The 489,699-nt window shown below is 44.3% G+C and overlaps 6 protein-coding genes and 1 pseudogene across 14 annotated transcripts; 5 read left to right on the plus strand and 2 right to left on the minus strand.

The window, feature by feature from the left end:
• The first annotated feature begins 3,582 nt into the window (after positions 1-3,582).
• LOC144933582 (glycogen phosphorylase, muscle form-like) lies at positions 3,583-53,323 on the plus strand. Its single transcript, XM_078858524.1, has 21 exons — positions 3,583-3,681; positions 3,883-4,169; positions 28,029-28,130; positions 28,517-28,595; positions 31,079-31,182; positions 35,187-35,318; positions 36,314-36,425; positions 37,674-37,756; positions 39,569-39,712; positions 40,822-40,914; positions 41,034-41,180; positions 42,079-42,242; positions 43,174-43,288; positions 44,295-44,396; positions 44,768-44,915; positions 46,040-46,098; positions 46,834-46,975; positions 47,508-47,715; positions 49,080-49,214; positions 50,129-50,195; positions 51,818-53,323. Exons 2-21 carry the CDS (start codon positions 3,927-3,929, stop codon positions 52,013-52,015), a joined length of 2,577 nt encoding a protein of 858 aa, XP_078714650.1. The 5' UTR covers positions 3,583-3,681; positions 3,883-3,926; the 3' UTR covers positions 52,016-53,323.
• Positions 53,324-57,459: 4,136 nt separating this feature from the next.
• Positions 57,460-76,928, plus strand: ABHD12 (abhydrolase domain containing 12, lysophospholipase). Its single transcript, XM_078858526.1, has 13 exons — positions 57,460-57,738; positions 62,336-62,448; positions 62,853-62,958; positions 63,436-63,555; positions 64,241-64,271; positions 64,628-64,673; positions 65,122-65,248; positions 65,608-65,645; positions 66,030-66,109; positions 66,687-66,769; positions 67,807-67,885; positions 69,190-69,305; positions 70,717-76,928. The coding sequence occupies exons 1-13, from the start codon at positions 57,635-57,637 to the stop codon at positions 70,733-70,735; spliced, it is 1,062 nt and encodes a 353-aa protein (XP_078714652.1). The 5' UTR covers positions 57,460-57,634; the 3' UTR covers positions 70,736-76,928.
• Positions 76,929-80,131: 3,203 nt separating this feature from the next.
• LOC144933584 (CAP-Gly domain-containing linker protein 4-like) lies at positions 80,132-154,678 on the plus strand. 4 transcript variants are annotated; one of them, XM_078858529.1, is made up of 16 exons: positions 80,132-80,199; positions 83,958-84,123; positions 89,964-90,103; positions 95,741-95,834; positions 96,032-96,193; positions 97,703-97,821; positions 101,202-101,417; positions 111,851-111,986; positions 115,009-115,176; positions 118,075-118,176; positions 124,961-125,104; positions 130,836-130,976; positions 135,994-136,117; positions 143,691-143,755; positions 150,998-151,073; positions 151,860-152,397. In XM_078858529.1, exons 2-16 carry the CDS (start codon positions 83,985-83,987, stop codon positions 152,290-152,292), a joined length of 2,259 nt encoding a protein of 752 aa, XP_078714655.1. In that variant the 5' UTR covers positions 80,132-80,199; positions 83,958-83,984; the 3' UTR covers positions 152,293-152,397. The 4 variants fall into 4 exon arrangements, with proteins under 4 accessions (XP_078714655.1, XP_078714653.1, XP_078714656.1 ...); XM_078858527.1 differs by lacking the exon at positions 143,691-143,755 and having other exon boundaries at positions 151,860-154,678; XM_078858530.1 differs by lacking the exons at positions 124,961-125,104; positions 143,691-143,755 and having other exon boundaries at positions 151,860-154,678.
• A 6,051-nt stretch (positions 154,679-160,729) lies between these two features.
• LOC144933585 (tyrosine-protein kinase receptor-like) lies at positions 160,730-339,861 on the minus strand. Its single transcript, XM_078858531.1, has 25 exons — positions 338,884-339,861; positions 272,921-273,001; positions 268,648-268,797; positions 249,350-249,899; positions 230,170-230,384; positions 219,663-219,767; positions 213,879-213,974; positions 211,676-211,853; positions 210,134-210,284; positions 204,928-205,059; positions 198,151-198,301; positions 195,507-195,689; positions 194,223-194,321; positions 189,643-189,816; positions 188,425-188,532; positions 184,512-184,698; positions 182,900-182,984; positions 181,717-181,781; positions 176,977-177,106; positions 176,018-176,115; positions 172,859-172,951; positions 168,714-168,815; positions 166,090-166,224; positions 164,241-164,331; positions 160,730-163,472 (listed from the first exon to the last, which is right to left on the minus strand). The coding sequence occupies exons 1-25, from the start codon at positions 339,779-339,781 to the stop codon at positions 162,690-162,692; spliced, it is 5,040 nt and encodes a 1,679-aa protein (XP_078714657.1). The 5' UTR covers positions 339,782-339,861; the 3' UTR covers positions 160,730-162,689.
• LOC144933691 (U6 spliceosomal RNA) lies at positions 324,615-324,714 on the plus strand (annotated as a pseudogene).
• Positions 339,737-430,184, plus strand: LOC144933586 (protein Smaug homolog 1-like). Of its 6 annotated transcripts, none has more exons than XM_078858534.1 (15): positions 339,737-339,824; positions 362,264-363,240; positions 390,001-390,383; positions 393,565-393,802; positions 396,871-397,176; positions 397,595-397,703; positions 400,540-400,648; positions 402,691-402,808; positions 411,457-411,690; positions 413,148-413,233; positions 414,217-414,338; positions 414,651-414,906; positions 415,556-415,733; positions 422,834-422,917; positions 424,770-430,184. In XM_078858534.1, the coding sequence occupies exons 2-15, from the start codon at positions 362,934-362,936 to the stop codon at positions 424,796-424,798; spliced, it is 2,559 nt and encodes an 852-aa protein (XP_078714660.1). In that variant the 5' UTR covers positions 339,737-339,824; positions 362,264-362,933; the 3' UTR covers positions 424,799-430,184. The 6 variants fall into 6 exon arrangements, with proteins under 6 accessions (XP_078714660.1, XP_078714659.1, XP_078714663.1 ...); XM_078858533.1 differs by lacking the exon at positions 339,737-339,824 and adding an exon at positions 360,047-360,132; XM_078858537.1 differs by lacking the exon at positions 339,737-339,824 and adding an exon at positions 360,060-360,142 and having other exon boundaries at positions 397,595-397,704; positions 400,562-400,648.
• A 6,584-nt stretch (positions 430,185-436,768) lies between these two features.
• Positions 436,769-458,410, minus strand: GCH1 (GTP cyclohydrolase 1). The gene is made up of 6 exons (XM_078857983.1): positions 457,545-458,410; positions 441,222-441,331; positions 439,530-439,585; positions 439,309-439,340; positions 438,617-438,701; positions 436,769-437,315 (listed from the first exon to the last, which is right to left on the minus strand). The coding sequence occupies exons 1-6, from the start codon at positions 457,942-457,944 to the stop codon at positions 437,189-437,191; spliced, it is 810 nt and encodes a 269-aa protein (XP_078714109.1). The 5' UTR covers positions 457,945-458,410; the 3' UTR covers positions 436,769-437,188.
• Between the last annotated feature and the right edge of the window lie 31,289 nt (positions 458,411-489,699).

The raw sequence follows: 489,699 nt of genomic DNA on the forward strand, positions 1-489,699 counted from the left end.
CTAAAATTACAATTTGAAGTGAAGTGGTACTTTATTTAATGCAGAGCGGTCGTACATTTGAACTTGCGGTCATATGCTGGCTGAAAGCGGCTTTTAATGAGATTTTAAATATTGGGACACAGACCTTGAAAGGAAGGAGCAGAGAATGTCCCTACAAGGCAAGAGTTATGGTAAATGCAAACACACGTGAAGGCGAATGGAGGCTTTGGCAAGAAACGTTACACTGGTCGCTTAATGTGCTATCAAGAGCCATTGCCCGAAACGTTGCCTAAAATATACAGTATATTGTTTTAGATACTGTATTTTCATTTTAAGACAGTGTTATTAACGAGTTGATTTTTTTAGAATGTGCTTGGGCACAACTGCCAACGCAGTATTGTATCGTGAATTAACACATTACTTGGTGGTACCGTACCATTTTATGTGCTATGAAGATGGCCCATTGCCCCAAACATTGACTATTACATGTTTGTTTGCTTTTAAGGCAAGAACAGAGGCATGATGACCAGGTCGCTTCTGAAAAATAAGTTAATACCTCAGTAGGCTTTGCCTGATAGGATGGGGGTGGTTTAGTAACGTTCTTACCCGCCCCTACTGGAAATATGTGAAAAAGAGCGTTTATAGCTCATCGAATTCCTCCAGTATAAAACACATTCCTGCGGAGGGAGCTAGTAGGAACGTTGGGTTGCTCGGTCAATGGTCAACGGCGGCGTGGTGTATTCCGCAAATATGCCCGACTGTGAGGGCGGGCACAAGCCGGCGTGAGTAGGTTAAACGATTAGTTTTATAAGGGCACCACGGGGTGATCAGCCCCTCCCCACCCAGCCCCACCCCTCCCACCCTCCCCTCCCCACCCTCACCTCCCCACCCAGCCCCTCCCTTCCCACCCAGCCCCACCCCTGCACGACGGATGGACGGACACAATAATCCCCTGTGGGCTGGTGTAACCAGGAGGTATCTACCACATGGACGCCTCTACTTACGAACATTCGACTTACAAACATTCAGAGATACGAACAAACCTGCTCCATATGTCGAGTTGCCTGTTCGGACCGAGAGTCGTAAGTTCAATCGCCGCGCAATAGATGTCGGTGGTGGCATCTACATATGCAGAACGTGAAGAACCAGCGGCATCTACATCTACAGGAGATTATACAACTTATAAAGCCATTCGCCGTGTTTTGTGTACACGCCGGAACGTGTTTGGGAATCGACAGGCGTAAAGCTGGACTTACGGACTATATAAAGAACGAAACAGGCGGACTTCTCCACAAATCTGGCTGTTGCCTGATGAAGCTAGTTGTAATTACTGGCGAAAGGTCGTACTCAGATTGTAAATGTTGTGGCCCGGCTCTCCAACACACCGGTGTGCTGTACTAGTGACAAATTGGCACGTTCTGTTAACCTGACAACTTCAAGGACAGTGCACATTATCAGAGTTATGTTTTTTGTTTGCATTATGACTGCAGGTATTGTGGTCTATGTAAACATGACTCCTTGTAAAAAAAGGTGTCAGTTTTGTTGCCAGATAGAAGGGTAAAAGACCAATTATCATATTTTTTACTGGCAAATGAGGTTCCAATGGTGTACCTGACAACCCTTACTAATTGGCTGTGTCGGGTGGTGGCGGGTTTAACGACACATTTATATTTTTACGCGATCTAACCCAAACTCGTTCGTAAGTAGAGGACTCCCCGTAGTCTGATTCTGAGTTGCGAGCTCAGCAACATTCCCCCCCCCACCACCTTCCATGGACACGCGAGGACACGAGCCGTTGGGGGCGGGGCCTTGGGCGGTATAGGCGTGGCCTGGGCGAGGGGCGTGGAGGGACCCCCCCCACCACCCCCACCTCTCTGTAGTCGATGGGAGGTTGCGGTATCATTGGATACCGTGATGGGCGGTGGGGGGCTTCCAAATGCTTGGCGTTGCATGGACACGGTGTGTTGATGGGGGGGGCAGAGCAGTGGTTCTACAGGTGGGGGGTCCGGTGGACGAGACGTGGGCAGATTTTTCTTTAGAAGGTAAATCATCGAAACGTAAATTAAGCACGGGCACGTAAGTACAACTACTTTGCCGCATTCAACCCTATGGGTGTATTAACATTATAAGGGGCCGTCCATAAATGACGTCACGCACCTCGGGGGGGGGGGGATCAGACATTTGTGACGAGGGGGGGGGTGAAAAATGTGACGTCACATCAAAATGCGCAACTTTAAATCAATATAGAAAACACGTTCTACTTAATTAAATATACTTTTTCATAAATGTGGTTTCCTACAACATCAGAGTGCAGCGCCACATTAAATAAGCACTACAATGACAATAGTTTAAAGCGATTTGAAGCATGTTTTATTTCGGGGGGAGGGGCGGCAGAGCTTTGTGACGTCATATTTGAAGGGGGGGGGGGTCTGACTTTTTGTGACGCCGTGTAACGAGGGGGGGGGGTCAAAAATCGTCCAAAATCGCGTGACGTCATTTATGGACGGCCCCTAACATTTTTGTTCCGATTGAGAACCAACGGGGTGCCGTAAAGGTTAAGAACCGCTGAGGAGCGGTGGCGCAGTGGTTAGCGCTACGCCGCGCTACGATGCCCGGCAGAGACCCCAGTTCGATTCCCTCGCTCACGGCTCAACAACACCAGTGACGATTGTCTGAACCGGTCCTGGGTCCACCTCCTCCCCTAGGTCAACTCGGCCTCAAACAAGTACCTGGTGCGGTGTGTAGTAAACATCGCCACTGGGGGGAAAGACAAAGGCGGCCGGGCGTGGTGTTTGCCACCCACCCCCTCGTGTGGCGTGCCGGCCTTCACATGGAATGCTCGCTAACAGCACTTGCCCCAACAGGCTCCTAACCAGGGCTAGGGAGGTGGTGGTTTGGTTGTTTCGCAGTAGGGGGCACGGGTCGTGTGCATCATCTGCCTGTCATCTCAGCCAACCCATGGCACCTCCTTGCCAAGCGGGCGTTCGACACTTCACGTGGCCTTAACGTGCACGTAGCCTGGCACTGGCGCCGTGGTGACGGTTGTTGGTGGTGTGGGGAGCGGTGGTGCAGCGGTTAGCGCGCTGCGCTACGAACCTGGCGAACCGGGGTTCGATTCCCGATCACGGCCAACACCGGCGCCGATATTTGAACCGGTCCTGGGCCTCCCCTAGGTCGACTCAGCCTCAAACAAGTACCCGGTGCGCTGTGTTAAACATCGCCACCCGGGGAGACAAAGGCGGCCGGGCGTGGTGCCAGCCACCCACCCCCCTCGTTGCGCCGTGTCGGCCTTCGTCGCTAACAGCACTTGCCCCTGCAGTCTGTCAAGGCTATACGGGGGACTTTTGTGGTGGGGGTGGGCGTGTCCTGGGTTCGGTGGGCGTGGTCTGTGTGCGGTGGGCGTGGTCTGGGTGCGGTGGGCGTGGTCTGTCTTCGGTGGGCGTGGTCTGGGTGCGGTGGGCGTGGTCTGGGTGCGGTGGGCGTGGACTGGGTTCGGTAAGCGTGGTCTGGGTGCGGTGGTCTGGGTGCGGTGGGCGTGGTCTGGGTGCGGTGGGCGTGGTCTGGGTGCGGTGGGCGTGGTCTGGGTGCTGTGGGCGTGGTCACTAGGCGAGGTTTACGTCTGGCGCGCCGCCTCTCGATCCGCGTCTGCAACGCTTCCTCGGGCAGCAGGCGGCAGCTCAAGAACCGCTCCTCTCTTCCACCGTCAGTCACTGCCTTCCTCAAGCCACCACACCACTGCGTCATTAAAAACCTTGCCCCCCCCCCGCAGGCGATCATCGCAAACACTCGCCACAATCCTACCTTACCCCCCCCCCTCCTCCGTTCCAACAACAACATAATTTGCAGAAACCGCTAAATTAAACCCACCCCTCATCGAGTGTGTTTTTGCTTCTCGGTTCACAGGTAAGAGAGTTATCGTATCATCAGCAGCATCATCAGCAGCGACCATGTCTAAGCCACTGACCGACCAGGAGAAGCGCAAGCAGATCAGCGTGCGGGGCATCGTAGGCGTGGAGAGCGTCGGCGAGCTGAAGAAGAGCTTCAACCGGCACCTGCACTTCACCCTCGTCAAGGACCGCAATGTGTCGACCACCAGAGACTACTACTTCGCGCTGGCGCACGCCGTGCGCGACCACCTGGTGGGCAGGTGGATCCGCACGCAGCAGTACTACTACGAGAAGGACCCCAAGGTGAGGAGGGGATGATGTGGGGTGGGGGGCTCTACGGGGTATATGTGCCTGGGGGGGGCAGGGCAGGGTTCGGATAAGGTGGGAAGGGTTTTTCGTGGAGGCTTCCTCCTCCTCCTCTGCCTGTTGCCCCCGGCGGTGTGGAATTCTCTTCCTGCGCCGTGCTGTCAACTTCCCCATTGCTCCACGTTCAAGTCCCGGCTCGTGACCTTCGTGTGTTTCCCCCCCCGCCTCTGCCTATAACTCTACGCAGTAAAATATATTGCCGTCGTTTCTGCGCCGTCTCCAACATCATGAATGTGCCCACGACTTCTGAATAGCGTCTCGAAGATGCGGTCCCAATTATACCCTCTATAGTGCATGGAAGCGTTATGGGATTCCACACAATTTGGATGGGATTCCACACAATTTGGATGGGATTGGAATTGTGGATTAGGATTGGGGTGTAATTGATTTGAGGATGAGAGGGCCAGGGGTGAGATGCGATGTGTAGGCATGAGCTGAGAGAACGAAATAATTTGTCTCCAGATGATAATCCGTTTGTACCACGAAATGTATTTATCTCTAAGCGAGATTCCTGGGCAGAGATGGCTGTCAAAATTGTTAAGCAATGCAGGGTGATCCCCACAGATACTGCACGCATTGCAATAGGTTACATATATCAAATCAGAAGTTGCACGTACAAGCTCCGAAACTGTATCGGGGGGGAGGAAATGGGTCAGTCAAAGGAACGCCACTGTTGACCCCAAAGATTTCAGATGCGCATACAAGTACTGTACTTATATGGGCAACACGTGAAACCCTGTCACGCCAGAGTGATTGTACGGTACAGCGCATTGTTAAAGGGCTTCTAAAGAGAGCCACTGATTTGGTGTTCATATTTCACGTGCGTTTGTGGGATTGCACATAAACAAAGCGCACGGTAAATTGAAGGGCTTTCAGATAACGCATGCATTGTAATGGGGTATGAATTGGACCCCCACGTATGCATGCAATGTACAGTAGTATTCGGGAGTATGAATGGGTCCAGTCTGCATTCACGAAATAGTGACCAATGATACGATGCACCATGCTTCCACACAACATGCAGTAACAATGATCAGAGGCCCACAGGCGATACAAATCTATGCTGTTAGTGGGTAGGTAGGATGAGGGCTCGCCTCAGTCTCTCGATAACCATCCGCAGTGTTTGCCGTCCTGGGTGTGACGTAAGTTATGTTACTCGCACGGTGCCGATTCCGTTTCTCGAGGTCAGTACTGTATTGTGCATTAACGTAATCTACTGCTGGATGAGGGCTTCCTCCCCACGCAACAGTCTGTGCGGGTTGGTCTCATCCTTATGTCTCGTACGGCTGATGTGGATGCGGAGAAACAACTCCAATTTCACATTCAGGTGGTCCAGTCAGATTAAGTGCGTCAGGAGCAGCGGAGCGTATCATCGCCGTGATGTCTCCTTCGTATTTGTGGATCGGGCATTGCATCGCTATACGTTGTTATGATCTGTTCTGGATGACCACATTCGCACGACACTGCAGAATGTTTAATTGTCCTTGTGTGGGTATCCGCATCTGCCACGGTTTGTGCGGACGCGGTTGAGGTTGGACAATGAGCTTGGTGCAAGATCAAAACCAAGGGTTGGTGAAGGCAAGGAGCAGAGATGTTGAGGAATTTTTCTTCACTGCCGTTTACTGACAACGTAGCATGCAACGGTCTACAACTCCTGTTTTTCACCTGCGTTTTCGCAAATGCAAGCACAATCTTGGCTAAAACCTGTTTAGCTTCTGACGTCATAAGATCAGGCACATTCTGTGTGATTTGATCATAATCGCATACAATAGGTGGTGTATATATATAGCATACAATGCATCATCTATACACTATATATTGTTGTAGAAAAACTTATTTTTTTTCTATTGCATTTTGCCAGCTTCTAACCTGCCTTGATATATGTATTCATTATCAATTCAAGCAGTGTTTTGTACTAATGGGCACCAAAGTCATACGCAAATTAACCTACCATTTAATGGATACTCATAAACGTTTTACTGCACCTAGTATATTAATGACATTGTCATTCTATCTAGGTGAATACCTTTTGAGTCACTTGCTTTTGCAAGCATATTTTGGATTGGCACAATTACTTTGGAGACTGCTATTTTACATTTCATTTGCAATTTATGTAAAAATTTGGGATGTCACCTGCACATATGGGTCAATTTTTTCAATGATGCCAAGGTGGATTTAACGTCCACATTACAGTTTCCCCCCTAGCATTTTTGAGTCTGGAGATGCAGCAGATATTGGTTTGACTTTTAAGACTCATTCACGAGAGAGCACACTGACCACCAAGCTACTCAGCCACACCATTATCGAAAGGCATGATCTATCCACTGCTAGATAAAGGTCTAGTTGTCACTATCCTTCATGGTCTTGTGATGCCATAAAACCTTTTGCTTCTGCACATGCACTGATGTCATTTCGCCATCCCCTTGGGTGTGTTTATTTTGGCTGCCAATGTTAACCATCGGGCATAATCCCTTCTAGAGATGTGTCCTGCACAAACCAATTTACTTTTCCTAATATTCAATATCGTGTCCCCTAATTATATTTGTTCTCTGATTCGTGTTTTCCTTGTTATGTCTCTCAGTGTAATTTTCAGCACGATTATTTCAATCCATATTTCACAGCAGGTGGACTGGGATGAAAATTATGGCATGTAGGCACAAGCGAGAGCAGGTTGGCATGCTATTGCAAATTTTATTTTAAAAATGATGATTGCACATGGAACGCATACAGTGCATCATCTGGTTCTCAAAATGTCAAATAATCCTAATATAAATTGTCTATAACCATGCCATATACATTAATGTGCAATTGTATATGTACATGTCATATTCCATATCAGCAAGTTTATGCAGGCCTCATTAGCCAAGCAGATAAACGTACATGAATGTTTTCTCAGGAGGTTAATGAACTTATAAAATAGAGATTTCACTATCCTTAAGCGTTTACATTGAAAGGAAATATTGTGTATGTTGTGTGCAGCTCGGATAACTACGTCTTTTGCTGGGGCTTAATAAAACTTTGGGCAAACAGCCCTGTCATTTGATTGGTGTATTTCCCGTAAAATGTTATTAATATTAATTCAGACTGTTCATAGTTTTAGTCTATAGGTGTATGTGTGCCAGTGGTGGCAAAGTGGCCACTGCATTTTGTTATGGTCCTGGCAACCCGAGTTTTATTTTTATACCACGTAGGCCAATGGCCATTTGTATCTAAACCGGGTTTGGGCTTTCTATAGGTTTGCTCAGCCAAAAATGAGTACAGTAGCTGGTTCAGTGTGGTCAACATCAGCACTGAAAGCTTAATGTGCTGGATGTAGAGAGCAATGAGACATGGAGCGAGGTGATGTATGTGGGGAGAGGCAGAATTTCATGAGCGAGTGGCACAGAAACAATATTCTGAAAGAGATGTATGCACAGGGAAGAAAGTTGAGAGTTTATTGATGGCTCAGAAGCAAGAGAACGTGTGATGGAAAACATGAATAGATATGCAAAGGGAAGTATGGAGGATATATAAATTAGATCAGGCCTGAAAGAGGAGGTAAAGGAGAAAATATCCTCGTTTTTTTAGTTATTCGGAGGTGGCATCCTACGGTGGGGAAATACATGTCCGCATGTCATATTTCTATTTAGAATTTTGGTGAAATAGTTTTCTTTACTCCACTGTTGGTAGAAGGCATGCATCACAATTTTGTCAATCCTGTCACCACACGAGTCAGTGTTTGTGTTGCACGTACCACGGATTTTACTGCACTACCCACGACTTCGTCCCACAGTAACAACACATGTTTTATGAATGATGGTTGCCCATCCAAGTACTATCCGTACTCAACAGTTCTCATTATGTCAAAGGTTACATCAAACTTATAGATTTAATTAGAATAAAGTAATGAAATTAAGCAAGTACTCCGATTGCATTACCTTGAACATATTAAATTCGTGATTACACTATGCCACGTTACTTCTGAAGCTGCCAGTAATTAGTACTGTAATCAGAAGTGAATCAAGAGATTGACTACTTCGCTCAAGTAACCCAACACTATGCGCTACATGTAACTATACACCCATGTAACTACTTAGCCTCGTATACAGGAGGTCGTGGGTTCGATGCTTTTACATTTGGAGTTTGCATGTTCTCTCCGTGGTCGTGTGGATCTTTCCTCCGGGTTCTCCGGTTTTTCCCCTCCACATTTAGAAACACGCGATTAGACTTTGAGTATTTGGCTGCTATAAATGTCCACATGATAAACCACTTCGTTGAGCTTTCATTTGTGGCAAGGTCGCTTCTGCAAAAGAGCTATATAGCTCAGTGGGTGCTTGTCAGGTTAAATATAGCACATTGACATAAAGTGTCTGGATGCATGCCCTTCACTGCAGCTCTCGATTTTTTTTTTACAAATGAGAACCCTCTTGTGCTGCAGGACTTGTTTCCGTAGCTGTTCTGCAGTCGACGACAGCATTATAAATCTCGCCATTACAGCTCTGCAGCAACTGCGAATTGCATAACAAGTACTTTGAGCAGTGCGCATAGAAACTTATATATTTGTGCGTATGCGTCATGTGTACTGTACATGTACAAAAACATGTATTGGTCATATACTGCGTTATAGCCACTGCTCCCACCTTATAATGGGTTTGCAGACTTGCTGGTAACATGAGTTTAATTCCCAGCCATGGCTAACATCAATGGTGAGTGATATCTGAACTGGTCCTGGGCCCATCTTCTTCACTAACCTGCACTACCCAGCGTGGTGAAGTATGATTGACAACCCCCCGTCACCGACACAACTTGGGAGGGGGGCCTTCATCCAGTAGTGGATTGACATAGTGCTGTAAATGGGTAAATCGTATTACAATGTATACTTTCACTACAGCATCGTCTTATTCGTACACGTTAATGCGTGCCGTGGTTGACTTTTGCAAATAGCAATGTGACCCTTTGTGAACAGTTAATGGTGTTTTAGTTAACAATGCTAAAACAATTACATACTATGCATTCAGATATGCTTCATGCAACACTAAACATATTGTGTTAACCAACAGGAGCATGTTATTTGTAAATACAAGGGGACACAGGATTGGCTATTAATGTTTTAATGTTTTGAGATAGTTATATTTCTAAACAAATAACATACTGCTTTCCATCAGAAAAATACCTCGGTCTGAATTGTAAATGCAGTGACTTATTTGTGAATCGGTGAATGCCTATATATTATGTGTCTTATTCACACAGCATTTTAAAGGGAATGACATGTTTACATTAAGTCACTTACCTGCAGCCATTGCACCCAATGCACCACTTTGTACAATAATACAGTAACGCTACCTTGTTTTGGGAATACTGCACACTCGTATTTGCCTCCCACTGCTAAGTGTGATGTCGCCACACAAATATGGTGGTGCGCACTGTCGTGTCGTTGTAGGTGAAATGAAGGGCAACCGCTCTAACCCTAAAGCCGGGAGCGTAGGTCGTCAGCATCTACCGTATCCACAATGTGCAGCCGTTTAATAATTAGCATATGCTTACGAAATATTTACTGTAGACTTTTAAGAGCTGGTGAATTAGCACGTGCATTCTTGAAATCACCGCCATGTACGTCAGTCGGGATTGTATCTTAGATATATTTCTCGACAATTAGTAAATTTGTTTTTAAAATTCCAAATACGATCTTACAAATAGAGTGCCCTATAACGTAGTCGTCGGAGGCTTGGTGTTGTATGTAAGAGCGGTGGGATCTAGCAGAAGGTAGGAAGCGATGTATAGGTGTGGTGAAATTGGCTGTTTAGTCCTGCTGACACGTGTGTTTATGCACCATCTATGACTGGAATAATCAATTTACATATTCGGTTGAATGGCCATCGTTTTATCCTTAGTTGTAAGCCTCAAGTACGTGTTGCCTATAGTGCAGCTGTAAATATATTTGGTGAACACTTGTAGTGCTGCTGCGCATGCACAATAAATGCTGGGCGAATGGCCTGCGTGATTGTGCAATGTTTGTCTAAAGTCTCCGCTGTCGCTTTTCTTAACAGGATCTGAAACGTGAGACACTGTGACCGCATATAGGTACACTGTACTGGACGTGTGTACTGTAGGCGTCCTCTGCTCACACTGGCAATTCTTACTAGAAACACATCAGGGTGTGCTGTGTTGGCAAACAACGCCTTTTCATTGATGCAAGGTGGTAGTAAGTCACATGTCCTCCTGATCAAACAAGCACCTTTAAATGCTCCGTTGCTCAACTCATTTGCTGGCCCGAAAGGCAGTGATTGAAATTCCACATTTCTGCGTAGCAAGACAGCCACTGTTGATTTACACAACGTGAACCGGTTTTTATCGACCAAAGAGAGATCATTCTTGACTGGTATTTGATCGTGAAAGCGCTTTATCCATAGCGGCCTAACCTCTTGTTATGAGTTGCTAAACATTTCACCAGAATTATTCCTTGAATGCAATTTACTTAATTTAAATGTACAGAATTGTAATCATCCATAAGCGGACATCATTTTGGCTGGGAGGCGATGTTGTTAGAGGGTCGATCTCATAGATTGTTTGGTTACCTACATTACCCTTTATTTATACCAAAAGTATTTCTTTCAGGGGAGAACCCTGTGAGGACAAATTCCAGTTGGGCGTCAACTCGGCCTTTCTTCCCTCCACTTCCAATGCGTGTTTTATCTCAGATACTTTTTTTCCACGTTGCCATGAACTGGCCTTGCACGTTTGGCTCGGATTTCCAAGGCAGCCCTCCTTACCGGGGCTATCTGACACCAAGTTGGCTCTGTAAGGGGGGGGGGGGCTCACGAGATCACTTTCATAAGGGAGTTAGCCGTGTACCCCTTTCCCTTAGCCGACCCCGGAATTAGTTTAGACGCAGAAAAGGGGATGCATAGACGTTGGTGTCGTTTGCTTAGTACGGCTTTATAGCTGTGTATTTTTGTAAAAATAATAATGTAGAAAATGACAAGTCAAGGATGATGGTTTTGGTAGCCTTACCTAACCAAACCCTGTGTTAAAGTTGATTAAAGTAGTTGTAATAATGGCTGTGGAGGGTAGGGATGGGGTAGGGGTAATGGAGTTTTTTGAGTGCCCATTACAGATCTGTTGGTATGATTTGCAAGAGCAGCTCAAGTGGAAAATGTAAAATATACCTGCAGCCACAGTATGTTGCAAATACTATATTTTGTATAATAACTAGTTGAACAGATCTCCCTTTAAAAACAAAGTACATCTCAGCAACATCTTTCATTTGGTTAGAGAGTGTCGAGTTAAACGACATGGGTGGCAGAAGTGCACCGTTTGCAATCGATGTGTACAGTGGCTGATCTTGAATAACTGGTCTGTAATGTCAAGCAGGGGCTTCATGTGCGTTAAACAGATATGTCAGGCGACCTTTACAGGCGAGTTTTACAGGGACATCTAAGGAAGCGTGGCAACAGGCGTCTCCCATAAATAGCCGCTCGGTCGCTGGAGGTCGAAACCTCCAGATTGAGTTTTGGAAGCGAGGCAGGAAAAGCAGATTCTCCATTACACAGCTCCGAGCACATCGCACCACCTACTGTGTTTGCGATGAGATACATTGCCAAAGTAGATTTTATATGGAGGTTAATATATGGAAGCAACACTGCTGAGAATAAGATGCTGGGTTTAAATATGGGTGTCAGTCAGAACTTGATCAAATGAGGTTCTTGTAGTGAATTTATCGTTACGCACTCATTCACAAACGACTGCACAAACAGGACAATTATTTCGTTTAGTTTTCCTATAGTACATTATAATTCAGCTCTGGGAAGTAAAAATTGCAGTTCTATAGTCATGCGACAAAAAAATGTCCACGGCATGTGAAGAAAAAGTCACCAATGGCTGCACAGAATTCGAGTACATTAAATTAGGTTTTCCTAAGAGAAGTCTCTAGCCCTAAATATGAAAAGCATTCAGCAGTAAAGGTAACTAGTGTAAGGCTCGTAGGTGAGAAATTATCATCTTGTGTTAAACCAGATGCACGCAGTACGTATCGCGGTGTTAGATGCACCACCCTTTCATATGCAATGCTGACCTTAATAGGTGCTCGTTAACAAAACTTGCCCTGTTACCCTGGCAAAGTCTTGTCTGTATTAATTTTCATGTGCATTTGAATATACATTAGCGCTTATTCATATATATTATGAATCACAGACGCTTAGTGCTCACATCCAAGTTTAGGTATAAAGTGAAATTATAACTTGCAACAGTACACCAACCATCATGCTCTGTATAAGCAATACAAACAACCCAGTGATCAATTCAAATGCAGATAAAATACTGGAATTGTAACCTCTAGTGGATATTTATACTCATTATCTGTAATTTGTGTACCGCGGAACCATTCCATATAGCCCGGTAATTTTGTGTGAGGGCATTAAATACTTCCTAAAGGGTCTATGAAATGAGTTCCATGTTGTTGGCATAAACAGTATTCATCCAGTCGAGAGACTGGAATGGAACCTGTCATAGTGTAGAGGAGTAGAGGAGAGTGGTGGCGTCGTGTGCGCTGTCCGGTGCGATGACATCACGGGACGTGGGGTCGCACGTGCTGGGCAGTGCACGTGACGTCACGTCTCCTAGGGTATTTAAGGGATACCCCGTGACGTAAGCGGGGTCACTGTAGGAACGGGGATAGTAAACAGGGTGAAGAGGGAACCAGGGATAGTGAGAGGGATCGAATAGGGAGTCTGGGGAGAAGCCGGTGGTAGCCGTAGAGGTGCTTCTCTCTCCGGTCGGTGGAGTCGGTAGACTCCACGATCCGACACGAGAGAGAGAGACCGGAGCTAGCCGGCAGGGACCCGGACTCAAGAGTAGGACCCCTAGCCCCTGGGAGTTGTGTACCCTGTGTAGTATTGATAAGTGTTAATAAACCCTGGCGGAAGCCCCTAACTTACCTCTGTCTCCGAGTACGTCCGTCGGAACTACTCAACAATAGTAGTGTGGAACAACTACCACTGGCTCGGGGCTGCCAACTGATGAGCATTACCCAACACTCCATTAACACGCGGTGACACTTGGACATTTTGACTTCACCGAACAACAAGATTTGTTCGCAGGCTTTGCAAAATTATTATCAGGTGAATGGTATTTCTTAAATGTGTATTTATAAAAAAAGACGTTACATGCAATACTTTTAAAGAAAATAACATTACTCAGCAACTGCTACTGCGGAAGCCTTTCAGAAGATGATCTGATTGGACTTACAGCCATTTTGGCATCTGAAAGGGTGAAATTTGACACTGCTGCAGGTGTTTTGCATGCGTGTGTTCACAATGAGTTGTGTGCTGTAATGTATGGATATCCTTTGTGTGCACTGCTTTACACTGAAGACGGCCATCTAAACATGCGACATTAGCTTTGGAAATGTCACGAACAGGATTGATTATACGAATTATACTGCGGGTTGAAGTTCATTTGACATAATTATGAATGAATAATTACCTGCTTAATCACAGCATTCAGAACTCAAAATAGGCATCCTTATACCATACTTACATCTTCATTGGAGACAAAAACACACCCACAGAAACAAGAGGATACACCATTGCAATTGGAAAATCATTTGTAGCCTTTGTAGATGCCTGTGGTGGTTTTTTTTAAGAATCAAGGCGAAGTCGTTGATGTGTGGATGCTGTTGTGCTCAAGAGAAGGCAGTGCCTCCATGCTTCACATCGCGCTCACCTCCATTCGAAATTCAGCATTCCTATGGTGGCTGTCAATCTTCATAGATCAACCACTTAAAATTTTGATTTAAAGCTTTCGTGACTGCAGGGATTCATATTCTTGGTTCTTTCGGTAAAGTCACGTAGAAGGGAAATAATAAAACAATTACAATTCTTACGACGTTTCGACTGCAACACAAGCAATCATCATCAGGTGTGAAATTGCTTGTGTTGCAGTCGAAACGTCGTGATAATTTTAGTGTTTTATATTTGTATTATTTTATTATGTCCCTTCTATGTGACTTTACCGAAAGAACCAAGAATATAGATCAACCACTGTTCATTTACCAGAAATTAATACGCGTTTTTCTGACCTATGTAAGATGATGGGCCGAGCCAAACCCCCAACTGGAATTTGAAACGTCAACCATCCCATTCGGAGTTAAATGCTCAGTTCCACCTACGGTTAGAGCCATCGTCATTAATATTAACCTTCAGTACATTTTTTTCCCGACAGTGTGGTTGATATTTGCGATGGAAAAATGTTTTTCCGTGTGTGTTTGTCATACGGGGGGAGGGCATTCCTCGTCTTTGAGAGCCATTGCGGCGTTTTCCCGCACTAGGGCAGTAGTAGCAGAGGGCTGTTGCGTTTCCTCGGCGTCAAACCATAGGAAAAATCCACCCGTAGTATGATGTCATCACAGTCCGTGTGCTGCATTGCAGGTCTCTGAGAGAGGGAGGAGGGGGGGGGCAATGTGTGCGGGCTTGGTTCCAGAGGCTGCATTGGGGGAAGCCCATTCTGCCCGCTCGCATTACGGCATCTTTCTGCGAATTATCCATCATGTGTTGATTCAGTTACTCATTCATCGTTTTGTCTACTCGTTGCATAAATATTGATTTAAATTACTCGCATGTTGCCAAACTTACCATTTCAACACCGTAAATCGGTTATTTTGTTTATGAATAGTAACAATAACACAAATGTTAAATTGCGTAACAAATGCAAAATGCGGCCACCTTATTTGTAATGTTAAGGTCCATGCACCACACTGCACTGAAATCTATAGCAGCCATGTTGCCATGGCAATAATGGTGCACTTGAATTAGTTAGCTTCCTCATGGTTTTGTGCATAAATCTTAGGCTTGCAGTGTGAAACCAATAAACCATAATACATTACTGGATCCTGAAACAGCAAACACTTGTAATACAGTAATAGGACATGGCTATATTATGTCCAGATATAATTCCAACGATTTGATGCATATGTTGGGAGCGTAAGAACTGATTTTGGTTGATTATGCTTACAGAAATGATTGCAATTAATTTACCGAGGAAAGCCTTCACTGAGCCTCAAGATCTTTTCAAGAGGGTCCCATGTGGTATGTTTGTGTATGAACGGAAACCAGAGGACCTGGAGAAAATGCCCATATATACACGAGAGGTTAACACTGAAAATGACCCCATTTGCTGCTGTACTGCAATCTCCGTGTAACCGTGCAGTCGAATGTATTTGGGAGTATAGCAAACATTTTCCTCTCAAACGCTGGGACACAAGTGTGCGCCACCAGGCCTGCATGATTTGATTAGGATTGGCTTGTTCTGGTACATTAAAATTAACGATTACTTTAATATATTTTTTTATGGAAAGTTCTTCCAAAAAATAATCCTGTGACGAAATGTTCAAGTCATCATTGGCTTGTGTTAATGCGAGTACAGCATCAGCCCATTGCATGCACAGTGTAGTGTTGTTAATGTCCAGGTTTACTAGACTTAAACGTATCTTTGAACAAAACATTCTGAAATGTAATCAAATAATCATATTACAGATAGAATGTCAAATATGGGTCTGTGCCGTAATTGGAAACCGGTCAATTTTCTAAGATTACCCTCCAAACAATGGGCATGGCAAAGCATTACATAATTGACTTCATATTAAGTCGAGGCTAAATGGCACATTTAGTAGTTGTTGGAGCCATTTACGACCGAATAGTTGGTAGTTGACACTGCACCCAGAACACAATGTGGTAACTTCATGGGCCCTCCTTTGCCAGTACCAAAATATGAGAATAGGTTTTCCCCTTTTTTCTGGCAACAAAACAGTTGTGTTAAGATGTTAAAACACCAAACTGAAACCTTTTACAAGGAATCATGTCTGCATTAACCACAATACTTGTGGTCAGAATGCAAACAAAAACATACTCTGAAAATATATGCATTGTCTTTGCAACTGATTGGTCCACACCAGAGACAGCTTTCTTTGGAGCCTAGTCTCAAACGTTGTTCGACCAGAGTATGTATTGTGGTTAATGCAGACATGAATCCTTGTAAAAGGTTTCAGTTTGGTGTTTTAACATCTTAACACCTGTTTTGTTGCCAGAAAAAAAGGGAAAACCGATTCTCATAATGTGGTAACTGGGGAGCATTTGCCAGCTGACCATCTGCTACGTCTGCTCAAGCACAGTAACGTTTTGTGATACTGTACTAAGCCGGCAGCTACACAGAAAGGGTGCGAGATGTAAGGCATATTTCTCTTACACATGCAATGTGAAGCAATTGCTTCCTGTTGTTTTATATATGTTACTCGACGAGGTTTAATAACATGTTTAAAAAAACGTTTGTCAATTCATCACATTGGATAAGCAAAATGCCTCGATTTGTAAGTAGCAATTTATTTGAGATGTTCAATTAAGCCACGGTGCGGGCTTTTTAAGCCCTCAAAGGTGAAATGGCCTCGACTTGAATTGGCTGTTCACCGTGCTGCCATTAGCACGGGTGCAACATGCGTACGTGCTGCTGGGTGTGTTGTGTTATAATGCACCATCATATTTGCCCCACCGTATTTAAGTCGATGATTTTCTGGTCACGTACACGTTCATGTAAAGTACATTTAAAGGAATGAAAATCCTTCATTCTACCAGGTAATAGCCAGGTGAGATTCATTGTATTTTTTTTCTAAAAACAAAAATCGATGAATAAACAAAGTTAATTATGAACAGTATTATTTTCTTACAGACAGAATAGTCCACATCATAGATATGTGGATAATTTTTTTATGGGTATACATTTTGGCATAGTTTTTGATTAATGAATAATTATATTGTCATGATACATTTATATGGTTTACAACTTATTGTAAGATGAGCTAAATGTAATTCCTGAATGTTATTGGAACTGCTAGCACACATCGGCATAATCATGCGTATGCTGTCACAGGATCTCTAACATTCACTCATTAATCACTCTGAGTAGAAGGTTGTGAGAATCAAATCTTCGACCCGGTGCAAAATGGAATAATTGCAAAACCAAATCAATACATTACTGCTGTCCTTAATGCACCTCGTACTGAATTAATTCAAACGGGCTGTTATTGTTCCATTCGTTAGTGTACAGGCCAGTATGGTGACCATACTTCACCATGCTGGTCAGTGCAGGTTTGTAAAAGGGAAGTGGAGAGACCCAGAACCATTTCAGATATCACTGATGTTAGCCGTGTTCAGAAATCAAACGCATGTTGCTAGTCTTTGTAGCACAGTGCTCTAACCACTGCACCACTACTCCACCGTTTATTCTATTACTATGATACAATGCTCATTAAAACGGGCTTTGTATTATCAAGTGAACACTGCCAGGGACGGAAACTGATGGTGGTAGGTAGTGTGCCAAATTTATCTGATGAGTTTCCCATTCCTGTAAACATTTTCATCGTAACGACAGCGTCTGCTGGAGTTTATGTCAAGGGAATGCTTTTTTTTGTTTATAGCTACAAAAGTAAACACTGAAATGTTACCAAAAACAGTACAGTATTCACAATTTCCCCCCCATGGGAATAAAAGGCAAACCTTGCGCATCAGCTGTTTACCAATGTCTTCCAGCAGCATTGATCAAATCAGGAATATTCTCGTCCTGTTTTTACTTTCTGAATCTTGATAATTGTTTTTTTACCCTTCTATCTGGCAACAAAACTGACACCTTTGTTTTACAAGGAGTCATGTTTGCATAGACCACAATACCTGCAGTCATAATGCAAACAAAAAACATAACTCTGATAATGTGCACTGTCCTTGAAGTTGATTGGTCCACACCCGACACAGCTTTCCTTAGAGCCTAGTCTCACATAGGTTGGACCAGATGACGACAAAATCTTGTCAGCAAATGCTGCTGGTTGTCTGGTGTCATAGAATTATCCATGAAAACCATGGGGAATACTCATTCTCAAACAGCAAACATTGTGCAAAACTCATGCGCTGTCGTGGAGTATTATATGGGCAGTTAATAAATAAGTGGAGAGGATCTGTAAATCTTATGGCCATTCCCTTCATAGCTGTTCTATTCCATGGAAAAGGTTAAGTTGCCATTTTAATTAGACTGCCGAAAGATTAATTCGAAATGAACTTGATGTGACCTTGAGTGTGGCTGCTGAATGCCACAAGAGCAGGAGCCTTAAGTAACCCACAGGTTTCCTTTGAGGATTGGAACACTGTACTGCCGAACAAGCATTTCCCTTGTGACCGTGCTGCTATAGTAACTTGCATTAACACAGCAAACGCGCTACCCTCCACGTCCCCACGCTCTCCACCGCCTCCCATTATCCTGTGCTCATATAAAATGTGTGCGTTTGTGTACGTTTTAGTCTTGTTGCACATATTATCAACAAGGCGGCATTTTGGCAAGAGCTAAACAACACATTCTCCAGCACGTGCAGTGTGTTCAGCTCATTTTTAGAATTGTGAATCCACCTTCTGTTAAATGGCCATGTAAGTAAAAACATTTCATGTCTTGCACCGCACCCTTTAAGGTACCTTTTGATTCACTATGCCTCTGGTATTGCCTGAAGGTTAACACCATTGTCCTTGAAATGTGCCAGCCATTGTTAATCTGCTCATAAATCTTTAAGAAGCTGTTTCCATGGTCACTGTGCTTTAGACAATGCTCTTTGCTTTGCCTGGGCTATGCTGCAAGTGTATTTCATTGATAATTTATGTAATTGATCTGGCAGAAAAGCTGAAGCAACAATCTTTGCGGCACGCTGTCCGTCTTCCCCTCTTGGCAAGTTGATTCAAGATTAAGAGGCCATTGCAGCCAACGCTGCGAACATCACCACACTTCACCATCACTTCCTTATATCTTCTAGGTGTTGCAGCTGTTGCGTAGTCAACCGCAAACTGTAAAAGCGGACCTCCAAAATGTGTTCTTACTGTTGACGATTGGTGGCTGCACGGTTCAGCTACCTAATATCTGGATTCGCTCAATACGAGTGAGCTAGCAGCCCCATGCCCACTTTTACTTAGCCCTCTAAAACACATTCCTGCGGAGGGAGCTGGTAGGAACGTTGGGTTGCTCGGTCAATGGCCAGGGTCAACGGCGGCATGGTGTATTCCGCAAATATGCCCGACTGTGAGGGCGGGCACAAGCCGGCGTGAGTAGGTTAAACTTCTAGATTTTAAGCTTTCGTGACTGCAAGGATTCATATTCTTAGGTTTTTTCGGTAAAGTCACGTAGGTAAAAAAACATTTAATTAATAAAAGTAAAATAAAACAATAAAAAATCACGACGTTTCGGAAGCAACACAAGCCTCCGTCTTCAAGTGGAACCGTCACAGCCACGACAGCTGTATCAAGTAAATGAGAGATCACAAGAAATACCACCCCGTATATATAATGGTTGAGGGGGGAAGGGCCAGGAACGGCACACTTTTTATTAATATGGTAAGGTGAGGCTTAAGCCTAAGAATAGACTGCATAACAAAGGACTGGGCCTTTGTTATGGAGAGGTTCGGTTTGTAACTAACACCTAGCACACATAACAAAAGTGTGAAAAAAGAAAGCAAGTAAAAACTAAAACTGGTAAAACAACAAACTGGCTGTCTATCAATAACCTGTAATAGTTGTCTGTCAAATAAGATGGTCCAAATAAGTGTAGTTACATCTTTTTTGCATGGTTAATCACATCTTTCCAATGATTACTCAGTTTGTAACCCTCATCACGGTTGAAATTATATCTGTGTTTGTATATTTGTATGGCTTCGTGTACAAACCTTTGATGGTAGCCAGGAGGTTTGCAGAGCACCTTGGTCTCGGAAAAGACAATTTCATGAGAGCCCACAGAGTTGTAGCAATGATCGGCAACAGCCGAAGAATCAGTTCTGCCGTGTTTCAGATCTGACTTGTGCTCGCGGACACGATCAGAAACATGACGTTTCGTTTCTCCAATGTAGCAATCACCACAACTGCAACTCAGTTTGTAGACTCCAGGATACTGTAAGTCAGGAACGACATCCTTCACAGATGGAATCAGATCACGGATTTTATGCACTGTACTGAATCGGACTTGGATCTTATGTTTGTTTAGAATTTTGGAGATCTTTTTGGTCACGCCTGCTATGTATGGTAACGTGATAGTAGGTTAAAAGTTGAGTTTTATAAGGGCACCACGGGGTGACCAGCCCCTCCCCACCCAGCCCCACCCCTCCCACCCCCCACCCAGCCCCACCCTCCCCACCCAGCCCCTCCCCACCCTCCCCTCCCCACCTAGCCCCTCCCCACCCTCCCCTCCCCACCCAGCCCCGCCCCACCCAGCCCCTCCCCACCCACCCCTCTCCACCCAGCCCCACCCCTCCCATTTTTGGATGCACGACGGATGGACACAATAATCCCCTGTGGGCTGGTGGAACCAGGTGGTTCCTACCAGTATCACTCGCCCTGCCCACACACTGAGTGAATACCCCACTTTTAGTGTCATTAGGCATTTCTTCTCTTTCATAGGCCCCATCTACTCCTCAGCTAGCCTCACGCACTGCGTAGGTAGCCCCGACGTTTGCTCGTATCACGAACATGAAACCAGAATTTTAAATCAGGACAAAAATCCCAATTTTGGCAAATGCTTTGGGACAGCAGCAGGGCACCCGGGATATCCTTTCTGATATGAGGACTGTCTGGGGAATACCGAGACGTTTGGCAGCTTTATTGGTAGGATACCGAGTAAAATATTATTCTGACCCTCCCAATGTTTGTGGAAGCCATGAGTCAATAGGGGCCTCTTTGGTATCGCCATGAATACTGAAGGTCCCACTACCGTCATATGGATACCATTTACCTACTGGAGGCTCATTTGCAAGTTTATAATAACCCCAGTTAGCTAATTGTGCTAAATATTAGCCTAAAGCCCTTATCCCAAGAGGACTGGGACCTGTATCTCTCGGCTCCTGAGGTCACATCTGGCCAAGGGATGATTCATTCGACCTGTTCCGCTCTGCTAGCTGATGGAACGAGTGCACAGTGTGGGTGCGATGGCCACAATCCATATCTGCCTCTCAATGAACAGCAGTCGAAACTACAGCACCATATCTATTCTTGCAGTAATTACTTGTTATTCAGCATCCTTACTGTTGGCGGCCTTGCTAAGCAACAAAAGGAAATTGCGAATCTGATATGGAGAATAATACACCCAACAAAGAGTATGGCACAACACGTTCACGAGTTGCGAAGGCCCATATCGCCAATGCCAACCCGTGACCTTCGCAGTTGCGAGTGGAGCAATATAACTACAGCGGCGCCTCTCACAGGAGCATCAAATAGCAATTTCCCACCGAGGCGTCCAGCCGCATCCTCACGTGCTGCATGATTGGCAGGATTCAAACGGAGAAAGAAAATATCGGGAGAGTGCGCGTGTCCATCCACATCCACGCGCACTTACCTAAACAAATGAATGTACACATTCGTCAGCTGGTTATGGTATGTTTTAATGGCATGGCCACGAGCACAGCAATGCGCCTGGTCTCGAGAGGAGCAGGGTGGCTATGGATTATTTTCCCCCCCGATAACCTTCACCGAACACAGAGGAGGGAATGGTTATATTTGGAAAGCATTGCCTCAAGGGCCCTGGTCACAGATGCCAGTGCAGCAAAGAGATTGCATTTAATTGATCATTTGATGGCTGTACTCTGATAACGGTCAGACAGATGCATCCAACTGAGTATTGAAAGGTACCGGAAATTCTAATTAGTTTTATAGTACGTACTTTTTTAATGACGCATATGTAAAACGGCATCCAAATACAAAGATAAATTATCTACAGATACTGACATAGTTAAATGTCGTCATAGGTAACATTATTAAGCAGTTAACACAATTATAGACTTCACGGAAGCAAATAAAACTAATATTTTTCCCTATGAATGCAAGTGCTTTAAATTTCATTACATTTCTAATTGTACAGCAGAAATGGGTAAACAACTTGGAAATTCAGAATAGAAATTAGGAGGAGTGTATGAACGAAGGACAGAAGGTTACACAGAGGTCACCAATCAAGGAGAACGTCACGTGCCAAAATATAGAAATAATAATAGAAATACAAACCTCGTAGATTAGACATCAACATTGGAACAGCTTCTGGATTTGTCAGTATGAAAGGAGGTGATGGGTAGGTATGGATCCATGAATGGCAGCAGCCAGGATGACATTTTTGATCTTGATACAATCATCCTTAAAGCCTTCAGCCGGCTGGTTGGAAACGTGGCTGCATGCTTGACTCACAATTGGAAGGTTGCAAGTTAAAATCCCAGTCAGGGACCAACTCGAGCCCATCATCCACCAGGGTTTATGCATGACTTCACTTTGTTTTTAAGTCAGTAGTAGTCATATGTATAAACTGACCTCTGTCACACAATGTGGAATTTCCACCACTGGCTTGTGAATGCCATAAAAGATGACTACCACTCCCGACTGGCTGAACGTGATCGTATAACAAATAAAATCAACTTGGATTCATTTGCACTTGTATCCTTTGTTTCATCTGAAACCTCAACTATTTTTCAGAAAGGTCTTGCTTGGGACTATTTGGCCACTTCCTGTTGGAGTGCATTTACATTTGAGATGAAAACTGTTACTGGAGAAAATTCACGTGTACAATGGGATAATACTTAAGCACAAAGATTGCCTCTCGTAAAAACCTTCTTACACACAACAACAGGCACCTTCGTTTCATGCAGGTAAGGGTCTCACAAACGTGATGTCTCCATATGTGCATGATCCCACTCACCCTGCTTCCAGTTTCTGTATTATGGAATGTGCGACCAAGCATAGATAGTGAAATAGGCTTAATATATTTAATGAAAGAAAATATGTTTCACAAAATCGGTTCGGTGCCTGAAAATTGTGTTGGTGGAAGCCACTTTTTTGAAAGAGTAATTGTTGTTTTTTCAATTCAGTTGAGAATGGAATATGGAATAGTGGAAAAACGATTAGGGAAGTGAGTTCACAAAGGCTTTTAGACGATTAAAGAGCTTTTCGTAGAATGCACCCTGTATGTATTATTCACGAGAAAGATAAAAGTATTTTGTTTCATTCAATCCCGTTGGGTGTACCGTGTAGAAACTATCATATGTTCAGTTGTATTCAATTAGTCGCACTTTGTGGGAAGCTAATTATGTTTGTTTGTGTCATGGAGACTGAGAAAGGCATGCGGAATTCTGCTTGGAGCTGCCAATGAAGTTGAGCACTGAGGCAGTGCTCGTTTCATTTTATTATCAGTGACCAGGACAAATCTGCATGTGGAAAGTTGTGTGGCTCTATAGGCAATTGGGAGGATAGTTACAATTAGAATCGGTCATATATCCATTCAGAGCCATGTATACTGTATGTATGATATCAAAGCACACCATGTATACAGTAGGTTTTTTAGGAACTTGTACAGAATTAGGATTAATGGGAACCTCTCTTACGTATTCACGTGAATTATTCATGAAGTACATGTTGCTTAAATAGTATCCCATCGCTTTAAAAAAAAGGGTAAAATTTGACCTTTTGCTGGTTAAGTGCATTGGCCCGTGGGCGATTGTCGAGCATAATGTGGTGGTGGGTGAATGCAGGAGAAGGTTTGAAGCGGTTGGTGCAGGGTTTTTTTTAACGTTGTACTTCGATGCGTGTGATCCTGTGACATTGGAAATTGCTTGCCCCTTTCTAACCACACCAAATATGCTGTGGGAAAACTTATGGAAAGGCACTAATTATATATTGGGTGGCTCTTAAATCTAATGGTGCAATTCGACAATAATGTAATCCTAGTGACTGATTACGGTTGAGAGAATAACCATGATTTTTTTTAATGTTCTCACATTAATAGTGGATCCATGTTCAAATGAACAATTGGTAGATATCCACATTTTCACAGTTATTTATACGGCTGGCCTGAGTCTTCAATACACACGAGAACCAGGTTTAAACTTAGATGGGAGCTTCAGATTAAAACCCAGCATCGCAGCAGTTTTGGGCTCGGTGATCTCTCACATTGGTACAGCATTAGTTCCTTGAGCCAGCCAATTTTCTTCTGACAGGGGCAGCAGTCAAATTATCCTTTCATATGCCAAATAAGTGTTTTGTATACAATACTGTACACCAAACGCACAAATTCGAGTACTGTTGGATGGTATTGTTTACCTCACACCAATTGATTGGGGAAAAGTGCCCGGCGCGTGTTATACAACATGTTAGAATGCTCAAGCATCACAAAATCAATTTTGTTTTCCTCTAGAAATTGGAGCATTTTACAGTGAACCCCCGATAGCGTTACCGGCAATCCTGACCTTGATTCTGGAGTTGATAAAACAGCACTTCGGGTCCGAATCTGGTGCTCGTAATGCATAAAAAATATGAAGGCCAAGTATGCTCATACGCGCAATGACCAATCACTAATCTCCATTGGTGGCTCTAAGCCACTGATAAGAATTCCGTATGTTTATTGCGTGAACCAATCTCCCTGAACGATGCGGCAGTGAGCTACCATGAAATGATCCCAAGAAACGCTGCATTTCATGCATTTGTCAGCTTGCATCAGCCATGACTTATGCACTGCTGCTGTATGAAGGCCTCCCCAAGCCATTGGCGGATAAGGGGAACCACCCAGAAGTGATGTCGAATTCCTCATTGTGTTAATGTCCACGCAGATAACAGAAGTATTTTTTTACAGACAAATGCAGAAAATAGGCTCCACCAATAATACCCCCCATTTTAACGTGGTGAATAGGATCTACCCTGTAAGTTGCATGATCAGTACATGCCCCAAGCCCCATATGACAGCGGTGTTTTATATTGCGGTGCATGCAGGTGGTTGAGTAATCCTCTCAGCAGGTTCTTCATGAACACGAGAAGGGGCAGGGGGTGCGGGGAATAAATACTTCGCTGGTGCCAGGGTGCTGAGTCAGCACCGCTGTGCTCTTGAGTACAGTTTAAGGTTACCATCGGAGGCTGTAACACTTAATATGAGTAAATAAATAAATATATAAGCTCTTGACTTGCTTAAAATAAACAGGAAAACACTTTGCTAGTCTTGAGCCATTGTGAGAAATTCCACATTACAATGGTGGAAACCAGTCGACTGCATGAACGTTGTTGACTCCCCACAAGCGTTCTAATCACAGCACCCCTAAGGAGCTACAGTTGTGATGGGTAACTGTGCAGTGTCAGTACTGTGGGGGGTGGAGGGGGCACCGTAGCACAGTGGTTAGCACACTGCACTATGAACCCGATGACCTAAATTCGATCTCCAGCCACGGCTAACATCCGTGGCAAGTAATAACTAAACCGGTCCTTGCCTCCACCCCTTCACCAACCCGCACTGACCAGTGCGGTGTAGTAAGGTATGTATGCTTGTTGAACTTCTTTCGCATCGTACGTAACCAACCGTGCTAATCAGAGGTGCGGGGTCAAACAAAGGTCAAACGACCCCCGTGACCGAAATGCCCGTGGGGAGGACTTCTAGCAGTGGCTATAGCAATGACGGAAATATTTATTTATCACTAATGTAGGCCGGTAAATGTGCTGAATTGCAGTTGTGATACTGCCAAGATGGTGATGCTCTCCACATCACACCCGGTGTATAAACATATAACGTTTTACATGTACAGTGTCATTCTTGAAATGTCAGGTTTTTGAAAACAAAATAAAACGGATCTTTTTGTGTTATCCTATCCTGAGTGCAGAATGGCATTCATTCAATAACAAATAGAAATTGTATTTGCGCAGCAATTTATTCAGTACACAGCACGAGTTTTAAAGAGTTATTGCATCCAATTATACAAACAAGTAACATAAATTAAATGTGGGGAAAGTTTTGATCTACTATGGAATGATTAATCAAAACAACTTGACGTTAACATTGTTTGCAATTCAATGTTTAACACACTTGTATAAGTTACGGTGATGATTTGCATTGCAACTCTGCCGAGGCATTGAAACGAACGCACGAGCCATGCTGCTTGAAAGGCAATGCATCCTACAGCATTGTACCCTTGATCAGATAAACATCTTCATGTAATGTTTAATTGTGGGTACGTCTGTCAGACATTAACTTCACACTTGCGGTGCATAGAGCTTAGTTCATGGTTAAGCCTTTCAATTAAAAGTGTCTCCTTGCTCGTTATAAATGGGCAGCACTCCTCTGTTGTCAGCCCAGAGTCGGCGATGGAAACTCCAAATTCCGATTGTGGTGGTCATTATCTCCATGAGATAACCACAATCGACGTGCCATCATTTCTGGAGAAATGATGGGCTGAGTTGACCATTGATTGCGATTTCAATTTGTATTTATGTATGTTGAACTTTGAGATCTCCTTTACCAGTTGCAAAATATAGTAGTAGGTTTTTACCCTTTTAAACTGGTGCAATAAAGGTGTCAGTTTTGTACCAGTTTAAAAGGGTAAAAACCTACTACTATGTTGAACTTGTTTCCCCACCGTATGTAGGCAATCTCGCTAATCGAAGGTGCGGGGGAAGGACAACAACATTTGACTCCTCCTGTTTGTCAGTGAAGCTTTCCACATTCCATTGACTCTCCAAAGTGTATTTCAATATTTATTTAATAACGCAATTATAACATATTCTTGGTTCTTTCGGTAAAGTCATGTAGAAGGGAAATAAGAATGTTTTATGTTTATTATTTCCCTTCTACGTGACTTTACCGAAAGAACCAAGAATATGAATCCCTGCAGTCAAGAAAGCTTTAAATCGAAATTCAATTATAACATGTAGCAAATTGTAATCTTGCCCCTTTTACCCTTCCATAATAGATCAGGGTCATCGTTTTTCTTCTCACTTGTTAGAGAAATTCAGCCAACATGTCTTAACACGTGAGCAGTCTCCCATGGGCTTCTATAAGCTGACAGGCCCCATGGCAATTATCACAATGGTCCTACCGGCCTCTCGAGTCCCTGCAGTGTGTGTGAGTGGCATCTGTGTGTGTGTGTGGCATCTGTGTGTATGGTTGTAAGTTTAATATTCTGGGCTATCATTTAGCTCTCCCATTGCTAAAGCTCCCTGTGAGCTATTAATATGGTACAGTAGCCATGGCATTGAACCCAAAGACAAGGTCTTGACTGCAAGGACCAAAGCATTATGGTTATTCGTGGTGCACGAATTGGTTTGCTTGAGGTTGTCTATGGGCTAAATTCCAATTTCAGGGACTACCAAGCCAGTTATTTGCATCATGCTAGAAGCATCTGCGTAAATGTAATTGAGTTGGGTGGAATTCAAGGAGGTTTGGAGTAAGCTAAAGCGGCTTAGGAATTACTTTTACGGTGCATTATTTGTGAAACAGTATATGAGTTCAACCATGGTATTATACGTAACTACTTTTTTGGGCTCAAAGTTAAGTGTCACCATGCTAAAATTAACGTGAAGTAATGCTGTTGGCAGCTTTTGGCCAGTAATGAACATTTCGCAAAGCAGTGACCAGTATCTCCAAAGGACAACCACTATTGCTTTCTCACAGGTTAGTACGAATTTTATCAAACGTAAAGGGGTAGTGTGCTCTGATGACTCCCGAACACATTTTTAAACTTCAGCGTTTTGAATAAAATGTCGTGCCATTTTTTTGGGAGGTCAACATTGTTCACCCTATGGATAATCCTGCCCCTTGTCTTAAGCAAGTGAAATGTTCACCACTGGCTTTTTTTGATATCCGCCATTATTGTTAAGTTTTGTTCCCGTTGAGACAGGTGTGTTGTTTAAAAAAAAAAAATTCCTCCACATGTTCTGGATCTTGCTTGATGGCCAAACTAAACACTTCGCATTCTTTCGTTGTGTATGTGTGTCTTCCTACGCCCCCTCACCTCCCCCCCCGCAGCGTATCTACTATCTCTCCCTGGAGTTCTACATGGGCCGCACACTCCAAAACACCATGGTGAACCTGGGCGTGCAGAACAGCTGTGACGAGGCCATGTACCAGGTCAGAGGGGAATGAATCCGCTCACGCATTCCATGCCGTGCCGACAGATGATACTTGTTGCTATTAAATCTGCTTTTTAGTGTGTTCATAATTATGAAAATGCCTGCTTTTTAATTGCGCACAAATGATTACCACAAAGGTCGAGAACGGGCGGTTATCCCGACCATTGCCTTTGTAACTACCAAACTTCACCGCCCCTGCTTTCTCCCAGATTCCACAGGTGTTGCACCATCAGGGCTGACACTGGTGATAAGCTTACCCAAACGCTTGTTTAAGTACACTTTGACCTGTTTTGATAAGAGAAAAAGTAAATGTATTCTTGTGAGTACTTGGCCTGCGATGGTTATTGGGTGTTGATTCGTTGCCACGTGTTGTTGGGGTTGTAGCTGGGCCTGGACATTGAGGAGCTGGAGGAGATTGAGGAGGATGCGGGGCTTGGCAACGGAGGCCTGGGCCGCCTCGCCGGTACAGTCCACGAGACGGCGCACGCACACGCACAGCACACCGACTAGATGGCACACGCTCGCACAGCACGCACGTGCTCACACGGCACGCACAGCCCACCAAGTAGATGGCACGCGCTCGCATGCAACGCACGTGCTCGCATGGCACGCACGTGCACAGCACACCCATGATGAGACAGCACACAGAACAGAGCAGTAGAAAAGACCACAGGGTTACACAGCACAGAGCAGCATGCATGAACTCACTCCAGCTCTACACAGAAGATCCCAGTAGAAAGCTGCGTAAAGCATCACGGTCAACACTTTGCAAAGTATAGTAGTTTAATAGTGTACAAAATAGTATAGTGAACACCGTAGACTGGCCCCCACAATAAACTTATTATACAAAATTCTACAGCTTTGTCAGGCTATTACCGACATTCTGATTGGCTGGAGACCACGTGCTGCTCAGTGCCTGCAGGGAGAGGAGGGGGTGTGTGGGTGACCACTGTGCATGTGCAGGTGGGGGTGCACGGTGTTTGAGGGGGGGCTCCCTGGGGGTTGTGACATGCCAGGGGCACCACCTGGGAATGGGGGGGGGGGTTCGGGAACCCGTCGTTCAACAGCAGGTACTTATACTAGTACAGTATTTAATAATTACATCAAAACCATGCATCGGTTCCATGCTGGATGAAGGCCTCCTCGCGCCATGTTGTTCATGGGGTTATTTGACCATATTGTACCATGCTCATCAGTATGGGTTGGTGAAGGTGGAGGGAGGAGCAAGGGCTGGTTCAGATATAACTCGCCACTGATATTAACCTTGGCCGGGAATCAAATCCCAGTCTTCTGGGTTAGTGTCACAGTTGCGCGTACCACCCCGCAGTAGAAATGTGAAGTTTCCATCACTGACCCAGAGTAAGCGCATGATATAAGCAGTTCCTTGTGTTCATTGGTGCATTCGGCCACTTTGATTTTCTCAACCTCTTCACTAGGAGAGTAAACTGTGACCTTGAGGTATGGTCGTGGGGTCTGTGTGAGTTAGACCCCCTTTGTCTGGCCCCTCTACTGAGGGAGTGTAGATTGCAAGGAGTGGTGGTGTTAGGTTCAGTCGTGGATAATGAGCGTGCAAGAGTGTGACATGTACAGCTGCCCCGCAGAGCCGTTCTTACACACGTCTCGCTTGCGAACAAGACGTGCGCTCAGACAGAAATGTGGCGGTAAACTAAAACAAGCAAGGGTATGGCATTTAGGCACTCGTCCCCACTTGTCAAAAAAACTTGTTTACTCCGCAATGCTGGCTATCAATTCGTAGTGTCCACCCTCCATCCTGCCTAATATACCCCCCCCATGCCTTCCGGACAGAATTCTGGATGCTGCTGCCTTGTTTGTTGCCTTTAAAAGGCGTGAACGGTGGTCTTCTTGTGTAACTCCAGTGGCAGCAACTGCAGCTACCTCGCCCTGCCGCTTGCTTTCCTGCCAAGAGCTTTAAATAATAAAAACAGAGCAGTAATCTACACTGTATACCCACTAGTAATCTATACTCTATACCCGCTAGCTGCAAAGGTCTACTGTAGAGATCAGCCCTCGACCCCAAGGCAGGGATACAAATTTTATACCTTCCAAGAGTTGGTTGCTTGAAAACATTTTCTGCAAAAGGGAATATGAGATTAAATAAAACTATTTCATTTATAGATCTTTCTTGTAAACAACTGCGATGCTTTGATTTGCTTTCAGTGCACATGCCCATCTGTCGTATCACATGCTATTAAAATTAAATGTTTCCTGGAATGTAATTGCAAATATCCCGATGTTGGTTGTGGAAATGCAATGTGGGTGCAATTGCACGTGTTTTGAATTTACACGAGCAGTGTGATCGGTTTGTCAGCCCCCCGTGTCTGTGTGCAGTGTGTTTAATGTGCGGAGCGTTGGTGCAGTGGTTCGTGTTCCACATCACAATCCCAGTGAGCTAGGGCTTAATCGCTGGCGACGATGCTGCGCAAAAGCAGTAGCAATTTGATATCCTTACCAATCCTAGGCCCCTCATATGTTAACACAGTTTTAACGTGATTACCTGGGTCTGTGTGTCAACATTGGTAACGGGGAGACAAAGGTGACGTCACACTCGTGGTGTTGGCTGCAAGCCTCCCTCTCGTATGCTGTGCGGGTATTTAAAGGCGCTCGCAAAACTGCACCTGCCTCTGGGTTATAAAAATAATATTTTTAGCCCTTTAACAATCCGATGCCAGATGAGGGCCTCACCGTGCCGTGTCGGTCATGGAGGTTGATTGACCCTGCTTCATCACGCTGTTCAGTGTGGGTTGATAAAGGGGGTGCCCAGGACTGGTGCATAGATCAGTCACCACTGATGTTAGCTGTCAACGAGAATCAAAGTAGGGTTACTGGGTCCATAGCACAGTGCGCTAACCACTGCACCACCGCTATATTTATCTTTGTTACGTTTAATATATTTAAAAAAATGTTGCTTGTTTTATTGTTAATCAGCTTGCTTCCTGGACTCTATGGCCACGTTGGGGCTGGCTGCCTATGGGTACGGCATCCGCTACGAGTTTGGCATCTTCAACCAGAGGATCTGCGATGGCTGGCAGGTCCGTTCATCCGTCACTGTCACTGGAGCTACGCACTTTTAAATCTAAATGTAAAACTCATTTCTTTCGAAGTGCTCTTTTGTGTTTAGTTGGTTGTCCTTCCCCAGCACCTCGGATTAGCGCAGTTGTCTACGTACCGTCCAAAAGAAGTTCAACATACATACGTTTTAAAAATTATATTTAAGGCTATTTGAGTGCAGTCAAAATCCGTTGTACTATACTAATATGCTCCCATATCTATGCTCCCTGCCTTCACCAATGTACACCGACAAGTGAGGTGAAGTATGTTCAAATAACCACCAAAACCCACGTGGAATGGGGAGGCCTTCATCTAGCAGCAATTTGATGAAGATCTGTATTTGCACATGTGATTTTCTCCATTATTTTATTCAGTTGGCCAAAATGTCATTCTGCAAGTGACAATAAAATGAGCACGTTACCACTTGTAATTAACACATCATTACAGTGTGCACTGCTTTCTTAAGCACACATTAATGAACTCGTTGGATTGGTCCCCTGAATGCGCACAAGCCTTGAAGGGAACATTTTGCAGTGTGAAAAGTTGTGTCTGCCCACCAGCGGTGATTAATATCCCCTATCCTTTTAAGGAGGGATGAGCTCTCGTGTTGCAGTGCCTAAATTTTTGTTGCAACACAACGCTGGCCCGGGGTTCTGGAGGGTGCACGCCGGGCGTGCTGTGTGTGCATCGCATGATATACGGCCAATCTTGAGCGTTTTGAGTTAGTGATGAGTGTTGGGCAGCACTGCGTTTAGGTACTGGACACACAGTCAAACGGTCTGGCATTTAAATCACTGTCCGGAGTTGAATCAGGTATTTGGTAGTTTTCTGGTCTCAGCCTGATGACCGATAAATAAAAGCACGCAAAAAAAACTCACGTGAGATGAATTTAATTATTTACGCTTTGGTATATTTTTTTCTCTGACGACCAAATCTTTCATTGTCATGTGATGGACATTTTGTCCGACTTAAAGGGTTACCATATAGTGAGGATAGCAGGTACTTGAGTTGACACCACAAGCAATTCTCGATCGTCGTCTTCTGGAGGTATGCTCTGATACAATTTGATGAACTGGTCCCTGTCGATTTTGGATGTAATGTTATTATTAATTATTACATCCATAAAAGTCTCAGTAATCTGGATAAATGCAGGAGGGTCGTGCGTTGTAACGTCTGGAAAAATGTGTGACTGTGGGCTGTGATGTCACTGGAGTGCTGTCCATCACAGCAAACAGCCCAGAGCAGAAATGGGTCCCACAAAAGGTAGCAAACGCTTAGCAGATCCAATGAGGAGAGAATTGATTACCCTCTCATTTTAAATGTTTGATCACATAATTCACTGTTATTGGTTACAGAAAATCATTGGGACCCGCTAAAGCTGTGCCACCTCAGGTGGAACTGACAAGTGTAATATCTAGCCTAGGCTCGTGGACTGACAGTCATGCTGTGGTTCTTTCATCTTCATGGACAAAGTTGGGAGCCCAGCTGCTTCACATCATATGCGCTGTATGATAGAAGCTGCAACAAGTGTTAGCATATGGGAGTTGTGGTGGCAGCACACCATTCTGTAGCCGGCAGCCAGGATTTAAGATGTGACTCAGCAGTTTTCTCATTACAAAATAAGATTTTAAGTGACTCCTTGCCAGGTATTGATATTGTTTCGATAATGTAATAAAACAATGCCCAAATGTGTGTGTGTGTTTTTATGGGTTACGCCGTAAATGTAAAATACACCAAATGCAGTCTGGCAAAGACATAGCAGAGAGAGTCTCTGAATGATTTCGTAAGGTGTGGTCAACTCCCAAAACGGATGAGCCAAGTTGAAGCCACTTGAGACATTCCCGTCTGCGTCGGCATCAGCGTTTTGAAAATGTCAGGCTCTGTAATAGCTCGCTGTACTTAGAATAGAGGGCTACGGTTATCGTAACGTGACACGGGGAGTTGGCACGGTTTGGCTTAAAGGGCAGAGTGGTTACAGTAAATACGTGCATCGAGACTGGCCACTTTCTCAGCTGTCTCCACCACAAGGCATGCGGTGCAGCGATTGGCTGCATTTGTACTTGCCAGTGCCCCGTGTAGGCGCAGATCAGTTGATCTTCTGTTCTCCTTAATTTTTTGTGCAGTCTGGGAATTTTTTACGTGGGTGTTATCCCTTGTCTTCTTTTTCATTCCATCTCTTGGGATTTTTTTGGGTTGGCCAAGTTTGTTTATAATTTATTCTGAACAGTACATCATTCTGAACCGCAATGCATAAATGCACTATGTGTGTGAGTAGCGTTGGAAAGGGTTGCTTTTGAACAGAAGTCAGATTACTGATGACTCGGTTAAATTTCGTTTGGAATTTGCTAAATAGTCTATATTACAATCTTGATTTCAAGCTTTCGTGACTGCAGGAATCCTTACTCTTTGGTTCTTTTGGAAAAGTCACGTAGGTATAAAATAAAATAAATCGTGACGTTTCGGGCGCAACATAAGCGTCCATCATCAGGTGGGAAAGCATGGTCTGCAGACCATATATAATGATCTAAACTCATAAATGATGATCCTTTGCTTTTGAGTTTGTGGATTGTAGTGGGATCTGTGTGCTTTTATTGGTTACGGTTAATTTCATGAACTCAAGCTACTTACATGATCATTTACACCTTTGAATTGTTTTACAGTAATTGTTGAACATTTTTCAAAGGAACAAGCTCACCAAGTATTCACCCAATACCTGCTAATGCTAATTTGATTACACACTTAAAAAGCAGTCATGATTAAATGTCCGCCTAAATTGGAGGCAATGAGACTCAGACCTCGGGATAATAAAGGATACTATTATAACGATGGAATCCTGTCGGGATAATTGTGGTTGTCAAGTTGACTTGGCCACAGTGTGGTCTGATGAAACAGACGGTGCATTTTTTTGTCAGGGTTGCTAAGGCTCTGCTCCCTCCCTTCAACACAAAGGATGTCTCTTTGCCTTGAGGCCCATCTGTAACTGTACATGTCATTATACCCGTGTGCCACGTTTAGGCACTTTATCCAGGTAACTTGAACTGAAATGACCTACCCCTCTTACTGTATATCATTGTATTTCAAGGCTTAGTGGTATGTTCAACATGGCTCATTTAGAATACAAAAAAATTGGGGAAATATTGGTTCCTCAAATTTTCTTACTAATGACTGCACAGAGGCAATGTAGCAGTTTACCTCCCTCGTTTTCTTCTTTGTTAATATTATTCGTCATCACTTTACAATACAAGGGAACATGTGAAGGCAACATATCTTCATTTCAAAGGAGAGCTCGGGTCGGGTTTCTTGCTGGTCCAGCACTGATTTTTTTCTTCCAGCTCACTCGCCAGTAGTCATTCACCTCCTTACTACACTTTTATCCGTACTACCATGTATACTATTCACATGGACTAAACTCACTTGTTCCTTGGCCCATGTTGGGGATGCAGTCTATCAGACTTGACTGCTTTATCTCATCCATGCTGTATTCGACCACCATACTGTTGGTCTAAACACTTATTTATTTGCTCGCACTGCTAGACTTCATAATTCCCTGCCATGGCTTTTTCCCCCAGGTTCTCATGATTTTACTCAATCCAACAAACATTAATTATTATATCTTATATCTTCAATATTGACGTTTGTTGGCCGCTTGATGTTTTGGGCCTTTGGGCCTGTGCTCAAATTCCGCGGGGTTTGGGGGGGGGTACAAAACGAAAACAATGACAGCGGACCGTTTGACCTGTCCATGTGCGTGTGTTTGTGCCTCCTGTGCTGGGTCTCCCGTAGGTCGACTTAGCCTCACATGAATAGCCAATGCGGTGTGTTAACATCGCCACTAAGGAGACAAAGGCGATCGAGCGTGGTGCTGCCCAAACCGCCCCCTTGTGTACCGTGCCTTCATCGGTGCTCGCCAACAGTACTTGCCCCTACAGTCTGTTAAGGCTATGCGGTAGGATCTTTGTCTTCTTTGTGCTGCGCCCTCCTGCAGAGGGAGGAGGCGGACGACTGGCTGCGCTACGGCAACCCGTGGGAGAAGGCGCGCCCCGAGTACATGCTGCCCGTCCACTACTACGGTCACGTGGAACACACGGCCGAGGGCGCCAAGTGGGTCGACACGCAGGTACGGCCATGGCGCCCCACGTGTGGGCGTGTTGGCACACGAGCACTCGCATCGCAACCGGCGTGGTGCAGTTGTCAAGTGTGCAATCGATGCGACTGCACCGTTACCCATCGGTCCAGGTGTCGAGCTACGTGTAGGAAGGGAAATTGGATTAGGGGGCCCCATCCTTTTTTTTTCCAAGGCAATTGCCAACTACACTATTCCGCTGGCAGTTACATGCATGTACGTGGGCGGGTGGGTACACAGGTGTTTGGCCACGCACAGAAAGATAGCCACACAGGCATTCGTAGTGTAAAGACACACAGGCACATTATTACAAGGACAGACTCGTGCAAATATACCAGGCACAGACCCATTTACCCGTCGCAGTGAATTTATGAACTCTCATGATTCGCTGTCGTAATTTAACTCAATTACTTTTTTAGCTTTTACGTTTCATTTCTACAGTTTTGATTGCTCTATAAACAGGAATGTTAATTTTACATTTAGCATGAATGACACATATATTCAATGGATACGCACGCTATTTCACGTAACAATATATTTAATTCATGAATTGATACATCATTACGTACATAATAGGCAAGCATATGCACAGATTTACCTTCATTAGGTGGACTTGTGGATCTTTTTATCTACTTCATTTAAAACTTCACGAATAAGGGATGGGAAAATGGTCAAGTCCACATTTCTCAAATATTTTATCATTTGGGCATTTTTCTAGACAGTTGTTTTTGCTCTGATTTATATTTGCTGCATTGTTGCACTATATTTATTTTGCTCGAGTCATTTTGGTGACCCATGGTTATGCTTGCAAATGAGATCATAGCCTGCTCTGAGTTATCACCTTGTTAAACAAAATAAACTATAAATTTGTTTGTGACTTGATCGGTGCCTTCCCCGTCTACATTTATACATGCGTGCATGTTTGTGTGTGCCTGTTCTTGCTTCGCACATACACACGCACTCGTGTTGTCGATATTGTCTGTGGACAGCTGGTGCTGGCGCTACCCTATGACACTCCCGTGCCCGGCTACAAGAACAACACCGTGAACACCATGAGGCTGTGGTCCGCCAAGGCGCCCAATGACTTCAACCTGCAGGAGTGTACGTAGGCCGATGCATTGGTAGTGTACAGTGCATCCTTGCAATCACGTGGGCGGCGGGGAATTCTGTACGCTCATTACGGGCGTTTGTTTGGATGACCTATAAACAAAATAAGCTCAAATTGGAATTAAACAGAAAAGTCAACGACTGAACGGGGTACAAAACAATGTTTGACTTGTCGGTTGCATCTCCATGCTGTTCAGAAATAATATGCGTCACAGGAAACTTACCGTTTAAAAATGGGGTATAACACACCGGTCCTTTTAAATCACTCCAAAATCTACATTTGAACTGACATTCATCTTTCGACTGCATCGACATCACGAGAACTGATTTTTACTCACCCCGCAAGATTTTCTGACCGGAGTTGCGAAAAATTTACTTTTTTTATAGCACACACCGGCGTACAGCCAATACGTTCATATACTCGGGTACCCCGCCACGAAATGGACACACTCGTTACCAAAGCAAATCATTGGTACAATTTTTTTCTTGGACAAATCTCATCCACACCAGTTTCCACATTGCAGGATGGAGCATTTTTCTTTTTTTTCTCGTACAGCACGGCTATGGAACTCCTGTCTTTCATCTGTCTCCAAAAACCCTTGGGCCTGATTCAATTCAAGAAGCCTCTCCCCTCCTCTAACCTCCTATGCTCTGTATTTTTTTGTTGCTGGCCACTTTACGTCATATGCCAAGGCACTCAGCTTGACAACTGTGATTAAAATACATGGTTCATATAAATGCCATTTTCAGAGAGCTTTATTTTAATGAAGTAACTCCAATGAAATATTTAATCCCAAGAGTACAGATGCAGGGAGAGGTTGTAATAATTTGACGACAGGATAGGGTGATTGGAAGTTTATAATAGCATGTGAAAAGAGAGCATTGTAGATTCAACCAGAAAGAGGGGGAAGTTCGGGACACGTGTGTCGGCTGAAGGAGGCTGGGTTAGTGAGAAACTGCTTTGCAGTGGCACCCAAAAGTAACCATAAGCAAGAGCTGAAGCCAGGTGGTGGGAAACTGTAAGAGCAGACCTTCGAGTACTGTTGCCGACCATGCCAAAGTTGTGGGATCTGTCGAAGAAAATGTATGTACGTTGAACTTCTTTCATAACGTACGTAGCCAACCGTGCCAATTGGAGGTGCAGGAATGGTGGCATGGTGTGGTTGCATCACTAGAACTGACCATGATGGCCTCATTTGCTTGACCTGTGATGCTGTCATTTCTGTCCTCTGCGATGTGCAGTCAACGTCGGTGATTACATTCAGGCCGTGTTGGACAGGAACTTGGCGGAGAACATCTCACGTGTGCTTTACCCCAACGATAACGTAAGCAATTTCCTCCCCCCCCCCCAAGCCGTCCTACAATCAATGGAAGCAGTAGTCACTGTGCCTGCAGATGCTTGCTCTGGTTTTAGATATCCATAGAGTATGATAAAATACGAATTACAATTGTGTTGAGTGCACTCTTAAGATCGGACTTGTAAATGCGTGATTAGGGTGCTTGAATTACAATTGGAAAGGCATGAATTGATATCTCTCTGAGATCAAATAAAATAATCACCATTTTGCAGAAAGTCAATGGTGGTTGTTTTATGGAGTGACTGGATCTTGTCACAGTAATGTGGATTTTTTTCACGACTTGCTCATTCAGCAATACACATAAGCACTTGTGTTCAGTTGACCAGGAAAACAGTGCTTTTTTAAACTTTGTATTGTTAACGGATATATTCCCAAACCTGGGATTGCTTCATTTTTCTGGGTCTCATGTCCTCAGCCCAATGTGACTGCTTGTCATTTATACACATATATGCCCTGCTCACTTAATTTGATTTAGCAATTAAGCATGAACTAATAATTTAATGTGTTCGGAAAAGCAGCAGCACTGCAGTAAAAACAAATCCTTGCTGTTTTGAGTGCCTGACAGTGTGTATTGGTATTCTTTGGTTCTTTCGGTAAAGTCATGTAGATAAAAATAATAATAATAATAATAAGGAAAAAAAATGTAATATATATATAAAAAAAACAAAAACTCATGACGTTTCGATCACAACACAAGAGGTCGTCATCAGGCGACGACCGCTTGTGTTGCGATCGAAACGTGAGTTTTTATTTTTCTATCTACGTGACTTTACTGAAAGAACCAAAGAATATGAATTCCTGCAGTCACGAAAGTTTTAAGTCTAAATGTCGTGTGTATTGATATTTGTGAAAATATTCATGAGCAAACATTTCATGGCTCGGGACAACTGTGCAAACAGTGGAACAATATTTATCTGATAGCTGGCTTATAATGCCCCTGCCAGTATCAAGGAAAAACACAAGGCAGTGCAGCTAAGTAAATATTGTAAATGAATGCTGCATTGCAAGATGTGCTTTATACACAATAACTTGGCTCATGACTACACAATTTATTTAATCAAAACAATATCTTAACATGATCTAGTTGTTGTGACTGGCAGTGAGCACTGTCACGTGCTGCTTTGTTGGGTGATGCTGCGCACGTTTACGATATTTATACAACAGTTGAACAGGGACAACATTCTTTTACTAGTTTTGGTCTGGTTAGGAGGTCACAGTGATTGACTGAAGATTAGATGGATATGAGTGCAAGTCTCAGACCAGAGTTGAATCAACTCTTCATCCATCCTAAGTCACCAAAATAGTACAACATTGTGGAAAAACTGTCCCGTGACAAAGGGATATGGAATTTCCAGCACTGGCTCAGGACCACCCCCACACTCTTTTGAGTGGAGGGAGGCTCTTGAGACTTTGTCATGGATATATTTAACAGTAAGCCAAGTGCTGAAACAAATATAAGTATTGGCATTTATAGGTCGCTTAAATGCCTAGGCAACTCAAAGCGCCTTGCATCACATCTCATCGCAATTATTTTAATGCCCTGCTGCAGTCTTGCCAAGGGGACCCCCAGTGGCAGCTGTCGCCATGCAGCACAAGTTGTAAACAGCACCGCCCTGCTGATGGGCATTTGCCTGCCAGTGACAAAAGTATCTCTGCTTTTGATAGAAACATTTTAAACTGTCTCGCACTAGGTCTGAGCATTGTGCCGCAGCGTCTTTCGTTGGTGTTTGTGGTGGATTCCCTTCTAAGAGACCCCTCTCCTCCCCTTTGTCACCCCAGTTCTTCGAGGGCAAGGAGCTGCGCCTGAAGCAGGAGTACTTTGTGGTGGCCGCCACGCTGCAAGACATCGTTCGCCGCTTCAAGGCGTCCAAATTCGGCAGCCGAGAGGCCGTGCGTGTCGACTTTGCCACCTTCCCTGACAAGGTGGGGGGTGTGCCCAGGGCAGAGAGACGCTTCGCGAAAATCCCTCTCGGAAACAATTCAGTGTCGTGACTGGAAAAACTCGTTATTTCCACGCGAATGCGTAAGTCGGGGGTCCCCTTATTGAGTAGGTTTTGAACTTTAGTCTTTTCGTTGGGAATAGTCGTAAGTTTTGTATTAGATGGGGAAATATATTTACTTTCGACTTTTAACAATAGGTGTATTTTCCTTCCCATATATTACGTTATTTATACAGGATGGCACATGCATCGCCGGCTATTTTGAATGTTGACTTTCATAACAGCTTTTTTTGGGTTAGATTGTGTAAATATAAATGCGTCGTTAAACCCACCACCACCCGGGGTTTGTCACGTAAACAGAACATGCCAATTCGTTACTAGTACAGCACACTGGTATGTTGGAGAGCAAATCCACAACATTTACAATCATAGCAGAAACAATTGTAAATAGTAAGATTTGAACGTAGTCGATGTGCAAATAGAGAAGGTTTGTCAGTAAGCAGTTTGAATCTAAAAGAGGTCTGTTAACTACAAAAATAGCTGGGTTATTGTATATTTTGTAAATATGCACCAAATTTGGAAACCGGGGCTTTATATAAACATATCTGAATCGTGCAATGGCAGTTGTAAGGGAGTGGGTTCTTGCTTTGTCATTGTAGGAAGTGAGAATGAAGGGGTAGGTAATTACAAACTTACTGACAGCAGGAGTGGTTGTTCTATGGAACAAAAACTTGGCTTCCTCCCACAGGCATGTGAAATGACCACCACCAGCTCAGGGCTGCTAACAGAGGGGTGCAGCACTTAACACTGGGAGCACAAATACACTTTTACTGTGGTTAGAAGTTTCTTCACTATGGTAATAAATGTTAAGAGCCTCTTTGTCAAACTGTGCAGTAACGAATTGGCACGTTTTGTTTACGTGACAACCCTTACTATTAATCTGTCAGGTGGTGGCAGGTTTAACGACACATTTATATTTGCGCGATCTAACCCAAAAACCTCTTATGTGCAGTAATGTCAATGTGCACACCTTCGTTTGCCCCGTTGTGTTTGTATCTCCCACACTCGCGCAACTCTTTGCTGCCTCTCTAGGTCGCCATCCAGCTGAACGACACTCACCCATCCCTCGCCATCCCTGAGCTGATGCGAATCTTCGTTGACATCGAGCACATGGAGTGGGACGTGGTAAGTGTTGCGCGTGTAATTGGAGTGCACGGTGCAATGTACGCTTTCGTGCACAAGTGTGTTTCCCTGTGACCCCTGACGCCTGAGACCGAGCCGGCGCGTGTGCCCTCTGTACACAGGCATGGGACCTGGTCAAGCGTACGTGTGCCTACACCAACCACACGGTGCTGCCCGAGGCTCTGGAGCGCTGGCCCATCGATCTGTTGCAGACGCTGCTGCCCCGCCACCTGGAGATCATCTACGAGATCAACCTCCGACACCTCAATGTGAGAGAGCAGTCTCTGTTTCTTGTTCTCATCTTGTTAGATATAATTAAACTATGGCACTGCAGTTGAGTGCCCAATTCACAAACTGAAGGTCACGAGTTCATATCCAAATCTGATGTTGACCCAGCGCGTCATCCCACGAGGGTAAATAAGACAAGAATCCCTCTGTTGAAACAGTGGTCATCCTATGTGCAATTTATATCACTGGCTCAGGGCCGCTAATGGACACGAGTGCTGCCCCATTGCTGGTTTGATCAGAGGCACACTTTGATGTTGACTTTGATGGTAATCCTAAGCCCATGTCGGAGGATTGAGTTGGCACTGCCGATGTCTTGGATTCATATCTTTGTAGCCATGCATGAATAAACAGTTCTCTACCTTAGCAAATTGATGGTGGCAGCCTGATCTCTAATGCCTGCACAACAAAAAACCTGTCACATGAACTTAGTTTTTCACTTTATTTGGTCCTGCCCCACTCACTGAGCAAAGATTTGTATACATTAATATGAGTGTAACAGCTATCCAAGCAGTTCAGGGTACTCATATTGCCTGCGTGAGAGCACAGCCATCATTTCATAGTCCTGGATTCGAGTATTGGTTTCAACCACCCATAAAGAAGTTACGTTTTCAAGCATACCGAGTTGATGGTTTCAACCAGATCAGTGAGAACTATACAAACGCCATCTAGTGTTTGGTAAGGGAGAAACACAATGGAGCACAGTCGACACTGACATAATCTGGTGTCCAGCCATCCGTCATTGAATTAACTTCTCACATGTGTTGCGAGTTAAATGTCAGCTGAGCTGCCACTAATGACGGTGCAAAACAAACCATACCTCCCCCCACCTCCCCGTAATATTAAAAAAATGTTTGCTTTAATTCCATGGTGATGTGGCAGAAAATCTCGGCTTTGTTCCCCGGAGACATGGACCGCATGCGCCGCATGTCGCTCATCGAGGAGGAGGGCACCAAGCGCGTGAACATGGCGCACCTGTGCATTGTGGGCTCGCACGCCGTCAACGGCGTCGCGCGCATCCACTCCGACATCATCAAGGCCACCTGGTGAGTGCTTAGTAAGGCACTCGCAGTCTCCGCGCGTTGCCATCTTTATTCGTCACCGTCGGCGCCCTGCAATGTCTTTCTTGCGCCACGACTGGCAGAAGGGTCTCCGCTAGAGGGAGCTCTAGAGAGCGCCCTGAGTGAGTATTTACCGTACCCTTCCAAGGTTGACGAGACGCTTTGAAAGAAATGGCACGGTGAGAGTGCCCACACTTTACCCCATACACACGTGAACTGCCGATCGACGAATCGTTGTGTACTCGTTATACTCGCTGGGCGGACAGAAGTGTCTCAACTGTTTCGTCAGGCGATCGAACTGGCGACCTCTCAATTGCAAGTCCAGTATGATAATCAATACACCACGGCACCCGCATAGATGGAGATAATCCAAACAGGGAATGCAGTGTCTTCCAATGGCGATAGCTGCTGTCGGCAGTGAGTAGAATGCAGATATTTATTTTAGTTAAAAACAAGTAAAACCCTGCCCCGGTTTTGATTTCAGTACATTTTATTAGCAGAGTGTGGCCTGTAAAACCAGTGATATTGTGCTACCTGTTTGTAGAAAGCCAACGGTGATTTTATTATGCAATCTTAGAAATGTGGAATTACCTTACACTGTTTCAGGGATGTAATTGGAGAGACATGCAGCCATGCATGACGAGCATCAGGAAAGATGAGTGCATCCCCAACCCAGTTTTGAGCATGGGGACACTTTAACGGCCCTGAATTGTAGGTGGAAATTCCATGCATTTCATGGTGGGGCAATTCTCTCCATTACACAACCACTGTGGATGGACCTCAGAGGAATTACAGACTGAGTTTTACTCGTGATTTTCCAGTTGTTTGCCAAGTGCTGTGTGACTCCAGCAGCAGCCAAAAGATGTTGGATGCGAGTGCATCACCGTGATGATGATTTATTCCACCACATGCGCAGCTTCCGCGACTTCTACGAGATTGAGCCCGAGAAGTTCCAGAATAAAACCAATGGCATCACCCCCCGCCGCTGGCTGCTGCTCTGCAACCCAGGGCTGGCTGATGTCATTGCGGAGGTAAGCGCAACACGCTTACTGCAAACTCGCCCGCACTATACAGTAATACCTTGGATTGCGAGTAATTTGGTCTGCGAGTGTTTTGCAAGACGAGCAATTTTTTTAAATAAATATTAATATTATAAACGAGCGAGGTCTTGCAATACGAGTAGTACGTGTATACGCTTTGTCTGCCGAGTGTCACGTGATCACAACTGATATTACGAGTGCTTTGATATATGAGTGCTTTGGATTACAAACACGTTTCCGGAACGAATTATGCTCGCAATCCAAGGTTTTACTATACTACGTAGACACTCTGCATATGCTCATGTGCAGCCTTGCATTTGCCTGCTCACTTCACTCCTGGCAGAAGGGACTCGACTAGAGGGAGCTCTAGAGCACCCCTCCAAAGCGTATTTGGCCTATTCTACCATGCTGGCGATCTCTGGATTGCACCAGTGCGCTAACCATTACACGACAGCATCATCCTTATTTGCGGTGCTTATTATTTGTAAAACCCACTTCTTGTTGTCTCAGTCAATAGGTCCAGATATCCTCTTTGCAAGATTACTCTTCCAGCTAGACTAGGAGTCCCAACTATTAATTTTAGTTGTTACCTATTGGATATGTACATGTTAGAAACAAGGTATGGCCCATAACAATTATTGTTAACGGTGTCATGCCATTAATTCACAGCATTTTCATTAATTGAAGGATAATGTTGAGCCTAGCCTAAAATTCCAAATCTCTCATTTGTGTTGCCTTGTTTGGAACACTTCTGTCGCAGAGGAAATTATTGCCAAATATTGTAGCATCTCCCTGTCCTGACTATTAGTGTTCTACCGGTACTGACCTTCACATATTACTCTGGAATCTTATGGATTAGGACTTTGTCTATTTGTATGCCTTGATCACTGAAACAATGTCAGCTTTGACTAGGTGCCTCAAAAAATCCAGGTGATATAAAATTTTGGACTTTCATAAATTAATTCAACATCGCTTTGCGTGTGCTTTGCATCCACAGCGTATCGGCGATGATTTCATCCGTGACCTGAACCTGCTTCACAAGCTGAAGGATTTTGCCAATGATGAATCCCTCATCCGTGACATTGCCAAGGTCAAGCAGGTACGTGTTCCTTTAACGTATATAAAAAAAAACGACAGGCCCTTGTCAATCCACTGCTGGATAAATGGCTTGTCGTCATAGGGGTTGTTTGGCTATACTTCACCACACTAGTCAGTGCAGCTTGGTGAAGGGGTGGCAGGCGGAGTGACCAGGAGAAGTTCCGACTCACCACCGATGTTTTCTATGGCCGGAAAAACAAACTCGGATCGCCCGGCTCATAGTGCACTGCGCCGACCACTGCGCCACCGCTTCCCCACTTGACTTATTGTATCCTGACACACTCTGGAATTCCAATTTTGTTATCGCCGTCGTGTTACATCGCACCACTGTCGCTGCTGCCGTAACCCGCACTTCCCTCTGGCTGGCGACAGGATAACAAGATCAAGTTTGCGGCGTACTACGAGAAGGAGCACGGCATTAAACTGAACCCCGCGTCCATGATGGACATCCAGGTGAAGCGCATCCACGAGTACAAGCGCCAGCTGCTCAACTGCCTGCACGTCATAACGCTCTACAACCGTGAGAGGCGCAGACACACACGCACACGTGCACACATGCAGCCTGTATGTACGTATGTTGAACTTCTTTTGCACCGTACGTAGCCAACCGTGCTAATCGGAGGTGCGGCGGAAGGACAACAAACTAAATGCAAAAAGCAGTTGTAAAGAAATGAGTCCTCACTCTATCGATTTTAAAGGGCATAGCTCCAGTGGCTTCCTCATATCGGAAGGGAGAGCATTCCAGACGGCTACAGAAGCGCATCTGAAAGCACGCGATACAGTGAAAGTGCACTTGCCTACGCATGCTGTGCACGTATGCGCACGCAGGCGGAAACGCGCAGTTTTGGTTTTGTTGCCAGGAATGCTGCCGTGGCGGCATAGTATATCTTGCTCACTGGGTTTGCAATCCAGAAGGTCGCTGGTTCAGTGTCCTGCCACGGCAGTTAAAATAGGCAGATTTATGAAATGGCCCCGCCTCTATCCACTCAGCTGTATAATCGGACACACTAGAGTTATTAGACTGGCAGGTCGTGTGTGGTGGTGTAAACTGTGGGTACTCCCACCTCTTCCAAGACGTCTGGCAAGTATGCAAGAGTAGGCCAACACACCCTCTAGGGCTCCCTCTAACGGAGGCCCCTCCTGCAAGCAGTGGCGTAAGCAATTGCGTCAAAACAAACACCTCTCATGGAGCATTTCAAAGGGATACGAATCACGAATGAGAGGCATTTGAAGGGACCTCAAGTAGTTCTGTGGTGTCATTTTTTAAGGAGATAATTCTTTAATACGGAGTGAATTTTATCTATGCGAGTTTAAAATGCATTTTAGGGATAGCGAATATAATGTTAAATATTTTTGCAGGTGTATGTATACACATATGCCCAACAATGCACGTGTTTTTTGCTCTCGTCAACATGTGCTTACCAATATACACGCATGCACGCAGGCCCACTCACCCGGAGACAAAACATGAACACGCACACACACACACACAAACGTACATGCTCAAAAATGCACGCACACACATACACATGGCCTTAGATCTGAGGGGAGCTCAGAAGGGCTTCAGAAAGGCTATAGGTGTCTCAAAGGGGGGTCCGATCTGGCATTTCATGTGTGAATATGAAATTCTCTTTGTTGCTGCAGGCATCAAGAAGGACCCAAAGAAGCAATATGCTCCAAGGACTGTGATGATCGGAGGCAAGGTGAGCAGTAGTGCGGTGGATTCTTTCTTCATCACACGTACGTCAGTTGTTCGTACAGTGGTCACCAACTTGCTCCAATCGTGTACATTAGAACACAATTCCACTGCCCGAGTGTTGGGCACTGGGATTTTTTAAAAATATATATGATCAGAACCAGTTGGTGACCACTTATAAAAAATGGATTTAACGTGAGTATATTAAAATATTGATTTACTGGGGTTTGGGCAGCCTGGGTGTGTGTCATCCATTATTCGTTAGTGCGGCGGATAATGGCAGAACCCTAAATCCAAATGCCGGGCAGGTAGCACTGTGCTGTGATCACCGAGCTCACAGTTGGAAGGTCATTAGTTCAACAGTGGTTGTTGTGTGGCGAGACTGGAATGAAGAATTCCCACCACTTGCAGAGGTCTGCCAATGAATAAAGAGCCCCACTCCATTGCTCGTTCGAGCCGGGAGACATGCTGATATTTTTTTTACTTAAAAGACTTTCGTGAAACAATTTCACTTCTGAGAATGTTTTAAAAATATGTCTATGACTGCCATTGTTTTGAATACATCGCGCAGTTGAATGTGCAATATTATAAGACGCATCTCACGCGAGTATAGTTGTTTGTGGATCATAGTGTAAGGTGCCTTGAAGTGGTCCATCGACGGAAGGTGTGGTATGAGAGTACTCTCACAGTCTGTCCTGTTCCCGCCTGCCACCCAGCTGCTCTTATCCTGTGCCACCCACAGGCCGCCCCCGGGTACCACATGGCCAAGATGATCATCCGTCTCATCACCGCGGTGGGTGACGTTGTCAACCATGACCCAAAGGTGGGCGACCGCCTGAAGTTCATCTTCCTGGAGAACTACCGCGTCACGCTCGCCGAGAAAGGTGGGGATTTCAACGCTTTTTTGCTTTGAATTGAGAGTTTAGGTCCTCAGGTGTTTTCATTTTGGATTTATAGCAGATGTTTTTTGCTGGATTATATAAGGGCCTAACCCTAATGTACGTTGACTCAAGAGCACAGATGTTTGGTCACCACATCTACGCCTCTATATAAGGAACGAAACAGGTAGACTTCTCCACAAATCTGGCTGTCGCCTGATGAAGATAGTTGTAATTGCTGGCGAAACGTCGTACTCAGATTGTAAATGTTGTGGCTTGGCTCTCCAACACACCGGTGTACTGTACTAGTGACGAATTGGCATGTTCTGTTTACGTAACAACCCTTACTAGTTGGCTGTGTCGGGTGGTTGCGGGTTTAACGACACATTTATATATTTACACGATCTAACCCAAAAAAAATCTTATGGATGATATTGGTCGCGAAAGCTTACATGTTAAACCATCCTGTATCTGTCCACTCGCTTCTCTTTGGTGTCGCTCCCCCCCACCCCCCTCCACCGTGTGCTCCACCGCGCAGTGATCCCGGCGTCGGACCTGTCGGAGCAGATCTCCACGGCCGGCACGGAGGCGTCTGGCACGGGCAACATGAAGTTCATGCTGAATGGCGCGCTCACCATCGGCACCATGGACGGCGCTAACGTAGAGATGGCGGAGGAGGCCGGAGAGGATAACCTCTTCATCTTCGGCATGCGTGTGCCCGACGTGGAGGCTATGGAAAAGACCGGGTGAGCTCGCGGCAACCCAGCGGTGCTGCTGTGGGCATTGTCAATTGAAGTCAAAGTTGGCCGATCTCCCTGTTCAAATGTTGTTGTTTTTTTGCCATAAACAGGGCCACTTTAACAACAGTGGGACCCCACAGTTAAAGGGGAGCCCTCTAGTGGTCACATTCAAGTCAAAGTCAAATTGGCTTCCCGTTCAAACAATGGGGCGACCGGCAGCACTCATCAATTTCCATTGGTACGTTGTGAGCCAGTATAATTCCACGTTCTCATGGCAGGAAACAACTAGCGCATGGCCAATTTAAGCTTTGCAAAAAAGTATATCATTTTTCGGTGCTGGAAAGAAAGTGGGCCGAGTTGACTATCCTATTTGAATCTGAACTTGCCACTTGTGTGGTCATGATGAAGACAGTCCAAGAGCACGCGATGAACGTTAATGTTGCTCGAGCATACTCCCTCTTGAAGGATAATGCAACCCAAAAGCTATTTGTGGTTTTGTAGATACATACCTAGACATTGTAGCAAAAGTCTGAAGCTTTGCTAATAAGAAAAATTGAATTCTAGTATGAAATACCATTTTCAGGCGCATCGCCACAGCGAAGTGGCATCCTGTCTTATGACTGCCGTGTCATGTGTACTTTTTAGAGATACTGAGGACGCCACATTCTCCCCAGATAATTTACACACTATTACTGCATTGTACATAACGTTACCGAGCGTTCGAGTTTGGCTGGAAGTCTCAGTTTAAAAAAGGCTGTTCTGATGTCCCGATTTGTTGTTATTGGAATTTCGTTCTGGCCCTTGATGTTCGACACATAATATGGGCAAAATGACAGCGGCTCCCTGACTAGTGGGCGGAGTTGACTGAGGATTAGGTGGGGCCAATGAGCAGTCGGTGGGGCCAACATCAGTGTGGGCGTGGCTATACATTTGGTGGGGCTGATAGTGATGGGTTGCCCCACAGACTGTGTCTCCTGGTTAAGCCCCTAAAGAAATGTGGTAACTTTTAACTATACAAGCTCATCATGAGGCATGTGTGCAACATCAAGTGCAACCCACAACGAACCGAGAAGCATTTCGCCTCAATTTACAAGGTTTGAGCCCCTTGAATCTAGCTACATCACGACAGGCAGCGCACAGTGGGAGCTGCTCTATGCTAGTCTTTGCAATCCAGCAACGTTTTGGGGAGTTTAAATCCTACAACGGCAAATCTTCCCGAAGCCTTTAGCCTTGACCTGAGGTGACTTTTGATGTATCTTATTTACAGAATAATATTCCAATTTCTACGTTTTAATTAATCGATTTTGTCTCAATAATATACTAAAATAGCATCGAATTTTTGGATTGTTTTCCTCAAAACCCAAATGCAGCTACGACGCGCAGTATTACTACGACAAGCTGCCTGAGCTGCGGCAAGTGATCGACCAGCTGAGCAGCGGCTTCTTCTCACCCAAGCAGCCCGACCTCTTCAAGGACATTGTCAACATGCTCATGCACCACGACAGGTGAGTTTCACGCAGCCGCACATGGCCAAGCTCGCTCAAGACCTCGCCGTAGTGTTACCTGGAACTGACCTGCTTTGAAGTGGGTGAAGATCAAGTTGATGTGTCTCCCATGCTCAAGTGGGCATGTGGCGGCATATTCCCAATGACGGCCATGAAATGGTGGAGAAAATTCGACGTTTCGACGGAGGGGGACGCAGTCTATCCATAAGACAAATAATGTTGGCTAACCACAAAGTGGTATGCATTATATCTACTCCGGAAGTATGATCTGCGGAGTCAATTCCCAATCGGAATTTTAACTCATCCTTTCGATCACGAGTTACGCACTGTGCTACAGTGCAATTGGACCAATTCCAATAATGTACAGATCATGTGTCAATCCATGGCTGGATAAGTGCCTCCCCATACTGTGAGTTGTAGGGCTTTACGTCGCTACGCTAGTCAGTGCAGGTTAGTGGAGATGGGGAGCATGGATGTGAGAGTATGTAAGCATGGCAATGGATTTGACTGCGCTGCCTCCTGCTGCCCACAATGTAGCCCCACAGGCCCTATGACAACCGATTGTGCAAAGTGGTTTCTCACCCAAAGAATATCCACTTAGCCTCCTAGTTGTGGTGAAATCAGGCACATTCTGGGTAATTTGGTCAGGGACAGTTCCAATTAATAATAGTCCTTTATCCAAGAGCCTTAATACTCTTTTGAGCAGGGTTTTGCTTGGTATTTTTCGGCCAGCTATTGCATTTTTTTGCTTCTGGGAGGAAACCAATATTCCCAAAGAAATACAAAAAAATCCACAATACAGATCAGAAGCCAACTTGCTGTACTGCCATATACTGCCTGCCACGTAGCCCAGTGCATGGGTATCTCATGCACGTGATGCGTGTTTGCTTTGTGCTGTTCGTTCTCTCTACCAGGTTTAAGGTGTTTGCCGATTACGAGTCGTACATGGTGGCTCAAGATAAAGTCAGTGCACTTTATCAGGTACTTTCTCCTTTTCATATCAATAGAGAAAATGTTTGACTCTGTACTCATGTGACGGATAATTGGAGTTTGTTGTTTTTGGTTTTCGTCAATGTTCTCCGTGTTGCGGAAATTTTTAGTAAAATGGTCACGGAAAAGGTGCAACCCTGCAAATTCTTGCTCACGCCTCTGCTGGTAGAAGGCCCTCGATGAGAGGGAGTTCTCCAGAACCTCTCTCAATGCAAATTTTTCCTGTTCTTCAACGCTGGCCAGGCATCTTCGAAGAGGCAGGAGGACCCAAATTTTCACCCCACCACACATTGACAAATGAAGTATTGTTCTCAAACAGAGAAACTAGGATCTGCCCCATCAACCCCACATTAATTTGGATAAGAAGAGTTTTTATGTAAGCTGCTTAAAAAAAGGAGGGGGATGAGCTTGTATTTTATTTTATTTAGGGTTATCTGTTTGAGACATGAGTAATGTATGTGTTACTCCAAGACTCATCGAGTCGTGCTTAAGCAAGATAACTGGCTTACGAGTAGAGATGCCTTCGGGGGAGGAGAGGAAATTGCTACTTGGAAGTGTTCAATAGAACGTGGTAGGAGAGCATTGAAAATGTGATCAGTAAAAGGAGGATGTGATGGGAGGAGCACAAGTGCAGGATGGAGGAGGGCGGGTCACCAAGACAGGAGCTTCAGTGGTAACCAGTGATCGTGACATAGAGCAGACCTAGGAAGTTGGGTGTTGATTGTGCAAAAGGCTATGAGGTCGAGCAGATGGAAGTGGAATTACCTAATACACTTCCAATTATCACAGTTGGTTACGTACGGTGCGAAATAAGTTCAACATACATACATACAGTTGATCATCGATTATCCTGCTTATAACATTATCTGGTGGTCCCGGGCCGATCCGGCGAAACCGGCAAAAGTGCTCCAAAGCCTGTTCCAGTCCGGCGATCGACACCATGTGCATGACAAAAAAAGTTGCTATGCTTGGTTTCAGTGTCAAATATATATGGCACATTATACACGATATACAACTTAAACAATGAAAATACTGCATGTATATAAATTTTTCGTGACTGATAACGACAGTAATATAAACATAATATACAATGCGATCTGGCAAAAAGTGCAATGTGTAATTCGGCATTCGCTGGAGCACTGGTCTAAAGGCTGCATCAGCCCCGGCAATCGTCAAACACATTGAAACAAGAGCGTAGTACTTACATCACCCCATGCAGAGTCTTCGAGATTGGAGTAGTAAGCATGGTACAGTAAATACAGTAACTTTTTACGGTATGTTTTTTTATGTTTATGACAATTTCAAATAGTTAAATAAAAAAATATATCAACACCTGAAAACATGATGTCTTACAAGAATCTGCAAGAAAAAGCTATTTTAAATAATGATTTCGTGATTATCCGGCGTTTTTGAAAATCCGGCACCCTCTCCTCCCCCAAAGCCGCTGGCTAATCGATGATCGACTCTACTTCAAAAGAAGTAGTGGTGGTAAAGGCAAAAGGAAGGGTAACAAAGTGATGATGAGACAAGCAAGAGAGGCAGACACCATTCTAAAATGTGAGCCATCTGATCATGCCTTTTTATTATCTTTGCTGCCACGCCCGTGCGAGCAGAACCCGAAGGAGTGGACGAAGATGGTTATTCACAACATCGCGGGCTCTGCCAAATTCTCCAGCGACCGCACCATCTCGGAGTACGCGCGCGAGATCTGGGGCGTCGAGCCCACCTATAAGAAGATCCCGGCACCAAATGAAGTCCGCGATATCGACGCGGTGCCCATCAAGGCCGTGCCCATCAAGGCCAAGAAGTAACGCGGGAGGCAGAGTGCCGAGCTCCGCCTACCGCCACCCGAAGCTAATGCCACCTCGCCCCTATTGCATGCCAGCCAGCCGGGTGGCGGCAATGGCAAAAATAAAGGGAGCAGTTCCACCACTGGAAATTGCCTCGTATAAGTCACGCCCCTGGCAAATTTTCCATCGCTAAGTTCAAAGTTAGAATTTTGCCAACTTGAATGAGTTGGTTCATGAAATAGGAAGACCCAGAGCAGCAGAGGTGCAGGTGAACTTTAGAGCTAATGCCCCTTTTACATTTCATTTCTAACTAATTTAAACACAATACAAATTTTGTGTTGACGAACATGAAGGTTTAGCGCTGTTATTTAAATGTTGTGTATTGACATTATTTTATTGCCCAACAGTGAGCACTGTATGTTGAAAATGCAGCTGGATAGACAGAAAAGATGCTCGGCTGAGAAAAAGTGACCTGGTAATGGTGAGAAAATGATTGTGCCGTTTTATTCTGGCGATTGGTGCTTGCAAACAATGTACATGTCAGGGGAAACAACTTTCCGCACCATCTTTGTGACCCTGAGCCAGTGGTGGCAATTCCACATTCCTGTGTCGGGAACCCTTTTCTCCATTGAATTACCACTGTTGACTTCCGATAAAGTGGTATTCGTTTTAATATAAAAGGTTGATGATTGGCTAATTCGACCCCCAACTGGAAAAGTTATGATTGAGTTGAGCGCTGCTGTAATGATAGTTGTAACCCCGCTGGATATTAGGCAGCTTTAATATTCTTCAGATAGCTGAATTAATGCATTGCCATTCATTGTTTTCAAAATGTATTGAAATGCGTAGTACATAATGACTCAAATTGACATTTCTAATGTGGCATAATCACCACGTAAAGGCAGTATGTGCTGAGTTCAGAAAACCCAGTCAGGGAATTCTCTTTAAAGCTGTTACAAAACACGTTTTGATATGCAGGCATTATTTACCCACTCACACCTGGTGTCCTTACATTTCAGGCTGTGCAGTATACATTGTTTGCTTAATATCTGTACATTTCTGTCACCATCGGTCTCTCCATCTCTAGCTTGGATCTTTCTGCTAATTAGTGTGGTTATGCTGTGTTACAGTTGAAATAACTGTAGTTTTTTTTTCTGTCGCATATCTGTTGCATATTTTATTTCATCGAGCAAGACACTTCCCCAAGTGCTGTGTGTACATTCTGTTGCAGATGACTAGCAAAGGCCCTGGCTGTAAAGTGTTCAGCAAATAAATGACTAAAGAAACTATATAAGCAAAAAATAAAGGTTATCCTGACAAAGTGCAAAATATTGTGTTGGTGTTTGTGATGTTTGCAGTATGTTTAAAATTGCGCAGTTTGGTAGACAGCCATCCCCACCCTCCGGCCTTCTCAACTCTCTCAATCGTGCATACACATTTGGGAAAAAAGACAGCCACACTCAAGGTTCCGTGTTCCACCAATTTTTTTAGTGACACTCTTAAAATTGTAGCGAGCTTCGCACAAAGAAGCCACTTCTTCAGTTTAAACTAAAATATTTTTTATTTTACCGGGTAAGGCCCAGTGAGCTTTATAGCTCTTTTTCAGAAGCGACTAGGCCACAAATGATAACTCAACGAAGTGGCTTATGTGGACATTTATAGCAGCCAAATACTCTTAAACGCATGTTTCTAAATGTGGAGGTAAAACCCGGATGACCCGGAGAAAAATCCACATGCACACAAGAACTTGCAAACTCCAAATATACAGGCGTCAGGGTCGGAATCGAATTCACGACCTGTATACCAGGCGACGTAGTTAACATCTCGCAATCGTGGCTTCACATCTCGCCACAGTTCTCTCGGGAGCCGTGACCCCGTGCCGTCACAAGCTTATTATCATCACGCCCGTCGCCTCTGTCTCCCCGAGGCATTGCGACACTGAAGCTTGTGGCCACGAGTGAAAAAGCGGAGCGACTAGTAGGCCTCGGCAAGGTAAGGTAAATTACCCTTCTTACCAGGTAAAAGGGTAAAGGTTGTCCGACATGCCAAGGGGTAAGATAAAGGGTCGGGTAAAGGTAGCGCGAAGTATTACCGGTAAACACCTTGTTTACTGCTCGCTAAAAGCTCCGTGGCGCAGTCCGTGGCCTCCATTTAAAATTGGTATCACCGAGAGTATTCTATATGAATAAAGCGCTCTACCTAGCATTTACCTGTTATAAACCTTTTTCATGTGTAGTAGTACCCCCAGTAATTACCCTGTAATCAGGTAATTTGTATGGGGTAAGGGTAAAAGGTAGGGTAAAGGTCGGCTCGTTGCTTTTGACCTTTAACCTTGCCTCGCTCAAGGGTAAAAAGGTAAGGGTAGAGTGATTGCATTGTGGTAAGGTAAAAGGTAGGGTAAAGTTAGGCTCGTTACTTTTGACCTTTTACTAAACCTTGCCGAGACCGAGGCGCGAGGCGAGTCTGAAAGTCGTTGACGTCATCGCGCGCAAGAGCAGCGGATCGATTTAGTCGTGCGAATCGCTCCTGGCGCTGCAGCAGCCGCTGCCACGAGACGCCGATCACTCGGTGGTGGCACGTGGGCAGACTGGCACTGTTTGGACACCCGGAGGATGGACAACAACAGGATAATGAAAAGTGTTGCCGTTTGGAAAAAATAGAAGGAAGCGGAAAGAGAGGAAGACCAAACAGAGAGAGAGAGCGGCTTGACGACGACACGAGAGATTGGTGGCAGAAAGATGTGCGCACTACTTGAACATATTGACACACAAGACAGAGGAAACATGACGAAATGTGCAGTGGGCATCTACTGTGCTATCTGCCCCATGGATCGTGATGATGATGAATCGTTGCGCGTGTGCGGGAGGGGGCGTTGGCGGAGGATAATTAACGTGCCCATGCGCGGCCCCTTTTATTATAAATTAAAAAAATGCTGCTAACGCTTTGATGCATCGTGGCTCACGGCTACACTGCAACTTTAATCACTGCACATCACGATTGAAGTTGAACCGCATTCGTTATAATTAAAATTACGTAACATTCACGGCAAATATGCAAATTTTCCACGTGACGCATTACTCCTGTACTCAACACAGTTCACGCAGGATAATATTAATTGGTGCGGCCCTGCGCTGTGAGCCTGCCTGGGGTTTGGTTACTCCCTAATGAACCCGGTGCAGGGGGGACTGTGGGACAGCACTTGCTCTAATGAACTCGAATAGAGCTGGGACGATGAGCCCATTAAGTCGATTAACTGACTTAGAATATAATTAACGACAGCGCAGCACTTATTTGTGGCCCATTACCTGGGGCCCTTTTAAAAATATTGGCCGCTCAAACGTCACGCCCCTCGAAGGAGGGAAATCCCTACAAGCCACGCCCAGCGAGATGCGCCCACCGATATGATGTCACCAAGCTCTGACAATCAATTCCCAATCCAGAGGTCCGACCTTTTTTTCCCACAACTATTTTCGTGTCATACGATTAGTTGAGTACTCACACCGGCAATCGCTAGAATAATGATGGATTATATACATTATAATGAGATAAACGAGCTCTACTCGGGACACAAAGTACTGTTTTGTCAATGTGTGGAAACGTGATGGTCAATGAGTCAACAGATCTTAATGTCCTAGGGGCCGTCCATAAATTACGTCACGCACCTAGGGGGGGGGGGGGCAGAGCTTTGTGACGTCATATTTGAGGGGGGGGTTTGACTTTTTGTGACGCTGTCCAAAATCGCGTGACGTCATTTATGGACGGCCCCTAGCAATTACCTTTTGGCAATTTCCAGGCCACATCATGGCCCAAGGACACAATAAACTAAAGTCAACGGGCCACTGGCAAGGCACCATCATAACAGCCTATGGGCCAGTACTGTCATGACATTAAAATGCCGAAACTGCAGTACATTATACTGGTTAGAACCACCTGGTTCCACCAGCCCACAGGGGATTATTGTGTCCGTCCGTCCGTCGTGTATCCAAAAATGGGAGGGGTGGGGCTGGGTGAAGAGGGGAGGTTGGAGAGGGGCTGGGTGAGGAGGGTGGGGAGGGGCTGGATGGGGAGGGGAGGGTGGGGAAGGTGGGGCTGGGTGGGGAGGGGCTGGTCACCCCGTGGTGCCCTTATCAATGTCTAACCTACTCACGCCGGCTTGTGCCCGCCCTCACAGTCGGCCATATTTGTGGAATACACCACTCCGCCGTTGACCCTGGCCATTGACCGAGCAACCCAACGTTCCTACCAGCTCCCTCTAGCAGGAATGTGTTTCATGGTACATAATGGCCAACCCCACTGTATAACGGATGCAGTACCAGTGGCGGAAATAGACGGAACGAGCCGGAGCACGGTGGTCAGAGTGAACATTTGAACCCTAATTCTGGCAAAGGGACCGTCCATAAATAACGTCACGCGATTTTGTACGATTTTTGACCTCCCCCCCTTCATCACACGGCGTCAAAAAAAGTCAGACCCCCCCTCAAATATGACGTCACAAAGCTCTGCCCCCCCCCACCCCAAAAATAAAACATGCTTCAAATCGCTCTAAACTATTGTCATTGCAGTGCATATTTCATGTGGCGCTGCACTCTGTTGTAGGAGAAAACATTTATTAAATAGTATATTTAATTAAGTAGAACGTGTTGTTTATATTTATTTAAAGTTGCGCATTTTGATGTGATGTCACATTTCTCAAACCCCACCCCCTTTGTCACACATCGTCACAAATGTCTGACCCCACCCCCCCCCAGGTACGTGACGTCATTTATGGACGGCCCCTGTGTCGGGGTGGTGGCGGGTTTAACGACACGTTTATATTAACGCGATCTAACAAAACAAAACGTTATGGACAGTATTGGATGCGAAAGCCAAGGTGTTTAAATTATTTTTATTAATCCACAAGAGGTTTTCGGGTTAAGTCGCGTAAATATCAATGTGTCGTTAAATCCGCCACCGACTGACAGACAATAATTAATGTTCGTCACATTTATAGTTACGCGATCTAACCCAACAACCTCTATTATAGATAATATCGGTTGCGAAAGGCTACGTGTTAAACATATGTTCGTAACAATGTTGATCGACGACGTTTTGGGCTGCGTGGCTCTTCTTCGTACGCTAATCCGCCATGTTGCTCGCTTGCGGTGACAAAAGCACGTGCGTGTGAACGCCGCGTGTACGACGTTTCGGGCTGCGTGCCCCTTCTCAGTACGCTAATCCGCCATGTTGTTCGCGTGCGCTGACAAAAGCACGTGCGTGTGAACGCCGCCGACGCCCCATTGGTCGAAACGCCGCGTGTACATGACGTAGCGCGCACGCGCGTTGAGCCCAGCGCCCCCCCGCCCCGCGCGTTCCCCCTGACCAATCGCGGCCCCGGCAGCACGTGCCCGCTCCTCCCCCTTTTCCCCAGTCAGCCAATCAGCGATAAGCCGCTCGCGCATCCGTCGCTGGGGAGACGTTAAAGAGGCGGCTCCAACTTCCGTGTTTACAGCTGATCGGAGCGGCCGTCTGACGGAGAAGCGGTCAGCAGGAAATAATCATATTTATTGTAATAAATCTCGCGATTTTCCTGTTATTTTATTGTTTACTTTACACGTATCGTCGTTGTATTCTGTTAATTAATTTGTCGAGACTCCGGGCATCATGGACACGCGGGGTCTGCGGCGGAGGGGCGTCGGGAGAGGCGGTGGAGCGGCAGACGCGGACGAGGCGCGAGGAACGCAGGGCCCGGGCGAGAAGGGCGGGAGGTGAGGGCCGACATCGTCGGCATCAACATCCCTTCAATACCGTCATCATCGACATTGTCACCAGCGTCATCACCCACATCATCATCATCGTCGTCGTCGTTATTGCCCGCAGCGTCATCATCATCACTGCCACTGCCATCACTAATGTCATCATCAATATCATCACCAATGTCCTCATCAATGTCATCATCAATATCATCATCAATGTCATCATCAATATCATCATCAATGTCATCACCAATGTCACCATCATCCGCATCATCAATAACGTCAACATCACCACCGCGATTATCAAAAGCGCCATCATGACCGAATCGATCATCAGCATTCATCGTTATCACCGTCGTCAAAATTAATAACATCAAACAGATGATCACATAAATGATATGCTAGTTAACGTAATCAACATAATACTGTATAACCTCATCCTCAATAACATACTTGTCGTTGACGTAAATATCATACTCATCACCGTGCTTTATGATCATGGTAATCATCAGAATCGTCAAAGCCGCATAGCAAAAGAGTTGCGATGTGAGCACGAATCGCCGACATCGTCACGAACAAAATCCAGTATAATAATCATGACGGCACTCGTCAAAATGATTGCCTTTAATTTCCATTACTCATATCACGAAGAACATAATGGAATTGTGTTATACATGATTACCCATTCACCCTCCTACAGTGTCATTAAACATTAATGCCATATTTACTGCATATATTGATCATACCGATCAATCATCAACTCTTGCGCGTGGAAAATATGCACGTGGCATATAACGATGCATCGATTAATCGGTTAATATTGCTACTTTTGCTCACGATTCTGGCATTAAATTGCGTATGTTTTATGCAAATTGTATGTAATTTACATGCTTATTTAGGCTAATAAAGTCGAAACAGAACAACCGACACAGGTACCGTATTAGAATCGAGACAATACAAACGAGACAGACGTATATGTGACAGACGTTTTAAATCAGCAGGACATTACAAATGAGACGATACAACAGAGACGGACAATACAAACGAGAAAGGCAAATGAAAAGGAACACTGAACACAATACAAATTAGACGAACTGTACGGGACAAACAATACCAGAGAGTAAGACAATACAAACAAGGACAATTCGTACAATATGACATGCGCACAGTACACAAAGAAACGGACGATGGTGTACAAATGAGACGGCGCGAACGAAATTTAATGGGATTCTTGAGTCAAAACTGGCCCTTGAGTCATTGATTGACTATTCCTGGAATTGCTGGGAGCGGTTGTGGGTTTGACATGTTTTCGTCATTACCATTGATCAATATATTGCTCAACTCGTTACCTCCCATCACCAACCTACCACCCCAGCGTGCGTCTGGTTTCTCGGGATGAGGTAGTGTACACTGTAAGATCTTCTTACCACCTTTTCTTACCCGGTAAATAAGCGAACAGTATGCCTCCTTGTGTTGTCCCTGTCCCTCCGCATACAACAACAACAAAAATCCCATCGGTCACACGGCCTTTCTGGGAGTGAATGTTTCGGCGTCATTCCGTTGGCTAATGCCCCCTTGCAAGCCCGCGTTGGGCACTGTGTGAATAGGGCATTAAAGTCTTAACAATGCCGGCACGAATGAGTGCTAAGGTTCTTGTAGTTCCAGCAAACTGAAACCAACATAATTCAGTGTTGATTCACTGTATGCACGTAGAGCTTTCATAATAAAAGTTTTTGGGTTAGATCGCGTAAGTGTAAATGTGTCGTAATCCTCCACCACCCGACACAGCCAGTAAGGTTTGTCACGTAAACAACGCGCAAATTAGTTACTACTTCAGCCCACCGGTGTGTTGGAGAGTAAATCTACACCTTGTAAATGTTGTGGCTGTGTCAGGTAGTGGAGGGTTACGACCAACCCAAAAACGTTTTATTATGAATAATATTGGTCGCGAAAGCCACCGTGTTAAGCTAGTATAGCTTTATTTAAAACACACATCTGGACAGGTTGCACTGTGGTGAGAGTGCCCTACTAATAATGCTAAATCTGTAAATTCAAGTCGTAGTTTTGGATCAAGTCCGCATTTCACAATGTGTGGGACGGTCAGCAGTGGTTGTCACGTAGAAAATCCAGTCCCATTCACACGCATACAATGGTATTTTGAGCGTATGAATCATGTTCGTTTCGTATTGTACCGTAATTATTGACTTCTCATCAGTCGTAAAAATGGTTTTTTTTTTTCAAGTGCCGTTATGACACCTATTCGCCTTGCAGCCTATGTTCACTGCCGTTTCGCCTCAGCAGAAGATCATAGAAACCTTGCTTAAAAGTACCGGAATGTACGTTTGATGTTGTGAGAAATGATGGTATGGCGCACCGTCGTATACTGGCCCGTTTCGATCACTGCTTATCATACATTTGAAGTCAAAGTGTATCCTTGTACTTTCAAAAGGCTGGGTCAGTTTCTCTCCAGAATGAAAAGTGTTGGGTTCCCACGAATTTGATCAACCACAAAGGGTTGATTAGATTGAGTTAACGAAGGTCTCATCTTGACTTATTGAACGTATTAACTATTGTATATTCGACAGACCCAATTCCTCTTTCTTTTTTACTCACCCCATTGTTTTTTTTCGTAAAATTGCAGAAGAACCGGTTGACTTCAGCAGTCACATACAATGATCTGCAATCGACACAAATCAGCCAGGACAGTGGCTCATGTAATACATGTTGAACTTTTTTCGCACTGTGCGTAACCAACCATGCTAATCAGATGTGCGGGTGAAGGCCAACAAACTAAACATAAAAAGCAGTTCTAAAGAAATGAGTTTTCAAAAGGAAATGAGTTTTCATAACAGAACAAACGCTGCTTTGGCTTTCTCAGTACAGTTTTTTCCCTTTGCATTTCTTAATTTCATTTTTTTTATTAATGATTGTATGCATACATTGTTGACTTTTGAGAGTTTTTTTTGCAATTAACAGTCCGCTCCTGGTGAGCTGTTCATATTTCAATTCAATTGTCCCTCTTTGAACTTACATTTGTACGTTTTCTCAAGTCACTAAATGTCACCCTGTTAATATTGTTGTTGTTATCAGCCAGTGTTACTGATAAAGGAAGCTTTTTTTCTTTGTGCTTGTGCACGACTGCCAGTTGACGACTCCTGGTTTTTTATTGTTTTGTTACATTTCAGTTTTTTAAATAAGCTGTTCTGTTTTCTACAACGTTTATGAGAAATGTTTTGTAAAGAGGAACTGAAGATCATTGTGAAATAAGCTGGCTTTTGGTTACATATATTTACGTATGTTTCTTATTATCCATGTTTATTATGTTGAGTTCACCTGATCAGTAGTAGTAATTGCGATATACTCATTCTTTAAAATCACCACTGAAAAGCATACCGAGACTGGTCTCTCCTGCCTTGTAAATATAAAATGTATACCAGTGGCTTAGGATGGCCAATAGACAAAGGCATCATTCAGTGGTCATTTAACTTGTTTTTCTCCACGCAGAGGGCATGTATGGTATTTTACACCAGTATAGACACAATGTGAAGTACAATGAGATCATTAGATTTGTTTATATGTTGACTTTACTTGAATTCTTGGGTATGTGGTCACATTGTGACTCTGCTAATAAATATACATCCACATTAATAATGATTAAAGTAATTTCTTAAGGTTGCTGGACAATGTTAGTTCGTATGCTGGTTTGGGAATCCCTCTGGGGTCAATAGAAGTAAGAACCATTTGTGAGAAGTGGCCGTCCAGTGCAAGGGAAGGCCTCGCTTCAGAAGTACTGAATTATACACATACCGATTGCTTTGGGGTACCAATCAAGGGGAACGAGTGCACCTCAATTGCCCATTTGATAATAAAGACACTTTGTTCATAACATCGGAACATCATGCTACATATAAACAGGGCATTGCTTATCCGCAAATTCAATGAACCATGACTGTATCCAATGCCCTCACAGATTAGCCTCGTTGTGTGATGGTCATCAGGAAGATTATCTATCTGACCGCAGCTTAGATGGAAAGTGCCTTCTATCCTAACAACAGAAATTATACGCTGCACCCACTGTGTTACGGCTGCAGTTGTCCAAACAATTTTCACGCAAGATAATGCATGCATTGGTGCGAGTCCGCTGTCTGTAGTGTTTTGTGTAACATTTGGTTACAGAAGCTCCTTCTTGCCTCTTAAGCCGGTAGTTTTTAAAGTGTGGAGGGATTTCCTCAGCTGATGATGCTCCCAAAATACAGGCACTCTCTCCCAAATTATGATTTGCAGGACTCGCAATTAGCGTGGTAATTCTTTAAAGCCCAGTTTTAAGTCAAATCAGCCCATCACCATCCCTCTGGTTTTGATAAAATGAGAATGAATTAGAATTTGTCTTACAAAATGATTTGCTCGCAACCGTAGAAACGTGGACTTTGCTCTATGGACTCACCGCCACCAAACTGGGATGAGCGATTCGATTGGAGAGTTTTTGTAGGCCTTCATCCAGCAGGGAACTGACAAAGCTCTGTAAGTTATTATCATTATTAACATGACAGTCGGCTACAGTAAAGGAATTTAGAAGTTGGTACCCTTGTGTTTCATTTTCCCCATGCAGGTGGCGCTGGGTGAAGTGGGTGCTGGCAGTTGTGCTGGTCATCTATGTGGCTGTGCCCATTCTGGTCAAGGTGTGCCCCACCATCCAAGCCAAGATCGTCTTCCTCAACTTCAGTCAGTACCTTGACATCACCACTCACAACTATTAGGAAGCCACCGGAGCTATGCACTTCTATATCGACATTGAAAACTAATTTCTTAATAATTGCTTTTTGTGTTTAGTTTATTGTCCTTCCCCCACACCTCCGATTAGCACTGTTGGCTACATATGGTGCAAAAGACGTTCATCATACATACATACATGGATTAATGGCACATGGTGCTATGGAGTTGACTTGGTTTCCCACTACTGGTTGTATTTGATGTTAAAACTTTCCCTGTCTTTCAAAGGCAGATCTCCACAATGGGCATAGTTGTGTGCTCCACAACCCAACTCGCGTACTGCATCACTGCTCATCGATTCTCCCCAACAGCACTTGCCCATACCTTTGTATTTTGTCATTGTGTGTGTGGGACAGTACGTGTACCATTCTTCATTGAGCTGCATGACCCACTGAGCCTGGGTCTCAACCACACAACCAACCAGTACTTGACCCCGGAGCCAGGTGTGCGCCTGGGAGTTTGGTGAGTGTTGGCCTCAAGGCCCACAACAACAGGCAATTGAATAAACACCTGCATATGCGATGATGCATCCGTACTTGTACACATAATGCTCATATGTGCACATGCACACATTTCCACTTTTCCATGAAAACAGCCCTCATAACAATTACAATCTGAATTTTATTGAGTGTCAAAATGTAACCTCACCTCCAGACACTCTACAGAAGCAGTGGGTATTGTTATTTTATAGACAGAAATAGGCCATGGCACAGAGGAAGACCTGACACCACAGATTGCTGGGGGAAGGGGATACCAGACTCTTAAGGGCAGCAGAGCATAATGAAGGATGACATTAACATGGCGTCTGTGGCACAGCTTGGTACGCTTAGGCCAGCGATGGCTCTCTGGCAACACATTATAGGACAGATCCTGGTGACGTAAGTCTTATTTTATCTTGAATACAAGGAAAGTACAACTTTTGTCTGTTTGACCCTTCAGGCACACCGTCCCTGCCAGCCAGTGGAAGGAGGCTAAGGGCAAGGACCAGCAGTGGTACGATGCGGCGCTAGGCAATGGAGCACCGGTGTTTGTCTACTTCCATGGAAACGCTGGGACCAGGTGAGGCGAGAGAGTGAGACGCAATGCCAGAATCGAAATCGGAAGTTTTATTTACCCAAGTAAAGCCCATCGAGCTAAGAAGGGCAACTCGGTTGGCAGACAACATCGGAGACAATTTGCGCTGCTCTGCCCTGCTCTGCCAAATCCATTTGTGTCAAGATTTGAATCAATAGCAGTCTTCAATGTCTATTTGAGAGTGCTTTTAGTATTTCTTTTAACTACCTCATGGAAGTATAGTGCATGTGTATTTGAACGATAATGCAATATTGTGGCATTGCTGCTCTTGGAAAAATTAGGAGTGCGATGCTCTGCACCTAGTTAACACATTGAATTTAAGTAGGAGCCATCCCCTGAATTTTGTGTGCGTGTTTTTTACGTGTTTCACGTATTATTAATATGCATTTAGCATGAAGTTGAAGAATGGTTCGGTTTGGGAAATCTATCTGGCAGTGTGTTATAAGAATGTTCTGCTGTGAAGAGACAATGGTGGTGGTGAAAGTTATAAACAATAAGTGCCGAAAATATCTACTTTTCCACCATCAGCTGGGCCATAACGAGGAGAAGTGCACATCGCAAACACTCATGTCTATCTCGCAAACATCTATAGAGATTTGTATCTTCTGAAAGCCAGGTATGCGTTTCAATTGTCAGCCCTAATGTGGTGTATCTTGTGTTACATTTTCAGAGGAGGGCATCACAGAGTGGAGCTGTATAAGGTATGTGTTTACAGTGCTGTACATAGATATCTAGAGGACAATGAACCCTTTTAGTGGCCATGGACTCATGCATAAAGAGCCCAGCTTCAACGTTGGCTTGGAAAAATCGAAGCCAGTGGCTTTCAAATTGTTGGTATGGCGGTCCCCAATCAACACCTCTGGTCCCCATGTCCCCCCCTCCCCAGGTTACTAAGGCCAGTACTCAGAGATCACATGTCCCACGCCTCTAGTCAACGCGGTGTTACTAAATTATTTGTTTCATATTGTGTGTTGGTGCATTTTGTTGCTGCAGTTGTGACTTGGCCACTTCAAATGGATGATTTTACATTTATGTGCGTGCCTCCTTGGGTGTGTAGGTGCTGAGTGCCAGTGGCTTTCACGTGGTGACACTGGACTATCGGGGTAAGTAATGTGATATCTGTACAAGACTAACCTGCTTTGCATGATGCTCAATTGCGTGACTAAGGATTCATTGAAAAGCTTCAGGCTCCAGTCAGATAAATCAACTTGATATTGGTATCGTTCCCAATTGTTGGTGTGCAAATGCTTTGTTATTTGATTGGTGGTTAAAAAAATATATTTGGTATGGAATAAACAGATTTTAGCATCGGATGATATTTTAAGGCAGGATTTAAAGCAAATTAGCACTGGTCATCCTACGGAGAGACCAACCCCTACTATGGTCGTGTGTAAATTCCACCAGCTGCCAGAGCTGATGCTACCAAATTGCTTGATTGGGCAAGGAGACATCTCGACTTGACTTAACCGTAGTTGAAGGAACACGTTTGAACCAAGGGGATCTGGCAGGTGCACCACCACCTGATGTAATGTCGTCGTCCCTGCCTGCCAGGTTGGGGTGACTCCACGGGCACACCCACGGAAGAGGGCATCACGGCAGACGCCATCTTCGTGTACAAGTGGGCACAGCAGCGGGCGGCAGGGCCCGTGTACATCTGGGGACACTCGCTGGGCACTGGGTGAGCTCGCTGTGATTGGCCGTGCGTGCACGCGTGTGTATGTGTGTGTGTGGAATGGTTAACAACGAACTCTGGCTTCCTCGAGTCTGGCTCGACAGGTTTTACTCCGCCTGCTATAACAGCAGTTGCCCCAGCAGTATGTACCTATGTATGTTGAACTTATTTTGCACCGTATGTAACCAACCATGTCAATTAGGGGTGTGAAGGAAGGACAACAAACTAAAGACAAAAACTAGTTCTAGAGAATGAGTTTTTAATCTAGCAGTTTATACGATTACTTGGGAGATCGTTCATTTTATGTTTTTGTGTTCTGTATGCATGTATGTTTGAGTTAATGTGTTTTTTTTATTTTTTTTCAGAGTTGCTACAAATGTGGGTCGGAAACTATGCGAGCAAGGTATTGAAAATTCACTTAAAATTCATTAACTATTAGTCTTTAACGAATTAACACCATAATTTTGTAATTGCCAATATTACCAGCACCAGTGGTTTTACAGCAACGACAGCAACATCATGATGATAATAATGACATCACCATTTAGCAGTGGCAGCAGCAAGAGGAACGGCATGATTGTTGGCATCTTCATCATGTTCACGTGGGAAATTTGAAATAGATAAATTTAGCACTTGCCATAACCACTTCTGGTTAATCAGATGTAATGGTTTAGCGTATGGATAACAGAGTGTCGATTGAATTGGACTGTAACTTGGATTTGCTCGTGAATGTTGCGAGTGGTGAGCTGCCCCTGTCTCACTTGGTGCTGCTCTCTGTCGTGCATAGGGGCACCCCCGGGTGCTGTCATCTTGGAAGCTCCGTTCACCAATATCCGGGAGGAGGCCGATAGTCACCCTCTCGCCCAGGTAGGAAGCATCGACGACACGCTCTTCATCATGGCCCTAGACGGCACATCCTTCACGTGTACCCTCGTCTACATTTCATCCTTATGTGTGCTTAATGTTGCACAGAAATCCAAAGGTAATGAAAAATACTTTGGAAAATAGTTCAGATGGACATAGAAAAATCCTGTTTAAGGTGATTGCAATATGTGTACGTCCTATAAAGAGTATACACAACACAATACAGACATTTAGAAATGGTACACCATTGCAATCTAGTAGAGCATTACAACACAAATTCAACATGAATAGCGGTGGGAGAGTGACTTTTTTTTGTCTCCAAATAATTCCTATTGGGAATCAAGTATTGAACTCGTGGCACCAATGGGGGTAATTGTCAAGCAGCAGCACATGACAAGCAAGATGTATTGAATATGAGGCACCATTGTTGAGGAAGGGGCTAGTGTCAGGGTCGGTGGTGTAGGATTATTGTCAGGGCAGATATCTGGGATAGTATCAAACCTAGTGTTACATGATGGCATGTTCTAAAACAAGTGTCGTGTTGTTGTATCTTATTGTTTGTGTGCGCGTGCGTGTGCAGATATACAAAATATTTCCCGCCTTTGACTGGTTCTTCTTGGACTCGATCACGGACAGCGGCGTCAGGTTCGCAAGTGACGAGAAGTAAGGGGGTTTTTATTTTTGCCACATTCAGATTTTAAGGAATAAGAGCATCTTGAAAAAAACGAGTCTTGACATTCTGATGACGGTATGGATAAATGATGTGCCAACATCAATGTCTGGCCAAGTGCTGATGCGGTTTGAGCATTAGGCTCGACCGAACAAGGTTGCGAGTTCAAAAGCTGGTCCGGGGATTTAACTCAACGCATTATCCCTCCGTGTCAATAAACTCAGTACTGCGCTGTGAAATGTCTGCAGTTGTGATCCTATGCAAATGTAAGCATCCATAATGCAAATAGGATACCAGAATAAATTAATACCTTTCAAATGTTAGTTTAAGCAAGAAGATGCGTTTACTCTTGACTTGCTATTGAACCACTGTTTATATGAAACACGTATAGTCTTGTTCTGTCATATAACAAAAGTTAAATACAAACTATGGTTGAAGTTTATGCCGCACACCTTGATTTCTTAGAACACAATTGTGTCTACATTATATTGCAATTATCCCAATCAAACATTGCCATATTTTAAATGGCTAGCGGACTTGCAGATGATCAAAGCTTAAATTCACAAGTGATTACACATAATTGGCAAATATGAGATGTGCGCATCTGCATTTGAGACTTCTGGGTTGAATGAGCGACTGCTTTTGCATGTGCCTCTGAACTTAACTGTGCGTGTGTTTATTAATGTGTATGAGAATGGTGGCATCGTAGTTAGTCCACAGCACTACGATCCCAGTGACCTGCCTTTGCTTTGCTGGCCATGCACAATACCAATGACGATTGTTTATCACAACCTGGCCTGAGTCGCCTCTAGATCAGCTCAGCCTAAAATGAATACCTGTTTCACTTGGCACCGCGCGTAAGGACAGCTCGGCATTCTTTCGTATGGCATTAATGACACTTTTACCGCTATCCCTTTTGTTTGCCATTCCAGCAGTTGCCCGACAGTTTGTAAAGAAACATGGGGAAGGCCAAATGTGTGTGTGTGTGTACATTTATGTCCGTGTGTGTACCTGTACTTGTGTGGATCAGTGTGCAGCATATCACTTGTCCCCTCTTGATCCTGCATGCTGAAGACGACCACATTGTGCCCTTCCATCTTGGAAAAAAGGTAAATGGAAGAATAGAAATCTGTGGAAGTTGCTGGTGTTGTAAAAAAATATATATATTTTACAGAATGTATCGTTTTGCTTGATGAAGTTATTTTATTTAACGTTGATTAAATTTAGTCTATGATCATTTAACCCAAGTGAAATCCCATTAAGATTCCGTAAACGTTTTGGGTAATTGTAGTCACACGGGTGTAGTTATTACTGAATTGGTATACTGTGGTATACGCTTAGAGATGTAAACAAGGGTTTTAACATCACAATGGTCAGGTGGCTCTCGCGAAGTGCTCCACTCAATATCCACTTACGAGTTCGAATCTCAGCTGAGGTTGATTCAATTTGGCATCCTTCTGGAGCAGTAGAACGATGGACCACGATGCGGCGAGTCCACAAGTGCTCATGCTGTGGAGAAACCAACCCTCACCCACCAATGGCTCAGTCTTAATTTGGGAGCTTTCGTGACTGCAGGAATTATTCTTTGGTTCTTTTCGGTTAAGTCACGTCTAAAAATAAAATAATAAATCAAAATAAAACAACACATTACGACGTTTCGATTGCAACACAAGCAATCATCATCAGGCATAAAAGAAATAGCAACAAACATCTAACTAGAAAACTATAGACCGACATACAAGCAGACAGACATCACAACGGCACACATAGAGAGGAGTATATTTAATTTTCGTGTGCCTGTATACTCCTCTCTATGTGTGCCGTTGTGATGTCTGTCTGCTTGTATGTCGGTCTATAGTTTTCTAGTTAGATTTTTGTTGCTATTTCTTTTATGCCTGATGATGATTGCTTGTGTTGCAATCGAAACGTCGTAATGTGTTGTTTTATTTTGATTTATTATTTTATTTTTAGACGTGACTTAACCGAAAAGAACCAAAGAACAATGGCTCAGTGCCGCTCGTGGATGTGAGCGTGGTAGAAACTGACTTTTTTCACTTGGGAGCCGCTGCGTCTGAAGATACTTTTTCAGATCGTGTGCTTGTGATATTTGGCCAATATTTTACCCGGGAACGTGATTACGTATACGTGGTACAGTAGCAATGGTTCGTAAACTGCGAAAACTATGGAGTTCTAGATATGCACACATTTGATAGCAATGTCTTCAGTTGTCTTGGGCCTTCACTAGGTTCCCACAGTCTTACGATGGGTACATAGTGACCATTATCACTCAATAAATAAATGTCTGTTGCGATTCTGTTATGCAGGTGTGCTAACAGCATATGCCCCCTGCATTTCCAAAATGCTAAATGGAAAATCTGTCTATGTGTGTGTGGGTCCACTTAACTGCTTGCAGCTCTACGACATAGCAGCATCAGCGAAAGTGAATGTGGAGTTCGTCCCATTTGCAGCCAACCTAGGCTACCGCCACAAGTACGTGTATTCAGATCCAGGACTGCCACTCATTATCAGGTGAGAATTACCACTCCTTCACTTGTGTTATAGTCACCTCTGAAATGGGGGAAATGGCTTCCCTTTCAGACGGTGAATGTGTCCATGTCGCCAAATGGTTGAGCGGTCAACTCAAATCTGAAGGTTGCGAGGTCAAATTTAGGTTGTCGGGGGGTTGACCCAGCCCTCCATTTCCCTGGGGTTGATAAAATACCCTACATATAATTTTGTGGGAAGTCATCAGTGGTATTTCTAAGGAGAGACTGGCCCTTGCCATTACAATGTAGAATTTTTGCAACTGGCTCTGGGCTATCAACAGAGATGAGGAGTGTATTAGTGATCATTTGTACATGGACAAGGTGTGTTATTGTAATTGCCTTTCAGTGGCAATTGCAGCACCTCCAATTAAGACGGTTGCCTACATATGGAAGTTCAACATACATATAGGGCTAGAATGATTACATTTGCAAAGTAGTCTCTTGACTACTGATTACTCTGAGTTAGAAGTAAACAAATAACATTTGTATTTTCAAAGTAGCATCATCTGATTGCTTCTAGATTTGAAGTTTTCGTGACTGCAAGGATCAATACTTTTTGTTTTTTCGGTAAAGTCACGTAGGTAAAAGACAAAATAAATTATAATGAAAACAACTACATTAAATCACGTCCGTCTTCAGGTGGGGACAGACAGCGAAAGAACAACCACTTAAGTATGCCTAAGAGATGGCTGTGACGAGGGATTATATAGCTGCGGGTGGGGGGGGCAGGGTGAGTGTTGGGGCGGGGTGTCGGCTGGGAGGTGCGCATGTGAAAGCAGGGGGTGGAAGTTGGACTGGTTGATAAGAAAGCTACATTAAGCCGATTAATGACACAATTTGTTATGCTGCAGGGGAGTAAATTAGAGCTGCTAGGGAGCTAAGCTTGCACGCTCGAAACGACGCGCGGCAAATTTCCAAGTGATGGGAGTAAGCAGGGCTTGGAGTTAAATTTCTTAGTGATGGTAGTGTAAATCTGGGAGTGAAAGACTGGGAATATGGATATGAATGTTCTTTTCATTTTAATTTATTTTGTTTTTTACCTACGTGACTTTACCGAAAAAACCAAAAAGTATGATTGCTTTCTTTTTGTCATGAGCATTTAATTCCAATTAGCATACATTAAGTTGAATTAACCATGGAAATAACAACACTATATTTCAAAATGCTGCGCGCAAATGTTGCAAACCCACTCGTCTCACAATTGGAGATATAAATGTAAAAATTCTCATCATAGATCATATTACCACATATGCCTTCTTGTGTTGATAAAATGAGTTCCACTGTGGGAATTCAATGCTGATTTCCTGATGGCATGTTAACAGCGTGCTCGGCTCCTGTCATGTACACACTACCTGTGTAACAACTGTGCTTTTGTTTTGTTTCTGCCTCTGCAGGAGGTTCCTCAGCCTCTGAGGGAGGATACTGGCATGATTCTCTTGGTGGGAGTACACACAGTCTGGGAATAGGACATCTGTACATCCACGGAGGGAGGGAAGTTGCTTTGTGCTACTTTGATTTGATTTTTTTACAGCAAAATCTAAACTAACACTGTAAAAGAAGAAAAAATTTGAATAAATGTTTAAAGTATTGGATGTGACAGGTAGTAAACGCTTGTGCAATGTACAATGATGTGGGCATGACAGTGAAATCATGGATTTTCACTGCTACTGATCAAATGTATCCCAGCCAAGGTCGGTGACTGCAAAATGTTGAAAACTGTCTAGCATTGCTTTTGTGTGCATAGTGTGACCTAATGAACAAGGATGTGATTAACGATTCTGTAAAATGTACACGTCTCTTTTAAAGGAAGGTGCAACTCAAAACACAGGTGGATGCTATTCATGTCAAGACAATATTGATTGAAACCAATCTCGCAGTTGTAATCAGCTTCCGTGAATAGAGGATGACATTTTCACTTCTCATATTCTGGCTTCCGACTACAGGAAGGTGTGAGCCTTTTAAAGCCAGCCTCAAGTGCTTCTGCTTCCACCGGAGGAAAAGCACTTGAGGCTGGGGAAGGGCAGAGATGTTTCATCGGCAATTGATTTTACACCCCTCCTCCTCGGGTACGAGAGGTTGGCAATGGTTTACAATTACAGAATGGGCAATAACGGTGGTGACATCGTGGGTACACAGTTGTTTTTAGCACTGATGTGAAGGTTCGTTTCCCCGTACATTTCACTGCAGCTCTCGAATGTTGCACGTGGTTGGTGGTTTTCACCTGTATTAGGATTGCTCTGGATGATGCTGTGGCTTGTTGCCAATTGGTGCTGTTGCCCTCCACTGACCAGTCTATTGGTGGCCAGCGGGATGAATGAGGGTTGGATTGGACTGCGGCAACGGTGGTGTGATGTCACACTTTCCCACCCATCTATATGTACGCAAAAATTTAAGAAACATTTTTAGCAAATCTTTTGGATATTTGGTTAACGCTATGATAATATTTACAGAAGTAGCAGCTGTGACACGTAGAGCAAATACGTTTTTACGTAAATGCTAAAAGATTGATATTTCCTCTCTGCACTGGGATGCAAATAATTTAACATTGCGTGGCCCCATAATGCAGTTCTGCTTCATGGGAAATATGCAATCAGAGCTCTCACTTCGTTAATAGGCTTGCTGCGATATGACAATATAACGTATCGAATTATGTACTATATCGTTATGTCGTGTTTACTGCTAATATTAAATATTACATTTCCTGATTTAAAATATGAAACAAACTTGATCATTCAAGTTGTAAATAAATATCTTATAAAATGTGTGCATGCATAAAGCTTTGCGATGTTACTGATGGCATGGCAATTGACATTATTTTAGTAGTAATGCTGATTTCTTATATAACTGACAGCATTTGTAAAATGGAATTATAGGATTAGACTATTTGTGAATGGCTTATGTTAAGTGAACTGCAGTTTGAAGAACTTTTAAAGTAATCTTTACTCGGACTGAAATTTAGCAAAGCATGCAATAACGTAAACTACAAATACTGTAGAAGGTAATGGGAAACTGATAATGTAATAATTGCCATCTCGTGAAATTTGGTGTTGTGTCGTTAATCATTATGTCATATCGCAGCAACCCTATTAATTGGGTTCCTAGATTCCTGAAAGAATGGCTGTGTGCAGCTGTGTAATGCAGTCATACACAATGTGCATTTCAAGCATGTAAATTAGTCCAGAGAGCATGGTTGCCCCTGATGTCCATTCAGATGCTCTCCTGTCTATACCTACAGAATTGTAGTACAGCAAGGCCTAATGTGGTAGATGCGTTCCTGCTCAGAAACCGCGTTGACGGGCGCGTTCTGTATTGTGCGAAACGCGTTTCCAAATGGAAGAACCGCGTTTATGGCGAAAAGTGTTGTGTTGTGAACACGCGGCATTACATCATGGGACCTCCTTTGGCAGTACCAAAATTCGAGAATAGGTTTTCCCCTTTTTCTGGCAACAAAACAGGTGTTGAGATGTTAAAATACCAAACAAACATTTTACAAGGAATCATGTCTGCATTAACCACAATACTTGTCAGAATGCAAAAAAAAACCTACTCTGATAATATATGCATTGTTTTTTAAACTGATTGGTCCACACCGAAGATAGCTTTCTTTCTTCAAACGGTGTTAGACCAGAGGACGTCAAAAGGCTCGAAAGAAAGTTGTTTTCTTGCCAGAAACAAGTGGAAAACCTATTCTCATGCGGCATTACGTAAGGAACTATACAGTATGCTGCGCTAGTCTTAATCCACGGGGAAGCCATGCCTCGGTGACAACACGAGAGGGTGCTATGGCAGCGTATAGTGTATTACACTGGTCAACACACTTTTTCTGGCATAAGGTATTCCAACGGTTTTAAGGTAAGTTTGGGGTGCTGATTCCAAATCTGGCATCAGTTTTTGTCTATCACATCAGGTTTTTGAGATATAAAATATTGAATTTTCAATAAAAACTGCAGAAGAAAAATATTTAATAAATGTGGATATCTACATAAAATTAAATTATAAACACACTATCCTAAAAATACAGCACCATATTTTAACACTAAAGCAGTCACTAACTCGCAACAACTTGCAATCATAAGCGATGAGTTCATTTCGGGTAAAATCAATGAAAATGGGGTATGTCGATAGCATAAAAATGAGATGTGATAGAGCAAATCTGAGGTCAGATTTGGAATCGGCACCCTGCAATTAGTCTAAAACAGCTGAAAAAGTCCAGGCCAGAAAAAATGTTTTTTTTTTGACCAGTATTATACTTACCCATTTCATTAACGGAGCTTTAAACTCGCGGTGGACAGCCGTGCACATGGAGACTTACGTCCGCTTCCACAAAAACGACACCAGTGTTTTTTTGGCTGCCCTCTCCTTTTATTTCAATGCTTTTGTGATTGTTGCTCTTAGAGATTTTAATTTGGGAGTGAATTTCGAGCTGCAAAGAGTGTTGGATTGTAGGTCCTGCTCATGATCGAGACTGTGGTGTTCAGTTTTTTATTCACTAATTTTGCCTGAATGGTTTACAAATGCACTTCACCAAGAGACAGATGGCTCAAGGGTTTAATACTGTGTGCCAGTATCTGAGAATCTGAAAATATGTGTGACCGAGGCCCTGGGTTAAAATCCCACTGTAAATAAAAAAGGTTGCTAATGAAGAAAGTTGGCCACTTTAAATTTAGTTACTGATGGCATAACAAATAACAACTTGAAGCACTTTGTTTTGCACTTTGGCCTCTTATATAAGGACGTGTTCATTAGATGTGTAAATAAATAACCTTAAGAGGGTACATATTAGTGTTTGTGAGAGACAGGTCCTTAACGAATGTCATCACGCAATGGTTATTTTACAGAGACTGGGTGCATTTACAGTGTTTTTGGATGGAAAAAAATCCCTTCACACCATTCCTCCATGCCAAAGGTACAATTGTGATTATTTATAATTGGCTAAAATCAAAACATTAAAAACACTTTCCCCAACTTTGGTCTTTACACCATTTACCACATCAATGATGGCACCTTTTCTCTTCTTTCAAAAAATAGAATATTGTGATGATTGTGGTGCCACAGCCACATACATTCCAATAACCAAGAGAAAAATAAAATACTTAAATGCAAAAATCCCAAGGATTTTATACATTTTGCTAGAAAGCATGGTAAACCATTTGTAATGATTGTATCAAATTGCGTGTTGCTGGTGAGAAGTGATTTCATTACTCGTGCTTTGCTCAGAATCATATATTGTATATTGGTGGTTTCTTGTAAGAAAATCTTAAGTTGCACAATTATACCTGACTTTTGTCGTATTAACATGAATAAGCATAAACCTTTAAGTTTTATCAATGCAAGATGCTTCGTAATGCGAAGCTAAGTTTAGATGCATTATAATGCACTCTGCGTGGGCTAAACTACTGCTTACATTTTGGCGGCAATTCCACTCCATCCCATGACCACTGAACACTGGCACGTCCACTATCAATGCCTTGACTCATCATCCAAGCGCCTTTTGATGGTGGAGTTTGGTTAGGCTCTACAGCTGTGAAAGAGCTACATGTAAATAAAAAAGCACACCACACCGACATGAGAATAACTATTTTAGGATCATTTTGATGTGTTGGTGGACACTTTTTTTAACAATTCAATGAGTATATGTCCAAACTAGTTTTATTTCTGGATTGTTTTATCACCATAATACGTACCATAACACGTCACTGACAGGAATTATGTCCATTGGTTGAGACTAATGGTGGAGTGGCAACAAAGGGGATAACATGCCCAAGTGGCGATGTTAACTACCTCGCCTGGTATGCAGGAGGTCGTGGTTTCCATCCCAACCTGTATATTTGGAGTTTGCATGTTCTCCCCGTGGTCGCGTGGATTTTCTCCGGTTTTTCCCTCCATTTAGAAACATGCGCTTGAGTATTTGGCTGTTATAAATTTGTACGCGTTAAGCCTATTTCATTGAGCTATCATTTGTGACGAGGTCGCTCCTGAAAAAAGAACTATGATAGCTCACTGGCCCTTATCTGTTAAAATAAAAAAAAGTTTGTATAGTGGACGTGCACTGTGGGGATGGAGTGAGGATTGTTGTATCCGTCTGACCATGAGGGATTGTGACGGCTTGGGGAGACCCTCATCCACAGTGGAATGATAACATTCCCCCTCGGCGGGCGTGTGTGACTTCTCATAGTTCAGCTCTCGATGCGTATATGGTACCCCATCGGTCATTATTACAGATATATATTTGCCTGTTTCCTTCATAAAGATACTTCGTGTATTTTTTTTACAAATTGTGTGAAGATGATTTTGTTCTGTATTGTCCGTTTTAGTTTCTATATTTGAACATACAATAAGATACTTCCCAATACCCTCTCACCTGATTATAATAATTGCTCAAACTACATTCAAATCTTACATTATTTAAGACCCTGGGTAAAATGTGTGAAGTATCGGATATTGCGTTCATGACGTTATTACAATTTTTACAGTAATTATGTTTCATGAGAAAATTGAGCCTTAAAACGTTCAGGGGAAGGTTCTGCAATTTCTTAACGAATGTTTTAAATATAATACCAGTAATAATTTAAAATAAAATCTATCAATCGCTCGGCAAAATTGAAACTCTTAAACCATTGTTAATGCACTTCAACATCGGTTTTTGTTTTAAGATTACAAACAATCGCGCAACGTTTAGCATTGTGATGAAGGGTCATTAGGGTTTACGTTCTCATGTTGCTGCGTTGCCGAAAGAAAACTTAATCATCCCGTTTCCCACTGCTCCTCCTGGGAGTGTCTTATGTCACTTATACAACACGATGTGACCATGGTTTATTTTAAGTATAAATTCAGTGATTGTCTTGCATGCAGTGATTGCGTACCTACACTTGATTTTGTTGCAGGGGGTGTTAGTGTGGCATGTTTCTGTATCCAAAGGTGGGAAAAGCCTATCTCACCAAGCATCGTCATGGTTATCTTAACTGCTTATAATTCATTCCCATCTTTGGGTTGGAGTACATTCTACAAGTTGTTCAATGATATAAAAAATTAAATCCCAACTGAATGTGATACGAATGCTCAACTCACCATTATCAGGTTCAAATGTCAGTCGGCGGTTGACAGCCCACCATCCTTTTGGGACTCATGAAATGAGTATCATTTTGTACGAAGTCAACAGTGGTAATCTTATGCAGAGATTCGCTCCCTGGCATGGGAATGTGCAATTTCCACCACTGGCTCTGGGCTGTCAATGAAAATGAGCATTGTACCGATGCTTAAGAAGCCATTTCATCCGCTATGGCAGTTGATGGTGGAAAGTCTGGATTAGTGTATTGAGATGAGGCTGACTACCAAGATATACTAAAGTTCTGACTGAAAATTGTCTCTTGCATATAAAACTGTCTGTTATGGAAAAACATCCTTGATGTGGAATATATTATAGGTTTGCTGTGGTTCAATGTGGGTAACGTTTTGGTATTTTTGTTTGGTCAAACTCTTAAATACATTGAGACCACTGCTTTACAAAAAAATACATGGTATACTATCTGTTCTATTCAAATTAAAATTGAAACTTAACAAGTGTAACTGTGTAACCTGAAATAAGTAAACCTGTTTTGAATTTTCACTTGCTTCCTGTTGTATTTGGGACTTTTTTGAGAGAAAACGTTTCCTATTGTGTTTAAGCAGAGGAAAAACAATCTGAATTACGTGCCTTTTATACAGGAATAAAGTCATCAAATGATAATAATCCTTGAATTAATGCAGGAATTTTTTTAACTCAAGACATTTAGGAGGGTCCGAGATTGGGATGTTTAGCAAATGCAGTTTGCTTCAAGTGGTCAAAAATGTAAGTACCCATAAAAGGTCTTGGAGAAAAAGGTCTAGACTGGACAAAGTCCATGGGCGAAGGCAGAAATTTCTACCAAATATACTATAGCATTGTTTTTAGTACTGTAGTTCCAAATTATTTACATGGCTTGTAAGAGTAATTCATTTGATAACCGCACTAATTTCATATGGCTAGAGCACAATTGACTTTATGGCCATAAAAATGTGGAACCATTAAGGTTATGCCACGTCAGAGGGCTCCTAATTACTGCAAAGTATCACAAAATACTGCAAGTTTACCTCTGACTTCCTGAAAACTACCGAAATTTTTTTCCAAAATCAAGTGTTTTGCTATAACGCGTTACATTGTAATGTGTCGTTAACCCATCACCACCAGAAAGTCAATTAGGAAGATTTGTCACTTAAACAAAACGTGCCAATTACCGTAGTTACTTCACCGAAAATGAATCTCTCAAAGTAATCGTAACGCGCGAGGGGGTAGGAAGGAGGTTGACTGCGGTGAAATATCGGTAGTTTGCTATAGGTTAAAGTACTTGGGTGGTACATTTGCGGTGGTTCATGGTACATTTTTAGGACCCGCTTCAGATGGTATCAAGTGAAATGTTCTGGCCTGAGCTCACGGGAGCCCAAAGTCACAAACCTAACGTGCCATTTTCTGGCCAACTTGCAGCTCCTTTCCGCCCAGCAGTGTAACTGTGGAGAGGGGGGGGGTATCAATCCCACAGTTCAGTTGATCGCTGCGTGTGGCGGGGTAAAATGTGTGCGTGTGATCTCCCGCAACTTGCAAGAACGTCTGATCAACAATTGTCGAAGGGGGGGGAGGTGAGGTCCAGATACCAATTTACATCGCTGCGCCTTCACGACGCGAGCTCGCTCCGCATCCTCCGAGTAACCAAACCCGGCTTTCGTGATCATACAACAAAACCCCCTTTTCATTTGGAAGGATCCCACGTGGAGAGCACGAGCCGTGCGACGAACCAACCACTCTGTGGCACAGCGAGAGCCCCTAAACACATTCCTGCTGCGGAGGGAGCTGGTAGCAACGTTGGGTTGCTCGGTCAATGGCCAGGGTCAACGGCGGCGTGGTGTATTCCGCAAATATGCCCGACTGTGAGGGCGGGCACAAGCCGGCGTGAGTAGGTTAAACGTTGAGTTTTATAAGGGCACCACGGGGTGACCAGCCCCTCCCTCCCCACCCAGCCCCACTGATCCCCACCCAGCCCCTCCCCACTCCACCCCTTCCCACCTAGCCCCACCCCACCCAGCCCGATCCCTCCCATTTTTGGATGCACGACGGACGGACGGACACAATAATCCCCTGTGCCACCTTTCGAGGGAACGTGACACGACCCAACGAGCAATGCCACGAGGCGGACTTCACACTTCCCCCGTCCGCCCTACGTAACATGGCGTGTGTTACCTCGGCTACCCCCCCCCCCCACGTAACATGGCGTGTGTTACCTCGGCTACCCCAACGTGACATGGCGCGTGTTACCTCGGCTACCCCCACGTAACATGGCGCGTGTTATCTCGGCTACCTCCACGTAACATGGCGTGTTACCTCGATTACCCCCACGCAACATGGCGTGTTACCTCGGCTACCCTCACGTAACATGGCGCGTTACCTCGATTACCCCCACGTAACATGGCGTGTGTTACCTCGGTTACCCCCCCCACGTAACATGGCGTGTATTACCTCGGCTACCCCCACGTAACATGGCGTGCGTTACCTCGGCTACCCCCACGTAACATGGCGTGTGTTACCTCGGCTACCCCCCCACGTAACATGGCGTGTATTACCTCGGCTACCCCCACGTAACATGGCGTGTGTTACCTCTGCTACCCCCACGTAACATGGCGTGTGTTACCTCTGCTACCCCCACGTAACATGGCGTGTGTTACCTCGGCTACCCCCACGTAACATGGCGTGCGTTACCTCGGCTACCCCCACGTAACATGGCGCGTGTTACCTCGGCTACCCCCACGTAACATGGCGTGTGTTACCTCGGCTCCTCCACCGGCGCAAACACACGCGCGCACACAGCCGTGGGTGAGAGCGGCGTGTCGCGTGTGGTGCATCGCCGATGTCTATGGCGCCGCGAATGTAAACCCCGTGTGGGGTGGGTGGCCGAAGGTAAGCGGGGGGGGGGGCGAGGGTAAGGGACCGTTCATAAATGACGTCACGTGATTTTGGGCATTTTTGACCCCCCCCCCCTTGTTACACAACGTCACAAAAAGTCAGACCCCCCCCTCAAACATGACGTCACAAAGCTCTGCCCCCCCCCCCAAAATAAAACGTGCTTCAAATCGCTTTAAACTATTGTCATTGTAGTGCGTATTTAATGTGGCGCTGCACTCTGCTGTTGTAGGATAAAACAGTTATTAAAACGTCTGTTTAATTAAGTAGAACGTGTTGTCTATATTTATTTAAAGTTGCGCATGTTGATGTGACGTCACATTTCTTAAACCCCTCCCCCCTCGTCACACATCGTCACAAATGCCTGACCCCCCCCCCCCTAGGTGCGTGACGTCATTTATGTACGCCCCCTAAGGGGGCGGGGTGACCGAGGGTAAGGGGTGGCCGAAGGTAAAGGGGGGGGGGCGAGTGTAAGGGGGGAGGGTCAGGGTAAGGGGGCGGGGTGGCCGAGGGTAAGAGAGAGGGGGGAGGGTAAGAGAGGGGGGGGGTAAGAGGGGGAGTAAGAGGGGTGGGGTGAGGGTAAGGGGGGTTGAGAGTAAGGGGGCGGGGTGAGAGTAAGGGGGGGTGAGAGTAAGGGGGGGGGGGATAAGAGTGGGGGGGGATAAGAGTGGGGGGGGGGGATAAGAGTGGGGGGGGGGATAAGAGTGGGGGGGGGGAGTAAGAGAGGGGGGGAGTAAGAGAGGGGGGGGGTAAGAGAGGGGGGGTAAGAGAGAGGGGGGTGAGAGTAAGGGGGCGGGGTGAGGGCAAGAAGGGGGGGGGGTAAGAGAGGGGGAGGGGGGTGCTGAGACGCGCTGCGCGTACCAACACAACACAGCAGGCGAGCGAGCACGAACGCGCCACCGCAAGACGCGTAAGTTGCTCGCGCCGTGTATCTCTCGACCCTGGTTCGCGGTGGTTGATTGCTGCGGAGGCGGCGGTGGTGGTGGTGGCGGCGTCCTCACACGCGGCGGGGCCACGTGGGCTTAGCCGAGTGACGTCGCCGCGAGGTCACCTCGCCGTTCCCGCGCCGAGTACCCGTCGTTCGCCGCCGTTGCCATGGGGGCCCCACTCCCGCGGCTCCCTCTCAACGCGCTTGTTATAACTTGCCTTGACCACCTTGGCCGTGTGCAAGTGTCGTTGTCGCCGCGCGGTCTTTAACTGTCTCGTCAGCCGTGTTGACGAGAAGTAGAGAGGAGAAGGAGGAGACGAAGAAGAAGCGGCGGCGTTGGCTGCGTGAACGCCGCGCACTCGTTTGTATTTGACCAGGTAAGGTCCACTGAGCGATATCACAGCTTTCGTTCAGAGGCGACCTGTCCATCACAAATGACAGCTCAATGAAGTGGCCCTTCCTCGCGTGTAAATGCATAGCAAGGCAAATGCTCTCAACGCGTGATGTTGATTGTGAATGTGGCGGATGGAGGTGGGGGGAGAGGACCCGGAGAAAAGTCCACGCGACCACGGGGAGAGAGACACGCAAACTCGTCATACAGCCGGCGTCAGGGTGGGGGTCGAACCCACGAACCTCTTGCATACCAGGCGAGGGAGTTAACATCTCAGCCACTGTGGCCACGAAGCGTCACCCGTGGCCACGTGTGTCACCCCGTGGCCAGGAGCGTCACCCCTGACCACGTGCGTCACCCGTGACCACGGCGTCACCCGCGGCCAGGAGCGTCACCCCTGACCACGGCGTCACCCGTGGCCAGGAGCGTCACCCCTGACCACGGCGTCACCCGTGGCCACGGAGCGTCACCCGTGGCCAGGAGCGTCACCCGTGGCCACGTGCGTAACCCGTGGCCACGGCGTCACCCGTGGCCACGGCGTCACCCCTGACCACGGAGCGTCACCCGTGGCCACGGCGTCACCCCTGACCACGGAGCGTCAACCGTGGCCACGGCGTCACCCGTGGCCACGGCGTCACCCCTGACCACGGAGCGTCACCCGTGGCCAGGAGCGTCACCCGTGGCCAGGAGCGTCCCACGTGGCCACGTGCGTCACCCCTGACCACCCACGGAGCGTCACCCCGTGGCCACGAAGCGTCCCACGTGGCCCGAGTTCGAGGACACGCGTCGCGATGCGCCGACCAATGGGGAGGCCGCGCGGACCGTGGGTCGCTGTCCGGGGTTCTGCGTCGCGTGTGTTGGGTTGCGAGCGGGAGTCGTCGTGGTGCGAGGATGAGTTGGGCAAAGGGATTTTTATTTGTACTCTCCGCCTGTGTGTATGATGGTAGCGGTGTCCAGGTTCTTGCTAAGCCGGGAGGTTTGGGTGTAGTTTTGCTATTTCCTCACTCCTATGTGGAAGGAGCGCAGACTTAAAAAGTGGTTTGTAGTTTGGGTCGCAATGGTCACAATCGCTCTACTGTGACTTGTCTTTAATTTTCCAAATGTGTGACAATTTGTATTGTTCAGATGTTCGCTTTTATTATGTTTGTATCCTCGGGGTTTGTAATTGCGCGTCCTTTGAATTGTGTGCAACGATTTAATCAATATCTTCTAGAATTTGACTACATTTATGCCGTAGTTGAGTAATCTAATGCACTTTTTGCGCTAAGCCTGCCATAGTAATGTGAAACTTTTGCACCGCCGGCAAAGGTTAAACTTGCAGCAGTCGTGTGTCATATCCACCGCTGGACGAAGGCCCCTCGCTGTATCGGACGTGCGGAATCGTTTGACTATACTTCATCACGCTGGTCAGTGTGTGCTGGTGAAGGGGAGGGGGGACCGGTTCAGACATCACTCAAACTTAGGTCACCGGGTTTGTAACGCAATTCACAACTCAAGGCTCCAACGCTGACAGAGATGAACACTGCTCACAGCATATTTGAGTGTTGAACACTGACGTTTTATGTTTATGCTACACTTTGAATATGTTGCTGATAAAATACACGTCATGGGGTCGACTTTGCCAGAACTAATTCCTGACGGGAACTTCAACTCCCAACCTGTCAGATGTGAGGCACTCTGCTGCTCGGCCGGATGCCCAATTAGTTTTTTTTTTATGTGTATGTTACTTTCGTCCTTTATCGCCCCGGCACTTCACTTGTTGATGATGTTAGGTGTTGCTAAAAATCAAACTCAGGCCATCAGGTTCAGAAGGCAATGTGCTAACAACCACTGCACCACCGCAACGGGCTGAACCGGTCTTGTCTCTCCTTCCCTCCCCTCAATCTTCCCTTCACGAACCTTGAATCAACCGGCGTGGTGAAATATGGTCCAACAAACCCCATGACCGACACGGTGTGGAGAGGCATTCGTACCGCAGTGGATTGACAAACGAATGTAACTGAAGGACCTTGAGAGATGTGTCCACTTTTAAGAATGGTGCATAATGAAAGTTTTGGTATAAAATTAGTGATGATAAGCCAGTAAAAATGTTGTGCAAAATGCTAAATAATTAATCAAATAATCGTTTACCTTAAAAATGAATGCACAATAAAGACACTTTGAACGAGTCGGTGGACTTTAAAGCTGTGCAATCAACGTGTTTTTGTAATCTCTTATTAAGTAATATAACGCTAAATTGTTTTATTGAATTGTAGTAGGCAAAGACAATTTCTAATAGATTTGCAGTTGTGATGTAGAATTGAGAATAATATTTGCAAGCAGCTATCACCGAGGAAGGCAATATACTCGTTGTGAAATTTAAACTTCGTCCCATGCATTTGTGTTTGGCTGCATGGAAAGTTGGCCGTAAAAAAATTGCTCCAATATTCTATCAGCGCGGAAGCCAAAATAGCAATGGTTGTAAATAGCGGCCCTCTGCCAAGGATTGCAGCAAATTTGTTACTTAATCTCTAAAGCTGCCTGCTTTTGGAAATTTAAATCTCAAGCATATCCACTCAATGTGACACTCCAACAACTGGTCTTCGTTTCATGGGAGATGTCACCTAACTTCTAGTTGCTCCTACACTGGTATTTGCTTACCCTTGCTGTTTAACTTACAGAAGCCCTACTGTAAAAAACAATGGTGGAGCGGTGGTACAGTGGTTAGCGCACTGCAATGAACCTGGCCAACTCGGTTGGATTGCCTGTGCTCCCTCCTTCAAAATATGTACTGACCAGCACGGTGAAGTATGGTCATAGAACTCTAACGACCAACATAGTCTGACGAGGTTTTTATTGAAAAAAATAACTTTACAATCATATCAATAATTATCAGTCCACTTGTGGATGAAGACCCCCCTGCTGCACTGTGTTGGTCGCAGGGATTGTTGGACTATAGTTTTCCATGCTGGTCTGTACGAGTTGGTGAAGGGGATTGCCAGGACTGGTTCAGATATGCATCACTGACATTAACTTTGGCCGGTAATCAAACTTAGTTTGCCAGGTTCATCTATCAGTGCACGAACCACCACTCATTTCCCTTTTCAGCTGTGTAAGTAAATGTTTCAGATGCCTAAGCACTCAGAGCTGTCGTTCACAAATTTATGTTCAAAACCAGATATTTATAATTGGTTCTGCTGCACAGTGATGAATGCATTTTTACCTTTCCCAGCGTGAAAACTTGGTTTACCCTGCGGTGGAAATCTCAAATTGTGATCCAGTAGCTCAGCAGTGCTCACTTATTACGATGGCAGGAACATTGTTAGCCCCGTGAGTCACGTACGTATCTTTGTGGTCTTTCTTTTTAAAGTGTACCAGTTAAACAGCCGCAGCAAACATGACCAGAGAGGAGGATGTGGAGCCGGCCTTGGAGGTGGAGTTCGGCATGCTGGATTACAAGTCATCCATCGACAGCACTGAGGGCATCGTGTCCAGGGTGCACGCTGTGGCAGCCGCCCCCATGCCTCCCGGCAGCGGTAAGCAGGTTCTGACTAAGCCTCCCAGAGCCCACACGCAGCGACTACCATTTCCCAGAGGGGTGACGAGGGTCACCACGGTGCTTTGCCAGGCTTAGTGTAGGCACTAAGGCCAACAGACGAGTGAAGGCTTGCTGACAGGCCCACTAGTTTTAGATCTACGGAAATATCTTATCGGTAGGACTGTGGACAGAGCCCTCGATTGACTAATATGTTTGCTACCTTTGTTGTCTGGAATTCTCTCTCAGGCGTGTTATCTATATTGCCGACACTGTTTAAGACACCATGGGACCCCCTTTGCCAGTACCAAAATATGAGAATAGTTTTTTTCTGTTGCCAGAAAAAAAAGGGGAAAAAAAACCTATTTTCACGTTTTAAGACCTTGCTCAATCAAGACCTACCTTTATTTCCGCTGCACATAATTGATTGCCTACAATGATGGTTTTATATCTCAATTTTCCGAAAACGATTGTAACTCCTCACCTATCCTGATAGTACTCACAATGTCTGTAAAGCATCTTCACATGTTTTGCATGATTATACTGTATACAATTGTAATTTAATGGAAAGTTGGTGTTTGACTCATACCATCATCCATCCATGGTTGATCAAACTTGTAACACCTAGTGAGAATTCAAGAGTGTGCAATGAGTTGCGCTTACAATAAGAACGCAGAATTTTTACCACTGCCTTAGGAACCACCATCGGAGATGATCTCCAGTAATTTTAGTCCAGAGATTCTTTAGGTCTGATTCACATTTTCACAAATGTTCCTTTTTGTAGAATTTTTGACAAAAAACTTGGCAATGTCTCCATCACCTGCAATCACCCAAAGATTCAAGGTGAAGTGTTTTGGAATTTAATCAGTATATGGATGAGGAACCTTTGTACTTTATGCTTGAAATAATTTCATTGGTAGTATTATGATCAAAATGACAGTAGGTACTGTGAATCAGAACATTAATTGCAGTGTTTATCAGGCACGTTCAATATTCAGCCTCTGACCCCCCACAATTTAGAGTCATGATTCAATTTAGACATCAATGATACGTTTTTGGCTTGTTTGCAATTGTATCCTTCCCGCACCTATGTACGGTGCGAAAGAAGTTCAACATACATACATTTATATTGCCCATCCAATATGTTATGTTTCATTTGTCCCGTCCTATTCTTTAACATAAAAGTACACAAGCATACATTTTGTATGTAATGTGCATAATGTGAAATTCACTTATTTCCATATGCACTATTCAGTCCTTGGTGTAAGAATCACTTTTAATATATGAATTGTTACATGCTTAGATTTTTCATACTGCCCTCAATGGTAACTGCACGTGCCACTCTTTAGATGACATACTTTAGCAAACATGCTCCCCAACAATAAATAAATAACCCTTTCAATTACCGCGTGTTTTCTTTTTACATTATACAACATTTGTTTAGGAAAGCAAAAGCTCCTTTATTGGGCTGGTTTCTTGCTTGTTGATATACATATTTTTTGACCCTGTCAAAGGCTCAATGGTACTCTGCTAGCTCTTCCCAACATGGTTGCATGCTTACCAGTCTATTTTTTAAAATGACCTTGCGGTTGGCTCAGTGTGTTTGTGAATAAGCTCTGAAGGTTAACGTACTCTTCACCTGTCGCTTGGTTGATTACCGCCACTCGGAAACCGTTTCTAATTTTAACCTGACTGCTTTTTGATGTGTGCTGCTGATGCTAACAATCAACCTACGTGCATAGGCCTTTCTCGTACGTGGTTTTAATCAAGGTGTCTTTCCACTCACACCAGCAAGAGGGACGGTGCTCATCTCATTTGGCAACCCTGAGCGAGGAGAAATTCCACACTATCGTGGAAGTGGTCAAATTTCTGGCTTGACTTCTTACAAAGTGATTAGTTGATCCCCAGAGTCGATCCCTGACTGTGATTTGAACCCGCAAGTTTCTGATTGTGATTGGAGCCCACGAAACACAGCGTCGCCTGGGCGGATATGTTCTGCGTAATTTTTTGTTAAATTAAATATCTGTCGGTATTACAAATAGTTTCTCTAATTATTTCCCTCCCTATGGTGTTCGTGTTTTAAGATGTGACCACAAAGATAAATCTTTTACATAATGAGACAGGGGTCGTGTGCTACCGTTAGGCTCCCAAGGGAGGAGAATGGTTATATGAGTTTCTCCCTGGGTTATGTTTGCTGACTTGGAGAATATTATTGTGACTTCTTGAGGGAAAAAGAACAATTCTTATTGCCCCAAACTATCTGCATGCATGAAGGGGCTCGTGGGTTTTATTTTTCCTGGTCTTCAAATTGGTCGAGGAAAAGTTGCATAGTTAACGTGAAGGATGATCCATAGCTTGACACTTGGAAATGCAAGGAGCAGCGATGACTTACTTAGTAATTTATAAATGGATGCATGCAAGGTGCCACATTGGCATTATTTCAACTGCTTGGACTACATGCAGGTTTCAGCAAAGTTGAAAATGTCTTGGTGATCATTTGTCATATCAGGAACTGCACCGGTTGTAGAAACTACTGGAGCTTGTCTCTCCTGAGTGTTCTGTGGAAGGTCCATACGTATTAATATATTTTTTATAACACGAATGAAAATATACAAGCATTGCACTTAGCCTTATGGCATTTTTGGGACAAGTGCTGTGTTCTGTGAGCACATTTTGGTGCAGTACACAATCGGGTAGTGCGGTGAGCACCATGGTCATTTGCATTCATTTTCCCAGTGTTCAATATTGATCACATTATGTCAGATATTCGTTAAGGCTGAGGCAACCTAGGGGAGGACCAGGACAGGTTCAAATACCACTTTATTCACTAACACGGACAGGATTTGAACCCAGGTCGCTGTGTCCATATCATAGTGCACAAACAAGGAGGGATGTCAAGATGCATGAATTATTCCAATAAAATGTATTCTTCCACTCACGATAAATGCACTAAATCATGCATGTATAGAGTTATTATTTTTTATTCGTAGATGCATAATGTGATTGATTCACATTTCCACTGCAGCCACGATATAGCTGCTAAATTAACCATAATGTTAAATAAAGAGAATCAGTTCTTAAATCCTGACCTTCGAATTGTGTAAATATCTTGAATTGTCAGGTAGGTGAATCAATATGTACATACTGGTATGCCACAACTTCCCACTTAGACACACAGACGTTGATTGATGGCAGGAAAGATGTAAAAATACATCGTGTGCATTATTGTTAAATGGACGTAAACACAGATGGCGGTAAACTTTTAAGAGTTTGTCGTGTAGGTCGGGTATTGACTGCAACGGCTGTGAAGTCTGGCCGAAAGGAGGTAATGGAAAGGTGCGGGACAACCAACTTTCAGTACCCTCATTCAGATGCTATCTTTTCGACAGCCCTGTTCTTCACCTGAGAACGGCTGCTTGCGTTGTGGCCGAAACGTCGTGAGAATTTTATTTTATTATGTCAAAATTGTATTATTTTATTATTTCCCTTTTACGTGATTTTACCGAAAGAACCAAGAAGATGAATCCCTGCAGTCACGAAAGCTTTAAATCGAAATTGAACTTTCAGTACTAAAAAATATTTTTTGTGTTTTGATTGGTTGTGACTGTATGTTTAGTGGAACTTTTAAGGTAGATATAGTAAAAATGCATAACTTAAAAAAAAATACAAAATATATATCTAATCCTTGTACCCAAATGATATTTGGTTTGCGCTTATCTCCGTAATTGATCCTGAGCAAGTGGTGGAAATTCTACCAGCAAGGGGGCCATATTCTCCGTGGGATATCCACTGCATTCTGGGGCTGAAATGGCAAACTTCCAATTGTGAAATGCGCACACTAACCAGACAGCAACACCTGGAAAGATAATAATTTACAACAATCCATTATTTATCCAACAAAGCCCCTACAAGTCTCAGAATTTTTTTTCAGGAGGTCCCAGCCTTCTACTCTTGATCCAGTTCTGTATTAAGTGTGGTTTTTGTGTACACAAGTACCCAACTCTGTCATTCCCACTCATTGTATGTGTGTTCAAGCTTGCTATTGCATCCTCTCACTGTGGTGCTTATGCTTGCAATGCGCTAAAACGTAAAGGTTATGCAGAGCTGGCGATGGAATTTTTGTTGCCACCTCTGTCGATGTTTGGTGAGAGGTGATCCAAAAGTTTGCGTCTGCTGCAGAGTTGACTCAACTTTCCACTCACCGACAGCTGCCAGCCACCCTCCACCCGGCTATTTTTGGTGAGGTGTGGTCGTCAGCTGTCTTGTGAGTGGAGATTCTCCCGTGCAGCTCAAGTGGCATTTGCGTGCTCACATTGTGCGGAGTCGGCAGTACTGAGTGTCACTCCGCGCAGTACTGAACCTCAGTACGCGTCGTCGGTTCTGGCAGAGTGATGCCCCTGCATATTTGGACATACAATCCTCGTAAACTTGCAGTTGCATTCATGTGCAGTCTTTTATCTTGTAGTCTACGTATGTGTAAACAAGTGTCTGGCTTGTCAGAATGCACATGAAATGAGAGCATTTCAGATCATTAGGTTCTTTCTGCTGAAATAAATAAAAAGTAAAACAAAAAATATGTGAACATTAGAGCTGCAGGCATTATGATTCTTCTTTCGGCAATTTATGGTGGCTCTGGGCCACTGATGGAGATGGGCACTGCCTCACGTTGAGGAAGGACTTGAAGTGGCGTTTCATTCCCTGGTACTTTATGTAGTATCTTTATTTCCCTACTAACCACCCACGTGCTCCGCCGTTAAGATGAGAATTGTTTGCACAGCAGAGAGCTTCATAATTAGGCTTTAGAAATTGGCAAACCGTAAGTAATAATTAAACTTATTTACAGCCCTTTGTCAATCCAGTTCTGGATAGTTTGTCTATGCCTTTTGACGGCCATGGAGGGGTTTGAAGTTCGTGAAAGGGGGACCCAGAACCGTGTAATGAATGTTAGCTGTTGGTGGGACTCGATCTCAGGTCTCCAGGTTCAAAGCATCGTGTGTGAACCACTAAATCACTGTTCCTGTCAGTTGAAGTGCGTGCTGTTTTTATTTAACAGTAATTTGTTATAGAGCTGAGACCATCACACCTGCTGTAGTTGGGAACCTGATTTTATCCCTGGTGGGAGGCCAAGGATTTAGATGCAGGATTTCAGTGGCACTGGCTCAGTGCTCTGACATGAACACGAGCTCCCTGAGTAACCCAGCCACCCATTTAGGTAAGGACAGCATTGCATTTGTGACTGTTGCATAATATACTTAACAGTATATTGTAGTTTTTGATTGAATCATACATTAATTTAATTCAAGTGTCAGGAGTCAATTCGAGGTGCTTCATTCCTCAAATGACTATGGAGCTGTCCTCCCTTACCATTGGCGATCCAAATCCTGCAATGGAAATTCCACATTTTCATAGCAGGGGCCAGTCTAAAAAACAACTACGGTACTAGAGGGATTTCAACCGTATTTGTTTTATGGCTAGACTGGCCCCTACTATCGGAACATAGACGTTCTTCTGGTGGCTCGGGGCCACTGATGGCAAAGAGCGCTGCCTCACTGTGTAGAGACACAATCTGACTGCAGGCTTTCCATAAGGATCTCGACCAGCATTTAGGGAAAAGCGTTGACACCACATTAATCTTCGCGAGCACCTCTGCAACAGTCAAACTGTGGGGGCCCCTTTAAGTTAGGGGATCCCATTGCAGCCGCAACACCCACCCATGCTTCGATTTAGACCCTCCACTAGGGGGCCCTCGGCAACTGCTGCATTGTCAATCTGGCCCCGCCACTTTAACAACGGCACGTCTAAACTCAGGCCGTGGGCGGCGTGTGGTTGTTCTCGCCATAGATTTTGCGTTCTTCGACCCGAAGGAACCATCGTGCCAGACGCTGCTGCTGTCCCCCAGCACGACGGTGTCGCAGCTATTCGCCGTACTGCGCCAGTGGGTCCCGCAGGTGCAGCAACACGTGGCGCTCATCGGCAACGAGGTGACCCTTGACTCCTACTCCACCTACTCTACCCCCGCCTGCTCACTGGCCACAGTTTCTGAGAACCTTGTGCACACGAGCAAATACGAAAATGCACATTCTTTGTCATCAGGAGTGCTGTGATTGTAACTTAAAATCTGCACTGATTAACATCTTTACCATCGTAGGACACTCGTGAAATAGAGCCAAACAGCTCATTGGTTCCTTCATGCTGAAATAAAAATATAAAAGCATCTATCAAGACTAGAGCTGTGCAATTGCTGCAGGAATTAAGATTCTTCTGTGGGCGATTTCTGTGTTACATTTTCACGCATGCATACATACACGAGTGAGCATTTGTGTGTTTACATAAATTACACACGTGTGAGAGAACATCTAATAATTTTGTAGTCATTAAATTCTCAGTGGTGGTAGTCTCGGTGGTCCCTGTAGTTGCAGTGGTAGTCCTGGCCATCCAAGTGGTAGTCTTAAGAGGTTCTAGTGGTAGCCCTCTTGGTAGGTCTGGTGATCTCAATGGTAATTCCGCTGGTCCCAGTGGTCATCCCTGTGATCTCAGTTGTTCCAGTGCAAGTTCTGGTGGTATCGGTAGTGCGAGTGGTTGTCCGGAAGGTTATATTCGTAGCTTTTGTAGTCCCGTTGGTCGACTGTGATACCAACTGACTGGTCTCGACCAGAATTTCTGTTGAAACATACGGCTGACATACATTTACTAGGCTTCCCTAGGTCAGCCAGGCCTCGTGAGCCCTCCCTTACACCAAAATGGGGTCAGCAATGTCTGGCCTCTCCATGATTTTACTGATCCTATGATCCCACGAGCATTAGTTTCCAGGCTGAAAATAAGAATAAGAATGACCGAGCTGTTGTAGAAAGTAATTTCCATTGGCATGCTTCTGAGCCAGTTGTAGAAATTTCACCACTGAACCTGTCGCTACATTTTCATTGTGGATACCCAACTCATCAAACACCACGTACAATGATACAACTACCACTGTTCACTTCTCAAAAAGTGATACTCGGTTTATAATTTTAGCAACCCTGGAGGGACAACGGCAGTGTCATCCTACACGTGAGATTTGAAATTGTTACCTTTGCACACCGCTGCATCACCCAGTGCAACCTAAAAAACTAATTTTCCTACATTTTCCTCACATATCTTTGCACTGTTGAACTATAGCCATGCGACAGATTGATACATTTTTCATCAAATCTCCTTTTAAACCTCACCTGTCAAATCCTGGTTCGAGCTTAAAGAGCAGTGTCCTTGGATTACAGATTGTATGGCTCTTAAGAATCTATACTTTAAACTTTGTGTGACGTAAATAGAAGGTGAGTTAGAGAGGACCAAGAGAATCATGGTGACAAAGGACAAGGGGGGAGAGGGTGGTGGGGATGTGTGATAGGCGAGTTTGCGTGAGCAATGAAAGGGGACAGCGGGAACAGAAATGTAAATTTGCTTCACACCCGCAAAAAACACAGTACAACCCATCCATCATCCGCTTATCTGTAAATCATGTTACATGCAAGGGCTAGGGGATTTACAGATCTTCCTGTTGTCTGCAAATCCTGACGGATTCACAGATAGTTTTGGTGGAGAAAAAGAAACAAAAAAACATTTTAGTCTTGAAGTCAGAAGGTTTGCTTGTGCACATCCTGGTTAGGGAGAACGCAATCCATCATCCTCTTCGTGGGTCGATAAAATAAGTTCTGCTTTTTTGGCAAGTCACATAGTAATTGATGTATGGTGAGACTAGATTCTGCCACAGGAATGGAAAATGTTCACCACTGACTCAAGGCCACCAATGGAAGTGAACAGCACTCCATGCAGGGATATACTTTAACTTTTGCATTTTCGAGGGACGGTCATACATTTTTAATACCTTAATTGTATGTAATATTCATATTTTAGATTTCAGTTTTTACATGGTTACTTTCATGAATGTTGTCTGTAGCCTACTTTCATGCATGATGCCACAGAGTATTGAATATATAATTTATAAAGACAATGTCGACTGGAAATGAACTGCATGCTATTCACCAGTTGCTGGCTTTTGCAGTATGAAGCGATGACATCAGCATGGCCATTATTCGTTTTTGAATGTATATTGATTGTACCCCACCGAAATTACCAGGCCAATCCAGGAATAAAACCGCTGACCATTTACAAAATGGATTCCTAGGACTATTGAGCGGCCAAGGTAGCCCGTAAAAATTGCACTCTTGTTTCAAATTACGGAACATGATGGAACAATTCAGCAGGGTCTTCCAAGCGCTTGGTGTGGTGTATGAACCCCATTTATTGCTGGCGTTTGCGGCAGTTTCCGTGGAACACAAGGTGACCAAACATTCGCCACTGTACTGAAGGATGTATTTGCGTGGGTTTTAAAGTCTAGCTCGAAAGCGGCTCTGCTACGGCCCACGCACCCACATCATGGAAATGACGCACGGACACGGTCGCAGCATCCGGCGACCCGCTATTAATACCCCACGTTTGAATAACCCCCAAGGTTAGCACCATAGGTAATCCATTTCCTTACACCTGTGATTCAACATGTGCACGTCATACTCTTAAGATATATTTACGGACTACGCGTTTATCCACATGTCCTTGGAAGCAAGGTGACGGAATATGCTCTTACGCAGTTCACGCCCGCACAGTTATAGAACGCATGTACCGAATACAATAAAAATCTATTTGCGTGATGCTGACTCTCAATTGGAATTCAAATTCTATTTATCTGTTCTCCCTGGGGTTGATTTTTCTTTACCACTTAACGGTAAGTCAGCAGTGGTTGTGCTACGGAGAGACTCGCGCCCATCATAGGATGGTGGATTTTTCCATTGCTCATTGGCTAATGGAGACAAATACCTCCCTGTTGCTCTCTTAAGTGTATGAGCACTAGAATCCTGTTGTTAATTTAAATGCAGGCAGTGCATCCTGAGCTTGTTGTGTAAATTCTCGTCTCTTGGTGGTGCCCACAAATACGTTTTTTACTAGTTGTGGAATTGTTGATATCCACTCGTTATTAGCAACGGTGGAGTTATGCACTCATCTTTCTATTAACCCACCCCATAGCCACAGGGGGAACAATAACACCTCCTGTAGGCCAATGCTGGTGGAGAAATTTGCTAAATGCTGTAATAAAATAAATGAGAAAAAAGCACTGCGTTTTATTGCCTTTAGTGTGTTGGACACAGATGAGTGTGAGAGGCTAACCAAGGCGCAATATAAATGCCACAATTGGTTATTGACATTTCATCACGAGTGAGAGTTTTTGGCGAGTGCACTGCTGCCTGCCTTACGTAAATACTCAGATCGTGGGCAGTGGTTGAGGTTTGTGATTGGCGTCTTTAAAAATGGACGTGGCAGTGCAGCTGGTGACGTAGGCGGTGGAGGTTGGCCTATTCGGAGGTAAATTAATACATGCAGAGCTTCATGGCTGTGTGCATTCATAGTCATCATTATCATTCACCATTGTCTCGCTGCTTTTGTCTAAAGGTCTCCCCACGTCATCGCCATTGCGGTCCAATGCTCTTTCCATGCAGCTCACCCCTGCGTATGAACTGATTTCATCGCTCCATCTCTGCAGTGGTAGTCCTCTTGGATGCATTCACATCTTCGGCTGCTGTTCCATCACCAGTCTTGTCCGATGGTCATTATCCTGTCCAACGATGTGTCTTGCCCAAGCCCATTTATGCATTCATATGTATGCCAATATACTGTTCCGTATAGACTTCTATGGGGTGGATTGGTTTTTACATTTAGTTTTCCTTTGTCCACATAGTTCCCTCCATATCCCACTGTGTTGGTATGTCTCCCTTCAATGCCCTGCTGTGTCCATACCGCCCCTTCCATGTCCCGCTGTCTTGGTGTACGACACGGCAGGACATTGAGAATGGCATGGAGACTGGCTCTGGCCAAGGGAATTTGACATATCTATCTATGGCTCAGAGCCACTTGTGGATATGAGCACTATCCCATTGCTGAGTTCAGCAGGGAGACGTATTGATTGCCACAACATTCCAAATAATGTGGTCTCTTGGGAGCCAAAATTAGTGTTGTATATATGGCAGTGGAATTGATTGGTTATTATTTTACGTTAAAGGAGGTAAATATTTTTTTGTTACATGAGAATGCATGGAGGTTACCACCTCCAAGTATAGCAGCAAAAAAATATTGGAGCACTAATATTGAAATTGAAATGAGTAATTTATCATAGGTTATCCGTTTTATCAAAACATCATTACTAATTGCACAATACAAATTACAACAAATATTTCGGGGAAATATATTCATGGGATTTTACTCTAAATTTATTCTGGCAATCGCTGTGTGCCTTGGACATTGTTGTGAAAGGTTGCCGCCAGCTGTTACGCCCACGCTGTAGAATTTGCGAAAGCCGCAATTATTAAACTCCTGTGTGTAGGGCGGTCCGAGAGTAGAGAATGTTCTGCTCTGCAGCCTCCTTTGTTGTCCACTGACCAGTCAATGCCCACGTTTAAAAAAGTGTTCAGTACTACATATATTCACATGTCTTCCCCCTTAATCGTTGGTTACTCACTAAAGTCACAACGTGTCTCCTTAATCAAAGGTGCCAGGAGCGGTGCAAATCCTCATAAGTGGCTCTAAACCAGTGTTGAAAAATATGCATGGCTGTTGTTGGGGATGCATCTCCCCAATGTGCGTCTCTGACAGTGATACTAATTTTTATTGATCTTGGAGGGATGATGATCTGAGTCGACAACATACTGGGATTTGAACTCACAGCTTCCTCCAATTGTGCATCATGCTCTGTGATAAAATACCATCTGGCTCGAGGGATGTACACTGTAATGCATACAAGTTTTTGTAAAGCAATACTTTGTGTTCCAGCCATGTGGTATTGTGGCATTTCTGCATCTGATGGGTTGGAGCATTGTACTTTGCTCATGTGAGTTGGACACATCAATAATTGTTTTTGTTATTCTCAGGATTTCCTTTGACTTGTGGACTGTCATGCAAAACCATGCCACAGAGGGGACCATGGGGTATTTTGTTTATTGCAGTAGTCACACAATGACCTGCTTGTTGGGGTATTATTCATTTTTTTGGGGAGCATGTGTATAGCAATGTGATTGTTCTCTTGTACGACATAATAATTACAACCTACATCACATAGTCTTCATTAGGTTAAATGTAGGCAGTTCGAGACTTGGGAGAGTTTAATGTATCTTGTTTATTAAAACATATGAGTGTGAAACCATAGCACTGTGGTGTGTGCACTCAACTTGCATTTTAAATTCCGCAAGTTGGAATTCGGGTTCGGTTCAGCTCATTTTATCAACCATACAACATTGATAACATTTATTCCACTTTGTTGGAAGACAACATCGAGTGTGATATGCATAAACTGGCCCTCGCCATAGGAATTTGTTATTTACACCGCTGTACCGCTTTCAATGTGGATGAGCAACACCCCAAGTTTGTGAGTGAATCATCACCACTTCGATGCTGAAGCCATTCATCATACTTATTCTGAAACTGCCTTTGTGTGCCATGCCAATTGTAACAAGTGCTCATTACTGGTGCTTGCACCACAGCAGAATAATAAATGACGGAAGTCCCTCTTTGATGCTGCACTCATTCCTGTGTGAGTTCAGATGTTGAAGCGTGGCTGCCACCCCAATGATCGAGATGAGCTCACCGACATGACATTGCTCCACTACACCTGCAAGGCTGGGGCACCAGGCATTGGTAAGACTGCTTCCTTCATCCGATCTCAAATGTTACCTGCTGTGACCATTATGATCTCCTGCCGTTGAGCCTTCGATGCGACACGTGGCCTCAAAGTGCACCTAGCCTGGCACAAGCTTTGCGGTAATGCCACCGTCACTTTGTTGAAAATGGCGGCTGCTGTTGTTGTTGTCGTTCATACGTTGTCTCGTGAATAGGCCATGCGGAAGCAGCAGCGGCATTTGCGGGACGCCTGCTGACGCTGGGGGCCAACCCGTCACTGAGAAGCCGCTGGACGGGCATGAACGCGCTCCACTATGCCGCCTACTTTGACGTGCCCGAGCTCATCCCTGTCGTCCTTCAAGCAGCCGGGCCCAAAGGTGAGGAACCCGGTGTGGTCGCGTTATGCACTGCCCCATATCAGCTTGGCATTGGAGACAAGTTTTTTCATTGTTGCCATCTTGGCCACCATCAGGGTGCCATGAAGGCTTACTTGTGTTGGAGGCACCACGTGGAGCATCCTGATGTGTGTATGTACGTGTTTGGTTGTGCCGCGTGTTGTCCAACATGACGTCTGTGACGCTTCACTCCCCCCGGCTCGTAGAGAGAAATGTCGGAACATCATGCCGAATGACCCACTGGTTACAGTCCGAAAATGCAAAGTAGAGTTGAATTAGTGTGTTTTTCACGTTTTATTTGTACTGCTTACATAAGCCAAATTTATAATGAATAAACTCCAATTCTTTCTCATCTTTACAGTCATTTTCATTCTGCTATGCAGCTACTTTGTCATCGCACAATGTATTTCAGCCCACGTAGAGAATAATCTCTTCTCCTTGGTGTTTGCTTTGGGATATCAATAATTGCTTCTGTCAGCCAACAATACGCCTGCATGATTTGCTCAAATATTAACTTAACCAATGTAAAAAAGAAATATTAAAATTGATTTAATTTTATTTCTACCTGCAATGTTTAATATACCTTGTTATCTTTAAGTAGTGTGCAAACATCTAGTCTGTCTCCAAAAGTACATGTCTAGCCTCGTCTGGCTCTGAGCTGGGCATGAGTGTCCTGTTTATGGCCTGAACTATCTCAAGGGAAAGAGAATGTACCCCGCTCACGGCGCTGATGTCTGTCACGACAACAAATGGGCCACTTTTAGAAGACCAGTGTTTCCCCCCTGCACCATAGCAATGTAAGAGGAGATGTAATTGATTTGTGATAACACTTTTCCAAGAATAATCAAGTGTTTGTTTGGCTGGCTCTGATGAATGGACCATACAATTGTAAGGTTTTCTCGGTCAACAGTTGAATCAGCTCGTCACCCCTCTGGAATAGATTCAATATCAAACCACTTTGTGAGAAGTGAGTAGTGACTGTCCTGTGGTAAGGCAGGCCCTCACCATGGGAATGTGGAAATTTTCAGGAGGGAGACTTTTTGAACAAAGCAGTTGAAATTTGTCAGATCAATAGAAATTATTGGATTTCTTTAACTATGCAATTAAGTTGAGTGACAAATGTCACCCTTGATGTCAATTAAGGATTATGAAACTAAAACGTTTTCTTGATTGTCTCTGGTGTATCATTGGTTATTGACCCAATTGTACATTTAATCTTAACTGAGTGCCCAGGCATTCGGCTAAAATAAAACACATTTTCTTCACTTGATCACTAATTGTGCTCCTACAGTCTGTGAACACAAGTGTGATGAGTTTCTGTGATTAGTGGCGCAATAACGTTGGCTCGTATAGACACATCACTGTGTTCGCAGCAGTTTTGCACATGTACCTTTTCGTGGAGGGAAAGAGAACCCCCCCCCCCCCCATTTGAAATGGGCCCTGATGGTTATTGTAGGAGTCATCTGTGTTTTAATGTCTCTTGCCTACCAGAGGTAGACGCAACCTGCAGTGATTTTGACTTTGGGACGGCCTTGCACATCGCGGCCTCCAACCTGTGTCTGTCTGCTGCAAAGAGCCTTCTAGAACATTCGGCCAACCCTCTGTTCAAGGTGAGTGAAGAAGGCACATCTCTGCCTATGTCCAGTCAAACTGTCCATGTAACACGTGACTTATTTCACAGTTTAGTCATTCGCTTTGGTCCAGCCAATTAATACCTTTAGCACCATCGAGATGGAACAAAAGATGAAGGGTGCAAGGAGAGATTGAGAAACGAGGAGCGTTTGATGGAAACAAGGAGAGTTGCGAGCCGGGCAAAACTCTAAAAGAAAGAGGAGCAGCTGGTCGGGAAGTAAATGCAAGTCACAGGCATGATACTGGTTGTTAAAGAACGTACGTGCATGAGGGCAGTTGTGAGAAGAGGGTAATGGACAAAGATGATTTACCAAACGGTTGCCAAAGGAGAGAACGCGCACCAGTGGACCAGCGTGGAGATGGGGCGATGAGTTCGTTGCATGTACAACAGTGAGATGCATAATACGGGTTTTTTGGGTTAGATCGCGTAAATGCATCCTTCCTTCTATTTAAGGAACGAAGCAGGAGGATTTCTCCTCAAATCTGGCTGTTGCCTGATGAAGCTAGTTTTAATTACTGGCAAAACGTCGCACTCAGATTGTAAATGTTGTGGCTTCGCTCTCCAACACACCGGTGTGCTGTACTAGTGACGAATTGGCATGTTCTGTTTACGTGACAAACCTTACTAATTGGCTGTGTCGGGTGGCGGCGGGTTTAACGACAATTTTATATATTTACGTGATCTAACCCAAAACAAAACTGTATTATGGACGTTATTGGTCACAAAAGCCAACATGTTAAACAGTGAGATCGATTGTAAAATAATGAGGGCGATGCATTGCATTGCATTGCGAGGACTTCATCCAGCAGTGGATATACAACAGCTGATGATAATGATGAGAATCATGGACGTTATTTTAAGGAAAAATATTTTTATTGAAATTATAAATTGTATAATGTTTTTTTTTTACTTGTGCGTTCTTAAATATATGTAGTTGTTGTTTAAGTTATGGGTTAAGAAAAACCTAAGTCTGTGCTCTCCGGGTTTCCTGGGTGAAAAGTTGGCAACTTCTTTTCTCAATAAATACATAAAATAAATCGTGGTTATGACAAAGTTATAGTTGTAACAATGATTCACAAGAAATATGAAACTAATAATGTCATGAATGTTATATAAGCCTATGACTAAAGAATACCAAGTCTGCATCTCACAATCGCTGAATATGTTTTTTGTGGCAGTTTTTGTATGCTGAAAAATCCTTGTGCTTTGAGTGGGCAGAAAATAACAGAAGATATTATTAGGATATATGCTGGAACATTTTTAAGGGGATCAACCTCGACAAATTCTATGTAGAGAGAAATCTATGGGAAGAAGCATATTGCCTGCTTATTTATTTAGTTTTCATATGCTCCACAAAGATGCGTACGGTTATTTTGGCAATATTTTACGAATTAATGCACAAATTGGCCCTACACTTGTGAGAAATAGGTTTTGGAAGGTAGAGCTGTATTTCAATTATTCAAATTCATCTGAGATGACCATTGACTTTGCGACTAGAACAAGATTGGAACCAACACGTTTTCATCTCAAATCTCAAGGCTGTCGCTTCACTTAGCTTTGTCCGTCAATGTTCTACCCTTCAAGCCACCTCTTTTCACAACTCAGTGTCGCATATTGCTAGGGCAATGGAGTTTATGGTCCCAGGCTTTTACAAAATGAAAAAGACTTGTCGTACAACTGTAGGTGCCTTATCTTGTTTGGATGAAAACTAGAATGCCCTGCATGCCCAGAGAAAGCATGAGCATGTGAGTGGAAACACCCAGAACTTTGCACTCACAGGTCTGTATTGCCTTCTCCTGGCAGCTGGGCGCCCCCAGGAGGTATTTGTTCCACCGATGACTGGCGCCATCTACGTGTGAATCGCCAACATTTGTTCTGCATAATCACCGAATTACAGGCATGCACCTCCACAGTATTGTTATTTTTGAGGTAGTCTCATCTTGTACTCGAATTGTAAATGCCGTGGGTTTACTCTCCCAACAAACCGGTGTGCTGGACTAGTAACGAATTGGCATGTTTTTTTTTTACGTGACAAACCTTACTAATTGGCTGTGTCGGGTGGTGGCGGGTTTAACGACACGTTTAGATATTTACGCGATCTGACCCAAAAACCTCTATTATGGAGTCTTGTCACGTTTTGAAAACAGTCTAATTGTTTATCTGAACGAATGAGAATTAGTTGGCACTCGCCTCTGTTGGTTGCCCTGAACTAAGGGTGGAAATTCCACATTCCGGTGGCCAAGGCTGGTCACTCCAAATGCCGGCATTGTTGATGTCCTACGGAGAGACATTGATTATTTTAACTCAAGAAGGGTGATAGGGGTAGTTGGCCCTCAACGGAGACGTTAACCCATAGCCTTCAGGTTTGGAGTTAAATGCTTCAAATATGGAGCTGTCTGGCTGGAATTTTACTTGATAAGTAAATCAAATTCAGCAACAAAAAATAACTTTAAAAAGTTTTATATTTAAAACAATTATGAGAGTAGTTTAAAAATAATGATTTGGCATTTAAAAAAAAGAAATTTTAATAAAAACTTGGTTGAAATAAATATAATTGCAGGTTAAGAATATAATTTCTAAGGCGCTTTTAAAATGTAATAGTATTGAAATCCCCGGACCATTTCCAGTGAAAACTTTAGCAAACGGTAATGCTTAAAATCTCTGAAAAAACACATTTTTATTGCAGAAACTAAAAATTACATTAAATGAGATGAAAAACTGCACAAGCCATGTAAATTAGCTTTTGGAGGTGCTTTACCTTGTGAAGCCAGCTCTCAAATTATTTGCCAGAGCTACCAGCGCTATTGTGAAGTGTTAATGAGTGTTCCCTAAATTGACGTTTCTTTGGCCTTCAAAGCAAATATTGCATTCGGAATTGGCTTTGGCTATTGGGAGAGAGACTGCTTTGTGATATCCTTGCGGTTGCTTAAACCGTATATGTTTGCAGTTGAAAATAACTCGCAATGCATATTATTGACCAATGTGTAGTTATGGCCATATGGTCTGGGAATTTGAATTATAGTCTCATGTACACTGCTCAGAAAAGCAAACTCGCCCTTTTTACATCTGTTGACAGTGGCTGTGCTAAGTTTGAACACATGTTTGAAGCAAATATTGCAAGTAGAATTGTATCAACATATGCCTGCTATTGCTTTATGCTAGTGTGTCGAGTATGGCTGGTTGGGGTTGTGGTGAGTGGTGTGGAGATCACTAAAGTTGCTCGTGCATTGAGGAAACGTTTCTGGTATCTCAAGTGGGCCACGTGGGGATTGCCGAGAAACTGGTGTGGAGAACAATGGCTATCGGTGCGTTAGTTTAAACAAAGTAACACTTTCTGCCGCCTGCGTGTGCCTGCAGAACAACCGAGGGCAGGTGCCATGCGACGTGGTGCCAGACGCAGCTGACATGCCCCTGGAGATGGCTGAGGTGGCACTGGTGGCAAGGGAGATTCGCCGACTGCTGTCCCGGGCCACAGCCGCTCCCGCACTGCTCCCCACGCCTCCACTCCCGTCGCAGCCACCAGCGCCACCTGGACTCACAGTGGGCCAGCGTGTCATTGTTGGTGGCCGTAAGGTGAGGCCGCTCGGCACCCACGTGACCGGCACCTTTCTTTGATAAAGCGTTAAACACATTTCAAACCTTGGTTTGGACCACACTGAATCATCCCCCTTTAAGGAGTTGTGCCACTGTAGCACAAGTTAGCTATAACGGGGCTGGACGGGCATCCTCGGATGTTCAATTGAACACTGGGGTTGAACCTTTTTTCTTTGTTTGCCCTAAACCAGTGTTGGAATTTTTACATTCTCATTGTGTGGGCCCATTTCTCCGTAGGACAATCGCCATTGACTTCCACAAAATGGTACTTACTTGACTTGTCTCAGGATGGGGTGCTGATTTGACCGCAGACTAGGATTTGAAAGAGCAATTTCAAGTTATAATATGAGCACTCTAACCACAATTCTATCGAGCTTATTCAATTTTAGACCTTTGTCAATCTGCTGCAGAAAGAAAGCATCTCAATGCAGTTTGGGTGGTGTGGCAGGGATAGTATGCTGCAACGGAACGATTTGGATTTGAAGCTTTCGTGATTGCAGGAATCCATACCAGAACCAAAGAGTATGCAACTGAACAATCTGCCAACTAATGTCGGCTCAGCCATTACAATTGCTGCTTTTAAGACTGGACTAAAAACATTAATTTTCTCTTCTGTCTAGTTTAATTTCGTTAGATTCTTCTCCGTGCCATCCTCGCTTCAGTGTCAGCTTTTTGTTGATTATGGCCGTGCGTTATAAATCTTGTATTTATTGATTACTGGATTTTATTGCACTGCTGTCTTCCACCTTTTAGTGCCTGTTTTGTAAAATAGTCGCCGATCGAAGCACAATCCAGGTTCCAACCTGCTTAGCTTCCGAGATCTGTATCAGTGAGGCATATTTGGTATTTCGATTTCACATTGACGCTTTCTTGTTGGTGGAGTGCCATGTGCTGTCGCAATGTAGAGTTAATTTAATTAACACGTAAGTAAGCAATGTTAATGCATGCCTCACATTGCTATTTACACATGATTTGTGTTTTTAAAAAAATCACGCTAAATATGCAGCATTCAGATTTAACATTTGTAATTTCATTCAGCAAACATAATTTAATATGCAATGCAGTTGCAATTGGGAATTTTAATGCAATTGAGAAGCAGTCAAGCGCTTCTGTTTGCAATATGTTTTCATGTACTTAGTGAATGTATACATGCCCACACACATGCGTACCAAATACAAAGATCCACTGTTTAGCCTTATGGGCTGTAGGGGTAAATTATGTCAACATGGACCTATCTATTCCGACACAGCACACGATGGGGTGGTGGTATGGCCAGCACCAAGCCCAGCTGCACTTTTTTTAAACCGAGTTGACCTACGGGAGGCTGAAGCTTGCTTCAGATATGGCTTATGAGTGTTGTACAAAACAAAAATTTAGCTGTATAACTCTATAGACTCTTCAGGGCTTGTTAGTGAGCACCTATTAAGTCCGGTACCACAAACAGGAAGCGGGTGTCACCAGACCCACTCGTGACTGCATTAGTCGCCCACGCCTGTTGTTTGCACACTGCGCTTTGTACTCATTTATGGCTGAGTTCACCTAGAAAAGATCCATGAATGGTTGTGATATCGCTGGAACTAATATTAACCAGGGCTAGGAGTTAAACTCTGGTCACCGGCTTTGTAGCACAGCGCGTTAACCTCTACACCTCAACTGGTGTACGCAAGTGCACGCATGACCTATGAACTTTAACAAAAACAAATGTAATTGACCAAAAAAAGCATATTTTCCACATTTTATTTCTTAATAAACAAAATGTGTGAAAATGAATGCAGCCGCTCAATTAAATGGAAGTTAAATCAAATGTACACAGAGAAGTAGAGTTTGCCTTGAACTTATATCTGTTAGGCCATTGGTTATGTTACTTAATGTAGATAATACTGGTAAATAATGTAATATCACAGTGTAAATACTTCTTTGTTGGTTAAAATAATTTGTGTGTGGGCAATTTATGAGTTTGTATTTTCTGTTAAGGTAGTATTCATTTCAACAGTAACATTTAGTTGGAGAAAGTGGACAGATGATAGCTCATGGCACAAATGGCCATGTCAAAGGACTGATCCAGCACTACCATGAAACACCACGTGTTCAATTCCCAGACTCCCATCTCAGGTTAAACTAGGCTATGCTTTGCAGCACGTATCCAGAAACTAGAAGGCGCCTTGGTCAGAATGTTTGATTTATAATCAAAAGGTAATACATTCAAAACGAGTCTGGGGGCAACCAAGTCCATTTGTCTGAGGTCAATAAAACGAGTTCCACTTTGTGGGAAGTTCGTGGTGGGTATCCTTTGCAGAATATAGGAATGCTTACCTGCCACAGGAATGTGGCTTTTTTCACCACTGCCTCCATCCAGATCTCCAATACAAATGATATATCCTCAAAAATCATTCGAGCAGAGAGACGTTTTAATGCTTTAAAATCCCGCCAGATTTTGTTATATCGCACTGGTCACACGTTTTCTCTTTTCATGCTCTTTTCTTAAAATGTTCCAGCTCAAAGAGTTAACGTCTATAAAGAGGTCGGTCTTGAGGCTGAATATCTTTAGTGTCCAACTGTTAATACTGAGAATAGAAGCGGACAAGCGTTTTCTCATGTATGCAGTCCCCCTGCACCCCGGTGAATCTCTTTACTATGGTGGTAGTGTTTTATTTTTACCTGTAAGTCAGAGGCCAGCCTTTAAGAAGGAGGCTTGGCAGCCCATGCTAAATTACCTTGGCAACAAAACTGATTGTGATTAAAAGCACTTGCAAATGCCGGTCGAGTGTTGTCACTCGGTCGATAAATCACTGCCTGTTGAGTGTTCGGTATGAAATGGAAAGCGATGCATTGCATACAGATTTAAGATTTTTTTTTTTAATGATGGTACATACAATGCAGTTGAATCATCGTGTGTTATTTTCGGGACAATAGAGTCTTCATTTTGAGTGTAGTTCTTAAAAAAAATTGCGTTTTGATAATTATAAATTATTGTATTAAGCCTTGGTTTGTGAGTGCTTGGATGAATGAATCAGTTTCCGTTGAATCAAATGCATTTTCATTGTCTGCAAAAGCTGGAGAGAATGGAATTTTATATTTTCTTTCTAAAAATACAGCATTTATTTCTAAAAGCATGGCTGGGTGGCCTCTTAATTTACCATTCGGTTCTCTATGACCTTCGTGAACAGTTCCCTGTATGTGTGATAAGAGGTTTATGTGTGAGAAGAGGTTTATTGCTCTTGTAATTATTTTTATATTGTTTTGCCTTTGGAATAGAAAAAATCTTGAGGCATCATTCCATTATTGAGTTTTTCTTTTCAATGTAACCCTTTAGTGATTTATAACTTTGATCTTCAATCGTGTATCCGTAGTCTAATTTTAATGTGCACTTTTATTGAGGGACTGTGTGTTGTCTTGGTGTGGTCTCGGACTGTTTTATCGTTGTTCTTCTGCCTTACCCAAGCTTGCATTTATTGGTGAAAAATCAGTAGGAGTTCATATTCATATGCAATTTGTACTTTATATATTTAATTTATATATGTTTATTTATTTTTCGGGACTTGCTTTCCTTTTCTCTGTTCTGCACTCCAATCATGTTTTTGTATTGTTTGTTGTAACTTACTGACCCGCCTCTACTGGACATCTGTGAAAAAGGGCTTCATGGTGCATTGGATTCCTCCAGTCTAAAACACATTCCTGCGGAGGGAGCTGGTAGGAATGTTGGGTTGCTCGGTCAATGGCCAGGGTCAACGGCGGCGTGGTGTATTCCGCAAATATGCCCGACTGTGAGGGCGGGCACAAGCCGGCGTGAGTAGGTTAAACGTTGAGTTTTGTAAGGGCACCATGGGGTGACCAGCCCCTCCCCACCCAGCCCCACCCCTCCCACCCCCCAACCAGCCCCACCCTCCCCACCTAGTCCCTCCCCACCCTCCCCTCCTCACCCAGTCCCTCCCTGCACGACAGACGGACACAATAATCCCCTGTGGGCTGGTGTAGCCAGGAGGTTCCTACCAGTATAAAGATTCTGATTGTAGATAAGTGTCAATTTGTATCCAGCAGCTTGGTGCTGCTTCTTTCATGATGTCTACAATTCTCCTATCTGGACCTGAAAGTCTTCCTTCCTAACGCTCTCCAGCTAAGGTTGAAAGTGTTCATACATGAGCTCTGTCCATATAGGGGTTGAAAGTCTCATCAGTGCTATTTACAGAGATACTGGAATATATTTTCTGAAAATCGGAGAAAATTGGATTTGGAGAAATAAAGCGATGAAATACACAATTAAAGTACCATATTAATCACCTCAGAATCGCTACAGGGCAGAAATCAAATGAGCAGAATTAATCAAATAAAATAAAGTGCTAATTAAAAAAGTTAATAAATCACCAAAGACAAAAGCCACTTACAAACACTCTCCAATTGTAAAGATTACTTGTGAATTTGCTGGTATTTTAATTAGATTTGGAGCTCTTGCTATAGTTACTTGCATTTTTACAAAACCATTGACATAATTGGAACCTCCTTTGCCAGCAGCAAAATATGATAATTGTTTTTTTACCATTTTATCTGGCAACAAAACTGACACCTTTTTTTACAAGGAGTCATGTTTGCATTGACCACATACCTGCGGTTGTAATGCAAACAAAAACACAACTCTGATAATGTATGCACTGTTCTTGAAATTGATTGGTCCACACCCGAGACAGCTTTTCTTAGAGCCTAGTCTCACATGGTGTTGGACCAGATGATGCCATAAACCTGTTGTCATTTGCACCATGGTCTCTAGACCAGCCATTAGTACAATAAATTCCCCATAAATTATTTCAATTATCATTGTTAAAGGCAAAAATTGTGTTTTTGTCTGCTTTGTACTGTCTCGTTTATATTTTCTGTGTCGTACATTCTATCATGTTATTTTCTGTCTTGGTCATAATACAGTATTGGTTTATATTTATTTTGCATAATTCGTCATCAGCTCTCACCTCCGATTAGCATGGTTGGCTATATACGGTAAGAAAGAAGTTCAACATACTGTGCATACGCACTATGTAATGCATATAAGCGCAAGGATTTGTTTTAATTGATCAATTCTTATGTGTCGACACACACGCAATGGGGTAATATGAGTACGGTAGTTTAGCTTCAGCTGCTCTTCACCTGCAGCACCATGTCCTGACAGCTCCGATAATATCCACACATTTGTGCTGGTGTCCTATGCTTGATTAGCCATAAGAGTAATATGCTTTTATTTGCATGGCAGGTAGTTCAGATTAATATTTTAGCACAATTTTAGGCGTAATATGTGGTCACTGAAGAATAACCACTCGCTGGAGTTTGTTTAAAGGATCAGTGCTTTCCTGTGTTGGGGTCATTCATACAGATGATGCTGTGGTTAGACCATTCTCTCACAGTCGACGCTTTGGGAGTTCAAACCTTGGTTAGGGGTTTAATCACCCCATCGACCTATTAGTGTCAATACATTGATTTAATGAAAGTCGACTAATATAAAGCATAATCTTCTTGTGCGATGCAGTCAGAGCACAGCCTTTTCTTTGCTTAATTTATGTAAATGTAATTTACAGTGCTGCATACTAATTAGGGACATTGTATTGTGCAGACACTTCCATGCATAAGCATGCACGATCACAGGCGTAACAGCATTGAGACCTACGTGTCTCCCGGCTCAAACGAACAAAGGGGGGAGGGTTGCTTATCTGCATTTGCGTCCAGGGCTGGTGCTGAAGATTCAATGGTCCCTTCCTGAGGGCCAGTCTCTCCATATGATGGCCACTGTTGTCTCCCTATTCCTACGAAGTGGTGCTTTATCCACTCTGAAGGGAGGCTTGGGTTAATTTCAACCCTTGATTATGTGAAGCATACTAACCACACATCCACCCTTCCGCAGCACCATCGCCATGATTACTTTTTATTTTATTTAGAAACCCTACATGGTAATTGAAGTTAAGAAAAGCAATAATTTATGGAAACAATTTCACTCATGGCCTGCAACATTAAGCAGTAAGTAGTCCACTTGTTCACGACATTGCAGTTTTGCATTTTGTTTTTCCAATTGACGTTGCTGCGTTCATTGCTTTTATTGCCCACCCACATTCACTAATGGAGGTATTAGGGGATTTAGTGTGGTTATGTAGAACTGTAATTTGCATAATTCAGCTTTTTCGAAGAAGGTTGTGAAGCTGGCTTTTTGCTGGAACTCAGTGTACTATGGGCGAGTAGAGAGGTCAAACATTAGTGTTACTGGACGGATGTTTAAGGCAGAAGAAATGTACGTTAACCGTATGGGTCGGAGAGCTGGACGAAGCAAAGCAACCACAAAATAAGCGTTGGCTCTGTAAATATAGCTACATGCAGAGGATGGTAGAAATGTAATGGTAAATTAGGGTAAGCAACTTTAACGTTTTGTAGATGTAAACACGAAGAGGTGGTTGAGATGGGTGGTGCACGTGTGTGCAGGACGAAGGAGGGCAAGCCATTGCGGAAGGCACCGAGATGGCATCCAGAGGTTGAGGGCACAGGGGAAGGCCTCAAGTACATTTTTGGCAAACGTTTAAGAGTGGGCCTTGGAATTTAGGAGGTCGGACGAAGCAGTTGCAGTGTCTAGAGAGAATAAGTGCTGGTGAAGTGTGGCATCACAGGCTATGGTCGTGATGACCTCTCGATTGTAGCTGACGTCTGAAAGCTCTTTTTACAAGCTATCATTTTCACTCATCCGTAACACTCCCCATCCGTTGTAAAGGCTGTTTTAATGTTGAGAAAACGTGTTAAATAATGAATGCTGAGTTTAACAATTATGCTAGCTCTTGTCACCATCGGAATACCTCTTGTCATGCGTTGTGAAGCTCAACAGCATTACTTTTGTATAGTTTATCTTCAGCAATCCGATCAACTCGTAATCCTTAGATATTAGTAGTTGCCGTATTTTTTTTGCCTTGTAAAGGTGGCGTATGATAAATGGTAATGATGCAGAAAACACGGAGGGCAGATGTGAAAGTGTTTTGTGTAGATCAAGTTGTGCAAATATAAAAAAAGTCTTCATGTTGGTCACACCACTGAAGAATGTGAGCTATGTCCTGTAGGTGCTCTCATTTGGTGTTGTGACAGACTCAAATCTCAGTAGGTGAGTTCTAATTCTGCTCTGGGACAACTGAGCCCATCATCTCTCCAAGGTCAATAAAATAGGTACCTCTTTGTCAGAAATCAAAATCTTGTAGAGACACCAGTCTCTGTGATATAAATTTAGAATTTTCACAAATGTCTCATTTGTGAGCTGAATAATGATTTCAGAGGATGTGACTTAGTCTGTAAAGCAAATTAGGTAAAAGGGACATTTGTGTGTGTCGATGGGAATCGTGGTGTTGGTGGAGAGCACTGACACATTAGTTAGCATGCTGTGCAATGAACACGGGAACCCAATTTCTACTCGTGGCCAACACCAGTGACAATTAATCCGAACCAGTGCTGGGCCCTCCCCTAGGTCGACTCAGCCTCAAATTAGTACCTGGTGCCATGTGTAGAAGTCACTACTCGAGAGACAAAGGTGGTCAGGCATGGTGCTGGCCACGTTCCCCCTCGTGTGCTTTACCAGTTTGAATAGGTGCTCGCTAACAGCACTTGCCCTGTCAGGCTGCTATGACCATACGAGGGATCTTTTTTCTTTGGTGGTGTAGGTGTTTGCACGCTTTGCTATTATCCTAACCATCTTGATTCGATTCTCAGCCATGGATAACACAAGTGGCAAGAAACCTGTCCGAGGTTTACTCAGCCATAAATTAATACCTGAAACAGTGTGTGATCTTTAGCAATGGAGATAAAATGTGGCCAGGCTTTGTGCCAGGCACATCATTCTCTGACAGATTCCAAAGAACACAGGATGAGATATTACTATCCTTTGTGCAAGCACTTCCAAGAGTTCATGAACAGTGAGCCTGGTGAAATTTGGGGAGCGCATCGTCAGTAGTGAACCTTTGGATCCTAGGGTGTTTCGGCCTTTCATACTATACACCCTCCCCAAAGGCGGCCAGCGACAGGGTGATCAATCCTACGCTTGTGTCCCATTCCCAATTAGTCATAGGAGTTGCCTTGTTGTTGATAGCCAACATCCCATGGGACTATGCATGGCAGGGGTGTCCTCCTCCCTGAGTCAAGCATTGTTGACTGCATACCTCCTGGCCCTCTCACTTTGGGGCCCAGCTGGGGTCTTTCCTCTTCATCCAGAGCCACTGACTGCTGCCTTCTGCCGCCTCCGATACAGCTCTGATTGCCGAACGCTGGCTCTGGCCCTTAATTCCAAGGTCTCTAAGCAGTCTGGTTGTAGATGTTGCCACAAAACCTCTGCAGCCCACCTCCACTGGTCGGACTTCTGTGTTCCAGCCATGATGCCGTGCTTCGGCAGCTAGATCGGCATAGCGCAGATGTTTTCGCTCATAAGCCTCATCTACTGAGTCCTCCCAGGGTACTGTGAGCTCAATGATGAAGACCTTCTTGAGCGAACGGGACCAGAGCACCATGTCAGGTCTTAGGGTGGTGGTTGCGATCTCCGGAGGAAACACAAGTTGCCGGCCAATGTCAGCTAGCATTTTCCAGTCGCGGGCCAAGCGCAGCTGGTCTAGCTCTATTGGTGTAGAGCCGTTCTTCGGTGGTTTAGCCCCTTCGCGGACAAAGGTCGTCCGTAAGGGGTGTGATGCTGCTGGGGGTGGTAGGGAGTTGGTGGCAGCTCGCTTGTCCTCCAGGGCGGACGCAAGGTTTTTAAGGACTTGGTTGTGACGCCAAGTGTAGCGTCCTTGGGTGAGGCTTATTTTACACCCTGTGAGAATGTGCCTGAGGTTGGCTGGCATGGAACAGAGGGCACAGTCCGGATCTTCACCATACCATTGGTGAAGATTAACTGGTGTTGGAAGGACGTCATATGTTGCTCTGATGGAAAAGCTCAACCGCCTCGCTTCCATGGCCCACAGATCCTTCTAGCTGATCTTCCTCTTCTCCACACTGTCCCATCGAGTCCACTGTCCCTGTTTGGCAAGAGAGACTGCCTTGGCCCACCTTGCAGCCTCCTCCTGATGGCGTACTTCCTGCACTACCATCTTCCGCCGCTCTGGTGCAGTGGCCTTACTCCAAGCAGCACGGCTAGTTAGCCCAAGGCCTCCTCTCCCTTGCTGAACATGACCCACAATGTCAGCATGTCTGAGGGCTGCTGTTGCCTCCTGGACTGCTTTTCCTGGCCTCCATTTGCGCCCAGTTGCCAAGGTCGGCGCGTTGTTGCTCACCACTGGGTCTCGAGATTCATTCAGTGTCATCTGGAGCCTGGTTTTTGCACACTTGAATTCCTCGGTTAGACTGGTGAGGGGCAGCTTGAGGACACCATCTCCATAGAGGCCTATGGTGGTAAGGCATCGTGGAACTCCGAGCCACTTCTTTAAGTAGCTCGTGGCTCCTCTTTCCATCTTCTCCACTGTTGAGATTGGAACCTCATACACTGCTAGGGGCCACAACACCCGGGGTAGGAGACCAAACTGCAGACACCAGGCCTTTAACTTTCCAGGTAGCTGGGTGTTGTCGATGGACTGTAGGCTACTACTGATGTTTTGCGCAGCTGTTGCACCTGGTCTTTGTCCTTCAGGCTTGCATCATACCACCTTCCAAGGCTTTTAACCGGCTGCTCAGACACTGTTGGGATTTGGTCATCTCCGATGAAGAATTTCAGGTCACAGAGTACTCCCTTCACAATCGAGATGCTGCGTGACTTGAATGGTTTACGCAGCATCCAACATTTGTCCCCCACTGTATTTAAAATAATTTGAGATATATTTTACCCCGCTTTATACTCATACTGTATAGGCTTTGTCTATTGGACAATATGGGAAGCTTAGTCTTTGTGTATATCGTCAGGAGCCACAATCAAACCACTGCTGGATGAAGGCCTCTTCAGAGTGGTCGCAATCTCTCATGATCCTGCGATGTTACAATCCACCGAGAACCTGCACACGAACGGATTTCATCGCTCCATCTCTGTGGACAACGTCATCTCTGGCGTGGACCTTTATTTGGCTACCACTCCACCGTTGGCTTTGATGAGTGACCATTATCCCTTTCAGCGGCATGTTCCTGCCCAAGGCCCCTTGCGTATTACCTTTATTCCACGTGTTGCTCTTTGTGTTTCCATGCATCTGTTTTTTTTGCGCACTCTTCAGTTTTTGTTCCATTTTCTTGGTCAATGTCCACGTTTCTGATCCATTTATCATCGCAGGTAATTTGGATGAGGAATAAAGATTTGCATGTAAAGGGCACTTAAATTCCTCAGCAACTTACGGAGCTGTACACCTCACCTCAACAATGTATATATACTGTATATACATTATGTGTGTGTAAGTAGGATATATTTGAGTGTGCATCAATGTGTGTGTGTGTGTGTATGGCAGACGGGTGTGCTGAGGTTTTGTGGCCCCACGGAGTTTGCGGGCGGCCAGTGGGCAGGCGTGGAGCTGGATGAGGCCGACGGCAAAAACAACGGAAGCGTGGACGGCACACGCTACTTCACGTGCGCGCCACGGCACGGTGAGGCCCACCCTCCTGTGGTTACTGTCCCCGCACCACACCACCCCCCCCCTCCCCATAAAGTCTTGAGCACAAAAGTAATTGCCACAGTGTCCCCGTGATCTGTGGAGCGAGGTGTAATGCTGATCTTCATCAGAAGCCTGGAAGGTGCCACATTCCCACTGTTGGGCTAGTTTGAGTCAGGTCAAGGTCTGTACTGTGCTCTGCTTTAAGGGGGGAAAACTGACTCAGAGGGGAGCGTATGTCATGTCAGGCCACTAATTAGCCCGGCGGATTGCCTGGGTTAATATCTGGGCAGCCACCGATGAATGAGCTGGGGACTCACATGTGGTAAGCTGATGGTCTCAGCCAACTCAACAATTATTGCACTCATGACAATCTTCATACTTTTGTTTTCTCATTTAAATGGGAATATCCCATCTCTATGGTGTAATCGCCATGCAATGCACACATTTATAATGGTGTGTCACCTATTAAAAACTCACTTATTTAGAACTGTTTTTTGTGTTTAGTTTGTGGTCCTTCCCCCGCACCTCCGGATAAGTATGGTTGGCTACGTATGGTGCAAAAGAGGTTCAACATACATACATGCATTCATTGGGGATATTGAGTGTGATATCACCTTCTGGGGCCTTGTATATTGGCCATCATAAGATGATGCTACCACTACTCGTTGTGAGAGTCAGTGAATGCAAACTTCTAATTCTCATGACATGATGCCAAATGTGTTATTGGAATATAAATGGGAGAATTATAAATAAATAGCAGTTATAAACACAGTATTTTGCTACTCCTATAATCAATGGAGCAAGCCCTCTGTTTCTGGTCCCGAACCAGTGGTTGAAATTCCATGTTCTGATGATGGGGTTGGTTCACGCTCTCCATGGAACTATCTTTGTGATGACTCACAGAATGAGCTCACCAAGCTGTCCACGGCCAGATTGAATTTAAAACAAATGTATTCATAGATATTGGGGTAGTTTTTTTGTCTTTTTTTGGGAGTTTAGATTCTGATGTAAAAATTATGTCTCCACCGCAGGGAATCGGGCATTGCATGAGCCCCCTCAATTACCCTCCCCCTCTTCTGTGATTCGTGGTTTTTCATGTATACATGCGTCACGTTGGTTTTAATTCAAGCACTTTTACGATTTGTAGATTATTTAAGTTAATGGTGGTCGTGCGTTAATGCTTGTAATTCAGTTACAGTTGAGAAATGTTTTTTTTCGTATTTACAGCCTTGTTAATTATTTTGGAGTGTTGTTATATTTCAAATGCTATTCCATATGCATGCAGTGGTGTATATTGAATATGGAATACCATATCCACATGCTATGTATAGGATGTAATGCTATTCATATTCTATATGGTTGTTGATCATCAATCGGTTACATGTGTATAGGTTTTATGTTTATTAAGATGTAAGATGTTTGAATAAGATGAGGATGTCCTTGTCAGTGCTATTTCCTGAAGTATGACAAAACCTCCACGGACATGTGGTAATGTTCCTCGAGTTGTACATGTGACAAATCCATCCTGTTGACTGCGGGATAATGTAAATGATGACGATGACGTTTGAAGTCACTGAAGCTGTAATTGAGTGCCATTCCCATTCACTTGACGATTGCCCACTCGAGCACTAATCCAGACTCTACTCTGCTTAGCTTTGCAGAATACGATATGTCACAAACCCCTTCCGATTATGTGCGATTTCCCATAATCTTTATTGCGGACAGAAGGAGTACACTTAATGGCAAATCGGATGAAAACTCTTTTAATCCCTGATTTTGTCTTTCTGTGAGGGGGGTCTGCTCCCCCCCCCCCCTCGCAAGCATCGTGGATGAGCGAGGAGTGTCACTGTATTTTGCACGAGGTAAATGTTCACAGATGCCGAGCCGTTACTGATTTGTATCCGGCATGTTCGTAGACAGTGACTCTGCTCGTGATTCAAACAATCGTTTGTCCCCTTCAAACTACTTATTCTCAATTGCGGCCTGTCCTGGTAATGTTTAAGAACATTCGTTATTTAAGATGCAAATTACATCGCTCCTCACTGTCATTGGCAGCAGCTCAGAGAGCCATGGAAACGAAGCAATTGCCCGTATGTGTCAGCAGTGCTGAGATAAAAGTATGGGGCCTTTTCATTGTTTTCTCAGAGGGGCGTAAGGCATTTGGGTTGATACTCGTTTTATTAAGGAGTCCTTATAATCTTGATTTGAAGCTTTCGTGACTGCAGGAATCCTTACTCTTTGGTTCTTTCGGTAAAGTCACGTGGGTAGAAAATAAAATAAATCACGACGTTTCGATCGCAATACAAGCGGTCGTCCTCAGGCGGAAAAAATATAATCCAGCAGTGGAAGCGAAGCTGCTGGATTATATTTATTTTATTTTATACCTACGTGACTTTACCGAAAGAACCAAAGAGTATAGAGTCCTTACAGTTTCAGCTGTACAGAAGGGTTATTTTTTTCTGTCTGCCTATGGTAAAGGTAAAGGTGCAGCCCTGCTATGTCTTGCTCACGCAACTGCTGGTAGAAGGGCCTCCACTCGAAGCTCTCGGGGGGGGGGAGGTATTTGGTCTTCCATGTTGACAAAACACATTGGAAGAGGTGAAAGTACCCGCACTTTACCCCACCGCATGCGACTTAACGATCGCCTAGTCTTAGCATACCCATTTGTACTGCTGGGTGGACAGAGGCTGTTCAACTGCCGTGCCAGCATATCGAACTGAACCTGTGCCCTCTGGATTGCAAGTGCAGTGTGCTAACCATTGCACAATGCCAACTCCCCATCTGCCTGTGACTTGTCTATAAAATAAACATGCCCACTGCCCTGTACATCATCTTGAGATGCAATTGCATTTTAGACGCCATATAAATCCGAATTGTACTGTGTTGTACAATGCTCAGGGCCGTTTTCCACAACTATCCATATGCTGTGCCGGTCGGTCCACAATCCACAGACCAGAGCCTGGGCCCCTTATTCAGTGCCCTAACTGCGCACCGGTGGATATTCTACTTTGCAGGGATCTTTGCGCCACTGTCCAAGGTGGCGAGTGCTGAGGAGTCGTCGCGCCGCGGCTCCTTGAACAGCTCTGGAGCGATCAGGGGTGCGGCGCCAGTGTTGCGAATCGCGGCACGGGGCCTACACGCCGACCCTTGCCACGACGACGCCGCTTCACGCCGCACCGCCGGTACGCGTGACCACAGTCCTTTCTGTGGAATATACCCGAGCACGTTATTACCAGCAAGGTAGCCGGGATCCTTTTGCGTAATAAAAATAATGGTGGGGTTTTTTTGTTGCTGAAATGAGCCTAAGGCAGTTCGATTGCTTATAGAAGTTTGAATAACACAGCATTCTGGATAGAACTGTTGGGATACATTGCCTCCTTCCTCAAATTGGCAATGGAGTGACTCTCATTCAGTGATGGAAATTCCCAATTACTAGGGAAGGCAAATCTTTTAACAGGATGACCACTTTCGACTTTTGACATATTGGTACTTATTTTATTGACCCTGGGAATGCAATGCACTGAATTGACCCCCCAATCAGAATTTGAACTCATGACCTTACATTTCTAACGTTCCAATTATTTAATTCGAAAGAATTGGAACCTATCCGGTCGAGGATTCGCGGAGTGTGTCGCAGACAGCTCGATGTGACTTATCGCTTGCTTCGGGGAATACATGGCGATGTGTAGCGTGCAGTGACGGGGCGTGTGGAGTGGAAGGGTTATGTTGCCCGACAGCCAAATCCCCTGCAGTAAAACCACGCTGTTTACACAGTGAACATGGAAAACACTGGTGTGGGTGTTCTCATGTCGGATGCCGTCCAAGAAAATCCTCTGTGTAATACTGTAGCCTGCATTATGGACATTCACCGTGACCGGTGTGCACAGAATGGTGGCTCGCAGGTAAATCTTCTGCATTATAACAGGGTTTTCACGCGACGAGTAGCATAATGTGTTTACAAGTAAATCCCTCTACACTGGCAGGGATCGGTAACGTGCTTACACACAGTGGTGGGATTACAGGTAAATCCTCCATACTGCAATCTTACTCAGGAATGTTTGCAAAGGTGCACGATGACATGAAATGGTAGACTTCCAGATAAATCCTCGACACCAGTGGTTCCCATCCCTTCCGGGCCCGTGGACGAACTTTGAACCCTCAAACATTTTTTGCGAACCCCCCATGCAGTAAGAAAAAAATATACGATGGTTTCTGAATCTGCAACAGGTCCGCAGCCGACCTCCCACGGCTTTGCGCGGATCACCGGTTGGCCCGGTGACCACCAGTGGTCAGCAGACCATAGGTTGGGAACCACCCCTCTATACTGCAGTCGACACTTTACAGAGCCCCGGAGAGAGGGGCGTGTGTTAATGTGGAATGGCGAGCTTGCAAGCAAGCCTACACCTCTTTAGAGCTTGGATTTCAAAAAAGCATATAAATGTTATTTCATATCAAGATGATGCAAAAATTGTGGGGGAATTCACACTGTGAGGACTTGAAAGGAAGGATTATTAACATATATATCTTCACACGGCTGTAGATTCTGTCAGGTTGAAAGGAAGAATTCGTTTATATTAACCCTTCTTTAGATCCTGTACATTCCCACGACTGTAGATGAATTCCCGTTACTGTAGAATGTGATAACCCAGCAATATCCACTAGATGTCAGCGTGTGTGCAGGAATGTGGCTTGTGTTCTTGGTGCTTGCAAGCACACTTGTGCATGTATATGGACAGCCAATGTGTCAATCCACTGCTGCATGAGGAACTCCCTCACTCACACCTTGTGGGATATTTGACCATACTTTGCCACGCTGGTCAGTGCGGGTTGGTGCAGGTAGCGCGAGTGCAGAACTACAGTGGATTTTGCTGCACTGCTCTCCACCGCCGCCCACAATGCCAATTACACCTGTCTTTTGTGCAAGGTGGTCGACCATCCATGCTCAACTCTACTTAGATCCTGAGGTCTAACGTGATCGAGTGAATTCTGAAGATTACAGCACAGCAATTCGCTTGCTGAACCCAGCTTTGTAGTGCTCTCAGCATATGTGTAAGGGATACCGTGAGGCAAACCCTATTAAGAAATACACAAATATATACTCATAGTGTCCTAACAGTTCCTCGTGAATTTGAATAGCGTGCTCGACACTCATTGGCGAGGAGCTATCACAGGGGGAGGAGCCAACGTAGGGTAAAAGAGTCCCGGGAAAATCCAAATGAAAATGTCGGCTCGGTTGTTAGACCGTTTGGAAAAATGGAAGGGGGATTGGTGGAGAGTCGGGAAAGTTCCAGAAGGGATGGGAAAGAGAATAAAAGGAGTGGTTCGAAGGGGTTCAGGGTGTGTTAAATTCCAAGTTCAAGACTTACCCAGGCTTTTACATGACAAACCTTACTAATTGGCTGTGTCGGGTGGTGGTGATTTAATGACACATTTATAGTTAAGTAATGTAACCCAAAAACCTTTATTATGAATAATATTGGTCGCGAAATCCTACGTGTTAAACTCCTCCATGTACACTGGAACAATGCTTAAGAAGAAATCGACCAAAAAATTCCAAAACCAGTAACCTTCCTTAAAGACTTCAGACTTTCAGTGAGGCTTTCGTAGATCAACAGCACTGCTTTAATCATTTGTAAAATAATATTTCAAGGCACGTGTGCATGGATGCGCCTTCATTAAGTATGATAGTACTGTGTTATTAAGGCGGGCACCTTTAATAATGCATGCCGGTAATGATGATTAATGTGCTTTAATAATTCGACTCCCACTTCACGCAGGCGTGGGTGTTGTGCTCGCTATAAGCAGCCTGATGGCTTCCTTTTTAATGAAACGCAATGAAACGCAGTTTCATTAAAACTAAGTTTATAAGAGGCTAGATAAACAAAGTTAACATTTTAGCTCATTATGTATTTGAATAAAATGCAATACACCATCTCGGCTAATGCCATTGGTGCCAATGTCACTTGATGTAATCTCTAAACATTTTAATGTTTGTGTGTATTTTGACATGTAAAAATTTTTTATTTTTTATCTTAGCATTTTACCTTGTTTGGTATACTTTATGCCATGTGAACTAAAAGGTCACACGAATATGAAGACCTTGAGTGGCCCCAGACGGAAAGCGCAGGCTTCAGCCTTCTCCTCCGATGCCTCCGCAGAGAATAACAGCAACACACCACAAGGTACATGTGTGTCGGCGTCAGATGGCAGTGTGCAGTGTGCCGTGCTTCCATCCAACTTTTGGATTGGGTGATACTGGTGTGTGCTACGTTTTTGGAAAGTATGTTTTTAATGCATTGTTGAGTCTCTTTACCATCTCTTTTAAAGGGCATGGCAGAAAATATTTAAATGCATTTTTTTCCATTGGACACTCCTGGTTGCTCATTGCAAATCAACACACTGTGTGGGACTGGGTTTTCACATTGGGCTGATCTGAATGTAAATTTCCAATACAACAATTTACGGCCCTTTGTCATTTCACTTGTGCATAAAGTTCTAACCCACACCGTGTCCATCAAGGGGGTTGTTTGACAATACTTCACCACACCGGTCAGTGTGAGTTGGTGAAGAGACCGTCTTGGGACAGTGACTATCCACCGATATTAGCTGTGGTAGGACATTGAACTCTGGCGACTTGGTTAATAGCACAGTTAACTAATCATTGTGCCACTTCTCTACCCTGAAATGTGAATAACATAATCGCATTTTTTAAATTCATTTGGCCGAGGTCATGAGGGCCCGGTGATGTTTCCTGCCGGTTAGGCATCTAGCGAAGGAAAACAATCCTCAGGATATTAAGTACTAAATTTAGGGCTATGTAAACCTGAGAGAGCATTACTTGCTTTAAGCAATTCATTTCTTGTGCATTTAGGGAAACACGCATTCAAATTTACCATTGATAACAAAAATAGCAGCATCACTTCCGATTCACATCACTTTGTAAATAATTAAATAGCCTAATTTGATGTGATGTACTAAAAAGGTGGATGTAAACATAGTAAGTGTTATTGGTGGACATGATGCTGCTGTACAAGAAGCATTAGGAGACACTTGAGAACTTGACAACAAAGTAAATCAAATTAGCTGAGTTCTGGAGGGTTAATTTGGTCTGATGGCACTCTGGTTTACAGCACTTAACTCGCAGTTGAAAGGTTTCAAGTTAAAATCCGAGTCGATGGTTGACTCATTTTATTGTCCCTCGTAGGTCAATCAAACGAGTAGCACTTTGAGAGAAGGCAACAGTGGTTGTATCTAAGAGGCAGACTCTGGTTTAAAGCTTTCGTGACTGCAGGGATTCATCTTCTTGGTTCTTTCGGTAAAGTCACGTAGAAGGGAAGTAATAAAATAATAAAAATAAAACATAATAAAATAATTCTCACGACGTTTCGGCCACAACGCAAGCAGCCGTCCTCAGGTGAAGAACATGTCTGTCAATAAGACAGAGTCTGTGAGGGAGGAGGAAGAGAGCCTTGACAAAAGAATTTGCATTTGAAGAGGAATTTAGCATATTTATGGGAAATGCAGGAATGCGAATAGTGCTAATTGTGAAATGTGTGGGAGGTGGGCGGGGGGTTTTCAAAGTGCCGGGATCCCAGCTTGACCAGGGCTGGGATAGGTAGCCTCCCCTAGCTCCGTAGTGGAGGACTTGGGCTTAGGTTAGCGGGGTTAGATGTTGTGTCTCCCTGTTAGCCGAGTAAAGGGGACGATACCCCCTTAAGTACTGTGTGTACCCGTTACTGTGCACAAGTTGGTGTTAATAAATAAGTGTGCCTCCGACCCCGTCGTCAAAGCCTCCTGAATACTTACTACATAAGGGAAAAAAGTTTAGCTGGAAGCATATTATTTTTTTTGCGACATAGAATTGTAATGTATTACTTACTGTTAGTAGCTCAGCTTATTGGAGAGTATATTTAGTATACTGATGATACTATGAAGTTTATACTTTAGTTTTTTACGTGGTTGTTTGGTTGCTGCAGCTGCATACTATTCACATTCCTTCCCTTTGTTGGTGCTGCCCCTGCCCCTTCCCTTTGATGCTGCTAATCCTGCATAATGCATGGGCATAATATGACTTTGAAAACCCCCCGCCCACCTCCCACGCATTTCACAATTAGCACTATTCGCATTCCTGCATTTCCCATAAATATGCTAAATTCCTCTTCAAATGCAAATTCTTTTGTCAAGGCTCTCTTCCTCCTCCCTCACAGCTTAAATAGACACTCCAAGCCTAAGACGTGTCATTTAGACTCTGTCTTATCGACAGACATGTTCTTCACCTGAGGACGGCTGCTTGCGTTGTGGCCGAAACGTCGTGAGAATTATTTTATTATGTTTAATTTTTATTATTTTATTACTTTCCTTCTACGTGACTTTACCGAAAGAACCAAGAAGAGGCAGACTCTGGTTTCCACCAAGCATTAGTTACATATCCACAAATGACTCATAACAACGAATTCTTGAGTGTTGCCCCATGGTTCTTTGGGTAGTATACATGTTGACAGTGACTCGATTTTAACGTCTATTTTATTTGGGTCTTACCCAAACATGTTCTGTCAATCTTTATTCCGTGGAAGGCTTCTTGATTGATTTATAATTCACTCTGCGACTTTATCCATACTGCATATATAGTATGTTTAAAAAACAATATTGCTGGGAAATGTAACAATACATATAGCATTCTGAAAATCTTGCTTGGTCCAATGGATAGCACATAACCTGACCTTATATCAGTGTCAATCGCCTTAAAGTATCTCAAAACGCTATTATGGTGGTCAACAGCATCCAGGCATATGCGGGTGTGTATGAAGGCAGATGACTGCACTCATCCAATCAAAGCAAGGCCCCTGTCACAGGTACAATGATACAGTGTGACTGTCTGCCAGATCCAATTGGCTGTCCAAACATTTCTGTCAGAGAATTTGTGTAAAAAACTGCATCATGCTTCGAATTCATCAAGGAATTGCGATCCATTTCACAAAAATGACACCCACCATTATTCTTGCATCTTACACAAGCCATCCACACCAAAGACAAATATCCCCCGTATAGCCTTACCATACTTTCGGGGCAAGTGCTGTTAGCTAGCACCTATGAAGACCGGCGTAGCAGTGTACGTTCGAATACCCCACCTCCCCCAAAATCTTTCTGAGTTGACGTCCTAGTCAGAGTCCCACCCGGTCTGTAAAGTCGTCAAGGTTGATGAAGTGCTACTCTATTGGATACCACAGTTGATCATCCTACCATAATACAATTGATTTTCCACTATTGACTCCAGACTGCTGCATGATTGTTCCATATCGTTATAAGCACACGACAAAAACTTTTCCACTTTCCCTCTCTTGCACTTGGTCTTGGGGGTACGGCTGTTTATTGAGACAGCATGTACATCCATATTGGATCGTGTTGTATTGTATCACTCAGCCATAACCGAGTGATGCAGAGCAATTAGTATGCAGCAAGAAAGCTTGCACCACTGGGAAATAAGGCCTTCATGTCATTACTGAACCAAATCAGGTACTTCATTCGCTGTGGGATGAATACATTAATGTGAGTCTAAATTTCTTGAACCCTGCAATTGGGATGAAATGATTTGTGACTCAGTATATGTTTGTTTGTTTGTTTCACAGGTTCTTTCCCAGGCACATATTACAATCTCATTAGAGCCATGACCCCCATTTGGCACAGGAATAAAGCATCACTCTCCCAAAGGCCTCATCCAATACATGTGATGCACGCATTCTAATGCAATCCGGCTGGTGCCATTGCATTCCTGAGCCACCCAACTTTTGGTTGGAAGATTATGAGTTAAAATCTCCGTCTGGGGTTCATTTGACCCATCACCACTCTGAGTCAAGAAAAGAGGCTATTGCTTTGTCAGTTGTCAACACTGGTTGTTGTATAGAGGGACTGGTTCCTGCCATAAGAACGTAGAGTTTCCACCACGAGCACAAAACTGCTAGCAGAGGAGAGAGCACACATTTGGCTAATTTGAGTATGGGGACACACTATTACTTGTTATTACATTTTGACTTAAAACTTTCATGACTGCAGGAATTCATATTCTTTGGTTCTTTCGGTAAAGTGACGTAGAAAAAAAAGTAAATAAAAATAAAAATAATTTAATTAAAAATAAATAGAATAAACAACTAAAAACCACTAATGTAGACTGTAGCAATGGTTATTAAGTTTAGTGAGTGTACTGTCAGTCTATAATGTAGACTGTAGCCTGGTTCTTAACCTCGGTGAGCGTACTGGCAGACTATAATGTAGACTGTAGCCTGGTTCTCAACCTGAGTGAGTGTACTGTCAATCTACATTATTATAGTCTACATTATAGACTGCCAGTACTCTCACTCAGTTTAATAACCATTGCTACAGTCTACATTATAGACTGCCAGTACGCTCACTCAGGTTAAGAACCAGGCTACAGTCTACATTATAGACTGCCAGTGCACTCTCCCAGGTTAAGAACCAGGCTACAGTCTACATTCGTGTTTTTCTGTTTATTATTTTTATTAATTTTTTTATTAATTTTATTCACTTTATTTATTATTATTTTTCTATCTACGTGACTTTACCTAAATAACTCGAGTGCCTTCTATTAAGGTGAAAACTGAATATGTAATTCATTAGGGTCGACTACTGTGTGGCAGGACATGGTGGAATGTAAAATAGCCACAGCTGTAGCCACAAAACCACAAAGCCTTTCTAAAAATAGATGGGTAGTATTGGGAGAGAGAAGCAGGAATACACTTAAAAAGCACCATATATTGTTTTAATGAGTCGCACTATTGATATTGAATGAAAAATATATGTTTCAATAACGATAATTGTTACTTGTGTATTGTTTCCCGTGGAACATTCGCGGCGACCCTTTGCCGCGTGTCGAAGAATCGGCTTGTATTGAGTGGCACTGGTGCGCAACTATTCCATGCTGTGCCGATTGAGGAAGAGAGACCAGTTTAATTGTCTCCTCCAGTTTGTCACTTCACCTTGGCATGCCGTCTGATAAAATAGCAGTGCTTTTAATTATTTACTTGTGCAATAAATAATGCAGTGTTTGTCAGACTCTACCTAATCGCGTTGATTACCCTCCACCGTATTAAGCCCAGGCACTGTTTGCGCGGTTGGCAGAGAAGGGCCTTTTGTGTTTCATGAATTGTGATCGTTCTTTTTCTGCCACGTTTTTTTATATTATTGCAATACGGTCTTTTGTCATGCACCGGTCCGTGATTGTGAGGAACGTTTTTACACCCACTTCCTGTTGTACTTGTTTTAAAACGCTTTACCCATGTCAAAGACCTTGAGTTCAAATCTCAGTTAAGGATCGACTCAATCCATCATCACGCCATTGTGGATAAAATTAGTAAACCTTATGGGAAAGACCTAGAGTGATTTTTTTTTATAGACAGACTGTTTTCTACGATAGAAATTTCACTGCTGGTCCAGAATATATTTTGGACCTGAAGCCTGCTCCACACTTTTATTCTAGCAGGGACACACCTTGACTGATGAGGCTTGTGAAAAATTGTGGATTTTTTTGTTTGTATTATCTAGCAAGGGTGTGGGTGACAAGACAAGACTTCAAACCAGTAGGATTGGTGGTTCATGCAAAGGGCATCATGTGCATGACACTAAATCTTCTGAACTATGAAATAGCCAAGATATGGCAGTCCAGCAAATGCATTCCGCATCCATTTGCGTGATGGTTTGAATATGTTCCTCTCCTGCATACAGATTTTTCTCCGAGTACCCTACAGTAGTTTCATCCATACTCATTAAAAATAATAATTGGTAAAACATCCCTATGAAGGTTTTTTTTTTCTCAAAGATCAAGGTTTGCTTTGGTTTGGCTTTCCTAGGCAAAGGGCTATTGGAACCTATACGCCTCAGTGCTGCCTTGATAGTGTATCTGATTACTTTTAGATAAAGGAAACAATAAAATGCAGCCCTTTATTTTTTATTAATGTTCTTTTTAATATACATTATTGAATCTATTTATTATTAATATCCATAACTGCTTTTGATGTCGACATTGACTTTTTAATATTATTATTGATTGATTTTGGGATTTTCAAACCCATGTCTTAAAACTGCATCCTCCCAGCACAGTCGTTTTATTAAATTCTTACCCATTCATAGAAATGCACTCACTGTGTCATCAAAATCAACATGACCATTTGCCTTGACCAAAGGTCAAGATTAAAAAGTATTTGCAGCCTGTGCCATTGAAGCTTCTGCACATTGCCCTCACTTCCTTATCCTATTTACAAAAAGTGTTCTGCAGACAATACCCAGAATTTGAATATCAACTGTCTGGGACTTTGGTATTTCCCTTGATTTCTGACCTTTGGGTGCTCGCTGCAACGTCAGAGCAAATGCGATGGTTAAATTTCGATTTAAAGCTTTCGTGACTGCAGGGATTCATCTTCTTGGTTCTTTCGGTAAAGTGACTTTACCGAAAGAACCAAGAAGATAAATGCAATGGTGTTGTGAAAATTGTAATTGGAGTGAAGGTGTTAAATGAAAACTTTGTGTTTGAACGTTGCTGTCAAAAGTGAAGCACCTAGTTATATAATCACTGCTAATGGAAGTTGTGTGCAATGTGAGGCTGGAGATATGTGGAGTGAGAGGCACGGGATATGTGGAGAGGTAGGAGATGCGTAAATAAGCAGAGATGGGGACAGAACCGATTGCGGTAGTTGGAGAAGCAGCATTGCTGTGATCACTGACACACGCCTCATGTCACCATGGTTTTAAAAACTTCCCAACTTACGAATGAGGTCGATAACGCATGGCGAGTGTTCAATTCTTCAACGATACTTGCAAGAGAACATTACTTCGTGGTCACGCTTGCAGCGATAAAATGTAAGCTCGTCGTTGAGGATGTGTTTGGGAGCTGAAGAATGAGATAGATGTGAGTAAATGCACGATAGATGTGAGTAAATACCTGCTCTGTGCCTTCAGGCTCTGGCTCATCCTCATCCGGTTCCAGTTCCCCTCACTTGACCAGGAGAAGGGCGTCAGTTACATTGCCACTCAAGCCATCACGCAATGCAGGAGGAGCTCAGCCCCCCCGGACAAAGCCAGCAGAATCACGCATCCAGCACGGTACCCTGCTGCTATACATTTCACTTCTGCCATCACAGTCTCAACGCCCCACTGGGGTGTGATGGTGCCTGTGCTTCAGTGTTCTAGAGGTTTGTTTGTTAATTTTTTTAGATGTCATTGCGTGTGTTACACTCCAAGCCTGACCTCCAGAGTGGGATTTGAACTTGTAAACCTTTTCGATTCAGTCGAGTGCTCTAACCACAGCTGTACCCAGCATTGGTAGTGTTAAAGTCGGATAATTAAACATGAAGAAGTGCACCATTGACACCAACTCATGGGAGACTCTTACCCAGGATCACTTCAGCTGGAGACTAGAGTTTTATTTCAAGGATCCTAACATTATGAAACTCAAAAGCGGAAACAGGAAGAGGAAAAGCTGGAATGGCGGAAACAGCACGCTGCAGCCCGACCTACGAATGCAGTTCCACCCACCCACTCTTTCTGGACACATGTGCCTGAGCTGCGGCAGACTCTGTCAATCCCAGATCGGTCTCTTCAGCCATCTTCGGACCCACAGATAATCCAACTTTTCTATGGAACAAAATCATCCTCTTGCAAGGGATAGCCTATGATGATGATGATGACTTCTGGGCCATGATGCGTGTAATGTGATACCTGCATGAGTATTGGCTACCGCTTAACGTTCATCAATGTACAAAACCATTCGTAAAATTTTGGGAATTTCAAGGCTTAAAAAAATCTGATTTAGAAAATGTCTAGGGCAAGAAAAGCACCGTTACACAATACCGATGCGAGAAGACTACAGTGGTTTTGACTTATCTTCGAAATGGATCCTGACAGAATACCACATGTGGTAATGCACACCTGAAAAAAAGGATCAATATGTGGAGGGAGGCAAAAAACCGCCGCGTTGGATTGATCAAGTGTGAGAAGACGTATAACTCAGGGGATTGGCAGAAAACTAAGCCGTGATATTTGTAAACAGTCGCAAAGCTGCGTACTTATTTGTTGCGTGGAATTATGTGAATCTGTTCTCTTCAAGTTCGTTATAAAAATCCCTTCATCCTTTCATGGGTGCCATGGTGGCAAGATGTTAACTACCTCACCTAATATATAGGAGGGTCGTGGGTTCAATCCCATCTGATGCCTGTATATTTGGAGTTTGCATATCTCTCTCCCCGTGGTCGTGTGGATTTTTCTCCAGGTTAACGTAACGTCACCGGTTACGTAAGGGGCTTTCGGAAAGAGGGGGCAGGGCCGTCGTGGGGAGCCAGGGTTAGGACCGGCTGGAAGAGGGTCTCTCTCCTCGTCGCGGAGCGGTGTTGGTTGATCCCCCGCTCCGGGCAGAGAGAGCCAAAGGGATAGCCGAGGGTAGGGTCCAAATAGTATTCAGTGTCCGGGTGAAGGACCGAGAGAGAGAGCACCTCCACTGGTGTGAGCGTAGGATGGCGAGTGTGAGAGTGTTTTAATAAACGGCAACAGCCCTTTTAGTATTCCTCGTCTCCGCGTGGTTGTACTGCACAACACTAAGATTAAACTGCAACGATGTGGTTCGTGATTGATAGATATGGAGTTTCCTATTCGTAAGTTTTAAGTGTTAATCAGATTAGATGGTGTTGACATGGGTTATTGGAAATATATGCAGTTTGACAAATATTCCCAGAAAATCTGCCTTTGGAAGGTTTTATTGTGTACACATTTTTATATTTGTGTATATCTTAGACAAAATCTCGTACAGACCAAGTGGAACTTAAAATATATTAATGGCAGCTGTATAAGTAAATGCAGGTACTCCTTTGATTGCTTGGGTTGGTAAATTACACAATAATGATATCTCATTTCCTTTTAAGAAATGAAAATGAATGGTACATTAGTTTAAAATGAGATTTGGCAATGACTGTCATTACTCCAAAGCAGTAATGGTTAAGAATTAAATTATCACTTTCATTCAAGTGTGAAGATAGACTCTGAAATCCAGATATTTCATATTAAGAATTGTTAATTTAAAATAGTCTCTGTCATGACTTGCCATGTGCCTCATGTTGGGTTTTAACACGTGATGAGAAGCTGACAATCCAGCCAATTAAACAAAAGATGAGCCTTTCATTCTGATGCTATTAAAACCATGTCGTCTTCTGTCATCATCAGTAGTTATCTATTCGCTGCTGTATGAAGGCCTCCCTGTGCCATCGTCATTGCTAACAGCTCTGCGATGCCACAATCCATCTCACTCCTGCACATGAGCTAAATGCATCGCTCCACTTCCGTGGTGGTATTGTCACAGAAACAGCCGCTGTACTTGAGCTGTGCTTGAGCATGTTGGATTGGCTATCAGGGATAAGCATTTTACGTGTTCTTACTTAAAAATATACTTCATATATTTGCATGATAAGAAATATAAATGGAAGTTCATGATTTTATTTTTTTAGATTTGATACATTTTATTATTACATCCAAACTACATTATAAGTGGATATACATATCTGTAAGCTATATGGTGAGCTTTGTTGTATTCCAGTACAGTGATACCTCTGTATACGTTGTTAATTCGTTCCAGAAGGTAGGACTTATACCGACACTTTAACTATAGATGTGCTTGTTATACCCAGTTCATCGGACCGTTGCCATTAAATGAGAGAGAGAGAAAAACACAATTTTTCAAATTCTGGTTAATGTGCAGTTAAGGTGCAGTTTTTATTGTGAAGTAAAAATGCATTAACTGGAAAATGTGAGTTATATATTTGGTTGTAAGCTCACCGAGTGTGTAATTATAAGATGGATAACTCACCACTGGTATAGGTCACGCATGAATTAACTCGAATTTGAAATGTTGCATTAGCATTTTTAGGTGTTCGTTTTATCTGCTTCTATATGCATAATTATCGGAGCAATTTTAATGCACACGTTTTTCTGATATGTACAATGCTATTCAATGATATAAATTCTTTATTTAGTAGCTCAAGTAATGACTTATAAAAAATATATAAAATTATATTTATGTTCCTCCCTTTTTCTATTATATCGAAAGACTGCAGTTCTCACATGTCATTTAAATATAGTTTCCATTGCCCTTCATGAAATATTATAAAGCTATATTTTTGCTCCAAACCTTTACTGCACATTTTGAAAAAAGATGCAGGCACAATTCACTGAAAGCACATCGAGACAATGTTTCGTTTTATAAGAAATATAAATGGATAGTGTTATGGCCCATTACCTCCAGACTTTGCTGTTCACTCTTAATTGGTGTCTGTTGCACAAGAGGCGAAGATGTAAACAGCACTTACCAGGATCAGGAAGTGTCAGGTGCATGTACACATGCAGGCGCCTGTAGTCACTTTCAGCCAGTGCTGAGAATTATACACAATCAATGAGTAGAATCAATAAGTTCCCACACTGGTTCTTGTTCTATTAATCCTAGAGAGATGATGGACTGAGTCGAATCTTGATGGGGATTATTATATAATTGGATTGTCTTGCTTTCTATCAGCTTTGGTGTCACACTCTTACAATGCGTGCCTGAAAATGTATATTTGATTTCAGCACCGTAAAAACCTCCAAATGAATTATTTCATATGCCTAGGTGTAAAAACAAAAGTTAAAAAAATTTACTCCCAGTTTTGCAGGCACCAAACTAAAAATATATATTGGATTTACGATCTGATATAATGTATGGGTTGAGTACCTTTGAAAAGCTATAATCGCAATCGTTTATAATTCTAGGTTCAAAGGCAAAATAAATAATTTAACATTTTTGCCCCTTCAACGTTTGGGAAGTCCAACATTAACAAAAAATTCCTTTTTCTTCGACGTGACTATATTTGTGCCAAATTTCATCTTTCGAGCCATTCTCGAACAGTTCCATAATTTGCATTCCAGTCGTGACAAAACTCACTTGCTGTACTCACATTTCCTGATCACCTTGTCATCTTGCAGGTTTCACATGTGATGCTTTTATTTGAGCATGGCTATCGTTTTTTTTTATCTGGGCGATGTTGTAAGTTAAATTGATGAAGTTAAATTGATAAAGGAAAAATGCCACTCCACAATCACTTCCATGAACACTGTCATTATCCATGCAATGTTAATGCACACGATTTTCTGATACATACAATGCTAATACATGATAGACATTCTTTATTTAGTGGTTCAAGTCATGCATAATTTGGGACACACAATCGCCAGGAAGTACAAGAACGCATCATGTACGTTGATTATACACCATATAAATATGAATTCATTAACCCCCCCCCCCATTTCGCACAAAACAAGCGCACATAAGTGTTGTCATCATATATACGCCTCTATTTAAGGAACGAAACAGGTGGACTTCTCCACAAATATGGCTGTGGCCTGATGAAGATAGTTGTAATTACTGATGAAACGTCGTACTCATTGTAAATGTTTTGACTTTCCTCTACAACACACCGGTGTGCTGTACTAGAAACGAATTGGCACGTTCTGTTCATGTGACAAACCTAATTAATGTGCTGTGTCGGGTGGTGGCATGTTTAACGACACATTTCTATATTTATGAATTCTAACCCAAAAAAACCTCTTATGGACTGTCATTGTGTTTATCCACGGTTCATATCTTTGGGTATGTGTTTCTTCAAATAACTAATGCAGAATTCATGAATGTATATTCATAGGCACACATAACCTTATGCCTCTGTAAAGTAATTTTGCCGTGACTGATGTTTGCCCTTATTAAGTTTTGCTTTATGCACAGAACAATGCTGCCATCTTAATGAATGTTGCGCCAGACAGAAGGGGAAAACATTTAGGCGCACCCCATTGATGCTCTATGCTGTTGCTTTTAAAGCCATGCAGTAGTTTCAGGGCAACCTGTAAAACAGTTAAGTTGTACAGGTTGCGCTTGTGATTTTGTATAGCACCGAACCTCAAAGTGTATTATTGTAATTTGTTTACAAAATTTTGGTGTATATCTGTATTAAAGGTGAGCATGATATGTCAAATTCTGCCAATTCCATTTACATGGAATTGGTCTCTTGTCCGTCCAACACTGATAGATGCAACCAAATTCATGCTAGTTAAAAGAGAGATGGAGGGGCAGAGGCGAGTAGAGCCAAAGGGATGTGGAAGCCAGAGGCTGGGACGGGGAATAGTGGGTGGACAGTTGTGCAGTGGCAGCGTGGGGAACTGGAGGGACGAGAGTAATTACAGTGTGCATATTTGAGATGGGAGTTCCCTGCTGGATTTGGTATACAAATCCCATGATCGATGGGGGTGGTCAGTGTGGTCTGGGTGGATTGATGAGGTCATGGCCGTAAGAACTCGGTGCGGATTTAGTGGTCATGTTTATTTGGTCGTTTCTTTTCCTTCTCATCCCCGGCTTCGCATATGTTCTTCTTTTCTGGCTTTTTTTAAGCAGTGGATCAATCAGGATTTACCCTACGATATACCGTAATGTCTTATACTGCTTGTCACTTGTTGGCCCATTTCATCCTTGCAGAGAAGACTCGATGGGTTTATCACCTTGCAAATTAAACTCTACTGCCACTAGTGGCCATTCCAGGGATCGCCACTAGATTACGCACTGGCAATTCCCCATTGCAAAGATGCTTTAATTCTATCTATGGAAGCATTTTGCTTCATTTCTCATGACTATTGATTCTTACCCTCAAGGTTCATACATAGAATCCTACATGCAACAATCGATTGTTTCCGGTTTGTGCAAATTATACGACAGTGTTAAATATAGGGCTATACAGTTTGTGTAACCTGCCGTTTTTTGTGCTGGAAACAGGGGTCCGGAAGCGACTACCTTCGTCAGAGAGTGGCGGCACGTCAGATGGGGCTGCCGAGTTGGAGCTGGGAGAGCGCTTGCTGGTGTCGGGGCAGAGGGCAGGCGTGCTGCGCTTTCAAGGCACGACGCATTTCGCGCCTGGTGAGTGATGCCCCCCCCCGTTGCCTAGGCCCAGGGGTCGTCAACCTGCGGCGCCAGAGCCGCGTGTGGCTCTTTAAGGACTGCTTCGTGAACGTTATTTATCAACGACCACGGTCCTCGTATTCACATACATTGCGGCTGTTGAAATATTGAGGCGTTTTTTTTTTACCGAATTCTTTTGGTAAACTGGACTCCGATAGAGAACCGGACGACTTCCATGGTGAATTGGACTTCCCTGGTCAACTGGCTCCGGAGCCACCGCTTTCCGACCCCTGCTCTAGTGGGTGACTTCATCATTTACATTTTGTATACAGTAAAACCTTGGATTGCGAGCATAATTCGTTCCGGAAACGTGTTTGTAATCCAAAACACTCGTATATCAGTTGTGATCACGTGACGCTCGGCAGACAAAGCGTATACGTACTACTCGTATTGCAAGACCTCGCTCGTCTATCAAATTAATATTTATTTTACATTTTTGCTCGTCTTGCAAAACACTCGCAGACCAAGTTACTCGCAATCCAAGGTCTTACTGTATATATAATTGGTATCGTTGTTTATTATAAATCTTGCTGTTTTTTATTTTTGTATTATGTACGTATAATTTTTTTCCTATTATGGAATGTTCACCGTGATTAACTAAATTGACAAAATGTTCACCATTTTACAAAAGGACCATCCCCTGCAGACTGCTTAGACAAGAATATAAATGATGACATCATCAAACAGAAATGTATTGTTAATGATGTCATTCTAGAGATCGATTGCAGCGGTCCCCACACAACAAGTTTTAAAAGAATGTCACAATCTGTTACATCACTCATTCATCATGACACGGGGGAAACGTTTTGTGTAAAGATGTGAGAATTATTTATTCAACTTCATGGCGGTTAAACAATTATCCGTTTAGTGTTTTTAAACATTTTGTTCGTGGGCTGTGCAGGCGAAAGAGAGAACGGGGAGTTGAGTCTTGGGCCTTATTAGACGTTGTTATTGACCAGTGCTTGCCAATGACAGAGTAACTTGCTGATAATAGAGTAATTATGAACACAGATGGACTTTACAGGAAATCCTACGAAAACGTAATGAAGAAAGCTCACAGTGTGTATCAAAATAAATGTGTACAAGTTCGCTCAACAATTGAATATGTCTGTTGGAGAAACACAGTTGGAAAACATATTTGAGTATGCATACCGAAGTAAACCTGAATCAAAATGATGACATAAACCGGCTGATTGTATGTATGTTGAACTTCTTCCGCACCATACATAGCCAACCGTGCTAATAGGAGGTGCGATTAGAGAACATTAGAGTGCTTTTGGAAAACTGAACTTAAGATTAATGGTAACATACCAACTTCCATAAGGATGATTTTTTTAACAGTGTATTATAACTCCCTATGGCTTATAGAGAAATAAGAATGGCTAAAAATAGATATTGAGAGTTGTATTCTTCTAATTATATTTACCGACAGGAATGAGGAACACATTATTTATAGAACATGCACAAGTCCGAGACATCACATTCATTGTTAAGATGATGACTGGTGGTCGAGTCTAATGACAGTGACAACCAAAGGAGGGTGCACACCCGAGAGTACGTCTACCGCGGAGATGGAGTGATGCAATCACCTCCTGTGCAGGCGCTAGACGTATTGTTGCATCGCACGACTAATAAATGGTGACCACTTAGGGAGACCTTCGTCCAGCAGTGGATGGATCGTGGCGTTCTCGTTGGTTCTTTCGGTAAAGTCACGTGACTTTACAATAAAAAAAATCACGACATTTCGGGTGCAACACAAGCGTCCGTCACCTGATAACGGACGCTTGTGTTGCGCCCGAAACGTCGTGATTCATTTTTTTTTATACTTACGTGACTTTACCGAAAGAGCCAAAGAGTGGCTTCCTGCAGTCACGAAAGCTTCAAATCAAAATTGGATCGTGGCTTATGATGATGAGACAATGTGTGTGCAGTGGCACGTTGTGTCATAGCATGCATTCAAGTCTCAAGAGTGGCAGCAAAGGACTATGAGCGATGGTCGCAGCATTGGGGAGGCCTTCAACCAACAGTGATCAGGCAATAACTGATGATGATGACTATGCCATGAAGGATGGCAGTGAAGCGATGGATGTTTATGTTAAGTATTGTTATCAAATTGTATTCCACTCTAAAGCTGCGTGAGGTAGAATATTGTAACAAGGAGTGCCTGAGGACCGCACCACATGTGGAAATATAAACATTTCCCCAGAATTCTCCGTGGAATGTAACATTTTTAATACTTCCATGTGAATTTCGTTTGATTGACAGGACGCTGTGGTTTCGTGATTTTGTTTTAACATTTGCTTATTATTGTCATTCGCTGACTGCATTTAAATCAATGTTTACTCTAAGGAGTGTGATACTAAAAAACGACTGCAATAACTATTGGATATGTCATAAAATGCAGGCTTTCTTCTGCTGTCACCTTGTGTAAAACATATATTTGGTTATGGGCAAGATGATATATTTACTGTATTTTATTATACGGCAGGTTACAAAAAGAATGAAATGAATGTTTGAGCTGGGTCTTCATTGGAAAATGATTAGAATTTCAAAATGAAAAATCAAATTTTCAAAAAATACTTTAAAATATTTCTTAGTGTTTAATTCTACATCTTTTATTCGAAGGTCACCTCAGGCAGTGAGAGTTGAATGACATTACGGCATGTGCTGGGGTTAGTATTGCAGGATTGTGTGTTGTGTACGTAGCCCTTTTCTATCCAAACAATTTACAGACCGTGCCTGTATATTTGACGGCCGCAGTATTCTTTTACAATATTGATATTCTGAGCGTTATAAAACACTGCTCGTGGGATTCCGGGTATCTTGCACGTACGGTAAGACTGAATGTGGGGTTTACACCGCTGTCTTGGGATGGTAAAGAAGAGGTGAACACTTCTGCGGGCTCATTCTTCGTGGTGAAACACTTACATTTGATTCGTTTTGCTAAAGTACCATCATTAGCCGTGATCTATCCACAGCTTGATGAATGTTTCTCCCCCCTCCCCCCCAAGCTTCCCACCCACCATCTCGCTTCCACGCCCGAGCTGAGTCATTGCTTCAGTTCTGTAGTGGACATCCTCTTGGCTGTGTTCCTTTCGACGAGAGCATATTCAAAGTTAAATTGAAAGTGTGGTGCTCCTAAGCCAGCAGTGGAAAGTCTAGATTCTTATGGTGCTAGCCAATATATCCAGAATACATCCACTCATAATACAGGTGTTTGGGGGGGTGGGGGGGGTAATTACAACTGTCTTCATCAGGCGATGAAGCTAGTTGTAATTACTTTGTACAAGATAAGCGCACAAGTGTTGTCATTACATCTACGCCTCTATTTAAGGAACGAAACAGGTGGACTTCTCCACAAATCTGTCTGTCGCCTGATGAAGCAAGTTGTAATTACTGGCGAAGCATCATACTCAGATTGTAAATGTTGTGGCTTGGCTCTCCAACACACCGGTGTGCTGTACTAGTAACGATTTGGAATGTTCTGTTTACGTGACAAACCTTAATAATTTGCTGTGTCGGGTGGTGGCGGGTTTAAAGGCACATTTATATATTTACGCGATCTAATGCAAAAAAAAAACCTGTATTATGGATGATATTGGTCTCGACAGCTTACGTGTTAAACACAACCACTGTTAATTTTTGCTTTGCTCATTAGCTTGCACACTTGTTGCATTTGTGGCTGGAAGTATGTTTCCCTACTATAAAGCATGGGTGCAATGGCAGCTGTCATAGATCATACCGAGGGCTGGAAATCCAGCAGCAAACACAGCAAACACAGAGCACTCTAAAGCCAACATTGACCCAGGCTTAACAAGGGTGTTTTAATTGGTCAAATCAGATTAAATATTTAAGAATGAGACTTGGACAAGCTTGTGGGTAAGTGTTCAAACACCCTTGTTAGTCTGCGTTCCCTAAAGATACATACCATGATCTGCTAGGAGTCTCTGCAGTGTGACATTTCCCAATTGAACAAATGTGCCGTAATGCTAAGCTAAACATTTATAATCCAACGTTTCTGGGCTGCACTGTGCAATCCATCGAATATAATTGTTTAACGTAGAGTGAGATGAAATTTAGGGAATTATTGTCTCGCTTGTGGTTTGTTTTTCAAAACTATAAACAGTATATTGCCTCGTGGCATTTTTTGTAAGCATGCTGAAATCTGGTCATGAGTTCAAATCACGGTGGAGTTAAAATCAATTCATCATCCCTCTGGAATTGGATCAAATTAATTCCACTTTGTCGAAGGTCAACGGTGCACATATTGACAAATATTTATCTTCTTACAAGCCAGTCCATTCATGACTTAAAGCTTTCGTGACTGCAGGAATTCATATTCTTGGGTCTTTCGGTAAAGCCACGTAGATAGGTTCAAAGGAAATAACAAAAAAATTACAAAACTACGACGTTTCGATCGCAACACAAGCAATCGTCTTCAGGAGAAAAAAAATAGCGGCAAAGCTGCTGAGGCAGGATGTATGACTTTACCGAAAGACCCAAGAATATCCAGTCCATTCACTTTCCCTATTTGTAGTCCATACTTTATCCGCTGCTAGCATGCAGATAAGTTGGTGATCCTGGGTGAGCACTTATATATATTCTATATCCCTATATTGTGGACAAGTCTATCCATGGTTCACCAATGTTGAGTTTACGCAAAGTTGCATTCATTTTTATTTGTCTCGAATACATTATGAGCTGAGTGAACCTCTCACCAGGATTTGAACTCGTAACCTTCCAATTGGGAGCCCAGGAATGGAACGGCAGCGCCACCCAGCAAGTTGTTGGTAATTGAGCTCTCTTACCATAATCACAAAACAACTGGACCGAGTCGCTGGCCTTTTTTCACGGTGTCTTTACCGTTAATTCACCACTGATGTGTTTCCGATTATCACGGTTGGCTACGTGTGGTGCGAAAGAAGTTCGACATACATACGTACGTACATACATCGCCGTGTGCGTGCACCCACAGGGCACTGGTACGGCATCGAGCTGGAGCAGCCAAGCGGCCGCAATGACGGCTCCGTGGCAGGCGTGCGCTACTTCCAGTGCCCGGCCAAGCACGGAGTGTTTGCACCCCCGTCACGTGTCCAGAGGTACAGTCCATGGTGCCGCGTTTTGGCAAGCATATTTATTTTGATACCCACAGTGAGCTTTCTTTATTACGTTTTCGTGGGATTTCCTGTTAAGTCCATCTGTGTTCATAATTACTCTATTATCAGCAAGTTACTCTGCCATTGGCAAGCACTGGTCAATAACAACGTCTAATAAGGCCCAAGACTCAACTACCCATCCTCTCTTCTCGCCTGCACAGCGAGACTTGAAGCTGCAACGTCCTCCAGTGATACCTGTGCTGCAGACTATTCACGAGTTCTGCAAATTAATTATTTGTGAATGTTATGTTTGTGCTCGTGGGATGAACAAGACACAACGCAAACAAGACGGGTGATAGACACAGGAGGAATCACACGAGGCAGTTGTTGGAAACAAGACAAACAAGAGGGACAGTGGAAACAAGACGAGCAATGCAAATGAGACAAACAGGAGAAATTAGTTCATAATAAACGTTTTTGGGTTAGATCGCATTATTTATAAATGTGTCTTAACCCTCCACCACCCGACACGGCCAATCAGCAAAAAAGTGTCACGTTGACAAAAGACAAATAGTTCACTACTTTAGCCCACCGGTGTGTTGAAGAATGAATCCACAACATTTACAGTTTTTGAGTACGACGTTTCGCTGGTAATTACATCCAGCATCATTGGGCAATTCGCCAGAATGTTAAACTGAGGAGAAATGAGATAGGAAATTTCGATGAGACGGACAGCAAAAATGTGAAGGAACTAAAAGACCGCGTCACGGATGGTGGAAGGGGGACACAGAGCAGGGGAGAGTGGTGGTTGAGGTTTAACATGGTTAATCACATCTTTCCAATGATTGCTCAATAGAACTTATAAAGATGCCTGCAGCAACGTGTGGAGAAGGTTTGAGAGAAGATAATTGTTCCAAACATTCTGCCTAACCCACAAGACCACACTTGGATTACGAGTGGCTGTGTGACTCTATGCGCTCAACATTTATGAACCGTGACCTAGCTTTCTTGCTACAATTTTGGGTCAAAATTAGTTTAATGCTCAGGTGGGTTTGATGGAGGGTATCTCGAGCTTATGTTGCTTTGTAGTTCCTTTGGTGATAAAGATCAACTTGATTTTTACAGGCCTGTTTGGCAAAAATAATGTGTTGTTTCATTTATGATAATTTCCCAATGCAATAATAGGTCTTCATGTCTTGCCACAACATTGGATTGCGTGAAAATGAATTAAACATTGAAGGACTTTAAGATGCTAATTGTGCTGTTGTAATAATTTTAAATGACATTAATAAGGACTGTGATATGCAATGTTTTTGATATAGAAAGCTGGATTATTCAGGCATGAGAGGCCAGTTTAATGGTCTATTCACCGTGGCGCTGATGAGCAGGAATATGCATTAGGTCCTTGACAAGGCACTTAGAAAAACTTAAGGACAAGGTGAAGGCTGCAGGAATAGGTTCGTGCTCATTATCAACATGCTCCACTCCTGCACTGTAACATGCCTTGACCCAAGAGAGATGTGAAGACAACAAAACCATACTTCTCCAGGGCATAATTCACTCCTGACATGCACCCGCATTACTACTGCTCCCTTGGTAACCCAATTGCTCAGAAATGTTTCTTATTCCAACAATGAAATACGTTTTTTTTTAAAAACATTCCAGAGTTTATGGTTTACGAATATGATCAGGCTTTTTTAACCTGTGATCACCCTGTGCAGTGTCAAACTTCAGCTCCGCACTTGCTCCCGTGCCTTGGGATGCTATTAAGCACATGACCCCACATGGGGGGGGCGAGTGCAATTGGGTGCGGCGCAACCGTTAAACCACCAGCTGATACCCACCCAGGGGTGTCTTCATGCCTGGCTCCCAGAAGGAGGGAAGGAGTGTGCTTGCGTCTCAGAAGTGGTATTTGTCAGCCCGGGAGTACCACGAGTCGAGGCCTCGCGGTGGTCACATAAAAATGGTAGGCAAGCTGGGCAGTCGTGGGCCACGTGCCATGTCAAGTGCGATAGGCCTGACATCTGACAAGAGCTTCAGTTCTCCCACAGGAATACACTTTACAAAGAGGACCTGACAAGCACTGGTCAGTGAGAAGTCATGTGCATCTCGTACAATATTTTAGGTCGGTGGATGGGCACCGTCATATGCCACGAGGTGGATCGGGCATCCTTACCAACGCACTAGTGCCAGGGAGTTGCCAGTGTTGGGCCCTTCTCCACTATAAATAGGCATGCTAAGAGGAAAACTGCTATATTAAATCGAGCCTTGATATTTAAATAATAATCATGTAAACAGCATATATAAATACATGTGTAGTGACAGACTTGGAGACGTAAGTTCTTGGAGGCAGTTCTTTTATTTACACCGAGCACACTTTGTACAATACACACCCTACACTGTTACACACTCCTCTGTCTCTCTCTTATACGCAAATCTACACTGGTTGCCAGCCTACACACAACGCTAGCCGTCTTGACACTAACGGCGCTGAACTAAGACAGCCAACTACCATCTAACAGCGCTATATCAAGTGACGACGACAGCGACGATGGCGGCGAGACGACAGCGATGATGATGACTATCTTCAGCAACGACGGGGATCCCACTCCAAACGACAGCCCCGAGGTCCCCTCCTGGGGCCCCTCTTATACTGTCCGAGTGGCCTGGCTCCGCCCCGGCCACGCCCCCCTTCTGGAACCTTCTAGCAGGTTCTCGATGTGCCCCTTCCGTAACCTTTCTTCTAGATCCTTCTCTGGTCTATCACGTGGCCTGCTGCCAGTCAGGGCTGCCATAAGCTGCAGATCCCCACCCCTGCCAGCAACCAGCGCTATGCTGCTAAGTGACCAATTCTATGTCACTACACATGTACATGTCAATCCACTGCTGACTCAGGACCCCCTGCCACACCATTTTTTCATGAAATTAGCCTAAACCTGCAATATTCCATATTAACTCCAATTCTTTTATTAATGTGATGCGCAGCTGATGAATATTGTGAGCAGCGCAACATAATTAACTTTGGTATTTACCACCCTGTACAGCTGCCACAAGCACTACCCTTAGATGCTCTCGGCTTGTTGGCCCTGTTTATCCTGACACTAATGCCACCTGTTCCCACATGGGGGATCGACACGTCTTGTCTCTTGCTCAGGAAAGGCTCACTGAATATTCAGAACACTTTTTATAAGCATCTTGCATTGGGATGTTGAACCATTCCTTTGTTGTGTTTGCATACGGGCAGGTGTTATCCTCTTGTATACGAGGGAATAGCACTCAAAGGTTCACACAGATTGGTCATGGACCCATTTGTTTTCTTCCATCACCAGGTCATCTCGCAGCCCCGCATGTTTATCCATCTTACAGCACATAATTGTCTCCGCATCAGCCGTCCACCCTGCCTCCAGTGATCTTGATTACAGGCATATGCTACGAGTTCTAGCATGAGCTCTAAATCTTTATGGGATCATAAGAGTTCAGAATATGCTGAGTGTTCTGTAACACACAGGTCACGCATTTAATCCCCTATAGAGATCGTTCATCGCATGTGAATCAAACTAAAATATGTATGTTTCAGATGCTGGCTTAACCTAAAATAAGTGAAAAACTAAATTAAATGTGATGGATATGTTTATGCAGTCATTGGTGTGTGGCTGAAACCATGAACACTCTACACTTTAAAATTACAGAGATCCCAGCATGCTGGCTCATTGCTCTGAATCCCGAATCACCCGGGCACTTTCAGCATGTCATTTGCAACTTTGATGTCATTAACAAATTGCCATGTGATTGGAAGAACAAATCAAGGCAGAATGCAGGCAGAAGATGCGTTTATAATGTTATAAAATGTTAAGCAACCCTTATGATTTGTTAATTCATGTATTATATTTACAGTGATTTAACTAATATATTCTACTGTACCAATGAGCTAGTGAAGTGTTAATGTGTAACAACCCATAATTCCCTGATATTGTTTTCTTGCTTGTTTAATCGTTAAATTCCTCGATGCCTCAAGGTTGGCCTACCCATCGTTCTTGACTCATTCCACTTCCAAATTTAGGTCACAGTTCCGACATATCTCAGGTCCAGTTTGAAAGGTGTCGTGAGGATGAAGGCATACGTGTGTGTGCCACTGCACATAACTGCGTGCATTTGCTTCTGTGGGTGTATGGTTGAGGAGGTGGTAGTGAGTGGTGATGGATTGCCTTGTGTGTACTGGATTAGAATTCCAGAAACTTAGGTTCAGTTCTGAGCCATGACACAAAATCAGTTGCAAATGGCATATACACCGTTTATGTTGTCCCCAAGGTCAACTTGGCTTTCAACAATTATCTGGTGCAATGTGGTCAATAGCATGAGCACTGAAAATAATAAGTTGGTCAAGAATGGTGCTGACCATTCCACCATGTCATGTGTGATGGAGGATTTATTAGGCACTGGCTCAGAACACTTGTTTCTCTGGTCTAGAAGGTTCAACTGGTGATCTGTGTCTGTGTATAAATGCGTGGTGATTTTAGCAACCCTTGTTTGGTGTTCGGACCAATATTTTGGTATTTTTCCACAGTACAAATAGTGTTAAAAAACAGCATTGGTGGTACAATATGTGCATTTTGTCAAATGCACTCACTGATATAAAAAACTTAACATTTTAGTAGAGACAATTTGCCTTTGTCATTAAATAGCATATCCAAAAACGGATTAGATGAAACTTTTTCCAACTCAGTTTTTGATCCATCATACTTTTTTAACCTACGAAGTGTTTAATATATTTATTTTCTCTTGTAATATTGGCATGTGTGCAATTATAAACAGCGGGAAGTATATATTTCCCATTGCAGTTGCAAGGTGGTTAGAGTACGCAACTATTAAGAGGAAGATCACACGTTAAAAATGTCTGGCCAGAGGTTGACTCAGCCCATCATTCTTTTTAGGAGTGATACAATGATTACTGATGTTGTGGGAATTCAACTGTAGTTGTCATATAAAGACACTGCTTTTGATGTAGGAAAGTGGAATTTTCACCCTTGGCTCCCAACTGGCAGTGCAGGCAGGCACTGCTCCTTGCTCGTTGAAGCATGAAGACACTCAGACTTGACCTTTCACATTTAGGGCATAACCTGGAAGTGACATTGTTGACTTTTACTGTTGTCTATGAATGGTCAATTGTTTACCTCAACATATGGATTTCTATCTTTGGCTGGCTAAACTGGTATTCACAGTATTCCTATCGACTGAAATATTTCAAGAGCTAGTCTTTCATAGCAATAAAAACACAACTTTTGACATATATCTTTAATTCACTGTCATTGATGAAGGGGGTGGAACTATCCAATTCCCTTTAGAAGAGACGTCTGGTGTCAATTGAAGGCTAATTGTGTGATTAAGGTCATATTTCTATCCAAACCTGTTTCACTTGAGATTTTATAATTGGCCTCTTGTCTCTCAGAATCTTTATATGCCCAGCAAAAAGTTGCATTGCTTGGAAAAATCACACCATATATGTTAAGCATGAAGAACTTAGATTCGCTGAATTGAGTAAAAAAAACATTTCGTGCGATCCTTTGTCACCTGGCATGGACCATCAACTCGCTGGGATGGGTGGTTGAGACCCAGAGTTGAACCTAGGCTCTATGCCAGCTCAGTGCTCTGACACAAACCTCAGAGCGACCTCGCCAAACGGTGGTATTATTTTCACTGCTGTGACCTAGAGTGAGACCAGGGTGGTGGGGAGGGGGAGGAGGCAGGAGAGTGCTTCCCCCTTGATCGAGCGAGGAAGGAGAACACCCACACGTCAGTGAGTCATTGCACGTCCGCTCGACATGCGTTTGAGCGGTGCGCACAGGCCCTCCCGAGGGCATGTCAGCCCACATGCAGGGGCTCCAAGGCAGCATGCAGAGCAGGGCGTCCCACCGCACAGAATACAAATGGGCCAAGGCTGCAATGCAAGACTGCCTTCATTTCAGTGGTTCGATCCTTTTTTCCCCCGTATTAGGTCTATTGCTACTGGCATGAAATGTCTGGAATGATGGATTCGTCCAGGAAGTGGTTGAGAGGTGGTAGGTGGGCTGCAGTGTAGTATGTTTGTGAGCCATTGAATTGATTTCCCAACAAATGGTGCAATTGTAGTGCAAACCAGAAAGGCATTGCAAATGTAACCACCTTGTCTCACCCCCAATATTTAGTTTATTTAAACGGTGGTCATTCTCCGACTAGATAGACTAGAACACCATTCTTTTGCCCAGTACTTAAGAGAACTTAGCAATGCATGAATTTAATATCAATTTAATTAATACGCATGGATGGGGGAACAGCGCCCACCTCACGTGACTCCCCCCCCCCGCCCCACCCATAGTCATTTCTTGAATGTAAAAAATCTTCCAAGCCTGCCACTCAGGATTTATTTTTATCTGCTTGTCTTAAAAATGGCGAACCAGCGAATTTCAAGCTAATGTCGCTCCACATTTCAAGCAGGATGTGTGTAATCTTTCTGCATGTTTAACAATAGCGGTTTTAAAGGGTCGGCATGCACGTTACTCACCAATGATTTATCATAATCAGAATATTTCGGAATCTTTGTTTATACTGGAGTAATCCAATGAGCTTATACAGCTCTCTCTCTCACAGATGTCCAGTAGGGGCGGGTATAATTATGAAAATGGCTGGGTTTTTTTTATAGTTCTAAGGGCCTATATCATGCAGAAGTTGTTTTCACACGTTTTATGAATTCAGGTGTTATAATAATGTTGTGTTTAGTTTTATACAATGTCGTTCATGCAAATTGCATCACAGAAATTGCTGAGATACCACCGACAGGTTGGAAGGCAGCCAGGTGGTGAGCCAGCATCAACAATTGCCCACGCCTTTCCATCCTTAATACATAAAGATGTTTTTCAGCCAAATAAGTAGGATAGTAATGGATAATAATGAAGGTGATGATAAATGAGATCGATGATGACGACAATGATGGTGCTAATGATGAAGCTGCTGTTTCTGCAGCTGTTGATATTCCTCAACCCCCCCCCTTCCTGATTCACCAATCCACACCAAGTCTGATCAAAAGCACAGGATTCCAGATGTGCATCATCAGTTTGTGCACACTGCACCAGACACCCATGTGTCATTTTTGAAAGGGCTCGGAACAGGTTCTGTTCCCGGTCGCCAGCTGTGGCTGGGATCGAACTCAGGTCACTGGGTTCATAGCACAATGTGAAAACTACTGTGACACATCCAAGTATGTATGGTCTTATGAGTTAGGCCACCTCTTGAACATAACCTCTCTCAAACATTTGCTACGTGCTACTGCAAACATCTGGGGGAGTTGAAGTGAGAAGTCTCACTTGGCCTCCACTCCGTTATCGTGTCTGGTTTTCTAAATGGTGCCATATCCTGGATGTGTCTGGGAATTCTCAGATTCCTCCAAGAGACTTTTGAGGCTGCCAAGGACTTATCAAGCGATTCCTCGTTGCCTGTCTGGGACTTTCCTGGCACACCCAGTTGCATGTCTGGCCAATGATAGAGTTGCTATGCAGCAAATCCGTCTCGACATTTTCCGTCGACTCTGTGCCCCCTATTTCAGGCTGACGGTGTCTATGGAGTCGCTGCTGGACTTGCCCACAGGGAAGGCGTCTCATCCTTTGTCCGGTATGTCTCTCTGTTTTCAAGGTGCAAGGGTTTTTTTTGGGGCCATGTATAACCATCAGCTCAAAGTCCCTTCATTCAGTGAGCTCCAATAGGTCCCTTTGAACATGCAGCAGATGCTTTATGGAGCAGCTAATCAGAATGGCATTCACCGCAGCACAGGATCTGTGGTGGGTTTGTTTGGGTTCTCTTCATTATCATTCCAAGGAAAACCTTGGCACAGAAGCCTTGCAAGGGAATCTATTGTGTTGCGTCTTTGAAGGACGCCCTTTTATAGGACCCCAGGGATATCAAATGAAAGGTTTGAGATTGGATAGATGCCTTGGGTACCCGAAAATGCATTTAGTGCTTCCCTTCTCAAATGAGCATGGGGTAGTCCTCAGTAGCCCTCAGTCATTGGTGGGAATTTGGCATGCATGGTGGTGGCCAGTCTGTTCTGTAAAACAAACTGACCACCACTGTTAACTTCTCACAAAATGAATATCAACCCAGCACTGATAATGAGCTGAGGACATCCCTCGACAAGATTTAAAGTCAAAATCTTCTGTTTGTGATCTAATTCTCTTGTCAAAAGTGTCACTTTTGCTTGGTATTTATTGCGTTTTTTATGGAAGTTATTGCATTTCTTAAAGCTTTGCTTACACCAAATATATGCTTCTGCCACGATCTTGCTTTGCACGAGAACCTGCTTCTTCCTTTGGTATTCAAACCCGAGACCGACCTCGGCGTGTTGATAATAATTAAATTTTACAAAGGAAAACATCACTTAATCAGAGGAAACTTTTCCAAGGGAGTTTTTTTGCGTGTTAGTCATCCTCAATGCGTTTAATTTTAATTGGATGAACAATATTGCTCGCCTCTGGAGATCCCTCCCAATGACAAAAATAAACCACCTCTGTCAAATCTTCCATCCCCCCATCTCACTGCAGACTGTTGTCTCCAACACAGTGGAGCTGCTCATGCTTGGAAAGATACTGCCTTAAAGGGAAAAAGCATTGCTTATTAACAAGCAGCTGTTATTTTGTACACATAAACATAGACGATCTGCCACTGGGTCTCACTTTAAGTTTGATGTTTTGTGCATATATTTGCTTATATGCATCATCTTGTGACTCAGGGACACACGGCCGTTTGGATGGATATTGTCTCTCACTGGAGGAAAACAACGTCATACACCGGAATAATTAACACCATGCTTGCGAATTGCAGAGCGTCAGAGTAGGCGCCAGGCTCTCCTCCTTTGACTTTGACTCATTTACATACTGTTACTCGCCAGCACAAGCTGCACAGTTATTTATCCGTATGGACTCATTAGGAATCGTTGCTAACCCACAGCCGCACTCGAATCCTTACCCTGCCCCTGCACCCCGCCCCCCCCCCCCACAAGGTTGGAGTGCTCTCACCCCGCTACGTCATGATGTGCGATGTACGGTTGAAGTTTGCGTCGTGTTAGTCTGTGGTGTGTAGCGCTTGGAGGGGTATGTGAATTTGCGTGCAGCACCTTGTCCTGTAATCTGTAATTTGTGACTGAGGTATGAGAGACGAATGGCCAATTTTCTTTTCACAGGAGCCCGTATTGACTGCTGCATGGACGAGGATTGATATCGCTGTGAGAATTAATGGAAGATGTCTGTCAAGAATCATTGTTTGATGTATTTGATACTGGTAGGAACCCACTGGTTCCACCAGCCCGCAGGGGATTATTGTGTCCGTCCGTCGTGCATAAAAAAATGTGAGGGGTGGGGCTGGGTGGAGAGGGGAGGGTGGGGAGGGGCTGGGTGGGGAGAGAGGGGCTGGGTGGGAAGGGTGGGGCTAGGTGGGGAGGGGAGGGTGGGGAGGGGCTGGGTGGGGAGGGTGGGGAGGGGCTGGGTGGGGAGGGAGGGGAGGGTGGGGCTGGGTGGGGGATGGGAGGGGTGGGGCTGGGTGGGGAGGGGCTGGTCACCCCGTGGTGCCCTTATAAAACTCAACGTTTAACCTACTCACGCCGGCTTGTGCCCGCCCTCACAGTCGGCCATATTTGCGGAATACACCACGCCGCCGTTGACCCTGGCCATTGACCGAGCAACCCAACGTTCCTACCAGCTCCCTCCGCAGGAATGTGTTTTTACTCAGGCTTATGGTGGCATGCTGGTTTGTGTACTGCGCTATCAATCTGGCTACAGATATTATCTGAACTTGCCCCCCCCCCCCCCCCCACTAAACGACACTGACCAGCATGGTGAAGTATGATCACACGGTTCCCCATGATTGACGCAGCATGGGGAGGCCTTCATCTGTCAATGGATTCACAAAGGGCCGTAACTTATTATTATTCATTACATTATATTACACTGGTCAACACACTTTTTCTGGCATAAGCTATTCCAATGGTTTTAAGGTAATTTTGGGGTGCTGATTACAAATCTGGCATCAGTTTTTGTCTATCACATCAGGTTTTTGAGATATAAAATATTGCATTTTCAATAAAAACTGCAGAAGAAAAATATTAAATAAATGTGTATATCTACATAAAATTATATTATAAACAGACTATCCTAAAAATGCAGCACCATATTTTAACATTGCAGTCACTGACTCGCAACAACTTGCAATCAATGAAAATGGGGTATGCCGATAGCATAAAAATGATGTGATAGAGCAAATCTGAGATCAGATTTGGAATCAGCACCCTGAAATTAGTCTAAAACAGCTGCAAAAGTCCAGGCCAGAAAAAAACTTTTTTTTGACCAGTGTTATCAAAGTAATAATCACTAAATGACAACGTGGCATATGAAATCGAATTTTTTTTTGGGTACGTACAAATGTGATAATTCACCTCTCAAACCTTGCCTCCAGCTACAGGAGCACTGTCCTGCTGCCATTGCAGGTCATAAGTAACCCCAGCGTGTGCAACAGCGTGTGCAACAGCGTGTGCAACAGCGTGTGCAACAGCGTGCGCAACAGCGTGCGCCAGTCACCAGGCACCGAGCGCCCGTGTCGTGATGCAGCCAAGGGTCATGGTCATTACACCTTTACAGTTGGTGACGAAGGACTCCACCTTGGCCACGATATTGCTCAAGGGCATTGCAGCAGTCCGCCTGCAAGTCCTTTGTCTCTGACATTGGCGCACACACACGTAATGTTGCTCACAAACAAATGAATGGGGATTTCGCATTCTGTTGAACAGTACAGAAAACTAAGAATGAGTTTTACCATTTCTGGCAATAAAAAACAGGAGGTGTTAAGATGTTAAAACACCAAATAGATGCCTTTTGTAAGGAATAATGTCTGCAATAACCACACATACTTTTGGTGAACATGCAGACAAACATGCTCTGATAATATTATGCATTGTCTTTGAAACTGATTGGCTTACACCAGAGACAGTCCGTTTCAAAGGCAATTAATATATTATCAGAGCATGTTTGTTTGCATTTTCACAACAAGTACATGTGGTTAATGCAGACTTGATTCCTTGCAAAAGATGTTTGAACATCTTAACATCTGTTTTAACATCTTCACACCTGTTATATTTCCAGAAAGGTTAAAATCTATTCGTATTTTTCATACGTTGATTCTGGCAAATAAGGTCCCATGATAGTACACAAAAAAATATGCAGTGGTCATTTTACGTGTACTTCCATTTAATCGTCCGCAACATTCTATAACCAACCCTCGCTTGTTTCCAAGGCAGACATTCTTTATTTTAAATATTGGACTATAGTAGCAGAACTTATTACAAATCAAGACAGTTACATAAAACCCACAGCCTTGCACCGAATAAAAGTTTCAATTTTACTGATGTGGGAAGCCACATCATTTCATATTCAGAAGCTTTCAGCCACTATTGATCGAGACAAAATAGGCAAACCTTGAATGGAAGAGTGTTTTGTGTAAACGAAAGGCAGAGTTTCGGCCTTCCTTTATACGCGAGTGAGCGAGCGAGCGGGTTAGTGAGCCGGCCGCAGCCACACAATGAGGATGCAAGAGAAGTGGAAGAAGGAGTGGGGGGGGGCACATCACAAAGAACTGGGGGTGCTGGTCCATGTTGCGCCTATTGAGTAACCCTGACGGGAGTATATAGAAATTTGGAATGAAAAAATGTCATGTTATTTTTTTTAAAGGGTAGGGTTTGTGTTGCGGTCTTTTCTTAAATGCAAATGGGTCGCGATTTAGGTGGTTTGGGAAGTGTTTGTGAATCTGATTGTGGATTCTGTGTGAATGCTGGTGGCAGCAAATGGATGACAATGGTGTCTACATGTGGCTGTGTTCTGTATGCTGGGAAGTGGCACTTTGCACTAGCAGGCTTCTGCTCATCTGGCTTAGTTGCGCGATGAATAGAGCGCCTGACTCGCAAATGAAATCCCGCAAGTTTTATTCCAGGCTGGGGTTCACTTCACCTGCTGTCCCTTCTGGGTCGTTAAAATCTACTATGGAGAGTATTGCTCATCCACTAGGAATGTGAGATTTGCATCTCTGGCTCAGGGCTACCGTCAGAAATAAATGCTGCACTCTGCTTGCTTGATCATGAGACACTTTGGATTTTTTTGTATAAGAATTTACATTATCTATTTTGCACTGGGAATAAAATAATGTATGTATGTTAATATTCCAAGAAACTCCACTATAAGCCAGCTTCTGTGAACATGATGTTCATTTACCAAAATTTTAAAACCCATCCAGAGTGCCACACAAAATTCTTTCGAATATGAAGATGGGTTTTGTGAGTGACTTGCAGCCTATGCTTAGTGATTTAAGCTGCGTGTGAATTGCAATCTTGATGTCATTCTATTTAAGGTTTCAGAGTTATTTCAGATGTAATTCATTTTTTGTTTCCTGCTGATGGAACTATGCATCATAGCTGAGTAATAGTTTATAAACCAGTGTTTTATTGATGCAATTTTGTTCATGTTTAAACAAGAAATTGAGTGTCACATTTTCTTTTGTGGCCATGGGCTGATGGTGAAATTTCCACAATCCAAAACAGGGAACAGTGTATCCTATAGGGCAATTACTCTTGGATTCCCATAAACGGATTCTTATTTTAATCATCCTGCAGGATGATGAGCTGCGTTGATCATGACCATAATTTGGACTTGCAACTTTTCGATTGTAAATGGAGTATTTCACCGGTGGACCGCCCTGTGAAAGATAAATTTAAGACATCGTTGTTGGTTATGTATTTTTATTTGGCATAGGTTATTGTAAACCTTTCTTACAACAAAATAAAAATCCTAAAATACAATTAGCAAGCGGCAGTCTGGAGAGATGAAAATATAGATTTAGACTTGCGGAAAAAATACGTGAAGTTTATTTCCAGCAAAATTAACACTGCCAATTCAATATCTGTAGAGTGAGAGGGTGGGCACATTGTGGAATCATTCGTATTTACGCCTCACTTTGAGTGTTAGTTGTTGATGCAAAAAGAACCAAGTATGGAGGCATTGACTACTTCTGTCTGCCAAGGTGACCTTTTGGCTGGTTGATATAGCGACTGGGCCATTAAACAAAGTAAAATGTGTGTTCGGGACCTCCAAAACTGGCTTCTGAGAATCAACTGTATAGTGAGTTCTGACAATGAAAAATGGGGGTCATATTGGGTTATTCTGTAGATTTTAGTTTCAGCATGTAATAAATGTCTTAAGTTGTGATAGTATAGAAAAAATAATAGATCACGACATTTCGATCGCAACAACAAGCGACCGTCTTCTACCTACGATACTTTACCGAAAGACCCAAAGAGTATGGATTCCTGCAGCCACGAAAGCTTCAAATCAAGATTGTGATAGAATATGTCTGGACAGTTGTACCCTTGCACTTAGAAATGAAGATTCTAGTCTTTAAATGCAAGCACGTGCAGAAGAAACTCGGCATTGCATTGAACGAAAGAGTATGCAACTTGGAAGTGTCCAATTTCGATGTGGCAGCAAAGTGCGGTAATTGTAAATCAGGAAGTTGAGGTGGCAATGGGTTGTGCATGCGTGCAAGATGAAGGAGGGCAGGTGTAGAGAGAGAGAGTGTCAGGCATTGGAGTGGCACCCAGAGGTCAGGTTTTTGGCAGATGGGTGGATATTTTTAAGAGCAGACCTTGGATGTTGGGTAGCAGCTAGCAGCAGAAAGGATCTGATGGTGAGTGTGTGAGTGGCATCATCGGCCTTGGCCTTGATGTTTTTTTCATAAAATAGTTGGTTTAGACTTCACGAATATGGCAACCGATTGAAGCAAATTAGAAGTCTATTCACAAACCTACATTGTTAAGCCCATGAGAGAATAATCACATTTGCATAAGCCTTGTGACTTTTAATTAGCATATTCCAAGTTGAATAGTCAATCATGTTTTGTTTTTCAATGAAGGGATGACACATTATAACATTCTTATCTCTGCATGAAAATAACCTTTACTTACCTCATTTACTTTCAGAAAACCTTTATCTTTTGTGAGCTCTTAGTATTTTCAAACCGAATGAACTGTATATACATATATATTTTTCATGGTAAGTAACTAGACGTCAGCTCAAAGCATACAGGAAGCTTTTAACAATGTTGTAATCAGGCTGCCTTGTGTTTTTTTGTTGTAATCAGGAGTATTGTTTCCCAGTTAGTATTGCACATATCAGACTTTGCACACAATTCGGTTTAACGAACATAAACTGTCGGTCAAAATGCCTCCTGAGTTGGTGGAATGAATTCAACATTCCTATGAAGGGGGGATAGTACCTGCAAAGGGTGGCTGTTGTCTTTCCCCGAAGTGTATATTAAGTAACCCTACAGGGCCGAGGTGACCGCTGACCAGGACTGGAACTCCGCAAACCTTCCAGTTTTGAGCCCATATATTTACAGCACGGCCTCTTCGCGTCGATGAAGTCTTGAGCAGAATGTGTGTGAAAGGCCATTCGAGAGAAATTGTCAATTTGAGCGAACGTTGACCACCGCAGCCGATAACAACTAACCTTCATTATTCTCAGATGTTAGCACGGAAATTCCTTCTCAGCCCCCCTCCCCTCCCTCCCCCCTTGAAGAGTGGCCCATGTCTCCTTTGACGACTATAGTGGACACTTTGGAGTGTTAATTGGTGCCACTCAAAGCTGAGTGGAAGTCCCCCTTTCTGTGTGGACCGTTGCAATGATTGATTTACAGTTTGCTGTTGTGGCTGTTTTTTTTTACCTCCACATATTGTGGTGTGAGAATGTAGGATGTGCTTGTTACGGATGGCCAAATCGGCACTCGTGGATTATGGAGTTGTCCGTTGTGTGATTGGTCGCGCAGCTTTCCAGCGGAGCCTGAGTATTCCCAACACTGGAAAACCGCCAAGGAAGCCTCTGGGTCGGACACCCATGAACAGGTTCGTACTGTAGTAGTAGCCTCGTAATTCTCTCCCATTCGTGGATGAGTCTGTCGAAAATACAGGATAAGTACCTTATTTATTGAGGTGTCAAACGCTGCATCCCGTAATCTTTATGAATGGTAATGGTTTTTTGTTAAATACTGGACGACCATAATCAATTAATGGACTAAAGAAATGGTCTTAAGTCAAATTGTCTTCCTGCTATAGTAAGCAATGGATATATTACCTTGTGCATTCCGACCCTGAGATTGACGATAATTGAACATTACGATTGCATAACCAGTCTCCATTTTATTGAGCTTGGAGGGACGATGAGCTCAGTTGATGGAAGAAAGATGTTTTTTTCAGCCAATCCCCAATGGGGATTTGGTTGAATTTTAAAACCTGCAAACGTCTACATTTTCACTTAAAACTTTCGTGACTTCAGGAATTCATATTCTTTGTTTCTTTCGGTAAAGTCACGTAGATTAAAAACAAAAAACCCACTACGTTTCGATCGCAACACAAGCGGTCGTCATCACCGAAAAAAACAAAGAATTCGAAACGTCTATGAAGCACTGTAATCAAAATGTCACCCAACTGGAATCGGTCGTAAACATTTGAATGTTTAATTGTTTGCATGTTCTTCATACTCTTCCTTTCCCATGCATTCCTGTCACTCTTTGTTCCTTTCACGTTCCATTTCTCTTCCTTTGACATTTCTCTCACTGTGTCTGCTATTTGAATTTACCTGCTGCTCCATTTTTTTTAATCCCTTTACCTTCTTGTGCTCGCGTTAATCAGCCGTGGCAAACCAGGCTCCTTGTGTCGAAGCTTGAGCCACACCGCTGCATTAGCAGCCGCAAACGACGCAGTCTCCCCGGCGACATCATCCCCGGCTGCTGCGGTGGTCCCGGGCGGCAGCGACAGGGCCAACTTGGAGAAGGGCGGCGGTGGCGGCAGATGCGGCGCTCCCCGCCTCCGGGATGGCATGCAGGTGTTGGTGGCGGGCACGGGCGAGATGGGCACAGTGCGCTTTGTCGGCGAGGTGGGCTTTGCGGCGGGCACGTGGTTGGGCCTGGAACTGAGGGCGCCACGCGGAAAGCACGACGGTGCCGTGGGCGGCCACCGCTACTTCAGCTGCCGGCCGGGCTGTGGCGTCATGGTGCGGCCGGGCCGTGTCTCCTACCGCGGCATCAACGGCGCCCGTCTGCTTGGCGAGGCACTGCTCGGCTGAAGTGCCCTGCCAGGGTCGGCACGTTTGCTGTTCAAGGCCACAGTGCTGTTGGATGTTTGTTGCATTTGTTTTGGTGGTCTTTCATGAGGACTATAGTTGTGTGGGCTGTGTGGCACGTCAAAGTGTCCATCGGCTGAAATTAATAGATACATTGCTAGTTTATCTCAGTTGGTGGCTGTAGCCTGGTGGAAAATCCACATTCCCATGGCAAGCGACATTATTTACGTGGCACAACCACTGTTGACCTCACAAAAATGTTGCTCATCTTTATCAATCGCTTAAGGATAATGAGCTGAAGCAACGCCTCGCTCGGATTTGAACTCGTGACCTTCCGATTTGAAGTCGAGCACTTTGACTTAGATACTGAAATTACATGTTCTGATATCGGGGGATTGTAAAGTAAAAATAAGTAATTTTAACCATTTGAATATAATAATTTTAATATATGGAAATATGAATGTTTCTACAGCCGCCAATTGTTCTGTGCTGCCTTTTTTGTTAACCATTTATGCACTTTTTAAATGTAAATAACCGCTGCTGGGTTTTAGATGCTGTAAAAGGAGAATATTTTATTTGGCAGGTATCAATGCACAGAGTAGTTACATATTACAAGATAAATGTATAGTGTCTCTATGCACACATCTCATCACTGGTAGTGCTGGGAATGTGATGGAAATTCCACATCCCCATGGTAGAGACCAGTCTCTCCATAGGAACTATCCTATGTATTGCAACAACCCGAACAAATATATATTTTAATCGGTACCATGACAGGGTGAATTAATGGGATGAAGTAGAAATTAATTATAAATAATTAAAAGTAATTTAGACTATAGAAGGCACTTGGGAATATTTCAGATTCATAAAACGCAGATTGGTGAACGATTTCAATGTCTGCAATTGCATCGTTTCCCAACACTTGCTGACAATATTTTCATCACCCATGCTGTATTGGAGTGTAATGGGGTTGCGAGCGACACGTCACTATAATCGATGTTACGAATCTCCACTCAACATGAATGTAATCTTTTGGTTTTATTGTCACTTTATAATAGTCATGGGCTCTCGCTCCTCTGCGGATTGTGCAAGTTGTGCGTGCGGATCGATGGGCTTGTATTTTTCTGCCAGTTATTTTCTCAGTTGCCTTAATTGCTTTTGTTTGATTTGCCCCTTTTTAATCTTTGTGTCGTGGCGGTATTTGTAAAGATTATTGAGAAACCAGTATTGCAGTGCTTTATAAATGGCATTTTTTTAATCTTTAAATTGTGAAATTACAAAAAGGATTTACCAGTAGCCCTGTTTCACTGGGTAGTCAGATTACTGTGATGTTTATAGCACAGGATCATTTTAATGTCATTGTATTTTATTTGAAAATAATTGGGGGGAAGTGACAATGAACAAAGTATATTTTCTAGGATCCTGTATTTATCACACTACAAAACCTGCGATCAAAAGGTTTATAACGAGTATGGAGTATTACATTGCTTCTAAAGCCTCAAATAATTTGTAAATGGTTTTCGAAAAAGTCACCCGCCAACACTGGACCAGTGGCCATTCTCTCTGTGGCACTCTCAGTTGAAGTTCATCTTGAGCACACACGCTGGCGTCCAATTTTAACATGGGATGTGCCTTTAACAGTGTCCATGTTTATTTCCTGAAATAAGATGGAGCATTAGGTTAATGTTATGTTAATGTCGGGGTGCTTAATGAAGCGTCGAAAAAATATCGGGGTTGATGGCCAGGCTGCCTCCTGAGATTTACCAAATTCTAGCTTTAGCTATTTGTTGGCCTTGGCAACGATTTACCATTGACTGTGTGGGAATTACCACATTGCTAAGCACACCAACTTCATCCATTGTTATAAGATCATTGGAGCAGAGGCATATCATTTGAGGATTACTGCACGGCACTTGCGCAGAAGCAATGGCCAAGATGTGTCTGTTGTTTTATTGGGACATGTACGTACGTACGTTTGTTGAACTTCTTTCGCACCGTACGTAGCCAACCGTGCTAATCGGAGGTGCAACACGGGATACTGTTGATCTCCATTGGCGTCCCTGCGAGCCAGCAGTGGAAATGTCCCGTTTCCATTTTAGGGGCCCCCTATTTCACCACAAGAAGCCTGCTGAGGGATGTTGGGCTGAGTCAACCCCTTAACCAGGATGTTGACCCAAAGTCTGTGAATTGTGTGAGTAGAGTGTCCTCACCATAGTGCCACCCAGTGTGTATGTACACATTTGTATTTATTGTTCCTGTCAGCGTGAATAATACGTACATGGTTACCCACGAGTTAGACTGTTCTTCACCGTGGCAATATGTAATTTCCACCACTGGCTTCTTATGGGGATGGGCACTGCCAACATAAATGACTACTGCACCATAACTCAAAGTGAGCAGGTAAACACGTTAACTTTTACAAATGTATGATTGTAGTATTATGTATATGCATTTTTATATCATGCACATGTGTGTAAGTGCGTTTATTACTTTAGACCTGAATTACGTATATTTATATGAATGTGTGTTAACAGAAGTGTTGTCATTGCTCACCTTTGTGCCACATGATCTGTTGTCAGTTACATGTACACTCATCAAAACTAAGCAACCAAAGAAGGTAGGAGAGGGAGTCCAGGCGACAGTGGGCATCCTTCCATTCAGAGTTTTCAGTTGGTTCTATAAACAATCCCACAACAGCGGTGCCAAACTCCTCGTTATTAACGACGCCTCTTAGTACACGATTGACTGTGTTCGCCGGCAAACCCAGCCTCGTAAAATCGTTATTGTAATAGATGCACATCTTCTTGGTTCTTTCGGTAAAGTCACGTAGAAGGGAAGTAATAAAATAATAAAAATAAAACATAATAAAATAAAATAATTCTTACGACGTTTCGGCTACAACGCAAGCAGCCGTCTTCAGGTGAAGAATGAGACACTGCCAAGCTAGGAGCTTATATATAAGCTGAGTTGGAGGTGGAAGAAGAAGAGAGCCTTAACAAAAGAATGTGCATATCAAGAGGAATTTAGCATATTCATGGGAAATGCGTAGCAGGTGGGCGGGGGGGTTTCAAAGTCATATTATGCCCATGCATTATGCAGGATCAGCAGCACCAAAGGGAGGGGGGGGTAGCATTAACAAAGGGAGGGCATGTTAATAGTATGTAGAAGCAATGAAACATGTGAATGGGAAAACGGTGGCAGGAGATCCGCAGCGGATTTTATTACTTCCCTTCTACGTGACTTTACCGAAAGAACCAAGAAGATGAATCCCTGCAGTCACGAAAGCTTTAAATCGAAATAGATGCACATGTATAGATCTTAAACCACTGCTGGGCAGGAGCCTCTCCACACCATTATTTGACCATACTTCACCACTGGTCCTTGAAGGTTGGTGAAGGTGGGGACAGTGTACGTAGGAGCATAGAAATACAGTACAACATTTGGGTTTATCCGCACTACCCTCTGCTGCCTATAACGCATTGGTCGCTCATCCACGCACTATCCAGGCTCCAACCTGCTTAGCATTTGAGATCTGACAAGATCAGGTGAATTATGGGTGATTCGGCCATAGGCAAGTGATGCTTGATGCTCACAGATTAAGGATAGGATCCAACTATTGGCCCAATGAGCCATAGACAAAATGTGGTTGGAATAAACAATTCAGTGTGTAGAGTGGAGATTTAAGGAATAATTTATTTGAGGGAAATGTAGCCTACACAGTTTCAAGCAGCAATACGGTCAAATATGTAAATTAAATGCTCAAACATTGGGCAGCGCTTATCTGAATTCCGCTGTAAGCCATATCCACGGTGCGAGCCATTGTTCACTTACAACATAGCGACACTAACTTTACCCTGACCAGGATTTGGACTCGTGGCCTTCAAATTGTGAGTTGGCACTCGAATCACATTACGGCGTTGCTACATTTTTGAAAGAAATGTACGTTATTATGTTTTACTCGTCCAATATTCACAACATGTTTAATTCAAGCTATCTCCCTCAAGCCACTGGATGTTTTCAACTCCGTTGGTGGCCTAAACCAGAGATGGATATTCCACATTTTTTTGCCTGGAGGGTGTCAGTCTCAACATAGCACATATATATGGTGGCAGTTACCGCACTTAAAAAAAAATGCCTTTTCAATGAGCCTAATTAGAAATAGGTTTACTTCATGAAGGTATTTGGGCCTTAATACACATTTTTTTAAGAAAGTTGCTGTACGTTTGAATCATTTATGCATGCATTGATTGCTGACTCAGTGACCGAATAAGCACATGACCTTCAATTGCCTTGCTTGTCGTGGAGGTACATTTAATCAGACTATTGGCTTAGTGTCCATTAGCATTTCCCCCTACGGTGCAGTACAGTATTGCGCTTGGTGGCAACCTATTCTTAGAAGACATTGTCTGGCTCCAGATGTCCATGCTATATATATCCATGGACAGTCCCTGACAGAAGCGAGTCTGCTGATTAGCCTGACCTGCATCGGATATCATTCTCAGTTGTGCGTGCATCTGTATTTGATTTATGGCGGTGTTAGCTTCTGCTAGCCTGTGTGTTGCCCTTTGATCTCTTGATAATCACTCCAATGGAAAAACCCAAGAGTTTGTGCATTTGTCGGCTATATATATTCGTACCATTTTATCAAGCATCCATTGTTGCCACACGTATCTGTACAGAGTGCTTCGTGGAACGTTTTTAATGGCACGCCCACGGTTTTGTTAGTTTGGAAAACGTGTTTGTTGTGACTTTTTACATCTCTGAAATATGCTGGTGCATCCATCGATGAGTTTGACGCGTAGGCTTTCGCGACCAATAAAACTAAAATCTGGGTTAGATCGCGCAAGTATAAATGTGTCGTTAACCCGCCACCACCCGATACAGCCAATTCCTAAGGTTTGGCACGTAACAAAAGCGTGCCAATTAGTTACTACTTCGCCCCAGCGGTGTGTTGGATAGTAAATCCACAACATTTACAATTTGAGCGAGGCGTTTCGCTGGCAGTTACATTCAGCTTCATCGGGCGATTTTGCCAGACTTTATAACCAGAAGCAGGTACACGTCCACCATTTATTTACCACGGCTGAATTTGACTCGTCTGTGAAAGAAAGCCACCTTAACGCCAAAGGTTTTCACTTTAACACTGTAACGTGAACCGTCTCTGAAAACAAAGAACATAACTTAAATATGGCCGTCTGGTGTTCCCACAAAATGGATTTTGCTCGTTGACCCTCCACATCGTGAAATCGTGCACCGATGACACTGTAACACTATTTTTGTTCTTGGGTAGTAATATTTCGTAATTGCTTATGCCTAAAAAGTATAGAAAATGGCTATTACTCCCCACAAACTTTGCTTTTGTGACCAGGACAGGGATATTTAGAAATGTACTTGTTTTCAATGAGAAAACTGGCGAATTTGTGTATTTTCACATAAATTTAGAAAAAAACAACAGGAATAAAAATGTACATGTATTTATACTCAAGTAATACAAAAATTACTACTAAAGATTTAGAAGTGAGTAGTTTTTCGAGATTTACGATTATACTGTAAATCACTTTCACGAATCAGACCCCAAATGTAGTCTCACATCATGTTCTCGTTATGCTGTCCTTGGTAGTGGCGTTCAAAGTCCAGTATATCCTGGTGGAAGCGCTCGCCTTGCTCCTTCGAGTACGCTCCCATGTACTCCTTGAATTGATCAAGATGAGCATCAAGGATATGGACTTTGAGGGACATCCTACAGCCCATTGTGCTGTAGTTCTTCACCAGAGTCTCAGCAGCTCCACATAGTTTTCGACCTTGTGATTGCCCAGGAAGCCACGAACCACTGCGACAAAGCTGTTCCAAGCCGCTTTCTCCTTACTAGTGAGCTTCTTGGTGAATTAATTGCACTCCAGGATCTTCTTTATCTGTGGTCCGACTAAGACACCGTCTTTGACCTTGGCCTCAGACAGCTTAGGGAAGAAGTCTAGAAGGTACTTGAAGGCTTCTGACTCCCTATCTACAGCTCTGACATTGTTTCATAAGGTCCAATTTGATGTGCATTTATGGCATGAGCACCTTCCGGGCGTCCACCAGTGGCTCCCACTTGACGTTCCTCCCCACAGAGAACTCGGTCCACTGTGGCCAGTCCCGCCTGTGGTAGTGTGTCTTGGTGTCCCTGCTCTCCAAAAGGCAAAGATAGCAGGGAAACTTGGTAAACCCGCCTTGGAGACCGACCCATCAGGAATGCCACCATTTTGAAGTCTTCGATGACCTCCCGGCCATACTCATTATACTTCAAGGCGTCCAGCAAGGTCTTGGTGCTGTTGTAATCCTCTTTGAGGTGCACCGAGTGAGTCAGGGGAAGAGACGGGTACTTATTACCATTATGGAGCAGCACGGCTTTTAGGCTCCTGGATGAGCTGTCAATGAAGAGGTGCCACTCATTCTGGTTACAGGTGATTCCGATTTCCTCGAACAGACTGGTCACATTGTGGTAGAAGCAGAGCCCATCTTGACGGGTGAAGAAGCTGCAAAAAGACGGCTGCTCTCTCTCCAGAGGAGTGGGTACGGGGAGCTCATGGCAGTGTGGCACTGGGGCGATGGATGAAGGAAGGTCCGGATACGTGATAGCAGGTGCATTCTTGCCAGTACGACGTTTGGAAGGGTCCACCATGCAGAAGTAGCAGTTGCTTGAGTGATCAGTGGGTTCCCGCCAAATTATTGGGATAGCGAACTTCATGGCTCTCTTTTCCCCTCTGTACCATCCTACAACAATTAATGTATTTCACCCATGACTAATGTGTAGGAGATTCTCGCAACATTTTTTATATATGATATATTTTTTCAATAACATTGTAAAACATTTTAAAATGTAAAAAATTGTAACAAATTTTATAACAAAATTCCGAGCAATAATTGTCCATCTTACCTTCCAGAGTTTTTTTGCATTGCTCGCAAGTGAAAGGAGGTGCCCAGGGTTTGTCTTGATCCCTGACAGGCATGCCGAAATATGCCTTGTCGGCCTCACATCTTAGCAAATGCTTCCACAGAGTACTTTTTCGCTCTTGTCTTGATAAATTGGCCACAGCAAAATGCGTCTGCTGCATGCTTTCAGCCTCTTGATGCCATCTCAGAAAAATGCAGATATGTATCCACTTAGGCAGCTGGAACTAAACTGAACTGGTGGGCTTAAGGCCCCTGTATTTCTAGTATTTATATTACTGGAAAGTTCTAGAATGTTCTTGAAGTTAGTCCAAGTTTACTCGGCACTGAATCTATCTGGAATTTTATGGAAAATAGGTGAATTTCAAAATATTACTGTCTGTACTTTTGAGGCATAAGCAATTAGGAAATAACATTTACTCCCCAGGAACAAAAAATTAAATAAAATACGTATCAAATTATATATAATTTAAATGTTTTTCATTTTTGTGACATTTAAATTGGCATCTTTGCTCTTGAGTGTCGACTCATGGAAATCTGCTCGTATACTGTATATAATTAAAAACTGCATTTGTTTGCATCACCGTTTCTAAAGGGTGTAAAGCAGTTACAGTATACATTGTAAGGTGTGGGTCTATCACTTTGGTGGAACTCCTCTTATCTGTGCTCTTGGAGGACCTAATTTACAAATAAGAAAATTCCCTGAACAGGGCCGTTTGATTCTCCTTTCTGAAAAAGAACCCTACCTATGACCATTATCTGCACTGATTGTGATAACCATAATTTATTTATCGATGTTAAGTGTGGCGAGGTGTACAATGTCATACACTATATGGGAGTTGTGGTAGTATGAGCGGCTACTCGAGATCGTGATCAAGATGGCATCTTCATTCTGTAAATAATGGGATGAATTTCAGATAATGTGGCAACAGATAAATTCGTCAAGTCTGGCTGCTTTGAAGAAGGGCCACAGATATATGTGTTTTTTTCCTGTTGTAAAGCAGTGTTGATGATGATGACGGTAATTGTGTGTTTGTTTCGGAGCGTGTGTTTGAAGTCCACGCGTTGTCTTTAAAAGTGTCCTCGTGTTTTAACATCTCGCCTGGGGTCCATCCATTGAGGACGTAACGCAAAAATCTGTCGCAACTTGAGCCCTCACCCCCTCCCTGTACGCACGCGGACTTTTTACACCCCCCCCCCCACCTGCGTACGTAGGCCTGACGTACCCCCCCCCCCGAATCCTATACGGCCGATATTTAATCCAAGCAGAAACGATCAAGGATTAATAATATTAACGTGTTTAAGCAAACAGTTCACTGCCGGACTAACTCATTTGAAGGCCAATGTAGACACATTATTATCGAGGCTTCACCCCCCCCCCCCCCGTGTCCTATGCGTACGCACATTGCCAATAGACCCCCCCCCCCCATACGCAAGGGCACGCGTTTGGGTTAACCCCCCCTCCCCCTCTATGCGTACGTACTGAATGGATGGCCCCCTGTTACTCGCGTTTATTACCCTGTGCTGGGGGGTTTAACAAGAAAGACACGTGCATAGCAAACGGTGAATGCCAAGAGGTTTTTTTTTTATTAGGTAGCATGCAATGGAGTCTCGTCTTCAGCACAGTCCAACGCATTAGTCGACCATAGCAACAGAGTTCAAGTTTGCATTTTTAGTAAAGCAGGCTCGTCATCAACAGAGTTGGCATGAAATTAATGTTGAGCAGTGTTTTTTTTTGTACAGCTCACGAACAAAATGTAACAGCGAGCGGCGCATTAAATAGGTGGACATGTTTTCCGTGACAGGGTATAGATGTTTATGTAGACACACGGAAACAAAACATGGATTTTCTGCAATTTAGTGGCGTTGTGTTTTGTATGCCTTGCCAAGTGTTTACATTGTTAGGATGGTCTGTTTCAACACTAGAGCTGTGAGGAGAAGGAAATCAGCGGCATTGTTGGAGGTTTAAAATTTTCAAGTGGGATTTAACCCAAGGAGAATTCCCAATCTTGATTCCCAAATGACAAAAGTGTCTCCAAGTTGAAGTGAGCACAGGGAGAGCACCTACATCCATTGGCAGACTTGAGCCATTGGTAGGAATTTCATCTTCTCGATGGAATAGCCACCGTTGTAATTCCGACAAAGCAGTTCTCATTTTATAGACTTGCAGAGGACTCAATAAAATGACTGACTGCAAACTGAGCGCTCTAAACAGTGTGCCATCCAATGTAGGAAGTGGGAAACGGTCCCTATTTAACATCCCACAGGAGCCCTTGTGTCGTCATTACTGGCACGGGGGGGGGGGGGTTTAATATGGAGTGTCCCACTTTGCCTATCGGTGGTGTTAAATTTGGACTGTACCACTTTTGTCACGTGTAGCCCCACATTATATCCTGGAAATGTCATCCCATTGAACAGCATCCCACATTTGTACGTAGACATTTAGTGGGGTTGTGTTGCTGCATTAAACTCCGCAAGGCTTTCGTTTGGGTGCTGTTTTGATGATTGCTAAATAAAGGGAAGAACATGCTTTGAAGTGAGGTTTGTTGACATGTCTAAAATCTATGTACATATGACAGACAATACATGCAGCTTATCTTAACTTTTATGTTTACAGTTCAGTACTAAGGACAACGTTCAATCAACGACCACATGTTAAAATGGAGACGCTACGTGTTTTCTAATGTACATTAGGCTATACTTGGGAAACTATGTAGAATATAATACAACACAACTCCCTCTATTCAGTGCGTCAGGATATATTCCTATTCCTAAGAGCAGAACACTGCACGTTTTCACAACATGATAATATTATCCATTTAAGCAAAAATAAGAGCCTAGCCGTACCAATTTGTATCAGTATTTTTTTCTCCAGAAAAGTTGAAAAACTATATGCTATATGTGATGCCTTCTTTTTTTAAACATTGCTTTGAAAAATATATGACTTACTGTTACGCTATTGTATTTTTTATAACCAGAGGGGTGAAAAGGTTGCTTGGAGGGGTTTAATACCCTTGTCAGAGCACACATCGGGCACCACTAATAACCAGGGTTCAATCCCGAGATTAATCTAATAATCTAAGTCCCTGTGTCGAGCGTATTGGTGATCTTTACAGTCCATCTCCAAATGCGACGTTTGTAAATGCACATGAACTTTGACAGACATGTGGTGAACAACTCTATATATATAACATCAACAAGTGCCATCTAGTGTTGGGTAAGAGAGGCCTAATTAAGATACCCCCAGAAGAAGTTCTGTAGCATCTGCTAGAGTAATTGCCCAGTGTGACATCACCACTATTTGGGAGGCATCGCTAAACCTGGGCTTTCTATTCGCCTCGTACCAATTAACTTAAAAATAGAACCTCACCTCAAATGTAACGTTAGTATTTAAAACTTAACACGCTTAAGCTGCACTGTGGTGTACACTGGCATAATAGCTTCAGTTGAGAGCACAGCGACGCGGCTGGTTAGAGCGTCGTCACGCTGCAGCCCTCGCCCAGGGAGAGGCCCGAGTCCCGGGTGCAGGGCGCTGTGCGAGCCGTGCTGATGCCTGGCAGGTGCTTTTCCTGCCGCGCGTATCCCGCCTGCTTGTAGCCATCCTCGGCTGCCACCCCAGCTGCATTGCCACCCTGTGGCGGCCCGCCTACTTGCTCGGCTGCCTGCTGCTGCTGCTGTGGTTGCGCTACCGTCGGAGTGGCGGCGCCCCCATCGAAGCCCGAGTCCTCGCGCTCAGGCGGCACAAAAGCCACCGAACGCGGCGCCACTGACGCGTAGTTGCAGGGAGGCGACAGCGGACCGTGGCCCTGCGATAGCTCCAACGTTCCTGCCTTGAAAGCAGCCTCCTTGGCAGCCGGGGTCATCCAAGATCCATAGGTCGGGTTCCACAGGTTGTTGCCGTTCGCCTGGCCAGGAGCTGGCTGACCAGGGTGCGAGAGGGTGGCCGTGGCTTGCTGCAGTTTCTTGAGGTGCTGCTGCTGCTGTTGCTGCTGCTGTTGAAGTGGATAATGCTGGTGAGATTGGTGTTGCTGCTGCTGGTTACCCGGGTTCCTGGGATCATGGCCAGCCTGGTGGTGCGTGGGACTGGGCCGGGCAGGCTGTGGAGGGGCAGCAAAGGGTGCTGCCTCAAGTGGGCCGCTCATGGGCAGTGGGGGCACCCGGTCTGGGTTGGGAGGACGCATCACAGTGTTGCCCTCGTCATCCGGAGGTGGCATGTACTCAGTTGGCAGTGGGGTCTGCACCACATCCGGGTCCTGTTCAGGGTAGCAAGAGATGGATGTGTTATTAACTTTTTCTTTAAATTTCAAGATGTTTTTGAATCCCTTGTGACATTTATCCGCATTATGTCAAGACTAGTGCGTTTCCATGCTGGAGTGCTTTTGGCAAGTAGATTCTGAATTTGTGTCAGGGAATAGCCCCTAGAAATATCGCAGATCTACTCCTGGAGTCACTTCAGGAGATCTGTTATTTAAAACAACGTGGTGGACGCTTATATGGCTGATGAAGAGTGTTTATTGCAAGGCATTCAAATCAATTTAGTCCTCATTGCCGGAATAAAAAAACACATTTTGTATTGTTTTTCTATGCAGTCATGGGTTACCAATTAGTTACTGGTAAGGTGCTCTTTTTGATGATGGGTGGCTCAGATTGTTAGCCAATCTGACATTATGTTAGCCCATGTAAGCCAATGCGCCACCTCAGAAGATCAAGGTGACCATGAAGACCAGAGCTGTTGACACTACTGATACCATCAAACCTGATTATTATGTATGACAAATCTCACGACTGTTGTGCAATCAAGACCGCACTTCCAATGTCTGCACTTTGAGCATTGCATCATCTATTTAATTTTACATGGTAAGGCCCACTGAGCTATATAGATATTTTTCAGAAGCGACCTGGCCACAAATGATAGCTCAACGAAGTGGTTTATGTGGAAATGTAGAGCAGCCATATATTACTATTGTCAACCTCTAGATTCCCACTTCAATGTCACCGAGCACTGTGTGGGAGTGTTGCACCTGTGTACAGTAAGTGATTCGCTCCAGGATGGTTGAGAAGTTGGGCCTGTCCTCTGGTCGGTGTTGCCAGCACTGAGTCATGATCCGGTACCTGTATGAGCAGAAACCTCTTAAACCGAGAGCAACACCAATTCCCCTACCCACATGTAAACAAGTTCGATGTGAAACCTCTTGAGTCGCTTTAGGACGGCCGTCAACGGAATCAGGCCCCTACGTGCGCGTAAAGTATGATGCTTAACAAACAGGAGTGCATGAAGGCATGTTTGATAATTGCGCATGCTTGAAACTAGCACATTGGCAACGTGTTTTTTCTTTCATTTCCTCAACACATCTTGAGTACATTTTTGGCAGTATGTCAGGATTAAACAAATTTCAAGCAAAAACTTCACTGAACATGGAAATTGTAAAAAAGTGTCTCCGTGCCCAACAATATCTTAACTTTTGATCACGGTTGACTACGTACGGTGCGAAAGAAGTCCAACATACAAACATACTTCTGCTGGAGCCCCAAGGCCTGTCATGGAAATTCTTTATTTTTACGTGAGTGACGAAGTCTATCGCTAGAATTATTGACTTTACAAAATGGTACTTATTTCCGTTTTGAACTGAAGCAACCCCTGACCAGGAATTTAACTTGCAACTTACAAATTGTGGCTGAGAGTTGGCTCAGCCCCTACACTTTTGGGTTCACTTAGTGGTCATCCAGTGTAACACATTCCTCCTGCAGAGGGAGCTGGTAGGAACGTTGGGTTGCTCGGTCAATGGCCAGGGTCAACGGCGGTGTGGTGTATTCCGCAAATATGGCCGACTGTGAGGGCGGGCACAAGCCGGCGTTAGTAGGTTAAACGTTGAGTTTTATAAGGGCACCACGGGGTGACCAGCCCCTCCCCACCCAGCCCCACCCCTCCCACCCCCCACCCAGCCCCACCCTCCCCACCCAGCCCCTCCCCACCCTCCCCTCTCCACCCAGCCCGACCCCTCCCATTTTTGGATGCACGACGGATGGACACAATAATCCCTTGTGAGCTGGTGGAACCAGGTGGTTCCTACCAGTATAAACTGGAACCCCTCCATAGGAGTGTGTAAATTCCACCACTCGCCAAAAAATGGTGCATGACCGACATCGTATGTCACGTGTCGTTTGAAGAACATAGGACTACGTTCATAACTATATCGAGTTTGGAAATCCATTCGATAGAGTTTGGGGGGAATGACGACACCATATGGATTCCGCTTGCACACAATTTGGAACTCCTGCATCACCGCCGCATTGCTCAGTGGAAGAGTTAAGATACATTGTCTCGATGCATGGGGCAGTAACATGGCCCAGCAATGGCATGTTCACCGCTTGTCCAGAGGTTCACAGTTCGAATCTGGCAGGCCGCCATGGTTATCACTGCAGGTACATTAATTGTAATAAATGCAGCATCCGCTTCAATCCTCTTGTCGTTAAAGATCCACTCACATTTTAAGCAAGCTAGCCTGTTGTGTTGTCGGTGTCGTCCAAGTTGACCAAATTCGGAAATTACTCTCACATTACTCAATTTGAAGTACGCATAGCAATCATCGCCTCCTACTGGCAGACAAATGTCCACTTGCAGGCCGGCTGCTGAGTCACCTTGTGCCATACAAGGACAGCTGCCACTGGGAGGGCCCTTTCCACCGTGTCGAAATGAGATGTGATGCAAGCCGCTTATCACGTGTAAAGCGTTCTTAAACCGCCCGACGTAAAGGACGACGCTCTATGAAAAAACAAATTATCAACAACATTTCGGATATCCTAAAGGTCACTCTGTCAATGCAGTGGTATCTGAAGGCATCCACATAAACGTTCCAGCATGGTACGCACACGGGCACGGGGCAGTTCTTTGGTGGGTCCATGCGGCCACCGCTTGTGACGAACTCCATCACCTCCTGGTTGCTCTTGCTCGGGTAGGGCATGTAGCCCAGGGAGAAGATCTCCCACAGCAACACCCCAAACGACCTAGACAACCAACGTTGGGAGGCAGCCGTGAGTGACACGTACAGAGTGCACGTGAGAGCCCGTTGTCCATCCAGCTCTGGACGTGGGCGTCTCCCCTTACAGTGTGGGGCGTGGGGGTTACGTGACCGAACATCGTCACACTGTGGCCGGCTTGGGTTGCTGCCAGTTGGGAGCATAGATGTGAGAACAAAACTGTACAACAGTACTGCAATGGATTTTTCTGCGTGGACCTTTTTTTCCAGACACCACGTAGCCGTGCAGCCAATGACAATATTACCTGCAAAGCGGTCACAAATCCGAGCACAAACCAGGCTCAACCCCCGACTTGGCTGATGACGAGGTCGGGTGAAATTCTGGGTCATTTGGTCGTCGGCGAATGACACAGACAAAGCCAGATTGAACATGTGCTCTAAATCTCCCAAACCCGCACGGCTGCAAGATGGCCAGGAGATGGTGGACCAGCAAATGGTTTTGTGATCCTAGCTGTGTAGGCCTTTCGAGTGTTGTCCCCCTACATACTCATGGGTTTTCTTCAGCACTATTGTTTTGCTCCCACGTGCAGACACTTAAAGACCCAATGTATAGGACCCTTCCTGAAACAGTATTGAGTCTCCGAAATGCTTTCCTGTATAGCTGACGTAAAAACATTTTAACGATGGTCTGCAAACAAAATGCTTACACGCACAAATGTCTGTTAACACTTAACCAACACTGAAATGACAAATATTCCATCTTTCGCGTTGTGCAATATGATCGGTGTGTTGGAGAAGACACGTTTAATACTGTTCTCTTGCTAATTTGGAAAAATATTGGATTTGCTGTGTTTCCATCCAACATTGCTCGAAGTGAACTTTACGGCAGCACGTGGAGTTCGTCCAAACACTGTTGAGACGTAAAAAAATGCATATTCACAGCACCTTTGTCAATCAACTGCGGGACTAAGGCCTCCTCATGCCATGCCTTTCATGGGGGTTGTTTGACCGTACTTCCCCACGCTGATCAGTACGAGTTGGTGTGGGGGGTGGACCAAGACTTTTTCAGATATCACTCGCCGCTGGTATTAGTCGGACTCCGGTCACCGAGGTCATAACGCAGCGCATGAACAAATTGCGGCACCACTCTACCGCACTGCTATTTAGTCAAATCCCAGCTGAGTGCATAAAGGGGTGGCATCGGCAACAGCAAGTCAAGGTCAACTTTCTGACCCTCGAATTGAAACCGAGTAGCGGCAGGATTGTGGCGCATTATGTTAACGATTGCAATAGCGTTTCCAATTCACAAGGATTCCCCAATCTTGCCTTGTAGACCGTAAACGCAGGTGTCGATAATGAGCAGCTCCCAAGTCTGGCCCAGTGCTTCTATATCAGGAGGCCAGGTGTCTTTGTGAGGCTGAGCTCACGTAACGGGGACCGACAACAGGTTGTGACGGCACTCGCCACTGATTGACTGTCAACAGCTGGGAACTGAACCCCAGTCGCTGGGATCACAAAGACACACGCAGACAAACGTGCGCGTAAAAGAAAACGGGCGTGTACATGTGCACAGGAAAAATCCAATACAAACACACAGCTGAGCACACAAACACGCGCAATGATGGGAAAAGGCTCACATGAGCATCTTGAGCACAAACACACATGCAGCGGCACGCATAGAAATCACACAAACGCCCGCGTGCACAAACGTGGAGACACACGTACGCACAATGCATCAACATTTTTTTGACATATACTCTTTGTTTTTGTCGGTGTGATGCCCTAATAATCCCTGGGAGGTGAACAAGATGCTTGACAGTAGACCCAATTTTTTTTATCGTAAACACAACCACTGGCATGTCATACGTCAATTTCTTTCAAACTGATGCTTGACCATAGGGCTAATTTGAAAGTCAAGTGTCATATGGCCCTGATTTAGGATTTATTCAACTGTAAAAAAAAGCAGCCTTCAGATAATCTCAAAACATTTTCAGACCAACGAAATGTGACCTGTGGTCATAATTTTTTTTGTTTTGTTTTCTGAACAATATGTCTTTACGTATGTCCACAAGTGTACCGGCATCACGCGATGGGATGAAGAGCTTCCAGCAAGGAATTCTCACGCCAAGCAGTGCAATACCATATCGTTCCAGGGAACAGCTACCAGCGCATGCCACGTAAAACTACTCCTTGAAGTAACTACAATGGGACTCTTTTCCACACCCATCCGTATATACTTGACCAGTGAAGAGTTTTTGTTGGGTGGAAATCGAGCCAAATGTTTAGCACTTGGTACTGGAATGTCAAAATAAGTGAAAAACTGAACGTAGTGTCACGAGGTTTAAAAAAAATATACAATCACTGGTACATGACGTGAAACCAGCTCACAGCCCTTGAAAATCCGGTTTAATCATGGTTTGCTGGAGATCGAATTTAAGTCAAAGATTTCAGAGCTACCAGCCTTCTAACCATAAAATCCAACAAGCCACCCGCCCATGTCAGTATTTGCTCACTCACCATGTATCCGTCTTGGATGTGAAGATGCCCTCCAGAAAGGCCTCCGGGGGCATCCACTTAACTGGCAGCATGGCACGACCACCCTTGCGGTAGTAGCTGGCTCTGTGCCCACACACACCATAGGAGGAGGAAGCGTTCAAGGGATGTGTGCACATCAGCTTTCCCCCCCACCACCACCACGATCCCCCTTCAGTATCTCATGTACGGAAGTGTACCTGTACAGCCCTCATGCACAGCACTTTGTCAATCCACGACTGGACAAGGACCTTCCCATGCCTCGCAACCAGTTGCGCGGGTGGTTACTTGAACATGCTTCGCCATACTGATTTGTGTGGGTTGGTGAATATGAAGAGCATAGATGTGGGATCATTCAGTATTACAATGGATGTTTTTCTGCACTGCCCTCTGCTGTCCACAATGTAGTCTCGCAGAAGCCCGTAACAACCTGGTTTTCCATATGAACAATATGCTTCTGAGATGAGACGAGATTTGGGGGGACTTTCCAGGTGACCTGGTTTTTAGACCACAATACAAGGTCTGCATTTGAAGCAGAAAGTGTTCTTTATTCTACAAGTTTATATATTTTTTGTTTTATTGTAGCCTGGTCACTATGTCTATCTATAGGATGACCACTGCTGTCTTCCCATAAAGTGTATATACACATTGTGAGTCGGACTCGTGGTACTTTTGTTCTACTGAGCATGTTAAGCAGCAAGAGGTCATGAGTTCTGGTACGATTTCCAATTTATCTTAAAGATTGTGAGCAGTACTTGGAAACTATTTAACGGACACTGCAGTCTCGGTGCTACATTCAAAAACGCATGACCTTTCCGTCACAGAAATTCCCTTGGCAACTAAATTACATTTAACAACTCACAAAAGCGGCATGCAAATGCAGCAAGCCTTGTATGAAATTGAAGCTCAGCCGTTCATTACCGATGGTGAGAATCTAGTCATGGCTTTGGAGGACGATTCTTGTGCATCTGTGATACTCTAACGCGTTGGTTCCAACATTTCCGCACCCGTGGATCACACTGGCGATCTTCGAAATATTTTTGCAGACCACCACGCACAAATAATGTATTTCTCAAAATGAAAACTATTCACCAGCGCCAAATTCCAGCAATCGGCAGATTCACTCAATAGCCCACCGTGCTGCTGAATCATGATCGGCATCGAAATAGTTGTGCAATGGGCTGTAAAAAAAAATACCCACAAATCATAGCGCTGTGTCTGCAACAGTTCCACGGACCACTTCCCACGACCTTGCGGGGCCACGAGTGGTCCCACTACTCTCGAGTATATTTCCACCGTAAGGTTTTTCATGATAGTGTAGTGGTGTTAACTACTCGCTGTTCGCTAACTGTGAGACAGCAGATCGTAAACAAGGGTTTCCCGCTCAATCAAAACGGGCAGGGTCAAATGGGGTGAGGTAGGATCCAAACGCCAGATTGGGAAGGACCAATCAGAGGGTCCCACAAGGTGGTCAGGGATTGGACAACCCGGCCACGAACAGGTATAAAAGCCAGAGCGCGCTGAAAGCTCTGAGAGAGTTCTGCTACACGACGACCCAAGTCGGCCGAAGACATCTAGGACCCTGGACCAAGCCCTCCAGCCCTTATCAGGGCTCGGGCTCAGAGTAACCAGTGGTCGGGGAGAGATCCCCTAGGTCCAGCCAGAGGACGCTGGGAGAGCAGGGAGATTAGATAGCCTGCAAGGTCCGGAGGCTTGTACCTTCTTAGGGTAACGGGTGAGGGGACCATATACCCCTTAGTGTGATAGGGACTGTGTATTAAGATAATAAACAGTGTGTGCCATAAAGAAGTTTTAGAGTCCGTCCTTACAACACTAGAATAGAAATCTACAGCGGTGCTGCTGATGCACAGCCAGGCTTCAGCTCTGGGTCCCTACCCCCCTGAGCGTCTCTTCGTCCCTTTGGCTCTCGGCACCCAACCGCAGTGCCTGTGAGCCATGGCTGTTGTATTCGAATGCCCCGTGGGGTGAGACAGGCAGGGGCTGAGTTGTCCTCTGCGTGCTATGCAAGTTGGCCTCCACACAATTTGCAGTAATGTCAGTTTCATTACCAGCAAAGCCTTGTTCTATTTCATATTGCTCATTTGCATTGCGGCGTCGGTTCCAGTTCAGGGGCGTGTGATGCCACTGAGGCTTGGTAATCTTTTGCGAGGCGATAATGAAGGCTACCGTATGCGAAACATTTGTCACCGAAAGGCCCCACGGAAATACTTCAGGGCAGACATATTTTGTTCCTACGTCACAGTCGTATTCCCAGGATATAAAATCAATAAATAAAATCAAGTTAAGTGAGTCCTGTGTCTCCTCACTCAAATTAACACTGGGGCCATTGCTCATCTCCTTTGGCGGCTCCAAGTCGGTGGTGGATATTCCGACGTACTAACGTGCAGAGGGATGCTGCTGCTGCTGCCTTGGTCTAATGATTCGTACGCTGGATTTACAATGCAGAGGTTGCTGGTCTGGGTCGATCTCCCGGCAACAATGAGAAACGATGGACAATTTATCAAATCACTGGGGGGGGGGGATGATGAACTTAATGTATGAACACTCATTCGTTGCCCCAACATGCCAATATAGGACCACAGATTTTGGGCAATTGCTCGCGTTCGTTCTGGGTGCCTTCCCTCCACTCATCTGTGGTTTCCTGCACCTCCGTGCAAGAAATTGCGTCCGTTACAAATTCGGCAGTGTTTTGAAATGCATTATGCATGAATGGCGTTGTATAAATAACAAAGATTCAAATGCTAACGAAATTCTGTCCTTATTACTACAATCTCAAATCGCATCATTGACTCACGCAACCACCGTCATTCACAAAACAGAATTACTTTCCGCTGCCTTGAGTCGGTTTGTGCAGCTCTCAGAAGCAGTTTTAAAGGCCAGTTTATAACAGCCATTCAATCAGAGTAACTGTCGATAGACCTGATTGATCAATAGTCTAATCAAATAAACGCAGCACCTTGTCGGTTTTTGTTGATGATGCTGATCAATCACAGCAGTTCCGTATTGGTCACAAGCCCTTCTCCTTTGGCACATTAACCAAACAATTGCACTTTTTCTAGCTGGAGAAGCAATTCAGCAGCCAGACAACACACATGTACAGCCTGGGAACAATTGTTATCGATGTGTGTGTGTGTATATATACACGCCCACACAGCACAAAACGTTGTCGTCAATAGGAAAATATAGCAGGAATTTAACCATGCTTAGTACATCAAAGAAGACATCACTATATCATGTATATTTTATACACAACTTTGTTATGATCAGCTCAAACGCACTGAGTATCATGGCATGTTTGCTTACAGCAACATATGAACACTACGACAGTTGTATACCAATGTCATCCTTATACTGGTAGGAACCTCCTGGTTACACCAGCCCACAGGGGATTATTGTGTCCATCCATCCGTCGTGCAGGGAGGGGCTGGGTGTGGAGGGAGGGGCTGGGTGGGGAGGGGAGGGTGGGGAGTGGCTGGCTGGGGAGGGTGGGGAGGGGCTGAGTGGGGAGGGTGGGGCTGGGTGGGGGGTGGGAGGGGTGGGGCTGGGTGGGGAGGGGCTGGTCACCCCGTGGTGCCCTTATAAAACTCAACGTTTAACCTACTCACGCCGCCTTGTGCCCGCCCTCACAGTCGGCCATATTTGCGGAATACACCACGCCGCCGTTGACCCTGGCCATTGACCGAGCAACCCAAAGTTCCTATCAGCTCCCTCCGCAGGAATGTGTTTGGCAATTGTCAGCACAGTATCGCCATCATTGCCTTCGGCCGCACTTTCTGTCCGAGGGGTTTATGTTGATGAGCCCCCCCATCGCCCCAACGCCCCCCCCCCCCTCCCCATTACACTGTGTGGGGGACAAATTCAGCACACCGCTGCGTCGGCTTTCGCGGTCGTGCTGGACATCTCTCCGATGTGCTTTTCGCTCCGACGCGCGGAGTACGTTTCGCAAACTCGCCGGACATCGTGCCGAACAACCCGAGAGCACGCCGGTGAGCTACGCAGTAAGCCCAAGGGCAGACGCTGACAGAGGGAAAGCCCTCGGGGGGGGGAGGGGGGGGCGTGGTTGTCATTCACATCTGTCCTAGGAGTCCCACAGAAGCCCTGCAACACACCGGTAGATGTCACGAGCCATGCCAAAGTCCCCGATCTTGGCGATGCGATCCGAGCCCTTGCTCGTGAGCAGGCAGTTCCTGGCCGCGATGTCCCTGTCGGCACATGCGCACACACACACACACACACCGTGGCAGTCTTTCGTTTCAATTACTGAAATCCGCACGAGAAAAGGCTAAAACGTACTGTGAACCTAATCACCGTTGGTGGTGTAGAGCCAAAAGTGGTAAGTGATTGACAGTTGAATTAGCAGAATGTAAGTTGTAATCGGGTGGTAAGACAGGAGTTTCGTGGTATGGAGTGTTGAAAGAGGACCGCAAAGTGCTCCATGTGGCGGGTCGGCAAGGAAACACTATTGGCACGGTGACACGAAGTGAGCTTAGCGAGTGGGTGAAGGGACAGCCAGAATTAACGCGAGTGAAGTGGGAAGAGCACAGACCGCTGACGCTCCGGTCGACATGGCAAAGTGAGACGAGGGGGTGACGGTGAGATCAAAAGACGAGACGTGCAGAGATGGATCGTCGATATGCAGAGGTTTTTTTTATTTGTTACTCTGCAATTGCCTTCCGACGGATGAGATTAGCCATTCTCTACCATCGTGTTCCTGCAGCTGTAGTCGCCATTGCTATTCTCACCGATTCCTTCTGCTTGAAGCCCCTGAAACCCAGAGCCTCTCGCTCCTCTCCCGACAATCTCCACACTCCGCCGTTTTTTCAGTCTCACTCGTTGACTCATCGTAATCCCTCTGCTCATCCGAGCAGATGTTACGTCATCATTATCTGTTACATTAGAGTCTTGCTACGCTGCTACACGATGCCCCAGGCAAAAATACGTAATCAACCAGGCTATGCGTTAATTGTGTGTTGACCGACTCTCTGTGTTGTATTACATCACATTTCGATATTTTGCGAGGTTATTTAATTTTAGTGTGCCTTTCTCCTAATTTCAAGCTTGTGTGCCGTGCCACGTCGTCATCTTACTTGCGCAGCAGCAACACGTTGCCGTACACTCATTGATATGCTAATTTTCTCTGCCCCCTCCCTCTCTCCGTCCCCGCCCACCCTCTCTATATTTAAGGGACCGTCACAGAAACGACCCCTCTCTCTGTGCCGATATGTGTCCACTCTCTGTGTGTCCTTGTGATGTCTGTCTGCTTATGTCTGTCTATAGTTTTCTAGTTAGATTTTTATTGCTATTTCTTTTATGCCTGATGATGATTGCTTGTGTTGCGATCGAAACGTCGCTATTATTTTCATTTATTATTTTATTTTTAGACGTGACTTAACCGAAAGAACCAAAGAATAACACCGCTTTTTTGTGCATTTAATTTTACAGACTTGTTTGAAAATGAATTTTGCACTCACACGTTGGAATTTTTTTTTTTCAAATATCTATGTATTAATAATGTGTGCTGTAAGCAAGAAAACATTGCCAAGTCTCTAGGACCCTTTTTCACATAAATCCTGCTTCGGATGTTTGGCCAATTAATGTTTTCGGATTTTTTCACGTGATACGATACGAGAGTGCCCAGAGAGAAACCTATTTGCTGCTCTTTCATGTATAGGCCACCTCGTAGCCACCTTGTAGCCCTCTTGATGGAAAAAAAAAACATCCTGCATGATCTCCCTGGCTCTCGTTTTCAAGTCAAGTGATCATTCTCTCGAGGCCCAATGAGTCACGAAGCCAATCAGCCAGATCTGCCACCTCCCACCAGCAATGCGATTAAAACTACGTATCACTGTAACCCGATTGCTTAACATGTGCTCCGTTCCCAGCGTGCTGTCACACTGTTGCCGCTTGGGGAGCAGGTGATAATGCTTGTACCGTGCAGCAAGAAGGGCCTGGGTTCGATTCCCGACTCGTGTGGAGTTTGTATTTTCTATCGCCGCTGAATGGACTCCCCACAGCATGTTGCTCGTGGTGGTTGTGTGACCATACTTCACCACACTGGTCGATTCAGGGTTGGTGAAGCGAGGAACCCCTGGTCGAGTTCAGATCCCACTCGCGTCCGATATTAGGCATGGCCAGGATTTCAACTCATTTCGCTGGGTCTATAACGTAGTATGTGAATCACTTAGCTCCTGCTCTGCCCCTATAGTGATGGTGGAGAGTTTCAGAATGATGGTACATTTCATATTACAGGTAGGAACAATGTTCCACACTGGCCACCAGGGATTATTTGTCTGTCTGACTGTCTCTCTGTCTGACTGTCTGTCGTGCATAAATAAATATATAATATAAACAGCTCTTTGATTGGTGGAAACCTACTGCCGGGTACGGAGAGGGGCCTAAGGAAGGGGGGAGTCAGGAGAGGGGCCTGATGGGTGGGGGGGGGATCAGAGGAGGGGCCTAAGGGAGGGGGGGTCAGGGGAGGGGCCTAAGAATATGGGAGGGTGGTCAGGGGAGGGACCTAAGGGGGGAGGGGCCTAAGGGAGGGGGGCTAAGGGGAGGTGCCTAAGCAAGGGGGAGGGGCCGATAGTTAAGGGGGCTGGCTACCTGGCTGGCTGCCTGGCTACCTCAAGTCAAGTGATCTTCTATACAGGTAGTAACAACAGGTTCCACACTGCCCACCAGGGATTATTTGTCTGTCTGTCGGGCACGAATGCGCTGTCCAACCAAGTTCCTACCTGCCCACTCCGAAGGAACGTGTTAACAAAGGCAGTGATCTATTTACTTATGGTGGCAAATGTGGAGATGGCGATTGTGCTCCATGTTTTCCACAGTATTTCGTCTCCCCCTCTGATTATCACCGACTGCCTTCACCCTTCCCATATCTTCTGTTCTGTCCATGCCACACTCTCAACCTTTCCTCTTCTCTGTCCACATTCTCGCTTAGCCCCTTACCCCATCCTTTTCTTCATATCTACCATGCTGACCCGTGGCTGTGCCATTTGGAACTTGACCATATACAGTTTTGTTTTTTATTTTGTTTATTTTTCTTGCTGTAACCAGTTTTCTGTAACAGGAAATTGCCATCTATTCCCCAATAGGCTTTACCTGTTCCAAAATAAAAACGCAACCCTTATATACTTCCTTTCACATGCACCTCTATCCTTGAAAAGGGTAATGCAATGTTCCGCCATTTTAATGCTTTTGTATATTGCATTTTCATCAGTGGGTGCTCACCACCCTTTGAGATGCCTGTCACGGTGAGCCCCTACCTGTGTATGAAGTGGTTATCCTCCAGGTACTGGGAGCCGCACGCGATGTCCTTGGCCATGGTGAGCAGGTCCAGCATGACAAGCGAGGAGCTGCGGCCCTGGGGCACACATCCAACAGTGGAGGCTGGTGATGCAATGGCCCCGCGTGACGCAGTCGAGCCACTGCAAGTTAATATGACAAGTGTACCTCAAAAGGGGAATTCCATCAAGGCCAATTGAGGTTTGGAAAGAGGTCCCCGTTATTATCCCTTCATAACAAGAGGAACCAAACTGATTGTTAATAACCGCTGGGGCTTCTCGCTTGTCTGCCGATGGAGAAGGGTCTTGGCAAGGATTTTAGCAACAAGGATGGCCCTGTTTGGTTCTTAAGAGAGTTGAGGGTAACGCTGTTGATGGAGCAACTGTTATGGCTGGAAAGGCACACAAAGGGAGGTGGTTTGGCTGTCACTACGCCCAAGCATCTTTGTCTCGCCAGCACTGACATATTACACACTGCATCAGGTACACAATTGAAGCCGAATTAATCTCGGGGAGTTCATGGACAGGGTTTAAATGCCACTCTCTGGTGGTGTTATGCATGGCAGGAAATAAAACTCAGGTCACCGTGTTCGTAGCTCGGTGCGATAACCGTTGCTCCACAACTCCCCAAAAAGACCGAGTTCCCCCGTGTAGCCTCTACAAACTCTTGGGGCAAGTGCTGTTAGCAAGCACCCATTAAGGCCAGCAATGGTGCACGAGGTGCTGATGTAGCCAACACGACGCCCGGCTGCCTCTGTCTTCCCAATGCTGACGATTACACCGTGCACCAGCTGCTGAGTCAACCTAGGCGAGGCCCAGGACCAGTGGAGATAATCTCCACTGATGTTCGCTGTGGCCTAGGAATCAAACCTGAGGAATCGCAATCGCTGCACCGCCGTTCCTCCCACAGCCGCAAAACACTTTCTGGGCCCTGCACATACCGCCCTGGGCCGTTCCTCTCGCAGGTAAGTCTTCATGTCTCCGCCGGCCATGAGCTCGAGCAGAATGAAGCGCGGCAGGGTCTGCAGGCTGACCCCAACGCAGCGCACGATGTTGTGGTGGTTGAACTTACTGTCGGAACGAGACGGCCATTACCATCATGCGCGAAACAAGAGAAGTACATTTGTTGACAAAGATCAATAATTCATCAAACGATCTGGGTCCTGCTCGAATGTTTGCATTGGATGGAACTCATCTCCAAATACGGTCCTCATCCAGCAGTGGAGATTAAACATTCGTACTGCAGGGATGTTGTAGGACAACTACATTGACTTCCTACAAAGCAGTATTCGGTTTGTTCTCCAACGCGTGCTGTTCAGCATGACGTCCAATGAAAGAGGCTCCCGGCACATGCAGAAAAATACACTGGTCAACACACTTTTTCTGGCATAAGGTATTCCAACGGTTTTGAGGTAATTTTAGGGTGCTGATTCCAAATCTGGCATCAGTTTTTGTCTATCACATCGGGTTTTTGAGATATCAAATATTGCATTTTCAATAAAAACTGCAGAATAAAAATATGAAATAAATGTGGATATCTACATAAAATTATATTATAAACACACTATCCTAAAAATGCAGCACCATATTTTAACACTAAAGCAGTCACTGACTCGCAACAACTTGCAATCATAAGTGACAGAGTTAATTTCGGGTAAAATCAATGAAAATGGGGTATGCCGATAGCATAAAAAGGAGATGTGGTAAAGCAAATCTGAGATCAGATTTGGAATCAGCACCCTGAAATTAGTCTAAAACAGCTGCAAAAGTCCAGGCCAGAATTTTTTTTTTTTGTTGACCAGTGATATTGGAGATGATGCCGAACTACACACGACACAACCTAATAACAAGTGCAAGGGGACGCAGCACAGGCGCGGACACCTACACGGGCGAATTCATTATGTGGTCCTCAACCCATCACTTTCCTACTGCGAGGTATGTGCTCGAACTTCAGCGCTTCCCAATCAAAGTCTCGGCTCGAGAGAAAAACGAAATTGATACAAATGGGAACCTGGGGGTAAACTCAAGCAGGGTCCGGGTGTTAAAGCCAGCATCGTTAGAGGGGATCGCTTATAACTCCCAACACAATAATTTCTCTCCCGAGCTACACGGCCACGTTTCCTGTTGTGTGATGATGCCTCCATTTTTTTTTTGTCAATGTTTTCAAAAACATAAAGCTGCGTTCACATCCGCCGCTGAGAATGTAATTGTTAACTTTATTATCAGCCTGAGAAGAAAGATCATTCTTTATCTGAGTCGCACTGTATTTGGAGCATCCCAGGAACACATCGGTTACCATTATGCAGTCGGTGACTTTTCGGATGTTTTTTTTATAGCACCCAAACTGATGAGAGCCAAGTGAACTATTTACGCGATCAAACCCAGAAACAAATCTATACTATGGATGATATTGGTGGTTAAAGCCTACGTGTTAAACTGGCATATTTTATGTACCAATCTTAAGCACATTTTGTCAGGATGGCATTGAGTACAAATGTCAGTTGGGAAGAACCCACACGCTTCCATATCAATTTATTTTATGCAGTCTGAGTTACTCGTTGTACTTTTATAATGGTATATAATACTACAGTGGTTATCCTATAGGTGGACTGGCTCCCGCCAATGTAATGTAGAATTTCCTCTACTGATTCAGTAATGCCAATGAGGAATGAGTGTCCTATTGCTCATTGGAGCCAGTATACAGTTTGACTGACTTTTGATATAAAAAATACTGCATTCTGTAGCTTGCAGATTATAAAGACAGTAAAAAGTCCCGTGTGTTTTACATTTGTTGTAGCCATTGATGTACAAAAATAATTCAGCCCATTGTTTCTAAAATGAGTTCCTTCCTGCGAGAAGACAACAGCGAGATTGGTTGCCACTGTACGAATATGGAATTGACACCAATGCCTTGAGATTTGCCAATAAAAGACAAGCACCGCCAACTTCTAGCTTGATCATGCAGACATTGTTACTTTGCAATGTTTTGGCTTCTAAAAAATGGAGTTCGTCATTTGTCAGAGGGTCCAGGGAATGTTTTTGAATATCAAGAGGTCACTACTGTCAATGTTGTTGATGCCACCACGACAACCTGGCACTGCATCTGGGAGGTCCCATAACTCTTGTACAGCTGACACCTCCGAGGTCTGCTCTTACGGCATTCCACCAGCTGGGCTTCAGGCTTCCTGTGGGTTGCTGACCTTTGGATGTCGTTCCCATAATTAGGCCTCCTCCATATTATACATGTGCACTACCTGCCACAGCTTCTCTTCATTATTATTTCTACAGTACTTACCTTTCATATTTTATTCCTAACTTCCAAATTGCATTCCCTGTCGTACCGTGACTTTACTAGAATCATGGTTTCACTATATATAATGATAAACATCTCCGGAATAGCCTTCACCAGACTGTTCGTGCTGTTAGCAAGTGCCTATGATATGGTGGGGAGCGGTCGTGTAGCGGTTAGCGCTGCGCTACGCTACGAACCCGGCGACCCGAGTTCAATTCCCGCTCATGGCCAACACCAGTGACGATTATTTGAACCGGTTCTGGGCCTCCCCTAGGTTGACTCAGCCTCAAATGAGTACCTGGTGCCGTGTGTGAACATCGCCACTGGGGAGACAAGGGCGGCCGGGCGTGCTGCTGGCCACCCACCCCCTCGTGTGCCGTGTTGGCCTTCATAGGTGCTCACTAACTGCACTTGCCCCTACAGCCTGTTAAGGCTATATCGGGGATCTTTGTCTTTTTATCCAACACCACATCTGGCAGCCTTTGTCTCTCCAGTGCTGATAGTTACACACCGTACCAGCTACTGATTTAAGCCTGAGTTGACCCAGCGGAGGCCCAGGACCGGTTCAGATATTCATTGCTGCCTCTTCTTTCGTGTGGCTGATGTTGGTGCACAGCAACAACTACAATTTCCCATTCAGGTGGTCAAGCCAGATAATGACGTCAGCAGTAGCGGAGTGCATCGCTGCGAAGTCTCCTTCGTATTTGTGAATCGGGCATTGCGTCGTTATACGTTGCATGGCCTATTTTGGATGACCACAGTCGCACACCGCAGAGTTTCTACATTTTCCAGTTGTGCATCAGGTATCCGCATCTGCCATGATTTGTGCAGTGCATGTGGTTTAGGGTGGACGATGCGCTTCATGGACGATCAAACCCAGGGATCTTCTCCCTTGGGTCTTTCACGAGGTGTTTGTGAGTTCTTTGGAACTCCATTCAGCTCTCCAAGCTCATCACTGATGTTGGCTGTTCGCAGAAATCCAACTCAGGTAGCTTTTTTGCAGCACAGTGCGCTAACCACTGCAGCACCGTTCCCCATCGCTCCCCACATACACACAGTGCGATAATACAAAGAATATCCACAGTCATTCAGTTTATTCATCTCTTCTGGGAGTTGAACTATGCCTCCAGCGGACTTTCAGAACCATGGACAGCTCCACATGCTAAAGGACATTCCACAGAAATGCTAATGATGTTACTGCGTCTCAGTCCTAATGAGCCCTGCCAATGTGTGGATAAAGAATAGTGTATGTACAATATATTGATTACATATTTCGTTATTTTATTATGTCTTAGTCAGGTGGCGCTGTGAAAGAACACTCAACTTACAGTACGAAAGTTACAAGTTAAAATTCTGGCCCGATGTCCATTCAACCCATCGTGCCTCCAGAGTAGATAATACGAGTGCCACTTTGTTGACAGTCACCGGAAGACACCATCTGGTGATACTGGTTCCTGTAATGGGAATGTAGAATTGCTACCACTAACTTAGAGGCCGCCACCAAAATGCTTGTTTGAGCATGGCATACTTAAAAATATATTATATTAGCTTTTTAAATTTATCAATAGACGATTAATTTATGTATATATGTGATCCTAATTGAATTATTTTTTCATCTCTCATTATCTCAGCAGGGTTCGCTAAGCCAGATTGGCTGAAATGTAATTTAGAAAAAAAAAATGCACCCCCGCTTTGTGCTCATTAAAAGCTCATTAGCCAAGATGGGATTTTTGTTTGGTTTTGCGACGTGGGTGTTGTAATAACAGAGTGACAAACCTTCCTAATCCTGTGCCCGATAAATGAGGCAACTATACGACTGAGCGGGGGACGCCACTGCCTCTCCCCTTCCACACATTTGTTATCGCACAAAGCGATCAAACTGTTTAGCTCGTGCACGCATCCATCATTTACATATCGAGCCAATATCCAGAAAAGTCGTGGTGTGCAGGTGAGTGGACAATCGCAGAGTGATAAGGTTAAAATACCGGGTGGGAGTCAATTAATTATCCATCATCCATCTGTGGTAGATACTATTACTGTACAGTATTACCATTTGAGGGCAGTCCCGTAACAGGAATGTGGGATTGACACCAATAAACGTGTCCGTTTTCTTGGCAGAGGGCAGTCTACATTGGTTGTTCACGAGGTTGCCTTGATCAGCTGAGGCGGCTTTAATCCAAAGCTGAACAAATAACCAACATTAACTTGAGTTCATCAAAGCTCTCCACATCACCCCCTCTTGCTCCTCCACCATCAACCATATCTCTGTTTGCCGAACGCGGTTTTATTACTTTGAAGTGCACACAGTAGGCAAACGATGTGTATGTGTGCGCATGAGCATTTGGGTGCGAGTATGTCTGTTTGTGTGTGTATACGTGTCAACTCTGACCTGATGATCAGAGCCTCCATGAGGAAGTCCAGCTCGTCCTGTTCCGAGCAAATCTCGGGCAGTGTCTGTGAAACGACATTCGTTTCGCCCACGTTAAGCCCCCACTCTCAGCCACAGGCCACACGCTAGTACTTTACATTTTAGTTTGTTGGCCTTCAATGAGCACGGTTGGCTACGTACGGTGCGAAAGAAGTTCAACATACATACACTCACACAGAGAGTCGGTTAACACGCAATTAACGCATAGCCTGGTTGATTACGTTCTTCCAAAGATTGCTAAATTTGCTTTCTCAAACTTCCGATTTTCTTGCTCTAAATATTTCCGTGCTGGTTTGTTTAGAGTCCATTGTCTCTCCTCCGGCCACTATGGTCCAGAATTCCAGACAACTCTCTCTCATTGTCCTCTGCCCCCCCCCTCTCTCTCTGCCCCAACCCCTCCCCCCTCTCTCGATTTAAGGCCTCGACACAGTGGCGCTGTCTTTCTGTTTGTCGTCATTCTTTGGAGGAGCGTGGTCAGCCTGGTGGCGTGTTGGCTGTTGTGTTGGCCGGCTCTCTGTGTTGTGTTGCACTATGTTTCTAAGTTGACTATGTTTGTGTTTTTCTCATTCATTCTTACCTGACGATGGTTGCTTGTATTGCAATCGAAACGTCGTAATTCTATTATTATTTGATTTGATTTTCTATCTGACTTTACCGAAAGAACCAAAGAGTAAACTGAACTATTGCACTATCATTGTATTAAAACGATAAAACTACCCGCAAACTGAGTCACTCTACGACCTACTGCTTGTGCACTAGTGTCCATTTCAAGGTTACATCATCAGCATAACCAGCATTTACATCACTCTGCTCGAAGGGAGAATGTTATTGGTGTCTTTCAGCAATATCGAAACGGTGATTCCTCAGGGTTGGGATCATCGCTTATTTGCTTCTTCTCATCATTGCTGGAGGGGGGCTGCCACCATCTGCCCCAGCAGTCCCTTTGATTGGCCCCTTCCACACAGAGGCCAAACCCGACACTGCCGATACAAGCCAAAAGGCAGGTCCACTCAACTCCCAAGTCCTTTTGTGCCACATCTGAAAAGTCCCATTACGAGCCTCACTCACTCACACACACAGACACACACACGCGCGCACACGCGCGCTTGTACTCAACTGGAAAGTACGGTTGCCATGACCCTACCTTGACGGCCACCTTGAGAGGACTTGGCTCAATGCCGGTCACGCGCCCCTCGTACACTTCGCCAAATGCACCGTGGCCCAAAGCCCTGCTCACCGCCACAAAGGGGAAGCATCGTTCTTGGCGACCGGTTCATTGTACAACACAACCCATTCGCACGTTGATAATAATGACAACCAAAGCAGTCAAAGTGTCTTCTGACTCATAACAAGCATTTATTGGGCAGCGCTCCGATGACTTCCCTGAACCCAGGGTGAACATTTCACATTTATATGGCAGGGCTAGTCTATTCATCACATGCCCATTGTTGACTCCCTAAAAAATGGTACTGATTTTATCATTATCTCGTGATTGGATGATCCCCGACTGGTATTTTAAATAGTGACACATGGTATTCTAATCATAATGTTTACAGTATGTGAAAGTGATGATTATATCTTTACTGTATATGTATTTTTTAATGATGCTAATGGAAATGTCTTATATTAATGTTGGATGAGATGATTGTTATGTTCGTGTGCCCGTGCATGAGGTCGTGTGTAAGCATCGCCACCGGGGAACACAAAGGCCGCCCGGGCGTGTTGCTGGCCGCCCACCCCCTCTTGTGCAGTGCCGGCCTTCATCGGTGCTACTCGCTAACAGCACTCGCTCCCACAATCTGCTAAAGGCCACACGTAGAATCTTTGTCCTTGTGCGTGCATGCATGTGCACCTTCTTAATGTGACGTGCAGCAACGTGTGCATGCGCGTGTCAACTTCCACTGCCACACAAATCAAAAACAATACCCACAAATGTGAATCTGCCCTCGTCTCGGGATGCACACAAAGTGAACCCATTGGTCACTCCTTGCCCTATCACTCGCCGCACACTGCCTCTGCCATTTGTCTTCTTCTTATTCTTCTTGGCCACACGGCCATCGATCGTTCACTCAAATCGCCCACTCAGGGGCACGGGTGGGGTGGGCCGGCGGTTGGACCGAGAGCCGAGACATCGGCAGCCGTCCACGCTGGGTCGCCTCTGTTGGCGTCGTGCGACAGGAGCCTGCGTGGAGCGACTCGACGAGTCGCCGGCACCTCGCTCACCCTGCGCTTTGGGAGGCTGACGCGGTGAGAGTGGCTCGAACGACGCGCATTTGATTTAAAGTGGCGGCGTTGGAGCGCGTGATCTTCTCACCGTCTACACGCGGAGGGCGCATAAAAAAAAAAAGCATCGATGCGCATTGTTTTCGCCCGTGTGTGCTGCCCGAACGAGAGCGCTTCTGTGCGTACGATGGGTGCATCGGTGCTTTTTGTTTCGTGTGCAGAGCGTGCACGGCAAGATTAGTTCCTGGGCCTCCCCTAGGTCGGCTCAGCCTTAAACGAGTACCTAGTGCGGTGTGTAAATATCAGCACTGGGGAGACAAAAGCGGTCGGGCGCGACGCTCGCCACCCACCCCCTCGCGTGCCTTGCCGACCTTCATAGGTGCTCGCCGAAAGCACTTGCCCCAACAGTCTTGAAAAAGGGCTATACGGGGGATGTTTGTCTTTGTTGGCAGCCACCGAGTGTGCTTGCACGCATTGCCCAGTGCATGCGCACGAGCGGGCGTGCGTGCGTGCGTGAACGGCGTGGCACACACCTGAGCAGGTTGATGTTCCTTCGCGGAACCTCCTTGAGGTCAGTGAGAGCGGCGGGCGAGCCGGCGAAGCAGTAGTTGGGGTTGTAGTCGGTCATGATGGTGGAGGTGCGGATTTTGCTCAGTTTGTACTCCGGGCTCAGCAACTCCATGCGCACGGCCTGCAGCTGGGCCTGCTTGCGCCGGTACACTACGCAGCGCGGTACACCACGTGTTGTCAGGCAGTGCCGCTCGCCATCATCAGCAGTGGCATCACCTTATCATCATTATCATCATTATTATTATCAACAAGTAGCAGCAACATAAAAAAAAAAATGTTTCCCTGTTCAATTGAACGTTCGGAGGTGCACGTATTTATTGGCAGTCTGATAACAATTGGATTTAAAGCTTTCGTGACTGCAGGGATTCATCTTCTTGGTTCTTTCGGTTAAAGTCACGTAGAAGGGAGATAATAAAATAATAAAAATAAAACATAATAAAATAATGCATTATTATTATGTTACATTATTATTGTGTTTTATTTTTATTACTTTATTATCTCCCTTCTACGTGACTTTACCGAAAGAACCAAGATGATGAGTCCTATAACAATTCCAGAAATTCCAACTTGCGATGGAAAGGAATGCTGTCAATATCGGGCATGCGCTGTTGATTCCCAAAAAGTTTTACACATTTTATGGGGCTGAGATAATGGTCTGAGTGTCTGTCCAGGATTGAACTCCTCTGCCTTCTGACTGTGAAGCAAGTACTCTAACTTAGATGAGCGTTTACATTTACCACAAATTATATGAGTGTCAGGAACACTTTTGTTTAAGGGGATTCCATAAATTTGCACGTCAGTGTTTAGCGAGTGGGAGGAAACTAGCACACCCGTGGAGAAGCCCACGCGTACACTGGTGACTTCACTCGCAAACGCTCACGGACAAGCCAGGAACCAACTGGCCGTACTTCAATCTCCCGAAGGGCATCTTCGTCATCCCTGCAGGCCGTGGTCTGATTAAAATCCACCCCCAGAGCACCGACGACCTAAATGTCAAATTGGGTCGAAGCAGGGGGTCATGGTGCTGGGGACGTCATTTGCATCCGGCCCTCAGACGAGAGTGGTGTTAAAATAACTTCCTGCGGATTCTCGAGTTGTCATCGATCCCGGCAGCTCCCCGTAGCGGCGCAGGCTCACCGTACTTGAAGCACAGGAAGTGAGCCTCTTAATTTGACCGGCGCAAAAAACACGCGCATTGTTAATCCGCTGGGTTTTAGCCTCCCTGTCAAGATCGCATCTTGTTACGCTCACGACATTTGCTACGTGCTAATGTGTGTACGTACGTTGAACTTATTTCGCACCGTGTGTAGCCAACCGTGCTAATTGGAGGTGCGGGTGGAAGGACTACAAACTAAACACAAAAAGCAGTTCGAAAGAAATTAGTTTTCAATCTAGATTTAAAGGTGCACAACCTCCAGTGCCATCCTTAATATCGGAAGGAAGTGCGTTCTAGACGGCCGCAGAAGTGCATTTGAAAGCGCGCGATGCAGTGACCGTCTTGTTTCGATGGCCAGCCAAAGGTTGCTGCGAGGATGACCGGAGTTCACGTGATGATTTATGCTCCCTGACGAGACCAGCAAGGTACCGTGGTTCATTTGTGGCAAGCACTCTGTGCGTAATGAGTTCGACCTTATGATGCATTCGTTTGGCAAACGGAAGCCAGTGCAGCTTGGCGAGCACTGGATGGGTCACGTGATTCCAGATTTGGGAAGCGGCTGCACACACTGGGCGAGTACTAACGTCGAGTGCAAGCCGGGAGCTGGGATTGGCACTTTTATAGAATCACTGGCAAAATCTTTGAACGAAAAAACAAATCCTTTATACATTGGGCCTTGCTGATGTAGTTTTTGTTTGGCGTTTGTACTTTGTGAAACGGCTCAGTTGACTAATGACACTCACTCTGGATGAAGGGCTTCAAATCATGATCACGGTCTTTTCACAAAGCAGCGGTGTGGCCTTTTTGGTCTCTTTAAAATGTAGTTCTACTCTTAACAGTTGCTGAGACATGTTTTGGCCATTCAGATTATGTTTTATTTCCCATGAAGGTAACAAAAGTCAAAGGTGTCTCTACCCACTATGATAAGCATTGGGTGGCTCTAATCGGCACTGACAGAACTGAGCTAGCATTGAACATGCTAGATTCCTATAGCAGGCGCTATTCTGCCATTAGGTCGTCCAATATCCATGTCTCACAAAGCAGTGGAGGAGGAATGATGGGCTGTTGTCAAATCACCACCCATGATTAAAACAAGCTGTCTAATCACAGCACCACGGGCAGCAGGTTTGCAAACAGAGCTGAGGGAATATTGATTTGTGGGGATTAAGCCTGAACGTAGCACAAACATGAAACTTATTCCAGACATGGGGGAAAAAACGATACATCAATATTGATTACTTAATGGGACTAATTGGCATAGGTTGTTTCCCGGTATTAACACACGGCATCGGTAATCATCGATGGAAGCGCCTCTTGAATTTGACATCCGCAGTGATAGAGATCCTGTACCGACCGGTCTTGGCTGTGCTTGAGAATGAGAGTCTCTTCAGTAGCTGACCACAAGAGCGTTCTGCAGAGCTCTTGAAAGTTTGAGTAATCTCATGACGCATTTGCCAGGTGCGTGGATGTTATTGGTTACATTCCACGGAGGAAATATTCCGCATGTCGGTGTTTTTGAAAAAAAAATGTTGCGCGCTAAATGCGAGACTTTAAAAAAAAATCAAGACAGGACAGAACTACATTTAAACAAAGGGAATTATGATTTTAAGTATTAATATGCACAAATTAACTGCTGGTATACTACGGTCTTTACAGCTCCTTAAGTTTCATGAAAGCAAAAATATTTACACACAGTCTACAAAATAAAAGAATTGGATAAAATTACTCAAATGTCAGTGGCTCAAACCTGGAAAAGCAGTTGCGAGAAGCAACATCATCAATAGCAGCTAACATCATCACGCCTCGCCAAAGAGAAGCGGTTCCAGCCATCACATAAGGGGTGAGTTAATAAAATATTTGACCAAATATAACAGGCTAATTTGTAAGTTGATAATTTTGTATGGCCCGCGAATGATGTTATAAATATCCAAATGGCCCTTGGCAGAAAAAAGGTTCCCCACCCCTGTGTTAGAGTGAGGACAAATAGTAGCCATTACAGATCACACCTATACAGTGCTGTATATATCATTGTTTATTTTACGAGGTTACATCCAAATTATCTCCTGCAATGGTAATGGCGACAATAGCAATGGTAACAGTATATAAAGCAAGCCGATTACCTTACTTTTAAAATACCAAATACGTGAATATACATTTGCCACTTGTCAAATAAAATAAGTGCCCTTGGTGTTTGTGTCATTCTCATAGCGCAAGGCTATCGCGTGCGCGCTGTGATTCACGCACAGCCGTCTGCAGCCATTTCACAGCAGAGGGCAATATTACGTCCGTACGTTGAACTTCTTTCGCACCATATGTAGCCAACCGTGCTAATCGGAGGTGCGGGGGGGAAGGACAACAATTAACATGGAGCTTTAACCAGTTAAGTAATGTGCAAGTCATCTTTCAAGTCTGGTAAATTTGGACCATGATGCCGGCACACCTAGCCGGCTGTCTTTCGAAAGTTGACGTCACGCGATGTCCTTTTCTACGCGCATCGTGAAGCAGGCGGCGACTCGTGTGATTGGTAAATACTCCTGCTGTCCACGCTTTTAACCCCGGGCGATGGAAGCAACGAGAGCGACGACCACTTTACGAACTCCGTTGCACCTCCGATTTAGCACGGTTTGGGTTACGTACGGTGCGAAAGAAGTTCAACACACATACATATATCTGTCTGCGGGAGGGAAAGGTGGCGATAGCGTTCGTCCGCGCTTTCTCACCGATCATGATGGCCGAGCAGGTGAGGACGAGCACGGCGGCCGTTGCCAGTGTCACCACAGACAGCACCAGCGACAGGGGCATGCCGGCGTGCCGGGAAGGGTCATTTTCTGCACACGAAGCGGCACCCACGATGCCGCCACAACGGCAACGACGACGACAATTTGAATGTACGCACCATCTCATGAGAGCCAGGATACAGCTGCACTCTCACACGGCTGCACTGTCGCAAGGAATGCCACGTGCAGTCAAAGGTCGGGTAGCCTTCAAGTGACCTCATTTATCTACACTGCTCAAGTATGCTGCATTCTCCTACACACACAAATATATATATATATATCAATTAATGTGAAATATATGGGAATCAAAGCAATATTTTATATTCTGGAACTTTGTGAAATTAGGTCAGACAACTTAATAGAATACGATAATATTGTCGGTGAAGTCTTGGCAACCATCAGCTTTCCACACTCGAGAACCTGGTTTAAAAATGTGTGACTTTCCCTGGTGCTGAATTTGTGCTTTGACCTCAGCGTCGCAAGCGCAATGAGCTACGTAGCCACCTCAGGTTTGTGTTACTTTGACTTGAGCGTACACAGCTTCTTGAGCTGTGCTTACATTCATACACGACACAAAGCAGTATGTTCTGCATTGTGCATGCACACAACTGCTATTGTCGCGTTGTAGCCACGCTGAAAACAATAATCATATTAATAATTACAGATTTACCCGGGAAATCCCCACCGAGTCAGAAGACTTTTCAGGAGGGTCCTGCATTGGGATGTCTGGCCAACGTACATCGCATTTTACGTTCGTAGCTATGTGAGGAAACCGAAGATCATGCAGGAACCCCATGCAGAACAAGGGGGAGACCTTACAAACCCCATGCATAATACTCAACACACCGGTGGGCAGAAGTGGTAACTAATTGGCAAGCTTTGTTTATGTGACAAGCCTTACTGGTTGGCTGTGTCGGGTGCTGGCGGGTTAACGACACATTTCTACTTACGCGATCTCACCCAAAACCCTTTATTATGAATAATATTGGTCGTGAAAGCCCGCTACGTGTCAAACAAACTCCGTGCAGGAAGACGCCCAAGTCAGGAAATCGAACCCAAGTTTGTCACTGCTGTGAGACAACGGGCGCCACCGCCGCGCTGCCACCCTGCCAACGTCGCGTTGTGGCGTAAGAAGGCGGCGGCGGTGGCGGCGGCACGCACCTCGCGGTGGCCGGGTCGTGACGGAACAGGAGAAGCCGTCGCTGGCGAGCACGCCCTCCTGGCAGTGGCACACGATGCTGTCGTGCTCGTCCGAGTCGCGCTTGCACAACTTGGACTCGCAGTGGCTGCAGTTGAGGTACTCCTCCACCACCACCTCGCCGTCCCTCTCCATTACTAGTGGGGGGGGGGGGAGTACGGTCAGGCGGGCAGAGAGACAGGGGCCGGTAGAGGACGCGGAAAATGTGATGGGTCGATGGCGGGCACGCAGAATCAGTGCCGAGGGCGGAGGAGAGGGGCGGAGAGGTAAACGACGGCGGAGAAAGAAGGAACCGGGTGTGGGGGAAATGTCTCGAGATGAATCGGAGGGAAGTAGTGGGGTAGACGTGATGTGTGCGAAGGGAGGGTGAGAGATGGAGAGGTCGGGCGGAAAGAGAGATGGAGAAAAAAGAAAAGCGTGATGCGTAGATGAAAAGAAAAAAAGGTGAACTACAAAGAGTTATCCAAACTTGCATAAATTCAATTATAAATTAATTACTTTTTCATTATCAGGGCTGATATTACAGAGAGCACGCTTTCAATATGTTAAAAGCCTTTTACTAATTTTATCATTTAAATGTTTTATTAATATATTTTTTCTAAAATGCAGAGAACATATTTTATTTTATTCCAGAGAATGCACGTGTGAGCTTCAATTAAAATTCCAGCGTTAATTGATTCCAGTTGGTAGTGAATTCCCCGTAAAGGTCGTCTGCCTTGCCAGTAATTGGCACCACCATGGATAAAGGAAATGCCTCCTTGCCTCTTCAGCTTCACTGGACCCCAACCACAGCAAATGTGAAGCTCTTCGCTTAACTAAAATAATGATGTGATCTCCTGTATTTGGGTGGGATAGTGGCATAGTACACACGACTCATGTTACAAAGGTTTAGGACGTCGAAGTGTGGTTGGGGATCAACTCGGCCCACGTGTCCATGGGGTCGCGAGGATGAACATAGCCCCGTGGGTGGGTGAGACTGGCCCTTGCCTCAGGGAGAGGACAGCCCCATGCTTGTTTGAACAATGGAGACTCCGTGGCTTTCATTTGAAATGTATAACCTAGAGCTGACGGATCTTGCCACATAGGTGCCACCGATTAAGAAGATAGTGTTGAACGTGTAGGACTTGAAATATCACGCGCCACGCGTTCTGTTGCTATGCAAGCGAGCAGCGTACAGTGGGGGCATCTGAGGACACAGTTGTTGTTGTCGTGGCATTAAGGGGGAGGTCGTTAAGAGACGCCACAGGTGTTAGGAGTAACTGAGGACGCAGGCCGGTGATTGGTCAGGAGGGTGAGTGGCTGATGACCGGCGCCGGCCTGGCGGCGATAACATGGTCACGTGAGGCTGGGGGCCTGGGGGCGAGAAGCAAAGCGGGGGATGAAATAATTGATTGGGACTGATTGGTGCGGGGATATAGGGCACAGCATAACGGAGAGACGGGAGTCTTGGTTGGTGTTGGAGTTGGAGTGGTTGGTGCCCAGGACAGAGAAGGAGCAGCAGGGAGCAGGAATAGATACGATAAGAGTAGACAGAGAGAACACAGTGTACGGTAGCAGTGGATAGAGAGAATACAGTGTACGGTAGCAGTGGACGGAGTGAGTACAGAGTAGGGTAGCAGCGGAGTAACGGACCTTGGGAGAGAGGGAGAGAGAGCGAGCGAAGTCGTGGAGCGGAGCGAGCGAACGGGGAGACATGGAGTGTTGTTGATGGCGGGTTGTGCATCGGAGCGAACAGAGAGACACGGAGCGATGATGAGGAGGAGGTGTGAACTCTATGCGTGAATAAACGAGACGAGAAAGACAACAAGAGTACGAGTCATACAAACGTATTCAGTTCTCTTCATCCAGGTGGGAGCCCAATTGAATAGGGGGGGGGGGTTTCTTCTTCATCTTTTGCGAGGAAGAGCCTCAGCGAGTCTCAAGACCCTCTTTCGGAATGTTTGGTCAATTCCATAACGAGTAATTTGATCTAATCAATAATATGGAAGATCCAACAGGAAATACAATGGAGTTTATTTTTAAGTCTCTGCTCTAACAGTCTCAGAGTATATCATGATACTCAAATTCGTTTTTGGATGGTGCTCATCTCTGCTAGTGATCCTGCGCAGGCGGTGGAAACTCCATAGGACAACCACTGTTGACTTTCAACAAAGTGGTCCTCAAAGTTGTGGACAATGCCAATTGTGGCATATGTTCTATGACACTGCCTTTGCTAATGATGCCACTGGGTATTTATATCTACAGCATCCACGTAGGAGTGAGATGATGGCGTGTGTTTCAAACTCTTAAAATATTATCCACCGGCTGCTTGAATCAACCTTTCAACCGTGAGCAACTGCATCGCCGTTTTACCCTCAAGCATCAGCCCTCTTAATAATAATAAGGTGGCACAAACCTCCCTTTACCAGTGATAAGCCATGCAGCCATTGAAAAATGTCAAGAAGTTGAATAGATAAGCTGATGGGGAAGAGAGAGAAACACCCCACTCGAGATAAAAATGTGACATTTTCCACAATTCACCCGCTTCAACGTCACACACGGCTGTTCGCCTGCGTCCACGGTGCTGTGCTGATAAGAATATCGGTTGATTGTGTGCAATGAGTTCAAATGGGCCCATGTTCCACGGAAAATTGAGGACACTGAGAGGTAAGGGAGGGTTGATGGAGGGGACTGAGAGGAGATGTGGAGAATATTTGGGCTGTAATCGATAAGAAGTGTGTCGGCTGTTGATTCAGATCGGTGACCGCGCTTTTCTAAATATCTCCATGACTGTATATTCTGATCGTGCCACCGACAAAGTGTGACATGCAGAGCCCTGCAGCTTAACAGGTGACTAAGCGCTTTGCTCTCCAAACCTCTGGTGAGCAAGAAATGAGAGCTGGGCTTGGATGAATTAATTGCTGAAATAAATATGTGATACGCTTGAGGACCAAATCTGATTACGGGTGAAAGCCCACGATTTTATTCCGACGATCGCAGCTCCACTGACTGGCTGAGAGCCTGCCAAACTGCTTCGAAATGTCCTGAGGACTTCCAGAGCGCACGCCTGTCTCAATGTAAACAATGACAAGGACGTTTGTATACGTTGACGCAGAAAGCGGTCCGCAGTGTACCCAGATTGCAGTCGGAACGTCTGCGGCAATGAAACCACGAGTCTTCAATTTGCTCACGAAGATGAGTGGCATTAAGTCGTGATATTCTGCTCTAAAATGCAGAGGTGTGGACTCGAGTCATGCGACTTGGACTCGAGTCAGACTCGAGTCATGATTTTGATGACTTCAGACTCGACTTGGACTTGCCTCATCTTTGACTCGACTTGACTCGGGACTCGAGAGCAAAGACTTGAGACTTACTTGTGACTTGCATAACAATGACTTTGTCCCATCTCTGCTAAAATGTGTTGAAAACATCAATTGGACACGTGTTTTCAGGAGGACCACGGCAGGCGTAAACTCTGAGCCGACCACAGCCCTGGGGACAATGAAGGGGCTTGAAAATCTAATGACTTATTGACGCCCTCATCAGGATTTCTGTGTTCTTTCACCGTCACAGATTTGTCCAGCCAACCTCGCTCTGTCGATCACTTGCTTTCTCGCTTAATGGCCAAAACGGGTGTACCTTCCTCCCGCTGTCTCTCCATCTAAGGCTCGCTCCGTCCATACGACGGAACTCTCCATCACACTATCCCACACACCTGGGGTCAATTATGATTGTAAATGTGTGATTCGTAATGAATTGCAATCAAAATGCTATTGTGATTTCAGCTAACAGTGCTGTCCTAACTGTAATTACTACGGGCTCCAGGTCTGCTTTTCCACGTGCTCCTGCTAATGCTCTCTCAAGCTCTCTGCACAACACTCTCGTGCTCAAGCGAGAATTTGTCCAGTGCTAATCTCTGTTGGCAGTTTTCAGCCGCTGGTGGAATTTCCACGTTTCTATGGCATAGGCTTGTATTCATTTTCAACAGACAGTTACCTAGTTTATCATGCCCAGTGCGGAGGATGGGTCGATCAACTCCCACCAAGGATTGTAACTTGCAACGTTTTCTGTTGCATATAATAGCCACACATCCACCCGCGTGGATGTTAAGACCTAATTTAAACCGGACATGCTGTTTGCGGAATCATAATCTTTATTCATCCTGAAGAAATCCGATGAGCTATGAAGCTCCTTTTCACAGATGTCCAGTGGGGGCAGGTCAAGAAGTTACTACAACAAAAATAACGCAACAAAAACAATCGGTGCGCAAAGTATAGGACAGGAAAGAAAAATCACTGAAAAATAAATACGTAAAATAGATGACGTATGCGAGTTCAAATTGCACAAGTACACCAATTCCGAAGCTTTGGGCAAGGCAGCAGAAAACAATCGGTGCGCAAAGTATAGGAGAGGAAAGAAAAATGACTGAAAAATAAATACGTAAAATAGATGACGTATGCGAGTTCAAATTTCACAAGTACACCAATTCCGAAGCTTTGGGCAAGGCAGCAGAACCGCCAAGCCAGTGAGGGAAGTGGTCCTGGAGATGTTGCGTCTCACTCACTCGCCAGGGGCATGGTGAAGAGCCCTCCGTCGGGGTGCATGAAGGAAACGCCGCTCTCCCCGTCGGCCATGATGTTGTTGTCGGAGGCCGAGTCCCCTCCTGCATGCAGCACCATCACAAAGCATCGCGCACCCCGTGTAGCCATCAACAGAGTGTTGGGGGCGAGTGCTGTTAGCGAGCACCTACGCAGGCCGGCACGGCACACGAGGGGGTGGGTGGCCAACACCACGCACGGCTGCCTCTGTCTCCCCAATGTGCCGATGTTTACACGCCGCACAAAGTAGTCATTTAAGGCCGAATTGACCTAGGGGAAGCCCAGAACCGATTCAAATATTTGCCACTGATATTGGTCGTGAGCGAGAATCGACATCGGGTCACTGGGTTAATAGCAAAGTGCGCTAACCACTGCGCCACCACTCCTCAAACATTGCATCGGCACACACTATCACTCATACATTGCATCAACACACATCACATTCTCATCACATATCACATCATCACACATCTAAACAACGTCATCACACATCAAACCCAAATCATCACACACCATTAAACATCACATCACACATCACCACACGGCATACATATTGCATCATCACCACACATGGCATCTTCACACATCACAATGCCAGACCTCCGATTAGCACGATTGGCTACGTACGGTGAGAAAGAAGTCCATACATGCATACCACATGTAATTTAAGCCTCTATATGAACGACTTTACAAACTGCAATTCTGACAATGTTCTGCCTACACAGACATGCTGCATATAGCCGATATATAAAGAAAGAACAATGTGGATAGCAACAACCGGGTCGAATTATCCCTGAGAAAACAACATAATCCAAGTTCTGTAAGCATCGTAGCAGCCCACCAGAGCCATTGTCGCAGCCAGAGAGAGTTTATTTATTTGATTTCCTACGGTCCTTTACCCAGGTGAGCCTTCACTGACTCATCAGTCTTTTTTCAGGAGGATCCTGCCAAGTGCTCTCATTGGGCAGCGATGGTTACTATGTAGATCGCAATCGAGTAATTTGCAGATACATTTTCAAATTTTGCAAATTTGCACCATGGTGCAGGCACACACATTCGCCTACTCTTGTGAATGACTCTCAGAGGATCTTTAACTTCCACTGTGAAGCAGACGGCGTGTAATTTTACGGAGCTATGATTTATTTATATCGTTAAAACACGCACGGTGGTAATCAGGGTTGGCTGCCGGATTCGAACAGCAGAAACCTCTGCAACCACTTGCCATGCCACCGAGGTGGATCGACTCTCACCAATGTAGCCGCCGCCACCGCCCCCGGCGCTGCAGGCACCGCCGCCGCCTCCGAAGCCGCCCGAAGTGGCCCAGGCCCAGTTGACGAGGGCCTCCGGGCACGCAGAGCCACCCTGTCCCCCCTGGTTCAGCGAGCGGCCCGACCTGGCAGGGCCCACGTGGCCGTACCACCCTCCTCCGCCTCCTGCGATGCCAAGGGCCCAGGGGGCAGGGAGGAAGTCAAGCATCGCACTCAGCTCCATCACCACTGCAATAGCCGTCAGTGGTTCTTTCGGTAAATTCACGTGGGTAGAACAAAGAATAGATCACGACGTTTCGATCGCCACACAAGCAATCGTCTTCAGGAGGGATTGCTTGTGTGGCGATCGAAACGTCGTGATCAATTATTTTTTCTACCCACGTGACTTTACTGAAAGAACCAAAGAGTATGGATTCCTGCAGTCACGAAAGCTTCAAATCAAGATTGATCAGAGTCCCTGCTCCAACAATAATTGAGTGATGCTCTCCTCTCGTCGCCCCTGACTGGCAGACGAATGGCCATTTGCAAAGCTGTGCTGGGTACAACTTGTGCCACACAGGGACAGTTGCCCTTTGGGGTCTCCTTGGCTAGACTGTAGGAGGGCAATGGGATGGGTGTGATGAGATGTGATGTAGACACTTGAATTGGTGAGGCATCAAAGTGCACGATAAATATAATTCCTATAAAAGGTGTTTCAAATTGTTTTTAACACTTCTGAGAATTTGCTACAATACCACAAGAAATATGCCACCTCCGGGCTCTGGAGACCACCTGGAGAAGATTCCAGGCACGTGTTGACATTGATGGCGGATATGTGTTGAGGCTCTTTGACTTTTTGAAACTATTAACATAGGATTGTTTTTTTTTTATCATGTTACAGTGTATTGTCCGTTCTTTTTACATTAAAAACTATAGTCCCATATCAGTATTAAAACAATTTGGAAGCACCCTGTATTTATGGCCCTGGGCCAATGACATAACTTCCACATGGCTATGGACAGGACCAGGGTTTCTATAACAACCACAGTTGACTCTCCACAAAGTGGTGCTCACCATTTTGGAATGATCTCCGAGCAGATCATTGAGGTAGACTTAACTCGCAACTTTGTGATTGTGAGTCGTGTACTCTAACCCCTACGGTGCCACGTGGCTGGAGAGAAATGCAGTGAGGAATGTCATGGAGTGTTTGGCAGTAACTCAAAAGAAAAACAGAATGTTGACTTCTCACAAAGTGGTATTTATTTTAAGGGCACCGTAGGGATAACGGGCTTGTATAGGGATCATCATCTTTGCCGGTATCATTATAATTCAACTGTTCAAGGTTACTCTGCTGTTTTTTTTTTATAAACGAATGTTGACAGACACACAGGCTGAGAATGGATTTTTTTTCGTTGTTTGTAAACTGAACAAACAACTTTTAAAAATGTGTTGTTTTACATATACTTTAAAAATTACGGCGTCATCAGCGTACGTCTTTTTGTCACAGCGATGTAAGTTAACGGAGTGAGGTTTTTAATTGGTAAGCAGAAAAAGCAAATAACATGAGTAAATATTGGTTTCCGCATTCAATCGCAGACATTTTTTTTCGTTTTAACAGGCACATTGGCAGATTTAAAATATGAAAGTCATTATCTTTATCTGTCCAAATGCAAGGGCAGCTTGCAAAACTTTAAATTGTCACATTGCAACAAAATGCTCCAGGAGTCCAGAACCTCACAGCAACTTTAAAAACCAGCGATCCTTTAGAGGGACGGTAATTTAGTGTAAGTGTCGGCAATTGTCCAAATTTTGCTGCCTGGACAATGGCATATAAATGGTCTACTCTTGTGCCAACAGTCACATAGGGTTTAAATCATTAGCATACGTTCCAATAGGATGCTGTCATGCCCTGGATTTGATTTTACAAACCCAGGACATGGAGCATTACGCAACAGGCATTTTTAGCCTCTGCAATCATTCGCAGAGAACATTGTGTTTTGATTCTGAAAAGAAAGCTTAAATGCATTTACTCAACAACAACAACAGTGTGCCTTTCGTTGTCAGTGGCACTCAACATCTTTGTTATAGACGTGGCACAACAGTGCATCCAGGCAAGTGTATTGAGAAAGAAACTCATGCACATGTCATGTTTGAGTATGTCCATGTGTCCGTATGAGTATGCACGTTTAAATCCAATAGCTACCTGGCCATGTGGGTTAGGCAAATTAACTCATCTTAATAGTACAACCAATGGGTTAATCGTTTTTGTTAAGTGTTAATAATCTTCATTCTTAACCATCTGGCCTGGAGACGCTGTACGTAAGAGTGTTTATCTACTTACAATGGAAAGATCGAGAGTAGGAACTTAAATCAGAGATCAACTCATTGCTCCAGGGAAAATTGCCATTAAATGAGTCACACTCTGTGAGAAGCAACGGTCCATTTCCTCTGGACAGATTGGCTCTGGACAAGGCAATGTGGAATTGCCTACAATGGATAAGGGTTGCCAATGGAGATCAGCGCCCGCCCATGCCATTGTTAATTTAAACAGGGCGGCACCGTGACTTTGGACTTCAAATAATTGAAAAAGTGTAATCGAATAACGGATCTTTGTCTTTGTCGTCTTGCATGCGCCTCATGGACGTACCGGCAGCCCCCGTGTGCCCATTCACGCCTGGCATAGACAGGTTGCCCTCGAATGGATCGTCCACTATCTTGTCCGGGCGGCCCTCCTCCCTGTAGGCTTGGCCTCCGCCCCCTGCCGCCACCAACAGGGGTATCCGTACCCCGTCCTGCATCTGTATGGACAAAGGGCCCGCCTCATTTAACCAGGTTTGAGGGCGCCGCAGGATATTGCAGCGCTGTTTGTCGGGAAAACCTGGCGCGGCATGTTGAAATCTGACTTCTTTAGAACTGCTTTTTGTGTTTTGTTTGTTTTCCTTTCCCCGCACCTCCGATTCGCACCGTTTGCTACGTACGGTGCGAAAGAAGTTCATCATACATACATAATGCAGCATAAGGGAAAATAGTTGAAATATCAAAACAGCAGTGAGTTTTTATTACAGATTGGCCTCTAAAATGAGGTTATTCTCTATGTTTTCCAAGAGTACCATACAAAAAAAATCTAATGTGATCAACATTTGACAACCCGCACGTTGAGCACGACAGCAACAACCGCGGCAGTTGCGTGCTCTTCATTGGCGAGACTAGTGAGCGAGTGGGGTAATCGTGTCAGGGTCGACGTGATGGGTTTCCTGGCTGTTGAGCGGTTGAGGCAGAGTGGCTTGGGTGAAGAGGAGGCCTGCGGTGATGAATCAGGGAGTGGGGGAGGTGTAGAGAGAAATAGGAGCCACACCTTGAAGAGGGTTAACAAGTACTCATGAGGCATCCAAGGTGGTGGAGGGAGACCGAGTTGAACGTTACCCTGGTCTACATTTGTACGTAGGATTCTGCATTGTTTTTGGGCTTGATTCATGTCATCCAGTCGGGGTTCAACCGCGCAGTTCCAAACACTTCTCTTTCTGCTCCTTCCCTCGCACTGCTCGACTTTGTAATTTCCCTCGCCCATCGTCTCTCTTTCCCAGTTCTTTTAACCTCGCTCAATTCAAGACAAGAGTCCACTCTTGCTGGCGGCTTGGCATTTTTGGGGCTTTGGGTCTGCGCTCCTCAACTGTGTAGAAAATTTTATATTGCGTAGAACTGTGTGTTCGGTGGATGTGCCGTTTAATATTCACTAGGGTATGCCGAGGGCCACGCAGAACGGGCTCGATCTTGATCGGATCACAGAAGCTAAGAAATCAGCCCGCATAGTACTTGGATGGGCAACCACCATGCAAGCCAGGTTGTCATAGGTTTACAGGTGGCTGCGAAAGCTATGTGGTTTGTAGCAGAAGGCGGTGCAAAATAAAACATCCGTTATTTTATTTGGATGTGTGGCTGTGAAAGTATTGGGCTCTCAATGTGAATGACGGCTACAAATTTAAATGCAGCTGATTTTGGAGCCGTTTTGAGATCACCCTCCGAAAGCACTGGCGGCAATGATGGCCACAGCGCAGATCTCATTCTTTCAGATGTTTAAAAATTTACCACATGGAGCCGTGCGTCTATTTATTGACGTCAATTTATTTGGGTGGTGTGCAGGTCAGGTCCAAAAATTCAGCAAAGAGAGTCGGTCTAAAGCCAATAAACACAGCATGGATAAATGCTTACCCGTGCACGACCTTTACACTATGTACACTGTGAAGACACCAGTCCCTGGACACTTGCAACTTCAAAGAGATAATGGCTCAACCCCCTGTGTGGATCTGAAAGCCATGTCCTTCCTGTAGCCTCTTGGCATTACATTTGGAACAACTGTGTTTAGCACTCTAGATCAAGCACTCTAGATCTATTCAAAGCCAAGTCCAAAGTTGCCTCCATGGCCAAATAACCCAATGGGAATGAGGTGGCCCTCACCTCATCTTGGGTGCTTAAGCAAAATGTGAGTCTCTGCATATCTCTGACCACCAGGGTTGACTGCCTACATTGCATTAATAATTTAACGGACTGCAGCGTGATGATGACCTGTGCCAACCCCGGGCTGAGATCTGAACTTGGAACCTTGCGATGGGAGAGTGGAGCGTTCCGGTGAGATCGAGTGAGTTATGGTTGAACGGTATTACTAGTGTGCAATGCATCATGTTCTATGGACTTCAAATACTCTGCTAAATATATGTGTGTATTTTGCCATTGTTTTCTATGGTCAGTCAAATTCTCAAAAAAAAAAATCCGTAATACAGTACATAAACAAATTTACAAAGAATTTAATACTTATTAGGTAAATACAAATCAAGTTGGGTGGTACTTTGGCGAACTTTTTGATTTACAATCAGAAGGTGAGACGTTAAATCCAGGTCAGAGGTCGACTATTTGGGTGAAAGCAAAGGAGTGCATCTTTGTGGCTAGTTTACAGTGGTCGACCGATGCAAATTAAATAAAAACGCTCATCCTGGAAATGTGGATTTTCCAACAACTGGGCTCAGAGGCGCCAAATGAGACGAGCACTGCCCAACATTAACTTGAATGTGGAGGCATTTTGACTTCAGACTTAGACACAACTGGCTACCCAGGTTTCCCACCGAAGAGAAGATTCGAATCTCCTCAATAAATTAGCTGTATTGCGGCAGCGGGGGCAACGGGTGCACACCGCAGCCATGAGCGGTAAAGTTACGTCAAAACTGATCCTCGGTGACTCCCCCTTCACAAACCCGCAAGGTGAAGTACATTCCAACAACTTCGACACGACCTACACGACACGGGGGGGGGAGGCCTTCATCCAGCAGTGAATTCACAAAGGGCTGTACATTAATGAAGTGTTTGTTTTTTTACCCATTTAGGTAAAGCACAATGAATTGAACTAAAATCAAATTGCATTGCATTCAGCTTGGAGTGACTCACGGTAAAAATTGGGTGTGTTCGCATTAAGCAGGAAAGGCGTTATTGAGTCCTATAAGTGATGTTTATTTTCTCTATTCTCCTGCATTTGTTCTCGTGCCCCGTGTGACCTCGATGATGAGATCACGACACACAATTGCTCGGTGATGCATGCCCTGTCATCCCCCGGGTCACACGGAGACCGCCTTCCCGCCATCACGGTATCCACCCTCATTTAGAATGTCACGCACAGTACTTTAGCTGGTATGTAGCGATCTATCTGTATCTATGTATGTATATCATGGCCAATACCCAGTGACGATTATCTGAAGCGGTTATGGGCCTCCCCTAGGTCGACTCAGCATAAAATGAATACCTGGTGTGGTGTATAAACATCACCACTGGGGAGACAAAGGCGGCCGGGCGTAGTTTTGGCCACCCAACCCCTCGTGTGCCGTGCCGGCCTTCATAGGTGCTCGCTAACAGCACTTGCCCCAACAGTCTGTTAAGGCTATTGAGGGGATCTTTGTGTTTGTCTTGTTTGTAGTTATGTCGTGTTAAGAAAAAATGCATTACAAGCAATGCATTCTCTTTGGTTCTTTCGGTAAAGTCACTTAGGTATAAAATAAAATAAAATACCTACGTGACTTTACCGAACGAACCAAAGAGTATGAATTCCTGCAGTCACGAAAGCTTCAAATCAAGCAATGCATTACTGTAATTCGAATAATCAAAGGCAGTTAGCAGTGATAATTAATAATAATGTAATACATTTAGTATTCACATTATTTTTTATAGTGCAGGGCTATCACAGACTGATAATGTCTGCCAGTGAAGGGTAATGTTGCTCTGTAATTTCATCAAATTAAGTAATCTTTTTTATTAGCATGATGGGAAATGCTTATCATGGGATGTCTAATTTGGTGATTCCAAATCATGGCTTCCTGAGATGCCGCGGTGGCAAGACGTTAAATACCTCACCTAGTATACAGGAGGTCGTGGATTTTATCCCAACTCTGTGGTCGTGGGTTTGATCCCAACCCTATTTGAAGTTTGCACGTTCTCCCCGTGGTCGCATGAATTTCTCTCCGAGTCCTCTGGTTTTTCTCTCCGCATTTAGAAACATGCATTTAGAGTATTTGTTCTGCTTTAAATTTTCACGTGATAAGCCACTTCATTGAGCTATCGTTTCTGGAAAAACAGAGCTGTATAGCTCAAGTGGGTGGCCTTACCTGGTCAAATAATAAACAGGTCTCAGTCGACAGGGCGATGCGGTACTCTCCATGGTCCGGGACTCGTGGCCACAGTCACGCTCGGGCTCCACATTCCTGATGTTCCACTCATGAAGCAGGTGGCCGCGTCAGCGCTCACGAATTCTGTCGAGTTTCCGTCCACTGTCTTCGAGGGGAGGTCGAAGCCAGAGACCTCTATGGTTGGATCAGCGATGGGGCGTTGGTCCTTTACGTTGCATGCGTCCCACGATCCCATCCATGTGGATAACATGTTGGTGGTGCCAACTGCATGGGTATTGGCTGCTGTTTTCCAGAATGGACGGTGCGATTTAAAGCACACTCCTGGCGGGATTACTTTAAATGTTTTCCCTCTCGCGTAGCACGGTAGCATCGTGGCGGATGGCAGCACCAGGAGCCACTCAGTTGTCGTGGCGGCGTTGAGCTGTATGCCTATGATCTTTGTGTGGCAGCTGCTGGACCATGAGGCAGAGCAGTGTCCTGCAGCAGAGTGAACCAAGGCCACTGTGGTGGTGCAGAGCATTCGAGCAGTGCTCCCCCATGGCGTTCTAGCGAGTTTCTCGATGAGGTTCACCCTGCTTTTTTTTACTTTTTGACCGATGCTGGTGAGATGATGGCGAGAGGTGAGAGTCCGGTCAAGGGTGATGCCCCAGGTACATTGGACGGGGTCTGTGGGTCAGGAGATTTCCGCAAAAGGAAACGTTGAATTCTTTCCTGGCGGCATTGTTGAACAGATGGAATGCCAATGAGTCAATTGTCTTCTCTGGATTAGGGCGGAGGTGCCAGAAGCCCGGAAGTAGCATTCCAATGCCTGTCAACCCATACGGGTTACCCGTATTCTTGTACAGGGAAATTGAGCTTTCAGGTCTATACGGCATACAACCGTTTCAAATACGGGCAAAAAATGTTTTGTCTATTTGTTTGTGTTTCTCTCTTGTGATGAGACTTTGTAGGATGAACGTTGAGATTTATAAGGGCACGGGGTGACCAATAAGGTCCGAATTGATCTGTAATAAAGTAGGCACTGAAAAGGGGTTGACAGGTATGTATTCCAGCAAGCCCTGTTTGCTTGAAAGATATTGATGCGGGGCAGCTTTTTTCACACAGAGAGAGCTTGAGCATCTTTTTGACTCTGCGTTTCTTTTCGGCAGTAGTCTGGGCCTTTGAATTGGCTAGGATGTAGCCAGGCCACCATGTCATCGGCCCTGACCTTTGGCACCTCAGGTGTGGGTAGTGAGGTGGCTCCAAGATGACGGAGGAGGTTCCCAGGTTTCCTGCTGAAGTCTGAGAAGGCCACGTTTTCCGTGATTTCTCGGAAAACGTGAGTGAGTGCCGTTGCTGTGTCCGGGGCTTGGGTGGCATTGAACTCTGGCTGCAGTCTCTCGCATTCCTGGGACCAGCAAGGCTCTTTCCTGTAGCCGCCCGGGATGCTTCTGCCACCACTTTCAGCGGTCGGGCAAAACGGCAGGAGTTAGTGATGTGCGAGTAGGTTATGTAGTTGTTTATTTGGGACCATGATGCCGGCACACGTGGCCTACGTCCATTGCGAAGCAGACGGCACACATGCATGATTAATACAACCGCAGTGTCTTACACCTGCTATGGACTCGCACTCTGAACCTTTGCAACGATCGAGACAAACGCGCTGCTACTTGGCCATTTCACTGGCCCAAATACTGTTACGTCTACCCATCATACTCTGCTTTCAGTGTGAAATGAAACTATAAATACTGAACATTTTTGCGTGATTGCACTTTAAATATTTTACATATAAATATAGAATTGGAGTTAAAAGGGTTAAAAAAACCTTTCCTCTCTCTTGGCATGCACCCCCTTCGCTTGCAACCCCGTCCAGTTACACCCGTTGTCCTGCACCCCAAAGTTTACCTGCCTCTCCAAAACGATCTCATCCTGCTGCGTCTGGGGCTACCACCACTTCGCGAGTGAAGGACAGCTGATTGATTGGCTGTGACGTGACCTTGATGCAGTAGGCCAATGTATATGTATGCCCTGATGTGTAATGCACAGTACTAGAACAACGCCCAGGACATCACAATTCTCTCTTGAGGTGGACCCCTCTGCGTTGGCAAGGCTGATTGATAGAAAAGAGAATTACATTTGCCGTGCTCACACTTTCTCTTTTGTGATATTGCGCATAACAGGATGGAAAAAAAAAACGCGGGTAACACAGATATCAGGCAGTTAATTCGATTGTCTAAAAAGTTCCTATTGCGTCTGATTCGATATGGTGGCGCGCTATGGTTGCGTCCAATTAGCTGTGGTGAGCCGTGAATTTATCCGAGTGGTAAAGCACAAACTTGGAGAACAGGATTTATTTGCAGCCACTTTTTTCGACGAATTTTATAAAACACAAACATTAATTTAAAAAAAACGAAGAAAACAGCGTTTCCAGCAGACCACTTGCCACTGGTGTGCACGGTTTGGCTGCTATAAATGTCCACGTGATAAGCCACTTCGTTGAGCTATCATTTGAGGCCAGGTCACTTCTAAAAAATTAGAGCCACGTAGCTCAGTGGGCCTCACTTGGTAAAATAAAAAATAGGCTTTCTTTTTAAGACAGGGATTGCACAAAGGGACAAGAATGACAACAATACGGCCCCCAATGTCGGTTGCACCTCTCGGATAACAGCGGATCGATGGGATCGCTGCAGACGCTTGCGCGGGCAAATCATTCGCGGCTTTCAACCGCAAATGATTTGACGACGCTCGGACGACACACAGTGCCGAAGTATGGTACGCACCTTGAACACGAACGTGGCCCCGCCGCCACCCCCGCCTCCTCCCGCCCACTTCGACACTTTGCCCTCTCTCCTTTTCTCGTCTTCTATAACGGTGGACTCTCCTCGGCAAACCTGGTCCACATGGTGGTCAATCTGCGCACCGCAGAGAAACGACAAATCCCCGGTTGGTGGGGGGGGGTGACCGCGATGTGTTTTGCAACATTTTGTGACGTTGCCATTAATATTGGTCGTTGCATTTTTTCCCTCAAGATTTTAATTCCAAAAAAGTTTTTTAGAAAATACAACAAAAACCCCAACTAATTCAAGTTGTAAATACTTTTCTCGTACATGTATGCTGTGTGAAATGTTTCCAGGAGTAATCGCTGTAATGCCATGGCAATTGTGTGACGGCGTGATATTCTTATACGGCAACGTACATCGTGTGCGTTGCCGTATAAGAATATCTTGATACAGCTAATCTGGCTGTGACGGTCCCACCTGATGACGGAGACTTGTGTTGCCTCCGAAACGTCGTGATTTTTGTTTTTATTTTATTTTACTTTCTGCGTGGCTTTACCGAAAGAACCTAAGAAGAGTACATCGTGTGCACTGTTGGCGAGATTGTATGAATGAGAAAGACTCGTGGCTGGCTTAAGTTGAGTGAAATGCAGTTGAAAACGTTTTTTAAGTAATCTTCTTCACACTGGAAGTACAGCAAAGCACAAAAAAGAATACCGCAAAAATGTTACATTAAACTCGTATTTGACGTAATTTTCATGCGGCAAGATTTTGATGAATTGTATCGCAGATACCACGGTGGTGAGCACATGCCAACGATAACGTCCCATTGTCATCAAATCGCTCTGTCACGGTTCAACATGATTGGATTGCCTTTGAGAGACCCAGGTGCAAAAAGTAATTGTCATAGTTTTTTTGGGCAGTGCAGTAACAAACGAACAAAGGTTTCTATATCTGCAAAGCAAAACTTCACACGCGGAATAAAAAAGATCGTTGTGACACAAACACATCCCGAGTGCGAACATTCACACCCTGCACCGCACTCTCATGTGTTTTTTTGATCGGTCAAGTTCGCATGCAAGTTGCCACCGTTTATGTGTGTGGCGAGGAATTGAGGAAGGGACACCAGGATTATAATGCAGTGGACTAACTCTTCATCACCACTCCCCATGAAGCGATCTCACACAAACTTGATTTGAAACTTTCGTGACTGCAGGAGTTACTCTTTGGTTCTTTCGGCATGCGAACTTGACCGATCAAAAAAACACATGAGAGTGCGGTGCAGGGTGTGAATGTTTGCACTCGGGATGTGTTTGTGTCACAACGATCTTTTTTATTCCGCGTGTGAAGTTTTGCTTTGCAGATATAGAAACCTTTGTTCGTTTGTTACTGCACTGCCCAAAAAAACTATGCCAATTACTTTTTGCACCTGGGTCTCTCAAAGGCAATGCAGTCATGTTGCACCGTGACAGAGCGATTTGATGACAATGGGAACGACCTACTTTGTCTTTAGGCTGAGTTCACCTAGGGGATTTCCAGGATAGCTCGAAATACAACTTTCCATCAGTGGTCTTTCCCACAAATTGAACCAAGCTCGTCAGGATTGTAGCTTGGTGTCGTGACCACTGCATCGCCGCTCCACAACACATACACGAATTTTTCTCCAGTAGCCCGCGGCAGAAATACAAACATTCGCTTGTGTAGAAGTCTTCAAACGTACACATGAGTGTGCTTGCACACACACACGCACTCAAGTCTCTGCTTGATTCATCGAAAACCCTCTCCTTTGTTACCGTGAAATTGTAATTTAAGCAATCCTAAAGTGAGACTCAATTTCCCTTAATCAGATTACAGGCTGGCTGGTTTCATTCTTGGCTGTGTTGTCAACAGCGATTGCCTGCCAGACCCAATCTGTAAATGAACCTTTGGGCTCTCGCATGATTCCCCAAGTAAGTTTCTCCCAACCTGTCTCGCTGCGGCTGTGAGTTTAATTGCTGTCATCCCATTTAGGCCACGGAACTGTGAAAAGGTGACCAGGTGGAAAGAGTACAAGTAGGTGTTAGGCTGAGTGGATTACGCGCATTGTAACACCACATAGAGGCTCATGGGATCATGTGACAATGCCATGCTTCTCGGGTTGTATGTATGCTGAACTTCTTTCGCAACTGTACGTAGCCAACCATGCTAATCGGAGGTTCGGGGGAATCACAATAAACTGAACACAAAAAGCAGTTCTAAAGAAATTAGTTTTCAAACTAGATGATTTAAATGTTGCATTGTTTCAGTGGCTTGCTAAATATCGGAAGGAAGAGCGTTCCAGATGGCCGCAGAAGCGCATCTGAAAGCGCGTGATGCAGTGACCGTCTTTGTTTGATGGTTAGCCAAAAAGCTGCTGGCGAGGATGGCAAGAGGTGAGCAGGTGTCGGTGAATGCATCGGGTTTTTAGAATGCAATTTCACAGTCGTACGTGCAAATTAAGAAAAAAAAATGCGAAATTTTCTCTCTAAAACTTGGGCACTTTGGCTTAGTTTTGCTTGTGGCAGAGATCTTCACATCGTTACATCCTCTGCTCTTTGACATCGACGACAGATTTTAAATACTTCATCAAATCGCCCGCGCATCGAATTATTGCGTTGCCTTGCCAACGATATCCCAAATGGCTCAGAAGTGAGTATTAAAAATAATAATCCATAACGAGTGGGTGCCTTTTTTTATCTCGGCACATCAAGTAAATCACCAGGGGAAGAACAGCAAAAAGCGATTTCCATCAGAGTCAACTGTTCCAACACAATCGGTGCTACTAAAGCAAATGCAACAATATCCCTTGCGGAGTGGGTGGGGGGGCGGTGGGGGGGGGGGCGGTGGGGGGGGGGCGGTGGGGGGGGGTCTCCTTTGCTACTCCGCATCAGCCACATGCACGTGCGTGTATTCATGCGTGCATGTGTGGGGAGAGGTAGTGTAGTGGTTAGCACGCTGCGCTACGAACCCGGCGACCCGAGATCGATTCCCGCTCACGACCAACACCAGTTACGATTATCTCAACCAGTCTTGGGCCTCCCCTAGGTCCACTCTGCCTCAAATGAGTACCTGGTGAGGTGTTTAAACATCACACCTCGTGTGGCGTGTTGGCCTTCATAGTTTTCCTTTTTTTTTTAATCGAAAACGTATTTGTGACATTTTAAGCAATAACTCCAACAGAAAACACATTTTTAGTGTTACAAAGAGCACAGAATCTTAAACAGCATTTCAACAAATATTTCATCTTAACCTATGATTTTTATGATCTTACCTTGAGGAGTGGATGAGTTGTGCTCGATTGGCTTGATTGGAGAAGGTGTTGGGAGAGTTTTAAGCCGATTACAAAGAGCACTCGCTACGCACAACGTGAGAGAACGCGATGAGACTGAGACGCATCAGGCAAGATGCTGGGCATAGATGCTAAGATTTAACACAGAGGCTTTCGCAACCAATATCCTTCATAATAAAGGTTTTTTTAGGTTAGATCGCGTAAATATTAATGTGTTGTTAAGTGTATTCATATAGATTACGATGAATTATGTTCATTTGAGAATATGCATTACCTATTACCGGTTGGGTTAGTCATAGTTAATCAACATATGATCACCTGAATATGCGTGCAATGGAACGGTGTGTTACTTAATGATACGCTTTGAATGCGCGAAATACGAGTTGTACAACCTAACGGTGTATGTGCGGGGAAATTTTACGATGGGTTCATGAAAAAACAAGATTCATAGCCATAATAGAGGGTTTTGGGTTAGATCGCGTAAATATAAACGTGTCGTTAAACCCGCCACCACCCGACACAGCCAATTAGTAAGGTTGGTCACGTAAACAAAACGTGCCAATTCGTTACTAGTACAGTGCACGCGGTGTGCTGGAGAGTAAACCCACGACAACATTTACAATGCGAGTCCGACGTTTCGCCAGTAGTTACAACTAGCATCGTCAGGCGACAGCCCGATCTAACCCAAACATCTCTATTATGTATAATATTGGTCGTCGCGAACGCCAACATGTTATGGTATATTGCGGTGACGTATATATTGGGGACCCCCCCGCCCCACCGAGTCTATTGCCCTTAACTCCGCAACCCACACTCTGGGCTTCTGCGGCCATTGCGCTCTGCAACCAACGTACAATGCTGTTATTTCAGCTCAACATGCTTCTGAGTGGAAATGTAGTTTAATGTTCTGAAGCCTTAAGTTATCAGATGTAGCAGGGTGTCAAGGTAATGTGTACACAATTCAAGAGAGGTGGATTGGACGGAGTGGGCGTTTAAATCGGGACAGTCATTTATACTGCTGCTGCGTGACAACCCAGCTCTAATAGAGAAATGCTTTGCATTTAAGATGGCATGTGTTGAGAGCTTTAAGCTCCTGCTACTGGTCAGTGGATTAAGACCCCCCGCATGTAGCATTAAATGTGTTTAGAAAATGTGCGTAATTACTGAGAGCTTTTGACGTAAATCAAAAGCCCACTCGAGTATTAATGGTGAATATGGCCAAATGGGAGTTCATGGAATGTGTTTTTGTTTAAGTGTTCAGAGCAACAATTGTGTGTGAATGGCTTGTCAAGCCTCTTTCATGCATACATGGCTTTGTGTAACAGTTTTACATGGGAAAAGTGCATTTAGATGTAGAAAACAAGTCAGCAAGAACCACGTTTGCTCGTCACACAGAGGTGCCACATGTATTCATGCAAAGGTCACAGTGCGATCAAATGGCTCGGCCATAAAATTAAGATAAGGACATTTGTTGCTTATTGCAGAGGTTGCGATTCGAACCCGGCAGGCTGCCCTGCTCCCTTGGCCTATCCTACAGCATGCTACTCCCTGCCGTGACCCACCAGCTATGACCAGGCCTACCCAAATCCTTGTCACTACCCCAAACCCAAACATGCCTTAACCACGTCCAACTGTCCCTCCTTCCTCTCATCATAGCTAAACCACCACTTTTAATAACCACACTCTTTATTTCAAGCACATTCCTCTAGCGTACAATTTTTCCATTATTGTTAAGCGACTTGGACTAAGTAGTTGTAATACATTTATTTAATATAATGATTATGATGATGCTGCTGCTGATGATGGCTGCAGTGTTGGAGGTTTGGCCAAACAGTGTTTTACACTGCCTCCCACAATTCTCTGGCAGTGGTGGTCTTGGGGGGAGGTGCAAGAGCTGCTCACCGAAGGGCACGCGTCGCCTCCCTGCTGTCCCACCAGCATGTAGAGGATCTCGTCCTTGTGCAGGATGAAGTTGGCCGAGATGTAAACGCCGTGCGCACGTTGTTTGTTGTTTCTGGCGCCTTTCCCTCCAGCTGCCCCGTACGCCGAAATCCTGCAATTAAACAAAGTCGGGGTCCCAAGAGAGTCTCATCATCTCTTCTGCGTGGGCGAAAGTGGGTACCTGTATTGAGGTAGCTACAGATAATGATTTTGGCTATGCCACAGTGTTTATTGCAATGCACTCTTTTAGTGACATGGATTCGATTTCTTGCTATATTTCAAAAGTGGACATTTTAATACCAATCTTTCCTGGGCTTCCCCGAGGTTACCTTCGCATAATATTGGTAACTTGGTGTATTGACGTCAGCGCTGAGAAATAAAAATGGGCCATGTATGGTCAGGACCGGATTAACCCATCGGCCTTAGGCCCTCACGTTTTGTTGGCTCTCCTTTCCATAATGAAGTAACTGCTGAGCAACGGTATCCCGGCCACGGGGATTTGTATGTCTTTGAATTACGACGACATTATTCATAACTTTGCCACAGCTAAAACAAGAGGTGAACAAATGTTTGAAGAAATTAGTGTCGTGAGAGATGTATGTTTGATGACTTACCTTGAATTAAAATGTGGTAATTTTACATAAAAAAATAGATGTGATGACTTCATAAAAGTGTTTTGCAATATGTAATACATTCTTAGGCCCTTCCCTCCTATTATCCTTAGGCCCCCCATTAACCTTAATCCAGCCTTGGCTATGGTGTTGGTCATACCTCCACCTTGTGTGACATAAATGCCTTAATAACCACCTCCTGCCAGCAACACAGTGAATACTGAACCTTCAGAATTATTTCTACTCGTCAGTTTCTGTCTGTATTCAGACGCGTTGAATTTGTACACAAAGGCACCTTGTATGCGGAATACTTACACCAGAAACGCGGAAGATTAATTAATGAAAAAATTTTTCACTTGACCTTAGAGCAACAGAGGAAAATTCAATGAGCGCGGGTTTATAGAGGGCGATGTTAAGGAGGCAGCGAGTAGTGGCTGGAGCTGAGAGTTGGGGAGACAAACGGAGAGAGAAAGATGAGGCGATAGGATAAACAACAAACCACGACTGCAATCTCGCAGTGCAGGGGCTCTGAACTGTTTTTTTTTGCATTTGCAGCACTCAAAAGTGGCCATGGCTTTGATGCACGAAACTTTCGAGTGCAGAGGCTTGTTATTTGTAGTGGCCCATTTGGGAGCACCATCTAGAGAGCTGATTGCCGCTCCACCAGCACTCTTGGTAGGCGAGTGTGCCATCATCAAAGCCAATCTGCTGGCACACACTCAGCTGTACTCTGACCCGTAACAGTGGAGATGTTCAACGTAATTTTTCACGGCAACACCCAAGAGACCACCCCACTCCCCCCCCCCAGCTGATCGCCCGATCGAGAAACCATCGTTGCAGTGAGCCACGTTGTGTGTTTTTTTTTAGTTGCAGATGTTTGTGGCAGACCTACTGATAGTGTTTGGTGAACGGGACGCGCCAAATTTGCACGCCGCGGAAGGACCCCGAGCGCGGCACCTCCACCGTTATGTTCGTGTTGCGGTACGCGTTGTCGCACTGCACCTGCGTGGGCCCCAGCGGCCCACTCGCGCCGCATGTTTTGAACATCCACTGGAGCGTGTTGTCCTTGACTGACAACCGGGGGTGTGGGGTGAGGTGGGGGTAACCAAAAACAAAGGCGGGCGAGTGGTGAAAGTGGCATCAGAATGCACGTGGTCGCGGTTGCCCCAACAAGGGGCTCGTCTCTGCACATTCCCTCGCACCTATGCGCTCATTTCCAGGTTACTCACACCGGTTTCCTCCCACAGGGAAATAAAAAATTTGGGATATTTAAATCGGGAGCAAAATTCTACATCCTCACCGTTGACACGACGTAATGCGGTTTCTTTTTGGTTTTCAGACTGCACGAATACACACGTCAAATGTAATTTTCAGGTAATTTTCATCAATAGCGTCTTACACTCCACTATATGTTGATAAGTGCATCTTGAATGTCCTACACATGATTGCCATAGAGCTTTACCTCGTCGTAAGACCGATGCATGTGGATTGACTGAATCAGTCAGCATCTTGTTGTGCGTGGTATATTTACTGCACGAACAGCGTGTCTGACCTGAATTTTTTGGTTTAATTTCTTATTCACTTTCAGGCAGTCTTTCCAGCTCACCTCAACATATAGCTTCATAAGGTCTGGCCTTTAGAGGTTTTTTGCCGTAACGTTCAAACGTTTATCCAGAAGTGGCACGCCGTACATGGGGCCATTTAAAAACTCTAATTATCAAAGATATAAGAATAGGTTTTCCTTTTTTTTGGCGTCCTCTGATCTAACACCGTTTGAGACTAGGCTCGAAAGAAAGCTGTCTCTGGTGTGGACCAATCAGTTTCAAAGACAATGCATATACTGTCAGGGCGTGTTTTTTGTTTGTATTTTCACCACAAGTATCTGTGGTTAATGCAGACATGATTCCTTTCAAAAGGTTTCAGTTTGGTGTTTTAACATCTTAACACCTGTTTTGTTGCCAGAAAAAAGGGGAAAACCTATTCTCATATTTTGACACTGGCAAAGGAGGTCCCATGATATAATTATCCGTTGTAGTTCACAACATTCTAATGTGGTAAAGGTAAATGGATGCACTCTAATATATCCAACCGCGTCTGGGTTGTGATCTCAGGGGCCACAGACACACTGGAGTATCTACTCATAGCTCGGGTGCTGTCTGGATGCGGTCCTTGTTAGAGCTCGTCACACTGTGACAACTGGCGTTTACAATTCAACGTGTTAAATTACATCAATAAGATGTGAATGTTTCTCTTACAACCACCACTTTGCAGCTCAGCCACCTAGGCAAGTGTGCTTTTTGTGAAAGAAAATGCCCTGTGCATTACATTTCATAGTTGGTAAGAAGGACATTCACTCATCTGGAAATGTTAATATACACATATATAAAACAGTGTTACATTTCACAAATTATCATATTTGCAATGTATGCAAAGGCTGTCAAGCAAGTATTGTACGTTTAATTGCACTACACATTTACGCACAATATTAATTCAACTGCGCCTCTCCGGAGATGAGTGTGTGCTAGCCAGTGTTAAAATAATCAGCCATTTTTTTAGTCATAGTCTAGCCAACGAAAACCTGTGGGATTTTAGTCACGTCTTTGTCTGTGGATTTCATTCTGTAATTTTCTTAGTCTCGTCAACTAAAGCAGACAAAAATAGTCCATCCGTAGTTGTTAGCATTACCAGGTTGGCCAATCAGTGAATTCAGTAAATATTTGTATATTCTGTATTTTAGAGTATTTGGCTGATATACATTTTCATGTGATAAGCCACTTCGTTGAGCTATGTGTGGCCAAGTCGCTTCTGAAAAAGAGCTGTATAGCTTAGTGGGCTATACGTGGTGAAAAATACATAGCAAATGATCATATTTGGTCTCTCTCGGTGCATTGCTAAGGCTGTCTTCATCCATACGAGTCAATTACGCCCGTCATCGTGAAGCGTTGGTCTTTTTAGTAAGTAGTCATTGTCATCATCAAGCTTGGTTATTTTTGTCCACTCAAAGTCATCATTGACTAAAATTAAATAAGAACTTAGTTGACGACCATTCCTGAGTGGCTTTCTGTTCGCAAAATGAATAGTGGTGCTGGCCATACTCTGAGTGGAGTTCAGCTCCAGCTCCAAGTCGAGGCCATCAAGTTTCGAGTCCTGGAAATCGATGTCCACCGATCGACGACTCTTCTGTGCTTGCGCTTGGGGTGGCATGGAAGAAAGCACAGGGAACTATCAAGCCTCACCCCCCCCCCCGTCCCCCCACCCACCAAAAAAACGTGGATGTAACAATGGGCCCACTTCATTAGTATTTGCAGAAAGTCGGCTCGATTCCTGGATATGAAATTAATTGAGGACTGTTTTCCCCACCAGCCATGCCTCAGTCCGCACTGATCCCACGTCGACTCGATCGGCACGGTGAGATTAGCCCCCAATGGGGGATGGGGTCCATTTATATTCATGCAGAATTCTGGCTCATGCATTCTGCAGACACATGCCGGAAGGTCTGCCACAAAATCACACCGTATGTATGTATGTATGTGGAACGTCTTTCATGCTAATCGGAGGTGCGACTAAACCCCTGGCGGGAATGGGCCCAGTTTATACGTCGGTTGGATTGCTAGAATGCCTAAAAGAAAGTTCGGAGCTCGAATCCTGTTCTGGAGACATTGCTGCCAATTACATCTCCAGAGGCAATTAAATGCATGCCAATTTGTAGAAGGTCTGCAGTGTTCGTCCTATGGATAAACCAGCTACATGATACGAATAAATAAAAACTCAATGAAAATGAGCAAAAGCACTTGATAATGACGAAGGCTGGTCAATGGGACCATGAATGAACTCTCTTTATGAATGTATTCTTTATTGATTCTAAACCATGAATGCATTGCTTAATTATTTATGTACCTTCCTGCCAATTATTCCTTAGAGTATCCCTGCGTAAAATACATTAAACATCGACATCCTTCCCACATCTTGCACAGCAAGATGCCTTTTCATTTTTGGCATTTTTTATGTTGCATTCTATTGTTGGTCGTCCGCAGTGGTCTTCTTTAACCGATTTGTTCGCAATTATCCCGCCAGGTCAGGAACATGATGCTGATAAGGCTTTTGGGGGCCGGTACAAGGTGCCCCAAAGCCTTTTTCTCTGCATCACCATTCGTGACCCTGCAGGGGTATATGAAAGTAATGGTTAAATGAAGACCTCTGTGCATGCTGGCACTGATGACTAAAAAGTTTTTTTTTTATACCAAAGTACAAAACGTTATTTAAATGTATCTCCTTACCACAATAGTTTTTTTTCTTTTCTTTTTAGGTTTAGTATTTATTTGTTCTGTTTTCCTTCAGCTTATATGTTAAAACAAGTGAGTATATGCACCATCTGGCACTGTAACCCTTGCCTTGATGTAAAAGCACTTTAAAAATCATGATAAACAAATCTAGCAATACAACAGTGGTTATTTGATGTGATTTCAAATAGCAGCTAACATTCATAATAATTAAAACCACTGCACATATTATTCAAGTATTTGTTTTTTACTAAAATCATAACGGTCATAAATACAGGAACACTTTAAACAACACCATTATCTTCTACAATGTGTATGTTTGTCGTATTATTTTTGTTCTCTCTCTAATTTACGTTTTCCATGTCACATTTTGAAAGTCAACTGCGATGCAAGCCATTTTTTTCAGGGGAGACTAGCTTCCTTGCTGGCTTGTGTGCATACATGATATTTGAACACGTTCGAGCCGCTACGTGCATTTCCATGAGTTGACACGCGACCGCACATTGGTTACCGTTCATGGGGGAACCACGTGGCATCCTTTACACGTAGATGAGATCTCCAGTGAAATGCTTAGCTGCAAGCATCTAGGCTCGGCGATGAGGCCTCGAGGCAAATGAGCAGAGCCGTCATTAAAATAAAACACTTCTAAATTGGGAACGGATAATTACGTTGTTCACGGAGAGCAGTTCATGGAATGAGCACAAGCTGTGGTGCGGGTATTTTACAGCTAATATCATTCCCTTGTGCAGTAATTGTTCAAAGTCTTGAGAAAGTACAAATTTGCATATTAAACAGGGGGAAGAGGATGGAAGCGTGTTTAAGTGAATTGTGCATATTGTGTTTACAAAGCCTCATACAGCAAAAGACAGAGAGCTAAAAAAAAACACTGACAATGCATTAAGGAGAGAGTGTGTGGATATTTTATAACCACATGAACGTGGCTAATTTAAATGCCTGCCTGTAAAAAAAAACACACCTGATTAAATAGGTAAATAACAGAACGGTGGCGGGTGTCACTGGTTTAAATTACTCTGTTCCCACATTTATATTTTACGAGTCAGTGGCATTGGCTTGGTCACTAATCATCCAAGATGAAAGGAAACACGATGGCGATATTTAAATGTGCAATTGTGCGCTTTTGTGTGTATGGATGATTGTATACTAGGAGGTAGCCCATTGCGATTCAAAGGTAATACATCACATCGAGGAACTGTATTTACCCTGCCCCCCCCCCCCCCACTGTGATTTGGTGAATTTATTTAATTTAAATAACACAATAAAACAATACACAGTAATAATAATAGAATAAGGCAACATCTCGCGCAATTGCACATTTAAATGTGGGTTCATGAGCAATCGTCACAGTTGATAAACAGATGAACAAAAACAGAATGACGCCTTTCCATTTTATAATTAAAAAATGGGGCTCAAGATGAGCTTGATGAGCAGCCAGCAACGGGGCAGATCAGGCAAATTATTGGCCCTAAGGTACACTTCATAACCATAACCTACATATTAAAAAGCTTTCAAAGGGCATCTTATTCATTAAAATTGATACAATATCCAGAATGAGTTACATAGACATATATAATTTAGCCGCATATTAAGGATCGACTGCAGAGTGAATTCCATTAACCCTTTCCCGTTCCGAGATGTCTGCAAGTTGCAGGGTGGGTCCCGTTCACCGCTGAATCTCGGAACGCGCACGTGGTTCTTGTTAATTTTATTGAGAGAGGCATACAGCTGTTGTTTTAAAAAAAAACATTGTACTCATCGTAGAAAACTGTAGCGACACGACCGCACTCTATGATAGCTGGCGCCAAATTGTGCCACGGCACCCTCCCACATAGCCTTGTGGGAGCCTCGTTACCGATAAAGTTATTTAATGTTTTCTTCCGATTCCGTTCCGATGATGTGTGTGTACTGCTGAATCGTACGTGTACGTCATCGAAATGAAAATCAGAAGAAAAACATGCAGCTCTGTTGTAAGTGGTAGAGTGGAGAAACAACGCTGTGGGAATGGTAAGCTAAATTATTGGATCACATGGTTATCTGGTCACATGTCAGATGCTTGAATAATTTTGACCGAATTGGCATAAAATGTCCTATCGTATCATAGCTTACAAATGACACCTCGTCCATTGAAGTTGGTGCAGCGGATGACTCGGCGTTAAATCAGTACCTGGTGTTGGTTTGTAAACAACACAAAGGAGACAAAGGCAGTGTGACGCTGTGAGGAGCGGGGGCGTTTCGGTGCTGAATAAATGACAAATTGTTGATGGTGTTGAATGTGGAACCCGCTGTCTCGGGGACATCAACAGAGATGAACAGCGGAGCAAGGAGACAGCACCGCAGGCGTTTTTGGCGCAGATGTGAAATTCCCAGATGTGATGTGGCCAGAAAACATGGCGGTCAAGCAGATGGGCAGCGAGGAGAATTCTCGCAGACCTAGACTGTGATTTAATTCATTGCCTCACGTTTCCTCTCATAGGCAAGGCATTCCTTTCAATAGAATTGGTCAACTATCCCAATGCAAGATTCTCCTGTTGTTATTACTATCTTACAACAAAGGAATGTGTACAAATTACAGGGTGACTGTAAAAGCATAAAATGGTTACTTAAAACATGAAAATCGTTTCATATGTGGGGTGGTTAAAGATGCAGAGATAATATTGAACAAGGCTGGAGGAAAATCAGCTACTCTTGTTTATGACCTATGTGAACATGATAACATCTGATCATATAAACCATATTCATTTACTCTTTTGTAACATTTCCACGAAAGCAATTAAATTGTTTTACCCCCTTTGTTTATTTATTATTTGCTTTATTGTGCTAATTTTTCACTTGAGTGTTGCATAAAACTACCACACCAAGGGCCATATGCGTCTCTGTTCCAGATTAACCCCTATGCCTTCATACGGTGGCTCAATCGATGACCAACTTTGCAATACATTATTTAATTGCAGATTAATTTGCAATATTGTTACTGCCCTGAAAACATTGCTTCTTAAATCGTCCAAATTGTGGCAGAGCCAGAATTGGACCTATGACTCGCAATATTAACAAATGTATTTTAGAACTCTCACATAATGGTAAGGCAAGAATACGTTTTTATTTTGCTATCAGTTGTATAGCATTCACCAATTGTTGAACTACCTTCTGTGATTGTACTTCATTTGCCTGGATTATTAAATTTTCTCATAAATTATGGGTCTAATTCATGTGTTCACATAAAATAAATTTATATTGGATATTATGGGGGTGGAAAATATGAAATGGCAATATTTTTTCCCATTTTGACATTTTTTGTCCGCTGACAATAGGCAGAAAAGCATTTTCCTTAATTGCACGAAATACGAGCTCCGAATACATCTCGATTTTGATATCTGCATGAGAGATGAGTAGTTTTTCATTCCATATGCCCTTACAGCGGGCATAGCCAAAATTACATTGTGGAATGACGAGAAAATGACATCACAAACCAAGATTCATCAGGGGTTTGCCTTGTATAGCTATCAAATGTCGAGGTGATTATTGGTGGATCACACACATGATGTGAGACTCCCTTCCCATGCGTGTTGTGGTGCCGTGCCTGCATTTGCCAAGAGAATCCGTGAGCAGGGATTTTAATCTACAACCTCCATGTCTTTTGACTTGGTTGCAGACCTGCCGGGACACCTTTCTAGGCAGGTCTAGCTTGAGATGTTTTCCATTTATGGTAACGCCGCCTCAGGGGCGGTTTCTTCATTAGGGCGATTGGGCGACGCACCACCAATGTCATTCAACCACAGAGTCACGCTAGCCGCCACTGTGCCTCTGGATATAGTCCAATCAGCGTCATGCTACGTTCTGTGGAGTACCGCCTCTTTTTGGGCGATTTCCCTCCAGCTGAGAATCGCCCCGAGTGGTCCCATAGACTTACATTCAAAGATGTTTTTTTTCGAACGGGGGCGCTGCAATGCATTCTCTATGGGTTCCGGGAGGGCTCGCCCTAACGTGCTTACGTCATCATACGTGCTTACGTCATCATACGTAAGCACGTTTCATCCAACAATATAATTTGTCGCCACCTAGTGGAATCTTTAATAAAATAAACTTGAGTGGTTTGTTTTAATAGTGAGTATAGAAACAAACAAGATGTATTGTAAGAGTCACTTTATTTTTCATTAATATTAAAGAAGTGAAGTTGCCTTTACATGCTTAAGCTGTTGATTTTGCAGGAGCCGCCACTGCGCCGCCTTCTCCTCTCTGTTGCGAGGAGGCAGGGCACTGTCTGATGCAATGTGGCAGCACTGCAAGAGTGCGGATCCCGTTCTCACTGCAAAGTGTTCCTGGGCAATTTTCTTCTCAATTTCTCGAAAACCAATTCTCCTCCTATCTGTTCAAAGCAGAATCCCTTTGCATATTTCTATCATGTAGATATTCCTGATAGTATGTTTTTTTTATACCGTTATGATGATTAGAGCATGATTCTGTTGTTGTTTTTAACCTCGACGTTAAAATAAATTGTTGATTCCAGGGGCCGTATGAATGCTTCTGCTAGTGGTATCCACAATGCTGGTTATAAGTGATGTATGCCTGTACTTAGACGCTTACGTCTCACTGGTGCAGCCATCTTTGCGACCTCCTGCTCCCGAGTCCCGTCGCTTTTACTCGGAACAGTCGGCCCACTGCAACTGCTCTCTTCCAGCGAGCAGGACCCTGCATGCAACATGTAAACAGCGAGCAGACGTGGAGCCATCTTTTAACAACATCAACATGAAGCAAACAAAAATAATACGTTACGTTCATCTCTGAAGTGAGAACAATGTGTTGCCTCGTGATGAAGCTGTACCCACACAGCCACTTCGTGGCTTGCAACTAAATTTAGGAAAGTCTGAATTTTATTGGGAACATCATGGCAGGCTTGTGATTCAATCGGAGCTAATCAGAGTGAGGTATTCGACGCATTACTCTCCCAGCAGATTACAGCGCCTCCGATCTGGCAGCTAACAATTAAGACACCGGAACTCGATGGTCTGAAGGGTGGGCGGTTATGAACTTGGCAAACAAAAACATCATTGAGAACCCGACTGTGGAAGTGCCGGGATTCTCTCTCTCACGACGGCTGTAGACCCCACACTGAACCGGGGCTCGGACGCATACACGTTACATGAATGTCAAATCAAAAGAAGCATCACACTGCGCTTGTGGTAAAGCACAAACCATCAAACACATCACCAACGAGTTGGCCGTCCACGCACACCCTGGCAGCATCACTGCAATCCATACAGCATCTATTGCCGCCTTGGATTGCTCGAAGGACCTTAACATTGAACTATGACATCTATACAAACTGTTGCTTACATGCCAAACGAAAAAAGAAGATAGAAGGTGAATTGTAGTGACCACTCGCAGCTACTACACCAACATGTGTTTTTTTTACACATGTTGGTGTAGTAACAAAATAGATTTTACCTACCTGCCAACGTGAGTCACATATAAACGAAACTAAGCTGCACTTCCCACAATGCACTGCAGATGCCATTTATTTTACAAACCTCTCAATAAAACTTAAAGTTTGGGATGCAATTGCAGTCTATAATCAGGACAGAATATTGAGAATGGATGGACTGGTGTAAAGGATTAAGATGAACAGGTTTGCGAGACAGCTTTTGGAGTTGTACCCAAAGGTCTGAGTCCAAGGGGAGAGAGAAAGCGAATCTAAAACCAGGTGGATAATTAGATTGTGAATTCAACATGCGACAATGATAAATTATATCATTGCTGAGCACCCACCAGACCAGGCCTCCTGAGAGGGGTTGTGTTGTCTGCACCCATCTGGTAGAGAAGTCACTGATGAATCCTTTGCAAAATTTGTTTCATAAAATTGTAAGGGCCAGAATGTGTCTTTCTTATTTGCACCTTACATACAATAAATGCACTTCCTGTTTCACTATTTACGTCGTGTATGGAATGGGATGCCGTCATCCAGCAGTGGACTGAAAACGTGCCATAGTTTTAATACGTGGATGTTGTATACATGATGACAAAAATAAACAGGTAAAACAAACCTAAATTAAAACTGTTAGCACGGAGAATGGTAGGGTGGTACAATGCCCTCACAGCAGCGTGACACCTCCTCTCATGTTCAACAGCACTTGATTACCGTTCGTCCAACTTAAGTGTTTGGTTACGTATAGATTATGAGTCTCTGTCCATGCTAAAATGATCACATTCATAGCACTAATCTCTGTGGGCAGTCTTTAGCCCGTGGTGGAAATGTTATATTTATATTGTTGTTGACCCAAGTTCTTTGTAAGACAAATTAATCCAAACCTTGTGATAATTTTTGAAGTGCTCTACTACAGCACCACAACACTCAGCCACGTATCCCTCACGACCTGCCAGAATTAGCATCACTGTGGGGGAGCCAAAAGCAATTCACCTGTGCATAATTAAGTTAGTTGTTATTATTTAATATTAAGATCATCAAACGGTGCCTGAATTATGAAGACACTCACCGCCACCACAGAAATGTGGCATTGAGTAGCATCGGAGATATTGTATTGTGTGTAGTTGTCACGCTTGTGATCTATCAGCTCTCTGATGTGCATTTGGATTGTACCACGCGCTGTTCAGCAAGATATCGACGAATTCACTTTCCCAAAGAAGCTCCCAAGCACGCGAAACGAGACATCAGACATGCATGCCTTGCGACACGCGACAGTGACCCGAGCACACACGGCGGCGGCAATGGAGATGATGACCAAAGCCACGTTTGCTCATCTTGGCAGAGACGATGACATTTTTTGTTGCCGTTTTCGTTTACTGAAGCGCTCGTGCCAAAGCGCACAGAAGCGAGTCGTCAGGACTCGTCGAGGCTGGGGGTCCTTCCCTTTTCATTTTGCGAACGCGTCGCGAGATGCGGAACAGCGCGACAGCATTACCGCTCGGGGTGCTGACCTCCGGTGATGTACAATGCATCAAGTACACAGACCCACATCCCGTGACGCAGGAACTTCACATTTAATTACATTAAGTGCTTTGTAGTACCGAATTGATAACGGTGACGGCTGCCAAACCCCACTGCCCCCTCCCAGCCCCACTCCATCCACCCCCCACGACTGTGGCACTAGAAAGCAGTGAAGGGAAGCTGTGATGGGCGAGCCGACCCGGATGCCTCCCCACTATTAAGGCAAAGGTGACATTGTAAACATGGTTAACAATGCTCGACGCTAATGCTCGAGCGCAACATATACACACAAAAACAATTACCGAGTCGTGACATTTAAAAAAAAGTCTGCCAGTCACAATCTGTCGCGGCAGATTCAGACAGAGGGCGCTGCACCACACAGTGCAGTTTCACGTGAGTTTGTGAAACGTTCTTAAATGCAATCGCATTTCGTTGTGATTTCAAACATGGGGGGGGGGGGGGGAATCAGGATATGTAAAGAGTTTGAAGAAGACTTTTTGACTTTTAAACAACTTTTATTGCCACCAGCAGCAGCAGCAGCACTAGAGGCGATTTCGATATGAAATACACCGTCACCAGCAAACAAATGAAAATAAACGCTACAAATCCACGCACTGTGGCGCTAAAAGCACCGCGCACAGCACGAAAGAAGGGAATGTTATTGAGCAGGGAAAGAGAGGAGTAGGCCAGAGGGGGGGGGGGGGGGTTGAGACGATGCTATTTTAGTTTAGTTTAATATTTCTATGGCAGAAGTGCATCGAATTCACTTCATAGGAAGAGACAGTCGTGATCGCTAGAAGAGAAATACGTCTTGAGCCTGGATTTGAAGAGGAAGGTTTTCTTCAATGCTGAGGGCCGTAAGACACTAAGTGTAGCATCACGGATCGAATATTCGCCCATTTAGTGAAGGCTGACTGACCGTTTTGGTCAGGGACTGAAAGAAAAATACACAAATTATACGATTTAAGTAGTAAACCTCGATGTACAAAAACTATGTTTAGATACTAAAGTTTGGATGTGTGATACATAAGAGGGATAGTTGGTGTTTTAAAATGTGTTTATTTTGGGTTTTCTGTTAAATCTATAACAACATAAAAAAGCATACCATTTAAGTTTTGAAATGTTTCTGCAACGCAAATGTAAACTCATTGGTTGGGGCAGGACCACTTCACTTCCTTGTTTTGGTCATTGCCTTTGGGAATTCGTATTGAGTGGCAGTGTGTCTTGCCTCACGGCAGATGTGGAGCGTACGTTCACAGGACGTTCCTGTTTTTTTATGCTAATTTTGGTCACGTGACCAGGAAGTGACGATTTTAGATTTTCAGTGAACCACGCGGGCTTCGGCCATTTTACTGATAATTCAAGATGGCGGCACGCATCGCATCTCAGTGAGACCACAGCCGCACTTGTCCATTGTGGGAGCTTAAGAAGCATTGTCTGTAAGTTGTTTATATTTCTATAATATTGACAATGCTGTTGTAATGTTGGAATTACCGTTATAGTGATGTAAATGCCTTTATGGTGCCGTTAAGTTGTTGTAGTAAATACGAGGCCTAGTTAGTAACAAAGCCTGCGACTTTCCTTATTGTGGATGTTACTTGTGATTTAGTAGGTCGAGTCAGACTTGTGCCTATGTTGCGATCCTGAGAGTAAAGATGACGAAGCATCTTTACTCTCAGATTTTTGTTGCTATTTCTTTTATACCTGATGATGATTTTGTTGCTATTTCTTTTATACCTGATGATGATTGCTTGTGTTGCAATCGAAACGTCGTAATATGTTATTTTAATTTATTATTTTATTTTTAGACGTGACTTAACCGAAAAGAACCAAATAATGACAAAGCATCTCATCCACAGTTTAGTGTTATGTGTAATGCTGTACATTTGGGGTGCAGTGGGATGAATACACGATGTGCCTGTATGCAACGCACCAGCTTGTGTTCTTGTCTAGCTGTTCAGTGGTAATGTAGGGGCCTGGTCCGTCCAGGATCTATTGTTATCTAAGACAATGTTCTGATGCTGTGGTGTTCATTGTGTTGGTGTTTCCGGATTATAACAGATGCTGTATCTGTGTTTTCTCACCAGTTTTACCTTGTTACAATCAATAAATGACGATTGGAGTTGGACGTTCATCCTGGCTCCGAGGGTTTATTGAACGCAAGGTTATCTACTCGATTAGCGGTGCAACGCAGCGCACAGCGAGGCTGAGATACAGTGCATCTGACTCGTGAAATATGTACGTGCTATAAATTGTGTTTAATATTGTTTATCATTATTATTACACGCTTTTATTTAACTCACTCTGTTGTTGTCGTATCCTCAAATCTTGTAACTCAATTTTAACCCACTTCTCAATGTGGTATCGACTGCAAACTTGGTATACTTATGTCATATTGGTGACAATACTATATCCTATCATAAAACATATTTTTAAACAATCTTTTTTATATGTTATGTTTCGGGTTGGGTCTAATTGTCCACGCTCAACTAACGTTGGCTGTAAATCACCACGGCCCTTACGTTATGGCAAGCTTTGCGGCCACTTCCTGGAGTCGTGGAGTTCTGCCATTACTTGTACGGTACATTTCATTAAAGCGTGTTTAAAAAAAAGTATTTTTAAATATTACTTATTTTATTTTGTTTATTATTTATAGAGTTTTAACTGTTTCTCTGCACATGAAATCGACTAAAGTATATTTTTAAATATTTTTTTTCTGTATATAAAAAAGATAGAGATTTTACAAAAAGATCGGACATAAACTGATGCAATTATATCATTGTTTTCCATTTTTATTCCAGTCAATATCAATAGTAAAAGTGTTCAAGTAATCTCCCGAACCAACAGTTTGGATTGGATGAGATATCGCCGTGCAATTTCTAACTAAGGACCTTATCCAATGGTACACCCCTATGCATGACAAAATTTTCGTGCAAAAAATTATATGATTCCATATTTGGCTATACGGGCCATATATAAACCATTTTATTTATACAGGAAAGCCTTTGCATTGTCTCAATGTTTTCAGAAAACTTTCTGGCATTTGGAAGCGTAAAAAAAGTTTTGTCAGAATGAAAGTGGGGTGTCTAGAAAAAGCCACACACATGAAAGGATAAAACTCAATCTCCACCACACAAATGCCTACAGCAGGGGCCAATATTTTCAATAGACAATCACTATTGAACAACATGCAATATTCGTGATCTATAATAATGTTTTAGTTTCTTCGTATGTTGGTTACCTACACGCTCCGATTCAATACCGTATGCCCCTGTCTGGCAACTTCGATCCACCAAATCCAGGCATCTGAGTGTACCAAAGACAAAATCTGCGTTCAATGGGTTAGTGAACTTTAGGTAGTCAGGGGCGTCGTTTGTGCAATGTCTTGCACCAGTCGATTAGGAAGCCCCGTCAGTGAAGGTTTTCAAGGCTCGTCTGAAATCACATTAATTTTCTCTTGCATAGCCAACTGCGTAGTGCTGTTTTCTAATTAGTTTTAATGTTAAGGATTTTTTACTGGGATTCGATTGTAAAGCCCTGATTGCCTTGTGTGAATGGCGCGATATAAAACTGAGTTTTACTTTTCGATTTAAAGTTTTCGTGACTGCAAGGATTCATCTTCTTGGTTCTTTCGGTAAAGTCACTTAGAATGGAAATAATAAAATAATAAAAATAAAACATTACAAAATAATTCTCACGACGTTTCGGCCACAACGCAAGCAGCCGTCCTCAGGTGTCTTCTCGACAGACCTGCTCTCCACCTGAGGACGGCTGCTTGCGTTGTGGCCGAAACGTCGTAAGAATTATTAAATGATGTTTTTTTTTATTATTTTTTTATTTCCATTCTACGTTACTTTAACGAAAAAACCAAGAAGATGAGTTTTACTTACTTACGAATACTATTGTTCTCCGTCCTAGGTTGGGCATCCGGAAACTCATCAATTGATTATTGATTGAGCTGGGTGGGGGGCTCTGGCTACCCACCACCCCTCGAGAGAATGCCCCTACCTCCACCATAAGACCCCTTCCTGCCACCATTTTCTCAGGGTTTTTAGTTTCTGAGCCAGGGCTCACAAGTGTTTCAGCTCACGTAGCTTAATGGTAAAATTAGCTTGTGCGAGTGGGATTAAGAGTAGGGTTTTCACTAAGCAGGACGTCCATAAATGACGTCACGCACCTAGGGGGGGGGGGGGTCAGACATTTGTGACGATGCGTGACGAGGGGGGGGTGTGAGAAATGTGACGTCACATCAAAATGCGCAACTTTAAATACATTTAGACAACACGTTCTACTTAATTAAATAGACTTTTTAATAAATGTTTTCTCCTACAACATCAGAGTGCAGCGCCACATTAAATACGCACTACAATGACAATAGTTTAAAGCGATTTGAAGCATGTATTATATTTTAGGGGGAGGGCAGAGCTTTGTGACGTCATATTTGAGGGGGGGGGTCTGACTTTTTGTGACGCCGTGTGACGAAGGGGGGTGGGGGTCAAAAATCTTCCAAAATCGCGTGACGTCATTTACGGACGGCCCCATAATCAGGACGCCCAAAACGTCCTGCAGGCAACGGCGGTGGCTCGAGGTGCGAGTGGGCCGCACAGTGCAGCCCACTCGGCTAATTAGCATGGCCGCACGCGCAAAGAAGTGTCGAGACTGCTGATCAGTTCAGCTTAGCAATCCGCACTCTCAGTGATTCCATTTCCCCGGGCAGTACCATGCCTCCACGTGACAGAGAGAAGAAGGGAGCGTGACCATAAATGAAAAGGGGAGTTGAATATCTCCAGCTGAATCTGCCCAAAACTGTCCTGAGACTCTGCGAAGCTTTGTCTTACGACAATGGAATGGAGGCTTTAGAGTTTGGCACGAAAATGCCATGGAAAAGGATGGCGGCACTGTCAGAATCCATCTCGCTCTTTCCAAGCATGAGACATCACTGCAAGTGGTCCTTTGAAGCCGTGGATGCCCTGAAGGGGCAATCCGGGACCAGTGCTGGGCCTCTGTTTGTGGGTAAGCGGCCAGGTCAGTCAGAAGTTCGTGCAGAATGCGGGTCGTGAGGCGTACGAGGAAGCCGTCGGGCTCAGGAGAGGGCCCTGTTAAGTTGTTTGGGAGGAATCCTGGGGGAGCTTAAGTGTCAAGATACAGAGCGTCCTGCTGGGGGAGGCAAGAGAGGACACAGCCAACTCTTGGGTCAGTGTAGGCGAGTCTCAAAGCACGTCAGGGCCCCCAAGGGCCCAGCAGGTTATAGGAACAAAAAGGCAAGGGGCCCAGAGGATGAGTGGAACAAATCGGACAAGGAACTCCCTCCCCCCACCCACCAAAGGGGGTTAAAGGGCTCGGGGAGCACGGGGAGTGTTCGTGTTCAGGTGAATCAAGTGTGGGGCAGGAGGCCTTTGTGAGGACACTTCCTGCGAGGAGATGCAAAACGCCTAAAAGGGAGCCTGTTGCATGGTCGAGGAGTGATCACCACAGACCGGCGGTTGGCAACCTGCGGTGCCGGAGCCGCATGCGGCTCTTTGGAGGGACCGCTCCGTGACGTTATTCACCACGCGTCGCGGCTCTTGAAATAATGAGTTTTGTTGATCGAATTCGAACAAAAAGTGTCTCTTCTCGTTACTTTTATTGCCGGCCCCTGCTCCAGACCTCTCAAAAAGGGAGAGGGGCAGAGCCTCCCTGCCTGCCGGGTGACCGACACAAAAGTGTATCCGACACAAAAGCGAGAGTCTCAGAACAGTTTCAGGCTTGAGATGTTCAACCCTTTCCATCTATGGTAACTTGGTATATGGGAGTAAACTGGAGCGTCCAGAGAGAAAACACACAATCACCAATGGAGATGTAATCAAAATAACTGCACCGAATAGGTCATAAAATGTCTTACTGCAGGCTGCCTCATAGCTGCGCATGTGAATGTTAGTCACGTGATTATCTCAGCATTTCACCAACCCCTTGTGCACCACAGCCTTAAATGCCAGTATTATTTCCAATAAACGCACTGCCGGCAAGCTGGGGATGCAGTATTAAAAATGTTTTTTGGGGGGAAAGTGGGGTGGTTGTGTTGTTGTGGGCACAGCTGCATTCATCAGCAGCACTAATTATCATTAGCGTTCACATTGCACTCATTATCATTCGCGTTCACGTTGCACTAATTACACGATGTGGCAGCAAAAGTCGCGGTAATCACGGGCGGCAGCTGTGCCACGGCTAACCAGTAGCACTTTAAGGAATCCTGAATCAGTTTCACACTGAGCCCCTGCCTTGGAGGCCCCTGCCTTGGAGGCTGGAGTCATGTGAAAAAATAAGTGACACTCTATCAAACTGTGCATCGATGATTTGTGGGGTTTTTATTTGTCGCAACAATTTGGGCCATATTCAGACTCAATTTGGCAGAAAGATGGATGCTTTTATGGGAAATCAGCCCCTCTCCACAGATTTGCAATTCATTTCGGGTCGATTCCGCGCACTGGCAGAAAGGCTCAAAATGTATGGGGGGTAGGGCGGAGCCTAGAGATTGTGGAAATATTCCCACCGTTTGCATAATCTTGGCAATCGACGTTGATGGCCATGGCTTGTCCACAAACCGCTGAGAGAGCATAGTGGCACAATTTTCCAAAATTCACGTTGTGCGCGAGACGGATTAAGGCCTGCTTGGTTGGCTCAACCTTGTGGGTTTGGCTAGGATGATGCCATCGGATGATGCATTCAGTTGAGTCTCCTTGGCTCCTTCCCACAACGATGATTGGCTGCCAGGTCTCTTGCTGAGTGGTGCCACATCCATTCTGCCTGGTGGAATTGGTGGAAAAAAACTACATGCATTGAGAGGAATGCCATGTAAGTCTGAAGCCAGAGTGTATAGGAATTATGGTCCCTTTAACCTCAATATAACGATATCTATGAGGCCATTTGGATCATGCGACTATGTGATTTGAGATGCGATGCACAATGGCCTATTTGCTGGTGATATTGCTGGAGCATTGCAGATTCACAGTAGATATAAAAAAAACACTTTGGCTATGCCATACAAAGCCTGTAGTGAATTTACATGTGTACAGGGTAACTCGTATATGATAATTTTTGTGTGCGGTAATTACAGTTGTAATTTAAAGCTGGTTATGTTAATTTTAAATGATGTAATTATTTTGCAACAAAATTGTCATTGGGACCATTAAAGTGCAGTACTTTTGTAAGACGAGTCTATATTGTGAAGTAGGTGACTCTTTTCACTTTAATTTGTGTTCATAAGAGGTAGTTTTGTGTTATGCAAAAAACACTTATAAGCGGCTGACATGAGGTGAACTTCTTTCACAACCGTGCTAATCGAAGGTAAGATGTTGATTAACATCCATGAAATTGACTAAATTGTGCATACCGTTATTGCTGAGACATTTTCCGAAGACGCATTCGTAGTGTGTTCTTAAACTGCTTGGACATTTTTTTAAAAGAAAAAAACACAATTCGTTTTGAACCTTGACCCGGGGCGAATGCATATGATGCTAGGGATATTTAATCATAGGATATGATAAGGAATGTTGAAGATCAACTGTAGCCAACCACACTAATCAGAGGTGCGGGGGAAGGACAACAAACTAAAAACACATAAAAAGTAGTTCCAAACAAATGAGTTTGCCAATCTAGATGATTTAGAAGTGCATAGCTCCAGTGATTTCTTAATATTAGAAGTAAGAGCGTTCCAGATGACCGCAGAAGCACATCTGATAGCGCGCGATGCAGTGACCGCCTTTGTTCGATGGCTAGCCAATAGCCGCTGCGAGCATGACCGGAGTGCGCGTGATGGTTTATGCTCCTTGACAAGATCACCAAGGTATTGTGGTTCACTTATGGCAAGCACTTTGTGTGTAATGAGTGCAACCTTATAACGTATTCGTTTGGCAACTGGAAGCCAATGTAGCTCGGCGAGCACTGGATGGACATGGTCAGATCTTGCAGTGCCCGTACACGCTGCAGCTTGGTAATGTTCCCAATGGAGAAGGAGGAATGAGATTGGCTCGTGTGCAGGAGCTTGATCGGCTATCGCGTTGTGGGACCTTGAGGGATTGTGGGCGACTAGGGGAGGCCTTCATCCAACAGTGGAAAGAGCATGGCTGATGGTGGGTAGAAAACAACAGAAAACAACAGACGAAGGCTTACCTGGCTGTGGGCACCACCGCAAGGTGATGCCATCAAGGGCCACGAGGGCTGGGCTGCGTTCCCTGAGCAGTGGCGTCTGCGCCGTGGGCAGCAGCTGCCCCTCCTCAGGCCTCCGCGGGGTCCCTTGTTGCTGCTCCCTCGGGCCCCAAGTGCATTGCAGGCCGATGAGAAAGGGACCTCTTGGGCGCCCCACCACACCGCGCACCAACGTCCAACTGTGACACAAGCAGGTAGGTGTGACACCGGCTGACAAATCGGCTGCTCGTTCGACGTCAAGTCAAAGTGCATCCCAGCTCGAAGGACACCTGGGCGGATGGTCATCACCATTGGTTGCCCTGAGAGTGTTGACATTTTCACATTCTCATGGTAGAGGTCATTCCAGCTATTGCATGGCTTCTATTTACTATCACCGTATAGTTTTTTTTATTGACTTACGATGGATGATTGGAAGTGTCAACCGCCCCCCAAATGGCATTGCAACTTGCAACCTTCCTTCTAATTTGTGTCATTTGCACGAACCAAGTTTTCTTCAATCATCGAAAATCCGCCACTAAAAAATTGTGGTCTTTATACAACTATACGTGATGCTATATGCAGGCCCACATATATATGAAGGGCCAGCATTCACTGGATTTGCTTGAGTGTCTCTTAAAAACCCGACAGTGGCCACTGCTTCATGACCTCCCAAGTGAACACAAGTGTGCTTAATAGTAAATGCACTCGAAAGGAACTCGTATACACAGTACACATCACGTTTACCTTTATGCTTCTGATGCGGTCACGGATTAGTGCATACAATGAATGGTTTCTTCAGTCGAGTAAATATTAATTTTAAAAAGCACGGTGGCAACCTGAAATTAACAGTTGCTAAGTGGCAGTATTTTCACGGATCACATTTGGCCTGATTACATTCCTCGACCCATCTACCTCAAACGGCTCTATACTCCTCAGCACTAGCTGGAAGTGCACCAATTCCATATCCTTCCTCGATCTGTTATTCTATTCTTTCCCATTAAGGTAACCAGCAGTGAATTGACACAAGTTGTGTGTCGGCCAGGCGTTTGCTGGTAGCGAATTGTTTTGGAGGTGAATTTGGTGAATTGCACCGACTTCATCGTGTGCCGCCAAGCCCTCAGTCTGCTGAGTTGTGGGGTGACTAGGAAGAGACAGTGACAACAGCAAGTTGGTTTTTGGACCCATCCCCCGTACTCGATGGTCATCCCCACCACGCGAGAGGAGAACATTTCAATCATGGACACTGACAAACAAAATGGAAACGAAATCTGAAGAGCAGACAAGAAAGTGTGGAGAAATGCACGATGGGAATTGCGCACCGAAAGAGGAGCATATGAATCAGAGAACAAATGCAGAGCATAGACATCAATTTTGGCTGCTAAGTAGGCTTGGGCAGGACACATCACCAGAAGGCATGATTATCGAGAGAGTTCTGCAGAGAATGCACAACCACTATAGCGATGAGATCAACACGTGTGCGTGGGTGAGTAGTATTGCGGCATCACGACTATGAAAAATGGTGATTGCATTTGGGAGGCCTTCATCCAGCAGTGAATAGACCATGAGTGATGATGATGATGAGCAAGTATGGCATTTTATTATGAGAGAGAGAGATATACGTGAAAATATTTTCAGAATGCTTTCTGAGCATTATGTATGGCAATATGATATATACACTGTAATATTCACATGCATCTGGGAATCAGTAATGTTGTCCTGAGGCTTAAGTGATTGGCATTCAAATTGCATATTGCATGCGCACAATCTGGCCACACTTCTGTGGATCCCTGCCCCATCTCACGCATATTTGTGGATGTCCAGTTTTACCAGATGACTCATTGCCTAGAGATCAGATATTGTTCGAATTTCGCAGGACCACAGCTGGGCTTATTTTTTGTGGCTCCCATTAATCTTTACAATGTGCTCCGCTACGGAGGCGATGGTTTACTCTTGGGAGGCGTGTGCGTTTGTACTATCTTGTGTTATTTTCACGGCGTGTGGATAAAGGTAAAAACAAACACATTTCACAAATGTTATCACAATTGTGCTCTTGGCTATTTTTCGTAATTGAGCATATACTTGAATTTAATTTGAAATTCTTCGGAGAAGTAGTGACATGAATCGGGACATACTTCAAACCTACACACACATTTCGACGGGCATTCCTCGATTCATGAATAGGATGCGTTCCTGAAGAACGGTTCATAGATCCAAAATTAATTAATCAAAAAATAATTCACATTATTTTAAAGGTAAAAATTAAGGGTACGTTCTCATAACACAAGGTAATACGTAATTCTACTCTCCCTTTACGATGATTAAAACAACACGTAATAATAACAATAATAAATACATTACTGTCTTTGGTGAAGTAATGAGACAGAGGCTGAAGTAATGCACCTCATAAACTAGCCTGGCTCTGGATATGCAGTGAGATGGGGATTAGATCTTTTCACGAGTCTTCACCAGAGCTAATGAAGCAACTTGAGTATCATCAGTGTATATCAGTGAAAGGAGAAGCCATTATTCTGGATGAGGGCCCTAAGAGGGACAATGTAGAGAGAGAAGAAGTGAATCAAGAACACAGCCCTGTGGAACACCAACAGATAGGGGGAGGGAGGTGTGGGAAGGGGACTCCACCCACATCTCCCTCCCCTATTATCCTCACGTCTCCCTCTCCGTTGAGGGAGACAGAGAATGAGATCGAAGAGATAGGAGGTTTCACATTTTTTGACACGGTTGTCCATCAATGTTCAGTGATATATTATTGCACGTACCCTACAATGATCCTTAATTGACAAATGTTAAATACATTATTATTTAAAGCTTTCGTGACTGCAGGGATTCATATTCTTGGTTCTTTCGGTAAAGTCACGTAGAAGGGAAATAATAAATTTAAAACAATATATATAAAAAAAATGTGTTTTATATATTTTTTTTTTTATTATTTCCCTTCTACGTGACTTTACCGAAAGAACCAAGAATATAAATGTTAAATAGTGCAATTAATGAAACGTTTCCACTCGTTCAAAAATTTGACCGTACTCATCTCCACTGGGGGCCATTGGACGATGGTGAAAATTCCACGTTACTTTTTTTAGGTAGCAAATCACTCCGTAGGACAAGCACCATTGATTTCTCAACTTTGGAAGAAGTTACCCGATTTTAGATAGCATCACGCAAAAAGGGTCAAAATGTCTCCTTGCTCAAATAATCATCGGCCAGCTTTCGTTCCCACCGGCCGCTCTGATCCAGTGGTGAACGTTTTCTATTCCTCTGATGTTAGTTAATCTTCAAAGGGCAACCACCGGTGACTTCCCCAAGACGAGTGGTGCTCGGTTAATTAATCCTGAAAGGATGATCGGCTAGATCGAACCCTGATCAAGAATTAAACTAAACTATTTATTTATTTTGCCAGGTAAAGCCCACTGAGCTATATAGCTATTTTCCAGAAGCGACCTTAACACAAATTATAACTCAACGAAATGGCTTATCACATGGAAATTGATAACAGCTACATTCTCTAAACATGTAATGTTCATTATAAATGTGGAGTGAAAAACCGGAGGACCCGGAGAAAAATCCACGCGACCACGGGGAGAGAGAGACACGCAAACTCCAAATATACAGCAGGCGTCAGGGTCGGGATCGATCCCACGACCTCCTGCCTACCAGGCGAGGTAGTTAACATCTCGCCACCGTGGCACCAAATTTGAACTCGCAATCGCTTCAGATTGTGAGTCAATTGCTCCACTACGGAACCATCCAGCTGGAAATTCTAACGACGACAACGACACATATAGTGTATATATTGTCAATCTATATATACCAAAGAAGCTGTGAATCTACGGAACAATAAATAAAACATACTCAGAAGTATGATTCATTATTATTTTAAACCTACTTCACAGATTCACAAATTCACCTCTGGCCACATTGTGTAAGTAATTTATTCATTCTGCCATTCATATATTTACTTCAACTAGGCATCGGTGCTAACGTGTGTGCGTCACAGTGGCACGCGTGCACTGGTGCTCATTATCATTGCTCGCTCTGCGATACCCGTGAAACGAAAAGCACCATCACCATTGCCGCTGGCGCCACGGTCTCGATCATTAATCGCATGCCAAGAGGAGCCAGATATCACCGGATTACTGTGCCGCCACGCAGTCAGTGTTACACGCTGCCGTTTTCTATTCAGAAATTGCACATGCACAGCCCTTGTGTCAATCCACTGCTGGATGACGGACTGTCCTCATACCCCGTTGGTCATGGTAGTTATTTGACCATACTTTACCACGCTAACCCCGCATGCATGATGGTCACCTATCCATGTACTATCCAGGCTCAACCTCGGTTAGCTTCTTAGATATGGCACATTCCACACGATATGAATATACATTAGGTTATATCATATACGGTGTCATTGTTTTTTTTTCAATAAAGGCAAAAATATAATAGGCCAAATCCTAATTTAAATATCGCCATCTTGAAGATGACACATGAAGGGGATGCTTCATCCCCTACCTGTCAGTTTTCTACCTTGGTAACACTGCAATATGGGGGCAGAATCATAGCAATAATTTAAATTGTTCTCAGAATATTTGTCATTCGTGCATAGCGCGAAGAACTCGGTGACCTAAATTTAATTCCTGCCCACAGCTAACGTTACTGGTTAGTAGTATCGCTTTGCCAACCCACACATGGAGTGCAGGGAGGCCTTCGTCCAGCAGTGGATTGACAAAGTGAAGTATTATTTAACCCTACATCAGAATTTTTCGACATGATGCGGAGCCTCACCAGGTGGACTGGCTTGCTAGCTTGTTCACAACATCTTCTTGGGAAAAAAAACACTTACAAACGATCTGCCATTATCTTTGCATCACAGAAACTGTCTCCCCAGTCACACTGCTGCAGTCTTCCTTGCAACTCGCAAAGCAAATCTATCTTGCATTTTCTGCTAATTTAGGTCTCCATTCATATCGCTGCCGTACTTATAGATTCAACAAGCAAGTGGGACCGAAATAAAAGGCATTGCATATTTGATCTTTTTAGCAAGGGAAGGGATTGCCATCAAAAGCTCATTGTGGCTTGACAGAACCTGGACGCTTTAACGCGCCAGGGGATTAATGAACCCCTTTCTATAGAAACAGGTGTGATCCAAATGGTAAGAGAGACCTAGTAATCAACACTTGGATTTTCTTGTTCGGATGCAGGTGAGTGCCTGTGGTAGTAAAAAGAGCTCTCGTACTGAAGGCAAAATAATCGGTCTCGTATCTTAAATGAGCATGATGCAAGTTATCATTTCTAATCTCCAAGTCAGTGGTGGAAATCGCAAGTTCCTATGTCTGGGGATTTATTCATCTATAGAACAACAAATGTAACTTTTCAAAAAGTGTTTTTTAGAATTTTATGGATGCCGGAGGAATAATTATGAGCTGAGTTTGAACCCATGCCTGGGATTTGAACTTGTAATATTCTGATTGTGACCTGCCCTCGTGCAACACTTCTTCATGCTCTTGTGACTTTGGCTTTAATATTCAATTTCGATAAAGAACTCTGAGATCTCTGAGCTAAGCCCTAAGAACTGCCAAACCCCACTTTTCGCTAAACCGTCTAAAGCCTGGGCTGCAGTATTAATGGGAGTGCGAGTCTTACTAACATTTCAAATGCTCAACTGTCTCTCTCCGTGCCTTTATTGTGATAAATATGTACATTTGGTTACACATCGATGACCAGTAACGCATTAAGACATATTGTGGGCGAAATGCAATGTGACAGGAACAATTTCAGGGAGGTGAATCTGCTTGTGTAAGCGTGCACCCCCCCCCCTCCCCACAATCTAACCTCGTTTGTATGGAGGCACCTTGGGTGGGAGCCCAGATGAATCGGAATCAGAACATTTATACCGGAGGAATCTGATGAGCTACAAAGCTTTTTTTCAAAGATGTCCATTAAGGGCGGGTCCGCAAATTACATCAACAACAAAAAATACAATAAAGGATGTGAGAGTGAGATAGAAGGAAGTTAAGCAAGTCACTAAAAAAATAATTTAGTTCATAATTATGGTATTTATGACGAAGGTGAAAGGTCAAGGTGTCCTCTCTTTGAGTGAACCTAAGTCAGTGGTGAAAATTCCACATTCCCATGGTGGAGGCCAGTCTCTCTCTCTCTCTAGGACAGCATCCTAATGCAGGACTCTCCTGAAAAATCTAAGCACTTCGTGATGCTTTTCTGGATAAATACATCATTATTATTCATTGTTATCAGTAGTAAATATAATTATGATTTATTGAAAAGTGGATGTCCTACGAATGAACCGGCCAATGCCATAATAATAGGAAATTCTGACAACTGGCTTAGGGTGACCAATGCAGATGAGTATCACCCAAGACTTATCCGAACAGAGAGATGCTTTCATTAAAATGTGCTACTTATTTATACATTACCAATTTGCTCAAGTAAGTTATATATACTTCGTATACGATTTTACAGCTTGTCAATTCTAGTTCAAATACGTTCATATATTATTCAACAGGGTACTTATCGCTGGATCCAATGTAAAAGGCAACACGGGTAAAGGTGCAGCCCTGCAACTGATTGCTCGTGCCGCTGGTGGCAGCAGGGCCTCCTCTAGTGGGAGATCTAGAGTGTCCCTAGGGAGGGCACTTTGGTCTACTCTTGCACGCTGGCCCAAAATCCACCCAGCAGTACAAATGGGAATGCCACAGTTGACTCGATTAGCAGGTCGCCACGTGTGGTGGATCCGGTATATGACCCCCACGACACCGAGTGTCTCATCCTGAGACCATTATCCTTACACGCACGCACAGGGACGGTTTATAGTTGTCTATTTCTTTTCAAAAACGGTAAATAAGGTTAACTTTTACCAACATAAAGTCGATGTTTAATTAAAGGGGGGGGGGGGGCGGGTGGGAGTTGTCTGCAGTCAATACTGTGCCATTAGGCAAGAGTGGTGCTAAGAGGTTAAGCCTAAGGCTGCTCTTTGTTTAATTAGCATACAGCACTCATTAGCACTCATCGTGAGCACCCACAAAATCCCCCTGGCTGCCACCTCCAGCCATTCCAATTGGGTGGCACTGAGCTGAGGCAGTGATTGTGACGTGCCGTTGTTTCCAAGAAAACAAACTGTGCTCCATTTACCCCTTCGTTGGGGGGGGGCATACATTGCAAGGCATCAGCACTCGGTGTTTAACAGTTACTACTTAAGAAGTGGCTTGTGACAGAGGCAGCTTTCCTTGCTCACAGCAAAGACGCATCTCCAACGATCTTGCCAAGGGTGCAAACGAGATAGGAATGACCAAAATCCCTGTACATAACCAAAGAGACTTCAGGTGCTCATAAAAATTATGTCACAAGCCCATAGATATGAAAAAAAAATCTTCCGTGGTCTTGTGGGTGCATCGTCACATGACAGAAGAAAATCAAACCTTAAAATTTTTCATGTCTTTCTGGAAATGTTTAATTCTCAAGAGCGTTCAGTTTAATAGGCATTACTTGATTTTACACAGACGATAATATCATGCTTCAGTTAGATGTAAATTATGCTTACATGTGCCACAGATGTATGAGACTTGAAATTACACGAGATGGAGAGTGGTGATACGTTGGTTTGCACGACTGCACTTTGAATCTACCGAAATCACTTTGGTGAGCCTGAGCCAGCGGTGGGAATTCTAAATTCGTATGGCAAGGGACCATAGTATGAACACTGTTGACTACTATGCTGGCATTTGATAAGCATAACTAAAGGACATTAGTATACGCAGTGTGCAATGTCATTATTTTCCCAAATCAAAAGTCAAGTGAGTTCTTGCATCAGCCTTAAACAGGCATTTACTTTGCAATAACAGAATAAAGCAGAAAAACTATCAATAAGAAAACAACAACAAATGATGGTAATGAAAGGCTTTCAAACAAATCAATGATGCACAATTAAAATAAATCTCCAGATTAGTTGCAAAGACTACGTCATGGTCTCTCACCAGAGGTGGGATAAAGTCATTGTTATGCAAGTCCAAGTCGAGTCGCAAGTCATCAAATTCATGACTCGAGTCTGACTCGAGTCCAAGTCACATGACTCGAGTCCACATCTCATAGGTGGGACAAAGTCATTGTTATGCAAGTCCAAGTCGAGTCGCAAGTCATCAAATTCATGACTCGAGTCTGACTCGAGTCCAAGTCACATGACTCGAGTCCACACCTCTGTCTCTCACCGTACAAGAGTCTGGTTCACAGGCTTGGCTGTGAAGGCCAGCTGCTTCTAATATTGTCAATGAGTGCTACTAAGTCTTGTTCGTTGCACGAAGCCTGAGATTTTTTTTCTGAGACAAGGTGTTGCCAGGCAGCCTTGGCACGTTAGCAAAGGCGAAATGTCGTGGGGGAAACGAACGGAGCGAGAATATTAACAACGCTAGGACAATGCGATCCTTGCACATTGAACACTTTCTTCTCTCTCTCTCGCTCGCTCAGACTGAGATATGACAACTTGTTTAGAGTTAAAATAAATAATGGCTATGGTGCAGTTGGTTCTAACTTTGATTCTTGTAATTTGTAAAAGTGTTCAGAGATTAATACATTAAAACTACAAAGTGTTGCACACTTGCACCCATTGGGTCTTTCATTTCCACTTTGCAACAGTGTGTGTTGTATTTCCGTAGAATAAAACAAATTACAAACTCTGTGGACAAAATCGTTTATAGGTCGACACATGTATATGTCACAACCTTAACCACAGAATTCGAACTGTCTGAAACTCCACATTTCCAAGGCAGGGAGACATGTATGTATGTTTACATTTTTTCGAACCGTATGTAGTCAACCGTGCTAATTGGACGTGCAACATGTCTCCATGGTATAACAGCTGTGAAATTCAATGGAACGTTTAACATATCATTATGTAATTCTTCAGAATAAAAAAGAAGGAAATATCATCCCATGTGAAATTTAGAACTGAGAACTATTTTGATGTTCTATTATATGAGCGCCACATTGGGAGTCGCCAACAGCGGTTGACCTATCGAGAAAACTGGGCCGCGTCCATAAGAATGTAGAATTTTTGCCACGGCTTGAAGCCACCGATGGAGATGAGCACTGCCCAATTTTAGCAAGGAAACACTTTTAGGTTTCATAGTTGGAATTTGGCCACAAATGACCTGACCAATCTTGAGAAATAATAATTTATTTGAGTCTTTATCTCTAGACCATTTGGTCTGTTACCCGCACGTATGGATGCGTAATTTAAAATATGCAGTTATTTAATTTTTTTAATGGTAACATACTAAACTAATGTCATACTAGAAGCAGATAAGACATTGGTATAATACGTATATTGCGGTATGCTATCTTAATGATATTTTAACGACATGCCTCACCAAAATAAATTAAACTATGACTCACAGTTACAATGTGCCTTATACACTTTCAATATTTAAAAGAGTCACTTGGGAAATGAGTTTGGTGGGCAATAACCTAGCAGTCCATTGCTCAACCACATATGGATAATTTGCTTTTGTTGCCATAGAAATTTGGAATTTTAAGCATTGGCCCAGGCCTCAATCAAATATAGAAAGATGCATTTACTATTTGGGAATTCAAAAATAAATGGGCAATAGTTCATCATTACCATGACCTTCTGCATCCCCCCCTCCTCCTCCTCCTCCCGTGTTCCAGCACCTCTTTGAAGTTTGCTGATGAGAAAGATTCGTGGTGCAAGGATAAATAAATGTCTCAAAGAGCGGAATTCCGCTGCGAGACGATCAAAGCAGCTTGGTGGAAATTATGCGATGCACAGTGTATTCCTTCCGCATTGTATTTAAGTTATTTATTAATTTACCCTTACCTCTACCTGCCCATTTTCACTTGTTTTTCATGGGCCCTTAGTCACCTTGCAATGGCCTGTTGTAAATTAAATGTGTCCCTGTCCATCTGGACGGGGTGGCACTGGTCATAGCGGTCAACTCAAAATCGCAATGTCGTGAATTTTAATACCACCCGGTGGTCAACTCAGCCTCTCAGCCATGTGCATTCGATAAAATGAGTACCATTTAGTGGGAAGTTAACTGTGGTTGTCCTCTGGAGAGGCTAATCTTCTCCACCAGCTTTGTGCTGCTGCCAACAAATGTGAACACTCTGGATTATTATGAAACAATGTCAAGAGAGCCACAGCAAGACAAGTATCAGATTTTATTCACCAGTTCATGTAATCAACTTACCTGCATCCTAACATCGAGTGAAACTATCTCTGTGATCCATCATGCAGGAGGATGATGGTCACCTCCATTATACTGAGCCAGTAGTGGACATTGAGCAAGTAGTGGACACATGTCCACGGTGCAGATCAGTCACTCTAGAGGTAGTCACGGTTGAATTCTCTCCAAAGCGGTATTCATTTATCAACCGTAGAAGGATGATCGGCTGACTTGGCTACCAACAGGCATTTTAACTCTTGACGTTCCGAGGGCTCCAGACACAGTGCTACCTGACATTTATTCTCTTCCCTGCCCATTACCTTCCAGAATAGTTCACCGTGATCAAGCGTATTGGCCTGGGGCACAAACGGGGCACAAATAGCAGCGATGACTTTCATCAGATGTGCACGTGCGCTAGAGCCAAGATCATCGCTGAACCGTTTTCTCCATTACGGTTGCCATTTAACTAAAAATGCCATTTGTTATATTCAGGAACTGCCAATGAGATGGCAGCAATCGGCTTTGGTCGTAGTGCATATCACAGATCTCATAGCATAGTATATGGGAAAGTGCGACCCCCTACTGTGTAAAGGGTACAAAGGCCATACGATGGATATTTAGTGAGAAGTATAGACTGTAAAAGTCTCTTTCGGAGCCATTCTCCGTCACATGGGTGTCACTACTCTGCGAGATTTCCAAATGGATTATTTATCTAATGACTTCAAAATGGTAAAAACAAAAATTCCCCCGGCTGCTACGATAGAGGAATCTTTCGAAGCAAAGCTTCGATTCCCATAAAAAAAAAAACACCTCGACTCATTCGTTAATTTCACTGCCTTCAAGGTAAAACATAACGGGCAACAGTTCGGGCAATGGCCCTTTTTACAGAGCATATACGTGAAGATGGTTGTTGCCACGAAGAAAGGCCGTTGCCCCAAAATGCCCACGACTATACACCCGTCATAAATCGGCCACAGCAGGTTCAACAAGGTTCGTGAAGCGGTTTGATATCTTAAGGCTTCGGCACAAGTCCCAGAAACGGAAAAAGCTGGCACATGCGATGAGTAAAAACGTTCTAGATTTGAAGTTTTCGTGGCTGCAAGGATCCATACTCTTTGGTCCTTTCGGTAAAGTCGCGTAGATGAAAATTTTACTACTCAATACAGTAATTTTGCTGTGGCTGTTCTACCTGATGACGGAGGCTTGCGTTGCCTCCGAAACGTCGTGATTTAATTGAGTTATTTTTTTTTTTTTTTCATCTACGTGACTTTACCGAAAGAACCAAAGAGTGTGAGTAAAAAAGTGTCTCCACCGGTGTTGTTAGCTTAAGCATAAACTGCAAGTTGTAGGTTGGTGGCTTTGCACACTAATTGGAAGATTAGGTCATATGGCTTGTGCTTGCCCTGAGCCCTTGGTCTTTCATAAAACTATAGCATCTCATTATGCCGACTTTGCATGACCACAGGATCACATACACTACCATTCTGAATATTAGCACGAGGGAGTAATCTCTTCTCTCAGCGTGGCAAGTCAAAATTAGCCATCTCACGGAGAGCACGGTCCTCGCCATAGGAATGTGGAACTGCCACTACTTTCCATAGACTGCCAACGGAGATGAGGATCACCCGACGTAAAACGTGAAGACACTTTGCCCTGGACTTTGAATTTTGACTCTGTGACCGACTATGACCCGCCATGTCCTGATGATGGTGGCACAGATTGCCTGACGACAATGAATCATTATCAATGACGAGATGCTGGTAAGATTGGCGAGGCATGACCCTCCAAATGGGAACCCATCAGGTGCTCGTGCCGTGCTTTGATGGGCGCAGTAATTCACATTCCATATATTTCTCGACGACCGCATCTGAAAATCCCATGTGGGCGTACTTGCAATGTGCGGTTGCGCCCTGATTTATATTCAGCGTGATGGTTTGTCACAATGAATGATCTCTTCTCCAGCAGTTCACGCCGCCGCTGAGTAAAGGATGTTACAGTCTCTAAATTTGTGTCTGATGCAATCCGTTGCTTTGAAGAGTAACTACTTTATTTGTGTTGGGGAACTTGTGGCATAATGGGTTAACCCATATGAGGCTGGTAACCCGAGTTCAATTAATGGCCATGGACAACATCAGTGGCGAGTGATACCTTCATCCCCAACTCACCACTGTGATGAAGTATGATCAAACAATGCCAATGACCAGCACGGCGAGGGGTGGCCTTGGTTACAGCGGTGGGTTGACAAAAGGGGCTGTACAATTACGTTGGCCCCAATATTACACGCCCAACAGGTCTCGAGCATGTCTTCTTATCACTGCCATTTTGAACTTCTATCATCACATCGTCACCATTGTAATGGTATCTAGCCGAACATTGTTATTTTATCATATTCATGGAGTTCAATAACTGAGTGTGGTACGGTGAAAGATATTCACGTCACACAATGGCATTCTGCGATGAAAAGATCACAAAGTATATTGAAAACCCACCAGAGTGTATATAGAAAAAGCCAGTCGTGACTGGGTGGCAAGAGTGACTGTTCCAAATTCTAATGATGTTGTAGAAGAGCCAGAAAGCTGAAACGTGGCACAAATGTAGTCGAGTCTATGCTCATAATTATAGATATATTTTAATACAAATATATATTCAATTTAATTCCTAAAATTCGGAAGCAAAGAAATTGTCGATGAATGTAGACGTTTTTATTTTGTGGCTTTTCAAAGCGCTTTCTCGGGTCCTATTTGGACACCGATGATAAGTCGACAGAACGAGGACAAACCCCGCTATCTGTTCCTATCGCAGAACGCAGTTGACCCCACCTAAGTGCAATACTGGACAGGACTGTCAAGTCGAATACATTGCGCTCGAGGCCTTTCACTCACCGTGCATTCGCATTTTTCACCCAGCTGGGGCACTAACTCTTTAAACACGCGCGCGCGCGCGCAAACACATCATTCTCACACACGGAACACAAAAGACAAAGATCCCCCGTATAGCCTTTAACAGACTGTTGCGGCAAAGTGCCGTTTGCGAGCACTGCTGAAGGCAAACACGGGGGAGGGTAGGGCCGGTTCCAAACCATACTCGATACTAATTTAAGTCTGAGCCAACCTAGGAGAGGCTCAAGACCAGTTCGGATATACGTCACTGATTGTTTGTTGGTCGTGAGCGGGCACCGTGCCGCGGTTCGTGACGCAATGCGCTCACGACAACCTGTGTACAGCCGCTCCCTACCCTGTCTTTTATCTGACACACACAGCCACGCTCGCACACAATGCAATGTGCGTGTGCAATACAGTGAATTGTGTACGTACAATGTGCGGCTATAAATTAAATGAAAACAGTGGCCACTTTAACACGTAGGCTATCGCGAGCAATATCATCCACAATGCATGTTTTTTTGGGGGTTAGATCGCGTAAGTGTGTCGTTAAACCCGTCACCACCCGACACACCCAATTAATAGGGTTTGTCACGTAAACAGAACATGCCAATGATGTACTCGTGAAGAATGGGCACGCTCTGCTTACGTGACAAACCTTACTAATTGGCTGTGTCGGGTGGTGGCGGGTTTAATGACACTTTTATATTTACGCGATCTAACCCCAAACAAACCCTCTATTATAGACGGTGGCCACTGCTGTCACAGATCAGAGACAGACACCAAAAGCGTCGCTCGCTGCAAGCCTCAGCTATTTGCTGCACATTGTTCGCTCACACAATGTTTACCGCAGTGTTTATTTTATTGCCTTCAAATGTTCATAATGTTTATTTTTATCATCCATCATTTCATCCATGGATGAAATCGGTCGCGAAAGCCGACATGTTGATTTTAACACGGGTTTATGGACTTATGAATCGAGAGTAATTATTTGTTATGCTTTTCAATTAATTTCTTGGTCGTTCATATAACGAGAGGATTACAATGTGACGACGTGAGCTTCATCTCACGCAGATGGCAGTAACTCACAATGCTGTTCATGGCTTTCCGATAGCCTGAGCTGCTCTGCTTTTCATGCCAAAAATTGGGTATATTCTAACTCTGAACCAAGCCCATGGATGGTAAACCCATATTTAACGATGTAGACGTACCAGTGGTCAAACAACGTGGGGTGGATCAGTGGTTTGTGCACTGCGCTATCAACATGGTGACCTGTTCTAGATTTGAAGCTTTCGTGACTGCAAGGATTCATATTCTTAGGTTTTTTCGGTAAAGTCACGTAGGTAAAAAAAAATTAATAAAGTAAAATAAAAAATAAAATAAAAATCACGACGTTTCGGAGACGGAAGCTTGTGTTGCCTCCGAAACGTCGTGATTTTTATTTTATTTTTTATTTTACTTTATTAATTTTAAAAAATTTTACCTACGTGACTTTACCGAAAAAAACCGAAGAATATGGTGACCTGTGTTTGTTTCTCGGCCATGGCAAACATCACGGGAGAGTGATATCGGAACGGTTCCTGGGCCCTACCTACTTCACAAGCCTATAATGACCAACGCGATGATGCATTGCTAAAAAAAAACACGTGACCAACACGGCATTAATCTAAAATGATTATTAGCGCACGTGCACTTCTGTTATAGAGCACGGGCCCCTTCCCTATTAAACCGAGGCCTTCACAGAAAGCATTATTGCACCATAGCTGTCACTTTCCTTAGTCACCTTGCTATGGAAGACTTTCTACTATGCTTGAATGAAAAAAAAATCTACTTGTACAATAATAAACACTGCGGTATAGTTTCAAGACAATACAATAAACAAGCAATTAAAAGGTGTTAATGTTTTACTGAGACCACATTTTCCTTTCCTACACTATAGGGCAAATTCAAAGTGCCCTCACATTAAAATTAACAATAGACCAGCAGTCGTCTCCTTTGCTGATCAATGGGCCTACGATAAAACAAATCCCGACGGCAAGAATCATTTTCTGCAAACAACGACCATGAAGTGGTATTCATTTTCCTGACCTTGGAGGGAAGATATACTACTAACTGCTATCGGTTTTTTGTATTGTTTGTCGTTTTAACTTTCTGACCCACCCCTACCGGACGTCTGTGAAAAATAACTTTATAGCTCATCGGATTCCTCCAGCCTCAAATAAAGATTCTGATTCTGAACTTGACCCTGTTGGCCGCTATACCCACAACACTACCCTCGTAGATTCACATTTTGAAGATGACAGGGCCAATTTTCAGTACTCACACTTGAGAGGGGATTTAACGTTAAGCTCACAATGATGCCTTTTTCTGTAGGCCACTGTATCCGAATCAGCTCATAACACCAATAATGGTTCAGTAATCAGATGCAAATGATACCATTCATTATAAAATGTCATGCTCCACATGTGGCACCTCTTCACCTTTATTTGGGTAATTGAGTTAAGCCCTGGTAACATGAGGCCAATTATAACCCTATTTCAGGCTCTTTTTTTTCCTTTGCTGAATTATCATCGCCACAGACTCGTGTTATAATCCCTCCAGTGTTGATGGCACTTCTGTGGAAAGCCCAACAGTGATTGCGTTTGGGAGAGACTGAGGTCTGCCAGAGGCATGTGGAAACATTTCCACCCCTGCCTTAGGGCTAACCGTCACAGATGAGCAACCACCTCATTTCTCATTTAAGTAAGAAGACACCTTGACTTTGACATTTGATGGCCTTGTGCATTGCAAACCTGTCTCGTTAATAAAGGCAATTGCATCTCTCCTGCCTGTCTGGCGAACAAAGATTGTGCCTACAATGCACAGCGGGCTTAGCAGCTGTGCTTGCAAAACAACAGTTACCTGGGTGATTCGTGCGAAAAAAAATTCACGTGAGTGCATTGAGTTTTTACCCTGAATTTATCGATAACAACCCTGCCCTTGCCATCTAGTCGGCAGCTAGCAGCCAACTGACAGTGCATGGTTCGGGGATTTTTAACGCAAACACGTGGATCAGTTTGTTAGGAATAAATATTTTAAAAAAAATGTTCGGATCATATCTGTAATTATATAGATCCGATTGGATTTAGTTTTTTTTTTTTAAATCCGATCCCAAGTGACTGGGATTGACGTTAATGTATCGCACGGCATAGTAATAATTCATTACTTAATTACACAATGTGGTTTAGGAGTACCCGGAGAAAATACATGCATACGAGGGGATAACACTCAAATATCTGCACAAAATAATCTACAGTATTTGCTGTGCTTTTCCTGGCCATCTTGCAATCCAGAGATTTTGTGAGTCTCAAAAATCGTTGTGTGATCCACCAACCTTTGTCTACAAAGCTCTGAATTGCACAGCCACTGCAATGATTCTCCACCAATCATAAGAATCGATGCTAGAATTGATTAATCCAGCTGCAAGAACTATCGATCCACATTCTAAAGTTCAAAGAATCTATTTGTGAATTGAATTGTAATATCTGCAGCCACGGTCTATTCTATGCATGCAAATGATTAATTCCCTAATCTCACACTTGAGGTTGTGATTCAATAATAATGTTTGTCTCATTTTTGCCATCTTGTTTGTGTTGGGTTTTTTTATTTTCTTAATTCTGTTAGCCTGTGTTTAACATTATCAGATAATTTGCATACATTTATTGATTTCTCTCACACACTATTTGACGCGTATTTTGTGAGCATAATAATTGATTTCAATTCAATCTGCACCTGCGATTCGGGCGGTTGGCTACGTACGGTGCAAAAGAAGTTCAACAAACACACAATAGAGTCAATTATACATATGCAGTAAAAAATACTTTTTACTTCAATCCATAAATATTGGCGTTAACTCTGAATATATATTAAACTGAGAACATGAAAAACACGAAAGGAAAAATTCCCATGGGTCACATTGGAATATGTAATTACCACGCAGCAAGCAGGGGTGAAAGACCCAGCCCAGCCACCATACCTGCTGACCCCAGCAGGGAAATAGGGAAGATTGATCACTTTTAAGAGCGCAATTGAATGTCGCCTTCGTGAAACACGAACGGGAAATAAAAGGTGGCGAGGTGCCTTTGGTGACCGCCACCTCGCAAGCCGAATTAAAACTGGCAACACTGCCTCTGGATATCCTTTCGGCCGCACACGAATGTGTTAAGGATCCTTTTCGTGTCACCGGCCGTTGACGTTTAAAGGAAAGGCTGGACAGGGGCATGGAAGCAACATCATGCAGCGTGAAAAATAACATGATCTAAGTACTCGGGAAAGCCTCACTGAGTCTCAAGGACAGCTTTTCAGGAGGGTTCTTATTTTTGATTGTGGACTAATTTATATTTTTTGCACGTGGAAGTCGCAAAGAAGGAAACCCACAAGTTCGACTGTACGGGTAGAGGCGATCAACTCAAAGGGAAACGGGACTAAAAACACTAGGAATGGAACTCAACAAAAAAGAAGTGTGAGGCACTAACTACAATATTATATTTAAATGTGTTAATTGCCACATCATGATTTATTTATAATTACCTGTCAACAGTAATTCTTCTCCAACTCTGTATTGAAAGGATATAATAATAGTACCAGAGTACTGGTTCGTGTCCAGGTCACAGCTCATATTTAGTGACGAGTGATATCTGAACAGGTCTTATCCCAGCCACCTTTCGAGTGTGGTGAGGTATGCACTCCTGAGATGTTTCTTGCGATATGAGCACCTTGCAAATGTAACGTGTTGTTGTTTGGTCATACAGGCGCCGTGACCAACAGCAACAACACCCTCATCCTTCTTTGGGAATTATTACCGTGAGTACTAATAATCAGAAAATACGTTCTGAGGATGTCAACGCAATAAGTTAATTTGAAGAAAGCAGGCAAGTAGTCGGATGAAGCTAGTTTTACAATACCAATTGCAGGATTACATTCGGTTACTACTAAGGCCTCGAGTAATGAAAAATCAGAGGCTGGTTCCATTTCAAAAAGAACATTCGCAATGCTTGCGGAATGTGCATGAGGGAAGTGAACTTGTCAAACAATGGAGGCACTGCCATTGCAAGTGCAAGCGCCGCTCATGCATTCTAGGAACTCATCAATCTCTGCCCATGCAGAGATCTCTGCCCATTCCCGCCCAGAGCGTGGGACACAAGCAAACAAAAACAAAGATTCCCCCTAATGACCTTCACAGACTGTTGGTGCAAGTTCTGTTAGCGAGCGCCTATGAAGGCCGGCATGGTACACGAAGGTGTGGGTTGCCAGCACCATGCCCGACCACCTTTGTCTCCCCAGTGGTCATGTTTACTACACACCGCACCAGGTACTCATTTGAGGCTGGGTCGACCTAGGGGAGGCCCAGGACTTGTTCAGATAATTGTCACTGGTGTTGACCGTGAGCGGGAATCGACCTCGGGTCGCCGGGTTCGTAGTGCACTAACCGCTACACTACCGCTTCCCTACCATGCACTGTTAGAAGAGAGTACACTAGCCAACCAGACTGTAGTCTTATCCCTAAAGATGTGAAGGTGCAGCCGTGCAATGTCTTGCTCGCGCTACTTTTGGCAAAAGCTCCTCCACTCGTGGGTATCGTAATATGTTTGCCCATGCCGGCCAGACATCTTGGAAGAAGTGGGAGTACCCACACACGCAACCTGCCATTTGGCTAACTGTGGTGGGTGGACAGCGGTCAGTCCAAAGTTCACTCCTCATGCCAGCTCTACCCTTAATATTTTCCTGAGCCTCCGATTAGCGCAATTGGCTACGTACGGTGCAAAAGAGGTTCACACTTAAATACATAACCTCAACCCCACCCATCTTGTTTATCCATTTAAAAAAAATGTTGTTCCATTTTCACCATTGGAACTATTTTCGCATCTTGATCAGATGGCAGACACACATCACCATATTCACTTCAGCCATTTGCACCTCATTGGTAGCGGACATGTCGTTATGTTTTCACACACAAAAAACACATTCGTTAACACGTGAACGTGAATCCCTGGGAGTTTACGGTGCTTGCAGGGAGGTGATGCTGGTAACACTCACCCGGAGCTGTGTGACGACATGTGCACGGGCACAGACTGGGCCTCCCCCTCCTTGAACTCCTTTTGCTCCTCCGTCCGCCGCCGATCCTCTTTCCTAACCCCGCTGTCATTTTCGTCATCGTCGTCATCGTCGTCGTCGTCGTCATCGTCGTTGTCATCTTCCTCCTTTTCCTCCTCCTCTTCCTCCTCTTCCTCGCCACCTCCCTGGACTTCCCGCGCGGGCTGCCGCACGGACATGGTGAGTTGACCACAATGGTTGTGGCTGCAAGTGAGGCGCACGGCAAACTGCAGCAGTAGGCATCCACCGCCGCCTTCATCGCCCACGCTCGCTGCAGCAGTGTTGCCTCTCGCCGCAGCAGCAGCAGCAGGAGGATGGTCTGCTGCAGCACCAGCAGGACCTCCCGCAGTTCCAGAAGGAGCTCCTGCAGCAGCCTGAGGGTGGCCCACCGAGGTGGCCTCGGAGGCCGCACCGAGGTTTAACTCGGGGCTGAGCAGCAGGACGGACGCATTGGGTAATGACGCCCGGGTGAAGTCCATCAGCAGGAAGCGGCCTTATTTTTTTTTATTTTTGTCAGACAGACACACAAAAACAGAGACACAATGATGGCAATGAGAACTGCAGTTCATAGATCATGATCACAATCATATATACTGCATAGGCACCGACGGCAAACCACTCGTTCCCCAGCCTAAAATGAGTACGGTGTATTGTTTAAGACAGGCCCTTCAAGGATATTGGGTAGGGCTTATGAGACGTTTTCCAAGTTTATCTACAATGAGACATTCTTTTCTGGGATCTGAATATACTTTGCTGTCTGCATCAATCATGAAAGTACAAAAGTGTCCATTTCCCAAAACGTATCTCCATTGGCCGTCACGAGGCAGTTGTGCAAATGTGACATTCATTTCGTAATTGTCAACCTCTCCGGAGTTGGCTTCTAACAAAGTGGTACTCGTTTCATTCATCCCAGATTCATGATGGGCAGAGTCGACTCCAAAGTGGAGTTTGAACTCACGTGGACCTGATAAATTTCGTGTTTTAACAAAACAATTGCCATTTTTTCCAGAAACTGTGCCTCATTCCACATTTTGGAATTTAGCATGGACTGGTCTCAGCAGTGGAGGAGCAGATTCCATCACACCTCATTCCACACCGGTGAAATGGGCCAAAGTGGATGGGATTACGGGTCAGGGCAGTGCTAGGGCAGTGCCAGAAATTGCAAAATTGTGTCAATCAATATTTAGGGGCGTGATCTCTGAAGAGAATGCTAAGAGGGTGTGGTGTCCTCTTCTGCTCGACACGCTTGCCAATTTGTGATTCCTCCCCCACTCCACAAAATTACGGTGGAAAAACCGCCACGAATTTTGAGTGTCATTTTTCTCTCAGAAAGGGGATCTTGTGTGGTGAAATAGATGTACTCGGAGACAATTTTTATTTATTTAGGTGAAGATGTAAATATTGGTGATGATGATGAAGACACCAGCTGCTGCTTCTGATGCTGTAGATGATGTGATTTATCTAGCAACAAAATAAACTCCACTGATTCCAAAACTTTTTTTGAATGAGTGTTTTTCACATGGCAGGAAACCATGGGCGTATACAGACAGGAAACCCACACACGGAAGGGAATAGCCCTAAAAGGTGCAAACAGATCCATACGTACACATACCTACTTTCTGTACTCTATTATTCTAGTAAGCGTGCAGCTTACTAAAATACTTGTTTTTACTTTGGAATAGAATAAATGCAGCAACTACAAAAGGGGGAATTTCCTCAAACCAGGAGGTACTTACCAATCAATTGAGATGAGTATCAGACAGCCGTTAATCACAAAGTAATAAAAAAAACGCTGCTGAAAAATCGTGCAGGCTCATGTCTGTGCGTCACGCGGCGCTTCAGCCGTAATAAGGTAAGGAGGCATGGGCCTCCAGAGTCAATGCATCATGTTTCAACGTTATTGCACAAACCCACGATGTACAATATTTACAATTGTGGTCAGAGTGGCGACCGTTAATATTACAGTTGTGCATGTTCCTCCAAAAAATAAACCTGGGATATGAATGCGCAGATTTTGTTCAGTATTCCATTGGTCTTCAATAATTTTTCATGTTTAATATACTGATTTCATAACTTGTTTGTTTATACATTTAGGGCCTGATGTGTAAGCTCACAGTTCGGCATTTTATATCAATGGTTGGTGTTGAAAATGGCTGAATAGTGGATATTTTCTGCCAAATTGGCCATTTTTTCACCAATAATTTGCAGAAAAGTGGGTCTACAAACACCACGCGAGCCCTTAGACATATTCAATTACTATGACGTGATAATTATGGATGGTTATTTTAGGGGTACAGTGGTGGTGCATTAGTTAGTGCATTATGAACTCGAGTCGGATTCCTGGTCATGGCAAACGCGAGTGGTGACCGATATCACCAACCCACGCCGACTGATGAATTATAGTCAAACAAGCCTCCACGACCGCAAGGCGTGCGAAGGCCTTCTTCATTCCAGCGGTGTCTTGAAAAGAACTGCCAAATTATTATCGCTTACAATAATTATCAATATATTATACAAAGTAATTCGTGGACAAATTCCCCGGTGAATAGCAGCTTATCTGATTGTGTTTTATTTTTTCTACGCAATTTAATATTTCAACTGTCGAAAACAACCACCACAGGACACCCACTGGTGACTTCCTATGAAATAATCTTGTATGTAAAGGCGTCCCTTGCGCAAAAAGCACCCCCTAGTCGAGAGAATTTGCAGTTACGCGATTCACCTTTTAGGGATCATACGTCACGCGAAGCTTTTTGCAGTTACGGGTGCAAGATTTTTTTTTTAATTACATATAAAAAAAAATCTATTATAAAAATTCGAAGTAAAAAATAATCTGTATTTTTGATGGTGTCACCGCGTCATATAACGGGCTGGGCGCTGCCATCTTAGAGCATCGTGCGTGCTGCTGCTGCCCAGAAGTTACTCCTTATTGAGTAATCTTTCTGAGTTAGTAATCTTTAAAATATTAATTCTCATTCGCTGTTATTTAAACTCCTTATTAAGTAATTTTTGTAATGTTAATAGTATCATTATTACGTGTTAAATGTATACATATATTGTAAAGTCCAGAGGTGTGGACTCGAGTCATGTGACTTGGACTCGAGTCAGACTCGAGTCATGAATTTGATGACTTGCGACTCGACTTGGACTTGCATAACAATGACTTTGTCCCACCTATGAGATGTGGACTCGAGTCATGTGACTTGGACTCGAGTCAGACTCGAGTCATGAATTTGATGACTTGCGACTCGACTTGGACTTGCATAACAATGACTTTGTCCCACCTCTGGTAAAGTCAGGGCTAAAAGAATTAAGTGAAATTACACTAAAATTTTTGGAAACGCACGCCCTCCCCCCTGATAACATGTATGTCTATGGGAAACTCGGCTTCATAGAGCGCAATTCGCTGCTTTTCAGGAGCGCATGCAATCGTTCTTCGCGAGCGACGTCTGCACATTCTAATTGACTAACGCTGCAGAGATGATGGGCTAAATCATCCCCCAAGCAGGAACTGAGGCTTTTGATCGCTAGTCAAGTGAGCACCTGTCTCGATTATTTAAAGATTTACTTCTAATTAAAACGTATAATTAATTAACATAATAAAAAGCAGCTCTGCAACCAGCCGTCTTTGGAGGTGTGAGGCATAAGCATTGGCGGCTGCTGTCCGGTGAACTAAGCTGCTTACACGATCATATATCTACAGTGGTTTGGCGTCACTTTTCACATTTTTCAAGATGAACTAGTCTCATCGCAAACCGCAATCACTCGGTACCATCTTCAGTAACGTTAATCTGATATGAATGTAATCTGATTTCTCACCGAAACTGGAGGACAGTAACAATGAGATTCCCGGCAACTGACTATTGTAATCTGATTACAACAACGCATTTATTCCCACCAGTGGCTGATGGTAGCAGAATCCTGTGATGACCGCCATTATGGGATGCAGTTAGCCTTTCAACGTTTTGCAGAAACATCAGACTGCATAGGCAAAAAAAAACCTATTCCACTATAGGTATTGGGGAAAGGGGAAAAAAGCAGGCCATTTTTTTGTTGTTGCAGGCCACGTTGTTGCCATGGTGTTTCTGAGAACACTGTATGACAGGGCATCGTCAGGGAGCAAGGGTACATAAGGAATATCAATTGGATTTTTCATTCCGTTCTTTTATCGTGTGCCGTGTGTGCGCGCGAGAGGCAGAGATGGCAAGAGATTGAGTAAAAGAGTGATGGCTCCAATACTGGAATTTCAGTGGATGTGCAACAATGGTAAAGAATGTCCGATGTACACGGAGAGATGTAGTTTACTGTTTACAAAGGTATAAACGAATGGGCCATTTGAAACAATCCAGTTCAGAGAGATGCTTTCTCTTTTGACAAACACACCATCGCACGAGCAGCAAAAGGGTACGGTCGCTGTCATTATCGATAAATGGAATATGCCTCTCTTTTTGTGAATCCACTGTGGTGTGTGATTTCAAGCTTGTTAAGATAGGCTGCCGGCATTGCTATCTGATTCCTTCTGCGTTATTTGTGTTGACGTACAATGGGAGGAAAGGGAAATAAAAATAGAGCCAAATATGTGACAGCCCGATATGGGCGGCGGGGCTTACTGATGAGGAAGGAATGCACAGTCAGTCGTTACAGCAGAATGTATAGAGCAATATCAGAACTTTTTTTTTCAGAATCAGAATATGTATTCATGCTGGAGGAATCCGATGAGCTATAAAGCTCGTTTTCATAGATCTCCAGTCGGGGCACGGGGTAAGAACGTTACAACAACAAACAGTACAAAAACATGATAGTAGTTCAAAGTACAAGAAAGGTAAACAAATCACGGTACAAGTTTTTTCTTCCGAAAAGAGTGTTGCTTCGTTGAAAGTTTACTTTTTTTCCAATTGTGCTATTTTACAATCCAGCGAATCCAGAATGCCACATCCTGCCCTAGAACACTATTCTGGAACGAAATATTTTACCAGTTTATGACAGAATGGCCAGCCTCGGCTGCTATCTTGGCCACAAAAGTAACCAGTTTGACATTACTCAACGAAATTCAAAAGTAAAAACGTCTCCCTCACTGTGGTATGTCATGCAGGGCCGGATTAAGATTGTGTAGGCCCCTGGGCCTCCAGGTACCGTGAGGCCTCCAGTTATATTTCAAAAGGAAAACAAAGTTAAAGAATGTTTTAACTTTATTTTTACAAGGCTAACAAATCAAATTCAGCATTCACAAGTGAAATAACTTTTCACTTCATCTCTGGAGGCCCTCCAGCTGACGGAGGCCCCTGGGCTGCAGCTCCTAAAGCCCCCGTGCCTTAATCCGGCCCTGATGTCATGTAATGTTTTTGGGTGTGCTCATCTATAAAACATTAAAGGCATAGATGTATGTACTGTACGGTGCACTTCTTTTGCACCTATGAGAGAGAGAGAGAGAGAATCAATGAAGCAGAATAAATGAAACGAACAAATAAGGTCGTGGAAATCGGTCGGCACACATGAAACAGACGAAACAAGGACAAGACAACCGATACGAATGTGACCATAACAAAATTAGACGGTAGAAACGTGAGACGTGGAACGAGATCAACAGAACAAACAAGAAAACAAACGAATGAGACGGAGTCGGTACAAACAAAGCAAACAAGACGTGCGGCACAACAAACAAGACAGTGCAATCAAGACACGACGTGAGTCGCGAGACAGACGGGGAAGTACAGACAGCACCAACGAGGAAGTTGTTCCACCATTGGAACCTCATTTGCCAGTAAAAATATGATAATTGTTTTTTTACCCTTCTATCTGGCAACAAAACTGACAACTTTTTTAAAAAAGGAGTCATGTTTACATAGACCACAATACCTGCAGTCATAATGCAAACAAAAAACATAACTGATAATGTGCACCGTCATTGAAGTTGATTGGTCCACACCCGAGACAGCTTTCCTTAGAGCCTAGTCTCACATGGGTTGGACCAGATGACGCCAAAAGGCGCACAACTCAAAGACAATGCACCATCAGAATATGAGAGCTCGGGGTAAGCATTTACACCATTGGAACCTCATTTGCCAGCAAAAATATTATAATTGTTTTTTTACCCTTCTATCTGGCAACAAAACTGACACCTTTTTTTACAAGGAGTCATATTTACATAGACCACAATACCTGCAGTCATAATGCAAACAAAAAACATAACTCTGATAATGTGCACTGTCCTTGAAGTTGATTGGTCCACACCCGAGACAGCTTTCCTGGTCCACACCCGATACAGCCTAGGCTCTAAGGAAAGCTGTCTCGGGTGTGGACCAATCAACTTCAAGTACTTTTTGGAGTGTGTTGGCGACCGAAAGAAACTGGTCCTGACGCAAGTACGGAGCCCCGTGTAAGGGGGTCTCATTACTCGAAAATGATTCCAGAGATGAATCGGCACAATTCATTGAATCTAAACTAAATGCTTTATTTAAGCAGGTGAGGCTCACTGAGCTATATTTCAATTTTTTTTCAGAAGCGACCCGGCCGCAAATAATAGATCAATCCAAGTGCCTTATCACGTGGACATTTATAGCAGCCAAATACTCTTAAGGCATGTTTTTCAATGTGGAGGGGGAAAAAAACGGAGAATCTGGAGAAAAATCCACACGACCACGGGGAGGACATGCAAACTTAAAATACACAGGAATCGGGGTTAAGGATCGAACCCACGATCTCCTGCATACCAGGCAAGGTAGATAACATCTCGCCACTGTGGCGCCCACTTGGTTATGGTGGGGGTTGAATCATAACAAACCCGACCCTACATGGATGTGGTTGTGTACGACATTTTAAAAACCTTGTAGGAAAAAAAAGTGAAAATGCAATAGACGAGGCCCTCTGCCCCTCTCTCTGGGGAATGGGAAAAGAGCCTTCGGGAAAGGTACATTGGCAATTTTTCAGCCGGCAAGCCGTATGTGCTGAAGAGCGTGTTACATCAATTATTGCACATATTGCTTTAATGGCAATCAGTCGGCGCACTTCATTTTAACAAATGGTTGAATTCTCTCTGGGCTCGGATGTCGCACAACAAATGCGCTGCTTGATATTCAGAACGAATAATTAGTACATTTCATACCTCGACCTCTTTTGGTGAATATGTGCAGTAGCAATTTATTTCAGGGCAATTCTGACTAGGTAGCATTGTGTTGCGCAGTCAGGTTTATAGCGTTCAACCGGTTGACTGAGCCAACCACCTTCAGTGAATATAATTTTGTTGCAAGTCTAAAGTGGCTGTCCACCACTGAGATGTTGGAATTTCCACCACATCGCCCATGGAGATGTGCGCAGAACCGCAATTGTCCACCTGAGCGCCGAGACATGCGACAACTCTCGGTGGGTTCTCACCAGATCGGGGACGCGTGCCCTTCCGTCACGTGGCATGTGTGCACACCACTGCGTTGGAACTGAAGCGTGGCGTTAAGGGTCTCGTGGTGTGTGGCTATTGTTTAAGCGCCCCACGAGAAACATTTGACAGCCCTTGGATCCGCACCCCTTTGCTTCTCTTTCGCGCTGATTGGCTGCCAGTTCACTTAACGTTCTGAAGGTAAACCCAGTTAACACGGCGGCCGCATTAACTTTACACCGCCTGCGGTGTGACTCACTTGAACAAGGCTTTAGTGGAGACGCTTCCGCCAGCAGTGGCTTGAGCAAACTAATGAAAGGGATTCACCTTTTCCTGTTTCCTTTTGTGTGTAAAGTGATCTAGTGTCAACCCACTCTTAAATGATTATAGAGACATAGATGATACATCCCCCATGAAATACAACGCACACGTGCTTTGCCCTAGGTACGCTACAATTGCAGAGTATGGGAATGCTTTTGCCTGATTGAGAATAGGTCATTGTCAATCCATTCATCCTCCTGCCTCATGTGTGTACAACGTGAAGGTGTTGCTAGTGTAGTAGGTACCTTGACATTTATTATTGCTTGTGCGGCACAACTATCGTCAAGAAGCATAAAACCATCACGCGAACTCCGGTCATCCTCGCAGCGGCTTTTGGCTAACCATCGAACAAAGCCGGTCACTGCATCGTGCGCTGGAACGCTCTGCCTTCCGATATTAGCGAGCCACTGGAGCTATGCACTTTTAAGTCGAGACTGAAAACTAATTTCTTTAAACTGTTTTTTGTGTTGAATTTGTTGTCCTTCCCCTGTACCTCCGATTAGCATGGTTGCGAAAGAAGTTCAACATACATACATCTGATTAATCGCTTATCTAAAAATCGCCTCCCATCTATTTTCGTCTTCTGTGCTCCTACTGCCGTGTTCGTGGATAAGCTTGAGACATATTGTGGAGGTCGCGCGTCGAAGCACTAATTGGCGACAGTGCCGGATGTTATAAAGGGACCCTAAAATTAAAATAAAAAAACACAAAATTTAAACTTGCATAGTAAAGTAATTGTATTTTTTTTATTTTCTATACAGCCAGATAATACGACAAAGCGCTAACCTTAAACACCCAGTCGTTCATAAAAGTTGAAGGCAGTATAGTACTATAGCAATAGCGCAAGTGCAGAATCACTGAACCGGAATTGATAGCTTGAAAGCAATTAGCGCGGGCCCCTTGAATGTGCGTGCGGTGCCCGTAGCATATGTAGCTACTTTTGCTACGAGGATAATCCGGCACTGAGTGGCGGTGATGCTACAGCACATGCTGGTTGTCTGACGGGCGATACGATTGAGGCTGCTTGCAGGTCAGCGTTTACAGACTTCAATTAACCCCCCCACCCTCCCATTTAGCGATGTGAGCATGGGGCTGTAATATCCTGGCAGTATTCAAATAGCGCAGGGCTATCGTGACAACAAACGGGAAAGGGTGATCAAGGACGCATAAAAGCTGCAGTAAAGTAATTGACCACTGCTTAGTGCACCGTGCTCTGACCTCATCAACCTGAGTTCAATTCCTTGTCATGGATAATTCAATTCCTCGTCAAGGATAATGTCAGGAGAGAGATATCTCAAACAGTCCTTGCTAGGGCCTCCTTTCACCAATCTGCATTGAAGTATGGCCAAAGAACTACCATGACCGAAACTGCGTGAACTTTTTATCCAGCAGCGGATGTACAAAGGGATATAAATTATAATTGCCATTGGTCAGCACAGCTGAACCAGTCTCAATCTGGTCACAGTACTAAACTAAACTTTTTATTGTACCAGGTGAGGCCCACTGAGATATATTTAGCTCTTTTTCAGAAGCGACCTGGCCACAAATGTTAGCTCAACAAAGTGGCTTATCACGTGGAAATTTATAACAGCCAAATACTCAAGCGCATGTTACTAAATGTAGAGGGTAAAACTGGAGGAGCCGGAGAAAAATCCACGCGACCACGGGGAAAACATGCACACTTCAAATGTACAAGCGTCAGGCTTGGAAACGAACTCCACGACCTGCATACCAGGCGAGGGAGTTAATATCTCGCCACCATGGCGCCTAAGTACAAAACCACCTTGGGCATGGTATAGAACACTGTAAACGTGAGATGGAATAATACATCGCTTTACGTGTTCCCTAGCCCCACAATTCTTAAAATATTTATTTTTAGTCAAATGTTTGAAAGCATAATAAACAAACAATGCACGTGTTTTTCCTCCCACTTTTCAAACGCAGTTTACTTTAAAGTGCAGGCATATTTATGGAGCATGAAAGCCCTGAAAAAATATCTCCTGCAATATCTGTACTCCTGTTCTCGGTTGTTTCCTGCATTTGTGAACCCGTGAAAATCGTTTAAAAACATTTTCTAGCAAGCTCATAAACTTTGCCCTTGAGTAGTAAAATAAGTACGAGTCTGTTTTAGGCGCCAGTGTGCATCCAACCACACTCTTTCACGTCAGCCTCATGCCACCGCAGACACGAAATCAGGAAAGCTAGGTACTAATCTACTTTACATTATTAAGGGTCTTTTGTCACAGGCAGTAAGTCGTGGGCATAAGACAAAAAGTATTGGAGACTGAACTTGAACAAGAAAAGTGCCTGTGTAGTGTGGATGGCGGCAGAGAGGAATTCCAGACAGTAGGTGCAGCAGCAGAGAAGCAGTGACAGCAAGTGGTAGTTCAGCACGTGAAAGGGGATACTAAAATTATATATATTTTTTTAAATCCTTTATATTAAGTTCGCTTGCTTGCTTGCTTGCGTGCTTGCTTGCTTACGACCGTGCAAATCTTTCGGTCGTTTTTTAACCCACTTCCCGTGATCCAATCGAGCTGACATTTTGCACACATACTCGTTGTGCTTGTCAATTAATTTTCATGAAATTTTTTTCCCAAAATTTTACACTGTTTAGGGGAAAATAAATAAATATTTAATTACCAATTGCTTAATTGTGGCAGACAATCATCTGACCCATAGGTGGCAGCCATCTCAAGCCAGAGGACGAGAGGACTGTAGCCGCCCGTTTCATGATGACGCAAATGTTGACTAACCACATGGCATGAAATCCCTGCCCCCACCGCTGTACAGTGGAGACTATTTATAGAGCAGTTAAATTGAAGCCGCCAGGTTCTTGAAAGTGGTAAAACGGGTCAACGCTATTGCCCTCGGGAATATACGGGGCATGTCAAGAGGTGATCTTTCATTTTTAAATCCTTTATATTAACTTCACTTGCTTGCTTGCTTACTCAAGAAAAACTGAAATGAATAATAAAATGAAACCGATGCCACGCATAGAAAGGATTTATAGTGAAAAACTTGTTTTTACGGGTTAATTTTTTATCCAGTAAGGCCCACTGAGTTTTGTTAGCTCTTTTTCAGCAGTGAATTGGCAACAAATGATAGCTCAACAAAGTGGCTGACGTGGAAATTTATAGCAGCCAAATACTCTAAACACACGTTTCTAAATGTGGAGGGAAACCCCGGAGGAACCGGAGAAAAATCTACGCGACCAAGGGGAGAACATCATGCAAACTTCAAATATACAGCAGGCGTCAGGGTTGGGATCCAGGACCCCCTGCATACCAGGCGAGGTAGTTAACATCTCCCCACTGGTGCCTATTAGATTTGTACTGAGCCCGATGTTGTGTTGGCAACGTTGCAACCTGTAGTCTGACACCGAGAACATCTGATATACACTCGTTGTCATTCATAGAATAGCGAACCAGGCTCAGTCCTCCTTAGCTTTCGTGATCCAACGAGATAAGGCACACGCAAGGTGATTTGGTCAGAGGCCATTGTTTTTGCCTACATCCATCTCAATGGACTCACACCCTCAAGAGATAATGCATCCCAAACGGGCTCGCCATAGTCAGACAAGGGACATCAATCGGTGGCGATAATGGATCTGAAAGAGTTCTCAGCAGGTTAAATAAATGATTTCAGTGACGAGAGATAATGTCAAAGTACTCTCGCTATCCGTCACAAGAGACAATTAATCCCAACAGGTTCTCACACGCTTAATTAAAGGATATCAATCACTGGAGATAATGATCGTTCTTGCGTTCTCACACAATTAAATATAGAAAATGCAATAAAATAATGCCAATGGGGCCCACGCCCAGGTTAAATAAAGGATATCAATCGTTCCAGATAACGCTTCTCAATGGACACGTAACTGATTCAGTAGATGTCTACTTTGTTTATACAAGAGTTCATTATGCATTTTCCCTGCTGATCTCCACACATAGCTGGATGCATTGGTTTTTCTGTATCCATAGATGGTATTTAGGAGCTTACAATCACTACAACGAACGGTAATTCAATCGCAATTTTTTGCTTAAAATTTAGTACCAAACATTATACATCCTCCAATTAAAAGTATGCACAATATAAACCAAATAGTAATTTAGAATTCAACATCCGTATACACAACCTAAATGTTTATATGTGTATGTTCAGCGCTGCAATATGATTAAGTGAAAACCGTATGGAAAATATTATGAGCTTTATGTGCATCACCGATGATCAGCCTAATGGTATCAGCCTACTACACTTGAGAGAACCTCATTTACCCAAGGGTGCTAGGGGGCCGTCCATAAATGACGTCACGCGATTTTGGACGATTTTTGACCCCCCCCCCCCCCTTCGTCACACGGCGTCACAAAAAGTAAGACCCCCCCCTCAAATATGACGTCACAAAGCTCTGCTCCCCATCCCCCCCAAAATAAAACATGCTTCAAATGGCTTTAAACTATTGTCATTGTAGTGCGTATTTAATGTGGCGCTGTACTCTGATGTTGTAGGAGAAATTTTTTTTTTTAAGTCTATTTAATTAAGTAAAACGTGTTGTCTATATTTATTAAAAATTGCGCATTTTGATGTGACGTCACATTTCGCAAACCCCCCCTTCGTCACACATCGTCATAAATGTCTGACCCCTCCCCCCTCCCTAGGTGCGTGACGTCATTTATGGACGGCTCCTTAGTTATTGCTCTAACACGCACATTAGTCGCCTGGGACAAATTACCACCTCTATACAGCTATGACAAAGTTAAAGTGTCTCCAGTAGATCTGACTTCTCTGATTATTGACATCATCGATGAGTCAAACTGATCATCCGTTCAATGACTAAACTAATCAGATATACTCTTGGGTTCTTTCGGTAAAGTCGCGTAGAAAATAAAATCAAACAATAATAGAATTCATCTTCTTGGTTCTTTCGGTAAAGTCACGTAGAAGGGAAATGATAAAGTAATAATAAACATAATAAATTACAATTCTCACGACGTTTCGGCCACAACGCAAGCAGCCGTCCTCAGGTGAAGAAAGGTCTGTCGGAAAGACAGCGTCTGAATGAACACCACCAAGCTTGGCAGCGTATATTTAAGCTGGGTTAGTATATAATTTAATGTTGGGTTTTTCTATGGCAGTATATAGTACGGGGTAGATCTGTGTGATGTAAGGAAAAAGTTTAGCTGGAGGCATATTATATTTTTTGCGACATAGAATTGTAATGTATGACTTACTGTTAGTAGCTCAGCTTATTGGAGAGTATATTTAGTATATTGATGATATTGATGTAGTTTATATTTTAGTTTTTTACGTGGTGGTTTGGCTGCTGCAGCTCCTTACTATTAAAATTCCTTCCCTTAATTACTGCTAACCGTACCTCCTCCCTTTGTTGCTTCCCTTCTACGTGACTTTACCGAAAGAACCAAGAAGATACTTACGCCTTCTTAGACCTCTGCACAACACCGGGAAGGATTTGGGACACTTGAGCGTTTTTTTTGGGGTCTTATGATCCCGGGTTCAGGATAACACAAAAAATGCTAAGACGACGAAGGTCGATCAACACCACATCAACGTAATTTTGGTCAAGGAATCGTCCCGATTGCAGAGGCGGTGTCCCGACTGGCTCGCTGATGCAATTAAGGAGAACAAATTGCCTCGTCAAAAAAAAAATTAGGTTTAAACCCAATGGAAATCGCGTTAGCTCCACGCTATGATGCTTGTGAATGTACGACCAAGGTTACTGTAGTAATCAGATTACGGGCAGCTGCATAGTAACGTCGTGTCACTGTCCTCAGAGGTTATCGAGTCGATATTTGAGTCCAGGTAAAACACATATAATACACCCCCATTACATAGTTTGAGCTCGGGTATTTATTTTTCTTCACATCCTCTATCTCAATCCACTGCTGGATGACAGCCACCCCATAATGTTGTTGGTCGTTTCAAAGGTTGTTTGACCATACTTCACCATGTTGTTGATTGTCTTCCCTGAAATCTGAGGAAATAATTATTTAGTTTTTATTTTATTTATCACAGCGCACAAGGAGGGTATTAACTACCAGCATGCTGATTACACGGAAATTATATAGCCCCCCGGTGTGCTCTCGGGTCGTGCTTGCTGTGTGTTGTTCGGCATGATGTCCGACATTGCTGAAGAAACTCCGAGACACTTGGAGCAAAAAGCGATTTGCCGGAACAACCCAAAACGACATCGGGAGAGGCCCACGGCACAGGAGGAGCCCTAGCAGCAGTCTGCGTGCCACTGCTTACAGACCTTTCTTCTGCCCTGAGCCGACAAACAAAAACAGCAAACAGTGCAGAGGCAAGGTCCAGTCGGAGTCATCGATTATCGTCAGGAGGGATTAACAAAGCTTATAAACAAGCAACATAATCCTCTGTAGCTCTCGTCGATGTGTTTGCTGGGGGTGTGGCAGAGGTGGGGGGGTGTACTGCAAGTTGCTCAGCATGATGTCCGACAATTCATTCCACGTGCTGGGAGCTTCCTCAGGGATTTCTGCAGACATCATGCCGGACATCGAGCGGGGACAGACAACGCATGGCAGAGCCACGCAGCACAACCACGGAACCCACGCAGTCGGTACAACGCCTCTCTCTCTCTGTGTGTGTTTGTGTAGCTTTCAATAATGTTTCCAACCAGCTGTTTTGTGTCCTTCAAGCGGTCTGCTTTCCGACGACACGCGTTTTAATAACGCGCATTGGATATAACGCGATTGAGTGAGCATAACTACGTCACGCGAGTAGGAATACGCGGTTGTTCGGCTGCCTCGGCATAGCATCAGGCAAGGCGGGGGATGCTGCTGGATGCTTCTAGATGCTACCCACACGCCTCAGTCTTTTTTTCCCGAATGGCGTGGAAACATCGGTGCTCAGGAGACAAAGGCGGAAGGGCATGGCTCTGACCATACCGCCCCCCCCCCCCCCCGTTTTGTGTTATGCCGGCCTTCACAGATGCACATCAACGGGCACTTGCCCCGACAGTCTGAATGGCTATATGGGGGATCTTTGTCTTTTTTGTGTCGTGGTGCACACCTGTAGTCCGTCAACATGGCAGGCAGAGATCATTGCGCATGAGGCGCTCACCTCCAGTGGCAGCGAGGAGCTTTTAGATAATAAACGAATGACATGCTGAAAAGTAGATACTTCGTTAGTTCTCGACCTACTTGATGTACTGCCAAGTTCTTGCCACCTCATAGCCAAGCAGCGAGTGTATGGTTATTATTGAATTATGAATGCACTTGTTTAAAAGCCTCACCGAGTCTCAAGAATATTGTTGGGGATAGTCCTGACAATTTTTTCTTGGAGCAGAGGGCGAGGTTCCTGCTGTGTGTGTGATCCCAATCGAGTAATTTGCAAGTACATTTTGTTTTTCAGAATTGACGAACGCAATTACCGTGGCAGAGGAGAACAGACTGCACTGCAAGGCATTACAATGGCTGGGTCCATCCATGTCACACCTTTGAGTGCGACCCATTTACATATTTTCACCAATTATCGAGCAATTATTTTCGGCCAAGTGCTGCCGTGTTTGGATCTCGCAGTGAGTTTAAATTCCCGTCGGGGCTGAACGAGGCCTTGGTTATCCTTCAGGTTGGCAAAGCCCAACAACGGTGGTCTTCCATTAGAGTAAAGTGCCCCTACCTTAGGAATGTGGAATTTCCAGCACTAGTTCAGAGGTGTCGGCAGGGACCGTGGCAACCCCATGATTTGTTGGAGCGTAAAGACACCGACCTTTATAAGTGCTATTAGGCCGCAAGCTAAATATTGATTATTCTCCGATTGGCTTGGGGAGCATGGGACCTCGTGTAACTATGTGGTATTCTGCCAGATATGGATTTACAGTAAACTATAGTGATTGTAATTTCAAGTCAAAGTGTCTCCCATGTTCGGTAAGGGGAGGAAACTCTAAAATCCTATTGTGAGGCCAGTCTGTCCATAGCGCAACCACTGCTGACCTCAACACAAAGCTGTACTTAATGTATCCATCGTTGCTCATTTGACCTACACAACCAGGATTTGTAACTGTAGGATCAAACGTCGAATGCTTTAACCTCAGCGCCATCCAGCCAAATCACATGATTAACTGTCTTTGGAAATGTTCGGTACACCATCAGCCATGGTCAATCCACGGCTAAATGAAGGCCTCCCCAAGATGCCACCATCTCTCACGATCCTGTGATGCAACAATCCACCGAGCAGCCGCCCACGAAGTTCACTCCATCTCCCCGTGCGTGTCCTCTAGGACACTGGTGAATATTGTTGCCCGAGGTTAACAACTCAGTTACACGATTCTGAGTTAAATGAGCCAAAATCGGGCCATGTTTGGAAATCGTGTAAAGGAACGACAACATGCATATTCGTTATTTTCACATCCGTCATGCACTGCCAATGAGTTACCTGATAACGTGCTATGGAAACAGTGAACCTTATCTATACGGACCGACCGGAATGTTTGCCAGGAATCAAAACTACATACACATCGTGAGCCTATTTGATAGATACTACATTTTTCTCTCAGGCGGTTGCCTAAGCTGGAATGGATGTTTGCTTTAAGATAAGTGCAAAATAACAAATTGCTTGAAAAGGCTTTCAGAAATAGGTTTTTCTCAGAAACTGGACAAACAGCTCCTCCGCATTCCTTTGCTTATATAAATTTCCATCTTTCTCTCAGAGATGGAGCGAGACAACGCGAGGTCTCATCGAACTTTCAGTGCAGGGACAGGTTTTGGTGGCCATGAGTCGTCTCTGCTCCTGTTTATGCTGCCCTCCTACCGTATCCGGCTGGGTGATACAGTGGTTTGGGCAATCGACTCACAATAAGAAGGTTTTGAGTTCACATTCCGGTCGAGGACCATCTCAGTCGATCTTCCTAAAAGTCTCGATTGGAACGATTACCGCATTGTGGGAGGTTTGCAGTGGTCGTCTTATGGAGGGAATGTGAAATTTCCACCATGAACGAAGTCAGGGCTGCTGACTGAGATGAGTGCCACACCATTGCCCCCTTTGAAAAAAAAAGCACTTTGACTTCATTCTTTTTTACTTGACCTCGATGTAGCTTCGTGCCCTTGACGGACACACCGTGTACGTGCCCTTGCAATTGTCAGGGTTGGAGGCACAGGCCAAGTGCCATGGTTTTCAGCTCGTGTCCTTGTGTGCTGAGCGTAATGGTCCAGCGGAAGTGCAGTAGTTAGTGCACTGCACTGCGAACCCAGCAACCTGCGTTCAATGCCTGACCACAGATAACAGTGGCGAATATCTGAACCAGTCCAGGGCCTCCCTGAGGTCAACTCAGCATTTTTTTCTGGTATGGCGTAGAAACATCGGCGCTCAGGAGTCAAAGGCGGCAGGGCATGGTTCTGACCATACCAACTCCATTTTGTGTTATGCCGGCCTTCACAGATTCGCATTAACGGGCACTTGCCCCGACAGTCTGAATGGCTATATGAGGGATCTTTGTCTTTTTTGTGTCGTGGTGCACACCTGTAGTCCATCAACATGGCAGGCAGAGTTGGCGGATCAGGCAGAGATCATTGCGCATGAGGCACTCACCTAAAGTGGCAGTGAGGAGCTTTTAGATAATAAACGAATGACATGCTGAAAAGTAGATACATTATGGGAACCTCATTTGCCAGTAAAAATATGATAATTGGTTCTTTACCCTTCTATCTGGCAACAAAACTGACACCTTTTTACAAGGAGTCATGTTTGCATAGACCGCAATACCTGCAGTCATAATACAAACAAAAGAACATAACTCTGATAATGTGCACTGTCCTTAAAGTTGATTGATCCACACCCGAGACAGCTTTCCTTAGAGCCTAGTCTCATATGGGTTGGACCAGATGACGCCATCTGGTCCAACCCATATGAGACTAGGCTCTAAGGAAAGCTGTCTCGGGTGTGGATCAATCAACTTTAAGGACAGTGCACATTATCAGAGTTATGTTCTTTTGTTTGTATTATGACTGCAGGTATTGCGGTCTATGCAAACATGACTCCTTGTAAAAAGGTGTCAGTTTTGTTGCCAGATAGAAGGGTAAAGAACCAATTATCAAGTAGATACATATTTAGCTATCGACCTACTTGATGTACTACCAATTTCTTGCCACCTCATAGCCAAGCAGCGAGTGTATGGCTATGATTTAATTAGGAATGCGCTTGTTTAAAAGCCTCACCGAGTCTCGAGAATATTGTTGGGGAGAGTCCTGCCAATCTTTTTCTGAACAGAAGGTGCCTTCTGTGTGTGATCCCAATTGAGTAATATGCAAGTACATTTTTTTTGCTCAGGATGGAGATGTTTGACTAATTACCAGTTGCACTGTAAGTTTTATTTGCATAACTACGAGAGTAAACTGGAGTACACGGAGGAAAACCCATCCAGAACAGGGGGGGGGGGGGGGGAATGTACAAAGCATCAATAGTAACCATTATATTGGAATAAGGGAACTTTAAGCCTTGAGAATCACAATTGCAACCAAAAGGTAATCCCAAAGGTATCTCTTGCTTGTAAACGCTTCGTGTAACGCATCATCTTTCAAGGATTTCACAATGTGAGCATGAGTGGATTGGATTAAGGGACACATGAATATAAATCCGTGGGATTATTATTGTAATATAAAAGTATTCCGAAGCTAATCTCTTGCTTTTAAACACGTCGCGAAATCTTTCCCCCTTGGGCGTATGTCCACACGGAAGCGGAAGCCATAGAGTTGCCCAATGCGACTGCAATACAATATATTGCACGATGCAGGATCCACAGTCGGGAGTTCCCTTCGTGTTCTGGTGAGCACATTGCACTTGCAAACCAGGGAACGGCAGTTCTATTCCATCTCCTGGCGTGGCGGTTGAAATAATGGTGCAAGTTTCTTAAATATCTCCACCTTTGTCTAATCCAGCAGAAAAAAAATGTGTACAAAGGCAGTCAATCGATCGGCAGATCGTGTGTGGTGAGGTTCATGTGTGGCTACTTCTGATGAACATGGAAGAGTAGACCAAAGACCCCCAAGAGTTTGCTGTCGTGTTATAAGATCAACAATTGTTGCATCGTCTGTTTTGCTAGAATATTTTCACGTAGTGATTACCATTACCTGTTACATTTTTTTACAAAATATTTCATATCTTGACAAAATATTTCTGACAAAATTATAACTAAGGTTCACAAAAATAATTACATTTATAAAAAATGACTATTATGCCGTTAAATCAATAGAATGTTGAAAGCATTAGATTTTTCATGATTTTCCGAAAGCATGTGCATCATAAGCATATAGATTGCGACGTTACAGTAATCAAAAGACTTATGACAGGCTTATGTTCAGTGAATTGAAATAAAATAACCAGGAAGCAATCATTATATTCGTATTAAAGGTGAATACTGTAAAAGCACAAACAAAAAGGTTACAAAACATGAAATACAATCACAGAGTTAAGGGCAAACTGATGTGGCGATAATCGTCGTATCGCGCATTTTTTTCTCAAATCGCATCGCATCGTGAACTTCGACCTTGCCGACGTGGCGTGAGTGGGGGCGGCTCACCTTGCGGACGGCCCTGGGTGAAATCTCGCGGGGGCAGCAGCACCCGGCGTGCGGGGGGCACCCCCCGCGGAGACACCACCTTCCACGAGACGCCGCTGTCTCCGCGGAGAGACCATACGCACCCGCCCGAGTCAAAGTCGCAGTCGTGGCCTAGAATGCAGCATTGTCGGGGGGGGGGAGAGGTTGGGAGAGGCAGGTTGTTTGAGGCCAGCGGAAAAGGCAGATTTAGTTTTAGTTTTGTTTGAATCGTAAATTAAATTGCCGTTACATATCATCGTAGGCCCCGGCACGTGGGCACAGAAATCACGGCAGTACTGGCCATGGCAGTCCCAAGGAGAGCGGCTGGTGAGCGTGACTTGTATTTTGTAACCTGTCTTTGTCTGCACGTGTGTCTGTCTCTCTCTCTCTCTGTCCTTCGATCTGTTCTGTCATCTGTCCATCTTTTCTGTCTTGTTTGTGTACATGGATGTTGTGTCTGGTTGCCCGTCTGTCTGATGGACTTTTTGGCATTTTGAAGGAAAACTCTGTAGCATTTAAGGTTTATATTTTGAACTTGCATTCTTAGCATGTATTACTTTTGTGTGACAAAAGAAAGCTTTGCAAAGGTTAATTTCTTCTGACTTTTTTCTGAAACAATTATCTTTTCTCCTTTTGCTTGTAATAAAATACAAGTAACCACATTTACATTGGCTCTCAAGCTATATTTAAAAAAAAACAAGTTAAAGTGTCTCCTTCCTCAAATGAGCATTGGACAGTGGTCTTCCTGTGGCTCTGAGTCAATGGTGGAAACTCTACATTCCTATGACGGGATCCTTATATGCACATGACAATAGCTGTTGGCTTCCCACATGAGAGGCCCAGTAGACCGCCGACTGGGATATGAATGTATTCTTTATCTTTCTGTTTTTTAGCAGCTAATCGCCCGAGGTGTTAACTGCTGAAACTGTAGAAACACGGCTGTCATCGGTAAACCAAAATCAAAGAAAATAATTACTTCAGAAGAACAGCATCAGCTCAGGAACGGCTTGTCCTGCATACTCTTCTCAAGAATAGGTCGGTATGTACTGGCCGTAAAAGCTGAACGATAACACGTGGAAATTATCCAGAGCTAAATTACATAAAAATTAATGGCAATTGTTCCCATGGACGTACGGTTATCGGTCTTTATATTTGGCGAGCACATGACGTATTTGATGTGAATAAACAGGCCCTCAAATTACTCATCACTGTACAGGGCATTCTTGATTTGAAGCGTTCGCGATTGCAGGAATCCATACTCTTTGGTTCTTTCGGTAAAGTCACGTAGATAGAAAAAATAATAGATCACGACGCTTCGATCGCCACGCAAGCAATCGTCTTCAGGTGGGATTGCTTGTGTGGCGATCGAAACGTCGTGATCTATTAATTTTTTTCTAGCTACGTGACTTTACCGAAAGAACCAAAGAGTATGTACAGGGCATGACTGAATCATTACATTCTGAACTATTAAAGCACTACAAACTAAACCTTTAAAAACATACTTTAGCAGGTTAGACAATATTGGCCTTACACCATTAAAATGGTGACTACAAATTAAATTAAATTCTGTTGTGGTGTTTTGGCTTCGAGTGTGATTATTGAGTATATAAAACGTGCTATTGTTTGTTAAATTAATCACTTTTGTTCATAATGCACCAGCCTCAACACTGTGAGCAGCAACATCACAGCACAATGTTTTTTTTTCCCTTCTATGAGAAACAACACAGCCTCAATCATTTGCTTAATCACTTATTCACTCACTGAACAGCTCGCTTAACATCTCGCTCACTTGTTCACCCACACCCACTCACTTTATCACTTGTTCTCTCGCCCACTCTGTAAATGGAAAGGTCTGCTGTAGGGTTTCCTATGTTTGTCAAAAACTTTACTGAACTTCACATCACTATGAAGCTGGGCGGTCTTTGGCGACGGCAAATGTGTAATTTTGATTGTTTGGAGAAACTTTCACTTCCGCCTTGCATCTTGGAATCAGCCAGAAGCTCGGAGTACTTTAAACCTGCACCTGCCATTTGTCAGTGAGCAGGAGTGCTGATGAATATGTATATTACAGGTCAGTCGGTCAACCTTTAATAATGACATTCATAACACGCCAGATTTGCAGTCAAGTCAACAACTCAGAGGTGCGGAGCCAGGCTCAGGGCTGCTCGAAGGCCTGACCAAAGAGATAGAGGCCTTTAAATGTTTTTGAAAGTCAAGAGTGCATTTGACGTAGCGGATGTGCAAAGAGAGTTCCACACCGAGGGGGCGGCAGCAGAGAACCCACGTGATGCTGTAACAGTTTGAGACCTTGGTGTCCAAAGCATATTTTGGGTGACACTGAGTTAGGTTTCTACCATGAGCCTGATGAGAGACCTTGAAGACCACACGTCGTTTTTCAAGGAATATGACCACATTGTGGTACGGCGATATTGGATTCTCATGCAAACGATTAAATCTTTGTGATTCCACCGATGTCTCTGGCAGAGCCTTGGATTAGAAGCAACTGCTGCCACCCCACAACAACGATATCAAGAGTAGTGGTCGGTATGACTCCCACCATCGATGGCACCACACCTTGCCCTCTCTGCCTTCTCAGAAATCTCTCGCCTGTTTGTGCAGTCGGCATCGCACCGCCACGATCTATTTGTATGTTATCCAACCATCTGCCTGTAGATATTTCTGTTTATCAAAGACCGTTAATATCGCTCCAGTGCCTGTCTTAATTACCTACCTTCCATTTTGCCTGTATGTCCCTCGCATCTCAACCATCTCTTTATCATTGCCTGTAACTACTTTTCTTCTATAATGAACTCAAAGATGCTTTCTTGAACCCACCATGCACTTCCTGACATTTGGCTGATGCACCTTTCAAAGGTTTATCCTCCGCTTGCTTAACGGTCAACCATCACAGGCATGTTGCGATCTCTAAGTTATGAATGTCGGCTTGCAATGACGATTGGCACGGACAATAAAGTGGGAATGTTAAACCATTTAATGAATGTACTCACAGATCATATGCGGGGACATATACGCCACTCCTGGCTAATGTCATGGGAAAAAAACATACAACCAGCTTTGTAAAGGCACAATGTACATAGCAAATGGAACATCCTTGTAAACAAGGTAATTTCGGTCTAATGGATCCCTATTGAAGCACACACTGAAGTTGGATAGGGAAGTCAATAGCTGGAAATGTTTGTTTATGATTGAGTTCATGAATGGGTTAGGCGGGTAGAAAGCATAGGTGGGACAAAGTCATTGTTATGCAAGTCCAAGTCGAGTCGCAAGTCATCAAATTCATGACTCGAGTCTGACTCGAGTCCAAGTCACATGACTCGAGTCCACATCTCATAGGTGGGACAAAGTCATTGTTATGCAAGTCCAAGTCGAGTCGCAAGTCATCAAATTCATGACTCGAGTCTGACTCGAGTCCAAGTCACATGACTCGAGTCCACACCTCTGGTAGAAAGACAAATATAATGTATAGAGAATGATAGAGAGTGAGACCGATAGATAGATAGATATACACATTATATATACTGGCCTTACAAGTGTGTTTTTGTACTAGTTACATCCACTGGACAGTTATGTGTAATTTATTCACTTACATTTATGAAGATATATTTATATGGTGCATTTGCCTTCATGGGCCTCAAAGCAACCTGCATGAGTTACGTAATAAAATATTTGATTTTGTAAACAGCTCAAAGCATGAGTAAACAAGTAATTTGCAGTGTCTGAAAGGAAAAACAAGGGGCCACCCTTTCTGTACGGCATCTCTAGATATGGTCACATTGTAAGACATCAAATGAATCAATTTCCTGTTGTATTATAAAGCCAGGAAATGTTGGAGCAATATGTCTCTCAGCCAGCATTGCAAATGAACATCTGGGCAGTTCACCAGCATCGGTTCAAGCAAAGCCTGGCCTACGAGGAGATAGGGCGCAGCCCTGCAACGACCTGCCCACGCCACCGTCTGTATGTACAACAAAATAAACATACAAAGCAATTCCAAAGAAATTAGTTTTCAATGTAGGTGATTTTTCAATCTAGATGATTTTGATCGGCAGGAAGAACGTTCCAGACGGCCGCAGACGCTGCTCCGGTTCGCATGGTTGGTTTCAATTAGCACGGTTGGCTACATACCGTGCGACAAAGGTTCAATGTACATACATACGAAAGCTCCAATGGATGGACGGATGATTGGCCGATTTTAATGGGTGAGGCTGGCGAATGTTGCGTGTGGTGTTCTCACCCCCTTGTGCCCACATCTCTCCGGAGGGCGCCCAGGCTTTATTGCGCGTGCCGGTTGTATCCTGTAGCTTAGAGTTGTTCTCTGAAACGGCAACAAACAACAACAACAACAACGTAAGAGAGGGCACCGCCAACAGCAATAACAGCAGCAGCAGCTTCATAGAAAACCAGAGCAGACTGTGCGTAGACAACGTCCACACAGTTGATGAGGATTGGAGAAATTTGTGACGATTCAATTTTGAGATATCGAGGGGCATCAAGAGAACATAAACGCCATGACCAAGACGTCAGTGTACGCTACCCCTGTGTTCACGAGCAGCTCTGAGAGCCCCATTCGAGAATAGCATACTCTTCCAGTATGGCCAAACGTTTTTGAGAAGATGTGGGAGTAACCACACACCGCACCCTACCGCATGCAACCTGCCGATTGACTGTAATTCAATTCGCTTGTCATCGTGGGTTGATCAAATGGGGCGTCAGGGACAGTTTAGATATCGCTGAGCAACAGCCGGGAATCGAACTCAGGTCACCGGTTCATAACACCGCGCTAACCACTGTGCCACCGCTCGATTCCCGTATATTGCATCAGCTGAAAAAAAACTATTAAAATAACAATTCGCTACAAAAAAGATGTTATTAGTCTTTGCAGACTTCCATGAGTTGTGAGTCACACAAATTAAACGGCCACTCGTGACGGGCCATCACTTCAGCACCTCTCATACTGCCAGCACTTGCTCTACAACAAACGGCTCTCAGGAGTCACGGTCTCGGTGGGACGTGTGATTACGAAATACAATGATGTGGTCATTCACAGTTAAGCGAGCATAATTACATCATCGTCACGGCTAAGCTACACCACAGGGATGAATGTGGCCCAGAAGTTAATTGTAAAATTGTACCAGCCAAGTCGCCAACCCATAAACTCAAACCTATAGGGCACAATGGCCATGCCAGTGTCCTCCCAGGGAAAACATCTTTTTGCTCCAAGGAATGCAGCTGGATACCTTAGAGGCCCATACGCTTGCCGCCGAACCAATAAAATTAACACGCGTAATGTTGTTTGGCTGACATTTAGTGTGCCCTTTAAAGATGTACAATTTTAATGAGAAGAGCGCTAATTCCACTGGATTTTAGAAGCTGTTTTAAAATATTGGCGACCCATTATGGTTAGGGGCAGTGTTGTTCTCGACAGTGAATGGGCCTAAGATGCCCTCGGGATTTTTCCTACTTGTAATGAGAGCCCGATTCCATAATATATCATCTGTGGAAACAGTAAAAAGAGAATATCTCCATTAAACATGGGTTAGCCATAACATGGAAGCACCGGGCTCTCATTTGTACATTTTTACAGTCCTAATTCTGGCTGGTTGGTCAACTTAATCAATCATCATATGCCTCTGGGGTCCACAATAATGAGTACCGGTTTGTAGGAAGTTACCAGTTATACTGAAAGACTAGGTCCTGCCATATTTCTCTCGTCCCCTGGCCCTTTGGACCGTTAGGGGCATGACTGTTTCTTTTCTCAATATCTTCTTGCGCAGCGGTCTTTGCCCTCCTGTTTGTCATTGCGTTTTTTTTAATCAACTCTGAGATGGCTTCCATCGCCTGTCACATCGTGAAGATTCTCCCACGGGCTCGGTGCTGAAAATGGAGGTGAGCTCTGCACCCCGGGATGGTGACATGGCTGAGCGGTCGTTGCCTTCGCTGCTTGTTGGAGTTGCGGTTGGAATCCAGCAGGCCACCCTGATTATTACTGCGATTATATTAGCAATATATATGTGAGGCATCCGCTTCGAAATGGATGTTCAAGCATCCCTTAGTGTCGTTTTGAAATGAGTAGGCCATTGTATTCCCACGTCAAGGTCCTTCCCCCGCACCTCCGATTAGCAAGGTTGTCTACGTATAGTGCGGAAGAAGTTCAACATACATACCTATAACGTCCTAATCTGCCAAATTTCTCAAAAATGATCCACAAATTACTCAATTGGGATTACATGTAGCAACATCGCCCCCTACTGTGAATCTACTGCAGACTACGTCTGTTAAACACAGCACCTTCCCTCGTGAAAGCATTGCACTATAAGAACGGCGCGATTACCAAATGTACTCAATTGTTGTAATGAATTGCTTGCGCAAGGAGACACGAGTGTACGGAAACCTTGGCTGAACGTGACGAACGGTCTCAGAATATTTGGACCTCCATGGATCGATTTACCAATTCAAAACAGGTTTCCGGGGGTTGTGACGGTGTTGTATTACACTTCAGCGATGAGGTGGGGCAATGCTTCACATGTCCAGGTGTTACCCCATTGGCGACCTTCAATCTGGACACTTGGTCAACAACCCCCGTAAGTGCGCGTCACGCTGCAGCCTAAAAACCCCTGCACGTGGACACACTTCTCTCATTCCGGAAGGTTTTCAAAATGTCACGTGATCGCGGAAAAGCAGATTCGATTCAGAGCCATTGCCCGAGGTAGCAGGTGTAGCAGGCTGTTTGACGACAAAGAGTTGTTGTTGTGCGTGCGTAAATTTTCCCGTAACATTCAGCCGAAGACATACGAGTGCGCGAAGCGGGAGTGTAGAGGTCAGCGCGCTGCACTACGAGCCCGATGAGCCTGAGTTCGATTCCTGCTTGTGGCCAATATCAGTGACGTGTCTGAAGCTGGTCCTGAGCCTACCAAGACATTTACTCGGCCTTAGATGAGCACCTGGTGCGGTGTCTAAATGTTAGCATTGGGGAGACAAAGGCGGGTGTGGTGCTGGCCACCCACGCCCCTCGTGTGCCATGTATGCACGTATGTTGAACTTCTTTCGCACCGTACGTAGCTAATCGGAGGTGCCGTGTCAGCCTTAATAAATGCTCACTAATAGCACTCGCCCTAAAAGTATATTAAAGGCTATGCTGGGGTACCTTTGTATTTGCTTGTCTTTTTTTATAGGGGGTGGTGGTGCATTTCTGTAGAATCCCATAGAAGTCGGTACTAATCGTGGGTATGCACACAAAGCATATGAACCTCTCCTAAAATAGCCTCGCTCGAGTTGGTGTTAAATTAGTAGCTGGTGCGCCATGCCAACACTTCGTCCACTGTGTATGCCTTAATAGGTGCTAGCCGACACCAATCGCCCCATCATCCTACTTAGGCTACACACGAGTTTGTGTTGTACACATACGTCTATGTTGAATGTTGATTGGTGTGTATAATCTGTGTTGTATAGGTATGTTGTGTTGCAAATAATCAATTTATTACATTCTAATGTTACTGCCCATGTAACGACGCATGTTGAAATCTTGTCCTGTTAATGAGTGCCTATTAATGGCACAAGCTGATGCGAGTGCATTTACTTTGTGTGTGTTCATCATGTCACCATCCACGTGTGTTTGTATGTCTTTGTTGTGTGGCGAGCGGTAGTGGAACGATCCCGGCGACCAGAGTTCAATTCCCGTTCACGACCATTACCAGTGACATTTTCTGTATTGGTCCTGGGCCTCCCCGAGGTCGACTAAGCCTCAAATGAGTACCTGGTGCATTGTGTAAACATCGCCACTGGGAAGACAAAGGCAGCCGGGCATGGTGCTGGCCACACACCCCCTCGTTTGCTGTGACAGCCTTCATAGGTGCTCGCTCACAGCACTTGCCCCAAAAGTCTGTTAAGGCTATACAGGGAATATTTGTCTTTGTTGTGTACATATAACATTATTGCATATATGTTCAATGCGGATAGATGTCTTCTTTGTCCAAACAAGTGAAAATAATGAATTAATGTGATTAAAAGACACACAGTGGCTGCTTGTGCAATATATTTGTTTCGATTCCCAAACCAGGTTTTCAGCTCCCTCTGTTATCTACCCAGCCCATCACCCATGCAGCAGGGTTCAATCCATAGCGCGGGACATGACACTGGTTTACAAACACGAGCTGAATTGGAAACACTCTTTTAATATGGAGGACCATTCTTGCAACATTTTAACCAAAACACATTCCCTAACTTCTAGCTGTTAACACACTGACAGACAAAGTGTTCCATGTATTGTAGGGGCACACGTTAAAGACACTGTGTTGTCATTGACGGGACGAGGTATTTTGTGCCAACAACCCAATTTCAAATTTGAGTTACTCCCCTATCACATTAATGGGCAGCATTGCTCATCTGGATTGGTAACAATGAGTCGGTTGTGAAAATGACACATTGCTATATCAGTGTCTGCATCGGAAAACCACTGTTCATGACTTCCTACATGAGTGGTACTAATTTTATCAACCCCAGAGGGATGATGATGGTGCACTCAAGTTATCGCCCACCCGCAACTCGAACTAATTACTTACAATTGCTAGCGCAGTGAACTACCACAGCGTGACTCACAAGAGAGATCATGAATCTCAATGGGCTCTAATCACGTTGAATGGGGAATATCAATTGATTAATTCACAAAGCAATCAAACAGTCAATCACTTTCACTCCCCTTCGGAGAAGGCCTATTTATTCCACTTGTTCCAATTTCATTCCTTGCAAAGCGTCCAATGAATGATTGAATGAAGAGAAGAAAAAAAACATATCCACTGCATATATATTAATTTATGCTAGTTTAAATGACATACAGCCACTTGCCATTTCTTGCCACATGCCCTGCTGAGAATGCAATTGTGTATCGCTGCACTTCCCTGGCCTGGGAGTTTAATAAGCACAGCTTTATTTATTTGGGTTCCAGCAGCTGGAAGGGAAATCAATATGCGACACTACACCGCAATATTGGATAAGCAAGAGGTGTTTGCATTTAAAGCGCACATTACGGCAGCAAAGCGGCAGCCGTCCCACAAAAATGTCGATGAATTATTCATTTTATATTTCCACTGTCGCTGCACGGAGACGTAAGCTTATCACTTAGTACGCAAAACTGGCAGGGAGACACGTGAGAAGGCCGGCAGAGATGTCAAGATGAGGGCATTGAATTCTTAAAATATCCACCTTCGAGTGCATCAATCTGCACCCATTGCGGCACACATCTAGCTTCTCCCACATTCATTCAGTTTTTTTTTTGGGACATGACACACACAAAAAAGGAGCGACTGTGAAGGAGTGGAGAGGGAGGAATACGGGAAGCGTGGGAAATGTGGGTTTACAATAGCCGACGTGTGCACTCGGATGCCAGATCGAGATACACGATTGAGAAGCTGCCAGACTGCAGGGAGACGCTTTCTGGAAACAAGCGTTGAAAACATGCGCATGTGCTCTCCTCTTTCAATTCTGGACATTAGTTCATGAAAACCCCCCCCAAAAAAGGCTGCAGAGCAACCATTTCCTTTGCCGATGAAGCCAGTCTTGAACTAGCGGTAGCAATCCCAACATTCCCCCGGTGTGCAATGTTTATCTTCATTGGTGGCATCTACGCCGGTGGTGGAAATCTTGATTTGAAGCTTTCGTGCCTGCAGGAATCAATACTCTTTGGTTATTTAGGTAAAGTCACGTGGGTAGAAAAATAATAGATCACGACGTTTCGATCGCAACACAAGCAATCGTCATCAGGTGGGACAACCACAGCAAGAAAAAAACTGCTGAAGTAGTCCTACATTCAACCAGTGATGACTTTCCAATCAAGTGGCACTTTTATAATGTTACGAACGTTACAAGAGATGATGGGGCTTGAGTCACAACAACAATGTTTTTTTCTAAAGTCCGTATTCCCATCCTTAAAATAAGTTCAAACTCCACATTTCCATGAGCAGAACTAGTCTGATCATCGGACAAGCATTGTTCAATCCCCAAAATATGTTACTTATTTTATCAAATCTGGCGGGATCATGATGGTGATGTGCTCAGTTGACCCTGGGTGGAAATTGTATTCATAGCTTTGGTCTCTCTAACCATCGTTCTACCCAGAATGAATATAATAATGTTCACAACAACGCATTAATATTTATTATAATAAACCACTTTGCTCTGTAGGTACTTTTATGAAGATGTGGATAACTTGCCCCATTAATCCCGATTGGATTCTCCATTGCAGGATATTAGGAATCCACTGAAGCCATGCACTTGTAAATCTAGACTAACTAATTGCTTTAGAACTGCTTTTTGTGTTTAGTTTGTTGTCCTACCCCTTGCACCTCCGATTAGCACGGCTGGCTACTTACAGTGCGAAAGAAGTTCAACATACATACAGTGGTTGAATAATGAATTGATGCAACGTGCGTGTGTTCAGTGAGCACAACGCGCTGGCCGTACGCAAAACGTCGGCGGGCGGGCAAATAATTCCGCAGTGTGCAGGGGCCTCTGTGCATTGAACTTTGAACTTGAACTTATTTTGCACCATACGTAGCCAACCGTGCTAATCCAGAGGTGTGGGTTAGTGGGGGGAGGAATCAGAGGTGTGGGGGAAATCTGTGCGTGAGGCCAAGGATGAGCGATGGGGGAGGGAGGGCGGACGATGTTTGTAATCGTGGTTGCGCAAGCAAAACAGCGACCCCAAGGGCAGGGCAATAAGCTGTGTTCACGGTGTGGATAATATTGGCCCAAGCAATGTCAACGCCCACGTCGCATATCTTTTGGAGAGTGAAATGCCCTCCGAGACGTCGCGAGTGACACGATTTCTTACGGCGTTTACGCTTTGCAGAAAAGGCTGCATACAAGCGCTTTGTGAAAATGTGCAAGTTGGCGTCTCCGTTTGTTGCGAATCTGTGTGCATTTGTCAAAGTGGTGCTGTGGAAGATCACTCGACTCATAATTTCAATGCTGCTTACGAGTTAAAGTCCCAGAACGGAGACTCAACGTATCCCACCTTCCTCCTGGAGTTCATAACATGCCGAGCTGTTTGGTAGGAGATCAGGTCTGTTAGGTGGGAAGTCAAAGTCAGGTACTAATGATAGGTCCATTTGCTTCGTTAGGTTGGGGTCAGGAGTTGGGCTAGGATATGGGGTACAAAACTATCTCAGCCCATTTAAATCACTGTCAATTAATGGCAATTTTAACTGAAGGAGTTGTTTATGCAACTGACGACTGGCTGGCCAGTTGGATCAGAGTTTGGGCTACAGCAAATTGTCTCCTGCACAACCTAGTATATTGTTTAATTCCCCTGCACAAATTGGCAAATTCTGTACGGATTTTTTGGGGGGTATTTCTTGTTCACTTTTTTTTTACTCGAGTTGTATTCCAAGCGCCTCTTCCACGGTCGCATACCGTGGGGGTCTTTTCACGGAGTTGGGAATAGTATGCCCGCCCGTGTGTTATCAGGCCGAAGTGTGCCTGTCTCAGTGTCGACCCGTACATTACGCTACTTTAGCAGTCTTATCTCTGCTGCTGCTGCTGCTATCACGGTTTCTGTCTTAGCATGTTGTCTGTAACTGCTAGGCACTGCGCCAAGGCCACTATAGCAAGATCACGTAACAATGACGGTGCAAGCGTTAAACGAAAATACTTTGCGACTCTCGTCATTCGCAAGCACTGCCTTGTTATCCAAAACATACAAATGAATCTATTGTAATGTGCAGCTCTTTGTCAATCCACTGCTCGATGTAGCCTCCAGATGGTGTGCCAGTCATTGGGGTTGTGTGACCATACTTCACCGCAATGGTCATCACGAATTGGTGAAGGATGTGGAACTAGGATGGTACACAGGTCGTTTTGGCTATGGCTGAGTATCGAACTCAGGTCACTGGGTCGATTGCCACTGCATTTGCTGCTCCCACCCAACTCAGAAACAATGTAAAGTTTGAGTAATGGCCCCAGAGTCTTGGAGAAGGGAATTATTTGACTCTTTCTCCTTGCCGAAATTCAAGAGCCCACATCTTTACAGCGCGCGTGGCCATGCCTTTCTGACCACCCCCAACACCGAACTCAATATACATTTTGCTGACAACGCAGCCAATGCCGTGCATTGCACATGCTCCCCAATAAACTCCATGACAAAATCTCTAGCGATACCATCTATTAACTGTGTTTCTGATGATCTCCAACAAGTGTGAACCCCACCCAAGAGCATGTGAACACAGCGGCAGGCACGCTCTGGATTCGTGAGGGACAGATGGTGCTACACAATCTACTGTCTCTTACTCCTTCATGCCTTCTTAAATATTGTTATGTACGTTGAACTTCTTTTGCACTGTACGTAGCCAACCATGCTAATCGAATGTGCGGGGAGCAGAAGGACAACGAACTAAACACAAACAGCAGTTCTCAAGAAATTACTTTTCAATCTAGATTTGAAAGTGCATATCTACAGTGGCTTCCGAATATTGTAAGAGCGTTCCAGACGGCCGCAGAAGCGCATCTGAAAGCGCGCGATGCAGTGACCGTCTTTGTTCGATGGTTAGACACAAAAACCGCTGCGAGGATGACCAGAGTTTGCGTGATGGTTTATGCTTCTTGACGAGATCGGCAGGGTGTTGTGGTTCCAAATGTCAGCATTTCCACAGACATACAATCGCACTGGCGATTCCCCTGCTGCATGGTGACCGTGTGGATGCGATCAATACATTGCCCGAACTGCCAGTGCAGTGTAAGTACAACGTTGTGGCTTGGTAAAACGATTCATGCCACTGAGTAAATATTTAATCTTGAACCACGAATGGCATATGAATGCTATGAGGGCTGGAATGCCAGACGGCCACTCCAATGGCAGACTGCAAGATTTGGACCCCTCCCCCCTAAATAAATCTATTCCATTTCGATTTAAAGCTTTCGTGGCTGCAGGGATTCATCTTCTTGGTTCTTTCGGTAAAGTCACGTAGAAGGAAAATAATAAAAATAAAACATAATTAAATAATTCTCACGACGTTTCGGCTACAACGCAAGCAGCCGTCCTCAGGTGAAGAATGAAACACCACCAAGCTTGGAGCGTATATTTAAGCTGGGTTGGAGGTGTCAAGGCGCTCTTCTTCCACCTCCAACCCAGCTTAAATATACGCTCCAAGCTTGGTTGTGTTTCATTCTTCACCTGAGGACGGCTGCTTGCGTTGTAGCCGAAACGTCGTGAGAATTATTTTATTATGTTTATTTTTATTATTTTATTATTTAAATCTATTCCAGTCAGGGGGTGCTGAGGCAGGAGATATAATACTGGTAGGAACCACCTGGTTCCACCAGCCCACAGGGGATTATTGTGTCCCTCCGTCCTGCATCCAAAAATGGGAGGGGTGGGGCTGGGTGGAGAGGGGAGGGTGGGGAGGGGATGAGTGGGGAGGGTGGGGAGGGGCTGGGTGGGGAGGGGAGGGTGGGGAGGGGCTGGGTGAGGAGGGTGGGGCTGGGTGGGGGGGTGGGGCTGGGTGGGGAGAGGCTGGTCACCCCGTGGAGCCCTTATAAAACTCAACGTTTAACCTACTCACGCCGGCTTGTGCCCGGCCTCACAGTCGGCCATATTTGCGGAATACACCACGCCGCCGTTGACCCGAGCCATTGACTGAGCAACCCAACGTTCCTACCAGCTCCCTCCGCAGGAATGTGTTTATGTTGCGAGCATTGGGCTGGCACCTCTGGCATAGCGAGCATAACTCTGGGCTTCCTTCACCTGTGATGATATTGAGCTCTGGTAGGACAACGCCTACGTCTCATGCCAAGTTGCCAGCAGGACAACTGGTATTTGGATTGTTGTTTGGCTTTAATGAGAGGCTGGAAATATGGCAGGACAGTACGGTACTTGAATCACAATTACAAAATTGCCTGTTATTAGCTCATCATCCCTGAGGGGTTGATTAAATATATACCATTTTGTGGGAAGTGAATAGTGATTGTCCTATGGGGTGAATGGCTGCCATCACACAATGTGAATTTGTTTTCAGTTACCTGGACTCAATAGTTACGCAAGTAGTTATGCATTGGTGAACTGCATTTAAAGTATATATATCAGGGATTGACATTTGCTAAACACACTCTGAGCTCCACCCGCATTCTTTTTTTTATATTTTAAATAAGTTTCCTTAATTATTTTCCATGATTTTATCTACATTCCTAAATCAATTACTAGCTTATTAAATTATTCAAATTGATTTCTATTCATATCCGCTTGCTTTGGGTTTTAGATAATTGGTGGCGCTGTTGGTTGTGGATTCGCCTTGTTGCTGCTGGTGTGGTGTTGGTGGTGGTGTCTTTGTGTTGGTGGTGTGGTAGTAGCAAGTATGTGTTCCTGGTGGTGGTGTTTGTGCTGGTATTGTTAGGCTGAAGCCTGCCAACAGGGACACAGGCTTAATGTCGTCACAAATAAATGTAATTGTACCTTTCACTTGATAACTAGACAGTGTACATGTTTTGTTTTAAATGTAAAAGTAAAAACATTTAATACAATGAATGGTACATGTTAGGATGTCCATTCTCTACCCACTGCTGCATCGAAGACGTATCCAAGACTGCGATTACGCACCATGTGCTTTGACCTATCGGCTGTCATTCTCTTTCGTATATAGATACATGAGAAACTGCATAAAATTACCGACCGGCGATTTACAGGGTTGGTCAAACTAAGTGAATGATTAGACTAAAACACATTTATATTTTCAGCACCATTTTATGAATTGCCTGGTCGAAAACTAGTGTGGCTATGACGTATGGTAAAAGCAAAACACTAAGCTTAAGAGGCTTTGCTAAATTTCCATTGCGTACACATTCGTAAATGATGCATTCAAGATGACGAGAGCAGCAAGCAATCCTGCACTGCAATAACATTTGGATTTATACAGCATCTAAATACAACCACATCTCAAGACGCTGTACAGTAACCGTGGAGATATTTATTTTGCAGACAGCAACATGCGGTCATAGAGGAGAAGAGGATGGTCTTGAGCCTGGGCTCAGCACAGCACAGATGGCTGGGGGAAGAGCGTTCCAGACTGTGGGGGCAGCAGAGAAGAGTCAGCAACCTCCCACTGAGTGACTGTTCAAGTCCAGTGTTCAGTATGTCTGAATTTTCTTAAATATGAACAGGGCATCGCGGGTAACGCTGTCAATGCCACCAAACCTCACCGTCGCTTCATTCCTTCTGTCAGATTCTGCAACGTTTTTGTCCGATGCGCAGGTCACACTCTGCTTCGACTATTTACGCGATCTCCCTCGCAAAAGGAGAGAGGGTTTCCATTTGATTTTCCGTCCCGTTTCAAAGAGAAGAAAATGAAAGAGTGATTGATTGATCGATTAATTGATTGGCACGAGTGCGCACACGCTCAATGCGACACTCAATGAACCACTCCACACGTGGCAATACAGAAAACAATTCAAGAGCATTACTTCGTCAGTCATCGACACCGCTGCCGATGTTCACAGATATTGACGTTGCTTAACACCGCCTCTCAGAGCTGGTTTGGAAAATTAAGTGTGATACGACATTACCATCCATTCTGCTAAAACCTTGGAGTATATTTGTCATACAGATAATGCACACATGATTACCGTATTGTCATGGTAATCAGGACAACCCTCACTGCTTCTGGAATACATGAACAATACCGCTTTATTTATCCAAGAAAGCCTCACTGAGGAAGGTTCTGCTTGGGATGTTTGACCAACTCCTTAATGATTATTTTGATTGTGGGATGAAAGCAGAGTGCCTGTTGAAAAGCCATGTATGCTCGAGGATAATACTCAAACACACCCACAATCCTGAATGGGACTTCGCTTGGTGATGGAATAAATATCTCTTTAATGACAAAAATGTTTTCATTTACCCCAGAAAATGCTCACTGAAGGCTAAGGCTCAAAAAATCCCTAGAGATCGGTGGGTAATCGACTTGTTGTAATAGTATTTACTGGCCACCAGCCGCCTCATATGCTTGCTGACTGAGAGCACATCCTAAACTTCAGCAGTTTTTTCTTGCCGTGGTTGTCCCACCTGATGACGATCGCTTGTGTTGCGATTGAAACGTCGTCATCTATTATCTACCTACGTGACTTTACCGAAAGAACCACAGAGTAATATTGTACACACACAAAATGCTGCTTTCAACATCCAATGGCCGATGGGGCAAGTGACGCCAGTGGACACCTATTTTAAGGCCAGCACAGGCAGAGAGATGGTGTGGCCGGCACTGGCTGACCCCATCACTCTGGTCTCTCCAGGTGATGCCGTTGACATGCTGCATCGCCGCCACACGTTGTAGGCTCACACTCATGGTATGAACATGGCCAGAGACGTATGATAATTGTTTTTTTTACCCTTCTATCTGGCAACAAAACTGACACCTTTTTTTACAAGGAGTCATGTTTGCATAGACCACAATACCTGCAGTCATAATGCAAACAAAAAACATAACTCTGTATGCACTGTCCTGACAGAGTTAAGTTTTTTGTTTGCATTATGACTGCAGGTATTGTGGTCTATGCAAGAGTTATGTTTTTTGTTTGCATTATGACTGCAGGTATTGTGGTCTATGCAAACATGACTCCTTGTAAAAAAGGTGTCAGTTTTGTTGCCAGATAGAAGGGTAAAAAAAACAATTATCATATTTTTAACTGGTAAATGAGGTTCCAATGATGGTCAGAGACGTCGAACCCCAGTTATTGGAATTGTAGCGGATTGCACTCGCCATTGCACCACAGCTCTCCTGCCTATCTAGCCGAACGCACAGTCGATGTAAGTGCTGTTTGTGGGTGCCTACTCAGGATAAAATTACACACAGGGGGGTGAGTTACCAGCATCATGCCCAGCCGCCTTTGTCTTCCCAAAGCTGATTTTTATATAGCATGATCCATATGGGTTCGGCCGTGTGTTAGTTAAATGCCAATATTCTTATCATTATTCCTCCACCACCAGCCACAATTGTCACATTTACAAAGATGTCATTAATACGCTTATGCCAATGCATTGATCAAATTCTGACCAATAAAGCTCCTCACCGGTGGCTTAAGACTCATTGTGCGTGAACGTAACATCTGCAGACGATGTTTTCCCTCAAACGGCTCTGAGATTCATCAGGTAATGAACTCGGAAGTCGAGTGCGGTGCATTGTTTCGACTCTGCGCTCAAGTATCCGCTGCGACCTCGCCACTGCCAAAGCATGGGTCATTGCCATGCATTTGTAATTTGGGGATAGTGTGGCCAGTCCCACGCCCCGTTGCTTTCTTCTCCCCATTGCTGATGTTAACATTCCATACCAGCTACTAATTTAAGCCTAAGTTGACCTGAGGTTGACCCAGGACCAGTTCAGATAGCACTCGTCACTGATCTTAGCTGTGACTGGTAGTAATAATAAAAAATGCAGGTTGCACAACAAAAATGCCGGTAGCACAATTCACTGATCACTATGCCACCACTCCCCCACTCACACAACCCAATGCAAACATGTAGAGATCCTCTCCCAACGATATGCGTACATACTGTTGACCAACGCATACATGCACACACAAATAAACACACATGAACGGAATTCCAAAGTGCATGCAGAAATGCACTCACTTAAAAATACTGTAATGGAGTATTACAATGCAACGCATGGGACGCTGTCTCCGTAGATGCAGTGCGCCAAGCAAGAACGACGCGCTACACAATGTCTGCATTTTAAAAGCTACGGTGGTAACCCAAGTGTCACGTACGTAACATGATGTTCTCCAGTCAGGGCACAAGCAAATTGCTTTATTATGCACAATTTGCAAGCTGTTAATAAAATAAAAACAGGCAATGTACGGATCTAATTTTGTGCCGCGTTTTCTTCATAAAATGTTGTAGACGCCATTCGGGCAAGGCAGATCGCATGCTGCCATGGGCACTGCGGTTGTGTGATGGCGAGCACGCTGTGCTTGCTCTGCCAGTGGCTGCCGATGTTCGATCTCCTGGCACAGTCGTTGAAGCAATCGGGATGTTTCATGAATCCCCTCCGCCTCTTGATCACCCAAGCAATAAGAGTCGTTTTCTGCAGCCAGGTTCCACGATTGCGGAATTCCCTTCCTGGGCCCATTCGGGATTCTCTGAGTCTGCTTCACTTTTTAAGTAGCGTCTTAAAAGCTCACCTATTTTTTTACAGGCTTTTCCTCATAACTTAAGATATGAAAACCAATGTTGTCATCGGATTACTCTGTAATTATTCGTTTTTTCTCATGGTTCTCAATTTTATTGCCATCTCGAGTGTAGTTATTGGTATTGTTATCAGCTTTCTATTTCGCTTAGATTGTATCCATACGTGTGAGTTAATTTTTACGTACAGCGCTTTGAGATACAGTACTTCAATATGAAAGGCGCTTTATAAAATCTCGGTTATTATTTTGTAATTGATAAAGCAGAGTTAGTCTTGTGTGGTCGGGTAAAGTGTGGGTCCTCCCACCTCTTCCAAGACTTCTAGCATGCACGTGAAATGGAAATCTGAAAAAGTCCGAAAGGATATTGTACATGAACCTAGCCAATTTGACTTGTACAGTTGAAATTCAGACGGTATTATGCAGTCCGTTAATTCGTTCAATTAAATTTTTTTAGTAAAAACTCGCCCCCACTAAAGAGAGCATCGCAATCTCGTCGTAACCGCGTTACATTGCTAGAGCTAGAACATTAGAATGCGTGTGATGAGTGGCGCAAATCTTGAGTCCATTTGTTAATTGTAAAAAAAAATCCACGTGGTTAGAACGATCTATTAATGAAGTGCGTCAAGAGCAATGTCAATGAATACTGAGTGAAAGTCCGAAAGGGCAGTGAAATAAGGTATGCAGTCCTGGTTAAATCTCAATCATGGGAATCTTGGGCCGCTTCTGTCATCATACTCGAGAAATAATGTCAAATGGTACAAATGTATTTATTTCCCACTCACGTCCATTACTGCAAGTAGGTCATTAATAAAAAAAAAGATTAAGAGTGTCTCTCTGATGAAATAAACATGGGGCATTGGTTGTGTCCATCTGGCAATTCCACCACTGACTCACAATCACAATTTGTATTGATCCTGCGAGAGTTGACAGGCCAGGTCAACTCCCTGGCTGGGATTGGAATTTGTAACCTAATTGTGATTGTAGTAATACAAAAAAATGTTTCGTAATAAAAAAAAACGACGAAAGTTGAAAACAGTTTTGCATCACATTTTTTATATTTATTAAATGTTAACAGTTGGACTATTATTACTGCCTGTGATTTGTTTTTATTACATTATGCGGTGTGGTCTTAGGTGGAGTGGCCTTTGAAAAGTATGAATCAACAGTGTTTCATCAGAGTGTTTTAGAGAAGCCATAATGTATCTCCCTTTCATTTCCTCTAATATTGACAATTATGTTCCAAGCCCAATTAGAATTTGCAATGATTACAATTATGATTACAATTCTGGCTTGTCTATAATTTTCGATAAAACTAGGTCTACCTACAATTAAAAAGCGACGGTGTAATCATGGCCCAGCATGTATTCTGGTTAAAAAAAATTATAATCAAACGCTGGGTCTGCGGGCACCAGGCTGGCTAGATGGTAATGACTCACGAAACAATTAACCGATTTCCATGTTGTGATGCATTGCAGATGGCGACCATTGGGTACCGTGTCTCGGCAGGTCCAAGACGACACCGTTGGTCAATTTGGGGCGATGCTGGAGGACGTCATTAAGAGAAGCCAGCACTGATGCACCTCATTCAGCCATATTCTCTGGTATGCCAAGTTGCCAGAGTTAGAGATAAATTGCTTCAATCAGACAATGTTAGTGTTCAATCAATATTGAACTGCTACAGACCAGTAGTACTCAATAGGACACTTTCCGGGCTCATGAATAACTGATAAAGCAAGTCAATAGTATGTGATGATCAGTCCAATAGAAGGTCCTTTACAGATATTCATTAATCCTTCAAATACAGCATTGTATCAAAGTTGGGTTCTTTGTTTTACAAATAACATCTACATGTGCACACCATTATCCAAATGTGGAATATATTTGTTGAAGGATTCCTTTAAAACATTGCCAGGCATATTCAGGCAATGCATGAACCACCGTGGGATATTCTATTGGAGCTCAAAGCAAAGTTTTGTCGCTGATCATGGGGAGAATACTGCGTAGTAGCCACATGCCTCTTAATGTGTTTGCCATCGTCCGAATGAAGACTCGTATGCATTTGGGAGTTTTACTCATACCACAAAACAGAGCCTATTTGACCACCACATTCATACGATTCATAATACAAATGTTGCCCGTCTCCCACGAGGGTTGGAATTAGAGATAATGCATTGGTGTTTGTCGGCTGCTTGTATTTACATTACAGTAGACGATAACATGATCTGGAACCTTGCCTTGATCTGAGGATACGAACCTCTTCCCAGGCTAAGCCCATTCCTTAGAGATGCTTTCCTCCTGCTGGCCATTCATAGAAAGACGCAGCAGCAGCAAGATGGGTTTAGCTGATCCGGAGAAGGCTGGGGAAGGCTTATCAGAAGCAGCCTTGATAAAGGGCCTCATGGAGGCCAAGCTCTTCTCTTTCATGGACTTCCCTCTAAGGTTCCTCACCTCATAACTGGGTTATCTCACTTTGCCACCGCAGCATCATAGGAGGCCCATGGAGATCTTCCTCTGAGGAGCCATGCTGGGATTGTCAGTAGACTGAGGCAGTTTGAGCAAATGGTAATCTCAGTTAGCATGAAAAAATATATATAATGCCCTCCACTGCCAACATGTCCCTTCCTGGGTTGGGAGCCAGGAGAATAGGAGACAAGCGAGAAGGATTATCAACTTTTTCAGGCGGGCGTTTTCTACCACTATCCTGGTCCACCTGCATTATCAGTCTTATGCCATGTATATTGGTAAGAAATAACCCGTGACTAGCTTGAAACATTAAAGTCCTCAAAGTCTTCGGATAAAGGACACCCGAGGTGACACTCCCAAGACCAAGGTGAGGATGAGACCTGAGGAAATGCCCCGCGAGGTTGCCTTCAGGGCCCAGGACTGTTTGCTCCACCTCCAGTATGCAATGTGGACTGTATGTACAGTGTATACTCTACACACCGTACACTGTACATACAGTACCCCATTTCCAGTGCACAGTTTGCATGCAGTATGTCACTACGCCCATGCGTTTATGCACCTCAATGAACTGTGGCACCAACTGTTAGCGTGCAGTTGCTGTACAGGACACGCCTGTATCATTTAACGTGCTTTGTGCCGTGGGAGATTGGGCTGGTAGTACGTGTGAGATACGAGACACAAATTAAACTTTTCATTTGATTTTTGGGTCACGACGTGGTCAGACAAAAACATCCTTAACGCTTGACATATAAGAATGATATTCAGAATCTTTATTTATCCTGGAGAAATCCGATGAGCTAGGAAGTTCTTTTTCACAGACGTCCAATAGTTTGATGATGATGATGATGAAGAATACGACGCCAGCAATGAGGATAATGATCAGGATCGTGCAGTTCTTGCAGCTGCTGCTGAAGATAATATAATTTTATTTTCTAACAAAAAGCTGATTCTCAAACCTATTTTTCAGAAGGGTGCTACGTTGGAATGTTTGGCTCATTCATTCGTGAGCATTTTTCACACGGCACAGTCGCTTTTCCGAGGTGGAGCGGTGGTGGAGTTTGTCAGTGCTCGCAGCACTGCACATTAAACCCAGAGGTCTGAATTTGATTCCTGTTCCACGGCTAGCATCAGTGGCGAGTCTTATCTGAACCAGTTCTGGGCCTCCCCTTTGACAAATCCACACTGTGTCGTATTTTTTGCTGAAGACCCTACCTATGATGTCGCGACCGATTCTTAATCATGAAAGACCCATTGCCTCAAGCAGGTTCTTATTTGTTTCATCCGATTCAAAAAGGGAATTTTATTTTACCTAAACCCTTCTGTGATTGTGAGTTGTTTTTCGTCACATACGCTTTAAATGGCGTACCTGATACAGTGTGTGCAACCATCAGCAATGGGGAGATAAAGGCAAATTGGAATAGTGCTTGCCTCACCACCCCCTCGAATGGCACGCTTGTTTCAATGGCCTCACTAACGGCAACTTGCTACTTTGGTCTTTGATGTCAAACAATTGATCTTTGCCTGGTGCGTGTGTCCATCAGAGGTGTGGACTCGAGTCATGTGACTTGGACTCGAGTCAGACTCGAGTCATGAATTTGATGACTTGCGACTCGACTTGGACTTGCATAACAATGACTTTGTCCCACCTATGAGATGTGGACTCGAGTCATGTGACTTGGACTCGAGTCAGACTCGAGTCATGAATTTGATGACTTGCGACTCGACTTGGACTTGCATAACAATGACTTTGTCCCACCTCTGGTGTCCATGTCAAACATTTTCCATTGCCAAGTGGCAGATGAAGGTAGATAAAGGGGACACGCACCATTGCTCTGGATAATGGCTGTATCCAAAGCAAATGCCACGGGATGTCAGGTGTAACTACAAAAAAGCATGGTTTGTTTGTTATATGATTCAAATGTAAAGGCATTTCCTCTATTGACATTATACCTTCGGAGTGGTACCCGTGTTATGGTGAGATAGAGTATCGCGTGATGTTTGTTTCCTTGTCATACACACAGGCTCGCGCACGCACGCGCATGTTGATAACTGTTTACTATTCGAATGGCGAGTGGATGATTGAAGCCTAATGCACTTGTGTCGGTAGGTCACGGTCGCTGCATGATTGAGTGCACGGACGAGAACGCGCGGCTTGCAAGCGCAAGGACCGGATCCTGTCTCCCGATGGAGCTGGAGTGAGAGCGACTTCTGTGTCCTGAAGGACACCGCCAGAAAAAAAAAACTTTTTAAATTTCGTATTGTATATCAGTAAACATTGCATTGCGACTATTCAAATCTGCTTCTGTAACCAAAATCGCCACCTCATCTGTTAAATCCCAGCTCCTAGTCAGTATCATTATCATCCATGGTCTGTTCAATGCTAGACGAGATCCTCTCTCCATGCCATTGCCAACCCCCAAGGTTTTACGATGCCACAACCCATCTCCCCCCTGTACCTGAACTGATCTTATCACTCCATCTCAACAGTGGTTGCCTTATCAGAGAGATCCTTTCAGAGATAATTTCCTTCGGCTGTCATTCAATCGCCATTCTTGTCCACGACGTGTCCTGGCCAAACCCACTTTATCTCTCGGTTAATTGCCCAAACCCACTTTCCTTATCAGTCAATAATGTGACGTGTCTGATTTGCGTTTGTTCACCGGTCCGTGTGTTCCACTTTCTGGCTCGAAGTGTAAAATCCAAGTATGTATCTCTCTATGCTTCTTTGTGCAACTCTTCAGCTACTGTTTCATGTTCTTTGTCTTTGTTTCAAGCCTAGTACATTATGTCATAGCTGGAAATATTCACTCGGGCACATCGGTATGTCGCCTGTCATTGTCATGGCTTTCACACTCTACAGTCTGATATGGAACACTTAAAGCGGTCAGCTCGGCCCCACGTATCGCTCCCACTCAGTGAATGGTGCCGAAAGGTTTCCAGTACAGCCGTGCCGTCACTGGAGGCCGCTTTGGCGGTGCACCTGAAAGTCACGTGGCTGTAAACTTGTGTTGTCGGGCGGCCATGGACACACAGCCGAGAAACAAAGGAAAAGGCGCGGCCCTGAATTTCTGGCCTCCACTAGAGGGAGCTCTAGAAAGAGCCTCTAGTAGAAGGCATTTTTTTTGTCTACTCTCACATGCTGACTAGATGTTTTTTTTTAAACATGTGTGAGTACCCACATTTTACTCCACCACACATTTAGGTGCTGGCCATGTGATTGATATTCTAAATTCACTATTCCCATGGCAGGGACCAATATCTCCACAGGGCAGCCACTCTTGACTTCAACCACTCTTGGCAATGATCCATCTGACCCCAGATGTATGATCGGTTGAGTCAACCCTTGACCAACATTTGAACTTGCAACTTTCCAATTGTGATTCGAGTGAGTGCTCTGCCTTAGTGTCATCCAGATGGTCTTCGTTGGGCTCAGTTGTTCTATTATAGCGAGCTTTGTTAGAAAAAAAAATCATTTTGACAGGCAAACCTTACATGCGGAATGTGGATCATAATTTCAAGTCGCAAAGCCCCGTTGCGTGCAGCCCCAGACAGCACGTGATCCTCGTGTACAAACGCAGTGCAGGCGGTGCGGATCCAAGAGGCATTTTGTCTTTCCCTCTGCAACATAATCAATTCTCTGAAGCATACAAGACGGGAATTGCAGGCTCTTGGCAATTAATTTTCGTGAATGTGTGACGATTGCTACAATGTGTGCACGCCATGGTACGGGGAGAGCGCTGACGCAGCAATTGGCATAGCAGTAAGCGCACTGTGCCATATGCCTAGCAATCCGAGTTTGATTCCTAGCTGTGCACATCAAATGTAATTTTAAATATGACCCAGTGCTTGGGCTTTCTCTGAGTCAAGGCGGTCTAAAATTCAGATTCTGGTGTGACGTGTCAACATGAAATAGAGGCAGTGGGACAACGCGTGTGGTGGTCACAGCAACCCCCAGAATGCCGCGTTGGCCACAATGCATGCTGGCTCACACTGGTTGCAATGGTCGATGCTGTGAAATTATTTAAACACGTGAAATGATAATAACAGGTGCCCTAGTATGTCAATTCATTTTCTTTCAATAAAAATTATTTTACATCAGTGGGCGATGGTAGGGCTACTCATGAAGGTGGATGCTGCCGCATTGCTTCTTTGAGAACACCAGTGCTTTGAACCTTGACTGCTAACCCAATGGAGTATTGGGGAAAATATCCAGAGTAAATCACACCACGAAAATATATTTTCATGACATCCGATGTGAACGCGCGTTGTATATGACGACTACTACCGCCTGTATGCGCGCGCCCCGTTGTCAGAGAGGCTAGAGCGTTGGTAGCTGCTCCCGTGGTCTGGCTCTCCACACCTGCCTACATCTGCCAGCGAAAACTGCTTGAATCAAATCAAAGGGCTCTGGTGCGCAAGCGAGCCCATCAATTTTAAATGCACAAAAATCCACTTTATAATGCAAACGTCTGCAGAGGTGTGTGCTGATCTCGTCAAAGAGCATAAACCATCACGGGAACTCCGGTCATCCTTACAGCAGTGGCTTTTTGGCTAACCATTGAACAAAGATGGTCACTGCATCGCGTACTTTCAGATGCGCTCCTGCGGCCATCTGGAATGCTCTGCCTTCCGATATTAGGAAGCCACTGGAGCTATGCACTTTTAAATCTAAAACTCATTTCTTGAGAACTGCTTTTTGTGTTTAGTTTGTTGTCCTTCCCCTGCACCTCCGATTAGCATAGTTGGCTACTTACGGTGCGAAATAATTTCAATATAGATATGTGTGCATTTAAGCGTGTGCGTTACATTCGCCACGAGCACTCGGTTGGCTCATAAGTTATGACATTTTTACATTGTCCATACGAAATGAGTGCCTAAATATAGAGAAAATCGACCAGGGAGTGCTTGATTATACTCGTGCCCTGCCACAATATTACCTATAACCTTACGTTTCTGAGAAGTGTGTAGCCAGTGAATGAAAGCATGAGGCAAATAATGGATCATCGTAACCAATAAACGCTATTGTGCATTTTTTCAATACATCAATTACGCGTGCACACAGTGAGTGACCTTTTGTGTAAAATACATGAGCAACTGACTTATCAGGTGATATTTCTTTATATATGAACTCACGCAGGAGAAAACATCCAGATCAAAGTAACGGAGGTGGGAAATATTCATTGTTTTCATCTCTGTCAACATGCTGATACTTTCTTTGAATTTTAAAAAAGGTAAGCAGAGTTTAAATGAATACACTAGCATAATGCCTATGTTGAATTACAGTACTCTTATCGGCAATAACGGTTGTTGATTTTTTTTGTTCAATATATGTTTGTGTATAACTATATACAACAACTAGCCTTTTGCCCATCCAAAGACGGGTGTATTGCAGTAAATATGAAACTTGCAAGCGAAAAGCAGACCGCGACGTGATATCCATTGCATCAATGCGTGTGCAATTTGTAAGGGCGCGTTGACACAGACCTATTTCATTTTAAGGTTATAATCCCTTGTTCATCACGACGTCCTTTTTACTTCTATGTCTCAACAGCGTTACGAAGATCACGTGACGGTTCTGCCTTTGTAGTGAGGGTTGTAAGTTGATGCTGAGGAGGGGGAGGAGGCGCCTCGCCCCCCTCCCATGTGGAGTGACGTCACCCGAATTATTAATGGGGGGGGGGGGGTGTCCATTTGGAGGACGTCACCTCTTCATGATTATTAATGAGGGGGGTTGGCCAACGTGGAGTGACGTCACGCGCGGGACACACAGACATTCTTGGCTCATTATAGTAGTAAATTGCCTCAAACAAAAACATTTCTACAACTTCAAGATTTTGATTGCTTGTTTTAGGTAAACAACATTGGGTGGCATTAATTAGCATTTGGCAGTCCTGAGCCTCTTGATAGAAATTCAATATTGCCATGAGAAAGAAATATGCAGTAGACTTTCGATTATCCACGCTAATGACGGGGAGGATGGCTGCGGATAGTAAAACATCTTGGATAATCCAAAAATAGGAAAATTTCCGCGAATATCTATGCCAAAAACCACTCATTTAGGTATACGTTATGCTTAAGTTAAGAAAATGTTGTTTGTTAATGAACAAAGCAAACATTTGTAGGAAAGAACGTATTGATCTTGTTTTATTACAAAAGTCCATACAAAAACACACTCACGCAAACAGGTTTGAAAAATCCTTTCCTGCTCCTGCACCGCAGACTCCGCCCACTAAATGGATAGCAGAGCCACGCCAATCAAAATCAATCAAACTCTGCCCACTGTTGTAAAGATATGCAACTACTGTACTGCAGAGGTGATCAAGTGGATTTTGGATTAAGCGGAGCACACATTTGTTCGGTTTAAGCACGTGACTTGTAATAAACATTTCCAAGAATAACAATGTATAACTGTTTTTAGAATAGCAATTTGGACTAAAGGGAAAATCTAATAGTAATTAATGTATGTCAAAATCTCAGGTGCGCGGTTAAGCCACAATTCGGAACCGCACGCGGATAATTGAGTCGACTGTATTTTATTCAACGACTACTATAAACTGATTTTAATATTCTCCGCCCCCGCCCCCCTCTGTCTATTTAAGGCCTCACCACAGAGACGATCTCCCTCTCTGTGCCTGTGTTACTCTCTCTCTATGTATCTTGGTGATATCTGTCTGCTTATATGTCCGTCTATAGTTTTCTGGTTAGATTTTTGTTGCTATTTCATTTATACCTGATGATGATTGCTTGTGTTGCAATCGAAACGTCGTATGCTATTATTTAATTTATTATTTTATCTTTATACGTGACTTTACCGAAAGAACCAAAGATAAATTCCTGCAGTCACGAAAGCTCCAAATTTAAGAATGATTTTAATATACAAGGCCAAAATATAAGTTTCAATTAATAATTATTGCAGTGGTTAAAACATTGAGCTGGCAACCTAAGTTTGATTCCCAGTCACAGCTAACATCAAAGTTAAGTGCTCTGAACTAGTCCTGATCATCTTTCCTTCATATAACTACGCTGACCAATGTGGTGAAGTATGGTCAAATAATACTCATGACCATCAAGGTGCAGGGAGGCCTTCGGCCAGCAGTGCCTTGGCAAAGAGCTCCACGTTTTTATCGATCATCTACCACATGAGCAAGTCAGTCAATTAAAGAATGGCGATGTCATTAATGAAGAATCTGCGATGCCATTTGTGTCCTTAAGGAATCCATGTTGATGTCAACAATCATAGGGCTCGCAATGTCTCCTTTAGACAGTGGCTCCAGATTAGGGAGTTTAAGTTTTCCTAAATCACTCCAATCCACGATGACTCACCTCTTCGTTTCAACACGTGGCTCTCGGCCCCTTCAGTAACTGCCCTGGGTCGACATATTCTGCTGTGTTTTCCAGTTGTGGTTCCCACAGCAGGTATCTCTGATTATGTAGCGAGCTTGTTGCACGTAATTTTTGTTGGGCCCATATTTATATTTATCTACTTTGAAGCCTTATTGATTAATCTGGTCGAACATTTCCTCGTAGTTCATTCCCATTGGTCATTTTGATGACTAGGTTGTCAGCAAATCTGAGATGGTTAATGTCTCTCCATTAATAATGAATAGATTTGTTTCTCCAATCCATTTTCAGAGGAAAAAATAATATTCCGTTATTGTGAATAACTTTGGTGAAAGCGTGTCACCTTGTCCGACTCCCCTTTTCATTTGCGTCTTCTATTTTATACCATGTAATCTCAGTACGGCTATTCCGTTTTTTTAAATGGTTTTGACTATTTCTTCATATTGTAATAACGTCCGACATGTCATTTCTTATTTTACAAACAGCCTTTATTCGGACACAACGCTTATTCCTAGGCCCAGACTTCGGCTCTTGATGCACGCACTTCGTCTTCTCTCCAAACGTCCCCACCCCCGCGTTGTGCTAAAAAAAAATCCCCTTTTATGTCCCTCGAGTCCCCCTTTCTAGAAGGTTTGCTAACCCCATTCCCCCTACGCCAATCCCCATCCTCCTTCTCCACCGGTTTGTTGCTCGTTTGCCGCCCTCTCACGTTTGAATTTCTCTCCCAATCGTTTCTATTCTCTGTTCTTAGCCATTCCCTTTCGAGGCCTCCCCTGCACCGATCAGAGGCCTTGGACACACTCCCCTGACTGTCAGTTTTGCACGTGTAGCATGGCAGGTAAAAGTGTGGTCTATTTAAGCTTAAATATACGCTCCAAGCTTGGTGGTGTTTCATTCTTCACCTGAGGACGGCTGCTTGCGTTGTGGCCGAAACGTCGTGAGAATTATTTTATTATGTTTTATTTTATTATTGTATTACTTCCCTTCTACGTGACTTTAACGAAAGAACCAAGAAGATGATATATTAATTTTAGGCCTCGGTCTGTGAGAGCTTCGATGACCGCATCGGTTTCTACTGAGTTGCATGCTTTCTTGTAGTCTATAAAGGCACCTCTACAATAAGCTGGTTATAAGTGATTTGATTTGATTTCCGTGCTTTATTTTTACTGTGAAATTTCATAGTCTCGGATTCAAAGGCAATGCATTCTTTAAGCTCTTCGGAAACAAGAACACGAATAAATCGTATCTACTAGACTTTGTTACCAAGGAATTTATTCCACTAATCCGCACAAAAAAGTACATATTTCATTGTATAATTGATGCACTATGCACTTTTCTAAACAGATGTGATGCCCCATAAATGTCCCCATGGTACGCTGGCATAATATAATCATCCAGAGATTTGGCTGACTATTACTCTCCTGTGATTGGAGGAAATTGATCATGTGCTACTTTACATATATTTCATTTACCGTGTCCTAAATGCAATTATTTGAACAACATTATGAACATGTATATTTTCGAGCGGATGGATTTTTCAAGGAGGTTTGCATTGGAATAGAATCATTTTCTATTCAAATAAATTGGACTTATACGGGCAAACATTTTCATTGGAAAAACTGTATGTGGCCTGAATGTGCACTATTTCAAAAATAACGTACTCTCTTCATCTCGCCCTCTCCCTTAATCAGTTTACCAAAGTATAGTCGAGTCCATAGCCTGACATGTGTAGAAGGAATTGTATCTGGCATCCAGAGAAAATACTGCAAATTATCGAAAGGATTATGATTGCTTTATCTATACATGGCACACAAGTGGTCGATATGACTATATGTACAATAAATTGCACTCGGCAGCAAGTACTGGCCTCCCTTTGGTGTTTGACAACTAAATAGAAATTGAAACAAGCTGCACTAGCCGCTGCTCATATGAGTTCATATTGAGACCATAAAAAATGACAACATGTTAATTTGTGTGTTATGTCAAGTCAACGCCACTGTTATTGTGTGTTTCATGATGATGAGTCAAATGCTGGATCTCATGCAACACATTCAGCCATTACGTTTTCCACGATATACACTTATACAAAACACAAAGCTTATAATTTATATAAACTAATGAGCCAAATGTCAGTACCTATTATGACTTACAAGCGGTGGTGGACATTTTATTAGGTTCCTTAATATTAATAATCTCTATTTTATAAAGCACCTTTAATATTGAGGTATCTCAAAGAACTGAATGTTGACACGCCACTAATATGAGGTTCTCATTCGAGGTTCATATAACACGAGAGGTTTAATATAGGCTGCCATTGGTGCCTCATGGTTAGGAATCAAATATGTGCATTTTCATAACGGTACACGATGCATTATCGACTGAGATACCGCTCCCCGTCATCACACGCCCGCACACACATGGGAGCGTTCCATTAGTCGACTGTCAGTAATCTAAAAATATTCCTTTTTTTAGTTTTGAATCGCGGTGTGTTTTTTTCTGTTTCACACAACAAGAATCCAGCGTATATCCAAAGCGGCGACGTACTGTAATCGCAAATTGAATTTTCCTTTCAAGAGCGGTACGTGCGTCAAGAAGCGACAGCTGCCGTCAATCGTGGCAGGCGAGTCGCGCCGTGTCTACGTGTTTACGCGGTTGAGATTACCCATCTCCACAGTCCAGGAAGGCCGTGTTTAAACGACCAGATGCAGGCCAGGAAATGAGCACGAAATGCCGCTGACAAAGCACTGTTGGCTCTATTATCTCCTGACCTGGGCCTGTCAGTCTGGGATTGATCACCAGGCGGTTACTGTTTTAATTGGTTGTTTATTTCATTGTGTGCAGATGGTCAGAGTTCGCTTATGGGGAACGGGTTAGAGTGGCCAAGGACATTTTTCATGCTTTTTTGAGAACCCATTCCATCCGGGTAGCACTACTGGCGGGGGCGCCTGACTCACAATTGGAAGGTTTCAAGTAGAAAATTCGGTCAGGGGTCAACTGAGCCCATAATCCCTTTACGGATGATAAAATGTGTCCGATAAACAAGTCCTCGTGATAGGAATGTGGAATTTCAACCCACTGGTTGAGAAGTATTGGCATGAGTACTGGCCAATGAGTATTGGGTCAGGAAGATGCTTTGATTTTTCACGATGACACGAGACTACTAATGGGGCATGACGAAACCTGCATAATATAAGGCAAATAGATAAATCATTCTCCGTTGAGACAGATTATACGAACTCAACAGTTTTTTTGCAGCGATTTTGAATTTTTTGTTGGGAATTAGAGAAGCTGTTTTGTGAACTGGAATGTAAATTTAAATAAGGACCCTGTACATTAATTTATTATAGTACATTCTGTTCAGGAATCACAGCCAACAGTTTGAACAGAAAATTACTTTAACTTAAAATGTGAATTATTAATAACTGGACAACTCTGGTTTTTCACATTGCCCTTGCACATTCATGGGGAAATTGCCCGGATAACAAAGTATGAATAACTCTAACACATTAAAAATACGTATAAATGTACAGCCCTTGGTCAATCCACTGCTAGACGAAGGCAGTGTCGGTCATTCGGGTTATTTGAACACAGTTCACCACGCTGCTCAGTGTGGGTTGGTAAAGAGAAGGCCTAGGCCAGTTACAGCTAATAATCGCCGGTGATGTGAGCTTTGGCTGGATTTGAACTCAGGTTCATAACACAGTGCGTTACTGCCGTGGCACCCGATGCACCCATTGACAACTGTATCATACATAATGCATGAACACGTGGTGTTGTGGCCAGAGGGTGCAACTCACATTTGGGTGGCTGTGAGTTGAACCCCTTGTCCAAGGTCGACTAAGCCCATTTATCCCTCCAAGATTAATACCATTCGCAAAACTTTGCTCAGAAGGGCAACGGTCATTGACCAGTATAGATGCTAGTGCACGCTATGGATATGCAACATTTCTACCAAATTTTTAGGGACACCGATGGGAATGAGCCACCCACCCCACCGTCCATTCCGCAGAGTGGTGCTTTGACGCTGGCCATACGTATTTATTTTTGCAGATCTTTTTTCCAAACAACCCCCGCAATGGACAGGCTCTGGGAGATATACTTTGACAAAAAACAGTCGCAATATTTCAATGGATCCGCATTATTTGGAATGAGCAAAGGATTTTAAAAATCGGATCAAGATGGAGAAGTCCCCCACTTGTTTAAACGAGCAATGGGGGCCGCTGATCACCACTGGTGGTCCCGAGAAAATGGGGTAAATTCAACATTTCCACGGCAGCGGTGAGTTTCTCTGCAGAACAACCACTTGGGACTTTTTAATTTTTCACAATGTGGTAGGACATGTTATTGACCTCAGCGGGGCTGAGTTTAACTGAAAACTTGGAACTTAACAGCTCAAACCTTTCAATATTGAATGAAATGATCGAACCAAAGCACCGCCCGGCAATTTAATTTTTTAATACCGCACACGTGAACACATTACAACATTCGGGTCTTTGTGTGTGGAAAATATGCTCAATAAATTGCCGCACGGGCCCATGTTCTTATTTTCAAGTATAACATGTTTCGTGTAATGCTTTTTGTATTTGCATGCTGTTCATTCAATAACGTTAGGCCACAGCCATTGGCCCAGTTACCCGTGGGCATTAATCAAACAGAGGCACAGATTGTGCTGTCACGGCTCGTGCACATTTGCTGACATTCCATTACTGCTGCAAGAGGCTCTATGCAACACTGTATGCTCTGTTATCATCTAGCAGAGTGGCGTGGCGGTTACAGTACCCCGTCTCAGAGAAGATTGCGAGTTCGAATCCCAGTAAGGTGTCTACTTAGCCCTTGATCCCCCTGGAGTCAATATAATAATTATTATATTTCGATTTAAAGCTTTCGATTTAATGCTTTCGTAGAAGGGAAATAATAAAATAAAATAAGTAATTAAGTTTTTATGCTTTTATTATTTTATTATTTCCCTTCTACGTGACTTTACCGAAAGAACCAAGAAGAATAATAATTATTATTGTTATAATTCCCTATAGGGGATGCTGCACTGGTGTAATGCTTAGCATGGCACCAGAGCAGGTAGCACTCATTACACACGGAGTGCTTGCCACAAATTAACCCTGGCCATCGGACAAAGATGGTCACTGCATCACGTGGCGCTTTCAGATGCGCTTCTGCGGCCTTCTGGATCGCTCTGCCTTCCGATATTAGGAATCCACTGGAGCTATGCACTTTTAACTCAGGATTAAAAACTAATTTCTTTATAACTGCTCTTTGTGTTTAGTTTGTTGTCCTTCCCCCGCACCTCCGATTAGCACGGTTGGCTACGTACGGTGCAAAAGAAGTTCAACATACATACAGCAACAATGGACTTGCAATCCAGATAATGCTGGATCAATCGCTCAGCACGGCATTTAAAACGAAGGTGCAAGTTTCTTTATCACCCCATTTCTGTCCACCATGCAGTGTAAATGGATACACCACACAGTTTGTCGATTGGCAGGCCACGGTGTGGTGGGGTAAAGTGTGCGTGCCACCCACCTATTTTAAGATGTCTTCTAGGTTGAAATGCTCTCTGAACAGGCTCTCTAGAGCTCCCTCTAGTGGAGGCCCTTCTGCCAGCAGTAGCATGAGCAATACATTTCAGTGCTGCACTTTTACCTTTACATCTATATTACGAATATAAAACAAGTTTCATTGGCACCTTTGACACCACGACTGTGTACACCAGCGCTCATTGTTTGTATTATTCTTGGTTGTTGCGTTAAAAGCATAAGCTCACCCAAAAACAAATCTTTAATACATCAGAATTATTATTCTCATGTTAAAACACGAGACATCTGTCTGGTATTATAACATTTTAATAATAATTCAGAAATTGCTATCGTGAAGAATATTCAAACTTTTTTAGTTATTTGTCACCAGTGTCTCTATGATGAAAATTAAGCAAAATCTGCATGCCACTGCTTCTGCAAGTGATGCTACTACTACTGTCTGACGTCATCCTCATATCTGGGGGTTGATGTCCATGATAGATGATTTCTGTTTTTCGCAATCTCCAGTGTGTCTCGTGGAAAGTCCCATTCCACTGATCACATTGTTCCACAAATGTATCCGTTTCCTTCCTCTCCCCAATTGCCTTCCATTTTGCCTTTCGGAATCATCTTTGTCATTGCTCGAGTTGATCCTTGTCGGAAATGTCCAGCATATACTAACTTCCTCCTCATGGCACCCACACATCATGAAGCCCTTTATACAGTGTACTGGTTGTGAGCAAAGTTAGGTGAATCGCTTACCACTGATGAAGGTCCAAAGGGTTTGGTGCTGGTCATACTGACCCTGAAACTGGTTGAGTTGTTGTGTTATCCCAATGCCCCATCTGAGGCTGGTACTTACATTCATATACTCATTGGAAATATTAAGTATATCTTTCAATGGATTGAACGTACAAGAATGGTGATCTTAAAGTACTGTTATTTATCTATCCAGCAATCGCAATCGCTTTCTAAGACAGGTCGCGTCCTCTCAAAATGTAAATTTGCATTTTGAAAAAAAGTAATTATGCTTGCTGATTGTTTAGGCGTAATGGCTATTATTTGTAGTAGTGTTGGTTCTTGAGTGGAAGGACAAACATCCTTCAATACATTGGGAGAGATCAGTAGTGGTTGTCCTTTTTGTCTAACTTTTCCCTATCATAGCAATGTGGGATTTTCACTTGTTATGGGCTGTAAACAGGTGATCAGCACCTGATTAGACTCTTTGAATTGGTAAGCCAATTTTTTATATGTTTGTTAAAGCCGATAGGCAGCTTATTTTTAAGGCCCTGGAGATACCTTTGTCCACCTGTTCCTCTGTCTTGAGCACATTTCACATATTATCACAATGATAAATAAATAAACCCACAAACCAATCATTGTGAAAACTCACCACACCTTCTATCAATACCAACAACGAGATATATGTCCGCAGCACCGATTAGGACGTATTGGCTGTGTACGGTACAAAGGAAGTTCAACAGACATATATTGTTTTGGGGGCAAAATTGGCAACGAAATGCTTCAAACAAAGTGTTTTATTTATATTTTGTATGCATTTAAAGCTGTGTACCATAATGACCATAATACTGAAATGGAAACTGAACGCCCACAAAGCAACATTTGAAGCAAAATTTGAAGCAAAATATCAGCAGTGATCGTTGTGTTCATGTTTTTATCGTTCGTTTTTTTAATCAGTGTGAAAAAGTAAATATATTGTGGTTATTGTTACAGTGACTCTTATAAATATACTATTATCCGATCCTTCCCTCTTATCCAGGTCATATTAGTGCTGGGCATAATGTTATTGTCTATACTTGCCAGTAACTGAGCATGAATGCACATGGCGCAGCATTAACCCGCAAGTGGTTGAAAATTCACGCTATTATCTGAGCCTTTGCACAGATGAGAGTCACCCACAAAGTATATTCCTGGAAGAACTACTATATATTCATCCTTACTCTTTGGTTCTTTCGGTAAAGTCGCGTAGGTATAAAATAAAATAGATCACGACGTTTCGGGCGCAACACAAGCATCTGTCATCAGGTGGGAAAGCGATGGTCTGCTGCTGAGGCAGACTGTTTTAAAAAAGCTTCAAATCAAGATTATATTCATCCTATTATCTGTGTTTATCTAATAATCTGTGATCAGCCATTATTTACCATGCCTATAAAATAGCTATTTGGCACCCTACCCCTACATTCAATCGGATAACAGGAGTTTCATATATAGAAGATTTATTCGTACTGGACGAATCCGATGAGCAATAATGCTATTTTTTTTACAGATATCCGGTATCGGTATGTGCATGCATTCAAGTCAATATATGTACGTCCCCCTGCTCGAGCAATGGGGCAGTGCATCTTTCTCTATCGATAGCACTGAGCAAGCTGTGGAAATGTGCTTCCGCGAAGAGCCTGTCTCAGGTGGTGACACGGGCCGAGCGGTAGTGCGTTTGCCACGCGTCGCAGAGGTTCGCGGTTCAAATCCTGCGGCCGCCGTGATTAATACTGCGGATGTATTAAACGTAGGCAATGCGTGCTGTCTGTTTTGCAGGCCCCGTGGCGTCATTCACAAGAGTGAGCCATCGGTGTGCCGGCGTCACGATTTCAAATTTTGCCAAGTTAGAAAAGTTACCCTCAAATTACTCGGTTGGGATTATGTACAGCAATCATTGCCCCCCCGCCCCCTTCCACAGGGGAAACTTGGGTGGACCATCCTGAAAAACAGTCATGGGTAAACCAGCATCGTGAAGCATAATCCCAAAACACGTCTCTCAGATTTTGCTTTGTCAGTGTCCATGTCATAACTGGCAGTACGCACTGATTGAAAACATTTATGTTTGTAAACATTGGTGTGCTCCTTTTCATTATGATGTTCAACTCTTCAAGTGCACTCGATCGTGCTTTTGTTTCTCGACATATCATCCTTTTGATCCCGATCCATGTTGAGTAATAAAGTTCAAATGAATGCGTGTCACCTACATGAGTTTACCAGTTCTGTAGCCATGGACCACCCTACGTCTATCAGGTGTTCATGTTTTTGCCGGACTGCCATTCTCCATAAGCGAAGCGTAGTGACATATAATTTACTTATTTGTCCGGGAAAGCCACACTGACTAAACAAAAAACTATTTAAAAAAACAAATTTTTATTTTACCAGGTGAGGCCCACTGAGCTATATAGCTCTTTTTCAGAAGCGACCTGGCCACAAATAATAGCTCAACGAAGTGACTTATCACGTGGACATCTGTAGCAGCCAAATACTCCAAACGCGTGACGTTGATTCTAAATGTGGAGGGAAAAACCGGAGGACCCCCGGAAAAACAATCATGGGTACAGCAGGCGTCAGGGTCGGAATTGAACCCACTACCTTGCGCATACCAGGTGAGCTAGTTAACATCTCGCCACCGGACGGCTCTTTTTTTAGGAGGGTCCAGAATCGTGTTTTTATTTTAAAATATTTCCAGCCAACCAATGATGAGTGCTTAGTGCTTATACACATGGGAGGAATCCGGTGCACCCTGATTAACACACGCGCACATTATTGTCATGAACATTTCTTCTTGCGGAGTGATGTAACCCACTGAACGAAATTTCTCTCGGCATAAAACACATTCCTGTGGAGGGAGCTGGTAGGAACGTTGGGTTGCTCGGTCAATGGCCAGGGTCAATGGCGGCGTGGTGTATTCCGCACATATGGCCGACTGTGAGGGCGGGCACAAACCGGTATGAGTAGGTTAAACGTTGAGTTTTATAAGGGCACCACGGGGTGATCAGCCCCTCGCCACCCAGCCCCACCCCTCCCACCCCCCACCCAGCCCCACCCTCCCCACCCAGCCCCTCCCCACCCTCCCCTCTCCATTCAGCACCACCCCTCCTATTTTTGGATGCACGACGGACGGACGGACACAATAATCCCCTGTAGGCTGGTGTAACCAGGAGGTTCCTACCAGTACCAACAAATTAATGTTTGATATCTAAAGTTTCCACCTCGAACCTGGCGAAACGTCGAGCCATAGCGGACGCACGCGACAGCTCATCCAGTGGAGGGCGCTGTCTGGAAGCTCTGGGGTCCCTGAATTCCCCGTGACATTAAGACAAAGACTGCAGTGAACAACACGACACAACACCCGCCCTCATTTGCCGTTCACTATTGTATGCTGCATCCAAACCATGTGAGAATTCGCTATGCGTTCATGCATATCTCGTCAGAGAGCATATTCACACACATGCATCAGCCACTACTCTCTCTTTGCAGCGCAACTCTGTTGAGAGATACTTATTCAATAGCCCCCCATTCTTTAACTAAGCCTACAGTCAAACTCCATGTATCCGTGAACAAATTGTCCATGCATTCGTTTACCTGGGGTTGGCAAAACCTGGTTCTCTTTACCAAATATCCCGGGGGGGGGGGGGGGCGGGGGGGGGGGCGTAGACATCCGAATACCTGGTGTCCAGACCACGGTTAAACCGACTGATTTGGTAAATACTTCGAACTATCCAAGGTCCGGACCACAGACGAACGGAGGCATTCGTCACATTCTTTCAATGATATCCGTGGTTACCTGTAGTCATTCCACGTGTTGGGACCCCGGATATTTGTAACCAGGGTAGCCATCTCCCCTCCTTCCCCTACGTAAACGGAGTTTGACTCACCGTATTTAAATCTCCGCGTGCTGTGCCTCTAATTAGGTGAGTATTCATGAACAGTTTTCAAATGTTACTTGGGAGAGCAGTGGCATGTTTGTCATTGTACTGCGATACGAAGCCAGCTATTTGAGTCAAATTCCTGGTGACAGCCGACATCAATGGTGAGTGACATCTAAAAAGATTCTCAGGTGCCTCCATCACCAATCTGCGTTAACACCCCTCCATGGTGAAGTATGGTTATACAACCCCCCATGATCGACACGGTGTTGTGGGAGGCATTCATCCAGCATTGGATAAATAGAGCAAGCGCTGTGCTTATTGCGGTTGGAGTGTGGAGTGTTTTTATTTGACTTTTAAATGAGCAAGTTTCTGTAAATGCCACTGAGTGCTGGCTTGATTCTGGGCCAGTGCAGTTCTGGTCTGATAAACAGCACTCATTGAGAGGAGACATACACGAGCACAGCTGACTCAAATATCATCTCACCATGAGCTGAAATGGTACCCGAACACGACAGCTATCCGCGATGCAATGAGCAATCCTGAAACAATGCAATGAGCAAACCTTGATAACGATACATCAATCGTGCAGTTTATCTATCCAGGAGTCTCAAGTCTTTGTTTCCAGGGGGGGGGGGGGGGTCCTACATTTGTATGTTTGCCCTATTTCCTTTTAAATGAGTGCAGAATTTCGCTTGTGCAAAAGCAAGATACCTTGAGAAAACCAAGGCACATGCAGGGCGCGTAGATGTGTACTGCCACCTCGGTGAGTTACGGGCCAGGAAAGTTCGGGAGTTTCTAAAAAACGTGTCCGAGCCACCAAATCGTCAACCTCTAAAGCACTGAATGACAGCTGTACGATACCGCGTTTGGGTTAGCAGTGGCATTACAAATTCAATGCAGTGAAACTTGGTCTGTTGACATTCCAAATCGTGTTTCTCTGCCAGGAGGAGATCTATGCCATGCGCCTCAATTGCATCACTTCGTTGTCACTAGAAAACAAATGTCTCTGCGACTGATTCCTTCGCTGTGAAAATACGTTGAAGTTGTTCGGAGCCATTACTCGAATGGATTTTCACTAGATAATATAAAATAATGTTTTTCCCAATTATGGTATTGTTGTCCCAAATTTATGGAATTTACATCCATTGCATCCGGTGAGCAAACTTGGAAGATGATGTCATAGAACTACTTCTAAGTCACTACAATAGACGTATTTAACAACTCTAGGAATGCACCTTTTATGTGCTCTGAATCAACACAAACTGAAATTTGTAACTCTCAGAGTTGGAATTAGCCCAGTGAAGTGAAAAACCTAATTTACTTTCAGGGCTCTTTGTGTATTCATTGGTGATTGGGTTAAAACCATTGACGCGCTACACTTGAGAACCAATTTCATAATCAGAACCTTGATTTAGACTGGAATAATCCAATGAGCTATGAAGCTCTTTTCACAAATGTCCAGTATTTCATAGATGCTGTCTGAATTCAAAGCCACCTCAAAGTTGTCAGTTCAGTGCTCTGACCTTTGAACTACCCTGCCACCTCTGATTCTCTAGAATGTTTGTATAGTTTATCTTCAATTTAGGTGGAAAAAAATACATCGGGAATAAAATTACAATTCATCACGATAGAAACGTACTTTTAAATGAACATTCACATTTGATTCCGACACCACTCTTCCTTTGTCAGGCCAGAAACATTTTGATCGCTCCCTATACCAAACGATGTGGTTCCCTCCTGACCCTGGTAAGGCACAACTTTCGGAGCACACAGCTCCAGCACCACTCAGCCAGATAAACCTGGTTGAATAAATGTAATGCCCATTACGAGTGCGTCTTGTTTTCGGGTCGTACCGCGTGTTCGGCCCGATTCCCGCTCCACTCATACACGTTGCAGTTCCTGAAGAAGCTTCCAGCACGTGGAGAAAAATGTCAGACACCGTGCCAAAACAACATAACACGGGACAACCAGAAAACAACACATTGGAGAGTCATGTCCCTGATTATAGAAAGCCTAACTGAGTATATCAAGACCTTTTAAAAAGGAAATTCCTACATTGAGATATTCGGCCAATTCCTTAACAGTTCCAAACAAAGAATGACGTAAACTTCACTAAAATTCAAGCGGAGAGAACTTCCCGACTTTCCACTTTACCGTTCTCTATCCATATGTAAATGTGGCCAACACAGGCACAAGCCCGCATCTGTTGATGTGGTAATGTGGACCGTGAGTGGAGTAGTGAGGACTGGAGTTTGGGGAAGCTCGGCTTCAGTTGAAGTCCGCACACAGAGCACAAAGGCTCAGTACGTGCTGTGCCGGCCAAATAATGGCAACACCAAGGCCACGAACAAAGTCGAGCCACGGGATTAGAGAATGGGTCTCATTTGGCATTCAGGGTTCTCTGGGAGCCTCTTGCTAGCGTGGGGAAGCCGGAACGTGGGCCCCCAAACTCCCCCCCCCCCCCGGGTAACGAGGGCAACCGCCTCTTTGGTCCCCTGGTCCCGTCCACTCCCACCTTCCCCACCCCACCCCCTACGCCGCCACCGACCCACTCTGCATCGCACCACCGCGGAGGAGCCTGGCCGTGCAGCCTTCTGAAAAGCTGCTCGAGGAGCAGCGGCACTGAAAGTGCCCGGCACAAAGGAGCCTTTCAAGCCGATCTGCGAGTCTTTCTCTGCTTCTGAGCGCTGCGAATGATTCGTAGCACGTCTTTTTCTTTCTCTCTCTCTCTCACCAGCTCCCTTTCTCTCTCTCCTCTCTAAGCGCTGTGAGTAATGTGTATACAACTTTATTTATTTCTTTACCTACACTTTCCACCCCCCCCCACCTTCACCGGGATAACTGCCTCAGACACTAGATCAAGGTGGCTGGACGGCTCAGGGGACTAATTCCAGTGCAGAAGCACCGGACCGGCACCACCGAGACACACTGGGCTTGAACTCGCGGCAGCCACGCAAGATTAAGCCAGGTTTTCGAGTGCAGTGAGGTGATAGATGATGGTCCCAGTGCAGCCATCAATCACCGCAGCGAAACAGTCAAAATGCCTCCGTGCTGAAATGAGCATGGGGTCGTGCTCATCCGTACTGGTGACCCCGCGCCAGTCACGGAAATTCGACATTCCTCTGACGGGGGCCAGTCTTCTCGTGGAAGTGACACTTTTTTTGACCTTACATGCAGTGCTACTCATTTTATCAACCCCAGAAGGATCGACGGGTGAAATGGAACCCCCGACTAGAATCAAAACTTGCAACTTTATCACCGCAGCATCACCAGTTCAGATAAAAACTAAAAATCTGTAAATTAGTTTTTTCCATTTCATGTGGCCAAACCCTGCTGTAAGGGATAATTTTGTGTGAATGCCATAATGTTCTGCACAACGCCATCACCAATGTGTATGGTGTCCTGCTTCTGATAATCACTTTCTTTGCAACCAAGCATCAAAAGGGACAGAATATGCTGAACTTGTCTTGGGAAGCTCATCCAAATGCATTAACTTTGCTCACAGTTTATCCTTTCCCATTCCGAGGCGTCTGCAAGTTGCAGGGTGGGTCCCGTCCACCACTGAGTCTTGGAACGCGCAAGCGGTTATCGTTAATTTTATTCAGAGAGGCACAGCGCCGTTGTTTTTAAAGACATTATATTCATCTTCTTGGTTCTTTCGGTAAAGTCACGTAGAATGGAAATAATAAAATAATAAAAGGTCTGTCACCTGAGGACGGCTGCTTGCGTTGTGGCCGAAACGTCGTGAGAATTATTTTATTATGTTTTATTTAAATTATTTTATTATTTCCATTCTACGTGACTTTACCGAAAGAACCAAGAAGATGAATCCCGGCAGTCACGAAAGCTTTAAATCGAAAAGACATTATATTCATAGCAGAGACCCTTGGCGACACGACCGCACTCTACCTTAGCTGGCGTTGAGCTGTGCCACACGCCCTCCCGCGTGGCCTTTGTCGAAGCCTCGAGACCGATAAAGTTATTTTTGATTTTCTTCCAATTCCGTTCGATTCTCTTTCAGATGACGTAAGTGTACGTAAGTGTACGTCATCGGAATGGGAGAGGGTTAATGTCCTATGGCAGCAGTTCTGCCCGTCGTTTAAAAAATCGTTTTCGTTTGGCGCTTGACTTTTGTGTCCATCGCAAAACGTCAATGCAGGGCAGAAACATTCATCTCGTGGCGCGCGCACAGACGCACATACAATGGATACTGCTGCACAGACAAACACGCACACTCTCACATGGACATACGCAGAAAACACAGTTGTCATGAGCCCAAAGTGGCACAGTACGGGATGGCGCAGCACATCATTAAACAACAATCCACTGCCCATTACGGCTTGCAGACACACTATACTCAGTGGCAGAGATGCAGCGCTTAATGATAGCACTGCCGTTTTGTCTGATGATTAAAGAGTACATGTAGGCTGACTGTAACAGCACATAACACTTAGGCTAAAATAGCGGTTTTCAACCTCCTGTCCCAAACGTTTCCGCACGGTTTACCCTCCCATCTTTGCCACCTGCTCATTTTAGTCTGAGGTTTGAGAAGCCTGAGGCTCAAGTGCCCAGACTGCTGTGAAATGGTGAACTTTGTGGCTATCACAGATCTATATGACGCACATAGTGGCTGCATAGTCCACATGCTATCCACTGATCTACTTTGCACAATGTCAAAGGTTTGATTCCCACAGCAGAATGTTAATTGATTTGGCAAATGGTCCCACAGTGCCCCCTAAATGTTCTGATGCGGAGTGAATATTTAGCACCCTTGATATCAATTAAAAGTACAATTGTCAATCTCACAATCTCATTGTGTTATTTATTTGCTCACAAATGTATCAATTATACACCATCAACTCAACTGACTTAAGGTGTATTGGACTCTTGAGAGGCAGTGATGGCTGGACATGGTGGCATAGACCTGCCCGTCCAGTCTCTTGGACGAGGGGTTTGGTGAACCACACACATTAAGACGTCACAAGGAGGATGGAGTAACCCATAATCCATCTTCATTGCTGAGCAATAAGTAAACGTATCTTTAATTATATTTTTGCAATGAACAATGCTGCCAGAGGTTTGAAATCCACAAAAGATCGGTTTTCTTTAAATGCAAACCAAACTATTTCATGCACACAAAATAACCACTGCCTTTAACCACAGAACAGAGTTAAAATACTACACAATGTCTGAAGGTATATTTAAAATCGTGGTTTCGTGGGACGCTTGTTACATAAACCTATACACTCATTGGTTAATTCTGCCACGGAGAGAACATTGCTTTTGGAGGCATAAAGCCACGTCTGCTCAAAGGATTAACGGGTCACACTGATTGACCACTCTGGGCAGTAAATTGCATAGCCACAGGGCCCGTGAGTGGCTTTTATCCGAAAGTGAGAAACACCATTAAAACGCACTTGTTTGGGGGATAATGTGGAAAATTAACAGATAATGTTTACGTCGGCTGCAACCGGATTGACAAAAGGAAAGGAAGAGGCAATTTTCGAGGCATATCTGCTGGGGTAACAGATATGGGCACATCGGAGAGTCCGACTGTCTGGTTTTGTACCCAGCTAAAGCGCTCCGAGTGAATGTCTTGGAGGGAAAAAAACAAGTTAAAGCCCAACAGGTCTCCTTATTCCATATATTGTGGAGGTGGTGCTAATTTCTACTGGTGGAGTCAGTGGTGGAAATCTGAAGCGTAACCACTGACAACCGTAGTAATTTCATCAAACCTCGGTGGGATGATTTAGTGAGTCAACTTGTGACCGATATCTAATTTAATCACCAACTGAATATGGGTTTGGTGCTATAACTATGCCACCAGGATGGATTTTAAATGAAAGTGCAATTAAAGATAAACAAAGTGTATGCGAGCATTTGTAAACACACTCGAGTAATATTGTCAAGCGCCGACACGTGTTTTATGCATGTTCCCTGGAGGTGAAAGGTCAAGCTACCTTTGAGCCAGTTACATTTATTTAGTTTCAACATTGGCCAATAGTCAGTACTTTACATAGGAGTGTAAGCTTGCACAGATTAATGTACAGACGCAAACCAAAACTCACGATAATTGTTTTTGTGTCGTCACAATCGCTGAGGAACGACGGGCAACATTGAAGGCTACCAGGAGGTGAGCCGACGCCAACAATTGTTCTGCAGTCTTCTACCTCTTAAGATGTTTTCAGAAAATTAGTATTCATGCATTCGGGAGGAAACTTGAGCACCTGGAGAAAAACCACGCATGCGAGTTCATACTGAACAGTGAATGCAAAAAACTATGATTACACTTTATAAAATACAAGTATTTACGTTATTTAGTTCATTATAGCGGTGTTGATAATTATTTTGTTAATGTATGCGTCTTTTACAAATATGAGAGCCCAATGAATTTGAAAGGAAATTTAATGGGTGAGATTTGTTTACACTTCAAATGAACCATTAATTACGTAGCAATGCAATTTACACAAATACAAATATAAGCATTGTTTCTGTGAATCGTGTTCATGGCAAATACATTTACAATATAGTAATTTTAACGGTGATTTGTATTCTTTGTTTTTATTCCAAGGTCATTAACCACGTGTGAGACTACAGCACGAAAGAAATACATATTAATAACAGCTCGTGTAAGTTATATTACAAGGTTAGCCACCGATCATAATCTCGTACAATATGGTTAAAAGTCACACGTGAGCCATGTTAATTAACGTATTATTTGATCAAAACACAGGAAAAGGAAAGCAAGCGATTGCTTGTGCATTCTCAGCCTAATCCCATGGGGAATTAAACGCTTTAATAATCCAACTTCCAGGGCAGGCAGACCTTTCACTCAGACACAGCTCCTCCCTGCATCCTCTCTTCATAGCATACGAATCATGGCAGGGCCATTGTACGAAATGCCGCTGATTTTCTATTGTTTTCCTCTTTAAGGCAATGTTATTTATGTTAAGTTCAATGCTCATCGAAATAAAATTGTTGCATTTTTAAGTGAAATTAGGCTACTTTGGAGGTCGAATTGAGGTCACACGACTGTGCGGAGCCAATTACATTTTTTTTTTATTAAGAAAACCCCTTTTACTCCAAGTTAACGCGTCAAAAGGTTGGTGGCTTGTCTACCATCTGAAAATTAGACAATGCAAAAAATCTACTTTGTTCCCACCCCCCCCCTCCATGTGAAAATGTGCAATGGTGCTGCCAGCATAACACAATGCAGGCTGCAAAGGCAATGTTTTTCTCTTGCAAGGACATTGCTCCAAAGCAAGACACCACATCCTCTCCACGTCCAGTCACATGCAGAGCCTGGCCCAGACGTCACCTTGTCTGTGGCACAAGCATTGGACCTTATGGGGAGCGATAATGTAGTGGTTTAGCGCTACGCTGCGCTATGAACCCGGTGACTCGAGTTCGATTCCCGCTCACGGCCAACACCGGTGACCATTATCTGAACCGGTCCTGGTGCGGCGTCTAGTAAACGTCGCCACTGCGGGAGACAAAGGCGGCCGGGCGTGGTGCTGGCCACCCACCCCCTCGTGTGCCGTGCCGGCTTTCATAGGTGCTCGCCGACAGCACTTGCCCCAGCAGTCTGTTGAGGCTACGCGGGGGGATCTTCGTCTTTGTTTGGATCTTCCCCGCCCCCCGAGCTGCCCCGTGTGAGAATGATGGTCGAAGAGATGGGTGACGTGGCTCTGCCTGCCGCCGCCGCTGCATTTGTATGAATGTTGAACGTCTTTCGCTAGTCTCGAGGTGCGGGGGAAGGACAACAAGCTAAACACGCGCAAAAAGAGTTGTAAAGAAATTATTTTTCAAACTAGATGATTTTAAAGTCCATAGCTACCAGTGGCTTCCTAATAACGGAAGGAAGAACGTTCCAGACGGCCGCAGAAGCGCGTCTGAAAGCACCGCGCGATGCGGTGACCGTCTTTGTTCGATGGCTCGCCAGCTAAAAGTCGCTGCTGCGAGGGTTTAAGGAAGCGATACTGTGTCCAGGAGCAGTTGGTAAGTGTGGCCGGGGACAAGCTGAGAGACTGATCAGGACATCTTAATGCTTGCAGGGGAGTAACGCATACGTGTCAACTCCTTATTCAGACCTTATTGGTCACCACGTGCCCCTTGTGAATCTCAACGTCCATCCTACAAAGTCCTATCACAAGAGATGCCCTTTCTGAGAATCAAAGAGGTGCAGGCTGCAGTGAAGGTTAAGAACCACTGATGTAGACTAATGATTGGAGTCACGTGTGCTTGGGGCACCTCAATGGGCTGGCAACAACCACCGGATGAGGGAGGGTAAAACAGCAGCAGGTGGCCTCATGCAATGTGCGAGTGGCACAGATTCGATTGGCCACGTCACATGATAATCCGATTTTTTTTGTGTGCAACGTTTAAGTTGCGATAAATACATATTCGTGTGCAATGAGGATTCGTGACGGAATAGAACCTGTTTGTGTCCCACTCCCGTTGGCCTTGGCGTTTCTTCATCGAGGGATCAGTTTTTTGTGTGAACAAAAATCAATCTAAAGTACACTAACATAAGCAAACCTATGGATGTATTACGCACATATAAATATGTTTTTACGGCACTAAAAATAAGTTACTGTTTTACGTTCAAGGTAACGAGCCACACATGAGAACTTTAAAGGTTATGCGTGACATGAGGAAGCACGGTGGAGGCAGGGGACAGATACATTGTGATAAGGGGTGAGTGGGCTGTTATGGGGTGAGTGAGCCATTGAGTGCTGTGGAACAGTGGAATAATGGAAGGGATAGAATACGGTGAAAGGTGGGTTTTTTTTCTTATTGTTATAGAGAACAAATCTGCATCTGACATGCGAGTTTAATTAATTATAGCAAAAAGCCTCGACTGGAGTCTTCAGAAACGGCTGTCGATGAATGTTTTGCTCAGTTCGCAATTGAAATATTTAGTTTTATTTTGTTATTGAGAGGGAGCCAAAGTGCCCAGAGAAAACCGCCACGCATACGAATAAATAACGCTTAAACATCTAGACTGTAGCTGTAGGGCAATTTGGGGTTACCTATCTCCTGTACTGTCACCTTCTGGCTACCTCGTAGCCCTTCAGATGTAGTGTCTTGTGCACACCGCGACATCTAAATCATTCACTAACTCTGCTTCCAATAGTGCTGGATTGCAGACGTGCACCGTCACATCAGCAATAAAAAAAAATGTAATAATAAGAAAAACAAAACATGAAAATTACGTAGAAATTCACCCAAGAGAAACCCACTGCAGGCAGTAATGCCAAGGCATTAATAGAGCTGACCGGGTTGACCCCTTGACCTCACGATCTTAAGTTACTCGGGAGTGTGTTGGAGTGCCTGAAGTTTAATTACATTCAAACACGTAGTGTATAGCATCTAAGGAATGGCCCAAATATGTAACAGGTGTGAGCTGCAGATGTTGTGATATTGCATTTGTAGCTGGCCACGCTGTCTGTGCATGTTTTGATACAGCGGCCAACGCGGTAAACCCTCATAGCTCTCTCTGCCCAGCTACCGCGCGGAGCAATCGCTGCATCGCCACAGGAAAGGTAAGAGAGGGCCCTATTATGCGTAGGTTTTCAGTTGTGCTGTGCAGCTCTCTGATGTTTTTTTCGGGTTGTGCCGCGTGTTCTTTTGGCATGATGTCCCAAACGAACTCCCAGCAAGTGGAGCGAAACGTCGGATAATTCGCCAAACCACGTGCAGTATAACCCTAAAGCACATCGTAAGCGTTAAAACGCCCGAATGAATGCTACAGCTTGCATTTACACTCAAGAGGCCATCACTGACAGCACCAATGATGCCGCCACTAGAGCCCGCCATCACTTCCTTCTGACAGATCTAGCAACATCCCTGAGACTGAATCCAGCATGAATATTTACACGATCTTTTGAAACACGTGTTGAAGACCCAACCCAAAAATATTGAGGATGTAACATTGTAGATACTCCTTTAGGCTGCGTATTATATCACAGGCTGTCTGGCATGAGTTTTAACCTTTGTCAGTGAGAAACGTGAACTTTTTTGGGGGAGTTAAAAATAGCGATTTCATGTGGCCAAGGCAAACAAGATAAGGCCGAAAATACTTAAATAAAGTCGAACTTTCTTAGAGAACATTGTAAAGTTTTAATACTGCCAACTCGTCCTCCAATGACATCCCAAAGTGCAACTTGTTTTATGTGATATGTCAACCTATGGCAATTTGTTTGGCCGATTCATTTTTTTGTGAATATCGGTTTACTGTCGCTCATTACTAATGGGCAATGTAGCGTCCCCCAACACATTCACGAGCTTGAGCTCTGAACTTGCGATTGCGTCTCAAAGCTCCGCGGTGAGACTTAAAACAAATCCACAGGCATGGCGATAAACCCGAGGAGTCCGCACACCTGGATCCCATGCACAATGTGTGAGCTCCATGGCGCCGGCTACAACACCACACACAATGAGACACTCTCCCCTCTGGGTTCAGGAGAAACACTCTCCCCTCTTGTTTGAGACACCCAGATGGGAGAGTGTCAATACAGAACCCAGAGGGGAGAGTATCTATACCAGTTATCAGCAAACTAAAATCATGAGAGCCATTTTTTTTCATTCGGTACAAACCCCAATATTTCAAGAGTTGCAATGCGAGTACGAGACGGTGGGTCCTTAAACAATAATATCACGAAGCAGTCCTTAAAGAGCTGCATGCAGCTCTGGAGCAGCAGGATTGCCAACCCATGGTCTCTACTGAACCCAGCAGGGAGAGTGTCTCTACTACACCAAGCTTAATTCAACATAAAGCCAGCAGACTGAAAACCTAAAATCAGTAATGGCAGCACTCTGCTCTGAAGCCCCAAACCAGGATTTTGAAAGTGAATTGTCAAAATGCCTTTTGCAGAAATATATATTTCAAATTCTGAATTGGGTTAATAATGTATTCAACTGCATATTTAAGTTAAATTAGGTGGGCATTCCTTTATAAGGCCTCTGAGGCCCCTGCATTCCTTGCAACCATACTGATCGGACACTAAAACCATGAGCAATGCCCACAGTGCACACGGAATGAGCTCTTCGGTAGATATGAACCATTGTTTGGTGCGGTTCCACGCAGGTGGAACTCGTAACTCTTATAATGCGTGAATAGATTTATTTTTACTTTTGTATATACACAGACAGCATTTTGTCGTTTTAGTTCTGCTCCTGTAAATAAACAACTGCCGACTACACCTCTCGATTCCCAGCTCCGACCTATATATCCATGTGCCACCATTCACAATCATAATAACCATCATCCATAGTCTATCCATTGTTGGACGAAGGCCTCCTCCCCACGCCGGCGCTGTCCCTCGCAATCCTGCGAATCTGCGTATGTTGAACTTCTTTCGCACCGTACGTAGCCAACCGTACTAATCGGAGGCGCAGCATTTCCGCGCAAGGCTTCTCTCATTCCTGCACATGATCCGATATCACCCCTCCATTTCCTCTGGTCGTCCACTCTGATGCGACCTCTCCTTTGGCTGCCATTTACATCGCTCGCCTGAATCAGAGGTCACCTTTGCCTTCTCGCGGTGTCCCACCCAAACCCACGTGCTTTGCTTAATGGTCCAAGTGATGTCTCTCATACACACTTGTTCTCTGATTCACGTGTTTACCCTTCTGTCTTTGGCATTGCAATTCCAAAAAAAATTTACCCCTCCGCGCTCCCTTTTGCAATTTCATCTTTTGTTACGCTGTCGGTATAAATTTTTCAATCCGTATTTCATAGCAGGAAATGTGCACTTATTTCGATTTAAAGCTTTCGTGACTGCAGGGATTCATATGCTTGGTTCTTTCGGTAAAGTCACGTAGAAGGGAAATAATAAAATAAAATAAATAAAACATAATAAAATAAAGTTCTCACGACGTTTCGGCCACAACGCAAGCAGCCGTCCTCCGACAGCTCTGTTTCTTCACCTGAGGACGGCTGCTTGCGTTGTGGCCGAAACGTCGTGAGAATTTTATTTTATTGTTTTATTTTTATTTTTTTATTATTTCCCTTCTACATGATTTTACCGAAAGAACCAATAATATACGCACTTATTGTAAGGGTTTTTCAGTACGATAATATTATTTAATATTGAAATAAACAGTATCATGTGACTACTATATTTCCTACTTCTGATTGTAACTGTACTATAATATTGTTTGAATTTCTACTACCGACAAGAATTGTAGATAGACAACTAGATTTTATATAGCTGATCATGACGCGATAAATTTCTGGAACTGCATGTTATAAAACAAATTATTTCTTGAAGATAAAAAAAATCCATATATGTAGGTTTGCTACCCGTGCATGAATTGTATTGCTTTAGAGTCACTTGTATCCAATTTTAAATAACATAAGAAAGTACAATCCAATACAGTACAGCACAATGTAAAAATCAATGCATAAAAACGATATATTGTTAATTGAGACAATAGAAATACAAAATTACAGCTGGACTTTAAACAGGCATTCATGGATAATGTATCCACGGATCTGCATAGACTCGTAAATCCGAGTAAACAAGTCACGTCCTTAAATTAACACGTTAATTCTCCACATCACGCACAAGAAGGATAGGTTTTAAGTATACGAACACGCATAAAATACAAGCAACGTCCCGCTGGGAGAAACTAACTAAACGCGCTCACGCACACACGGCACGATGCGTGGGGAGCAGACACGTGACACGCACAGCTGTTGTCCACGAGCAGGACACCGAGAGCGCACGATTGCGTTGCAGCGAGCGGTGATTTTGCTGCTATCTTTCGAGAAGACAATTGGGACCCCCTCTGGCGTCGAGCCCAGACTGATAGCATTGCAGACGGCAGGGACCGACAGAGACTGCTCGTATTAGCCAGCCCCATTAGGGCTCGTGTGCGAGGTAGGTGTGTGTGTGTGTACACGTGTGTGTGTGTCAAGCATGACCTTTCAGAGGAAGCACTCTGGGCTTCTGGGTGACCTGCGCCTAATCTCATATTGAGGTGGCATGGCGCGCCCGCAATATGATTACGGGTTCACCTTATTGAATGAAGTGCTCGCCCGCCCTCTGGCTCGGCGCTTGCGTGCGTATGCGCGCACGTGCTCAACCCTCGCGCTAGACGGCGGCTGCTTCCCCGCCGCGCGGCGTGTTTGGCGAAGGGTAATTTCTCTTTATGGGCCGTGACTGCCGAGCGGACAAATAGCACGCCCCGCCTCGCCGTGCCGACGTCGTAGCCTCCCTCGCCCCGCGCGGACAATTAGAATGCCGAGCGGCGACACGGGAGATGAACAATGTTTTACATGTTGGCGGTTCTTCGGCGAACAAAGACAAAGGCGGCTAAACTGGTCAAAACAAGCTTTGCGATGACGGTGGTCATGGCGTGACCAAACCTGTCGTATTCGTTTTGACACCAGTCGGACGGTTGGGTCAATAAATAACGGGATATTTGAATAATCGTCGGGTGTTTTTGCATCGACGTATATATTGCAACTACACAAGTCAAAACGAGAGTGTCGCCGTGCCGTAATGAGCAAGGGTGTGATACTCTTTTCTGCCGGCAGCCCTGTGGGTCAGTGAGTGGAAATTCCACATTTCCATGACGGGAGGAGCTATTCTTAACATTTGCAAACGTTACAACTCTCCGCCAACTCCTCTTCCCGTTGGCTGCGTGAAGCGAGGCCTGCACGTTTTGTAACGCGCGAGGCCACGTGGAACTGACCCTGGAGAAGAGCGCACGGTCAGGTACGTTGGTCGATAACTTCCGCAACGCGGGTCTTTCAGATGGCACATTGAATGCGGCGGGAGCAGCGCTGTCAAAAGTGAAACTTCTGTGGACGGGCATGAAAGAGTCGATAAATCGTGCCAAATGGAGACACATTCGCAGAGTGTTCCCGAAAAAAAAAAACGAGCGCATTTACCGCATGACCCACGGGTCCTAGACGAAAAGCCTAGGACCCCATCACCCCCCGAGGGGTTTGGAGTTGTGCACTAATTCAAAGCAATGGGCTCAATTAGATTCAGGGCACGGTCGGTGGCACTTGTGTAACATGGCTATGCCGTACTGATGATCCTTAATGAGTGTGAACAATGTCCACATGTTCCGCAGCTGCTGGTTAGGTTCTAAGATTGTGTGTGAGCCTCCTGCCTGCCGAAGAGAGCTTAGAGAGTGTTGAGAGTTATTTATTTATACGATGCTGTGCCACTTAAATATTTTACCACCTTAACAAGTACATGTAGTATTTTCACGTGCGCCAGCACATTATGGTTACTTTGAAATGAGCGCCGCGATCGAAACAGCAGAAATTGTTCCACAAACGTGGTTCAGGTAGCGCTTTGCCAAAGCCCCCACCTCACCACCAGGTCACGAGTTAAGAATCGCAATTTCTCTGGCATCAATGAAATCGGTCACACTTTGTGGGCAGTCTACAGTGGTTGTCCTCTGGAGATAATTATAATGTGGTCATAATTTATTCTTGTTTACTCCAGGAAAGCCTGACTGAGCATCAAAGTTTTTTTTCAGGAGAGGGTCCTGCCAGGTTTTCGCAGGAGGAAGGAGACTGGAGAACCTGGAGGAGACCCTTGCAGAACAGGAGTCGGGAATCGAACTCAGGCTCTTCTTAACTGTGAGGCACGAGTGTTACCACTGCGCCACCCTGCCACCCAGATATTGGATACCCACCATCAGGGCTTTCGTAGTACATGTTGTTTATTGTGAAAATTCCGTCACAGTGCCTATCATCACTGTTTCATTTCTTTCATGGCTTTATTTTGGTGATTTCGAAAAGTTTTTTGGTTTGGCCATGTTTGTTTGTTGTAGTACGGAGTAAGACTGATGGCCTTAATCTAAGTTGTCTTGTGGTTGTTGTTGTTGTTTGACTTGCATCCCACTGGGATTTGTGTACACAGCGTTGGTGCACGGTGCTTTTTCTGCAATATTTTGCTGTCTTTTCTTGGATTTTCTGTTTGCACTTAGTCACATTGTCACTATAAATATGTTTTCTTGTTCGTGTTTTTGTATTTTGTTTGTTGCGGTTGCACCCGATTCAAGAGCCGAATGGCTCACAGGGCTCTACCTAATACATGAACTTGAACTTGATGTGGAATTCCCACCAATGACTCAGGACTGGCAACAAGTGAGTACCGCCAGGCTTAGTAACCGCCGCATGGAGGATTGTCTGAGTCAACCTCCAAGTGGCATTTGAACTCTCGACCTTCTGAGCTTCATTTGAGCGTTTGCCGCGGGAGCGCCCCCCATTTCCACCGCTGTTAACCTGGGCCTGGTGCTAAGGCAATGCTGTTGGTACCGGAGTGCTTATTGAAATAACTCCATAGCAGTGTTTTGTTAAACAGAGCTCTCCGTGTATGTTTATTTATAAAGGACACGTTGAATTGCACATGTATATTTCTATTTAAGATAATTAAGATAACTTGTACGGCTTCACTGTAAAGGATATTTGATCAACTATAATTACATACGCAGTATAAACTTACGACGCAACATACAGGCTTAGTGACGGGGCAGTTTCCAAATTAGTTGTGCGTTATAGTTAATCAAAGCTCGCAGATTTAATAAAATAATTTAAAAAGGAAATTGAACACTTACAAACTAAATTTGTCAGAAGCCTACAAGATGTAATGGGAAACATTAGGCTTCTACTGTAAAATATGTATCATATTAATGCCACCAATAGACCACGAATAGGTTTTGGAAAATGATCAACGACAGCTTTCAGTGATTTCATTGCGAAACAATATCAAAGTAAAAAAAAAGTCGACGAGTTTCGCTGCTCAATTTACAATCGCATGGAGAAGTGCCTACGTCCATTGGCAGCCCTGAGCCAGTTGTGTAAATTCCACATTGCTATGGCCAGTATTACAACCGTCGCCTGGTGGCCCAACGGTAGAAGCGAACAACTCACAAATCGGAAGGTTGCGAGATCAAATCTTGGTTGGGAGTCAACTCAAGCCCCACCGTTCCTCTGTGCTTGATACGATGAGTACCATTTTGTGAGAAGTCAACGGTGGTTGTCCTATGAATGTACTCGCCCCCATCATAGGAATGAGGAATTTCCATCGCTGGCCGAGGACTGTTACCGGGAGATTAGCACTGCCTCAATCCTCATTTGAGCAGGAAATCACTTTTTTAGCCTCATAATCGGATAATCAATAAGCGCACACATTTTTTTTCCCTTCTCAAATTAGGTGTGTAATACAGAGACCAGCACTCGCATCTTGATCAATCACTTGCGGTGAAATGCGTGCGCGTGAAACATAATACTCATTCCTCATGCGTTAAGCGCGCGGACACACACACATAACACATGCAGTTGTTGAGCACACACAAAACAAGCACGTTTCGACTTACGGACTGTCAGTGCATGTGCTGGTCCCGACAAGGCTTACCATAATGCTGGGGTGCTTTGGCCACAACTACTCCACTGCCCGACACATTTGTCTCCGTGCTACTGATGTTTACACTCCGCAACGGGCACTCGTTTGAGGCTGGATCAACTTAGCAGAGGCCTACGACAGCTCCAGGTATCCACATGCTGCTCACGCTGGCACGTTCCACTGACGTTAGGAATCGAGCCCAAGTGGATCGTGGTGCAGCGCAAGAACCACTGCACCATCACGTACAAAGACAAAGCCTCCTCCCACCCCCCGTATAGCCTAAACGGATTGTTAGGGCAAGTGCTGTTACAAAGCACCTATGAAGGTTGGCACGGTCCAACACCATACCTGGCCGCCTTTGTCTCCCCAATGCTAATGTTTACAGGCTGCACCAGGTACTATTTTTTTAAAACGCTGAGTCGACCTAGGGGAGGCCCAGAACCGGTTCAAATATTCGCCACACGTTATCGGTCGTGAGCAGGAATATAACTTTGGCCGTCGAGTTCGTAGCGCAGTGCACCAACCACTGCACTACTGCACTCCACACGCAAACAAAGACAAAGATCTCCCATGGAGCAGACTGTAGGGGCAAGTACGATTGCACACACACACACGCGTGCAATATTCGCGAGTACCTATTTAGATCAGTATGCCACCCATAGGGGGTGGCCGGGGAAGCATCACATTTGGCTTTAATTGCTTCCCCAGTACTAGCTTCCACACATCACTCCAGCTTCTCACTTTACGCTGAGTGTACCTACAGGCGTCTTCTTTTCAACAGTGCAACAACATAGTGCGATTACCGTATTGCAAATTAAACCACGCGACTTGCAACCCAAGGGGGGGGGGGGGGTCGTTCCCCTGGCACGGCGTGAATATAACCAGATTCGTGTGAGCACCATCATCGAGTGCATTCGCCCGTCTCTGCTGGTTGAAGGCTGAAAGGCTGACGTCTCAGCACGTACCGTGAATTTCTTCTCCCGAGGATGGCTCTCAGGGTGTTGCCGCAAGATTCTGCAAAGCCGTTAGCGATGACGCATTGGCCACATACCTGCATGTACATGTGACGCTAGTATTTCCATTATAAAAATGTTTAATAACTTACACGTCTGTGCGCATTGTTTGCGCTCCACAATTGCAATGGTTCCGTGTATAACAATGCATTATATATTGTGCAGTGAGACAAAAAAAACTTTATCAGCATTCAAAATACAAACAAACTGGCCTCGGCTTAACTTTCCAGACATCACTCGCCCTCTGACATCCGTTTCAAAGCATCGCTGTGTTTTCATTTCAGATTGGCAGGTCAGTCCGCCCCACAATGAGGCAATGTTATGATTAACGTACTTTTGTATGATTCGTATACAACACACGCTGCTCCAACAGCGAGCCATGCAGAATATGCGCTTTCTACACCAGTGCATATACTAAAATTGGAACGATACAGAGAAGATTAGAATGGCCCCTGCGCAAGGATGACACGCAAATTCTACACCGGTGATTGCATCGCGCTTCTGCGCAGCCAAAAGGTCAAAGTTCAAGTGTCCCCCACCATTGGGGACTAGATGCATCTCCCTTACAGGCTCTGGAAATTCCACCTTCCCATTTCATGGGCCAATCTCTTCACATAATTAAACACATCATTCGGTGGTGTTGCATTGGCAGTAGTGCTCTGGCACAATTAACGTTTAATTACCACTGTTGACATCGTACAAAATGGTTCTCATTTTATTGACACATTTATTGAGGTAAGCTCTGACCATGCATTTTTATCCAGGATGCTTCCTTCTGATTGTGGGTTTGATCGAGCTCATTATAAATCCACTCAATGTTGAAAGGATACCCTTTTTAAAATGTCACTAATCTTAGGTTGCCACTGCTTTCCAACTTCAATGTAAAACAACCCAAAAGCAAATGTTTTTTTTGTGTTATATGATCCTTTGAAGAGGTGGCGGCGAGATGGCTTCGAGGTCCAAGCAAAAATGTGTCGGATAGTATATTTTAATAATTCATGCATTCGAGTGGTTAAAAATGACATTTACAACCAACCGATATCATTATGAGAGATTTATCAAAGGGAATTGCATTTCTTTGGAAAGTAGCATCTCATAACATATATGGAACGGAGAGGGTTATCTACATTTAATGTAGCTGGTGACCCAAAATCTGCCTGCAATGGCCAGCTGAGCCCTCGGAGTCGGTCACGATCAGTGCCCACTGCTAGCCCTGCTGCAGTTGCCGTCTGTAGCTCAAATATACAGGGTGCAGCGAAAGTTCAGAAACCAAAGAGATTTCAGGACTGGACTGAATACATTGTATATTGTTGTTTGTTTAAAATACGAGATGAACGTGGGCATGTTGAGTAGTGTCCAAGCGAATGATGCAAGGGGCAAGCACCCGCTATGATTTACCGTACAAATTTACGTTTTTTGCCGCACCGTGTATAACATCTCGTCAACTAAAAATGTTGGAGCTAAAGATGTGCTGTTTACAATCTGCTAAGCTGATTGCTACCTCAGTGGACTGGACCAATATCAATGTCTTATTCATTAGCATCGGTGAGGCTGGAAAGGTGTGATGGCATGTACGGTTTTGGCCATGACGACATCTTGACCTTGGCGTTTGGTTTATTAGCAGGCTAGAACCAACTCCACTTACTCTGCGACGGATTTCACAAACCGTCCAAGGACTTGCCTTTTACATGTAAATGTAAGCAGTCTTAGAAGAAAACTCCATGCCTTCGAATTTCATCTCATCACTCCCTTAAATCCAGGTTGTGCCGCTGTTCCTGTCACAGGACTCACACCTTCCAATACGGATGCTGCTGCATCATCGGGCAGGTTCAAGTAGTTCTGGCTTTGATTGGCCAACAAGGGCAAGGGGGTGCATCAATTCAAGCTGAAAGATGACTTCATTCTACTTGATAATCAAAAATCTTAGAATGTACTGTGATTGGAGTACACACATCACTCTGCTACCCAATCACGCTGATTGTTATGATGATTGGTACTAATGTCAAGACAAACCCCATCATGCTGTCAAACCCACCGGTTTTAAATGTGTGGCGGTCCTCACACTGATTATGTCTAATCAGCGAAAGTGCCCCCCCCCTCTGAGAATTAGTGAAGAACACTGCCTCTTGGCATTACAGCACCTATCATTCCATTCTGAATTGATGGCTGTGAGAGAGTTCAGATGGGATTGCCTTCAAAATCTATGTCAAATGTATTCAATCTGCTCACCTCATTTGTATTGACCCGATTGATAAAAGAACCCACCTTTCTCAATGGAAGGCAATCACACAATTCCTCATTATGGAATCCAATATACCATGTCTCCACATACATTCTCATCAGTGGGTATTCTCGGAAATAATTTGAGCGATCGGTACATGGTGGCCTACATTATGTCTGTTAAACATCTGAACGCCGATTTACAAAATAACAACAAAAAGTGCCATTCAGGAGTCCGATCGCATAAAGTTAATTGCAGACATCGAACATTATCTTTGCACAGGCAGCGTGCACAATTATTTACATTTAGATGCAGAGTGATGTGCATGTGTGCTGCCTTGACTGCCTTGATCCTATTCTTGACAGTGTAAATGTATTTGGCATTGTATAAACGAATATGCTGTAAAAGTCGTATAATTTAAAATGCTTGTTCGTATGCGTATCACTGCGTGTTCGCTATGTACGTGTCACTTGACATCCCTGACGAGATGTTCCATCTCAATTGATTATCCAGGTCAAAAAGACAGGAGTTTAATTAATAAAGAATACATATACCATCGTGCGTTTGTCTACGTGTGTGTACTATGCTATACACCCAGTGACCCGAGTTCGATTCCCGCCCATGGCTGACACCAGTGACGATTACCTCAACCGCTTCTGGGCCTCTCCGAGGTCGACTTAGCCTCAAATGAGTACCTGGTGCGGTGTGGAAACATCGCCACTGGGGAGACAAAGGCGGCCGGGCGTGTTGCTAGCTACCCACCCCCTTGCGTGCCGTGCCAGCCTTCATAGACGCTTGCTAACAGCACTTGCCCCAAAAGTCTCTGAAGATTATACAGGGGATGTTTGTCTTCGTCTATGCAAATTATACCATACACGTGCGTCTATGTATGTTTGGTAAAGTATATTTTAATGAAATAAATATAAGTGTAAATTGGTAAGATGTTACATCGAGTGTGGACATAGAAACTGCCCAGTTGTCTTTTCAAGATGTAAATACGCAAACATTTGTCTTTTGACACGAAGTTTGATATCTCTGCCCTCTCAAAATTGGTTTATAATATCCATCAAAACGCTATCCTGATAACACTGTGTAACAAAAAAATATATAAATAAAATTGTTCCTGGGTAGTAAGTGTTATTTCCTAATTGCTTATGCCACAAACTTTGTTTCTGTGGCCAGAACAATGATATTTTGAAATTTACCTATTTTCAATGATAAAACGTGTGCATTTGTGTCATTCTTTCACATAAAGTCCTGGTCACAAAAGCAAAGTTTGTGGGGAATAATAGCAATTTTCTATACTTTTGAGGCATAAGCAATTAGAAAATAACACTTAGTACCCAGGAACAAAAATCGTGTTACATATGCAATGTGTCCCTTCATTTCATTCTCACAACCTCTTGTATCGTGCACATTGCTATCTAAATACACAAAGTTATTTTCTCCCTCCACACTCTCGTGTCCAACTGACACCTGCGGCTAAGACTAAATGCACAGAAGACTAAACGTTTAACATTTCCGATCCATAAATCTCTTTCAAAGTTAAACAGATCTTTGTGAAATGTCACTAAACACTTCATCTTTGTCACCCTTTGGAAACGGTTGTTTCCGATGCACACCTGGATATCTGGTGAGACTTAAAAAAAAATCAAAATGTAATTTTGCATGCACAAAACCTCATCAACGAAACACAATAAAATAGGGCATTAGTTCATGAATAGATTTGTCGGTATGCTGCTAGGAACACTGGATTTGTAATCCAGGGGTCGATTTCACAGCACAGCAGTTGAAACAATGGGTTAGCTTCTTCAACCTCTGTCCACTCAGCAGGATACATTTGTACACCGCAGAGAATTAATCGGCAGGTCGCGTGCGGTGGATGTTCACCGTTGCACTTTCCACTACAATCATGTTTTTTGTAATGTTGTTGTAACGTTTTTACCCGTCCCTACTGAACATCTGTTAGAAAAAAAAGAGCTGTATAGCTCATCGGATTACTCCAGTGTCAATACATATTCTGTTTCTGATTCTAGGCGCTCTCACCTCTTCCAAGGATTCATCTTCTTGGTTCTTTCGGTAAAGTCACGTAGAATGGAAATAATAAAATAATAAAAATAAAAATGATAAAATAATATTTTATTATGTTTTATTTTAATAATAAAAAAATAAATTTTACTTTTTTATTTTATTATTTCCATTCTACGTGACTTTACCGAAAGAACCAAGAAGATGAATCCCTGTGGTCACGAAAGCTTTAAATCGAAATCTTCCAAGGATGTCTGACCAGCATGGAAGAGTTGGCCAAATATCCTCTCCAGGGGGCTCTCTACAGCTCCCTCGAGTCAGAATCAGATCCTCTGTGCTGGAAGAATCCGTGGAGCTGTGAAGCTCTTTCACACACACGTCCAGTCGGGGCGAGCCAGCAAGTTGCATCAACATATTCTTGGGTTGTTTCGGTAAAGTCACGTAGGAAAAAAATTAAAATTAATACAAGTAAAATAAAAATCACGACGTTTCGGAGGCAACACAAGCTTCCGTCTTCAGGTGGAACCGTCACAGCACGCTTGCTGTCTCATTTACTTGATACATTTACTTGATGCAGCGATCAGAGGTCGCAACCGGGTACCCGATACCCGTACCCTACCCGATACCCGGCTACCCGTACCCGGCCGGGTACGGGTACCCGTTTGCGACCCTGGTGCGGCCGGGTACGGGTACGGGTAGGCCGTGAGTCACCGGTGAGTAACCGTTTGTCACTCATTTTGGGTAGGGTACGGGTAGCGTATGGGTACCCCATACCCGGCCGGGTACGGGTACCCGTTTACGACCCTGGTGCGGCCGGGTACGGGTACGGGTAAGGAATCAAAACCCGTTTGCGACCTCTGGCAGCGATTCAATGGAGGCTGCGGAGGTGATGTGGCACAGGCAGAAATAAAATCAGACGCATAAAGCATGAGAAAGGCCAGGAAATGATATTGACAATACATGTGTATATAAATGCCGAGACAGAAATTAAATAAAATCAGCTCGGCGGCATGGCAAAGTCATTTCCGTGCATTGTACGCAGAAGCCATTCATTGTGTGGTTGCAGCGCAGAGCGTCGCCCGTTTGACTGTTAAAGTTCTCTGAAACATTATGAGTCACAAGGTTTGCATTTGCAGCAGTAAGTATATGTATTAGACCTGGGACGATCAGTCAATTAAATCGATGTACCAACATAATGTTGCCATCGACGTATTCTTTGTGGCGGATGACTCGGGCCTCCTGAATGCGGGAAACCCCCTACAAGCCACGCCCAGCGTGACGTGGCTGATGATGATGGCGTCATCAATCACCTCCCAACCAGCGGCACACATAGGAAAAGAGTTTGAGATGAGGTGAGAAATTCCTCTCTAAATTATAATTTGTAGAGTAATTTATTGCTAAAGCATTCTGATAGCCCAGCTGTAATGTTTACCCAATATACTTCAATTACTGCAAAAATTTTACAGGATCTCATGTATAGCCACTTGATTGTTGGGAACCCAATCACCGATGACTGATAAAACATAAAATGTTCACTTACATCTGCATACACCGGCTGAGATTTAAACACTTTGCTTAGATTCCCATGCAACCAACACCCTTTGCCCATTGTATTAAAGATGTGCTCCCAAACTTGGGTAGATTAACAAAGTCCCCCCCCCCCCCGTGAATGCATTCCGAAGCAGTCGTCGTGACGTCGTCGTCCAGAGCCATTCTCTGACGCCACTTGAGGTGGAGCGTTGCTCACCGAGGCCAGAATGGAATTGTATTTCCCACAAAATTGTTTTGACGAGTCCTTGAGCGTGCAAAGAACATAACCGGTATTTTAAAAAATGTACACACAGATCGTATAAAACATTGCGCGGTTAAAATTGAAAATAAATGTCCTTGCGCCCACACACTTTCCAACACAACCGTGTATAAATGTTTATGTTTTACACTGGGCCTTTGTGTTACAATCTTCAGATTGTGAATTCAAAATAATGTCCGCCCCTGCCGGATGAACAGTCACCAAGCACGTGGTACGACAGGGGGACACGTGACTCTTGACGATCCACGCACGCAGCGCGATAACAGAAGGCCTCGACCAATTGTGAACCATCAACAAGGTCACCCAAACTGTAACTAACGGTTGAAGCAAGGAGCTGGGTTTAAAACACCCCCCCCCCCCACGGGTGTAAAGTGCCAAACACACACATACCTGTGTGATAGTTTGCACGAATCGTAGAAGAATTGCGAACGTGGCAGGGTGAACGGGCGAGCGATTGTTTATTAAAAAAAAAAACATCGGGCTATAATAATAAAAAACACACGACCGTGTTTTAATCGTGACTTTACAAGACTTTTTATTTTATTATGTTTTTATTTTCATTATTTTATTATTTCCCTTCTACGTGACTTTACCGAAAGAACCAAGAAGATTTACAAGAGACCCCAACTGTTAGCGCGTGTGATGCCCGAATTCACCAGGTCGAGAGGTGTGACGCTAACAGCAATTTATACGCAATCGGCAAAAACTGGAGGTGTCAAATGAGCACAAGGCGTATTGTGTTACAATCCGACACATTAGTGCAATCTCCGTGTTTATGTTTCACCGATAACCGTCCATTTAAATAAAGTCAGTGTTCGAAGAATATCCCCAGTCAACCTTAAGAGTTGCTCATATCTACCGGTGATCCTGGGCCAGAGGTGAGCAGGCTTCTTCTATATTGCCACGAGACAAGTCGGTCTCTCAACGGGGCTTCCCACAGAGTGGAACTCACGTGAGCCGATGACACGTGATATCATTTACATTGCTCTGTAAGTGGAGAATAACGACAGGGATGGTGCCCTATCTTCTTCTTCTTCTTCCAAAAGTGGCACACTGTAACCTGTAGCTTTTTAACATATATCTGCAATTTTGATTTGAAGCGATTTTCACCTGAAGACGGGCGCTTGTGTTGCGTTCGAAGCGTCGTGATTTATTTTATGTCTACCTACGTGACTTTACCGGAAGAACCAAAGAGTAGATCTGAAATTGTTATCATTTTCAGCTCTCGGTCAATTCTCTGCTGGATCAAGGAACCCCCCCCCTACCACCACCGCCGTATCGGTCATGGGGGTTGTTTGACCATACTTCACCATGCTGGCCACTGGCAAAAGTGGAGGGGGGGGGGTGCCCAGGACCGGTTTAGATATCGCCCACTACCAATGTTATCCGTGAAGTCTCGGGGTTCACAAGGCAGTGCGTTGACCACTCTCTCCCAGATCTAAAGCCATGCACTATATCCAAGACATTGTCATCTTTTGAGGGAGTGCTAAACCAAAAGCTGAGTGTTCTGTCTGGAAGCAAGATCCTTTTTGGGACGTCTGCCGTTGGAAAGTAAATAGCTGTTGCTCTCTTTGCTTCCCACCCCCACCCCCAGCCATAGAATTGCGGAGTTACCACGACCGGCTCAGAGTTGCCAACAGAAGAGGGCATCGCACTCCACTCATCCCACGCATCGCTGCGTGGTGACACCGCCTTGTTTTGACTGTGGTCGCAGCAACACGCCTTGATACGCGACACCTGGCAAATAGTCGTCGTTTCTTGAACGACCATATAATTGAAGTCAAAACAAATACAACAGAGTAAGGATTTTATTTCACTATGCCTGGCCTCTACTCGGAACAAACCAAAAGAGCTTAGTATTCCACTCACGAGCCTAAGCAATGAAAACAGCCTGTAAGTGATAGGTGCATTGTAAACTGGGTTTACACACATGTGTATCGTGGCACGGCAGTCAGCCCCATTGCACAGATACACAAACACCAGGGATCATTCAACGATGGTGATGTCTTCTTGGTTCTTTCGGTAAAGTCACGTAGAAGGGAAGTAATAAAATAATAAAAGTTTAGATGGAAGCATATTATATAATTTTGACGACGTAGAATTGTAATGTATTACTTGCTGTTAGTAACTCAGCTTATTGTATAGTATAGTAAGTATACTGATGGTGCTATGCAGTTTATACTTTAGTTTTCTACGTGGTTGTTTAGTAACTGCAGCTACATACTATTAACATTCCTTTCCTTTGTTAATGCTACTCCCTGCACCCCCCCTTGGTGCTGTTGATCCTGCATAATGCATGGCCATAATATGACTATGAAACCCCCCCACCCACCTCCTACGCATTTCCCATGAATATGCTAAATCCCTCTTCATATGCACATTCTTTTTGTTAAGGCGCTCTTCTTCCACCTCCAACCCAGCTTATATATAAGCTCCTGGCTTGGTAGTGTCTCATTCTTCACCTGAAGACGGCTGCTCGCGTTGTAGCCGAAACGTCGTGAGAATTATTTTATTGTTTTATTTTTATTATTTTATTACTTCCCTTCTACGTGACTTTACCGAAAGAACCAAGAAGATGAATCCCTGCAATCACGAAAGCTTTGAATCGAAATTTGATGGTGATGTCATTCAGGGTGCTTTTTTTTAGGAAGTGCAGCAGGTAGGTTACTGCCGCCACCTGTGCCCATGTTTGGGAGTCTATTCTCCTTTCGAATACTCCTCGCCACGTGGCACCGTGGGTTAGCGCGCACTCCACTGACACCATTGAAAGGTCTCCCTCGCTTAGCATGGACCTTAGCCACAACCCATTCACGGCAACAATATCGTAGCAATATCCCCAGCAGCTCATCGTAGTGTTAGGGCGAGGAAGGTGATTTTTCCAGAGGGTGTAAAACTACGGGGGGTGACGGGGGGCACAATAAATAAAGTTCAGCGATGAAAATGCGACCCAGAGTGCTCGTAACCCCGAGCTGCGGGCCCTGTCCCGAGCGCTCGATTTGCCTTCTAATCTGGAATGCCCGCGCTCCTAACGCGGAGTTGTTGTTTTTTTTGGGGATAGTCGTTGAGATCCACCATTGTCATTCCAGCACTGCCTGCCAGTTGCTTCACTCGTCCCGTTGTAGCGGAAGGCAAGGAGGGGGGCGGGGGGACGACTTAGTCATTCCGTGCACGCACGAGGCACGGGCGCACAGATCGGGTTAATCGTTACGAGTGCGGGGCGGGGGAATTGTAAAAGGGTGACTTTAAAAAAAAATCCAATAATAACGCAAACGCCACGACATCAACTAACGTGTGGAATTGGCGCCAGGTTTTCAATGCGGCTCTACCACACTCTCGGCTCTTTTTTTGTTGACGACTCGCGACAAAGTGAAGGTTCATATTCTTAGGTTTTTTGGGTAAAGTCACGTAGGTAAAAAAAAATGTTCAATTAATAAAAGTCAAATAAAAGTCACGACGTTTCGGAGGCAACACAAGCCTCCGTCTTCAGGTGGAACCGTCACAGCACGATAGCTTGCCTCCGAAACGTCGTGATTTTTATTTAATTTTTATTTTACTCTTATTAATTTAAAATGTTTTTTTTTACCTACGTGACTTTACCGAAAAAACCTAAGAATATGAATCCTTGCAGTCACGAAAGCTTCAAATCTAGAAAGTGAAGGTTGTCATCCAAGCCAGTGAATGCTGCTGATGCGCTCACGCATCACGAATGGCTTCCTGCCTTCCTGCAACAGTCAACACCTGTGGACTGGTTGCATGAAATTAAACCCCTTCAAGAGATTTACCCCCTTAACGTGCGCGCGTGCGTTACGCTCTCATGGTCAACTTACCACTTCTCAGTCCTTGGTCGCCAAACCTCTGGGTGCCACGAGTATTCGTGAACTAAGTGTTTATTCCATTGCACATTGGCTGTGAGGTGAGCAGAGCGAAACTACGATGAGATTAAATGAACAAGTCTATATGAAGATGAAATCTGAGATAATATAGTCACGCTCAGTGCTTGGTAATTGGCTATGTGTGTAGATATATTATTGAATGAGTTCACTGATTGGCTGCCCTGATACTATTAGGGGGGGGGGGGGTTATGCCCCATCACATCAACATTTAACAATTAAGAAGTGGAGTGAATGTGTGCCTGCTTTCGTCGACTCGGCTAAGAGAATGATGAAATGAAATCCACAGACTGAGACTGCACACAAATTCCACAGTTCATCAATGACTGAACTAAAACAAACCCTCAATTAACACAATTAACACAGGATGCCACTCCGGTGGGTGTCTCGATAACCTGGCCGTGCCACCAAACACAGCCTCCTCTTCCCTGATGACCACTCTTTCTTTCCACGTTCCTTTCTAAACGTCAACGTTGCTTAACCCGTCTTCCTATTTAAATAACTCGCATGCTCCACATGCTCATATACCATACAAAAACATGTTTTCGCTTGAAGTGATACAGGTATTAATAATTATCTTTATGAAAATAAACATTCCGGCTGATCGATGGCCATCAAAGAATGCACTCCACGGGATGATTGGTCGTCAGTCTTTAGCGTAGTTACCACTGAGCCAGCGATCAATCGATTTCTGCGAGTCGGTGACCAAAGTGCTCTCTCTCGCTCTTTTGTGTGATGAAGGGGCATTACCCGAAACGTAGCCGATTGTATATATACATTTTAAACTTAAGGTAGTGCTGTTGATGAGTGTGTAGAGTTTTTTTGTTAATTGTACTCTGATTTTATTATATAAAGAAAAAATGAATGTTAAAGACCCAATGACATCATGCACGTGAGTAGGCCACCATGTGCTTCGGGTGTCAGCGCTGAAAAAAAATCAAAAAAATCTGAACATTCCCTCGACTAAAATTGTTAAATACTGTACATAATGTAGACCGCTCAAAGTTGGGAGGATGTGACAGCACGTGACTTTTGGGTAAGCGGAAGGAGTTCGGATTTAAGAGAGACCAGCGGGAGTCGGTGCGATCACTCCCTGTGTTCGCCAAATGAACGGAGCATGCAAATGTGTGATGGTAACGCTGCCGATAAACTGTAAGATCCGTACCAAATGCTCAGCGTTGTCCATAGACTCCACGCCGCCCAGCCTCGCCGTCCGCCTCCACACGCTGCCTTCTTGACACGCTCCCAACTTGGGCTGGTCAAACGGCTCTCTCCAACGAAAATCATTGCTTTCAGCCACGCTTTTAGGCAGAAAAAACGTTTCGGAGCTCAGGGCTTTTGCGGTCCTTGGCCCTATGCATTTGGAATGCCCTGCCTGAAGAACGGCGCCTGACCGCCGATATTCTCTCATTTAGAAAAAAAACTAAAACCTATATATGTTCTAGGATATGTGAGGTAAACTGGATATGAGTCTTTTTTACCGAAAGAACCAAGAAGATGAATCCCTGCAGTCACGAAAGCTTTAAATCGAAATTTAACCATGGCATACTTTCTGGAGCTCGGCCTCGGACAGCTCCAGCTGACATGAAGCACCACAGATATTCATTATAACAATCATTTATGGCTTAGAATAAATAACCTCAGAGTGTCTAATAGAGGGCATTCAATTACTCGATATTAGAGGAGGCTCGGCAAAGCAGAATGCGCGTGTATATGTCCACTTGCGTTATTTGTACTCGGAGAGTAACTGTGTAAACCTATTACCGTACATTATCAACAGACCCACGCAGAGGGATTGCTACGCGTCTTATTTGATGTGGCAGCACAATACATATTTTATAAAACACGGACATTCCCATGAGCGTGTGCGTATGGAGCTGTCATCTGAAATCCCCCAACATCTTGAATTCATTTGTGGCAACAACATTTCGCACGGCGCTATACGTACAAGGAATGTTCATAATGGATGCAGCGCGTCCGTGTTTACCGCGAGGCCGGCACACGGTGTTTCGAAGGTTACTTTAAACAAAGGTAATCGTTAGCTGATTGCGATAGGATTTCTATCGCCACAGCCATGGTCAATCCACTGCTTGATGAAGGCCTCCCCAATCCGCCACTACCTCTTACGATCCAGGGAAATAAACCGCCTAACACCTGCGCACCCACCTTATTTCATTGCCCCATTTCCTCCGTGGACGTGATGTAATTTATTTTTCAAGCAATGCGCTCTGATTAAAAGTGAACGTAACCCTGTATCAGATTTCACTGTAACATTGGCAATAGCTGCAATAAGCTACATGGGTGTTTTCTGTTGTGATCCTGTATGATGCTGCTGCTCTCACACTCACCCAAGACGCTGATACCACCACTTCTTCATGATGATTGCGGTTCAAATCATGTTTTTTTTTTAAAGAAGTCTTTCTAAAAAAAACATTCGTAAAACATAAATCCACCAAGGTACGCTAAGTAACCCTACATTTGATTACACACCTAACAAGGATTACTCAGTCAGGATTACTCAAAACTGGTCATGTACTGGGCATCTCTAATAGAGGTTTTTTTTTGGGTATCATCACATACGTATACATGTGTCATTCAATCCGCCACCACCCGATAGAAGCCAATGAGTAAAGTTGTGTCACGTAAACAAAACATGCCAATTCATTACGCGTCCAGCACACCACCGGTGTGTTGGGAGAGTAAACCCACTACAACATTTACATTTCGAGCACTGTGAGGTACCGCCGAGTCATCACAACAACCAGCCTCGTCAGGCGACAGCCAGAGAGTCGTGGGCATCTGTGGACAAGGGAGCTTCTCCGTAAGCTCATCGGATTCCTCGAGTCTAAATAAACATTTCCGATTCCGACGAGGCGGGGAAAAGCAGTAGCCCATGGACAGCTGTCGGCGTCCCTGCAGCTATGATGGCTCAGAAAATCGCCGTCCACCCGCGGGTTGTGTAAGGATAAGGCCAGCCGGCCAATATTTAATTCTGTCTCTCACTCCATCCATCCAGTTCAATTCACCCGGTAACTTTATTCTTCTTCTTTCAGAACACGACGAGAGCCCACCGATTACACTGGTCAACAAAAAAGAAACATTTTTTTCTGGCCTGGACTTTTGCAGCTGTTTTAAACCCATTTCAGGGTGCTGATTCCAAATCTGATCTCAGATTTGCTCTATCACATCTCATTTTTATGCTATCAGCATACCCCATTTTTATTGATTTTACCCAAAAATAACTCTGTCACTTATGATTGCAAGTTGTTGCGAGTCAGTGACTGCTTTAGTGTTAAAATATGGTGCTGTATTTTTAGGATAGTGTGTTTATAATATCATTTTATGTAGATATCCACATTTATTTAATATTTTTCTTCTACAGTTTTTATTGAAAATGCAATATTTGATATCTCAAAAACCTGATGTGATAGACAAAAACTGATGCAGATTAGGAATCAGCACCCCTAAATTACCTTAAAACCGTTGGAATACCTTATGCCAGAAAAAGTGTGTTGACCAGTGTTATCATTAATGCATCGCCCGATTTTTTGCAAAGTGCACGTAAGATATAGCAAACGAAAAAAAAATGTTATGAAATACAGTTGTTGAAACGATGTACTACCGTGGACAGCGGGCTATGAAATAATGCGATCTTAGTTTTGACGGCCACCTCGCAAATGTGTGCTTGAGCCTCCGCTCGCGTGAAGATGTCCCCGTTCAGTGGGATTGAGAGGCGCTCCAAGGGTGCCCGTTCGTCGTTGAATCGTAGCTGCGTTATCATAACGCTGTTATGTTACAGTCCACAATATGCAACATTGCAAACTGCAAGTGACGGTACTACTGTGTTTGTACGATATTTGAACATTAATTAGTAACCCCCCTCCCGCACCACTACCACAGGACGAATCTCGTTTAAATGCTTTTATTTGTTATTTTTTTTGCCTCGTTTGTAATAGTTTTCTTTTACATTGTCTATTTGCCAACTTAAGAAGCGATATTTAATTGACGGATCGGCCCTTGAATGCGAGCACGCGCCAAAATTGTTTTTTTACGATTTTGGTCATGGCAAGGGATATACATTACGTTGTCATCGAAGTCTCAATTGAGCAGGTGAAATCCCGTAGATAATCTACGCAAAATGCAACGCAAGGATAGCCACTTGCTGGAAGGCAACGGTGGTTGTCCCTCGCGATATTAGACTGACGTAGCGGCGCGCCACACAAATGTGGAATATATAATCAACTTGCTCAGGAACACGTCGAATGTGATCGTCTCAAAGCCCCAGACGCTTTGAGACGTTGTGTACAAATGCACATCATGTCAATCCACTGCTGGATGAAGGCTCCCCCACGCCGTGTCCGTCATGGGGGGTGTTTGACCATACTTCACCGCACAAAGTGTCTCCCTGCTCAAACGCCCATTGTCAGTTACTGGCCAGAGTGCGCCGGTGAAAACTCCACATTCCAGTGGCGTGATCCGTAAAGACGACCACCCGTGAACTCCCCGACACTGATTTTATCGACATCATATTGATAATAATAGGTCGCCGGTATTTGAACTCGCAGCCCTTTTTTCCCCCGGGCTGAGCCAAGCGCTGCTGCTCGAACGACATCGCAACCCGTCCGGGGTTTAAACACAATCGCTCCCCCACCTCCGCCGCTCAAACTAAGCGCGACGCCACTTGCAGGTATCCAACCTGGACGCGCTCACCCGTGGTGGTGGTGATGACGAGCAGCGGCTGCGTGTGCACGTGCCTCCACGCGGGCCGCGGCCTCAGACGCAGCGTGAGACGGACACGGGGGTCCATGCCCCGCACGGCCTCCATGAGCTGGGCGGTCACGTCCAGGGGCCCCGTTCCTGTTGTAGCTCCCGGTGCCCCTTCGGCCCCTGCGGCTGCTCGTCCGGCCGCGGAAGTCGCGTTCCCCGCCGCGCACCTCTTGAGCGCGTCGCTCGGCACCGTCAGAGTGACCACCCTGCCGATGCGGCCGCGGAACCATATCGGGGGAGGCAGCGGGTACCCGCGCAGCACCGTGCGCTCGGACTCCGCTGGGAGCGTCCCCGATGAGGACGAGGCTGAGGCTGATGACGACGGGGAGCCGGTCCGGGCGGCGGACCCCGCCGCTGCAGCCGCCGCGTCGCCCGGCGCGGGAGCCGGCGGGCTGCAGGGTTCCTGCAGCAGCAGCTCGGCGCGGGCTGTGTCACCCGGCGCGTCGCCGCTGCCCGCCAGCCTGCGCACCAGCCCCGCGGGCGGGGAGAACACGTAGCCGCTCTCCCAGCCCGGGGGCGTGGAGCGACTCGCGGAGAGCGCGTCCGAGGGCGGTGGCGGCAGCAGCAGGAGCAGCAGTAGCAGCTGCACGCTCATCGTCACCACCGTCGTCACCTTCTTGTTCTTCGTCGTCGCCGTCGTCGGCATGATGTTCATCTGCAGGGGCGGCAGACGACGAGGTGCCGAGAGCTCCTCGCCCATGCTGCTGACCGCTGTGACAGCGGCAGGAGGCAGTGAGAGAAATGAGCGCTCTCTCTCTCTCCCTCCTCTCTCTCTCTCGGGCGCGCGCGACGGGATGGCGAGGGAGGACGGGTGGCTTCGGAGAGGTTCCCCTCCCTGCATTCACGGGCAACGCATTGCAGCGGGGCTTCCCTCGAGTGCCAAGGTAACCTGTCCACTCCCACACCCCTTCCCCCTCTCTACTACACTAGCCGCCCCCCCCCGCCGCCCTCCCCAAAGAAACGCACACCAAGCGCACGTCCCTTCCCTCTGAGCCACGCAGTTCGTCAGCGCGAGTTCATTTGGTGTTTGTCGGACGTGGTTACAGAACCGCAGTGCTCCGCTGCGGGCTCAATGCGTAAAACGCGTGTCCGACACGAGCCTGTGAGTCTAGCGAGAGAGGCTTGTCCCTTTTTAAAAAATTCAGAGCCCAATTCCTATCGTTGCTCTACCGGTACAAACGATGCGAGAGAATGTCGTGAACATGAACTGCAAGCGACGCGATGCTGCTGCTCCTGCTGCTGCTCCTGCCGCTTTATTTTGGCGTTGCTGTGATTAAGAGTCCACGCGAGATGCAGCCTTCGTGCATGACATTAGCGTGCGTGCGTGCGTCTCAGTGCGTGTGGTGTGCGGGCAGGCGTGCGTCGTAGCCGTCAAAGCCAAGCCCTCGTGCGCTGAGGCTGTAGGCAGCCGGAGCCGGGCGGAAAAAACTGTGCGACCCCCGACTGAGCCCGAGCGAGTGAGCAGCGAGCGGACTCTCAAATATGAGCCACGTCCCATTTCGCTGCGCGCTCCTCGCTTTATCCGACGCGCGTGACGTCAGCGCGAGCCTAAGCACTTGCCCCTGGTGCTGAGTGATGGTCCTAAGGGGGGGGGTAGGCGTGCGGGAGGGGTGGTGGTGGTAGTAAGGGTGGTAGGCGTTGCTGGTGGGGTGGGGGGGTAGTGGATTTGATAGGGGTGGTTAGTGATTTGAGTCTTGGTGGGTGGTGATAGGGATAGGGAAGAGGCAGGGGTTAGTGGTTGCAGTAGGGGCTGATAGGGTTCGTAGGTGGTTGTAGCGTTGATATTTTGGGTGATAGTAGTGTTGGTGGTATGGGTGGTCGTATTGGCAATAAATGGGTGGTAGTCGTCTTGGTGCTAAGGGTGTTTGTGATAAACGCGTTGGTGGTAGGGATGCCGGTGTAATGCCGTTAGGTGTAGTAGGCGTGGAAGCGGTAGTAGTGCTATAAGGTCGCCCTGGGCTCTCCAGACTGTAGGTGAATGATGCAGATATTCAGCCGGGTATATGTTTAGCCCGCACAGCGCTCACAATCGAATAGCTGCAAATTCAAACGGCAATCGAGGGGCATCATTATCATCCTCCAGGGTCGATAACAATAATACCTCTTTGTGACAAGTCTAAAGTGGCCGTCCAATAGAGGAACTGATCCACGTGGTGGAAACGATTACTTGCAAGTGTGTTGACGATTCGAAATGCCAGTATGAAATATGTTAGTTTTATTCGTATGTGAAAGTACATCATTGCTTATCTGAGTACGTGGAAATGTTAATTTAATTCAGTGGTCCTGATCCACTGGTGAAAATGCCACGTTATTATGGCGGGGTCATGTATTTCATACTATAACCATTATTGAATACACCAGGGGCGGTTTCTTCATTAGGGCGATTGGGCGACGCACCACCAATCTCAACCACAGAGTTAAGCGAGCCGTTACTGTGCCTCTGGATATAGTCCAATCAGCGTCATGTCACGTTCTGTGGAGTACCGCCTCTTTTTGGGCGATTTCACTCTGGCTGAGAATCGCCCAGAGTGTTCCCATAGACTTACATTATAAGATGTTTTTTTTGAACGGCGGGCGCTGCAATGCATTCTCTATGGCTTCCGGGAGGGCTCGCACTAACGTGCTTACGTCATCATACGTAAGCACGTTTCAGTCAACAATATTATTTGTCGCCACCTAGTGGAATATTTAATTAAAGAAACTGAGTGGATTGTAATAATAGTGAGTATAGAAACAAACAAGATGTATTGTAAGAGTCACTTTATTTTTCATTAATATTAAAGAAGTGAAGTTGCCTTTACATGCTTAAGCTGTTAATTTATCCATTGCATGGGTGGACCATATCCTTATCAATCATCCAGACATTTGCCCCCCCTGAGAGATTTTGCAGGAGCCGCCACTGGAATACACATATAACCAGTTTAACACGTAGGCTTTCGCGACCAATATCACCCATAAGGAACGAAACAGGTGGACTTCTCCACAAATCTGACTGTCGGCTGATGAAGATAGTTGTAATTGCTGGCGAAACGTCGTACTCAGATTGTAAATGTTGTGGCTTGGCTCTCCAACACACCGGGTGTGCTGTACTAGTGACGAATTGGCCACGTTCTGTTTACATGACAACCCTTACTCGTTGGCTGTGTTGGGTAGTGGCGGGTTCAACGAAACATTTAGATATTTACGCGATATAACCCCAAAAAACCCCTCTATTATGGATATATAACCAATACTACATGAAATAAAATAACAATTTATGAAAAGGAAAACATACAAACGTCTACAAACTCAAATAAAGGACTCTTAATTGAGATTGCGTAACTCATATAGGCAGTACCTACAAACGCCTCGTCGAAACAACGAATGTGATCAGGCCATTACCAGGTTAGAGTCGAGCACTGAATTGATACAAATATAATCAGTAGACAGTACCATGGCACCTTAATAACGCGTGATCCTCTCGGTGGGACGAATGCCAAAGGTAAACAGATTGGTTTACGAGTGCTTAAAATCTTCAGTTATCACAAATATTTAGTTTTGCCAGGGCAACAATGTCTCATGAAGTTAGCCATAGGTTTGCCTTGTGTTCACGAGCAGTGTTGGTTTAAGCATGCAAACACTCGACCGGTTTCGTCTTCCTGGGGCTCATCGGCAGAGGTAGGCATGCTAAACCGATACTGCTTGTTTACCAGATGTTATTAGCAAGTACCATCTCTCTACAGCACGTGGGCCATCAGCAGATAAAAAAGTACGAAATATCATTGAGCGCTGTAGTGGAAAATTTGGGGTATTAAAACAAAAAACACTGTCACTCTTAGCCTTGGAAGGGGATTCCACATTCCTATGACAGGGGTAATTACATCCACAAAGTGGCAGTGAATTGATCGATAACGTGGGAATGAAAGACTTGAGTTAACTCTGGAAAAGATTTGAGCTCCCTCCCGAAATGCCAGTCGGATGCCCAGCCACTGCGACATCCAGTCAGATGCAGTGAATTATAAGAATCATTAATACATCTTCAATGCGATGAAGGCAGCCCATGGCAAACAGCGGGTATTAAACAAACCGGTCATAAATGCCAATCTTTAATTTAAAATATAAATCATGAGTGTTTATGTTTGTAATTATAGAGCGTAAAGTGCTTGCATAGTGTGTTCTTAATACACTGGCGCGTTTTAAACTCAACTTAATTTTTATATTTTTCCAGCTTAGACCCACAGAGATATATAGCTCTTTTTCAGAAGCGACCTGGCCACAAATAATAGCTCAACGAAGTGGGTCATCGCGTGGAAATGTATTGCAGCCAAATACTCAAAACACATCATTGTAAATGTGGAGGGAAACATCGGAGCACCCAGAGAAAGAGCCACGTGACCACGGGGAGAGAGACACGCAAACTCCAAATACACAGGAGTCAGGGTTGGGATCGAACCCAAGATATCCTGCATACCAGGCGAGGTAGTTAACATCTCGCCACTGTGGTGCCTGCAGAGGGCCCGGGACTGGTAGTCGGGTCGTCGGGTTTGTAGAGCAGTGCAAAACGGCTCCACTTGTCACACGCCTCAAAGACAAAGATCCCCCGTATAGCCTTTAATTGACTGTTGGATCAAATGCTTAGGGTTGCCACCTTTGAATTGAACAAAACAAGGATCACGCACGAAGGTGTTGCACTTCAAAGTCATACTTCCTGGAAAATAGAATGTTTGGAACAATGGCATCGAATTAGACGAGCAATTTATTTAAATCATCTGAAGAGTCGGAATAGTTCTTTGGTTCTTTCGGTAAAGTCACGTATAAAGATAAAATAATAAATTAAATAATAGCATACGACGTTTCGATTGCAACACAAGCAATCATCATCAGGTATAAATGAAATAGCAACAAAAAATCTAACCAGAAAACTATAGACAGACATATAAGCAGACAGATATCACCAAGATACATAGAGAGAGTAACACAGGTACATAGAGAGAGTAACACAGGTACAGAAAGTTACTCTCTCTATGTATCTTGGTGATATCTGTCTGCTTATATGTCTATCTATAGTTTTCTGGTTAAATTTTTTGTTTCTATTTCATTTATACCTGATGAGGATTGCTTGTGTTGCAATCGAAACGTCGTATGCTATTATTTATATTATTATTTTATCTTTATACGTGACTTTACCGAAAGAACCAAAGAATAATTCCTGCAGTCACGAAAGCTCCAAAATTAAGATAGTCGGAATAGTGTTTATAGAAACCCATCTGAAGCAGGTACTGTCCATACTAATTGTGTATGTTTGTTCGTGCGAGTGCATCAGATATGTATGTCTGTTGAACTTCTTTCGCGCCGTACGTAGCAAACCGTGCTAATTCGAAGTGAGGGAGAAGGACAGCAAACTAAACACTAAAAATAAGTTTTAAATAAATGATGCTTGGTGAGATACAGATGATGTCTATCAAAGGGTACGACATTAATATCATTCGGTTATTAAGTGGATAGGCCAATTGAGATAACGAAGTTCGAAACTCGACCAACAGGATAAATACATCTTTAGGTGGAAACAACAAAAAGCTTTATATTCGTACTGTCCTTTATTTACACATTTTGTTTGGGCAGCGGATTAAAAACCAGTTTCTATTTTTACTACCTTGTTCTGTTTATTGATACACCAGGGCCCATCTACAATGTAGTAACACAAATCGTTCAGTTACCACTAAATTTGTCTCTCCAATTATACATAGACAGTGCCACTTTTTGTCCAAGCAACAACAAAAAACCTATTTTGACTGATAAAGGATCACTTTTCAATATATCTTCAGGCAATATTGATATTTTTGTATTTGTTTTTGTTGTTGCAGTACTCATGAACTACGGATCTCGACTATAAAATAGCAGGGCAACACCCGAAACGGGGCCATCCGTGTGCCGAATTAAAGAAAATGAAACTTACTTTGGGAGTAAATCATTATCCTTATATTTTCATTACAATTTTGGTTGCACGAATAATGTGCAGTCAAAAGTCAAAGCAGCACCATTATCACCTTTACAAGCCGTTAATTTTCATATGAAAACTTTTTTGTTAAAGCACAGCGGTGGCGACTAAAATTTACATTCATCTGCATGAGAGGTGCTGTGGAGTAATTAATAATAAAGTGTACTTGGCTTAAATGAGAAATGGGTACGCAATGTTCATGTCCATGGGTGGCTCTGAGCAGGTGGTAGATATTTCATATCCCGATGGATGGGACCAACCAATATTGACTTCCCACAAAGTGGTACTCATTTATCAATCCCTGGGAGATAGTGGACTTAGGTGACCCTCCAATCAATTGTTACACTCGCAAGCTTCTGATATTGACTGCTACAACTAAAATGATCATATGATTCCCATTATTTTTAGTTTAAACATAATATATTAAATTTGGTAAGCATTATCTTACCTAGTTTTTCTTAGGTTGACTCAGCCTCAAATGAACATCTGTGGTCAACATCATCTGGGAGACAATTATGGCCACGCGTGCATTGTTACGGCCTTACATATCCATCGTGTCCCACGCTCACCTGAAAGGGTGCTCGCTGCAACATGATTTTAATGCAATATATATGCATCTAAACATACACACTAAAGAACAATTGCGTGACCGCTGTGCCATTGTCGACGTCTCAAACACCATGGAGCTAGCCAGACCCATTGCATTGTTCAACCACTTACAGACATACCCAATTTCACGTCGAAATGGATGTGCAGGCAGCCTCTAATTTGCCAAAGTGGTTGTCACTGGCAACACTTTAAATATCTTTTAAAAGTCAAAAAGCGTGCGTTTCTGCCGACGCTGAAAATGACACTGGTGTGTGATGCACGACCACAGGAATAGGTAGCAGAGGTTTATTCCGGTGACTATGTTAATGTTAATGCGCTGACTATGTTAATACATTGAATACCAAGCAGTTAATATGGGGTAATGCAGGTTGCGGTAGTGCACCTATAATTGTTGGAGACAGCTCGCGTTTAACATAATGGAAACAACATTTGAAGGATATTCGAGTGGCAGCCAGGTGTGTGTTTTCTTGGTGTGAAAACACACACCTGTTGGTTGATTGTTTTTGAGCATTCTGTGCGACACGGTTTTAACGTGGTTAGTACAATTGTGTCGGGGCCCTGTAGCAGCTATAATCCCAAGATCATCACGGTGCGAACTGAGATTCGAGAACAACAACAAAGCAGTGCAAAAAATTATTATAGCTTAATAACCATTGCTACAGTCTACATTATAGACTGCCAGTACACTCACCCAGCTTAATAACCATTGCTACAGTCTACATTATAGACTGCCAGTACACTCACCCAGCTTAATAACCATTGCTACAGTCTACATTATAGACTGCCAGTACACTCACTCCGATTATAACCAAGCTACAGTTTACATTAGTGTTTTTTTTATTAACTTAATTTTCTTTAATTAATTTTCCATCTACGTGACTTTACCGAAAGAACCAAGAATATGAATTCCAAGACTGTTTGGGGTGAAAAAATCTGTAGGTAACGTAACATTCGTGCACATTCAGCAGCAGTGCCAGCAGGGGGCACAACTCATGGCCAACGAAGGGACCACTGCAGACAGACATTCACTTGCTCTTTTGTCATTTTCCACATTTGTCCATTTCCCACTCTTGTGTTACCAGCCAACAACTCGTGTCAACGCATCTCTCGGCGATCAGCTCAATGAAACTATCTAAATCACCCTCCCAGCTCATATCTGTGGAGGAGATGTCATGATCCATTAGAAGAGAAACACGCACACTATAATGACGGGTATTGTGTGGGCAAGATGTTGATGTTCACTGTGGCCGAGGAAACAAACTTTGGTTTCTGGGTACGAGGGCTCAGTGCCGCTAACAACTGTTTTGCACGTGTGAGCACGCACGTGAGGGTCACGGCAACTGAAGTTTGTATAATGACGACTTCGACGGACTTGTCTTGAGATGGTTTCTTTATTTAAGGAGCCACGTGCTCACACTCGAACAGGCGGAGACCCCCACTGCAACAGCCCCGAGTCTGCCGCGCATCCCCCTTATATAGGTCCGAGGCCACGCCCCTATTCCCGAACCTTCTCGCTGGTTCTAGATCGCTCGCTTTACCAGCAGACTTCACTGTCCTCTTACGTCACCTGGCCACGCTCCTATTCTCGATCATTCCCGTGACCACTAGTCCATTCGTACTGCAGGCTGACTCTCCTGTCATTACCTCCCGTGGCCACTAGTCCATTCGCACTGGAGGCTGACTCCCCTGTCATTACCTCCCGTGGCCACTAGTGCATTCGTACTGCAGGCTGACTCCCCTGTCATTACCTCCCGTGGCCACTACTCCATTCGCACCGTAGGCTGACTCCCCTGTCATTACCTCCCGTGGCCACTAGTCTATTCGTACTGCAGGCTGACTCCCCTGTCATTACCTCCCGTGGCCACTAGTCCATTCGTACTGCAGGCTGACTTTCCTGTCATTACCTCCCGTGGCCACTGATCCACTCACACGGTAAGTTGACTCTGCTGTCATTACATATGCACTGATGCGTTCATGAGCACACTCGCCCGTACTATCCTGTCCCTCCTGGCAGCAACATCAATGTTGCGAGACTCATAGCAGGTGATGAGTTCTTGCTCGATCCACTAAATCCGACTTGCAGAGCGCTACTTTGCAAGGCTGGAATTGATTAACTTTAGGGCTGGGCAGCCTCGTGGTAAGTTGCACTCAACACTGAGCTGCATTGCATGAAACGACAGTTTCACTCTTGCCTGGTATCGTCTTGAGGGGCCGTCCATAAATGACGTGACGCACCTAGGGGGGGGGGCATACATTTGTGACGATGTGTGACGAGGGGAGGGGGTGTGAGAAATGTGACGTCACATCAAAATGCGCAACTTTAAATAAATACAGACAACACGTTCTACTTAATTAAATAGACTTTTTAATAAATGTTTTCTTCTACAACATCAGAGTGCAGCGCCACATTAAATACGCACTACAATGACAATAGTTTAAAGCGATTTGAAGCATGTTTTATTTTCAAAATGGAAATATGGTTTTGGGGGGGGGGGGGCAGAGCTTTGTGACATCATATTTGAGGGGGGGTCTGACTTTTTGTGACGCCGTGTGACGAGGGGGGGGGGTCAAAAATCGACCAAAATCGCGTGACGAAAGCAGGTTAAACCTTGGAGTTAAATGACCACGGGCTTCGCCAGGTGTGCGCGTAATGGGGTGTAAACTGCTTGGCCAGCATGGAGGAGTCGGCCAATGAAACCCTCTAGAGGGCCTCTCTAGAGCTCCCTCTAGTGTAAGCCCCTCCTGTCAGCAGTGGCACGAATGAGAAATGGCAGCCCTGCACCTTTACCCTTTTAAACGCCAAAGGATGGGGAATCGTTCTTGATATGAGCGCGTCCACGTCAACCGTGGTTTTACCCAGAGGGCGGCTTCAAGTCCCACGGCACAGCGCCGCCACCGCCGTTGATGATGATAGTGCGCAGGGGACTCTGGTGGCGTCTGAGGATTATTCGCCCGGACACATAATGGAGACAACGCGTGCAAATATAAACTGTGAACGGATGGATTAATCACACCCGGATGGTAAAACACAGCGCGGCGACGGCACCGCAAGCAGCCGCAGTAATTATACTTTTGTAATAATATTACTTATTTGCCGGGGAAGCCGCACTTGAGTTGTAGGACTCTTTGCAGGAGGGCCCTGCATTGTTTTATTTTTTAATTTTAAGATGTTTTCAGCAAATTAATGAGCGTTTAGACAAGTGGGAGGAAACCAAAGCACCTGGAGAAAACCCACACGCGCGAGGGGGCAACACTCTATCCCCATACCAATGCCAACACATGGCGATTAGTCCACTAGCTGTACTGGCTTCTCCTGGCGAGCCAGGCTAATGGATCCTCGACGCCCATGGGAAGGGAGTGATCCGCCAACTCCCGCTGCCCCCACAGTCACCGCCACCTGGCAACAAATACACAACCATAACAGAGGTTTTGTTTGGGTTAGATCGCGTAAATATCTAAATGTGTCGTTAAACCCGCCACCACCCGACACAGCCAACTAGTAAGGTATTATATTCTTGGTTCTTTCGGTAAAGTCACGTAGAAGGGAAATAATAAAATAATACAAATAAAACATAATAGGATAAAATTCTCACGACGTTTCGGCCACAACGCAAGCAGCTGTCGTTGCGCCAAAACGTCGTGAGAATTGTATCTTATTGTTAATTGTTTATTATTTTATTATTTCCCTTCTACGTGACTTTACCGAAAGAACCAAGAATAGGAATCCATGCAGTCACGAAAGCTTTAAATCGAAAACTAGTAAGGGTTGTCGCATAAACAGAACGTGGCCAATTCGTCACTGGTAAAGCACACCGGTGTATTGGAGAGCCGAGCCACAACATTTACAATCTGACTACAACGTTTCGCCAGTAATTACAACTAGCTTCATCAGGCGACAGCCAGCTTTTTGGAGAAGTCCACCTGTTTCGTTCCTCATATAGAGGCGTAGATGTGGTGACCAAACATCTGCGCTCTTGAGTCAACTTTACATTATGCATGCGTATTATGCGGGCCCATTGATCTTGTCCTTCCTGTCCATTGTGTGTATTAAAATAGCCGTACCAACGGTAATCGCTATTTAAGTATGTTGGCCTGTGCAGGCATGCATTTACACAATGTTTTATTTGATTATTCGCTTCCACGCAGGACTAAGTCGGTACCTATCCGAATGGTTAAAATTATTTTATTTCTTTAAATTTCTATAGATTATCTCATTAGTCTTGGCCAGTAGTAGCTAGTTTGCACAGAACTTCAACATTATCAAAATCAATTGAGTATCCTTGTTGGCACGCGTGTTCTGCTACTGCTGAACGTTGTGTTTGGGAGTATTTAATATTCCTTTGGTGTTCTTTTAGTCTCGTGCTGATCATTCTTCCTGTTTGCCCACGCTAGTTGTAATTACTGCCGAAACGTTGTACTCAGATTGTAAATGTTGTGGCTTGGCTCTCCAACACACCGGCGTGCTGTACTAGTGACGAATTGGCCACGTTCTGTTTACGTGACAGCCCTTGCTAGTGGGCTGTGTCGGGTGGTGGCGGGTTTAACGACACATTTATATATTTACGCGATCTAACCCCAAAAAAACCCTCTATTATGGATGATATTGGTCGCGAAAGCATACGTGTTAAACATATATACATAATGTTTGTAAAGGTATAATCCCTTATTGAATGACTATAAGTGGACATTATTTAGTTCTAGGTGAATACCATTGTGCACAGACACACACTTGGAAGTATGAAGATCATATCATACAGGTGTCATCGCTTTAAACCTCCAACTTTCCACTACGGTACAAGGGACACATTTTTTGGAGATGACAGAGTTCCAGGTGTTCAACCTTGCAGGCGTGTTTATTCTCAATGCTTCTGTTATGTGCTTTTGAAGATCACTAAAGCGTTTTTTTGGCATAAACTTTTTATTTTATTTTTGCCATAAACGCAACATTCAATCACACAAGTCAAGATGCTGTATGATCATGATTCTTTAATCGTGGATATATATGGCCGTGCAGTGGCTCACACCGGTAATACAGCAACTTTTAGGCAAATGAGTTAAATGTATGATAAAGGCGTGGAATTTATATACTTTGTAAGAATGTATATCACCAGGTAAGAACGTATTGGAAGTGGTTGCACAGTGGTCATCTTACTCGGCTATAAACCTGGCCACATGAGTTTGATAGCGATATCGGAACAGCTCCTTGGGCCAACCTCGCCCCTTAACAATCCCATGTTGACTAACATGGTGAAGTATGGCGAAAACAACCCTAATGACTGCCTTAATCCAGCATAAAATTGACCGAGGGATGAAAATTATCGCTATTGCAAATATGTGTGTAATAGCTATAGATAACATCGTTCCGCTCTTATACAGCACTGTGAAATATAATTTATAATGAACAACCTAAGAGGAATATTGTTACAATATCTAAGTATATGATTTATTATTAAGATACTATTAAAAACTAAACGATTGTATTTAACTTTTTTACCAGGTAAAGCCCACTGAGCTATTTAGCTCTTTTTCTGAAGTAACCTGGCCACAATTGGTAGCTCAACGAAGTGGCTTGTCATGTAGAAATGTAGAAGCAGCCTATAAACGCATGTTTCTAAATGTGGAGGGAAAAAACCGGAGGAGCCGGAGAAAAATCCACACGACCATGGGGAGAACACGCAAACTCAAAATATACAGACACCAGGGTTGGGATGCAACCCACGACCTCCTGCATAACAGGCGAGGTAGTTAACATCTCGCCACTGGAGTGCCCGTATACGATACTGTATAACAGTATAAGGGCATTACAAGAATGTGGCCTGGTATAAGAACAAATGTTCAGCCATTGCTTTCGATGTCAGAGCCCGGACTTTTCCATTACCAGCCGTGTCCGCTGTAAGGGGTGATATGTATGGGGTTCTGCACGCAGGGATGTGCAACAGTAATATAAAAGTCTCCATCCTGCCACCAGCAATGCTGGCCACATTACCACAATGACCGACGTTGACTTCCCCAGCAAGCAGTACCCATATAATGACCCTGGGTAAATGGCCGGCTGAATTGTGCCCGAAACTTGGATCTTAATTCAAAACCCCTTTTCAACTAATTACCCACTGCACCACCCGGCGAGTAGAAAGGATGAAACATATAGAGGCGAATAGGTGCATTGTGAATGTTTTTGCCACATAAAATAGATTGCAAGGATGGACTCAAACTAAATATATCACATTGTATTCAAGGCTGACACTGCCTATTGCCACATAGAAACAGCAGTCGCTGATTAGGCAACGTGCAGACAGGGCTGTAGCGTCACCTAGTGACTGAAGCTCCAAGCGCTGCTGCATAACCCCGATTGTTAAAATTGGCTACTTGCATGAGAAAAAGTGCGTGTTAATAATACTATATTACAGTGTCACGCCTGCATATATGGTTGCCGAATAAAGAATGTGTGGCTACATAGGCATATATTACTTTTTGAGAAATTGCAGTAATTACCAGCTTGAATGGTGAATTTTGGTAACACGCCTGTAATGCAATGCGTGCTTTGGGGGATGGTAAGTGGACCATGCAAGAGATATCCAACCTGCAAAGGCTGTTTTGTGTTAAAGGTCATCCAATCTGCATTGCGTGTTGAGCCTTATCTTCTTTATTGGATGGATCTTCTCTGGGTACTCAATGAGGAGGTGGGGAAATCTTTGAAGAAAGACCTTGCTGATGTAAAAAAAAGTGTTGAGACTTTTTGACGCTTTCCTGGATGATTAAATTACATTATTATAATATCCTTGGAAGTCAAATCAGAGTGTCTCTCTGCTCCAACGAACAATGGGCTGGCGCTTATTCTTAGACCTGAGCCAGTGGTAAGAAAAAATCCACATTTCTTTGGCAGAGTAAACATTTTAATGGGATGACGACCATCGAATTCCCACCACTGAGCTCAGTTTCCGGTTTTCTCGGATGGTGGAGCACTAAGCTGGAACCAGAGAGGTCCTGGGTTCGAATTTAGACAGCTACCTGTGATTATCATTAGACCAGGTTCTCAAGTGTATCGGGTCTCAGCCCAGTGTCCAATGACTGCACACACAAAACTATCTTCTTAAATGTTGTCCTGCACTAAATTCCAGCACCGACTGTTATGCGATGACCATAACTCTGCTGCCCTCCATGTGGATCAGAGGTCACTTGGAGGGATCTTGGATATACAACGATCCCTCGCCATCCGCGGGTGGTACGTTCCTGAAAACCGTCGTGTTTGGCAAAACCGCAGGTTGGCAATTCTAAGGCCTTATGGGAAATAGGGGGTTTGGGCAATCCTCGGCCACGGTCACACTCGTCAAAGCCGAACTAAGTTGCCTATTCCTTCACTGAACACAAATACATGACATAATAACGTAATGTAAAAAAAAAACATTCAATTAGATTAAACACAATAAAATTATGCTATTTATCTTTAATACTGAAGGTTGCAGTCAATGGTGATGGCGATGACGTCGATGAGGTAATAGGTGAGGTAGGTGATTGTTCAAAGGAGGAGGAGTGGCTTTGCCCACCGTCCACCTGGTGATGGAAATAGAGCGGTGGCGTGAGCTGGGAGATGAGACGATGCCCAGAGGGAACACAGATGCGGGGTGATTTTAAATGACCAAGTACCGGTTGCCAAATCGTGAATACACAAAACTCCAAACCTCGGTTAGAAAATTGGTATGCAGAAGAAAAAGCCGTGGATGCGTAAATTCCGCGGATGCAAAAAAAACGCGGTTGGTGAGGGATTGCTGCCGCACTGTGTGATATTTGCTTCCACGGGTCGTTCTCGAATACAGTACTTCTGCAAAGGGGTTGCACTTGCTCCGCGAGAGAGATCTAAATGGACAATTTGTCTCATGACATGACACCCATAGTGCGGCTGGGATATAATTGGAGATAAAAAAAAAACTCGACAAAAGGAGCCGAGCAATAACATCACGTTTGCCATCTGAGGTCGGGATGTTGGGGATTTATAGAGCGTGCAGGGGAGCGAGTCGCAGTAATGAGTGTGGAAAGTCATGGTAGCATGAACGAGGGATTGAGCCGAGCGGTCGAGGTATTACCGGAGATGGGAGTGCTTGGAAAGGTGGTGGTTGGGATACAACGCTTATAAATGGAAGAGTTTGTGCGCTCAGGGTCAAGCAGAACAAATATTTTTAACCCTTTTTTTAAATCACGTTTGTTGCGTATGCATGTATGTGCATCTACAGCATGTCTAACGGTTTATTATAATGCATTGTACTGTATACGTACACAACTGACCAAGCAGTGCTGTAATATGAATGCGCATCTCACCCTGGAGTTGAAATCAAATCATCAATTTTCATCCCTCCAGGGACAATAAAATGAGAACCACTTTGTGGACCATGAACAGTGATTTTCTTATAAGACTGGTATTCTAGAGAAGAGCACTACCCCGTCCTTGTTTAGCAAAGGAGATCGTTTTAACTTTTTTTTATTTCAAATTAGAACTACCAATGGATGTTTCTACACTTCCTCTGCTGCCTATGATGCGGCTCTGTAGTGAACAGTCTGCCCCGCACTGTGTACACCTAGTCTGTACTACAGTAACAGTGTTAATTACGTCTACAATGCTTAGAATTGGAAATCACCATATCAGACTGGCACTGCCCACACGACTTCTGAGAAGCAATTTGGCAGCTGAACTTCTGATTCAGCAATCGTATGATTTGCGCGTGAAAAGCAGGTTGTTGATCGGTCTTAAGCTTATACGATCAAGTGTCCTCATTTTCCTGAACAGAACACATCAGGCTTTGTTAATTAGCTTTGCTTAATGAGCACTCCACCAACTTGGCCGTACCCCGACGTGTCTGAAATCACAAATTAATTTGCTGACGCTATGGGTTTGTATCTTGCTGCGTTTCTGTATAATTAGACAGGAAAGTATACTTTAACATACGATTCATAAAATATGCTCAGAGGCACTTAGGCTCGCTATCCATTATTAATCTTGAAAGGTGGCAACATCTGAGAAAGCAATTCAATTGAACAGGGATGCGCCTTTTGGCGTCATCTGGTCCAACACCATGTGAGACTAGGCTCTAAAGAAAGCTGTTTCGGGTGTGGACCAATCAATTTCAAGGACAGTGCATACATTATCAGAGTTATGTTTTTTGTTTGCATTCCGACTGCAGGTATTGTGGTCAATGCAAACATGACTCCTTGTAAAAAAGGTGTCAGTTTTGTTGCTAGATAAAAGGGTAAAAAAACTATTATCATATTTTGCTACTGGCAAATGAGGTTCCAGTGGTGGAGGGATGAAGAGCATAACACAGGAATTAAATGGCCTGGGCTCAAATCGCCCTGGCAAGACAAGTCTCCCATTCGAAATCATCGTGAAGAGTTACATGACAACGCGTGCTGGGATGCTGATAACTCGGCCCACCCGCTATTGATTTCAGGCTGGAGGGGAAATGAAAATCATTTAGATGCGTCACCTGCATTCGAAGCTGGGAGGAAATTCACCTGTGGCCTTAAAAATAGGATGGCAACCTTAGAGCACGATTCACAGGAGGTGAAATGACTCACTATGTTCAATGTGTGTGGTTGTCTTGACGCACAAAGGGAGAATGATAGCCTCATGCTAGTTTTACTTTTGTATACGATGGGAGATGGACGGGAGTTGTGTTTTATAAAATTATATTTTTAAAAAATAGCTCAACGAAGTGGCTTATCACGTGGAAATTTATAGAAGCCAAATACTCTAAACGCGTGTTTCTAAATGTGGAGGGAAAAATCCGAGGACTCTGAGAAAAATCCACGCGACCATAAGGAGAACATGCAAACTCCACATATGCAGGCGTCGGGATTGGGATGGACCCACGGCCTCCTATATATTAGGCGAGGCAGTTAACATCTCGCCACCGTGGCACCATTGTTTAGAGTTAGATAATTTTTAAGTGAAACACCCTAAATTTGACGTTTAAAATTGTAGTACCAATCTCATACTCTCTGGTTCTTTCACTAAAGTCACGTAGGTATACAATAAAATAAATCACCAATCTTATGACAAATAACTCGACATGCTTCTTGTTATATCTGCACGTGCTACGCAGGTACAATTATGGGTGTAATGGCACGTTCGAACTAAAGTGACATTTTTCCATCGCTCTTAGCGTGAAAGATAAATGCTAGATCCCAACGAAATTTGGCAGGTTTGGTGTCTCTTGGGATACGATTGAGATCCCATTGAAAAATCGAGACTTCCTTTGCACACGTCGAGCACACGTCCAGCGCAAACACGAAAGTTCAGTTTTCCAAAATCACTCCAGCCTGCGCTCATCTGTCTCTTTCATCTTCGCGGCCCCGGCTCGTCTACAATAATTGTCATCGGTAAACATGCCACGTCATGTTTTCCAGTTGTGTCCTGTAATATCACTGCGCGTAATGGAGTAATTAAATAGCCCGGAAAGCGTTACGGAATCCGATATTTATTCATTTGTATAATTCCCGTAATATATTATAATAAACACAAACCTGGAAATAAAACAGTATGTAATGTAAGTTTGTGTACGATAATTCCATTGTAATTTTAATCATGCTATCTTTGTCAACTTCCTGAATATTGGCACGCATGTTTTCCAACCACAGTGTGAAATTAAATCTGACAGTTACTGCAGTCATAATAAACGCGGTACAGATGCAATGCGATTCTATGCATGAGACCACAGTGATGCAACGACACCCCACGTAACAGAAACGAGACGCCTCGAGCTGAAAGGCAACAACACATCGATTCCAGGTGCCATAGATTTTGAGCTTGGAATCGATCTGCAGAATTGAGATCTGAAATCTCAGAAAGCAATTCCGCAACCCTAAAATGAATGACGCACCAAGGCACATTGTATCGCAGAAAATTGGACCTACTCGACATTTATGTCTATAGTGAATACATTGTGTAGCCTATCGCAGAGGTGGGACAAAGTCATTGTTATGCAAGTCCAAGTCGAGTCGCAAGTCATCAAATTCATGACTCGAGTCTGACTCGAGTCCAAGTCACATGACTCGAGTCCACATCTCATAGGTGGGACAAAGTCATTGTTATGCAAGTCCAAGTCGAGTCGCAAGTCATCAAATTCATGACTCGAGTCTGACTCGAGTCCAAGTCACATGACTCGAGTCCACACCTCTGGCCTATCGTGAGCAGTCTACATTGAGTTGAGTGTGATCTACAGTGAGTGGCGTGATATGTGAGTGTGTGGTGTGTTCTATAGTGTGTTGTTTGGTGGGGAGCGGTAGTGTAGCGGTTAGCGCGCTGCGTTACGAACCTGGCGACCCGGGTTCGATTGCCACTCACGGCGAACACCAGTGACGATTATCTGAACCGGTCATGGGCCTCCCCTAGGTCGATTCAGCCTCAAATGAGTACCTGGTGCGATGTGTAAACATAGCCGCTAGGGAGGCAAAGGCGGTCGGGCGTGGTGTTGGCCACCCACCCCCTCGTGTGCCGTGCCGGCCTTTATAGGTGCTCGCTAACAGCACTTGCCCCTACAGTCTGTTAAGACTATACGAGGGATCTTTGTTTGGTCTATAGTGTATTGCGTGCTCTGTAGTGATTAGTGCGTTCGACAGTGAGTGGTTATTATGCGGTGTGGTCTGGGGCGATACAAGTTCGATTCCGATGCCCTGGTGGTCCCCCTCTTTAAGAAGGGGGACCACTTCTTTAAGAAGGGGGACCGCACAGACTGTAACAACTATAGGGACATCTCCCTGCTCAGTGTGCCGGGAAAGGTCCTGGAAAGGATTATTCCACGTTGCCTTTCCAGCCACGCTGAGGAGAGACTTGCGGAGCCTCAATGTTGTATTAGGAAAGGGCGGTCCTGCACAGATAATATATTTTCTGCCCGTTTACTGCAGCAGAGGTGTAGAGAATTCCAATAGGACTACATCTATGCTTTATTGACCTGGTCAAGGCCTATGATGCCATCAGTAGGCCTGGGTTCTGAGTTGTTCTTCGTGCTTTCGGAGTCCCTGACTCTCCTTACAATCATGAAGGAAGGACCTTTATGATGGTGGGCAGGCCCGGGTAAAACTACATGGCCGGGAGTTGGAGCCATTCCCTGTTCACCTTGGGGTGCGACAGGGTTGTCCACTGGCTCCCAAATTATTTAACATTTATTTCGACCACGTAGTTCGTGAAGTCTTCGATAGCTGTACTGGAGGAATTTCCATCTGGTGGTCAAGGGATGGCTCCCTATTGGTTCACCATGTTATGTATGCTGATGATCTGGTGATTGCTACTCACTCAGAGGAGTTAGAGGCGCTGCTGCTGAACCTGGAGCATGCCACTAAGAGGTGAGGCCTTACCAGCAACCCCACTAAAACTCAGCACCTGCCTGGATAGTTTGTGCCATCAAACACTCCACCCACAACTCCCAATTGGTGATGGGGCAGTTGTGGAGAGAGTGGAGAGTTTTGCATACCTGGATAGTGTGCTCATAACCGGCTCCGGTTTTATAGCAGAGGTCTCACTCCGAATCAGTCGAGCGGCATTATCTTTTCATCGGCTTCGTAACGCTGTGTCTGTCGCTCCACACGAAGCTTCGGGTCTTTTCGGCCACGGTCATGCCATCTCTTTTTTGTGCTTGCAAAACGTGGACCCCCCTAATGGAATATCTTCGCCTGTTCGAAATATTTAGGTTGGCCTGCCTACGATCCATCCTGGGTTTAACGAGGCTGGATTGTGTCAGCAACTCACGTACTCCTTGAAAGATCTGGACAAAGTCCCATCGGTGAGCTCCTACAGCAGGCAAGGCTAAGTTGGCTGGGTCAAGTAGCCCGCATGCCCAGCCAACGTATGCCTAAACAGGCAAGGCACGGGCTAGAGAAGGGGATTAAGTGATGTGGTACAGGAGGATGTGGAGCTGAGTGGACTTGCCGATAACTGGTACCAGCGGTGTCAAGAGGAGGCTCGTAAAGCAGGCTACTGGGCAGTCAGAGGCAGTCGCCCTACAGCAACAGCGGAGGGCAGAGGAGCGACGCTCACAACAACGAGCGGAGCGCCGGGTGGCTAAAACACAGCAAGTTGCAGCACAGTAGCGGGCACAGGTGGTGCATCGGTCAGTCATCTCAGTCAGTCGACCCATGGCACCTGCTGGGTCTGTCCCGTGACCTCCTGCCAGCGGGCGTTCGACACTTCACGTGGCCTTAACGTGCACATAGTCTGGCACAGGCGCCGTGGAGACGTCACCGCTGTTGTATATAAAAATTAAATGAGGAGTTAGAGGCGCTGCTGCTGAACCTGGAGCATGCCACTAAGAGGTGAGGCCTTACCAGCAACCCCACTAAAACTCAGCACCTGCCTGGATAGTTTGTGCCATCAAACACTCCACCCACAACTCCCAATTGGTGATGGGGCAGTTGTGGAGAGAGTGGAGAGTTTTGCATACCTGGATAGTGTGCTCATAACCGGCTTCGGTTTTATAGCAGAGGTCTCACTCCGAATCAGTCGAGCGGCATTATCTTTTCATCGGCTTCGTAACGCTGTGTCTGTCGCTCCACACGAAGCTTCGGGTCTTTTCGGCCACGGTCATGCCATCTCTTTTTTGTGCTTGCAAAACGTGGACCCCCCTAATTGAATATCTTCGCCTGTTCGAAATATTTAGGTTGGCCTGCCTACGATCCATCCTGGGTTTAACGAGGCTGGATTGTGTCAGCAACTCACGTACTCCTTGAAAGATCTGGACAAAGTCCCATCGGTGAGCTCCTACAGCAGGCAAGGCTAAGTTGGCTGGGTCAAGTAGCCCGCATGCCCAGCCAACGTATGCCTAAACAGGCAAGGCACGGGCTAGAGAAGGGGATTAAGTGATGTGGTACAGGAGGATGTGGAGCTGAGTGGACTTGCCGATAACTGGTACCAGCGGTGTCAAGAGGAGGCTCGTAAAGCAGGCTACTGGGCAGTCAGAGGCAGTCGCCCTACAGCAACAGCGGAGGGCAGAGGAGCGACGCTCACAACAACGAGCGGAGCGCCGGGTGGCTAAAAGACAGCAAGTTGCAGCACAGTAGCGGGCACAGGTGGTGCATCGGTCAGTCATCTCAGTCAGTCGACCCATGGCACCTGCTGGGTCTGTCCCGTGACCTCCTGCCAGCGGGCGTTCGACACTTCACGTGGCCTTAACGTGCACATAGTCTGGCACAGGCGCCGTGGAGACGTCACCGCTGTTGTATATAAAAATTAAATGAAGATTGAGGAAAAATTCTAGATTTGAAGTTTTCGTGACTGCAAGGTTTTTTCGGTAAAGTCATGTGACTTTACCGAAAAAACCTAAGAATATTGAGGAAAAATGTTTAAATGAAGATTGGGAAAATGCGTAATTATCGGAAATTATGCTAATTTATGCAATTATTAGTGGCGAATGGCGGTTGGTGTGCACCTTGTGAGCATGCCGATGGACGTGTCGTGTGGACCTCTGGGGTGCACCTTGTGAAGATGCCGATGGGCGTGTTGTCTGGATTTTTGGGTGCACTTTGGTATCGTGCTCTCTGGGAGGCGGTGCCATTCCCAGTCCCATAACGGGATCGCGCCGCGGCTGCTCCGGCCGTATGCACGGGGCTCCCGCCAACGCAAGGCAAGCGATGGTATTATTATGGTTATTATTACATTTACAATTAATTACGAGTTATTGACGTGGTAATGCTCTGTAGTTTGTGCTGGAGAGAGGGACCCGGTTACCAAATAATCGTCGTGCGGTGGTGCGGTAATCGCAGTGCGACGCGTAACGCATGATTTAAGATGCAATCGAAGGGAATTTATATTAGAATAAATACACAAAATCGAACAGTCGCTGATCAGTTAGGTGCTAGGGAGTTGCTGTGTGTTGCCGAGACGTAGCCGAGTTTGAAAGAGGAAAGTCGTTAGCGTCTAGGGCCGCTGTGCCCCCCAACCAAGTTCAGTGAAATTGTCCGGCGCGGCCTGCTCGAGCCTCGGGGCTCCCCCCCCACCCCCACTGTTTGCCTGGGCGTCCCTACCGGGAGAGCGGCATCGAATCCCGCAGGCGAACCCGCGGAGCGGCGTCCGTTAACTTTAGCGGAGGAGGCTAGTCATAGCGCAAATGCTGCCACTGTGCACGGTTCTTCTCGCCTCGGTTATGCCTCCCGTCCCGCACACGGGAGTTTAAAGCGCCGTTCTTGGTGTGTTTATTATTCAATGGGGTTTTTTTGTGTGGACAAAATGTTGTCATTATAAAATGCACACTCGAGTGTCGTCACGCCATCTGACAGAGTTTTAAACTTTTGAGAGTATGGATTTTTGTTTGGTTGTGACTTCACGAGGGTTCGTAGGCTGGCTTACGTTCATATCCACGTGTTTTCGAGGTAGTGCAAGTGTTTGGCCTTGTTACTTTCTCTAACACGTCGTTTGGTTTTTGAATTATAATGTACACATCGTTTTTGTTACGTATTATAAACTACGGACCATGTAGTAAACCGCTGGGATCTGCGCTCCTTTAATTGGGAGGAACAGCAAAACTAGACGAACGAACTCCTGAAATTGTGGCTAGCAGACTTTGGGCTCCTGAAAATTTTGGCATACGCAAGAAAAAAATAAACTTGCGTTTTCCTAAGCCTTGTTATTTGAATTACGTATGATCCATGTACACAGCCTTTTTTGTCAAATCAACTCCTGAATTTGGGTAAGAGTGGAGAGCATAGATGCCGGAGCTTGGAGTATAGTACAACAATGGATCTTGCTGCCCTCTAGTGAACGCGTCTTTTTCAGTGTGGTTACTATATTGCAGTAGTTTTCTTATTATGATGCATACTATGTTTGTTTATACATTTATTGTTACCTGTTCTAATCACAGTTAAATTGTATGATTTGTTTTATTACAACAGTACAAGTACCGCAATGCACTGCCAACTATAGTGCCACTCTGTACTTTGTTATATATTTAACACAAGGCTGTGTTCTCTTGCCATGCTTATGATAGTCTTATAATTACAGTACTGCAATGTGTTTCGTTTTATAACTGATAATATCGTTTATGCAGTTAACTTGATTACTCCATCGTAATGTTATACTGAATTGGTAGAAATAACGCTATACTGTATACTGTTTTCAGCCTTTTATTTTGTATCCATACATATAATACGTACTTATTTTGCATTGCAGTAGTTTTGCAGTATTATACTTGTATTAAAATACACGAATAAATCTTCTTAGTCATTATCATTCTCTGTAAACTTTTTTTTCTATCTGCATTTCTAACCTTTTTTCTTATCCCGCAAAGACTGCATTTCTTTTACATGGTTAAAATAATAACGTTCATGCTACCCTTATAATTACCCGATTGCACAGGTCATCGATAGAGCAATTGTATTGTCATGCTGTATGAATGCTATTTGAATTTCAGCTTGTCCAGTAAAATATACAAATAAACTACCAAAGGTCATATTGCTCCAGTCACAACACACGTTCACACTCAGTGCAGTACTGCGATTAGTAAAAGTGATATGTGTTGAGACATGCTACCACAATAAATAAACAAAATTAATGATTGCCTGCACAAAATCCTGTCATTTTCTAATACTTTAACGGGCCACTGTATATTGCAATCAAACAATAACATTTGGGTACAGACAAAATAATGAGTACTGTACAAAGCTCAAATTCTTGGTCTGAATTTCCACCTCTTGTGAGATGAGATGAGGACTAAAAATACAACACTGAGCTCTACGTTTGTGTGGTTTTGTTACACACAGAGCCCCGGAGGCATGGGTGTGCAGGAGGTCAACGGAGACGAGGATTTGGGGCAGTGAAGTTAGCCAATATAGAGCACAAGCATTGCAAGGCAAGACCTGACTCCTGCAAACACAGCTGAGTGCAGAGCGCACAGAACCGCAAGGCAAGACCTGACTCCAAAAGTCGCAAAAAAATACGTCAGGAGGAAATAGAATTACGAGATCACGATTCACTTGATATATTCCCATTCTGTTGAAATTGGTAAGGTTTTGAGGTGCATAATTCAGATAAGCGAGCTTGATTACTAAGAAGTGTTAAACAAAATAGTACTGCTGTCACCACGAGTCAACAGTGAAGATATTCTTGGCGTGATCGTGGTGACGCTGCTTCGTGCGATGCCTTTAATAGTCGTGATCCGTAAATGTCCGGGGGAGGTGGAAAACCTTGCTTGGCTGCTGAAGCAAACACCATAAGTGGTTTAGTGAACGTCAGGTGACAACGTGTCCTCGGGTCGTTTTTAGCTTCAGGGCCTCGATCCTCCACGGCCATTTAATGAATGACGCCAACTGTCGGCTATTGCTCCATCGTGACGTTACCTGCTTTGACGGCTAAATCGAGTGAAATTCACCTGGCGGAGAGCCCTATGTCCACTTGCAGCTGCCGTGTGGCCAACTTTGTGTGCATCCCCTCATGAAGAGGAGATCAGCCAATGACGCCACGGTGAGGTGCACGCCCGCCCAGGTCGATCTTGCCACCAGCGCCGGGGAGCGGCGGGGGGCCATGCTGGCAGGCGGCAGCGGCACTATGTTTCGCGACCAGGTGGGCGTCCTCTCGGGATGGTTCAAGGGCTGGAACGAGTGCGAGCAGACGGTGGCCCTGCTAGCACTTCTCAAGCGCGTGAGCCGCACCCAGGCACGCTTCCTGCAGCTCTGCCTGGATCATTCGCTGTCGGAGAGTGCTGAGCTACGTGTCCTGGAGCGCGAGGCCAACGACCCAGGTGAGAATCTCACCCACTGTCCCTGCCTGGGTAAATTCAGTGACTCCCAATTGTGAATATAAAGTGTTTGGCTGGGGGGCTTATGGGATGCATAATGTTTGTGTAAAAGCACACACCCAGCACTGTTCGATCATTGGTTTGAATATAGGTCATCTGTAATTTAATCTCAGTGGTCAAGTCTAACCTGGCTGGGTGGCATTGTTTGTTAGTTGGCTCATAATTGAAGTTAGGTAGTTGAAAACCCCATTGGTAGTTGAACATCTTTATTCCAAAGTCAATAAAATCGGTTACGATTTGGGAAAATTAAACTGTGGCTTTTCTATATAGGGTTACTGGCCCCTGCATTGGAAATGTGCAGTTTTCATCATTGACTCGGGGTAGCCATTGGAGATTAGCGCCACCCATCACACATTTCAGGTGTGAGAATTGTTCATTTTTCTACAAGTGTATGGAATGTTCTCGGCTTGGTCACCAATGCCTACACAAACAATACTATTTATGTTTGTTTTTATTGCTTTTGGTATATATTTCAGTTGTGAGTGATTTGCTTTTTTAACAACACTATTTAAGGATATGTAAGGGTATGCTATCCAGTATGGAAATATCATGTATTGAAGTTCCTTCACAAACATGACGTGTGTTCTCCAGAGAGGGATGCATTTCTCTGCAAGACTTCAAATTAAACATTTTTATTCAATGGTATAATGCCAAGAGTACATTTGGAATATATTTTAGATGTTTTTTTAAAATAATATATATTCATAAAATGGAGGATATCAAAATAACTCGCTGTCCTGGGAGTTGTGAAGGGTTTTATAGAAGTAACACTATCTGTCAACACAATAAACTGGTGCCAATAAGCTGTAAACGTATTACTGTGTTCTACATTAACATAGAGTAAATTATCTTTGAAAAATGATACTGCTTAGGAAAGTTGCTTTTGTAATTCGGTGGTGGACAATGACTTTCTACGAAATGTTGTTGTCTAATCGAAACTCACATTCAAACTTAGTGCACATGGAGGATGGTCACCCACATGACATGACAGTACACTTTACTGCTTTACTTCCTTATTTCCCACAGAACCTGAAAACAATCTACCTTGGTGCTGCTGTGATTAAAGTGCTGCACTGACAGTTGGAAGGCCTCGAGTTTAAATCCCCTATTGCTGGCTGACTCGGGCAATCTTCCTTCTGGGGTAAATAAAAAAACGACTGATTATCGAGTGTAGAGTTTAGCCTCAAACATGAATTTGGAACTTTTCAGTAAAGTCACGTCGGTATAAAAATAAAATAAATCACGACGTTTCGGGCGCAACACAAGCGTCCGTCATCATCACCTGATGACGGACGCTTGTGTTGGGCTCGAAACGTCGTGATTTAATTTAATTATTTTTTTATGCCTATGTGACTTTACCGAAAGAACCAAAGAGTATAGATTCCTGCAGTCGCGAAAGCTTCAAATCAAGAATGAATTTGGAACTTCCACCACTGATGCAACAACATCACTTCATGTGTTGGCTTTCTTGATATCTGACAATTAGGTGGTTGTCTATGAGACTCCGATAAATGTAATTAAAAATGTCTCCATTTGGGCTCTAACATGTCCGTGCTGGTTTTGAAGTTTAGTCGACTTTTTTTCTCATCCATCACTCCAATACCAAAATTACCAATCATCTAACAAGATGGTGTTGAATAGTCCTTGTCAAGATATTTCTTGGCATGCCAAGGAGGGAGATGCCACATTCTTAGAAAGAGAGAACACCAGGATATATATTCAAGCATGCAGAACATGTTCAGTGGTGGGCCAACCCGTTAATTATGTCATATAGGGTAGCCTGCAAAAAATTGCCACAATTCACTTGGGACGTAATCCTTGCCCAGTGCTTTACTTGATCGCAGGTTCCAGTTTGCTTTTTGCACACCCTCGGCAGATTGCTCAACAGAGAGCTGCGTATGGGAGGTGGCTACTTTTTCCAACCTTTGAGGTTTTGCAATGTTTGTAGGTCAGGCCTCCCTTGCCCAATAATGTTGTTTTGAGTTGATGAAAGGTTCTCCCTCCCCCAAGACCTCGCAGAAATGCTCAGCAAATCTGCAGACCTGATCTTGTGTCTCAGATATTGGGTCACCATTCTTTCCCTTACGGTTTGTGATTGGTGCGGTGCTACAAATTGTGGCTACCAAGGCAGTTTACACCTCAACAACTCAAGACCACCGTTCATCATTGTAGTGCAGAACGGCTTTCCAAACCTCCCAGGCAAAGCCTGCAGTAAGCTTCCTCATTCTTGGCCATGGGATGCTGGTAAAAGTAACAATGAATGGCCTTACCATTCTGTCATAGCCAGCTGGAATATCTTCTTTATCTGCCGGGGGGAGGTTTCGACTGTGTAAGCAACACAGCCATCGCAGCTGCATAAGCCATATTCCTTAATCACACTCATGCCCCTCAGCATCAGGAAGAGGTGTGTGGGGGGGAAGATGCCAACCCCTCTTTCTGAGAAGTTAACGGTGGTGGTCCAATGAAGAGATTGCTCCCCGACATGAATATATAATTTACACAAACTCTGCCCCACACTTGTTTTAGTGGCAGAAAGAGTCTTTGACTTTTGACTTAAGCACTATAAAGGCAAGAATCCCATAGCTGACTTTGGAAGGACCCTTGTAACTTCCAGTGAGTTGTAAATGTGGACTTTGCAAGCAGGAATTGAGCCTGAGCCCTTGCATGGAATTGCGGTCAGTATTGTGTCCTGTGCCAGCTTGGCACAATTGTTGACCGATTTTAAGAAACGTAATATGTCAATGTTGATGGAAACAATTATATGCAGGTTTAAGTAGTTTCTCATTATTTCCTCATTCCATTATATATAAAATGTTGGAGATGGCTAGGTTTTTAAGCACAACATTTTAGCAAAGCTGCTCGTGAATATATAAAGTATTGACACAAGACTTTGATATACAACCGCTGACCTGCACAGCTCAAGAAAGTAGTTTGCCATCGACCGCTATGTGCATTAATCAATGTTCGTGCAATATTTTTTAATTCTCATGTGTCACTTTGTGTTATGATTTCTATTTGCTTCATTGCTGTACTTTATTTGTTTTGCTTTTTGTCATTTTGGTTACCCAGGCCACTTGCAAATGGGACTTGAGTTCTCACCTGGTTAAACAAAATAAACTTGAAGTTGAGTCATTGAAGAGTAAGCAAATAATGGTATACATTTACATTTAAGAACATAAATTTGGGTGAGTACTGATGGGAGCATTGTGTTGCTATTCCAAGTTGAGCATTGCATTGGCAATTTGTACAAACATCCCTCTATGGAACTGGTACATTCCTGAAAAGTTGTCCGTAAAGCGAAATTCCGTTTATCGAACCCTATTTTCCCATTGATATCCATTATTTAATTAGAGATGCATTCCTCCGTAACAAACTTCGGCCCAAAGACCTAACAAAATGACAATTAAGAATGCAGGAAACATTTTTATAAGCACGTTTATATTAATAATGGTATTATAAAATCTTCATAATAATATTCAAAATAACTTGTGAAATAAAAATACTGGACCGTACTCTTTATGCACTTTTGCTATCACTTGCACTTAATGGCCTCTTTCCAGACGTGTTGACTTTTACTGACAAACGTTTAAAAGGGGGACAAACCCTGCACAGTACAGCACGAGGCGTGATTGACACAAAGTCGAGCTTGGACGACGGCACGAAGAGCGCCAGAAACCAATACAGTGTGAACAGTGCACCTCACAAACGACCTGGAGCCGCTTGAAATGCCCGCTAGGATGAATGACAGACTGTGGATTTTTTTGTTTCCCTGCCCCCCCCAAAAAAAATTGAGTTTAGAGATTAAAAATTCCATAAATGCGAATTAAACGTAGATCAAAATTGTTCCCGAATTTATACGTTACGGTATGGCGAAATTCCGAATATTGAGTTGCTGTGTAACGAGGGATGACTATCTGAATTTGTGCCGAATCTCTCAAACGTTCGCCTCAACCTCAGATTTGCACATTATCCAGTATGTGAACATCAACACTAGGTGTTGTGCTGATTACACTACTTTATAATTTGCTGTGCCAGTCCGAATAGGTGCTCTAAAGCACTTGCCCTCAAGGTCAGTCAGGCTAAGTATGTGTCATGCTCATGCCATGGTGATTAGCACGCTTCTGTAAATTCCCAGTCACCCATATTAATTTCTAGACCATGCCCTACAGTGGCACTTTATATCTAATGCTGACTTGAGCCTTTCCTATATAAACTCAGCCTAAAATTATGTCAGCATCAGAACTGGAGATTCCGTGTGGCCAGGCACGTGGTTTGACTTGCAACCCCTTCATGTGGTATTCCTACATTAAGAGATGGTCGTGAACTGTTTTTACACTCAGAGCAGGGTATTTATGTAGTATGCATTTTATGTGTGATATCGGTTACACAGCTGGAATGCAGGTAGACAGCATGGTCCTAATTCTAGATTTTAAGCGTTCGTGACTGCAAGGAATCATACTCTTTGGTTTTTTCGGTAAAGTCACGTAGGTAAAAAATAAAATAAATGAAAACAACTAAATTAAATCACGACGTTTCGGGCGCAACTACGTTGTCCCCACCTGAAAAAGGACGCTTGTGTTGCGTCCGAAACGTCGTGATTTAATTTAGCATGGTCCTACCTTACATGTTTGTGTCTATGTAGCCTTATGCGCAGAATGCTCACCAGTCAATTTACCGAACTCTTGTTTTCTCTTATTGCCTGATAATTTCTGCATTTGCAAAAACTGGCCATATGCTTTCAAGTAGAAGAGCAACACTGCTATAATTATGAATCTGGCTGGCTTGACACTGCTAAAATTTGGGAGTCTTCCTTGCCGCCGTTGAAACAACAAAGATTCAATGTGGCATATTTGACAACTATGTTCATGTAAAGCAATGTGTTATGTAATCAGCGCATGCAAATCACGCATCATGATGAAAGCATGATGTCATTATGTTGTGCTCTGCCCCTTGGGCACAAGCTACCTGCACACACACATGAATACGTTGAGGACAGCATTCTCTCTTAACGGCATTGTCTTGTGCCACCATCCTCCTGTTTCCTCAATCCTCCCCATTCCGTAATCACTTTCTTCTCATCTGCAGTATGAGGAAATGGAATAGTGTATTCCATGTTAATTCGTTTTAATCCGATGTTTCATTGTCCCAATTTATTTCACATACATCTAAATGGGTGTGTTACAATGGTGTCATGTAAGAAAACTACAAAACCTGTCAACTTAAAAATGTCCGTTTTAAGAAAAAGATTGCTTAATTTAATTCAAGACCACGGTGGACACTTTAATATGTGGAGCCTATTTATTTACGGTGCAATATATAGGTATATATAAACACACCCTAAGTTTGCCAGCTGTTTCATTATTTGCTTTTAAAAAGTAGGTCCGTAAAATTGAGAAATTAAGCCTCACTCAATCATTGACTTGTGACGTCATATTCCGAGTGCTTGGAAGGCCACACTGATGCATGCATTCATGAAAGCCCCTGTGTAGATATCTCAAAAGCAATTTTGCAGTTTAATTTTTGACTCACGTGGAATGATGTGCTTGCCTTTATCGTGTTGTCCATTCAGCATGTCACTCCTTTTTAAACTGTACAAAATGCATTATGGGTCCAGCTAGCCAATAGGTTAGCGGACAACATTTTTGTTTTTTTATGTTGAAAAACAGTAAATTGTCAATCATTTGCTGTGGGAAGATCATAGCTTCAAAAACTAGTCACAAGCCATCGTCATCACATCGCTGGGGTTATTAAAATGAGTAGCAATGTGTGGAGCGTCAACAGTGGAAAGAGTGAGCTCTTTTACAGAAATGTGGAATTTTAACCATTGGTAGACACTTAATGTTGTGCAGCAAAGTTGTTCCTCCATATTGTATTGCCATGTGCTTGTTGGGACTTTGTTGCTGAATGTACAGTCACAGTTTTTTCTCCATGACCACTGACCCAACATTGCGTGAGTTGTATGCCTCCAGAATTCACTGTGGCCTTGGCCGTGCAGTCCACCCAATTTGCATGGGTTCGGGTGAGAGTGCACGCCCAGTGTTTTCGTAACACACATCTCACTCGCTTGCACAGAGGCTGCTGTTCTACCCTAATGAAGAATCAATAGACTTTTTCCTGGCCAGCTGTCCCCCTGGCTTAGGCTGAATCAATGACCCTCTCATACTGGGTGTTAATGGTACCCTTGTATGCACATGTACATGCTGGTAAATGAAGGAATTTATCCTTTAAAGTTACATTAAATATTACTTCAGGCGCTGGTATTGCGATCAACAGTAAACAAAAATCTACCTTTCATCCTGGGGTGTAAATAGCTGACTTTTAATAGCAATATATTTTCTTTACATTTATTTAAGGTAGATTTGAAGTTTTTGTGACTGCAGGGATCCATATGCTTAGTTTTTTTCGGTAAAGTCACGTAGGTATAAAATAAATTAAATCACGACGTTTCGATGGCAACACGAGCAATCATCATCAGGTGGGAAAACCACAGCAAAAAAAAATCATTGATCTGGTTTTCCCACCTGATGATTTATAATAGCATGGTCTAGCTCCAGACACATTGGTAAGTCTCTAGTACAAGTTGCAAATGGAGACATTTGTGGTTTCCAAGTGGCGTATCAATCACTTTGCTTGCTCCACTGTGTTGCATAGCATCTAGAAGAGGATCCATATCATAGCACAGGTAGGACACAGGTATGATGGATTCTGGTTTTTGTGCCCAGTTGCAACTAAAATGCGATTAATTTAAATGCTGGTCAGTGTTAACTCGGCCTATAATTATTTTGTTTTTAATAATGAGTGCCAGTCAGTGGGAAACCAAAAAGCAGTTGTCCTATGGAAACACTGATTTTCACAGGTTAAGGACTATTGCTAGAGATATGCACTAAACCATACTCCTTCATCAGTGAGATGCATTCAGTGAGGCACATATTTAAGATACATTTATTTAATGAGATTCAAAGCTTTCGTGACTGCAGTAATTCCTCTTTGTTTTTTTCGGTAAAGTCACGTAGAAAATATAAATAATTATTATTGGATTTTATATTCTACGTGACTACCGAAAGGACCAAAGAGTAATTTATTTCATTGTTTAACATTATTAAGAGTAGCATCATTTAGTTCCAAGCACTGTACATATAAAGGTATTGTTTTCAGGATATGACGTGTTTATTGTGGTTTGTTAACAATACATTATCAGGACTGAAACAGGCTGACAATTGTACTATTCATGGTGGAGAAAGTTATAATTTGTAAAATACTGTGATTTTGTTCAAAGCTATATGTTATAAATAATGTACTCTTTCCCATTTCGTGAAATTATGTTTATAACGTAAGGTGTGTTCATGGTACAGTAATGCTCCGATTTACATCTCCACTTTAACATGATTTTGCACATACGTCGTCACTGAATACCAGGACCTGATTTGCGTCGCCTAAACCCACACATCGCTGACAGCATCATCCTTCCCTTTTCGTATCCATCGCCTCTCAGCCTTCGCCTTCACCTACCCTGCAGATTTGCTTTGATGCGCATCGTTTCAATATTTGTTGTCGCGGATTTCAGGAACGTGTCCTCGACGTAAATCGGGGTATGACTGTACAACATGCATCGGCCGTCCTGAACAAAGACTGGCCTCCATCAAGGGAATGTGGAATTACAATCGCTTGTGCAGAGCTACTGCTCCATTACTTAGCCAGAAAACACGTTTGTTTTTTCTTCATAAATACAAACATCTCATCCAGCAGTGTGTTTATTATGGATGATGATGACCTATAAACCTCTTGAGTTGATTTGGAATGTTAAAAAACTAGGCTCAACTCATCAGTGCCTCTATACTTTTCAATACCAACACATTGTAGTGCAGTTATGGTGCTGTGACATAGCCCTGAGCAGACTCCAAACTGCATAATAAATGTGATTTCAGAGCACAGAACCACAGAGTCCATACTGTGGTCTCATATTATAATTATTATCTGCAGTGCCCTGTCTACATATTGAAGCCAAAGATTTGAAATTCTTGTTTGAATTAGCAGACTGTCATCCTTGTGTTGCCCATCTTTGTTGTGGTTTTTGGTTGCCACTATTGTAATGGGTCAGGCTGACCTCTGGTGCAAAGTGGCTTTAAAACATTTTTGGATCGGCAGCACATTGGCTCACTTACTTTTCAGTCTCCATTCACATCCCAAATGCAAGTGAGGTTGACCTGTCGTGTTGCAATTCCATTGTTTTGTTGCACAGGTGGGGGTAGCTGTCATTAGATGTTCCGTTTCGAAAATTATCATCATAACAGGTAAAGTGGTAAGATTATTTTTATTGCCAAGCGGACGTTAGTAATTGTGTTGTTTTAAAAAAGATTTGCACAACACAAATTGCAAACACTTGCCGAACATGTCTGTGAAACACATTTTTTGGGAGTGGACTATCAATTGGTTACATATTTCAGAGAGCTTTTCATGTCATACTTGCACACTGCTTTAGTCCAGTGTTATTAAATCACGTGAGGACAAAGTTAGACTTTTGGAAAATCTGGAATCCTGTGATTCCTTCAATTAAAAGTACATCCTTGCTCAAAACAGTTGAGGACAATGTTCTTCTCCGTTGGTAGTTATGAGCCAATGCAGGAGTTTCCATTTTTATTTCATCAGGGACCAGTCCATATAGCATATTAGTGATCGTAGAAGTATGCTGGGCTGAGTTAACCTCCAACCAGGATTAAAATCGCAGTATTATTATTACAATTCAAAAACCATCGCCACAATACCACCAGACCACCATTGGAACCTGCTTTGCCAGTAGCAAAATATGATAAATTGTTTTTTTACCCTTTTATCTGGCAACAAAACTGACACTTTTTTTTTACAAGGAATCATGTTTGCATTGACCACAATACCTGCGGTCGGAATGCAAAAAATAACACAACTCTGATAATGTATGCACTAAATTTTGATTTAAAGCTTTCGTGACTGCAGGGATTCATCTTCTTGGTTCTTTCGGTAAAGTCACGTAGAAGGGAAGTAATAAAATAATAAAAATAAAACAATAAAATTATTCTCACGACGTTTCGGCCACAACGCAAGCAGCCGTCCTCAGGTGAAAATTGATTGGTCCACACCCGAGACAACTTTTCTTAGAGCCTAGTCTCACATGGTGTTGGACCAGATGACGTCCAATACCAACAGGCCAGATTTATTCAGGTTAGGATATACTACTTATTTCACAGTTATCGGTAGTCTTGTTATTAGGTACGTTTCACCACAATACCAGCTCCTCGTATGGATGATGTCACATGCCGTTTGGCAGTCCTCCACAGAAATTGCAGCACAGCAATATGAATATAACCTATGCCTCATTGCAAACTGGTATGCTGACCAAGCTTTTGTAGCCTGCCCGACAATGGATATTGGTTTTCTTTTTTTCCCCCACAAAAACATCCCCATATCCAATCGATATTTGTGTGAATAGGTTCCCCTCCATTGACAGAAGATTTTATTCAGAAACAGAGGAATGCAAAAGTCGAAATAGTCTGCAGTCAGATGAAGTCACTTTAGAATTTATGCTACAAGTGTATTTGTTGATTTCGATGCTATGTGAAATAAATACCGCACTAAAATGGGATCATGTAGCCTCCACAAATATAATTATAAATAGGAAGATTGAAGAGCGGGGAAGTGTTTCAATAAAGCAGGTGATGCATGTTTAGTTTTGAACTGTTTGCATGACTATTCATAGAACATTAATAGAGAAAATAAATAATGTTGGATTATTATAAGTGTTTAAGCAATGTGTGTCTCATGAAGTTGAGACTATTCATCAGACTGCTTGCTTTATTTCACCAGAAATGACTGGGTGACTGCATGAGTGACCTCTTTACCGAGAGTAAACTTAATGAGGTTAAATATGCATGTACAAGTACCAGGACCCCACTGATCCTGAGTTTGAATCTTAAACCCAAATGCCACCAAAAGTTAAGTATTGTTCTTATTTGTAATAAAGCTGATGGGTTTCAGCTTGGCAATGAATGACTGCTCAAAAAATAATGTAAATGGTTTTATTTTCTCAGCCCAGCTGAACTTTGAGGCGTTCACTTGGTATGGGCGGTATATGTACCTTGGCTAAATGTGGCCAGGTGGAACTGTGATTAGAGCACTTAACTCATTCACAATCTTAAGTTTGTGAGTTCAAATCCCAGCCGGACGCTGATGCAGCCGTAGTTCTCTCTGCAGATAGATTGATTGCTGTCATGGGGGAATGTGGGATTTTCACCGCTGACTCTTGAATATGCAATGAAGATCCACACTGCCCAATGGTTGGGTACAGTGCGGTAAACTGATAGTACAGTAGATGGCATGCTATAGTCGATGGCTATAGTAGATCATAGACAAATGGTGAACCACTCACTGCGCATCATGAAGACGAATCATGCTGTGCTTATCACCAATAATTTACATCCATTTGTCTCACCACTGCTGGATGAAGGCCTCCTCATACCTTACCAGTCATGGTGGTTCTTTCCCCATACTTCAGCATACTGGTGGTCCGTGTGGGTTGGTGAAGGAGGGGGCCGATGACCAGCTTAGATATCACTCGCAACTGATGTCAGTCAATGGCCAATAATTGAACTTTGTTTGTCGGGCCCAAAGCACAGTGCATATTGAAGAGACCACAGAAGCAGTTATCTGGCCTCTGTCTTCATAAGTGGCCTGTGGGGAGTTACCAGAATGCATATTGCTTCACCTTATGCCTTGAGAGAACTTTATGCGTAATACTTATGCCAGCAGGGCATCTTATTGAGGACGTTCATTTCAGTGTCTCCTTCCTCAAACGCTGATCTTTGTTGGTGCCTCTTAGCCAGGAGTGTACATTCTACTTTTCTATTGCAGAGGGCAGCTTCATTTTGTCACAAGCATTGTTGATTTCCAGAGATATAACGGGTTGAGTTGACATCCTACGACGATTTAAACTCGCAACCTTATGGTTGTGAATTGAGTGCTCTAACCGCAGCACCCCACCCAGCTGTAAGACCAGCGTGTAAAGCCGACGCACATGTCCACACACACGCAAAACCCCGTGTACACTTGGATCCTAGAGGTCCATTTCCTCCAGAAGGCATGATCAGAGCTTTTCTGCGTCTCCCTCGCCGAAAATTGGAAACGTCTTCGCCTTTAAAAAATAATCCTCGGGATCGTCAGAGGAGGAACATTCTTTTCGGCTTAAGTCATGGCCTGCCAGTAACCAATGGGAGAATTGGTGTGCTGAGAAGGAAGAGCGGGGCACGTGTGTGGTGGCCAATATAAATAAGCGCTTCCCATATGCGTGGCGCCTTCTGTGGCAAGCTGTGCCTAGAATAGGAGAACGTGTTTGTGACTGTATAGCAGTGGCAATGAAGTTAACATGGTGTTTAACATTTTAAACTATACACTTTTTTCAAATTCATGACTAAATCAAATAACTCTAAAATGTATCATGTTGTTAATGTTGTGAATTGGAAGTTAAATGTTTTTTTTTAGCTGGCCGGTTGGTTCAGGGGTTTTTAACCCTCATGCTTCCATCAAGAGCATTTAGCCCATCACCACCGAGGCGATGAGTTTGAAACCAAGTTTCGGATTTGTTTTAAGGTATAGTAAGTTGGATGTCTCAGCCAAGTCGCCAATGACTACGCAAAAAATAAATTTGAATTCCAGCTGTATAGACTATTTGAGTTTATTTCCATGTAATGAACACTTTACAGGGAATGTGCGTGCAACACCTGGTATTGAATAAGAGACCCATGCAATTTACTCTCATGTCCTGTAGTTCTGTATTGTATTTTTTTGGCAGCTGTTCTTCGACGCAAGATTATTCACTGCAAGAGCTCCAAATCGAAATGTATTCTGACGGTACATTTTAGGCACGTTTGTAATTTTCAAATATTATAATTCAGGAAATTGGTTTTGTTGGATGACCTTTTCTTAAGAATTTTGCCATGTGATTTTGTGGGGTCCAGTTGCTTAAATGGATAGTAATGTTGGATCCAGGTGCTTTATGTAATTGAATGCAGGTAGGAATGCCTGCCTGCAGTTCAGATGACCAGTTATATTTTTCCTGTAATTATACCACACTAAATCACTGAAACATAAACGTAAGGATATGTTCATTTGAGAATTAAAAGTAAGTTCTGGGACCGCAAATGAAGGGAAATTAAAGAAACAGTTTAAACCGCCGAATGATAAAAAATGTAATGCAACTGCAGTGGATATTCATTGTCATTGCTGCAACAGTAAAAAGTGATATGGATATTTAAATAAACTCTAACAATGCCCTGTTAAATAATATGCTCTATCTGTAGTGCAGTGGTCGCTCAGTTATTAATGCACTGCACTAGGAACCTGGCAACCTTAATTTGATTCCCAGCCATTGCTAACACCAAGTGGCATCGAATATCTGAACCAATCCTGGATTGTCCCTAAAACTAACTCTCCTTGACCAGCTGAATAAGTATGGTCAAACAAGCCCTATGACCCACGTTGCATGAATAGACCTTCATCTATCAGCGTGCTAACCAAGCCTTTGAAAATATAATTCTAACCACCAAAAACTTTGGTCATGATTCACATTTTGTTGGTAATTATAATAACTTTTATAAAGAATAGGATTACATTAAATTAAGGATTCCATGTTGCTTTTTTTTCACACCATTCCTTTTTAATTTGACGGTACCACTTTATTTTGTTTCAGCGTGTACTTTTTTTATTGACGGTAGGTATTTGCAATCGGTGTAATAGCATACAAGTAATTTGTTCCATTGGCCTATTGTTGCATGAACACTCACTTTAGCGGGTCGTTGATAAAATATTATTGCTTTGGAAAAAAATAATCATTGTTCTAAGTATTCATCAAGCCAAGAACTGACATAGTAACTCGGGAGAAAAGCAACAAACAATTCATTGGAATTTTTAATATTCAAAGAGCATTCTGAAACGAGCATCTGGCAGGGCTGATTTCTGTGCTCGTACGGTTTTTCTGAACCAGTGGTGGAAATTCCCCATTGATCGGTGGGGTCCAGTCTTTCCAGAGGGCAACTTAGTGGCACCGTGGTTTTAGAGCACTTGACTCGATTGGGAGGTTTCAAGTTGAAATCCCACTTGGGAGTCAATTCATCCCATCATTCGTCTGGGGTTGATAAAATTAGTACCCCTTTGTAGAGCGTCAATAACACCCATCCTGCTCATCTGAGCAAGGAGACACTTAAATACCTTGATGTGATTACATATGAATTACTCAGTGTCTTGTCTTTCTAAGTGGATGACATATGGCTGGAATCCTGCAGTCAGCCCTTTTCGCACAGGCCTCGGGGAGATACAACATCCAGTTTGAAAACACGGCATCTAAATATAGGGGGGGCCCTCTTTGGCTGTGGAAAGCGTGGGTGCAACTGCTGCAGCCAGCAGAGCATGGAAGAGCGGCGCTTTTAGCAACAACCAAGAATTGGGAGGGGGTTCTCTTTCCCATGTGCCGCTATTGGGCAAGACCCAGTTACTAATCTTTTGGTCTTTGGCTTTACAAAATATTATATGATTACTTTTTGATTATTCCCAATTATGGCTGTGTAGGTTATATAGTGGTTATAAAATCACCAATAGCACTAAGAGGTAGTATTGAATGCTCTTTGTATTTAAGTGGATATGGAGACCAAAAAACAGCGATTGTAGAATCTAGCTAAACATTGTGTCCTGTGCTGTTCTGAACATGTTTGGAGTTTTGCTCCAAATTTTTTTGAAGTTAGTCAGGAACTCGAGTCGCATCTGCAGTGATGTATTAAAACACACTTGGATGATGCTGCAGTGATGTCATTCGAGCCTTCCTGACTTATAGTGCTCCTGGCTGACATTAAATGCTCCGTTTTATTGCTCTGTAAATAATTGAGAGACCAGTTGCTTGCGTACAGTTTTTAAGAAAATGTCGGTTAACATTCAGGATGATAGAAGCTTCGTAAAATAATTCACTTTTTCCAATTATGCTACGGTGATTTAATTAATGGTGAATGAATAGCACACTGGTGGCATTTTCGGCAAAAATGTAATGTTGGCTGTGGGAATCGTACCATCGATCTTGTGCAAACTGGCTCGGTGGCAAGTGCTTTGACCACCACATTATTCATTCGGCCATAGATTTTCTTTAAAAAGATTCCTTTAATATTCCACAATATAGATATTTCTCATGGCTCATGTGTTCAGCGTGGTATTTTCAATCAGCACTTGGTGAGAGGATATGGCAGATATGTGCATGTGCAGCTAATGTCTATTGCGATGGCTTAAGCGTTATTAGGCTTCTCAATGAGTGGTGCATTCCAGACTATGCACTGGGTAACTGGGCCTTTTGAGACCCTTGTGTAAATTGAGCTCTCAAATGCCCTCTGCTCATGCCCTGATTGGTCCAGGACTTGTTCAGCATGTTCACCTGTTCGATGAAGTTTGTGTCGCAAATTGGCCAGCTGTGTGCACGGGTCCTTTGGGGCTACAAGAAGACTCTCGATATGACACTTACACTTTCAGTCTATTTACAGCACTCATTAATTAGACATTTTAGTCGGCCTCCTCGCTGTATTGCCGGGTGTTAATAGTCCACTGCAAGAGCGGCTCTGTGGTTCAAGTATTGACTCCTCATCGGAAAGGTTGCAATATCAAATCCCTTTAGAAGTTGACTCAACCGATCCCGTTTTTTAGGGGTAGTAACATGATTCCCATTTTGTTTAACTCAACAATTGTTCTTTGAATAAACTTGGGCCCCACCTATAGAATGTGGAACTTTGATCACTTGTTCAGGACTGTCAGTGGAGATGGACATCACCCAAGCACTCATAACGTTTCAACATTCAAAGTTTGACAAATTAACGCAGTCATCATAGGATGCATGACTTGCAGTGTCATGGTATTTTTAGTCTAGGTTGCTGTAGCACTGACGGGGCATTCAGACGACTCAAATACGCCAGCCTTCTCCCCCAACATCTCACGCTCCCAGGGGCCTTCACGCGAAACGTATTTACACCACGTGCATTACATTACTATACAATCGCCATGAGCAGCAAAACTCTACGGATATAGTTCTGAATGTTATAGTACACATTTCATAAAGAAATGCATAGGATTCCTCATGAAAATATTTTTTTTTGGTTTTCTCTGTGATCATTACTGGACACTGCCTAAATCTCTGCTATGTTGCCACGATTTTTTTTCACTTCTACAAGGCGGCCGAGGTTTGCTCTTGGAGTAATGAAAGAGGCACTGCTTGCTCAAGGGGTGGAACATTCCCTTTGGTTAGCCAATGTAAGACAGGCTGTGCTTTCACTTTCTTTTTTAATATAAAAAGCCAGACATTCTCACAAGCCCAAATTTCAACCTGTGCAGTGAGAAAACTGCAAAACGATTCATTCAGACTGCACGCACGAGCTCGGCGGGACACCCCGGCAGCTGCGTGTTCGCTCTGAATTTAACGCCGTCGCATTCCGTTGGAGTCCAGCCACGCCACGTTCCTAAAATATGCAGGGTGTGCTGAGTCTAGTGCCACGAAAAATCACAAACCGCTTTCAGTGGTCCACGGTGAGAGCCTTGGCATGGCATGGCCTCACCCATCCATATGTTGCACGGAAGTGGCGAGGTGGCAGCTTATCTCTTAGTCCTGGACCAGTTGGCTGCTGGGGGGAGGGTGCCACGTGGCCCATAAGTGACCGTATTCTGCGTTCTATTTGGGAGTTGTTTACATTGTGTCACCAGGACAAAATTCTTGATGCGGTAGGTCACGTTGGAGCCGGGTGTCTGCTCAATTTTTCCTGCCGCGTGTGCCGGCTATATTTAACGTCAGAGCCGGAAAGGGCCCGTTCTTGTGCTTAACCCCTGATGTTGACATCAACATCAAACCCGGTTAGGTGGTTTTCCACCTTGGAAGAAGTAACTTTTTGGCTGCACTGCTATGGGATGCATATTTGTCTCAGACAGTCATGACCTATATGCAGTCTGGCAGTATTTACGTAATATTTTTACTTAAATCGTCTCCATGTGCAAACGAGTGGTAGATAGTTTGTGCTCATCTCCTTTGGCAATCTTTTTGAGCCAGTGGTGGGGGGTAATTCTGTGAATTGAACAAACACCGTTGACTTCCACGAAGTTGTACCTATTTTATCGGTTGCAGAGAGATGATGGGCGCTCCGTTGCTTATCCATGAACTTGACCTGTGGTATTGCTGCACAATCTATTCTTACAATTTGGTATTAATTGTACGTAATTATATTTTACAATAGTTTAAGTAATTTTATTATTATATCACGTTATAAATGAATATGGAAAATTAATGATGTGCACGGCTTTAACAAGTGAGAAAGTATCAAATGTAATCAAGACCGGAAAGGTGTTAACTTTCCAGACAATAACACATTTTGGCTTGGACTCAAGGTGATGCTGTGGCAACTCGTAGTCCAAAGGTTGAGAGTTCAAATTCTTGTTAAGGGTCGACTTGTCCTTTTTCCACTCTGGATCTAATACACTGAGTTTGTCATAGTGGGAAATTAACATGCGTTGTGTCCATCTTAGGAATGTGAACGTGGAATGTTTCTGTGCAGAAAAAAAACATCTTCTGCAGAGTCCCTTGGGTATATGAGCTTACACCCACACTCGTGCATTGTGATGCACGCGTCCTTTCGATTGCACATGCAGTAATCATGGCAGTACACAGCACACTAATTATAAGAAAAAATACCCCACATTTATTTTTACAGAACTTGGCCTGTTTTGCCCACATACTACACATTTGGGCATTATTATTGGGAAGCTGTCTGGCAGGTTTCAACTTACGCTGAAATGATCAGCTGTCTTTGCTTAAGAACCTGCAAATATATATGAAGTGGGTTGACCAGGATTCTAACCCAGGCACTCGGCAGTGTCAGCCCAGTTCTCTGACATTGGCATTAACCCCGTGAGCCAGCCATCAACCTCAGTGCCAGAATCTTATTTAAATATGGAAAATAAGCAGACTTTGTTGGCAAAAGGTACGACTCTCCAACTGCCACCACCTCTCTGGTTATGAGCATGGGTACAATTCATAGCATCTGACATTTTTTTTTGAAAAGCGATTTTGTAAATACTGCCTCATGCACAGTGCTTTGAAAACAAGCCTATATGCTTTACTGGTTGCACACATGCCGTATTTCGTGAGTTTTGTAAAACAAAACCACACTCATTCCTCCAACAGCACTGGGTTGTACAGATTGCTCTGCTGCTCGGTGTGTACGTGTTAGATTTTGTGTGTGTTTGTGACCCACGTGTATTCGTCAAGGATTCAGAATTTGTAACCTATGACCTCCAACAACCCTACCCCCTGTTTTTGAAGCCTCTTCAAATCGGGCCATTCATCACGATGCAATATGCCTCCCCCTACCTCCTCATCCCCACACCCTCATCTCAAGCCACCTCTCTCTGCCTCTCTCCATCTGCCCCCTTTTCTCTGCCTCTTCCTTCCTTTCCCTTTAACCAAGTGCTCCTGCACTGGTCTTAAATTCCATCCAGATGTGAGCGGCCTGCTCACTGTTGCCATGCCCATGCGGCTGGGGCTTTCGTACAAACACATAACAGGAAATGACAGAAGCAGAACAAAAGCGAGGGGGTTTAGAAAGAGGGAATGGGATGCACGGAGGTCCTGAGAATCGGACAACCTCCCAGCCAAATGTCCTCGTGCGATCCACTCGTAGAACAAACTTTCACACCAAGTCAAATTCTGTCCTTAGAGGTCATTGCTGTCATTGCAGACATCCGTATTTGGCTTGTAATATTACATACATTATTATAAATAACATGAATAATAATGTATGTAGAATTGTCACATTGCACTATGGTTAAAGTGCTCATCTCACTTTTGCAAGAATAAAAAAAATCTGGGCACGATTTTTGTGGGAAGTCAGCAGTGGTGGGATACCAGATCTTGCAGTAGGTACGTGGAGATTCCTCTACTGACTCAGGACCACTACCAGTGATTAGTACTGCCGCATAGTCATTTGAAAATGGAGACACTGACTTCCTTTCCTATAAAAAGGCTTGTAAATAAATAATGTGTGAACTGTGTTCAATAGTTGTTCCTTGATTAGGCAAGCTCAGTAGCACAGTGCAAATATAATTTCATGTGAAACGTTTTGCCGTATTTTTAAATCCTTTATATTAAGTTCGCTTGCTTGCTTGCGTGCTTGCTTGCGTGCTTGCTTGCTTGCTTAGGACCGTGCAAATCTTTAGCTCGTTTTTTAACCCACTTCCCGTGATCCAATCGAGCTGACATTTTCCACACAGACTCGTTGTGACAGACAATTCATGTTCGTGAAAAAATTCCCAAAATTTTACACTTTTTAGGCAAAAAAAAAATATTTTACATATATTCAAATATAACTCATTCATCGCTTTGGCTGAACGTCACAGTATAAGAGCCCAGAGCGTAACCCCTCCACAGGCCGTGGCGGAGTAGCGCAGTTGGTAGCGCCTTCGCTTCCCATGCCAAAGGTCGTGGGATCGATCCCCGCGTCCTCCACAGGCGAATATATTTTTTAATCCTTTATATTAAGTTCGCTGCCACGCATATAAAGGATTTATAGTGAAAAACTTTGTTTTTACGGGTTTACTTGTTAGAGTTCAAGGAATCCTGCATAGCTGTTTGAGCATATGGATCTGTGAGAGATATATGTACTCAACTGGGGGAGGGTTCTAATATGAAATCGCATCTGTGGAGGGTAGAATGTGTTCTTTTAATCCTCCTGGCTCGATGTGCCAAGGTGTTATATTTATTCGCAGTTGTCATTTATGAAGTGAATGAATGTATTCATAGAACCAATGCCGAGTAAACCCAACGTTTTTATTTTTTTATTTAGATTTTAATGTACTTTTCAGTTTCCGGCCGTCATAAGGCAAAGACACTTTCTTCTCGTTAAATTTGGCAGAGCATCACATAGTTGGTGAATTGCCCCAGAAGACTAGGTCTCTCACCCAGCACTCTGATGGTGCTCCCTCATGCTCTATATGAAGTGGTTCGCTGCATATCAATGTAAATTTGTATTTATATGTAAATACTAGCAGTGTAAATTTTGACTTAACTTTCGTGACTGCAGGTATTTATATTCTTTGGTTCTTTCGGTAAAGTCACGTAGATATAAAAAAAAATAAAGTGATAGAAGAAAAAATTATAATACAAATAAAGTGAGTAAAAATACCACGACGTTTCAATCGCAACACAAGCGGTCGTCATCAGGACGGTAGTCATCAGGACGACCGCTTGTGTTGCGATCGAAACGTCGTGGTATTTTTATTCACTTTATTTTTATAATAATTTTTTCTTCTATCTACGTGACTTTACCGAAAGAACCAAAGAATACTAGCAGTGTATCCATCCATCCCCTCCCATCCAGCAAAACTTTTTCTTATCTAGTATCATAATTATGTGCCTTGGTACATTCCGTATAAACACTCAAATTATGTTAAAGTTCTGCTTGGGTGATATTACACATTAACAATTTTTATAAAAAAAAACATTTATGCCACTGATGGGAAGAAACATCTTGACTTTTCATACAGTTAGATTTTGGCATTTTTTTTGCATTCACTGGTCACAGGCCTCAGATCATGAACTTGCTACACTTAAAAAGTTGCTTTAACTTGGGCAAGAGTTCATGATTTTAACTCTGGTCATCAGGGAGTACTGGTTCATTGCTTTGGCAAAGACCTCTTCAGCTACTCAACCACTTATTCTGAAAATGTTAAATTCTTAATGATCATCATCTTCATAGATATGCCCATGGGGACCAGACTTGAATTGACATCACAAAAATGAATTTTGCATCTCCATGGTAAGTAATGCATTTAATTCAAAGCCTTTACAGACTGACATTCCATAAATGAATTCAAGACTCGTCATTTTTAAACTGTACCCTGTTAAAGCAGAGCTTTTAAAGTTGTTGAATTAGAGAAGTCTGGTCATTTTGTTTATAATTCTAGATTTGAAGTTTTCGTGACGGCAAGGATCCATACTCTTTGGTTTTTTCGGTAAAGTCACGTAGGTTAAAAAAACAAATATATTAAATCACGACGTTTCGGAGGCAACACAAGACGGAAGCTTGTTTAGCATGGCGTCGCAAAGCAACATATCGCTTATTGTTGTCAAAAGCAGGAATAGAATATAATTATAAGTTATATAAAGGGTCAAAAGTTGGACGTTGGAGCACTTGCCATTTTAATAACCGTGTCTGCATGCACTTTCTCTTTTCAAACGAGACCAAAGCAAAATATTGGCTTCCTTTAAGGAACTTAAACATGTTATACATACTTCAAAAGTGCACTTACTACCTTTAAAATATTAATTTCGTCAACTTTTCTGTTCGTCTGTCTGGGTTCCTGCTGCCAAATAAAATGCTGACATTGCACACCTGCAATATATAAATTATCGACTAAAAATGTGATTTTTAAAAAATAGTTGCTTATGTTAACACTTTTTTGGCAGAATATAGAACTACTGAATGCATGGCACTAGAGGTTTTTATCTTAACTACGTTGTTATTTGCTTGAGAAAAGGACATGAAAATGCAAGGTTTAGTTAAATAGAAACATTTGGAGTTAAGAATTCTCGGCAAAACAGCAATCTCCTCCCGATTCATCTTCTTTTCACAGTTTGACCAAACCACCCAATAGTCAACCAGTCCAAGCCAGTCCAAGCTACACTTGGTTACAAAATTATTTCAAAATGATTTTCCTTATAGCAGCCGTTTGAGTTGGCAGTGTGGCGACATTGCCCCTCACACGGCCCCCTACACCCACCGCCCTACACCCACCGCCCCGTCTGGGTAAGACACTTGTGCCAAATGCCACGTTCCCCATGTGGCGAGGCCAGTGGGGTATTGGGTAGGCAGTTGCACAGAGACTGGACTTTATATATAAAGACAAATATCCCCCATAGAGGCCTGTACACCACAGAAGCAAGTGCTGTAAGTGAGCACCTGTCACAGCCAGCACAGCACTTGAAGGGGGTGGTGTAGGCAGCAGCATGCCCAGCTGCCTTTTTCCCCCAAAAATGTCTTACATTTACATGCCACACCAGGTTCATGCTTTATATGCCACTATTCTGCAAGTTGTGGCATTTAACCCAGGTCGTTGGGATTAAAGTGCAGTGCACTAACCATTGCACCGCTGCTCCCCTTGTTTATATACATACACACATGTGTGGATGATCTACGATGGGTTATGATTTGCAGATGCTCCCTCAGGTTTATTCCCTGTCGACATTAGTGTCTGCCAGAGTACTGGCTGGATGTTTGCACTACTACTACTACCATGCCCCGAGACTTGACCTGTGCTTTGTGTGTCTGGAGAGAATTAGTGTATTTGGGACGGCAATGAATAGCTCTATACACATGATCCAGCCCTGCCGTGCCTTTCTGTTTTATCATCACCTTAGTGTATTTTTCCTCGTCTACCATACTGCTGTGATCTGTGCTATTCTGATACATCTCAGCGATATTTTGATTCATAACAGAGTACGTGAACCACTGCCATTGAGCAATGACATGTTTTGAAAATTATCTCCGGAGATCGCAGTGTTGTGCAGGACAAAAGTTTGTAAGTTTGTAGATTTACTTACCGACAGATGATAGTGTCCTAACCTACACTGCTTTACAGTACTTGGTATTTTGGCAGTGAAGCACGAATAAAGTGTGTGTATAGTATCTCATGTGTCTTGTAGACGGCACATGGTACGCACAAATGTCCTTGATGAACAAGGTGCTACCATACATGAACAATCTAACCTTTTTATGAGGCGTGACTGCACATTCTAGCAGTTGGTGTGCGCGCTCCTTGCCAGTTTGCACTATTCAATTTCCAACATCCCTTGATGATTGTAGGAAAATGTTAAGATCCTGTGACATCATTTGCAAGAGTGCCATTGTGTAGTAGTAGTATTATTAAGCAGAAACAGGATGGTGTCATGGCAAAGTGCCTAACCTGAAACTTAAATCCTGGCCAAGGGTTCAATTCGCCTATCCGTCCTTCTGGGGTCAATAATGTGAGTAACAGTGTGAAGGAAGTCAACTTGGAATTCCTATGAATGAAGTCGAATTTTCACCGCTTTCTCAGCATCACTTTGAGCGCGGCCTAATGCTCATTTTGTTACAAGTACGTAAAGGACGAAAGCCGAATCTTGACAATGCCCTTCAACTGAATTACCTATATATGAATATTGTATCTCCCTGTTGTGTGTTGTACAGGTTTGAACAAATATTAACCAACGTTATTTCATTGAAATGTAGGCCGAGGAAAATTACTTGTATGACTGTAGTAGACCTTCAAGGAATGTGTATATGAGAATTCATCGAGTTAACCAACAACAGACGACAACAAAACCCACTGCAAACGCTGAGCATTGCAAGTTCAAGTCACATTTTTTTAAATTATCTACTTGCTTTGTATTAGAGTTGAATGCTGCCATTATACAATCAGATTCATGTTTAGCAACGTGAAATTAACAATAGCTATCTCTAAGCAACGGCGGTTTGCCCTGGTTAAATCAAATACATTTAATTAAGAACAGAGAAGGGCTGAGTAACTGCTGATGAATCTGTGTGTGTGTGTGACCTCAGCAAGCTGGCCTCTTTACACGATTCTTGTGCTAAAAATGGGGCTCTTATGAGCTGTTTGCATTGAAATGTTTCCTGTTATGATTGGTCACGCTGGTGAGGCAGCTGGCATGATGAGGCTCATCTGAGAGCGTTTATTATTAGAGGGCCAGATTGCACACGGTCACTTTGCCTGCGGTTTTTACACAAATGCATCTTTCTGCGGTTATGTACACGGTGGGGGGGGGGGGTGCTCGTGGGGGGGGCAACAACCACTCGACATTGAGCGGTTGCTGCCCTCTCTTTGCCATATTTCTTCTTTGAGCGTGTACCGATGGTGGTGGGTCACGCTATGCATTGCTACTTGTGATTTCCTACGATCTTCCAATGAGCAATGTGCAACCAAAGGGTGTTGCTGCTGAGGGTGCACAAGGGGCTTTCCTCTCAAACGTTACCCACCACCTCATAGCGTACTGCATTCCAAATTTGTTTATTGAACTCAAATCACGTGGTCAACGTCTCTCGTCCATCGACCACACGTTTCATCGTCGGTGACAATGTGCTCCCTTTGGTGTCACTACCTGATTTGCTCGTTAACTTGTTCATGTTGCTGTTGTAGGAAGCCACTGGAGCTATGCTTTTGTAAATTCTCTCTTGAACACTCATTTCTTTAGAACTGCTTTTTGTGTCTAGTTTGTTGTCCTTCGCCCGCACCTCCGATTAACACGCTTGGCTACCTACGGTGTGAAAAGTTAGACGTACATACAACACGTAGAGATATTTCCTTGGCCTTGCTGAAATGAAGTTGGTTTCATTCCTCCAGGTGAAAACAATTTGTCACAAAGCCTCCATATGTAGGACTAGTGCTGTGTGAATGAAGTATAACTAGGGTGTTGCTGCCGCTGTTTTTACAATGTTTTCAGTGGCAGTATCAACATGAGTACTTTGCCATGGTGGCAATGTCGATTCATCATGATTGGGATTAGCCAGTGGTTAGCCACAAGCTTCAAATTGTATGTCATGCGTGAAAGTCTGTTTCGGGGTTGACTGCGGTGATTTTTAGTTATTTGTTTACCCAAGAAAACCTCAAATCCTCATTGGGCTGTTAGGTAAAGAAAACTGGAGTGCTAGACGATAATATCAGTACCACTTGGTGACAGATCAGTAGTGATTATCCTGTAGAGATGCCGGGCCCTGCCACATTCGTGTGGAATTTCCATCGCTGGCTTAGGACACCCCAGTGTAGATGAAATGGGTGCTGCGCAACACTCAAAAGTGACATGTTTTTTCTTGCTATAGTGGCATTGCTTCACGCTGCGTGCAGCGAAAGTGGTATGGCTGGCCACAGGTGCTGTAAAGAAAGTAACATTTGGTCGCACTTAACATTCTTACAGCCGTGCTGTTGCAGTAAACAGCTGTCTGGCCAACTCGCCCAGTGTAATGCCCATGTGCTTTCACTGCGGTGGCTTTTTTTTGCTTTTCGCTGTACTCGCTACATAACAGTGGCGTAGTGCGAAGGCTGTCGAGTTGCCGGGATCTTTAGTTCAAAGCTCGGCAATCGCTCAGGATTTGAGCAAGTTTTCAAGTGACACAAGTCAGTAACTGTACAAACAGCCATCACGTATAAAATTTGGGTTTTCACTCAACCGAAAACGTCAAGTTTTTGTGCAATAAAAGCACTCTTTGTTGAAGTAGAACCCTATTGGAAGTGACTTTAGATGTCGTTTTGTGATCGGGTTTTTTTACTGTAGCTATTGCGGTAAATGACATGATGCCTCAAATCACAATTGGAATATTATTGTAGATCATTTTTAAGGCAGCCTTAGGAATATTGACATCAAACCCTCACTGTTTGTCTGCCCCGTCCGTTTGTCCATAGTCACGTCACCATTTTCATTATATACCCCCATATTCTGGTCGCTGCGAATTTAGCCGCAACGTTTACCAATGCCATTGCCGAGATCCGTATAGTTTTTTGCGCAATTGAGTACAAAGTAACAAAAATAATACATTGCTCTTCATACGACTCCGAGCGGGTGGTTGCGCACGTAGCTTAGGAAAGGGGTGAAAGGGGCGAAGTGTGCACCATGGGGGAGGGAGGGGGCGCTGTGGAGGTTGCGTTTGAGGAGGTGGGAACCGTGCTAATCGGAGGTGCGGGGGAAGGACAACAACCTAAACACAAAAGGTAGTTGTAAAGAAATCAGTTTTCAATCTAGATTTAATTGTGCATAGCTCAAGGTGGCTTCCTCATATCAGAAGGAAACGCTTTCCAGGTGGCCGCAGAAGTGCATCTGTAAGCGCGCAATGCAGTGACCGTCTTTGTTCGATAGCTCGCCAAAAACCGCTGCGAGGATGAGCAGCGTTCGCGTGATGGTTTGTGCACCTTGACGAGATCAGCAAGGTATTGTGGTTCATTTGTGACAAGCACTTTGTGAGTGATGAGTGCGACCTCACATATTCGTTCAGCAACCGGAATCCAAAGCAGCTCGGCGAGCACTGGAGAGATACAATTGGATCTTGCAGTACCCGTCACACTCGCACTTTCCACGGGGTGCCCAGATCGGAGATGTTGGGGCCCGGGGAATATGCCCCCGGGTGTGCCCCCACACGAGTTTGTTACAGGGGGAGGGGTGAGTGAGTGCGCAGGGGCCACATGTACAGTACGTTTGTGTGAATGTAATAACGAGTTGGTGACCTGCGTCGGTGAAATTGTCTTCAGTAAATGTATTGAGGCACACAGAGTTGTAGAGGTTCGGTGATAGATAGTTGCAGACAGTGATTGCTCAAACGAGTGATGCAATGCACCTCAATGAGTTTATTATCTGACATCACGAGGCTGTCTCTTGTAAACCGCAATAATCTACAGTGGAGAAACAACTATCTGTCTATTGCTTGTTTACTAATCTTTCTCCATAATGATGGTGTGTCGATTTATGTGCTTATCTGCATCTCCACATTAGTGTGCTGCTTGCACCACTTTTTGTACGGTCAACTCCGCTCGTCACGATATTCTTGAAAATGTCTCACGAAATTGTTGAACATTCACAGATTAGCCTTATATCTGAAGTTCTTCAAGATATAAGGATATGGCGTAGGCATCTCTGAGCAAATATACACTTGTTTATATTCTTATTATATTCTTGGTTCTTTCGGTAAAGTCACGTAGAAGGGAAACAATAAAATAATAAAAATATAAAACAATAAAATTATCACAACGTTTTGACTGCAACACAAGCAATCAAGCAATCATCATCATCATCATCAGGTGGCCAAAAGTTTACTTAAATTACAAACACCATTACAAATATCCCCATGAAGGGCCGAGTTTTGCGAAACAAAGCAGGTTGGGTATTGCCAAGCTCGCAGCTAAAGGACATGTTAAGGCAGGCTTGGCTGCAGTTCCAAAAGTTAATATCTACAGTGTAGGTGATTCACAATTTGACAATGTCCTCTATGAGGATATCCAAACTTGGCAGACACAGATACTTTTCAATGGTATGTTCTGCTCCAATATGGGAGTGTAGTTCATAGAATTCATACAAGATGGCCCGATTCGAGGGCAGTGTATTTAAGTGCCAGTGCCGCAACAGATATTGTGTCCAATTCATATGCACTATATATAGGTCCACGACATTATTTCATCATGGACTGTAACACTCACAAACCCATTTGGGTGTGAGGTGACCAGATTATGCCAGTACAGCAAATGGATTCCTGACCTGGTAATGCAGACATTTGAGCATCATTCCCCTGACGTCACACGATGTAATGTCAGTATCGTGACCCTTGTACTGTTCAATACATCACTGCAGTTATGTCACTAAAGATCTACCATGGCACTACTAAAAGTCACTTGAAAACTTTAGTTTTTTTGTCATTCACAAAGCTCAAACCCTGGGCCAGACAGCCCAGAACACCACAAGATAGTTTTGTAGCTACAAGAGGAGAGCCATTTTATTTTTTGGGATCCATCTGCCTTTAAGGTACTTTGGAGCTTACTCGGTGTTTGTTTGTACTTTTTAGTGTTGGCAGCTACATCAATGTATGGTCCTTATCCATTAGCCTCATGCTCTGCCTTGCCCTGCTTTTGCTGTAGCCTGCATTGGGCAGTGGCAGCACGAACCACTGGACAAGGCCGTGCCCCTCCTGCTGTCGCATCTACCGCTGCTCAAGCCCGGCAATGCAGACGCCAAGGCCGGCTACCTGGCGCTGCTACCCCGCGCGCTCGCCCAGGCGCTCGACACGGGCCGCCGTGTTGACGAGGCGCGCCAGCTGCTATCGTATGCCCTCATTCACCCGGCGCTGGACGCCGATGACCGTGGCGGATTGGCAGGCTGGCTCAACAGCCTGGAGGAGGCGGGCAGCAGCGGCAGCGGCGGTTCCGGGACAGCAGCCACGTCGCATGGCCGGAGGGGCTCGGTGGACTGCCCGCCAAGCGAGCGGCACCACCAGCACCACCACCACAGTCAACACCACCAGGTGAGGTGACTGTGCCACTGGCGGGTAGGTGTGGAAGGCCTTTGTAAGGACATGCGAACAGTAAACATTTTCCCATCCCAGCAGTGCTTATGCTTGGTTTACACACGGTTGTTTATGCAAAATGATGCAAAGGCATTCTTGCTTCAAATGTCAACCATTCAGGCTACTGATTCATTGTGCCCATTGTTTGAAATTACTTGCCAAGAATATAGAACAATTGGGCAATTGCAGAGCATTTTCGTGTTAATTTGACACTACTTTCTGATGGAATTACCAGGTACAGTACATCAAGCAGAATACTCATCACCGATGTTTCTGATGCTGCCATCATTTGAAATATACATTAATTCCTAGACATTATTTCACCAAGTGAAATAACCCATTGAGATAAGTTCTGTTTTGCAAGGGTGAAAAAGTACGTGATTGTACATTATTATAAAGCAATGATCTTGACAATGTTTGCGTCATAATTTTCCAAAATCACTTTGTGTAGAATAATTTTAGGGTGCAGTGACGAATGCAATGTTTTAGGGTAATTGCTATGAGCTTTCAGATCCAGAAGAAATGGGTTAGATTCCTACACATCGGACGTTACTATGTCTGAACGTGCCAGTTTCCATTGTTGTGGCGGGCAGTTCGATAAAAACGAAAAAATCTCAAGTTGCTGGCCATTACATTTGACAAACATCACTCCTTTGAATTGCCTATCAGCGAGTTAATCCGGTCATGTACTCGTCACGTCCGAGCTCCGTGTCACCTTAGAAATTGCATATATGGCATACGCAAAGATGTCGCAAGTACCATCATCGCATATAGTCTTGTTTCCACACTCCTTGACTGTTGCTGTACGGAGTAAACTATGGCCTCGGCAAGCGTCTCCAAAATACCCTTGGCCCACTTCTTACAAGCCTTTGAAGGAGTTTCACTTCTTGCCAGTGGATAAGAGAGTTCAATTCAAGATTCCAGTGCTCGCTTTTCTAGCAAAGACAACCGGTCAACAAACCTACCTGAGTGATGCAATCCACCCATACGTACCATTACGTAATCTACGCTCATCTAGGATGACACTGCTGTGTGTGAAATCCATTCTGTTTAGGATGACAAACGGAGCTTTTCATCTGCAACGCCGGTGGTCTGGAAAAGTCAGCTGACTGAAATTCAGTCAGCCGTGACAATCGGTGCTTTTAAGACCAGACTAAAAACATTTCCTTTCCCCTCCTGTTTAGTTTAATTGTTTAAAATGCCCAGTGCTATCCATGCTTGCATCGGTTTTTTTTCTGAGTACTGCGCATCATAAATCTTGGATTGGTTGATAGAGGATCTAGGCAAGTTATTTTAGTAACCAATGCACCTGTCCACTCTGCAGATATTAATGGGTGCTCCGTGGTAATTGTTTTGGTGGATCGTTTTTGGTGAAGTAGAGTGTGTATGTATATACTGCACATCTATTGCAGGCCCTGAACCAATGGTGGAAAATCTGCATTCCCACAGCATGGTCCAGACTATCTATAGGACACATTTTGGACTTCAGGAATGAAAGGACTGAGTTGACCCCTGACCAGGATTCAAACTCGTAACCATACAATTGTGCGTTGAGTGTTCTGCCACTGAATCACCTGGGCAGATGTTATTCAAGTCCTCATCATTGTTAGTCATAATCAATGCACTGCTTGATGAAGGCCTCCCTAAGCTACCTTCTTGTAAAGGCTTGTGATGCATCAATATAAATAGCACCTGCAAATGGGATTATTTAATCCCATTTATATTTATCACAAATAATTATTACAATTTAATTATTGGGGGCTGAAAATAATTGTGGTTGAATAACCTAAAATAAATTAGGATCGTTGTGCTTTGGTGTTTCTCTTCTCTTTAAAACGTAATGTCTGGAGTAGTGAAAGCTATACTAATGTTTAAATAATGTATGCCCTTTCCAAACCTCACTCATACTTAATAGGACTATGTGAAGAGGAATCACATGCTCTTATGTCATATTCGTAGCACAACTTGAGGATAACTTGGCTAAGTTTTCCCAGAATATAAAATATCTAGCACAAACAATTATTTGAAAAAAAGAAAGATGGATCTGCTTTTGGTCTGGGGCCTTGAGTCATTTAGCTGTTGCACAAATGTTCCACTGGTCAAGGGTAATAAACACGTAATTCTTACCGCAACCGATAAAATAAGTGAGCAGACGAAATCCAAATGCTTTTGCCATGGAAGTTCATGCTTTTGGTCAATTATACCTTCTCATAGACTTTCACTCTGACCATTGTGTCAGTCCATTTATTTTACTTTGTGAGAAAATAGCCATAAACGTGGAACATGCTTAAGTTTGTTTCGTCCGCATTTTAATATAGCACTGTAAATCTGTATTGTGCAACTAGTGATTTAGGCATTCATCAAAGGCCATTAAGAGCCTATCTGGCCAGACAGTTGTGTGGTTAGAGCGATCATAAGATCGTAACATTTAAGCCTGGTTGATGGTCACCTCACCTCATCACTCCTCTGAGGGTCCATAAAATGAGCATCACTTTGTGGAAAGTCAAGTGGGAGATTTGTCCCACCATGAGAATGTGTTATTTCAACCAATTGTTTCATGGCCACCAATGGAGATGAGGGCCAGCTCACATTCACTTCAACAGATAGACTGACTTTTGCCTTTTGTAAATCATTATTGCACTGATAAAGTTAAGAAAAAAATTGAATATCCTTGATTCACCATACAATTTGGCGAGGCAACCAAAATACACTGCACAACCTGGTGATGTTGCTTTAACGTCCGTCAAGGTTGCTTAACATGAAAGCCATTTTGGTGATGTTTTTACAAGATTATATTTGTTTAAACAAATGAGTGTTTATCCATGTCGACGACTTCAATGTTTGACTGGGCTTTAGGCACTCAATGCAGTACTCTTAGTTCTTTCGGTAAAGTCACGTAGGTAAAAAATGAAATTAAAATTCATAAAATTCATTAAAAATAAAAACAATAAAATCACGACGTCGTGATTTTATTGTTTTTATTTTTTTATTAATTTTAACAATTTTAATTTCATTTTTTACCTACGTGACTTTACCGAAAGAACTAAGAGTATGAATCCTTGCAGTCACGAAAGCTTCAAATCTAGAACTCAATGCAGTCTTGGTGGAGAAGTGGACCTTATTGTGATACTTCGTGCAGCAGGTGGCATCTCCTGGAGGCTTCAGCCAAGACGGTGTCGGTGGCTGCGGAGTGAACACCTCCGTTCTCCTGGGCCACCAGCGTCGCCACTCAACAGGCCGTCTCAATGGCTGGCATCAACCTCCGCAGCACCACGCACGGGACTCTGGGATGGCTGCTGCCCACCACGGCAGCCTCGGCTGGCAGGAAAATGGCCACGGAGGAGCTCTCTCTGGGAACGGCCTGAGCGGTAGCACTGGTGAGGCGAACTTCCGCTGCAGAGGCCTTGGTTCATTTAACTAAACTTATTTAACTATTGTTTTCAATAATCAAAAGCATAAACGCAACACCCCTTTCTCAGCATGTCTCACGCTCTCACGTGAATCATACCTTACACACACAGTCTCTGTACAACACTTTTGCACAAACATGTATAAGGCAATGAACAAATACTAAGAACGAACACCTCTTCAAGGCAATGATGGCAGGGAGAGAGATGACGTTTTGAGCATCATTGCTGGCCAACCTCATTTCCCCAGTTTAAATATCAATAGCATGGTGGCAGATACTGATTTAAGGCCGTGTCAACCTAGTGGAGAGCCAATCCAAGTTCAGATACCACTTGAAACTACTTGCCACTGATATGGAGGCACACAGGCAGATCTAAACATAGATATTTTAAGTTTTTATTAAAGTAACATGAACTAAAACTTATAATGTAAAGTACTTTTATAAACACAATGATGATTAAGTACTGTAGGCTATGAATATCCATACATCCTTGTTAATGTACATTTACCCTTTAGGCTACAAAAACAAATCTGAACCTGTGAGCTTGCAGCAGCACATCTATCGTAAAAAACTTTGTGCTTTTTTTATTCACTATTTTTAAGGTTCTTGGAACTGGCCACAGAATTAGAGACTGTCAACAACTGTGTCTGCCACTTAGGAAAGCTTTGGATATGCTTTCTAAGCCGAGGCTTTCCGGCCGGAAGGCATAGGCAGGAGGTGTTGTGAATAAATGCACCAATTTCTACATGTATCCTTGGTGTTGCTATTGCCAGTTTTTAAACGTGTCAGTGATTGAGATTGTCTAGGGTTGCTTTGGGGATATATGTATGTATGTATGTTGAACTTTTTCACATCGTACATTGCCAACTGTGCTAATCAGAGGTGCGGAGAAAGGATGTTAAACTAAACACAAAAAGCATTTCTATAGAAATGAGTTTTACATCGAGATTTAAAAGTACATAGCTCCAGTTGTTTCCTAATATGGGAAGTAAGCGCGTTCCAGATGGCCGTGGCAGAGCATCTGAGAGCACGCGATGCAGTGACCGTCTGTGTAATGGCTAGCCAAAAGCCGCTGCTACGAGGATTACCAGAATTTGCGTGATGGTGTGCGCTCCTTGATGAAATCAGCAAGGTATTGTGGTTAATTTGTGGCAAGCACTTTGTGTGTCATGAGTTCGACCTTACAATGTATTCGTTCGGCAACCGGAAGCCAATGCTGTTCGGCGAGCACTGGACGGACATGGTCGCATCTTGCAATACCCATCACGAAACATGCCAAAGAGTTTTGTACACGCTGCATGGATGATGGGGAGATGAAGTGGGTGCGAGACTGTGCAGGAAGTGGAGACAGGACACACGGTGGGTGATTTAAAGAGAAAGTGGCAGCAGTTTAATTTTAGCTGCCGGGTGGCAGACTGTTACAGAGGGCACATGCGGTCCCAGAGCAATAGCAGCTTAGGCAAGATACCTGTGTCAGGCCACTGGGCATGGATTAAAAGCATGGGGTGGACGAACGTTGTATTAAATGTGTCGGACTAATTGCGGACAGCAAGTTCCAATATGTGTTGTCCAAGACTAAAATAGGTGCCTATTAAGTTCATAGAATTTGTACAAGTTCAAGAAACGATCAAGGCTACTGCTATTTCTGTTATCACACCGTACCTTCTCACTACCCTCTGCCAGATACACACTTGACACCCATCCTCGAAGGTCTGTGGTTATAGGACATTGGAGGATAGCTTCAAACCTTTGAATGGCTATTTTTTTATGTGCGTTTCATGATTGTATCTACAATTATTTTCTGTGACGTTCCATTCTGAGCTTCAAAGTTGCTGACCTTTCAGCTAAAACTTGATTTGCCCAATTTCCACTCAGAATCTCTCTTGTCCACATTTATTAACACGTAATAATTCATAGTATAGCGATATCCTCGAATAACATTCTTCATGATATATAATGTAAGCATGTTAAATGCACATACTTATGTTGCGTTGCATTAGATGAACGTAGTTCCAAAGTTCTGGTGAAATAAAAATTTGCCTACAGTGGAAAATCTCACCTTTATACGAGCATGATGATTCATCCATTGATTGCCTATGATTATGGCCTACAAACTGCATCGGTCAAGCCAGCACATGTCGCTGCGTGATGTCACAGGTGGCTATGACGTCAAATGGCATATTGATCTGTGGACCATTTTTATTCCTCGAGTGTTTGTGAAGTCAAGCCAACAGATTAATGATTTATTTAGTTTGGTTGAGTGGTTCTAAACAGATGACAACCACTGTGATGAGTAACGTATAAAGTTTTTATTTGCGGGTAATTATCTGTTGTCGTCACTCTTTGGTTCTCTCGGTAAAGTCACGTAGAAAGAAAAATAAACTAAATAATAGCATACGACGTTTCGATTGCAACACAAGCAATCACCATCAGGTACAAATGAAAGAGAAAACAAACCTAGTATACTTAGAAATATAATGCAATACAGCTCAGAGAGTCGGCTAACATAACAGTCAACACCCTACCTGGTTGATTACGTTCTTCCAAAGATTGCTAAATTTGAGAGAGACAAAACACAGACACGGAGACACATAGACAGACACATAAGCGGAGAGAGATAACACAGAGACACACAGAGAGAGACACAAACACATAGGTACAGATGAGAGTATATTCATTATAAAGTAGAAAATACATTTTAATGAGACTTCACTATTTCCAAAAAGCATAATTATTTAACTCGAGAAAAAAGTAAGCTTTTCTCGTAACAACACTTCACATTCGTCTCGTTCATCCTGGGACAGCCTCGCTATGCACTTACAAAATAGAATGTTAAGTTACATACGCTTTGGTGGAGTTGGTTGCTCTTAAAAGACACCATCATCCTATGTAAAAACTTGCACCCACCATCGGGAGTGTTGCATATCCACCGCTGGCTTAGGACCATTATAAAAGAAGATGAGCACCGCCGCGATGCTCAATTGAGCAGGAGATCACGTTCACCTTTTTGTGCATTGCCCGCACGCTGGTCCCCAGGTCTGCTGAAGCGCTCTGCGTCTCCCACACCCACCTCGGCAGCCTCCAGCCTGGCGCACCAGTGGCTGTCGCACGAGGACCTACGCCCGCGGGGCGTACCAGGCTTGCACGCCCACCCACCGCCGCCGCAGCCGCCACCACCACCCCCCTACGTGGTGTGCCTGCCGCCATCGGAGCCGCATGCCCCGCTCTCGCCACAGGGCAGCGTGGCGTCATCGGGCAGTGGCGGCAGCAGCGGGGATCACCCTGACGACGGGCCACCCCTCGCTCGCAACACCTTCCTGGAGGAGGGCAGCGGCATGCGGGGTGAGCACGGGTGCAGGGTGTAGCAGGCGTGGAGGACAAGCACGCAAAGGAAAGAGTTTAGAGGTTTTACTGTTGCCTACCACCATATCGCCCGGAATCATATCCGAAAAGCTATGCAGGGTTGAAGCTAGATAGTATAAAAGCTTTATGGTGGGCAGCACAGGGCAATACAGCAAAATCCAAAGTTTTGTTCTTGTATTCTCCAACATCTATGTTGCTTGCGTTCACCATCTCATTAGGACTAGTGTGGTTGTTGTACGGTCAAATCACCCGCATGATCAGCAGGGCGTGTGGGGTAGCCCTCTTCCCTCGTTGTATTGACAAATGAGCTGTGCATGTACGTCGTTCTATTGATTAACACACAATCGATTTTAATTTGCATTTTCTGCATTACCCTGCAACTGCCCGTTTTTCTCAGATGTGCCGGCGTGGCTTAAAAGCCTTCGGCTCCACAAATATGCAGGACTCTTCTCCCAGCTGACCTACGAGGAGATGATGTCGCTCACCGAGAAACACCTGGAGCACCAGGTAACTGTGCTGACTTGAGTTTGCCATTGAGACCAATGATGTCAGTGTTTAAAATCCCACAGCTGCTGGATGAATTCTGTAGGGAAATAAACAAAAGCAGGTCTCCTGCTGCAGACATTAAAAACGCTGGATAGCTGGTGGGCTACGTGAGCGTCAGAGTTCTCGGCAGCCACCAGTGAGATCCAGCATTTTAATCCAGACTCCCGCCATGAATGACTAAATCAGTGTTTTAAGTTAAATGAGATACTGACACCCAATAGCTCTATGTAAAATGATCATACATTTTATTTTCTCACTTAAATTAGTATGTTATAGCTGTGCAGGCCAAAGGACATGATTTCGTTTGGACAATTTTATGTTAATCTTTGCTTGCAACCATCGCCAACAACACATTAACCATGAGCCAGGATGCCAACTTGATGGCCAACGGAATTAAATGACATATTTCTGTTAAACTTTTGAAAGCAGGGTGTTTGCTTGACAGTGATTTGTCTACATTACTTAAATTATTCTGTTGAAATGCATGTGTGGAAATGGCTAGGAAGGCCCACCATGCCCATCACACCAACTTGCTGCACCATAAACGAGGCATGTCCAAACTTTTACACTGAAGGGTGGAACGATGAAAGCGCAAACAGCGGCTTGCCACATGTATTAATAGAGATATTTTCTAAATGGATGTATGAGTGATAAATGAGATGTCTTCAGATGAGAGATCTATGAAAGACCGGATATTACTTTCTAAGCGAGAAAGATAAGAGGCAGTAGATGTATTCAGAAGAAGCCTAAGAAGCAGGACATTTTTTCAGAATATATGTAATAGAGGTATGAGAGATTGGTGAAAGGTGTTATCAGAAGAGAGATATGAGAGATTGGTGAAAGGTGTTATCAGAAGAGGAAAGCGATATAAAAGGCAGAGCTTCCAACCTCTGACTGCCACGATGCTCATTTAAGCAAAGACATTTTGACTTTTGATACTTTTTTAAAGAAAACCTTTAGGGTTAATGTCTAGTTGCTTACTGATTGTTGTGTTTACCACTTCAGCCCATTAGAATTGCAGCTGTCTCATAAGAACACGCTGCAATTCTAATGTTGTAAAACAGAGCATTGTTTCACACCTTTTGCATTCATTTAAGCAAGAAAGCATCTCCATTTTCACTTTTTTCTGTCATTGTATTAAACTACTTTCTACTCTGTTCTGATATTTTAGATACTGTTTAGATTCTATGAAATACACAGCACACAACGATTGGTGAATTTGTACGCACATGCCACATAGACGTTCTCGTGGCTGTGGGTGACCGTCCCCTCATGTCTGCAAGATTAACGTGAGCAGTGTTTGTTGAATTACTGTGTGAGTGGAGATCACATGCTTCCACGTGGAATAACAAAAACCGCGGTAACGTGTTATTTCTTTGGATGGTAATCCGAAAACCATTTGCACAGCAGTCGTGTGCCCATACATCATCCAACAGACCGTGACTCTTGGCAAACAGCATGGCTTGACTCTTTAGGCATGATGTCATATGCAACGTTACTGGAGGTAGAGTCTTAGCTTAAGTCTTTCAAGTATTGTTCTCATAAAAACACGTGGCATAACTACTATCAACACACGTGTGTGCCTGTTTAACATATTTTGTTAAACTTGGTGCTACGCTAACCATTGGGCTTAATAGATTGTTGTCCACTTGTGGTATGTGCCTCATACACAGTATTGAAGTTGAGCCGTCGGTGCTGCTAAATCTGTTTGGTGAGGATTTAGCTGAGCATCCGTATTTAAGCAAATATTTTCAACTTTCTTTACAAATCATTTGAATACCTCTCGGCACAGCCAAAGCAATTTTAGTGGGGGGGTCACACAGTTGAGTTATCCTTAAAAGACATTGTAGTTGAGTGCTAAACATGTTCTCCAAGCTTAATATCTGTTTACATAGCCACGGTTTTGCAAAATCATTTTTTAAGAAAGTTCAATGCCCTTTCACCTGGTCTCGTCAGATCTCAGACATTAAGTAGGCTCGAGCCTGAATAATGCTTGGATGGGTCATTTCCATACACAACAGGTTATAGTCTGCGGAGTGACATGGTGCGTAGCACATAAGTGCAGTACAATTAATTTTACTGCCTTCATTCCACACTGACTAGCATGGTGAGGTCTGGCCAAATAACCCCTACGACCCACGTGGCATAGGAAGGCCCTCATCCAGCAGTAGATGTACAAAGGTTTGTATGTGCACAACAAGAAAGAGCCTTTTAATATTTTAGCTGTTGTGTACTCACTTACAATGATGGCATGTCTGTGTGAATGAATACCCACTGTTAACACAAGTCAACACTGTCTCATTTCCCAAAGTGATTTTATTTTATTTTTCTACCCACGTGACTTTACCGAAAGAACCAAAGAGTATGGATTCCTGCAGTCACGAAAGCTTCAAATCAAGATTGATAGTGCCTGTCTCCATTGGCGGCCCTGATAGTGGTTAAAATGTACATCGTTGTAGAGTTTGCCTCCCAATGTATGTTATGATGCAATATGAGTTAGCTTTGGTGGACAGCTGGGCAGAATACTCGTTGGTGTCCCCTGGGTTGTGGGTGAGCAACAGCTGCTTCACAGCATCTGTCACTGCCATCTGTCGGCTGGAAGCTGTCTGTGCATCTGTCATTCAGTTCCAGATCATGATGGTCTCTCAGCCTTTTTGCTATAACGTTCATTTGTGCTCGCATTCTCACCCACCTCTAAACACTGCAGTTGCTGCTGCTGCTGCACTCAAAGTTGGATCTTAATTTTGCGTTTGCATCGCGAGTAATCGATCCCACTGCTTTGTGTTCGAACGTGCTGGCGTTCGCTTGGCCCGCACAGTGCGTCACCAAGGGGGCTCGACACAAGATCGCTCTCAGTGTGCAAAAGCTGCGCGAGCGCCACGATGTGCTGCACTCTCTCGAGAAGGTGAGGAGCCAACGCAATCGGTTTCTCTTCAGTTGAACGGGAAGAGACGATGCAAACAGCTGTGCATCACGAATTTCATGCTTTGCTCGTGAGAAATACGATTTGAAAGTCGTACCCACTGACAGGACATTACAGCCACATTTGAGTGCTGTCACAAGCTGAGAGCCTGTAACCGCCCCCCCCCCCTCCATTACACCATGACAATGGGGCATGGTGGAAGTTGTGCCATATTAGTTTTCTGGATCTCAAATTGTGAAGTGGAAATTGAAAGCTATAAAGGTGGCACACTGTCCTGCGCTTGGATATATTTTATTTGCTTCGGTTACTATCGAGTGCCTCGGTGCTGTCGAGTGATATTGTCATGTGACCTCCCTTGCCAGTATCAAAATATAAGAATAGGTTTTACCCGTTCTGGCAATGAAACAGGTGTTAAAATGTTAAAACACCAAACGGAAACCTTTTGCAAGGAATCAGGTCTGCATATATATGGTTAATGCAGACATGATTCCTTGCAAAAGGTTTCAGTTTGGTGTTTTAACATCTTAACACATGTTTTATTGCCAGAAAGGGTAAAACCTATTCTTATAGAATGATATTGTTTTGATAGTTTGATAACATTAAGCACAATTGCTTCTTTCAGCTGTTGGCTAATTCAGTACGATCACTTATTAGCCATTCCCCATGTATTTTTGAATTAAAGCCACTGCATGCCTGCACTACCTTTTCTTAATTCTCTACAACTGCAGTTCATTGTCAAGGTTGTAACTTCATCTTCTACCTTGGCCGGCCCTGAAAATGCCATCTGTTATTGTGCAGATGCCCAAAAGGTGGCAGCAGAGCATAGGCAAAAATACATATTTCATTAATGTAACATTGTGCACTGGTTACTTGGGATTCCCTTAAATTGCATACGATTTAGAAGTCTGGTTACGGTCTGCTTTTGAAAATACTTTTTTTTTACCTTTGGCAGCTTGGCTGCATCCTTTTTAATCATCTAATCAAGTCCAAAATATGCCATATATATATAAATTGTCTGGGTGGCTCTGTGTTTAAGCACTCAACTCCGAATCAGAAGTTTGTGCTTCACTTATAACCTGAAGGTTGTAAGTTAAAGTCCAGGTCGGGAAGTGATGATTTCATTTGCATGAAAACTATATAATTAATTTGCTGGAAGTCCAGGGTGGTCGTCATGTGGAGGCAGTGGTCCCTGCCTAAGAATGTGGATTCCTAACACAGGAACGTCACTCAGATTTGTATCACTCTTATTCAAGCAGGGGGGGGGTGCACTTTGATGTTTCAAGTTATGAATTAGGCATGGAAAGATGCGTCGATATTTCAATAAAAAAAACAATTGCTCACAATACTCGCATTGAAACATAAGAATCGATTTATTATTCGTGTAAATTGCATGTCATGTATATGCTTACGTTACATGGAGGCCAATTGAATGTACACTACCTTACAAATGCAAACGGTATAAATGAAATGGTAAAATTTGGACAACATAGATTTCTAATTCGAATCGCAACCTTCAGTCGGGTAAAATCATTGCACCGCTGGGGGGGGCGTTGAAGAATTACATTACTTTATGAGCAACAGATTAGGTGGTCATGATCTTTTTAAATCCTTTATATTAAGTTCACTTGCTTGCTTATTAAGTTCACTTGCTTGCTTGCTTGCTTACGACCGTGCAAATCTTTCGATCGTTTTTTAACCCACTTCCCGTGATCCAATCGAGCTGACATTTTGCACACAGACTCGTTGTGCATGACAATTTATTTTCGTGAAAAAAATGTTCCAAAATTTTACACCTTTTAGGAATTTTTTTTTTTATATTAACCAATTGCTTAATGGTGGCAGACAATCATCTGACCCATAGGTGGCAGCCATCTCAAGCCAGAGGACGAGAGGACTCTAGCCGCCCGTTTCAAAGACCAATCTGGGCTGGGTTGTGGCCCATTGAACACGGGTTAATTTTTTGTCTGTTAGGCTGTTTCTTCACGATTCTCAACCACTGACCCTGGTTCTCTCTGCATTCGCAGGACATAATGGAAGGCGGTAGCTTGGTACGAGCCGCACTGCAGGAACTGCACCAGATGATCCTGACGCCCATTAAGATGTACTCGCCGGCGAGTGCTTCTGCACCCAGTGCTCACCAAGGTGAGCATGTATGTACGTATGTTGAACTAGTTTCACACTGTACGTAGCCAACCGTGCAAATCGAAGTTGCGGGGAAGAACAACAAACTAAACACAAAGAGCGGTTCTAAAGAAATTAGTTTTCAATCTAGATTTAAAAGTGCATAGCTCCAGTGGCTTTCTGATATCGGAAGGAAGAGCGTTCCAGACGACCGCAGAAGCACATCTGAAAGCGCACGATGCGGCAACCGTCATTGTTCGATGGCTAGTCAAAAGCCGCTATGAGAATGACCGGAGCAGCATCTACCACTGGTGTAGGGGTGTTACGGAGGGGCTGTATACATAGGATCACACGGGAAACAAACACAGTGGGCGGGGCTTCGTGAGTGCACGGGGAGGTGCTCTCAACGACGTCCGCACAGGGCAGCCTGGGGGGGCTGGCCCCACCCCTCAGCGGGGGGTTTTGGTATAAAAGGGGATGAGCCGGAGAGCTCGGGGTACAATGTTAAAGCTAAACCAGTGAAGACCGAAGATCGTCTAGCTAGAGCCCTGGACTCCCCTGGGTCGCCGCCCTTGTCAGGGCCGCGCAGGACCGAGCCAGCGGCGTGGTCCCGAGAACCAGAGCTAGTGCTCTGGGACTCCGGGTACCGTAGCCCGACTTACCAGTGTCGGGCCAGACAGCCTCCCCTAGCCCGTTAGTGGAGGACTAGGAGGTTGGTCAGAGATAGCTAGCAGTGTATTCCCAGCTAGCCGGGTGAGGGGGCCGATACCCCCTCCAGTGTTGTATGTCCGCGGTTGTGACAACTGTTGCGGAATAAATACGTGTGCCTCAACCCCGGCGTCCAAGAGTCCTCAACGATATTACATCTGGTGACAGAAGTGAACGACCACGAACATGGACACGCGCCGGACAGCTCGAGCCGGGGTACCAGAGGCGGAGGACACCGCTGAAATTGTAGAGCCCGGGACGGCTGAAGAAGGCATCGAGCAGCCGGGCCCGGACGCATCCTTACCGCAGCATCGGGATGAAGGGGAGCCGTCAACAGACGGACTGAGGCTGGCTCACGCCAGACTGGCGGAGCTGCTGTACGCTGCTGCCGCCACGCTCGAACACATCACACGGCTGGGGGCTGGTGGACCGCCACGGGGCGAGGACAGCCGACGACCGGTGCGCCTTCCCGCCATTTCAACGGAGCACAACTTTGAATCTCCCGCCATCGCCGCAGCAGCTGCTGAGGGCGTGGCCGGCCTGAACCTCGGGTCCGACATCGGCCTCACAGGTGCTGCCGCGTCATCACCAGCGGACAGGGCGTCACCACTGGTGCGACCGGCGATGCCATCCGTCGTTCGCGCCGAAGCCCAGCCGAGTAACGGGGACAGCGGAGTGCGAGCTTCCACGGCGGCCGCTGCGCTGCACCAACGGCTACCTCCACTCAAAGAGTTTGTGGGCGAGGAGGGCGACTGGGGCGGCTTCCAGCGGCGCTTCCTCGCGCACCAGGAAATGGCGCAGTGGTCGGATGCCGAGGCCCTCTGCGCGCTGCCGGCGCTCCTCGACAGCGACGCCATCGCCGCTCTTACATCGGCGCCAAAGGACAAACGCTCCACGCTACAGATGGCGCTGCAGTTGCTGGCTGGGGTCTACGGACCATCGTCGGAATGCAGGCAGCTCTTTTATGATCGCCAGCGGGGTGCAAAAGAGTCGCCCCTGGCGTACCGTACGAGTCTCCTGGCGCTGGCGAAGACGGCCTTCCCACGAATGGACGACGAAGGCTTGGACGCGATGGTAACGGAAAAGATCCTCCTGCTGGCGGACGACCTGGACATCGCCGTCGTTGCACAGGAGGACACAGAAATGGGTTCCCTCCAGGCTGCGCGGCTCCTCCACGCCAACCTGCTGTCACAGCGACGGAAGGCCAGCAGGGCAGCGGCCGGGCATACGGTGGCTGCAGCCACCCTCCCGGCGGAGGAAGTTTGCGCCATCGACCATCGACTGCAGCAGAGGGTGGCAGTACAGGCGGGCCGGGATGGAGCGAGCCGCTCCGACCATCCGTCATCGCCGCCTGCGCTCCCGCGCTGTTACAACTGCGGCATCCGGGGCCATGTCGCCTCGGGGTGCCGCTCTCCTCGGCAGCGCGGGACGACGCCTCGACAGGACGCCGGCCCTCCTCCCAAGCTCCATCAACATAACCCGGCGAGTCGCGGCACCCCTCATGTTTGGCCCACGCACACACCCGTCACACACTCGCACACCGCAACGAACGGGGGGCCGACATTGCGCACCATCGCGCCAACACGCACCACTATGGGGACTCAGATCGAACCCAGGCAGTGGTCCGTGTTGGCCCATCGCGTTGTGGCTGCATCGTCGGGGTCGTCAGCCGTGGTGGGGCACATTGACGGGGTTGAGGTGCGCATCCTGGTCGATACAGGAGCATCGGCGACCATCATTTCGGAACTAATTTACAATATTCTCCCTGTCCAGAGCCGTCCTTTACTGCCGGTTAACGTCCCATTCTATGCTGCTAACGGGGGCTCACTTGGCATCATTGGACAGATTCGAGCACAAATTTGTATCGGTGATATCAAATTGTCCGGCCCGATTTTAGTTTCCTCCTCGCTGGCGGTTCCGTGCCTGCTGGGGACGGACTTCTTGGGCAAAATGCCGATTCGTATTTTAATAGACCAGGGCTGCATTGAGCTCCCGTCGGGACGACGCATGGCGTTTCTGCCGTCCCCTACTGCGGCTCGGACGGCGTTCGCGACGGTACCGGCGTTCGTCGTTAAAACGGTTCGCGTACCGCCGGGGGCACAAATGTTGGTGCCTCTCAAACTTCGTCGGCCCTTCGCTAAAGGCATTGGGGGCCAGGGAATTCTGCTGGGGCCATCTACGGCCGGGGTTAGCGGACCTCATTTGATTCCGGCCCAGACCATCGTAAAAGGGGACGGGGACCCTTTCATCGCGGTCCTCAATGTGGGGTCGCAGACAGTGGTGGTTCCTCAAGGGACCGTGCTTGCTCACGCAACGCCGGTGCCCTGTGAGGAACCTGTCGCGAATCACGTAGGCACTGTCTCTCTGCCGCATCCACATTCGGACACCGATGAAGGGTGGCTCGAGGCGCTTTGTGCGGGTTCGACGGACCTGTCGGATTTAGAGCGTCAAAAGCTTAAGACACTGCTGCGTGAATTTTCCGACGTTTTCAGTCAGAACAAATTCGATTTGGGCTGTACCCATCTGCTGCGTCACCATATTGATACAGGTGACAGCGCGCCAATACGCCAAAATCCTTTTTCGGTTAAGTCCCGCCGAAAAGGACCATGTCAAATCGGCTGTTGATGACATGTTGGCCGCCGACATCATTTCTCCCTCTACCAGCCCGTGGGGAGCGCCGATCGTCCTGGTTAAGAAACAGGATGGCTCGTTGCGGTTTTGCGTCGATTTTCGCCGCCTCAACAAAATTTCTGTTGCCGACGCATACCCGCTCCCACGGATTGACGAATCGCTGGACGCTTTGGCGGGAGCGCGATTCTTCTCCACATTGGATTTGCTTTCGGGATTCTGGCAGCTTCCTCTGGACGATGATTCTAAGCCTAAAACTGCATTCCGTACACCGCACGGTCTCTTCCAATTCAACCGGTTGCCGATGGGACTCCACTCGGCGCCGGCGACTTTCCAGCGATTGATGGAATTGGTTTTGGCTGGATTGCAATGGGACTCGTGCTTAATTTATTTGGATGACGTTATCGTCTTTAGCAGAACATTTGACGAGCATCTCCAGAGGTTGCAGGCGGTTTTCCTCAAAATGCGGGCTGCTAATTTGAAATTTAAACCCCAAAAATGTCATCTGTTACACGAATCTGTGCGTTATTTGGGACACATCGTTGGACGCTCGGGTATTGCTACCGATCCCGCCAAAACGCAGTGCTTCAGCTCCTGGCCGACTCCCACCTCTGTGGGGGAGGTCAGGAGTTTCATTGGATTCGCGTCGTATTACCGACGCTTTGTCGCGGATTTTGCGACAATTGCAAAGCCCCTACACGCTTTGACGTCAAAGGGGGTCCGCTTTCATTGGGGACAGGAGGAGGAGGCTGCTTTCCGCTCCCTTCGGGACGCTCTGGTTAAAGCTCCTCCCTTGGTTTACCCCGATTTTTCTAAACCCTTTGTGCTCGACACCGATGCGAGCAACACAGGTATTGGGGGCGTGCTTTCCCAGGTGGTTGACGGCGTGGAACGGGTAGTCGCGTACGGTAGTCGGGTGTTGTCTCCAGCGGAGCAAAGATATTGTGTCACCCGTCGGGAACTGTTGGCAATTGTCTATTTCATCCAACAGTACCGCCCATATCTGTACGGTCAGCGGTTCACCGTCCGTACAGATCATGCGGCACTACAGTACGCCCTGCGAGTTCAACAACCATCGGGACAATTGTCTCGATGGTTGGAGGTTCTCCAGGACTTTGATTTTGAAACCACGTACCGTAAGGGCGTCCGCCACACCAATGCGGACGCTCTATCGCGCATGCCAACCACCCCCGAATGCGCATGCCTCCTGGGGTCGGGTCGTTGCAGGCATCCGGGGGAAATATCTGTTCCGGTCTTGGCGGCCGCAGACGACGCAGCGTCAATGACGAATTCGATCGCACAACAGGGATCAGATTCCCTGTTGGGCTTGCCTGTCACTGAATGGGGGCGCCTACAGATGGAAGATACCTCCCTCCTCGCGTTGCGTCGTCGCGTCGGGGATGCTGGGCGGGGGAGGGGTGATGCCGACGCATGGGAAATGGTCACGGGTCTGCTGATGCATTGGGACGGGAAATCCCATCGACACCGGCTGGTGGTCCCTTCTGGGTTACGGGGTAAGGTGGTGTGGGCCGCTCATGAGCGCCTCCTCCACCTGGGGACCCAAAAGACCCTCGCCTTGCTCCAGCTTGATTTTTTTTGGCCGGGCATGACAAGGGATGTCGCAGATCTGTTGGGGTCATGCCCTCAGTGTGCGCAACGGAAACCACCAGCACGGGAGTCTAACCCGCCTTTGCAGTCTATCAGAGTCTCCAGAGTCAACGAACTTGTCGCGCTGGATATTCTGGGCCCATTCCCCGCCACCCCCAGGGACAATAGATATTTGTTGACCGGGGTGGAGTACTTTACGCGCTGGCCTATGGCCTGGCCCCTGGCCAACCAGTCGGCAGCAGCCATCGTGGAGGCCTTTGTCCAGGGATACGTCCTGGACAAAGGTGCTCCCGAGCGGCTGCTGACCGACCAGGACAAAAATTTTTCCGGCAAACTGCTCCAACAAGTCTGTGAGCTCCTGGGCACGAAAAAAATTCGTACCTCTCCCTATCACCCGCAAACTGACGGGATGGTCGAGCGTCTGCACCGAACCATCACGTCCATGTTGTCACAGCAGGTTTCGGACTCACAGACCGATTGGGACCTGCAAATTCAAGGGGTCCTGGCAGCATACAGATTGGCCCCCCATGCGGCAACGGGATTTTCCCCCTTCTTCATCATGTATGGCCGCGAACCTGACCCACCTGTTCGGGCCCAGCTGCAGATCCCCGCGCCGCAGGGTAAAACTAAATTGGCCGACCATGTTAAATTTAATCTTGCGAAATTAACAGAGGCATGGGATGCTGCCATGCAAAATTCCGACCTACGTCAGAAAGCTAATGAGCGGCTCAGACTGGGTCGCGCGCACGTGCTACAGTGGAAGCCGGGGGACAAGGCATGGCTGCACTGTCCCCAGGTACCACTCGCGACCTCCTCTAAACTGGTGCGGCCGTGGCGGGGCCCTGTCGAGGTGGTTGAGGTTTTGCGGCCTCAGTGCGTACGCATCAAATGGGGGAAGCGCCGATGGTTTGTGCACCCCTCCAGATTGAAACCCTTCATTGCGGTGTGAAGTCACACTCCACACACGCGTGGCCAAACATGTGGGGGGTCGACCGACTCAAAGGGTCCGTCTCCGCTGCTGTCGCCTGACGTGTTGCCGGCTGTCCCGCCCCCAGGTGCACCAGGAATGACGGGCTCACGCCCGACAACCCCTACGGGGGATGCCGAGGGTCTCGCGACAACGAGAGGAGACTCACTTGGAAATGGACAGTTGCCACCCGACGGCCCGCCATCCGGGGTTGCCCCGTGTGACGGGCCTGCTGCAAGGACGCGCGCAAGAATGCGCAGACTCTTGTGATGCACAAAAAGAAAAAAAAGATTATTTTTCACATGTTATGTTCACTGTGTGCGGCGTCGGTGGTGTGTTCCTGGCACATTGGATTGTACGTATGTTGTGTTCACTGTGTCTTGTGTGTGTGCTGGGGTTCCCTGCAAATTGTATATACGTTGGTTTTACGGATTTCGTATTTATTCGGGGGTGGGGTGCGTCGGGTTATTTTCCCTTCTTGCTTTTCTGGTTCTTGTTGTTGTTCTCGTTCGCGTTATTGTTGAAAAAATTGTGAGGCACACGCGGGGTCGAGGGGTAAATAAACTTTTATTGTCGGTTGTTGCAGCCGGGACGGCTGCGAGCTGTACAGGGGGGGGTGATGTAGGGGTGTTACGGAGGGGCTGTATACATAGGATCACACGGGAAACAAACACAGTGGGCGGGGCTTCGTGAGTGCACGGGGAGGTGCTCTCAACGACGTCCGCACAGGGCAGCCTGGGGGGGCTGGCCCCACCCCTCAGCGGGGGGTTTTGGTATTAAAGGGGATGAGCCGGAGAGCTCGGGGTACAATGTTAAAGCTAAACCAGTGAAGACCGAAGATCGTCTAGCTAGAGCCCTGGACTCCCCTGGGTCGCCGCCCTTGTCAGGGCCGGGCAGGACCGATCCAGCGGCGTGGTCCCGAGAACCAGAGCTAGTGCTCTGGGACTCCGGGTACCGTAGCCCGACTTACCAGTGTCGGGCCAGACAGCCTCCCCTAGCCCGTTAGTGGAGGACTAGGAGGTAGGTCAGAGATAGCTAGCAGTGTATTCCCAGCTAGCCGGGTGAGGGGGCCGATACCCCCTCCAGTGTTGTATGTCCGCGGTTGTGACAACTGTTGCGGAATAAATACGTGTGCCTCAACCCCGGCGTCCAAGAGTCCTCAACGATATTACACTGGTACTTATTCTCTGCATCGGGCCGGTGCACACTGTCACTTGGACGTGATGCTGCTCAAGCGTGGCTGGATATCTTCTGATCAGCGATGAGCTAAGAATTATAGAATGGCGTTTTTATCACCTTTGGAGGCCCTGAGACCGAAGTGAACATCCCAGTTTTCCTTCCTGAAGTCGAAGCTTTCCCCAGGACGATTCTAGATTTCCCACTCTGCACTTATTTTATCAATCCCAGAGGAATAATTTGGCAGTTAACCCAAGATTGAGATTTAAGCTCACAACATTTCAAAAATAAGTACAGCACGCGGCCATAGCACTACCGTTGGTTGCTTTGTAATTTATACAGAGTATTACCAAAGTACCCGTCAAATTTCGATTTAAAGCTTTCGTGACTGCAGCGATTCATCTTCTTGGTTCTTTCGGTAAAGTCACGTAGAAGGGAAATAATAAAATAATAAAAATAAAACATAATTAAATAATTCTCACGACGTTTCGGCCACAACGTAAGCAGCCGTCCTCAGGTGAAGAAATGAGACTTGACACAGGAGTCAATGCAGATAAATGCAACCCCAGCTGTCTTGAGTGAACTGACAATAACCAAAACTTAAAATACACTTGTTCCAGACAGTGGGAACCATTGAACATTACTACTTCTTGTTTTTTTACAAAGCAAGGTATAAGAACCTTCAGAAATTTAAGTGTTGCCTCATAAGGCACAGGCATCTTATGAGGTGTGATCAAAAAGTCCATGGGCCTCCTTTTATGGGAGTGCTGCTAAAACTCTATTATTACATAATCAGGGATTCTTAATTACACCGACCTATAACCTGTATTTAACTGCATTCTTTGCGTAACTATCTGCATTTCGACAAGCTTTCCCTCAAGGCCATGATAATTATCAGTCAACCTTATGTAGCATAGAGATGTACGCAGTGCGCGCAGTTTAGCGGGTGCAATTAGATGAGCAGGTGTGCACGTTGGAGCATGAGGTTGGTGCCAGAAAGACGGGAAATGGGGGTGATGATTAGGGATTAATGAGTGCGACAGGCGCCGTGGAGGCGACCGCTTAAGTGGGGAGCATGTGAGGACTCGGAATGAGGAGGGGTGCAAATAGGAGTGAAGACATCTCGCCGCTGTCGCTCGAGCCGTCAACGGGACCTCGCCCCTCACGCCGTCGCCGGGCGGGTGTTGGCTGAACCCCCCCCCCCCCCGCCGGGGACAGACGTGTGGGTGGGTACTGGGCAGCGTAGGAGAAGGCGGCAGCAGCAGCGAGATAGGAGGGAGTAGGCGAGGTGCAGAATAGGAGAGTTGCGGAGTAGATGAGAGCGGCTAGTAGGAGAAGCAGAGTGTGTGGTGACAGTGGAAGGCAGTCTTAGGAGTGCCTACATCGGGTGCGAGAGTAGGATTAATAAAGTGTAAGCAGGTGACCTGTTACTCCGTGTCAGTGTGAGTAATTTCGAGACACTACACTTATATGAGTGGCTAGAGGGGTGCAGCTGAACCACTGGAGATTTCTTCCCATCCCTTGATTGTGCTTGTTTGCCAGCAAACAGATGAACTGATTGCTTGAAATGCGTTTGCTGCAGACAGTGGGAGCTGTGGCAATTCATCCCCGGCAAGACGAAGGGAGGTTGGGAACAGCCCCAGCGTCTCAGGACGTCCGCCATTGGCAGGAATGGAGAGGAGCGACTTTAGTGGCCTGGGAACCCTGTCTGCCGCACATGGTGATGGCCTCGGGGGCTCAGCGGGTGCGGCAAATGAAGGAACCCATGTGAGCGAGGGGGATCTGCCGGGCCAGTTTACGCGCGTCATGGGCAAAGGTATTTGTTGAACATATTTCGCACCGTACGTAGCCAACCCTACTAATCAGAGGATGCCTCTCTCATCCTTCATTTGCTGAGCATGATTAGGCAATTGATAGGCTTTTTTCCACTGGTACATCCAAGCCAGGCCTGCACGGTATAGGTGGTTTCCCATTGGGTATTTATCAAGCCGATTCGTTAACCCTCACAAGACATCTCAATACGGTTCAGGGCCAAGCAGGGCCAGGGCTGTGGACAATTATGCATTTATTGTATCTCTCCAGTCATTTACACTGTAGAGACACAATGTCTGCATTATCTACATCCATATAGGCGTGTTATTTGTGTGTGACCTCAGCAGCATTCCTCGGCTTGTGCAGTGGAAAATGAACCTTGATCTTTGGTTGTACAGTGAAAACGGTGTATACATTTCTGTGCATTGCAAGGTTGCCTGATGTTTAAGAAGGATTATTGGACATGTGGCACATGCCTGAAATCCACTGGTTTGGATACAGGGCTGATTGAGGAAGTGGTGAACATCTAGACCAGTGGTCAGTTCATAACCTCACATGTCCATAACACAGTATAAAAGAGCAATGTGTGTGATGTTTGTTCAAGTTCTGGGCTGTTGTAGAGATCTGTAACTAAGCAGTACTTGCATGTCGTGCTTTTTAGAATAATGACATAGAACAGTAAAAATAATTGCACTACGCATACAGTAAGTCCTCGCTTAATGCATTTTCACACACCGCGTTTTCTCTATAATACGATTCTTCTATTCGGGAACACTTTTCACACAACGCAGAACGTGCCCATTATAACGCGGTTTCTGAGGAGTTGATGACGAACTACTTTTGCGTATACCCAGAATGGGAATTCTGGGTATACGCACACAGAAGGATAAAGTATGCGTCGACCCTCATCTCAGTTCTTTGTCCTGCCATCTTACTATGTGATCCTTATGGCTGTAGCCCGGGGTACCATATAATACAAAATGGCCGAGGCAATTAATTATTTTATTTCTGGGACACTATTTTTTCCAGGGGTGTACTTAACTCCGCGACTGGGATACCAATCAATCCGAAATCGGTGGTACTCCGTGATGTCGAAACGCCAAACATTAGCATGAAAAAAATTGTCATCGACAAATGCAACTTTGAATAGTGCATCGTGTACAGCTCGTCGAGATGAGTCGATTGCCGCATCGCCGACCATCAACGGACTAAAAGTGACTGCATCACCGACATTATGCGAGAGACGGGGTACTATGGCACCCCGGGGTACCGCCATAAGATTCATGTGTGCGCGCACACCTCTTGCCAAACTTTATCGTTGCATTAATTCTTTTGTGGAAATTGTTTTGGCTGAATGCGTTTCCGCTTGACGTAGCACTTCCCAAGAACGCACCTAACGCGTTAAACGAGGAATTACTGTATGCTGCGACGCATAGATGCGCTTTTGTGTTGCCTGCCCAGTGTGCACACAGCTTCTTGTGTCACATCCGGATGAAGACAGTGTTGCCTCATACCTGCAGCTCCTTGACAAGTGTTTGGTCCATGAGGTAAGCCTTCCTTCATGAGTCTTTGACTCCATATTCACCCTGTGCTGTGTCGGGGGCAAAGTGTCTCCTTTGTTCAAATATACCGTTGGCCACTGGTCAATCTCCATGAGTTATCTTGAGTCAGAGATATATCTTACACCTTCTTATGGTGTTGGTCAATGTCTCCATAGGATGAAATTGTTGACTTCCTGGATGACCTTCAGTCAGTGTGTCAGTTTGTTTGTCATAGCACTTGAGTAAATGTCATCGTAAGTGCTCATTTTGACCAGATGAAAATCTGGCCCCTATGATGTAAAACAAAACTCTTAAGGTGTGTTCATCTGTGAAATAAAATCAAGTTAACTATTGAGCCTTCTGAACCAGTGTTTCCTACTAGCATTTGCTTAAATAGTGGAAATTCTGGTATGACATCAAGAGTCAATAATAAGGTGTTACCCGTTCAACAAATGCCCCTGGGTAACCTGGTGTTAAGAAGAGAGAGTTACACAGCCGCAGAATCCACATTAAATTCAGCAGAGAACAACAACACTACGTCCGATATTGGAATGTCCAAAATAAAATGGTAGACTTTCGCCATTTTACCAACAATTTATATAGTTGGTTATTATTTATATGTAGATAGTATTCATTTATATTTAGTGACTTTCTTACCATTTTCTCTTTTTTCTTGCACTCATCGTGTTTTGTATTGATGGCCCACCCGTGCTGGACATCTGTGAAAAAGAGCTTCATAGCTCATCGGATTCCTGCAGTCCAAATAAAGATTCTGATTTGACAAACATGGGGATATTCAGAGTAGAAATCGTTCGGATAAATATAACCGACAAACTGGGCTTTCCAGTGATAGTGTTCTCATTTGGAGAGGTGCTTTTGTGTCACTCCATTTGCGAGGTGGGCGAGCAGGTTGTTTGTCAAAGGTGGAAAAACCGGAGCAAAGTACCACTTACGAATGTAATGATGTGAATTGTGTGCTTTTCTCTCAGGCCTTCACGGAGACTCAGAAAAAGCGCCTGGTTTCGTGGAAGCTGCAAGTGCAGAAGTTGCTGCGCATCTTCCCGCGACGTGCCCTCTTCGAGATGCAGACGTTCCGGCAGCCCTCCCGGGGGTCTTTACCACTTTTTTTCGTGATCTATTCACAAGCTCTACAGATAGCCGAATTATGTACATGGATAGCTGAATTGTGTTGCGACTGCTTGGATGGCGAGATTTTACCATGTGTAACAACTATAGGGGAGATTAACTCATCGCAATTGGAGCTCACAACCCAGAGATATTTTCGGCACTGGTAATTTGGAGAAATCTCGGGGAGGTGTTGCTCTCCCATAGTTAACGCGTCAGTTTTACTCACAGCCTCTTTCGCAGACTCATTCCACGAATTGAGTTTTTGTTGTTGTTGTTTTGTTTCTCCTTTGTGAAGGTGGGGAATGTTTGGCCAGTCCAGTTCCCTGCCGGGCGTGGGAGGTGGCGGCAGTGTGCTGGGGGGTGCGCCGGCCAGCTCGGTGTGCGGCCTATCGGGGAGTCGCTGGGCCTCGCGCCCATTCCCTGCACCGCACCGTAGCCTGCCGGGTAGCGGCCGCCTGGGTCTCATGGGTCCCGGCAACAACGGCCTCGTTTCCACGCCTCCACGTGCCTCGCTCAGCAGCCCGGCTATCGCGCCTGCTAAGGGTCGGCAGGTGAGCGTCATTTGCTGGCCACATTAGGTAGGTCATCGTCGTCATTAATCATCAGCCACGATCTGTCTACTGCTGGATGAAGGTGCCTCTCTCATGGTCATGAATGTAAATACTGACATATTAATCATGTTATGTAGTCAGAATATAGGTCGCAGAAATGAACAGAGCAGTCCCCTGTTAGAATAAACCACAAGATCAAATGGAGGACAGGATTTAGACAATTTAAAAAGTGCTATGAAGAGATTCATAAATTATATTTGCTACATTGATGATGGGCTTGAAGGTGGATGAGAACATTTAAACCCAGATTTTGTTTATTTCGTTTTGAGGTTTTGTATACGGATACTAAAATTTATGATAGATTTTTGCCAGATACCCCACATATGAATACATTTATATATTTGATTTCCATCATCATCAAAAGCCATGATCACTGCTGGATGAAGACGTCCGCAAGCTGACACCACTTCTCAGTCCTGTGACACACAAATACATTGAGTGAAAATTGCGCGAGGATTTGAGAAGGGAGGAAGACTTATTGCTCAAAAAGGATCAACGTTTGGTCTCGCTTGCATTTAGCAAGTGTCTTGATGGCTTGAGATCCTGCTGGATATTATTCACGACCAGTTGTTGCCTCCCTTCTGAACAGAACTTATGGTTCGGGGGAGTCCTGCCTGGGAGCTCTGGTAGCCCCAGCGGTGGTGGTGGAGGAGCAGCCAGCGGGAGTGGTGGCGTTGCGGCACCACGCCCGCACGGCTCGGTGCAGCGCACGCGTTCCCTCCCCATGACAGTCTCCCCGCAGGCCATGCTGCTGTGTCAGCAGTCAGGTGAGCGACATACCATCACCCTGGGCCAAGGGTTTGGTCAGAATGTTACAACGACAAATGCTACAAAAATACGATAGGAGCGCAAAGTATCGGAAAGGTAGTCCATTTAACATGTACACTTTCGCGACCAATATTCATAATACAGGTTTTTTTTGGGTTAGATCCCATGAATATAAAAAAAACATTCTGTATATATGTTTAGCACGTAGGCTTTCGCGACCAATATAATCTATAATAGAGTTTTTTTGGGTTAGACCCGACACAGCCAATTAGTAAGGGTTGTCATGTAAACAGAACATGCCAATTCGTTACTACTACAGCACAACGGTGTGTTGGAGAGCCAAGCCACAACATTTACAATCTGAGTACGACATTTCGCCAGTAATTACAACTAGCTTCATCAGGCGACAGCCACATTTTTGGAGAAGTCATTCTGTTTCGTGCCTTAGATGTGATGACAACACTTTTGCACTCTTCTTGCGCAAAATGGGGGGGGATTGATGAATCAACGTGCATTCTGCGGGCCCATTGATCTTATACTTCCTGTCCATTGTGTGTAGTAAAATAGCCATGCCAACGATAATCCCTAGTGAAGTATGGTGGCCTGTATCGGCATGCATTTACACAATGTATTATTTGATGATTCACTTCCAAGCAGCATTAAGTCTGTAGCTATCCGAACAGTTGGCTGGCTGGGTGGAGAGGGGAGGGTGGGGAGGGTGAGGAGGGGCTGGGTGGGGAGGGGCTGGTGAGGGAGGGTGGGGTTGGGTGGGGGGTGGGAGGGGTGGGGCTGGGTGGGGAGGGGCTGGTCACCCCGTGGTGGCCTTATAAAACTCAACGTTTCATCTACTCACGCCGGCTTGTGCCCACCCTCACAGTCGGCCATATTTGCGGAATACACCACGCCGCTGTTGACCCTGGCCATTGACCGAGCAACTCAACGTTCCTCCCAGCTCCCTCCTTAGGAATGTGTTTTATTTTTCAGAAGACACCTGGCCACATTTGATAGCTCAACAAACCCACCCTGCAATAAAGGTGTCACGGTCAGTGGCTCAAGTGTCATTATAATTGCTTGAAAATGGCAACACCCGGGGAGCTATGAAGTGAACGGAATGTACTACCTTCAAGTAGATTGCGGACTCATCTGTGCATATTTTTGCTGGGTACATCAAGTATACAGTGTTAGCATCCAGATACAGCCAGTATTCAGCAGCTTTGAGATTGAAAATAGGGTTTCCCCTTTTATCTGCGACTAATGCGCCGGGTGGCATGGTTGCGATGATGGTTGGGAAATATTACTTTTCGGTCCTAGATTTGAAGCTTTCGTGACTGCAAGGATTCATATTCTAAAGTTTTCGGTAAAGTCACGTAGGTAAAAAATTAAAATTAATAAAAGTAAAATAAAAATAAAAAGTCACCTTAAGACGGAAGCTTGTGTTGCCTCCGAAACGTCGTGATTTTTATTTTACTTTTATTAATTTTAATTTTTTTACCTACGTGACTTTACTGAAAACCTTAGAATATATTGCTTTTCAGCTTTGTATCAACAGGCTACCTTTGACTCAATGTAGCTATTCTGTATCCTGCAGGGTAAAAAGGTTGCTATTGTGAACCCCGACATTAAAATGTGAATAACATGCGTGGAATTTCTCTGGTAGTTTGGTTTCAGGCTTAGGATGGGCTCATTTCATCCTCAGAACACAAAATGTACATTCTGGTTTCCTGTAACGCTCTAGTTGCATTCCTGAAGAACACCGCGTGATGGAAAAATCTCGTTATAATAAAGCATATTTCATAGAGGGTATAAAGCACAGTCCGCGATAACACTTGAGATGCGTATGCAGGCTGAACAAAGACTGGCGAGCATAGGAGCATCTACAAGCATCCAGCAGCATCCCGCCTTGTGTGATGCCACGCCAAGGCAGCCGCACAACCGCTTATTCCTGCTCGCCCGTCGTGATTCTGTTCACTCAATCACGTTTATATGCCTTGTATAAAGGTGTCAGTTTTTTGTACCAGTTGAAAGGGTAAAAACCTATTACTATATTTTGCCACTGGTAAAGGAGGTCTCATAGTGCAAATGCTTACCCCGAGCTCTCAATACTCTGATAGTGTGCTGTCTTTGAGTTGTGCGCCTTTTGGCGTCATCTGGTCCAACACCAATGGAGACTAGGCTCTAAGAAAAGCTGTCTCGGGTGTGAACCAATCAACTTCAAGGACAGTGCATATCATTATCATCATCAGAGTTGTTTTTTTTTGTTTGCATTTTGACTGCTTGTGTTGTGGTTATTGGAAACATGATGCCTTGTATAAAGGTGTCAGTTTTTTGTACCAGTTGAAAGGGTAAAAACCTATTACTACGTTATATCCAATTCGCGTTAGGAATGCACGCGTTATAGGAGAACAGACTGTAATTGTACGTACTATTGGTTCGCAACCTTTTTTTGGGTACTGTACCCCTTGTTGAATTTTGTTTCAACCGAGTTACCGCCCTTAGCTGACCCAACATGGTTCTGAGAATGAAGTGTATGATTAATGAACATCAATATTTTAAACAATTGTCAATTTTGCGAGGTTATCCTAACTAGCTAGTAACTGCAAGCGGAAAAAAATGGATGCTCTACGTGCGTGATTTAATTTGTTCTCGCTCACCTTCTGCATGCAGCAGAACTCGGGCCAGAGGCTGCTTGTCTAGATGCCTTTCTGTTGACTTGCCAAGATATTATAGAATACAAGACTGAATGATATGTGTCAGAAGGTACAAATTATCTTTCCTGACGGTTTGAATAGTATAGTCGACAGTCCTGAAAACAATGTACCATCCGATGTGCACATCGTCATGTGCATTTCTGTAAAAGGTGCCGAGTTAAACCGACAGTAGGGGAAATCCCCTGAACCCATTATAAGTTGAATAAATGTCTCCCAAATCCGCCATGCCTTCTCTCACAAGGCAGGTTTCAGACCTGTCTGGGAAATGAAGACATTCCAACTCGCTATCCTTATTTTTTTCCCCATTACTTCAGACATTTGCCTGTTCAAAAGTTAACAAAGTTCATACTCAACGTTGCTCTATAGTTTGTATGATCAGTGGCTGAGTTTTTTTTATTGACTTTATACTTACATATAGGATGCATGTTCAGCATAAATAGGAAAGCTATGTTTTAGTTGTAGCTTTCTTGTTGGTAGGATGGTTTTTTTCTGACCCAGAAGCTTGCTAGCTAAGATTGGTAATAATAATAAATGTTACTTATAAAATGCTGCACAGTTTTCGCTCACTCTCGAAGAGAGAAAACAACTCAAAAGGCACGAGGAACCAAAGACAAGCAGGAAAAGGCAGCCCGTGCCATGACTCGGTGCCAAATTCAACCCCCATAGCTCTTATTCTCTGTGGTTCTCTATATGTTAAGGCGTTATCGGCAGCAACTTAATGAGCATTTACTCATCAATTGGTAGGCATGGATTTTTAGACAAAGATTGTAGTGGAACTGTAACTAATTAAGTTTCATGTAAAAGTGACTGTTATGTTTGAAGAGGACAAATCAATGAAGAAGAGAGCCTTTGGAGTGGAGTCACCAGAGGTTGGTGGACAGGGCCAGATGATAGGATATTGGAAGAGTATAGTTTGGGAGGATAGATATTGACCGCAACAGTTGTGGGTATCTGGCAGAAGGAAAAGCAATATGTGCTGTGTGGTTGCATCAACAACATTGGTAGTGTTGATAAAGACGTAAGGCCTAATACATCATGATATGGCGAAAAAGGCAGCTCCAAGGATTTTTGGCAGAAAATGTAAAATTCGATTTAAAAATATCTAGTGGTGTGATTGGCAATGACTTTCCACCTAAAATAAATTGAGAAAGGGACATACGTTTTTTTGTTTTATTGTTAGCTTTTAAGCCCATAGTCAGTCCACTGCTAGATGAAGGCCCGCTTTATGCCATGTAGGTAATGTGTGTTTGTTTGATCATACTTCACCACACTGGCCGTTGCTCATTGGTTGATGGATATGTTCAGATATCACCTGCCACTAATATTAGCCATGTCCTATAATCGCACTGGTGGCCCAGTTCATAGTGCAGTGCGTGAAAATTTGTATCGCCCTTCGGTTTCATTTAATGGAAATAACAACATCATGATGTTTTCATGAACTGTAGACATAAAAGGTATCACAACAATCGCCAGACATTTCATTTCCTTGCTATGATATGGGCAAGCATTGTTATTGCTGGCTGTGTTGATGTGTGCTTGTAATGCAATGCTTTATAGAAATCTGTTTGCATACTATTTGCATAAGTTCATTAAATATATGTATATATGTGTTGTATACAGCACAATTTGCAAGCATTGTGTGTAAGAATAGATTTTAGTTGCTGAATCAACACATTGATACATAGGACTATAATTATACGTTGATATTTGCAATGAAATATATTGTAATATTTTTATATGTATAAAGATGATTACTTGCAATTATGCATTTGTTAATTTCATTGATGAATAACCATCTCGAACTGGGCAGAAAATGGTATTCCAGATTAATTACCTCATGAATATATATAAATAAAACATTCTGTTAACACATTTTATTTTATTCGATTGACTGGTGCAATTGAAGATCGAAAAAATACTCGCTGGAGAAGACGTGATTTTTATTCTTTTTTTGCTTTTTTCCCCCAATGAAATTCCAATTGTGTTATTGGCATCATGTCATGGAATGATGACATTTCCATATTTTTCACTTACCTTAAAAATAACCCCATGTCAGAGAATAGCCCTTGAAGATGATGCCACAGATCTACTTCTGAGGTCACTTCAATACTCCATTTATATTCCCTGCAAAAAAAGTCAATCAAATTTGAAATATTTAAGCCGCAAATCTGAATTATAATAATTGAATGAAATGAAATACCAAATTTAAGATGGTATTTTTTGTGCCATCATTGGTGATCGGGCTGAGATCATTATTTTGTGTCACTTAACGCAATTTAATAATGTACGGCAGTGTGGATTCAAACCCAGGGTCTAAGAGGTGCCAACGCAGTGCTCTGATCTCTGAGCCATCCAGCCCCACCCCACTGGATAATCTTATTAGTTGACTTTTTCAGGGTGACCTTTGCAAGTACAATTATTCAATTTGCTAATTGAGTTTACTGTTTGCACCTGCTGGAAACAACTGAGTCATCTGTGTGTCCATGCCCGGGCTACGTGACGTTCGTTGCTTTGGCTCTCATTGAGCGTTTCACAAGCACATGGGAAAATGCAAAGAAATTTAATGGGGATGCAGTGGAAATTATTCGGGGCATATGCCGAGTACCTGCATGAATGACGCAGTGACACAGAAGAGCAAGTTATTGACCGATGTAATGTATTTTATTGTCCCATCGCATTGAGTCATTGATTGCTTCAGCTGAGCCTAAAGTACCAAAAAACACTGCCTTTTTGTTTTTCCTACGATCTTTGGTTCTTAGTTTTTTTTTCTTTGCCATTTTAAGTCATACACTTTTCAGGTGTTGGAACATGAGATCATCATCACGATCCAAGGGCAGATAGCCCGTTGGTGTCCACTGCACTGCAACATTGTGTTATTTGTTTCCACTTTCCTCTCGTCTTGTGCCAATATATTCGAGGAGTTCAAATCTGCCTGGGCCCAATTTTTTATGTCGTCAAGCCGTGCTCTGCCAGGTCCTCCTCTCTCCGGTTCCTTCCATTTATGGTCCACCCTAAAACTCAACCGCACAAACCATGGCAGAGGTGGATACCTCCTAATGCACAAATGATGAGTTAAATGATGACGTCACCCTGCTGCTGCTCTATTTAAGACCGGGAGCAAGAGCAGAGCCTCACCATTCTGGGGAATTGTCCGATGAGGCTGGATGCAATTACCAGCGAAACGTCGTACTCAAACTGTAAATGTTGTGGTTTCACTCTTCAACACACCGGTGGGCTAAAGTAGTGAACTTTTTGTCTTTTATCAACGTGACACTTTTTTTACTAATTGGCCGTGTCGGGTGGTGGAGGGTTATGACACATTTATAAATAACGCGATCTAACCCAAAAAGTTTATTATGAAATGGAAGATTAACAACTCTGCAATGTGCGACTGCGGTCATCCAGAGCAAGACCGTACAACAAATAACGACGCAATGCCTGATCCAAGAATACGACGGAGACATTACAGCGATGCACTCCACTGCTCCTGAAGCGGTTATCTGGCTTGTAACACCTGAATGTGAAATTGTAGTTGCTCTGCATCTATGTCAGCCTTTACGAAAGAAGGAGTGGGAAATGTATGTTACCTGGACAGTGGAAAGTGTAGGCCGTTCTCATGTCAGTGATCTCTTGAGGTTGGTGGTTGAAGGGGTGGGGCGGGCAGCATTTGCCATAGCAGATAATGTGATGCGAAGAAAATGTTTTGGCGTTGACAACTAACATAATAAACGTGAATGTCCTTTATTTGAGAGTCCTGCTGTAGAAAACTGGAACTCCAGTTTGAGAAAATTTGTGCATACTGGTATATTCTAGATTTGAAGTTTTCGTGACTGCAAGGATTCATACCTGAAGACGGAAGCTTGTGTTGCCTCCGAAACGTCGTGATTTAATTTAGTTGTTTTTTCATTTAATTTATTACCTACGTGACTTTACCGAAAAAACCAAAGAGTATACTGGTAGATGACGCTTAAAGTCCCTACAAAGGACAACAACCTTATATCTTCACTGCCATTGCACTGCTCTGCGTTGGTGGGGTCTCGCGTACACAGAGATGTTTGAATGAACCACCAACCTCCCCTCCAAATCACTATTGCAGACGTATATTTTGACACTTTCTTGGTAGACCGCATTTAGTAGCTCCAGGTGCTGTCACTTCCTCTGAAGCAACATGGCTCGCATCGTCTGCTAGCCATGTAGCTTTAGAGCGGTATACAGCACTGCAATGAGTCCCACCCTCCATATGTTGGCCAGTCACAGCCGGTGGGTGGCAAAGGTTCAAGGTCAACTGAACAATGACCTGGTTTGCACGTTCTGATGTTATTGTCCCCTGTTAGTTGTTTGATTTTGCACGGAGTTCGTTTTTTTACACATGTTTTCTTGTTTTGGAACAGAGTTTCAAGTTCTGGTGACAGAGCCGGAGATAAATACGAGGCTGGAGTCGCTGTGCCGGAGCATGACGGAGCATGCCCTTGAAGGTGGATATTGCAAATTTGGAGATGGAAGCTGTCTACTCCCCTTACATACTGCATTGTGGGAGCTGGAGGGGGGTGGGGGTATGTCTGACCACTGAGTTGGTGCCACATGGGTTCTAAGCTGTGTTTGTTCAGCCACGTGATTAAAGCATGTGTTCAAGTGTTAGTGCTGAGTTGATGGTCTCAAATTAGTCATTAATGAAACCACAAAATAATGCGTCATATAAATCAAAATTGTTATTTAGTTTCTTTAATTTTGAATTTCTTAAAAACAAATTTAAGCTTTATTTACATGCTGTAAACACTTGTTTGAGAGCATATGATTGAGACCCCCCCCCCCCCACATGGTGAATAATAACCATATTGATGTGACATGAGAAGTATTTCTATGATTTCCCCTGTTGTAATGCTACACTGTTCATCCTGACTGTTTTGCTGTTGATGCGGATAGGGTCATTGAACCAAATAGGTGATGACCGCTTGTGTTGCGATCGAAACGTCATAGTTTTTTGTTATTTTGTTATTTTCTTTGAACCTATATACGTGACTTTACCGAAAGACCCAAAGAATATGTTAGTTTTAATATTTGGCATTTTGGTCATGATCTTGGCGTAACATATCCTCCTTTAAATGTCCGTCTCAATGTTCAATTTAACATCTGAAATAATTTTGTACAGGAAATATTGTGTTTTATAGAAGTCAAAACTGTCAGCTCTTCAAAACTGGCTCAGTGATGGAAGTGCTGACTCTTAGGATAATCATTGTAATTTCATCTAAACCAGCCCTATCAACCACCAATCAGGACAGCAGCTTGCATTCAGTCTTTTTCCGAGTGGTTGTTGATACAGAACCACCCTGTCTATAGTTACATTGCCGCTTATTGTGTTTGGCTCACTGTTGGCAGGAACACATGTTGATAGTCCTTGCGCAACTTCTGTTGCATTTGAGAAGGCATCTTGTCTGGTCATAGTTACGTGTTATTGGATGCCGTGTTGCAAGCGCATCATTATATCCTGTTATTCCCTTCCGTATTGGTCGTTTAAAGGGTGTTGGTAATAACGAGACAGGGGGCGTGATCGTCTGGAAGGTCATCGGTCAAGCGGGATGTCAGTAATCTGTTGCCCTTGACCGTGATTTTCTGAGAAGTTAATTTATTATTCAGTCATGTTTTTACATCTCTAAAGCCCAAGTGAGAGTTGTATACTTACGTATTATACAAATACGTACTGGTTCATGTCGATTAAAACAAATTAAAGTTAAATTTATTCATGTTTTTTTTATTAAGTTGATATCTCCTGAGATAGAGTTTCTCATCACTATTGAGCTGTTTCAGGGGTAAGAATCAGAATCACAAATTTTTGCCGGGTAAAGCCGAGTGAGCTAAGAGGCTCTTCTTCAAGCGCGACTCGGCCAGCAGTAAACATCAAAGGTTCCCCGATGTACCCACTTATTTTTGCCATAACCCCATGATTTCCATGAAGACCTAATGTAGCTATTTTTTTTAGATTGTGACGTTTCTGTGCTGTGTGGCGATGCACCTCGCAACAAGTCAGCATTGCTTTACATCCGTTACTATTTTTTGAGCTTTGGGAGTGCAATATTTCCCCCCCCCCCCCCCCCCCCCGTTTTAGTTTCAGTAGATCCTCCAAAAAATGCAATTGTATTCGGGGACGCGCTATATTTCCTTCTTGAGATTATGCATGAGATCTTGCATTGGTCATTTGCTTTTCCTTTACAAGATAATGCTGAGGGTGTCACTGGGTGGGGGGTATCTTTCAGCCTTCCCTTGTAAGCGCACCCTTACCATTGTCGACCTGTCCATCCATGTAACATGTTGACCAATTCTCTGTTGCAGACGGAATGGAAAGAACATCAACGATCTAGATGGAGTGGTGTTGGCTGTCTTCTGTGCCCGGCAGCAGCCTCATTACATCGCTCGACTCCAATAACCTCCCACCACAAACTCATGGCCTGAATATGGGCTTTTAAACACATTCTTTTGCCTGAGTTTTATATATAGATTTGAAAATTTGCAATGAGCAGTGCCAAAAAAAAAATTTATGCAGAAGCATTACTTACCTTTCTTTTTTACACAAACCATTTTCTAAACTTTATACTCTTTGTTGAAGTATAAATGTAACAATATGGTTTACTGGGTTGGTATGAATTCAGAAAATATCATAAAAGGGGCCCTACTTGTTGCAAATATTTCACTGTTACCATACATGTTAGTTTAGGTATACGTCTTGATGGAGCTTCTGAGTATTTTTATTGGTTCTGCTGAAAAGTGCCTGGCCAGGGAGCAAAGATGAGCTCCTGACGCCAAAATAAATATTCCCTTGACGTTGCTGTTGCCGTAGTTTAATCTGCTTGGCGTTACGTGCTTGATTCGCCACTTAAAGTCTATTTTTCTTACATAAGAAATGAATATAATTGAAATGCACTAGTAGAGGTTGTTGGCAAGTTGAGACCTACAAAAAACAAAATCACCTCCGTGGTCATTGCCTATACCTATTGGCGCAGGTGGCAACCTTTGCAGAACCACAGGTGTTGGCAATGGGCTTCGGAGCATTCCGCTGTTGTAGAGGAGATTTAGTGGAGGCTACCATCTCTGTATGTGCCAGTGTTCACAAGCGATTTTGATCTATGCACACTGATGCTATTGGAAATAGTTTTGATCTCTACGGATGTGATGTGTGTGTGAGACTAAGCCGACATTGTGTGTCAATATGCACTCAACGGAGGGAATTGTGCTTATAAGAAAACATTCAAATACGATAGCAGCACACTTTCCATTAAGAGGTGCTCGTATTGCTATGAGTGGTGGCCTAGCAGTGTTGTACAACAATGGCCGTGGGGTTCAGGACCAGCTGTATTTGGAAGGCTTACGAGGCAGTTGCCTCGTGTAGAGCCGTTTTTGCATCATTGACTGCACAGAACTGGTTCCTGAAAGGATAACGCAACGTTGCTGCTAAGGAGTGGCATTCATTCTTAGGGAGGCAACATCATTAAGGATAGAGTCGTGGTTGGGTAGTGGCTGTGAACATCTCTCCCAGTGCTCTCTACAAGGGATCAACCTTGTTTTTTTTTCACACCATCCTAAATCGATTGGGTTGCATCGAATCTGGTCTGTTTTCACGTTGAATATGTCCGTGAATTGGGAGTGATTGTTGTATCTGTATGTCAGACCACAGAACCAACATTGCTAATTTTGGACTCTCACCCAAGGTTGCATCATAATCTAAAGGATAATGACTCAACGGTCTCGAGGCATTCACGAATGACTTTACACAAAGAACCACTGTAAAACATTGGAAAGTCACTTGATTGAACTTATTGCGGCTCTGGGAGCTACCATTTGTAAATACAGGATTACAAACCAGATGTTGTCTATCGTTTATTGACAACAACTGGATAGAGAGAGATGACGTTTATAACGTAGTTATAACTACGTTATAACTACGTTATAACGTAGATTGTAACGTAGTTATAAACGTTGGTTCTTCAACTTACGTGGGCGGGAGGGAAGCTCGCACATTTTGTAAAAAGTAAAAAGTCAATCTTAATCACTTGTCATCGTTTGCTCTGAAGCCGCGAGACAAGTTACGCAATCGAACGATAAGACTGCCTACTTGGCAAAATGTGTTTTTTCAAGAACCTCCCGAGTATGATCCACAATTGAATGTGGAGATGATATTGCAGTCCCACTTAAAAGCACCACTCAATGCAATCTGTCGAGAAGTTTTATTTTGGATGAGTTTAAAAAATTGTGTTGCTTTGGACGATGTCTAATTCCCACCATTCTTTGCTTTGCCGTAATTCTCGTAATATAGTTATAGACATCGTTGACACTTGAGTGGTCTTACAATGGACACTCAACCCCGGTGTTAAGCGGCACACTTGTTCTTCCCACTCAACAGTACATATTCACAAGTTAGCAATAGTACCAAAAATTATATATTTGAAAGAAAAGGTACACGCGAGTGGCAGTTAAACACATGCACAGAAGCTGCATGGCTAATTAGAAAGCTATATATATCTGACGTTGCCCTGCTTGACTTGTGTAAGCTCTATAAATCCACACAATTTGGGGTCTTCATCTACTCGAATCTACTGCCCTTCACTGATTGGATCGTTAAATTTCGATTTAAAGCTTTCGTGGCTGCAGGGATTCATCTTCTTGGTTCTTTCGGTAAAGTCACGTAGAAGGGAAGTAATAAAATAATAAAAAACATAATGAAATACAATTCTCACGACGTTTCGGCTGCTTGCATTGCGGCCGAAACGTCGTGAGAATTGTATTTTATTATATTTCGATTTAATGCTTTCGTGACTGCAGGGATTAATCTTCTTGGTTTTTTCGATAAAGTCACGTAGAAGGGAAATAATAAAAGAATAAAAATACAACATAAAAATTTAATTAAATAAAAAATATTTCCCTTCTACGTGACTTTACCGAAAGAACCAAGAAGATGAATCCCTGCAGTCACGAAAGCTTTAAATCTAAATTTACTATTTGGTTATTTCGGTAAAGTCACGTAGGTATCAAATAAAATAATTCATGACGTGAAGACCAGGTCTGTTGGGGAGACAGCGTCTTCACCTGAGGACGGCTGCTTGCGTTGTGGCCGAAACGTCGTGAGAATTATTTTATTGTTTTATTTTTATTTTATTACTTCCCTTCTACGTGACTTTACCGAAAGAACCAAGAAGATGATTGGAGCGTTATTTTTTAAATATATTTGGTTTCGCAGTTTGCACCCGAGCGGTGCTGAAGCTGCAAAAGGAGCTTGACCGGGTCTGGCATAAGATGCCCCGTGACTCCTAATTGTTATTATTTTTTACATATATATACATTATAAACAACGCGTGTGCTTGCTTGTTTTTGGTATAATGCAATGCTTATTTTTTTGGTTATTCTTTATTTGCAAGTTTGCTGTACATGGATCTCTGTGGGACAAAATGTCATCACATTGGCCTTGCGTTGTTGATGGAAATTCTGTTGGGTTTAATGGCAAAACATGTTTAATTGAATTTGAAAAACAGTTTCGCTCATTGTTGGTGGGTTTAAGTATTCGCGCCTTGCTCTTCTGGACTTGAAGAATTTTGAGTGGCAGAACTTGGCAAAAGTATGTTATAGACATAGCCCACCAAGTACTTCAGATGGTTTTAGTTACCAAAGCATGACATCCACTGTTAAGTTAAATAGACTTATAAAACAACAGCACTCACAAAAGTTGGCCATTTTGTGCTTAGTCATTGTCAAAAAAAAAACTTTGTTTTACATTTCTCCTTTCGAAAATTATGTTGTAATCTTTTCAATGACCCTAAACGATGAAATTAAATATTTTGAATTACTATAATGTATCATTTGCCAAACATTTGACTTACGTCTGCCATAGGTTTGTTTTCCCCTTTTCCTAGAAGGCAACTAAAGGAGCAGTGATGACTGAAGCGTTAACGTGAACATTTAATTTGAGAGGCATGATCTAAAACAAAATGCCTCGGCTTTTGTATCCATGTAATCAATGTTGTGTTTTTTCACTCTGTAACCTTATCAGTGACCTTGGCACAATATTGCATTGGCTTAAAAAACAAAGAAAATCAATGCAAGGGCATCCATTGCTGTTTATGAAGGGACAGACATGCATACAAATTGTGTCACGGTAGCGTAAAAAAAAGTCAATTGTTTTAGCGCTTGGAATTAACACGCACACGATGGTAAAGTAGAACCTACTTGTGTGATTCGAGTGCATTGGCTTCATGGAGATATTTGTTATGTCAACGGTACGAACATCCCATTTAAAATGGAAGTACGCTAGCTTGGTGGCAGATCTGGAGTTCTGCAAGGGGCATGGACACGGAGAGTCGAGGTGATGTTCCCGTGGTCATAATTGAAGCTGCCATTCCGTTCACCATTTAACCAGAACTATGATTAGCACTTCCTAAACTGAGATTATTTTTCTATCCCAACCGTGTAAGATGATGGGACACCTCGAGTTTAGTAACGTTCAAAACCAGCACACTCCATGTACCAACTTCCACAATCGTAAGTCTGCCCCTGTGCTGTTAACTCTGCTGTTTTCACAAACTTGATCTACGGTGTATGCCTTGGGCATAGTGTTCATATTTATGTACCTTTTTGTTGTGCCATATGAAAAATACTTAAAAAATTGCTATATCTTTCAGACACTAAGATTTGTTTTTTTTATATATCGCTGGATAAGCTGCAGGCATGCTGATTTTTTTTCTCCAAATGTAACTTTTAGAGATAACAGATTGGTTATGAAACTTCCTGGCGTTGCCTTTGCATTTTCTTCTGATGAGGGAATACGTATAGTGACTCCACTTTCGTATTTGTGTTAATCGGAGTTTGCTATACAAATACAAGCGGAAATATACATTGTAAAGTGCGTCTTTGTTTGCGTGATTTTTTTTTTGTCTGAGCTGCCAGTGTTGCGTTGGGATTCTGCCGAAGTGCCAGTGGCTTGCGCGCACTGGTTTGGACACCTGTGAAAAAAGAGCTTCATTGCTCATCGGATTTCTCCAGGATAAATAAAGATTCTGATTCTGTCTGGTAATTCCTGTTCGTTCTCCCAGCGGGGGCAATTGAAACCTATTTATTGGATCCCCCCCCCCCAACCTCCTTGCCGCCTCTATCCTCCGTAAATTTAAGTTGGGTGCATCACAGTCGATTGGCAGGTGGGGTAAAGTGTAGGTAATCCCATATCTTCCAAGACGTCTGGCCAGCGTAAAAGATGAGGCCACATTCCCTCGAGGGGTGTCGTGACGAGCAATTGCAGGGCCGCACCTTGACCTTTCACCTGATGGTGCACCAAGTCTCACAGTTTTTCAGAATTGTTCCTCTTTAGGATTTTCGACCGGGCTTTAATGAACGACTTGTTAGGCAAATGAGCGTTTGTAATAAATCTACGCAGGTCCACCGCTGGGCAGTGGTGGCGCATGCCTGTTGTCATTCAGCCCTGTGGAGGCGATGGTTGATGGATCGCATAAATGTTGTGAAACTCCCTCCCTCCCCCCCCGTGTTCGTCGATGTCCGATACCAAGGCAAGCCAAGAAAAGGCAGTGCAGCACGTTGACTCATCGCAATCTCTTTCCATCTGTGTCGGGACAGTGTTGCCTTCTCGCGCATGCTGGTATTCTCCGGGTGGTCGGGTATCCCATTTGCTTTGAGTGTGAAAACACTGAATTGATTGGGTGAAAATATATTTAAATCAATAAAACCGATGCCGGCCGCTCCTGAAAACAAGTCCTACGGCTGAGTGTGGCTTTTCTTATGGATGCATTTCAGCACCAGGAACGTAAGGAATTGGTGTTAAACACTGTCCATGCCAAGTATCTTGGTAACGGTTGCCTTAAATGCCGTTGTACATCCAGCTGGAGTTCGCTCACAAAGGTAAGTTCACCGAAAAATGTTCCACGTTCAAACATTTATTCGCAAAGCTATTAAAGGCAGACTCTTCCGACGACGTATAGCTGTAAAAGGTAAGGCCACTGGCGTTTAGCAGTTTCAGACACCAAATCGGGAATTGAAAAATCTGCCCCGCAACATTGTATATTTCCCGACATGAAACAACTGCACGGAGCCATCGCCACGGTACAAGCGTACAACATGGGAAAAGTAAATGTAGCGCACGTGTGTTGAACTTCTTTCGCACCGTACGTAGCCAACCATGCTCATCGGAGATGCGAGGGAAGGCCAACAAACTGAACACAAAAAATGTGCAAAGCACGAATGATGTTGCAGCACATCTGTGACGAGTGCACGGTGGTCAACATCCAGGGAACGCTGCGTCGTGTGCCCGGCCTACCGAGCAACGTTGTGGCCACACCATCAGCCCCCGTCAGCTGTTTTACTCCTGATGTGAGCTCTCGTCTGTTGCGCGATAAGCACACGAGCGCGTGTTAGCATAGGGGTGGGGGGCTTTCAAGGCAGGGGTCGGAGCCGCACCTCCGATGAGCACGTTTGGCTACGTACGCATGCGGCTCTTTTTAAGGACCGCCGTCTCGAATTCACACGCACTGCGACTCTTGTAATATTGAGGTTTTTTTTCTTTACCAAATTCAAACAACATGCTTCATGTTGTTTTGGTTGCAGACTCTGGGGTTCAGGTGTTGTACCTGGCCCGTGGATAATATCCTCTATCAAGCTATTTAATACGTAATGTTGACTTTGCTTAACTATACGCGATGCTCGGCTCCAGGTTTTTATTTTTATCCATACCTCCCTTACGGCATTGGATTTGTTTTACTTAAAGTATCAAAGCAAACATGTAGAAATAGTGTACTTAATCAGATACATATTTTAGCTACCGGCCACTTGATTTGTGCCGACATATCATGTGGTAATTGCACAACGCAAATTGCACATACCTTAATTATAAGACCCGAGGACACCGAGTGTTGCAAGAACTGGAGTCGGCACTAACCGGGTTACAACACAGATCATCCACCGAGGCTCTTAAGTCCAGCTACACTGCTCCGTTGAAGCCTCGGGACGCACACAGTGGTTCAACTGTTACAATCCATCAAAACAGAACAGCATTTCCCACTATTGGTTCAGGGCTACCAACAGAGACGAGCCACTGCCTTGCTCATTCAACCAGAGAGACGCCGTCACTTTTGAGTTCATTCTGTGACCGTTGTGTCTCTTCGTACACGTGCACGGTGTCGTAGGGCAGAATATTTTCCCCTGGCCAGAACTTTCATTCGTTGCGCAACAATTCCCTCGCCAACCTATCCGCTGACAAATGTGCTCGTACATCTTGCACAGCAAGAACTGTAGTTGTGCTTCTCCCCTCTCGATCGTGTAAGACATGAGCAAATCGTGAGAGTGTTTTTGATTTCGATTTAAAGCTTTCGTGACTGCAGGGATTCATCTTTTTAGTTCTTTCGGTAAAGTCACGTGACTTTACCGAAAGAACCAAGAAGGAAAAAAAAGTGTTTTTGATGTTTCTACGCCTGGCTGAGGAGGCTGGTAATGGTCTAACTTGTCCTTGGTGCGTTTAAGCATGAACTCCAGTTAACGTTGACGAACAGCATTTGATCATAACAGTACCGACTGGATTTTAGACCAGAAGGCCCTGTTGTCCCTTTATATTGAGAGGGCTTTGTCATGAGTCCGCTGCACCAACTTTTGTTGTGATCACTTTCTCGCGTTACGACTGAGGCTGACGCCAAATTGAGAGGGGACAGTTGGCCGGGGCGACATGTGGGACCCAATATACTCTTCCGATGTCTGGAGTTAAATCGCTGACTGCTGAAATTATGGGTTAATATCCCAGTTTCTCATGATAACCAGCATGCATGGATGCTGAACTTATTTCCCACCGTACTTTGCCAACCTTGCTAATCGGAGCTTACACGATTTATCAGGTTATATCAGAAAAAGTGTACTTTTGCAACTAATTCGTCCAAGGCAAGCTCAAACAATATATGTGGACAGTCTCATTTGTGCAACTGAAGCAAGTGCAGTTCTGATGGTTATGTAGGATGTATTCTAAATAAAAAACAAGTGATAGCCCATTGTGTTATATCTGGGTTATTCCATGACTGAGCAAGCGGCTTGCTTTACTGCCATAAGGTATTCTGCACAGGATGCATGTTTCACTTTGTGCTGCAGGAACTTCCTTTGGTCATCATATGTTGCGCGGAATTTTGAAACCGGGTTGCATTGAAGACGCGCACATCACAAGTCGAAGTCTGTTGATGCAAAGCAATTGGATATCGAGACCTCGACAGGAGCCTCGCTTGTCGTGTAATAGAAATTACCTGTAGCAATACATTTTAAAACAATTTTAAACATCCATTTCTGTACGTTTGCCTTAAATCAAATAAGTCAAATTCAAGGCAACACTTGATGCTATTTCCTAAATGTAAACCACTTTACATACAGTATAATAGACATATATTTAATATACACATGTAAAAATGCTTGGAAATGTAAACTTATACAATTACAACACCGAATATATATTTCCATACAAATTAAAATACTTGCGTTTTGGAAAACAATCCACTGAATTGTTATGTTTCACAATTCTACACTGTTGTCCGATGCAGATTTAACAACACACACACATATGTGCAAAAGCTTTATACAAAGACTTATGCAAAACCACCAGTTCAAAAAAACTGCATTGTGATCATTTTTTTCTTGAACCAACTGAAAAAAATTGAGTGTGGGACTGGTTGTCCCATGTTTTCTCTCAATGTATCAAGTTCATGGCCTAGGACAAAAAATGCCACCAAACAGTTCTTCTGAACTAGTGGTTTAGAAAAAGGTAGAGAGTTTTTTTTATATATGCAGTTCAAATATTTGTGTGTTGTAAAATCTATTTGTTTGCCATCCTGCACTCGTTCTTTTGTTGTGATCGGTTTCTCATTGTAGATTTGAATTCACGATTTCCCAATACAAATTTAAGTTACATTTCCATTTGGGTTACATTCATACCCTAAACCCCAAATATGTACTCCTCCCATTTCACTCTGGCACAACACACACGAGGAAGTATTATACGCAGCACCATTAAATATCACAAAACATGGACAACCCCAAGTGTGAGCGCTACATTTTACACGAAGGATTGTGGTTGAAATTTATGTTATTAAAACCAGGTGAGACCTCAAGACACGAGCAACGTATCATTTGCAAGAGTGACTTTGGGACATCAAAGTTATGCAAATAGGAGGGCCGACGATTGCTGTGCATAGGTCCCATTTGAGTAATTTCATCAATTGTCAAAATGTTTTTTTACCAAATGGTTGGGCAACTTTGGCAGAAAACCCTGAATCAATCGAAACCGCTAAACTACAGATACAGTACAGGAGGCACGAAGGGAGCATATGGCATTTCCATAAGCATAGTCATGAGTTGGTGAGAGTAATGTCTCTTCTGTGGGCTCTACAATTGTTGTTTGCTGCAGTGTTCGGGAAATGTGTACGTATAGTATGTACAAAATATGCAATGTGTATAAAAATATCAATATAAACCCACCAGTAAAATATGATGTACATACAAAAACAACTGCATTTGTAAACGTACATGCATGGTGTGTGCAGTTATGCAGTGGTGCGTGTATGTTTATATACGCGCACCACTGCATAACAGCGGTTGACCCAACAGTTTAGACTCATCCCCCGCCATGGGAATGTGGAGTTTTAGCCACAGGCTTTTGGCAGCTAACGGAGATGAGCAACCGCGCTTTTATTCACTTGAGGGAGACCCCTTTACCCAGTTTTCCGCGAGCCATGAAAACTCGAATTCGAACTTCCGCGTTGCCCAGCACGAGTTGGGTGTTCGGGTGACGTACCCTGACGTGCAAGGGGGAATGCAGTACCACGATGTACATACGAATATCGTCTGTCCTAATTGCATGGGAGTGATGCCCCCCCCCCCTGCATGCGTTTTTTCTCCGGATTCCTCGCATACGTACACACACTTGTAAAATCGGCTGAAAACATGCAAAAATAAAAAATGCAGGACCCTCCTCAAAAATAGTAAATGGACTCGGTGTGGGTTTCCTGGATCAATCAGTCATTTTTATTCCTAATTCTCGCTGCAGCCTCAATTTTCCTGGCCGCTTTCTTTTCACGGAAGAGGCTGAATCCCCTCCATCAGAATTTAGGTGGAGAGGCAATACGTTCATTTAAAAGTTACATTTCATTTTGGCCGCAATGCGGTTTGACCTGTTACCCTTAGGTGTACTCGAGTAAAATCTCACCCAGCGGTGTTTCTGGGAAAGACCCAACTCACAAGATATCTTGAGTAATATTGCCAAGTCAGGCCAGCTTGCTTCAATCTGTCACGTGGAAACTAGGTATTTGACTGTGATGCACACATATATTGAGATATCTCTGCGTGAACAAGTGGACATCTTTTTCTGCTGCGATTTTATTTTAATCGTAGCTTAGAAACCTGTGCTTGACACATTGGGACCCATCCCCAGTTTCCCATCGACATTAGTAGTAGCTTTCAATGGTATAAGAGATACCAGGCTGACATTCAAGTAGCATCCCATAGCCTATTGCATCACACTCAAATGTTATGTCACCCAGACAGTGACATAGAGGCGTATGTTGCATCTTCACTGAAGTCTGCTGCCTGTGTGATCTCTCAGGTTCTATAAATTACATAATAAAATCAGTACTGCAAAATAAAATTCCTCTTCTATGCAGCCATCTCATAAGCCGTCACCATAAAGCAAAAGAAAGTTAATCCACACATATTTTTTTCCCACAACCTGAAAACGTGCGGTAAATACAAATAATACTTAAAACAACGTGTTATGACAACAGATAATGAGAAGACCTTACAATTGTAATAGTGATAATTATGAATGTTGTGAGTGAACAAGAGGGGTTGAGTCCATTATATCACACTCGGTGATATGTCTCCCAGACAATGATTGTATCTTCATGATACCCACGATGTTGTGGATAAGTAATCGTGAATAAAACATACTTTTATTGTAAACAGCATGAAAACTCGAATGATACCCAAAGGTGTCCTCTATATAATCACAGAGGACTTTTGTGTATTTTTATTTTACGTACCGTCAGTATAACCCTGATATTAAAACAGCCGTTAAGTTCAGCATCATGTACATCGTACAATATCTTATAAACTGCGTCAACTTTCGTCACTGACATTTTAGTAATAAGACTTGGGGCTTATTCCCAAGATGTCAGCATTAACCCGGAGTGGAGAACGCTGCTTGCGCCATTGATGACTGGCTGGGTTTTATAATAAAAGTATAATAAAAGGTCACGCTTGGATAACAAAGAACTTGTCAAACACCACCCATCTACTCCACCCATTTATAAACCAGTGGCGAGTATTGACCTTAAAAGGTTTTTACAATTAAATGCACAAAAGCGATCATAAAAATGGGTATGAATTCTGGGCGGCAGCAGCAGCAGCTAGTGTTTCTTGTTTGCGCATAATTTACTAGCCAATGCAGCAAGTCCAGGAGGATTGGATAAACACTGCCCCACTGTCTGTGTTCATGACACAATTTATATTTGGACTCTGTTGCCATCCACTCATTGTGCCGTGCCACGTCCGTCGGCCATGTTGCCAAACCAAAGGTTTGAATTCATGGGAAGAAAATGGCTTCCAGTAGCGTAATTTCTTAGCGAGAAACCAGTGAGTGATCAAAGATGCGTGAAGCTCTGAGCACCAAACAAACGTCAGCTTTGTTGAAAAACACAGTTTAGACCATACACATTAAATTATAAGAGGTATGCATGAATATACATATTTTTTCACAAGTTTTCTTTTTGTTCCAATTGCACTTAATCTCAGGATATGATTCAATTGTATTTGGAGTAAATATGCGTCAAGAACATATGAAATATTTTTTTGTAGATATCTGTACATTTTGGATTTAGATGCTTGTGATATCACATTCTCTCAACCTGAGTTTTCTTGTCTCGGATATGATCACAACATTACAATCCTTTTGACTGACATTTGACTACATTGCAAATATGGCTGAGGCTCTGCTCACTTATATTTATTTATTTATTCCATTTCCAATTATAGCTACCTTTGTGAATCTCTAGAGGTCTGATTCATGGGTTGGTAAAAACAACGGACCACCCATCCCCCTTGTTCTAGCAACCTACAAGAATTTCAGATTTTGTTTCCATGAATTACAACGTTGTCATAATTGGTTTTTTACCCTTCTATCTGGCAACAAAACTGACACCTTGTTTTTACAAGGAGTCATGTTTACATAGACCACAATACCTGCAGTCATAATGCAAACAAAAAACATAACTCTGATAATGTGCACTGTCCTTGAAGTTGATTGGTCCACAACCGAGACAGCTTTCCTTAGAGCCTAGTCTCACATGGGTTGGACCAGATGACGCCAAAAGGCGCACAACTCAAAGACAATGCACCATCAGAGTACGATAATTGGTTTTTTACCCTGTTTTGTTGCCAGATAGAAGGGTAAACAAACAATTATCATATTTTTACTGGCAAATGAGGTTCCAATGGTACAACTTTGTCCTCAACAAAGCATGCTCCAGTCTGTCACCGCACGACAACCCTACAGGTGTAGATGTAGCGGCACAAGCTTGTGCAGTGGCAGCGGCTACTCAGGACGGGGTTGAATGTTGAAGGCTCTCAGGGGGGTCTGGGAAGGAAGAGTTGTTGTTGTTGCTGCTATCACCGGTGGTCGCGTGCTCCGCAATGTTGCGGTCCGCAGGCCAGCGGCGTGCCCACGAACTCGCTTTGCTCACTCAGTGTCGGATGAGCGACAGGAACTCTTCTCGGGTCTTGGGATCCTCCCGGAAGACACCCAACATGGTGCTCGTCAGCGTTTTGCTGTTCATCTTCTGCACGCCGCGCATCAGCATGCACATGTGGCTGCTCGTGCGCAAGTAGCAGGACCCAGAGCGGTGGAGAGAGAGAGGGGGGGGGGTTAGTCTACACTCTCACCTGCATTTAAACAAAAATTGATGTATTTATATTCCTAATCACGAAATGTGGAATATCTTACCACTGGCTTAGAGCTGACAGCACAGATAGGTACAGCCCCAACCAAGAGGGAGACGAGTTAATTATTTTTGTCTTTTTCACTTCGACGACGCAATTGAGTTTCAGTGTGCAATTGACAATTTGGTAGAGCACGTTTGTTTGCAAGTTTTGCCACACGTACGTGTGGTTAATGCAGACTTGATTTCCTCGAAAATGGCATCTATATTTTGCTTTTGAACATCTTAACACCCGTTTAATTGCCAGAAAGGGTAAACCCTATCCTTGTTTTTCATCATTTTGGATACTGGCAAAAAAGGTCCCAATAGATAGAAACCACTTGTTTGCTTTTTTGTGCCAGAAACGCAACAAAAATACAAGAACTGAGAGAGTGATGACTCACTGCTCTGAAATGTAACGTATAGGCCATGAGTCATCTCGTGGGAATCTGATCGAGCTTCAACTTTAAAAAAAATAACTTGATACAGACAGACAAGACTTCCTATTACGGTAAACCATGCTGTTTACGGGTCACCGATTGCCTGCTTCCTAAAAAAAAAGTCCAAAAACTTATTTTTAAAAAAATCAGAACGCATCTATTGTGCAAGAGAGTAATGTGCACATTGAACAAAAACCCCAACGTCGTGCTTGGGCAAAGGTCCGGGCAGAGCTACTCGAGTAGTGGGTGGGGTTGGCATAGGATGCAGATGGGGCCCATTAGCAGCTGACGGGGACAATGCTAGAAACGCGATTGTGGAAGTTGCGCGTTAATGTTGGTGTGGCTATGTCACAGTATTAATTCTAGATTTGAAGCTTTCGTGACTGCAAGGATTCATATTCTTAGGTTTTTTTCGGTAAAGTCAAGTAGGTAAAAAATTAAAATTAATAAAAGTAAAATAATAATAATAATAATATAAAATAAAAATCACGTCGTTTCGGAGGCAACACAAGCTTCAGTCTTCAGGTGGAACCGTCACAGCACGATAGCTGTATCATTTTTATTTTTATTTTACTTTTATTAATTTGAATTTTTTACCTACGTGACTTTACCGAAAAAACCTAAGAATATGTCCCAGTAGGCAGGGCTGCCAGCTGACCACGTGTCTCGCTTTGAGCCTCCCAGTAATTGGGTAGCTTTAACCGGGCTTGAGTGACCATTTTATGCCACGGACACCGTTTGTCGTGCAACTCACGTGGCTTCGATGACCACGCCAACACCTGCAGGCTGCAGTGCCTCCGTCACGGCCACAGCAATTTGCTTGGTCAGCCGCTCTTGTACTGGTGGCGGTGTCAAAGAAGAGAAGTCACGAAACCATTTGTGATGGACCACGTGGAGAGGGAGTCGGGAACATAGCAGTAGATACCGCCACTCAAAACCCGATCTACTCTATTTGATGGCCCCGAATGGCTCCCAGCTGTTTTGTGTACTCATGCCATAGAGTGCCCATTTATCAGTTGTATATACAATTAGTATGGTGTATAACCCTATGTCAATCCGCTGATGGATGAAGACCACACTTCACCATACTGGTCAGTGCAGGTTGTGTTCTGATATTATATACAATACATGTGTATATAGATACATGTGTGTAATTTATTCTTTACAATTCTATTCGCTATCCGCTGCTGGATGAAGACAGCTCAATGTCGATCGATGCCTGTGGTCTCATGCAGCTGAAACTCATAGATGTATCGTGCGTGTTCCGATTTCATCGCTCCACTCCCATTGGCTGTACTTTGATTACTAGTTTTCAGTTTGTCTAGATAGTCGTTACTGGTTATGATGAATTGTTAATATTACAGCTTATTTTCTTCTCAATATTAACAACGATCGTGATGATGGATACGCTGAGTTGTGCAAGCTGCTGCGTTGTTTAGTTCTTACCTTGGAGCCTCCTGCTGAACATTTCAACGATCCTGAAAAAAACACAAAAATAGACGAGTTTATAAATACCCAGTCACATAATGTAACCTAAGCCGTGCTCGTGCTTTTTTGCAAACAAAAGGACTGCCCGTTTTGTTGTTCTTTACCAGCAACGAGGTGTACTTTTAGCTTGTGTGTGCACTGCCAGATTACAACGACCCGCAGTTTCCACCACTGCTCACCTGGCCAGCTTGCTGAGTCCCACCACCTTTTTGTTGGGCAGGTATCCAATGTGCACCTGTACACACCCAAGACAAAGATATATCGCCTCAACAGACTGTTGGGGCAAATGCTGTTGGCGAGCACCTATGAAGGCCGGCACGGAACGCGAGGCGGTGGTTGGTCAACACCACGCCCGGCCGCCTTTGTCTCCCCAGTGCTGATGTTTGCCCACCGCACCAGGTATTCATTTGAGGCTGAGTCGACATAGGGGAGACCCAGCACGGGTTCAGATTCAGTTTCAGTTTCATTTATTTGGTATAGCCCTGTGAGCCATTCAGCTCTTGAATCGGGTGCAACGGCAACAAACAAAAACATGAACAAGAAACATCTTAAAGTGACTGCGTAAACAGAAAAATCCAGAAAAAACCAGCAAAGTCTTCCATAAAAAGCACCGTATATCAATGCTGTGTGCAAAAAACCCAGTGGGATGCAAGTCAAACAATAACAACCGTTAGACAATTTAGATTAAAGTTATCAGTCTAACTCTGTACTACAACAAACAAATATGGCTAAACCAAAACGTTTTCGAAATCACCAAAATAAAGTGAGATACCATCACTGGTGTTGCACATTAGCACCCACACATGTTACTGGAAAGCACTAAACAAGTACAGTTAGATGACCAAGAATAGGGGTCAAAGGTCAAAGTTTTTTAAACACGTCGTCTTTCGCGACCAATATGCATAATAGAGGTTTTTTTGGGTTAGATCGCCTAAATATAAATGTGTCATTAAACCCACCACAACCTGACACAGCCAATTAGTAAGGTTTGTCACTTAAACAAAACATACCCACGATATTGACTCTCCAACACACCGCGTGTGCTGAACTAGTAACGAATTGGCATGTTTTATTTACGTGACAAACCTTACTAATTGTCTATCTCGGGTGGTGGCAGGTTTAACGACACGTTTATGTTCACGCGATCTAACCCAAAATAAAAGCCTCTGTATTATATCAAAGTAGACATCAACTCAAATTAGCGTTCATAAGCAAGCAGGCTCTTGAGAGGGAAATTATGGTTAAAAGCTTTCGTGACTGCAGGGATTCATCTTCTTGGTTCTTTCGGTAAAGTCACGTAGAAGGGAAATAATAAAATAATAAAATAAAACATAATAAAATAATTCTCACGACGTTTCGGCCACAACGCAAGCAGCCGTCCTCAGGTGAAGAACAGGTCTGTCAAAAAGACAGTATCTGAATGGGCACCACCAGGCTTGGCAGCGTATATTTAAGCTGGGTTGGAGGGGGGAAGGGGCGCCTTGACAAAATAATTTGCATATCAAATTCCTTTGTCCAAGGCGCCCCTTCCCCCCTTCAACCCCGCTTAAATATACGCTGCCATGCCTGATGGTGCCCATTCAGACGCTGTCTTTCTGACAGACCTGTTCTTCACCTGAGGACGGTTGCTTGCGTTGTGGCCGAAACGTCGTGAGAATTATTTTATTATGTTTTATTTTTATTATTTTATTATTTCCCTTCTACGTGACTTTACCGAAAGAACCAAGAAGAGGGAAATTATGCTGAACCTTCTACAAAGTGATACGTATTTTATCGACCCCGAAGACATGATGCGCCAAGTCATTCCGTAAAGAGGTTAGAAAGTGGTGAATGCGTAAAACCGAGCCAGTGACAAGCAGTGCGGAGCATACCTTGCCAACAAAGGGCACCATGTGATGCTCACACATGGAGAACATGTCAATGTCCTTGACGATCACCATCTCGTCGTGGTCCTCATTGAAGATCGCGTCGTTCAGGATGTCTGCGAGCGGGGAGGAAAACCAAAGACAAATTCGCCTCTTAGATGATGGGCACAAGTGCGTCTAGTTTGCGAGTGCCAATTTTGGCCAGAGCTATACCCAGCTGTGATCATATCCCGCCCTCTTCCGCCCAACCCTTCGCCCCCCCCGATTGCAAATCTTAAACCTTGCACTCAGAACAGGTTTAGAAACCGAAATCACAGCCCTATCAGCCCTAGTTTAAGATACATCTGCTAACTGGCAGTGTTTAAAGGGCGCCTAGGCGTGCATCATCATTCACAACTGCCCACCAACGCGGTACTCTATTATCAATGCCAAAATCAAATCAGCACCCTGACGGGAAGGCTCGGGGCAAGTGGCAGTTGCTACCACGTGCCACTGATGCTGCGCGTCATGGCCCGCTAAAACACATTCCTGCGGAGGGAGCTGGTAGGAACGTTGGGTTGCTAGGTCAATGGCCAGGGTCAACGGCGGCGTGGTGTATTCCGCAAATATGCCCGACTGTGAGGGCGGGCACAAGCCGGCATGAGTAGGTTAAACGTTGAGTTTTATAAGGGCACCACGGGGTGACCAGCCTCTACCCACCCAGCCCCACCCCTCCCACCCCCCACCCAGCCCCACCCCTCCCACCCCCCACCCAGCCCCACCCTCCCCAGCCAGCCCCTCCCCACCCAGCCCCTCCCCACCCTCCCCTCCCCACCCAGCCCCACCCTCCCAACCCAGCCCCTCCCCACCCTCCCCTCCCCACCCAGCCCCTCCCCACCCTCCCCACCCAGCCCCTCCCTGCACGACGGACGGACGGACACATTAATCCCCTTTGGGCTGGTGGAACCAGGAGGTTTCTACCAGTATGAACCCGCGTGACTTGGAAGTAATTAAGCCTTATAGGCCAAAGGGCTAATTGCCAAAGACAATAAATGAAAGGCACCAGCCAGATTGTAGCCAACGTATCCGCCAGCGGCGAATAACTTTACCGCGCCACTTTTATTTGTATGAGGGTCACCCAGGCAAATACCTTTCGAGGCATACCTCGCGAAACTCAAAAACACTCTGAACCCCGAGGCAGCAGGTCTGTTGATGTTTGTGCAGCTTATCTCTGACACCTATCATCGCGGCCCCCCTTACCCGCCCACCCCCCAAGCAGCACCAGCTCTGAATAACCAAACTGCACCCCCCCCACCTTCCTCCCTTCCATACAAAATCCCCTTCTCATTTTCAAACTCAACCTAAGCTTCTCGCTTACTTTGTATTTTTGTGATTGCTCATAAGAAACAATATTAGAAGGGGAGTCGGACGAGGAGACGCGCTTTCATCGAAATTATTAACAGCGTCGGCGTTAGAAGATGTGTACTGACAATTGGATTGGACAAAATAGGCATGAATATAAAAAGGATAAAATGTTATATTCTTGGTTCTCTCGGTAAAGTCACGTAGAAGGGAAACAAAAAAATATATAAAAACATACAATTTTCACGACGTTTCGACTGCAAATTCTCATCAAGTGTGGATTTCACACCTGATGATGATTGCTTGTGTTGCAGTCGAAACGTCGTGAGAATTTTATTATATATTTTTATTATTTTATTGTTTCCCTTCTACGTGACTTTACCGAAAGAACCAAGAATATGAATCCCTGCCGTCACGAAAGCTTTAAATCAAAAGATAAAATGTTAATTATCTCAGATTCTACCGATCATGAGGTCGTTATAACAGCTAATGGAAATTAACTACAGGGCATCATAGAATATATATTTGTTTAAGCCTGCCAATTGGCGTTGAAGATAAAGATGAGCAAAACCAAAAGTCTTGTACAGGTTTGCTGGAGAATTGAAGATGCACATTGGACAATATAAACACACCTCAGAATATGCATACCTAGGGCAGGCATTGAAAGAAGACCGGACTTAATATCGTGAAATAACCAGGTGGATGAGAGTAATTTGGGTTACTTTTTTGAAAACTGGACTGAATCATGAAAAGTATCATCCTCATCTTACTAACAAGAAAAGTGAGCTGAGGCAAAACACGTCACGACAAGGGATAATGGCTGTAGTCCACCCACTGCAGAGAAAGAGAGAGATTGACATCAGCTCATGTGCAGATACTGCATGGAATGTTGCATCGCAAGGCCTTGATGGATCGTGATTATTTCCGTTATCTAGCAGATGATTGACAGTGGCTGATAATGACGATGGGGGTGACTCGCATCCACCCGACTTCATCTGCACTCCAGTTCTATCCTGGGGCATTAATGCCCGAGTCCTATATTTATACTTTTCAACTTTTGTGTGCGTGCGTGTGCGCGCCGCGGGTGGACTGGCGCATAATAGACTAAGCTGGGGGGGGGGGAGGGGGGGATTTGTCGCGATGCAACATCGCGATCGTCATCGACCGTAATCGTTATCGTCACAGATTATATCAGCACAGCCTGCCGGCGTGAGCGAGTGAGTGACGCACGCGCTCACGTTCCACGGATGTGGGATCCATGGAGACGCCGGTGAGTGACTGCCCTGGGGGTGGCCGCTCATTCACCGAGAGGGAGCAGCTGCTCCCCTTGTCCGCACCACGCGCACGTTTCCTTGCCCAAACACCAAAATGTATTTGTTCTTTTATTTTTGCTTTCCACTTGCCGATGCTGTGGGTGTTGGTCTGGGGCTGATGTCGGTGATGATGGTGACGGATTTTGATTCGGTCGTGGGTAATGTTCCACACGAAGATGAAGGGGAAATAAGTGGGAATGTGAAATGTGATGACAATATCATAATGATGGATAAAACCTGAAGATTGGGAGTCGTGGCCCAGTGGTTAGCACCCTGCACCATCAACTTGGTGACCTGAGATTGATTCCAAGCCACGGTTAATATTGCGGTGGATTAACCTCCGCATTCCAAAAATATGAATATGCCCAAACATATGTTTATAGGTACTGTACATAATTTGTTGAAACATTAAAGGAAACATGCTGAAATAATGTGAAATGCTAATGTAGTCGCAATTTATGCTGAATAAATAAAAATCCATGTTGAATAATGCAACCCATGAATAGGCATGGGTCAGGGGCTCTCTTATTTTTGTAATTGGATATCTCGTTCATTTTAAAAATTTATAACATGGTAAACAATGGGCCTTTGGCCAAATAACCCAGTATGTGGCCGATATCGTTAGATCTCGGAAGTGAATCAGGCTTGAGGCTGGGTAACATCTCGATGGGTGTCCACCATTCACAAAAACAGGCGTCTGTGAAGATCAGAAATCAGAACATGTATTTATACTGGAAGAATCCGATGAGCTATGAAGCTCTTTTTCACACATGTCCAGTAAGATGCGTCGGAGTTACATTGTAAGCGCAGCAAAATCCATTGTACTTCGCCATGATCCCTGTCATCACCAACCCGCACTGACCAGTACGGTGAAGATGCTTACCCCGAGCCCTCATTACTCTGATAGTGCATTGTCTTTGAGCTGTGCGCCTGTTGGCGTCCTCTGGTCGGACACCGTTTGAGATGCGGCTCAAAAGAAAGCTGTCTCTGGTGTGAACCAATCAGTTTCAAGGACAATGCATATATGATCAGTGTGTTTATTGTTTGCATTCTGACCGCAAGTATTGTGGTTAATGTAGACATGATTCCTCGTAAAAAGGTTTCAGTTTTGTTACCAGAAAAAGGGGAAAAACCTATTCTTATATTTTGGTACTGGCAAAGAAGGCCTCATGATGCAGTACGGTGAAGTATGGTCAAATAGGCCCCATGGCCCACACACCATGGGGAGGCCCTCATCAAACGTTGGATTGCGCCTTGCAAAACGAAAGTCAGGTGATTCTAGATTTGAAGCTTTCGTGACTGCAAGGATTCATATTCTTAGGTTTTTTCGGTAAAGTCACGTAGGTAAAAAATAAAAATAAATAAAAGTAAAATAAAAGTAAAATAAAAATAAAATAATAGCTGTACAGCTATCGTGCTGTGACGGTTCCACCTGAAGACAGAAGCTTGTGTTGCCTCAGAAACGTCGTGATTTTTATTTTATTTTTATTTTACTTTTATTAATTTTAATTTTTTACCTACGTGACTTTACCGAAAAAACCTAAGAATATGAAAGTCAGGTGGCCAGTTGGTAGTCTGCAACTAATGTCTCCGAGCCCTGCAGGCATCAGCAGTGTGCCCTGAGAAACCCTCAAGGATTATTGTCGGGATTGATTAACAACAGGTGTTGGTGAGTGCACGTGCCACGCAGGAAAGAGATCACTGCAAGTACCACCCAGAGCTCGCGTTCCACAGACACTCGGACGTTGATCATTAAGGCTGAGCCGCTTAGTAACGGGATGCGAGTGAGAAAATAAATATTCAATTGGATTGAAAAAGGCGAAAGACCCCGGGGCCCGCCCAGGACACGCTGCTGGCGGGACGGTGTCTCTCGGCTGGCCTGGGAACGCCTGGGAATTCCCCAGGAAGAGCTCGAGTCTGTGTATAGTAGTGCATAGTGGTGTAGTGTATAGTGTAGTGTATAGTGTAGTCGTGTATAGTAGTGTAGTAGTGTATAGTAGTGCAGTGTATAGTGTAGTAGTGTAGTGTATAGCGTAGTGTATAGTGTAGTCGTGTGTAGCAGTGTATAGTAGTGCAGTGTATAGTGTAGTAGTGTATAGTGTAGTGTATAGTGTAGTGTACAGTGTAGTGTATAATAGTGTCGTAGTGTATAGTAGTGCAGTGTATAGTTTAGTAGTGTATAGGAGTGCAGTGTATAGTAGTGTATAGTGTATATTAGTGCATAGTGGTGTAATGTATAGTAGTGTATAGTAGTTTATAGCTGTGTATATTGTAGTAGTGTGTAGTGTATAGTGTAGTATATAGTAGTGTAGTGTATAGTAGTGTATAATGTACTATAGTCGTGTCTAATATAGTGTGGCAGTGTATAGTAGTGTATATTGTAGTGTATAGTGTAGCAGTGCTGGAGGGAAAGGGAGGTCTGGACCACCACGACTCAACACGCTGCCGCCGCGACCCTGACCAGGACAAGCGGATTGAGAAACGAAGGAAAACGAACGAAAAACGAACGAAAAACAATCAACAAGTAATCCTCCATTCTGACGCCATATTCTGCTTGTAATCGGATTACCGTGAGTTAGAGTGTACTTATTACTGTTCGCGATTCCTTCGATTGCAATACAAAAATTGAACGGGGATTTGTTTTATTGCATTAAAAAACGATTCCAATATTTTCTTTAAAAGATTGAACGGGGAGAATGGTCGTGTCGGGGACTTGGGTTCGGGTTAGAGACGCGGATACTGGCGCGTGATCGTCATGCGAGGGACGACGTTCGTGGTGCAGTCGCTGATCCATCTGAGATTCAATCAAAAAGTCACGCCGAATGTGCTCGTGTATGAAGAACGCGGGTCACGAAAGTAATCCGCAACTTACAAATTTGAAAATCGTAAATCGGTAACAATATGGATTACCTTTAAAAAGGGACCATCAGAACAGTTCACGCAATGTTGAGGTTGTCACACTATCGAAGAAGAAGAAGACGAAGAAGAAAAAAACATTTTGAAGCAAATTCTGAACATCATTCAGCGGCTTTGGTGGCCTTCATCCAGCAGTGGATTGAAACACGGTCGACGATCGACATTTTTGTATTCACGTTTCTCATCCAGTACAGCCAGGGCATCATTGATTCGCGTCGCAAAACGAGGTTTTGGTTGTGCAATTGTGAGACCCGTGTTCAGCTCCTTCCAAACAAAGGCTCCCCACCGTGGCGTGCGGTGCCCGCTAACGTCGCACAGCGGCAGAGTGCTGAGCACGGTGACAGCACGCGTGGAGCTCTGCACTTGGGAAGATCTTAAAGAAATTGTCTCTCTGTGTGTGTTTCTGAGAGGCACCCACCAAAGACACACAGAGATGCTTGCCAGAAGGTGCCTGTATTAAGTAGGCAGGCGATGTATTTATCGGTGTGAGTGTGAGTGTCACTCCAATTTTACGGGCGGGGTTACCCACCCAAGGTACACTTGATTTCTCTATGTAACACAAACTAGATTGGAAGCTTTCGTGACTGCAGGAATTACTCTTTGGTTCTTTCGGTAAAGTCACGTAGAGAATCAAATCAAATAATAATATAATACGACGTTTTCGGTTGCAACACAAGCAACCATCATCAGGTAAGAATGAATGATAAACCACAGACACGGAAACAACATAGGCAGACACACGTGCAGAGAAAGACACACAAATACACACCGAGCGAGACACACACCAAACAAACACAATTTTTTTTCCTGGGTACTAAGTGTCATTTTTTAATTGCTTTTGCCTCAAAAGTACAGAAAATGGCTATTATTCTCCACAAACGTTGCTTCTGTGACCAGGACTGTATGTGAACGAAAGACACAAATGCACACGTTTTCTCATTGAAAATAAAATACATTTCAAAATATCACTGTCCTGGTCACAAAAGCAAAGTTTGTGGGGAATAATAGCCATTTTCTGTACCTTTGAGGCATAATCAATTAGGAAATAACACTCACTACCCAGGGACAAAACACAAATCTTTTGTTACACAGTGAATTCTCTATCGCAGGCAACAGCGAATCCCCACGAAGGAAGTGGCTGAGCATCTTAGTGCAAACCAAGTCTCTTTGTGTCATTTGATTTGACACGCGCATGCAGGCAAATCTTTTATTTTAGGAAAGCAGTTTGCGCACACATATATAATAACACAGAACCCAAAGTTCATCCAACAGAGACAATGCTCCTCAGCTTGACCTTACAGATTGAACGAGCAAAAGGGGCAAATGTTAGCGAGCACCTATGAAGGCCGGTACGGCACGCGGTCGCCTTTGTCTCTCCAATGCCGATGTGTACACACCGCGCCAGGAATATTTATTTGAGGCCGAGTCTACCTAGATGAGGCCCAGGACCGCGCACGGATATTCGTCAAGGATATTATTGGGGCTCGTAGCGCAGTGATATATACCCGCGACACTTTCTCTCCCCCAATGAATGTACGCACACTAAAGACAAAGATCCCCCGTATAGCCTGCACAGACTGTTGGGAAAAGTGCTGTTCGCGAGCACCACCTATGAAAGCCGGCACGGCACACGAGGAGGTGGGTGGCCGGCATCACGCCCGACCGCCTTTGTCTCCCTGGCGGCGATGCTTACACACTGCACTCGGTACGCATTTGACGCCGAGTCGACCTAGGGGAGTCCCAGGACCGGTATCAGATCATCTTCCCTGGTTGTTGGTGGCCGTGAGCGGGAATGGAACTCTAGCCTCGTTGGGTTCGTAGCGCAGCGTGGCGCTAACCGCTACGCTACCGCTCCCCCCTCCCCACGCGAAACACACGAGAGAGAGAGACACACACACACAGACACCCCCCACAACGCACACAGGCGAGAATAGGAGTGGCGTGGGGTGCCGGTTGTGTGTCAAACCACTCACGCGGACAGGCGAGTGTGTTGCGAGGGTTTTAGCGTAAACGGATTAGTTTACACAAAGCCTCGCTGGTTGTCCACAGGCACCCCCCCCCCCCGAACATTCATGCTATCGCGTTCATTCGATTATATGACCCGCGCGCCGCCGGTCTCGCCTTCCCCCGTTAAATTGGCTTTCCAATGAATCCAATTTCTCGTTGTCGATAAGCATATACATTGTCAAGCGTGCTGTGTGTGTATATGTGTGTATATATATACACATATGTGTATGTAAAGCGTAGGGAGTGGTAGCGTAGTGGTTAGCGCTACGCTGCGCTGCGAACCCGGAGCCCCGAATTCTCGATGACCGCTCACGGCTAACACCCAGTGACGATTATCTGAACCGGTTCTGGGCCTCCCCTAGGTTGACTCAACCTCAAATGAGTACCTGGTATAGCGGTGTGTAAACATCGCCACTGGGGAGACAAAGGCGGTCCGGGCGTGGTGCTGGCCACCCACCCCCTCTCGTGCGCCGTGCCGGCCTTCATAAGTGCTCTCCGACAGCCCTTCTTACCCCAATGATCTAAGGCTATACCGGGTTTTATTTTTGGTCTTTGTTGATATTTTTTTCTACACACCGCCAATCAACACAGCCAATCAGTAAGATTTGTAACGTTAACAAAACGTCTCAATTCGTTACGAGTGCAGCAAACACCGGTGTGTTATTTACATACAAGTTGCTTGGGAAAAATAGATAGCACGGATAACAAATACATATGCCCTGTATACTTTGTCGAAAAAATGCATTTGGTAAGCAGTTAATGATGTTTCATTGAAATGACCCAAACATTGATTTGTCCTGGAGAAATCCGATGAGCTACAACGCAGTTTTTTTTACAGATGCCCAGTAGGAGCTGGACATGAAGCTAGCTAGATGTGACAGACTCTACTGAAACCACTGGCTACTGTAAAACCACGCACGGGGAGAAACCGGCGGCAGCTATGAAAGAGAGAGAAAACAAAAATCCGTTTTGTGACAACGCTAAGGCCGCTCTCAACTCATTTGACTGCAACGTTGCTTTGAATACGCCACACTATCTCTTCGACAGGGTTACTCTTCTTATGCTAACCCAATGCCGATGTAAACCCCTTTAACATTGACCAGGATGGACCATGCAGCTGGTGGAGAGTACGTGCTAAATGAACACACCTCGAGAGCGGTGGGCAGTGCATGTGGGTGGGAAGTGTGCGTCAACAACATTGCATCGTGATTCGTGTAGTTACTCAGTCATGGAGAAGGGGGGGGGGTCACTGAACCTCTGCTGGTTTTATGCCCGCAGATAGTAACGGCGTTGTCCTTCTTTTAAAATGTAGTTATGTGTGGGGTTATATTGAGACGCCGACCTAAGTTCGATTCACTGGAGGCGTCACCGTTACTGCGTCTCGGATTTGCCAAGCAAAATCTCAAATAGCTCACGATGACCTGCCATTTGGAATGTCGTCATGTAGATCTTTTACCGTTCAACAATTTCCGGCTCAAACGTAATCAGCCGAGTAGCTGAGCCCCTGTCATCTGCCGTGATCATGCAAGCCGCTCACAGGGGCCAGTGCGTACCTCGGCACCGTCCGTGCCCGAGGCTGATTGTCAACTCCATTAAGTGCGCGCCTCTGCTCAGCATTGCTGCCAAGGCAATTTAATGTCAGGAGCAGAAGACCATCCATTTGTAGGACAAAGAGAATTTTATATATATATGTGTAGGCGATATACTTTTTTGGATAGAAACATAGATAATTTGCTATTCATATATACTACCACTTGATTACTATCATACCAGGAAGAATGAAGACCATGAGTAATGCATTTCCTGTGATGTCCAGCTCTCCATTAATAGTGCCACCTCACTGGTATTTCATAGATTAACATGATGAAAATGTATCCGATGTATGCTGTACATATACTATATAAACGAGATGCTACCAATGATATTTCTAATTACAGACTTCCCACCATATACTCAACTTGCCCCATACTTGCTCATCATTAGCTCCCAGCAATCCAACATGTTGTCATTATATTATTGGTTCTTTCGGTAAAGTCACGTAGAAGGGAAATAATACATTAATAAAAATAAAACTGAGTAAAAATTCTCATGACGTTTCGGCCACAACGCAAGCAGCGTTGTGGCCGAAACGACGTGAGAATTTTTTTTATTATGTTTTATTTTTATTATTTTATTATTACCCTTCTACGTGACTTTACCGAAAAAACTAAAATATGAATTCCTTCAGTCACGAAAGCTTTACATCGAAATATTGTCATTAACTTTCATTCTTCATTCTCTCCAGCAAGACGTATGATTATTGTTTTTTTACAAAACAAATTAGGCTAGAATGCCATCACAACGCTTCCAAGGCTGAATAGGTTAATAATTTTGGAATGTTGATGTTCACCTACTTGAATGACAGAAGCGAGATGTTACAACTGTAGTGTAATAGCGGCGGCTGGTGGACAGCAGCAGCAACTGCGGTGGACAGACAGCACACACGCCGGTGAGGGTGTGCACGGTGTGTGGGCAGAGAGGAGGAACGAGGGCAAGCGTCACGGAGGACCCCATCTGTAGGCCCCTGGAACCTGCTAGCGGGTTCGAGAAGGGAGGCACGGTCAGGGCGGAGCCAGGCGCCGCTGGGAGCATAAAAGCAGCCGAGAGGGGGAGCTCGAGGCTGCCGGTTCTGGGAGTGGACTCGTCTTGTCGTTGCTGTCGTCTCGTCGCCGTCGTCGCTAAATGTCTCCGCTAGATATTGCGCTACGAAGAATAGTAGTTGGTTATCTCAGTCAGCGCCGTCAGTGTTAGGCGGCCAGTGTTGTGTACAGGCCCTAGGCTGAGCGACTGTGGAGAGCGTGTGGACGAGACCGTGGAAGTTGTTAATAAAGAAGGTGCCTCCTACAAACTCTGTCTCTGAATTGTTGACGCTATGCAACTCTGCCAATGATCAGGCAATTGTTATGGAGAGGAGCCAATGTCAGGAGCCTCAGGACAACACCACTGAGCAGGTTTTGTTGTGGTTGTGCTGTGCAGCTATATGATGTGTCTTCGGGATACGACCCGAAAAGCGTTGGGCCACCCTGTGGGTGGTTATGACACGATGTTTCAAATTCACATTCAGTAAATGTCACGCCACCTTAGTGGAACTCAGAGTTTTGTTAAAAATTGTGTCGTTGCAGAATTTGTCTTGGGAAATATTTCAGAGGCCTTGGGCTGCACTGTTTTTCCGTGAACATTATTGTCTATTTAAAGGACATGTATTTACGAGTCCGTGAATGAACGAGAAGGAAGTTCCACGTAATAAATTAAATCCAATCACAGACAAATGTTATCAGGATGCTGATGGATGTGTAGTGGTGATACGTGCTGGCAGGGAGGATCGTGAGACAGCGCGTGGTGGGTGGCTACATCGCGGTCCGCATAGGCCCCACCCCCTGGAGCAGAGGGCTATGTAAGGCGATGCGCGGGGGCACTCGGGGAGTTGGTAACCGGCGAAGACAGAAGACGGAGGAAGAGATAGGCCCTGGGACCCCTAGCCCCGCTGCCCTTGTAAGGGCCGGGGCTCTGTGAGGCTCAGAGGCGAGGCCTTGGGATTCACGGCCCAACGCCCTTGTAAGGGCCGGGCTGTGTAACTCAGTGGTCGAGACCCGTGGCCTGGCAAGGCGGGTCTGATAGCTCCCCGTGGGGAGAGCGTAGCCGGAGAGCCTGAGTGCAAGGCAGAGTTAGGCACGCGTACCCTACGGGAGAGACTGAGTGCGTGGCCGAGCCGGGCGCGCGTAGGGGTCTGATAGCTCCCCGTGGGGAGAGCGTAGCCGGAGAGCCTGAGTGCAAGGCAGAGTTAGGTACTCTGCCTTGCACTCAGGGAGAGACGGAGTGCGTGGCCGAGTCAGGCACGCGTAACATAGGCGTTATCTCGGTTGTGCCTGTTACTGCGCAACCATTGTGAATAAAAGAGTGCTGCCCCGTCAACTCGTCTCCCGCCATTATTGAAGATATTACAGATGCAATAACAGATACAAATTTAAATAAATGAATCCTTCTTGAATGAAACCCCGATCATTGTCGGTGCCAAATTAACACCGAAATTCCACATTCCTATGGCAGGAACGCGTCTCTCCACAGGACAACCGCTGTTGGCTTGAATACAATGTGGTACTCGTTCTATGGACCCGAGAGAGATGTTAGATTGAGTCAACCAACAATCACGATTTGAACTCACAACCTTTACAATTGCGAGCCGCTCACTCTTCCGCGGAGCGTGCGACGCGAGAGGGTCAAAAACACCAGAGGTGTGGATGTAATCTCATATGCATGGCTCATATAAGGTGGCCCAAAAATCAAGACCCATTGTTGTATTTTAACAATGAGATTGTTAAAATGTAATTTATTTTAACAATGGCATCTTTCTTTTATTGTTCATTCTTCAAGTTAATATTCCATCCGTTATCATTATGAATATCTACTCTCTTATTCTTCCTGTGGGGTCACCTCAAATCTGTTGTTGACAAAACTCAAGTAACCTGAATGAATTGAGACAACAAAATGCAATTGGTGAGAATTCGTGCATGAAATAACGTTATGTGATTTGTAAAAAAAACAATAATGGCCCTATGTGTCCTGAGTTTTGATCCACCCTGTATAATCTTGATTTCAGGTCATTTATTTCACCAATTGTGAGCCTGCTAGCATATTTTTTTTTACTCGAACTTATACAACTTATGTTTACGCAATTGTGCTTACATTTTCCAGTAGATCTCTATTGAAAAGAGCCTGGTCTCATACCCAAATTGGTTGACGTGTTAACCAATCGGATGTCTCTTAAGTGAACCTTGCCCTGGCCATAATCAAATTTTGCTGCGATTTTAGTGCCGTCATTTCCTCACATAATCTTTTACTGTTGCTGTTGTTATTACATTTCTAGCGGTCCAGTTACACGTGCCTTTGTCTGGAAGCTTCAGTGTGTACATCTGTGTCATTTGTGGTTTTTTTAAATCCTTTATATTAAGTTCACTTGCTTGCTTGCTTAGGACCGTGCAAATCTTTCGGTCGTTTTTTAACCCACTTCCCGTGATCCAATCGAGCTGACATTTTCCACACAGACTCGTTGTGCGTGACAATTAATGTTCGTGAAAATTTTTTTCCAAAATTTTACACTTCTTAGGACAAAAATATTATATTTAATTACCAATTGCTTAATGCTGCCATGCAATCATCTGACCCATAGGTGGCAGCCATCTCAAGCCAGAGGACGAGAGGACTCTAGCCGCTACGCATATAAAGGATTTATAGTAAAAAACTTTGTTTTTACGGGTTATACTTGTTTCCTCATAACCCCATGGTCTCTGAGCCCTTCCATCAGTAAACATGCACTGGCCTTCCAGAACGATCACAACTGATAACACTGTAGACCGCATGGCATGAATGCCAGGCAGGCATACGTATACAGTACAATTAGCCGTTTGTAAATGTCAGTGGTTATATATGTTGCTACACAGTACTTGAATGATGCTGGTGCTGATGGTAATGATATCCTATGGAGGAATATCAAGATATTGCAGTGTGACATGAAGTTTTGATATCCAGTCCCGGAGCTTCAGCAGATGCGGAGTGACATTTCAGGGAATGAGTAACAGTGGACAGTTTTTTACTTGACGTCCCATTGTTTGCAGATATTCGGAGCAGGTTTAAGTTGGCTGCTTGGCTCACGGGATAGGGGTCGATCGTCAATATTGGTAATAATTTAATATAGACTCCAAGATACAGTTAGTAAATGGTTATAATCAATATCATAGAATTACGCACTTTTCTCTATCTACTGCTAAAGGGAAGCACATCATCACAGCAGGAATCGCTCGATGCTGATCGTATCCGTCAGCAGGAATTGAACTTAGGTGTGGGGGGGGAGGAGCGGTGGCTCAGTGTGTTGACCACTAATTAAATCCAGGATGCTGATGGCAGTGCATTGTTAAGGCGGAGAAAAATAAAAACGTCTGGTTTAGAAAAAGGGATGTTACTCAACCTAAAGCAATTTGAATAAATCAATCCCTCTTCTTGAATTCTTCTTCAGTGATTGTTAATTCCAATTTTAAGTATGTTAACCACTGCGCCCCAGATTATGGCAATGTCTAAACACCTACGCGCACGCATAGACCTTGACACACTAAATTCACTCGCTCACTCTCACGCATGTGCAATTATCCTAAAAAAAATCACGTGCGATCAATTGTAAATTCACTCGGGCGCACATTAAAACACGCAATCTCTTTAACAGACACTCGCGCATTCACGATCACGCTTGAATTCACTATTGCGCGGAGATTCTCTCAAAAGCCACCACGTTGCCTCCACGTGCCCATTCACACTTTCACACTCATGCATGTTCACTGACTCACAACGCTCATACATTAATTAATTATCACACACGCACACTACACATTCATTCCCACAATTGTATTCACAAATACGTTTTAATAGACTGCGGGGGTAACGGCTGTCTGCATTCATAAAATTCTAGATTTGAAGCTTTCGTGACTGCAAGGATTCATATTCTTAGGTTTTTCCGGTAAAGTCACGTAGATAAAAAAATAAAATTAATAAAAGTAAATTATAAAATAAAAATCACGACGTTTCGGAAGCAACACAAGCTTCCACTTGAAGACGGAAGCTTGTGTTGCCTCCGAAACGTCGTCATTTTTATTTTATTTTACTTTTATTAATTTTAATTGTAATTTTTTATCTACGTGACTTTACCGAAAAATCCTAAGAATATGCATGCATATACACACAAGTTTACACAAAGACAAAGCTCGCCTGTATAGCCTTAACAGATGCTTGGGGCAAGTGTTGTTAGCGAGCACCTATGAAGGGGGGTGTGGCCAGCACCACGCCCGGCTGCCTTTGTCTCCCCAGTGCTGATGTTTGCACACCGCACCAAATACTCATTCGAGTACCGAGGGGAGAGCCAGCACGAGTTAAAATAATCGTCATTGGTGCTGGCCGCGAGCGGGAATCGAACTCGGGTGGCCGGGTTCGTATCGCAGCGCACTAACCATCACACTACCGCTCCCCACAATCTCACACGCACAATCTCTCTCACACACACACCCCGCCACCAATAGGTGGCCCACGTCACCATGGCGCTTGGCGTCAGGATGGGTGCACTTTGAGTCCACGTGGAGTGACGAAATCTCGCTTGCAGCACACGCACACGCACCCGACACATTGAGTCCCCTCTGACACACATTCATGTGTTCACTTGATGACATTCACTTGCATACCAAACCCCACTCTGAGAGGGTGCAACGATGCGTGTCAAATGCCGTAGTGAATTCACGTAAATGAAGGCACGGATGTGATTGTGTTACGTGACCTGCCAGCGAGACTCACAAATACTGAACACACTGCAGACGCAAGTGCTGTTAGCGAGCGCCTATTAAGGTCGGCACGAGCGAGTGGTGAGGCCAGGCAAACTATAAACTAAACTATTTTTTTTTATATTACCAGGTAAGGTCCACTGAGCTACACTGTAAAGCTCTTTTTCAGAAGCGACCTGCCCACAAATGACAGCTCAACGAAGTGGCTCATCACGTGGATATTTATAGCAACCAAATACTCTAAAACGCATGTTTCTAAATGTAGAGGGAAAAACCCGAAGCACTCGGAGAAAAATCCACGCGACCACGCGGAGAAAATGCAGGCGTCAGGGTCCGGATCGAACCCACGACCTCCTGCACACCAAGCGAAGTTAGTTAACATCGCTCGGCTGCCCCCCGTCTCCCCAGGACTGATGTTAACGCACCGTGTCAAGTGTTCATTTCAGGCTGAGTCGACGTGGGGCCTGCTCAGCCGTGAGCGGGAATCGAACTCGGGTCGCCAGGTTCGTCGCGCTCTCACAGAAACGCAAATTGCACTAACCACTACGATACCGCCCCCCCCTCCCCGCTCGCACTTTCACACACTCAGAGGCTGCGCGCCTGTGGAGCGGTGGTGGCGAGCCGTAGTTATCGCGTTACAAACCCAGCCAGCTGAGTTCGATTCCCGCTCACGGGGCCAATATCGGTGAGGAATATCTGAAAACGGTCCTGAGCCTCCCCTCGGGTCGACCCAGTCTTGTATGAGCACTGCGTCCGCTGTTTCTTGTGACCATACATCGCTGGGGACACGACGGCAGCAGAGCCTGGCGTTGGTCGACCTTAATATGAGATAATAGGTTTTTTCCCTTTTTTCTGGCAACAAAACAGGTGTTGAGATGTTAAAACACCAAACTGAAACATTTTTACAAAGAATCATGTCTGCATTAACCACGCTGCTTGTGGTCAGAATGCAAAAAAAAGTACTCTGAAAATAGATGCATTGTCCTTGAAACTGATTGGTCCACACCAGAGACAGCTTTCTTTTGAGCCTCGTCTCAAACGGTGTTAGACCAGAGGACGCCAAATATGCGGACGACCTTAATATGCGTTCGCTAACAGAACCTGCTCCAACAGTCTGACAACGCATTTCTTGAGAACTGCTCTTTGTGTTTAGTTTGTTGTCCTTCCCCCACACCTCCGATTAGCGCGGTTGGTTTCGCGCGGTGGTGTGAAAGAAGTTCAGCATTCGTACATCCCGTCTGTTTACGGAGAGCGGCGTCGTACATCATTCAACGCAAGCGAGCCTTACCACCCGGGCCACGCGAGTTCCATTTCCACTCACGGTCAAAGCGCAACAACGGGCGTGACAGCCTCACAATCTCGCAGCGCAAAATAAAAAAACCCACAACTCAACTCACCCGCGAGCCTCTCGTGGTAACCCCTGGTGAAGAACTGCATGGCTTTGGCTGCCCTGCCGGGCGTCTTGAGCAGCCCCTCTCTGCCCGGGTCCTCCCCGATGCCCCGCAGGATGCCCGTGTAAGCGGCCTCCAGCTGCCCCAACGCCGCCGCTGGGACCGCTGGGGCTGCGTGCGCGACGCGCGCTGGAACGGGCACCACCTGCAGCCCGTTCGTGCGCTCCGAGTGACTCGCAGGGAGGACGAGTGGAGGAGGAGGAGTAGGCAGAGTGCCCTCGTCGCTTCTCACGCCGTCTTCCTCATCCCCTTGCTCCTGCGCCGCTGCTGAGAAGCCGTTAGCCAGGGCGTACTTGGAGCAGCTCCTGCTGCCGCTGTCCATGGTTGTGTTGGCGTGAGCGTTCATGCGTGCGGTTGAGTGCGGCTGCCGTGTGTGCGTGTGCGTGCGACTAGGCAGCTATCGACCCTGGGTTGTTTGATGCGGCTCCCCCGTGTGAGTGTTTACGGAGGTGCCCGTGTGCGTTAGATTATGCCGGTTAGCTGCGTGCGTTGTGTGTAAGTCCACGTAGGGTGCGTGCCAAGTGTGTGTGTGATTATGCAGGCACCTTGTGTGTGTGTGTGGGATATTATGTAGATACCTGTGTGTGATTATAAATATACCTGTCTGTGATTTGTTTTTTTATACAGGTGTGCTGGGAGTGTGTGTGTGAGTCGGTATATATGTGTGTGTATGTGAAGAAATATTATGTTAATCTTCTTTATTATGTTGATCTTCGTTCGCGCCGTATGTGCGTGAAGGCTTATGTAATTGCGCGCGCGCGTGCGCGTGTGTGCGCGTGTGTGCGCGCGCGTGCGATTGTGGAACTGTAGCCGGCAAGTGCGCAACAAGTGAAGAGAGAGGCCGGCTCCAGCCGGTATTTATAGCGAGAGCCGAGGGAGACCCCCACCTCCCAACCTCCAGCCGCTCAGCGAGCAACGTCACGTCACTCACTCTCCACCAGACAGCCCACGCAATCGGAACAGAGGTCGATGATTTATGGGGTGTACCTGGTATCTGTGACGGTGTACGTTCAGCGCTTCGTTTCAGTCGGAATTAATTTGGCAATGCCACATCCGTCTCGCCTTATTTGTCTTAGACCCGTTGTTCTCAGTATTATTATACGAATTTCAGAGCATTAATAATAACAATAACAGGTTATATTCTTGGTTCTTTCGGTAAATTCACGTAGAAGGGAAATAATAAAATAATATTTATATGATTTCCCTTCTATACGTGACTTTACCGAAAGAACCAAGAATATGAATCCCTGCAGTCACGAAAGCTTTAAATAAAAAAATAACAGGTTACTTTATTGTGGATACTAGTGGTAGTGCCTTATGCCGATCCAGCCCAGCAAAACTATGAAAACATATCCAGCGAGAAATGAAGCCCTGCATATTGTGGTATATGAGGAGAAGATGGATCAGAGAAAATACTCACGTTAGAGGCATCATGTTGACTCTCATTGGGTCCTAGGCAGGATACATGATTATCATCGTCGCCATCACCGCAACCATCACTGTCGTCATCATTGTCATCGTCGTCATCGTCGTCATCGTCGTCATCATCGTCATCGTCGTCATCATCGTCACCATCATCACCATTCATCATCACAATCATATCTTCAATCATGATCGTGAGCCGTGGACCATCCACTGCTGGATGAAAGCCTCGCCTGTTCATCATCTAGTCTCGCCGCAGCCTCCGATTAGCATGGTTGTCTAAAACGTACGATGCGCAAAAAAGTGAAACATACATACATAGCTTGGTTTAGATATGTGAATGACATATTGGTGGTCTGGCCACAGGGCAAATATACACTTAACGATTGTTTTAATAATCTCAACTCGTAAAACCCGTCCATACAGTTCACCATGGAAGTGGAAGTTGACAACTCTTCCATTTCTTGATATTCTGCTCGGGCGCGGCTGAAACGATAAAATAACAACACGGCGTTTACCGAAAGAAAACGCACACTGACGCCTATCTGAATGCAGAGTCACACCATCACCCCGCACAGAAATCCTCTCTCATCAAGATGCTCATACATCGGACGAAGAAAGTGTCAGATGGTGATAGTCTAAGAAGTGAAATTAAACATGTTAAAGAATCGCTGCAATTGAACGGTTACAATTCTGCACAAATCAACAGGGCGCTGAATGCCAAAACCAAATCAAACAGCACAAGCATTGAAACTGACCAAGTAATTAAAACTATTTAAAAAAATATCGTATATTGCAGGAGTAACTGATAAACTAGCCAGATTTTTTTGAAAAAAAACTAAACATCCGAGTCAGATTTGGCCCAGTACATGAAATACAGAAACGAATATCTGGTACTAAAGATGTATTACCGAAGCTATCAACAGAAGGTGTGTACCGGATTAATTGCTTTTGTGGCAAATGCTATGTTGGTCAGACAGGACGAATGATCAGCATGAGACTAAAAGAACATCAGAGAAATATTAAATACTCCCAAATACAACTGTCAGCAGTAGCAGAACACAACTGTTAGCAAGGACACTCAATTGATTTTGATAATGTTGAAGTTTTGTGCAAAACTAGTTAATACTGGCCTAGATTAATTCGATAATATATCGAAATTGAGAGAAATAAAAATATTGTTAACCGTTGAGATAGTTACAGGCTTAATGCTGCTTGGAAGCCAATCATCAAGTAATGCACTGTTTAACTTAATGACTATACAGGTCACCGTAACGTCGATGGTGATTACCTGTGAGCTCTACAAAAACAATGTGCATGCATAACGCGCGTGCATAATGTACGTTGATCACCATATGAAGAACCCAACCGGAAATGGATACCCATTGTGATGTGTTGGCATTAACCCCCCCCTCCTCTCTGGCGTTCACACGTGAGTGGTTCACACGTGACGTCATCACATCTATCCCTCTATTTTAGAATGAAACAGGAGGATTTCTCCACAAATATGTCTGTCACCTGATGATGCTGGCTGTAATTTCTGGCGATACATCGTACTCAGATTGTAAATATTCTGGGTTTACTCTCCAACACACCGGTGTGCTGTACTAGTAACGAATTGGCACGTTCTGTTTACGTGACAAACCTTAGTAGTTGGCTGTGTCGGGTCTAACCCTAAAAAACTCTATTATAGATTATATTGGTCGCGAAAGCCTACGTGCTAAACATATATACAGAATGTTTGTGAAGGTATAATCCCTTATTGAATGACTATAATTGGACATTATTTAGTTCTAGGTGAATACCATTGTGCACAGACACACACTTGGAAGTATGAAAATCATATCATACAGGTGTCATCGCTTTAAACCTCCAACTATTCCACTACGGTGCGAGGGACACATTTTTCGGAGATGACAAAAAAAGCTGTATTATTGATAGCTTTCTAAGATAATGGCCCCGAAAGTAGAGAACACATGCCTGAGACGCGTGGAGCAATGAGATGAGCTCGTGTTGCAGGCGCGTAGGTAAAAAATGAAATTAAAATTAATAAAAATAAAACAATAAAATCACGACGTTTCGGAGGCAACACAAGTCTCCGTCATCAGGTGGGACCGTCACAGCCAGATTTGCTGCATCAAGCTTCAAATCTAGAATTAGAGAAAAGGAGTTAAATATATGAATGAATGAACAAAGTTCATGAATGACCACCTCTATTGAAGGAATATGCAGAACATTACATGCTATATACAGTTTACACAGCTTAGTGGGTGTCAGTGTGTGCAATTCACTGTTCATCTGCATTAACAACCATCAACACGTTTTGGAAATTCCACATTCCTGTTGCAGTAGAAGTCCATCCATAGAACAACGAAAAATTCCACAAATGTTGATAGTAGCCTGCATAATCTGCACGACTAACATCGGTAGCAAGTGATATTTGAAGCAGCCGTTTGTATATTTTCCTCCGGCATCTCCAGTTTCCTCCGATGCAATGTAATTGGTATTGGCCATTGTCACTGATATTGGGCAAACATCCCAATGCTGAAACATTTCCTGGCAATTACGAAATTGGAAGTAAAAGTATCAACATCGCCCCCTACTGTGAAAATGTGTCATGACCTGCTTCAAAAAGAGTTGAGAAGCCTGGATAAAAGTATTTCCCCTGCAGTACGCAGGGGAAATACTAAATGGCTGATTCAACAAGTGCACTGACAGATGGAACTTCATACCTGCTCATATATATTAAGGTCACAGTGTTGGTGGTATTCACATGTGAGCAGCCGTAGTGAGCATGGGTCACTGAGCATGGGTACTGACGGACGTATCCTATTTGCCAGATGCACGTAAGCCACACCGACGTTTTAATCCTGCTAGCCCTGTCAGTGAACCACTAATGTATCATCATTGAACAAAAAGGCAAAAGTTGCATTCTTCATAAAAAAAAGAATAACAATCAATAGAATAAAATGCTAGAATTCAAATCCTGTAATAAGAACTATTAAATCAGCTGCCATTTGACTTTCAAATTGTGAAGCAAATGCACACAGCTGTGAAGGCTGCCCTTTTGGTTGTTAATTGTATTTGTTGGCGCTTTCATGAACAGCTCAAATAGCAATTTAGATCCAGGCGTAATTGCAGTGGCTGAGCGGCGACCCTTGGTAAAATGGTACCTGACAACAACAAAAAAGCAGAGCGCAGCATGCAAGATGTATAATGTTCCGAGGAAATAATAATAATGATGATGGCAATCACAGTTTCCGAGCGTCACGGGAAAGCTGGGATATTAAAAAGAGGAGGGCCCCCAACATAAACAACGAGATGATATCTGCCTCTGTGTGATGACACAGACAGCGTGGGCAGCGGAGATAGCGAGCAGCAAATGTCAGCGTCTCGTGGAGGCTTGGGACGGCCGGCCGGCCGGGTGAGGCGGGGGGAGAGAGTTGTGGCTCTGGCCAGAGAACGCGCTCGTGAGATATGGTGGAGGTGGGACACGCTTTGAGGGCCACGTTTCTGTTCAAAGATGCATTCTATTTATAAACACTCCATCCACGAGCTGAATGTCAGTGCCTCGCCGTTCTGGTGAGTGTGGGGGCAGCGCTGGTCACTGTTGCCGGTCGTGGGTAGACTGGTGTCTATTGACCAGTCCTCCCATCGGTCACCCGCTGTTAGTTGACTACCCACCAAGTGGTACTAATACTGGTATGAACCTCCTGGTTCCACCAGCCCACAGGGGACTATTCTGTCCGTCCATCCGTCGTGCATCCAAAAATGGGAGGGGTGGGGCTGGGTGGAAAGGGGAGGGTGGGGAGGGTGGGGCTGGGTGGGGCTGGGTGGGGAGGGGATGGTGGGGAGGGGCTGGGTGGGGAGGGTGGAGAGGGTGGGGCTGGGTGGGGCTGGGTGGGGAGGGGCTGGTCACCCCGTGGTGCCCTTATAAAACTCAACGTTTAACCTACTCACGCCCTCACAGTCGGCCATATTTGCGGAATACACCACGCCGCCGTTGACCCTGGCCATTGACCGAGCAACCCAACGTTCCTACCAGCTCCCTCCGCAGGAATGTGTTTTTATTGACCCCCCACAGGGATGATCGATAGGTCGAGTTGACCTCAGACCGGGATTTGAACTCGCAACCTTCAAATTGTTAGTCAGGTGCCACCTTGTCAGGCGCAATTACGAACCCTGTCACCGTATCGTGTGCAGTTGGTGGGTTCTTTTGTGTTCCCTTAATACATTGTTGAATAACCTTCCCTTGAAACGGAGAAAAGCTGATGATATCGCTGGTCTTCCAAAAGGAAGTTAATAATATACTTTTTTTCGTGAAGGATTATGGCCTATCTGTTATAACACAAGTATTCTTGACTCGGTGTGAAATTCGTATAGAATTGTTGCTGTTTGGGGTTTTCTCATTTATTAGCTATGTACCCCCCCACACCTCACCATTCGCAAATCTTGATATGACGATCTTTATGCTGAGATGTATTGTGTGTACGCATTTATATTTAAACAGTCATCCTCTGAAGAGAATTACTTCAGTTTAACACGTAGGCTTTCACGACCAATATAATCCATAATAGAGGTTGTTTTGGGTTAGATCGTGTAAGTAAAAATGTGTCGTTAAATCCGCCACCACCCGACACAGCTAATTAGTAAGGTTTGTCACGTAAACAAAATATGCCAATTCGTTACTATATCATACCGGTGTGTTGGAAAGTAAATGTTGTGGGTTTACTCTCCAACACACCGGTGTGATCTAGTAACGAATTAGCATAGTCTGTTCACGTGACAAACCTTACTAATTGGTTGTGTCGGGTGGTGGTGGATTTACCGACACATTAATAGTTACGCTTTCTAACCCCCAAAAACAGACTCCATTATGGATAATTACTTCTGCCGTGGGAATGTTGAATTTCCACCATGGCCGTGGCCTTTGAACCCTAATTTTACAGTACATGAGGTCAAGCAATAATAAAACAGCTGCTGCAGGGTGGCTGGGTGCCTCTGAGGTCAGAACGCTCAGCCGGCAACACTGACATCCCGATTTTAAATGTAGGCATAGCAAGCTGTGATTAAATTGGGTTCTCAGGTGCAGTGAATTGATGGTCTTCGCCCAATCACCAATGAATGCACATACAAGAACAAAAACATGAGATTTGGTTCTACACTTAATGTGGCTCACTTCTAGCTATTTGTGTAGAACAGAGGAGACTGAAAGGGATCTCAGATGTAACTGTGATATCCACTTATGTGGGCAATTTTCTAATACAAAGGGTGGCACTGCTGTATGAGAGATCAAATCATGCTTCGTCTCGCGACATCACACTGGAAGCCCAATTTGGATAAAATTGTGGGGATATATTTTTAAATAATTTCAAAGACAAAACAATACAACGGGTGCTGCCACAGTTGCTATTGGCAATGTACACAATAGAATACAAATGTAAAGTTCTATAATGGTGCAGATCTCATCGACATTGATGGACCTGAGCCACAAGTATACATTCCACACTCCTATGGTAGGGCCCAGGCTATCCATGGGACATCCACTGTTTACTTACCACAAAATTGCACAATAAAGTATCATATTGAATTCGTGTGTATAAATACAAATGCACTAATTGTAATTACTGAATATGTAAAAGGGTCTATATGATTTCCCCCATATAGACCAGCTACCTATGACTGCGTCATTATCATCTTATCTTGCCACCCATGGCTAGGCCTTTCCAGATTGAGCATTGTTGTCCAAAATGATCTTAATAGTGACAAAAAATTGCCGCCCGGTGACGCACGCTGGATAATAAATCCTGCTTCAGCCCTGGGGTCGATGACAATAATTGAAACGGATGCTCGGGTGAGTCAACACAGCTTCTCCTCCTTCCCTGGCGTACCTCTGGCCTGACTCACAATGGGTCACCAGCACACAATTATGCTCACAAGCCTGGATTGTTGCAGACCTTTTAAAATTGCAATGCCCTTTTGAGGTCCACATACCGTGCACCCTGGTAAACGATAAGAATAGTTACACAAGCGCGCACACCCTGTTGTTTTCTCCGTACCGTGAGGTTAAATTACCTGGGCATTCAGCAGTGTAGGTGAGATCACAGTACAACTAAAACGATATATTGTTGAATGTTTAAAATTAACTATTTCCATTGCACCCAAAATGTACTTCAGTCCGCTTTGTACATTATCTTAAAACTTCTAAGTGTTATTCTTTGGGTCTTTCGGTACGACGTTTCGAACCTGATGACGACCGCTTGTGTTGCGATCGAAACGTCGTAGTTTTTTGTATTTTTTTTTATTTTCTTTGAACCTATCTACGTGACTTTACCGAAAGACCCAAAGAATATGATTTCCTGCAGTCACGAATGCTTTAAGTCAAGATTTCTAATTGTTAGTCAAACGGTGAAACATATTAACTCGGGTTATAATGATATATCCCTTGCGATTCGATAAATTGTTGCTATCTGGAGCTGAAATTTGACGTAAGAATCGATTATTTTTTTTCCTCTTTCTTATATTTTTCATTGTAGCATTACCATTTATTTTTGGTGTAATTTAAGTGAATAAAAAACCTCAGATTTTCTTTCTAACGAGCATTATGTTCTGTATGTATTATGCAACTTATTAATCGACGTTAATCGATGAAGACATTTATTGTTCCACCCCTTCTATTAACATACTCATGCAAAAAGGACTGGGGAGCCTTTGATATAAAACAATTGGCAAGAATTGCGCTATCCATCAGACTGCCCGCTTGCATCTAATGCAGGAAAACATTTTACGCGTTAACTCTGAAGTTCAGGGAAGTCTGGAAATGTTATTGTCATCTGTTTAATTCTATGCCCTGTAATAAGGTGACGATAATAATATGATGTAAGTAGGTAACAAGAAATCAAAGTACCTAATGAAGTTCTAGATTTGAAGCTTTCGTGACTGCAAGGATTCAAATGAAAATTAATAATTTTAATTTTTTACCTACGTGACTTTACCGAAAAAACCTAAGAATACCTAATGAAGTGTTTATCGGAGATCACCATCCAATGAAGGCAGCCGAGTGGCATAATTACAGAACTAAACATGAACTTAAAAAAAAAACATCACAGTTGTTAAACACAGGCCAAATGTCCCAAATGCCTCGCGGCCAGAAACAGACTGCACCGTTAAATAAGAATGGACGTGGTACTGGAATTCAGCGAGGTTGTAAGACCTTGGGAAAGTCCATGTCGAACGGTGTGATGAAAGAAGCAGCGAGGGAACGGTGAGCACAGCGTGGAACGAGACGGAACGTTCAGTCTGGTCGACTGAGTTGTCGACATGAGCGGGGAGGAATCGGCGAAGTTCAAGGCAACGTTGATCAGGGTAGCGGTGATAATAAATAGAAGAGTGAAATGTTGGTTGCACACGAGGAACACGATGATGCTGTCACATCGATTTAGCAGATCATTGTGAAATCTCCAACTTCGAAAGCGTTTGACTGTGCAAGCGGTGCACTTTGTACCAAACAACATTTGCAGCAGATTATTGTCAGATGCACATGTAGGCATTTCACAGCACAGTGTCGCTGTACTAACTAATTCTGATGACCATGAACCAATGGTGGAAACTTTCTATTCCCATGAAAGGGAATGGTCTATTCATAGGATGACCACTCCTGACTTTTGACAAAATCGTATTTAGTTTTTACCTCAGAGGTAGTATGAGCTGAAACCAGCAGTCCCCCTGGTCTTTAACTCACACTCTTCTGATGACAAATTAATTGATAAAGCAAAAACTAGTAACAGAGGTATTGATATCCTTCTCCCATTTACATTTTGGTGGCAAGAGCTTTTGTTTTGAAGCTGTGCTATTAATGTAGTTTCCATAGCAACAGTAGCCGAAATGGAAGCATTTTACTTGTCATTAATTCACGATAGTAAGGAGTGAAATTACATTTCTTGAAAAGTGCGGAGCAGTGGTTAGCGTACTGTGCCTGAGATCGATTCCTGGTCTTGGCATTCGTTCGTGGTGAGCGATATTTGAACCAGTGCTGGACAACCCTCTTCACCCAATCTACCCTGACTAGCTTGGCGGAGTACGGTCAAACAAACCACCACCACTGACACAATATGGGAAGACTTTAACCTTGCTGCTGATTGACAAAGGGAAAGTGTATAATTGTATCGACGCAATATTACATTTTTAGATTTGCATTCACAATGTGAGTTTTCCATTCGGAGCTTAGGCGAGGTTTTATCTCCCTCGCCTCATATGCAGCAGGTCGTGGATTCGATCCCAACCCTAACAATACCTGTTGTATATTTGGACTTTACATGTTTTTTTTCACAGGTTCTCTGGTTTTTGCACTCCACATTTAGAAACGTGCGTTTAGATTATTTCGCTGCGGCTATGAATTCCCACATATGACATACGCCAATTTTGAGAGCTTTCGTATGTGGCCAGGTCATCTCTGAAAAAGTGCTCATAGCTCAGTGGGCTTTACATGGGAAATAAATTACATAATTACTTCCATTTCATTACCCCTTATGATGTTTCGAAGCTAATTTGGGCCATTCTCAGCATTTGCCATGACATCCAGCTGTCAGAAGGGCATTGGCACGGTCCCTACAGCAAAGGCTTCCACCCACCACTGGAATGAGATGATGCAATTCGGCCACTGGTATTCATCAGCATGCCCTCCCATTGCAACTTGAGGCAATTGAGACTTCACTCACGAGAGAATTCTCACATATTACAGAGCATCACAACTTTTTGATCAAACCTTGTATTAGCCACAGCCATAAAAAAACGTAATTTCCAGCAGAGGCTGAAGGCTATGAATGAAGATGAATACCGACACGGTAGTTTCAATGGGAAAATAATTTAAATGTAGATGTTTTTTGTTGGTATAAATATGTTTTTGTTCCAGGCACCAAACTACGTGCTTGTCAGCTCTCCAAGCATCCGAAGGGACAGAGGATGTATGACATTAACTAAAGTAATTTAACTCATCTCAACATAAACCATAATTTCGACGGCCTATGACTGCCTTATTCTAGCTCCTGCGGAGGGCATCTGACCACCTCGCCCGCCGCCCCCACTGACGGCCTCTTATTCCCCTCCCTCCAATGTGAGAAGATACTACTGACTTTATTGTATATAGGGTGTGTAGGCATATTTCGAGTCAGTAGATAGGAGATACTACTGACTCTATTGTATGTAGGGTGTGTGGGCATGCATGCCTACAATTTTTTTTTAAGTTGGCTGAAAATGCCTAAGGCTGGAATTAGAGTTAATTAATGCTCACTTATACAGAGTTTTCCCAATGGGTTTTGGGGTGAGGGAGTGGATACCAAGAGGAAGGCAAAAGAATCAGAGGAAGTTCGTGGAAGAGATGGCAAGGCACAAAGAGAGAATTCGAAGGCCACGACTGGACAAGAACAGCTGGGAAAAGGAAGGAATGGAAGAAAATGGAGAAGAGGCTTGTCCAAAATTGGGAAGTTGCTCACAGAAAAAATAAAAGCATAGAATTTTCGTACACGTGTGAAATCAGTGAGAAAACCGCTCCATCACCACTATCCCAAAACAACATTATGACACTGTAATGTATTGCCTTACAGATGGGGCTTTGGAAAAGAAAGTCATGGTAAGAGTGAAATTGGCTTTGATTCGGATTAATTTGTTGAAACGGAGCCAAAATGAACAGATGCATCGTAGCCGTGCCTCCGACTCACTCCTGCGGCATTTAACGGCCGTCCACAAAAAACCAAATGGATGCCGTGCACAAGTGGCTGCGGTGGCTGCCCCTTCATTACGCCCAGGCAGAGCCCAAGCACTCTGTTATATTGCCCGTAAATGAGCGGCGCGCACATCTTCACCGCGAATCCCATCACCAAGCTGATCAGCCGCCTGTTTGCTCTATCGCAGTCTCCCTGTTTTGCTATTGATTGCGTGGATGTATGGGTGCTCGGGGTCACCATATTGCGCTCCTATTCACTCATTTACAATGACTCTATACTCTTTGCGATGTCTTTGTTTTGTGTTTCTCTGAGCAACGTGGCTGCCAGGTGCCATCATTAGTATTACTGTTCGTATACTCTCTGGTTCTTTCGGTAAAGTCACGTAGATAGAAATAATAATAAAAGAAAACACGACGTTTCGGTCGCAACACAAGCGGCCGTCTTCAGGTGAGAAAACATTATCTGCTGTTGTGGCTTTATATAGACGCGGGAGGGAAGGGGGGGGAGTTTGGCTGTCGGAGTTAGGCACGGGGGGAGGGGACGGAGGGCACACGGGTTGGGTGAGTGAAAATCATCGCAGTTAAAACTTGACGCGGTTAATCACGTCCTTCCACTGATTGCTCAATCTGAATTCATCTTCTCGATTAAAGTTTTGTCCGTGTGTGTACATCTGGATGGCTTCGTGAACAAATCTCTGATGGTGGCCCGAGGGTTTGCAGAGCACCTTGGTCTCGGAGAAAACAATGCCATGTGTGCCCACAGCGTTGAAACAATGATCCGCCCCGCAAACGTTGTTTTCTCGATCAAAGTGTGGGTTGAGACGATGCAAGTCAGGTCGTGGTATTAATAAAGTGACAACGTATTTGCGAAATGACGTAAAAGGGGAAGACGTAATTCCGGCTATGACTGTACCGCAGTTCGCCAAGAGGCAGGTTACATGTGGTGCGGTATAATGTACTCTTTATGTCTTTTTGCTGTGACAACCACAGCAAAAAACAATTGCTGAAGTGGGCGAGAGGGCTGCCGTGACAAGAGGCTATATATTTTACACCCACGTGACTTTACCGAAAGAACCAAAGAGTATGGATCCCTGCAGTCACGAAAACTTCAAATCTAAAGTGGTATAATGTGTTCCAAATTGTCCTTCTAGTTTGGAAAAGTAGGCCAAAACACTGTCTGCAGCTCCCTGTAAAGGAACTTTCGCGAGCTCCCTCTAGCAGGGATTTGTTTGTGCTGTGCTCAGTGGGGGGGCATATCACAATCCCTCTGATCCACCAAGTTACATTAAAGTCTGTGAAAACTTTTGATCATCAAGGTATTTTTTTTAAAAATGGCATCACCTCGAATTACATTGATGAAGAATATCCTCAAAACATCCAAGTAATGATGGGGGACAAAAAAATCTCACCACGTGAAACTGTGTTTGCTATACTCTTGGTTATTTCGGTAAAGTCACGTAGATAGGAAAATAAATCAATAATAGATCACGAGATCGCAACAACAAGCGATCGTCCTCGGGTGAAAGAGAGAAACATGCCTCTGTGATAAGGCGTTATATAGAGGGGGGGGGGGATAAATTCAAAGAGGGCTTGAGTGATAGAGAGAAATTAAATGTGACAAGGAAGCTTAGATATCAAACTTCACAAAATTTAGAAATGTAATACAACTCCAAAAGTCGGCGAACACATCAGTTGCAATACATTTCTAAATTTAGTTAAGTTTGATATCTAAACTTCCTTGTCACATTTATTTTCTCTCTGTCACCCAAGCCCTCTGAATTGTATCCGCACCCTCTCGCCCCTTACGTCACTTTACCGAAATAACCTAAGAGTATGAAATCCTGCAGTCACGAAAGCTTCTAATCAAGATTGTGTTTGCTATGTTCCTTTGTAAGAAGTGTGTATGTGTGTACAATTGTGGCAATTGGCAATGGCGTTAGATAATAGATTAATTAAGAGTTTACTTATTTATCTAAGAAAGCCACGTTGAGTCATAGGGCACTTTTTCATGAGGATTTTTTCCCCCCAAAGATGTTTTAAACCATCCATTGAATGTTCATACCAGTAGAAGAAAACCGCACCAACCCTCATCTAAAGCGACCACATTCTGAAGCACGATTTGGGTGCCTCGGGCACGGTAAATAGCCAGCAAAATCAAAACAGACACACACAGACACCGCACCAATCTGAATAAGTATAACCCCTAAAAACAACGTTTTTCACTATAAATCCTTTATATGCGTGGCAGCGAACTTAATATAAAGGATTTAAAAATATATTCGCCTGTGGAGGACGCGGGGATCGATCCCGCGACCTTTGGCATGGGAAGCGAGGGCGCTACCAACTGCGCTACTCCGCCACGGCCTGTGGAGGTGTCACGCTCTGGGCTCCTACACTCTGACGTTCAGCCAAAGACATGAATGCGTTCTATTTGAATATATGTAAAATAATTTTTTTTGCCTAAAAAGTGTAAAATTTTGGGAATTTTTTTTCACGAACAATAATTGTCTGGCACAACGAGTCTGTGTGGAAAATGTCAGCTCGATTGGATCACGGGAAGTGGGTTAAAAAACGACCGGAAGATTTGCACGGTCCTAAGCAAGCAAGCAAGCACGCGAACTTAATATAAGGATTTAAAAAAGGTTCTTTCGCTCCCGTGGGTTAAAGTGCACATTGCATGGAGATCAGACAATGAAATATGAACGGCAGTTTCGTAACTAGAATTACTGAATGATTTAGCATGCTCTAAGTTTTAACGAAGGCAGACGTTTTCAAAGTGCCTATTGGGAATCATATCAAAGCGGGCACGTTTGACTTATTTCACTCATCCTCCAAATTATATCTCATTGTCCGCGTCGCAGCGGCGGAACTGTGGGCAGAGATGAATGATTGTGGTCAGCGGTGATAATAAAGACGGCGCCTTGGTATGTGGCAAGCATTGCACGGTATTGCAAGCATCCCGCGTATGATTGGCAGACCAGTGTCTGATGTGCATTTACGTCTGAAGATGTTGTACCCGTCTTTATTTTATGCCAGTAAAGTTATTCTGTCCATGCATAGTGAACATAAACTTTTATAGACTGGGCAAAATGTCCTCTGAGTGATCTCGATCACTTCCAAGCTTTTTACTAAATGCTCTCACGCTTTTCTGCGATATAAACGTTTAAGTTTCAAGGCTTTGGTCGCCCCCCCGCCCCCTTCCCTGTGGAGACATTTACACTGTCAGAGCCTGTAAAAGAATGAACTTCCGATGTGGCTTGACTTTTACTCCGCCCATAACTATCGTAGTAATTATCGCTGATGTTCATTATTCTTGTACAGGTCCCAGTTTCTCTCAAAAAGTAAAGACGGCTGGAGGATTTTGTGTGCAAAGGCATTTCTAAGTGAACTTTGTTTGACAATATTACGGTGTTTCGATGACCATCGGCTATGTTGGATGAAGGCCTCGACAAGCTGTCAACATCCATCGTGCAATGCACACTCCATCTCGCTCCTGTTTTCCTTCATCTCCATTATGGGTGTCCTCTCAGGGGTGGACGCTCTTTTGGCTGCCACTCCGTCCTTAGTCTCGAATACCGGCCATTGTCCTTTTTGAATCCTTTATATTAAGTTCACTTGCTTGCTTGCTTGCGCGCTTACGACCGTGCAAATCTTTCGGTCGTTTTTTAACCCACTTCCCGTGATCCAATCGAGCTGACATTTTGCACACAGACTCGTTGTGCGTGACAATTTATTTTCGTGAAAAAAAATTCAAAAATTTCCACTTTTTAGGGGGAAAAAATGTCATATTAAATTTAAAATACCAATGTGATAAAAATGAAACTCAAGAAAAACAGAAATGAATAATAAAATAAAACCGATGCCACGCATATAAAAGATTTATAGTGAAAAACTTTGTTTTTACGGGTTAATTTTTTAGTGATGTGTTTTGCTCAGGCCCCATCTTCCTTAACAGTCACTAACTTGCTTGTGTTCTCTAAGCAATGTTACTCTTCCTGCTTCTCAGTTTAATTCAAAGCGTGCACCTCCCCATGCTTCTTTGTGAACGTTTTGCTCATTTTTCTCTGTGAATTACGATGTTTGTGATCCATTGTTGGTATTCATAATACTCTTAGGTTGTTTCGGTAAAGTCACGTAGGTAAAAAATAATAATAAAATAAACATAATAATAAATAAAAATAACTAAATTAAATCACGACGTTTCGGAGGCAACACAATTCTCCGTCTTCAGGTGGGATTATTATTATTTTTTACCCACGTGACTTTACCGAAAAACCTAAGAGTATGAATCCTTGCAGTCACGAAAGCTTCGAATCTAGAATGTATTTATAATGTTGAGTTCTCAAAATTGACACAAAAGTGCTCTCGTCCATCTTCTTGGTCCCTCAGGCAGATATTTTTAGTTATTTCGTGAACTTGCTGTTCGTGACTTATGTTTTGCGTGTAATTATGTTAAGACCTGCATTTTACGGTTTGGCCTTACTGGTTGTACACACCTCTGAAAACAATGATTTACTTGTCACAATTCAATTTGAACAAATTTAATGTTTTAAAAAATTTGCATTTTAGACCATGACACTAGTATGCAATTGCTATCTTTAATCAACAGTGGCCCATGCAGTAGTGTCCAATTTAAAATTCTTTAACCTCTAGTAATTTTGTGCAGAAATTAATGGTTGGGCTACAGGAATGAAACTCTTTTGGCCCAAATATATTTCAACTGTGCATCATATAATGAGACAAATAATTTGATAATTGTGCATGACAGTGCCCTCCTTGTCAGACAATGGCTGCAGAAGATAATTTTTAACAGGACTTTCCCGAAAAATATCTAATTTGGCCTTTAAAAAAGCAAAGAAATGTTTAAAATTTGTTATGAGTTCATCGCCTGACAGTCAAATTAATCATATTTATTCACATAGCTGGAATTTAGTCAAAATAAGTGGAAAATAAAATGTAATGTGACTTTTATTTGGTGCAAACATTGGTGACTGAGACGAAACTATCAACTCGTTACAGTTGAGAATCTAGTTTAATCACTCATGGCTGAAATCTGCATTTAACCTCAGGATCTCAGCAATCCCGGCTCACCGCTTTGACTTCTAAGTGACCTGACCACCTCAGAAATCAACCTTTCCTGAGTCTGTATGTATGTTTACCTTTCGATTTAAAGCTTTCGTGACTGCAGGGATTCATCTTCTTGGTTCTTTCGGTAAAGTCACGTAGAGTGGAAATAATAAAATAATAAAAATTAAACATAATAAAATAATTATCACGACGTTTCGGCCACAACGCAAGCAGCCGTCCTCAGGTGAAGACCAGGTCTGTCGGGGAGACGCTGGTCTGTCGGGGAGACGCTGTCTCTACCTGGTCTTCACCTGAGGACGGCTGCTTGCGTTGTGGCCGAAACGTCGTGAGAATTATTTTATTATGTTTAATTTTTATTATTTTATTATTTCTATGTTCACCTTCTTTCACGCCGTTTGTAGCCAACCGTGCTAATCGGCGGTGTGAAGAGTGGCCCAGTGATAAGCACATTTAGAAAGCTGCCTTGATAAAAAAAAATAACATGACTGCAACCGTCAGCCTCTAGTCAGCTTGAGAAGCACTTTGCAGTATAGCGTGAGACTTCTATGGTGTGGCACTAAGAGTATTCATGGTAAATGCAGAGCAGACGCTTGGCATGTGTTTGGAGCGCCCTCTGGTGGATGGTTTCAGAGTTCCGTAAGTTGTTTGAGTTGTCGCCGATATTTTTCACGGCACAAGATGGTAATCGAGATGTTTGCGATATAATTTTCCCAGAAACTTTGTCGAAAGGGTTTTATATTTGCTATTGCATTGTTTTTAATTTGTTGTACTTGTACGAATATTCCTTAAAACTTATTCAACTGCAGTTTCATCAACATGAGCCTTCCGTTAAGTGTTCCAGGCATTGCGACTTTACAATGTATCACGCTTATAACGGGCTTGCTGAGTCACGCAACACATAATTACCTTCAAGAACACATTTGATAACTAACTATTTTAATTTGGACAACTATTAATGACTGCATATATACAGCAGACACCCAAACATCCGCGGTGATGTGGATGGACCTCTCCCCGAGAATTCACGGTGTGCCCACCTGCATTAGTCGCGTGAATTCATAAATCCGATTTTTTTTTCGCGGATTATCGGAGGAGCTTAACACAATTTGTGACTCAAATAATATGCTGAAAACGCAGATTACAGGAGTTTCGCCATCCCCCCCCCCCCGAAACCCAAATGGAGCAATTTCTGCCATGTAGGTAAATTGTTAATGATATTTAATAATTAATATCCCGGTCAAAAAAACGTGTAAATATTCCTAAATACTTAACATATTACATGTCAGCATAGCTACGTCTGTGCGCTGTAAGCAAACACACATAATTGTTTCTGTCTCTCCGTATTGTCTCTGCATCTCCGTTTGTCTCCCCGGTGTCTCTTTATCTGGGAGACGTAGCTCTTATAAACAACTCTCCGTTGCGATGTCTCTGAAGCTTGTCGCTTATTTATAACCATTTCCTAATTATCAAACTCGATACAATCGTAGATTTTTACGGTGGAGTAGTAGACCGAGTGTGAAATTTGTGCAACAATAAAATTGCGTAGTTTTACCACCGTACCAATTGAATAACACATCCCTTATTAAAGTCTTATCGTATCCTCGTGCTTAACTGCATTGCGATGATTTACCCCGAATCCTGAGATTATGTCACGTTAATTGGTGGAAACCCACCACCAGCACCATCATTACCCGCTACTACCATCACCTCTAGCAGCAACCTCCACCGTCAACAGTGCGATTGTGTAAAGCGAGGTGCAATGATTACCTGGCAGCCCTTTAATTGGTGGAAACCCACCACCAGCGCCGCCGTTGCCCACCACGACCATCACTTACAATTCAAGCTTTGAAGCTTTTGTGACTGCAAGGATTCATACTCTTAGTTCTTTCGGTAAAGTCACGTAGGTAAAAAATGAAATTACAATTAATAAAAATAAAACAATAAAAATCACGACGTTTCGGAGGCAACACAAGTCTCCGTCATCAGGTGGGGCCGTCACAGCCAGATTTGCTGCATCAAGTGTATCACTTACAATCTTACATTAACATTAGCTGCCCCGCCCATGCTGTTGACACTTGGGCTACGCTCATTTTAAACCTCTATAAACAGTTTGCCTTCACTTTATTTTGTATCATTGTTCTTCTTCTATCTACGTGACTTTACCGAAAGAACCAAAGAATATGCCACGTTATGAGAGAAGTCACACCAAGCTGCCATTGACGATAGCGCACGTAACGCTGGCATTTAAAACCGTAATGGCATTCGAATGACCACCAGGGGTCACTGCTGCGTTGAGAAAACGCAGCAGTGAAAGGCGTCATCGGTGGCAGGAGCATTGAATGGCGCTCAGTTCCAATGATCAGTGGCCAGCCCCTCTAATCACCAATCGGTGCACACAACACTGACCTCGAAGCAGGATGGTGGGCAAAGCCAAACTGTGACAGGATTCAAACTCACAACCTTTACAGGAGGATGTCTGATTCTCTGTTTGTTGGTCTGTTGTGGGAGATGGTCCTGGGCCAATACGCACATATTGCAGAGGTAAAAGACGTGTACATTGTCCAGCAAATGTATATGGGGGCTTTTGCAAATGGAAATTTAAGTGCTTCTGGATACTAAAGCACACCAAATTCAACGTAGTTTCCTAATAGACGTGTGCATGACATACCATCTGTGTTGTAAAGTTGTCATGAAACATTCATGGTTTTATACATATCCTTGCCATGGGTTAATCGGGCCTGATTTTAATCATCGTCATTATTAAACAGCATCGAAAAACCCTGGTCATTCGTGACAGCTGCAGCATAGGCGCAAGTTTTAAGTGTTATGATGTTTACCTGAATGCAATCGCACACACTGGCTACGTTGTACTTAAGATAGTGTTGCACTTCGTAGGCCCTATGACCACTGACGGTATATTGTGCTGCACTGTATGGGGAGCAGAGTTCAGTCAATGGTAATGTCCCTCCCATAACTGGACTGCTGCTGTCGTGGTTTTCCCATGAAGATACTGGCCCATTCCAAATGAATATGGACTTCACCGTTGGCCCCAAAGAAAATGACCAAAAAGAGATGACTGTTTTGCCAGTGAATATCTAAGTGTGGAGACGCACATCGGCAAATGGACATTGTAGAGATGTAGCATCGGAAACTATGCATAAAGTAGGCAAAACATTTGCGGAAATTTACTTACCCAACAGATAATAAGTAACTTGGAAGAAACACTGTGTAGGGAGTACATGAAAAACACATCAGGTGACTTTTTGATTTAAACTTTTCGTGACTGCAGGGATTCATATTCTTGGTTCTTTCAGTAAGGTCACGTAGAAGGGAAACAATAAAATAATAAAAATGTAAAACAATCCACAGTGGATTTCACACATGATGATGATTGCTTGTGTTGCAGTCGAAACGTCGTGAGAATTTTATTGTTTTATATTTTTATTATTTTATTGTTTCCCTTCTACGTGCCTTTACCAAAATAACCAAGAATACATCAGGTGACGTTTACGAAATTAAGATTACATTACCTTCGAGAATTGTACATGTTCACTGTTTAACGTTTGGAGCTAAATATAGAGCGTGACTCACATTTGAACTCCTGGTTACGTGTCATCTCAGTACATCATCTCTCTAGGGGTTAACAAAAATGAGTGCCACTGTGGCTGGTTTGCGATGGGAGGGCGGCCCCCAAGGAAATGTGGAATTATTCTGTGGCCCAAGGCCACCATGGGAGATGAATACTTTCACAATGTTGAAAAGAAATACACTGCCTTTTTTACGTAGCATCAGTAAAAATAAATATTCAGAACCTTAAAATATATCTACTCTTTTAATCATCTGGTAAAACATGAGAAATGGTTAAATGTGGTGAAGCTCAATGTCATTCTTGATTCTTGGAGGTCAGATTATAACCTATGGTTTCGATTACATTCACACAGTGAATACATCTTTGTGTCGTTTTGTCTCAAAATTCACCTTTCCCTTGGTTACTGTTCTGGTGTTTACCTGTGATGTTAAAGCCCTAAAGAAACATGTGGCCAAGGTCAGTGAATTCAACTACCTGGCTGTATTTTTGAGGACGCACATAAATTGGGTTCATTACTGCCTTGCTGACCTAAAAATAGTTTGTTTATTGTAATGTAACCCGGACACTTGGGTGACTGAGGACTTTCATTGATCATGATTTAGTACAACTTTGCGAATAAAAAAGAGCACACTTCTAAATTGTTTATATTTATCAGTGGAAAATGTGTATGGAAGAAAGGCTACATATACGTTTAATTTTACAATTAAGCTCAAATACTCAATACTATCCGAGATTAGTACTTCATATGATATTATATATTACTGCACTTGTTTTTACAGCGTGTTGTAGGAAATAAGAATGTCCTACATTTATTTTAAAATAGTGACATGCAAGACATGCATGAGGTTCATGCATTTGAATGTTTTTTGGCAACGCCTAAATGGGTATTTAGCCGATGAGAGCAAACTGAATTGCTCACAGGGATAAAATACAAATGTATGAGAATCACCATCACACCTTCTGTACTGCCATCTACTGACCACGACGTAGCTCAGCAGGTAACGAAACTACTTAAACACGTGAACCATTATAATGAATCACTATTATAGACATGTGCCACCACTCCATACCAAACAAAATACAATATTAATATTGATTTGAAGCTTTCGTGACTGCAGGAATCCATACTCTTTGGTTCTTTCGGTAAAGTCACGTAGGTAGAAAAATGAAATAAAACAAAAAATAATATATCACGACGTTTCGATCGCACCATGGTTCAGCAGTGGAACTACTGAACCATGGTTCATTGGAACTAATCCAGCAGTGGAACTACTGAACCATGGTTCATTGGAACTAATCCAGCAGTGGAACTACTGAACCATGGTTCTGATCCATGGTTCATTGGAACTAATCCAGCAGTGGAACTACTGAACCATGGTTCAGTGGAACTAATCCAGCAGTGGAACTACTGAACCATGGTTCAGTGGAACTAATCCAGCAGTGGAACTACTGAACCATGGTTCAGTGGAACTAATCCAGCAGTGGAACTACTGAACCATGGTTCAGTGGAACTAATCCAGCAGTGGAACTACTGAACCATGGTTCATTGGAACTAATCCAGCAGTTGAACTACTGAATCATGGTTCATTGGAACTAATCCAGCAGTGGAACTACTGAACCATGGTTCAGTGGAACTAATCCAGCAGTGGAACTACTGAACCATGGTTCAGTGGAACTAATCCAGCAGTGGAACTACTGAACCATGGTTCAGTGGAACTAATCCAGCAGTGGAACTACTGAACCATGGTTCAGTGGAACTAATCCAGCAGTGGAACTACTGAACCATGGTTCAGTGAAACTAATCCAGCAGTGGAACTACTGAACCATGGTTCAGTGGAACTTATCCAGCAGTGGAACTACTGAACCATGGTTCAGTGGAACTAATCCAGCAGTGGAACTACTGAACCATGGTTCATTGGAACTAATCCAGCAGTGGAACTACTGAACCATGGTTCATTGGAACTAATCCAGCAGTGGAACTACTGAACCATGGTTCAGTGGAACTAATCCAGCAGTGGAACTACTGAACCATGGTTCAGTGGAACTAATCCAGCAGTGGAACTACTGAACCATGGTTCAGTGAAACTAATCCAGCAGTGGAACTACTGAACCATGGTTCAGTGGAACTTATCCAGCAGTGGAACTACTGAACCATGGTTCAGTGGAACTAATCCAGCAGTGGAACTACTGAACCATGGTTCATTGGAACTAATCCAGCAGTGGAACTACTGAACCATGGTTCATTGGAACTAATCCAGCAGTGGAACTACTGAACCATGGTTCTGATCCATGGTTCAGTAGTGGAACTGGATAATTTTTCCACCTGCGGACGACCGCTTGTGTTGCGATCGAAACGTCGTGATGTATTATTTTTTGTTTTATTTTATTTTTATACCTACGTGACTCTACCGAAAGAACCAAAGAGTAAGTAAAAATACAATATTGCTTTCAGGTTGGCCGGGATGGGCCACTGAAGAAGGCTCATTGTCTCAAACATCTGTCTGTTGTATAATTTTCTGTTAGAATGTACATTTCAATGACACTTATGGTGAGATATTGCAGCGCACCTGTCATTCTGTAATCGCACCGCTGCTTGGAATCTGATTCTTAGAAATTAAGCTCCAATGCCAATTTTTGGTACTGTGTCTATGTGGTTTTGTTGGTAGCCCTATATCTCCAGTCATGTTCCAATCAACAGATGCAAGTGATGGACCATCTATCAAATGGTAAGTCACTCCTTCATGTTCACTCTTTTTGGTGGCTCTGAGTGAGTGGTGGAATGTCCATATGCAGGGGCAAATGTATCCAAATGATGTCAACCAGTTTGTTCCGAGAAAGTGGTACTAATTGTATTTGCCCTGGAGGGATTATGGGCTGAGCCAACACCCAACAAGGATTTCAACTAGTTGACCTTCCAATTGTTTGATGATGGTTTTAACCACGGTGGCACCAGACGAGATACCAAGTAATGAATGGTAAGTTGTTATTTATATCTTCATCTTCCACTGAGACCACTGTGGTAAAGTATGGTCAAGCAACCCTCACGACGAACATGGCATGGAGAGGCTTTCATCCAGCATGGCATTGACAAAAGGTTGTAAATTACAAACATTTAAATTATTCTATAATTATTACTGAGAAAAATGGCGCTACGTTTTATGAGGCTTTATTCAGGAGGATGCTGCTTGCCATATTTTGCTAATTCTAATTTGAATATTTTTTGCAAATGGACGGGGAAATAAGCGTGCTTGGGAAAACCCATACACATGGTTTTAAATATTATTGTTATTAAGATCTAAATTGTCAAATCAGGATTAAGTGCACTATGCATTATTCTGGGATCTTCGCCGATTAGTTTAACCCGAGCCACCATTTATGGTGAACGCTGACATAAGTGCTCATGATGCATTCGCTGACACGCCAGGTTCGTAAAATGTGTGCCCGAATGTTGGAGGAGATTGGGTACAAATCAAAGGGGTGGGGAAGAGTAAAACAAGGTGATGGGTTGCTGATGGTGGGGGAAGCAGAGAATGCAACCCTCTGTGCATCACTTAAGTCATGAGTCACATCTGTTAATTTGGCTCTGTTCCAGTGGGTGGTGGTACTCTCTGAGACTGGGGATTGCAATGGTGCTGTTAAGTGGCGATACAAACCACCACCGTTGTGATTTTCGTTATGTGCCAAACGTCGTGATTTCGCACTTGTAAAACACGTGATAATTTCTCGTGGAGCCGCTCATGTTGTTAAACACTTCACTTATTCTCTAATCTATCACCAACCACGCTTTATCCCTTCAGTGCATTAATGTATTCATCATCAGCCCTTGTCTATCCGCTGCTGCAGGAAGGCCTCCCCATGACATCTCCTCGTTGAGTCACCTTCTCAGACACATTCTCTCATTTGGCTGCAATTCCATCACCGGTCTCTTAAATCAGTCATTATCTGTTCTCGCACTGTGTCCTGTCTAAAATCAATTGATTTTTTTCCATAAAAATTCGTTTCCATATTTTCTTCTTTTTGTCTGTCAGTGTAATTCAATTATTTGAATTCTCCCCATAAATGTTTGTGCACTTTTCAGCTTTTGTTCCAGTTTATTTGTGAATGTCGATGTTTCTGATATTGCTGGTCATATGTACTGATTTAAAACTTTCTTATTCAGATACATCTGTATGCAGCCTTTCATGATCAATTCAGTTTTCAACAGCACTCCCACCTGTTCTCTAAATCTGCATAGACTAATTGTTGTAGGTTCACATATTCGGTTACCTTTTACAGTTGTATCACTCCAACAATTATTAAAAATGTTCAACTCATCAAACTTGTTGTGCTTGACTTCTGGTTTGCCCGTGGGTAGGAGCTACTGTATATGGAATGTTGCATCACAAGACTGAGGGATGGCTCATGAAGGTTTCTTTAACCAGGAAAGCCTCACCGAGTCTCATGACTCTGCCAAATTTTCACAGTAGCGGGTGGGGGTGATGTTCTCTACGTTTATAGTATTTCCGTTGAGAAAAAAAACCCAAAGCAGAAAATCCATGGCTTTGGTCTTCCACGAAGCTCATAGTCCACCCTAGACCGTATCCGCACAAACCATGCAGATATCTGATACACTAATGGAAAATTACAAATTCTCCAGTGTGCGCCTGTGGTCATCCAGAACAGACCATCCAACATACGGCGACGCAATGCCTGATCTACAATTACGAAGGAGACATCACAGCGATACACTCCGCTGTTCCCGATGCAGTCATCTGGCTTGATCACCTGAATGTGAACTTGTAGTTGTCAGATTACACTATCCACTGTACAATAACTTGAAACCAGGACATCCACACATAGGTGAGGTTGATATAGTCAATCCCCTGAGGTTGTCTGCACTGAGGTGTCACGTAACTTGTATAAATACGCAAAAAACACTGTCCATTTCAAACATATAAACACAGATCCTTAGCCTAAATAAACTTCCTGGACCAGTGGGTTTTATGTTACTGTTACTACAGCATCTGGAAGAAACAAAATAACAAATACATAGGCTGAACTTCAAAGTGTCACTCCCAGAGTTAATAAAAAACAAGTAATTTACTGTATTCTATGAAACAAGGTCAGGGTGATGCAGGTGGGGTGGCTGGGGAACCAATCAGCCATATAATGGAGCATTGCACCATCGCCATTTAGCTCTTGCTGAGTTTGAACTCTGCACTTCAACATGATACAAAGCAAGCTTCTCATGCAGCTAGTTACGACTTTTGTGGTTTAGTCACCCAATGACATGAAGTAGTTATTGAATTTGGCTAGGTCTTTTAATTTGGTCAATCCCAGCGTCGTGGCATAACATTTGCAACATAAACAATGGAATGCAAGTAATGTGTTACTCTACTCAAACGACCAAAAGGCATGTACCACAGTTAAAAGGTTACGTGTTCAAATCATGGTGAGGGTCATTTCAGCCCATTGTCAGCCTGGGGCTAATAAAACGGTTGCATCTGTTGGAAGGTCAACAGCGATCATCCTCATGGCGAGACTGGCCACTGACATCCACAGAGCCACCAATGAGAATTAGTGTCATCCCAATGCTTGCCTGAGAATAGAGACGCTTTGATTTTCATTTCAAGATCATTTAAACAATTTAATGAGGGACAGTTATTGTGGTCAGATTATGGAAGGAAGTCCAGCACCATTAAATGACTCCTGAAACATGGGCAACATCACTTGTTTACATCTCTGGCATTAACATCCACAAATGTAACATGTACATATAACAGCCCCTTGTGTGTCAATCAACTGGTGTGTACAAAGACAACCCCGACACCATGTCTTCATTGGGGATTACATGACCATACTTCTCCACGCTGGTCTGTATGATTGTGTTAGTGAAGGCTATTTAGGGAGCACAGTATATGGCTTGTCTCCTTTTGTCCACAGTAGGAGGGGAAATTCCCCCCCTTCCCATACATCCCCATGGCAATGAAGAAGAACTACCAACATAACTTGGGCAAGTCTAAAAAAAACAAAGATCCCCCGTATAGCCTTAACACACTGTTGGGGCAAGTGCCGTTAGCAAGGGCGTGGGTGGCCAACACCACGCCTGGCCGCCTTTTTTCCCTAGTGGCCTATGTTTACACACCGCACGAGTTACTCATTTGAGCCTGAGTCGACCTAGGGGAGGTCCAGGAGCGGTTCAGATCATCGCTGTCACTGGTGTTGGCCGTGAGCGAGAATCGGACTCGGGTCGCCGGGTTTGTAGCGCAGCATCCCACACGCACACACAGACACACGGTGGAACAGAGTACACGGGTTATTGGTGGGTTTGCTCCAGCTACTCCGGTTTTTTTTCTCCCGGGTACGTACACCCCCCAACTTCCAAACGTTCATTCATTGAGACTCCTGGAACAACAAGTGGGCGGATTAAGGGGACTACAAATACTGTATTGATATTACTACACCATACCGTGTCAACCCATCCGGTTTACCCCGCATTCTTGTACAGGGAAATTGAGTTTTCAGGTCCATACGGCGTACAACCGTTTCAATACGGGCAAAAAAACATGTTTAGTCTATTTTGTGTTGTGTTTCTCCCTTGTGATGGGACTTTGACGGATGAACGTTAAGACGTGGCCAATAAGGTGTGAATTGGTCTGCAATTCAGATGAGAGTTTCACAGGTATGCTCCACACACTACTGCCAACTACATTGCACTTGGACCACACCCCGTATCACAAGCTAATCGGTTCTGGCTCCGCTGCCGCTGTAGGCTGAGTTGAGAGCCCCCCCCCTTGCCTCGTGGAGCAAAGTCAGCTGCCGATGTGGTGGTGGTGGGCTGGAACACGACACAGAGAGGGGGTAGCTCCAATGGGGCGCGTTGGTGGGTGTGGTGGTGGTGGGGGAGTCTTACCAACCCACCACCCCACCCCACGATTGTATAGAGAGGAGGAAGCAAAGGGCTCTCCGGGTCTGTAGCGAGAGAGAGAGCTGGCGAGCAATAGAGGAAGGGAAGGAGACGAAGGGGAGGGGAGGGGAACGTGAATCACCGGAGACGTCAGCCAAGCCCCGTTGCTTTACGAGGAGGCGCGCCGCAGTTTGTTGCAACTTTTGTGTTGCGGGCAGGACGTGTTTCGTACGCGCTACCCGACTTGGATAATAATAATAATTATTAACAAACAAATATATAGATATACTTCTTAAAGGAAGGCTGCTGCTCTCACCGCCGTTGCTTGGTGGCGTTATATAAAAAGGGGGGTTTGTTTAGGAGGACATAGGGCGAGGCACAAGGGAAGAAGAGGCACCAGGGATTTGCGGATGATTTCGACTTGTTGAAGATGATGTCGGAGCGAGGCTCGTTGTTCCGCAGATGAAGAGGAGTTGTCGGCGGGACTGGAGCACACGAGGCGGGGTGGGGGTACGTGATACCGATACGTGTACATGTGACATACATACATACACACACACGTGTGCATGTACACGACACAGCCAAGTCTTGTAACGTACTTTAGTCATTGTGTGCCACGCGTGTAAGCGCACGCTCTGTGCACGTGCTGTCAAATACACGCGCTCCCATTTAAAGGGATCTTTGTCTCTATGCCGTGACTTTGTTACGCATGCATGTGGCCTGTGCATGAGCACGTGTGCTGCTTATGTACACAATCCCACATGTATGCGTACAGTAATATGCGTGTTTGAAAATTATGTTTGAACTCTCTATCCATTGCGCGTGTGCGTGTGTAATGATGTTTGTACAAGGCAGTGCTACCTGCCCAGGTCGGCTATGACTATATTCAGTTCGCTCGTGTTATAATATCACAAGTCACGGCACTTTATGAATTATACAGGGAGGGGGAGGGGGGCTATGAGCGGTGGCGCAGTGGTTAGCGCACTACGTTATTGATACCCTGCCGGCAAAGTTCGATTCCCTTCGACGGCTGCCGCCAACGTCAAGTGACGATTGACGTCTGAACGTGTCCCAGGCGTGGGCTTCGAAGTCCGGTCAAACACACAAACAAGCAAACGCAAGCGGTGGATGTTTGACACCAGGGGTTTGTAGATCGAGATTAGTTCTAGATTTGAAGCTTTCGTGGCCGCAAGGATTCATACTCTTAGGTTTTTTTCGGTAAAGTCACGTAGGTAAAAATAAAAATGAAAAGTATTTTTTTCTTATTTGTATTATTTGGTTTTATTTTTAAAATAAATAATAAAATCTTTTTTTTTCTTTTCATTACTTATTTTTATTTTTACCTACGTGACTTTACCGAATAAATCTACGAGTGTCGCGATTAGTGCCGTGACAGCAGAGGGACCCTGCATGGATGTGCGTGCAACCAGGGCGGAGAGAGAGAGAGAGAATGTCGGCCAGGGTCTTTGTGTGTCTTGGTGCATTGGCATCACCTGGGCGCTGTGTTTGTGTGATGTCTTCATCACCACCAACACCTACCACCAACACAGCATGAGGGGGTTGGATACACTCTCAGGATACGGATACACACTGCACACGCTGTAGCATGTCAGATACAGGTGGAGCACATACGAAGCACGGACATTGTGGAAGAGAAAGCCCTCGTTGACGACACCGGTATCTTGTTGTGTGCTTGCGTTGGGGCGCATCGTTTTGTCAAGTCGTGAATGGTACGTCCAGCAAAATAACGTCATAGATACCTTGATAAGAGTTACAAAGTCATCCTCGTGCATAATGGGGCTGTCATTTGGATTTGTATCTAAATGATAATCCCACACGGTCAGTCCCATGAGTTCGCGAATGACTTGCCCGTACCTTGAGGGTGTCTCTGGCAGTGTGAAACGTCTACACCCGTACGAAAAGTACAGCAAATATAACTTCGCGTGAGAGTTGTCTACCGATGTGTAGCAGAGGATGTTAGAATATTTGTTCTTCTCCTGGTTGAATGGGACTGTCAATAAATAACTATTGGCAAGCACAACGAGCAGATTGGGGTGGCCGGTACCACGCCCGCCTATGGTACAACAATTTGAGGCCGAGACAACCTAGGAGGAGGCCGGTACAGATATTCGTCACCGGTATTGGCCGTGAACGGGAATCGAACTCGGGTGGCCGGGGTCGATGGCGCAGCGCGCTAACCGCTGCACCACCGCTCCCACCACCCACAGTCACTTGCAAGAGGTCTTTGCAAGTGAATGAAGTCCTTGTGACTTAGTGAACTCAAGTTACACACCGTATAGTTCAATGTACAGAGTGTAAATATATATAAACGTACAATGACCCCTGTTATGTACATGCCACGAATCTAAACAACACTGCGTGCTTGCTACACTGCTGCCGTGCATTATTGTATCTGCAATCACACGCGTAATAAGCACTGAACCATCAGTGTTGAGATGAAGGGCTGTTAGAGGTTCACAAACAACACTAAGTAGTATCTGATAGTGCGTTGTTTTTGAGTTGTCCAACACCATGTGAGACTAGGCTCTAAGAAAAGCCGTCTCGGGTGTGGACCAATCAACTTCAAGGACAGTGCATATTCTTATCATTATCAGAGTTCTAGATTTGATACAGCTAATCTGGCTGTGACGGTCCCACCTGATGACGGAGACTTGTGTTGCCTCCGAAACGTCGTGATTTTTGTTTGCATTTTGACTGCTTGTGTTGTGGTTATTGCAAACATGATGCCTTGTATAAAGGTGTCAGTTTTGTACCAGTTTAAAGGGTGTAAACCTACTACAAGTAGTATAGTGTTTAGTGTTGTATGTATACTCTTATAGACGAAGGCCCCCCCTCTCCTGTATCGCCTGCCAACAACAACAGACTTGGCAAGTGCCGTTAGCGAGCAGCAAGCCATGAAGGCCACCAGCAACCACGCCCGGCCGCCTTTGTCTCCCCTCGGTGGCGATGTTCACTGCACACCGCACCAGGTTACTCATTTTGAGGCCGAGTCGACCTAGGGGAGGCCCAAGGAACCGTGGTGCGCCCAGAGGGTTTCGTAGAGCAACGCGCTCACCGCTAACACAGCCTGTGTGTGTGGACGAGGACACACACTGGCACGACTGTCTGTGGTGTGCGATCAAAAAAAAGAGCCATTGCCCGAAACGTCACGTGTGTGTCTCTCTCTCTATGTGTATATTTGTGTGTGTGTCTGTGTATCTCTCTGCGTGTGTCTCTGTGTGTGTCTCTCTGTGTGTGTCTCTCTGTGTCTCTCTCTGTGTGTGTCTCTCTGTGTCTCTCTCTGTCTTTCTCTGTGTGTCTCTCTCTGTGTGTCTCTCTCTGTATGTGTCTCTGCGTGTGTGTCTCTCTGTCTCTCTTTGTGTGTGTGTCTATCTCTCTCTCTGTGTGTCTCTCTCTGTGTATCTCTCTGTCTCTCTCTGTCTCTCTCGTTGGGTAGCGAGGGGCAATGGTAGTGGCATTTTTCCCGCGCTCCCAGCATCGTTTGAATTTGCCTCTTTCTTATTTATTTCATTTCCCTACCCCCCACTTCCCTTCCCTCTCTCCCTCCCTGGGGTTTCCTTTAAAAACGGTCGCGCATTTTTTCCGCTGGCTCCGAGCCATTGAACACACAGACACACACACAGGCTCACACACACACAGGCTCTCACACACACACAGGCTCACACACACACAGGCTCACACACATAGGCTCACCCACACAGGCTCACCCACACACACAGGCTCACACACACACAGGCTCACACACACACAGACTCACACACACAGACTCACACACACACAGGCTCACACACGCACACTACACTCACTCTCACACACTACACTCACGCACACACTACAAAGACAAAGATCACCCGTGTAGCCTTAACAGACTGTAGGGGCAAGTGCTGTTAGCGAGCACCTATGAAGGCCAGAACGGTACACGAGGGGGTGGGTGGCCAGCACCACGCCCGACCGCCTTTGTCTCCCCAGTGGCGATGTTTACACACTGCACCGGGTACTCATTTGAGGCTGAGTCGACCTAGGGGAGGCCCAGGACCGGTTCAGATAATCATCACTGATCCTGGCCCTGAGTGTGAACGTGCACTTTCACACACTCACACTTGCTCTGACAGCAGTGCCAGTGGAAGTTGCACCCAAGTCCTAGAATTGAATCTTCGTTGGTCACATCACGAAGGTGACGGAGAGGAATGTGAATTTTTAAAGAGGGATTTTCTGCCTCTAAAGAAAGTGCCACCTATATTCTTGGTTCTTTCTGTAAAGTCACGTAGAAGGGAAAAAAATAAAATAATACAAATATAAAACAATAAAAATTCTCAGGACGTTTCGACTGCAACACAATCAATCATCATCATAAAACAAAGTGGTGGAGGTTGTGAAGATGAAATATTTATAATGTCATGAGAAAGTGAAAAGCAAATACTCTTTTAAGAATAGTGGTGCAGTTTGCTGGTACATAGTTAATGTTAAGCTGAGCAGTCAAGCCTACAGGATGCTCAGTGAAGCAGTTGTTTGCACAGTATTGATTGCCATTATAATTTCTATTTTAGAACCTGTATTCCATAATTGTCTGACCAAATGGTGCTGTGGTTAGAAGCCTGTATTCGCAATACTGCGAGTTCAAATCCTTCTTAGGGATTGACTCAGCTTATTATTGCTCTCGAGATTGAAAAAAAAATCAGGTTTTTGTGAAAAGTTAACATCGTTCATTCTTAGTGGCCTCTGATAAAGAAATACGGAATTTCTATTGTACTGGCTCAAGGTCCACTATGGACATGAGTACCATCCAATGGCTTGTATGAACAGGGAGAAAGCTTTGGGCCGTTCAGTATTCAAAACTTCAACAAATACTCTCCAAAACATTCGTTGCTCCAAAAATACACGGAGTCATTCTCGGTTTTAAGCACGTCTATGACAACACGTATTTGATTGCGAATGAAATCTGCAAGTGATTAAACACAATTGCTTTTGGACCTTGACGAACTTGCAAAAGTGTTCTTGCGAGTGATGTCACAGAAACGTAAACGCTCGCTTTACAGCAGATGGTGTGCTCATGGTAACTTGATGATAGGCCAGAAAAAAAACCCTGGATAATTTGGAAATTGAATGGTCTCTATCAACTGGCTGAGTGGCTACTGCATTGTCTTAATACAAACTGGCTACAATATTACTTGCTGGTACACACCCTGCAGCAGATACTGTTGGCTTTGTCATAAGAATGTGAAAGGTTGCACATTTGCACCAATTAACGATTTACGCATAGTCATTATAGAAAGGCAGGGAATTTGGTGTGGCCACATTGAAGATGTTTACGCAACCATTACAGTGCGTGGTTTAATGACAAACATACAGTTATGCCTACAAGCGCAATGCAATT

Source organism: Lampetra fluviatilis, chromosome 7 (genome assembly GCF_964198595.1).
Source record: "Lampetra fluviatilis chromosome 7, kcLamFluv1.1, whole genome shotgun sequence".
In the NCBI taxonomy this organism is placed as follows: Eukaryota; Metazoa; Chordata; class Hyperoartia; order Petromyzontiformes; family Petromyzontidae; genus Lampetra; species Lampetra fluviatilis.

What these genes read in the sequence shown, in the direction of transcription:
- LOC144933582 (XM_078858524.1), top strand. Translation starts at nt 3,927, where the DNA reads ATGTCTAAGCCACTGACCGACCAGGAGAAGCGCAAGCAGATCAGCGTG. An exon ending in ACTACGAGAAGGACCCCAAG is followed by an intron (nt 4,170 to 28,028) that starts GTGAGGAGGGGA and finishes CCCCCCCCGCAG; the next exon opens with CGTATCTACTATCTCTCCCT. An exon ending in GAGGCTATGGAAAAGACCGG is followed by an intron (nt 47,716 to 49,079) that starts GTGAGCTCGCGG and finishes ACCCAAATGCAG; the next exon opens with CTACGACGCGCAGTATTACT.
- ABHD12 (XM_078858526.1), top strand. Translation starts at nt 57,635, where the DNA reads ATGGACACGCGGGGTCTGCGGCGGAGGGGCGTCGGGAGAGGCGGTGGA. An exon ending in TCGGAAACTATGCGAGCAAG is followed by an intron (nt 65,646 to 66,029) that starts GTATTGAAAATT and finishes TGTCGTGCATAG; the next exon opens with GGGCACCCCCGGGTGCTGTC. An exon ending in AGGTTCGCAAGTGACGAGAA is followed by an intron (nt 66,770 to 67,806) that starts GTAAGGGGGTTT and finishes TGTGTGGATCAG; the next exon opens with TGTGCAGCATATCACTTGTC.
- LOC144933584 (XM_078858527.1), top strand. Translation starts at nt 83,985, where the DNA reads ATGACCAGAGAGGAGGATGTGGAGCCGGCCTTGGAGGTGGAGTTCGGC. An exon ending in TCAAGCAGCCGGGCCCAAAG is followed by an intron (nt 96,194 to 97,702) that starts GTGAGGAACCCG and finishes CTTGCCTACCAG; the next exon opens with AGGTAGACGCAACCTGCAGT. An exon ending in CACGACGCATTTCGCGCCTG is followed by an intron (nt 130,977 to 135,993) that starts GTGAGTGATGCC and finishes GTGCACCCACAG; the next exon opens with GGCACTGGTACGGCATCGAG.
- LOC144933585 (XM_078858531.1), bottom strand. Translation starts at nt 339,781, where the DNA reads ATGCAGGGAGGGGAACCTCTCCGAAGCCACCCGTCCTCCCTCGCCATC. An exon ending in TGGGCACACGGGGGCTGCCG is followed by an intron (nt 195,690 to 198,150) that starts GTACGTCCATGA and finishes TTGGCATCGCAG; the next exon opens with GAGGCGGAGGAGGGTGGTAC. An exon ending in ATGGCTCGTGACATCTACCG is followed by an intron (nt 168,816 to 172,858) that starts GTGTGTTGCAGG and finishes GTGTGGGCACAG; the next exon opens with AGCCAGCTACTACCGCAAGG.
- LOC144933586 (XM_078858534.1), top strand. Translation starts at nt 362,934, where the DNA reads ATGAAGAGGAGATCAGCCAATGACGCCACGGTGAGGTGCACGCCCGCC. An exon ending in GCGCGAGGCCAACGACCCAG is followed by an intron (nt 363,241 to 390,000) that starts GTGAGAATCTCA and finishes CTTTTGCTGTAG; the next exon opens with CCTGCATTGGGCAGTGGCAG. An exon ending in TGCACCCAGTGCTCACCAAG is followed by an intron (nt 402,809 to 411,456) that starts GTGAGCATGTAT and finishes CGTTTGCTGCAG; the next exon opens with ACAGTGGGAGCTGTGGCAAT.
- GCH1 (XM_078857983.1), bottom strand. Translation starts at nt 457,944, where the DNA reads ATGAACGCTCACGCCAACACAACCATGGACAGCGGCAGCAGGAGCTGC. An exon ending in TTACCACGAGAGGCTCGCGG is followed by an intron (nt 441,332 to 457,544) that starts GTGAGTTGAGTT and finishes CCCCGCTCGCAG; the next exon opens with ACATCCTGAACGACGCGATC. An exon ending in GTTCAGCAGGAGGCTCCAAG is followed by an intron (nt 438,702 to 439,308) that starts GTAAGAACTAAA and finishes CACCGCCACCAG; the next exon opens with TACAAGAGCGGCTGACCAAG.